At 43.1% G+C, this 576716-nt stretch overlaps 4 protein-coding genes and 2 non-coding genes across 12 annotated transcripts in view; 2 read left to right on the forward strand and 4 right to left on the reverse strand.

The window, feature by feature from the left end:
- Positions 1-17230: 17230 nt before the first annotated feature.
- On the forward strand, positions 17231-360300 carry pcca (propionyl-CoA carboxylase subunit alpha). Of its 3 annotated transcripts, XM_078546056.1 has the most exons (24): positions 17231-17300; positions 26827-26904; positions 27729-27776; positions 33858-33926; positions 98928-99041; positions 99567-99620; positions 127001-127132; positions 130336-130372; positions 131976-132054; positions 146651-146753; positions 150474-150568; positions 152267-152417; positions 158975-159118; positions 159639-159713; positions 174178-174246; positions 178098-178173; positions 200848-200958; positions 205312-205417; positions 235347-235449; positions 242945-243043; positions 257717-257770; positions 329792-329932; positions 358509-358586; positions 359857-360300. In XM_078546056.1, exons 1-24 carry the CDS (start codon positions 17247-17249, stop codon positions 359923-359925), a joined length of 2139 nt encoding a protein of 712 aa, XP_078402182.1. In that variant the 5' UTR covers positions 17231-17246; the 3' UTR covers positions 359926-360300. The 3 variants fall into 3 exon arrangements, with proteins under 3 accessions (XP_078402182.1, XP_078402183.1, XP_078402184.1); XM_078546058.1 differs by lacking the exon at positions 131976-132054 and having other exon boundaries at positions 17239-17300; XM_078546057.1 differs by lacking the exons at positions 329792-329932; positions 358509-358586; positions 359857-360300 and adding an exon at positions 299383-299531.
- A 2962-nt stretch (positions 360301-363262) lies between these two features.
- LOC144683041 (gamma-glutamylaminecyclotransferase-like) lies at positions 363263-381189 on the reverse strand. 4 transcript variants are annotated; one of them, XM_078546045.1, is made up of 3 exons: positions 381048-381170; positions 366030-366150; positions 363263-363920 (listed from the first exon to the last, which is right to left on the reverse strand). In XM_078546045.1, the coding sequence occupies exon 3, from the start codon at positions 363913-363915 to the stop codon at positions 363442-363444; it is 474 nt and encodes a 157-aa protein (XP_078402171.1). In that variant the 5' UTR covers positions 363916-363920; positions 366030-366150; positions 381048-381170; the 3' UTR covers positions 363263-363441. The 4 variants fall into 4 exon arrangements, with proteins under 4 accessions (XP_078402171.1, XP_078402168.1, XP_078402170.1 ...); XM_078546042.1 differs by lacking the exon at positions 366030-366150 and having other exon boundaries at positions 381048-381189; XM_078546044.1 differs by lacking the exons at positions 366030-366150; positions 381048-381170 and adding an exon at positions 377012-377034.
- A 10729-nt stretch (positions 381190-391918) lies between these two features.
- Positions 391919-418559, reverse strand: tmtc4 (transmembrane O-mannosyltransferase targeting cadherins 4). 2 transcript variants are annotated; one of them, XM_078546060.1, is made up of 18 exons: positions 418432-418559; positions 416710-416923; positions 414247-414362; positions 411913-412129; positions 411029-411116; positions 410020-410117; positions 409816-409908; positions 408575-408736; positions 406978-407180; positions 403867-404041; positions 403614-403745; positions 402462-402541; positions 402243-402350; positions 401353-401494; positions 400129-400243; positions 397982-398094; positions 395952-396021; positions 391919-393564 (listed from the first exon to the last, which is right to left on the reverse strand). In XM_078546060.1, the coding sequence occupies exons 2-18, from the start codon at positions 416869-416871 to the stop codon at positions 393422-393424; spliced, it is 2217 nt and encodes a 738-aa protein (XP_078402186.1). In that variant the 5' UTR covers positions 416872-416923; positions 418432-418559; the 3' UTR covers positions 391919-393421. The 2 variants fall into 2 exon arrangements, with proteins under 2 accessions (XP_078402186.1, XP_078402185.1); XM_078546059.1 differs by lacking the exon at positions 409816-409908 and having other exon boundaries at positions 418432-418555.
- Positions 418560-423134: 4575 nt separating this feature from the next.
- On the forward strand, positions 423135-423206 carry trnad-guc (transfer RNA aspartic acid (anticodon GUC)). The gene has a single exon. It is a non-coding gene; the product is annotated as a tRNA-Asp (tRNA).
- Positions 423207-424919: 1713 nt separating this feature from the next.
- trnad-guc (transfer RNA aspartic acid (anticodon GUC)) lies at positions 424920-424991 on the reverse strand. The gene has a single exon. It is a non-coding gene; the product is annotated as a tRNA-Asp (tRNA).
- Positions 424992-442858: 17867 nt separating this feature from the next.
- The window catches only part of nalcn (sodium leak channel, non-selective), a 201302-nt gene continuing 67444 nt past the window's right edge, over positions 442859-576716 (reverse strand). Inside the window, exons 13-44 of the mRNA XM_078546046.1 lie at positions 576595-576716; positions 571313-571387; positions 534049-534185; positions 532497-532635; positions 530997-531070; positions 528707-528808; positions 526713-526782; positions 519827-519918; positions 519601-519723; positions 518280-518336; positions 517072-517192; positions 509070-509201; positions 507992-508159; positions 506952-507056; positions 503773-503879; positions 489455-489575; positions 487900-487998; positions 487373-487466; positions 483853-483959; positions 481587-481661; positions 472580-472699; positions 468960-469028; positions 468115-468263; positions 467435-467528; positions 466003-466135; positions 465039-465154; positions 463735-463892; positions 461395-461545; positions 454614-454763; positions 451834-451951; positions 447537-447757; positions 442859-444361 (exon numbers count right to left, since the gene is read on the reverse strand). The exon at positions 576595-576716 is cut by the window's right edge and continues 16 nt beyond it. Of these exons, the coding sequence (XP_078402172.1) occupies positions 447564-447757; positions 451834-451951; positions 454614-454763; positions 461395-461545; positions 463735-463892; positions 465039-465154; positions 466003-466135; positions 467435-467528; positions 468115-468263; positions 468960-469028; positions 472580-472699; positions 481587-481661; positions 483853-483959; positions 487373-487466; positions 487900-487998; positions 489455-489575; positions 503773-503879; positions 506952-507056; positions 507992-508159; positions 509070-509201; positions 517072-517192; positions 518280-518336; positions 519601-519723; positions 519827-519918; positions 526713-526782; positions 528707-528808; positions 530997-531070; positions 532497-532635; positions 534049-534185; positions 571313-571387; positions 576595-576716 (3572 nt within the window). The 3' untranslated portion in view covers positions 442859-444361; positions 447537-447563. The remainder of the gene's footprint in view (positions 444362-447536; positions 447758-451833; positions 451952-454613; positions 454764-461394; positions 461546-463734; positions 463893-465038; positions 465155-466002; positions 466136-467434; positions 467529-468114; positions 468264-468959; positions 469029-472579; positions 472700-481586; positions 481662-483852; positions 483960-487372; positions 487467-487899; positions 487999-489454; positions 489576-503772; positions 503880-506951; positions 507057-507991; positions 508160-509069; positions 509202-517071; positions 517193-518279; positions 518337-519600; positions 519724-519826; positions 519919-526712; positions 526783-528706; positions 528809-530996; positions 531071-532496; positions 532636-534048; positions 534186-571312; positions 571388-576594) is intronic.

Consider the following 576716-nt stretch of genomic DNA (forward strand, 5'->3'; position numbering starts at 1 on the left):
GGATTTAAGTGGCTGGTCCCGCCACTTGTAGTGGCGATTCTATAGGTGACGGAGTTCTACCGCATTCTTGACTTAAATGCTCAGCAGCTGGTGATGTGAAACTGCTATTTCGAGCAATGTCTCCGACATTCTCGAGCTGAGGGCTTCTTGTCATTATATCATAGCCTAGATATTGGGGGGAAAAAACTCCCGTCCAAAAATGGACTGGACAGTGGGTGGGAAGGGAGGCTTTTCTCTGTTCTTCATTAAGAGAAGTGTCTTTGTGTCGATCTTAATAAGAGATCGATGTAGTTCTAACCTTCTCCCCCCACCCCCGCACCCCACTTTGCTTGTCCAAGATCAAGACACATGACGTTGCATTTGTAAATATAAGTGAGAAACTTACAAACACAAGATAGGTACAAATCAGTGCTACATCCGAATCCTCACAGGGAAACATCCTGATATAATAAGTGGTACATTTACTTGTCAGTGTTTTTGTTTTTCTCTTATATCAATTATAAACTTTAAAAAATACACATGCTGTGTTTTTTTTTACTGTAAAATATTGCCTGAATCAAAGCCACAATGCTAATTCCTCCCGACCCCTTTCCTACAAATGGTTATTTGTTTATAGTGAGACTCAATAAGATACACTCCACAATAGCGCAAAGCATTGCAGCGATTTCATCAGTATCAGAAAGCAAATGTTCTAATCCTACGCTCTCCCAACAATTCATTTTCACAACGCTTTTATGTTTTTTTTATTAACTTTAGAAAATGATCAGAGGTTAAGATTAGTTTTAGAAACCAGCCCCAAAAGTAAAGCTTTCCAAGTAATGAATCCTTCGTCAAACCTGATGTATTTGTGATTTACACCGTAAGAACGTTTTGTTAACACAGAAACAATATGATTTAATACATCAATTGCAATCCAAACAATTTTACAATATTAATTGGTGTGGGATCCAATAATTCGTAAAATGCCGATCTGCTATAAATCTACTTTTTGATCGCTTTCTAATATCATGTAAAATACCATAGACGTTCACCTAGGCTGACTCTGAATACTTAGGCTCAAACATGAAGGAAAACTATTTGGAATAGACACCGGCTGCTGTCCGGGGAACCGTAAGTTAACATGGAGAGAGAAGGCGAGCAGAATTAAAGCGGACTAAATAAAAATAAAAAATAAGTTTGGCTTGCTGGCTTGATATTTCCACTTTTTTCATGTTTAAATTATATTTTCCCTGAGGACTACAGTCCTATTTAGTGATGAGGGAATGTTACACGTGGAATGCTCTGTCTTTCAGAGCTATTTTCATCTTCTATGTGTTTACCTCGTCGTAAATCTAATGTTTGGTGCACTGTCTCTCATCAATGGCTCAAAAGCCAATATGACTGCAAAAATAAATTGGTAGCTTCTTGATGCTTGCAGCTTGTTCGGTGTTGGTTTCACTGATAATTCGGTAACATTAACATTTGAGATAACTAGTGTTGTTCAGTTCAGAATGATTTGTTCGGTGAACAATGATTTGTTTAGTTACGAATGAATGTGGAAGTGGTCACAACAGGAGTAGTTGAGAGGTCTTGCACAGGTGCAGTAAGGAGGAAACGAGATACATGAGGGAGGAAGGAATGGAAGAAGATGCTCGCCGGGGGTGAGGATGAACAGGGGTGGGAGGAGAAACAATTGGAGCATAAGCACAAGTATGCACCAGTTGGGCTGAATGGCCTTTTCTGTACTGTACTATCTATCCATGTAATTCTACGCGATCGGTTGTTCTCTTTTTGTCACAGTTGAACGGATCACGATCAGTGCATCTTGCAATCATGATATTTGATCAATGAAAGACAGTTTTTGTGTGACACTTTATTGTGTGTTATACACTTTCCTACAGTCACACTCCAAATGCAAGACCTTTGGTTGGATAAACGGACATGGAATTTTAGTAAGGACAGCAAAAGTACGCTTACTCTGGGATTTCAGGTGATATTATAAACCAGAAGTGTGGTTTCTGCATGAAGTTTACATTATATTAAGCTACTCTTCACAATTTGTAAACATCATCTATATTACAATCTCAACAACTTTCAATTCTCATTAGATACAGAAGTAAGGCTGCCAATGTTAAATTCTTATTCAATAAAAGGGATAAACCAGGAAACTACAGGCCACTCAGGTGGGGAATTTATTGGAAATCATCACCAGGGATGAAATTACCTTTCATTTGGAAAGGCATGGATTATTCAAGGAATGCCAGCATGAATCTATTAAAGGTAAATCATGCCTGACAAACCTGACTGGATTCTTTGATGAGGTAACAGAGAAAGTTGATCAAGGTACAACAGCTCAATTGATGTTTCATATGTATCATCAGCAACTCCTCATGGCGAGGATGATTCCTTCTTGTGGATGGCTGGGTGGAAGTGAGTTGAGAGTGTTGGCTGTGGGTTTGCAGGTGGCTTATGAGCCCTACATTGCCTACAAACCTTCACACAGGGTGGAGATTGGCTAGTAGATGATAAAATTGTTGGCATAAGGAGCTCTCCTCTCTTTCCATCTCTCTCACTATTCTCTCAGTGGCTGCTCTTGTTGATTTGAAGATCTTAGCACTATTTTCAATGATGGATTGTTATCTTGGTCGCAATTGATCATCAGTTTCCTATATGTTAATGTTAATAGAGCAGGCATTCATGGGCACTTTGAGATTGACTTTGAGAAGTTTGAGGGGAACCATGTATTTATGTGGACTTTTGTAAGGCTATCAACAAAGTGGAGGCTACTGGGAGCTTATTAAGAAGATGGTATTAAGGGGAAATTGGAGAAATGGATACAAAATTGATTTATTGACAGGTATCAAAGAGTGGTGGCAAATGTTTTTCATAAATGACCCAGGATCGGGTTTAAGGAACAGCATTATAAAGCTTATACATGATATAAAACTTAGAAAAATAGTAGATAGTGATGAGGGTAGTTAGATGGTTCAGGATGACTTAGACAGGATGGTGAAATGGACAGAAGCACTGCACTGCTTCAGTGTAGAGAAGTGTGAAATGATGCACATTGGGAAGACTAATTTGGAAAGACAGTATACTATAAATGGCATGATTTTGAAAAGTGCTAATGAGCAGGGAGACTTCGGAGTCGATATAAACAAATCATTAAAAGTGGTTGGGCAACTTGATGAGGGGGTTATAAGGAGGATTTCAGTTATGAGGAAAGGTTGGAAAAGTTAGTTCTCCTTGGAGCAGAGAAGGTTAAGAGATGTCTTAATAGATGTTTTTAAGATGATGAGAGATTTTGTAGGGTAGATAGTGTTAAAATCTTGGTTGAGACTTGTAACTTCTTTTTGAAAAAGGCAAGATATTTGAAATCCCAGTTATTTACTAAAAGAATGAAGCCAGAAGATCCCTTAGTTTAAAATAAAAGAATTTTTACTACACAAGGGTCAAACAAGGCTAACACTAAATACTATCTTAGGTATATATACTCTAAAACCCAGAATCAACATAAATTAAAAATGAATTAACAGATAAATAACAGCTGATTATAAGCTGTAAATTACACCATAAATGGAAAATACAACTAAGGCAGATCTTAGAAATTGGCTCCAGCAGTCCACACGGCATATATGTCATCAACCTCAGTCACAAAGTTCTTCAAAACTCTGTCTTTCTCATGAAGAAATTCAGCTTATTTTCTTCTAGGATGTAGTCTGATCCACAGTCGACAGCAGTTCACACCAACCCGAGTTCCACAGGCACGGTCTTCACCAAAAATGGCACAAGCCTGTAGAACCTCCTCAACTCTGTCTATGATGATGTAGATGGCAAATGTCGACCAAAAGTTATCTTCAAGTAACAGAAACAGCTGCAGCAACTATACATTTGCCTATTCTCAGCTTCTGGATCTAGCCTCTGTCTTCTTCAGCCTGCTTGTACTACACCACTGGCATCATCATCTGAGTTCTGATGGCCCTGTTCCCCTTTATATGGTTTCAACGACTTTCAGTCACCCCAGAAGCTTTGGTTTCCAATCTGTTTCAGTCTCAGTTTCCTTAGAAACTGGAAGGGTCAGTTTCCCTTTTCAGTTAAGGTCTGTCTCAAAAAATACAAGCTTTGAAAACATGGATTCCATCACAATCGAGAAAAATGATTCTCTCTGGCAATTGGATCTAACTAAAGGTAATGGATTCAAAATCATTGGCAAAAGATCTAGAGAGTAGGTGTTGAGGATTTTTTCACTCAGAGAGTTCTCAGGATCTGGAACTTTCTACCCGAAAAGGTGGTGGAAACTGAATTCATAAATAATTTTAAAAGAAATTTGGACAGATACTTGAGGATGAGGAACTTATGTGGTTACAGACAAGAAGCGGGATGTGAGACTAAGCATGACTGCTGTTTGAGGAGCCACACAGGCATTGTGGGCCGAAAGGCACACTTCTGTGCTTTAAGTTTTTATAATTCTATGATTTCATTTCTAATAACGGATCATATGGAAAAAAAGTTGAAATATCATACAGAGTGAAGATTGCAATTTATTTTAAAAGATGTCACATAATTTGTACAAGTACATAGAATGTTTGTGGTCTTTGTTGTTCCCAGCTTGAGTAGCAACCAACTGTGGTACCTTTGGCCCCATTGTCCCTTGTTTGATAGAACAAGTGTAGTGTCGTGTTCCTGTCTTTGATTGCTCTCTAATGCTCCTTCTGATAGCATAAGAAAAGACATCAGATGAGGACAAGGCTGGTTTGGCTGTGCTGCCTTTTGTGGTCAACTAGCCTGCTAAGATTCCCTATAAAGCTTACAATAAATACTAGCCATTTGAGAAAGGTATTTCTCAGCAGTAAGTCAACACTCTCAGAAAAGATGCTCAGACACACAAGCCTTTAAGAATGGGAGGACAAGTTGATAAAACTGCAGAAAGGTAAGATATGGAATCATTCTATGAATAAACATCTTGGATATTGTTCTTGAAGATGAACATAACCAACTGTTCTTGTTTCATCTTGATATTCACCTAGAAAGACAAGGGTTAATTAGGACAGTCAGCATGGGTTTGTAAACAGTAAAGTCATGTCTGAAAAATTTAGTAGCGTTAATTGAGGAAACAATGGAGTGCACTGATAAAGGAATAGAGTAGGCGTTGTTTACATGGATTTTGAAACAATGTCTTATAAGGTGAACATAGGGTGCTTGTTGACAAATATAAGGCACATGGTATTAAAGGCAACATGGATGGTTAAATCTCAGAAAACAGAGATTACTTGGTTATTAGGATATTTGTTTTTTGAAAGGAAGGATGTAAACATTGATGCTTTCTAAGGGTCAGTGCTAGGACTACTGCTCTTCATGATCTACTTAATTGAACCAGACATGGACATGAGTATAAGAATGGTATGATTAACTGTGACTAGGACTGTAAATCATTTAAGGAGAACTTAGCAGGTTAGTAGAATCATCAAATAGATGTCCGATGAAATTTAGCGCAGAGGAATTTGGAGTTATTTGTTTTGAGAGTAAGACTAAGAACAGGATATGTGCAATAAATGGTAAAACATTAAAGGAGTAGATGAGCAGAAACATTTAGGGGTTCATATACAAACATTTAAAAGTTGGAAGACATATTAATAAGCCATGAAAAACAGATGGGATTCCAGGTTTTATAAATAAGGACAGAGAGTACAAAATTAAAAAGATAAAGCTTAACCTATACAAATTGATAATAGATTGCAGTTTTGGGCATCTTACTTTATGAGCAATACTAAGACCATGAAGAGAGTGCACAAGCGATTCACTGAGATGAACCCAGTGATGAGCTGTGCCAGCTGAGGCTCAGCTGGTAACACTTTCACTCTGAATCACAAGGTTCCATCCAGGACTTGAGCACAAAGATCAAGTAGACATGCCAGTGCAGTACCGAGGGAAAGCTGCACTGCCAGAGGTGCTGTTTTTCAGATGAGATATTAAATTGAGACCCTGTTTGCACACCTCCCCCGCCCCCCCCGCAGGTGGGGTAAAAGATCCCCTGGCACTATTTCGAAGAAGAGCAGGAGAGACTCTCCACAAAGTGCTGACCAATATTTATTCCAAAACCAACATCACAAAGCCAGATTATCTGGTTATTATTGTTGCTTGTGAAATCAATATGGTGTGAAAATTGGCTGTTGCGTTTTCTATGTTCCAACAGTGAATACACTTCAAAAGTACTTCATTCACTGTAATGTCCCTTGGGACATCCAGTGGTTGTGAAAAGTGTTATATAATTTCAAGCATTTTTCTTTTTTTTGAAAAAGACGGTCTAAAGAAGTTTTATATTTGAAGGTTATGAGGAGATCCAATAGAGGTATTCAAAATTCTGTAAACTTTAATAAAGTAAACCATATAAAATTATTTCCACTAGTTTATGAGTTAGTAACTAATAAGTGTTTATAAAGATCATCAGCAAGAGAGCGAAGCTAGAAAAAAGGATTTCTTTTTACATAGATTGTTAAAACATTGTTATGATGTGACAGATGATGTGTGCCAGGCAGGTCAAAACCACGAGGGAAAATTGATCACGCAATCGCAACAGTTTTGCAAGTTGAATTTTATTTCAAGATGTGTGCCCTGAATTCAGAAGTAGTAAGTCCACCAAGACTTCAGAGATTTTTTTTAGAAAACTAAATTAAACATTTATTAATAAAAGAAAAGATTTCAAGCACATACATAGGTCTACAAATTACTACTACAATAACTCCTAAAACTCCTAATTAATCTGGTTTCCAGTTACACCCCTGTTAAGGCAACAGTAAAAAAAAATGATTTTAAACAGATCCAGCAAGATACCACAATGGCCAGTAGAATTCAAAATGACTTTTCCTAGTTTCGGTTTCTGTAGACAGCAGGCTTAATGCATAGCTACTGGAGGCTTCTCAAGCTTGTGTTAGATCTTACAATGCCTATCCTGACACATATCCTCTTCTCCTTTATACATGTTTCTCCCTTTTAATGTAAATCCCATTGTTCGCATATGTCTTTGGAACTTCACTTTTCTCATAATATAAATCTTCCTATGGTGCTAATTTTATCAGAAACCTTTGGGAAAAATAAACACATTGCTTGGCCTAGCTTCCCTGGCTAGGTGTAACATCCTACCATCTCTTTGAAATTCAAACTAACCTGATTTTTCTAAAAATGCAAATTTTCCTCACCTCACATTCTAAGATTTCAGCCATGTTTACATATTTAGCATTTCAAACCTAGCTTCTTTTGATGAGTCAAAGCCTCCAGGCCAGATGTCTGCAACTCAATTAAGTCACATACACACACACACAGAAACTATCCAAGCCCCACTATTAAACTACTTTTACAATAAGTCACAATAATATTATGAGACTTATTATACTTTCATGATAACATGCATTACATAGGATTACATTACATAGGATATACAGTGCAGAAACAGGCCATTTGGTCCAACCAGTCCACGCTAGCTTTTATGCTCCACTCGAGCCTCCTCCAATTTGACCTCATCTAAATCTATCATCATAACTCTCTATTCCCTTCTCCCTCATATGCTTGTCTAGCCTCTCCTTAAAATGCATCATGCTATTTATTTCAACTGCACCCTGTGGTAGCTAGTTCTACATTCTCAACACTTAGGATAAAGACATTTCTTCTGAATTCCCAATTGTGTTTCTTGGTGACTATGTTACATTTATGGCTTCTAGTTTGTTCTTACCCGCAAGAGGAAACATTCTCCCTGTATCCCCTTCAGCAAAACATTTTGTAATTTTAAAGACCTTTATTAGGTTACACCTCAGCCTTCGTTTTTCAAAGAAAGGAGATCCAGCCTGTTCACCCTTTCCTGATATGTACACCCAAGCATTTCCTGTATCATCCTTGCAAATATTCTTTGCACCCTCGCCAGTGCCTTTATATACTTTTTATAATATGGTGACCAGAACTACATGTGGTAATCTAAATGTGGTCTGTTTCGAGTTCAAAGGCAGCAGTACTTTTTAGTGTATTTCTCATTGTAAGTCTTTATTGAACTGATTTTAATATGGCAGCTTGCAGAGCTTCCCTCATGGTAGAGGTCACATGACTACAGCAAGCCAGCTAGGACATGGAGTACTATTGCATTTGAAAACCCAAACATCCCTCTTTTCATAATGAACAAAAGATCCAAATATCCCAATTTTCCTAATAAACAGAAGACACATTTGCATGCATGATCATGTGTAACTGTGAGTTACAAGTTACGCACTATACTCTCATTGTACTCATACATTAACAACCATTTGTTCTACTAGTGAGTCTCTGCCTCTGCATTGCATACATAGTCTTTAAATCATGCAGGTCTCTTAATGGTACACATGCGCAGTATCACTGGTTGTTCGTCTGGGTGATGTTCCTTGTCTGGAGAGTGTCGTTCCCATGGCACTTGTTGCTGTGGTAATTGTTGTTGTTCCATTGTCATTGTGGGGGACTTGTGGACCTCTGGGATTGATGGTAGTTCTGCACTCAGTACAGCTGGTGAGATCCCTTCTCCTTGACTAGCTGATTGCTGTGAAGGAGCAGTTTCGCTAGTTATGCATATATGCCTGCGGTTGCACTGATATATTTGGTCATTCACTTCCACTGCGTACAATCGAGGTGACAATTTCTCTAAGCATGTCCCAAGTTTCAATGTGGGCTGTATCCTGTTGAGAGCATTGAAGGTTTGTACCCTGACTGGCTCTCCGATGCTCAGCCCTGGCAATGGTTTGGCCGTCTTGTCAAAATGAAATTTGGCATTCTGCCGTTTCACCTTGATTTTTTCATTCATGCCTGTCACTATTTCTGGTTTCGGTAGCTTTTTTGCTATTAGAAGAGTTGTTGGGGTGCAGTGTGACATTTGTCTTTGGACTGGACTACTTTCCATGCCTTCAGTCGGTGTGTTTCTCCACTCGGGGATTGCCTGTGCTAGATTTTCTCAAATTCTTGATGATTCATTTGGCAACTTTCACTGTCACCTCAGCCTTTCCATTCGACTGGGGATAGTGCGGCGGTGATATTTAGTGTTGAATTTCCTGATCCTTTGTGAAACGGCTGAATTCTGCACTTGTGAACTGAGGGCCTTTTTCACAATGTCTGGAATGCCATAACGACTGAAGTGTGCTTTCAGGCATTCTCCTATTTCTCCTGTCATCGTTGAATTCAGCTGGTCTAATTCCCGGTAGTCAGAATAATAGTCTACAGTGACAAGATAATCAGTTCCTGCTATAGTGAAGAGGTCTACTCCCAGCTTCATCCATGGTCTGTCTGGGATGTCATGTGTCATCAACAGCTCTCTAGCTTGTTTAGCTTGGCACTTTTTACAAGCACTGCACTGGTCTATGTGGTCTTTAATTTCATTGCTCATGTTTGGCCAGTAGAGCAATTCTCTTGCCTTTCTCAGGCTGAATTAAATTCCTCAGTGGCTTGCATAGATGCACTTCAGCATCTCGCCCCTCATCTCCTTAGGGATGGTGACTCTATTTCCTGGGCTGTTGATTCATCTTGGTGTGCCCAATATGCTCTTGTGACCACAAGTGTGCCCTTGATGCTCTCAGGCCATCCATTCATCTCTACTTCTTGTAGCACTTGGAGAGTTGCATCATGTTGGGTAGTTCACTCGATTTGAGCAAGGTGTGCATCTATCAGATTCAATGTCTCTGCTGGGTTGATGACTTCCAGGTCATGTTGAATTGCTGCTGCATGTTGAATCTGGAAGATTTCACATTCTGTTGTGGCATTCTCAACTTTCTTCATGGAGATCACTGTGTCTGTGATGTACATCTGTTTCCCTTGCTTGTATGCCACATCCAGGTGATATCTCTGTAAAAGAATTCTTCACAGATGCTTTGGAGCAGATAGTAGCAGCTTGAGAAAAATGTCCTGAAGTGGCTTGTGGTCAAACTCCACTGTTACTTTGTCTCCCCCAAGCAGGGATTGATGAAAATGTCCACAAGCACAAACAATAGCCAGGCACTCTTTCTCGCTCTGAGGGTAGCGTTGTTCCATTTGCATTAGTGCCCTGGTTGCAATTGCATCCTTTCATCCTTGCTGCATTAGGGTTGCTCCTAGGCCAGTCTCGCTGGCGTCAAACTGCAAGGTGACTTCCTCATTGATGTTATAGTGCTTCAGCACTGGTGTTGTCGTCACTGGTTGTTTGATTTTAGTAAACGCTGCTTCTTGTTCCGATCCCCAACACTGCACATCCTAGGCAGTGAGCTTGTGTAATTGCTCACACTCTGACAACAAATTAGGCAAGAATTTTGCTAAATAGTTCGCGAATCCAACAAATCGCTGCAGTGCTTTTATATCTGCTGGTCATTGCATCGCTGCTACAGCTCTCACCTTGTCAGGATCTGGACAAAGACCTTTTTCTGTCAGTACATGACCTATGTAGTTGACATCAGATATCTTCAGTTGCAATATTTTTTTCTTTTTCAGCTTCAGGTTCATCTAGCAAGCTCTCTTTATCAGTCGTATTAAATTCTGATCATGGTCAGCTATGGCTCCTACCATTGTGTCTCCACATCCACAGACTAGTAGATCATCCACTATGGCTTCCACTCTGGGAAGATCACTGACTATCTCATGTTGTCTGCTTTGATACTCTTCTTGAGCCGTGGAAATGCCAAATGGCATATGCAACCATCTGTATCTTCCAAATGGCATCTAGTATGTAGTTAGAATGTTGCTGCTTTCATTCAGTTTCACTTGTCAGTAACCATCCTTCAGGGTGGTAAAGATCTTTACCTTAGCAAGTTGTGGCACAATTCCTTCGATGGTTAGCATGGGGCAGTGAGATCTCTTCTTTTCCTTTGTATGATGCCATCTGCAGTATTTGCATCCTGTCCTTTGTCCGCGATTGTTCTGCTCTTTTGGCCTGGAATGTCTCTCAACATAATGTACCTCCTGGACTGCTCTTCCATACATGTGCTCTAACTGATGATTTACAAGCTCCGCATTTCTATACATGTCTATTTCTTTCCTGAATGTAAGTTTCTCCTCTTTCATTAGACTTGCTCTCAACTGAGGGGTCTCAAAGCCTAAGACTATTCAATCTTTAATCAGATCATCTTTTGGTTATCCGAATTCACTTGATTCTGCAAGCTGTGTTACTGCAGTCACATACTGATCTACAGTTTCCTTTTCACCTTGAGCTGTAGTGCAGAATACATAGCGTTCATGAGTATCATTTACTCAGAGTTCAAAATATGCATTCAAGGCTTTCAAAATCTCTGTCATCTATTTCCTTTGTTCATCAGTTAGATTTAGGGTGGATAACAATTTGTAGCAGTCCCTCCCCAACAGTGTTAGAGGTGTGGCTACTCTCATCGGTTATGGCTTGTTAATTAACTCTGATGCAAGCTCATAATTTTGCCATTGCAAGTGGAAAACCTGCCAGTTCTGCCACATATCACCGTTCATTTCTACAGGATATGGGAGGCAGAAGTTTACAGCCATGTTTACTCACCCAGTATTTTACTTGCAGCCTTCAGTTTGAGTTTGCTTTACCTTGTCTTTTTTCAGCAGCTTTTTGCAGATTTTAACATTTCTGTGTGCCTTTCTGAGCTGTGGTTTTTCTGCAACATTTCCAGGGTCTCAAAACTCTATTTTATCTCCACTTACGACACCATGTTTTGAGTTCCAAGACAGCAGTGCTTCTTGGTGTCTTTTTCTTAGTAAGTCTTCATTGAACTGAGTGTAAGATGGCATATGGCCACATCAAACCATATAGGACATGTAGTATTATTGCATTTCAAAAACCAAACATGATCTAGCCAAGGTTTGCCACAGGTTTAGCATAACCTCCCTACTTATTAATTTTATCCTTCACAGAATCACAGAACCACAGAATCTTAATGGCACAGAAGGAGGCCATTCAGCCCATCATGTCTGCATCAGCTCTCCAAATGAGCATTATGACTTAGTGCCATTGCCCTGCCTTTTCCCTGTACCCTTGCACATTGTTTCTATTCAAATAATCATCTAATGCCCTCTTGAATGCCTCGATTGAATATGCCTCTGCCACACTTCCAGGCAGTGCATTCCAGACCCGAACCACTTGTTGTGTGAAAAAGCTTTTTCTTACGTCACACTTGCTTCTTTTACAAATCACTTTAAATCTGTGTTCTCTCATTCTCGATCCTTTTACGTGGGGAACAGCTTCTCCCTATTTACTCTGCCCAGCCCCCTCATGATTTTGAACACCTCTGTCAAATCTCTTCTCAGCCTTCTCTCCAAGGGGAACAGTCCCAACCTCTCCAATCTATCCTCATAGATGAAGTTTCTTATCCCTGGAACCATTCATGTAAACCTCTTCTGCATTCTCTCCAATGTGTTCACATCCTTCCTCCTTCCTATAATATGGTACCCAGAGCTGTACACAAAATTCCAGCTGAGGTCTAATGAGTGTCTTATATAAATTCAGCATTACCTCCTTGTTCTTGTACACTATGTCCCTATCAATAAAGCCCAGGATACTAGATGCTTTATTAACTGCTCTCTATAGAAATAAAGCCTAGTGCTTGGTTGCCTTTATTTTTTATGACATTGCTAACCTATGGTGCAACTTTTAGTGATTAGTGTATTTATTCTCCGAGATCCCTTTGCTCTTCTACTTCACTTAGTTTGCACCTTCCAAGTAATAACTGAACTCCCTGTTCTTCCTACCAATATGTACTTCTCACATTTATCTGCGTTGAATTTCATTTGCCAATTATTTGCCCAATCTGGAAGCTTATTAAAGTCTTCTTGTGATTTGTTGCAGTCCTCCTCAATATTGGCTATCCCCTTCAAAATTGGTGCCATGCGCAAATTTAGAAATTGTGTTTTTGATTCCAAAGTCCAAATTTTTAATATAATATTGTGAACAGCAGTGGTCCCAGCTCTGATCCTTCTGGAACAACACATCCAGTTTCCTGTCACTCTGAATAACTACCCTTTACTCCCAGTCTCTGTTTTCTATCCTGAAGCCAACCAGTAGTCCATTCTGCTACTTTTCCCCTGACTCTGCATTCTCTGGCCTTGTTTATCAGCCTATTTTGAGATACCTTATCTAAGTCCTTTTGAAAACCCAGATAAATTACATCCAATGCATTATCATTGTCTACCCTCAGTGTTACCTCCTCAACAAATTCAATAAGGTTGGTCAAGCAAGATTTTCCCATTCAAAATCCATGTTGACTACTCATTATTGTATTTTTCATTTGTGGGTGTTTTTCTATTCTCTCTCTTGGTAGGGATTCCATTATTTTACCTACCACAGATGTTAAACAGACTGATCTATAATTGCTGGGACATGATCTGTTCTCCTTATTAAAGATAGGAATGACGTGAACTATCTGCTAACCTCAATTGTTCCCTTATGTCTATTTATCCATGGAGCCGCACTAATGTTTTGTTTGTTCTTTCATTTTAGCAGCATATAGTTTTCCTGCACTCTGTTGAATAGTATTTTAAATGTTTCCCATTATTGTTCTATAATACTGTTTGGCAATATTGTTGTCCATTTTATTTTCCCAAGTTTTTTTCTCTCCCCTATAAAATTAGTTTTCCTCCAATCTATTAACCTGGTTTTCATCATATTTATCTCCTTCTCTACTATCACTTAAAGTAGAACACACTATTTGAAACAATGTTGGAAACAAAATCTATGTTAGTTTTTAAAAGGGAAACAGATGAATATTATAAAGAAACATTTCTAAGTGTATAGAGAAATGATAAGGAAATGTGACTCTCGATATATCTCAAGAGGCTTCACTTAAAAACTCTCCTTCCCTTTGCAAGCACCTTTATAAGATTGGACTTAACGGATGAGGGAATACCAGCCTCTAGATTTGGTTCCTTTATGATAATGTCTGCAGAGAAAAGAATTTCACTGCCATATCATGTACGATTGAGTTTACCCTATCACAGAAACTCAATCGCACAGATTTACCTTGAAGAAAGAATGAGGAAAACCTATCTGCTATTATCTATCATATTTCATTTTATCATCAATGGTGTGTTGTATGGTATTTTAGTGACTGATTTTTGAGAATCTGTTCCAGGCATTTCTGAAAAGATTGCAGTACTTTGAAAAAAATATCTGTTTGTCTTGCTGAATAATGGAATGATAATAAATGTTTTCTAAGTGTGGCATTATCATCAGCCTGACTTATTAGAATGTTGAATAGAAGATGCAACAAGCATCTGACCCGTTCATTTACATCAGTTCCCAGGCAGATAGGAAATTTAATGTGGAGCTGTGCTGAGAAGTGGGTGAAGAACAGTTTGGATTTCCATCAGTGACAGCAAAGTCCTAAATGCAGGTTAGCCATGGCATGAAAAAATGTGAACAGTTTGGCTTTAGGGAAATAGAACAAGAGGTAAAACCTTCTCATACCAACACCAGGTTCTGTCTTGTCTTTCACCCATCCTTGTTCCGAGGGTTGGCTCCACTATGAACAATCTTTCTCCACTGCTCTCTATCCTCTGTTCCCCTGTCCCATAAAGAGGCCTGTCCATGTTCTGATATTATCCATCCATGCCATCTTGTGTCTTCCTTGTGCACGTATTCCAGGTGTTTTGCCTTGTGTTACCTCTTTTTCCAAACACTCCCCTCCTGTTTGTATCATGTGCCTAAAATATGTGAATTCCTTGATATCAGTGCCTGGAACAAGTTCCTCCTAACATCAGCTTTCTTGAGCACCCACTCTTCTGTCCACCCATGACACACGTAATATCCGTCTGAATCCTTTCATTTCAAATGCTCTTATTTGAGCCTTGTCACTCTTCTTGATGGTCCTGCTTTCACAGCCATACATTGTCACTGGCCACACAAGGGCTTTCAAGACTAATTGTCATTGTAATCGAGATGCTGTGGCTACCCCATACTCTTTTTAAGTGAGCTCATAACGCCATGACCCTTATCAAGTCAAGCCCAAATTTATTTGATAGACCCTGCATCTTCCGTGATGAGAAACCCAAGATTGTGGAAGGGAACACAATTAACTCAATTAATTAGATTCCTACAGGTCTTTCCACATCACATTTGTCTTGTCAACATTGATCAGGGGACTATATTTCCAGGTAACTTGGTCAAGATGATCCACCAAGTCCTGTAGCTCCTCCACTGAGTTAGTGAGCAGAAAAGTGTCATCAGCATATTGAAGATTTGAAACTCACCACCCACCAGTTGATATCCGACCTTTGTATCCATCAAGTATCTCTCTCATAACCATTTCTTTTAGGATGTTGAATAAATATGGTGAGAGGACACACCCCTGTTTAACACCCTTTTTGACTCTTAACCATTCTGAGAGGCTGCTGGCAACTCTGACCCTAGCTTGTTGCTTACGATAAAGCTTGACTAGCAAGTCAATTAAAAGTGCTGGGTATCCCATGTCTAACATTGTCAACCAGAGTTTCTCATGTGAGTCCAAATCGAATGCCTCTCAAAATCAATGAAGCTCATGTATATTGGCTGCTAATGTTCTTGGATTTTGTGCCTTATGATTCTAAGATTAGCGACGTGGCCCGTGGTTCCTCTCTCTCGTCAAAATCTAGCTTGCTCGTCAGCAATCTCACTCTGTCTTTTTCTGGATCTGTTCCAGGACAAACTGAGCAAGACTTTACTAGAGTGGGAGGTCAATGCAATTGTTCTATAATTTGTGCACTGTTTCAGGTCACCTTTCTTTGGAAGAGTGGTAAAGGTAGAAGCAGTCCAGTCCTCCTACTGGGCTGGCATTACGGTTATCCATATATCTTAAATTCATGGCTCTGTTGGTAGAACTCTTACCTTTGGGTCAGAAAGTTATGAATTCAAGTTTTATTCTAGAGACTTGAGCTCAAAAATCAAGGCTGACACTACAGTGCAGAACTGAGGGAGTGCTGCACTATGAGGTGCCATCTTTCAAATGAGATGTAGAACTGAGGCACCATCTGCCCTCTCTCTCAGATGATGTAAAAGATCCCCTTGCACTATTTTGAAGTAAGTGGGGGCATGGGATGGGGGCAGAGGTGGTGTCATCCCTGGTGTCGTGGCCAATATTTATTCCTCAGTCAGTATCACATAACTGGATTATCTGGCCATGATCACATTGCTATGTGTAAATTTGCTGCCTGGTTTCCTCCATTACAACAGTGACTGCATTTCCAAAGTGCTTCATTGGCTGTAAGAGCTTTGGAAAGTTTTGCACTTGTGAAAGATACTATGGAGGTGCAAATCTTTCTTTTCAATTGTAGGAAGGAAAGGAAGAAAAGAGGAAGTGAGTAAAGAAAGGGAGGAAGAAAGGAGGGAGAAATAAAAGAGAGAAGAAATACGTTTACTTTTGAAATATAGTGACTGTTGAATTGTGAAAAAGACTTGCATTTATATAGTGTTTTTCATGATGACCAGATGTTTCAAAGCACTTTACAGCCAGTATTTCTTTGGAGTGTAGTCACTGTTGCAATGCAGGAAGCACAACAGCCAACCTGTGACAACGAGCTCCCACAATCAGCAACGTGATAATGACCAGGTAATCTGTTTTTTGTGATGTTGATTGAGGGATAAGTATTGGCCAGGACACCGGGGACAACTCCCTGGCTCGTCTTCAAAACAGTGCCACAGGATCTTTGACTTACACCAGAGCAGGCAGGAGGGGGCCTTGGTTTAACGTCTCACCTGAAAGAGGGAATCTCCGACAGTGCAGCGCTCCCTCAGTTACTGCACTGGGAATGTCAGCCCTTTTTTCTGTCTCGGGAGTGGGACTTGAGCCCGAATCGTGTGACTCAGAGGCGTGAGTGCCACTATAACAAAAACCAAAAGTGCTGGAAAAACTTGGCAGCACCTGTGGAGACAGAAAAAGAGATAAGGTTTCAAGTCCAATATGACCCTTCTTCGGAACTCTGGTTCGACGGGTTCTGAGATGGTTGATAAGCCCAATGCGCGATCTGCAGACTCTGCCACATGTGGGGCAGGTGGCACTGAGAGCTACCAGCTGATTTGGGAAAAGCTGGGAACGGACTGGAATCCATTTAATCGTGAGGGTGAAATTGATTAAAACAGGTTCCACTTTAAAAATGAACAGTCACGATGAACGTGTTGACATTCAACACACACACCCCTCCATTCTGGCTCTTGCCTTTCGATGGGAGTAGGGTTGGAGCTATTGCGTCACCAGACTTGAGATCCATGAGTGCTGATTGGCTGCTGGCTCGGCCACGCTCCCCGCGCACCCCCCCCCCCCACCCCCCGCCCCGCGGTGAGAGGTCACAGCAAGATGGCGGCTCACAGAGTCAGTTGTGCGGTGCGGCGGGCGATCCTGACGCTGAAGGTGAGCGGCTTTAAAAACTGAGCGTTCAAAAAAAAAATAATAATACAAGGGGCAGATTCGCGCCTTTATAAAGGAAAATAAAACTGACCGGGTTTATCTGTGGCTCGTTACCCGGGGATACGGCTCCTACTTTTAACGAGATGAACCCGGCCTGGACCAGGGTCGTGACCTTTTGCTTATTCGCTTAAACAGTGACTCTCTTTATAGAAAGAATGTGTTTTCTGTGTTAATTCGATCTCTTTTACGACTTGTCACGTAAGCCGGTTCAGTGGGGTGACACACACATCCCCCAGCCAGAAGGCTGTGTGTTCAAGTCCCACTCCAGAGTCTGGAGCACCCAATCCTCGCTGACACAAGAAATGGGCTCAGGAGTAGACCACACCATCAGGGGTTGAGCCTGCTCCGCCATTCTATACCATCGTGGCTGATCTTGGGCTCCCAGCGCAGCCTTCTTCTTAGGTGAGATCGAGGATGACTCCGGCTCCAAGGGTTCTGAGATGGCTGATAAGTCCAATGCTGATTTGCAGACTCTGCCATGTGTGGGGCAGGTGGTGCTCGAAGGGCCATCTGGAGGGTTTGTGCGACCCCTCCGACACATCGACTTGACCTCTGCACGCTGCTGACCAAGTCTCTCGATGTGTTCGGTGCCTTTCTGAATGAACCTTCTCCGTTTTTGTTGGTCATAAGACAAGGTCTCCTGTGAGTCGGTGGGTTTTATGCCCTTTTCAGGGATGCTTTGAGGGCATTCATATGTCATTTCTGCTGTCCTGGAAGTCTCATGCTGCGACCGAGTTCCAAGTAGAGCAGTTCCTTCAGGGGTCTGGTGACAAAGTACCTGTACTTCCCAGTGGAGCTGGTTTTGAGTAATTAGCACCTCGATGCTGGACCTATTGGCTAGGGAGAGGGTGTTGCTGTTGGACCGCCTTTCTTACCACTGGATTTGGTGGATCTAGCACTGCTGGTGGTACTTCTCCAGTGATGTAGTTGTCCAAGTCTCTGAAGCATATCGGAGCATGGGGATCACTGCTGCCTGGTAAACCGTGATCTTAGCCTCTGGGTTGAGATCCTGGTTCTCAAATACTCAATACCTCAGTTGGCTGAAGGCTGATCTGACACGTTGGAGGTGATGATGAATTTCGTTGGCTATGTCTGCCTTCGTTGAGGCGAGGCTCCCAACATGCAGAAAATGGTCTACATTTTCCAGGATCTCGCCATTGATCTTACTCAATGGGGGAGGTGTTTTGCAATGGGAGCTGATTGGAAGAGGACCTTAGCCTTCTGGGTGTTTAGTGAAAGGCCCATTTGGGAGTGCTTTACTGTCAGAGGTGCAGTTTTTCAAATGAGACGTTAAACTGAGGCTCTGTCTGCCCCCTCAATGCAATGGAATCTTTTACATCCACCTATTTCGAAGAAGAGCAGGGGAGTTCCCTGTTGTCCTGGCCAGTGTTTATCCCCCATTCAACATCACAAAAAAACAGAGGATCTGGTCATTATCACAATGCTGTTTTTGGGAGCTTGCTGTGTGTAAAATGGCTTCTGCGTTTCCTGCATTACAACAGTGACTACACTTCAAGTGCTTCATTGGCTGTAAAGTTCTTTGGGACATCCTGAGGTCATGAAAGACACTAAATAATTGCCAGTCTGTCTTCATGTGGTTCAGTGGGTAGCACTCCTGCTCCTCAGTAGGTTAATCTCCTCCTGAATAACCCAGGTCAGCACCCCCAGTGCAGTGCAGTACAGTGCTGCAATGCCGAAGCTGCCATATTTCAGAAGACACTATTTAGAAGAAAAGCATAGGAGTTTACCACCAGTGTTCATGGGACGTGGGTGTCGCAATGCTTGTTGATGAGCATTGTTGTGGGCCTGGAGCCAAATGTAGGCTAGACCCTAAAGGGGCATTTGTGAACCATATGGGTTTTTACAACAATCAACAATGGTTTCATGGTCATCATTAGCTGACCACCATCTGCAGTGATGGGATTTGAACCAGAGCATTACCCTGGGTATCTAGATTAATAGTCCAGTGATAATACCACTACTGTACCGCCTCCCTGTGTCTCTGTTGTTCAACTAACACCACTTCAAAGAAAAAACAGATTATTCCGTTGCTTCTTGTGGGCGCTTGCCGTGTGCAAATTTGGTGTTGCATTTCTTGTATTAAGTTTTTCGTAGAAAAGGTAAATGGCTCCATACTTTTAAGTGAGTTTGAGACATCTTAGTTTTTGTTTGACATGGTTTCCACTTTGTCTAGCGCTGGCAGATCTTGATGGTGTTTACTGAGCTGTACTTCATTCCCTTTGCAGCCTTCACAATTATGTACCTAATGATCAGTTGTCCCATTCATTAATATGTATACTTTCAGTAGAGAAAACTAATTTCTGATAATATAAAGAACTTGAGTTATTATATGCCAGATTTCAAATTTGTTTTTGTAGTGTAAATGAAGTTTGAGACTCAGGATCAAGGTACTCTTATGACAGTTAATCAAACATTTGTTTTCAAATATCCAGTAAATGTAGGATAATTAAGTGATGATCCTTAACTTTCCTACATGGAAAGTAGAATGGTATTGATGTTACTATTTTGTTATGTTTGTTTACTGAACAGGGAGAAAACAGTACCATTGTAATGCTTAGTGACCCGGCTGACCTGCGGAGGATGCGCGAGTGCCAGGAGGTCTACTCTGCGGCTTCTTCTGCTAGGATCAACTGGGATAAATGTTCTGGACTCCTGGTCGGCCCGTGGCAGATGGATCCCCTACCCGAGCAGCTCAGGCCTTTCACCTGGAGCAGGACCAGCATCCTCTACCTGGGGGTCCATCTCTGCCCTGCCGAGGAATCCTGGCCGGCGAACTGGCAGGAACTGGAGACGAAAGTCACCGCTCGCCTGCGGCGCTGGACAGGACTGCTCTGAGTGCTGTCTTACCGGGATCGAGTTCTGGACATAAACCAACTGATCGCCGCCATGTTGTGGTATCGGCTGGTCACTTTGACCCCTCCCCCGGACTTTGTCGCGAAAATCCAGAGAATGTTAGTCGACTTCTTCTGGGACAAAAGATTGCACTGGGTCGCTGCTGAGGTTCTGAGTCTCCAGCTTAGGGATGGTAGTCAGGCGCTAGTGTGCCTACGCACACAGGTGGCGACTTTCCGTCTTCAGACCCTGCAGCGATACCTTTACGTTGAGCCTCCTCCGAGATGGTGTGCCCTGGCGACGTATTTCTTCCGCCAGGTGCACGGCCTGAATTATGACGTGCAGCTCCTGTTTATAGAGCAGAGGGGCCTCGGTGGCTCCTTCCAGGCGTTGCCCGTCTTTTACCAGGACCTGATCAAAGTCTGGAACGTGGTCGCCTCATGACGCAGCTCTCCCCCGTCAGGAGTAGCGGCTATCGTCAGAGAGCCGCTGCTCAGGAATCCGCCCCTCCGTCCCTTTCAGTGGCTGGCGGAGAGGAGGGCTGTGGCTGCTGGGGTGACCAGGATCGGGGACGTGCTGGGTGGCGGAGGACTGGGCTGGATGCTCCCGCAGGAGTTGGCGCGTCGCGCGTCAGTGAGTGTCCAGGTCGCAGCCGATGCCATCCAAGACCTAAGGACGGTCGTGCTCGGTCCCGAAGTCATTTTAGGTCTCGAGGTGGCCCAGGTGCGCAGTGGTCTTCCGTCTGAACGTTCCCCTTTTTGGACGGAATTCCACATAGGCCCCAAGCCCCGAACCCTCCCTTGGGTGCCGGTGGCCCGCAATAATATGAGCTGCCTCGGGGACATGCCCTCCGTGCCATTTGGCACGGCGCGGAGGGGTTTTCTGTACGGACTGCTGCTGCACACCTTCCATTTTCTCGCCCTCGTCCGCCGCCCGGACACGCCCTGGCGTGCCTTGTTGCCGTCCGGCGGCGGAGGCCCCCGATAGGAGGCCCTCTATGGAGGTGTCCTCCCGCTTTCTATCGGGGACCTGGGTTGGAGGGTGTTGCATGCAGCAGTCCCCTACAACCGTAGAATGTGTAGGTTCACGGACTCCCAAGACACCTGCTCTTTTTGCGGTCTTGTGGAGTCCGTGGACCGCGTTTATATAGGGTGTTGTAGGCTGCACTCCCTTTTTAGTTATTTAAAAAACCTTCTGTTGCTGTTTTGTTTGCACTTCAGTCCCACGCTCCTGACCTACGGACACCCGGTGCGGAAGGGGGTCGGGAAGGAGGAGGACCTCCTCGTGAACCTGCTCCTGGGCCTGGCCAGGTTGGCCATTAACAGGTCAAGGCAGCGGGCGATCGAGGGGGGAGTCCCGCCCGATTGTTTGTCCCTCTTCTGCGGCTACGTTCGCGGCCGGATGTCCCTGGAGAGGAAGCACGCGGTGTCTGCCGGCACCATCGAGGCCTTCCGTGCCCGGTGGGCGCCGCGGGGACTGGGGTGTTTTGTTGACCCCTTTAATCACATTTTGGTTTAATGTTTGTAAGTTTCCTTTAAACTTTGTCCCTGGTTTTACAGCTGACCTGAATTAGGGGCTGTGCTTGATTTATCCCTTGTTATTGTTAATTTAGTTCATTGTTTTGACTCGAAAAGAGTTACAAAAATGCTTATCCTGAAATCCGCCTTTATTTTTGCTAGAACTAAGTGTTGTTGATCGTACTGTATTATGCAATAGTGTAGCTTAGAAACATAGTTTTGTATCCATGTTTATTTCCAAAATAATAAAAGTGAACAATTGAAGGCATACAATTCAGGCTAGTAGTTCATTGTACACGAGGGAACAAATAACATTTATTCTGAAACTTTAATCTCGATGATCTTGACAAAGCACCTTCAGGGAGCCTCAGTCTGATTTGTTTATCAGAGCCTGTCCCTTTTCTGCATTTCAATAAGGTTTTGAGTCCGAATGCTCTATCTCCTGTTGTCTACAAGATGTGTGCCTCTGAGTGTGCTCCAACACTTGGCATCTCTTCAGACTAGCTTTTTAAAAATTCTTGCATTAGACGTGAGCATCGCTGGCAATTTCCCTTGAGCTGAGTGGCTTGCTCAGCCATTTCAGGGGGCAGTTGAGAGTCATCCACATTGCTGTGGGTCTGGAGTCACATGTGGGACAGACTGAGTAAGGATGGCGGATTTCCTTCCCTAAAGGGCATTAGTGAACCAGATGGGTTTTTACAACAATCAACGATAGTTTCATGGTCACCATTACTGAGACTAGCTTTCAATTCCAGATTTACTAACTGAATTTAAATTCCATCAGCTGCTGTGGTGCTGACCCGTGTCCCCAGAGCATTAGCCGGGACCTCTGCATAGAGTTGAAAGATTTCTATATTATTTTCTTCTTGAGCTCTCTGCCTGAAGGCGCTTATTTGCTGAACCTCAATTAAGTGCCACAATTTTATTTACTACTGTAGGGTGGGGAGGCAGATCCTGAGGCCACCTCAGCCGGAATTCAATTCAGCCTCAGCCCGAACGGCGATTGAGCCCCTGTGCTGTTGGCTTTAATCTGATTCACGTGCAAGCTGTCTAACCAACTGAGCTAACCACCCTCCCTTGGCCAGCCTCTGGTCACCAGCATGGTTTGCTTGTAATTGAAGTAAATGACCTTGAAGAATCTTTGTGACTCTTGTGCTTGACTGATCAACAAAGAGACCAGGAAATTGCCAGCATTGCTCTCTGTGCCAAGGTAGTTCGGGCAGCAGAGATTAGCCAGCCAATATTAATGTCTCCAGGAAGGTTTCTGTCTCTTAATCATTGTTCCAACATGTAGAAGTGGACTTCTTTCAGTGACATTATGTGACACCAATATAGAGTCAGGATAAAATTGGGGTTGATGCCTTCAACTTCCCCCCCCTCCCAGAGCTCAAATTGCTGGTCAGCACTCATTGTCAAGGCTCACACTTGAATAATGGCAGCGATGTGACTCTGGATAGTTAATTCCTTTAGGAGGGGAGAGAATTGAGAGGAGAGGGGAAAACATCTGACACTGATGTTTGATCAGTGATGATAAGTATGGAAAGTGCTTTATTGCCAAACAATCTTATGCATGACCCTCTTGGATCTGCTGATGTCGAGATGGCTGAACTTGAAAGAGGTACTGGAAGATTTAAATACAGAAGGTCTTTCAGGATGCAACTGAGTTTGTACCATGGAGTAAACATATTTAACTCATGGCTCCTATGCTGTATGATTCTACGGACATTGCTCTGACCAACTTTAGTTATAAATATAGCAGAGATGGGGCAAAAGGCTCTTTGGAGCTGGAAGGTCATGTAATTAAACCCCTAGGAATAAGTCCATCCAGAATTGACAAGCTGGCCCTGTGGGGATGATTGCAGTGGGCCCAACTGATTGTGGCTGGTGACGAGATTCCTGGGGCTTATCTTTATGTTTCGGGTTTTATAGTCATATGGAAAGTATCTTGGTTGTTACTGTGACTTGTTCACATTATCTAAGATTGCAGCGATTAGTAGGTGATTATTTTTGATCAGAACAATGTGTATTTCAGTGATGTGATTTCTACATTCTGTATAGACATGTTAATTGTTTATATACTGGTCAGAATTATATCAGTTAAGATATATAATTTGTGAATTATCTCTTATTTTTAAATTGGATTAAGTATTCCTTGATTTTTTGGAGGATGTGGGGGGTTGGGGGAAAGCCCAGCATATGAAACTTGCCAGAAGTGTTGCATTTGATACCTCAGTAGACAGTACATTTCTTTTGGAAACTGTTGGCCAGAGCAGATTGTGAAGATCTCATTGAAAATTTAAGTTTGAAGTTGGAGCGGAGATGGACAGAAGTCACAGTGGAATGTGTTGATTTTTGCTTGCCACGTTAACAGATTAACTTAACTGAACTAGATTGGTAGCCATTTTTTCCAATGTGTTTTTATAAATGTATTGTAATTGTAATGGTCACTTGCCATTTCAACACACCATCCTGCTCTCATGCCCACATGTCCGTCCTTGGCCTGCTGCAATGTTCCAGTGAAGCCCAACGCAAACTGGAGGAACAGCACCTCATCTTCCGATTAGGCACTTTACAGCCTTCCGGACTTAACATTGAGTTCATGGTCCGAAGTCGTTGAACTCCTCCACCCTCACCCCCTTTTCAAATCCCCTTTCTTCTACATTCATTGTTTATTTTATATCCACTTATTATTATTATTATTTGTATTCATTTATCCATGGTTTTATTCCCCTTTTTATCCCCCCATCTATCCCATTTCCTATCCTTTTTTTCCCCAGCACCCGCCCCTCCCTCCACCCCATTCCCTACAGGGCCATCTGTTACTTGTTCCATGTTGTTCTTTCACACAATGCTACCCTTGTTCTGCTATTATCACATTCTGCTTTCTTACCTTTATGCCACTATCAGCACTTTTTTATAGCACTAACCACTACCATTAACACTCCCTTTGTCCTTTTGTTAATGACATCTTTGTCAATCCCTCCTTTGTCCCTACCTATTGCTGGCCTTCTATCCGGCTCCACCTGCCCCACCCCCTCTTAAACAGTATAAATTTCATCACATTTCCACTTCTCTTCAGCTCTGAAGAAGAGTCATATGGACTCGAAATGTTAACTCTGTTTCTCTCTCCACAGATGCTGCCAGACTTGCTGAGTTTTTCCAGCATTTTCTGTTTTTGTTTCAGATTTCCAGCATCCACATTATTTTGCTTTTATTGTAATTTTAGTGTTTGCTGCTTCTAGTGCTTTATATTACCATTTGAAAAAAATATAAAAGTGACTTTAGTCTTTAAGCTTCTGCTGTGCGTTTGTAGGTGGTAATGTGTGTAATTTCAAAAAGAATTGGATAGTTCAGAATAAAACTATTAACTCCAGTAAGTCGATGACGATAAATGGGATAACTTAGATTCTTGAGTACGCGCATCCCTGATAGCAGAACATAACTTTCAGATTGCAGGAAAGAAAGATCACAGGAGAATATGGTATTAAATGCCGCAAAACTGTAACTGTTAACTATGAGACACACTGCTGCAACTCACCAAGGCTCCTTCAACAGCACCTTCCTAACCTGAGACCTATACCACCTGGAAGGACAAGGGCAGCAGATGCATGGGAACACCACCACCTGCAAGTTCCCCTCCAAGCCACATACCATCCTAACTTGGAACTATATTGGCGTTCCTTCATTGATGTTAGGTCAAAATCCTGAAACTCCCTCCCTTACAGCATTGTAGGTGTACCTGCACCACATGGTCTGCAGCAGTTCAAGAAGGCAGCTCACCTTGAGGGCAATTAGGGATGGGCAATAAATGGTAGCCTAGCCAGCAATGCCTACATCTCATGGAATAATAAAAATGAACTGTTTCTGGCAGTGCAGTAGGCTTTATTATTCATATACGATAGACAGTTACACCAGGGAAATGATTGCTCTTTTGGAGGTGCTGCCTTTCATGACCTCAGGTTGGCCCAGAGCACTTTACAGTCTAATGAGTGGTTTTGAAGTCCAGTCACTGTTGTATAATGGAAAACGTGGCAGCCAAGTTGCACCAGCAAGCTCACACAAACAACAATGAAATAAATGACCAGATAAATTTGTTTTTGTTTGTTAGTTGAGAGAAAAATGTTGGCCATGACATTGGGGAGAACCCTCCTGCTGTTCTTGGAATTGTGCTGAGGGATCGCCTGAGAGGGCAGGGGGCCTCAGTTTAAGAACATAAGAAATAGGACTGGGGTGAGGTCATAAAGCCCCTCGAGTTTGCTCAGTTAGTCAGCAAGCTCATGGATGAAGTATTATACCAACTTCACTTTCCTGCTCTTTCCTACCTTGCTGCCACTCTAGTGCTCAAAATTCTATCAGTCTCGTTCTTGAATACACTCGCCAACTGAGCATCCCCAGCTTTCTGGGAAAGAGAATTGCAAAGATTGATAACCCTTTGATTGAAGGAATTGCTCCTCAGCTCAGTCCTGAATGACTGATCCTTTATCCTGAGATTAGGTGTACTGGTTTTACATACTTTCAGGAGAGCTGGCGGCGTAGTGGTAATGTCATTGGACTAGTAATCCAGAGGCCCAGACTAATGCTCTGGGGGCACTGGTTCAAATCCCGCCACAGTTGGTGAAATTTAAATTCAACTATTAAATTCTGGAATTGAAAACTAGTCTCAGGATAAAGGTGATCATGTCGATGATCAGTCATGATCTGTTTTGAATGGCAGAGCAGGCACAACAGTCCCCTGTTTCCTATGTTCCTATGAGACGGGTGGATGGCATTAAATACAGATTAGTTATGATTTATTTCAAAGGGTTGAATAGCCTCCTGCTGTTCTTATGTCCCTGACTCCTGAAACCTCTCTGTCTCTCCCTCCTTCTTTATGATGCTCCTTAAAACTTACATCTCTGACCAAGCTTTTGGTCACATGCCTTAATATTTCCTTCAGTGTCATGTGCTGTTTCATCTCTCATATGAAGCACCTTGGGATGTTTTGCTAAATTAAAGGCACTATATAAATGCAAGTTGTTGCTGTTGAATGTGACACTGAATGTTGCCCTGATTTCACTAAATCAGAATTCTAATCACGTCATTTTTATTTGTTTTTCCAGCATGCATCATCCCGCTCCAGGCGCAGCTTTGCTGTCTCTCGTGTGTTGTACTCTACAGTTTATGATCCAAATGAACCAGTAAGTTCTGCTTGGTAGAGGCCTTAAGGGTTTGATATGGTAGATGTAGAGAAGATGTTTTCACCTGCGGTGACACCAACGCCTGGGGCCATAAACATAAGATAGTCACTAATAAATCCACACAGGGATTTTTGTTTTCACACATTCCTGAAAATGATTTGGTCACAGGTACCGAAGGAAAGATAGTTAAATTTGCAGCTACCAAATTAAGAGGACAAGGCAAATTGAACAAAAGAGAGAACTGAAGGAGCGTATAGGTTAGTAGAGTGGGCAGATAGATGGCAGATGCAGTTCAGTGTAGATAAATGAGAAGTGATATATCTTGGAAAGCAACAATGAGAGGAAATAAACCCATAAAATAGGTTTAACATTTGAGGGGTAGAGAGAGCCGTGTGCACACCGATCTACAATGGTGGGAATGCAGGTAGAAAAGGTAATTAAAGGGCAAATAGGATTCTGAAAATAATATTGGGCCAGATTTCTTCAGTTTCAGTTAATTAGAAGAGACCTTACACTTTACCTCAGCATCTTTAGGTTAAGGAGGGGAAAATCAGCTGGTCTTAATGTGCCTGATTGTAATCAAGTGATCAGTGGAAGGCTGAGTAAAGCACATGATGAATCATGTCCCCATGGACCTGCTATTTTGGGGCAGCCAGAGCTAATAGACTTAATAGAGCCAGGAGAGGATTGGAGAATATTTGAAAGGTGTTGGGAATGACACATTCATTTTACTTTGTCAAATATTGATGTTAACTTTAGAGCAATTAATAAACCTTATCTTTAGTTATAAACTACTTTCTTTTTGGTGTTTGTCTTCCCCTCAGACATTTGACAAAATCCTTATTGCAAACAGAGGAGAGATTGCCTGCCGGGTAAGCTGTTTTCTATTACGGTGTGTTTTTCACTAGTTAAAGGGAAAGCAAAGTTCCAGGAATACATGCATGCAAAGATACTCTCTTTTGGAATCATAGAATCCTGCATAATGTCTTGTGGTGGCTCTTTGAAAGAGCTATCCAATTAGTCCCAATCTACCACTTCTTCCCCCGAGTCTGGAACTATTTCCTTTTCAAATTTATATCCTCAATTGCCCTTTTGAAAGTTTCTACTGGATCTGCTTCCATCACCCTTTCAGGCAGCACATTTCAGATCACAACCAATTCACTGCATAAAAGCCGATTTCCCCTCCTCTTCCCTCTGGTTCTTTTACCAATTATATTAAATCTGTGCCCTCTGGTTTCTTCCCCGCCTGCCAGAGGAACCAGTTTCTCCTTATTTGCTCTATCAAAATCCTTCATTATGGAAGACAATAGTAACCTTGAATCTCTTTTTTTTTGAAAAATAATTCCTGAGCAGAGAGTAGGGTCTCTCTCATTGAGCTGTTCTGTCAACATTAGGGAATGGCCTCGAGCAGCACTGATCATTGTAAACCGTGGGAAATAGGATTTCCAACTGGCTCATGTGCCACTCTGAAGTCACATGGCCAGGGCAATAGGGACATGTTACTAGTCATAGAATGCTAGCTGATTCCTCAGCAGGCTGGTTTACTGATACACCTGCTATTTGGAAATTTATGGGATGTTAGTGTTGCCGGCAAAGCCAGCATTTACTGCCCATCCATAATTGCCCTTTGGAAGGTGGTGGTGATCTGCATATTCGACAACTGAGTGGCTTGCTAGATCCTTTCAGAGGGCAGTTAAGTATCAACCACACTGCTGTAGGTCAGACCAGGTAAGGATGGCAGATATCCTTTCCTAAAGGACATTGGTGACCCAGATGGGTTTTTACGACAGTCTGGTAGTTTTATGGTTACCATTGCTGATGTTGGTTTTTTTATTCCAGATTTATTTAATTAATCAATTTAAATTCCCCCAGCTGCTGGGGTGGGATTTGAACATGTCTCCAGATCATTGGCCTAGGCCTCTGGATTGCTCGGCAGTAACATGACCACCGTATTAACACACCTGGTAACTCAGTGGAAGCCACAGAGATAATTCCTTGTAATTGAAGTGCCCTAATTGAAGAAAAAAGAAAGGACTTGCATTTATTTAACACCTGTCACAACACAGGATATCCCAAAATGCATTTCAGCCAATCAAGTGCATTGAAAGTGTAGTCACTGTTGTTAAAATCTAGGCTGGCACTTCCAGTACAATGTTGAGGAAGACTGGCACTGACGGAAGTGCTGCCTTTTTGAGAAATATGTCAGCGAATTTGCACATGGCACAGTTCCACAAGCAGCAATGAGGTAAATCATTAAGTAATCTGATTTTTCAGAAGCGCTGGTTGAAGGATAAACATTGGCCATGACACTGGGGATAACTGACCTGCTCTTCTGTGATGAGCATCTTGGGATCTTTTACACCCACCTGAGAGGGCACAGGGGCCTTACATTAAACAAATCACCTGAAAGATGGCACCTCTGACAGTGCGGCACTCCCTCAGTACTCCACTTGAGTTTCAGCCTAGATTTTGTGCGCAGGTGTCTGAAGTGTGTCTTAAACCCACAACCTTTTGACTCAGAAGGACATAGATCCTACATGAGAGAATGCCAACAGAAGATGCTGCAAACGTCGAGCAGGTGTGGCAGAATCTGTGGAAAGAGAAAAAGAGTTAAGTTTTGAGCCCACATGACTTCTTCAGCTCTGAAGAAGAGTCATAGCATCTCGAAACATTAGCTCTGTTTCTCCCTCCACAGATGATGCCAGACCTACTGCGTTCTTCCAGCCTTTTCTATTTTTATTTCAGACATTCAGCATCTGCAATATTTTGCCTTTATTTGAGAGAATACATATTGGAAATTCAATAAACAATTTTAAAAAGTCAATGGAATTTACAGTAGGGATGTCATGCTGTGCCAAAATGGGAGTTCTTTGAACAAAACATATTGAACCATACTTTCATGTTAAGTGTATACTTTTATCTTTTAAGATTGAGAGAACACTCCTTCTTCCTAAATTTAACTCTGAAAGGTAAATTTTCTCCTGATTCAGAACTTGGTCTGCTGGGAACGCACATTAGGAAATTGTACTTTTGAGGATTTTCCACCTATTAATTTTACTGCACAGAAAATCATGGGCAGTGCCATCCTATTTCCAATATGCATTCTTGGCTTGGGTGAGGCTTGCACCAGCAGCAACGAGGCAGAAATGTGCTCCTTATTTTTGTTTATCAAAGCACATCTGAGAAGGCAAATGTCTTCAATCTGTACCAAAATGATTTCCCCAATGTGCAGTGTCATAAGTAGTAAACATCAGTTCCATGTATGTATTATGTGATTGAGATCAAAGAGACCAAAGCTACATTTAGCTCTGTATAAATTGTCACGGACTTAGCCAATTTAAAAGAGTTACCAAAATCTGTAATTTTTCATAAGCACCTTGTTTTGTAATACAATTCTAACATGTTTAATTTCAAAGTGCAGATAATGTTGGCATCTTGATGCACTTAATCATGCGGGCATTAATGCAAAAGCAAAATACTGCATATTCTGGAAATCTGGAATAAAAACAGAGCATGCTGGAATGGAGAGAGAGAAACAGGCTTAATGCTTTAGGTCAGTGACCCTTCTTCAGAACCCCATGAAGGGGCCATTGACCCGAACAATAACCCTGCTTCTCTCCACACATGCTGTCCGACATGCTGAGTATTTCCACCATTTTCTGTTTTATTACTGTAATAATGTTGGTTTTAGCTGCTATCACACTGCCGTCTTCATTCTACCTTGAAATGATTTCCAATCAGTACCCTCAGTACAGAAGTAATGGTATATCTTGGGAGTTGGCTCTCAAACTGACTCCCAAGGGTGGTGAAGCCTGGAGATAGGAGACCATCTCTGCAGGTAAACACATTCATTTGATCTTCTAGCCTGGTGCAAAGCTGTGCATTTTAACATGCCCAGTACAAATGTATGATATTTTTGTTAATGAACTCAATGTGTTGATTCACATCTATCAGCTACAAATTGCACGAAACTAATCCTGGTCTGTGTTACAGTAAACTTATGAAACCAATGAGCCCAGTGGAATTAGAGTTTCTCTGGACTTGGCCAGTAGTCTTCTCAGAAGGTTAGAAAAAGAAGAATAAAGATTGTTGTATGAAGTTTGTAAATTGAACTGTTTTGGCTTGAAATTTTGAATTTTTTAGTGGGTATAAAAAAATCAGAGGTAGTTATAGAAAAAAATGAAGGTGTGATTAAAGTACTCTTCAGCCACGTGATATACTTAGAATTTTATTATAAATTCATCATTAACTCGAGTGTCTACTGCAGATGGATTTTTCAGACTTTTGGCAGAGTAATGGTTAAAATAAAAACCATTAAAATGTTCAAGGTTCTGAATGTTCTTCTGTTTTACTGTCTAGTTTATGTATCACTGCGAGTCTGAGTTAAACTGAATTGGATGACATCCTAAACTGAATAGATAATTATGAGAAGAATACCAAAGATAGTAGCGATAAGGCTGAAAGAGCAGTGGCGATAAAGAATTGGTTGGGAGAACTGCGTGAAAATGGTTCTAATATTTGAATCATGGTTAAAGTTAACACTTTGTGTACAATGGCAGCTGGCAGCCTGTTCAGTTGCTAGCTGGTTGCAGAAAAGAATATTTACAGACCTTCTTGACTTGGCATCCAGTTTTGTTTTACTGACCTGTTAACTATTTTGGAACATTCTTTACTTAAACCCATTGCTGCTATGATTGCAGGCCCCTTTTGGCTCCCAGTTCAGCAACACCTCAGTTTTAAAATTCTAACCCTTGATTCTCAATTCCTTCTCAACCTCCCTACAACCCAAGAGATCTCTGTGCTCCTCCAAACCTGGCCTCTTGAGGACCCCGATTTTCATCGCTCCATCATTGGTGGCTGTGCCTTCAGCTGCCTTGGGCCTAAGCTCTGAAATTTCCTCCCTAAACCTCTCTGCCTCTCTACTCCCTCTCCTCCTTTAAGGCTCTCTTTTCTGAACTGTATAATTTTCAAAGGTTAGTTTTAAAATTTCCTTCCTTCACCCTTATGTATCGTAACTAAGTTAAGAAGGCTCCTACTTCTTGAGCTCTTCCATGGTTTTTCCTGACCACTAGGGGCTGTGTGGAGAGGCCTTCATTAATGGAACCTCACATTCTGTCTCCTTCACTCTGTCTGCTACCTGTTTGACAGATCTCTTTCCTCATTTAAGATTCTCCTTTAAACCTACTTCTTTGACCTAGTGTCCTAGTATTTCCTTGTGTGGCTTGGTGTCAAATTTTGTTTTATTACATTCCTGTGAAGAGGCTTGTGGTACTTTTATTACCTTCAAGGTGCTATATGAATGCATATTCTTTATTTCACTATTGTTCAAAAATTTCCATTCAGATAACAAGAGACAAGTCACACCTTTGCATATATTCTCCCCCCACCTCCACCCAAGTCACTTGACTGTCTTTTCTGTTTTCCTCACACATCTCACTCAATGTCGTTTTAAAAAAAATCAACAGGGGTTGATGGGGAGGGGGAAACATACAACATTTTTTTATAAACTTTCCCTTCGCTCCCAATAATTTTCCCCTGCACAGGTGACCCCTCTTTCTGGGAGGCTTGGGCTGGTTTTCTGCTTGCTGCCTCAAACAAGGGTCCTTCAGATGTGTTTCAGTTACACTGTTTTCTATGCTCTGGGGCATGCAGAGCGTGGGGTCAGTGCCTCTTAAGTGTCCCATTTTAGCCGTTAAGTAGCCTTTGATTATCAGGTTCCGTCTTGGCTGTTTTACTTTCTCTTTGTGCTTCCTTTTGTCCTGGATATCAAGCAGCACCTTAACCTGAGCTCTGATTATCCATCCCAGCAACATGTGTTGCTCCTTGTTGCGGATGGCCTCTTGATTGTGTGGGGGCTGTGTCACTGGCCAGCTCCAGGATTTCAGCAATCAAAACACTCGAGCACAGTGGTCAGATTAACCAGCATCCTTAGCGTAGTTCCCCTTTCCTAAGAACCTGTGAATGTGGCTGATTGGGAACTAAGGTCCCGTCTAGGATGAGTGTGACTTGGCCTTGGCTCCATCATTTTGAGGTTTTTCCTCTTCTAGGCATTTCCTCAAAATCACTTGCATGCCTGGACAATAAACTCTCCAATTAAAGAGTCGATGACATGGAGAGGGAAAGAGAGATAGTTTCCTCCTTGAGAAATGCCTTGAGAGATGGTTAACATTGCTGAAATGTTAATGTTTGAATTTAAGCTGCATAGTACATTTTTAAAATTAATTTCTTGTGTTAATTACTAATGTCTTTAAACGGCAATAAAATCAATAGCTAGATGACCCTAATTTCATCAATGAGTTTTAATTAACATAAAGGAGCTAATTATTCTTCATCATTAAAAATAAAACCTTTTTTTAATGGAGCAAGTTGTTATGCTCTGGAATGCATAGGCTGAAAGGGAGATTCAATAGTAACTTTCAAAAGGAATTGGGTAAATACTTAAATAAAAAGTCATAAATTGCAGGGCTATGGGGAAAGAGTAGGGTAGTCAGATAAATTAGATAACTCTTTGTAAGAGCCAGCACAGTCATGATGGGCTGAATAACTTCCTTCTGTGCTGTATGTTTGTATGATTTTTAAAAATTTAGATGCGGGATTTTGCCTTTTCTCTCCCCTTCTGTTCTGAAGTCAGTGACTCATGGTGACATAAAGATGTATAGAAGTTGGCAGCCAACAATGTAGAGATCAACCCTGCACCCTCGCTTCTTTGACAATGGGCATTGCTGGCCTTATACATTACATCAGGAGTCTGATATTGTTCCTGTTATCTGATTAAGGAATGCCATCCACCATAATGAATATTATCATCCAATTGTTTTGGAGATGAGAGGGGCCATCAAGTAGAAATGAAAGGGATGAAGTGTTCAATAGAATCAAACAGCTTTGCAAAGTTCTGTTGAAAAGTTATGAACAAATAAGTGACTGAGTTAGTAATATTTGCGTTACTTCTGTAGATCATTAAGACTTGCAAGAAGATGGGCATAAAAACAGTTGCAATTCACAGTGATGTGGACTCCAATGCTGTAAGTAACTAATTATCTCTACAACTTAACCCTCTTTTTACTGTTAAATTTATAAATGGGTTGTGATTTATTTTAACATTCTGTTTGTAACTTGTGACTATGCTACATACTAGAAAGTCCTTTGGAGTGAAAGAGTCAGTATTATTTTCAAAAATATTACTTCTAATATTTTCCTAGCATGCTTTATAATACGAAAGATGTTAAAATGCTTTACAATGTGAAGACAAAAACTGAATGTGAAATGAGAGAGAAAGACTGACTGACTTGCACTTATATAGCACCTTTCACAACTTCATGATGCCTCAAAGCACTTTACAGCCAATGACATACTTTTGGAAGTGTGGTCACTGTTGTAATGTAGGAAATGCGGCAGCCAATTTGTGTGCAAACAGCAATGTGATAATGACCAGATAATCTGATTTAGTGGTGTTGGGTGAGGAATATGTATTGCCCAGGACATCAGGGAGAACTCCACCCCACCCCGCCTTCTTCAAAATAGTGCCACTGGATCTTTTATGTCCACCTGAAAGGACTGACAAGGCCTCAGTTTAATGCTTCACCTGAAAGACAACATCTCCAAGAGTGCAGCACTCCCTTGGCACTGCACTGGAGCGTCTGCCTGGACTTTTGTCTCTGGAGTGGGACTTGAACCCAAAGCCTTCTGACCTAAAGGTGAGAGTGCTACCCATTGAGCCACAGCCTGGGTAGGGCAAGCAGACTCAGTAGTAACTTTCAAAAGGCAAGTGGATATATATTTAAAAAATAAATTATTTACTTAAGTTGAACTTGGTGGCTTCCTCAGTCACGATTGATGGTAGATTTTTCCAACCTGTAAAATATATCAGCATGGTTAATTTGACAGCAGTTACTGAAACTAATCAAACTGATGTTTTTCATATCACATGCATGTGTAATACTATGTATTACCTACCTTTTTCTTTTTAAGGCTAAGAACATAGATCACATTAAAATACAAAACAAACTTAGGGTTTCAGAAACAACTAACTGTGAATCATTTCAATGTAACATTTTCAACATGATTGTAAAACAAATTATAATGAAGTTCACTCCATGACATTGTACTCATGTGATCAAACACACAGTCCTCCTTTTAATTGCTATTTTTTAAAGAATATTTATTTACTTAGGTTTTCTAAGTTATTATTGTAATAAGTAGTCCTATAGCCCTGAATGTTCTCTACATATTTCACCACTGTTTTGGACCAGCATCCTGCTTTTCAGTTGAAAACGTCTATATGATAGATTAGAAATTGCTACTAAATTACTGCAAAACAGTGTGTTAGCTACTTCATTATAACAAAGGATAGCAAGTATATCAGTGAAACACAACCCACCATTTTTCAGCATAATAGACTCGAAACGTTAACCCTGTTTCTCTCTCCACAGATGCTGCTAGACCTGCTGGGTTTTTCAGCATTTTCTGTTTATATTACACATTTCCTTGTGCGTTTTTTTAAAAAGAAAAGTGATGATATGAATTGCACACCAAGGCTGAAAGCTACGTCAACAGCAACAATTTAAAAACTGAAATTACAGATGTAAAAGGTTATGGATTGAGGATTAGAGGAGAAACACTACATTATTTAATGGTAATTTTGGTTGTTCGCAATTTTTAAAAACATTTGTGCATGGGCTGTAGGTGTCGCTGGCTGGGCCAGCATTTATTGCCCATCCCTAATTGCCCTCGAGAAGGTGATGGCGAGCCGCCTTCTTGAACTGCTGCAATCCATGTGTAGGAACACAGCAGTGCTGCTAGGAAGGGAGTTCTAGGATTTTGACCCAGCGACAGTGAAAGAACGATGATACAGTTCCAAGTCAGGATGGTGAGTGACTTGGAAGGGATCTTGCAGGTGGTGGTGTTTCCATGCATCTGCTCCCCTTGACCTTCTAGGTGGTAGAGTTCTTGGGTTTGGAAAGTGTTGTCGAAGGAGCCTTGATGAGTTGCTGCAGGTGACCAAGGGTAGACAACAGTAAATTGAATCCTGTTTTCCAATTTTCTGGATTGACACTATTTACTTTCTCACAAAAAGGTAGTAAGTGCCATTGTTCATGGGTGCCAGATGATCTCTGGCCAGTGGGGGTGAGGTGTCTAACATCTCTGCTGATCTTGGACACTGAACTTCTCAGCACATTATTCTTCAACTTGGTGGGGTCGGGGGAATTGTCAACAGCTGATCCTCTCTTTAGCCAATGCATACATTTTCCAACCAGAATCACCACATGGAGATCAGCAAAGGAAATCCTGGATTCATTTTTTTTTCAATCTCCTTCTGTGTTCCAGGGATAGTAAAACTAAATTCATCTGTGTCACTTCCATGACAGCTGAGATTAATATATAGAAACTTGTACACGTGCTTTGAAGGCCAGATCTTTGTGTGGCTCAGTTGGAAAATTGGCTGAATTTTACATGTGGATTGAAAAGGTCTTGTATTCCTACATTACAACAGTGGCTGCACTTCAAAAGTACTTAATTGCCTGTAAAGTGCTTTGGGACATCTGGAAGGTGCTATAGAAGTACAAGACTTCTGTTCTTTTCCTGGAAGGAGGCAAATCCCATAGCTGTAGAGTATTGGGTTAGAGATACAGCTCAGCCATGATCTAACTGAATGGCAGCGCAGGCTTGAGCTGAATGGTCTTTTTCTATGATACCAAAATATTACAAGTCACTGACTTTGAATTGTTTATTTCTGGTGCTAAATAAACTCAGAATCAAAAATGCTGGTGGTTTGGCCAAAATTTGAGAAGTAATGTTGGAGCAATATTTGAACCTCTCGCTTTTTTCATTTATTCATGGTGTGCGGGTCCTTGGCAAAGCCAGAACTTATTGCTCAGCCCTCATTTACCTTGAGAAGGTGAGCTGCCTTCTTGAACTGCTGTAGTTCACGTAGTGTAGGTATACCGCAGCGCTGTTAAGGAGGGAGTTCCAGGCTTTTGACCCAGCAGCAATGAAGGAAAGGTGATATAATTCCATATTTTGCTGTATTTTAGATTTATTTTGCTGGTCTGAAAGGAGCAAGCATTGTAGCAACCTGTAATTTTAAGTCTACTTTTCTGAGCAGACATAATTTTAAATGTTTCTTTGATGTTTTTAGTGCGAAAGTATATTTTTTGTACAGTTTACTGTAACCATTTGTAGGATCCACATTATATAATTTTACTCTGTTTCTTCAGTTAGACTTTTTCAAAAACTAGTAACACATTACAAAAACATGCACATTTACCTAGGTCAATTTTCTCCTTTCAAAAGTAAAAATAGAATGAAACACAATAAAGGGCTGTCTGTGCACTTGAATTTTGTGGAGTATTAGGCATTAAGGAAACGTACAGATACAATGTCCTTCCTGAAAACACTTCAGCCATTCCTACAATTGAAACTGGCAGGACAATGTACCCTGTGTGTTAATGAAGCAAAATCGTGCCCTTCTGCTCTTTTCTGTCAACACATCCAGATGGAACATATTCTAACTTTAACTGGTACTAAAACATAAGTTTAAAAACTCAACTTGTGGCCAGTTACTTAAAATCAAGATGTATGGATATGTACATATTTTCAAATCTGGGTGAAATCTTGATAACGATTTGAACAACATAATGAACTGGTCACTGATGACGTTATCGTACAAGAAGAACATTGAGTACCCACTTGTGAGTACAGCAATTAAGTCTTACAACTAGAGGTCATTTGTGTCAATGTCCACTCATGAATGCATTGACTTTGAACCTTTCAGGAAGTGGCTTTTGTGTTACATTCCAAAGCTTGGCAGATGAGATGGCCTCCCACACTTACCTTTGTAAACCAACTGGATTGTGGAAATTACACCACACTGTGCATGCATAAACTGGCCATGACTCTTTTTTTTATTCGTTCTTGAGATGTGACTGTGCCTGGCAAGGCTAATGTTTATTGCCCATCCCTAATTGCCTTTGAGAAGGTGATGGTGAGTCGCCGCCTAGAACCGCTGCCGTCTGTGTAATGTAGGTTTACCTGCAGTGCTGTTATAAAAGGAGTTCCAGGTTTTTGACTTACTGACAGTGAAGGAATAGTGATTATGGTTCCAAGTTAATGTGATGCGTGATTTGGAGGAAAACTTGCAGTTGGTGATGTTCCCTTGTGTCTGCTGCCCATGTCCTTCTTGGTGCTAGAGATTGGAGGCTTGGAAGGTGCTGTTGAAAGAATGATGCACTATGCATTGAATTCACAACCTTAATAAGGAAAAAGAAAGACCTGCCCTCATATTGTTCCTTTTACGATCTCAGATTGTCCCAAAGTGCTTTATAATCAATGAAGTATCTTTTTTGAAGTGCAGTCACTGTTGTAATGTAGGAAACATGGCATTTAAACTTATGCACAACAAGATCCCTCAAACAGCAATGTGATAATGACCAAATAATCTGTTTTGTAATGTAGGGTGAGGGGTAAGTATTGGCCAGGATGTCAAGGAGAACTCCCCTGCACTCCTTCAAAATGGTGCCAGAGGACCTTTTATGTCCACCTCAGAGGGCAGACAGGGCTTAGGTTTAACATCTCTTCCAGAAGATGGCACCTGCAATAGTGCAGCATTCCCTCAGTACTGCACTGGGAGTGTCAGTCTGGTTGTTTGTATGCTCATGTCTAAGGGAATAACAGTGTCATGTTTGTGATATCATTATTCCAGTTCAAGCTGTAGCATGTTTAGCTAGCCTCAGAAAGACTAGAAGAGTGAGAAAGACCAGGTTTAAAAAGAAACTTTCCAGAGATAACAGAGCTTTATAAGGCCCAATTTATTTTGTTTCAGCTGCACAAAACTGTACTATGGAAACCAGCAGCTCCAAGCCTGCAGTTTATTTCCCATAACTTCTGCATTTCATTCAGCTATCAGTGTAGTTTAAATTAACTAATTTTTTCAATTCTGTGCAGAAGGTGATGCTCGAGGGGTAACCTGCAGCTGCCAATCACTTCCCACCCATTTTTACAAACCCTGTATGCTGAAGGCCCATTCTGGTTTGACACATTGCGGGACATTCTGCATGACTTCCACCTGGCTCTCCCAGCCCCCCTTCCCAAATTCCTGCCAGTGAGCGTCCAACACATCCCCCTTGGGTGTACCACCTTCCCATGCCAATTGGAAAGCAAACGAGTTCTTCATTACCTGGTTGGATGAATCTCGAGCACCAGCGAAAGAACTTACCATTGCCATCTCCAATATCTTTATAACCAATAAAATTAACACTTTTTTATAACTAATCATCAATGATGTTCAAAGAGAATAAAGGAAAAACAAAAGGACACAATTTTTGTTTGTATCTCCATGACTTTTCTCTGAGGTTGCTCATAGCAGAGCCCTAGGGATTAATCATGCATTCATTTCTTCACTCAGGAATGGGAATTTTTGGAAGTCTCTACCTCAGCAACCTTGCATGCTCAAAAATTAAGTATATTCAAGATTGGAATCAATATATCTTTGGACTGGGATAGTGAAGTTGAGGGAGAAGGTCAGGCATGACCTTATTGAATGGCAGAGTGTAAATCAATTCTCAAAAGACTTAACAGGTTTATCAGGGAACATGAACAAAGTGTAAGCAAGAAATAATAGAAGTAAAAACTGCTGTACCTCATCCTGTAGATGCTCTTTCAGGATTTCTTTTCCGATGTCCAAAATATCTGGGCAACATTGGGCAATTTCCAACCTGCCCAAAGGGTTACTTGGTGGAACATATGCATATACAGCAGTATCAACCATCTCTCAGTGGATAGCACTCTCCCCTCTGAGTCAGAAGGATGTGAGTTTAAGACCCACTCCATAGACTGGAGTGGAAAAATCCAAACTGACACTCAGTGTTGAGGGAGTGCTGCACAATCAGAGGTGAGATGTTAAACTCAAGGCCCCTTCTGCCTTCATAGGTGGGTGTAAAAGATCACATGGTACCACTTTGAAGGAGAGCAGGGGAGTTCTCCCTGGTGCTCTAGCTGATATCCTTCAGCCAACATTGTTAAAAACAGATTATCTGGTCATTTTCAAATTGATGTTTGTGGGATTCTATCATGCACAAATTGCCACATTTCTTATATTTCCTACACTTCAAAAAGTTATGAAGTGCTTTGGGGAAACCTGAGGTTGCGAAAGGCTCTGTGTTAATGCAGGTCTTTTATTTTAATGAAATATTAGAAGTTACATTTGTCATTGGGATTGGGAGCCCACTTTTAGGTTTGAGATTTTTAAGTTATGTAATATCTAGCTTATGATTTACAATGTTATCAGTGAGCTTAGAGGTACTGTAAGTGCTGATTTTGTAATGTAATACTTATATAAATATTTGAGCTATTGCTGGCTATGTAATTTATGACTTTCACATGGCTGAAGGTTAAACCTTTCTTTTCATACTGTCTCTGTTTTATAGCTGTTAGATGATTAAGGCAGTACCATTGTTGTTTCTCCATTTTATAACAAATTCTGTTCCGTCCAGAGGTCAAACAATGGGCTGGATTTTGTAGTTAAAAATAAAAGTGAAGCTACCCCTGCTTACTGTTGTCATTGGATGGCAACTTCATGTGATCATGCAGGTGCAGTTAAGTGTGGAAATCTGGAAGTTGTTGTCTGAGTTACCCTGCTTTGCCAAAAGCTGCGCTACACTGGCAACTTGCTGAAAGACTCTGCATTGAAACCCATGGAGTGGTGTTAAGTTGTTGTACTTACTCCATAGATACAAACTAAACTTACCAGAAAATGTTAGGGCTTGTCCATTCCAGTATAAGTGCCCTTTTAACGGAGTGGAAAGTCAAAATTATTGCCAAACAACACCCCCCTGCCGTGACACAGAAAAGTAACTTCAAGAAAGTGAAGTTTCACCCCTTCAAATTTTGATTATTGTTGGAAACTTAACAATAAAAGAACATTTAAATTAATTAATAGGTAGATTTTAAAGAGCGAGCCTCAGTTATCAAACTGCAAACTTTAATAGCAAAATTTAAATTTTTACAATTTAAAGAATCATGATTTTAAAAATGTTTTCATATAAGTAATTAAAATACCATGTTGAATTTATATTGGTAAATGTGAATTCGTTTAAGCTTTTATTTAAAGGATTATTACTTTTTGTTCCTGTTTTTATTACTCCCATCTTAATTTCAGCTTTCTTCTTTCTTTTTATTTTGCTTTCTGTACTGATTTGATATTTAGTTTTCCAGTCTAACTCACATTTTCTGATTCAAACACTTTGCTGCTCATTAGCAATTCTTGAGCCGGATTAAGGAGATACACAGTTGCTTGCCCTAGTCACATAGGCCCAGACCCCCTGTTAAGCTTCCTGGTGTCTTGTGCCTTGAACATAGGCTTTTGCCTCACTCCATCACAGATTGAAGAAAGTGTTTCTGGCCTGGCTGAATTTCCTTTGGGGGTGGGGGAGCAGTGGCAGATAGCGATGATGCTATTCACAGAGGAAGGTACATTCTCTTCTTTCTTCCCTCCTTCACCTTTCCAGAGGTTATGATTAAGTGGTGCTATGGTTCTGCATGTGCCAGGAGTCCACCAGTACCTCATTCATTCTTAACATGTGAGCCCACTCGAGGAATTGTCGACAGGCTGTTGAACTGGATTTCGTACCTTGACCCAATTCTGTGTTTATCTGCCGCCTACACACTGGTATGCTCCCCAGAAAGGGTTAGCGGATGACTATCAGAGTGGAAACCCTAAGCTGTGTTTTTTTCTTTATCACAGAGACTAATAACTTTTTAAAAAGAAAGGAATTCCCTTGATGACAATGGAAAGAAAACTGCTGGGCAAGATTTCATTTTTTAAAACTTTTACTGTAATAAACCAACTAAAATTAATGTAATTCAAACACAGGTGAAGGATATTTCAAATAAAAAGGTAAATTTCACTTTAAATAGCCGATACAACAAAGATATGCCTTAATAATAAAAACAAAAAACTACTGCGGATGCTGGAAATCCAAAACAAAAACAGAATTACCTGGAAAAACTCAGCAGGTCTGGCAGCAGCGGCGGAGAAGAAAAGAGTTGATGTTTCTCGAAACGTCAACTCTTTTCTTCTCCGCTGATGCTGCCAGACCTGCTGAGTTTTTCCAGGTAAAGATATGCCTTATATAGTAACAAGCACTTGCATTATCTCCTGCACAACTGTGGGATCACGTGGAACCTTACAGTCTTTCCAACTCAGCTTCCACCATGTAGGATCTCTCATTTCCCATCCAATCTTTTCAGCCCTTGAGTTGTATTCACCAGCAGCCGTATTCCATCCAAAGTCCCGGACACGTTTATCACCGACAAGGCACACGTCTATGAGTCCTCTATCACTCAGGTCATGATAGTCCTGATGGCACGGAATTCCCTGAGATTCCCTTCTCCCCTTCTCTGACTCTTATAAATGGTCTGGTGGGCTCTGGCAACACAAACTGTGGGGTCTTCTCTAATCCCCAATCTGTTGCCCTTCTAGTTTCCAGCTCTCTGCTCTTTCCAACTATATAACACACACAGTAACCAAGGGCAGAATTTTCCGCCTACCGGGCGGGCGGGCCCGACCCAATCTCCGGTGGGCAGGGAGCCGATCCCCGCCGGAGAAGTGGGCCCCGCTGCCATCGCCCAGCGTGACGCCTGGTGGGAAGTGCTATGCGCTTCCTGTGTGGGCGGGGGGGATTCCCCAAATGCAAGAGTGTGCTCTTTCACGCATGTGCATGAAAGAGCGCACATCTCCCTGAGGCTAAGTGCTGCCTCAGGGAGATCGCTGAAAGATGTACAAACATTAAAAATAGAAAAATAAAAAAATCCTTAACATGTCCCCCTCTTGTGACAATGTCACACGAGATGGGACATGTTAATAAATTTCACTAAAACTTTATTAAAGTTTTTTAAACCCTACATGAAACCTCATCCCGCTGCTGGATGAGGTTTCATGTTTTTTCAGAAGCCTGCTGGGGCTTCTGGCCTGCCCACCAACCTTAAGCTTGGACGGGCAGGTCCTTTAATTGTTTTAATTATCCTGTCAATGGCCTCAATTGGCCATTGACAGGTCGGTGGGTGCAGAGCTGATTTTGCTGTGCCCCTGCCTTCATTAAGATTTAAATGGGGCGGGATGACGTTGAGGGTTCCCCCGACGTCATCCCGTGTCATTTTGCGAGTGGGCCCCGCCCCCTGCTCGCCAACGGCAGAATTCAGCCCCAAGTCTCTGCTTTATTAGACCATAAGACCATAAGACCTAGGAGCAGAAATTAGGCCATTCGGCCCATCGAGTCTGCTCCGCCATTTCATCATGGCTGATAAGTTTCTCAACCCCATTCTCCCGCCTTCTCCCCATAACCTTTGATCCCCTTACCAGTCAAGAACCTATCTATCTTGGTCTTAAATACACTCAATGACCTGGCCTCCACAGCCTTCTGTGGCAATGAATTCCATAGATTCACCACTCTCTGGCTAAAGAAGTTTCTCCTCATCTCTGTTCTAAAAGGTCTTCCCATTACTCTGAGGATGTGCCCTCGGGTCCAAGTCTCTCCTACTAATGGAAACATCTTCCCATATTCTCAGAGACCTGCTTCAATACCAGGATCTGTTTGAAGACTGCCAAACAGAAAACCTTTCCATTTGGAGAGAGACATGCTTTTTCTTCTTTACACCAACTCTTTTGTGTTCTGAACTGCCAAACAGAAAACACAGGCTGACCCAACCCCACTGCAATTAGCTTTTTATTTACCCTTTGCTTCCTAGCTGTTCACCCTGATGGCAACCTCAGGCCACATGGTCTTTTCTTGGAGCCTAATGATGTCATAATCAGGAAACCAATTAATCCTCTTTCAGAATACTCCCCAGCTCACTTTGGTCTTAAAGGACATTTCACAAAAAGAAAATGCTTTTCCCAGCACATGGGTTGTTATACCCAAAAATGCTGAGAGTAATTGGAGTACTCACTGCTATACCTATTGAAAGTACCTAACTCTACACTGACCAGGGCTCAAACAGTGGTTCCTTCTTGATGCGTGTGGATGGCTCAGCACGATGCCACATGGTGCACTTACCCATTGATCCATAACAGACTAAGGAAACTTTTTGATGGAAGATTTCACTGCTTTTAAATAAATCATGTGCAGTACTGCAAGAAAACTCAGTTGACCTGAAGCCTGCCATGAAGAAAGAGATAACGTTGGATCAGTGTGCAATTTGTAGTTTGATATGTCAGATCCTAACTGCAGCCAACTTTGAAATATTTGTTTCTCCATGGTGTTATGATCTCGGTAGAGATTGATAAGTTAAAAAGAGATTCGAACTTCCAGTAACTAGCTGAAAGAATGACATGACAAGATTTCACGTTTTAAAAGTTTTAACGTAACAAATGACTAAAAAAATCGCCAAAACACTATTTTCTTTTTGTAGGCAGCTTTTACTTTAAACTACATAAAGCGACTTTCCCCAATTATACTTAACACGCATTGCACACTCCATGGAATTACAGTCCTTTTAGCAAACAATCTCCAATTGCACCCAGCTTCCAATGGGTTCCGTTTCCCCGTTTCGCCAAGTAGTAACTTTGAGTGACGATCTCCAGGCACTTCCTCAGTTTTCAGGGAGTTTCTTAGATCCACTACCAGCTGTCAGAAGACAAATCTCCTGGAATCCGTAGAAGGCTGCAGGATGCGGCTCTTCAACTAGAGACTGTCTCACTCCTGCATGTGGTAATACTGTGGTAGCTCTCAAAGTCAAACAGCCTCTTCTCTCTGCTGATCATACATAACTGATGTCCATGTGTGATATTCATTGATTTGCAAGGAAGCCTGTAACCTGATCTTAAAAATGGCTTCCTCGGCCCTCTTCTCCATGGCAACATGAAACACCTTGTATCTAGGTAGAAATGTTAATTAGCTATCCCTGACCTCAGCTTTCTTTCCTCTTAGAGGTAAATGGACAGTTTACAGCACAGCTGTTTACAACCTGATACCTATAACATTTTTCTGGGACTTTGGAGAGAATTGGAGTAAACTGATTGTGAACTCGGGGACTGCTGCCATTGTCTTCAAACATAAATACCTTGCACCTTCTTCCCAGTTAAAAACACTTAAGCCTTTGCTTTGATCTCTAACAATCATAACATGGAAGCTTACTGTCAGGCTGAGTCACTGGGTCAAAATCCTGGAACTCTCTCCCTAACAGTATTGTAGGTGTACCTAAACTAAATGGCCTGCAGCGGTTTACGACGGCAGTCTGAAGACTCGTGCTTCAGAGCTTGCTGCTCCCCTAGCCAAGCTGTTCCATTACAGCTACAACACTGGCATCTACACAGCTATGTGGAACATTGCTCAGGTATGCCCTGCACTCAAAAAGCAGCACAAATCCAACGAGGCCAATTACCAGCCCATCAGTCTACTCTTGATCATCAGTAAAGTAATGGAAGGGGTCATCAACAGTGCTATCCAGCAGTACTTGCTTAGCAATAACCTCACTGACGCTCAGTTTGGGTTCTGCCAGGTTCACTCAGCAGCTGACCTCATTACAGCCTTCGTTCAAACATGGACAAAAGAGCTGAACTCCTGAGGTGAGGTGAGAGTGACTGCCCTTGACATCAAGGCCGCAATTGACAGAGTGTGGCATCAAGGAGCCCTAGCAAAACTGGAGTCCATGGGAATTGGGGAAAGCTCTCCACTGGTTGGATTCATACCTACCTCAAAGGAGGATGGTTGTGGCTGCTGAAGGTCAGTCATCTCTGTCGCAGGACATTACTGCAGGAGTTCCTCAGGGTAGTGTCCTAGGCCCAACCATCTTCAGCTGCTTCATCAATGACCTTCCTTCCATCATAAGGTCAGAAGTGGGGACGTTCACTGATGAATGTGCAATGTTCACCATTTGTGACTCCTCAGGTACTAAAGCAGTCCATGTCCAAATGCAGCAAGACCTGGACAATATCCAGGCTTGGGCTGACAAGTGGCAAGTAACGTTCGTGCCACACAAGTGTTAGGCAATGACCGTCTCCAACAAGAGAGAATCTAATCATCACCCCATGACATTCAGAGGCATTACCATCACTGAATCCCCCACTATCAACATCCTGGGGGTTACCATTGACCAGAAACTGAACTGGACTAGCTATGTAAATGCTGTGGCTACAAGAGCAGGTCAGAGGCTAGGAATCCTGCGGTGAGTAACTCATCTCCTGACTCCCCAAAGCCTGTCCACTAGCTACAGAGTACAAGTTAGGTGTGTGATGAAATACTCTCCACTTGCCTGGATGAGTGCAGCTCCAACAACACTGAAGAAGCTGGACACCATTCAGGACATAGCAGCCTGCTTGATTGGCACCCCATCCACAAACATTCACTCCCTCCACCACTGAAGCACAGTGGCAGCAGTGTGTAACATCTACAAGATGCACTGCAGGACCTCACCAAGGCTCCTTAGACAGCACCTTCCAAACCCATGACCGCTATCATCTAGAAGGACAAGGACAGCAGACACTTGGGAACACCACCTGGAATTTCCTCTCTTAGCCACACACCATCTTGACTTGGAAATATGCTGCCATTCCTTCACTGCTGGGTCATAATCCTGGAACTTCCTTCCTAACAGCACTGTGGGTGTACCTACACCACATGGACATCAGTAATTTAAGAAGGCAGCTCACCACTACCTTCTCAAGGGCAATTAGGGATGGGCGATAAATGCTGGCCTAGCCAGTGATGCCATGAATGAATAAAAAAAACTTCAGAATAGATCACATGACCCCCTTCATTTACCTTAAATTTAAAGATTCAGTCCCAAGACATCATAACCTTATAGACCTCACAATTGTAACAATGGATATGTCTCCATTTCAACATCTGTATGAAGAACTAGTGTGGCGGTGTGATTGTGTCAAATTGATATGCTCATTAACATGCCCTCTACAATCCTGCATTGTTTGAAGCCACATTCCCAATGGGATCATTACCTGGAAAAGCTAATTGGGCTTAATACTAGAACCAAATTAGTCCTTAGTGAGTATTTGCTTGGCTGAGAAATGTGCAAGAAAACTAGGTTCTGTTATAGATGGTATATGGAGGATAATAAAATCTTCATATTTTCTCTATTGTGTTCGCTGATAACATATCTGAAACTTTAAAGCGGTATAATTCTGTTCATAACCTTGCTGAATAAAATTACATCTGAAACTGCTTTTATGATTGCATAGATCTGTATTAGTGAACGGTTTGTAATTCAGGAACTTCAAGATGAATTCAAGCATTATCAAAATTGATGCTCTGTTGCAGAGATGAAAGGTGCAGAATCTTCTGAAATTGGAAGAAGTAGCTAATTTTGTGCCACTGAAAGGAAGGGGGACCATGCATGCTCATCAGTTTGAAAAATGTAAAGCAAACTATATAAAGTAAAAATAACTAAGAGTAGTTCGTGCTGTCTGAATTACCTGATCTCTGTTCATGACTGTAGTTCTTAATTTATCGTTGCATTCTAAGAGTTTATGTTTACTTAAATGTGTAATAGAAGGTTTTGTGATTTAAAACTTCAATAAATCCTCCTTTGCCTGAATGCCTCTGACCTAAATTGTAGGCCGGACTCTTAGACCTGTTTAGGCTATAAAGGCTACAAAAACAGATTGGAGCAACTGCAGTAAAAGGCTCTCCTAACAATCTTGCGAGAGTGCTCATGCTACACATATTACTGGAATAGCCATGTTATTTCAACAGTTCACCATAGACTCAGTAGATAAAGGGCTGAGTACAGCAGCCAGAGTATTCTCCTGTGTAGACATGGATGCTGGGGAATTCAGAGCCCCTAGTGCATCTCCAAATTAAGCTCCTGGAACTACTGTTTTTGGAAGAAGAAATCTCTTTGAAGAAATCAAAGCACCCTGGCGAGTTTTAGTAAAGCAATAACAAAGCTCAAAAACAGCTTCAGTTATGGGCCCTTAAATTACAGCCTGCGAGCTCTGACCTATTCTGTACCTCCCCCTTCAAGGATGCTTGGTTTTTCTTTCACAGCAAAGTACGAGGCTTTGCCCTTCAATTCCAGTGATCCAAAAAAAAAGGGGACCCCCCCCAGCACAGACCCAAGGTTTGTGCGGCCCCCGTCCAAACACTAACAAGCTCACATGCATGCCCCCATACAGAACTAGAGAAAGCTGATCAGCTTCAAAAAGAATGCTTCACTGCTCAAACAGCCCTGAATGGTTCATATTGATTAGCTTCCAATCTCAGGGAAAAAGATGATTTTACTTGTGGGACAAGAACAGTTGAATGTTGACTGCCAACTTAAAAAGACGTTTAGCACCATATGAACTACTGTAGGGTCCCAAATTTTCAAATGATTGGACACATTGTCACTGGCACTTGGTAAGAGAGGGCTGTCCTCTGTATGTGACTGAATCTTCCCAAAATGTAAGAGCTGTGATTTTTCTTGCAACAATTGGAGAATTTACAAATCAGTACAACTGATTAAGCAGGCTTTCAGCAAAACTTTGGATTCTACTCTGATTACTTCTGTCATCCCTAAATATATGGGCAAAGTTCTGATCTATATGGGACCTAAATATTATAGGAAAATAGAAACAGGAAGAGGCCATTCAGTCCCTTGGGCCTACTCCACCATTCAGTAAGTTTATGGCTGATGTGTATTTTAACTTCATCTGTCTGCCTTTGGCTCCATATCCCTAAATGCTCTTACCTAGAGTACAGGAGGGGTGATTGAGGAGACTGGGCCTGTATTCCCTAGAGTTTAGAAGAATGAGAGGTGACGTCATTGAGACATGCAAAATTCTTACAAGGCTTGATGGAATAGCTGTAGAAAGGATGTTTTCCCTAGCTGGAGGGGGTCTATGACCAGGGAACACCATCTCAGAATAAGGGGTAGGCCATTTAGGACCAAGCTGAGCAGGAATTTCTTCACTCTGGGTGATGAACCTTTGGAATTCTCTACCCCAGAGGGCTGTGAAGGCTCAGTCATTGAGTATATTCAAGCTAGAGATCGATAGATTTCTAGTTATTAAAGACATCAAGGGAAATGGTGATAATGCAGGAAGATGGCTTTGAGGTTGAAGATCAGCCATGATCTAATTGAATGGCGGAGCAGGCTTGAGGAGCTGAATGGCCTAATCCTCCTATTTCCTATGTTCCTAACAAAAATCAGGCAATCTCAGTTGTGAAAGTTTCAATTGATCCTCATCCTCAACAACTTTTTGTTGGGGAGGTGGGAAGCGGATGGGGAGTTCCCTAACCTTCCACTAACCTTTGTGTGCAAAAGTGTTTCCTGGCATCGCCCTGAACGGCTTGAATCTAATTTAAGGTTCTGTCCCCTTGTTCTGGACCCTCCACCAGAGGGAATAGTTTTTCTCTACCTATCATAGGCTTTCTTTACTTTAAAATAACATTTTTGTGTGTGCATGTGCTTTGTCTGCATTGTAATCAGCAACCTTATTATTTCTTTACCTTTTTCCTCCATTCGTTAAATCTCTGTGGTTTTGTCCTTTTATTGGTGAATAATAAAAGTAGACAGTAACTGCCTCTGAGTCAGATAGTTAATGGGTTTAAGTTCCACTTCAGCGCAACAATCTAGGTTGACACTCTAGTGCAGTACCGAGGGGGTGATGCACTGTTGAAGGTGCCCTCTTTTAGATGAGACATTAAACCAAGGCCCATCTGCCTTCTCAGGAGGATGTAAAGGATCCCACGGCACTATTTCAAAGATGAACAGGGGAATTATCCCTGACATCCTGGCCAATATTTATCCCTTAATCAACATCACAAACAAAAGGTTTATCTACTCATTATCACATTGCTGTTTGTGGGAGTTTTACTCTGCACACACCAGCTGCCACACTTCCTACATTACAACAGCGATTACAGTCCAAGGGTATTTCAATGGCTGGAAAGCACCTTGGGATGCCTGGTAGTTGTGAAAGAAGCTATATAAACGCAAGTTTTTTATTTTTATTATGGAAAATCAATCACAAATTCTACATAATCAAATTCTATGAGAAAAAGAGCAATTTCCAAAATCCAATTGGCAGCAATTGGTTACATGACAAAAATATGTTAACATTTAACAAACTGCAAGGGATTCAATTCGGCACCCCTAACCTATGGTACAGCCTTCATGCTGATGGGTGATACATCGCAACAAGAATCATTTTGTCACTTGCCTGATTATTGCTGTTGTTACAAAATCTCTCCTGAACCATTTTGACACTTGATGTTTTTGATGTAAATACACTTAGAAACTGTATAAATGATGAACTCTTGAGCATTTTATAAAGTAATTTTTATGTTTATGGACATTTAGTTTTTATTAAATTAAACTCACTAATAGTTCCCCAAATTTTCTAACTCTGCGTGTGTTGCATGCTAGGGGTACACATCGGTTAAATTGTGCAGCCTTGGCCTGTGCTGATTTTGAGGAAGAAAATTTAAGTTTAAATGCTTTAAAAATGGAACATAAAGACAGGAACTAGCTGGTGATGGACGGAGATGGTGGTGGAGATGCCTGAAGGTGCAGAAAAGGCTGACGATGGGAATGTGTGGTAGAGTTGGGGATTGATAGTTTTAAAGGGGCCAGAAGCAGTGTGGATACAATTCTCCAGATCTGAAAATCCACAACAGGCTGATGGATTCCATGTCCCTCAATGTGGTCAGATCCCAGTTAGCCCGCACCTGCCACAGCCCAATGCACTGTTAAGACCCCATGACCACAATACAGACATCCTTACACTAACTTATGGTTTCTGATGATACTTTTAGTGCAATATAATTAATAAATCTTTTACTGATTGTGAGCAATGTCATGGGAGAACTGCTAATAATATAAGCTCCTTGAGTTGGTACTGCTGTCACATCCCCTACCACATTGCAATCAGTAGGTAATTCCCCAACTTATCACAACAGACATAGCTGAAAGATGCATTGTTTCCCTTGTCTAATCATACAATCATATAACACAGTTTGAGGCCATTTAGTCCATTGTGCCTGAGCTGGCACTTTTAGAAAAGCTATCGAATTAGCCTTATAATCTTCCCTTATAGCCCTGTAAATTTTTCCTTTTCAAATATACATTCAATTCCCTTTTAAGAATTACAGTTGAATCTGCTTCCGCTACCCTTTCAGGAATTGAATGCCAAGTTACAAGATAGTGCTTAGAAATATTTCTCTTCATTCCCCCTCTGGCTCCTTTGCCAGTGTCCTTAAACCTGTGTCCTTTATTTACTGAGCCTCCTGCCACTAGAAGCAGTTTCTCCTTATTTATTCCATCAAAAACCTTCATGACCGACACCGTGGCAGATTTGTTGGTATTCTGAAAAATCTTCTTCCTAGCTAGAATGCCTCTGAGATCTGGTCATGACCCTTTTTTCTCCCCAACTTGGATTCCTTGTGTATTGGCAATAACTCAACAAACTCCAGGGCTTTTGATTTTGGTGTGTTAGGAACAAGTCATCTTCTTGAAAACTGTTCTTTGGGACTCCCAAGCTCCTCCCATTGCTATCCCAAACTCTGCATGCCGGTTTCCCGTCCTACACTCCCATTAATTACTCCAAACTCCCACTGGCTCCTAATGCACCATTCAACATTGCTTTTCTGCCTACAGATTTCTGCATGGTCATGCATTGCATTTCCTAACTGAGCCAGAAAAGCACGAACATCATTTCTAAAGAATGTGGTGGTTACTATCAAATTAAACTTTATTGCTTTGAAGTTGTACAATTTATGATCATCTGATTTAAATTTGTGCTGGGATTGCTAAAGCAATCCAAAGCAAAAATATTGTGGATGCTGGAAATCTGAAAAAGCACAGAAAATGCTGGAAATACTCAGTAACATCAGTGGAGAGAGAAACAGAATTAACTATTTCAGAACTTTGTGCACCATTGCACAACTTACACTGTTCTGATTTCTCCTCAGTGCCCTATATTTTCTGCTTTAAAGTCTTTATATTTTACCTTTTCCTTAAAATGTGCAATAACTTTAGCCCAAGCTTCTTCCTGTGATTAAGCATCCCCTGCTCCAGCGTGCTCTGTGCAAATCTTTCTTAACCAGCTCTTCCAACTCTTTTTGCTGTCTCCTTGACCAGGAGAAATTGCTGTTTGTGATATGAGATTAGAGTACTTGAATTCTGCATAGTCTCAAACTTTACGTTAAAGGCACTATACAAATATAATGAAATGTCCCAAGTTGCTTCGCAAGAGAATTATGACAGAAACTGACGCTGAACCACAAAAGAGACATGAGGTCAGATGACCAAAATATTGGTTAAAGAGATGGGTTTTAGGAAGCGTCTTGAAGGAGGAAAGTGATGGAGAGAGGCTGAGAGATGTAGGGAGGGAATTCCAGATCTTGGAAGCCTAGATAACTGAAGGCATGGCCAACAATGGTGGAATTATTTTAATTGGGAATGCACAAGAGACCAGAATTAGAGGAGCACAGATATCTTGGAGCGCTGTGGCGTTGGAGAAGACTACGGAGATAGGGAGCGGCAAGGCCACGGAGGGATTTGAAAACAAGGATGAGAATTTTAAAATCAAGATGTTCCTTGACCGGGAGCCAATGTAGGTCAGCGAGCATAGGGGTGATAAGGGTACAGCACCTGCTGTGAGTTAAGACATGGACAGCAGAGTTTTTGATGACCTCAAGTTTACGGAGGGTAGAAGGCGAGAGACCAACCAGGAGCTTGTTGGAATAGCCGAGTCTAGAGGTAACGAAAGCATTGATGAGGGTTTCAGCAGCAAATGAGCTGAGACAGAGGCAAAGTTGAGCGATGTTATGGAGGTGGAAATGTGCAGTCTTGGGAATGGGAGGTCGCAAGCTCATCTCAGGATCAGATTTGACACTAAGATTGCGATCAGTCTGGCTTAATCTTAGATACAGTTGAATGTTAGGAAATGGAGTTTGGAGTGGGGACCGAAAACGATGGCATCAGTCTTCCCAATATTTTAACGAAAGCTCAAATTGGTCTGTGTGACGTAAATGAAAACTTAAAAATTTGACAACATGAAATGTAATCTTTTCTAGAGAATGCTGGGTTTGAAGCCTTCGTAATTTCAGTTTTAAATTATATTCTATGGTATTTTCCATGAGAAGCTTCTGTAAGTCATGCATGATATATTTTTTCAGAGGTCCCAAGTACTTGTTAAAAATCAAACCAGCAAAATTGGTTATTTTAAACTGGCTCATTGAAGTTTGCAATTCCAGTTTTTCCAATGATGTATTATTTCATGTTCAGTTTAAGGGGAGGCGATGGTGTAGTGGTATTGTCACTGGACTAGTATTCCAGAGACCCAGGGTAATGCTCTGGGGACCTGGGTTCAAATCCCACCATGGCAGATGGTGGAATTTGAATTCAGTAAAAATATGGAATTAAAAGTCTGATGACGAGCCCTAAATGAACCATTGTCGCTTGTTCTAAAAGCCCATCTGCCCTTTAGGGAAGGAAATCTGTCGTCCTTACCTACAACATGTACCCCCGACCCAATCCAGTTGACTCTTAAACACCCTCTGAAATGGCCTAGCAAGCAAGCCACTCAGTGTGCTGGACCTCCCAGCATCGACCTAGGCACCAGAAATGACAACGGCAATCTCAGCCCTGTCGACCCTGCAAAGTTCTCTTTACTAACATCTGGGGGCTAGTGCCAAAATTGGGAGAGCTGTCAAGCATCAGCCTGACATAGTCATAGCCATCCTTTTGGAATCATACATTACAGATAATGTGCCAGACATCACCATCACCATCCCTTGGGTATGTCCTGTCCCACCGGCAGGACAGGCCCAGCAGAGGTAGTGGCACAGTGGTATACAGTTGGGAGGGAGTTGCCCTGGGAGTCCTCAACATCGACTCCGGACCCCATGAAGCCTTGTGGCACCAGGTCAAACACGGGCAAGGAAACATCCCTCCCTCAGCTGATGAATCAGTGCTTCTCCATGTTGAACACCACTTGGAGGAAGCACTGAATGTACGCAGAATGTACTCTGGGTGAGGGACGTCAATGCCCATCACCAAGAGTGACTTGGTAGCACCACTACTGACTGAGCTGGCCGAGTCCTAAATGACATAGCTGCTAGACTGGGTCTGCGGCAGGTGGTGAGGGAACCAACAAGTGGGAAAAACATACTTGACCTCATCCTCATCAACCTGCCTGCCGCAGATGCATCTGACAGTATCGGTAGGAGTGATCACTGCGCAGTCATTGTGGAGACGAAGTCCCGCTTTCACATTGAGGATACCCTCTATCGTGTTGTGTGGCACTACAACTGTGCTAAATGGGATAGATTGTGAACAGATCTAGCAACTTAAGACTGGGCATCCATGAGGCGCTGTGGGCCATCAGCAGCAGCAGAACTGCACTTGAACACAATCTGTAACCTCATGGCACAGTGATCAACCCTGGTTCAATGAAGAGTGCAGGAGGGCATGCCAGGAGCAGCACCAGGCATACCTAAAACTGAGCTGTCAACCTGGTGAAGCTATAACACAGGACTAGTTGCGTGCCAAACAGCATAAGCAGCAAGTGATAGACAGAGCTAAGCGATCCCACAACCAACGGATCAGATCTAAACTCTGCAGTCCTGCCACATCCAGTCGTGAATGGTGGTGGACAATTAAACAACTCACTGGAGGAGGAGGCTCCACAAATATCCCCATCCTCAATGATGGAGGAGCCCAGCGCATCAGTGCAAAAGATAAGGCCGAAGCATTCGCAGCAACCTTCAGCCAGAAGTACTGAGTGGATGATCCAACTCGGCCTCCTGCAGAGGTCCTCAGCATCACAGATGGTATTTGGCCAATTCGATTCACTTTCTGATATCGAGAAACAGCTGAAGGCACTGGATACTGGAAAGGCTATGGGCCCTGACAATATTCTGGCAATAGCACTGAAGACCTGTGCTCCAGAACTTGCTGTGCCCCTAGCCAAGCTGTTCCAGTACAGCTACAACACTGGCATCTACCCAGCTATGTGGAAAATTGCCCAGGTATGTCTTGTATACAAAAAGCAGGACAAATCCAACCCGGCCAATTACCGCCCCATCAGTCTGCTCTCCATCATCATTAAAGTAATGGAAGGTGTCATCAACAGTGCTATCAAACGGCACTTGCTTAGCAATAACTTATTCACCGATGTCCAGTTTGGGTTCCGCCAGGGCCACTCAGCTCCTGACCTCATTACAGCCTTGGTTCAAACATGGGCAAAAGAGCTGAATTCCCGAGGTGAGGTGAGAGTGATTGCCCTTGATATCAAGGCCGCATTTGACAGAGTGTGGCATCAAGGAGCCCCAGCAAAACTGGAGTCAGTGGGAATCAGGGGGAAAACTCTGTTGGTTGGAGTCATACCTAGCACAAAGGAAGATGGTTGTGGTTGTTGGAGCTCAGTCATCTCAGCTTCAAGACATCACTGCAGGAGTTCCTCAGGGTAGTGTCCTCGGCCCAACCATCTTCAGCTGCTTCATCAATGACCTTCCTGCCATCATAAGATCAGAAGTGGGGATGTTCGCTGATGATTGCACGATATTCAGCACCATTCGCGACTCCTCAGATACTTAAGCAGTCCATGTCCAAATGCAGCAAGACCTGGACAATATCCAGGCTTGGGCTGAGAAGTGGAAAGCAGCATTCGCACCACACAAGTGCCAGGCAAAGACCACCTCTAACAAGAGAGAATCTAACCATCAGCCCTTGATGTTCAATGGCATTACCATCACTGAATCCCCCACTAACAACATCCAGGGGGGGTTACCATTGACCAGAAACTGAACTGGACTAGCCATATAAATACTGTGGCTACAAGAGCAGGTCAGAGGCTAGGTGTTGTGTGACGAGTAACCCACCTCCTGACTCCCCAAAGCCTGTTCACCATCTACAAGACACAAGTCAGGAGTGTGATGGAATATTTCACACTTAGCTGGCTGAGTCCAGCTCCCACAACACTGAAGAAGCTCGACACCGTCCAGGACAAAGCAGTCCGCTTGATTGGCACCCCATCCACAAATATTCACTCCGTCCACCACCGACACACAGTAGCAATAGTGTGTACCATCTACAAGATGGACTGCAGGGATTCACCAAGGCTCCTTAGACAGCACCTTCTAAACCTACCTACCATCTAGAAGGACAAAGGTAGTAAATGCACAGGAACACCACCACCTGAAGTTCCTCTCCAAGCCACTCACCATCCTGACTTACAAATATATCGGCCGTACCTTCACTGTCGCTGGGTCAAAATCCTGGAACTCCCTTCCTAACAGCACTGTGGGTGTACCTACACCACATGGACTGCAGCGGTTCAAGAAGGCAGCTCACCATCTTCTCAGGTGCAACTAAGGATGGGCAATAAGATACTGGCCCAGCCAGCGGAGCCCACATCCCATGAATGAATAAAAAATAAAGTTTTATTTTGTGTGCACTAGATCTGCTACATTGTGATCTATAGTAAAAATATTAAATTGCAAATTATTTTGTAGATGGCATATCAACAATTGTGGAAAAGGTGATGTTAAGCTCAGCTCATCCCTAACTGCCTTTGAGAAGGTGCTGGTGAGCTACCTTCTTGAACTGCTGCAGTCCATGTGATGTAATGGCAAAATAACATGTGGGAAAAAACATTTTTATTCAGCAGGTATTTAGGATCTTGAATGTACTGCCTGAGAATGTGGTGGAGGCAGATTCAATCATGGTTCAAAAGATTATCCGAATGATGAATGATCTGGCTGATTATCTGAAGAGAAAAAATTTGTAGGGCTACGGGGAAAAGATGGGGGAGTTGGACTAGCTGAGTTGCTCTTGCAAAGAGCCAGCACAGACAACAAAAATAGCCTCCTTCTGTGCTGTAACTATTCTATGATTCTATGAAGTTTATGATAAAATATGTGCTGTAAATATTTTTGTCATTGGTTCAAGGCAAGCTATGTTTGTTAATTACATTCCACACTTTATGATTAGTTTCAAAGATAATATTTAAAAAGGAAATTGTGTTTTTCTGTTAAGGTATATGAACAATTTGTTGAAACTCTATCCTGGCTGTGGACCAGAAAGCTTAATTTCCCATCAAATGGGGATAATTAAATTGGGAAATGAATTATGTGTTGTCAGGGGGACACACACAAATACTTCCTTTTACTAACCTGTTTCTCATCCATTATGTTGTTTTCCCAAAAATGCATTTTGTACCTGCAGCTCGCTTAAGAAAGAAGTGCTTTACATGACTATCGGACATTCCAAAGCACTTTACAGTCAATTTATTACTTTTTGAAGTGCAATCACTGTGGTGGGGAAATATGGTAGCCGATTCATTCCTACCAAGATTTCATAAACATCAATGAGATAAATGACTAGGTAACCAGTTTTAATGGCGTTGGCTGAGGACACGGGGGAAGAGCTTTCTTGCTATTTTTCGATGGTGCCTTGGGATGTTTTTGCACCAACCTTAGAGGGAAGGCGGGTTTAATGTTTCACCTGAAAGACAGCAGCCCTACCGGCACTCCTCAATACCCACAAGTGCCAACTTAGATCGTATACTCAAGTCTCTGAAGTTGGGCTAATAGCATCATAGAATTGTACAGCACAGAAGGAGTCCATTCGCTCCACCGAGTCTGGGTTGGCACTTTCAGTGAGCAGCCCAGTTAGTCCCACTTCCCTGTTCTTTCTCCATAGCTCTGCATTTTTTCCTCCTTATTATGTTTTTTCAATTCCCCTTTGAACGCTACTGTTGTATCTGTATCCACCACTATATCGGACAGTGCATTCCAAACCCTTAACACTTGCGTAAAAATGTTTTCTCTCCTTTTACCTCTGGTTCCCTTGCACTCATCTTAAATCTGTGCCCCTTGATTATCAGCCCTTCAGATATTGAAAACAGTTTCTTTTTGTTTGCTCTATCTAGATAGTCATTCATGATTTTAAACTCTTTTAAATGTGGGCTTGAGCCCACATCCTTCTGAATCAGATGGGAGAATGCCGCCCACTGAGCCAGGATCATGGTTGGCTCTGTGTCTTGCACGCTTCATTGGCTTTCCAATACTTGTTGGCCAGGTTCCTGCATAAAAGATACCACTTTGAGTGAAGTGTCAAGTGACTGTCTGTACATATGGAACTCAACTCCAGGAAAGCATTCGAGAGAGGAGGAATGAAAAACGGCAGAACAGGAGATAAAAAAGAGCAGAGAGTGTTCGTATTATACATTGAAAAGACAGCAGGGAGAGATGTCATGCACATAGAAGATTCACTTTGGAATTTTAATTGAAATTTTAATACAATGTCTGTTTTTGAAGGTTGCAACACCTGCCCAGTTTTATTTAATCACCACTAGCAACACAAATTGTTAGTTTTGTTATCTCTGCACCAATCTAGTTGAGAGAAATGGTTGCCTAGGTTACAAGGTGACATTTCTGAACTAGTTGTAGGTTGCAGACATCTTGTCCGTATGTCAGGAGTGATGAAATGACAAGATTATAAGGTTTAATACATTTTTCTATCATTGTTCTGTGCTTAAAAATAAAACATTACACTGATTTTCCTTTAGAAAAACCAGGTGGACTTTTCAAAAGTATAATTTGAAGGTGTACATATGGAAAGCAGAGGGTGGTTTATGTGGAAAATACAGCTGTTTCTCTTTGAAATAGAATATCCTTTTAAAGTCTGTGTTCATGTTATTAAAAGGGCGCTTACACAAAGTATTAGTGTAATAATTAGCAAGTTATGCTCATGTAGATTCTGTCTGGGGAGATGCATCATTACATGAGATCTAATTATGAAAGTCAAATTTAGTCTGAGTTGAGTGATTCTGCTGGCTTGGTAAATTATTTGTAGTTTGGACTGAATATCATCTGTATATATGGTGGAAAATGTGGGATTGGAATGACTCAAGCAATATGACTGACCTTTGCTGTCAGAAGCCTAAAAACCACTAAAGAGTCAGTGTAAATTCAAATCAAATTGACTTGGCAAATAATTTGTTTTGAAAAGAATGCCTGGAAAATTGAACAATGGTTGAATGTTTATTGGGTGGACTATGCTTTCTTAAATGTTAACAGAAAGTAATACATCCCTTCCACCAGCCACCCTGCTCTGGCTGCAAACAACACTCCTAGATACGCCTGGAACCGTTTTACTACCGACTTTAGTTAACAGCTTTCAAGGGCTGCAGTTTTGTAAATTTCCAGTTGGGAATTTTCTGTAGAATTACACACATTTCACGCCTTTATCATGTGTTTTCTGTGTAAAGATGTTGTTATCCACTGCACGTGTTAACTTTATTATAAAGGAGAAACTTCCATACCTAGAGAGTGGCAAGGATGTGGAAGTGGTTTTTTTCTTTATTCTTTCATGGGATGTGAGTGTTGCTGGCAAGGCCAGTATTTGTTCTCCACCCCTAGTTATCCTTGAACTGAGTGGCTTGCTTGGCCATTTCAGGGGGCATTTTAAGATGCAACCACATTTCTGTGGGCCTGGGGTCACATGGAGGCCAGACTGGGTAAGGAAGGCAGATTTCCTTCCCGCAAGGACATTAGTGAACCAGATGAATTTTTACGACAAACAGCAATTGGTTTCACGGTCACTATTACTGAGAACAGCTTTTAATTCCAGATTTATTAATTGAATTTAAATTCCACCAGGAGCCATGGTTGAATTTGAACCCCTGTCCCCAGAGCATTACCCTGGGTTTCTGGATTACTGTCCGGTGACGTTACCACTACATCATTATCTCCCCAGCAGTAGTTGCTGCCATGAGGAGTTGTTGAGGTAAATAACATAGATGCATTTAAGGGGAGGCAAGATAAACAAGAGGGAGAAAGGGATAGGTGAGGTGAATTAATGTGGGATGAGACGTGTTTGGAGTATAAAGACTGGCAAAGACCCTTTGAACCAAATGGCCTGTTTCTGTGCTGTAAACTTAATGTAAAAACATAATAAACTAGTAGAGCTTCAATGGCCATGTTCACGGGCAGCCTGGGCTTAGAGATTAGAGGTTCCAGTGCTGGTCACTGAATGCAAGACTGGCACCATCAAGGCTGGCCCTAAACTGAGATGAAAGATTTATTGTCTGCCCTGTGTTGTATCTCCGCTCAAAGCCATGTGTTGATACTTGTAGCGCTTGCTTCCTGTGACACCCCTGGCTACGTATGTTTTGTAGACATTTGAAGATAGCATAGATCTTTGGAGTTACCAGCAATGCTTTGCTGACTGGTTCCAGTGAGAGCTAGGCAGTTGGTGTTTGGGCGGAACAAAAGCTGGGCTTGTTATTAGAAACACATTTGAAAAAGAAATTTGTTTCAAAATAGCCAGTGCCCACAAGCAGAAAGGGTGGCAACATGCAATTCCTGTAACAGAAACTCAGAAAAGCGGGAATAGTTGGCCACGTAAACAAAAGCGACATGAACACCTTTCTCATATGGAGACTACAATACATTTTTGCTTCACTCAAGCTACAACACTGACATCTACCTGGCAATGTGGAAAATTGCCCAGGTATGTCCTGACAACAAAAAGCAGAACAAATCTAACCCTGCCAGTTACCGCCCCATCAGTCTACTCTTGATCATCAGCAAAGTGGTGGAAGGGGTTGTTGACAATACCATCAAGCAGCACTCACTCAGAAACAACCTGCTCACCGAAGCTTAGTTTGGGTTCTGCCAGGGCCACTCAGCTCCTGACCTCATTACAGCCTTGGTTCAAACGTGAAAAAAAAAGAGCTGAACTCAAGTGGTGAGGTGAGAGTGACTGCCCTTGACATCAAGGTAGCATTTGACCGAGTGTGGCATCAAGGAGCCCTAGCAAAATTGAAATCAATGGGAATCAGGGGGAAAACTCTCCGCTGGTTGGAGTCATACCTAGCACAAAGGAAGATGGTTGTGGTTGTTGGAGGTCAGTCATCTCAGCTGCAGGGCATCACCACAGGAGTTCCTCAGGGTAGTGTCCTCGGCCCAACCATCTTCAGCTGCTTCAACAATAATCTGCCCTCCAGCATAATGTCAGAAGTGGGGATGTTCGCTGATGATTGCATATTGTTCAGCACCATCCACAACTCCTCAGTTACTGAAGCAGTCCATGCCATATGTAGCAAGACCTGGATAATATTCAGGCTTGGACTGACAAGTGGCCAGTAACATTCATGCCATACAAGTGCCAGGCAATGACCATCTCCAATGAGAAAATTTAACCATCGCCCCTTGACGTTCAATGGCATAACCATCACTGAATCCCCCGCTACCAACATCCTGGGGGTTGCCATTGCCAGGAACTGAACTGGACTAGCCATATAAATACTGTGATTACAAGAGCAGATCAGCAGGGAATTCTGTGGTGAGTAACTAACCTTCTGACTCCTCAAAGCCTTTCCACCATCTACAAGGCACAAGTCAGGAGTGTGATGGAATACTCCCCACTTGCCTGGATGAATGCAGCTCCAGCAGCACTGAAGAAGCTTGACACCATTCGGGACAAAGCAGCCTACTTGATTACCCCATCCACCACCTCCAACATCCACTCCCTCCACCGCTGACGCAGCAGTGTGTACCATCTACAAGATGCATTGCAGCAACTCACCATGGTTCCTTTGACAGCACCTTCCATACCCATGACCTCTACCACCTAGCAGGACAAGGGCAGTAGCTGCATGGGAACACCACCACCTGGAAGTTCTCCTCCAAGCCACACAGCACTCTGACTTGGAACTATATTGCCACTCCTTTACTGTTGCTGGTCAAAGTCCTGGAATTCCCTCTCTAACAGCACTGTGGGTGTACCTACACCACATAGACTGCAGTGGTTCAGGAAGGCAGCTCACCACCACCACCTTCCCAAAGGCAATTAGGGATGGACAATAAATGCTGGCCTAGCCAGTGATGCCCAGATCCTGTAAGATGATAAAAAAAAGTTGTTCAATTTGAAATATCTGTGTGTTTTTAAGCACTAAGCTCTCACATTGCTGTGTTATTTGCATTTCTTAATTCAAATCATTCCAATATTTTTTCTATCCTGAGAAATCATTTGAATTACCGGGTGCAGATTGTTTTTGCCAATGACATTACTTTAAAGTGCCAGTAATGATGATACTATTGGTCAAAGATTTCTAGAAAGTGATGTTAAGTTTGAAAGGCTATATGATTCCGAATTGGCTAATGAGATTGCATGTAAGTTCACACCATTTAAGTCTAGATTTGGAAATATAGAGCAAGGGAAGTCCACAACACTAAAAAATGCCATTTGGCCCATTGAATCTGGACTAGCTTTTTGCTAGAGAAATTGGAGACTAATTTAATCCCCCAACTCTCTTCCTGTACACTGTACTTTCTTCTACTTCAAATAATTCAGCTAATTTTCCCTTAAAATGATCTGTCACTGTTTGTGCTCCAACAGCTGTTATTCTAATAGTAATATTAAATTGATGGCCACCTATTACTATTCCTTAACCAGAGGAAATGCTATAAGATCATAAGACAATAAGAGATAGGAGCAGGAGTCAGATATTTGGCTCATCGTGCCTTCTCTGCCATTCAGTAGATCATGGCTGATTTGATTATGGCCTTAACTCCACTTTTCTGCCTGCCCCCATAACCCTTGACTCCTTTGTCGCTCAAACATCTGTCTATCTCAGTCTTGAATATATTCAGTGACCCAGCCTCCACTGATCTCTGTCGGAGAGAATTCCAAAGACTAATGACCCTCTTGAGAGAAGAAATTCCTTCTCATCATCTTAAATGGGAAACCCCTTACTTTGAAACTGTGCCTCCTAGCTCTAGATTGATCCACGAGGGGAAACATCCTCTCAACATTCACCCTGTCAAACTTCCTCAGCATCTAATATTTTTTTTAATATGGCTGCCTCTCATTTTTCTAAACTCCAATGAGTATGAGTCCAACCTGCTCAACCTTTCCTCACAAGACAACTCCTTCATCACAGGAGTCAGCCTTGTGAACCTTCTCTAAACTGCTTCTAATGCAAGCATGTCCCTTCTTAAGTAAGGAGGCCAAAACTGCAAACAGTGCTTCAGGTATGGTCTCACCAATGTTCTGTACAGTTGTAGTAAGACTTCCTTACTTTTATATTCCATTCCCCTTCCCTTTTTCATTGCTTCTCAGGCCACGCCTTATAACTATAGTTCTCATTCCTGGTGTGATCCTGGTGAGTCTGCTCTGTTTGCACTCTATAGCTTTGATCCTCTTTCTTTAATGGGGTTACTCAAAAACTGCATGCAGATCTCTAATTGTGGCGTAACCAGTGTTACCTACAAATCCACAGTTGCCCCTTTTCTAATGGCTTTGTCTATTTGTGCTCTCCCTTTTCGGCAATTATATGTTTCAACCCTTATGTCTCTCTATTCATGCATGTCATTTACCTTCTTTCCATTGAGGGCATATGTCAATTCATTGTTCTTCTTTCCAAAATGTGGCACATTGAGCTTATTTGCAGTAAGTTGCATTTGCCTCCTGCCCATTTCCACTAACCTCTGTGTCGAGCATTTTTAGGATATACACTTTTCAGGAGCAGTCATAGTGGAATGCCAAAATTGAGCAACATTGTTACAATAGCATGATCTTTGTTCTGTACAATATGTTTAATTTTGATGTTAGACATATTGTTACAATGCAATCTTTAGAGTTTAATTAGTTGTGCTATCATTGTTTCACTTTTCTTGTAAATGATTTTGAAATTATAATTTGTGTTTATGGGTTATATTTAATGCATTATTTAAGAAAGATGCACTTCAGTCACCCTGACCTGAAAGTGTGGTGAATGGGGCTCAATGTCAGGCAATTGAAAAATTATGTTTTTTGAGGTTAGATGTTTGGTGGCTAGGACTCCAAAATAAATAATTCCCTCTGGGAATGAAGTTTGGCAGCATGACTGAATTACAAGACTGCTGGAGTGGAAAGCTTTGTAATAATTTCTTTCCTTTTAACTTTGTTGATTTTGTGTCTTTCTTTTGACTGTCTTGTGGAGCTCACATTGAGACTGTGGAAAGTATACATGTTCATGGTCAGGCAGACTGACGGGCGCTTGGGTCTTGGGGAAGTGCAGAAAGGCAACTCGAGGCAACTGCTGCCCCCTCCCCACCCCTGTGGAGTAGCCCGAGTGATTAAAGCTCCATTTGCCATCATGGAACCAGTCCACTCCAGAGACTTCAGCACAAAATCTAGCATGGCACTCCAGCACAATACTGTGGGAGATCTGCATTGTCTGAGGTGCTGCCTTTCGGAAATCCTGCAGCCAATTTGTGCTCAGCAAGGCACCACAAATAGTAATTTGTTAATGACCAAATAATCTGCGTTGGTGATGTTGTTTGAGAGGTAAATTTGGCCTGGACACTGGGGGGAATGCCCCTGTTCTTTGAAAGAGTATCATGTCAATTTGTATTCCTAACTGAGAGGGCAGATTATGGGGCCTTGATTTAACATTTCATCTGAAAGATGGCACCTCTGACAGTGCAGCACACTCTCAGTACTTCACTGGACTATCAACCTAAATAGAGAAACTATTTCCTCTGAAGGGGGACTTAAGAATAAGCTGGCATAATCATAAAATTAGACTTAGGCCATTCAGGAGTGAAATCAGGAAGCATTTCTTCACACAAAGTATACTGTGTTACTTCTGCTATCCGGGGATTGTTGACCTGTTAATATCTTTCTCAAGTTTATTACAGTCCTGCTCCATGTTGGCCAAACTTAGTAATTTTGTGTCATAAGCAACTTTTTCCTCAGTGTAACCCAATATGTATACGAGATAGAAATTTGATTGATGGACAGAAAACAAAGGGTTAAAATTAATGGGTGATCTAAATAAAACATAATAATCCTAATACTTTGTTTTTTTCTGAATTTTTGTAATAAGTCCCCTGTGACATTGCTTATGAAACACATTCTGTGTAAACCTCTGAAACCAGATCTACTGCATTCCTTTTTTACTGAATCAGTCAACTCTCCCAAAACAACAGAGAGAAGAGCAAATGCACAACATGCCAGAAGGAGTCACTTAGATGAAAAATTCCAGATGATAAGGAAGGTTATACACCTGAAAAGCCAGAACCTTTCTTCTTTGATAATTTCAAAGTGGGCAAGTGTGAGGGCATCCACTTTGGATCTAAAAATGATAGAATAGTGTACTTATTAAATGGCGAAAAGCTAGGATCAGTGCAGGTCCAAAGAGATTTGGGGGTCCAGGTATATTGATCATTAAAATGTCATGAAAAGGTACAGAAACTAATCAAAAGACTAATGGAATGCTGACCTTCATGTCTAGAGGTCTAGGGGGTAGAAGTCATGCTCCAGCTATTGAAAAGCCCTGGTTAGACCACACCTAGAGTAACTGTGAGCAGTTCTCCGCACCATACCCAGGGAGGATATATTGGCCTTAGAGGGAGTGCAGCGTAGATTTACCAGCATAATACCTGCTCTCCCAGGGTTAAATTACAAGGAGCAATAATACAAACTAGGATTTTATTCCCTGAAACACATAAGGTTAAGGGGTGGTTTGATTAAAGTTTTTAAGATATTAAGGGGAGCTGACAGAGTAGATAGAAAGAAACTATTTCCACTGGCTGGGGAGTCTAGAACTAGGGGGCAAAGCCTCAAAAAATTAGAACGAGACCTTTCAGGAAACACTCTACACACAAAGGATGGTAGAAGTTTGGAACTCTCTTCCACAAACATAAATTGATTCTAGATCAATAGTTGATTTTAATTCTGAGTTTTTTTGTTAAACAAAGTTATTAAGAGATGTGGGCAAAGGTAGATAGAGTTCAGCTGCAGATCTACCCTGATCTCATTGAATGGCAGAACAGGCTTGAGGGGCTAAAAAGTCTCATGTCTGTCCTGAGGTGTATTTCTAGCAGTTTTGGTTTTAATAAAAATACTTCAGCGTTAATTTTTCAGCCAATTGCAGTGCCAAATCTATTGCATAAGGTTTTTAAGAAAGTGCACAGTTGTTTTTTGACCCCATTCTCCTGATTCTGTGCTTTCCACTTCAGTGCTTGAGAAATCCTCAGTGCACATGTGTGAGAGTTCCTGTGTGACATCTGGGGGCCACACTGAACTCCCCACTTTAGCTTTCCATTCCTCCTCTTCCTTATCAACCTGCTGCCCCAGGGTGGCTTCAACCATTGAGGGCCAGGATGCTGATTGCACCCAACCCTACCTCTCCAACACTTCTCTTATCCCACTGCTATATTGGTGTTAAGTTCCACTATTGGACAGGGTCATGAGTGACTTAAAATTTCCTTCGGCTGTATGCTGGGAAGATTGAAACAATATTTTTGGTTCAAGCTGTGAACTGTGAATTTGTCGCTGACACAATTTCCCCGTCCATTCAGGTGCTCAGATTGAACTAGGGTACACAAAACCTTAGTGCCCAGTTCAACCCGGATTTGAGCTTAAAACATTACACCTTATGTAGCACCACAATTTTCACCTTAGAATCATCACAAGAAGGTGCCATGGGAAGGAGAGGGAGTGTTGGGGATTATTGAAGAGTGTCCAAAATATCACAGAAGGAATGTTTCCTTTGGAATGCTGGAAAGGGAGGGAGGGCGGGGGAATATGTGTTTGGTGGTGGCATCATGTTGTAGATGGCGGAAATGGTGAAGGATGATTTGCTGAATGTGGAAATTGGTGGGTGAAATTGGAACAAGAAGAATGCTATCATGGCACTGGGAGTGTAGGAAAGGGGTAAGAGCAGAAGTGCTGCAAGTGGGATGGACACATGTCGGGGGCCATCAGCCATGGTGGAGAGGAATCCTCGGCTGAGGAAAAAGGAAGATATATCAGAAACGGGTTGGAAGGTGGCACTGTCAGAACAGATGCACCAGAAATGGAAACACTGGGAGATTGGAATTGAGTCCTTACATGAAGCAGGGTGAAAGGAAATGTCATCAGTGTAACTATGAGAGACACTGGTCAGTAGGTCCCAGAAATTGAGAAATTAAGGACGGGAAGAGCTGGAGATGGACCATGTGAAGGTGAAGGAAGGGTAGAAATTGGAAATAAATTTTCTAGTTCAGGGTGAGGGCAGGAAATGGCTCCATTAAAGTTATTGTATACTGGAGAGAAAGCTGAGGGAGGGGGCCTGAATAGGACTGGAACACAGTATGTTCCACATATCCCACGAAAAGACAGGAGTAGCTTGGACTCAGACAGGTCCCGTAGCAACACCTTTTTACTTGGCAGAAGTGAGTGGAGTCAAAGGAGAGTTCTTCAGCGTAAGAACAAATTTAGCCAGGAGGACGGTGATGGTGAATGGGGACTTGTTGGGTTTTCATTTGAGGAAGAAATGGAGATTCCTCAGATGCCCTAGTGGGCAATGGAGGTGTAGAGGGATTTGAGGTCCATAGTGAAAAGGAGATGGTCAGGGTGGAAAAAGTGAGAAGAGGCTGGAGGAAGGGAGACAAAATGGAGTCGCAATTTCATGGGGCAATTTTCCCCCCTTTGCAAGCCTCATATCTCCCACTTTCCATAAACTTTGATTTGTCCAATACTTAGTGTTCAATCTCAACTCGTCAATCAATCCAGTTTTTCTAACCTAGATCAGCTCTTTACCTTCCAATTCATTAAACTCAAAATCTCAATTGAAAGGAAGAGCTTGCATTTATATGGTGTTCTGAAGTGATTTATAGCCAATGAAGGACTTTTTGAAGTGTAGTCACTGTTGTAAGGTACAGTAGTGAAATGCGTTAGTCAATCAAGGTCGCACAAGCAGCAAACATGACCAGATAGTCTGATTTTAGAGATGTTGGTTGTTGGATAAATATTGGCCAGGTCACTGGGGAAAACTCCCCTCCTCTTCTTTGTACAGCACTATGGGATTTATATACCTACTTTGAGGGATCAGACAGTGTCACAGTTTAAGGTCTCACCCAAAAGACGGTTTAATTTTACAACTAGGATATCATAGGGATACTTTGTAGCTCCGAAGCAGTGAATTTTCACCAGTGTAGTTTCTCAACAGATCCTGGGAGGATTTTTGATTGTACTAATGTTAGTGTACATCTGAAGATTGTCAGAGTAAATGAATAGGCTTTCATGATCTTATAGATTGAAAGCAATCTCTAATGGAATTTGTGTGAAGTTCTTTGGGCCACCAGCAGCTGTATAAACTGTATATATCACAAGTCTGGACCTTGCAGATTAGCCCATCAAATAGGATTGTCATCATTTGTTGAAAGAAGTTGCAGTATTGTGTGTATTTCCAACGAATGGTAGAGTGTTTTATTTTGTCACCAATATTCTTCCCCTTCTCTGAAGATCTTGACTTCTTGCCAGGCTATGGATCCAAAAGTTTCAGTCACTTTCTGGTATCTTGCACATTTATCTTTTTGTGTTTTGACCAGAGCATGGATAGATTATTTGGGAGAAAAATGCAATATCACAGCCAAACCCCACTCTGTCATGTTAGAACACCTACTTCCAGGACATGTTGCAGGATGGTACTGAGGAGCAGAAACCATGCTTGTTTTATTCCCCCGCCTCTCCCTCCCAACCCAGGCTGCTTTGGTCAATTGTAGTATCCTTATTGCTGCCCTAGCTGGGGTCAGCTCAGCCTGGGAACTGAACCACATTTATATTGCTTAACTACCCACTATAAAAACTCACCGAGCCATTGCGGGAGCATCATTTTAAAGCCTTTGTAATATAGAAAGCTTATTTTTACAGCTGCTTGGACTATTGTTTCCTATTCTGGAGTCTTGCCCAGTTTGAGGATTTTTTTCTTTTCAAAATTTCTCTTTGCAAGCCCATCTTCAAAACACTTCTGCATGTGAGCTTTGTACATTAATATGCCATAGGAGTGATTGTCAAAACCACCTCGATGGCAAGTGATATCCATTAAGCAACATAACATTACATTGCAGTATTCTACTTGCCTGTAAAACACGAAAAGAAAAACTGCAAATTCTGGAAATCTGAAATAACAACATAAAATGCAGAAATACACAACAGGCCACTAAACAGTAAAGAGACAAGAGAACTTATGCATTCTGGATACCCTTCATTATAAGAGGAACAAAGGGTACACATCTTAAGCACCCAAACTTGTCTCTTCTCTCCAGGTGTGAACTGACCTGATGTGTATTTTCAGTGTTTTCTGTTTTTTTTGTAATTTTTATTGAAGATTTCCAAGTTTTTGCAGCAGATTTTAAAAAAATATTTATTCATTCACGGGATGTGGCGCGTTGCGATCTAAGCCAGCATTTGTTGCCCATCCCTAATTGCTCTTGAGAAGGTGGTGGTGAGCCACCTTGTTGAACTGCTGCAGTCCATGTGGTGTAGGTACACCCACTGTGCTGTTAGGAGTTTGGTTCTTAACAGATCAACAGACCAGATTTTGCAGTGACAGGGTGTCTGGCATTAATAAGACTTTTCCCTGCACCCTTCAGCTCAAAAATGTTTTTCCACAAAGTTTCTGGGAAGTTGAGTTGATAGTGGTATAGTGAGAGCAACAGGGCATCTGGGACCTAAGTGCAGAGGGCAACAACAACTTTTATTCATCTAGCACCTTTAGTGTAGTAAAACATTTCAAGGTACTTTGCAGGAATGTTATCAAACTAAATTTGACACCGAGCCAAATGAGATATAAGGGCAGATGACCAAAATTTTGGTTTAGATTTAAGGGTGTTTTAAATGAGGAAAGAGAGGTAGAGAATCAGAGAGGTTAAAGGAGCGTATTCTCAAACTTAGGGCCCAGGCAGCTGAATGCATGGCTGCCACTAGTGCTGCAATTGAAATTGTGTTTGCTCTACTTACAGATGGGGTGGGTGGGAGTGGGGGGGAAGGCGGAAGGTGGTGGAGACGAAGCTATGGAGAGATTTGAAAACAATGAGGATTTTAAAATTGAAGCATTGCTTAACCCAGAGCCAGGTCAGTGAGCAATGGGTGAATGGAACATGGTGCTTGTCAGAACGCAGGCAGCAGAGGTTTTGATGACCTGGGATTTATGCCTGGTCCAGGCAGCCAGAAGTACATTGGAATTCAGTGAACAATTCAATATGTTACTTCTGAACCAATGAAGATTGAAGGATTGGGAAATAAACAGCAGAAGGACTGAGAAAGGCAGGTAAATTCACTGTCAGTTCAGGTACATACGGACTTAGGAATTAGGAGCAGGAGTGGGCCTTTCAGCCCCTTGAACCTGCTCTGTCATTCAATAAGATTATAGTTGAGAAGGGAAGGTAAATTAAAGGAGATTAATTTGATGTCAATCCAGGTACAGGAGCAGAAATGAGGGGCCTGAGTTTAACTCATTCAAAAGCCATTCACTCACACAGAGTTAAAATCAGGCACTGAGATTGGGCAAAATAAGACTGTCTTAAGAAAGGGGATATAGTGAGGGAAACTACTTACAACACGTGATAACTGTCCGTTATGTTTTTTTAAAGCTGTGTCAGTGGTAATTTTGGTCTTGTGGATTGATAAGGAAAAATGAAAGACTTGCATTTGTATAGTGCCATTCACAACCTCAGGACAGGCTTTAAAGACAATGAAGTACTTTTTGATGCATATTCACTGTTTTAATATAGGAAACAAGGCAGTCAAATTGCGCACTGCAAGATCCCACAAACAGCAATATGGTGTTGACTAGATAATCTGTTTTAGTGATATTGATTGAGGAATAAATATTTGCCAAAACAGCAGTGAAAACTCCCCTGCTCCTCTTCGAAATAGTGCTATGGGGACTTGCTGAACGATTTAACAGTGAGCATTTTGACTTTTGGGCTTAGTCCTTTTCATTAATGGTGGTGCTATTCACCAGCTCAGAGGTAAGTATATTTTAGCAATTATTTAATTATTAAATGTGATGCTTGAATATTTATATGAGGACCTTGAGTTGCCGTGGCATTTAGCCGAGTCCCAACATTATGGTGTTCTCAATCTTAACTATATTAATCTTCAAGTTATGTTAAAAATGCTGAAAAATTATTTCCTTTCTGAAGGAGTCAGAGATTTGTTTTAAACTTCAGCTGACGCAGTGTAAATCTAGGCCTATAGATGACGAAACTTGGGTAATAATATCTATACCAAGTATAACCCTGTTATTGTATAATTATGCAATCTTCTTTCCCTGTGTACATACAAACAAGGTTTCAAAGTTACTGTTTGACATTTTTATGCTCTTCAAGTTGAGACAAATGCCAGTGAACTTTGCAAAATTTCTGCTGAGAGCAGAGTCCTACTCAGGAGCCCTGCTGTTCTAAATATCTAACTCCTAGGGTGTTTTGTCCTCCGAGTGCCAGGTTTCAGTAATAAGATTTACTTGTATCTTCTGCCAGTGTATTCAAATGATTGACAGTGAGGTGATACAAGCCATCATTTATCAAGATATTACCATCCTTACCCTTGATAATGCCTTCCCCGCTGTCAAGGGAGGTAAGGGACAGATATAACTTGGTGATGTCAAAGTAATTAGTGTTTGTTGGTTTCCAGCTGAACAAACTTGAAGCTAATGATCAGGTAAATGAAGATAGAATGCATTAAGCGATGCTGAGTTGCAAGGACCTCAGGGAAGAGCTTATCAAAATTTGATATTGGCGATATGGATCATGTACCCAGTCAATTATTGCTTTTCTTACTCCTTTTAAATATTGATTGGCAGATTAAGCTGTTTATTTAGAGATAATAAGAAGCTTAAAATTGCAAAATTTTGGTTTCTAAAAATGGAGCCTTTTGAAAATATTATCAGTGGCAAAATCTACAAAGGCTTGGTTTCAAGTGCTTTATTTCAATGATTATGTTTGAATTCTAGGAATGACTGCTGTTCCTAATGCTCAGATGTTAAACAATATCATCAAACCTTATTTGTATCTACATAATCCTGTTGTATATGTCCATTCTGTTACATGGATTGTTATTTTGACTTTCTCCTGCTGTGTTTTTAACAAGGAGAAGAAGTTACTGCTTTCCCAACATCTGTTATATTCAGGATGGGATGTAATTGTTTTGTACAGAAGATGTTGATTTAAATGTATTCTTTGATATCAGCCTAATGATGTGCCCGCCTAGCAAAAATGATCTGACCTGGTTTGTCTTTATTACACATGGTGATCAGGATTCTGGGAAAAAAGTTAGGAATAATGACTGAGGCATGCTGGAAGGCAATGGAGAAATTTTTACAGGTGGAAAGAGATACAGTCAGGCTGTTGGGATTTAGAAAGAGAATTCCAGAGTTTAAGGAAGCTCTGGCTGAAGGCTCTTTCAGCAGCCTTAGAGAGGAGGGAAGGGAAATGCATAGTCAGAAGAGTGGAAGATGGTTGCGTAAAGTGTAGCATTGCCATGATTTGATTTATAAAGGATTACAGTGTGCTGAGTGTGTGGAAAGCCAGTAGAGGTTGGTGAAGACGAGGTTATTAGGATGAGTGAGACTTTGTACAGGGCAGTGCTCCTCCTACTCTAACCTTGACCCTATGTGTCTCTCTCTTTCTCTATCTCTCTCTCTCCAGCTTCTCTCCTATCACTGTGCATGCCATCTGCCAGATCACCATGCTTATGAGACCCACTCCTGCTCCTTCAACCTAATTTCTTCAAAACTGACCATCAAATAGGGTCAAGGCTAGGGCAGGGGAAGCCAGGGAGGTGGTGGTGTTTCAGCTTCATGAACCTAGAGGAGGGAAGTGGAAACTGCAAGAGAATAGGAAGACAGGAATATAATGGGATATGATAGACATTGATGGGTCATAGTGCCCATGCAGGGATAAATAAAAGGTGGCATGACTGGATATGAGAATGAATCTTGGTGGGAAAAACAGAAGTTGGGAAAGATGAGTCTAGTCTGAGAGTGGCAATGATAGTGTGCCCATCAATGGATGTTGAAGAAATTCAGGTTACGTAGGTATGACCTGTCCTGGTCATAAATAGAGAACAAGAAGGAAACTATTTCTTATGATCTTACGATCTATATGAAAGAGTCCAAAGTTAAATTCTGAGGAACCTGTGATGGGATGAACTTGATTGTTCCCATTGATTGAACCCAAGTGGATTCAGCTTCTAGCGTCAGTGATCCTTTGTCCATGCTTGGACATGGCTGCAGACAGGAGAGTGGATCCAAGGGTTGCTTGATGGTTAGCATATTAGTTGACATACTGGTAGAGGATGTCTGCTGGAATCAGAGGTCTGATGAGGATTGGACAGTCTACCATGAACCACAAAGGGTTGTACATAAGAACGCTAGAATTTGGAGCAGGAGTAGGCCATTCAGCCCTTCAGGCCTTTTTGGCCATTTGATAAGATCAGGGTTGATCTGATTGTGGCCTCAACTCCACTTTCCTGTCTGCCCCCCATAACCCTTGACTCCCTTACTAATCAGAAACCTGTCTAACTCAGCCTTGAACATATTCAGTGACCCAGCTTCCACTTCTTTCTGGAGAAGAGAATTCCACAGACTAATGACCCACTGAGAGAAAGAAATTCTCCTTATCTCAGTCTTAAATGGGAGACTCTTAATTTTTAAACTGTGTCCCCTGATTCTAGACTCTCCCATAAGGGGAAACATCCTCTCAGCACCTACCCTGCCAAGTCTCCTCTGAATCTTATATGTTTCAATAAGATCACCTCTCATTCTCCCAAACTCCAATGGGTAAAGGGCCAACCTGCTCAACCTTTCCTTATAAGACAGCCCCTTCATCCCAGGAATCAGTTGAGTGAATCTTCCCTGAACTGCTTCTAATGCAATTATATCCTTTCTTAAGTAAGGAGATCAAAACTGTATACAGTACTCCAGATGTGGTCTCACCAATGCCCTGTACAACTGTAGCACAACTTCCCTAATTTTATACTTGATTTCCCTTGCAATAAATGCCAACATTCCATTTGCCTTCCCAATCATTTGCTGCACCTACATATCAACTTTTTGTGCTTCATGTACCAGGTCACTCGGGTCCCTCTGTAGCATAGAGTTCTACAGTCTCTCTCCATTTAAATATAATACTGCTTTTCTATTTTACCTACCAAAGTGGACAAGCTCACATTTATCCACATTATACTCCATCTGCCAAATTTTTTCCCACTCACTTAACCTGTCCATATCCATCTGTAGGCTATTTATGTCCTCTTGACAACTTACTTTCCAACCTCAACCATCTTCAGCTGCTTCATCAATGACCTTCCTTCCATCATAAGGTCAGAAGTGGGGATGTTCGCTGATGATTGCACAATGTTCAGCACCATTTGCAACTCCTCTGATACCATGTCCAAATGCAGCAAGACCTGGACAACATCCAGGCTTGGGCTGAGAAGTGGCAAGTAACATTCGCGCCACACAAGTGCCAGGCAATGACCATCTCCAGCAAGAGAGAATCCAACCATCACCCCTTGATGTTTAATGGCATTACCATCACTGAATCCCCCACTATTGATATCCTGGGGGTTACCATTGGCCAGAAACTGAACTGGACTAGCCATATAAATGCTGTGGCTACAAAAGCAGGTCAGAGGCTAGGAATCATGTGACGAGTAACTCACCTCCTGACTCCCCAAAGCCAGTCCACCATCTACAAGGCACAAGCCAGGAGTGTGATGGAATACTCTCCCCTTCATTGCATGAGTGCAGCTCCCACAACACTCAAGAAGCTTGACACCGTCCAGGACAAAGCAGCCCGCTTGATTAGCACCACATCCACAAAAAAATCATTCCCTCCACCACCGACACACAGTAGCAGCACTGTGCATCATCTACAGATGCATTGCAGGAATTCACCAATCTCCTTCGAAGATTGCACCTTCCAAGCCCATGACCTCTACCATCTAGAAGGACAAGGGCAGCAGATAGATGGGAACACCATCACCTGGAGGTTCCCCTCCAAGTCACTCACCATCCTGACTTGGAAATATATCACCGTTCCTTCACTGTCGCTGGGTCAAAATCCTGGAATTCCCTTCCTAACAGCACTGTGGGTGTACCTATACCACATCGACTGCAGTGGTTCAAGAAGGCAGCTCACCACCACCTTCTCAAGGGCAACTAATGATGGACAATAAATGTTGGCCCAGCCAGTGAAGCTCACATCCTGTGGATGAATTTTTAAAAAATCCTTGTGTCGTTAGCAAACTTAGGCACCATACATTCAGTCCCTTCGTCCAAGTCATTGATTGTAAAAAGTTGAGGACACAGCTCTGATCCCTGTAGCACTCCACTAAAAACAGCCTGCCAACTTGAAAATGACCCACTTATCCCTACTCTCTGCTTCCTGTTAGCTAACCAATCCTCTATCCATGCTGATATGTTATTCCCTACACCATGAGCTCTTATTTAGTGAAGTAATCTTTGATGTGGCACCTTGTTGAATGCCTTTTGGAAGTCCAGTTACACCACACCTATAGGTTTCACTTTTCCATGTTGCTTGATCCACTGGAAGTCCATAGTGTCCTCAGGTGTAAGGCTTCATTAGTATATCGGCAGAGGAACTAATGAGGATCAACAACTTCCATTTTATGGTGCTTTTAATGTTGTAAAACATCGCAAAGCACTTTATTGGAGCGTTATCAAACATAATTTGCCAGTGAGTCACAAAAGGAGATATTAGGACACATGACCTAAAGCTTGGTCAAAGAGGTAGGGTTTTAAAGAACATCTAAAAGGAGGAGAGCGAGATAGAGAGGTTTAGGGAAGGAATTCCAAAGTGCGGGGTCTAAGCAGCTGCAAACACAGCCACCAATGGTGGACTGTTGAAAATCGGAGATGCTTAAGAGGCGAGAATTGAAGATGTGCCGAGATCTTGGAGAGTTGTAAGGCTGAGGAGGCTACAGACATGGGATTGAAGTCTGAGGACAAATTCAAGTGAAGCTTAGGGAGCTTGGGATGAAAACTGAATCCACATAAGAGCGCAGATGAGGCCTAATGTGGGGCAAGTTGCACGCGGCAGGGTTTTGGAAAAGATGGGATCTATTGAGACTGGAAGATTGGAGATGAGTGTGTTTGGGGGTATCAAAGGCATTTGTAAGAGTTTTGGGTAGGGTGGAGGGTAACAACATTGGAGGTGGAAATAAATGGGCTTTGTGGTGGAGATGAACAGTGGAACCATGTTTCTCAGCCCAGGGTTGAACAGGATGTCAAGGTTTTGAATAGTTTGATTGTCTCTCCCTGCCTGGTCCCCTCTCAGGTTGAATCAGTGACGAGAACAATATTTGTGATCAAGGTTGAAAATGATAAGAGCAATTAAATCAATAATACTTCAAGAGATGCAGACATGCCTTATAATCTGCAGGTATGAGTCACGGAGGCATTAATTCTGCCTTAAGTAAAGCATATGTTCTGCTTGTTCTCCCTCCTTCAATATTTCTTTTAACGTGTCTTTCTCTCCCTCCTTAACTCTGCATACCTTTCCAGCGATCTAGATATTAGTCAGCTAGTATGGTTTTTAACCTCTTTCAGCACCATTCTTCAATTTAGTACTATGCATAGTTTGCAGTCCATATTAGAAAAAGAATATTGAGGTGCTGGAGGAGCTGAAAAAAAGATTTACAAGGATTGATACTTGAACTGAGTGGTTATAAGTATCAAGACTGAACAAATTGGGGCTGTTTTCTGTAGAAAAGAGAAGGTTGAGGGGTGACCTCATAGACATCTTTATAATTCTAGATGGGTTTGAGAGGGCAGATGTGGCAAAGATATTCCTATTTGTGGGGAAATCCAAAAATCGGGGCATAAATATAAGATAGTCACTAATAAGTCCAATAAGGAATTTGGGGAAAACATCTTTACCCAGAAAGTGGTGAGAATGTGGAACTTATTACCTCAAGGAATAGTTGAGGTGAATAGCATAGATGCTTTTAAAGGGAAGCTAAATAAACATCAGGGAGAAAGAAACAGAAGGACATGTCAAAAGGGTGAGATGAAGTAAGGTGGGAAGAGACTCATGTGGAACATAAGCACTGGTTGATTGGCTTGTTTCTGAGCTGTAAGCACTATGTACTAAAAGATTGATGAATGGCTCTGGTTGACCTACCATCCAACATAATATAAGCTGTTCTTTAACTGCAGCCTTGACCTCATCAGTGGAGAGTAATGCGCAAAATGTTCAAAGTTTGACCTTTCTCTTTGTAGAATTAGCTGATCTTAACCAGGACATCAGCAAGGGGCTTCTGAATTCTATGCTAAAGAGTGGGAAAAATTGGCGAGGGTTTCTGATCTTGATTGCTATCCCATGGTGCATCCTGCATGTTTGAGTGAACGCTGGTTGAGAACAGGGCAAGGCCGACTCAGGACACTTCCCACAGCCAAATAGTTCAGCACTACCTGCCATCTCAGGTCACTCACTAAGAATGGGCAGCAAGGCACTGAACAGGGTGTGGCCTATGTGGATGGAAAACCAACTTAAGAGTCACTCCCCAGGGGCGTAAAATAAGTAATATCAGATTGAGTACTTGTTATGTGCTCTTGATTTACCTTTTCATTGTCTTCAGTGGGTTAGGGGTATAATGGGTGGCTGATCCAATATCATCTGGTTTATGTCATCGCCAAAGTTGGAAGTTGTGCCCTGCATCGTTAAGAGCACAAATATTTTCTATTGTAGTTTCACGTATGCCACTGTTTGTCTTTTATGAATTACTTAGAGTAGCTGAAGAAGAGCATAGCGGTTTGGAAGCCTATAGTTTTCTGCGATAAAACAGTTCTCTGATTTACAAGCAGAAAAAGAATGAAAATACACAATGGGTTGACCCATTTAAGAAGGATTGTAGGGATAAGCCAGACAACTACAGGCCAGTGAGTCTCACGTCAGTGGTAGGGAAACTATTGGAGAAAGTCCTGAAGGAGAGTATCTATCTCCACTTGGAGAGGAAGGTTTGATCAGGGATAGTCAGCATGGCTTATCAGAGGGAGGTCATGCCTCACAAATTTGATTGAATTTTTTGAGGAGGTGACCAGGTGTGTAGATGAGGGTAGTGGAGTTGATGTAGTTTATATGGATTTCAGCAAAGCCTTTGACAAGGTCCCACATGGGAGACTTATAAAGAAGGCAAATGCACATGGCTTACAGGGTAATTTGATAAGGTGGATTCAAAATTGGCTTAGTTGTTGGAGGCAGAGGGTGATGACAGAAGGATGCTTTAGTGACTGGAAGCCAGTGTCCAGTGGCGTACCACAGGGATCTGTGCTGGGTCCCCTATTAATTGTCATTTATATAAACGACATAGATGACTATGTGGGAGGTAGGACTAGTAAGTTTGCGGATGACACAAAGATTGGCTGGGTGGTTAACAGTGAGGTTGAGTATCTTGGGTTACAGGAAGATATAGACGGGATGGTCAAATGGGCAGATAAGTGGCAGATGGAATTTAACCCTGAAAAGTGTGAGGTAATACACTTTGAAAGGAGTAATTTGACAAGGAAGTATTCAACGAACGGCATGACACCAGGAAGTTCTGAAGAACAAAAGGACCTTGGCGCGTGTGTCCATAGATCTCTGAAGGCAGAGGGGCATGTTAGTGGGGTGGTGGAAAAGGCATATGGGAGACTTGCCTTTATCAATCGAGGCATAGATTACAAAAGTAGGGAGGTCATGTTGGAGTTGTATAGAACCTTGGTGAGGCCACAGCTGGAGTACTGTGTGCAGTTGTGGTCGCCACATTATAGGAAGGATGTGATTGCAGTGGAGGGGGTGCAGAGGAGATTCACCAGGATGTTGCCTGGGATGAAATATTTTAAGTTATGAAGAGAGGTTGGATAGACTTGTGTTGTTTTCATTGGAGCAGAGAAGACTGAGGGGCGACCTGATCGAGATGTACAAGATTATGAGGGGCATGGACAGGGTGGATAGGGAGCAGCTGTTCCCCTTAGTTGAAGGATCAGTCACAAGGGGGCATAAGTTCAAGGTGAGGGGCAGGAGGTTTGGGGGGATGTGAGGAAAAACTTTTTAACCTAGAGGGTGGTGACAGTCTGGAATGCGCTGCCTGGGAGGGTGGTGGAGGCGGGTTGCCTCACATCCTTTAAAAAGTACCTGGATGAGCACTTGGCACGTCATAACATTCAAGGCTATGGGCCAAGTGCTGGTAAATGGGGATTAGGTAGGTAGGTCAGGTGTTTCTCATGTCTCGGTGCAGACTCGATGGGCCGAAGGGCCTCTTCTGCACTGCGATTCTGTGATTCTGTGATCAGATTGTCATAAGAAGATAGCTCATTTATCTGAAGTATTTTGCTTTTTGAACATAAGAAGTCGGGACAGGACTAGACCATATGGCTCCTTGAGCCTGCTCCGCAACTTAATGCTATCAATGCTGATGTTTTGCTTCAACTCCACTTTCCCGCCTATTCTCCATATCCCTTGATTCCCTAAGAGGCCAAAAATCTGTCTATCTTAGACTTATATATACTCAATGTTGGAGCATTCACAACATTCTGGGGTAGAGAATTCCAAAGATTCACAACCCCCTGAGTGAAGAAATGTCTCCTTATCTCAGTCCTAAATGACCAACCCCTTACCCTGAGACTGTGCCACCATGTTTTAGATTCCGCAGCCAGGGGAAACAATGTCTTAGTGCTAATCCTGTCAAGCCCCTTCAGAATCTTTTATGTTTCAATGAGCCCACATCTCTCATTTCCTGGGCAAATAAAGATGACATTTAGAACATAAGAACATAAGCAAAAGGAACAGGAGTAGACCATTTGGCCCCTCGAGCCTGCTGCGCCATTCAATAAGATCATGGCTGATCACTTTCTGTTTTGAATTCCACATCCTCATCTAACCCCGATAACCTTTGATTCCCTTGCCTAACAAGAACCTATCTGCCACCACCTCAAAAATATTCAATGACCCAGCCTCCACCACCTTCTGAGGCAGAGAGTTCCAAAGTCGCACAACCCTCTGAGAGAAAAAAATTCTCCTCATCTCTGTCCTAAAAGGGTGACCCCTAATTTTAAAACAGTGCCCCCCTAGTTCTGACTCACCCACAAGAGGAAACATCCTTTCGATGTCCATCTTGTCAAGGCCATTCAGGATCTTATTGATTTTGATCAAATCATCTCTCACTCTTTTAAACTCCAGTGCAAACAAGCCCAGTCTGTCCAACCTTTCTTCATAAGACATTCACTCATTCCAGTTATCAATCTAGTAAACCTCCTTTGAACCACCTTCAATGAATTTACATCCTTCCTTAAATAAGGAGACCAAAACTGCACACAGTATTCAAGGTGCGGTCTCATCAATGCCCTGTATAACTAAAGCGTAACATCCTTACTCTTATGTTCAATCCCTCTCGTAATAAAGGTTAGCATTCCATTAGCCTTCTTAATTACTTGCTGTACCTGCATACTAACTTTTTGTGACTTGTATCTCTGCACCTCAGAATTTTGCAGCCGTTCTCCATTTAAGTAATACTCTGCTCTTTTGTTCTTCCTGCCAAAGTGAACAACTTCACATTTTCCCTCACCACACTGCATTTGCCAGATCTTTGCCTACTCACTCAGCTTATCTATATCCATCTGCAACCTCCTCATGTCCTCTTCACAACATACTTTCCTACCTATCTTTGTGTCACCTGCAAATTTAGCTACCATATCTTCACTCCCCTCATCTAAGTCATTGATGTAAATCATAAAAAGTTGAGACCCCAGTACAGACCCCTGTGGGACGCCACTCATCACATCCTGCCAATCCAAAAAAGACCAATGCATACTTTCTGCCAGCCAGCCAATCTTCTATCCATGCTAATATGTTGCCCTCTACACCATGCGCTTGTATTTTCTGTAATAATCTTTGATGTGGCACCTTATCAAATGCCTTCTGGAAATCCAAGTACAATATGTCTACAGGTCCCCTTTATCCACTGTGCATGTTACTCCTTCAAAAAACTCCAATAAATTGGTAAAACATGATTTTCCTTTCACAAAACCATGCTGATTTTTCCCGATTGCCTTGAGCTTTTCTTTAAGTGCTAAAAGAAAATTCTAATTCTAATTTAAAAGAAAATTCTAATTTAAAAAAAATCAAGTTATTAAACATAGAAGGAAAGGCAGCACATGGGCATATTACATTATGTTAAAAATACATGAGGGAATTGGCCAAGAGTGTAAAATGTCAAGGTTAATATGGAGTGCCAAACAACACTATCAAGCCAACAAAGAAGTATTGGACATTGCTTAACAGCATTCCTTCAGTCCTTAACTGGCACACAGTGCACGAGGAATGGGGGAAAGGCTAAGGAGGAAGCAAGGAGTTCAGATGCTGTTCCTTCATGAGCATTTTCTAGGGATGTGGGCATCCCTAATTGCTTTTGAACTAAGTGACTTGCTAGATCACTCCAGAGAGCAGTTAAGAGTCAACCACATTGCTGTTGGTCAGGAGTCACATGTAGGTGAGACCGGCTAAGCTTGGCAGATTTCTTTCCCTAAAGGACATTAGTGAATGAGATGGGTTTTTACAACAATCGATGATAGTTTCATGATCATTATTTTTGAGACTAGCTTTCAATTCCAGATTTATTAATTGAATTTAAACTCCACCAGCTGCTGCTGTGGTGGGATTTGAACCCGCGTCCCCGAGCATTAGCCTGGGCCTCTGGGTTACTAGTACATTACCAGTGACATTACCACTACCCTAATGAAACCATTTGTCTCCGTTCAACCATGCTTTTTGCACCAGCCTCAGGATTACCTGCACAAGGTCTTTGGTGCTGTCCCATTTTATTCTGGTGAAATAACTGAGACCATCTTCAAGTGATGATCTTGCACCAAACACATTCTAACTGTGATCATTATATAACCAACTGGGAACTCAACTTATATAAATATATGTTATATATTTGAAAACCTGGTTAATTCCTGCTTTATGGCATTGGTTTGTAAATTCATTGTCAAGATCAAGAGAGGAGATGAGGAGACATTTTCTTTATGCAGTGAGCTAAGATGATCTGGAACGTGCTGCCTGAAAGGGCAGTAGAAGCAGATTCAATAGTAACTTTCAAAAGGGTATCAGTTAAGTACATGAAGGCGAAAAATTTGCAGGGCTACGGGGAAAGGGCAGGGGAGAGGGACTAATTGGATAGCTCTTTCAAAGAGCTGGCACAGACATGATGGGCCGAATGATGACCTCCTGTGCTAAACGATTCATTAGTGGCAGTCTGAGCTTTTATCACCAAAACATGCTTGTATGACACCGCATGATGCTGATGCACATTGCTAATGCAGCAAATTTCCAGTTGAGAGTGGCTGTTATAAATGGCAGCTGTTTTATACTTATGCAGGGTTACTACTGGGAAACAGCTCTGTACCATAACTGGTACGTGAGTCAGGACCTCCAAGCGATTTGAAATGTTTACCTAACAAAGCTTTTTAAGCATTGCGCTCGGGTGGGGTTGGGGGGTGCAGAATTAGTAATTCAGGCAGACCATTTTTGTAGCTGTCAGTTGTGTGGATTTTGGTACAGAATATTACATTAAATAATCTTGCTGAGTTTAAAAAAAAATTATTTCGGCATTATAATTATTTTTGATCTCAATATGACAATTTGCTTGGTTGCCAGGGGTGTCTTTTGTGTGCAGTTGTTGACCTGAGATTTTGGCAGGAGCTTGTCAGCTTTGCTGTAACTCATCAGAGCCTCTGTATTCAATTGCACAGTCTGTGGTATAATAGGAGGTTGGTAAGAATTATTTAGCATTAGTGTGGCTCATCTGGGATTTCAGTACTAATATGAAAACCTGTGGTGTTAAGTGAGTGAGTTATTGGGATGATGTGAATTATGACGATTATGACATGTTATTACATGACTCTGATAATTGGACAAGGAATGAATTAATTTAGACATCTCTGAAACTGCTTATGTGACATGTCATTTTTAACCTTCCAGGTGTATGCCTTCCTTCACCTTGTGCAAACTTAATGAACGCTTGTATAGGGTACTGTTCAAATACAACTTAAAACAGCATTATGCAGACAAGAGTTAATAATTTGTAAATATTAGCAATTATATTGAAAAAATGCATCAGAATTTCAAGTTAAAGCAATACATCTTATTGTTGCTGATTTCGCTGAGAAAAATATTAACTTCTTGCATCTCTCTCTCTTAATTAATGCAACCCTTCATCCCTGCTAACATGTTCATGAATCCATGACTATTCCAGTATCCTCTTGGCTGGCCTTTTTGTAAGCTTAAGCTGACCCAAAACTCTGCATGCTGTCTGCACCCTAACTTGCCCCAAGTCCCATTCACCCTTCACCCCTGTGCTCGCTGACCTACCTTGGCTTCTGGCCTGGCAGTCCCTTGATTTTAAAATTCTTAACCTTTGTTTTCAAATCCTTCCATGGCTTCACCCCATCCCCATCTTAGTGACCTCCTCCAGTCATACAACCCTCCGAGATCTCTGAGCTCTTTCATTTTAGTCTCTTGCACATCCCAAATTTAAACCGCTGTTGGCGGCCATGCCTTCAGCTGCCTGGGTGGGCCTAAGCTCTGGAATTCCTTCCCTAGAACTCTCCCTCACTCTCCCTTTCTCTATCCCACTCTTCCTCAAGACACTCCTTAAAACCTACCTTTATGACTAAGTTTTTGGTGTCAAATTGTGACTAGTATCAGTCCTCTGAACTACCTTGGGATGTTTTACTACAATAAGGATGCTATGTAAATGCAAGTTATTTTTGTGCCTTTCTGTTGTTTTTCTATTGTTTTTGTAGTGGGGTGTCCAGAGTTTACACAATATTCTAAATACATCCTTAAGATCTTGTCCATATTAAACTTTATTTTCTTGATTTTCTATCTAGGGTTATAAAATATAAGGGTCCTGTTGACTTTTCGATGGTTTGATCTTATTACTTGCACTGTCACCTGTTTATGAGCTGTATGCCAAGATCCCTGTACTCCATTTAAGTACTTGCCCATTAAGTGCACCTGGTACCCATCCTGCTAGCCTGTGTTATGTTCTTATGAAGTATTTTTACAATGCCCATCATGTTTTGTCATATTCCCAACATGGTGCCATCAACAAACATTAATATCGCCCAACCAATTCATGTTCAGATTATTTATACCGTAAAACAGCCGACATCAGAAATGAAAGCTCACAGGATCAATTCCATCCAATTTAAGTTCAACTCTTAATGACCTATCAATTAGTAGCTTTTTGCATGGCTTTGCCTTATAGAGGGGACAGAGGCTGACAGCTGTAGTAGTTGCTGCATTAAGCTTTAAGTCAGAAGGCCTTTGGTTCAGTTCATGCTGGAGACTTGAGCACACACACAGGCTCACACAAAGTGCAGTACTGAGGGGGTGCTGCACTATTGGAAGTGCTGTCTTTAGGATGAGATGTCGGCTCTCTGAAGTGAACATGAAAGACTCCATAGCACTATTTGAAGAAGAACAGTAGAGTTGTCCCAGTGCTGTCAACCAATATAGCGCAAAAAACCCCAACTTTTTACAGCACTTTTAACGTATTAAAATGTCCCAACAACTTCATTAATTTTTTGGGACTTCATAAGGTTGTGAAAGGCAAGTTCTTGATTTCTTTCTTTTCTTTTGAAGAAATTGTAGAAATTATAACCTCAGTGGTGGGGAAACTATTGGAAGCAATTCTGGGGGACAGAATTAATCTACACATGGACAGGAAGTGATTAATCAAGGATAGCATGGGTATATAGATGAGGACAATGCATTTGACGTAGTCTCTTGGACTTCAGCAAGGCTTTTGATCAGGTCCCACATGGGAGACTGATAACGAAGGTAAGAGCCCATGGGATCCAAGGCAATTTGGCAAATTGGATCCATAATTGGCTGAGAGGCAGGAAGCAGAGGGTGATGTTCGAGGGGTGTTTTTGTGACTGGCTGCCTGTGTCCAGTGGGGTTCCACAGGGATCGGTGTTGGGTCCATTGCTGTTTTGTGGTATATATAAATGATTTAGACTTGAATGTAGGAGGGTTGATCAGTAAGTTCGCGGATGGCACGAAAATTGGTGGGGTGATAAATAGTGAGGAGGATAGCCTCAGATTGTAGGAGGGTATAGAAGGTCTGGTCAGATGGGTTGATCGGTGGCAAATGGAATTTAAGCCAGACAAGTGTGAGGCGATGCACTTGGGCAGGACAAACAAGGCACTGGAATACACGATGAATGGTAGGACCCTGGGAAGTACCGAGGATCAGAGGGACCTTGGTGTACATGTCCACCGGTCTCTTAAGGTAGCAGGGCAGGTAGATAAGGTGGTAAAGAAGGCATATGGGATACTTGCCTTTATTAGCCAAGACTAGAATATAAGAGTATATAGAATTTAGAATATAAGAGCAAGGAGGTTATGCTGGAACTGTATAAAACGCTGGTTAGGCCACAGCTAGAGTATTGCGAGCAGTTCTGGAATCCGCATTATAGGAAGGATGTGATTGCAGTAGAGAGAGTGCAGAGGAGATTTATCAGGATGTTGCCTGGACTGGAGAGTTTTAGTTATGAGAGATTGGATAGAACAAAGAAAAGTACAGCACAGGAACAGGCCCTTTGGCTCTCCAAGCCTGCACCGATCATATTGCCTGTCAAACTAAAACATTTTGCACTTCCGGGGTCCGTATCCCTCTATTCCCATCCTATTCATGTATTTGTCAAGCTGCCTCTTAAACACCACTATCGTACCTGCTTCCACCACCTTCTCTGGCAGCGAATTCCAGACACTCACTACCCTCTGCGTAAAAAACTTGCCCTGCACATCTCCTCTAAAGTTTTCTCCTCTCACCTTAAATCTATGTCCCCATGTAATTGACTCTTCCACCCTGGGAAAAAGTTTCTGACTATTTACTCTGTCCATGCCACTCATAATTTTGTAAACTTCTATCAAGTCGCCCCTCAATCTCCATCGCTCTAGTGAGAACAATCCGAGTTTCTCCAACCTCTCTTCGTAGCAAATAACCTCCAGACCAGGCAGCATCCTGGTAAACCTCCTCTGCACCCTTTCCAATGCCTCCATATCCTTCTGGTAATGTGGCGACCAGAATTGCATGCAATATTCCAAGTGTGGCCTAACCAAGGTTCTATACAGCTGCAGCATGACTTCCCAGCTTTTATACTCAATACCCCTGCCAATGAAGGCAAGCATGCCATATGCCTTCCTGACTACCTTATCCACTTTCAGTGACCTGTGGACCTGTACACCCAGATCCCTCTGCCCGTTGATGCACTTAAGGGCTCTGCCATTTACTGTATAATTCTTACCTGTATTAGACCTTCCAAAATGCATTACCTCGCATTTGCCTGGGTTATTTTCCCTGGAGCAGAGGAGATTGAGAGGGGACATGATTGAGGTGTATAAAATGATGAGGGGCATAGATAGAGTAGACAGGAAGGAACTTTTCCCCTTGGAGGAGGGATCAATAACTAGGGGGCATAGATTTAAGGTAAGGGGCAGGAGGTTTAGAGGGGATGTGAGGAAGAATTTTTTCACCCAGAGGGTGGTGGGAATCTGGAGCTCTGACTGAAAGGGTGTTAGAGGAAGAAACCCTCATAACATTTAAGAAGTATTTGGATGTGCACTTGTGATACCATGGCAAACAAGGCTATGGGCCTAGTGCTGGAAAATGGGATTGGAATAGTTAGGTACTTGTTTGACTGGCGCAGACTCGATGGGCTGAAGGGCCTTTTTCTGTGCTGTAGACCTCTATGACTCTGTACCAAAGTGTAAAGGACAGTTCACATATTTCCCATGATGTAATGCCGCTTCAGCACTTTGGTTCAGCAAGAGATTGTAATTCTAAGTTTCATTCCCTGCGTAGAAGAACAGAGACTGGGAACCGATGCTGCCTGGGAAAGAGTTCCCGAGGCACTCGAAGTTTTATGCCTATTAAACTTTATGGGTTAATACAAACTGTTGTGATACATTTGCCATAGCTCTTGTCCCTCTGTTGTGAATGTAGAAGTCTAGTTTCATCAAATGTTGCTCTCATCGTAGCAGTAACCATGCCATATCAGTCTGGTGTCATCCAGGGTAAAACCTGGTATAGCTTTTATTGTTTTATTCAGTAATGCTCAGGGAGTGTATTGCCTCCAAACAAGCAAGAACATTTTGGAGATTGAACAATGGAGTATTAAGTGGGACTGAGCTTTCTTCAAGGTTTTGAATCCTTTGAGCTTATAGATCCAACAATCTATCAACCATCTCTTAAAGCCTCTCTGCTAGTCCAGAGGGACTGTCAGAATGCAAATCGCATTTCACCTACTGAACTAATGATCAGTGGAAATTATCTATTAGAATTCAGCCTTCTCATGTAAAAGAGCTGGTCTCTAAGAGAGAACATGTATCTAAATTTTAAAAGTCAAGAAAATAATAAATCTCTATGGATGAATTGAACGTACGGTGTGTTGACAATGGGTCATTTCATTCCTCCTTTGGTCACCAGGGCAGACAGCTAACTTACTCCCAAGCCTGCACCGATTTTCACTAGCATCATTGTCTACACTCAGTGAGCGAATTGCAGTGTAACTCACCCTCAGACTTTTCTTCTTGCCCACTGAGTAGTTGCCTCCCTTTCATTCAGTATCTTTCTGGGTGAATATAATGGAGATAGAGTTTACAACTTGGGGGTTAGTGAAAGCGAGCCTAAATTCTGTTGCTCGGGATAGTACATCTCTGTGTAGCTTTGTGAACCAGGTATTAAGCATTGTCAATTGTGTCTCCTCGTTGGGGATGTTCATTTATGTGTATTCCCCATCCCCATTGGTGGTCACCAGTGCGGTGGATTAAAATGCTCATGATGGGGGATAGGCTGCGATCACTGAAACCGATCTGGATATTGAGCATTTTGACTTTTCTGTACGGGATACTGATTACACATGTGAGTAGGATTTGTGGCTCCAGCAAATGTGGGCTGCGTGGGAATTCAGTGAGATAGTGGGGTTAGCATGGTGTGGACCACACAGAAACATTGCTTTCTGACCTAAGTAGTGGGATCCAGGTCACCACATCAATGTAGTAATAGTTTTTGGAGGGTGCATCATGTACAGATTATATCAACTATGTTTTATTGAGCTGGAGGGCGTCCCATACAATTTATTTTCTTGATCCTACAGACTAAGATCTGTAGACTCGTGGTGTAACATGTTTGTGGACAAATACTTTATAGGGCTGCAAGATTTTCTTTTGTATTGATTTAGGAAACTGATAGTTGAATTGTTTGTCAGTCATAAAACATATTGATTTAAAACTAAAGATATATTGGTTCTAGAAAATTTCTTCCAGTAGATTAAAATCATGAACAGCTTTGTTCTTCTGTGTGATTCACTGAAGTGCAATCCAGTACTTAGAAAGTAAATTTTCTTTCATGCCCCCTGCAATTTCCTCTTTCTCTCTCACCATAGGCAGTGACCTTTGTTGGAATCGTGTGCCATGAGGGGCAACAGTATTTCAGCCCCTTGCCCAAGTGGCCAGGGACTTTCGTCCAGTTTTTCTCCTCGCCTTTAGGCTCCATGGTCACTGCCAGTTCTTGGGTGCCTCCTACCGATGTGTGCGTGCATGTGGTGGGGGTGGAGAGATGTGGGGGAGCGTGGTGGCTGTATTGCAAATGAAACTGATCTTAGTCTCTCCTGTGCATGCACACTTTCCAACTTAGGTCACTGAATAGTGATAAGGAGTGGGAATTCTGGCTCGTCTTTCACTGCCTTGCCCAGGATGCTGGGGCCCATTGTGGCCCTTCCAGTGTGGCCCTAGCTGAGCTGGTAAGAAGGGATTTATGCACTAAGCTATCAGGTGATCTTCAAAAACTCTTTCTTTATTTGTGAGCAAGCACCGTCGTGAATGTTAGACATTTACTTGACTTAACAAAAACAAAAATACCTGGAAAAACTCAGCAGGCCTGACAGCATCTGCGGAGAGGAACACCGTTAACGTTTCGAGTCCGTATGACGCTTCAACAGAACAGGATTTACTTGACTTATTTTGGAGTTCTCTCACCTGCTTGTGGGGGTGGGGGGAAGAATCTTAAAATTCGGTCAGAGGAATAAGTGACCTTCTCAAACTTCTCTGTTGCTCCTCATCTCTCTCCTCTTTGACCAAATCTTTGGTCACCTGCCCTAATATCTCTTCATGTGGCTCGGTGTCAAGTTTTGTTTGATAACATTCTTGTGAAGCACCTTGGGATGTTTTACTATGTTAAAGATGCTAGATAAATATAAGTTATTGTTGTATTGGCTTTCTTTGTGTTTTAACCTCTTCCTTAATCACCTTCTTGATATAGTATTGGAAGAATCCTCTGTAATTATGTTTTGCATAATATATAATTCATTATATTCCCTGAATCTTTATTTGAAATTTGCCCTGGATAGCGTTTTGAAAGATGCCCATATCATCTTGCTAAGAGCCTTGCATAGTGCCCTTTCCTTTACTCTGCATGGCCTTTATGTCCCTGAAGTTTGCTTTTCTGAAGCTGTATGCTGGAATTCAATTCCTTGTGTTGTTCCCAAAATTCTATAGGCAGCTAAGGTGAATGTTGAGTGCCGTTCCTTTGCCACTGAGAGCAAAATCTGGGCCCAACTGTATAGTACATTAAAACCTGCCAGTGCTATTTTTCATCTGCTCTCATTCAACTCATTACATATTTTGTCTAACTCGTATTTTGCAATCCCTTAAAACCTTCTTCGGATTCAACTTCAATGTACATTAGGAACAGTACAAGCCCAAATGTCAGTCCTGGGGCACCATATTACAATTTCCATTCCAAACCTCCAATTTGATGTAACTCCTTAAACAGGAGCTAACTTTTCTATCTTCGAGGAACTTATGTTTCTGTCCGCTGGCCAATTTTGTATCCTAAATTTTAGGCTGAGTCGCCATCTCTTTTAAGCTTTACCAATAGCTTTTCATGTAGAATTTTGTCAAATGCTTTTGGTTTCAAGCTAAAGCACTTAGGCATTTTCACAGTTCAATTGAGATGTGGCTTTCTCCAGAATAAGTCAAGGTGGTTGGTCAGGATTTCCCCTTCTGAATCTGTACTGTTTATTGTTTACTAAGAATTATGCAGCTAAGCTAAGTTTACTCATGACAAATTCCAATTTTTATTTAACCATTATTAAAGTAAGCCAATCAGGGCTGTCGTTGTCTGCTTCTGTTTTAGCATCCTTTTTGGAGACTAGGGATGGACTTTCTAATCACTTGGGACTTCTCCATTGTTTGATTCCTTCATAATGACCATCATTGTGGCACTCATTATATCCCTTGTTTCTTATTACTCTGGAATAAATAAATTCCATCCCAGGAGATTTATTTGTTTTGAGCTTTCTAAGCTTGTCAATATCGAGTCATTTACATAAAAGTTGTTGATTCTATTTGGATTGTCATTACTTGGGAGGGACATGTTGCTCATATCTTCTCTTGTGAATTCTTGCAGAAATTAACCTTTTTAAATCCTCTCATCTTCCCTACTGAATACTTGGAAGCAGTAACTAATAAGCTTTGTATAAATGTTCCTATGTTCATCCCAAGTTTTAACCGTGAACATCTTTACATTTAGTGCTTCTCTGATTATCTTTGCACTGTGACGTAACTGAACGAACTCCTTGCTGTAATGTTTTGTGTGTGCTGAAATTTCCAGGTCAGTGCTTTTTAAAGGTGTCTGATATGTTACTACACTTTTGGTAAATCCTGTTGTCAGGCAAATTGGAAATGAACGTGTACGCTTTTTCCTTCACTACATGACTGACTCTCTCCATATGGTTTGTCTACACTGTTGGGGGAGCCACAGCAGGAGAAAGTTGTGGAGGTCAGGATCTGGGAAGGCCAGACAATGGGGACATTTTGTATTTCATGTTGTTTGGAAGTAGTTGATGGAAATAAAATACTGTCCATTCGTCATGTGGCAGCATGTTTGCAATCAGAAATCCGAGATGATTTTGTTGCCTGGTAGCTGTGAGCCTTTGCTCTTTCTTCTCTTTCCCCTTCCCCCGTTCCCTCCATGAATAGTCAATGATTTGCCTGGTTGAAGAGAAAGGGGAGAACATGGTGGCTTTCACCTCTGTTGCTCTCCAGCAGAAGCATTGCTAGTAGCTGTGGAATTGCCACGGTGGACTGCAGAGGAGGAACCATTGCAGTAAAATTGGCATTGCAAATTGATTTCTCTTATAATGATGGTCTTTGAGTGAATTAACATTGGTTGGTATTAACAACAGAGCCTAGAAGGTCCCAGATCATCCCACACCTTTGTAACTCACTGCTCTTATAGCATTATAGAATCATTTAGAGCTCAGTAGGAGACCATTCAGCCTACCAAGTCTATGTCAGCTCTCTGTGGATCAATCCAGTGGGTCCTATTCCCCCACTCTATCCCTGTAGCCCTGCAGGCTTATTTCCTTCAAGTGCCCATCCAATTTGCTTTTGAAATCATTGATCATCTCCGCTTCCAACAAAGCACTAGCTTCAGGTCATTACCACTTACTACGTAATAAAGTTCTTCCCCACGTCCCCCTGTAACTCTTGCCCAAAACCTTAAATCTGTATCCACTGGTCCACGTACCATCAGTAAATGAGCGTTTCTGTACCTGAAGTCTAGAGTTCATTTTGAAGCAATAGAAGTTCTTCTTAGAATCCACAAGGAACTCAACTATGCCAGCAGGGGAATAACTGACAGCTTTGGCCAATGCCACAGCTTGTTCTCCCAAAGCTCCCTCAGTTTCTAGGTCCAGAAAGGTGCTGCATTAAATCTGGAACCTAAGTTGAGGTGGCATGTTTGGACTCAGCATCCCTGAGGTGGTGGTGGGCGGGAGGGGGGGTGGTGGTGAGTGGGGGGAAGGGGATAGGCGGGGAGGGTGGGGAGGGGGATGGGTGGGGGGGGGGGGGGGGGGGGGGGGGGGGTGGGGGTGGGGGTGAGTGGCGAAGGCTGTTAACAGGGGGAAAAACAGCCAGAGTTTACAACCCAGATCGCTGACTAGTGCCCACTACTGAGAAATGCACGTGTTTGGCTGTCAAACATATTTTCAAATTGGGCTAAGTTGCGATTCCCTTCACAGCCAAATAGCCTGCCAAACCTTTGTTCAGAGGCTCACTTGAATGGCTACCTGGTTGTGGGTATGAGGAACTCCTGCCACCTATGCATTTGAACCCAAGCGTGAATCACCTTTAAAAAGTGGGTCTAAAGAGAAAATAGATTCACAGCAGACAGAGACTGGTTCACGGCAGGCAGTGCCCTTATAAAGAGCCTGTACGCAGTACAGCAAACCAAAACTACAGTAGAGATTCCTAATTAAAGCAGGACTATTTCACCAACAGAATGCAGTGAGTGGAGGATAGTTACACAATCCAAATTAGGTGCTGAAAATGTAATCCCAGGACTTTATAGCAGTATCATTCTATGTCTGATTGACGGTGGAATTAACCAATGATCTCCAATCTAGCCAGGGTTACTGGTGTTGCAACATGCAACCATTTTGTTTTAAAGAAGAGAGACAAAAAGTAAATTCTGCACTCCAAGGAGTGTGGTTCTCAGTTGTATTACTGAGGCAGCTGGGCTTTCTGTCTCTGCGTGCCACATTGCAATTGCCGGAGATATTCACTATGATGGGCACCTTGTTGAGGTCTGCCAAAAGATTAGTTTCCAGTGGAAAATTAGAATGAAGGTGGAGTACATGTTGCTTGGGTTGTGTGGGTTTACTGTATCTGTATAAATCGGCCCTTCAGTATCTGCCCACTTTGTGGCAGCATCTAACTGTGATACGTTGGGGTTCAGTCTGGGTTCAGCTCAAGCTGGCCCTTGTTTTTTCTTATTGCCGTTAGTGGGATCTTGCTGTTCGCAAATTGGCAGCCGCATTTCCTACATTACAACAGTGACTACACTTCAGAAGCACTTCATTGGTTGTAAATGCATGGGGAGGACCTGAGGTTGTGAACGGCACTATATAAATGCAAGTCTTTCTTTAAGGATTACTGAATATAGCAACCTAGAAATGCCTTTGCTTTTGATTAAAAGCTTTTGTCCTGTGGGTGATCTGCTTCTAGACCTTCATCGCCAACGACACCCTGAGCTGGTTGCTAAGAATGCACAGAAGCAGAGTGGGTGCAATTGTTAATTAATTTCAGTCTGACCTTTGCTTGGGGCTTTCTCACATCAATGCACCCAAGACTGGGAACCCAGTACCACGGTGAGAGGTTCTATCCCCCGCTGCTGCTCTATTACACCTTGGCTCTATCAGTTTGCTGCTCCTCCATGCCGTCTCCACGTGGTTTAGCTGCTAACTAATTTCTTGCTGTTTTTCAGAATTAGTGCTAAGTGATATTACGGGTATTTTGAAGTCGAATAATTATGTGGTTTTCACGCAGCTTTGTTAGTTTTTTTTTGTCAGCTGTGGCTCTGTGGATAGCACTCCTGTCTCTGTGTCAGAAGGTTGTGTGTTCAAGCCTCACACGTGGAGACTTGAGCACAAAACGTAGGCTCAGGGAGTGCTGCACTAACGGAGGTGCCAGCTTTCGAATGAGAGGTTAAACTGAGGCCAGGTCTGCCCCCTCAGGTGATTTAATAGTTTCCAGCCGCTATTCGAAGAACAGGAGCGCTGTCCCCTGTGTCCTGGGGCCAATACCTAGTATGCAATGAACAACACTAAAACAGATTACCTGGTCATTTATCTTATTGCTGTTTGTGGGAACCTTGCTATAGGCAAATAGGTGTTTCCCTACATTAAACATTAGCTACACTGCTGAAGTACTTCACTGGATTTGATGCACTTTGGACAGCCTAGGGTCGTGAAAGGTACCATATAAATGTACGTCCTTCTTCATGAAGCCTGCAACCCTTGTTAAACCTTGTCGGTAAATTTCATCAAGGTAATTGATTGGTGACAGCCAAACTTGGTCCTTTACTCAATTATTGCCCATATATGCCAGGTCTTGTACAGGGGCAACCACTACATATTGGCCCAGATCTTGCAGTCCCACATTTGCTGCTGTTGAGGGTCACAACGGCACTACAATTTCCAGCAATCTGATTTATGCTGAAATCTGGAGGTTATAGTGGAGTCCAATGGTGATAGCTCTGCTGGGACTGTCATCTGGGAACTTGGGCTCATTCCCCAATAGTTATACAACGTTTTATGTAAATTTTTCGGGCTGTTCCTGGTAGGTACAGACCTTATTCCTTTAAATCAACAAGTCTGTGAAAATACATCCACTGCTCTGGCTTCTTTCCTCCCCCCAACCTTACTGCGCCAATGACTCCACTCTCCCACCACACCCCTAGCTCCTCTACCCCCATCCCCCCTGCAAGCCTGCCTCCATTCTCTCACCCCTGGCACTCCCAAACCCCTGGCTCTTCAGTCCCGCCGATGTCAGATGCAGCACTTGATGGCATGTGGGGGGGCTGGCTGCTGGTGGTGGTGGTGGTTTGAGGGGGGTGGTGGGGGGGGAACTGTAATTAAAACTTATAAACAGCTACATTGCCACCATCATAAAAGAAACTCCAAAGCATCAAGAAACACGTAACTGTCTTTGAGCAGAACACAGACCTCAAGGGGCGTGTCTTCAGTTTGTGACTTCAAAAGTGGTTGTGTCTTTGTCAGCAATGCGCTGCGCCATTCAACCCCTGCGCTGGCTTCCCCCTTGGACCTATGCTGCAGTCAGGAGAGCAGATTCCTGCTGCAGCCTAGAGCCAAGATGGGGTCATCCTTCAATACACAGTCAGCGGTGAACACCTTCGCTTCGCCATTAACAATATCCGGGCCAATATTACAAGCAGAGGTCCTGAATAATTGTTTCCTGGGGGAGTTTGAAATAGGTTGTCTTATAAGGAAAGATTAAACAGACTGGGCTTGTTTCCATTGATGTTTAGAAGAGATAGGGATGACTTGATTGAAGTATATAGGATCCTGAATGGTATTCATAAGGTGGACATGGAAAGGATGTTTCCTCTGGTGGGTGAGCCCAAGACTAGGGGGTACTGTTTTAACATTAGGGGTTGCCCTTTTAGGACAGAATTGAGGAGAAATTTTTCTCTCCAAGGGTTGTCTGACTTTGGAACACTCTGCCTCCGAAGGCGGTGGAGGTGGGGTTGCTGAATATTTTTGAGGCGGAGGTAGATAGATTCTTGTTAGGCAAGGGAATCAAAGGTTATCGGGGGTAGATGGGAATGTGGAATTCAAAACACAAACAGATCATAATCTTTTTGAATAACGGAGTAGGTTCGAGGGGTCGAGTGGCCTACCTCTGCTCCTATTTTGTATGTTTGTATAGGTGTTACTGGCCCTGCTGTCAAGCTGACTGATATCAGTCAACCTTAAGCACAGAACTGGGATCAAACCCAGAATCTTCCTGAGCTGCAAAGATAAATGCTGCAAGGGGCTGTCCACCCACCTGGATTGTCCTTGAGACTCCAGAAATTAAAGATTTACCCATAGGAGCATCCTGTGGGTGACCCAGGAGAAAAAGAAAATCATAGGGTCATCAAAATTCTCTTTGAACACTTTCATTTACTAGTTATAAACAGATTGGAGATGGACATGGGAAAAGGTATTTGAGTGACAGTCAAGAATCATCCAATCAGGTAATGATGTGTCTTTGTCCAGTTGGTGTGGGAAGGTGGGGCTGGATGACCAAGTGGGGGGAGTGTGGGATTCGGGGCCTTGGAGGCAAAAAGTCATGTGATGGAACCTGCAAGAATATCTCCAGCCAGAGTTGGTAAACCTACTGCTACACCAGGCAGTGTTTTTTTTTTTTACCCCCACTGAGTGATTAAGCAAGCTCTGCACTTAACTTTATTAGTAATCCTCTTCCATAACAATCACTTATGTTTATGTAGTGCCTTTAGTGCAATTAAAAGTCCGAAGGCACTTTACAGGAGCATTATAAAGGAGAATTTGACAATGAGCCGCATAAGGAGATATTAGGGAAGATGCCCCATAGCTGGTCAAAGAGGAAGGCTTTAAGGACTGTCTTAAAGGAGAAAAGAGAGGTAGAGTCCAAGAGGTTTAGGAAGGGAACTCCAGAGCATAGGGCCTAGGCAGGTGAAGGCATGATCAGCAGGGGTCAGTGCATGGGCCTTAGCTATTCACAATGTATATCAATGATTTAGATGAGGGAACCAAAAGTAATATTTCCAAGTTTGCTGACGACACAAAACTTGGTGGGAACGTGAGTGGTGAGGAAGGTGCTAAGAGGCTTCAAGGCGATTTAGACAGGTTGAGTGAGTGGGAAAATGCATAGCAGCTATAATGTGGATAAGTGTGAAGTTATCCACTTCGGTAGGAAAAGCTGAATGACAGAGTATTATTTAAATGGTGATAGACGGGGAAATGTTGATGTACAAAGGGACCTGAGTGTCCTTGTACACCAATCACTGAAAGCAAGCATGCAGGTGCAGCAAGCAGTTAAGAAGGCAAATGGTATGTTGTCCTTTATTGCGAGAGGACTTGAGTACAAGATGTCTTACTGCAGCTGTACAGGGCCTTGGGAGACCACGCCTGGAGTATTGTGTGCAGCTTTGGTCTCCTTACCTAAGAAAGGATATACTTGCCATAGAGGGAGTGCAGCGAAGGTTCACCAGACTGATTCCTGGGATGGCAGGATTGTTGTATGAGGAGAGATTGGGTTGACTGGGCCTGTGTTCACTGGAGTTTAGAAGAATGAGAGGGGATCTCATTGAAACTTATAAAATTCTGACAGGGATGGGCAGACTGGATGCAGGGATGATGTTTCCTGTGGCTGGGGGTGGGGTCTAGAACAAGGGGGTCACAGGTTATGGGGTAGGTCATGGATGGGCAGACTGGATGCAGAGTGATGTTTCCTCTGGCTGGGGGTGGGGGTGGGGGGGGTGGTTTAGAACAAGGGGGTCACAGGTTATGGGGTAGGTCATTTAGGACTAAGATGAGGAGAAACTTCTTCACTCAGAGGGTGGTCAACCTATGAAATTCTCTACCACAGGAGGCTGTGGAGGCCATGTCACTGAATATATTTAAGAAGGAAATAGATTTCTGGACTCTGAAGGCATCAAGGGGTATGGGGAGAGAGTGGGAGTATGGCGATGAGATAGAGGGCCAGCCATGACCATATTGAATGGTGGAGCAGGCTCGAAGGGCTGAATGATCCACTCTTGCTTCTATTTTCCATGTTTTTATGACCACCAGTGGTAGAGTGATTAAAATTGGGGGATGGGTAAGAGGACAGAATTGGAGGAGTGCAGGGTACTCAGATGGTTGTATAGCGGGAAGAGGTTACAGAGGTAGGAAGGGGTGAGACTAGGGGAGGGATTTGAACACAAGGCTGAGGATTTTAAAATTGAGATGTTGCCAGACCAGGAGCTAATGTAGATCAGCGAGTATAGGAGGTGATGGGTGAATGGGATTTGGCAGTGGACTCAGTAACTCAGTGTTTGGTGGGTGTAGAAAGGCTACAGTGTGGTTTTAAGTAGGATTTGCCTAAATCCATTTGTACTATATTTTCTTGTTCTAAAACTAAAAGAAAGGGCTTTTACCTCAGGTCTCTTACACAAATATTCCAGTATATCTCCTAGATTTAATTGATATTAAGAGCTTATATGACATTTTTCAGAATTCCCACATAAGACCCCTCTAATAGATGCAGCAGGGCAGTGAAATAAAACCAGGAAATTGCCAGTGAGATATGTGTAACTCATCATGCAATGGAAATGTTCCTAAATTGCTTCCTGATGGGATAAACTCCCATTGAGTAAATCTTGCTAAATGCCAGTACCCTTCTCTGAATGTAGCTAACTCCACATTTGATAAAAAGCGCAAACTGGATATGGAAATGCACACGTCTTTTCACTTCTGTATCACTCAAAAAGAAAATAGACTGTCTGGCCATTATCTTGTTGCTGTTTGTGGGACCTTGCAAAATGTGCAAATTGGCTGCTGTGTGTTTTTTTAAATTTTCAACAGTGCACTTCAAAAGCACTTTATTGTTGTGTAATGCACTTTGGGTCATCCTGAAGTTGTGAAAGGCACTATAGAAATGCACCTTCTTTTCTGTTTGAAGATGTGATCTAGCTGCTGTAGCTGTTCCCCTAGTGAATTTTTTTGTACCCATTAAGGTGAAGGGTGTTTGTGTTACGGAATGGAAAACCCCTCCTATCATGGCACCCTTACTGGGTTTGAACTCAGGCCTTAGAGGTGCAAACAAATGTCTCAGCCATTGCGCTGAACAGTTTTCAGGTAAGATAGTTCTGAAGATCAGTCCTAGAGCAAAGGGGGGCAGAATTACACTGCTTACTGTTTATAGTAAAACCATCAATCTGGTTTTTTTTTTAGACATAGAATAGCATACTTTTAGAGTAGTAAACAGCAGAAATTTTTACCTCCTCCCCTCATCCTTTTAGTTGTTTAACAAAGATTGCACTAAGTTTGTCACCATTGTTATAAGTTTGAGAATATTACTTTCAAAATTAATTGCTACAATTCTTCTGAGTAGAATTCAGCTTGCACATGTAGCAGTAATTCTGGATGGTAAAGCACTCTAATGAACGGACTAACTATATTAAATTCAATAACGTTCTGCACTTTTAATTGAATGTTAAATTGCAGATAGCTCCCTCTGCTTCTTTAATCTTATAAAAAGAATATGGGTGTGGGTGAAACTTTTGAGTCAGTGCCTGCCTGGATAAATAATTCCCTAGATTTTCCGGTTCACGTGCAACGATATTGAACTCTTTAGACATTGGCCTTAATTTGTGCATGTTGCTGACCTGATGCTGTGCAGGGACATTTGGAGCATCCCTGCATTGAATTCACTCTAATTATCTCCAACATCCTGGGGAGCCTGCTTAGAAATGGCCATGAGTGTTTGTTATTCAGTACAATTTTATTAACTGCCTAGGCTACATGTAATCATCATTTGTATTTCCAAACATTCAAGGCTATAGAAGCATTAAATGGCCACAGTCATTCATTTATATTTAATTGCAATTAATTTTAACAATTGATGTGCTGATTGCCCAGAATCAGTCTCTTGTGTAACAGTGCACTTTAAAAAGTCACTTGCTGATTTTAAAATCATTTTATAGGTATTGCAGTGCATTTATTGTTCAACAAACCGAAACACAATGTGGGTAAAGAACATGTTTTAAATCTCGTCGAAGTCACCTCTTCCAAAGCCATGCGTGAATGTAAAATATAAGTTAATTATTTTCGCTTGAGAATATCCTGTTGAAGCAGAATTTTGCCTTTGTTCCTGCAGGTTCATGTTAAAATGGCAGATGAGGCCTCCTGTGTTGGACCAGCCCCCACCAACAAAAGCTACCTCAACCTGGATGCCATCATGGAAACTATTCAAAAGACCGGTGCCCAAGCTGTGAGTCTGAATGTGCTTAAAGCCCATTGCTGCTGCTTGTATATTCCTCGGGAAACAGCAGAACTTGTAAAAGAGTGACTATCCTCTTCCTGTTTAGTTCATGTGACGCGAGTTAAATTGCAAGCTTGATTGGTACTGGAAATCAAAGGCTCTGTAGCATCTGGCAGTGCCTGTCACTGATCCTGCAGGTGGCTGCAGAATTCAGCTTTTCACACCAGGGAGTAACTTGAGTTCATTTCATAATTTACTTTTATTTATTATTATTAAAAAAAATTCTAATTAATCTTGAGCACTGAATTAGCATTCCCCCCCTTAATATTTGTTGTAGTAATTGTTCCTTAAGCTACTCACTCTGCAGGAAATCAATGAACATTCGCATTGCCAATACACATGGTCAGGCAAACAATGCGATCAAATTTTCTTTCCTTGTTTCAAGCGCTGAATAAGATAAATGGTGATAGACTTAAGATTAATTAGGAGCTTAAAAGATTATATTATATATGCCTTCTGCTTTTTTTGTCTTAGGTCCACCCAGGATATGGGTTTCTTTCAGAAAACAAAGAATTTGCCAGACGTCTGGTAAGTTTCGTTGTTGATGTCCCCCCCTTGCTGTTGATTAATCTTGCGGAAAGGATAGACATGGCAGTTCGCCTGTGAGTAACGAACATGTGAGTTGAGAGAGAGGGGCCTGATTTAAAGCAAGGCTGAAACCTTCACAGTGGTGCTGTTGATGACTCAGCTGGCCTCATCAGTGTGTATTATGATAACTTGAGAATTCTGGCTTGATGAGATTCAACTGAAAGCATGGGGGAGAAATTACATGAGCCTCGCTGACACAAGCAGCCCTGAAAAATGTTTAAATGGCATAATGATTCTCGAAAAATCAGCGATTTCAAAGAATAGAGGCCATTTCTGAAATTACACTGCAATCCTGTTCCATAAAATTAACCCTTCAGCTCTGTTAAAAGTTAGCGTATCACCACTTTAACTTTCAATGCTCCATGGTGCGCATATAAAACCTCAGAAGGGCATATGCTATTTAAAACCCCTTTTCATTTTATCCATTTGTTTTCTGGTCCCCAGCACAGGGGATACATAAATCAGTTCAATGTTTTAGATTGTATATATTGTAGGAATTCCCCAGTTTATGACCATTATAAATTAAAAAAAATCTGTTTGAACCACTGAATGTTTGTTTCAATGTCGTTTAAAAGCCATTTAAACCAGGATAAGCCCATTGATTTAATTTAAGGTTTAGTTCAATTGTATAAATATAAGATACCCTTGACTGATTAGTAGCTTAAGTGCAACTTTTGATAAAACTAATTGCTCATAACTCAACAATGTAACAGGAGGTTACAACATCCAAATTTTCTGAGTCTATCTATCTGTATTTGCAACATTTTATTCAATGTATTTCTTCAAAGCAGAAGTTGATGAAGGATTTTATTCTTATTTTAATAAATGATAAATATAAATGGTAAAGAGCGCAGCTGTTCGTCTATTGTAATATGGACATGCTCCACTGGCAGATAGTGACCCTCTAGGTCAGGAGGCGTCATTACAGCACTTCCACTGACGAACAAGCAGAGGCACTCAGTCACTAATTAATGCAGAGGAGCCTTGTTATTGTCACTTTCAATTTGCCAGCCTAGAATGTGACAATAAGCAGGAAGTGACGCTAACTGAGCTTCATTGTAATAGTGGTACTAATCCAGCATGGTCGTGGCTTCGTTGAGGAAATGGTCTGAATGCAACGTTATTTTTGCTTTAAACAGTGCCTGTTACGTGAGTTTTGCTTTCATAGAATCGAAGGAGTCCGTTCGGCCCATCGAGTCTACACTGGCTGTTTTGAAGATTGATCCAGTTGGTCCCACTCCCTTGCTCTTTATCCATCTTCCTGCAATATTTTCTCCTTCAAGTATTTATCCAATTTCTTTCTGAAGTGCACTATTGAATGTTTCCACCACCCTATCAGGCAGTGCCTTCAAAGTCCTATTCATGCATGGTGTAAAAAAAAGTTTTCCTCATGGTTACCTCGGCTCTTTTCCAATCACCTAGAATCTGTGCCCTCTGGTTATTGACCCTTCAGCATTTTTCCTTATTTTTTTCTACCTAAACCCTTCATGATTTTAAACACCTTTCAAATCCTTTCATTCCCTTGTCCATCCTTCCCTGTCTCTTTAACAGCCTCCAGGCCTACAAATTTCCAAGATCTCTGCGCTCTTCCACTGCCCACCATTTGCAGCTTGTGCCTTCAGCTGCTAAGGCCCTAAGCTCTGGAATTCCCTCCTTAAACCTCTCCCTATCTCTCTGTCCTCCTTTAAAGCCTATCTCTTTGACCAAGCTTTTGGTCACCTGTCCTCTAATATCTCCTTGCATGGCCTGATGACAGATTTTGTTTGATAATTGCTCCTGTGAAATGCCTTGTGACGTTTTCCTGCTTTAAAGGTGTTATATAAATGCAATTTGCTGTTGTTGCTATGATTGCAATCCTGTTTTTTCAACAAAAAAACTTTCATTTGGATAAATTTTTCTGTTCGTCAAAGTGAGGGATTGCTGGAGTTTGGAAATGGAACATTAATATTTGAGCAGCCATTGTCAGCATCAGTCAGCTTTGGATCTGATACAGCATGGATGTGATGTTGATTAAAAGTTGTTCTATTCCGCCTTAAGAATGTGCCTCAGTGGCAACTTCTGAAGAGAGCGTCAGTTTGATGTTTGCCACTTCCAACATCAGATATCTTACGACTCGCCTGAGTGAAATTATATCAGCGCTAAAGGAGTTTTGTGATGTAGATTAAGGCTGCCCAAACTCATTTCGTGTGGAGGTTCATACAGATAGAGGAGATGTATTGCAAATTTAATAGTGAACACAAGAAATAGGAGCAGGAGTAGACTATGTGGCCCCTTGAACCTACCCCACCATTCAGTATGGTCGTGCCTGCTCTTGAGCTTCAACTGCACTTTCCCGTCTGCCTCCCATATCCCTTGATCCCCTGAGAGATCAAAAATCTGTCTATCCCAGCCTTAAACATATTCAGTGATGGATCCACCCACCTTCTGGAATAGAAAATTCCAAATATTCACAACCCTTTGATTGTACTATTGACAGTAGTGAATACTTCTGTACACTTGATTAGCAAACTCTAGTAGGCTGCGTACAAAGTACACATTCTGGGGACTATGCTAATGTGCATTTATGAATGGGGGTCTTGTGAGAGCTACATTTAGGTCAGATGTAACAACAACTACTTGCATTTATTTAGCACTTCTAACTCGGTAAAATATCTCAAGGTGCTTCACAGGAGGGTTATCAAACAAAATTTGTCACTGAGCCATAGAAGAACATATTAGGACAGGTGATCAAAAGAGAAAGGTTTTACAGAACGTCGTAAAGGAGCAGAGCAGCAGAGAGGTTTGTGGAGGGAATTCCAGAGCTTAGGGTCCAGGCAGCTGAAGGAGAGACTGCAAATGGTGTGGAGATGGAAATCAGGGATGTGCAAGAGGCTGGAATTGGAGGATCGCAGAGATCTCAAAGGGTTGTATCATTCTAATTCCTCATTACACTACAGAGGAGCCGCAGTACAGATTTTGTGATAGTGAAATAAGGAGCTGTCATAGATACTGACCACTGCAACTGTGCTTCCAGTTTTTCTAGTCAGTAGCTCATATCAATTTTGTGCGCTTACACATGCACGCAATTCATGAAACCAATGATTACAATTAAAAAAATGAAGAAGTAAAGAAAGCATGTGCATTTGTATGGCACCTTTCATGACCTCAGGGCACCCCAAAGAGCTTTGTGGTAGCGAAGTACTTCTGAAGCACAGTCGCTGTTGTAATGTAGGGAAAGAAATACACTTGAAGGATATATAAACACAAATAATAGTCATGCCATGGTGAGAATTAAAGAAGTTAAGGTTAGCATTAAAGGAAGAAGTTCTTAAAGTTACCACAAAAAGAGTTAAGCCTGAGGATTGAAGGTATTTTAGAATTCAGTAAAGGAGGACTAAGAAATTGATAAAGAGAAATGGGACATGAGAGTGGACTAACAAGATAAAAACAGATTGTGAAAGCTTCTGTAGATATGTAAAAAGGGAGAGATTAGCGAAAGTAAACCTAATTTCCTTGGAAAGAATTACAGGAGAAATTATAATGGGGAATAAGGAAATGGCAGAGTCATTAAAAAAATACTTGGGTCTGAATTTCACGCCCCCACCAGTGGGTTTTTGGGCGGGGGAGCAGGGGGAGAGCATGAAATAGGATGAATGGGCTTCCCTCTCAGTGATTTTATGCTAGGGCGGGTGAGGCCTCAGACGGGCAGCCTGCCCTTGCCCCCTTTGAGGCCCTTAAGTGGCCAATTATTGACCAGTTAAGGGCTGTTTCCTGCCCAGCCTCAATGTTTAGGTTGGCAGGAGGATTTCCAGGGTCTGGGGGTGAAGCCCTAAAATGATTGGGTTTAGGCCTCGGGCAGGAAGGGTGGGGTGCTCCTCCATCAGAAGCCCCCTTCTAACTTTGGGCATTCCAACCCCCAGCCCCACGGCCTCTCGCCCGACACCCCAATCCTCCACTATCCACCCCCCCAGGCCTTCTCTATCTTCCTCGCCCTGAGACCCCGAAAACTAATGTCCGCTCCTGGGACATAAGCTCCGTCGACTTCATGAAGTCCCACTTCTGTCCATTGCACCTTCTGTCGCTGCAGGGTCCAGAGAGCTGCTGGCCAGCAGCTCTCTAAGGCGGGACTTCCCTCACTCCTGATTGAGGCGCGGAAGTCCCACCCACAACCAATTGACTCTCATTCAAGTGTGAAATGGCTGCGGGGAAGACAGTGTCAGCAAGGATGTGTTCCCACTGACTCTTATCCTGGCCTTTGTATCTGTCTTCACGGTAGAAGAAACAAAAATGTTCTGGAAATAACGGTGAACCAAGTGTCCAGTGAGAATGAGGAACTTAAAAGAATTAGTAGTAGTTAAAAAAACAGTACCATAGAAATTGTTGGAACTAAAAGCTGAAAAATCCCCTAGCCACATCCTAGTGTTTTAAAAAATGTGACTACAGAAATGGTGGATGCATTGGTTTTGACCTTCCAGGATCCATCAGATCCTAGAACCATCTCTATTGATTAGAAAGTAGCAAATATAATCCCACTATTCAAGAAAGGAAAGAGAGAGAAAATGGAGAATTTATAGGCCAGTTAGCCTGACATCAGTAGCAGGCAAAATGCTGGAATCTATTACTAAGGATGTGACGACAGGGCACTTAGCAAATCATAAAATGATTAGGCAGAGTCAACACAGATTTATGAAAGGGAAATTGTGTTTGACAAATCTGTTAGAGTTTTTTGAGGATGTAACTAGTATGTTAGATAAAGGGGAACATGTCGTGTAATTGAATTTTCAAAAAGTAAGGTGTCACACAGGTATTTACACAAGATTAGAGCTCATGGTGTAATATATAAGCTTGGATTGAGCACTGGCTAATGGACAGAAAACAAAGTAGGAATAAAAGGGGATAATTTCAGAGTTGACAGGCTGTAACCTGTGGGGTATCACAGGATCGGCTTGGGCCTTTGGTCTTCAGCTATTTACAATCTATATAATTGACTTAGATGAGAGGATAGAGTGTAACGTGCCCAAATTTGCTGACGATTTAATGTTAGGTGGGGAAGTATGCTGTGAGGTGGATGTGAGGAGGTTGCAAAAGGCATTACACAGGTTTAGTGATTAAGCAGGGATGTGAAAGATGAATATAATGTAGAAAAATTAGTGAAGTTAGCCTTAGTGTTTGTAGAAAACAAAGAAAAGCAGAATATTTGTTAAAGGTTGAGAGAACAGGCTGCGGCTCTTTTCTCTAGACGGGAGAAGGCTGAGGGTTGACCCGACAGATGTTATGATAATTCTGAAGTGGTTTGATAGGGTAGATGTGGAAAATATGTCTACACTTACAGGGGAGACCAAATCTAGGTGGCATGAATATAAAATAGTCACTAATAAATCCAAGAGAAACTTCTTTATTTAGAGAGTTGTTAGAATGTGGAACTCACTACCATAAGGAGTAGTTAAGGCAAAAAGCATAAATGAAGTTAAAGGGAAGCTAGAAAACACAGGAGGGAGAAAGGGTTGGATGAAGAGGGACAGTAGGGGGCTTGTGTGGAGCATAAACGCCAGTATAGAGCTGTTCTGCCAAATGACCTGTTGCCATGCTGTTAAATTCTATCTAATACCTATAGTATGTTACAAAATTGTAATGCAGATTAAGAGGTCAGATGGAATCATAACCTGCAGAAGTGAAAGTGAAACATGTATTTTAAAGTAACCTCAGTTGTTTGGAAACTCTCCAATATACTATTCACACCTGCAATCATTGCTGTTTCTTGTGGCAGCTTCTGCACCAGCTTTTGCTGCTGAGGTTTTGTAATTTTCTCTCGAGCCATTTTCTCCCCCCTGTCCATCGGGACAGCTTCATGTGGCTGAAAGAGGAGGACAGACATTCACTTTGTTGTGTAACTCTCAATGATCACCATTAAAAGGTGTGAAAAACCCCCACAGAAATTTCATTTGCCACTGCCTAATGCAAAAGAAATGACTTTTAACTAGAATTTGTCCACAAAACATTAAAAGATATGTAAAGTCCAGTTGAAAAAGTTGGGTCTTAGAACAAAAATTGACAATGAACATAAGAAAAAAGAAATAGGAGCAGGAGTAGGCCAGTTGGCCCCTTGAGCCAGCTCCACCATTCAATGGCTGATCTGATTGTGGCCTTAACTCAGTTTCCTGCCTGCTCCCCATAACCCTTGATGACCAAAAATCTGTCCAACTCAGCTTTGAATATATTCAATGACTCAGCCTCCACTGCTTTCTGTGGAAGAGAATTCCAAAGACTAATGACCCTTTGAGAGAAGAAATTCCTCCTCATCTCAGTCTTAAATGGGAGACCCTTATTTTGAAACTGTCCTCTCGTTCTAGATTTCCTCAGAAGGGGAAACATTCTCTCATCATCTACCCTGTCAAACCTTCTCAGAATCTTATATATTTAAATAAGATCACCTCTCATTCTTCTCAACTCCAATGAGTATAGGCCCAACCTGCTTAACCTTTCCTCATAAGACACCTCCTTCCAGGAATAAACCGAGTGAACCTTCTCTGAACTGCTTCCAATGCAATCCTTACTTAAATAAGGAGACCAAAGCTTTTTTAAAATTCATTCAAGGGATGTGGGCATCGCTGGCTAGGCCAGCATTTATTGCCTATCCCTAATTGCCCTTGAGAAGGTGGTGGCTGACTTCTTGAATCGCTGCAGTCCATGTGGTGTAGGTACACCCACAGTGCTGTTAGGGAGGGAGTTCCAGGATTTTGACCCAGCGACAGTGAAGGAACGGCAATATATTTCCAAGTCAGGATGGTGAGTGGCTTGGAGGGGAACTTCCAGGTGGTGCCCATGTATCTGCTGCCTTTGTACTCTAGGTGTGGTCTCACCAATGCCCTGTACAGTTGTAGCAAGAACCTCAAATAATGGGAATCAAGAGTCCATTTTACATTTTAAAAATAATAGTTTTGGTAACTTTCAACATTCAGGAGCATCACTATTTCGTTTTTTTCCCAATCTGCTTAGAAGTATGAATCAGTGCAGTTCGCCCATTCGTTCAAATTCTAGATGTCTTTTTAACACTGATCAGTTCACCTCCTTCCTGTGTCTATGAATGCTGCAACTTACTTTAGTTTCTTGAATCCTCTAGAGTCCTCTGTATACCCCTCAAGGTTCTTTGGGTATCAGTGTTGATCCAAAACCAGCAGAAGATGCATGTCTTGATTTCCATCAACAATATACTTTATTTTACTTCTTATCTGCAGGATGTGGGTGTCACTAGCTGGGCCAGCATTTATTGCCCATCCCTACTTGCCCTTGAGAAGGTGGTGGTGAGCTGCCTTCTTGAACCACTGCAGTCCATGTGGTGTAGGTACATCCACAGTGCTGTTATGGAGGTAGTTCATTTCTTTTAGGCTTTGTAGCGGTTTGATACAACTGAGTGACTTATGAGGCCATTTCAGAGGGCAGTTAAGAGTCAACCACACGTAGGCCAAACCAGGTAAGGATGGCAGATTTCCTTCCCTAAAGGACACGTGAACCAAATGGATTTTTACGACAATCGATAATAGTTTCACGGGGCAGCATTTTCCCAACGTCACTGCACGTCGTTTAGATTTTCAGTTCAGCCGGCTGCACGCCCGTCAAACTGTGAAAGGCCTATTAAGGCCATTTAAAACCTAATTAACTCAATTTAATGAGCTGCCCGTCCAACCTTAAGGTTGGTGGGCAGGCGGAGGGCCCAGGCAGCCTTCGCATTTTTCATGAAACCTCATCCATGGGCGGGATGAGGTTTCATGAAGTGTTTTAGATCTAATAAAAATTTATACATTTATTCTTTGAACACTGAAACAAATCTCCCTGAGGCACAGAGGCGTCCGGGCGCATGTCATGATGGGCGGGCCTTAATTGGCTCGCCCACGTAAAATGGCGGCATGGACCCGATCGGGGGCGCCAATCGGGTTCTCCCCCCCAAAACCCCCCCCCCCCACCCCATCCCAATGGGGGGAAATTTCTGGCCATGGCTACTGAGAGTAGTTTTTAATCCCAGATTTTTTTTTATTAATTAAATTGAATCCCTGTCCTCAGAATGTTAGCCTGGGCTTCTGGATTACTTGTCCAATGACATTACCACTATGCCACTGCCTCCCCCTCATGAAATATGGCCTGATTTGAGATTAGTATACACGTTAAGGTGCTAAGACAATTTAGATTCACGCTACCTTTTGACATTTAGGTATGTGCTGCCAAAATATAGAACGTGGTTCTCTCAATTAAGAAAAATCATGGATAATACTGGGATGGTGGAACTTTAATTGGTAAACAATGACTTTGCTATTTTTCAAAAGGTTTCTAACATAGTTTGATAGTCTACAGTTCAATATTAAACCTTAAACTGAGTTTAGATTCTTGAACCCATTCTATAGCTATTGTAGTAAACTAGAGAATAGCAAAACTAACATTATTAAAAGACCGTGACATCTTTCATGTAAGTGCTTCACTTGTATTCTTTCAAACAGTTTAGTGACTGTTTCCAGTTTTAGTGCTTGTAATAATAATATTGGATCATTGAAAGGCTCCTGTAAATGATAACATATTAATATTGGAAGCCATGCAGAATGATGCAGAACTCCAGTCAGTACGCAACTTTCATCAGTTCTTTGTTGTAGCTATCACCAGGGTGTGGAGACATTAGAATGTGTCGGGTTAAATGGAAACATTTAAATCATCCAGTGAGTATTTTCCTCAGTGCACTCATTAAGCAATGGCAAGTCTATGTTTTAAGCACAAGTCCATGATTTACATTTCATTGCCTTTGTCCAAGAGTTGTTTCTAAGCTTGATGAATATACTTGTATTGGGAATAAACAGAGTAGAAGAATTGAAAGGCAAATACCCTGCCGGGCTTTTCAGAATGATCTGCAGTTTCCAGTTGATCACTGATTAGCAATGCGTGGAGCAGTTTGGAATGCAAAGTTAAGGAACACAAAAGTTACCACAGGTAGGCTATGTTATTAACTCCCCCCTTTTTTTGTTGCTACCTTTTTAAAATCCCGTCTTGGGCATTGTCCGGGAGTTCCGCTGGTTCCCTGTTAGTGTGAGAATTGCAATGCATTAAACACAGGGAGATGAACAATACTGGGTTGCTTAGCCCCCTCCAACTGTTAAGCAAAGTCTCTTTGTTATGCAAGGAGTCCTCGAAGAAACAAAAGGCTTGATGGGCTTTATAGCGCCACAGGGTCAGATTATTGTTATTGGGATCCCTGTGAATATTTGCTCTGGGATTCATTTCTTCCCCCTTTGCCTGATTGATACCAGCTTCTTCAGGGTTTAACGGAAGGCTGCAGCAGACAGTACTGAGAATAAATTCTGAAGCGAGAGGCAGTGTGTGAGCCATAGGATAATATATTGTTGGCCAACACTTGGATCAGGTATGGACACGCTGCTTAGGAAATTAGTTATTGCAAGGATTTTGCAGTCTTGTATTTTGTCATTTTGAAATCTCTAAGTGCTTTTGTGATAGCTTAAATTTTGATTGAAGCATTATATATTTTATATGATTCCATAATTGTACGGCACAGGAGGCCATTCGGCCCTTTGTCCTTGTGCCGCTCTTTGACAGAGCTATCCAATTAGTCCCACTGCTGTTCTTTTTCTCTAGCCCTGTAATGTTTTTTCTTTCCAACTCTCAATTTATTCAGTTTTCTTTTGAAATTACTATTGAATCTGGTCCCACAGCCCATTTGGGCAGCACATTATTTAATTACAACAATTTGCTGTATAAAAATTGTTTTCTCATCTCCCCTCTGGTTCTTTTGCCAACTGCCTTAAATCTTGCCTTCTGGTTACTGACTCACCTGCCACTGGAAACAGTTTCCCCTTATCAAAATCCTTATGGCTTTGAACACCTCTATTAAATCTCCCCTTAACCTTCTCTCCTCTAAGTGGGAATATAATTATAATTAATGCCAAGCCTGTTCATGTGATACATTCTAAAGAGAAGGAATCTTTTCTCATAGCCACCTCCACATTGGGAAAAACCTTTAAATGTAAAATTATATAGCGCCTTCGAAACATTTTATGGGTATTTTTTGTTAGGTTGAGACTTCTTAAAACAAATTAATTGTCTCCCTCTCATGTCTGTTGAGAGGAGAGCTTATAATCTACTCTTAACACCAGTTTCTTTATGAAGCCATGAAAAATAGCAGAAATGCAAGAGAGGCGTCTAGCCTTCACTTCATTCTCTACTATACCTGAAGGACACGAATGATACCTTAACCAAAAGAGTTAAATTATGAGCTCAGGTTGCATGAAAAGGCATGTATTCTGTCAAATATAGAGGATTAGGAGGTGCTCTAATTGAAGTGTTTAAGATGGTTAAAGAAATAGATAGGTTAGGTAGAGAGAAACTATTTGCTCTGGTGGTGAGTCCAGAAGAAGGGAACATAACCATAAAATTAGGGCTAGGCTGCTCTGGGGAAATGTCATGAAGCATCTTCACACAAAGGATAGCGGAAATTTGAAATTTTCAAATTTGAAATTTCCCCCACCCATTCCAAAAATAAGCCTTTTCAAGCTGGAGGGTCATTGAGGATTTTGTTTGGCAAGGGTATTCAGGGATGTGGATCCAAGATGAATAGATGGTGTTAAGATACAGACCAGCTGTAATTTAATTGAATGGTGGACTAAGCTCAAGGGACTGAATGGTGCACTCCTGTTCCTGCGTAATTCGCCTGGACATTCAGCAAACTCAAAGAAGTGTTTATACCTGCAACATCAACTGTGCAATGAGACTCAAATACTTACCTCCTTTAGTTCGTAGGTCAGGATTCCAGTTCCTGATGAACTTCCGGTCTCCCACACATGCACTGGCCAGGAAATGGCCACACATATGCAGTTCGGATGTTTTGCATTCTTTAGGCCGGGAATGACACTGTGCACCTGCGCAGAAGGGGCAAGAGTAAACAGTGCAAAGAGGCTGGTCAGATGACCTGAGATGGAGCACCATTGTAGTATGTGTCCCAGGGAGCAGAATCTGGGAGGGGGACAAGGAGAAGGTCCCAAACCAGGGAGGGGGACATAGAATGGTCTGAAAAATAAATCCTAGGTATGGGATAAAAACAGGGTTCAGAAATAGGTCCCCTTAAATGAAGTTAAAGAAAGGAGCAGAGAATTAGGCTCCAAATTCAAGAAAGCTGCAGAGAGCAGACTTTAAATGAAATGGGTATGAGAGGAGCCCTGAAAATCCAAGAAGGCAGCTGAAGTTGGTGACCCTGTGCTGCAGGCCATTGGGGAAAAAGTATCCCTTTGGACTAGTGGTGTTCTGTTGGCATGGCCGAAGACCTGAAATTGTACTTGGAAGGTGAAGCTTGAGTGTATTCAGAGATCCGGGGAATAGGAATCTTGGAAGGTGAGATTGAAACCCTACGCGGTGAGTCATTGTTGAAGTTATCTGAGTAGGAGTGGCTTTTGGAGAGAATTCCAAGGTGAGATCTTCAAATGTGGAGATTGGAAACCTTTGTGAGAAAGACAGAGTTTCAGTGAGATTGCTTGGCTCACAGTCTGACAAATGCCTGGGTGGGCTGTTGAGAAATCTATGGACTCTGTTTTGGTTGCATCTGTTAACTATTGTGTAGTGTGGTGTGTCCGACTACAGTTCGCCTGTTAATTCACATGTACCTCATACTTGCCCTGAGTATAAGATAGATATTGTCAATTGTTTTATCTTTCCGAACTTGTACAGTGAAGCTTAGCTTTGTTAGTTCAAAACCCGTGGAACCCTATTCACTGAGTAAGTGTCTTGAATCACAAACTTTATCTATTTTAAACAAAACGTTATTGGACCCTAATCGGATCTCCCCCAGACCTGGAGTCTGGTCAAGGATCATAAACAACTGACTCATGTTTCATCGACGGAAGCCACCTGAGCTACTGAGTGTCTCCAGCTGTTTCTCTGTATGTTTCAGCTCAAGAATCATCTGTATTATAAACTTATGATTTGAAAAACAAGTGGTTCTGTGGGCTGATAACCAGTTATATTCACCATTCTTTGTATTGGAAGGGGAGCAAAGACATGAATGTGAAAGCCTGAAGGAGAATTACAAATCTTGGGGGCACAAAATCTACTTCTGTGGGGAGATTTTCGGATATGTCCCCTTCTGCGCCCCAAAGTTTCTTGCCCATTTTCCAATATTTTGAAATCTGTGATGAATGTGGACTTTGCATTTTATCATCTAAAAAGAACACATTTGTTGAATTTTCTCGAGCTTGTTTTTTTTAACCATTTGGGAACAAATATGTTGTTTTCTTCCTCCCAGTTGCAGCCAATAATCTATTGCTGGGAGAAAAAAAGTTTTAATCGGTCCTTTTTTAAGATTCCTAATAACAAGTGGAGGATTTGAAATTCGTTTTTAACCATGGAATCATTATAGCAAATAATCTTTTGCTGGGAGAAAAAAGTTTTTATTGGTCTTTTTTTTAAGATTCCTAATGACAAGTAGAGGATTGGAGACTTGTTTTTGACCATGGAATCATTACAGGTCGGGCTGTAGGAAGCAAATTTAGAATTGTGCACCTTCCTTCCAAAAGTAACCTCCTCCCCTTTGCTGCAAGGATGAAGCAATCTGTGTATTTTTTGGGGGAGCTAGGACTTTGCTTCCTGAAAAAAAATAATGCATTCTGGAAAAGAATGAACTTGCATTTGTATGGTGCCTTTCCCAGCCTCAGGATGTACAAAAGTTCTTTACAGCCAATGAGGTTGGAAGTATAGTCAATGATGCAGCGCGGCAGGCGATTTGCAAGTGGCAAGGAGCCAAAAGCAGCAACATGACAATGACCAGATCATCAGTTCAGGGTTAAATATTGGCCAACTCTGGGCAATGTTAAATAGTGTGAAATGAATTGAAGGCAATGAATATAAGCATTTGGAGCGATGTAAAACTGGCTGCTGTTTCGTTATCACCCATTTACACAATTGTAAATAGCATTGCTCACATTATTCATTATTGACTGATTTTTAAATGATTTTTAAATGGGAAGAAAAACACAAATGGATTTTCAATAGGCCAACCATCACTCCCAAAAAGCTATCACAATGCACTCTCCCACATGCAACCAGCCCTTCACCCCAGTTGGCAGGAAACCTGTATCCCCCTCACCCCATCCCACCTTCCAAATTCCTACCCTCCTACCTTACTTAAGAGGAGTTTCTCTTCCAAAAACTCTCAGTCCATACTGACCTACTTCCCCCAATTTCTTTTAATCATGTCTTAAATTCTTTCACTTCAGATATGTCAAAGGAAAGTGAATTAATTCCTAATGAATCATAAAAAGTTGGCTGCGTTTCCTGCCAATGCTGTGCATGCTGAGTTTGCGCGTGTTGATTTATGATGTCATTTGGAGCGATGGTGGGCAGCGGCCAGGACCAAAGATGGCACTGCTGAAATCATCACATTTGGGTGGCAGCGCCCATTTAACATGCACTCGGAGCAGAATTGTGAAATGTGTGATTTTGAATCATCCAAAACAAACTTGGTTTTGCAATAAATCCTCATCCTTCTCGAGGGAGTGAATATTGGAAGCAAGAGTTAAGGAGGTTAATTCTAAGCATGAGACATTTAGCAGCTGAAAAAACAGATGCCAATTTAGGAGCAATGAAGAATACTAAAGAGGCCAGAATTGTAGTAAGACACAAATCACAGAGGGTTGTACAGGTTGGAGGAGGTCACAGAGTTAAGGAAGAGAGTCGGATCTGGGGTAGGTCAGTGAGGTTTGTAGGGGCTGGCGAAAGTATCAGAGATAGGGAGGGTTGTAGAGGCTGGAGAGGGTGACAGAGATAGGGAGGTACAGGAGGGCTCCCCATGGATTGTGTCAGAATGTACAGGGGGTCTCCGGGGAGCATTTCAGTATTTTAGGCCATCCCTGGGGATTGTGTCAGAATTCGCAGGGGGTGTGACCAGGGAGTGCATCAGTATTAACAGGGGATTCCCTGAGAGTGTTTGAAGGAAATCTCTTCCGGCTGGTGGGAAGGCAAGACCCCATCCTCAACCCCCTCCTCCTCCTCACCCCCATCCTCCTCCTCTTTCTCACCCTCATCCCCCTCCTCACCCTCTTTCCATCTTCCTCGCCCTTATCCCAACCCTGCTCATTCCCCCTCCTCCTCCTGGCCCCATACCTTTCCTCCTCACCCTGCTCTTCACCCCCTTAAGAGACACAGAGTAAAGTGAAAGAACAAAAAATTTAATTAATTGGATAACACACATGAATGGCGTGCAAAGCCAGCAGCCAGATGCAGACTCTAATGGACATTTTGTGCAGCGCACTCCTCCCACTTGAAGACAATCACAGAGCAGTCTGGGCAGATCTTGACTTCAGACAACTTCCACCTACTGTAGCGCTTCCTCTACAAATTGGTTTTGGGTGAATACATATCATGTAGTTCAGTTTAGGCATTTTCTCTGACTAGTGGATTTGGAACTGTTGTGCTACCTATTTACTGTTGGGACAATTCTGCTCTCAGTGCACGTTTAAAAGATGCCGCTGGTGGAGAAACAAGGAGGGGAGAGCAGACCTCTCTCTCTGCACAGCTTTAAAAACCACCAAATTTTGAAATGCGTGATATTTCTGCTGTCAGCACACCCTTGTGCAGTGATGTCATTGGTGCATGTGCCCTCGGTTCCAGAACAGGCTGTAATTATGCATGTAGAATTTGCGTGTGGTGACGTCATTGGCACATGCACAACGTGATCCTGGCAGGCTGGGTGCAGCATAGTGACATCATTGGATTTCCGCGCATGCTTAGAGTATTGCGCGTGTGTAGAAGCGCTGTTGGTGGCCATCTTGTGTTGAGAGGAGTTAAAGTGTAAAAGGTTTGCATGCAGGTAAAGCAAGTAATTAAAAAGACAAATAGAGTGTGAGCCTTTATTGCAAGAGAAGTATTAAAGTTCCACTATAATTGTACAGGGCATTGGTGAGTCCGCACCTGGAGTACTGTGGACAGTTTTGGTCTCCTTACTTAAGGAAGGATATACTTCCATTGGAAGCAATTGAGAGAAGGTTCTCTAGGCTAATTCCTGGGATGAAGGGCTTGTCTTATGAGGAAAGTTTGGGCCATATTCATTGGGGTTTAGAAGAGCGAGAAGTGATCTTATAGAAACATATAAGTTTCTGAGGGGGCTTGACAGGATAGTTACTGAGAGGATGTTTTTCCTCATGGGGGGATCTAGAACTAGGGGGCACTTATTTAAAACTGAGACGAAGAGGAATTTCTTCTCTCAGAGGGTCATAGTCTTTCGGATTCTCTTCCACAGATAGCAGTGGTGGCTGGTACATTGAATATATTTAAGACTGAGTGAGACGGATTTTTCATTGTCAACGGTTATGGAGGACAGATAGGAGAGTAGAGTTGAGGCCACAATCAGATCAGCCATGATCTTATTGAATGGTGGAGCAGGCTTGATGGGTTGAATGGCTAACTCCTGCTCCTATTACTTATGTTTTTATTAATGAATAATTTTTGTACAATGCAAAAGAAATCTATTCCTGAGAACAGTCACAGTATTGTGCAGCAGAGAAGGAGACCAGTTGGTCCATCGTGTCTGTGCTGCCCCTTTGAAAGAGCTATCCAATTAGTCCCACTTACCCCTGGCTCTTTCCCATAGCCCTGGAAGATTTTCCTTTTCTGGTATTTATCCAATCCCCTTTTGAAAGTTGCTGTTGAATCTCCTTTCAGCTCCCTTTCCAAATCATAATGCTGGCTGCGTAATAGGATTTCTTTTCATCCCCCTCATTCGGCCGAGGACAGAATAAAAGAGTGAAACTAACTTAACTTGCTGAGAAAGTTGTGAAAGGTATTGGGGAGAAAGAGAAAACATACAACATATATTTAAGAAGGTCAGGAAGGAAAACAAAATCGGGAGATCCATAAAGATAGGCTGAGGAATGCAAGGAACTGATAAGGGTTGCATAGAGGATTCATGCATGTGATATTAGTGCAGTGATATTATTACAATTGACACCACGGTCTCTGGACTCGAGAATGCAAAATTCAGGCAGATTTCCCCCTTGATTGCTGACCAAGATCTTCTTGCCAAAAGGCATATGTTGGGTGAAGAGAAGACTAAAATTGACTGTGATGCCCCAGTGGTAGAATAGGTTGCCACTGCTCAGTGCTTATTGTTGAATAAGGAAAGCAGCCATGTGGGATGACAACAGTTTGTGTTTATCGCCTTTAATATAGTAAAATGGCCTATGACACTTCACATGAGCGTTATCAAACAAAATTTGACACCGAGCCATGAAAAGAGATGTTGGGTCAGGTGACCAAATACTTAGTCAAAGAAGTGGGTTTTAAAGAGCATCTTAAAGGAGAAGAGAGAGGTAGCGAGACGGAGAAGTTTAGGGAGGGAGTTCCAGATCTTAGGGCCTAGGCAGCTGAAGGCACGGTCACCAATGGACCGAGTAATGGAAATTGGGTATCCACAGGCAGCTAAAATTGAAGGAGCATGGAGACCTGGGTTGGCTGTGGTTCTGGAGGAGATTGTTGCACTTTCCTGCCTGTACCCCATAACCTTCGACTCCCTTGTAGATCAAAAATCTGCCTAATTCAGCCTTGAATATATTCAGTGACCCAACTCCACAGCTGTCTGTGGAAGAGAATTCCAAAGACCTGCGAGGCCGTGGAGGGATTTAAAAACAAGGATGAAAATTTCAAAATCGAGGCATTGCCGGACTGGGAGCCAGTGTAAGTTAGCCAGCACAGAGGTGAGAAGGCAGCAGAAAAACCACCATTCTAATCAGTGGTTTCATGGGTTTGGGAGCATAGCTGGAGAAACAAAATGCTTCTCAGCAGCACATTACTTTAATACTGCATCTCGTTTCTGAGAGTTAAAAAAGTCATAATTTCTGGTATGAGTTTGACACCTATTTTCAGTTGTGTTTCGGAGCTGAAGGAACATGTGACTTTGTTTCTCATCTGCCACTATAAACGTTAAGAATGCCAAAAGACTAACTTAAGCTAAACACTTTTACTGATGGATTTCCACAAGGCAGTCTCCAGATGTGACTTATGACTTTATGTTCTTGGGACTATAAAATGTGGCAGCGTGAAACACAAAGTCAGCACTGTCCAAAATAGCATGGCTGCTGGCAAGCCCAATTACCCAAAGCCTCATCCACTCTTCATCCACTGTTGCTAAGCAGTTTTACAAACAATGTCTTACTGGCCCCATGACTCTCCTTGTATTCTCTTTAAATCTGTTTTGAATGGGGGTGCTACAAAAGAAAACTTCCAGTATTCATATGCTGTTTGCTAACTTTTTTATTTGGCTGATATTTCTGTACCCCCCACCGCGCCCCCTCCCTCACCCATTCCCTTAGGATGTTGAGTCCCATACTGGACAGGGAGGTGTAGTAGACTGTGGGCAGGCTCTCTGCCTGTCAGACTGATGACTAATTTCCTCAAAAATCTTTCATCTTGAATTTTATAGTTTCCAAGCTTTGTTGGGACCAGTAAGTTTCCATCTTTCTCTCTAATGAGTGCAGATCAAAGGAAAAAAACATAAGCATCACATTGTTTTAACACCTCGACTCCAAAAATGCAGTCATGCCAAGCATTATACACAAAACATTGCTAATTAGAATATATGTAATTGTGTAGTCAGGGGTAAAGGCAGTTGCACAATCACATTATGACAGGTAGGATCTATTTAGGTAAGTTTTGTAGGGAACTAAGTGTTGGCAGTATATTTACGTGGAGGGTTTTTAATCAGACTAAATAAGGAGAAATCGCTTCCACTCGCAGGAGGGTTGGTAACCAAAGGGACACAAATTTAAGATAATTGGCAAAAGAACCAGAGGGGAGATGAGAATTTTTTTTACACAGCGAGTTATGATGATCTGGAATGTGCTGCCTGAAAGGGCGGTGGAAGCAGATTCAGTAATAACTTTCAAAAGGAAGTTGGATACGTACTTGAAAAGGAAAAGTTTGTAGGGCTCTAGGGAGAGAGCAGGGGAAGTGGGACTAATTGGATAGCTTTATCAAAGAGTCGGCACTGGTATGATGGGCCGAATGGCCTCCTGTTGTGTAGTACCATTGTACTATAATTGCTGACTATTCTTTTTGCATAGATCCTTCATCACGTTAAACTACTCTGTTGCAGCTGTATTGAGGATTTCCAACAAAGGCAGTTGGCTTACTTTCTATGTGAATTTATTGGATCATGAATTTCCGTACACTCCTACTGTCTGATTAACATCTCCACACCTTCTCCTGAACCGAATACTGTCTGCATGTCTCTCAGTACCTTCGCTCTGTCTCTCCTGAGGGCCTGAAATGTGTCAGATATGATCAGCAAATACTAATAGCAGAATTTGTAAGCAACGTTCGAGGTATTTTTAAGAAAGCAAGTGGATGCGATATAACTGTTTTAAGCAATGAGCATAGAGATAAATTCATCCAAGTGCATAGCAAATATTTTCAAAAACTCCTGTTCAGAGCTTTTGTAAACCTGTTGCCTGGTTTTAGAAAATGTTCATCGCATGGTAGCCCACCCCAAAACCTGACTGTGATGGAAAGCGGAGCAGCAGATCATCCTACTTTGCCTAGCCAAAGGGTATTTGGGCCAATTATAGCACTCTAATGGCTCTGCTGGCTGGGGGCAGGAATCTGCCGCGGTTGGGGTGAAGCTGGAATCTTATAGTCAAAATAAACATAATCATAACAGTACGAGTATGAGGAAAGCTTGCACAAGTTGGCTACATCTTTTAAGTTAATTTTTTGGCCACCACATTCTCCCATTTGCTGTTGATAATGCCTCTTCCTATTGATGGAGATTGTGATAGTACCAGCTGTTTAAAAAAAATGAGAAGTGAGAAACTAAGCCTAACCTTGGGGTTAGTTTATTTTGCATTTTATTGCCATGTGCAGTTGTACCCACAGATAATGCAAGTATTGATTTTTAAGAGGAGCAGGGGAGTTCTCCCTGGTGTCCTGGGCCAATATTTATCCCTCAACCAACATCACTAAAACAAATTATCTGGTCAGTATCATATTGCAGTTTGTGGGAGCTTGCTGCGCGCAAATTAGCTGACGCGTTTCCTACACCACAACAGTATTTATACCACAAAAGTACTCTATTTTCTGGAAAGCACTTTGGGGTGTCCAGATGTTCTGGAAGATGTTATATAAACACAAGTTTTTATTTTTAAGTGCAGGTTATTTATTTATAACAGAATATCATGAAGTGAGCCATAGTGACTGAATGGGATTGAACTGAGGAGTTAGTGTACAAAGTGAAACAGAAGATCTTGGGTAGTGTTGCAAAGCTGAATTAATTTGATTTTGATTTCTTTGTGGGCTGCAATTCAAAGCTAACAGATGGAAACGCAGAGCTACTGCCACAGAGAATGAACCAGTTTCTGTATCCTTCAGACCCTTGGGACTACAGCCAGCAAGCAGAGATATGACTTGTTACTTGCCTGTTTAAGACTTGGTTTTGTTAGTGCAATTCTTAATATCTTGAAGGGCTACTTAAAATTGCAGCGATGCAGTTCATTGCTTGTTCCAATGTGTGAAGTTGGCAAAAAGTTTCGGATTGAGTCAGAGTTTCAGTATGTCTGTGTTTGGGCAATAAATGACATCTGCTTTTAATTAGCAGTTTATATCTATTCTAAATGAGTTGCATTTCAACAAGGCTGAGGATATTAAGACAAACAAGCTAAACAGAGACAGTTAATGAAGTGACGGTAACTGTTGTCCAGCACAGCTAGGCATATGGCAAGGTGTTAAAAGCTTGATTAATTATTTGGAGTCTACTGTCTGTGATGCCCTCTCTGTTGTTAGTCTTAAAATGCATTTTCAATCTTGACTTCAGAATTACATGCAAAGACCTGTTGTAATTAAATTTTGACTGTTTAAACTCCCAGTTGCATCCTTTCCTGTGGCCATTTATTTAATCTGAAACACGAGCACTTTCTGCGTGATTTTGGTGTAGTCTGGAAAAGAACCTCTGCTTGTTGTGTGATATGGAAATGGTCCTGTGATTTGCAAATAGAGTTAATTAGAATCATAGAATGACACAGGGAAGAACGAGGCCATTAGGCCCTTTGTGTCTGTGCTGGCTCTTTGAAAGAGCCCTTCCTTTAGGCCACTCCCCTCCTCTTTTCCCCATTATCTTGAAGGTCTTTCCCTTTTAAGTATTTATCCAATTCCCTTTTGAAAGTTACTGATGAATCCCAGCGCATTCCAGATCACAGTTCGCTGTGTAACAAAAAATTCTCCTTATCTCCCTTATTATTAATTGTGCATTAATATTAAGGAAACATGTCTGTAATGCTGTGGTTGGTTTTGTAAACTTTTACTCAAACACAATTTTAAAAGGTTTTCTTCCAAAATTTATGGAACATGTTAGTCTTCAGATCTATTTAGTATGTGTAACTCAGTTTCACCTTTGATTAACAATAAGATCCATTGAATTCCAATAAATTAAAGACCAAATTAGCTTCTGAGTGAAATATTAGTAATTTCCTGAAATAGAATTTGGGTAATATATTTTCAGGAATATCATTTAAAAGGCATTTAGTGCACTGTATTAAATTAAAACTAATAACCAAACTTAATCTGATGTGTGCTCATCTGTAATTTATTAACATTCCACAACTGTAAAAGAAGAACAGAATGAGCATATTTTATATTTTAAATGTATTCATATGTGGTATACAGGTTGTGCTCTGAGGAAGGGGGTCAGTGATGTGTATGCTGGTACTTACTTTGCTTTCCCAGCCACGTCAAACCATGATCCAATACTGAACAGGAGTATTATTTAATAGTTAAAAAATACATTTTATGGTGCCCTTTTGTCAGTTGTGCTCTAAGTTTGATCTGTTTTACAAATCTCCTAGAGTATGCAAAGTTTGTAGTTGTACACAACAGTTGAATAAGAGCATTATGTAAAAATTTACATAGAATTTACAGTGCAGAAGTAGGCCATTCAACCCAACATCCATGCTGGTGTTTCTGCTTGACACAAGCTTCCCCCTGCTCCATCCCTCTCCATCTCACCCTATCAGCATATCCTTCTACTCCTTTCTCATGTTTTTATCAAGATTCCTCTGAAACGTATCCATGCTATTCATCTCAACCACACCTTGAGGTAGTGAATTCCACATTCTTCCCAAAGAAGTTCCTCCTGAATTGCTGATTGGATTTATTAGTGTCTATCTTATGTTTATGGCCCCCATTTCTGGCCATCCACAAGAAGTGGAAACATCTTCTCTATGTCTACCCTATCAAACTCCTTCATCATTTTAAAGTCTTCTATCAGGTCACCCCTCAGCCTCCTCTTTTCTTGAGAAAAGAGCCCCAACCTGTTCAGTCTTTCCTGATTAGTTATAACCCCTCACTTCTGGTATCACCCTTATAAATCTTTTATTTCACCTTTTCCACTGCCTGTATATCCTTTTTATAATATGGAGGCCAGAACTGTGGAAAAATGTTGTAAGAGTCAGGATGATGTATTGGTTCGAATAATAACCCTTTCATCTCTTGAACCTAGGGTTTGAAGCCAACTCAGATTAATGACATGAAGGTCTGTCTCTCTTTGTCGACTGTAACTACATCTGTGTGAAATAAAAGTGGCCTATTGGCCATAGGTCCTGAGCATAAAGAGGCACTCTCACTCAGACATCAGAAGCATGGCTGGTGTTAAAAGTGGCACTATGACACTGGTGTAGGAGCACTAGCTCTTGTTGAAGTATTTCAGAACAAACTGAGAGGACGCTCTGCTTTATGTCAGGGCCGGCTCTACAGTTGATGTCACTGACCTTTTGAGTGGCAGAGTTGGTAACTGAAACTGCTCCAGTTTTTGTGGGATGTCCAACAGGAATCGTCTGGTAACCAGGATGGGAAATTGTGTTGTCAACCAAGTACAGATGAAATAAAATTTTAAATGTGTAAGCAGATGTTTCAACCAAAAGATTGTGCTGCAAATTTTTTGTCCCCTTGAAAGAAAGAACCTTGCATTATACAGCGTTTTCATGGTCTCAGGATGTCCCAAAGTGCTTTGCAGCCAATGAAGTACTTTTGAAGTGTGGTCACTGTAGGAAACATGGCTGCCAATTCACACACAGCAAGCTCCCACAAACATCATTGTGGTAATGATCAGATAATCTGTTTTTCAGTGATGATGATTGAGGGATAAATATTGTCCAAGGCACTTAGGTTGAACTCCTCTTTGTTAAATTAGCGGCCACAGGATCTTTCACATCGCCTGAAAGGGCAATTGGGGCCTTTGTTTAACATCTTATCCAAAAGATGCCACTTCCAACAGTGCAACACTCCCTCAGTACTGCACTGGGAGTGTCAGCCTAGATTTTTGTGCTCAAGTCTCTGGAATAGGACTTGAACCCACAGCCTTCTGACTCAAGGGTGAGAATGCTACCCACTGAGCTACAGCTAATGTGACTGCCTATTGCTGCCTGGTGACCTGCTGCCCAATGTTGAGGCAGTTTCGATCAGAGGCACCAGGTGATAGACCCATTCCAAAGATTGGAGCATTGACCCAGCTGCACTGGGGATGTTCCAATGTTTCCGAGCTGGTGGCAAGATAGCGTTTGTCCAAAGCAGAAAGTAGGCTGTATGATTATATACAAACTTGACCCCTAATACACAGGACATCCAAACACCCACATATACAAAAAAACTCAAACCACCTTCCACAATAGAAAATCCCACCAACATGCAGAAGAGACAGCCTCACGTCGATATAAATATGTACAAGATAAACTATTTTTAGTCGAAGACAATCCTTGGGGCAGAAATCTTTGCTCGGTGGGCAGGCGTGTGCCCGACCCACTCGAGTGTGAAATGACATGCGTTGATGTTGGCCGAATGTGCCCACATCAACGCGCAGTCGCGTGATAGCTCGATCGGCCAGCGAGCGCTGGAGCCGGCAGTGCACCCGCCGACAATTAAAAGGTTTGTTAAGGCCATTAAACAATCAATTAAACTAACATTTTTGCTGCCCATCCAACCTAACGGTTGGTGGGCAGGCGAAAAGGACAAAGTAGCCTTTGCATTTTTTTGAAAACCTCATCCACGGGCGGGATGAGGTTTCCAAAAGCAAATAAAAATAAAATAAAAACTTTAATTTTTCACTAATAACATGTTCCTGCTCATGTGATAGATTCACATGAGGGGACATGTTTCATTACATTTTTATTTTTAAATTTTTTTTTAATATATCTCTTCACCTCCCTGAAGCAGCTCTGTGCCTTAGGGAGATTATGACGCGCTCGCTCGTGCACATGCGTGAAGTTCGCGCTCGGCTCGCTCGCCCTCCTCCCCTTCCACGCACAGGCAGAGCTGAGCGCTGCTGCTCGCGTTTCATGTTAGTGTGAAATCGTGGTCCGGTGCCGATCGCGGGTGGCGGTCGGCTTTCCAAACCCCCTCCTGCCGAGCAGCCCCGCCAAGGGCAAAATTCTGCCCTTGCAGTATTTTGAGACTTGTAGTCCACTTACTGGCTTGTGCTGTCAACACTTTGTCATTGAGGTCATCCTTGTAATAAAAAAGTGACGTAATGGTTCCCTATTTTGAACCACAAGTGTCAATGGGCAATGGAGGGTTAGGTAATTGTTGCCAATTCTTTTGCATATGCTTGATTTTTTTTACTTTATCTTCTTGTAATCAGCACCTACATCCATTTCCCTTGTCTAATTGAATTTAATGAGAATGGAATTTGGATTAAACATCTACATTCACCTTTCTTTGTACTGTCGATGGCTTAGAACACTTGAGTTGACGTTAACATGAACTGTCTTAGTTGGTTGTTTGAAACAGCTATTCTGTTTGATTAATGCTGGCATTAAAATTTGCAGCTGAAAAGACTAATTTCTGGTTTCTCATGTTTACCAGGCAAATCCACAGTTTTGCTCTAAGCATGGCCCCAAGCTACTGCACCACCAATGGATCAGAAACAAGTTTTTTGCATTTGCTGCCCAATTCAGGACCTTTGTCACCAGCTTGAATTTCTTCTCCCTTCCTCCTTCCCACATCTCCCAGAAAAAAAGCAGTGGAAGGCACGAAGGAGCAAGAACGCTAAACGCGCTACTCGTCTGCCCATTCCCTCCATCCCCTCACTTACCCAGGAATGCTAAAAGAAATTGCAGCACCATTCTGATTGTCACATGATACAGTGGTAACAGAGTTAGTGACTAATCAGAGCAATAAACCTCTATTGATTGGCCTACAGCAGACTTAGACACGAGGTGAGGTGATCCCCAGTGGAGAAAAGCTTTGGGAACCATTAGTCCAGCATTTTCTGTTTGGAACATAGGAACAGGAGGAGGCCATTTAGGCCCTTGAGCGTGTGCTGCCATTCAGTGAGATCATGATTGATCTGTGACCTAACTCCATGTATCCTACTTTGCTCCATATCCCTCAATACATGTGGTTAAGAAAAATTTATCAATCTCACTGATCTAGCATGAATTATCATTTGCAGAGGTAAGTTCCAAACTTCTGTGTCCTTTGTGTGTAGAACTGTTTCCTAATTTCACTCGTGAAAGGTCTGGTCTTAATTTTTAGTCTTGCATCCTAGTCCTAGACTCTCCAGCTAGCAGAAATAATTTCTTTCTACCTACCCCATACCATACCTCAAGCTATTTCAAGACGTCAGATTACTTTTATAATCTATCCCCAAATATTTCTTCTGAAAGGTTTTGAAGCAGGACAGATTGCTAATTATGGTTTTAAAGTGAGAGACTACTTTTCCTAACTTCATTTAGCTCCACATACAAGCTATGTACAAGCCTACCAACTACACACATTTAGATGTGCCAACGAGCAGTGCTTATGACATTAATGTAGTCCTGAAAAAAGGAAAGACTTGTATTAATATAGCACTTTTCATGATCACTGGATGTGTCAAAGTGCTTTACAGCTAGTGAAGTGCTTTTTGAAGTGTAGTCACTGTTGTAATGTAGAAAATATGGCAGCAAATATGCTCTCAACAAACTCCCACAAACAGCAATGTGATGATAACCAATTGATCTGTTTTTTTCGTGTGATGTTGATTGAGGGATAAATATTGGCCAGGGCACTGGGGAGAACTCCCTTGCTGCTCTTCGAAACAGTGCCATGTGATCTTCAGCACCCATCAGAGCAGGCAGATGGGGCCCCAGTTTAACGTCTCATCTGAAAGACAACACCTCCGACAGTGCAGTGCTCCCTTAGTACTGCACAGGGAGTGTCAGGCTTGATTTTTGTGCTTAAGCCCTGGAGTGGGACATGAACCAGGAATCTTGTGCTTCAGAGGCGAGCATGCTACCAACGGAGCTACAGCTGACTCAGCTATGGACAGAATTTTGTGGCTCCATCGTGGTGGGGCCGAAAAATGCGGCGAGCCATTTATAACCCCATTGACTTCAGCAGGACCGTAAAACCCTGCAGGCGGGAGGGGCCATAAAATACCGCCCTATCCCCATGTGCTACACCAGTAAATATGAGTCTGTAACATATCACGTGTGCTAATTCAGTACCGGAAGAGATGTTGTTTGTGTGCGTGGTTCATAAGGAGTTTCCTCTCTTCCCACCCCCACCTTCCTTTCTAACTTGTTAGAAGTGACAAATTTCCACTTGGTGAACATTTTCCTTTTTCAGCTTGGGCAGCACTGAACTTCCATTCGTTGTTGCATCACATACTGTACACCATAATAGTTTACATTTATATATCCTTGGGACATCCCCAAGGGCTTTACAGCCGGTGAAGTACTTTTTTGTAGTCACTGTTGTTATGCAGGAGCTGGGGTAGAGAATCTGTGCACAGCAAGCTCCCACAAAGAACAATGTGGCAAAGGCCAGATAATCTCTTTTTGTTGTGATTTCAGTTGAGGGATAGCATTTGGCCCAGGACACACGAAGCCCTCCTCTTCTTTGAATGGTGCCATGGGTTATTTTATGGCCACTTGGCTTAACATCTCATCTGAAAGATGACACCTTGACCAGTGCAGCACTGCCTTGCTATATCCCCACTGGGAGCGTCAACCTTGATTGTGTGCTCAGGCCTCTGTATTGGGCAGCCCCGGCCTGTTGAATCTTTTCTAAAAGATGCAACCTTTCCGTTTTGTTCTGGTATCATCCTTGTAATTCTTTTTCACACTTTTTCCAGTGCCTGAATATTCTTTTCTATGATATAGAGATCAGAATTTTGCCAAGTCCCATTCACTTATCACCCATGTGCTCACTGATCTACATTGGCCCCTGGTCTGGCAATCCTGCGATTTCTTTTTTGAAAATTCTCAATCCTTGGTTACAAATCCCTTCATGGCCTCGACCTTCCCTATCTCTAAAACCTCCTTCAGTATTTCAACCTCTGAGATATCTGTGCTCCAACTCTGGCCTCTTGACTTCCCCCAATTTTAACCCCTTCAGCCATGCCTTCAACTGCTTAGACCTTAAACTCGGAGGTTCCCTCCCTAAACCTCTCGGGCGCTCTCCTGCTTTGACTCCTTAAAACCCACATGTTTAACCAAGCTTTTGGTCATCAATTATAGAATCTCTTCATGCGGCTTGGTGTCAAATTTTGTCTGATAGTGTTCCACTGCAGCCCCTCAGAATGTTTTTACTATGTCAGAGGTGCAATATAAATGCAAGCGGTTGGGGTACTCTAAAGTGTGGTCTAACTAAGGTGCTCTTTAAGTTTATGATAAATCAACTGTAATATACAGCTATTTACTGAAGACCTTGACTTTGTCTATTCCCGGTATATTCGGTATTGTGCACCACATTTTATATTGGGACTGACAGTGATTGCTCAGAGATCGCTGCAGTAGCATCTCAGGTCAGCTCAAGCGTTCTGTATAAGTCTCATTCCTTTAACTGCTTCTGAAACACGCAGAGATCTACCTCTCAGTAAGAATTTTATGCTCCTTTGTTGCTATTGCGTGTATGATTCCTGTCACAGCCAAGTGATTTCTCTGAGGATTTGGGTGCATGCTTACATCAAGGCTGGTTTATCAGGATTTGGTGAATTTTTCACCAGCCAATCCAGTATCATCTTTCACTGCCTAATTCCAACAGTGGGCAGCATTACAAAATTTGGAGTGCTCTTATTTCGATAATAACTGGGCACTTCTACCAGAACTCAAAGGGAAACACTGGATACTGAATATATAAAAATAAAATCAAAGAAAGTGTGGAAGTATGAAGTTGCTTCAACAGTTTGCTAAGAAAGATAGAAACACTTGAGGGCTGAAGCACAGTGCATTTTAATCGTGATAACCTTCGGGATTGTTTTTTTTCATCAATGGAGTATTCTGTATGTCATCAAGCAAAATTTGTTGCTATTGTAAATCTAAAAAGTTTGATGATCTCCGCAGGCTGCCGAAGGTATCACTTTCATTGGGCCCGACACGCACGCTATTCAGGCCATGGGAGATAAGATCGAAAGCAAACTAATAGCCAAGAAGGCAAAAGTCAACACCATCCCTGGCTATGACGGAGTGGTCAAGGTGAGATATCTGGAGTTTTGTCAGATTAATCCGGCATTCATACAGATCCATGCAATTCAGTTATCAATTTGAAGCATGCTTTTTTATAGATGGAATGACACAGAAGGAGACCATTCGACCCACTGTGCTTGTGCCAGCTCTTAGAAAGCGCTATTCAATTAGTCCACTTTCCCTGTAGCCTGTCATATTTTTCAATTATATATCCATCTTGCCTTTGGAAGTTACTATTGAATCTGCTTCCACCACCTTTTCGGGCAATGCATTCCAGATCAGAGCAGGTCGCTGTGCAAATATATTTCTCCTCATCTCCTTTCTGGTTTTATTGCATCATAATTTTGAATGCTTCTATTCAATCTCCTTTTAACCTTCTTTGCTGTAAGGAAAACAACCCAGCTTCTCTAACCTCTCCATGCGTGTACAAATTACTCAATGGAAAATTGTTGCAGAAAATATAGAGTGGATTATTAACATTCAAACATATATGCAAACAAAGATTTTCGGGCAAATTGTTCAACATTCTTATGATTGATTGTTTTGACAGAAGTTTGACTATGTATTTGATGTAAGTGCATGTGTGTTGGTACATAAAATTCTGATGAAGAGTCATATTGGACTCAAAATAATAACTCTGTTTCTCTCTGCACAGATGCTGCCAGACCTGCTGAGTTTTTCCAGCATCTTCTGTTTTTATTATGTATGTTGGTAGTGTTCTGTTTAGAGCAGAGAAGGTTGAGGGGAGGTTCAATAACGGTGCTCAAAAATATGAGGCGTTTTGATAGAGGAAATAAAGTGAAACTGTTTCCAGTGGCAGAAGGGTCTGTAACTAGAGGACACAGATTTGTGACATTTGACAAGGAAGCATGGGAAAGATAAGAATTTCTTTGCTCAGCGAGTTGTTGTGATCTGGAATGCGCTGTCTGAAAGGTCAGTAAGAAGCAGATTCAATAATAACTTTCAAATGAATATTGGACGTATATTTGAAAAGGAAAGTTTGCAGGGCTATGGGGAGGGAACAGGGGGCTAGGATTAGTTGGATAGACCTTACAAAGAGCCGGCACAAGGACGATGAGTTGAATTGTCTCTTTCTGCATTCTACAACTCTATGGTACTGCAGCAAAGTCTAACTCTCATCTGGTACAATGCTAAGATAATGGTGTATCTTGTCTAAAGAGAAGTTTTGCCCTTCACATGTGTTTAATTCTAAAATTTACTCTCATCTTGAAAGATCCTCTAAAACCTAGGGCTGCACATCAAGTTTCTTGTTCAGAGTTCAGTTACTGCAGAAAAACAGCTGAAACATTACTTAGCTAAAGCAGAATGCAAATGAAAAGGTGCAATTTGCAACTGCAAAGACAATTCAACGTGTTTCTACTTATCTATAAATGGTGGAGTGCCATCAGCCTTTACTTCATGCATTGAGTTCAAGAGGCTCTAATTGTCTGCATTTGACTGGTTTAACACTTCCTGACAGAGTGGCTATTAAGGCGAAGTATTCTCGCATAACTGTCATCGAGTTGAACAAAGGCACTTGAAACTCAATGTGTGGAAACCAATAACATGCCTAAATTACTCTCTTTTGATGCTTCTTTTTGGGTCTCTTCTGCTAAAATAATGAAAGGTGTGTTCCCGCTGTGGAACCAAGGTAGCTGGAGAGTTTTGCAAAGTTACAAACTTTTTTAAGACAAAATTTGTTTTACCGGAAAATGATTGTTCTTTGGAAGAAATGCCGTTTAACACTCAATTATTCTAAAAGAAAAGGACCTTAAACAGATACTCCTTTCAGGTTTGCTTTGAACTTAACAAGCACTGATTTGTGGAGCAGACAAGCTAATGAAAGGAAATTAAAATTTCTGCCAACTTCCCCACCCCCACTCTAACTTGCTTGCAGATACTTCATACATGTATGTATATACAATACATATTTTTTATAAAGGAGTTCCATTTTTATTTCTACTCATAACTAGCTGTACACTTTTCCTTTGCTACTCAGATAATTTCATCAAGGACTAATATTTAACATCAGTTGGTATCTAGTTGTCAGAATGTATTGTGCGCACAGCTTTAAAAACTATTGGGTTTCATTTTAATGTTCATAAGTCAACCCCTGTAGCTTTAATCACTGGTGGTTTCCAGACATCCCTTCCAACTTTTTGCTGCTCAGCTGTTTTTTCCCCCCCAATAAAAAGCAAATCCCAGAAAATATAATTTCCTTCTGAAATATATAAAACTCAGTTAATTAACGCTTAGAATTGTAGTGTTGTAAATTTTTTTACTGGATCCAACAGGGAAAATTAAATTGGACCTCTTTCCTCTCTCATGTCCCTTTTTCAGAGAATAAGTAAGATGTAATGCTCACACAAACTTTTAAGTGGATTTGTTTTAGCATTTTCTGAACAATTTGCTAAATGTATTTAGCCAACTTTTCTCGTAGTTTTTCACATTCCGCCAGATTGGAGAAATGGAAGCAGGAAACAGCTTGCTGCAAAGTGGGGGAAAATGCCAAATTTGCTAAGTCGTGAAAGTGACTGTTAACGTCTCCAAGGATAATTTTTTTGCGTTAATTTATACCCAAAATATCTGAGATTCTTAGCAGCAGCATGATCACTCAAGGTAGCCATAACTGTAGACAGTCCACTCCCCCTACTGTCAGTTAAAGGGACAGCATAGTTGATTGAAGATGATAATAAAAACATACGCCAGTGGGCAGATACTGCAAAGGCTGATTTACATTTCACAACTGACTAAAAACGATTAAAACTTGTAATTTTTTTTTGCAGCACTGACATTGCTAAAGTGTCTGTCAAATGATTTGATGTTTTCTTTTGCTTAGTTTGCTTTGTTCATTCTTTTGAAGTTTTGAGGAAACCTATACTGTGACATTTTGTGTGGGGGGAGAAAAAAAGCTAATGAAACAAATGTACTTGAGAAGTTGAGCTATCTTACAAAATGGGTACACACCAAGGTTTCAACTTAATTATTTTGATTCCCTCGAAAGGGTAGTGATTTGGAAGACCAGTAGGAAAAGCGTTACATTTTCAGCTGTGGAATTAATTCTGTGTTTGGCTGAATAAGGAAGTGTGGTTGGATTGTAAATGCAACATTAAGTCTACCCTTAGTGACAGTGGTACAATATACAGCTGCCTCGAGGGGAAAGGACAGAGGTTGACAGGAATAATGTTTGGTCTTATTTCCTGCTCTTACAGGATGCTGATGAAGCTGTCAGAATTGCCAAGGAAATTGGTAAGATAGTAAGCTTAACCATCATGCCGCTGATTTAATTATAGGTGAATGCATGTGTGTGCAACTTGCCTATTAAAACTGGTGTTAGAGATTTTTAGATTTAATCTTGGAAAATTAAGATAAATAGAAGAGGATAAATAGAGCTAAAACAGTGAAAGACTTGTTGAGCTACTTTATTTTTGCAGTAAGTAAAGTAAATTGTTATTATTCACCATACACGGGGAATGGGTGGTGCTGGTTATTCAAAAAATGCCGGTTAATGGAGAGTCCCATTTACCGTTGGAACACAGCACAACACTTGTAGCATGAATGAATATGTAAGTACTCAGGAAATAAAGAAGAGTTTTCTTTTTACTTCTAACCTTCAACAGTACATTAAAACATAAAATAAAGTATAAAATAATACAGTAAACACGTACAGAATTGGATAACTTTGTAATTGCTTTTGGTTGGTAAAATGACAATTTGCGTTGGGGAAACATCAGAAGTTTTGGCTAGTGGGGACTTTCAGTTGGTAGAATGCCATATAACACAAAGTTTACTATATTTTAATTAATGAATGTAATTATTAAATTTTTGCAGTTTATTTATATTCCCTCTGACATTTTTTGTTACTGCTTTATTCGCTTAGATTCCTCCCATTCCCTTTGTCTGTCTCCCACTGAGATGCATTATTTCCAGTCTGACAGAGTGCAAGCAATCTTGGTTCCTGATGGTCCGCTTTGCAACTGGCCATGAGGCGATCTGAAAAGAATTGCCCAGGGATGACTTGTCCGTTTCCTTGGCACCCCTCCCCTCTGTGGCGAAGTGCCTAGCCTTTGCTTGGTGACTCGACTGTGATAGGGAACTCACCATTGGAATTGGCTGGAGTGCATACCTGCACTGACTAATTTGTAGTATCGCATTTTGATGCACTAGTATAATCAAATAATATGTTTCTATTTAAATATGCTATTTCTACCTACATAATTCTTGTTCACCTGCCATAAGACTAACAACGCTGAAGTATCATCAACTGGATTATTTTTTACTGCAGTACTAATTATAGTGCAGAAGCAGGCCATTCGCCCCTAGTGCTCCTGATGCATAAGCCTCCTCCCACCCTACTTCATCTCGCCCTATCAGCATATCCTTCTGTTTCTTTCTCCCTCACATACTTTTCTGGCTTCCTCTTAAATACACTTATTTACAAAGTACAAAGATGTAAAGTATTTCTTTCCTTGTCGATAATAAACAAAATAGAAAAGATCTGACCTTTGGTTTGATCCCCGCTCTTTTTTTAATTCCTATCTTCTTTGGGTTGGGGGAGAGGATTAGGTGGAAATGGAGAACAAGTTATCCAAACTAATGATGTTATAAGCGTAGTGGACCCAGTGAATCGGGAATGGGATTGGAAATTTCACTTCAGATTCTATAACTGGGGTCAATGTATCAAGATTTCGGCAAAAGCAGGAGCACTGCTTCTGGTGCAGGAAGTTTTTGAATGTAGATTTCAGTAAACCAGTTGTTGTCTCCAGCGTTATTGGACATACGGTCAGCTGTCATGCTCACATGATCAAATGATCAAAGTCAGTACTTCTGTCTATTTGCCCCCTGCTGCTAGGCTACCCCGTCATGATCAAGGCCTCAGCGGGAGGTGGTGGGAAAGGCATGAGAATAGCCTGGGATGATGGTGAGACCAGGTGAGGCTATGCTCAGAAACTAACCTTGCAAAAAGAAACCAGTGCAATTTATGAAAAAGGTTCTATCATGCCATTGTGGCTTTGATATTGGAGATGCATTAAGAATGAAATGAGATGAAATCAAATGCCTCTTCACGTAGTGTTTGGCTGAGATTTGAGGGAAGTGTTGGAGTGTTGGCCAAGGCAGTCGTTTAACATAAACAGAGCACCACAGGCAGGTTGATTTTGTTTATTTTGTTTGAGAGGGTGCTGTTAAAGCAAACAGCTTCGTATGTTTGTGAAACTCACTGGAATGTCATTCACTCCTCTCTGCCACTGTTTACCGAGACCCACTTTGAGCCAAATGCTCCATTTGCCATACCTACCTCTCCCTTATCTCCAGAATCAGTGTGAAAAATAGGAGGAGACAACACCCAAGGTGCAGCAAGTAGGAATGTGAGCACAAGAAACAAACCAACCCCATTTGTGCCTGTTTTCTAATCTTATGTGACTATCAAATTGAAGCTAGATTTACTTAAATTCATCATGAAATAGTTTTAAACTTTGTTAAACAATACTTTTGCTTTTAAAATATTAGATAATTTAATATGATTAAATGGAAAATATGATACAAGGTACACTTGGGTTGAACTTAAATAAGACTTTGGTCTTACTGCATGCTGGTTACCGGATGTGTGCCACTGTCACGCAAAAGCTGCTCCTGGTGCTGGATCCTTATTTTTCTAGGAAAGTACTGATCTCTGATTGTCCCCTATCCTCTCTTCAAGCTATGGCTCAGTAAGTAGCACTCTTGCCTCAGTCAGAATGTTATGGGTTCAAGTCCCACTTGGAGACTTGAGCACAAAATCAATCAAAATCACTCCCAGTGCAGTACTGAGGGAGTTGTGCAGTTTCCAAGGAACCGTCTTTCAGATGTGACACCAAATTGAGGCCCCGTCTGTCCTCTCACCTTCCTAACAATGCTGTGAATGTACCTAACCACATGGACTGCAGTGGTTCAAGAAGGAGGCTGACCACCAGCTTCTGAAGGGTAATTGGGGATGGGCAATAAATGCTGTCCTAGTCAGCGATGCCCACACACTGTGAATGAATAAAACAAAAAAGATCCCAAGGCATTATTTTGAAGAAAAGCAGGGAAGTTCTACCCAGTGTCCTGGTCAATATCATTAACCATTTATCACACTGCTGTTTGTGGGATCTTGCTGTGTGCCAATTGGCTGCTGCGTTTCCTACATTGCAACAGTACTTACATTTCAGAAAGTACTTCATTGGCTGTAAAGCACTTTGGGATGTTCTGAGTTTGTGAAATGCACTATAAAATGCAAATTGTTCTTTCCCCAAATACAGTTCAACCAATTGCTGGAAGAAATTTTGCTTGTGTATTGTTAACAACTATGGCTGGAATCGTCCCAGATTTACACTAAGTGCGGTAGTGGGTGTGAAAGAAGTCATTTTACCCGCCAGCCGCAATGGCGGGTTTTTGCGTCATATTGTCCCATTCCTGGCGAGTCCCACCTCAATAATGCATTCACGGGAAACACTCCAGTTGCTGGCAGGGTTCGCCCGCCCCGCCTTCACCTCAGGCCTTCAGTAATCTGGGCACTATATTTAAAGGGTGCCTCTGCACAGAGCTAGCACTCCCTAAGGGATCAAAAGCCGCAGCAAAATCATGGCTGCCAAAGGGAGGAAACATGCCCTCAAATTTAGCGACACTTCCCTTGGGTGCCTACTGGACACGGTGGAGACTCCACTGTGAAGTCCTCTGCCCCCTCTCTGGGCGAAGGCCAGGAAGCAAGGTCACCAATGCAGCATGGGAGGCAGTGGCAGCGGTGGTCAGCGCCAATGCCCTGCAAAAGAGGCCAACCACTCAGTGCCGAAAGAGGATGAATGATCTCCTCCATTCCACCAGGTTAAGTCACTCTTCTCATCACTCTCAACTCATACACTCACAAACCCATCACACACACCCACAGGGACCTCACTCACCGCCAGTTCAAGGGACATTACCATTCACTCTTTCACACACAGCTTCATCTGCCCTGCGGATCGTGTCTTCATCCCGTCCATGGCACCACTCACCACCCACACATGCCAGGCATCCTTCTCATCTGGCCTGGCACATGTCTTGCTTACACTCTCTCCATCTCTATTCATACAGGGCAAGCTGGCACAGAACAAAAGGGAGATGTCACAGACTGGTGGAGGAATGCCTGACATCAAGGCCCTCACAGACTTTGAGAATAGAGCCATCCAGCTGACCCATGAGGATCTGGACTGTTCCTGTGCTGATGGTGAGGTCGGCGGTGCCCAACCAAGTGAGGATCCAGTAATATAACATCCATCAGACAACCATGCTGTGAGTCAATTCCCTTGTTCTGCAGTCCCCTGCCATGCACTAATTATCTCTCCTTGCTTTTGGTGGCACATCTGGGAAACGGCCAAGGGGGTCCACGAGCCAAGTCCTCGATTCAAGCCTCGAGGACACCTCGGAAGAAAAATCTGATGACACTTTAACTGAAGACCCGTCACAGCTCTGACTCACACCCTCCACCAGCACAGAGACACACACCTCGGTGGGACCTAGTTCTAGAGTAGCCTCGGGGTCACAATCTGGTAAGCATTTCGCACCGTATGATTCACAGCAGGTGGAGACAGGGACTTCCCAGGTGACCGGCACTCGGAGGACTGCTGAAGGCCAGAAATATGCTGAGCCCGAGTCAGGCCATCCACCCAGGTGACCCCAGGAGTGTCCGGCCCATCTGAATCTCCTCTTCCTGTGACCCCAGCAGGTCTAGCTCCACAGGCCGAGGAGGGTGCCACTGCAACACAGCAGGACCTCAAAAACAGACCAAGGCCCTCCATGTCTCAGTCCTCCAGAGGACGCCCATCAAGGTCATCACAGACAGGACATAGCAGTCAGCAGGCTGCCTCCGCCTCCGCTGTGGATGCCGGGGGAGCACCAAGATGTAGCGGCAGGGTTAGGAAGGTTAAGAAGATGTAACTCTTTTGAGTTAAAACAATTAACTAAATTAACAAAATAAGGGATAAATCAAGCACAGCTCCTAAGTCAGGTCAGCTGTAAAATCAAGGAAAAAGTTTAAAGGAAACTTAAAAACATCAAACCAAAATGTGATTAAAGGGGTCAATAAAACACCCCAGTCCCCGTGGTGCCCACCGAGCACGGAAGGCCTCGAGGGTGCCGGCAGATACCGCGTGCTCCCTCTCCAGGAACACCCGGCCGCGAACGTAGCCGCGGAAGAGGGACAAACAATCGGGCGGGACTCCCCCCTCGATCGCCCGCTGCCTGGACCTGTTAATGGCCAACTTGGCCAGGCCCAGGAGCAGGTTCACGAGGAGGTCCTCCTCCTTCCCGACCCCCTTCCGCACCGGGTGTCTGTAGATCAGAAGCGTGGGACTGAAGTGCAAACAAAACAGTAACAAAAGGTTTTTTAAATAACTAAAAAGGGAGTGCAGCCTACCACACCCTATATAAGCGTGGTCCACGGACTCCACAAGACCACAAAAAGAGCAGGTGTCCTGGGAGTCCGTGAACCGACACATTCTCCGGTTATAGGGGACTGCTGCGTGCAACACCCTCCAACCCAGGTCCCCGATAGAAAGCGGGAGGACACCTCGGTAGAGGGCCTCCCATCGGGGGCCTCCGCCGCCGGGCGGCAACAAGGCACGCCAGGGCGTGTCCGGGCGGCGGACGAGGGCGAGAAAATGGAAGGTGTACAGCAGCAGTCTGTACAGAAAACCCCTCCGCGCCATGCCAAATGGCACGGAGGGCGTGTCCCCGAGGCGGCTCATATTGCGGGGCATCGGCACCCGAGGGAGGGTTCGGGGCTTGGGGCCAATGTGGAATTCCGTCTGAACAAGGGAACGTTCAGCTGGAAGACCGCGCACCTGGGCCACCTCGAGACCTAAAATAACATCGGGTCCGAGCACGACCGTCCTTAGGTCTTGGATGGCATCGGCTGCAAGCTGGACACTCACAGACGTACGACGCGCCAACTCCTGCGGGAGCATCCAGCCCAGTCCTCCGCCACCCAGCACGTCCCCGATCCTGGTCACCCCAGCAGCCACAGCCCTCCTCTCCGCCAGCCACTGAAAGGGACGGAGGGACGGATTCCTGAGCAGCGGCTCTCTGACGATAGCCGCTACTCCTGACGGGGGAGAGCTGCGTCGCGAGACGACCACGTTCCAGACTTTGATCAGGTCCTGGTAAAAGACGGGCAACGCCTGGAAGGAGCCACCGAGGCCCCTCTGCTCTATAAACAGGAGCCGCACGTCATAATTCAGGCCGTGCACCTGGTGGAAGAAATATGTCGCCAGGGCACACCATCTCGGAGGAGGCTCGACGTAAAGGTATCGCTGCAGGGTCTGAAGACGGAAAGTCGCCACCTGCGTGCGTAGGCACACCAGCGCCTGACCGCCCTCCCTAAGCTGGAGACTCAGAACCTCAGCAGCGACCCAGTGCAATCTTTTGTCCCAGAAGAAGTCGACGAGCATTCTCTGGATTTTTGTGACAAAGTCCGGGGGAGGGGTCAAAGTGACCAGCCGATACCACAACATGGCGGTGATCAGCTGGTTTAGCTAAGAAGATATAGTTACACAGCCTGCGCATGAGTGTTAATCCCTTTTACATAATGTTCACTATTGTAAATAAACTCCCAACAATGTCTCCCTGCCTATGGCTCCTTGTTATGTTGGTCAGTGTTTGTGTTGTTCTGATGTGAAACGTTGGTTCCTACACAAGATAAAGGCAGGTGTCTCAGTCTGAGGTCTCTTCCCTGTGCAGTGTGTAACCTTCAGGCCAAAGTGATTGTCTGGCTTCACACTCACTGGACACATTAGTGATGCCTGCACCTCGTGGTGTTTGTTATTGCTGCCAGAATGTCGTGGGCAGGTGTCACAGAGTTCCTGTTCCATTCTCTCTGTGTGCTCTCAGCATCTTTGAGATGAGGCAGATCTCTTCAGCATCTGTGACTGGTGACAGTGTGCTCCTGAAGGGGCCGGGTGCTGAAGGCTGACAAAGGATCAGATGCATTTAAAGTTTCATGGCTGCATCTCTATGATATGACCCTGATCACAGAGCACAAGCGAGCTGCCCTCAGCCAGACAAGGGACAGACATTCACCGAGGCAATGTGCAGATCTATGGAGTGTCCTCATTCTATGTCATCATCATCCTCCTGGAATCTAGCGATTATTAGGGCCTCCGCTGTGTCTCCATGACATGAGTTTGAGCACTGAGGGTATGTGCGCTGCCATCAACCACACAGGAGTCAAATGTTCACAGATGTAAGGTGAGGATGTCCTCACTGCATCTCATTATCCTCCATGAATCTTGTGGCTGTGAGGGCCTCTCGAGCGCACCTGCCTCGTCTGGCCAGTGCAATGGCCTTATCGCAGGCATCCTCACCTTCGAGGACCTCATCACCCTCATCCCCTTCGATGTCCTCTTCATCGGAGGAGACGTGCAGCTCTTCCATCTCCTCCTCAGCCAGGTCCTCTCCCCATTGCAGCGCCAGGTTGTGTAGCGACGATGATGCGTGACACCCTCTGGGGACTGTTTTGCAGTCTCCACCAGATTTGTCGAGCCACCGGAACATCTTTTACAAAATGCCTATCGTTTGCTCCACCAAAGTCTGGGTTGTGGCAGGAGCCTCGTTATACTGTCTCTCTGCTGCAGTCTGAGGCTGCCACGTGGGTGTCATCAGCCACATCCTCTGTGGGTAGCCCTTGTCCCCGAGGAGCCAACCCTGCAGCCTCTGTGCACCCTGGAAGATGTCAGGGATTTGAGACCTGCTAATGATGTAGGAGCCGTGTACGCTCCTGGGAATCGTGCGTAGACCTGTATGCGTTTGTGGTGGTCACACACCAGCTGCACATTCAGCGAGTGGAAGCCCTTGCGGTTGACGTAGTTGACTGCTTGTTGCCATGGAGATCTAAGCACCACTCGAGCGCAGTCGATGGCACCCTGCAACCAGAATCTTCGCAACCCCCAGTGCTCTTGCTTCCTCGCTTTCATGATCCCGGGTGAAATGCACAAAGTTCTGTGCCTTTTCGAAGATGGCATCCGTGACCTCCTGGATACACTTGTGTGTGGAGGCTTGTGAGATCCGGCACAGGTCACCGGTGGAGCCCTGGGAGGAGTCACTGGCATAAAAATTGAGCATTGCGGTCACTTGCACAGCCACTGGCAGTGGATGCCCACCATGTCCCCGTGGCGCCAAATCCTGCAGCAGGTGGCATATGTGACCGACCAGTTCCCTAGACATGTGCTGTCTTCGGTGACACTGGTTCTCAGTCATCTACAGGAATGACACATAAACCCTGGGTCTAGTGAGTTGCCTCCGAGTGACGGCTCTCTGTGGATCTTCAGCAGCCTGTGCAGCCGGCCCTTCCACCCCTTCATCTTGAGGGAGATGCTCCTCCCTTTGCTGAGCCAGGCACCTCCGGCGCACTCTTCATCATCTTCTCTGCTCGCTGTAAACCATGAGGCATCCCACTAAATCACCAGGCTCCATGATCCTGATGTTCTCCTCCTGCAGGATCAAAGAGATAGACGGGTGGGTTAGCATATGTGTCCTAAGAACCTCTCTTGCTTAAGTCCAAAGGCCCCTTCACACATGCAGGAGAGTGCTGGCCACCACTAGGATGGCCAATGTGTAGTGCACTTCATGGCCATCTGAAACCCCACCCACCTTCGCCCCACTCCACTTGACCAATTGGCAGCAGCTTTGGCCACTGGACTGCACGCTGTGCTCTCAGCTCAGGCACAGGAATTCTCCTAACCTGTACTGCAAGGCTGCGCTGTTAGCTTGAACCATAAGGCATACTGGTCCACACTTTGATAAAGACATTGCAAGGGACTGTGTCCTATGGTTACTACCCTCCTGCTAATATAATATTTTTTCCTTACTTACTCTATTAAAACCCTCTATTAAATCTCCCCTTAACCCTCTCTGCTCTAAGGGGAACAATTGCAGCCTCTCCAGTATCTCACATTACTGAAGCCTCTCATTCCAGGCATCATTCTATTAAATCTCTGTACCCTCTCCAAGGCCTTGATGCCCTTCCTAAGGTGTAATGCCCAGAATTGGACAGAATACTCCTTCTGAAGCCTAGCCAGTGTTTTACAAGGCTTAACATAACTTACTTTTGTTCTCAACGCCTCTATCTATAAGGCCCAAGCCTTATCAGCTTGTCCTGGCAACATAAAAATATTGAAAGTAAATTAGTTGTTGACAATTGACATGCCCTGGACAAAATACTGGGTAAATATTTCTTGATATTTTCTCTTTATTTTGCTCAAGGTCATGAATACTGGGGTGTCAATGGTTAATTGAAACAAGAAGTGTACAATTAAAAAAAAACATTTCTCTCCTCTTCTGATATTGCTGACTTTTGCTGGGGAAAGATTTCACTGGTTGCTGGTAGACCTGTGGTCTAATAATATTTATTGCTCCTATATGACCCCTCGCAGTGAGTAGTCTACTTTAGCACTTGGTAAATTGATTTCATATAACACTGAAGCTACTTTAACGCAAATCACATTTTTCATTCTTGTCACGAGATGAAATATTAAGAATTAATTTTTTGAATTGCCTCTATATTTACTAATGCAATGGGGGTAAATTTAACCACCCACCAGGAAACTGACTAGATCATGTCAAATGCTGATTTTAAACCCCGCACGGTCTCCGTGATTTTATTTGATTTTAGTGGACAATCTCCCATTACTGACTTTTTGTGGATCTCCTGATTTTAAATCCCTCCACATCTCTACAATCTCCCTTGGGAGATCTCTGCACTCCTCCAGTTCTGATCCCTTGTGCATCCCCGGTTTTATTCGCTCCACCATTGGCAGCCACATCTTTAGCTGCCCAGGGCCCTCAATTTCCTACCGAAACTTCTTTTTTTAAATTCTGCCATGGGATATGGGTGTCGCTGGCAAGGCCAGCATTTGTTGCCCATCCCTAGTTGCCCTTGAACTGAGTGGCTTGCTGCGCCATTTCAGAGGACAGTTAAGAGTCAGCCACATGACTCTGGACTTGGAGTCACATGTGGGCCAGACCAGGTAAGGATGGCAGATTTCCTTCCTTAAAGGACATTAGTGAACCAGATAGGTTTTTACTTCAATCAACAACGGTTTCATGGTCACCATTACTGTGACTAGCTTTTAATTCCCGATTTTATTATTCTCCATCTCTCTACATCTCATCCCTCCTTTAACATTCTCTTTAAAGCCAGTCTCTTTGACCAAGCTTTTGGTCCTCATTTCTCCTTATGTGGCAAGGTGTCAAATTTTGTTTGAAAATTGCTCCCGTGAAGTGCTTGGCATGCTTTACTATGTTATAGGCACTATAGAACTGTAAGTTGTTGTGTAAGCTTGATTTTCAACCTGATCCGTTTAGTTTCCCACCCGGTAGGTCAGGTTAAAACCACCTCCAATAACGCAAGAATGTGCCTGCATGTCTTTGGAATTAGTGTATATTATTCGATCAATTTACCTAAAATCTTAGAAAAGTTGATGGTGTCACAGTTACAGTACAAGTATTAAATGGCTAAATTTTCTTGCTGTCCATCAGTGCTGAGTGCCCCCTTTCTGGAAGGTACATGCGTGTGAATAGGATTTTGTTCAGCTTTGGCTCTCTTTCTCACTATCTCGGGGTCTAATAGCTAACTGCCCTTGTGGACCAGGCTTATGTGAAGAGTAGGCCGCTTAGGGAAGGTGCGAGAAGCTGTTGGCTCTAGGGACCAGCATGCAGTGCAAAATGGTGTTGAAGATCAACAATATATAAGGATACAGAATAAGACCAGCTGGTCTTTAAACATCAATGCTTTTCGGAGCCCTGGGCATCTGTAGACACTTTCCAGGGGGTCCGTGAATTAATGTGAAAGTGGGAGGTGGGAGCAGAGTGTGGCTGTCACATCTGAAGCATGGAGCAGGCTGCTTGTATCACCTTGGAGGGAAAACACATGGAGCAGCACTTAGTGACACACAAGCAAAACCTGTTTTCTTAAAAGCCTGATTAAAACACTCTTAACAAGCAGCACTCACATAAGTATAATTATAATTTAGATGGTGGGGTCTGATTATTAATCCATTCGAAAAAGAGTTCTTCAACCAGTGAAGTTTGAGAACCACTGATTTATAGATCAGCCATGATCTCGCTGAACGGTAGAACAGCTTGAGGGGCTGAATGGCCTTTTTCTGTTCCTATGTTCCAATGGTCTATCAAGCCGACCCCACATTCATGATGGCTGTTAGATTGTGACTAAACACTTCCACTCTCTCTACTCCATTCCATTAGTCCCTCTACCCCCAACACCCCCCCACCCCCAAACAACTGTCACAACTCATCACAACCTCCCCATCAATGTGGATACCCTTGAGAGGGGCAAAAAAAACCCACAGCCAATAAGGGAGCAATTACTGTGGAAAATTTCTCTTTGACCAGACCAGGAGGTCACATGAATCAAGACATTTGGCTTGTTCTTAAAATAATACACATGTATTAAACAATTTTATAACTTAACAGACTGCAATTTAATTTGACGAGAGAAGACATGGTTGCTGAATGCCTCCCATTTTACAAAGATATAAAAGTTTTTTTGTCATATGTTATCTTTAAGTGCCCATAATATGTTTAAAAGGATTAATATACAATAAGGGGCAGATAGCTGGTGAACATAAAGGTCATGACTACTCTGCAGAATAGTGCAGTAATCTACAACCCTACTGGAGTTAATTTCAATAGGAATAGAATACATAATAGTTATATTATCTTTTTCCTTGCCTTTGCTTGCCTTTACAGTTTGTCCATTGCTTTTGTGGGCTGGATCCTTTGTATCTTTTGAGACCTTTCTGGCCATCCTTGATACAGTTCTTCACATTCCTACTTAAACTCTGATTCATTTTATCTGTTTTGATTTGACTGGAATAAATGTTGCCTGTAGCCTTAGTCACCGCCCTTCAATGTTTCCTAAGATTGATTTCCCAACCATTCTTGTGCTTGCATTTGTTTTTTTCTTAATTTCCTTCCAAATTTACGATTCTTAAAGCACAGTATTTTTGTCACTGCCCTTTTTGCAGACCCTGATGCCTCAAGCAATGACTCCAATATTCCAATCTTACTTGTTCATTGATAAACATGAGACTCAGTATTGCTGCTACCCTTGCTGCTTTCTGACTAGTGGAATATAAATGCAGCATCCCAAAAGCATGCACCCCGCTTTAAGAAGGAAGAACAATAATAGTTTATAAAGGCTGTTTTGTTTTCTTGGGATGTCCTAATGTACTTCACAGTCAATGAATTCTTTGCTAAAGCGTAATCACTTTTGCTTTGTAGGGAAATGGAGCAGCCAATTTGCAAATTAATCTTTAACAACGACCTGGACAGGCAGATGGGGGGCTTTGTTTAAATGCCTTATTGTCTCAAGGACAGCACCTCTCATCAAATGCAGAACTCCTTTAGCACTGCACTAGGTTTTATGTGGCCAATTTCTGGAGTGGGACCTGACCACAGCATGTTCCCTATTTCTATCTCTGTAACATCGCCCTACTGCGCTCCTGCCTCATCTCATCTGCTGCTGAAACCCTCAAACTGCCTTTGTTACCTCCAGACTATTCGAATGCACTTTTTGGCCAGCCTCCCATATTTTCCCCTCCCTGACCTTGAGATGATGCAAAACTCTGCTGCCCTTGTCCTTACTTGCACCAATTCCCATTCACCCATCACCCCTGTGCTCACTCATCAACATTCCGGGCCACAGCCTGGCAAAGACTTGATTTTAAAATTCTCATCTTTGTTCTCAAATTTCCCCATTGCCTTGCCTGCTCCCTATCTCTGTTACCTCCTCCAGGCTCACACGTCAGGGATATCTGCACTTCTTTAATTCTGACCTTTGAGGATCCCTGATTTTAATTGCTCCACCATTGGTGGCCGTGCCTTCAGCTGCCTGGGCCCCAGAAATTCTCTCGCTTTTCCTTTTAAGCCATCCCTTATAAATCTACCTCTTTGAAAAAGCTTTTGACTTAGTTCTGTTGAAGAGTCATACAGACTCAAAACGTTAACTGTGTTCATCTCCGCAGATGCTGCCAGACCTGCTGAGTTTTTCCAGGTATTTTTGTTTTGTTTTGGATTTCCAGCATCCGCAGTTTTTTCCTTTTATCTTGCCGAAATATCTCCTAGTGTGTCTCGGTGTCAAATTTTGCTGTTTAACACACCTGTCAAGTGCTTTAGGGCATTTTATTATGTTTACAGTGCTATATAAATACAGGCTTTTGTTGTCTGAGTCAAAGGTGTGGGTCCTACTCATGAGCCAAGCTAATCCTTGACCAGTTGAGATCCCACAGCACCATCAAAGTTTGCAGTAGAGAAGCAGGCCATGGCTGTGCTGTTTCTTGCCAGACAATCTAAAATCTTGATTTTAAAATTCTCATCCTTCTTTTCAAATCCCCCTATGGCCTTACCCCATCCTATCTCTGTAACCTCTGTAATTTGGTTCAAGTTGAATTACGGTTACAAGTAGGTTATTCTTCACTTGTTGCTTCAAGATAGTCCGGTTAGTTTCCAGCCAGGATTGAAGAACACAAAGGAATAATCTGAAGAACAATCTAAAACAATCCCACAGTCCCAATCTCTGCCACAGTAATAGGAACAGAATAAGGTCTTTCGACCCCTCAACCCTATTCCTCCATTAAATTTGCCTGATCTGTACCATAATTTCCACCTTTATTCCGTAACCCTTAAAACCTTTACCCAACAAAAATCTATATATTATCCCATCAGACTGTAAAATCCCAGATTATTAGTTAGCTATATAAAATCAATCAATCTCGGTTTTGAAAATTTCAATTGACCCTCAGCATCAACAACTTTTGGGAGTGAGAGTTCCAGATTTCCACTCCCCTTTGTGTCAAGAAGTGCTTCCTGACATCACCCCTGAACAGCCTGGCTCTAATTTTAAGGTTCTGCCCCCTGGTTCTGGACTGTTGCCCCCCCCCCCTTATCAGAGGAAACTCTTTCGAGTTATCAACAGTCACAGATTGCAACTCTTTCGAGTACAATCACAGTTCTTGGTTTCCGGGAGTGGGACATGAACCCACAACCCTCTGATTCAAAGGCGAGGGTGCTATGAACTGAGCCACAGCTGACACCTCTCCATATCAGAGGAAGTTGTTTCTCTCTATCTACCCTATTAACTTCTTTGATCATCTTAAGTACCTCAATTAGATCACCCTTAATTTTCTATACCCAAGATGGTACAAACCTTGTCCATGCAGCTTATTCAGTGAACTGGCTGATTGGCTCATTGGTTGATTTTCTGGAAGGTGCTTGGTAACTCTGCCACTGTACTTCAACATTCGTTGTCAACTTCTGGAGAGGAAGGAAGGAAGTTGCAAAGAAAAAATAAGTTCACACCTGGCAGAACACCTTTAACTGTTGAGTCAGTTAATTTGCCAACCTGTTGGTCAGCACGTTAATGATTTTGTCCTGACTAGCTCATTTATTTCAGCACAGCAATAATGACTTGTATTTCAATAGCGCCTTTAACATAGTAAAATGTCCCAGGGTGCCTCACGGGAACAATTATCGGACAAAGTGTGACACTGAGCCACATAAGGAGATATTAGGACCGGGGATGCCCAGGAGGCCAGGATTGGATCCCACAGGGTTGTGGGCCTGGAGGAAGTTACAGAGATAGGAAAGGGGCAAGGCCATAGAGGCATTTGAAAAGAAGGATGAGAATTTTAAAATCAAGGCGTTGCTGCACTGGGAGCCAAAGTAGATCAGTGGGCAGAGGTGATGGGTGAGGACAAAGTATTACTATATATTATAATGATTTTAAAAATACAGTTAGATTTTCATTATTCTTAAATTTGTATCAAAATGACAGAACTATGCATTAAATGTTTTAGAACGCCTTATGGAATGAGGGACCATCAGTTCCTTTGCACTTGACCCTGCTATAAAAATTGTATCATGTTGCACATTACAAAGGATTAGAATTCAGATTTTAAAACAAGTCTATTTAGAAATATTCTGAATTAACATAAAAATTAAACAACCTCAAATACACTAAAAACAGGATGAGGATTAGCTTTATAGTGAGGCCACGTTGTCTTCTCGTATTTTGCTTCTCGATTTAAGCAGTTATGGATTTATTTCAATTAGGAATTTCCCATTAGTGTGTTAGCTATTTAAAGAAAAATCTTCTCTGAGAGGCATTTATTTGTAAACTTGGTTCAAGTTGAATTTATGGTTACAAGTAGGTATTCTTCACTTGCTGCTTCAAGATAGTTGGGTTAGTTTCCAACCAGGATTGAAGAACACAAAGGAATAAATGGACAAGTTTTCTCCCCACTTCAATAATGCTAGTGGAAAAGTCACTGATGCCTGTGCTTGTACTATCAAACAAAAGAAAATACTTTAAAGGCCTGCCTGAAGCATGAAATTATTTATTGAGATGGGAAATCAGCAATTCAGATACAGGGCATTTAGATGTGTGGTATAATACAAAACCTGCTACTAGAATTCCAATTTTGGATGGAAAGACAGAGCAGAAGGAAATTAAATCAACAGCAAAATTTAATTTTTTTATTGAATGGGTAAATAATTTCACAAATAAAGAAAGAGTTTAACTTATATAGCGCCTTTTACGACCTCAGGACATCCCAAAGCACTTTACGGTCAATAAAGTACTTTTTAAGTGTAGTCACTTTTGTAATGTAGGAAACACGGCAGACAATTTGCACACAGCAAGCTCCCACAAACAGCAACAAGGTAGTGGTTCGGTATCTGTTTTAGTGATGTTGTTTGAGGGATAAATGTTGGCTTGGACACTGGCAGAACCCCCATCCTCATCTTTGAAATAGTGGCCTTGACATCTTTTATGTCCTCCTGAGAGGGCAGTCAAGACCTCGGTTTAATGTCCCGTCCAAAAGATGGTAACTCGACTGTGCCAGCACTCCCTTAGCGCTGCACTGCAAGCGACTTTGGGCTCAAATTTCTGAGCGGGACTTGAATCTATGACATTCTGCCTCAGAGACAAGCCCTGGCTGAGGGTGAGATTGGTGAACCTGGCAAGGCTGGGATCATACCCGGAGCTGTCTGATCTGTTTGACTAAAGTTATGTGCTGCTTTTACAAACTGAATCTTTGGGGAAGGTTGAAATGAATTTTAATTAGGCTGTTGACACAAGAGAAGCAAAAGGAAAAGAACCCAGAACTTCCAGAGAAATTTTGATGTGCTCTATTGAAAGCAGCTGAGTTAAGTATTTAACTTATTCAAACAGTCTACATTCTGAGTTTTTTGTTGCTTGAATTCTGATTTTATTGGTGTTTGAGATGTACAGATTTTTGTCAAGTAGTTTAAAATTTGAATTATTTGAACATTGAAATAGTCAATCTTGTATTCAGCTACTTGTGAACGCCTGATTATTGCACATAGTGAAAAAAAAACCTGTTGTAATTTTATTAATGAAATACCTCACCTGTCTACAATGACTTTGAAAGCAATTGAAATGTAATGCTAAAGTTAAGAAGACTGCTCTTACATGTTTGTCTCTTCCTAATCCTGAAGGGAAGGGTTCAGATTTTCTTCACAAGAAGCGGCTTCAAGTTTTGGTGATGACCGGCTTTTGATCGAGAAGTTCATTGATAATCCTCGCCACATCGAAATTCAGGTTGATGAATCTAATTGAAGACTCTTGTCAAAAAAGGCTTGTAGTTAAAACAGGTTTATGCAAAGAGCTGGATGGGGCTCAGTCATTGCCTTTTCATCTGTGGGATATGGCTTCAAATGTAGCCAATAACAGACAGGATACAAGTCCCTCGCTGGAAGTCCCCTGAGTGTAATGATTTTGCAAGTTGAATCCAGTTCCCAATGGGCATATTCGCTGCAACTCAAAACTGCTTTCTAAAATGCTGCTAAATTGACATTTTCACTTGGATTGAAGGAAGTCAATAATGGTTACATGCACGCAAGGGTGGGAGCGGGGGTGGAGCCGTGAGTTGCGGCTTCTGCTCTTAGACTGGTGCCGAGGCACATTGGGACAGAATATGGGGAGCTTTCCTCTGTAACTGACTGTGCTATGCCTCGCTTGAGAGTGTTTGGCTACTGAGATTGGTTGTTTGAAATGGAAAATCCTGTTTGCTAGCAATAGAAATTAGTTGAAAGTACCCTCAAAAATCAGGGTTTATTAGTCACAAAATTTGTGACTTCTCTAGAATAAAAAAAAATTGAATTCAGTGCATCATCAGTGCTTAGTCTTGAATCTCAGCAAACTTTCTTTCATTCGTGGGGTGTGGGCTTCGCTGGCTGGGCCAGCATTTATTGTCCATCCCAAGTTACCTTTGAGAGGGTGGTGCCTTCCTGAAACGCTGCAGTCCATGTGGTATAGGTACACCCACAGTGCTGTTAGGGGGGAGTTCCAGGATTTTGACCCAGCGACAGTGAAGGAACGGCGATATATTTCCAAGTCAGGATGGTGAGTGACTTGGAGGGGAATTTCCAGGTGGTGGTGTTCCCATCTATCCGCTCCCCTTGTCCTTCTACATGGTAGTGGTCGTGGGTTTGGAAGGTGCTGTCAAAGGAGCCTTGGTGAATTCCTGCATTGCATCTTGTAGATGGTACACACTGCTGCCACTGTGTGTTGCTGGTAGAGGGAGTGAAAGTTTGTGGATGTGGTGCCAATCAAACGGGCTGCTTTGTCCTGGACTGTGTGAAGCTTCTTGAGTGTTGTGGGAGCTGCACTCATCCAGGCAAATGGGAAGTATCCTATCACATTCCTGACTTGTGCCTTGTGTATGGTGGACAGGCTTTGGGGAGTCAGGAGGTGAGTTCCTTACCACAGGGTTCCTAGCCTCTGACCTACTCTTGTAGCCACAGTATTTATATGACTAGTCCAGTTCAGTTTCTGGTCAATGGTAACCCTCAGGATGTTGATAGTGGGGGATTCAGTGATGGTAATGCCAATGAACATCAAGGGGCGATGGTTGGATTCTCTCTTGTTGGAGATGGTCATTGACTGACACTTGTGTGGCGCGAATGTTACTTGCCACTTGTCAGCCCAAGCCTGGATATTGCCCAGGCCTTGCTGCATTTGGACATGGACTGCTTCGGTATCTGAGGAGTTGTGAATGGTGTTGAACATTGTGCAGTCATCAACGAACGTCCCCACTTCTGACCTTATGATGGAAGGAAGGTCATTGATGAAGCAGCTGAAGGTGTTTGGGATGAGGACACTACCCTGAGGAACTCCTGCAGTGAAGTCCTCGAGCTGAGATGCCTGACCTCCAACAGCCACAACCATCTTCCTTTGTGCTAGGTATCACTCCAACCAGTGGAGAGTTTTCCCCCTGATCCCCATTGACTCCAGTTTTGCTAGGGCTCCTTGATGCCACACTTGGGAAGGTGATGGTGTAGTGGTATTGTCACTGGACTAGTAATCCAGAACCCAGGGGGCCTGGGTTTGAATCCCGCCAATACAGATGGTGAAATTTGAATTCAATTAAAATCTGGAATTAAAAGCCTAATGATGACCATTGTCGAGTATTGTAAAAACCCACTAATGTCCTTTAGGGAAAGAAATCTGTCATGCTTACCTGGTCTGGCCTACACCTGACTCCAGACCCACAGCAATGTGGTTGACTCTAAAATGCCCTCTGAAATGGCCTAGCAAGCCACTCAGTTGTAACAAACCTCTACAAAGTCACAAATATTGACCAAGATTTTGCGGACCTGCCTGATGGATGCAGTGGGCCAGCCAAAAGTCCATTGAATTTCAGTGGGACCGGAAGATCCCTGTGGCGGGTGGGGCTGGAAAATCCCAGCCATTGTTTCAACATTCAGCCTTGGAAATGACAGATTAATGACTTCAATTTTTTAAACTTGGAAGTGACATTGAACCTGTTGCACAGGAAAAGACCATTTGACCCAACTAGTCCATGCCAGTGACATGAGCTTTCTCCTACTCCTCTTCGTCACACCCTTTCAATATATCCTTCCATTCCTTTCTCCCTCATGTACTTATCTAGCTTCCTCTTAAATGCATCTGTTCTATTCATCTCAATCACTCTCTCGGTGGTAGTGAGTTGCACATTCTCACCACTCTCTATATAAAGACGTTTCGCCTGAATTCCCTATTGGATTTATTAGCGACTATCTTATATTTATGGCCCCTAGTTTTGGTCTTCCTCATGATTGGAAACACCTTGTCCATGTCTACCCTATTAATCCCCATCATACCAGCATGAGCTCTCAGCTCACCTCTCAGCCTTCACTGGAAAGTGTTCAATTTCCTATTGCTAATATATCTCTCATGCTGAAGAGTACAGATAATCTGCTAATGGTTTGGTGATTTAATTCAGGGAGTACATGAGCCATGTAGAAGCTCGACACCATTCAGGACAAAGCAGCCTGGTGACTGGCACCCCATCCACCAGCTTAAATATTCTCTGCCTTCTCCACCGATGCACAGTGGCAGCAGAGTGTGCCATCTACAAGATGCACTGCAGTAACCCGCCAAGGCTCCTTCGACAGCAGCGTCCAAACCCGCGACCTCTACCACCTAGAAGGACAAGGGCAGCTGGCGCATGGGAACACCACCACCTGCAAGTTCCCCTCTGAGTCACACACCATCCTGACTTGGAAATATGTAGCCGTTCCTTCAAAATCCTGAAACTCCCTTCCTAACAACACTGTAGGTGTACCTACCCCTCATGGACTGCAGCGGTTTAAGATGGCGACTCACCACCAGCTTCTCAAGGGCAGTTAGGGATGGGCAGCAATTGCTGGCCTCACCAGCGATACCTGCATCCTGTAAAATAATAAAAAAAAAATAGACTGGGAAGATCCCAACTTTAATCCTGCCCTGGGCTGAATCAACTGATCTCAGCTGAGATATCAGTGGGACACCACAGTTGGTTTCAACACCTAAGGTTGGGATGGGGAAAATCGAAGTACATTTAATTCCTGTTCATTACTTTGTAATTTCTGCTGGACATGTGCATGTGTTTATGCTGGGGACGCTCTGCTGGAATGTCCCTGAAGTTAAACAGTCCACAGCCGCTTACTATGAGCCCCATACATGATAAAAAGGCACCCGAGGACATCTGAGGCTCTTGTGACGGTAAGCATGATAACTGTGTTTGTAGGATTTGAAACTCTGAGGAAAGATCACATTCAGAAAGAGTCAAAATTCGGGGACTGTTAATTGAAAACAAAATCTGTTTTCATAAGGTAAATATAAGTTAAAATGTCCCTGAAAAAGAGAAGGAACAGATATTTGATGGACAATGCTGTTTTGGTTTGATATGTTAAATGTGCGTCTATCCGGGTGATTACATCAGGCATCATTACAGATAAATAAATGCCTTTCAATAGCAACATTTTTTTCCTGTAGGTTTTAGGAGACAAGCATGGCAACGCCCTCTGGCTGAACGAGAGAGAGTGCTCCATTCAGAGAAGGAACCAGAAAGTAGTTGAAGAGGCACCAAGGTAAGGCATTTAACATGGTGTTTCTTTTTTTTAATTATTTATTCTTTCATGGGATGCGGTCTTCACTGACAAGGCCAGCATTCCTTGCCATCCCTAATTACCCTTTAACTGAGTGGCTTGCGAGGCCATTTCAGAGGGCAGTTAAAAGTCAACCACATCGCTGTGGGTCTGGAGTCACATGTGGGCCAGACCAAGTAAGGATGGTAGATTTCCTTCCCTAAAGGACATTAGTGAACCAATGGGTTTTTGCAACAGTCGATGATAGTTGTCATGGTCACCATTACTGAGACTAGATTTATATTCCACATTTATTAATTGAATTTAAATTCCATCAGCTGCTGGTGGGATTTGAACCCATGTCCAGAGCATTAACCGGGGCCGATGAATTATTTATCCAGTGACATTACCATTATGCCACCATCGCCTCTCATTACTGCCTTATTTATTAGTTTCTATTCTTCATTAAAATCATGAGTAAAAGAAACTCAAATTATCCAATTTTGGATCCTAGGAGGTGAAAAAAACCAGGGATGCCCAAGAGGCCAGAATTGGAGGAAAGCAGAAATTTCAGAGAGTTGTGGGGTTGGAGGAGATTACAGAGATAGGGAGGGGCAAAGGCATGGGGGGAAGGGGGAGTGGAGAGGGATTTGGAAACCAGGATGAAAATTTTACAATAGAGGTGTTGGTGGACTGGTAGCCAATGTAAGTCAGTGAGCATAGTGGTGACAGGTGAACAAGACATGATGCGAGTTAGGATATAGGCAGCAGAGACCGACCAGAAAAGCATTGGAATAGTCGAATCTAGAGGTAACAAAGGCATGGATGAGGTTTTCAGTCGCAGATGAACTGAGGCAGTGGCAGAGATGGGCATTGTTACAGAGCTTGATGTGGGTGAACTGGGTGATGGAGAGATATATAATGGGAAGCTAAGCTTAGTGTCATGTAGGTTGTAAATGATTAAGCCTCCGACAGTAACCAGGTAGAGAGATGGAATCCATGGCTAGCGAACATAGTTTTTACCAAGGACCAAGGACAATAGCTCTGGTCTTATCAAATGTTAATTCGAAGAAATTCTGCTCATTCAATACAGTTTGTCAGGCAGGCAGAGTGAAAAATCAGAGGCAGTCTTTCTTTGAAAGCTTTTTGACAACATTTCCATGACTCAGTTTCATCAAGAAATGCTGTTTATTGTTAGTGATTAATGTTGGAAAGATAGAAAGAACTTGCATTTTTTGTAACATCTTTCACAACCTCAGAACAATCCCAAAGCACATTGCAGTCAATGAAGTACTTTTGAACTGTTATAATGCTGGAAACCAATTTACGCACACCAAGCTCCCGCAAACAGCAACGTAAATTAATGACAAGGTGGTTTAGTGATGTGGATTGAGGGATAAATATTGGCCAGAACTCCCCTGCTGTTTTTCGAGATTGTGCTATCAGGTTTTTTACGCCCATATGAGAGGGGTTATTGTCTCATCTGAAAGGCAGCACCTCTGACAGTGCAGCATTCCCTCAGCACTACAAATGAGAGTGTCAATCTAGATTATGTGCTCAAGTCCCTGGAGCGGAACCTGAACCCACAGACTTCAGAGACGAGCATATTACCAACTGAGCCATGGTTGGCCCCTCAGTTGGTGCTAAAAGGTGTTGCTATGTGCTGATAAATCGTCTGTTCTTTTTTTTTTTTAAACACAGCACCTTTCTGGACCCAGAGACTCGGAGAGCTATGGGAGAACAAGCAGTGGCATTGGCCAATGCTGTCAGTTATTCCTCTGCTGGCACAGTTGAGTTCCTTGTGGATTCCAAGAAGAATTTCTATTTCTTAGAAATGAACACTCGGCTCCAGGTACAGAAAAGCTCCTTTACTGCTCAGGAAAACATGATCTGAACATTTTTTATGCAGCAAGTGGTAATGACCTGCAACTTACTGCTAACGAGGATGGTGGAAGCGGAGACAATAAATGATTTCAAAAGGAAATTGGATGGGCACTCGAAGGAAATAAACCTACAGGGCTACGGGGATAGAGTGGGGGAATAGGACTGACCGGATTGATCCACGGAGAGCTGACATAGACTCGATGGGCCGAATGGTCTCCTTCTGTGCTGCAAATGACTCTGTGACTCTTGGTGAATTTTTTTTAACCAATAATCCCAAAAGTGAATTCTAGTGGATGTTCCTTACCAGAGAGCAGTGAGATTGTGGAATTCACTGCTACAGGGAGCAGTTGATGTGAATAGCATTGCTGTATTTAAGGGTGAGATGAAGCAGGGTGGTAGAAGGCTCGTGTGGAGTGTAAACATGAGCATGGACCAGTTAGGCTGAGTGGCTAGTTTCTCCACCGCAATTTCTATGCCGTTGCTGCTACGGTTGCTGTATACACTTTACCCCTTGCTTCAAAGTGACCTTGAGGAGGGTACAGTTAAGTACCACAGAGGGTCCCCAGTATGTAGCTAGCCACAGTGCTTTGATATTTTTCCCACTTGGCAGCCAAAGTTTCCTTTCAGTTTTTGCAGCGGTGAATGCATGCTGTGTTACACTAAAATTTATGTTGGTGTCAGCAATAAAAAACAAGCCTTTTTGAAAATGGTTTTTCAAAGCAACAGTCTGCTTACCCTGACTAATGAGATGTGTTTTATGGATAACACAAAAATGTGTGTTTTGCTTTAAAAGAAAGCAAAGGAACAATATTTACATAGAAGCATGAAGGTTAACAATCATTAGTCTCTGCTCTTCACTTTGATGGCAATCTTTATGTTACAAAAACACAGGAAAGGCATTTTGTTACCCTATTGCTTGTTTGATATTAAAATGGTTTCCTTAATATTTTGTTTCTCTCTCCTTAAGTATCTCTGTGTTGTTTCATAGACGGGAACATAGTCGAGGATGCAGAGCAGATTTACCAGAGTGTTGCCAAGGATAAAAGACTTCTCTCATGTGGAGAGACTGGAGAAGCTGGGGTTGTTCTCCTTAGAGCAGAACAGGTTATGAGAAGGTTTAATAGAGGTGTTCAAAATTATGAAGGGTTCTGATAGAGTAAATAAGGAGAAACTGTTTCTATTGGCGAGAGGGTCAGTAACCAGAGGATACAGATTTAAGGTAATTGCCAAAAAAACAGAGGGGAGACGAGAATTTTTTTTATGCAGCGAGTTGCTGTGATTTGGAATGCACTGCCTGAAAGGTCGGTGGAAGCAGATTCAATAGTGGCTTTCAAAAGTGACTTGAATACATCCTTGGAAAGGAGTAGGGCTATGGGGAAAGAACAGGACAGTGGGACTAATTGGATAGATCTTTTTCGCACGCGCGTTTGTGTTTGTGTGTGTGTTTGTGTTTACTGGTGACCCCGAAGAGAGGTGCCCACACATTTCTGAGGTGTTGTTGCACATAGACTGCACTGGTCACAGTTTCAGCTTTTGTATGTTGATTGAATCAGAATGTTTTAACATGTTTATCATAATCTTGCCACTCCTTTTGGCAGCAGAATGGGAGGAAAAGATTCGATTTATGTTTTGGCCATAGCATTCTTTACTGTTATTCCTATTTTGCCAGACCTTCTTGTAAAGTTGAGATATGGTGCTGGGCAAGATTATGAACAGAACTCGTATCAACATTTAGAAATATTTCTTTGTATTGCACAGACTAGGCTTGTATTCCCTCGAGTGTAGAAGATTAAGGTGTGATATAAATGACGCATTTAAGATGACTAAATGTTTTGATAGGGTCAATAGAGAGAAACTACTTTTTCTGGTGGGAGGAATCCAGAACAAGGGAGCAGAGCCTTAAAATTAGAGCCAGGCCTTTCAGGGGTGATGTCAGGAAGCACTTCTTCACACAAAGGGGAGTGGAAATCTGGAACACTCTTCCCCAAAAAGTCTCTACACGCTAAGTCAATTAATAGGTAAAGGTATTAGGGGATATGAAATCCAGGTGGGTAAATGGAGCTGAGATGCAGATCAGCCATGATCTAATTGAACAGGCTTGAGGGGAATGACTGGCCTACTGCTGTTCCAGTGCTGCTTCTTCATTCTGCTCCGATCTATTGCATCGTGGGAGCTACAGCATCTGCTTTCATGGCTGTTCTTAAAGTGCCTGCAGTGATCAATTGTGCACTCCCATTCTTGGCCGCCTCTGTTAACCATATACGTGCTAACCCTCCAAAACATCATGCGGAAACATTGATGTACATACCGGTCTCCTTGTCTGCCTCTGCCATCAACCTCAGGGCCATTACCACTTCCAAATGATGGGTAGAAAGGAGAACACAAGTTCTCTGCTCTAGGATATATTATCTCAGCTTATCTGGATGTATTAGAAATACAGCCCCTCGCATTCCCAGGCTCTGAGAGATTAATTCTGAGCTGTCTACCTCTGTTGCTCATTTCTGTATCTAATGCTCTTCTTGACTTTCTATCAAAAACATCAGTCCCTCTGACCATATTTTTTTTTAAAAAAGGACTGAATTCAAAATTGTTGGAAGGGTTGAGAACCATGGGACACCAATATGAGATGATTGGCAAAAGTGCCAACGGTGACATGAGGAAAAGCTTGGTAACACAGTGGATGGTTAGGATCCGGAATGTATAGCCTGAGAGTGTAGTGGAGGCAGATTCAAAAGAGAATTGGTTAAGCATCGGAAGAAAAAAGATCTGCAAGGTTAAGAAGACTGACTTACTCTTGCAGAGAGCGGCATTGACCTGATGGGTTGAATGACCTCCTGTGTTGTAACCATTCTAGGAATTCCACGATTCTATAAACTTACATGGTGGCTCCCATGATTATCATGGCAGGACAATAAGCCTCTTTGCTGCCAATTATGTTGACAAATCCTCCTCTCTGTTCACTGTGAAGTTTTGAGGGTAATTGCAATAAAAGCAGTTTAAGATTGTTATCAATTGTTACTCCATTTGCCTTTGCTATTGTGTACATTCATAGTTTTCATAATGGGAAAGATTTTGGTAAGTGCTGCAGTATGTAAAGGAAAGTACTCACTTCAGAGACAACACCTATCATCTCTGGCAGATAGCCCAATTTAGCCATTCTGTGTGGAGTGGGATATAACCTGTGGAGAGTCTTGACTTTATACACTGCTAGATATTAATTATGCATTAAAAATCTTGAGCCCAAATTCTAGGCTGGCACACCAGTGCAGTACTGAGAGAGTGCTATATTGCTGGATTGGCCATCTTTCTGATGAGATGGTAAACCAAGGGCCGATCTGCCTTCTCAAGATGTAAAAGATCCCATGCACTATTCAAAGAAGAGCGAGGGAATTCTCTATCATCACTATATGGCCACTATTTGCCCCTCCAACAGCATCACAAAAATAGATAAGTTGGTCACTATCTCATTGGTGATTGTGGGAGCTTGCTGTGCACAGATTGGCTGCTATGTTTCCAATGTTTCAAATAGTGGCTGCACTTCAAAAATACTTAATTGGCTGTAAAGTGCTTTGGAACATTTTGAGGTTGATAAAGACGTTGTTGAATTGCAAGCCTTTCTATCCTTTTTATGTCATTGACTAGTTGAAGATGATGGGCTGTATCCCAAGCTCATTGTGAATTGTTACAACATCTCTCACCTTGTCAAGTGTCTGGAACGCTTTGGTTGCAAAGCAAGTCTTTGTTGATTTCTTACTAGAAGATGTTTTAAAGCTTCAAGGGATCCAAAGGCAGACAACAACCTAGGAAATGGTTCTTTACTGCCCCCTCTCCACACCATGAATTTCAAGAAGCTACATTTATGGGGCAACGGAATTGCTGCCTTCTGTTAGAATGATTTGAGAAGCCCTTCATAAACATCCCGAGCGACCTTTTCTTTAATGTGTTACCTTCTGGTCAGTGAGCTTCTGCACGTTAACCTACCACGCTGGGCATCACAGATGAGCTTGATCCACCTCTCATTCAAATGTTAAACACACACACTTTCAGCAGGGGTACTGGATTGTGATCAAGAGCTGAAACCTCAGCCGATTTCTCTCCTTTGATGTGCATGGCTCAAAAACCACAGTGAGCACCATACCTGTGAGCTGAGCTGCTGCGAATTGGTTCTGAAGACTTTGCGTAGCAGTGTCATAGCCAGTGAGAGTTTTTTTTTTGGCAAGCTCTCTCTTACAGCTCCATTTCTGGTCCTGATTGCTTTTTCTTCCAAAAGATTCTACATTTGACCAGCCTGGGCCAACTGGTGAAAGGTGATCAGTCCAGCTTGCCGTCATGTACTATAAATACAGAAATCCACTGAGAGCCTTGTGCAGTGTTTTTGCAACAAAATGAAAATATACACTGGGACAGTTCAGCTGTTTATTGCTGAAGCATAGAAGAAGGGTTTGTGATTTTCTACATTTAACATGCGCAGAATTCAGTCTGCAGAGAAGACCGTTTTGTCATGGTTGATGTTTTGATTGCTCAAAGTGAGAGCTGTTGACTTATAACTGAACTACCTTTAAAGAATAAGATGCTTATTCCACAGTCCCATTGGCCAGATTTACACTGTACAAACTGTTTGCTCTTTTAAGTAATGACTTTTATTAGAAAAATGTCAAAGTGTCAGTTAATTATGAAGAAAATTTCCTTGGAATAAAAGCCTTACTGAGTTAATTGCACCATCTGCTCTGTATATAGTGAGCCGGTCTCTGCTGAAATCGCCCAGTAAACAAGTGTCTGGTAACATTTTGCTAGACATTGGAGTTTCACCTGGGTGTCAGCACATTCACTTCTACCCGGAAAACCCACATTGAATTTTATTTATAGAGTGTTTCTGAAATGAAGCCATCTGATTTGCATGGTTTCAAATGCCAGGATTAAATGCTTTTTACCCACCCACCCCCACCCCATCCTCACTGTAGCCATCCTGACTGAGGTTAGAGACCTAGACTGGCCATGTATGTATTCAGACTGGGTATTCCCTTAACAGCATCATGCGAAGCTGTTAGCAGCAATTTGCTGATAGCACAGTGACTGCATTGGTTCAGTCCAGCTATTGTGCATGCTAAGCACTACACAGCTTCGTCTGGAGGGGAAAAAAAACCTGAAGGATCCATCTGCTCATTTCTGCTGCATTGGGTTGATGTAAGATTACATTAATCTGTTTGCTTGTCAGGACAGGTTAGGGAAAGTAGGCAAATGGGTGAGATTTAGCATAAACTGTTCATCAGGAAATCACAAAACACTTCAGAGCATATAGTGTTAAGTAACAGAGCAGACTTATAATCAGATGCGAATAACATTTTCTTAAAACAATGCAGGATTACATATCTATGATTTGTTATATGTGTGTCCATGTGTGAGGGTGTGTGTGTGTAGCGTGAGAGTGTGTGTGTCTCAGTTTTTTTGTATGTGTCTATGCATAAGCATGTGTATATGTTTGTGACGGTGTTTGTATATGTGCCCATGTGAGGATCTGATTGCGTGTATATGCCTATGTGTGAGGGTGTGTGCATGTGTCTGGATGTGGTGTGTCCATGTGTGTGTATGTGCATGTAGTGTATTCTCTGTGTATGTGTGTGTATGTATGTGTCTGTGTTTGAGGGTGTGTGTATGTATGTATGAAGATCTGTGAGTGGTGTGTGGGTGTGTGTGTGTGACATAGTTCTGTGTTTTATGTTGGATGATGTGTGTGGTGTGAGTGTGATGTGTGTGGATTGTGTGTGTGTGTGTGTGCATGTGTGAGAGAGAGTGTGGATTGTGTGTGTGTGTGAGGGAGAGAGTGTGGATTGTGTGTCAGTGGATTGTGTGTATGGATTGTGTGAGTGCGTGTGTAGATTGTTTGCGAGTACATATATGGATTGTGTGTGAGTGTGAGTCTCTGTGTGAGAGAGTGTGGTGTGTGAAGAATGCCTGTGTGTGTAAGAGTGTGTTGTGTGTTTGAGACAGTTGGTCCGTGTTTTGTGTGTGGTGGGGGACATGTGTGTCTGTGTTTTGTGTGTGTGGTGGGGGAGATGTGTGCCTGTGTTTTGTGTGTGTGGTGGGGGAGATGTGTGTCTGTGTTTTGTGTGTGTGGTGGGGGAGATGTGTGTCTGTGTTTTGTGTGTGTGGTGGGGGAGATGTGTGTCTGTGTTTTGTGTGTGTGGTGGGGGAGATGTGTGCCTGTGTTTTGTGTGTGTGGTGGGGGAGATGTGTGTCTGTGTTTTGTGTGTGTGAGGAGTATGGTCTGCTATGTGTGACGCGGTGTGGACTGTGTGTGTTTGAGTGTGTGTGAGAGGATGTGTCTGTTGTGTGTATGTGTTTGTGTGTCTGTGTTTTTAATTTTCTGTTTTTATTTAAAGCCTCCATTTACTGTTAATGAACTGAGAAGCAAAGACTGGAGTAACAGCCTTGTCCTTGGCAAGTGAGCTCTTGTATTTTCCAGCTTTGTGTAGATTTTCTTCTTCGTTGTTTTCCCTTAATGACTGGCAATTTGTGACCTTGCAGGTTGAGCATCCTGTCACCGAATGTATTACTGGCCTGGACCTGGTCCAAGAAATGATCCGCGTTGCCAAGGGTTACCCACTTTGCCACAAGCAAGCTGATATTCCCATCAATGGCTGGGCAATTGAATGCAGAGTGTATGCAGAGGTAAATTTTAGCTGGCATCACAGTTCATAACAAACACCATCTAAAGGATTTGGAGCTTGGATAGAATTGTTTGACCATTAAATTGGAATATAAAATTAATAAGCACGCTCTTGATATTGCTCATGCTAAATGATGCATGTTGGACAATAGCCACCCCTCCCCCAGCTTCCTCAAACTTTAGTTCTTTTCCTTCCATAAAGTGATCCTTGTTTAATTGCCTATGACATCCTGAAGGCTTTGTGCTGTTGCTTTCTCTATCGCCTTTAAAGGCACACTAATAATTTTGTAACTTGTTATGCTAATCAGGAAACCGATGCAAATCTTCTGAATGGGAGAGGTGTTTATTGGTCATTTACTCGGTGATAAAAATAAGGAGAGAAAAGGGTCCAAGTGTAATTTAATGTCTTAAGTAATCAAAAATAGCTCTGTCAATGGCTTCAGCTTGTATGAACAGTTAACCCTGCTTCCTGTGTTTTATCTTAAAGTTAATGCTTCCTCTAATGTGAACCTCCTTTTCTAGGATCCCTACAAATCTTTCGGACTGCCGTCGGTTGGCCGTCTCTCTCAGTACAAAGAGCCACTACATGTGTCCAATGTAAGTTATCTGAGTGTTGTGTTGTTTGCTGAGTGGCTTTCGATGAAAACTACAGCTATCTTTATATATTTAAACAAAATCAGTTATGACTTCTCAGTGAGATACAGAAACATTAGAAAGCCCAACCAAATAAAACCAGAAAGTGCGAGAAATACTCAGCAAGTCTGGTAGCATCTCTGGAGAGAGAAACAGAGTTTACGTTTCGAGTCAAATGTGATACATCAGATGAATTATTTAATTATATTCACAGCATTTCACTTTTATTCCCTTGATTTATTTTTCCATTTTAATTAGATTAAGTAAGGAGGTGTTAGTAACTGTTGCGCAAAGTGTGAAGAATAAAGATTACTAGGAGTAATTGAGTTTTTGTTATCAATTGCATTTGCCGAAGGAATGCCAGCCTGGAATCGCCATGTGGTCTTTTGCTCAAATAGCAACCTAACCTGGGTGGAACCAGGTTGAGTCAGGCAAAAGGTCATGGGATTTGAACTGAGTCGCAGCCGTAACTGCATTGTGCCCAAGTATCCACACGACCTTTGTTAGACGATTCCTCTTCCCAAACTAGGGCCCATCCACAAAACTGGCCACACATCCCCGGGCCGGAAAGGTGTCATTCATTGAGTTGTATCTAAATTTGTGAGACAGTGGTGTATTGGTAACGTCACTGGGCTAGTAATCCAGAGGTTCAGGCTAAAGCTCTGGGAGTACGGGTTCAAATTCCACCCTGGCAGCTGGTGGAATTTAAATTCTAATAATAAATCTGGAATTGAAAGCTAGTCTCAGTAACGGTGACCATGAAACTATCAACAATTGCCATAAAAACTCATCTGGCTTACTAACGTCCTTTGGGGAAGGAAATCTGCCGTCCTTACCTGGCCTGGCTCCAGACTCTCAAAAGTGTGGTTCATTCTTAAATGCCCTCTGGAATGGCCTAGCAAACCACTCAGTTATGTCAAACTACTACAGAAAAGTTGATAAGGAATTAAACTGGATGGACCAGCCGGCATTGGCCTAAGCACTGGAAACAACAACAACAACAACACGCCCAGCCCTGTTGACTCTACAAAGCCATCCTTACTATCATATGTGCTAAAATTGGGAGAGCTGTCTCACAGACTAATCAAGCAACAACCTGACATAGTCATCCTCACAGAATCATACCTTCCAGATAATATCCCAGCCACCACCATGGGTATATCTCGTTCTGCTGGCAGAGTTGGCGCATAATGGTATACAGTTGGGAGGGAGTTGCCGTGGGAGTCCTCAACATTGACTCCAGATGCCACGAAGTTTCATGGCATCAGGTCAAACATGGGCAAGGAAACCTCCTGCTGACTATTACCTACCACCCACCCCCTCACCTGATGAATCAGTGCTCTTCCATGTTGAACATCACTTGGAGGAAGCACTGAGGGTGGCAAGGGTGCAGAATGTACTCTGGATGGGGGACTTCAATGTCCATCACCAAGAGTGGCTCGGTAGCACCGTTACTGATTGAGCTGGCCAAGTCCTAAAGGACATCATAGTTGCTAGGCTGGGTCTGTGGCAGGTGGTGAGGGAACCAACAAGAGGGAAAAACCTACTTGACGTCGTCCTCACCAATCTACCTGTCGCTGACGTATCTGTCTGTGACAATACCAATAGGAGTGACAGTCCTTGTGGAGATGAACTCCCGTCTTCACATTGAGGATACCATCCATTGCGTTGTGTGGCACTACCATCGTGCTAAATGGGATAGATTTGAACAGATCTAGCAATTCAAATCTGAGCATCTGTGGGGCATTGTGGGTCATCAGCAGAAACAGAATTGTACTCAACCACGATCTGTAACCTCATGGCCCGGCATATGCCCCACTCTACCATTACCATCAAGTTAGGGGTTGAATCCTGGTTCAATAAAGAGGGCATGCCAGGAGCAGCACCATGCATGTCTAAGGATGAAGTATCAACCTGGTGAAGCTACAAAACAGGACTCCTTATGTGCCAAACAGCATAAGCAGCATGCAATAGATGGAACTAAGAGGTCCCGCAATCAATGGATCAGATCTAAGCTCTGCAATCCTATCACATCCAGTTGTGAATGGTGGTGGAAAAATTAAACAACTAACTGGAGGAGGAGACTCCAACTCGGCCAATTACCGCCACATATCAACAAAATGATGGCTATCAAGCGACTCTTACTCAGCAATAACCTGCTCACTGATGCTCAGTTTGGGTTACACCACGGTGACTAGGCTCCTGACCTCATTATATTTTGATCCAAACATGGACAAAAATGCTGAACTACAGAGGTGAGGTGAGAGTGACTGCCCTTGACATCAAGGCAGCACTTCATTGAATGTGGCATCAAAGAACCCTAGCAAAACTGGAGTCAATGGGAATCAGTGGGAAAACTCACCACTGGTTGGAGTCATACCTAGCACAAAGGAAGATGGTTGTGGTTGTTTGGAGGTCAATCATCTCAGTTTGAGGTCACTGCTTCAGGAGTTTCTCGGTAGTCTCCTAGGCCCAACTATCTTCAGATGCTTCACCAATGACCTTCCCTCTATCATAAGTTCCTGTCATGATTGCACAGCGTTCAGCACCATTCACAACTCCTCAGATACTAAAGCAGTCCTCGTCCATGCACAGCAAGACCTGGACAACATTCAGACTTGGGCTGATAAGTAACATTCGTGCCACACAAGTGCCAGGCAATGACCATCTCCAACAAGAGAGGATCTAACTATCGCCCTTTGACATTCAATGGCATTACCATTGCTGAAACCCATACTATTAATATCCTGGAGGTTACCATTGACCCCAGAAACTGAACTGGACCAGCCAGTGGCTACAAGAGCAGGTCAGAGGCTTGGAATCCTGCAGAGAGTAACTCACCTCCTGACTCCCAAAGTCTGTCCACCATCTACAAGGCACAAGTCAAGGGTGTAATGGAATACTCTCTACTTGCCTATTTGAGTGCAGCACTCCAACAGCACTCAACACCAATTGGGACAAAAGTAGCCCACTGGTTTGGCACCTTGTCCACCACCGTAAACATTAATTCCCTCCACCACCCACGCACAGACAGCAGTGTGTAGCATCTACAAGACACACTGCAGCAACTCACCAAGGCTTCATCAACAGCACCTTCTAAGCCTGCAACCTCTACCACCTAGAAGGACAAGGGCAGCAGATACATGGGAACACCACCACCTGCAAGTTCCCCTCCAAGCCACTCACCATCCTGACTTGGAAATATATCGCTGTTCCTTCACTATTGCTGGGTCAAAATCCTGAAGCTCCTTCCCTAACAGCACTGTGGGTGTACCTACACTCCATGGACTGCACCGGTTCAAGAAGGCGACTCACCACCACCTTCTGAAGGGCAATTAGGGATGCCTAAACCAGCTGGTTTAGTCAGTGACACTTACATCCCGTGAAAAAATAAAAAATAAGGTTCACAGGCACCCCTGGTTACACTAATCCAGTGTTAGCCACTCGACCAGCAGTCAGTTGAAGCCGCAAGTTCTGCCCCACTGCTGTGCTGATCATCAGTTCACAAAACTAATGAATGGCTCATTTCATGGCAATTCCATTCCTGTCTTTGAGGCAAAGTGGAATTTGAATAGTCATTCCAAGGGAAGAGTTATGTTAGGAAAATATAATAATTTTCATAACGTTATTGGAATTCCTTGTAAGGATAGGAACTGTGTGTGTGTGTGTGTGTGTGTGTGTGTGTGTGTACACGTACGTGTGTGTACGTGTGACTTCATTGAATTAAAGATAGTTGGTCTGAAGGCTTTGATGTATCAGAAGACAAGCTAGGTTTGAAAAGTTAAATTGGTAAACACAATTGAAGTTGTAGAATGTGAGGTGTAAAAGGAAAATTTGCAGTTTTAGATACACCTGAGTAATGAATTTCAAAGAGATGGTAAGGTGTTACACCTAGCCAACAGTGGCTAAGCCAAACGGTGCGTTTATTTTTCCCAAAGCTTACTAAAAAAATTAGTACTATGGAAGATTTTTATTATTAGAAAAGTAGAGTTGAAAAGACATACTGGGACAAGGGGATTTACATTGAAAAGAGGAAACTATGTATAAAGGAGAGAAGGCTGTGTGTAAGGGAAGGCATTCTAAGATCTATCAAGTGTGAAAAGTCTCTAGCATCTAAGCCTCAAGCTGCTGCCCACAAGGAACCGAAGTTGAGAAAAACTCACTTTGAATTCGACTGTCCAGGGTGTGTGCTTTGCCTGGGCCTGTGTTTTACTGTTACCTTAACGGAGGTGTAAGGAGTTAGATTAACTAGGGGAGTTAGGAGTTATCATAGTAGTAATTTGTAAATCTGTGTATGTGCTTAAAATTATTTTTTTTATTAATAAAGGTTTAAATTAGTTTTGTAAGAAACCTATGAGACTTGGTGGTCTTATTACTTATTTCATTCAAGGCATGCACCTCGAAATAAATACAAATTGTAAAATAGTTATGGCAGTTGTTTCAAGTTTCCCTCTGGGATTTGAACAGCTCAACATTTGCCATCCGCTGTGCCATAACAGTTAGTGTTAATAAAAGTCATATATTTTACTGAACTGTTTTGATAAAAATTATTAAAAGGAATTCATAGCAGATATAGTGATAGAAAAGCAATGAAAATGTTTCAAAATTCCAAAATGACCATCTTACCTCATAAAGACAGTTCCCAAGCTGACTGATTACCTATAAGACGGTCATTAGGACTTTAGTGATCCTGATTGATTACACTGCTGGGTTGCCCTGATTCGCCTTCGGGCTGATCCTAATGAGTTTGCGCAGAAAGCTGGTTGCAATTTCACCTCAGCCAAATGGGTGTAGCGCCGGGCACATTCTGGGTGCAATTTTCTGATTGCGCCAATAGCGGAAACTCCACATGCCACCTTTAAGCTTGAAGAGTATCTTTCTAATTAATGAAAAATGCATTCATAAAAAATGTACAGCAGTTGCTTTTTTCGGAGGAACGAAAATCTAGGGAAAAGTCGCCATTTGCCACTAGATAAAATGATGTCAAACCTTTTGCCCTTGCAAGTTTTGCAATTTGCAGTTTTTAAAGCATGCAACCTGTTGAAAGTACAAGTGATAATGGACATATTCTACCCCCTACCGTTCTTGTCCCACCAAATCCTCCTTCAATTAATGCTGCAGCAGGAGTTTTATGTAATAACACTTATGCTTGTAAGACATCAGCATAAAGGAAAAAAACAATTAAAATGCCTTAAATGTTATGCTTACTGCTGTTATTTGCTTGTGTGAATGTTGCATGTCAGCTAAATGGAGCAAGGAACAGATAACGTGATTGGGTGCAGGGGAGTGCACACTAAGCTTTGTCTATCATTATTGCAGGGAGCAATCAGATTGATGCCAGCGGGATCGTGGATGCTGTTGACAGCTGTAATTATGCATCTCCATGGTGATCACTTTTGGCCTGTCATGGAGGCCCGCAAGCCCCCTCCCCCTGCAAAGATTTAATCAGATTGTTCTGTCACTTGTCAGGTAGACAAGGCAGGCTGGGAGTAGTGCTTAGGGGAGAGGTGAATAGAGAATGAAGGGTGGGGAGACGCCTGATAGCTTCACGTTGCTTGTCAGGGTACCGATGAGCAGAATTTTTAATTACGCTTGAGGCTCTGGAACATTGCTGAACAGATTATATTGAGTGGGATCTGACATTTGTTCTGCTCTTGTGTTGTCTTCATTCTGTTTTATATCAATAACGTGACAGCTATTTTTCACGTGAGGGGTTTTGACAAGTAGCTGAGTGGACGATACAGTTAAGTTTTTTCACAACTTGCTGGTCATATCCAGTTTTTCCCTCCTTGTTTATTAAAGCGTAGAGTTATAGCGATGAGGTGGCCCGAATGCAGATTGTTAAGAATGCTGAAGCATTCCAACTACAGAGTATCCTGCTAGCAGAAAGATATCTTTCAGTCAGACTATATCCTTCATTTGTGATGAGTGAAAAATATTTTTCATACTTTGAGGTTTGTAGGACTCGTCGAATAGTTCTCCAGCATCCTTAACCGTGGTACATTTGTCCCTCCGTATTGTTTCCTTTCTGGAATGATGGTGCAGTTTGAATTGTCGACTTGTCTACGACTATCACATTTGTCTCCGTTGTCAGTCTTTCATTATTTTTGAACTTGTATCTATTCCCAGATGGAGCATTTTCTAGCAAGTTTCAGTACTGTGTGGTTGTTATGGTAGCTGGGCCAAAAATGAAGGTGTGGAGACCTTGCCATGGCAGTAGGTTTAAATTATTAGTTGCAGGTATTGCTAAAATCTTGGAATTTATCACAGAGTATTAACATAAGACAAGTGGTTACTCCCACACACTTGTTTTTTGATATGTTTTCTTTCTTAGAGAGGGTTTTCCATTAGCTAGAATTGGTGTTCACTAACAGCATAATGGCAAGAACACAATAATAATTAAAATAAAAATATCCATAAGTGAGGGGGAAGAAAGGAGCTTATAGCCCATATTGCTTTCCCAGGATAAAAAGAGTTTAGAATGGAGCATAAATAATGCATAAAGCTTAGTAACATGCATACATGCCTCAAACCCTTCCAGCTAATTTATGGCGACTTGTACTTTTTAAGGTGTTTTATTTGATATGATTTATTGTTGTACAGAAAGTTAGAAATCTGCATTGGAAAGGGAAATTTCAGTAGCTGTTAGCTGGGTTGATAGCAATAAGATCGGAGAGCTGTAGAATAGTCATTGTCGTTTATAGTGAACAAATGTGTTCTGTTGCCTGTATCCTAATTCACTCTATTACGATTCCTGTGGGGAAACCATAAACCAAAATAACTAAATTTACTGAATGACCCCAAAATGAAGAAATTACCAACAAGATTTCACTTTTTGTAAATTCTACTTTAACAAGCATCAGGACCAATGCTTATTAAATGTAAATTAATAGGCAATTGATGCTTCAAATAAAAGGGTAAATTTCAGTTTAATTGGTCGATATGACAAAGATACGTCTTATACAACCACAAGCATTCCCCTTCAGGTATGGCATTACGTAGCTACACAGTTCCACATTATGCTGTACACACAGGGGAGCTCAGAAGTCCTATCTGCCACAGCTTTCACACCCGAGTTTCATGGGTGAGTGCTATTATCATCAGCAAGGCACACTTCTATGAGTTTGCCTTATTTCTAGTGGTTAGAACTTCTATGAACCCCCCCCACCCACCCCTACACCCACACCCAGACACAACAGCTCTGATGGTGTAGCTTTCCATTGTTCCTTTTCAACTGACCAACCAATAACACCCCGGTTTATGGTTTGGCCTCTTGTGGGAAAATACCCAGCTCTTCGACATCCCTGAGCTATTCACACAGCTTTTGAGGTTTTAGACCTTTATAGCCAGCTCGCATAGTACCTCCAGTGGCTCCTGAGCCCTTTTCTGTTAAACAGAAAAACTGACCTGTTATGTCACAACAATTGGTAAAGGCTGCATTGTTTAAATCCCAGGGATAAACTTGAGCAACTGTCATAACCTATATTTCCAATTGGCATGTTTGAGATGCAGCTCTGAATTCAGAAATGAAATCACCAAGCCTCAAGAGGTTTTTTATATATAGACTAAATTAAACATTTATTAACTTAACAAGAAATTAAAACATGCACATGTCTACAAATTACTACCATAATAACTTTTAAACAAATCCCCAAATTAATCACTCCATGGTAAATCTTCACCAAAAGACAATAACTCATTGACTTTAAACAGACACCAGGCAAAGCACATTTGATCTTACAAATTTAAAATGAGGTACCTTGTAATTTGGTTCCTTTGCAGACACTGTTGTAGGGCTTATAGGCTGCTTAGATCTTATATGCCTCTGACCTGCACATACAAAACTCCTTTCTGTTTATACCTAGCCTTCCCTTTGAATGTAAATTCTCATTGTATCACTAGGTCTTTGAACCCCACCTCTTCTAACAATAAAACCCCTTTCATAGCATCAATTTTATTAGTAATATAAACACATTGTTTGGTGTCTCCTAGCTAGGTGCAAGATTTTACCCCCTTCTTTTGAATGGTTTATTCAACAAATGCAAATATACTCTTTACCTTCTAGCCTTGCATTTATCTAATTAACATCTCAAACTACTATACATCAAAGCACCCAGACTAGCTGGCTTTAATCTAATTAAAGCCACACACAGACATGGACCCTACTACAAGTCCAGTTTAAAAATAATTTCCAGTAACATTATACACATTAATATGTCTTCATGACAGACCATATTACAAGTCCAATTTAAAAATAATTTCCAGTAACACTATACACATTAATATGTCTTCATGACGGACCTCTTCCTGAGAGTGATTTGCTTCTTCTCCTCACAAGAATTCTGGGTTCCTCTTTCTGCCTCTGTCTGCTTTCTCTTTGTGTCTGCACCTGTGCGCTGATCACCTTCATTCTCCAGCTCCTCAGCTTCCAGCTCTCCGTTGTTTTTGAAGCTCTCCTTTGTGTCTGGCCACACGGCTTCTTTCTTAACTTCCATCCTGTTGGTACTGCTAAAGGGTCACCAGGTCACATGGCCCAGCGTTTCATATTATCCTAGAAAATTATGATTGATCCCTTTACAAAAGCCCTTTTCAAACATCCTTAAAAACAATTACAGATTCCACAGACTTTATAAAGAAATTACAAATTTTCCTTACTGTCAGGATGACCAACTCTTTTGGAATAAAATAAGGAACACTTTGACTGTGGAACAGGGTTGGGGAGTGCTGGTGACCATAACTTCCCATGGTGGCCAACGGCCACAGTGCAAATCAAAAAATAAGCAAAGAGTCAATGGCAAGAGGAGACTTCCAAGCAGCCTTCTACAGGATGTCCTAGAAATAAGGGAGAAAAGGCATCCCTCGAGGGATGTGGCACAGTGAAAGAAGGGCAGTTGGTTAGCCTGCTTCCTGTATTATTTCCGGGTCAAAGGTCATCACAGCACTAAGCTCTGATCATCCATTTGCTTGCTGACGTCCTGAAACTGCAATATCTTGATTTTAAAATTCCCATCTTTGTTTTCAAATCTCTCTGTTCTCCTTTAAGCACCTGCTTAAAACTTAACCCGTTGACCAAGTTTTTGGTTATATGTCCTAATATCTCCTTACGTGACTCGGCGTCAAATTTTGTCTGATTAAGTATCTGTGAAATGCCTGTTAAAGGCACTATATAAATGCAATTTGTTGTTGCTGCATGTGATGCCTGGCATAACATGGCAGCATCAAGTAACAAGAATGTTGTTGTTGCTGATTTATTGTGTACATATTAACCTGACAGCAAAAACGCCAAACCGGTGTTTAACCACTAGCAATTAAATTATTTTTATTATTTGAATCTGTTTCGATGCTGCTTTTTATCACCCGGAGTTGTCTATATCACCAGGTACAGTAATATCGGGATTTTATTACTGGTAATCCGGAAGACAGCCTAATAATCTGGGGAGATGAGTTCAAATCCCACCATATCAGCTGGGGAATTTAAATTCAATTAATTAAATACATCTGAAATAAAAAGCTAGCCTCAGTAATGGCGACCATGAAGCTACTAAATTATCGGAAAAACCCATCTAGTTCACTATTTTCCTTTAGGGAAGAAAATCTGCCATCCTTACCTACATAGGGCAGGATTTCCCCCTCGGCGATTTGGGGGCGGGGCCCGCTCGCCGAGGGGAAAATGACGCGGGATGATGTCAGGAGGAATCCCTGACGTCATCCCGGTCCCTTTAAATTTTTAGGAAGGCAGGTGGACAGCGAAATCAGCTGTCTGCCCGCCGACCTGTCAATGGCCAATTGAGGCCATTGACAGGCTAGTTAAGATAATTAAAGACCCGCCCGTCCAAGCTTAAGGCTGGCGGGGAAGCCAGGAGCCCCAGCGGGCTCCAGATTATTCATGAAACCTCATCCACTGGCAGGATGAAGTTTCATGTCCGTTTTTTAAACATTTAATAAATTTTAAGTGTTTATAATTAACATGTCCCATCTCGTGTGACATTGTCACATGAGGGGGACATGTTAATAATTTTAATATTTTTCTATTTTTAGACTTTACTTACCTCTCACGAATCTCCCTCAGACTGCACTTTGCCTCAGGGAGCAGAGCGCACTTTGACAGATGGGGAATCCCCCCCCCCCGCCCCCCCGCACAGAAAGCGCACAGCGCAATAGCGCTTCCTGTCAGGCAGGCTGCTGGGTGGGCCTTAATTGGCCCACCCACTCAAAATGGCGGCGGGCCCCATTTCTGTGGCGGGGGTTGGCTGCCCGCCTGCCCATCGAGGGCTAAATTCTGCCCATAGTCTGGCCTACATGTGACTCCAGACCCGCAGCAATGTGCTTGACTCTTAACTGCCCCCTGAAATGGCCGAGCAAGTCATTCTGTTGTATTCAAGAAGGTGTCTCACCATCTTTCGCAGGGGCATTTAGTGATGGGAAATAAAAGCTGTCTGTGTCAGCAATGCCCACATCCCATGAATGAATAAAAAAAAAATGGTGGCTATGACACAAAAAGAAAAAAAGCTAATTTGAACTTAACTGTGTGCAGTATCTGCCCAGCTTCGACACTAACCATTGCTGCAGCCCTAACCTTGTTGAATTTGGCCGATTCTGTGCCAGTGGCTGATGTGATTGCTTGTTGTTCGTGTTTAAGAACAGCCGTTTCTTCTGAAAAATAAACAGATGGCTTAAGACATGAAAACTAGAAGTTTAAAATTGACATTAATCCAAACGGCTATTCCTTTTTGGCTAATAAATGCGACTGGCTCTTCAGAAACATAGGAACAAGAGGAGACGTTCAGCCCCTCGAGCCTGTTTAGCCGTTGAATGAGATCATGGCTGATTTGTGACCTAACTCCATATACCCATATTTACTCTCTCATATCCTTTTATACCTTTTTAATACAATGTTTTAAATGTTGTTTTAAGTTTTGCCTCCTTGCCCGCGGAAGGACATACTTGCTTTTAGAGGGAGTGCAACAAAGGTTCACTAGACTGGTTCCTGGGATAAAAGAATTGTCTTATGAGGAGGGATTGAGTAGGCCAGGTCTGTATTCCCCAGGGTTTAGAACAATGAGAGATGATCTCATTGAAATATAAAATTCTTATGAAGCTTGAAAGGGTGAATGTTGAGAATCATAAGAACCCAAGAAATGGGAACAGGAGTAGAACATACGGCCGTTAAGTCTGCTGTGTCATTCAGTACGATCATGACTGATCTTCTGCCTTCAGTCCACTTTCCCGCCCACTTCCCATATCTTTTGATTCCCTGAGAGAGCAAAAATCTATCTGTCACAGTTGTTGGGTCCATATGACATGAAAAGAAATCCAGAACTTTATTGTTTTGCCAATTTTTTTTAAAAAAAAGGACTTTCAGCTGAACCAAAAAAGATTTTAAAAGTCTCTGATCGATGCCTGCCAAGTGGTCTAAGCACAGAAAGCCAATGGTGCTGCAGCATTATTCATTTCAAGGATTTTCATGTTGTCGTCTTCAACCAGAAACTCATCAGAACTGAACCCCACCACGAAGGAAACATCCTCTGTATTTTGACTTCACGGACTCTGGACATCATGTGAACTAATATTAATTTCTGTGGTTAAGTTAATCATAATGCGAGTTTGCTGCTAGTTATTAGAAAATTGGACTACACAAACTGAGGGTTTGGGAAACCATGCCACAGCATACTTTAAAAATGGTTCAAAACACCTTCTGTTTATGGACAGTTGATGAGAGGAAGTAAGTATAGTTTTTCTATCTCTCTTCTGTCCATAACACAGCTTTGAATATACTCAATGACTGAGGATCCACAAACCTCTGGGGTAGAGAATTCCAAAGACTCACCCCCTCTGAATGAAGATATTTCTCCTCACCTCAGTCCTGAATGGCTGACCCCTTATCCTGAGACTTGCCCCCATCTTCTAAATTCCCCAGGTGGGGGAAACAACGTCTTAGAGTCTACCCTGTCAAGCCCCTTCATTATCTGTGTTTCAGTTCTCATTCTTCTAAACTCCAGAGAGTAGAGGCCCCTGATTGGGGAATTGAGAACACAGGGTCACAGTCTCAGAATAAGGGGTCAACCAGTTAGGATTGAGATGAGATAAGTCTTCCCCCAAAAGTTTGTGAACCTTTGGAAATCTCTACCTCAGAGCCTTGGATGTTCAGTCATTGAGCATATTCAAGACTGAAGTCAATAGATTTTTTGGGTACTGAGAGAATTAAAGGAAATGGGGTTGATGCGGGAAGGTGGAGCTGGTCAGGCATGATTGTGCTGAATGGTGGAGCAGGCCTGAGGGGGCCAAATGACCTACACCTGCTCCTATTTCTTATGATATAAGCAACTACCTGTTTGATACATTGTTTTCAGCTGGTATGAACTGCAGGCAGTCCTTGGGCTTACGACACAATTGGCTCCTGAAAACCACGTTGTAAATTGAAACGCCGTAAGTCGGAACCGATTTCCCCTTGGGAATAATTTTATAAATGGGGGATTGGTGCATGAACCAAGGCCCAATACCCTTTTTACTAGTTACCCATTTCTCCTTTCCAACTTAGTCTCAGGAGTTTATGTTCGATATTTTGGTTAATGATTTTACACTTTTTTACAGGAAAATATATATTTGCATTTGTTACAAAGATCAAACTCAGCAAATTTTTAAATATAATCTGCTCTCCCCAGTGATGTTTTATCATTTGAACATTGTAGACGGAGCTTTACTCTGTATCTAACCCATGCTGTACCTGCCCAGGGAATGTTTGATGGGACAGTGTAGAGGGAGCTTAATTCTGTATCTAACCCTGTGCTGTACCTGTCTGGGAGTGTTTGATAGGGACAGTGTAGAGGAAGCTTTATTCAATATCTAACCCTGTGCTGTACCTGTCCTGGGAGTGTTTGATGGGGACAGCGTAGAGGGAGCTTTATTCTATATCTAACCCTGTGCTGTATCTATCCTGGGAGTGTTTGATGGGGACAGCGTAGAGGGAGCTTTATTCTGTATCTAACCCTATGCTGTACCTGTCCTGGGAGTGTTTGATAGGGGCTATCAATTGAACTGGAAGCCCTTAGCCATGGGCTATGAAAATGGACGATGTACTTTTGCACAGTAGCACTGACTTTGCCAATATTTTGCATTCACGTTTCGAAAAATGCATCTGCCTTTCATCCTGCAGCCTTCTTCCATCTAAGCATGGAAATTGGAGCAATGAGAACAGGCACATTCTGATTATTAATTGAAGTTGGGACTGGGAGTGTGTGGCTGTGATTTGAAAACCTTAGGTAGTGAGCATTCGGTTCTGAAACCAACCTGTCTTCAACCTTGCATTACTTTGAATGGCTATTACATGGCCTTTGAGTGGGATGGAGTGTTTGTGATACACTGGGTGACATAATTGAGCGGGGAAAGCTGGATGGACTAGAGGGCCTTTCCTGTACACCATTGTCCGTCTGCTCATAAATAACAAATGGCAAACGCTAGAAACTGAAACCGAGGTGGGAAAACGCTAGATAAGCAAGTTAAGCTGATTTGAAACCAGCCTACATGTTCTCTGAACTAGCTTCAGTCACTTGTGCTGCTCACTGCATTGAAAATAAAGATGTCTTTGTAGCAGGCTCTGACTGCAGCAGACCAGAAAATCTACATTTTAATCCCCCTGCATAATCACCTAAATTAAAATATTAAAAATTGGAGCAGGCATCTGAGTGACCATCTTGTATCTGCCTCGTTGCAAACAGATGTGCTGCTGCTGTTTATTATGAAGGTTTCTTCCCCTGGTGAAGATCTATGAGTGCTTTCTTGGGTTTATTTTGTCGCAGTGTTGTTTCTCAGAGCCCTGCTGTTCCAGCAGCTTAGACTTACTTTTTGTTCTGGAGATCCCTGGGATGATTCTATCTGTCTTGAATTTTTTGATTAGTTTTTAAATACTTTGAAGGCCGTATCTTGACGTGAGCAATTTAATAAATACTTATGCCCCAGGAACTGCTAATTTTAAAACTGTTTCATAGCTATAACGTTAATGAAGTCAAACAGTGAAGGAAACCAGAATTTCCAACGTGTTAACTTTCTTTTTGATAAACCAAACTCCTGTGCTATATACTATGGCAATACTGTTTAATGGGACTGTGGGCTAGATGTCTAGTAGATTATGGAAGAAAGCTGTGTAAACAGTCATCTCTCTGGGGGAATTACATGAATAACTGTTGTACTGTTAGAGTGAAGGTATTATGGGAATATTGCAAGATATGTAGTGTATGGTGCTGAATTAATAAAAACACTTCAAATGCTCAACAGTCTAAGAGCTTCTAGTAAAGGTCTGCCTACAAATAATTTGTATTATGTGAATTGATAATGTATTATGTACTTTTCTAATTGATATGTAAGTACTGTAAAACTTTGTGGCAAACTTTTGAGCATGTGCCTCAAGTCTGAAGTTGTTTTTCTTCACTAGGTTCGAATTGACAGTGGCATTCAAGAAGGAAGTGACATCAGTATTTATTACGATCCTATGATATCAAAAGTTAGTACATTATTACTTGTGTATTCTTCTAAAAATGTATAAATTTGGTTAAGGAATTGTGGGGTGCCTTTTACAGCACTGTGTCTCCTGTCAATGCAAGATGGTCACCAAAACACATCTATGTATGCGTGCTTTGATATCCAAATGAGAGAATTACCTGACTGCTCTTCATTATGTTTTCTGCAGAGATTGGCTAGACAAAGTCATTCAAAACTAAATTGAAAATATCAAGCCTTCTTAATTCAAGTGTCCCATGGATGTGGCAGATACGATGATTCAAATTATCTTTCAAACAAGCTTGCCAACACATTTCTAAGAAAAGCATTTTGTAGCTATATTGACCAGTGCAATTAAGTTCACTGTGTTGTTGCAATGACGTCAAGGAGTAAAATAATACAACTGCGAATGCACAGTGTTGGCAGCAGACGCAGCCCTTTTGCAAGGCATTTGTTACTGTCTGTTACCCTGACCAAAACCACACCAAGCGACTTGACTCTTATGTAGCAATCTGATGAATTGTAAAGTAATGCACACAGCAGTTAAAAGCGATTCTGCTTTTATAATCCTGTCTCCCAGGTGATATCCCTGGCCTGTGCTTGAAATTAAATGAAAGATCAGAAATCACAGTACGTGTGACAATCAGAATGATATAATAGTCCAGTCCAGCAGAGAAAGAAGCAGTTCAGCCCATCGAGCCTGCGTCGACTCTTTCAAAGATTAATTATAGAAATACCATTTGGTGGTATGATTGCAATTAATATGGTGTCTGTAACTGTTCCTCTTTCGCTCTCAGACTCTAGATATTTTTAGCTTCAGTATTTCATATGACTTTGCTCAGTGAGTCTTGGCTGTTGTGCACTCTAGAGAGTGTTTTCACTTGCTCAGACGTCAAGGTAAATTTCAGACAAATCAGCTGTTTCAAACAGTTATATCAAGGTAAGGTGGATTATGAATTTTGAATAACGTTTGTTTTAACCCCTCATGTACTGTGACAAAATTGAATAAGGCAACATTAGGCTGAATCTTAGAAAGAAATTCCCTGGGCTTCAGCCTCTCTATTTTGGATTATTCGGTTTGTGCACCACTGAGGTAACATTTGGGGAGCAAGAGCTTCTTCCTGTTATGTCACCATAATGGCATTCCTCTTTGTGGATTCATGGCCATGTTATATACTTGTAGGGCCATTGCAACAATAGGGTAGTTCTGTAACTGGCTGGCTGTAACACACTAAAGGTATGTGGTCAGAATGTACAGTAAATGTGCAAAGAAAAGACTTATTTATATTTCACCTTTCATGACCTCAGGACGCTCCAAAGCACTCTGCAGCCAAGGAAATAATTTTGATAAAAGCAAAATATTGCGGATGCTGGAAATCTGAAACAAAAACAAAAATAGCTGGAAAAACTAAGCAGGTCTGACAGCATCTGCGGAGAGGAATACAGTTAATGTTTCGAGTCCGTATGACTCTTCAACAGAACTAAGAAATATAGAAATTAGGTGAAATATAAGCTGGTTGAGGGGGGTGGGATAGGTAGAGCTGGATAGAGGGCCAGTGATAGGTGGAGGGAAAGAAGGGATTGCCAAAGATGTCATAGACAAAAGGACAAAGCGGTGTTGACGGTGGTGATATTAGCTGAGGAATGTGCTAGTGATGACATTAAAGGTAGAAAGCAGGACGAGCAAGTGACAGATAGCCCTAGTGGGGGTGGGGTGGGGGGGAAGGGATCGAAATAGGCTATAAGGTAGAGATAAAACAATGGAAAGGAAATACATTTAAAAATAATGGAAATGGGTGGGAAAAGAAAAATATATATTTTTAAAAATTATAAATTATTGGAAAAGGGGGGATCGGAAAGGGGGTGGGGATGGAGGAGAGAGTTCATGATCTGAAGTTGTTGAACTCAATATTAAGTCCAGAAGGCTGTAAAGTGCCTAGTCGGAAGATGAGGTGCTGTTCCTTCAGTTTGCGTTGAGCTTCACTGGAACATTGCAGCAGACCAAGGACGGACATGTGGGCATGAGAGCAGGGTGGAGTGTTGAAATGGCAAGTGACAGGGAGGTCTGGGTCATGCTTGTGGACAGACCGAAGCTGTTCCACAAAGCGGTCACCCAGTCTGCGTTTGGTCTCTCCAATGTAGAGGAGACTGCATTGGGAGCAGCAAATGCAGTAGACAACTACTTTTGAAGTGTAGTCATTGTTGTGATGCAGGAAGTGTAGCGGCCCAGTTTGTGCACAGCAAGCTCCCACAAACAGATTCTCTTTCCTTTGGCAGCTTCCTGTCTTGTGAGACGATGGTTGGCGCCTTGGTGGTCAACTCAGTGGTTTCCCACATGCAACAATGTGATAATGGCTCAGATAATCTGTTTTATCAATGTTGTTTGAGGGACAAATATTGTTTAGAACTAGTGCCATGGGGCACTTTATATCCATCTGCGAGGGCACACAGGGCCTGGGTTTAGAGTCCAGAGTGCTGTCACTGGGTCATATTAAGTGCAGTTCTGTGTAAATATGGTTGTAGTTGGTGCAGTGCTCAGATGACATTTAAAGATTTTTTTTCAATTTTTGATTGAGCCGTTTTGTGCGATAATGACTTGTGATTCAACTAAATCAACTGGTTGTTCCTCCCTCTGGTCATTTACTTGACTCAGCACAACATTAATGACACATTGGACGTGATCATTGTTGGATGTGGCAGTTGTTATTAATCCGGACTAGCTATTATGGGATCTACATGCACAACACTTTTCATCTTTAAAAAGGTAGACTTGGGTTTATATTATCAACCTCATGATGCCTCAAAGTGTTTTACAACCAATGAAGTATTTTTGGATTGTAGTCATTGTTGTAATGCAGGATTCACAGCAGCCAATTTATGCACAGCAAGCTCCCATAAGCAACAGTGAGACACTGACTGGATAATCTGTTTTAGTGTTGTTAGTTGAGGGACCTGTATTCCCAGGAAACTGGGAAGAACGCCCCTGCCATTCTTGAAATAATGCCGTGCGATCTTGTATGTGAATCTGAGAGGGCAGACGGCGCCTAGGTTTAAGGTCTCCTCAGTGCTGCACTAGGAGTGTTAGCCAATATTTTGTCCTTAAATTTCTGAAATGGGACTTGAACCCACAAACCTCTGAGTCAAAGGGCTGGATTTACCCTCTCCCGTCGGTGGGTTGGAAGGCGGGAGGGCACGTAAAATCCAGTGGGCAGCCTGCCTGCTGCCTACCTGCTTGTCCCTGCCTCCAGCAAGGTGCTTGCCAGCGGTTCAATTCAGCCTCTCAAGTGGGTAATTAATTCCCACTTAAGAGCCTCATCCTGCCATGCTGGGATTTAACCAGCGGTGAAAGAGGCCCACACCAAGTGCCCAGCCTGACCGTTTACCCAGTGTGGGCTGGTGGCGGGCAGGGAGAAGGGGGTGTCTCCTTAACGGGCCTCAAGGGCTCATCAGAGGAACACCCAAATGTGTAATTTCCCTCCAAGTTCCCCTTCTCCCCGGCTGTTCCACCCACCCCTCTCACCAGCACCTGCCAGCTTGGCACTCAAGGAGACTCCTGAGGACTGTGGCGCCCTGTATAATCCAGTCCAGAATTACCACTGAGCTGGGGCTGACAGTGACACTGACACAACATAAAACCATTTTAAAAGTATGTATACAATGCCATACTCAATGTCAATGCATTGCTTTGTCTCAAGGTTCTTAAGTAGAACAGGAGGTAGATAAACTGGACCTTTCCAAATATGCAAAGTATAAATAGAGTAACTTATAGTTAGATAACTTTGTTCAACTTTTGGTTCCTTACTAACAACACGTACCTTCAGCTTATTTAGACCCATTTGTACTCTTCTATTTCAGTTGGTTACGTTTGGAGCGACCCGTGCAGAAGCGTTACAGAGAATGCAAGAGGCACTAGACAATTATGTAATTCGAGGTAACTAGTGGAAACCTGGCATATCCTGAAAGGGAGGGAAACAGCATGAAAACATAGTAATTAAGCCAAATGAAATGACTATTTCTTACCAAGCCTTATTTAAAACAATATGTTATGAAAATCTCAAACCAATTAAGAAGAGGTGATTTGTGTGCTGAACTCCAATTAGCTTAGGGCCTATTCTTTCTCGTGACTTGTATAGCACTGTATTTAGATGGGCTACTGAATTAACTTTGAAGTTTTTACGTGGGATGTTTCTTTGGCTCACTAGATATCTCATTGTATGTTAGAAATTTGGCCTTTTGTTTTTTTACAAATGTAAGTACTTGCTTAAATTGTGCTAAAATTCCAGAGTTTATCTTTTAAAACATTCTAATTTATGGAAAATTAAATATAGGGCAAAAAACAGTTTGTACTTTTTAATGTTTGCAGCAAGCGCTTTAAGGAGTGGGAAGTGAGTGTTTTGACAGAGGATAGATTGCAAAGGTTGTCTTTGGAAATATTTCAGGCAATGGACAGATGTAACTGAGATCCGGTGAAGTGATTATGCTCGCCTTCAGTTTATGTTTTTCATAGCTCATTCAGTAATTCATAGTTTCACCTTTATACAAATGATCTGTGATCATGAGTTAGATTAACAAAAAGGCAATTTGATTTCCACTCAGTTGAGTATCAAATTACGGCTTTGGGTCCTGAGCCAAGGATTGGTTTTCCAAACCAAAAGTATAATACCGCAGATGCTGGAAATCTGATCTAAAAATAGAAAATGCTGGAAATAATCAGCAGCATCTGTGAGGAGAACGGTCATCGACCTGAAATGTTAACTCCGTTTCCCTCTCCACAGATGCTGCCTGACCTGTTGAGTATTTCCAGCATTTTCTGTTTTTTATTGGCGTTCCAAACCATGTTCAATATGATGATTAAGTGTGTGGATATATTCTGAAATTTCTCGCAATTGTTTATTCTGTTGTTGTGTCATCCTCAAGTCTTTGCTCGCCCTCAGAATTCAAAAAATAAACTGAATATTTTTAGCATTTGTAGTGCTTGGGTGTAGAGATGAGTTTTCTGAAAACCCCAGGGCCAGACTTTCATTGAATATTTCAAACCTGGTTATTCAAGCGATTACATTTGAACATACGAAATAGGAGCAGGAGTAGGCAGTTCGGCCCTTGAGCCTTCTCCGCCATTCAATAAGATCATGGCTGATCTGATTTTAACCTCACATTCCTACCTACCCCTGATAACCTTTCACCCCCTTGCTTTACCAAAAATCTATCTACCTCTGCGTTAAAGATCTTCCTCTGACGTTCCTCAGAGGCAACCAGAGATTGACGTGATCTTACATTAAATGTATCAGCTGCTCAAAGTCTACACTGTCTCCTGTAGGTGTTAACAGTGCCAGCAACTGATGTAGGCTTCATGTAGTTACAGTCAGCCATTCACACTTTTAAGTACTTCAGGAGGCAATTTGGAAAGTGTATTTATATAGCAGCTTTAACATGGTAAAATATAAAGTGTCATTTGCTAGTGAGAACTTGAGTATTGCTGAAAAAAGAGACATGCTGCTGAAGCTTTTTGTCATGCACTGTTCACACTCTTCAGGACAGAAATGCAAGAAAACCAATTGTAAGAGAACAACAATTTATACTGCATGAGAAGAGAATGCTTGATTGGTTGGCAAGTGGATTCTGATTGGTAGAAGCGTTGCATGGAGAATGCACCAGGGAACAGTTAACTGCCAAGTTTTTGTTGAAATTGAAACCAGGCAGGTCGACTCTGATTGGTCAAGGCATTGCCATGGAATATGAACCAGGGAATGGCTGTCCCCCAAGCTTTTGTTTAGTTGAAAAAGGCGCAATGCGTGGACATGCTCCTCTGTGTGCAAGGGACAGGGCTCTGTGTGTGAATATATGTAGCTTCTACCACATGTAAGTGAGCCATGCTGTGAGCCTAACTGATAATCTTAAATTGGTATAATTCTTAGCACAATCAGGATTGTTTAACAGATGCTGTCCAAACGGTAATCACATCTGTTGTTAGGCACTATGTTTTGAGCTTTGCAAGCACAGACTCGTTGGGTGCGGCCAGTACGTTGCTGGTTGTTCAATACGATCAGTCATTGAGACGTATGGCTCACATACCTGGCATCACACCGGCACTGAAATTCATACAGCACATTACTCATTTTTATGATACACAGAACATCTTTTTGGCTTGACGGCAGCATCCCATTAGTGTAGAATACCACTCGTGTTGCTACTGCGTAGTAGCAGTGTGAAGCGATTAGCTTCACCTGTTGCTTAAATTTTTGAGACACCTTACTTCCAGGGTAATCTGAGGTAGACTGGGCACTTTTCAGGACTGAAAGTGGCAGCCTTCGGCCCAATCATGAGTTTGCATGATATAGAGCGAGCAATGATCTGATCAGGATAGCCTGTATCCTTCAGGATGGCTTTGATACCCCTATTTCAATATCAAGCTTACATGGTGAGCAAATGGCTCGGGCCCTATTTACGAGGTTGCTGATAAGGTCAATCTTATCGTGCAAGGAGCTATAGAAATCCCAAAGCATATTTTTATTGTTCATTCATGGGATGTGGGCACCGTTGGTTATGCCAACATTTGTTGCCCATCCCTAATTGCCCTTGAGAAGGCGGTGGTGAGCTGCCTTCTTGAACTGCTGCAGTCCATGTGGTGTAGGTATATCCACAGTGCTGTTAGGGAGGGAGTTCCAGGATTTTGACCCAGCGACAGTGTAGGAACGGCCGATATATTTCCAAGTCAGGATGGTGAGTGGAAGTTATATGTTGTGCTGTTCCCATGTGCCTGCTGCCCTTGTTCTTCTAGATGGTAGCGGTCATGGGTTTGGAAGTCTAAGGAGCCTTGGTGAGTTCCTGCAGTGCATCTTGTAGATGGTACACACTGCTGCTACTGTGCATCAGTGATGGAGGGAGTGAATGTTTATGGATGGGGTGCGAGTCAAGCGGGTTGCTTTGTCCTAGATGGTGTCAAGCTTCTTGAGTGTTCCTGGAGCTGCAGTCATCCAGGAAAGTGGAAAGTATTCCATCACACTCCTGACTTGTGCCTTGTAGATGGTGGACAGGTTTTGGGAAGTCAGGAGATGAATTACTCGCCACAGGCTTCCTAGCCTTTGACTTGCACCTCTGCCGGTGGGACAGGACATACCCAGGGATGGTGATGGTGGTGTCTGGGACATTGTAAGGTATGATTCAGTGAGTATGACTGTGTCTGGCTGTTGCTTGACTAGTTTGTGAGACAGCTCTCCCAATTTTGGCACTAGCCCCCAGATGTAAGTAAGGAGGACTTTGCAGGGTTGACAGGGCTGAGCTTGCCATTGTCGTTTCCGGTGCCTAGGTTGATTTGTCTGGTTTCATTGTTTTCAGACTTTGTAGTGATTTGATACAACTGAGTGGCTTACTAGGCCATTTCAGAGGGCATTTAAGAGTCAACCAATTGCTGTGGATCTGGACTCACATGTAGACCAGACCAGGTATGAACAGCAAGTTTCCTTCCCTAAAGGACATTTGTGAACCAGATGGGTTTTTCTGAGAAAAGACAATGGTTTCATGGTCATTGTTAGATTTCTAATTCCAAATTTTTGCTGGATTCAAATTCTACCACCTGCCCTGGTGGGATTTGAACCAGGGTCCCCAGAGCATTAAAAATAAAAAAACTGTGGAAGCTGGAAATCCAAAACAAAAAGAGAAACAGAAATACCTGGAAAAACTCAGCAGGTCTGGCAGCATTGGCGGAGAAGAGCACAGTTGACGTTTCGAGTCCTCATGACCCTTCAACAGAACTGTTCTGTTGAAGGGTCATGAGGACTCGAAACGTCAACTGTGCTCTTCTCCGCCAATGCTGCCAGACCTGCTGAGTTTTCCAGGTATTTCTGTTTCTGTTTTTGTTCCCCAGAGCATTACCCTGGGTCTCTGGATTGCAAGTCTGGTGAAAATACCACTACAACACCACCTCCCCCAGTGACCAGTGAAGGTAGGTTTGCGGTATACAGTAGTAGAGAACCCATTGGCAGATTTCTCAACTCAACTAGCACGTCGAGGAATGGGATCTAATTTGACTGCTTCATTTCAAAGGTGAATTTGAGTGCAGGATGGAGCCCATTAAGGTGTGTAAGGAAATTCTTACATGCAGCTGCTGATTCAAACATATCAAACATCTACGTAATGGAAATATGCAAGAGGTAGGTCATTCTATCCAAGATGTGTTTCTCATGGAAACCGACAAAGATATTTGCGAGAGCTGGGCCTAGAGCGGATCCCATGGCAACATTATCTATTTGGGCGTACACGGTGTCGTTAAAACCGAATTCGACAGTATGAGATGCTGAGTTCATAAGTTCAATGAATTCAGATTCAGAAGTGGTGGCGCATCTAGATTGCCATGATATTGTGACATGGTGCAAATGTCTATGGCTTCCTTGAGCGGTACATTGTTGAATAGGCTAGCAATGTTGAACGAGTACATAGACACAGCATTGCAATCGATATGCAAGTCCGTATGGTCTTCACAAAGGTGAAGAAATCTTTCACTGTGTTAGTGGAAAACTTGCTCAGAACTGGTTATCGCAACTCACACAACGTTTTGGCCAATTCATGTTGTGCAGAACCAGTAATAGATAAGATGGGGCATAAAGGGGCATCACTTTTGTGTGTTTTGGGCAGCCCATGCATACGTGGACGCAGTCAGCCGTAAGGACGAATCCGATTGTATTTATCACCCTGCAGCTCGTTATTCTTACACAATCCAACAAGCATTTTTGTAATTTGTTTTCGAGCAGAGCTGTCCAGTCATGCTTAGCGGCAGGTCCAATGGATACAAATTTGGTTCCATCATTAAGGATGGCGTGCATTTTGTTGATACAGTCACACTTGTTAAGTATGACTATTCCAGTCGCTATGTCTGGTTTACAGATATGTATGTCTGGGTTGGCCTTGAGACCTTGCAACGCTAGACATTTGCGTTGCATGTGAAAGTCGTTTGGAATCCTGCAGTATGCATGCACTAGATCAGCTGGACACACTTTCAAGGATTCAGCTTCTTTAGAGGACGCTGGTTTGTGGCTGGATAGCTGGGAGTAGAGGGGTTTGAACTCAGTAAACACCTCTTCCCATTTGATGTTGGTCAAAGGCACGCTAAAATTGAAGCCTTGTTCAAGAACAAACTCCTCACTTTCAGAGTGTACATGGTCAGAGAGATTTACTATGTGTTTCACAGCATCATTAATTGCGCTGCCAAACCGCTTCCGCTAAAGTGAGTTTACAGTGCGGGTGTGTTTCAAGTGGTTATTGTTTATGGTGTGATTTTCTGTTGAGGCAATATAGCGGCACAAACACTATAGTAAATAATAAAGTATCCCAAGGTTCTCCCCAGGAGGGTTATGAGACAAAATTTGACACCGAACCACAAAAGGAGATATTTGGACTAAATGACCAAAAGCTTGGTCAAAGTGGTAAATTTTAAGGAATGCCCTAAGGGAGGAGAGAGACAGCGAGGGCTACGAAGGGAGTTCAAGAGCTTGAGGTCCAGGCAACTGAAGTCTCAGTTACCAATAAGGGGACAAAGGAAATCAGGGGTGCACAAGAGGCCAGAATTGGAGGAGCACAGATATTTCGGAGGGTTATAAGGCTGGAGGAGGTCATAGAGATAGGAAAGGGTGAGGCCGTGGTGGGATTTGAAAACAAGGATGAGAAGTTTAAATTTGAGGTGTTGTCAGATCGGCAGCCAATTCAGGTCAGAGGGCACAGGAGTGATGGATGAACGGGACATGGTACGTGTTAAGATACCAGGCAGCAGAGTTCTTGATGAGCTCAAGTTTACACAGGGTGAAAATGGGAGGCCAGCCAGGAGAGTATTCGAATAGTCAATTCCAGAGACATGGATCAGGATTGCAGCAGTAGATGTACTGAGCAGAGGATCTTTCTCCTGTCGTCTTTCGAAACACCCGTAGCTTTGTCCTTCCTATTTAATCATTGACACCAATGCCTGTAGTCCATTTTACACATTTTTACAAGCAAAAGCCTCTGTGTTTGGTGAACAGCGCTCCTTCCAAGAGCAATCTATCATTGTCCAGACTGCATATCTGTGCACAAAGAACTTTGAATGGTTCCATGGAGCCAATTTGGAGAAGTTTATGTAATACTCAGTCAAACTTTCCAAATCCTGGCTCAGTTTACTATAAAAACAAGAAGTTAACAATAAATACTATAACAACAAAAAGAAAAAAACCCCATGTGTGTCAATAAGATTGACATGTTCAGAAAACAATTAGTCAAGTAGTGAAGAGACAACAGGATTTATTGAACCAATACTCAGTTCAATCACTGAAACAACTTGAGCCTCATCCTCTGTAAAATGCACACAATATTGCAGTTAGTAACAGATTACAGTTTCTAGCTGTGTCATTGAAAAGTAATATAGCACCAATATCAAAATGTCAGAAGATGTGGTCTTATTGACTGTCTTATTACTAGCTCCTCAATACTGAGCACTGGGTATTTCCTCTTTCAGGAAGGAACAATAACATTTTTCTTTCCAAATTGATACATTTATATGATAGCTTTTGGATTAACCAGTTCAAAACCAGCTGAGTAGTTTTACTACTGCAGTAGATTTTCAATAGATAACTTGGGGCAGAATTTTCGGGTCGGTGAGCGGGCTCGCTTGCTGACGTGTAAAATGACATGCAGTGACGTTGGGTGTGCGTCATTTAGATTGTCAGTTCGACGGGCGCGCAGCCGAGTCGGCTGCACCCCTGCTGAACTGTCAAAGGCCTATTAAGGCCTGTTAGAAAGTAATTAACGTAATTAACTGAGCTGCCCGTCCGACCTTAAGGTTGTCGGGCAGGTGAACAACCCAGGCGGCCTTCACATTTTTCATGAAACCTCATCCATGGGCAGGATGAGGTTTCATGAAGTGTTTATTATTTAAATAAAAATTTTTGAAATAAGTAATGGACATGTCCCAGCTCATGTGACAGTTTCACATGAGGGGACATGTCCTTAAATTTTTTTCCCACCTTTATTCAAATTTCCATAAGTTAAACAAATCTCCCTGAGGTACCTCCGTGCCTCTCTGGAGATCTCTGTGCTCTTAGGTGCGCATGCGCCAAACAGCACGGGGAACCACTCAGGGAATCCCCGCCCCCTGCCCACACAGGGAGCGCTCAGCACTTCCGGGCTCGTGCCACGCTGGGCGGGCCTTAATTGGCCCACCAACGTAAAATTGTGGCGTGACCCCGATTGGAGGCGCCGATCGGGTTTGCACCCGCCCCCGCCTGCCCCCGCACAACCATCCCCACCGATGGGGGGAAATTTCTGCCCTTGGACTTTTTACTTTAACTGCATTCTTTTATAAACTGCTGTAAAAATTGGTGTTGACCTGGTATTTCAAGAAATGAATAGGTGTTGTTTCTTGATCAATACATTGTTTGGACCAGATTTCCTGCATTACAACAGTGACTACACTTCAACAGTACTTCATAGGTGTAAAGCGTTTTGGGATGTCCTGAGGTTGTGAAAGGCGTTTACAGAAATGCAAGCCTTTCTTTTGTTTACAAATCATCCAGATCTCTGTTTTAGGTTGCACTGGGAGAACTGTTTTCGGCAAAAGTGCTGCTTTGTGATAATTTGAGCTAGTCCTTGTTTTTCACCAACACTATAAACACTATGAAATCCTGATTCTGAGAAGGGAACAGAAGGAAAAAGAATGACTTGCATTTATATAGGGGTCTTTCAAGAACACCGGATGTCTCAAAGCGCTTTACAGCCAAAGAAGTACTTTCAAAGTGTAGTCACTGTTCTAATGCAGGAAATGTGGCTGCCAGTTAGCACATAGCAAGCGCCCACAAAAAGCAATATGGTAATGACCAGCTAATCTCGTCTTGTGATATTGATTGGGGAATAAATGTTGGATAGGAAACCAGGAAGAATTCACCCGATCTTCTTTGGGATAGTGCCGATGGATCTTTTATGCCCATCCGAGAGAGCAGATGAAGCCATGGTTTAAGGTCTGATCTGAAAGCTGGCACCTCCCACAGTGCAGCACTCCCTCAATGCTGTATTGCCGTGTTAGTCTGGATTTTGTGCTCAAGTCTCTGGATTGGGCCTTGAACCCACAACCTTCAGACTCAGAGGCGAGACTACACCCACTGAGGCACACCTGACACTTGGAAGAACGCTAGAAAAACCGACAGCAGAAAGAATATGGTTAAAGTCTACTGCCTCACTGACTATAATGTCACCAGTATATGAAATATATAGTTGATCTTTTTGAATCACCTACACATGACCCTGAACTTCATAATAAAAGTGATCCTCTTGTAATTGTTCCGTGATTTTGGCAATTGAAAATTCACTGGGTAAGCCAAGAAGCTTTCTTCCCTCCCTTTACACACTTTTCTTTTTGTCTTCTCTTTTTCCCCACTTTTGTATTTAGAAGTGATTTGATGTCAGTTTGGCTCATTTGGTAGCATCTCACTTCTAAGTGAAGGAGTTGGCAGGATAAATAGAGAGAAGTTGTTTTTTTTTGGTGGGGGAGTCAGACCGAGGTGGCATGAGCTTGAAATTAGAGCTGGAACATTCAGGGGTGATGTCAGGAATCATTTTCTCACACATGGAAATCTGGAGCTCTCTCAACTGGGGTCAGGTGAAAATGCCAAAACTGATTGATAGGCTTTTGTTGGGTATTAAGGGATTGGAAGCCAAGGCAAGTGGATGGAAATGAGATACAGGTCAATTGTGATCTAATTGAATGGCGGAACAGGCTCAAGGGCCAAATTGCCTAATCCTGTTCCAGTGAGTCTGAATGCTGTGGCTTCAACCTCTACTCCAAGGCTTGGCACAGAATGTGCAATCAGGGAGTGCTGCTAAGTTGAAGGTGCCATGTCTCAGGATATGCTAGCCAAAACTATTTGCACCTATTCCAGTGGTTGAGGTGGATATTGGCGATTCCATTGGATTATTTGAAGAATACCCTTGGTTTTTTTTTGGTGTCCTTTACAGCTTCTTCAATTAAAGTCACCAAAAAAAACGATTAACTTATTACTTATCACTTTTTCTGGGATCTGGCTATGCACAAAATGGCTGCTGCTTTTTCAAAATATGTGAATTTTGTGAATTGCCCTGAGATATTTGAGAAGCATGGCAAAATGTTATGGTGACCTGCCTGAGGGCTGCTCCGCTGCTCGTTTCTCAACATTTCGTGGTCTTGCTCTTTCAATTTTCAATTTCAAGCTGCCTAAGCATTGCGTTCCCTTTTCTCTTGGTCCACATCCCTCTAACCTTCCTTCAATCACCTCCCTTCAACAAGTTATCATGCCTTAGAATATGGCCAATCCAACCTTGTTGCCTTTTCTTGATGATATTCACTAACAAATCTTTCCTACTTCACCATCTTGAGAACGTTTTCATTTCCCTTGTGTCCTCTCCAGATGACGTACTCAACCTCTTTCCTGAACCACAATTCACAACCTTATAATCTTTGCATGTCAACTTTTCTCAAAGTCCACATTTCAGTCCTGTGCAACAATATCCCAAATCACAGTCTCGATATTTCTGTTCCAAAGACCTTATGTTTGGAGGATGCATTCTTTATCATTGCTGGTCTAGCTCTGATTTTCTTTTATGGCTCAAGATGCTTCCCAGGTACTTAAATTGTGATACCTGTTCCAGCATTTGACCATTTACCTTGACCTTTGCTTTCCCACCAATATGTATATGTGAGTATTTCACGATGTCTGTACATCTGTATTAATGTAACTTAATCACTGTGGGACTGGGATTTTAGAATTGCTTCAATCTGATAGGAATGCCAGTGAAAATCTGCTAGATCACTTACCATTCGCTGAATCAATTGACATTAAATAGCTGTTAATATTTGTCATGAAAAATCATGCAGCATTGATTTTTGTCACCAGGTGTGAAGTGGCTCCGTCTGTTTAGTTGCTGTAAAATTGAACAGTCTTATCTGAAGCCATGAGAGAGAGAGAGATACTAGAGAGAGACTCTGGATGATTCATTAAAACAAAAACACCACATAATGTTGAAGTTTACATTGTATTTAGCACAGCATATGTGGCTATTTTGGCATCTAAATGCTGTCATTCCTATTTACTATTCAAAGCTGTAAAACAGATTAGTAGGTTTATCCAATTTTTCATTTCTTTTTGTATTGAAACTTTAATGCATGTAAATTCCATCATGCACCACATTAACTTATGAACCGAATGTTGATATGCATTATGCAGTTTCAGATTACTATCCTATTTAGTTCCTAATAATGCAATGGTATAAACATTAATAGAAGTAGGAAATGCTGGAAATATTCAGCAGTATAGAAAAGTTCCTTTTTTCCATTTGAACTGCCTAGGAATTTAAAAAAAAAATGTTTGTTCATGGGATGTAGGTGTTGCTGGTTAGGCCAACATTTATTGCCCACCCCTAATTGCCCTATGGCATGAACAGAGGTTATGACAAGACTATGACAGGTTTGGATAAGGTAGACAAGGAAAAACTGTTTCATTAGCTGACAGTAGAAGGACTAGGAGACACAGATTTAAGGTTTTGGACAAGAAATACAGGAATGATCTGGAACTCGCTGCTTATGAGAGTGGTGAGTGTCATTGTCTTATCAATTACATTGTTAAGGTTTGTTAATGTCAATTACATTGTAAAGGTTAAGAGAAACAAGTGATGATTATTAATTGCCTTTGAGCACATATAAATAGGGGACTGCAGGGACACTGAGTTGTGTGGGAGGAGAGCTGTGAGACTGAACAAATCAATAAACTCTCAATAAAGGAAAGCTCTGCATCTTAGTTTCTGCTTCACCAATCAGCTTCAATCCTGTTCACAGTGGAAGTGGAAACAATCAATGATTTCAAAAGGAGATTGGATGTGCACGTGAAGGAAATATACTTGCAGGGCTACGAGGATAGGACTGACTAGATTGTTCCATGGGGAGCTGGCATAGACTCAATAGGCGGAATGGCCTCCCCGGAACTGTAAATGACACTATGGCCACAGGTCTGGCAGCAACCAAGGAGAAGGAAAAACGGAGATAATGTTTCAGGTCGATGACCTTTTGTCAAAATCCAGTTCACAAAACATCATCAACCTGAAATGTTAACTCTTCCTCTCTCCACAGATGCTGACAGACCTGCTGAGCATTTCCATCATTTTCTGCTTTTGTTTCAGACTCCCACCCTCCGCACTATTTTGCTTTAATATAAACATGGCGTTGTGCAAATGAGGTAATAGGTACATAACCAATATTTTTCAGCTATTCACTCAGTTTCCATTCTACTGATCAGTGTCCAGAACATATTTTTCTATCGATAATTAAGTTCAGTGATCAGTGTATTGCTGTTCTTTCTAGTCAAAACTATAATAAGAAGCAATAAAATGTACAATTGTAAACTGTAATTTCATGTATACATGCCTGAAAGCTAATTAAGAACTGTAAAAGAAGATCCACAAATCTAGGATAAAGGGCAGATTTAAAATGTTTGTGCATTCACACAATAATGCAGTACAGATAATGCAAAATAAATCAGATTGAGAAAGGCCATTCAATCCATTTGGATCCATCAATACAGACACTCATCATTGTGGGGTATTGTAACATATTGGTAATGTTATTAATTCAGAGGTCTGGAGTAATAATCCAGAAATCCCATCATGGTTAGCTGGAGAATTTAAATTCAGTTAACTAAATAAATCTGGAATAAAATGCTACTGTCAATAACGGTAGCCTTGAAACTACCAAATTGTCGTAAAAACTCATCTGATTCACCAGGTTCTTTAGGGCACGAAATCTGACATCCTTATCCGGCCTTGCCTGTATGTGACTCGAGACTCTCAACAATGTGGTTGATTCTTAATTGTCTCTGAAATTGCCTAAAAACGACTCAGTTGTATTCAGGAAGGCAGCTCAACCCTCTGTACCTTCTCAAGGGAAATTAGGGACAAGCAATAAATGCTGACGTTGCCAGCGATGTTTGCCGATATGACTGTGTCTCCATGTCCCTTGCTTATCATTTAGTTTTAACTCATTTTCCCCCAATTGCCTTTTCTATAACTTTCTCTATCTCATTTAGCTTTAAGAGATCATCTCTGTCATTTGCTTTCAAGGCTGAAAAGTCAAAATCTTGCTGGTCTTTGCTCATATCTTCTGACACTCAAGACTGCCCTCGTGATTTTTACTTGAATTGCTCCCATTGAATTGAATGCCTCCCTTGTACGTTAATAAACTAAACAGGACCCAGTACACAAGGTGTGGCCTGAACTGTGGACCATATAGTTTGATCATGACTTTCTTCCATTTGTACTCTATCCTTTTGGCTGCCTAATTTGGCATATTATTTGCTTATTGATTGCTGTTTCACAGTGCTTCAACATTTACATCAAGCCTATTTCGACATCATCATTAGCTATCTCTTTATACTAATCGTATAAACCAAATGAATATTTAGTGATTAGTGAGATAAAGTTTAATTGCTTTTCTGTGTCAGATTCTTCACCCAGACAGTGGCGAGAATGTGGAGCTTGCTACCACAGGGAGTGCTTGAGATGAATAGTATAGATACGTTTAAGAAGAAGCTGGGTAAATACCTGAGGGAGAAAGGAATAGAAGGATACGCTGAAAGGGCAAGATGAAATAGGTATGGAAGGAGGCTTGTGTGGAACATAAACACTGGCATAGATCAGTTGGGCTGAATGGCCTGTTTCTGTGCTATACATTCTATGAAATTCTCTGCAGTTCTTTCAAGCTTTAACATTGAAAATGTATAATTTTCCATGGACTCCATTGAGAATTTTTTTCATTTGTCCTTGGCATGTGAATATTGCTGACAAGACCAGAATTTATTACCTCACCCTAATTGCCCTTGGGAAGGTGGTGGTGAGCTGCTTTTTTGAACTCCTGCCGTCCATGTGGTGTAAGATCATCTGCTGTTAGGGAGCGATTCCAGGATTTTGACCCAGCGACAGTGAAGGACAGCGATATAGTTCCAAGCCAGGATGGCGTGTTGCTTGGAGGAGAACTGGCATGTGGTGGTGGAGCCAGGCATCCTCTGCCCTTGTCGTTCTAAGTGGCTGAGGTGGCAGGTTTGGAAGGTGCTGTTGAAGGAGCCTTAATGAGTTGCTGCAGTGCATCTTGTGTATGGTACACACTGCTGCCACTGTGCATCAGTGGTGGAGGGTGGTCAATGTTTAAGGAGGTGGATGGAGTCCCAATCAGGCGGGCTGCTGAGCCTTTTGGGTGTTGTTGGAGCTGCACTCAACCAGACAAGTGGAGACTATTCCACCGTAGTCCTGATTTGTGCTTTGTGGACAGGGAATCAGGAGGTGAGTTACTCATCGCAGAAATCCCTGCTTCTGTGCCAAGCTCATAGTCGCAGTATTTATATGGCTGGTCCAGTTAAGTTTCTGGTTGACGGTAACCCCCCAGGATGTTGATGTGTTGATTTAAGTTAAATTTTATAAAATCAACATCAGATTGTCTCAGAACTCTGTTAGAGCTTTGCAACAAGTTATGCTGGAATATTTTCTTGTTCATTTGAAGATCAAAATATTTTTTGTCACTGACCACTTGAAATGAAAAGTCAGTCTTCGGTTCTTTACCAATCCTTTGGTGATATTTGTAATAATCAGACAAGAAACTCATCAGTCCTGCACACGAAAACAGCAAAAAAAAAGCCTAAAACTCATTCCTTTCAAAAGGCTCAGTCTTTGGAAACTGAGAATGTCAAAGAGTTACGATCATCGTTGCGATACGAAAGAACAGAGGTAAATCCCCAGTGTATGTTCAGTTCAAATACAACTCTTTGTTACTTCCCGATTTCCCCTTTGATAGCTCATAGTTATTTGCATTTGTGTAGCTCTGCAGTGTCTGCCATGGATCAGACTTAACACCTGGAACTTTACAGGCTGCAGTTGGTGGTGCAGATAAAAGCAAATTAGAAATGAGGCTGGAAAAATCACAGATTAAATAGGACTTCACTGGATAGTGAATCTACTTATTTGGTTAGGTAAATAATGTAATCATGAATCTGAATGCAGTGTTGAAATGCATAACCAAGGAGCTTTAATTAGCCTGAAAGCTTCTTCTGTTGCCACCTGTTTCTTGCATCAAAGGAAATCGAGGGCTGAATCTTTGGCTTGGCGAGCGGGGGCGGGGCCCACTCGCCGAGGCGTAAAATGATGTGGGGTGACGTCAGGCCCGCGTCATTTAGATTTTCAGTTCGGCAGGCGCGAGCCAAGTCAGTTGCGCGCCCGTCGAACTGTCAAAGGCCTGTTAAGGCCATTAATTAACTAATTAAGCCTATTGAGAAAGCTGCCTGTCCAACCTGAAGGTTGTCGGGCAGGCGAAGAGCCCAGGCGGCCTTTGCATTTTTCATGGAACCTCAACCACGGGCGAGATGAGGTTTCATGAAGGGTTTATAAATTAAATAAATTTTTTCGTTAAAATTCATTGACATGTCCCAGCTCCTGTGACACTGTCACACAAGGGGACATGCCTTAAATTTTTTATTTTTCTTTATTAAAATTTTTAACACTTAAAACTTATCTCGGGTGCCTACGTGCGAAAGAATGCACCGCCGAACCAGGGAACCCCTCCCCGCCTGCACAGGGAGTGCACAGCGCTTCCAGGTGCGCATCATGCTGGGTAGGCCTTAATTGGCCCACCAACATAAAATGGCGGCACGGACCTGATCGGGGACGCCGATCAGGTCTGCGCCCATCCCCGCACAACCCTCCCAACAGGGGGGAAAATTCTACCCCAACAACCACAATCCCTGAAATAAAAGCAAAAAACTGCGGATGCTGGAAATCCAAAACAAAAACAAAAATACCTGAAAAAACTCAGCAGGTCTGGCAGCATCTGCGGAGAGGTACACAGTTAACGTTTCGAGTCCGCATGACTCTTCAACAGAACTAAGTAAAAATAGAAAAGGGGTGAAATATAAGCTGGTTTAAGGGGGGGTGGGTGGGACAAGAAGAGCTGGATAGAGGGCCATTGATAGGTGGAGATAACCAAAAGATGTCACAGACAAAGGGACAAAGAGGTGCTGAAGGTGGTGATATTATCTAAAGGAATGTGCTAATTAAGGGTAGAAAGCAGGACAAACAAGGTACAGATAGCCCTAGTGGGGGTGGGGTGGGGTGAATGAATCGAAAAAGACTAAAAGATAGAGATAAAACAATGGATGGAAATACATTTAAAAATAATGGAAATAGGTGGGAAAAGAAAAATCTATATAACTTATTGGAAAAAACAAAAAGGAGGAGGAAGAAACGGAAAGGGGGTGGGGATGGAGGAGAGAGTTCATGATCTAAAATTGTTGAACCACAATCCCTGACTTGGACAGTTGTAAATGTTTTTGAGTCTCACTTTCATTTTGTAATAGAATCAAATGGGAAAATGTTGCTGTAAATTGAGAGCGATCAAAGTCCTAAGCTACTTCACAGAATTTACAGCACAGAAACAGTCAATTTGGCCCAACTGGTCTATGTTGATGTTTATGCTGCCCACAGGCCTTCTCCCCGCCCCAACTGCATCTCGCCCTATCAGCATATCATTCTATTCCTGTCTCCCTGTGTGTCTGCCCAGGTTCCCCTTCAATGCACTTATACTATCTGTCTCAACTACTCCTCGTGGTAGTCGGTTCCACTTTCTAACCACGCTCTGAATAAAGAAGTTTCTGCTGAATTCTGTCGGATTTATTAGTGACTGTCCAACATTTCTGGCTCCTGGTTTTGGTCACCCCACAAGTAGAAACATCTTTCCTACACCTACCTTATCAAACTTCATCATAATCTTAATCTTAACCTATTGGGTGGTCCCTCAGGCTTCACTTTTCTAGAGAAAAGAGCCCCAGCTTGTTAAATCCTTCCAGATAAATATATCCTCTCAGTACTGGTATCATCCCAATGTTTAGGTGACCTAGGTTTGCAAAGCTAAAATGTAGCTCTGTTGTGTATCATTCACTTGGCTGGTAATGTTTTGAGAGTAGGAACTTACAAAGTGTCTTAAAGATGGTATTCTCAGTATTAATGTTAAGAAAAGATCTGTTACCTTTTTAAATTCCAATCAACAATTCGTACTATAGAATTCTCAGGTTCTTTACATTTATAAATGAAGGCAGCAAGCAGCGGATAGAAAATAGAGTTGTGGGGGGCGGATGATTTTCGTACTAGAGGGAGATGTAAACCAGAGTTCCCAAATGTTCAGTACTAGGTGCACTGCTGTTCTTGATACATGTTAATGACTTGGATTTGGGGGTACAGGGCACAATTTCAAAATTTGCAGAGAACATGAAACTTGGAAGTGCAGTAAACAGTGAGGAGGATAGTGATAGACTTCAAGAAGGCAAAGATAGGCTGGTGAAATGGGCAGACACATGGCAGATGAAATTCAGTGCAGAAAAATATGGGGTGGAGCATTTTAGTAGGAAGAATGGAGAGAAACATTACATGCTAAATAGTATAAGGGATGCAAGGAAGGGGGACATCCGAGGGTGCTTGTGCAGAAATCTCTGAAGGTGAAGAACAGGTTAACAAAGCAAGCCTTAAAGTATGTGGGACCCTGGGCTTTATGAATAGAGGCAAAGTATAAAAGCCAGGAAGTCAGGCTAAAACAATATAAAATGCTCGTTTGGTCCTGCCTAGAGCATTGTGTCCAGTTCTGTGCACTACACTTTAGGAAAATGTCAAGGTTTTTGAGAGTGTACAGAAGAGATTTACTAGAATAGTACCAGGGATGAGTCCCCAGCTGGAGAATTGTGTCCAATCCTGGGATTCCACACTTTAGGAAGGATGTCAAGGCCTTGGAGAAGGTGCTGAGGAAATTTACTTGAATGGTAACAAAACTTCTATATCAACCCCACCTGGCCAACCAAATATTCCACCTCCTATAGACTCTGGAATATGTTGAGTATTTCCCATTCCTTGGTAGTCACCTCTTTCAAAAGGCCACCATTGACGAGAGGATCAGCTGCGCCAGCTCAACTTTCTATAAATTACCGCAGTGAGTGCTGGAAACAAAGACCTGTGCAAGTCAACGAAAGTGCTAGTGTACTTGTCACCATTGTAGTTGTCACCACACTCCTGCACTGCAGTGAGATCAGGGCTGTGTATCAGCGACACATATGAGCGCTAGAGAAATTCATCAGCAATGCCCCTGCCACATCTTTTGGGCTCAATAGGAAGATGCTCAAACAAATGCTAGTGTCTATCTTGAAGCCAGCTCCACAAGAATTTAGCAAAACTCCTGCAAAATCAATTTCGATGGGCAGGACGCTTTGTCTGAATGGCTGAAAAGCATCTCCCCCGTCAGGTCCTGTTTTCTCAACTCTCACATAGCCAACATTCCAGGAGAGGACAAAGAAATGCTTCAAAGACACTCTGAAGCTCTACTTATAGTGTAGCAACATTGACACTAATGACTGGGAGGAGCTTGCTACCAATCGTTCAGAATGACACCGACTTGTCCATCAAGCTCTGTTACGCTTTGTGAGGTAGAACAGCGGTAGAGACAGAAAGAAAAGGAAGCAAATCCTGTGCTCTGGATCTCACTGCCTTGTGGGACATCCTGTCCCATGTGCCCGAAGATCTGCGGGTCGAGAATCAACCTGTTCAGTCACATGAAGACCCATGGCAGAAACTTGCGACCCTGAGTAGACATCATCCTCGAATCGAGGGACAGCTGACGAAGCTTGAGTGAATGTGAAGAGACTGGAGAAACTGGGATTGTTTTCTGGGAGCAGAGCAGGTTAAGGAGAAAAATGATAGAGGTGTTCCAACTTATGGAGGGTTTTTAATACCGTAAATAAGGAGAAATGCTTTCCACTGGCAGGAGGGTCAGTTAATGGAGGACACAGATTTGTGGCAAAGGAACCAGAAGGGACATGATGAGAATTTTTATTTTGCGCCAAAAGATGGTGGAATCAGATTTAATAGTATCTTCCAAAAGGGGAATCAGATACAAACTTGAAAATGAAGAATTTGCCAGGCTATAGGAAAAGAGTAGCAGTCAGTGAGACTAATTGGATAACTCCGTCAATGAGCTGGCAAATGCATGATGGGCTGAACGACCATCTTCTGTACTGTAGGATTCTTTGATTCTAGTTGTAAAAATTGTAATCAAAATGTTACTTTATTTGCAAGCCAAATGGTTTAAGAAACACTGGGCTGGATTTAATGGAGGCGACGGGGATCTCGCCCACTGGCTGCAGAGCCAGCGAGAGCGATGCACCACCTCTTTTAGGGAAGGCCCACTGAATTGAGTGCCACCTAGGCACTTAGCTGGACAGTGGTGGGCCTTCCCTGGGATCAAGGACCCTTGGGCAGACGTTCCGTCCACTCAGAGGCCGGCCGCTCTATTGAACAGCAGCACCACTGCGGAGGAGATGAGTGGCCTAGGGTCGTCTCTAGAATTCAGGCCACAGGTGAGTGAGGAGAGGGGTTGCGAGTGAGCGGGGGGGGGGCAGTCTCTGCAAGGGCAGGGAGGTTGACTCTCAGTGGCTGCCCCCCCCCCCTCCCCCCGGCACCACTCCCCCACCCTCCCCGACTGCCCAATGCTGGATCCCTCGATCAGGCACCGATCAGACCTTTGAACAAGTGACCCCCCCACAGGGACTTGCTTGTTGTGCTCCCTGTGTTATGAGCCCACTGCTGGGTTAATACCAGCAGCAGCGGGATGAGTTCTTTAGGTGGGCATTACTTGCCTAGTTAAGGGCCTCAATTAATGGTGGAGCGGGCAGGCCATTCACAGGCGTTCCCACCACGGACTTAATCGGGTTGGAAGCGGGAAGGCAGTGGAACACACACGCACACACACACCCCCCCTGCCGGGCCAACATCCTGCCTGATTAAATGCACCTCTGCCACTAAACTCAACGTGGCGGAGGGCATTAAATTCTGCCCATTTGTTGAAGAAGTATTCCTTTGGGAGGCGGTTTTTAAGTGAACATTTTTCTTCAAAGACACTCTGATTCCAGCATAAGATAATTACAATACTCTAGTGATCTCTATGTCTTTTAATATTAATGTTAATCGGTGGTGAGCATTTAGAATGATTTCATTGGCATGCTGTTCCATATCCAGGATGGAATTCAGATCTCAGTTTCAGCACAACAGGATTAAAACAACTGAAGAAAAGTATTTTGTGCATTTCAATAGTCATGGATATATTTTAAAAATAATTAATGGAAATACAACCTGACGTGAGCAGTATGATTTGGTAAACATTCAAATATGTAGCGGGTAAGGTTAGAAAAAGAAAAATACCAGAGTACTGGCTACAGGAGAGCTGTACTTTAGAGTAACTCAGTAACACCTGAAAGTGAAGGTAGAAGTAGTGATCTGCCTAAGGGCACCTCCTCTTCTTATTTTTCCATGTCTCCAGGCCTTGAGAGGGATGTGAAAGATCAGAAATTTAAAAATTACAATTTTGCCTAATCAGTTGCTTTAGCTTTCAGCTTCGTTCAAGGGATATGTTAGGCTTTAACCCAAATAAAATCCTAGGAACTTTGGAACCTAGGAACAGGAGGAGGCCATTTTGCCACTATTCAATTAGATCATGACTGATCTGTGACCTAACTCCAGATGCACCCATATCCCTGAATACCTTTGGTTAACAAATACCTATAAATCTCAAATTTAAAATTAACGATTGCTTTAGCTACAATTTCCATTCACAAAGGAGAATTCCAAACTTCTTCCACCCTCTGTGTGTAGAAATATTCCCTAATTTCACTCCTGAACAGCCTGACTCTAATTTTTAGACCCTGCCCCCCCCTTGTCCTAGACTCCCCAACCAGCAGATATAGTTTCTATCTACTCTATCTGTTCCCCATAATAACTTGAAAACCTCAATCAAATCACCTTTTTAAATCCCAGGGAATGCAACCCTAGATTGGGTACTCTCTCCTCATTCTTGGAATTCAGGTATCATTCTGATAAATCAAAGCTGCACTCCCTCCTCCTGAGGGCTGGAGGACATTACAGAGACAGGGAGGGGTGAGGCCAGGAAGAGAATTGAACACAAGGATGAGGATTTTAAATTTAATGTATTGCCAGACTAGGAGCCAATGTAGATCAGCGAGCACGCAGGTGATGGGTGAATAGGACTTGGTGTGAGTTAGAATACAAGCAATTCCTGCTGCCCCACTCAAGGTTACAACTGCCATACCTCTTCCCCACACCCCCACCCTGTAGCTCCTCAGCAAATTCCCTCACCCCCAACAATGGCTGAGACTCTCCCCCCTTTTTTACAGATCCAAAACAGTATTTTATCTTCCAGAAAGCCAGCTATTCAACCGGCATGTAAAATTGATGCAATCAGTGATAGGGGAAGAATAGTATCATAGAATGGCTACAGCACAGAAGAAGGCCATTGAGTCCCTCGGGTCTGTGCCAGCTCCCCAAATGAGCAATTCGCCTAGCACCATTCTTCTGCCTTCTCCCTGTAACCCTGCACATTCCTCCTTTTCAGATTATAATCCAATTCCCTCTCGAATGCCTCGATTGAACCTGTCTCCACTACACTGTCAGGCAGTGCATTCCCGATCCTAACCACTCACTGTGTAAAAAAGATTTTCCTCATGTTCCCATTGTTTCTTTTGCCAATTACTTAAATCAATGTGCTCTGGTTCTTGATCCTTCCACCAATGGAGCAGTTTTTCCCCATCTACCCGGTCCATACCCATTATGATTTTGAGTACCTCTATCAAATCTCCTCTCGATCTTCTTTTCTCCAAGGAGAACAGTCCCGACTTCTCCAATCTATCTACATAACTGAAATTCCTCATCCCTGGAACCAGGAAATCTTATGCCATAATATCAAAGTTGGGTTACATTACTCTGTATTTGTGCAGAGAGTAAGATTTTTAACATTGTATTGTTCTTGTATTGTTCTGTTGAATTTTTTTTGGAAAAAATTGTTGACTTATAGAAGTCTTGTCATGATAACGTTCTGCGGATGTGTCAGAATGTAATTTCCTTTGCTGGCACATGCTATAATAGTTGTGTAGGCTTCACTAACTCTACTATGTCAGATCAGCCCCCTTTAGTGTGTTGTAGCTGCAGACAAGTATAACAATGCAACCTCTACGTGATCCCGACCACATATAAAGACCAGCATAAGTTCTGGTATTGGTTTGTTGTGGAAAGACCTCCTAATCGTGCCACTTTGCCCTGACCTGGAGGAAGTATCGTCGTGAGTGCAGAGATTACTTAAGTGGTCCCATTTGAAGGTGGATGTCTCGGGAGCCTTGCATAGAATTGATATGCCAAAAAAGGCCATATCGAAAGAAATCCTACGGGATTTTAATACTAGTTAAAACTAAGAACTCTGAACTAAGTTTGGCTAAATACAAAGAAAGTCTGTTTTTTTGCTTTTAGCTGCTGCACGAGACGATTGAAAATAAGCATAACTGTTGGCCTCTGTTTGATCCTGTTAGTGTGTGGCTAATGTCTTGGCAGTGTTTTGGTAGCAGCAGGTAGTCAGGAGAAGGCAGCTTGTGGGTCATCATTCTTCAGCCTGGCAGTTTTTCACACACAGATGTAGACCTTGTGAACTTTGGAGGAGGTCAAATATGAACCTCACATTCAACACTTGTGACATGCTCTTAGATGAAATGAAGACAAGTTGGCTTGCCCATGTTTTTTTTCTCCCAAATCTAGCAGAGCTGTAACATAAAACCCTTTTTTTCCCCCTTTACCTAAAAGCCAGGTTGGAGTTGAAATTTAGATATACGTTGTCTACAACTTTTTGATTTACATATTTTGCGCTCCGAAGTATTATTTATAGTAGACAGTCTACTTTGGGACTGAACCCTTTGATCAGATTATTGAGGACTCCTTTCAAGTAATGCTATAAAATTACAGGCTTGGATCTATTTATTGATTAATGTGGTGAAGATGACTTATTCATTTCGGTTCAAAGAGCCAGCCTTTAATATTGTGTATGTAGCAGAGATTCTTGTTCCTATTAAAGCATTCATAGCTTATATTTGAATCAGTATCATTTTATTGAATGGTGGAGCAGGCTCCAGGGGCTATATGATCTACTCCCATTTCTTATGTACTTTTGTCCTGAAACCCTTTACAGCCAATGTAAAGGGCATTTTTGAAGTTCTCCCTCTGTTGTGATGTAGATAACTAGGCAACCAATTTGCACACAGCAAGCACCGACAAACGGCAATATGATAATAACCAGGTAATCTGTTTTATAGTAATTTCAGTTGAGGGATAAATATTGGCCAAGATACCAAAATTCCTTCGAAATAATGCCATTGGATGTTTTACATCCACTTGAGAGGATGTATGGTGCCTTGGTGTGATATCTGACTTGAAATTGGACTACATTTTAGGATTAATTAGTGTTTCTTTCTGTTCTGTGAAATTTATTTTAAGCAAGTTAATAACAGCAAGAGAAATATTTCCTTATCAAGATTTCCAAAACAGTTGTTGGATTTCCCCAGTTAATAACCTTTGCCTTGTATGTAAAAGGAACACGTGTTTCTAGTGATCTATGTATTGGATAAATTCTTTGACCACAAGGGATATTATGATGATTCCAGGTGATACCAATTGTACTGTCATCCTTTTTAACATGTTGCCTTCCAATTTCCAGGAGTGACTCACAACATTCCACTTCTTCGGGAAGTTATCATCCACCCACGCTTTGTGAAAGGTGACATCACCACTAATTTCCTTCCTGAGGTCTATCCAGATGGCTTCAAAGGTTTGTATTTGTGGACTTGATAAACCTAAGACAGTTGTTTCTTGGAATAGCAGAGTGTGTGCAATTGGTTGCTTGTGATGTCTTAGATCATAGATCATAGAATGGTTACAGCACAGAAGGAGGCCATTAAGCCCATCGTGTCTGTGCTAGCTCTCTCTAAGAGAACTCAGTTAGTCCCATTCCTGCGCCCTGCAAGGGAGGAGGAGCAGGCTGCCTTCCTCATCTGGTGGCTCCTTTCAGGGTGCTCCTAGCATGGACAGCGTCGCCTCAGCCCCTCTGCCAGTGTCTCTGTTTGTACATTGTTAATTAAATTAATTTTGGTTGACAATGACCCATATCCATTAACATTCACAGGTGGCAGGATAAGCATAATGCGGGGTAGATCTATTAAAACCGAGACACTCATTTCTTTCCAATATAAAAACAAAAAGTGCTGGAAAAACGCAGCGGGTCTGGCAGCATCTGTGGAGAGAGAAACAGAGTTAATGTTTCAAGTCCAATATGGCTGTTCTTTGGAACTGAAGAGAGGCAGAAATATAATGGGTTTTATGCTATGGAAAAAAGGGGGATGGAGAGATGGAGAAAAAAAGGGAAGGTCGGGGGATAGGTTAGAGGGCAGGGGAGATTAAATTACAAAAATGTCATGGAACAAAAGGCAAAGAGAATGGGAATGGTAGTAGTAAAGGAACAAAACAGTGGGTGTTAATAGCAGAATAGAGGTCAGTGCTGTCTGAAAGCAAAACATGAGAATCAAGATACAGACTGGCACTGGGGTAAAAAATACACTTATTTTCATATGTTCAAATATATTCATTGTATAGATCATTTCCCTCTCCTGATTGCTGTCGCGACTCTTGCTGAGAAATGTATGTAAGTAGAAGACTGAAATGTCTAAGAAGCTGTCAACAGCCCATCCAGTGTCTTACAGTGTATGAAGTACAGCAGCTTGGGCAAGGTGCAGGTGATTGATGAGAAGTTTGTACCTTTAGGAAAAGAGAAGAATGTTGGAAGGGTGTAACTACCTGTTGAGGATGTAGTCCTCCAGCAACATTTAAGGGGAAGCTTGATAAATACATTAGGGAAAAAGAGATAGAAGGATATGCCGATAGAAAAGAAGGGTGGGAGGAGGCTCATGTGGAATGGTGTGGACCAGTTGGGCCAAATGGCTTGTTTCTATGCTGGTAATTCTATGTGTAACTAGTCTGCCCCAACTATTTATCAAGCCATCTGCAAGTCACTTAAATATTTAGAAATTGGCAAGTGGCTACGTTTAATTGGAGACACAAAGCAACCAATGGACTTGATCAGTGTTTTCCTGACAGCATTCGGAAACTCTTGTTGACATGTTAAATTTATGTTGGAGGCTAGGAGCTCCACTCACATGGTATCTACTTGTTTCATGGTGCCTTCACTGTTGTTGCTAATATTGAAAATGATGGACACAATGGAACTCATTTCCTGCAGCTGTGTACTCACTGTCAGTCATTCAGTATCAAGATTTCCAATTTTTTGTCAGGTTTGATTACCTTATAAGTAAGAGTTATTTTGAAGTTTCAGTTGAATCAGTAAATGTCACCTGTATTCTGCATAGTTCTTCAAACAAAATGCCGCAGCTCTCTACATTTCTTCTTCTTGTCCCACCTTTGCCTTGCTTGTTGGGGAAGCAACTGGGAATTAATTCAAAGCCATATATCTTAACACCAGAAAGCTTAAAAAGAGCACCTCAATGCAGTTTGATGAAATGGTGTTTTATAACTCCTTGAATGCTCTCAATATTATTTTGTGAGTTATGCAATTTTTTTTTGCCAATAGTTGTAGGAAGAGGGAAAAAATGGGAGGCCATTCAGCCCCTCAATCCTGTTCCACTACTTAATTAGTGCATAGTTGATTTTGTATCTTAACCCCATTTACCTAGCTTGGTTCTGTAACCCTTAATACCCTTGTCCAAAACATCTATCAGTCACAGTTTTAAAATCTTCAATTTTGGAGAGTGCGATTCCAGGCATCCACTAGCCTTTATGCAAAGAAGTACTTCCTGACATCACCCCGAATGGTCCAGCTCTAATTTTAAGGTTATGGCCCCTTGTTCTGTACTCATCACCAGAGGAAATAGTTTCTCTGCCTCAACCTATCAAAGCCTATAATCATCTTAAACACCTCAATTAGATCACCGCTTAATCTTCTACAGTTGAGGGAATGGGTGTGCTGATGGCTTGGCGGCAACGCCACTGGACAAGTAATCCAGAGTCCCAGGCTAATGTCCACACGGCAGCTGGTGGAATTTAAATTAAATAAATCTGGAATATAAAGCTAGACTCATTAATGGTGACCATGAAACTGTGATCAATTGTTGTAAAAACCCAATCTGGCGTCCTTTACCTGGTCTGGCTTATATGTAACTTCAGATCCGCCAATCACTGAAAGCAAGCACACAGGTGCAAGTGCAGCAAGCAGTTAGGAAGGCAAATGGTATGTTGACCTTCACTGCGAGAGGACTTGAGTACAGGAGCAAGGATGTCTTACTGCAGCTGTGCAGGGCCTTGGTGAGACCACACCTGGTGTATTGTGTGCAGTTTTGGTCTCCTTACCTTAGAAAGGATATACTTGCCATTGAGGCATGCAGTGAAGGCTCACCAGACTGATTCCTGGGATGGCAGAATTGTTGTATGAGGAGAGATTGGGCCGACTAGGCCTGTAATCACTGGAGTTTAGAAGAATGAGAGGGGATCTCATCGAAATGTTAAAATTCTGACAGGGCTGGACAGACTGGATGCAGGGATGATGTTTCCTCTGGCTGCAGGGTTTAGAGCGAGGGGTCACAGCCTCAGGATACGGAGTAGGCTAGTTAGGACTGAGACAAGGAGAAACTTCTTCATTCGGGTGGTGAATCTGTGGACTTCTCTACCACAGTACCGAGAGCCAGAGGGACCTCGGTATGCATGTCCACTGGTCCCTTAAGATAGCGGGACAGGTAGATAAGGTGGTAAAGAAGGCATATGGGATACTTGCCTTTATTAGCCAAGGCATAGAATATAAGAGAAGGAAGGTTATGCTGGAATGATATAAAACACTGGTTAGGCCACAGCTAGAGTATTGTGTGCAGTTCTGGAATCTGCATTATAGGAAGGATGTGATTGCACTAGATAGAGTGCAGAGGAGATTTACCAGGATGTTGCCTGGGCTGGAGAGTTTTAGTTATGAGGAGAGATTGGATAGACTGGGGTTATTTTCCCTGGAGCAGAGGAGATTAAGGGGGGACATGATTGAGGTGTTTAAAATTATGAGAGGCATAGATAGGGTAGACAGGAAGGAACTTTTCCCCTTGTTGGAGGGCTGAATAACCAGGGGGCATAGATTTAAAGTAAGGGGCAGGAGGTTTGGAGGGGATGTGAGTAAGAATTTTTTCACCCAGAGGATGGTGGGAATCTGGAACTCACTGCCTGAAAGGGTGGCAGAGGCAAAAACCCTCATAACATTTAAGAAGTATTTGGATGTGCACTTGCGATGCCATGGCATACAAGGCTATGGGCCTAGTGCTGGAAAATGGGATTAGAATCGTTAGGTATTTGTTTGACCGGCGCAGACTCGATGGGCCGAAGGGTCTTTTTCTGTGCTGTAGTCCTCTATGACTCTACGACACAAAAGCTATAGAGGCCAAGTCATTGAATATATTTAAGAAGGAAATAGATTTCTGTACTCTAAAGGTGTCAAGGGGCATGGGGAGAGAACGGGAGTGTGATATTGAGATAGAGGATCAGCCGTGATCATATTGAATGGCAGAGCAGGCTCGAAGGGCAGAATGACCTACTACTCCTATTTTCTATGTAATGCGATTGACTTATCCATCCTCTGAAATGGCACTCAAAGACAATTAGGGATGGGACACAAATACTAGCCTTGCCAATGAGACTGAAATCTCATGAAAGAATAAAAAATATACAAACCTTTCAGCGTCCAGCACCATTCTGTTGATGTGATAGCCTGCATAAGATCCATGGAGATGCATTTTTATCTTAATTTACATATTTTAACGAAACCATAGCCATTACTACCCACCATAATGAATTATTTTCTATCGTGTTGTGTTGTGATGTTAGATTACAAATGGGAGGAAGTTTTAAAAGAAAAAACGTGGAGCTTGCTACCAAATGGAGGACTGTAGTTGAGGTAGATAGCATAGATGGATTTAAGGGGAGGCTAGATAAAGACATGAGAGAGAAACTTTATGCAAATAGGGTTAGATGACAGGGTGGAAGGAGACTAGTGTGGAATGCCGGTATTCATCAGTCGGATCGAATGGCCTGTTTCTGGCTGCACGTTTTTGTAATTTTATGTAAAACTCTTGCCCAACAGGACGTACGCTGTCAGATTCTGAGCACAAGGAACTGTTGGCCACTGCTGGATCCATTTATGTAGCTGCTCTGTTGAAGGCTCAGAGATTTCTTGAAAATTCTACAAGGTGAGGAATCTTTGGTGTGCACGGGCTGTCCATTATGAACATGATTCTGCATTCAAACATCCAGAGTGAATTTTAGGAGCAGTTCCCATGGAGAAAAGATTAAATTCCATTCTTCCTTCCATATTGGAGGGATAATAATTTTAGCAAATGGGCATAATGTATCCCTTCAGGACTGTAATAATCTCCAAAGTTAAGCTATTTTTCATTTATTAACTCTGGTGCCTGAAACGTGAAGGAGAAAGGAATAGAAGGGTATGGTGATAGGGCGAGATGAATTATGGTGAGAGGAGGCTAGTGCTGAGGTTAAGTACTGGCATGATTCATTGAATGGCACGTTTCTGTGCTTAAAATTCGAAGTGATTCTATGAGGGAAGATTATCCCGTTCACACTTGCTTTTAAGTGGAGTATCGCACTGATGGCTGAATATTTTTGGGTCTGTTTTACTTATGATAAATAACTAATTTATTCAAGTGTCTGCTGCCTGTGTATGATAACTAACTCACGTGGAATAAATGCAGTGATGAACAGCTGTTGTTGTAACATTCAATATACCCTTGAATTGTTGCATGTAAGATTGGTTTGTAAAGTTCCCCAATATGTCAAGTCACATTTCCTGACTTTAAAATAAATATGGTTCAAGGGTATAATGCATGCTGCGGAATGGTTATATGGCTGAGATATTAGTTAGCAGGTTGTAATCATGATTGCACAGAATTTTACAACACAGAAACAGGCCATTCGGCCCATTTGGTTCATGCTGCTGTTTATACTCCACACAGGCCTCACCCTGACCCTCTTAACCTCACCCCAACAACATATCCTTCTCTTCCTTTCCGTCTCATGTGTTTATCCAGCTTCCCTTTATTTGTATCTATACTATTCGCCTCAGCCACTCGCTGTGGTAGCGAGGTCCACATTCTTTCAACTCTCTGGGCAAAAAAGTTTCTCTTGAATTCCCAGTTGAATTTATGGGCAGAATTTAATGTTTGTTATGGTGATCTTGCCCGTTGGCTGGAGAACCAGTGGGAGCTTTATGTTGCCTCTGCTGGGCAAGGCCACCGAATTAAGTGCCCATCAGGCCCTTTAAGTGGCAAGTGTTGGGCCTTAGCTGGGATTAAGGACTCTGGGGGCAGAAATCCCGCCCGCTGAGAATTTCTAACCAATCAGAGGCTAGCAGCTCGCCATTGCTGTCAGCGCCTCCGGGAGTGGTGGCAGCTGCCGGTTAGGCATTCACCAGAGGCCAAGGAACACAAGGGCCCCTGGCCAAAGGTGAGTGAAGGATGGATGGCGGTTGTGGAAGAGGGTGGGGAGAGGGATTAGAGGCAAGGGCAGGGGAGGTGGCTTTCAATGGGTCCCCCCTTCCGTGATGCCGGCTGTCTGGGTCAGGCACTCAATGCCTTTCAACAAAGCACGCCCCCAGCCGCCTCAAAACCCCCCCCCGCCCCACCCCAGGAGCCCATGTCAGGTTTGCTTTTTAGGCTTCCGTCTTGGTGATTCCCCCACCTGTAACCGGTTGAATACCAGCAGCGGCAGGATGAAGCCCGTAAGTGGGCAGTAATTCCCCACTTAAGAGCCTTAATTGGCACCGAGGCAGGAAGACTGTCCACGAGCCTTCCCGGCATAGACTCAATTGGGTGGAGGGGGAAAATGGCAGGATTCCCCCCTCCGCCGCATGGCACTCTCTCACCTAATTAAATGCCCCCTGTCTCCAAACTTACCATTTAATTCCACCCTATTAGTGGCAACCTGATATTGATGGCCCCTAGTTTTGGATTCTGCCACAAGTGACAAGCTTACAAATAATCCTGGAACTACAAGTTAAAATTTCAGCATCCACAGCATGTCTTTTAATATCAGCATTGTTGAAGCTTTTTTAGGGAAAAGTAAGAAAAAAAAAATCAGTGCTTGAGTCTATAGGCATGATCCCACAAGCCATGGAATTGGGTTTATAATATTGTAGCCCTATCGCCCATATAGCGCCAATATTGGCATGACTTTGTTGTATCATAGCTCTCATGCCATGAGTACGCTGATAACTTGGAATTGCTAGTGTGAAGCTTTACATCGAGTGCAACACATAAGTATTTTTCTTTTTGAAGTATGGTGGCGATTGCTGTAACAATAATGATCATTTTCTGACCTCCAGCTGGTAAACTATTGACCTAAACATGTGGTAGCCAAAACTTTGAGTAAACTTTTTAAAGTCACACAGCATTGTAATCCTTGACTGCAGTAAATATCTGTATCGTATATATATATTGTTTCTCATATATGCCAGTATTTTTAGTATAGGTGTAATTGAATTCTGTTCTCTTATGTAAATTTTAAAAATCACAAATTTATAAAAACATTAATGTAGTTTATACTCTCCAGGTTTATAATTAAGTTATACTGTTACACTCCTGAAACAGCATTACTTAACAAAAACTGCAAGAAAATGAATGCGGTTAGGTATTAATTATGGTAAGCTTTTATTTTCATTAATCAGGACAAGACAATGAAATTGACTAATGGAAAGTGAAGCTTTAGGGAAGCGTTTTCTTAGGGTAGCATTGGATGTGACGCCGGAGTCACTTTCCACTCTGTACAAGAATGTGTGGGATTGTTATCAATCCTCTCTGACAGGAAGAAAAGCCCTCACTTTAACATGCTCCATGAAGAATGGTGCGTGCTCTGTCTTTAGTATACACTCAAATCCCAGGTGGGATTCAACCCACAAATCTTCTAGTTTTTGCAACACAAAAAATTTCATAAGATTGAAATCGTAAAGCAGTAAATAATTCTTGACCAGAACACAGAAGTAATAGACATATGTCTCCTTCAGGAAATGGTTCTGGATGATTGACAATTGCTTCATTGTTAGACTTAAAGCCACTTTTCTTTGTTTGATTTTTCATCCTACCACAGACTGTGAGTTTCATTGTCAAAGGCCTGTTTCACAAAAAACATTGAAATTCCCTCAGAAAAAGGAAAGGCTTGAATTTAATGGGGGGGAGGTGGGTGGAAATCTTGTATGTTATTATAACCCAATCTTAAAGTATGGCATTCATAAGAATAGAAAACGGTTTCACTCTTTGCAGAATGCTAAACAGAAAGAGAAAAAACAACCCTATAATTCTGACGTGAAGAGAGGAAATGAAGTGAAAGTTACAGAACTCTGCTAGTACGCAACATTGAAAAATATTATAAAATTTACCAGGCTGCAGTTACTAGAATAACATATTATATATGCAACTGTTCCACAGCATGCACAGCACTTAGAGGTCCATTTTCTGTCAAGCCAAGAGCATTTAAAATCTTTGTTGCATCATTCAGAATTCTGCAGCAACTATCGAATGAATATTGCTTTTGTAATTATGTGTATGGGGCACCATCAATGGTTCAGTGAATTTGTCCAGTGAATCGTTTAAATGTGTCAACCAGAAAGGACCCAGGTTTGACCCCTGGGCTTGCTCTGAGCTAGTTGATCGCTGCAGGGCAACTGTATAGGCTATCCAGCTGGTCTCAGTACCCATATTCTAACTTGCACCAAGTCCCGCTCATCCTTCGCTCCCCCACCCGCCCCCCTCGCTCGCTGACCTACATTGGCTCACACTCCATCAACACCTCATATTTAAAAAACCCATCCTTGTGTTCAAATCCCGTGGCCTTCGCCCCTCCCTATCTCTGTAATTTCCTCCAACCCTATGAGCCTTGGAGATCCCTGTACTTTTCCAACTCTGTCCTGTTGCACATTCCCAATTTTTACTGCGACCACTATTGGCAGTTCTGGACCCATCTGCCGAGGCCCTGGACTCTGGAATTCCCTTCCTAACCTCTCCATCTTTCTAACACTCTCTCCTTTAAGACGCTTCTTAAAACCTTCCTTTTTGACCAAGCATTTGCTCACCTGTCCTAATATCTCCTTATTTGGCTCGGTATAAATTTTGCCAGATAACCCACCTGTGAGGTTCCTTGGGACATTTTTACTGTGTTAAAGGCGTTATATTAATGCAAATATTTGTTGTTGGGTTGGGAAGGAGAAAATTAACCAGGGTTTCTGTGCATGATTGTTGACTACCAGAGTTTGAGGGAAGTGCATATGTGTTTGTTCTCTGGTGCAGTGCTCTCTGTGGTTGAATGATTTGCTGGCAATCACTCAAGACTCACAAGTGAACATGGGCCACTTGTGTGTAATTCCGTATTACACACAGGAGGGCGGAAGCTTTGGCAAGAGAAGCCAAACTTGGTCTACATATAGCTGCAAGATACAGAATTAGCACACAATGCATTTTTAAAGTCTTGCTTTTCTTGAAACCTGATTATTTTATTGAGGTTGCCATGAGACATTTCTGATATACTGACATTACCCTGGAGAGTTTGTGACTTTATGCAATCAATATTCATTTTTAATAACTTGACCATATGGGTGGAAGGCTGGTGATTTGTTTGCTGTATTGTTTGCGCTGGTGAATTCCGAAGGGAAAGCAGAGTAACTCTCCAGGTGTGGCTATATTAGAAATATCTCATGGGTCTACTAATGTCATGTTTATCCTTTTAAAACCAATTGCCTGCAGCACTTCCTATGCATTACTTGTTTTGGCTGAAGTGTGTATTTTTCTAGGTTCTGTGTGGGTTGTACCCTTTTCCAGTTTCCACTCGCATTATCACTGCTTACATTATGCACAGGAATTGGTTTGATTGAATGCATGCCTCATTTTATGGAGGCAGAGCCATTGTCACGTAATTTGCATTTCTTTGCACGCTTGGCTGGCACATAAAGCTTTGGTCACTTGAGCGAGTTAGTTGAGTTCTGCATATTCCCATTCAACCATTCCCCAGCACGAGTTTCCACCTTCACGAGAGGTAGGGAGAAATATTGAAGAGAAAAAGAATTATGTAGGTAATGCTAGTATTTCGGTAGCATAACAGTATGCACTTGGCCAGATTTTGTGGTGGTAATGACGTTGAAATGGTTATGGTTTGTCATCATTACTCTTCTGAAATTGGCATCAACTTTTGGGTTCACACATGTGCAGCTAAATGCGGAAATCCAGAAGGTTATTGTTGGTGATTTTACGTTCTAACATGGGGTGTGTTATTGAAGTCTCTCACTGCAATCAAATAGAAATCACTGAACTGTTAAGAAATTGCCATTTTTATGTCATTAGCCTTGCTGTAAAGACCCTTGAACAAGTTACACCTTATTGAATGAGACATAACTGGGTTTTTAACAGCATACTAACTTTATAATTACTACTGAATAGCCTCATTGGCTGTGAAAATTAATTTCGTATTTGTGGAGTGTCAAATTTCTCCATTATGATTTGAAAAAATATCACTTTTTAATTTTTTTTAAAAAGAAATTTGTTTCTTATGTTTCAGCTTCTGCCTTAGTCCCATGTGCATGTCCCAATCATTTATTTCATTCCCTATAAAATTTGAATTGGAAGTGAAGGGTAATCAGGGTATTTTACTTCCTGGTTTGTAGTCTGTGATAACACTTCAATGTGATTGGTTGCATGCCCTGCTTGATATGTGCCAGATTCAGGAAAGGGGAAATCTACACCACAGATCGCTAGATCTTTGCAGGTAGTTGTCTTCTAGGTCAGCAGTGAGCGGCATTGCTTCGTCACTGACTGCAGAATTCAGGCCAGTGTTTGCAATTATAACTTGATTTTTTATTAGTTCCTGAAAATAGAAAATTCTCTTTCCTGCTGTAGCTGTGCTTGTGTGATACTTTAATTCCCTCTGTCTGCCTGTTATTTTGCTTCCCCTCTGCCCCTCTTTGTATGGTGTTTTTAGCTGTTTGCATTTTTGTAGCATTTTCTGCCTTCATCATTGTGCAAGTTGCTTTTTTCCTCCATCTCCTTTTCTTCTATGGCTCGCACTTTCTCTCTCTGCTTCTCATATGATACTTTACTTCTTTACCCAATTGTATGTTTTCCTTCTCTTTAAAATAAAAACAAGATGACAATAAACACAAGGAGATGGGTAGATATCTCTCAATTAGGCACTTTACAGTCTTCCGGACTCCATACTAAGTTCAATAGTTTCCAATCATAACCTCTGCTCCCATTTTTTTCCGGATGGCATTTATTGGAAATGATTCTGCTTTCCCCATTTGCACCCCCTCTAAGCCAATCATTTGTTTCTTTACTTGTCTCATTACCATCTTCTTTTGCCTTGTACCATCATTCCTTTTGTTATTTAACCTCTCCTGCCTTCTAGCCTGTCACAGACTTCCCTTTTTGTTCTTTCCTCCCCGTTTCCTGCCTCTGTACCTGTTATGTCTCTAGCTTCTACCAGTTCTATTGAAAGGTCATTAACTCTGTTTCTTTCTCCACAGATGCTGCCTGACTTGCTGAGTATTTCCAGCATCTTCTGTTTTTGTTTCAGATTTCCAGCATCTGCAGCATTTTGCTTTTGTATGCGAGGCGGTTACTGCAGTTGGTTGGTTAGAAGCTGGCGGTGAGAATGGAGAACCTGTTGAGAACTTTCTTAATAACTAGGGCCAGGTCATAGGCCGGGAGGTAGTGAGGGCATTGAAACCTGAAAGATAACAATAGGGTGGGTGGGATCAGTCTGTGATGCTTGTCTGTGGCATGGTGTTCCTATTACCGCAATAGATCCTTAACCCCGGCCTCCAACTAATACTAGTTTGTCTGGGTGGGAGAGAAACTGTGAGTGAGCTTGACCTTTGGAATGAGCAGCATACCCAAATCAGGGATATGGGATTGGGAGGCAGGAGAGGTGGCTTTTGAAGAGACAGTGAAACTGGAAGGGGAAAGGGTTTTGGAATTTGAAGAGTTTGAGTAGAATCAGATACTAATGGGGCTGTGAAGAGAGGGAGGGCCTGCGAAGAGAGGGAAGGGTCCCGAAGGAGCAGGGTTAAGGTGAGAGGCAGAAGAGAACCATTTGGAGCTGGCTTGTGACCTTCGTCAGGAGGAGAGGCTATTCAGCATGAAAGCAGCAGGAATAGCTGAGTTCTGATCGTCATGAAAAAAAGGAAGACTTGGATTTTTACAGGGCCTTTCATGACCTCAGGACATCCCAAAGTGCTTTACAGCCAATGATGTACAGTGTAGTTTCTGTGTAATAGTTGCATGGGATCTTTTACATCCACTGAGTGGGCAGATTCAATTGTAGATTCCTCGCTGAGATAACATCAATCCTGGATCTTTCGGCCCGGACGGTTATACCAGTAATGACCCTCCTGTCAGTGGAAACAGTTTCTCCTTATTTACTCAGTCAAAACACTTCATTAACTTTAAACACCTCTATTTTGTCTTCCTATGGTAAACACGGATAGGAAGAAGACACAATGGGCTAAACGTCTTCTTTCTGTGGCATGAATTTTTCATGTTTCTAAGAACTACCTGAAGCACTCTGTGATTCACTCAGCAATTCTACTGCTCAGGCAGCAAAGTAGAGTTGAGGTTGAGGGTCAGTCATGATCTTAGCAAATGGTGGAGCAGGCTCGAGGGCCCGAATGGCCAACTACTGTTCTTGCTTCTTAGGTCCTTATGTTCTATTAATTGAGGATTTCAAATGATGATTGTTTGGATTGGAACTCTGTCTTTATCATGTAATTTAAGTGTACTCTGTGGAGTCTTTTCTCAAGCCTGAATGTTCCTTTAAAGTGTTGATTATACCCTCTATGTGTTTACAGACACTTTCTGTTTACTCCGCCTCTCCAGCTCTTCCCCTTCTTTAAGACACTCCATAAAGCTTACCTGTTTGGCCAAACTTTTCGTCACTTGCCCTCGTATCTCCTTACGTGGCTCGATGTCTGATTTTGTCTGATCAGGTATCTGTGAAGTGCCTTGGGACATTTTTATATGTTAAAGGTGCCATTTGAATGCAAGCTATTGTTGTCGTATGACTTAATGCTACATTGAGATAATACCTATTAGACTGTGTTGAGATACTGCTTCACTTTGATAATAAATCTCAAATTCATCTGCAATATGATAGTGTCAAGCAAAGTGATTTTTTCAGATCAAAAACAGAATTACCTGGAAAAACTCAGCAGGTCTGGCAGCATTGGTGGAGAAGAAATCAGTTAACGTTTCGAGCCTTCACGGCCCTTTAGCTTTTAGCTTTTTGATTTTTTCAGATGTAGTTCCACATTTGTCAATGAATCGTGCAGAGATTCAATGTATTGAGAGTGTGGAGAGTACACTATTACCACATTTAAGGCACCAAGTTGTTCCTGCTGTTGTTGCTGCTCTGTCACAATGTCGAAACAGCACATGCCTTTAGAACATATGTTTGAAAATTAAAATAATGGAGGTGAGGTGAGATTTATTCCTATGAATAAGATCAGAGTTTTGAACTTCCCCAGGATGTGACGTAGCAATGTCAGATTTCTCAGCATTTATAGTTTTTTGTTAGAAATTCCACAGCACACATTTTCTAACAAAAGCAAACATTGCATTGTACTCGTTTCCTTTAGTTTATAACCAAACCTTAAATGAGAATATTTGTCAAAGCGTAATATAAGCAATCAAAGGAAAAAACTAATTAGGGAAGCAAAAAGCAACAGCAAAGGAAACTCCCTATATTACATTCTTGCCTTCTACCTTGTCACAGACCTTCTCTTTTGTTCTTCCCCTGCTTCCCCTGCTCTGTACTTGCTTAAAGCCTGTTACATTTCTGACCTTTTTATCAGAACTAGAAAAAGTTATTGACCTGAAACATTAACTCTGTTTCCCTCTCCAGAGATGCTGCCTGACCTGCCGAATGTTTCCAGCATTTTCTGTTTTTCCCTGTCTCCAGATGTTTTGTTACATGATTGTTTAGCAGAGAGTCTAGTATCTTACCTACTGCTGACAAGCGAGCCACTTTACAGTTCCCTGAGATAGCTCTATTTCCCTTTTGCAAGAGAAGAGTTACAATTGCTATTTCCCAGTCCTCTGGGGTGCTGTTCCTTTTTCTGTTGCATGTTGAGGTATGGACACTAGTACCTCTGCAGTCTCCTCCCGAACTTCTTTGAGAATCCACCCACTGCTACCAGGAACCATTTGCAAGGGTTCCCAGCTCTAGCCTACTAAACCCCAAACCCTGCTCCTTCCTGACCTCCCAACAGCCCAGCCAGGAGTGAAAAACGGTTTAATTCAATCTTAGTGCCCTTCAGGTAGTTCTTACAAACATGGAAAATTCATGGCACAGAACGAAGCCATTTAGCCCATTGTGTCTTCTTCCTATCCTTGTTTACCATAGGAAGATGAAAAAGAGGTGTTTAAAGTTAATGAAGGGTTTTGATTGAGTAAATAAGGAGAAACTGTTTCCACCAACAGGAGGGTCAGCAACTAAAGGACATTAATTTAAGGTAATGGCAATAGAACCAGAGAGGCTATGTGGAGAAATTTTTTAATGCAACGAGTTGTTGTGATCTGGAATGCGCTGCCTGAAACTGTGGTGAAAGCAGATTCAGTAGTGAGCTTCAAGAGGGACTTGGGGTGCAGGAGTAATTGAATAGCTCATTCAAAGAGCTGGCACAGGCACGATGGCCGAATGGCCTCCTATGCTGTATGATTCTGTGCTTAGTTCTGTTATAAATGCCAAACTGAATCATAATTTGGAATCTTCCTGAGATTACTTTTCCTGTGATCCCTGGAATGATTTTGAAAGCTCCTCCGCACCGCATCAGTATTATTGTAATTTTTCTTGGACTCTAGGACATTTGGCAGCTGTTGCACCCCACTGGCAAAGCCTATTCATACTTTATTTCCATTCACCACTTGCATCGCCGAATTGATTTCTCCCTTATGTCCTCTAACCCTTTCCTATTCATTTTTGATTGTTCGATATGAAACATTTTAATTTCATATCATGCAGCCATTCAGTCCATAATCACTTTATATTGCCAGTCACCAGGGAAACAACAGAACAGGGTTTTCTCTCTGTAATCAAGACTTCATTTCCTGCGTTTAGCGACATGTCAGGCTTCTCATTTCATTTAATTCCTAAACTGCCTAATCTCTCTTGTGTTGTGGGTGACCTTTTATGATCTAACTTTAGGGGCCTGTTTTCGTCTTGAGACTATGTTGAAACTTTAAGCCTCCTCTTCTGTTCAACACGGGTGTCATCCACCTCTGATCTTTGCTTATTTAAATAGATAATTTTCTTTACGTGGTTATGAGAATCAAAACCAGTTTTAATGTTTAAAAAATTTTTTAGTTTCACAGTGCCACAGGGCAAGTGAGTCAAATTTACATAGAAACATCACAGATTGATAACATTTCTGAAACCAGAAAACCAGAGACTGGCAAAGTTCTGTCCATTTAATTTCAAGTTGGAAATAATTATACAAGGACAAAAACAAAAATATGCATCCTACCCAGCCATCTCTTCACAACAGTATCAAGAGCAATTTGAATATCTACAGTGCCTTTAATGGGTAAAACATCTGAAGGTGCTTCACAGGAGAGTGATCAAATAAAGAAGATTGGCAATACAGAGAAATGTTAGGAATTGTGCCAAAAGGCTTGGTCAATGAGGGTAGATTTTAAGGAGCAACTTAATTGAGGAAAGAGAGGTGGAAAAGTTTAGGGAGGGAAATCCAGAGCTTAGAGTCTTGGCACTGAAGGCAACGGCTGCCAATGGTGGAACGATCAAAATTGGGGATGTGCAGGAGGCCAAAATTGGAGGATTGTGAGGCTGGAGAAGGTTACAAAGATAGGGAGGGAGTGAGGCCACGGAGGAATTTGAACACAGGGATGGAAATTTTAAATTCAAGGTGGTACCAGACCAGAAGCCAATGTAGGTCAGCAGGCACAGGGGTTTTGAGTGAGCGGGACTTGGTGCGAGTTAGGATAATCCTGCAATGCAAAGGTAATTCCCGGCTTCTCTTCACCACATAAACTGTCTTCCTAAGCCACCCTCTCAAGCTTCCTCCACCACATCCAGCAGCAGATATGAGTTCATGGACTGTTTAGTCACAAAAATCGAGACCATTTATTCATCTGATTTTGCTGCATCCCAACCCCCCTTCCCCATTTTCCCCTGATATCCTATACTGCTCTCCCTTCCCCTGTTGTCCTTCACTGAGCTAGCCCTGAATGTGAATCTTTCTCTGGAGTCTGTCCCACCTCCGAACTCATCTTGTCCATGAGACTCACCCCCTGCTCCCTGGCCCCTATTCTGACCATTTACTTCCCTTCCCTTCTTGGGTTCCATTTTAACTGATATTGTTAATGGTTCCCTCTCCTCAGGTACCGCCCCCCCATTCCCTTTCAAATCTTTGGTCATCACCCCTCCTTAAAGAATGCACCCCTAACCACTCTGCCCTTGTGAACTACCACCCCCAGCCTCCCTTTCCTTTCCAAAATCCTAATGTTTTACTTTTTAAATCTGTGCCCATCTTCCCTGCAATTCCATGTTTAACCCCTCCAGTCAGGTTTCCGCTCTTGCCAAACACTGAAACAGCCCTTATCAAAGTCACAAATGATATCCTGTGTGAGTGTGACCATGATAACCTGTCTTTGCTCACACTTTTAGACCTGTCTGCAGCCTTTGATAGGGTTGACCACACCATCCTCTTCAAACGCCTCTGCATTGCCATCAAGCTGGGTGGGACTGCCCTTGCCTGATTCCATTTTTATCTATCGAATTGCAGCCAGAGAATCACCTGCAATGGCTTCTTTTCTCACTGCTGCACTGTTAACCTCTGGAATTCCCCAAGGATATAACTTTGGCCCTCTTCTCTCATCTACATGCTGCCCCTCGGCCATATCATCCGAAAACCCATCAGCTTTATCTATCCACCACTTCCCTTGATTTGCCCATCACCTTTGATTTCCAACATTGCTTGCCCAACATGTAGCACTGGATAAACAGAAATGTTTTCAACTAAATATCGGGAAGGCTGAAGCCATTGTCTTTGGACCCCACCACAAACAATGTTCCCTGACCACTGTTTCCGACTGATTGAGAATGCATCAGACCATTCACAACCTTAGTGTAATGACTGACCTTGAGATGACCTCCTGAACACATATCTGCTCCATCAGCAAGACTAGCAATTTTTGCCTCTGTCACACCACCCAACTCTGCCTCAGCCCATCTGCTGCTGAATTGCTCATCCATGCTGAAGAATCCTGCTTCGGGCACTATGAAGTAGGCTTCGTGGTCTTGAGAATATTAACAGGAAGTCTTTATTAACAACTCATAACTATATGCACATATACAGTAGAAGATGCAGGTATGGAGCTGACTCCGTCCTAGGTTGTTACGCACCCAAGTCTGTCCCTAGACTGACCTTGGCCCTGGGTCATGTGCCTTCTTACATCACTCTGTGGGCAGTACTGTACTCAGTCCACATTAACCCTTTTTGTACCAGACCCTAGTGCTACACCATCCTCCAAGTCTTTGTCCTATGGATATAGAGTTACTTTAATTTACTTAAACTAAACGCTATATTCTCAGGATAAAGTCTTGTGCATTTACATTCTTGTTACATGCTTAATGCTATTCTAGCATTATTGCTATTCCAGTACTAACATTGACAACATTCTTGCTACCCCATCTCCCCCCTTCAAGTCCTTGGAATAAGAGGTTCAGATGGTCTGGAGGCCTTATAACCTTTCCACATCTCTTTTGCTTCTCTGTCGGGAGAGTAGTAGGCTCTGGTGGTTCTGGTTTGTGTTGTTGGCTTGGAGGTTGAACTGGCGTTTGGTAATGGTTTCATCTGTTTTTTGCTTAATGTTAAACCATGCTTGGTTGGTTTGGCAGTGCATGGTTGTTGTCACTCTTGATTGTTTCTTGTGGAGTGGATGAAAATTGTGTATGTCTGCTTGGCCGTGCCTTTACTTCTTTTTCTGTGTTGGCCATCAGGAAGCTCTCTGAGGCTGAGGAAGGGTGTTCCTGTGGAAAGAAGAAGATTGAGTAACACTCTCAGCTCTGTATTTTTATTGTTGATGGTGCGAGACCACTATGAGGTTCCAGCAGCCGCTGTGGTTTTGGCACGCTGACTGGAAGTTACCGTGTGTGCACAGTGGTTGGTTTGTCTACCAACTGTACTGTCGTCATAGTTGGAGGTAGAGGCTCCTCAGACTGTTGATCCTTCTCTGGTACCACTTCCACTGGAGATGCTTTGGCAATCTTGTGTACAGTAGGTAGGTCTGACCACTTGGGACTTTCCAGGATCTGGAATGATGATGGACAAACCTGATCTGCAAGAAGAGGAGAGAGATCGCAGGTGAAATCAGAATCTGAATACTCTTTGTTGTATGAGGACTCAGGACTGTGATATTCAACCTGGCTAACGAGAGTGATCTTGATATCTTATCTGGAGGAAACATAGGGCTATGCAGTCATCCCTGCTCAGGAGAGAGAACGAGCTGATGTACATTGTCTGTAATCAGCCTAAGATCTGTTTGCTACTCCATGTTGTATTCTCTCTGCTGATTGTTTTTTTCCTTGGCAGAGTATAATTCCTCTGTGCTCCCTTTCAAGCTCGCATCCTGTAATTGCGCTTCTGTCACTTATTTTTGAAAGACTTCGTGCTCTTTAGTGAGAACTTTTACCTTCACCTGCCATTCCATGTTCTGGATTTTCAGCCCTTCGTATATCTCTTTGGGAATGCAATCTTTTTCCAAGGTGCAACTGTTTCCTTCAGCCCTGCAGTCTCATTCTCAGCTTCCTCCGGGAGTTGTGAACATTCCTGAGTCTTCCCTGAAAACCGAGCCATCAGTGTTATGGCACAGCCGATGGTAAATGCTGAGTTGTTCAAATCCCAGAGGGAAACTTGGGACAACCACTACAACTATTTTTGTAATTTGTACGTTTCGAGATGTGGGCTTTGAATTCAGTAGTAATAAGACCACCGAGCCTTATAGGTTTTTACAAAACCAGATTAAACATGTATTAATAAGAGAAATGATTTTAAGCACATACATATGTCAACAAATTACAACTATAATAACTTCTAAATTCCCTAATTAATCTGACTCCCAGTCACATCTCCATTAAGGCAACAGTAAAACACATAGATTTTAAAAGACCTAGGCAAAGAAACATGATACCCTGAACAATCTAATTCAAAGTGAGTTTCTTTAACTTCAGTTCTTTGTAGACAGCAGCTTGAAGTTTAGATACTGAAGGCGTTTCACACTTGTTAGATCTTAAAATGCCTGCCTTTACACACAGCCTTCTTCCTTTATATGTATTTTCCCCTTTGAATGCAAATTCCCATTGTTTCACTATGTCTTTGGACTTTACCTCTCTGATCATAAAAATTATCATGGTGCCAATTTTGCCAGTAATCTTTGCGAAAAATAAACACACTGTTTCTGAACTTCACCTGGCTAGGTGACAAATTTCGTCCCTCCTTTGAAAACAATCCAATCTGGTTTATTTAAAAATGCAAGTATCCTTTTACGCCTTACATTCTAAACATCCCCATGTTTACCTACTTAACACTTCAAATCTAGTTTATCTTTTGTTACAACAAAGCCTCCAGACCAGCTGCCTTTAATCCAGTTAAGCCTCTCTCTCTCACTCTCACACGCGCACACACACACACACACACACATATACACCACTATTTTCCAATAAATTCTAATAACATTATTATATCTTCCTGACAGTCAGTTCTTTCAGAGTGGCATTAAATTCATTTTGTCTTGCTTCATAATATTTCTGAGGGAGAAACGTGGACCTGAGGGTTGCATGTATCATGTGAAGGTCCTTCAACAGGTTTTCTTTTTTGTTGAGAAGCTTAAGTACTTTGTCTTGATTTTCCTTGTAATTTAGCAGTCTCATTGGGCTGAATTTTCCCCCATTGGGAGGGGAAGTTGATGGGCGGGCGCGTACGGGTGCACTTCCAATCGGAGGCGCGGCGCCATTTTACGTGGATGGGCCAATTAAGGCCCTCCCAGTGTGACGTCCACAGGGAAGCGCTGAGCGCTCCCTGTGCAGGTCGGGGGGGGAATTCCTAAAATTGAAAGTGCGCTCTTTCACGCATGCGCACGAAAGAGCACACTTATCTCCCTGAGGCTAAGTGCAGCCTCAGGGAGATCGGCTCTACATGTAAAAAAGATAAAAGAAAAATAAAATTTCCCTTACATGTCCTCTCATGTGACAATGTCACATGAGTTGGGACATGTCCATAATTTTTACACAATCTTTATTAAAAAATTTTAAAGCCTACATGAAACCTCATCCCGCCCGTGGATGAGGTTTCATGTTTTTTCTAGTTCCCACCGGGGCTCCTGGCCTGCCCGCCAACCTTAAGGTTGGACCGGCAGGTCCCTTGATTGTTTAATTGATCCTGTCAATGGCCTCAATTGGCCATTGACAGGTCGACAGGCATGCAGCTGATTTTGCTGCGCTCCCGCCTTCCTGAAAATTTAAATTGGGTGCGGTGACGTCGGGAGTTCCCCCCAACATCACCGCGCGTCATTTTACGTGTCGGCGAGTGGGCGCCGCCCCCGCTCGCTGACTCGTAAGATTCAGCCCATTGAGCTTGCTCTGCCATTCTACTGCTCAAGGTATTCTTTATTCTGTCATGTTGCTGAAGGGCAATGGATTGTTTTTGATTCTGATCCTGAAGGACAATTAGCTGCTCTTTCAACTGTTTATTTTCTTGATCATTCTTGTACTCTGAATCTGTGTGTCAGTGTATAGCTTTGTCATTGCTGATAGCTCCAACACAGATTTTTCTGAAGTAGCAATCATTGTCTTTTCCAACTCCTCATGTTTTTCCAGGGGCAGGTATTGGTCCGTCAAAGATTCTTTCAGTGCGATGAGCTCTGTGAGTGCCTTTGTGTCTGCTGTCGTCCCTGGCTATACTTGAAGTTGATTTCGCCCAACTCAGGTTTGATGTGAACATTTTGTGATTGAACCTCTGCTTTTTCTTGTTCTACCTGGTGCAGGGCTTTTTCCTTGTCGTTCACTACCAGCCGCTAGTACAGTTCTGGAAAAGTATCCACGCCTTCGAAAAGGAAATCACTTGGGACTTCTGCCTTGGGCTCCCCATAAAGATATATAACTGGAGCTGCTGGAAAGTTCTGTGTCTCTCTGGTGCCTGCATGTGGTTTGTTCAGGTGCTGTCTTGCTTTTCCATCATTTTGCTGGGCCTTTCCTATGCTTCTTTTTAAGCTCTGAATCCTCCTCAGCTGGAAGATTAAAACATTCATCAAAGGCTGTGAACAGTTCCTCGAAGCTGGTTTCAGATTCAACAATGCTTTGTATCAGGACAACATGATTCGCAAGAATTACTAAATCAGTGAAAAAAAAACATTAATCTGATGTTCCTCTGGTTTTTTACTGAGGCTTGATATACTCAAGTAATGTGAAAAATCGCTTCTCAAGGATGACAAATGTCCTGTTAGATTTGGCCCTTGGGTTGGTCCAAACCGACCTGATGAGTTGGATCTGTGGTTCATTTTGAAGATTTTAAAAGTGTGGGCCCAGCTTTAAGATAATAAAGGCTTCCAAATTGGCGCTGGCATTCAGTACCAAACAAGGTATCTTCCCACGGTTGCCAGTTTTTGGCAGGCTCTCAAATGGCGGCTGCACACTTCTGCCTGAAGAAGGGTCTGCAATGGCCGCTGACTCAATTTAATCAGTGGTGTAGCGTTGCGAGTCAGGACGCGTAGAAAAGAACTGCAGGCTTGCCGTTTAGGAAATTGGATGGTTGTGAGGTAACTAAAGTAGGAAAAATTAATTATCTATTGAAAAATTTTTTTCCTTGTCGAACTCCGGAGCCACGTGTTGAGACTTGGAGTCAGGGATCGGGATTAGCGATGGGTTTCTTTCAAACAGCACTTCTGACTGAATGAATGAAAAGGGGTTTCTCAGGACTGGCTGCCTAGAATTTTAAAAAAGTTATCCCACCCTTGCAAGCTGTGAGCTCTGCTTGCTGAAGCCAGACTTCCCAGGGAAATTCGGTGGAGTCTTATGCTGGAGTAAACTTCAACTTTTCCCTTCCAGGCTTTTCTCTCTTTGGAGCTTTTTCTTTCTGGTGAATTTTCTCTGCGTCTGTAGCATCACTTGGGAGTTTGTTTCCAGTGAAGATGTTCTTTTCCTTAGTTTTTCTGCATTCTTGTGAGGATCAGGGTTTTTGACCTGGATGCTGCCACAAAGGATCCTGCTTCGGACACCGTGAGGTAGGCTTTGTACTCTTGAGTATATTAAAAGCAAGTCTTTATTAGCAACTCATAACTATGTACATATATATGATAGAGGGTACAGAAATGGAGCTGACTCCGTCCTAGGCCATTACACATTTCTGTCCATCCCTGGACTGATCCTGGCTCTGGGTCATGTGCCTTCTTACATCACTATGTGGGCGGTACTGTACTCAGTCCCACATTAACCTTGTATGTACCAGACCTTACTACTGCACATGCCCCAGTTATCTCTCAATTAGATTGTTCCAGTGCTCTCCTGGCCAGCCTCCTATCTTTAGGTATCCTACCTGTGCTCATCCAGAACCCTGCTGCTCATATCTTAATGAGCACCAAGTCTCATTCACCCATCGCCCCCTGTGCTCGCTGAGCTACACTGACTCTTGGTCAGACAAGCCTCAATTTTAATACCATCATCCTTGTTTTCAAATGCTTTCAAAGCCCCACCCCGTCTCTGTAACCACTTGCAGGTCTACAAGTCTTTGAGATCTCTGTGCTTCTTTAATTCTAGCCTGTTGTAAATCCCCAATTTTCATCAATCCACCATTGTTGAGCATGCCTTCAACTGTCTGGGTCCTAAATTCTGGAAGTTCCTCCCTAAGCATCTTTGCCTCTCTCTCCTCATTTAAGGTTCACCTTGAAACCTACCTCCTTAGCCCAAGTTTTTGGTCACCTGTCCTAATGTCACCATATGTGGCTCAGTGTTAAAAATGCTTTGATTGGTAACAGTCTTGTGCCTTGAGACATTATGCAACTAAGTTGTTATTGACATGGGCTGCAGAATTTTGGATGAACTCATGTTCATGGAGGGTGGTAGGTGGGAGGCTGTGTAAAATGTTATTTAAAATGTTAACTTGTTATTTTCGTATTTACACTTCACACCTATCGGCAGCAAGCAGTTGGGAGGCGCCAATGAGCACCTCAGCCTTCTCAATGCTTTGGCTACGGGAAGATGTACAGTAGCTTGAGCATGACTTCCTCTATTCCCCTCCAACTCGCTGCTCACCAACAAATTTCTAACCCGGTTTGGGATCTGTTTGTCTGCTGCGTAATGCTTGCCGTGCAGCAGCAATAAGATGGATAAATAAGCACCTTTATAAAAATTCATCAACACCTTCAGTACCAACATCATTTCCTGATTTTATTATCAATCTTAAATATTTTGGAACATTCTTACCTAATTAATTCCAAGGTCTACATGCAGTATCCAAATGGAATTACTGTAAAAACAGAAAATGCTAGAAAGACTCAGTAGGTCAGGCAGCACCCGTAGAGAGAAACACAAGAGTTCTCCAGGGCAACGCCTCGACCAATTAGAATCAACTTCCCAGCCAATCAGCACCCTCACATGCAGGATAAATTGTGACTCCCTTTGAAATTTGGCATTCTTGCATCTGTCCTGAAGAGTGCAAGATGAAAAGCTTCGACAGCATTTCTCTTTTTTTCAGCAATACTCAGGGAACAAGAGCGAACGTTTCAGGCAATGTCCTTTGATTAGAACACAGGTGCTACCTGACCTGCCAAGTGTTTTCCAGCATTTGGTGTTTTTATAATCAGAATTCCAGCATCTGCAGTATTTTGCTTTTGGCATTATTTCATGTTGGCTCAAGTTTGAATGAGTAGTGAGAACTTCATATGAAAAGAGTGTAATCTAAGGTTCTGACTAAGGAATTTGATTGTGCGGCTGTTATTGGTCTGTATTATCCACATCAGAGGCTTCCCCTTTCATGCCATTGAGCATGATTCCAAATAACTGACTATGGTATTTTGTTTTAATATTTTTAACCATCATCCTCATCCTCCTTCTCCAAGGACCATACCCTAGAGGGTGTTGGCAACCATGGACTCCATTGGATTGGCCAGTGGTTTGCCGTTCCCTTCTGCAGAATGGCTGACTAGGAAACTCTCTCACTCTTCCCACTTGCCATCAGGCGTACTGGAAGGATTTACAGTTTATAATCAACTTGCTTGACCATGTTATGAATGCACCTGCCTTGGTCACCAAGTCCTGGAGTGGAACTTGGACCCTGAGCTTCTGGCCCAGAGGAAGGGACGTTACCCACTGCGCCACAAGATCTCGCTAACCATCATCATAGCTTTACAATACTTGAATCAACTATCATACAAATAATATTCATTACAATATACGAAAAGAATTTCAAAACTAAGGCCATAAAAATGAAAACCAAGCTCTTGGGTTCATTTCTAGAGGTGCTGGAATTCAAAAGCCGAGCAGGGTTGAACCTTAATTAGACCACGCTTTCAGTTCCATGCACAGTTCTGGTCTCCATATCATAAAAAGGATATAGAGGCAGTGGAGAAGATGCAGAAAAATTCTCAATTATGATATCAGAACTTAGCAGGAAAGATCAACCGGGTTGGGCCCCTCTCTCTAGAAAAAAGAAGGCTGAGGGATGATCTGTTAGAGGGCTTTAAATTAAGAATGTTTCCTGAATGATAGATGTAGGGGAGATGTTTCCATTTATCGGGGGGGCTCCAAAACTAGCAGCTAGAAATATAATATAGTCACTAATAAATTCAATAAGGAATTCAGGAGCATCCTCTTAACCCAGGGAATCTTCTCCCTCTTAGGCAGTCCTCGGAATTGAAGATGACTCACTTCCGCTCCAGTTCGATGGGTTCTGACATGGCTGATAATCCAATGTGCGATCTGCAGACTCTGCCACATGTGGGGCAGGTGGTACTTGAAGGGGTAGATGGGTTGTTTGGAGGTTTGTGTGCTGCCTTTGATGCCTCAACTTCACCTCTGCACATTCCTGACAAAGCCTCTCGATGTGTTCTGTGTCTTCTCGAATCAACCTTCTCCATTTTAGTCAGTCACAAGTCAGGGTCTCCATGAGTCAGCCCATATGTTTGACCGTTTCAGGGCTGCTTTGAAGACATCCCGATGTTTCCGATGTCCTCCTGGGAGTCTCTTGCGGTGCCCAAGTTCCGAGTAGAGCAGTTACTTCGGGAACCTGGCGTCAGGCATATGAACAACATGTCCTTCCCATTGGAGCTGGTTTTGAGTGATTAGCGCCTTGATGCTGAACAAGTTGACTTGGGAGAGGGCAATGCTGTTAGATCGCCTTTCTTGCCACCGAATTTGGAGGATCTTGCCAAGACATTACCGGTGGTGCTTCTCCAGTGCTTTTGGTTCTTGCTGTAGGTTGTCCAAGTCTCTGAAGCATACAGGAACACGGTGATTGCTGCTGCCTGGTAAACCATGACCTTAGTCCAAGTTTGAGATCTGGCCTTCAAATACATTTTTCCTCAGTCAGCCAAAGACTGACCTAAACTTTGGAGATGCAAATGGCAGAAGAATTGAACACATATTTTGGTTCTGTCTTCACAAAAGAGGACACAAATAATTTCCCAGAAATGTTAGGGAACCAACTGTCTATTGAGAAGGAGGAATTGAAGAAAATCAGTATTAGTAAAAAAAATGGTGCTAGAGAAATTAATGGGGTTAAAGGCTGAAAAATCCCTGGCACTAAAGGAAGTAGCCCTAGAAATATTGGATGCATTGGTGGTCATCTTCCAAAATTCTATAGACTCTGGAGCAGTTCCTACAGATTGGAGGGTGGCAGATGTAACCCCACTACTTAAACAAGAAGGGAGAGAAAAAACAGCGAACTACAGACCAGTTAGCCTAACATCAGTAGTGGGGAAAATGCTGGAGTCTATTATAAAAGACTTGGTAATAGAACACTCGGAAATCATTAACAGGATTAGACAAAGCCAGCATGGGTTTATGAAAGGGGAATCATGCTTAACTAATCTACTGGAGTTTTTTGAGGATGTATCTAGTAGAATAGATAAGGGAGAACCAGTGGATATGATGTATTTGGATTTCAAGAAGGCTTTTAATAAGGTCCCACATAACAGGCTAGTGGGCAAAATGAAAGCACATGGTATTGGGGGTAATATGCAGGCATGAATTGAGAATTGGTTGACAGACTGGAAACAGAGTGGGAATAAATGGGTCTTTTTCCAGGTGGAAGATGAGCCTAGTGGTGTACTGCAGGGATCAGTGCTTGGGCCCCAGCTATTCATGATATATATAAATGACTTGGATGAGGAAACCAAAAGCAATATTTCCAAGTTTTCTGACGACACAAAACTGGGTGGGGTTGTGAGGAAGAGGCAAGGAGGCTTCAGGGCGATTTAGATAAGTTGTGTGTGTGGGCAAACACATAGCAGATGCAGTATAACATGGATAAATGTGAAGCTATACACTTCGGTCTGAAAAGCAGAAAGGCAGAGTATTATTTAAATGGTGATATATTGGGAAATGTGGGTGTACAAAGGAATCTGGGTGTCCTTGTACACCAGTCAATGAAAGTAAATAAGCAGATGCAGCAAGCAATTCGGAAGGCAAATGCTATGTTGGCCCACATTGCAAGAGGATTTGAGTTCAGAGGTAGGGATGTCTCACTGCAATTATACAGGTCCTTGGTGAGACCACACCTGGAGTATTACGTGCAGCTTTGGTCTCCCTACCTAAGAAAGGATATACTTGCCATAGAGGGAGTGCAGCGAAGGTTCACTAGACTGATACCGGGGATGGCAGGACTGTCGTATGAGAAGAGATTGGTTCGAGTGGGCCTGTATTCACTAGAGTTTAGAAGAATGAGAGGGGATCTGATTGAAACGTATAAAATTCTAACAGGGCTAGACAGGCTGAATGCAGGGAGGATGTTTCCCTTGGTTGGGGAGTCCAGTACCAGGGGTCACAGTCTCAGGATATGGGGCAGGCCATTTAGGACTGAGATGAGGAAAAATTTCTTCACTCAGAGGGTGGTCAATCTGTGGAATGCTCTACTACAGAAGGCTGTGGAGGCCGGGTCACTGAGTATAATCAAGAAAGAAATTGATAAATTTTAGGATATCAGGGGCATCAAGGGGCATGGAGAGGAAGCGGGAATATGGTGTTGAGATAGAGGATCGGCCATGATCATATTGAATGGCGGAGCAGGCTCGAAGGGCCGAATGGCCTACTCCTGCTCCTAGTTTCTATGTTTCTATGATGACGAGTTTCGTCTTCTATGTCTGCTTTCATCGAGAGAAGACTCCCAAGATAAGGAAAATGGTCCACATGTTCCAGGATCTCACCTTTGATCTTAATCAACAGGGGGAGGTATTTTGCTGTTAGAAGAGGACCTTAGTTTTCCAGGTGAAGGCCAATTTTTTCATGTGCTTCTTAACAGGAGTCAACAATGACCTGGAGCTCATTTTCTGAGTTAGCGCGCACAGTCATCTGCATACTGAAGCCCTATGGCTGAGGTTGGAGTAGTTTTGGTTTTGGATTGAAGGTGTGTATGTTGAACAGTTTCCCGTCTGTTCTGTAGATTATCTCCACCCCTGTGGGTAATTTGCTGAGGTGAGATGCAGTATTACAGTGAGGAAAATGGAGAAGCGAATGGAGAGGAACCCAGAGAGTGCTGAGAATGTGGAACTTGCTACCACAGGGAGTGGTTAAGGTGAATAACATAGATACATTTAAGGGGAAGTTGCATAAACACATGAGGGAGACAGGAGTAGAAGAGTATGCTTATGGGGTTGGATGATGAGGGGTGGGTGGAGACTTATCAGAAGCATGGGCCAGTTGGACTGAGTTACGTTTTTGTGCTGTAGCATGCTATGTAATTCTTTATACCATTGGAAGGCAGAAGTTTCAGTTATGTATTGTGATTCTGTTGCTTGTGACTACAATGTTAAAATGTTATCTTTACAAGCAAAGTTGATGTAAATCTAAGATGCTGCTATTTTCACATCTTAAACTTAATAAAGTTACAGAGATCTGTTGTTTCTAACTATTCCTTTATCATTTAGCAATATGGGTTAATCCATAGTAACTTCATTGTTAGTGGTAATGTCCACAGAAAAATTGCCACTTTATTTATGTAATGCACCACTTATTTATGAATTTCTCAGCATATCATTCATGAGCTTTGCTTATTCCTTATAGACTTCCCCCCTGCAAAAAGTTTTTTAAAACTCCAACATTATACCATAGAAATAACGAGCTAGTGCGTTATCATTTTGCTTAAAACCCCTTCCTGTTCAATGTGTTCTGTAATGCTGCCAAGTAAAAATTAAGAATGGGACCTTCATTCAGCACTAAGTTTCTGCAAACCTTTTAAAAAGACTATTAACCAAAATATTTCTAAGACTAAAACTACGAGCTACTGTATGTATGATGTAGTATCGGAACAATTTGTTGGTGGTGAGGAATATTGCCTGCACTCAAATAAGCCTGAAAAATTAAAGCCTTGTATTTTTATATAGTGTAGAAATGTTAATTTAGTGTGAACAACTGTAATGCATGAGATTCTATTTTATAGGTTGATCCATATGGGGATTTATGACTGAGACTGTATCAACACATCAGATCACCAACCCGAGAGAGCCAGTGATGTAGTACAACTGTAGTCATAAACTCTCAAATAGCTTATTACATAGCAAACCTAAAACGATTTTTGTTTTCAAAGCAAAAGCATTTAATGACCAACTTTTTTAAAAAAACGTTCCCAAATCTTGAAGTGCCATTTTTATTCCAAATGTTTATTGCAAATCTCTGCTTAAGTAGGTGTTTAAGCGGTGATTTTATAATTATTTGCTTTTCCACACTGTTGAGCATAGAAAATCTAGTTACTTTGAGTAGGTGACAGATAAATAAGTTACCTGCTTGTAAAGTTATATGTCATTCTAATAGGTGTAGACAAAAGTACTAGACCAGAATACGAGTATTACAAGAATTTGCCTCAGTAGGAGAATGACCCCTGTCTCTGCATGACATAGTTTCCTTGATGATTTGTGTGTGAGAACAGGAATTTGAAAAGATATTTGCCCTGCTTTTAAGTAACGTTCAGTTGTTGTAAGTGTGAAGCAAGGGCATTGGAATTTGAAATAAGGGAAAACCACATTTTTAATTTATTATGGACAAAGAAGTAGACTTCAGATGTTATTTTGAACAGTCTAATAACTTAAACAATTTTTTTTAACAGTTATGCTGCGATTTAGAAAAGTCATAGTGGGTTGAGTTGATTCATACTTTATTTTGAAATACTTTTGAATGTGAATAACTTGGAGCCAATATGAAGATATTTGTGATGTTGAATCAGAGTGATCTGAAAGGGTATATTTGTTGTGAACACCCAGGATGAGTGAACATGTTGAGAATATAACATAATAGTTCTGGATTTTGGGAATGCCGGACAGCTAGACAAAACCTTTTTTTTTTGCTGAAGGATTGAATATGCAAGAACAACTGGTGGTGCAACAGGGAGGAAATGCTGCAGTGTAAGCCGAGAGTCTGTTATCCACGGAGGGAACGAGTGTTCAAAGTGCAGAATGATCACAAAATAAATCTTCAGCATTGTTTTGGTTGGAACAGATTCATGCTATTTAAAATTCCTTTAATCCTGACCTTCCTTTGCATCTGATTATACTTGAAGTTTTCGTACAGTTTTTAACATTTAAATAGTTCTCTTGGTAACACTTCAAGGATTTATTCATTTACCTGTCTGGGGACTTTGGAGAATAAAGATCAATTATTAACAAAATCTAACATTTCATTCAAATTGCTGCCACTTTATCCCATGTGTTTTAAATGGGCCATCTGTCCAAACATCTCTCCGTTTTTTTCTGATCATTTCCTCGACTTATTCATGAACCATGGGAGGGCTGCTTTGTAGTCTCCATGTAGCTGGTCTTGTCCACCTCCACTGAATACTTCTATATGCTTGCATAACATATCTTTCACGCTCTTGCAAATTCTCTGAAATCATTTCAGATGAATGACTGACTTCTCTAGTGTGCGTTCGTATGCAAAAACTGACCTCAGCTCCCACAAAACTGGCCACATTATTCTTGATCATTTTTGTGACTCCCTGCAGTGGAAGTTATGACTAAGGGTTTCTTAATGATCCTTTCACTGCATAGCTAAGCTACTTAAGATCAGAATTTACTTTCAATGTATGTCTTTTTTTAATTCAAAGCCTATATTTGATCAACAACATTGTAAGATTAGCAGATGTTAGAAAGTTGTGCTAGATTTTTCTTACCTTAAGACAACTGTTTAAATTCCCTTTTCTTTTAAGGGAATAAAACCTTGAGGGATAAGAACTATTTAAATAAAGGATCAGTAAACTAAACTTTAATTGATTTTTGGAAGGTCTTGTATGGCTCCTGATTGTATTGCTTTACCTATATCCATAAAATGGCGACTGATGGCTGGACTCAGTAGGAAACATAAAACAAATTATTTGTCTTTTCTCTCAAGCTGCCCTCATCCCAAACAACGAGGTATTGAACTATGGAAATTATATTTACTGTTTAAATTCAATTACAAGTCACATTATTACAACAGCTGCTACTATGATAGAAATGATATTATTGTTACACTGTATCTTACAACACAGAAACAGACCATTCTGCCCAGCAGGTCAATGCCAGTGTTTGCTCTACATGAACCTCCTCCCATTCCTACTTCTTCTCACTCTATCAACATAACATTCTATTCCTTTCTTTCTCCTGTCATCTTTTGGATGAAACTTTAAACTGAGGCCCTGTCAGCCCCATCAGGCGGAAGTAAAGGTTCCCATTTTGAGGAAAGGGTAGGGAGTTATCCCTGGTTCCTAACTAATATTTTTACCCCTCAACCAACGTCACTTACAACAGATTATCTGATTATTAATCACATTACTGTTGTGGGAACTTGCTGTGCGGAGATCGGGCTACCCCATTTCCTACATTGCAAATAACTACTAGTATTTCATTGGCTAGAAAAGCATTTTGGATGGCCTGCTCTCTTCAAAGGTGATTTTTAAATGCAAAATTAAAGCAAAGTATAGCAGATACTGGAGATCTGAAATAAAAACAGAAAGTACTGGAGTCAGCAGGTCTGGCAGCATCTTTGGAGAGAGAAACAGAGGTAGTATTTCAAGTTGCATATGACTTTTCGTCAGAGCCCTTTCCTCATTCCGCTGAAGAGTCATTTTGGACTCGAAACGTTAACTCTGCTTCTCTCTCCACAGATGCTGCCAGACCTGCTGACTCCGTACTTTCTGTTTTTATTTCACAGAATTTCACAGACCAGCCGCCCTCAGGAAAAAAAATTCTCCTGATCTCCATCTTAAATGGGAGATCCCATATTTTTAAACTGTGTCTCTAGTTCTGGTCTCTCCCACAAGGGGAGACATCTTCTCTGCATCCACCCTGTCAATTCCCCTCAGGGCGTAATATGTTTCAATAAGATCACCTCTCGTTCTTCTAAACTCCAACCTGTCCAACCTTTCCTTGTAACATACCCGCACCCCCCCACTCCCGCCACATTCCCATCCCAATCCCAAGAATCAGTCAAGTGAACCTCCTCTGATATGCTTGTAATGCTATTATTATCCTTTTTCAAGTAAGTGGACTAAAACTGTACACAGTAGTCCAGACTTGCATTTATAAAGCACCTTTCACAACCTCAGAGTGTCGCAATGGGCATTACAGCCAATGAAGTACACCTTGAAATATAGTCACTGTTGTATTGTAGGAAACCCGGCACCCACTTTACACACAGCAAGCTCCCACATACAGTGGTGATGGGGCAGGGGTCAGGGTCTTTAATGTGGGGTTGTGCTCTTCCTGGCTCTGCACTCAGCTAAGTTCATGGTTGGCAGAGTTTCCCTAGGATTAGTTTCCCCAAGTGTAACTTGTGATAGAGCTGGCTGCTTCAGGACAAACTAATGTTAGATTGGGGATCTGAAGCAGGTGTTTGGCCTCTTATTTTCATTTGCAAAGGAGCCAACACCTGCATCATTTGTAGGGAAAGGACGCCTCTTGTCCTTGCCCAAGATAGCTGCAGGTTCACTTCCTGTTGGAAATGTACTTGTGCTTCCTGCCCGCTGGTTTGGGGTGTAGTCGTCTATGCAGTGCCTGAAAATGGGGGTATAAACCCCAGTTTCTAGGTCCTGATGTTCTGATCTCTATCCTTGCCTCAGCTCATTGGCTGGTGAGACCCTCATCTGCACTTTTGCTGTCTCTAGACTTGAGTATTCCAATGCTCTCCTGGTTGGTCTCTCATCTTCCACCCTTATTAAACTCAAACCCGTGGAAAACTCTGTTGCCTATTTCCTAATTTGCACCAAGTCCCATTTATCCCTCACCCCTGAGCTCACTGACCTACAATGACTTGGGATCCGGCCATTTCTCAACTTTAAAATTTTCATGCTCCTGTTCAAATATCCCTCCATGGTCTCGCCCCTCCATATCTCTGCAAACGCCTCCAGCCCTACAACTCTCTGAGTTCTCTGCGCTGTTCCAATTTTGATCTTACGTACATTCCTGATATCCTCAGCTCCATCATTGCCAGCTGTACCGTCAACTACATGGACCCTGAGCTCTGCAATTCCCTCCCTAAACCCCTGTACCTCTCTCTCTTTCCAAAGATGCTCCTTAAAAATTCTTATTGACCAAGCTTTTTGGTCACTTGTCCTAATATCTTGATTCCATGTCTTATTTTTGTCTGATAATGCTCCTGTGAGGTTTTTAGCACATTAAAGGCGCTATATCAATGCAAGTTGCTGTTCTTCACTGTGTCCTCAAGTAGTTAATGTTTGCTACCAGGTAAGAAGAAAGAACCCACTTTGAAACTTGTTTTTGTGACATTGACAAAATTGTAAGAAATAATCGCTTTGAACTTGACATTGAATGAATGTTCTGCATATTACATATGAATTGTTTGGTGCCTGGAGTTTCTCTTGTTTAAAATTTCAACAAAAAATAGTCACTGCACCATGGGGTGGAACTTTTAACAAGCAGAGTTTACATTTGGGCAGTTCATGCATGGGTAGGTCATGTCATTGTCCGATAAGCATCGCTGTGTTGCAATACCAATTTAGTTTGTTTATATTAGGTGCATTTGTAATCTTGTAATTTAAAAAAAAATCAAAGAAATGAATTATTAATGCCTTCTAAGCAATTAATTTAGCAAATGGTGATTGCAGTGTTAAACCTTGTTTGCTACAATTCTAACCTTTTTTAATGCACATTTTTTGGTCGGTGTAATCCTAAAACTATTCCAGCTTTTGAAAATAACCAAGCCTTTCAAAATACATGGAGCCACTGGTCATATATCTGAATTAATTTTGTTATATTGACTGCTTGTGTGCTTTGTGAAGGTGTAAAGCTCTTATTTTATGAAATATATAGGCTTTAATCATACTGGGTACCATGTATTGTTCTTAAATTGACTTCCCAGTAGGAACATCTCTTCTGTTGATCTCAAGCTAAGACAGCAGATTGGTGTAAAAACTAATTAAGCTATTAAAATAATAGCTGGTGATAGTGAGCCAAATTGTACTCTTAAGGACAATTTGAGTCCTTATTAGCTTAATTTGTACATGAACATGGTACAAAGATGCACAGCACCAATGTTTAAAAAAATTCTGGGCCATAATTGAAAATATATTTCTATGAACAACTTTTTGTTAGACAAGGGTATTAAGCAATATGGTACCAAGGATGAAGTTAAGGTAGCGATTAACCGTGGTCCAATTCAATGGCTGAATAGGCTTGAGGGTCTGAATGGCCTCCTCCTGTTCATATGTTCCAAACTGATTGTATAGAATGGTGTCACTTTGAAGAAGAATGGTAGATCTAATGTGCATTACTGCTGGTGATCCTAGTATAATCTAAAATTATGAATGATTAATGATTCCGCAACTGCATGAGAACACTGGCTTCTGCCTGTCTTAAACAGGGTTTGCAATATATTAAGCACTTAGAGTAAGGTTTCTTTTAATGCCATCAGTTGATAATTATTATGTTACTACATTATTGATATTATGTGGATCAATGTTGCCTTGCCAGTAACAGAAATTGTATTACTATTCCAATACCTTATGTAAGTATTTTTGTGTTTTCTAAAATAAAAATATTTTACCCAGAGAGTGGTGAGACTGTGAAACTTGCTACCACATGGAATGGCTGAGGCAAATGGTATAGATACATTTAAGGGAAAGGCAGATAAATACATGAGGGAGAGAGGAATAGAAGGTTATGTTGATGGGGTAAGATGAAGGAAGAGACTTGTGTGGAACATAAACACTGGCATGGACCAGTTGTCTGAATGGCCTGTTTCTCTGCTGCACATTCTAAGTAAGATTTTGTTTACTTTTCATGTATCTTCAAGTTCTAGAAAAAGCATTTCCCATTAAATACTGCTTCCTACTATAGAGTAGAAAAATGAAGTAAATGATCAGAATAGTTCTTCAGTCACTGTGTTCTCTGAATATGACCCAGAATTGCATTTTTGTTATTTTTATGATGCAGAAATGCTTTTGGTCTTCAAAGAGTTGACTGAAAATGACGTTAACTGCTGCAATTTGTTTCTTTGATTAGCGCTTTGAATTTGATCTCAATGTCGAACGCTTCAAGAAAACTATAGTGGAGATAATTGCCAGAGTCAAAAACATGTACACATAATAAGAATTTTACAAACGAGTTTTCCAGCAATATCATTTATTAACATTTAATTTTTTTTAACAGAAGTCTTGTTCTCATGGGGAGAACATGTTTTGTTTTGTGTGCAAGCTGCTTTCAAGTTTGCAGGTCCTGTGATGAAAGAGCAATTTCTTTCAATTTGGGTAGAAAATGTTTCAAAACATTCATTGGATGATCGTTAATAAAATAAGACTCAAATTCAAGTGACACTTTAATAATTGAGTGCCTTTAATATGTCCCTGTGATCCAAGTTTATTGAGCACATCTATTTCATCTTTTAGAAATAAAATGTTCTTCGTACTTTGGTCTGCAGGATTCCTGCTGCTAAACAAGAACAGAAGAGCTGGGAGCTGTCAGTACAGCTGGATGATGGGGTGCATTCTGTTACTGTCTCACGATCAGGGTCATCATACACTGTAAGCTTGAAACAATATCTCTTCCTTTTAAACCTAGTATAAAGTTGCCAACGCAGCGTATTGTTTGCTGTCAACCTTCTTCAAGTATGCTGTAAATTAGAACTGCAGTTTATTGATCAAAATAAGCTAGATACGTTATGCTTAGTGTCTTGCAGACACAAGCTCAACAATTCTCATTTTACTTAGAGAGATCCACTTTCCCAGACACTCAGCATAAGCTAAATTCACGATTCTGTTACTGTGCTGTGGAAAAAAAAACACTTCAGGCTTTACATATTACTGATGCATAATTTCCCACTTTCAAAGCTTGTATTGGCAACATTAGTTTAACGGAATATGTTACGCTTATCATTTGAATCTGGTTAAAATGCAAAAGTGGTTAGTTTAGGGGCATGATTTACGTCACTGTGGTCTCATGTTTAAGACTATGGTTGTTTGGTTGATTGACTAGACATAAGTTGAGAAAGCTAATGTTTGGGACCTCTTTTAAGATGAGACTGGCTCACATGGATTTAATTAGTAGGTCATGTTGCCAACATGTCCATGTGCTGCTACAGATTTCTCATTTCAATCACCCATAACTAGAAATACCTCACTTCAAATAGGTCTCTTCAAAGGAGGTTTTAGGGTTCAGGATTTTACTGGTGGTTTGATGTCTGTTCCTTTTTACTGAGGAAGGTCGTGTGTTTGTTCAACTGCTTTTATGGAGAAAACATCTCCTCTGTTTGGTTGTTGAATGTCCTCCTGTAATAACATCAGCCATTGGCTTCTTTTCGAACTCTATGGACCAGACCCTAAAGCATTAGAACGTAGGAGATGTACCATGGCACCTCATTAATCAGGTTACCATGAATAACTACTTTTTTATAAAAAGTAATACAGTCTGTTGAAACCCATTTCCAGAAAAGTCATTCCCCTGCAGTTCGATTGCCAGTTTGTCTTATGAATCCCAGATTATATTGTATTATTTTTACATGGCTAAGTTCAGCCGTGTCTTCAAAGTACGATTTGCAAAATCCTTACTTGTGCCTATGAACTCCCTTCCGATGTAAATGAACATACAAATGAATAGGGTGTCATCCCTGTGTAATTGCGACATCCCACTAACCATGTATCCAGGAACCAGCTGTGACTCAGTGGATAGCACTCAGTGCCATTGAGACAGAAAGTTATAGGTTAAGTCCCACCCCAGAGACTTGAGCACAAAGATCTCGGCTGGCATTTCCAGTGCTGTACTGAGAGAGCACTGCATTGTTTGGGGTGCCGTCTTTCTGATGGGATGTTAAACCAAGGCCCTTGTCTTTCTCCTCAGGCGGATGTCAAAGACCCCATAGTACCACATTGACAATAAGTTGCATTTAAATAGCACCTTTAACATAATAAAACACCATGAAAGATTTCACAGGAAAAGTTGAAATACAACCATGTGAGGAGTTATTAGGACAGATAACTGAAAGCTTGTCAATGAGTTGGGTTTCAGGACTGTCGTAAAGGAGGGGAGAGAGTTGGTGGTTTAGGGATGGAATTCCAGAATTCTCAGAGGTTCTCCCCAGTATCCTGGACAAGTTTTACCCCTCAACCAGCATCACTAAAACCTTATCTTATTGTTGTTCGTGGGAGCTTGTTGTGTGCAAATTGGGTGTTGCATTCCCTACACTATAACAGTGTCTTCATTTCAAAAATATTTCATGAGTTGTGAAGCACTTTGGGACATCCTGAGGCCCTGAAAGCAGCTATATACAACCACTACCACCTGGAAGGTCAAAGGCAGCAGATAGATGGGAACACCACCAGCTGGAAATTTCCCTCCAAGTCACTCACCATCCTGACTTGGAAATATAGCGCTGTTCCTTCACTGTCGCTGGGTCAAAATCCTAGAACTCCTTATCGGCACTGTAGGTGTACCTACACCACATGGACTGCAGCGGTTCAAGAAGGCAGCTCACCACCACCTTCTCAAGGGCAACTAGGGATGGGCAATAAATGCTGGCCTAGCCAGCGAAGCCCACATCCTGTGAATGAATAAAAAAATATAGAAATGCAAGTCTTTCTATTTTTGCACTTAGTCTTCTTCCTCCCACATCCCCCAGTAATCTTTCACTCAAGCTCAGGTGTCCGTGGACTTTGCTTTTGCAATGGTATTCAGTCTGTTCTACAACAGGGAAACAGATAACCACACCTATTACATCCTGTAGATGCACATTGTGCTCAGCTGGACTTGCCAAAGTCTTCAAATGGTGGTCTCAACCGTGTGTTCATATCTCTCTATAATCTCACTCTTCCCTGATTGTAACCTCACCTACAATCCATCAAAATCTCTGTGCCCTTCCAATTCCAGCCTCTCGCACATCCCTGATTTTAATCATTCTACCACTGATGGCTGTGCATTCCGCAGCTGAAGCCCAAAGCTTTGGAATTCCCTCTCTAAACCTATCTACCTCTCTCTCCTCCTTTAAGGTGCTCCTTAAAATCTACCTCTTTGACCAAGCCTTTGGTCACCTGTCCTAATAGCCCCTGATGTGTCTCAGTGGCAAATTTTGTTCAGTAATGCTTCAGTAAAACACCTTTGGATATTTTATTACATTTGGATGGCTATATGAATGCAAGTTGTTGTTGGAAAACTAATTGGTACCTTTAGCCCTTTCTGTTATGGCAAGATCTTGGAGTTGAGCTGTGTTGCGATTTGCAGATGCTCCGGGTCAGCCACAAAATCAATTGAAGCATTTTCAGAAAACAGTTCTCATCAAATCGTCAGGCATTCAGCCTGGCTCTTCACCACGAGTGCTCCAGCTACCATCAGAAAAACACTGCTGCCACCCAGTGGCCCCCTAAAAGAAACTCAACCCCAATCGACAAACCAATAGCAACAGTATTAGCAATGGCTCGGTCCATCACACCACTGGGAGTAGAATGGACCTGCATACTGGGTAGAGTGAGTCAGTGTTCTCTGAAGTTGAGAAGAGGTTTATAAGATTCTGAGAGGGCTTGACAAGGTCGATGCTGAGAGGCTGTTTCCTCTTGCTGGGGAGTCTATAACTAGGGCTCAGTCTCAGGATAAAGGGGTCCGCCATTTAGGACGGAGTTGAGAAGAGATTTTAACACACAAAAGGTTATGAATCCTCTACCCCAAAGGCCATGGATGCCATAGATTTTTGGTCATTAAGGGAACCAAGAGACATGGGAATAGTGCAGGAGAGTGGAGTTGAGATAGTAGATTGGCTATGATCCTAATGAATGGCTGGTCAGGCTCGAGTGTCTGAATGGCCACTCCTCCTATTTCTCATGGAAGTGGAGCTGGTCTTAGGCTTGCGCAGCTCCTCTTTATCCCCCAGTCACTAATATGTTAACTTTAGGCTGCATCTGTCCAAATACTGACACCATTGTGTCTTTGAGTGAGAAGTAACCTTAAAAAGTATCTCCAAATTAAAATATTTGCATCAGGGATTTTGGCTTGCCTGGTGAGCTGGGCTCATTCCCTCTGTATTGATGATATCAACTGAAGAAACAAGTTGGCTTCGCTGGCGATATTTTCACATCCAAAGTCATTGGTGTCACCTGTGGTGCATCCAAGAATAGCCAGACTGCCATTATTGGCATACAAAGAAAATGGATATTGAGAAACCATCAAAGTAGAAGGAAAGTCATGTGACTGTTCTAGATTTGAATGCATTTCGTTGTATAATTGCACTGCCCCCAATGCTTCTGGATTGGATCTTTATGTTCCTGTGGACCCTGCTTGAACCAGGAGCTCTATGGGTCCTCCGGCATTGTTACCTGTTTAACTGGTGCCGAAGAGTTTAGAGAAAGTGAACTTCATCTTGACTCGATTACACATGCTGCGGTCTCAGGAAGACCTTTATTCATATATCTGTACTAAAAACTCCACATTTGAGATTCTGTCCCTCCCTCTGAGGGCAGAAGCACGTACTGACAAAGCCCTATCAGTAAAGCTACTTTACACAGTATGCGCTGGACTGACCTCCTGCCCCACAATCCTCCGAGATCTCTTCACCCCTCCAATTCTAGCCTCTTGTCTATCTCCAATTTCCTGCACCATGATTCCTTTGGCTGCCAACACTTTAAGCTCTGGAATTCCCTCCTTAAACCTTTTGGCTCCTCTTCTCCTCCCCCCTCATTTAAGATGCTCCTTGAAACCTACATCATTGAGCAAGCATTTGGTTATCTGTCCTAATATCTCCTTATGGAGTTTTTGTTTGATAACGCTCATGTGAAGCAGCAACACCAAGCAGTGTTTTGTTATCAAGTTTTATTCCTGTTTCTCGCCCCAACAGATTGAGAGGCTGGTTGGGTGCTGGATGGGAAAGCCAGCGGTAGGTGGCTGCGGTCAGAGACCGGAAAAGATCAGGCATGGTAGCGTGGAAGGAGCTAATTAGATCCGGGGGCAGGGGCCGGAAGGGGGTTCAGGAGGAGATTGCAGTAGAAGAATTGTGTGAGGGGCTAGAGAGAAGAATTCCTGCTTCTCCCCGCCCACCACCTGTGGTCTGCCGCTGCTGCCACCCTGTAACAACCGGAATTCCCGAGCCAAAGGAAACCCACTCTTAGCTGTTCAATTTAAATGGCTCCCAAAATCTGAGGAGCAAATGCTCATCTAAATATTATATTCACAGACCTGTCTGCCCAGAATGGGTTAACTCACCAGATCACAAATCTGTTGCTGTTAAAGTGGAATTGGGTTTCACATATCTGCCAATTTAATCCCTCACCGCCCACCAGACCTCTCCAACTCTTTCCCACCCTTTGTGCAGGGAGTTAAATTCTTCCCCCATCGACTCAGCAGCGCAAAAACAGGCCGTTCAGCCCAACAGGTCCATGCTGGTGCTTGTGCTCCATATGAGCCTCAGTCTCATCTATCAACATATCTTTTTATTCCTTTCTCCCTCAGGTGTCTAGTCTCCCCTTAAATGCATCTATGCTATTTGCCTCAACCACTCCCTGTGGTAGTGAGTTCCATGTTCTAACCAGTCTCTGGGTAAAGATGTTTCTCCTGAATTCATGATTGAATTTAGTAGTGATTATCCAAAACGAAGTAATCTCTAAGAGAACAGTTTACCTTTGCTTTTCCAAGCTGTCAAGCTTAACCAAGTAGCAGCTAGTTTCTTACTATGGCTCTGATTCCAGCAGTAATCTTTGTTGCATCCCCTGCCCTGTGACAAATTTCTTTTTGAAGACCATGGACACAAGTACCTCACACATGGCATAAGGGCAGACCTGAGCTGTTAGCTGTCTACTTACCTGTGTTTCAAAGAGAATATCGGCTACTAATCACTGAGAGAGTCTGCAAAAAACAAAGTGACTTGTGAGTTACATTTGAAATAGAGTGAAACTCAATCTATCCTTCTCTGTATCAATAATATTCCAGATCTTTGTTCGCAAGATCTTATGAAGATGTTACTTCAGGGGGCCACTGTAGTTCAGAATGTGAACACAGATGAACTTTACACAAGATACAAGTATTTTTTGGTATTCATGGGATCATACAGCACATTCGGCCAATCATGCCTGTACGGCTCTTTGAAAGAGCTATCTAATTAGACCCATTTACCCTGCTCTTTCCCCATAGCCCTGCAATTCTTTTTTTTTCAAGTATTTGTCTAATTTCTATTTGCAAGTTACATATGAATCTGCTTTCACCGCCATTGCAGACAGGGCATTCCACATTGCTGTGTAAAAAGATTTATCCTCATCTTCCTTCTGGTTCTTTTGTCTATTATCTAAAATCTGTGTCCTCTGACTAGTGACCCTGCTGCCAGTGGAACTTGAAGTTAGTTCGACCTGGACTCACCTATCAGGACAAGAATTCACAAACGCTAGCTATCAAGAATTGCACCAACTGGACACTGACCTTTGACTTTGTTCTTTTTTTATTTGTTCATGGGATGTGGGCTTCGCTGGCTAGGCCAGCATTTATTGCCCATCCCTAGTTGCCCTTGAGAAGGTGGCGGTGAGCTGCCTTCTTGAACCACTGCAGTCCATGTGCTATCGGTACACCCACAGTGCTGTTAGGGAGGGAGTTCCAGGATTTTGACCCAGCGACAGTGAAGGAACGGCGATATATTTTCAAGTCAGGGTGGTGAGTGACTTGGAGGGGAACTTCCAGGTGGTGGTGTTCCCATGTGCCTGCTGCCTTTGTTCTTCTAGGTGGCAGAGATAGTGGGTTTGGAAGGTGCTGTTGAAGGAGCCTTGGTGAGTTGCTGCAATGCAGCTTATGTATAGTACACACTGCTGCTATTGTGCGTTGGTGGTGGATGGGGTGCCGATCAAGCAGCGCTTTGACCTACATAAAAGCATAAAATGCTGGAAAACTCAGCAGGTCTGACAGCATCTGTTGAGAGAGAAACAGAGTTAATGTTTCGAGTCCGAGTGACACTTCTTCAGAGGTCTGAACGATAAAGGCACTATATAAACGCAATCTGTTGCTGTTGATAAAGCATGGGAAAGCTCCCTTGCTTTTACTGGCAAGATGGTGAGAAGAGAGGCTTGCCAAATTTCCTTTGCTACATAGGGAGGGGCCCATGAATGCTTGTTGGATGAGGACACTATTGGACTTGGCTGCAAGACATCCCAACAGAACTAGGAGTGAAGGATCACTAGCATGCAAATAGTGACTTTGAGGTTCCCAAAGGTAGTCAGCTCTTGTGTAATCATACTCCAGTGAGGATTGGACAGATTGTGATGGAGGGGGTCAACACTCTGGACAGGAGGGAAGAAAATTAAACCAAGGCTAGTGCTGCTGCACTAGTACCACCTTGTATTAAATCTCAGCAAATTTCATAATATAACCTACTTAACTGTCCTCTTCTTAGTCTGCAGCGGTTGCAAGATTGCCCAGGTTAAAAGCCTGAATGTTTCTTGTAAAATAAGATGTTCTTGCCTTGCAATGATTACTCTTCGCCTTCAAAATTTGAAGTGCGTTACTCCTGAAAAGTCTTCAAATTAGATTAGGAAAATTCTGACACTATTAAACATTTAGTGGTGTTTTCATTTATGTGCTACAAACACCAGTTTTTTTTGAGAAAAAAGTTGTGTGTGATTAAAATGAAAGTATTAATTATGCTGTAAACATTGATGCAGTGAAGAAATGCTTCTGTAATCCTTAGAGAGTTGAATTATTATACACAAGCCCCAATGTGCAGGTTGAAATGTGTCACAGGAATTTACATTCAGCACTTGTTAAATTGCAGTAAATGTAGCATATCAAGGTAGGTGTAAAAGTCGGATGACTATTTGTTACTTATTTTAAATTGCTTGAAACCTTCGTAACCAGAAACAGCTGTTCTGAGGTCCATTGCTGGTCCCCAGGGATAATCTCAAGACTATGTTGTTGGGCCCTGTCTTTTATGGCAGTAGTAATAAACATGACAGGCTGTTGGGTTACCATCTGTTTAAAATGGCTACTGCTTTGTTCACAGGAACGGATTTGGGGTCTGTTTTCTGTCTGTCTTCCCTGTAACAGTCTTATTTGGTGTCACAACAGGTGGAGGTTGATGGAAAGACACTAAATGTGACCAGTGAATGGAACCTTGCTTCACCCTTGTTGCCTGTCACCATTGATGATACCCAAAGGATCTTTCAGGTATACTTAACTGCAGTCCAGTTATCTGATTATTTTTTTAAAGGGGGAATATTCCGCATGAGCTACTTTTGAAATGGGTCGCTCAGAATGAGACAGTTGAAGAGCATACAGTGCAGGTCACAGTGAATTTTCAAGTCACTGTATAATAGGAGAGGACAAAAAGTCGATGAATCCTGTTCATAAACTAATCATTGTTTTTGTTGATACATTGTTGGTCTGTTCTAATATATTTTTAAAAAATTCATTTAGTACAGCGATGATAAATAAACCTTTCCTGGACCAATATTTTTCCTGAGCCGACATCACCAGAAACAGATTATCTGGCCCTCATCATGTTGCTGTTTGTGGGAGCTTGCTGTGCGCAAATTGGCTGCCACGTTTCCTACATTACAACAGTGACTACACTTCTACAGTACTTTATTGGTTGTAAAGTGACTTGGAATGCCCCCAGGCTGTGAAAGGCTATTTACATTTCTTTCCTTGTGAACGGAAAGATGAATACGTTTCAGTTTGGAAAACGCTAACCGTTTTAAGACTGCAGTCATATTCCTCTCTGCAAGAAGTTCCAATTAAAATACTAAGTTTGTTTATAAAATATACAACATAGTGAGAAACTTTCTTTGCTTTTTTACTTGTTCTCTATGGAGGGTATAGGATACACACGTTGGGAAATTGAGCAGAGTATCCACACTCTAGGAATACAAGAGGTACTTTAACTCTAGAGTTTGCTAATACTTGACTTCCTAGCACAGCTTGAAAAACTGAGCGACCCTGTTGTCCTACTGTTATGGTTTTAAAAGCAAGCCTTCCTATTAAAGACCTCTTTGACTTCACTGAGATCAAGACCTTGAAGTTAGACGTGCATTATTTGACAGTCACGCATGATGATTTAAAAACTCCATTTAATTTTCCTTTAAATGGAAACTGACTTCATAACAGTTGAGAGAAATATTTAATTGCATCAAGATTCTAAGAAAAGGAATGCTGTAAATAGCCAGAATTAGCTTGTTCATGGTCATAGCTAACTTTATGGAACGTTTAGAAGGGAATTCAAGTGTAATTATAGTCAGGCATGATGTAGTAGTCTAGGAAGGTAAGCTGTATTTGTGGCCCTGTTTATTTTGACTCCTAATAGCTGCTCTTGGGGAGGATAAAGGAGAGAAATGACCTTGGAAAACTGGCAACTGCTGATTCCCTTGGAAACCGTCTTTCTGAAATTGGTGAGCAGTATTCTGTTAGAACCGTGTATACCCTTGATGTTCCAGGGACTTGTTCTGGTTTCTATCCACAAGAGAGAAGTTCGTATTGAGTTTAAAAAGTACAGAGCAAATCTCGCTGGTTATCAGTGGCTGTTAAGGTGGTTCTTCAAGTTATCATTATGCAGCCCATCATGCCCTCAGGAGGACGCAGCGATCGGAGAGGAACAGGCAGGCTTTCTCTATGCTGAGGAATACGTCAGGTAGGGTGTAGTCTTAAGTTCTGGGCAACCACACTTAGACCACTTTCATCAATTTGTATACGGCCCAGTGCTTCACACACTCCTCATGATGAAACTGGCAGCCATGGGAGTACGCGTCAAAATCTTGGATATTATTCAAGATGTGTATTATTCAAGACCAAGTAATGGAAGCGAAAGACTCACTAAATCTCACTTTCCCACAAGGAGAGTGATGCAAGGTTATGCAAAGTCATCCATTCTGTTCAGTGTTTCTGTCAGGGTTGCAATCATATAGATGATCTTGGGGTATCAGGATATGCTGCAACACCTTTTTAAAAGGTGACACTGTGCTTCCAATAGATACATTCGCGGATACTCTTTATTGTTCATCTTGGGCAGTGGGTTAACCGGTGGGATATGGAGCTGCATGCCTCCATGTGGTGTGTTATAGCTTTACACAGCACACAAGGGAACATCAAAGGGAACACAAAAGGGGCATTTATCTAGAAATCCTGGGGGTGCCAGCTACAACATACAGTCTTCCGGAACTCCATTGAGAAGGAGTGAAGAATGCTTCATTATTTTCCATCCTCCTTCAGTTACTACAAAAACCCAATTCAAGATCTGTTAAAAACATCAGTAGGCCATTTGGCCCCTCTAGCATTCAATGATTGAGTGTGTCCAGCTTTCTGGGAACGCCCTAATATTCTATAATTTATGGCAACCCCGTGCTTGCTGACCTACACTGGTTCCCAGTTAAGCAATGCCTTGATTTTAAAATTCTCATCCTTGTTTTCAAATCCCTCCATGGCCTAGCCCCTCCCTATCTCTGTATCCTCCTCCAGCCCCACAACCCTCTGAGACCTCTGCACCCCTCCAATTCTGGCCTCATGAGCGTCCTCGATTTTAATCATTTAACCATTGGGAGCTGTGCCTTCAGCTGCCGAAGCCTTAAGCTTTAAAATTCCCTCCCTAAACCTCTCTGCCTCTTAAACACTGCTTAAAACCTATCTCTATGACCAAGATTTTAGTCATCTGCCCTAATATCACCTTACATGGGTTGGTGTCAAATTTTGCTTTATAATGCTCCTATGAAGTAACTTGAGATGTTTGATTGAATTAAAGGCACTATATAAATGCAATTGTTGTCTGTTTATGTACGTTAATCAATGAATATATTATGGAAATTTGAGCCTGCTTTTTGTTCCTGTATGTCAGTAGATTTCAATGGTTCCACAAGCCAATCAGGCTCCTGAACACTCCTGCACTTTCCCAACAATGCAATGTAGACAGTTTCCTGTGCTATGATCCCATTAACATAAGAATAACCAAAGTAGGCAAAATATATCTTAACGTTGGTCTACAAGGACAGTTACACAAGCTGCTGACAAGACCATGTTGGATCTAAAAGACCTAATCTATCTTAAACACTAAAGCCTAGAAGATATTCTACAGTGGAATTTTGATTAAGGTTGAGTGGACTTGCTGGAAATGCAGATGTACAGAGGCCCTGATGAAAGGTAGGCACAGAAGGAAGCCATTTGGCCCATCGAGCCTATATTGGCACTTGGTTAGCTTTTCACCTTGTTAAACCCTGTTATTCCAGCATTTCCCTTCGTAAAGAAGTTTTTTTACTCAGTGAGTGGTAATGACCTGGAATTTGCTGCTTATGAGGGTGGTGGAAGCAGAAACCAAATATGATTTCAAAGGGAAATTGGATGGGTACTTGAAGGAAATAAACTTGCAGGGCTATGGGGAATGATCTAGGGGAGTGGGATTTACTGGATTGCTCCATGCAGAGGGCTGGCATGGACTCAAAGGGTTGAATGGCCTCCTTCTCTGTTGCAAATGACTCTGTGACTCTACCCTTTCCTCCCAAGTAAAACATCTATTTCTCTTTAAAAGGTTCCATTTGATTCTGCATCCAAAGCCTGTTTGGACAGTGTGGTGGGGGTGGAAGAGAAAAGAGTGCTGCAATGAAATTGGAGGGGGAAAGGAAAGGTGTCATGTTGAACTGGGTAAGGGGGGGAGGATGCCACTTTGAACTGTGGGAGGAAGTGGGGAGAGAAAGGTCAAAGCATCAATTGGATTTAACTGGGGTTGGAAACCCGGCTATCCTATAAGCAGGTGTACAATAGCCATGGTGTTGGAAACAGTGATTTTTCTGTACAACATTTTTATATACATATACGTGATTCCATTGGAAAAAAAGGACCCTGCTTGTACTAAGGTATAAAATGTATAGAGAAAAAGTATTCCCCCAAAATAAAAAGTTGAATTTGTTCCAGAAAGTGAAAGAGATTTTAATCAAAATTCTTCCCCCATTTCTATTGTCTTGTTCTCCTGTTCTCTCCATCACTGTTCTCTCACCACAACCCACTCTCCCTGCCCCTCTCTTTCCCCTCTCCTGCTGTCCCTTACCCTGAACTGGCCTCCAATCTAGCTTGCTGTCTCCTTCCTTCCTTCTCTCCCGCCCTGCCCATCTCTCACCCTCCCCCTCTCTCCTCTACTTCCATCCTTCCCCTTCCCCCTCGCTCTCTTCTCCCTTCCCCCCCTACCCCTTCTCCCCTTTCTCCCCTTTCCCGTCTTTCCCCCTTGCTCCCCTCCCCTCCTTCCTCCATCTCCTGTGCCTTCGCCTCTTTCCCAATACTGGAGGATGATGGGGAGTCAGACTCCTAGCCTGTTTTCTTCTTTGGCAATCTAAGGACTTTAAGACCAACCATCACAGCCAGTGTTTCAGGGTAGATGACCAAACTCAACACACACTGGGGATTAAACTTGGAACTTTATTGGTGTGCATGATTCACTTGTTCAGTGCCAAAACAGGGCACAGTGTCACATGAAACCCCCTTCATTCAAAGAGAAGCACAGAATAACCTGGTCTGAAAAAGAAGTGGAATTAAGTTATTAAATATGCCAACCCTTTAGGAATGGATGTAGCAGACCTCTTAAGTGTAACTTTAAAAAAACTATAAAGTTTCCTCTGATGTATTCCATTGTTTGACCAAAGCAGTGTGATTCCAATTCTTTGTCCTAAAGGTGATGAATAAACAACGGGGGGGTGGTGGTTGGAGGGGGGGTGGGGGGGGGGTTGGGGGGGGGTGGGCTGGGTGGGCCGGGGAATCATGTTTTGTATCATCTTCTAGCTTCTTATGAGTTTTCCCAAAAAGTGTACAATTTAATTTTGTCCACAACAGTTGTAATTCTCTTCACCTAGAATAGCAAATGAATGTGTACAAAGCCTGGAAGTGCTATAAAACACTGCTGTATGAATGGTACCTTTGTTTTTTTTTAACGCCTTGTTACCGTTGCTCATCCTTGACTGTGATAATCGTACAGTGGAGGTGGTAAGTATCGTGCTGATTGTAGCCTTGCTGCATCTTGCGTTGAAAAGGTCATTGATACCCAACTAAGTGGAACTAATTACAGATGGCAAAAGCGAGAAAAAAACCTGGGTGCAGTGTCACATGAAACCCTCTTCATTCAAAGAGAAGCGCAGGATAACCTGCTCTGAAAAAGAAGAGGAATTAGGTTATTTAATTCACTCAAGCCGCAAGAAGCGAGGATTTTATGCCACCATTCTGTATCAGTATGTCTTTCTGTCCAGATGGTATATTTCATCGCAATTAAACTAACAACTTCATTGCACTTTTTAAACAAACCCATGAGGAACTTTCTCATGGACCCTGGCTTATATTTTATGGGGGTGCAATTCCCCTCCACTTGTTTTTCTACCCTGCCCAGGTTTTCTTGTGCCACTCTGAACCAGCTACTTGCAGCTACGTACAGGTGATCTAGAGATGACTTCCCTTCATATATTTTCCTCCTCCTCCCTTCCCATTGACTTAGCAGGAATCAACAGCTTGTTTCTGGCAAAGTGTTTGACACATCACTCCATGTACCATTGCACCAGATTGTAGTTACCTGAACCTGATGGGTTATATCTGTCTCTAACCTCAATAAGATTAAAACAAAATAAAACGACGAGATAGACTAAACACACTGCGCACGATAGAGTCTTTGTCTTTGAATCCTCCCTTCCCTTCGTCCCTTCACCTCTCTCACCCTTTTGCATTGTCTCTCTCTTTCACTCTCTTTTTCTTCTCTCTTTCACATCACATTTGCAAGCACTTGCCTGTGGTTACCCTGAGGATTGCCAGTTTAGTCCTTTAATGTGCCCACAGCATATGAATCTTGTGGCGCTCTGACCTCCCACCCTGCTCCTGCCTCGTGTGAGTAGATGAGCTGCAGACATAACAGGGGTCTTGTGTACTGCTGGCAGAATTTCATAGCCTTCCGAAAATGGCACGAATTACTCCATAATTACCATAATTGGCTTCTCGCTGCTGACAAACGAGTTGCCATCACTGATCTGAAGCAGCTTCTGGTAAAAGTAGCAGGAGGTTGAGAGCCAGCCTGACGCTTGCTGCCATTTTCCAGGACCCCCAAACCTGTCTCCAAGGTGCTTGGAAAAGTTTCCCCCATTGTGGTAGAAAACCATCTCAATCACACTCAAGAAATTTGCTACCTTTCTAACATGAGCTCGCTCGCTTATCCCAATCTGTATTGTTATGACGCAGTAGATGACGTGTGCCAGGTGGATCAAACCCACAAGGGAAACTTGATCACCCGGTCACAACGATTTTGCAATTTGTATTTTATTTCAAGAGGCGTGCCCTGAATTCAATAGCAATAAGTCCACCCAGACTCGAGTTTTTTTTTTTTACAAAACTAAGTTAACATTTATTAACAAAAGAAAATGTTTCAAGTACATACATAGGTCTACAAGTGACTATAATAACTCCTAAAACCCCTAATTAATCTGGCTTCCAGTTACACCTCTGTTAAGGCAACAGTAAAAAGCAAATAAATTTTAAACAGATCCAGGCAAGTCAAACACAATACCCTGGACAGTAGAGTTCAAAGTGGCTTTTCCCAGCTTCGGTTTCTGTAGACAGCAGTGTAATGCACAACTACTGGAGGCTTTTCACACTTCTGGTAGATCTTACAATGCCTTCCTCTCTGACACATAGCCTCATTTCCCTTTATATATGTTTCTCCCTTTTAATGCAGATTCCATTGTTCCCATATGTCTTTGGAACTTAACCTTTCTCATAATATAAATCTTTTCATGGCGTTAATACTATCAGTAACCTCTGGAAAAAATAAACACACTGTTTGGCCTAGCTTCCCCGGCTAGGTGTAACATCCTGCCATCTCTTTGAAATTCAAACTACCCTGATTTATCTAAAAATGCAAATTCTCCTCACTTCACCTTCTAAAACTTAAGCCATGTTTACATATTTAGCATTTCAAACCTAGCTTCTTTTGATGAATCAAAAGCCTCCAGACCAGCTATCTCCAACTCAATTAAATCCCACACAGACACACACACAGAAACTATCCAAACCCCGCTATTAACCTACTTTTACAATAAACCACGATAATATTATGAGAATTATTATACTTTCATGGCAGTATGGAATGTTAAAATCCCTCATTAAAACCACTCTGCTGTTGCTACGGGCTTGTCTGATCTCTGCATTAATAACTTCTGCCACTTCACAGCTGCTACCTTGGGGGTATATACAACACTCCCACAACAGTCTTAAATCCTTTTCTTTTTCTTAATTCTATTCATAAAGACTCCGCTTTCTGCTTCCCTCTCATTATAACCTCTCTTATTATTGAAGTAATTTCATCCTAAATCACTAATGTTGTTCCTCACCTTTTGCCAGCTTCCCTGACCTGTGGACCTTATAACCTGGTATATTCAGTTCCCAGCCTTGGCCTTCTTGCAGCCATGCCTTAGTAATGGCCACCATGTCACACCCTCCATTGCACCTACAATTCATTGGGCCAGAACTTCCTTGGAGCGGCAGTCAGTATTGGATTGCCACTCCACTCCCAGTTTCATTCCTGAAATCCCAACCTTGCCCAACCTTCCGACCCAGGCCAGGCGAGATCCGGGTAGTGCAGCAGGTACCAGAGACCTGACATCTAGTACAGCTCTGTTGAAGGGAAGGATGCCACGCCTCCTTTTGTACAGCACTAAGTGCCATAAAGCAGGTAAGTTTAAAGGTCCATTGAAGTTTAGAGGTCCTTGACAGGCCAGGGAGAAGGTAAGTGTATAAGGTAACAACAGGGTAGGATTTTGGGAGTCACTTGGGGGGGTTGGGGTCAGGCTTCAGGGGAGGCGTGTGATGGGTGGGGTGAGGGATTTGGGCCTCGGGTGGGGGATCAGGCCTTGGTGGGGAGTGGAAGGGGTCGTGCCTTGGAAGGAGGCGGGGTGGAGATGAGGGTGAGAGTCAGGCCTGCCGAGGGGGAAGGATTTGGGGTGAGAGTAGGGCCTGGAGGGGGTGGGATGGTGAAGAGTTCTTGTGGGGGTGGGGAATCCTGTGTCTGGTGGTGGGTGGAGGGAGACCTGTGGATGTGGTGGGATTGTCCTGTTGGGGGGGTTTGTTGACTGACCCCTGCGTGGTCGGGGTGTGGGAGAGTCCCGGAGGTGGCGAGGGGAGACCACTGGGTGTTTGGGGCAGATGAGGTGAGCCCCCTGGAGGTTTGTGGTGTGGGGGTAGTCCTGTTGGGGGGGTTGGTGCGGGTCTGTGCAATAGTTATCCAGAAGTTAGAAGAGGTTTTAATTCTTCTAGCTTTTTCTGAGTAACTATTGGTGTAACCCAGTTGGATCCATCTGAAGATTGCGATTTAAATGGCATATTCTGTGGTTCCCAGTGCAAAGCAATTGCCCAGGGGGAGTTTGCACTTCCGGGCAATTGCCATGCAAACCCTTACCTGGGAACATCCGAAGGGGATTCCCCAGCGCATCTTTGAGGTAACCCCAATACGATTCCCTGGAGCTCGGAAGTTATAGCCCATTAAATTTCTTACGCTCCATGCATTTGTGTAAAGAATACCTATTTGGGCCACATTCTCAAACCTGCCCTCCTGCTGTTGTTTTACTTGAACATTTCTTATTTTTCGCTCCTGATTTAATTTAATTTTACATTTATTTATTATTTTACATTTTTACTTTTCCCTTTACCTCTAGTGTTTAACACGCAAGCTCCAACATTTGCCCTACTTTCCTCCTTTTCCATCCGAGCCCTCCTCACCATTTATTAGTTTGTGACCATCCTGTTTATCCTTTCCGCCTTGATCCTGGTTCCAGCCCAGTTCAGGTGGAGTCTGTCCCGTTGGAACAGTTAAGTCCTGTCCCAGTATTGGTCCCATGAAATAGAACCCCTCTTTCCCACTCCATTCCTTCTGGCTGTTCACCTCCCGAATATGCTTATCTGAGCCACATTCAAATTGGCATAGAGATAATAATCCAGAGATTATAACCCATTAAATCCTGTTATTTAAATTCAGTTCCTAGATTCTGGTGCTCTCTGAACATGACCTCTTGCCCACTCTTCCTGATGTTAGTATTAATGTGGACCACAAGTTAGGAAGCGTCTGTGCACCATCAGCTCAGCTTGCCGATGGTAAATAATGTGGAATTGGAGTGGTGGAATTCCTGTTTGATTACCCCTCAATGAAGAGCCTTGGGGTGTTTTTCCAGTTGGAAGGCACAATATAAATGCAAGTTGTTGTTGGAGCTATGACACAGGAACATGATAATGGAAATAGGCCATTCAACCCCTCGGGCTTGCTCTGCCATTCAATTCGATCATGGCTGATCTGTAACTTAGCTCCAAATCCTGTTATACCTTTGTCTAGCAAAAATTTAACAAATTCATATTTAAAATGATTAATTGAGCTACCATCTACTGCTTTTTGTAAGAGAAAATTCCATACTTCCATCACCCTGTGTGTGAAGAAGTATTTTCCACCTTCTCTCCTGGGCGGTCTGGCTCTGATTCTAAAGCTTGCCCAAGACTCCCCTACCAGCAGGAAATGTTTTTCTCCATCGACCCAATCAATCCCTTTCAAAATCCGAAAAAGACCCCAATCAAGTCAACCCTTAGTGTTCTTTGCACTAAGAGCAGTTCAGAGAAGGTACACAGGGGAGGCAGTGGCGTAGTGGTATTGTCACTAGACTAGTATTCCAGAGACCCAGCGTAATGCTCTGGGACCTAGATTCGAAACCCACCATGCAGATGCTGGAATTTGAATTTAACAAAAATCTGGAATTGAAAGTCTGGCGATTGTCATAAAAACTCCACAGCAAGGGCAATTTGGGATGGGCAATAAATGCTGGCCTAGCCAGCGATGCCCACATCCCATGAACGAATAAAAAAAATTAGACTGAGGAAATCTTATGAGGAAAGGTTTGGAAGAATGAGAGATGATCTTATATGATTCTGAAGGGGTACACACAAGAGTTAGGAGCAGGAGTAGGCTATTCAGCCCATCGAGCCTGCTTTACCATTCGATAAGATCATGGCTGATCTGTGGCCTCAATCCACTTTCCTGCCTGTCCCCCATAACCTTTGACTCAGCCTCCAGTACCCTCTGGGGAAGAGAATTCCACAGACTAACAACCCTCTAAGAGAAAAAAAATTCTCCTCATCTCAGTCTTAAATGGAAACCCCTAATTTTTAAACTGTGTCCTCTAGTTCTAGACTCCCTGACAAAGGTATAGGCCCAATCTGCTCAATCTTTCCTCATAAGCTCATAAGATGCTGAGAGGATGTTTTCTCTCATGGGGGAGTCTGAACGAGGGAGCAGTTTCAGGATAAGGGGTTTTCCATTTAAGATTAAAATGAGGAGGAATTTCTTCTCTCAGAGGGTCGTTAGTCTTTGGAATTCTCTTCCCCAGAGAGCTGTGGGGGCTGGGTCATTGAATATATTCAAAGCTGAGTTAGATAGATTTTTGATCGACAAGGGAGTTGAGGGTTATGGGGGACAGGCAGGAAAGTGGAGTTAAGGACACATTGATCTTATCGAATAGTGGAGCAGGCTTGAGGGGCTGAATGGCCTACTCCTGCTCCTATTTCTTATGTTATTCTGTTCTATATTGCAGAGCATACCTGCCTAGATTGGGTGACATGGAAGGCTAGATCAGATTTAATCAGATTTTTCAGAGAAACTATTTTGAGGAGGGGTGAGATTTTTTTTAAAAGATTGATTGTAAAGTCTAATTTTTCAGTGCAGCTTAAGTAGTTCAACAGAGCAATATTTTTCCTCTAAGTAAATATGGAAGTATTAATGCTGGACTGCTTTTTTTGTTCTTATCAAATCTTATCCTATAATAAACTTTCAGGATTTTATAGTTAGTATTTAAAGGGCATTGCTGCAAGAAAGCCTAGGATAACAACTTTACTGTATCATGCTAATTACGCTCATGTTTACGAAGGAAATACTTTGAATTGAATCTTATTCTTCAGGGAGTCTTTTTAAATGGTCTATAAAATTGGCTGTAAAATAAAATGAGGATGAAAATATTTTGACCGTGTAAGTCTGTTGTTTATTCCTTGAGTGACCAAACTTTGTTAATTTATGTTGGCGCGGTGCACAATGCATTTTGAGCAAGTTCCACTTTGTTCTATTCTGCACTTTTCAAAATCTGATGTTTATGTGAGTTGTGGGAAATAGTAGCCATTCCTGCTTCCTCAGCTGAAGTAGACTGTAAGTTGTGAATGAAAACAAATCTTCCATGTTTCATGTATTTGTTTTCCAGGAGGGAATTTTAATGTGGGTGTAAAAGGATTGTGCAACACTGTTTTCATTTTCCCTGCTGTAATAAACTTGCATTGGTTCACCAGAGTGCAGTGGCAGGGATATAGCTTCTATAAAGTTTTTGTTAGTACATGGGTCACATCCTGGGAGCTAAGAAATGACAGCATACGCCTGTCACCCAGCCACCAGGGGCTCCCAGAGTCCGTCGAACCTTTCTTCCTTACCAGTTCTTCCACAGCACCTATTGACTGCTGTTGCTATCCTGGCATGAAGTCATAGTCATGGGGTGATTATGACAAAGAAGGTGGCTATTCAGCACATGGAATCTATGTCAGCTCTCTGTAGAGCAATCCAGTCAGTTCCACCCCATCACTCTATCCCTGTAACCCTGCAAGTTTATTTCCTTCTAGAGCCCATCCAATTTCCTTTTGAATTCATTGATCATCTCTGCTTCCATCACCCTCGAAGGCAGTGTGTTCCAGACCATTATTTGCTGTGTAAAAAGCTCTTCCTCACATCCCCTCTGTATCATTAGTCCAAAACCTTAAATTTATGTCCCCCAGTCCTTACATCATTAGCTAATGGAAACAGCTTTTCTTTATCTGACTTCTCTAAAGCTGTCATAATTCTGTACACCTCTATCAGATTCCACATCAACCTCCTTTGCTCCCTTGAGACCAACCCCAGCACTCCAAACTAACCTTATAGCTAAATTTTCTCATCCCTGAAACTATTCTGGTAAATCTCCTCTGCATTCCTCAAGGACGCTCGCATCCTTTCTAAAGTGTGGCGACCAGAAACAGAGATTATTGAACCCACCCCACTGTTTGTAACACCTTTGACCATATCACTACTACTGGGACACTTGCTTGACCTGTTGCAACCTTTAGGGCAAGGTGCGACTGACCCTGGGAGCCATGGCAGCACTCAGGTAACAACAGGAGGAGACCATTTAGCTCCTCGGGCCTGTTTTGCCATTTGATTAGATCATGGCTGATCTGTATTGTTACCCCATCTACCCACCTTGGTTCCATACGCTTAATAAACCTTGCTGAACAAAAACCTTATTGATCTCAGTTTAAACATTTTTAATTCAGCCACCCCGCCTCACCAATGTTTTGGGAGAGAGAGTTCCAGATTTTCACCAACTTTTGTGTGCAGAAGTGCTTCCTGACATCACCCCTGTATAGCCTGGCTCTAATTTTAAAGTTCTGCCCCCTTGTTCTGGACTCCCTCCACCAGAAGAAATAGTTTCCCTCCATCTAGCTTATCGAATCCTTTGATTATTGTAAGGGTAGGGGGTGAGAAGAGAGAACATAATGGTGAGGCATGTGTCACTTTGATTTTTCCTCACTTTCCTGGGATGAATCACTGTGGGGAGTGGTGCTGAATGGAAAATGAGGAAGTTCTCCAGGGGGAGGGTGGGAAAAATTGCCAGGAGAGCTTGTTGACAGTTAAGCATCCTTTGTTCATGCTAACTTGTCTGTACATTATCTGTTGCTATGGAAGATGAGGGGAGAGTAAAGCTAGTCATCACGTGGGTTCTGCTGCAAATTGAAAATCACATTTCACCTCAAATGAATTTTGCCTTGACGTGAAAGATACTTACATCAGTTTGTTACTCTAGGGACCTGAGCACTATAATCTAGACTGACACTTCAGTGTATTCCTGAGGGAGTGCTGTATTTTCACAGATCCCGTCTTTTGGATAAGGCTTAAACCTAGGCCTCATCTGCTCTCTCGGGTGGATGTAAAAGATCTTAGACTATTGAAAGACAAACAGGGGATTCCTCCTGGTGTCCTTGCCAATATTTATCCCTCAACCAATGTCAACAAAACACTGATTGTCTTACCGTGGATCTCATTGTTATTTGTGGGACCTTGCTGTGCACAGATTAGTAGTTGCATTTCTCTACATTACAGCATTGACTGTACTTCAAAAATATTTCATTGGCTGTGTTGCACTTTGAGACATTTTGAGGTCATGAACAGCACGATAAAAATGGACACTTTCTTTATTGTAAACCTTTTATTTCCTTAAGTCTTGGCTTTGCCAAGTGACGGACTGCAGGAAATTAGATTACTTCCAATAAAGCTGGGATTGTTCTCCTTAGAGCAGAGAAGGTTGCATATTAACACATGAATTAGGAGCAGGAGTAGGCCACTTGGCCCCTTGAGCCTGCTCCGTCATTCAGTGAAATCATGGCTGATCTGAAAGTAATCTCAACCCCACATTCCCACCTACCCCTGATAACCTTTCACCCCTTTGTTAATCAAATATCTATCTAGCTCTGCCTTAAAAATATTCAAAGACCCTGCTTCCGCTGCCTTTTTGAGGAACAGAGTTCCAAAGACTCTCAACCCTCAGAGAAAAAGGTTGAAGATAGACTTATTAGAGGAGAGATTTAATGGAGGTGTACAAAATTATGAAGGGTTTCGAGTAAATAAGAGGAGCCTGTTTTGGGTGACAGGAGGGTCTGGAATGAAAGGACACAGATTTAAGATAATTGGTAAAAGAGCCAGAGGGGTGTGAGAATTTTTTTTAACCAAGTTGAGTTGCTGTGAGGGGGTGGCCCGGTGGTGCAGTGGTTAGTGCTGCTGCCTCACAGCTCCAGGGACCCAGGTTCGATTCTAACCTCAAGTGTCTGTGTGGAGTTTGCATGTCCTCCCCGTGTCCACGTCGGTTTCTGTGGGTGCTCCCATTGCCCAAAGACGTGCTGGTTAGGTGGATTGGCTACGGTAAATTGTCCCCCAGTGTGTGTGTGTGTGCGCGCGCCCTGTGATAGACTGGCATCCCATCCTGGGTGTACCCAGCCTAGCGCCCATTCCCTGTCGGGATAGGCTCCAACTCCCCGGGTCCCTGAATTGGATAAAGCAGTTCTGGAAAAGTGAGTGAGTTGCTGTGATCTGGAATGTGTTGTCTGAAAGTGCGGTGAAAGCCGATTCAATACTAACTTTCACAAAGAAATTGGATACATAGTTGAAATGTAAAAAAATGACTGTGCTTTGGAGAAAGACCAGGGGAGTGGGGAGTAGTTGGATAGCTCTTTCAAAGAGCCGGCACAGGCACAATGGGTTGAATGGCCTCCTGTGCTGTATGATTTGATGAATTCATAATGTTGCGCAGAATGTTTACCGTTCAGAGATTTGTGTTTACTGTCACTGTGTGCAAATTGCGAGTCAAAATTCTGTTTCTTTTGTAGATACCATTGTTGCTTTTACAGGTTGTACACTGCATTTGTACCTTTATGATGTTAAGCCAATGTATCTGTGTAAACAAATAATAGTTTATCTGTGGGTTGTTTTGTTTAAAAATGATTACTTATTCAGTGGGGTAAAGTTTAACTTTCTTGACAATTTTTGTACACCCGAATGCACTGGATTTTTTATTACTCGACATACTGAATAATATTGTTTTCTTGTGTATATATATTCAACAAAATAGTCGTGTTACAACTGTTACAACGTGTTGTGACAAGAAGAGAGTTTGGTTTTCTATATGAAGGTTATTTCTGTCCAGATCAAAACATTATTGGATAATTGGCTTGCTGAACAGTAATTGATTTTAACCCTCCGAGATTTCCTATTGTGAGAAATTATTATCTTTCTTTCAGTGCCTTTCTCGAGATGCAGCTGGAAATATGAAAATTCAGTACCTTGGCACCGTGGTAAGCTTTCATTCAGCTCTTAAGGGCTTTTGTGGTGTTGTAGTATAATAAATGCAGAGTTCCTGGTAAATTATGTTGTACGCATTGTCGCCGTTCATAATATGCTGGTAAGAAATTGTCCAGTAGGTTCCGAGTGTGTTGGCAGATGCACCTTATGACATGTTACAAAGGCACATAGACCTGAAGGCCCCAGGTTTGATTTTTGGGCTATGTTGTGCAGTGGTTATGGTGAATTGGGGAGCTTAAATGGATGTTGCCCAGATGGACTTTCAGAAAGCATTTGATAAGGTTCTGTAGAAAAGATTATTAGCAAAAATTAGAGTGCGTGGAATTGGAGGCAACCTTGTGGCATGGGTTGGTTAGGAGTTGGTAAACAAAGAATAGGAGTAAAGGGTTAATTCTCTGATTGTCAAGATGGGACAAGTGGTGTTCTCCAAGGATGTACTCAGGCTTCCGCTTTTCAGCATATAACTGAGTTGGGCGACGGAATAGAGAGTTGTACATCCAAGTTTGCAGATGACACCAGATTAGAAGGCACAGCAAGTACGAAGTTGCTAAGGGATGTGGATAGATGAGGGCAGATGGAGATCATTGTGGACAAGTGTGAGGATCTGGTATAGTCTCTTAATGCTGAGAGACTAGGAGCTGTGGAAGAGCAAAAGGATTTGGGTGTCATGTACACAAATCACTAAAAGATGTTGCACAAAAGCAAAAAGTAATCAAAAGGTGAATGGAATTTTGGCCTTTATCTCATGGGAGTTGGAATTTAAGAGGGGATAAAGTTATGCTTTAGTTGCACAGAGCCTCGGTCTGATCGATCTGGAGTAACTGTTCAGTTTTGGACACCTTCCCTCAAGAAAGGTCTATGTGTCTTAGAGGGAGCACAACACAAATTCATCTGAATGATTCCAGGATTTAAATAGTTAGATTATGAGGACAGGTTGCATAAACTTGGCTTATATTTCCTTTAACTTAGAATGTTGAAGAGTGATCTGCCCAACGTATTTAAATGAATAAAGTGATTCACTATAGTAAAAATAGAGAAATAACAACAGGAGAGAAACTGTTCCGTCTGGTGGGGAGTGAAAAATGGGGGGTACAGGGAAGATTCATCCTGAGCAGCTCTGTGACGCAGGACTCTGTGCTCTACGGGCTCTTCCCAGGAAAGCGGCAAGTTCTGCAGCGCAAGTCTTCAGTACTATTGCTGGAATGTTGTCAGGGCCCGTAGCCTTTAGATACTGCAAAGGCTATGGGCCCTGACATTACAGCAATAGTACTGAAGACTTGTGCTCCAGAACTTGCCGTGCCCCTAGCCAAGCTGTTCCAATACAGCTACAACACTGGCATCTACCTGGCAATGTGGAAAATTGCCCAGGTATGTCCTGGACACAAAAAGTAGGACAAATCCAGCCCAGCCAATTGCCGCCTAGCAGTCTACTCTTGATCATCAGCAAAGTGATGGAAGGGGTCATCAACAGTGCTATCAAGTGGCACGCACTTAACAATAACCTGCTCATTGACTCTCAGTTTGGGTTCCACCAGGGCCACTCAGCTGCTGACCTCATTACAACCTTGGTCCAAACATGGACAAAAGAGCTGAACTCCCGAGGTGAGGTGAGAGTGACTGCCCTTGACAACAAGGCAGCATTTGACCTAGTGTGGCATCAAGGAGCTCTAGCAAAGTCAATGGAAATCAGGGGAAAACTCTCCACTCGTTAAGTTATACCTAGCACAAAGGAAGATGGTTGTGGTTGTTGAATGTCAATCATCTTAGTCCCAGGACATCACTGCAGGGTTCCTCAGGGTAGTATCCTAGGCCCAATCATCTTCAGTGCTACTTCAATGAACTTCCCTCGATCATAAGGTCAGAAGTGGGGATGTTTGCTGATGATTGTACAATGTTGAGCGCCACTCACGACTCCTCAGATACTGAAGCAATCTGTGCCCATACGCAGCAAGAACTGGGCAATATTCAGGCTTGGGCTAATAAGTGGCAGTAACATTCGTGCCACACAAGTACCAGGCAATGACCATCTCGAACAAGAGAGAATCTAACCATTGCCCCTTAACATTCAATGGCATTACCATCGCTGAATCCCCCATTATCAACATCCTGGGGGTTACGGTAGACCAGATACTGAGCTGGACCGGACATAGAAATACTGTGACTACAAGAGCAAGTCAGAGGCTAAGAATTCTGCAGAAAGTAACTCATCTCCTGATCCCCAAAGCCTGCCCACCACCTACAAGGCACAAGTCAGGAGTGTGATGGATTACAGCTCCAACAACACTCAAGAAGCTTGACATCATCCAGGTAAAAGCAGCCTGCTTGATTGGCACCCCATCCACAAACATTCACTCCCTCCACCATCAATGCATAGTAGCAGCAATGTGTACTATCTACAAGATGCACCGCACCAACTCACCAAGTTTACTTCGACAGCACCTTCCAAACCCGTGACCTCTACCACCTTGAAGGACAAGGGCAGCAGATGCATGGAACACCATCACCTGCAAGTTCCTCTCCAAGTCACTGACCACCCTGACTTGGAAATATATTTTCGTCCCTTCACTGTCGCTGGATCAAAACCTTGGAACCCCCTCCCTAACATCACGGTGGCTGTACCTACACCACACGGGGCAGAATTTTATGCTCTGCGGGCGGGCGCGTGCCCGACCCGAGCATGTGTAAAATCACGCGAGATGATGTCTGGAGATATTTCGCTCAGCGGGCGTGCGCGGCAGTCGGAAGCACGCCCGTTGACAACTAAGCAGACAATTAAGTCCATTAACGGTGCAATTGTCCAAGAATGCAGTTTTGTTAGTGAATGCTAATTATGGAGAAAAGCAGCCGCCAACCACATTTAGTTAAGAGATGACTTCCACACAAACATGCCCATGCACACATGCACATACACGTATATTACTAATTACATAAAGATTTATTTGCTTTACCACAATTTTAATAAATATGATTGCATGTTTTCTTCATTCATTGATATGTGTTCACATAACATAAATATTTGTTTCTGTGCTGTAAGTTCTGTGTAATTCTGTGTAACAGAGTGCCTAATGAAAACTGTTAAAATGTTTTGCTGAAAAAAAACCCAAAAAGGTTGGCAAGTTGGCAACCAATCAGCACTCTCTTGTCATGCAGTATAAATTGTTGTTCCCTTTACAACTGGTAGTCTTGTGAATTGTCCTGATACTCAAGTTCTGAACTTCCAAATGACCATTTGTTGAAATAATATTACTTGAAGAAGTATGGGGTTGAGCAGGAAGGTAATGGGACTAATTGTATAGCTCTTTCAAAGAGCTGGCAACAGGCATGATGGACCCAATGGCCTCCAGTTGTACTGTATGATTCTAATGAGTCCACTTCAAGCATTTATCCAATTGCCTTTAGAAAATTATCAATGAATTTGCTTCCACGGAAATTCCAGATCATCATAATTCGAAGTGTTAAAAAAACTGCTCATCTCACCCTCTAGCTCTTTTGCCAATTCATTAAATATTGATTCAGCTATTGAAACCAAATTCAAACTATTGAACTCTACCTCCAATTAGTTTTAATTTAGATGGTCTCATTTTCCTGTAAATTGTTAGCACAGTTTGTCTTGCATCTTTGAATATGTATTTTACATTTTTTAAGTCCAAAAATCACTTTGATGAATATATTCTCACTATTTTCTTGCTACCTGGTCTGTTTGGCTGGCCGATATACATTTGCCAAGTTCAGTCTGCTGTACTGCGTGTAAGTATTTTTCCGGCTGTCAGTACCACTTCAGCTTCCTTTGCCAGCATGATGCTACTTAGCACATACTCCACTGACCTTTGCATCGTAAGGGGACTGATTGTAAATCCAGTCATGTTGCCAGTTAGAAGGGCATCAGCTGGGATATAATGATTCACTTGATTTACTGACATTAATGGCAAGCACAATTCTACTGTTAGTTTTTTTTTGGTGAAGGCTTCAGACTCTAATTACTAATTATGTGTTATTTTATTACGCCTTGATTTTGCAGTGTTATGACTGAATTTATTTGCTGGCTATATTTTAATTTGCTTAATATTTGCTACTTTTAAGCTTGAGCTCATCCAAAACTCAGCTGCCACGTCCATATACGCGTCAAGTCCCTGTGCTCGTTGATCTACGTTGGCTCTCCATTAAGCGACACTTCAATTCTCGAATTCTCACCCTTGTTTTCAAAGCCTTCCTCCTCTCCCTATCTCTGTAATCTCCTCCAGCCCCACCAGCCTCTGTGATCTCTGCATGCTTCTAATTAGGCCTCTTGAACATCCCCAATTTTAATTGCTCCATCATTGGCTGTGCCTTCAGCTATCCAGGCACTAGACTCTAAAATTTCCCCCTCTAAACCTCTCCACTTCTCTACCTCTCTCTCCTCCCTCACAACGCTCCTTAAAATCCACCTCCTCGACCAAGCTTCTGGTCACCTACTCTAATATCTCCTTAAGAGGTTCGCTGTCAAATGTTGCTTAATGCTCTTGTGAAGCACCTTGGGATGTTTTATGGGCTATGTAAAAACAAGTTGTTGTTGTAGGGGTAGGATGAGGCTCGTGTGGATCATAAGCACCAACATAGACCAGATGGGCTGAATGGCCTGTATCGTGCTGTAGTTTCTGTGGGCAGGATTTTCAGCTCAGCATGCAGGCGCGTGCCCGACACACCCAAGAGCGAAATAGCGCGCGATGACATCAGGCGAGTGTCCTAACATCATCGTGCACTCGCACGATATTTCGATCGGCGGCAGTGCACCCGCCGACAATTAAGAGGCCTATTACGGCCCTTAAGCTGGTAATTATGTTGAATTTTCTGCTGCCAGTCCAACCTTACGGTTGGCAGGCGGGCGAATAGGCCAAGCGGCCTTTGCATCTTTTGCAAAACCTCATCCGCGGGTGGGATGAGGTTTCCAACAGTGAATTAAAAAAAAAATAAATTTTTTTAAACTGATTTTTAACATGTCCCTGTTCATGTGACAGAGTCACGTGTGGGGACACGTTTCCCTTATTTTTCAAATCTTTATTTTTAATTTTTAAATCCTTCAGCTTCCCGAGCCTTCAGGGGGCCTTTGATGAGCGCACCCCCGCACATGTGCAAACTGCAGCGCTCGCGCTCCTCCCACCTGCACCCCGGCAGGGCAGAGGCGGTCAGTGGTCAGAGCCCAATCGCAGGCGGCGGACCGTTTCCTGGCTGCCCCCGAGCCCACCCCCTGCGCCCACCCGACGAAGGAAAAATCCCCCCCTTTGTAATTCTATGTAATGGATTATCTGGCAGAATGCCGTTCTCCTGCTATTGGCATTTAATATATCTGCTGGCAGGGAACATAATGCATCCTTAAAAGACTTCCCATGAAAGCACTTAATGTTTGTTAACCTGAGCAATGGTCATGGTTAATTGTGGATTCGTGCACAATCCAGTGTCTTAAAACAGTAAATGCCTGCTGCCCATTTTACTAGTAGCTAATAAAAGTGTAACTACCAGATTGTGCTGCTTTTCTTCGTTCATTTCTTTTGTTTTGTTTGTTTTTGCTCCTATCTTGGTGCTCATGTTGATGAATATTTGTGTTAGAGAATGAAACATCTTTCCTCTCTGTAGTGACAGCATCAACTCGTCTTAGGTCAGGTAGAGTGCAAGTTAGATGCAGGTTAGAGCTTCTCCTGTGCTGGTCCTATAATGTTACTTGACCCATTCCATAAAGGGTACCCCCCCACTGCAGTCACGCACCATTTTCATTTACATGATTAACTCTCGTAGCCTATTTACATTGACAGCTTAATAATGAAACAGGGTTGGCAGTTCTCTCAACTGAGCACAATGTACGCAGCGCATCCCTTCCCAGGTTCTGATCTCCAAATTGATATAGGAATTTTTAAAAAGACATTACCCCAAGAGCTGGCTTTTGTGGTGGTGCTTGTGTGGTACCAGTACCTTGCCAACCACCTAACTTGTCTTTATTACAATGCAGTACCAAGCACTATCATCATGAGGTAACTAGAGAATGGCATTGAATAAAAACAGTCAGTGTAATAAGGATGTAATAAGAACATAATCTACAGGATTCCAAAATGCTTTTTGATTGTCAAGGTTAGTTGTTACTTGATGTTGCAGCATGAATCTTATCTAAACCAAGTGTGGACCTGTTACAGAGCTTTTTATGTTCCCTTTGGGCTGCTCATTATAGAAAGGAGCTGGACTGATTAAAAATGTTCAACAGAATAACAACCATTTGTATTTATATAGCACTATTAATGTAATAAAAATATACCAAGGGAGCAGTATAATTGGAAAAAAATTCCACACCGAGTCACTTGAAGCAATATTAAGACAGGTAACCAGGGGCTTGGCCAGAGAGGTAGGGTTTGAGGAGTGTCTTAGAGGAGGTGAGAGAGGGGGAGATATTTAGCTAGGAAATCCTTAAGCTTCTGACCTAGGCCACTGAAGGCAAGGCCACTAGTGTTGGGTTGATGTATATCGGGGATGCACAAGAGTCCAGAATTGGAGGAATACCAAGATCTTGGAGGGTTGTGGGGCTGGTGATGATTACAGAGATAGGGAGGGGGTGAGGCAATGGAGGGATTTGAAAACAAGGATGATAATTTGAAGCTGCAGTATTGCCAGATCGGGAGCTAATGTATGTCAATGAGCACAGGGAGAGATGGATGAACGGGACTTAGTGCGAGTTAGGACACGGGCAGCAGAGCTTTAGATGAGCTGAAGTTTACAGACGGTTGAAGTGGGAGAGCATTAGAATAGTTGAGTCTGGAGGTAACAGATACATAGATGAGGGTTTCAGCTGCAGATGAGTACATTCGTATAATGCTAGGGAGCAGAGGATACATTTTGTTTAGGGATTTGGAAAAACTAAAGTTTTAGCCTTTGCAGCTGCGAAGGACAAGGGGAATCTAGCAGAAGTATTCAAAATTATGAAATGGTTTGGGAGGGCAAATAAGGAAAGATGATTTCTGCTGGTCGAGAATCAGTAACGGTGGGAGGCATAAATTTAGGATTTCTCCTAGAAAGACTAAAGTAGCAGATATTTTAACAGAAAGCATTACATTACCACATAATTTCCTCAAGTTAGTTTCAATAAGTAAGATGAAAAATATCAGGGGTTTCGGAAAGATTAGCCAGAAGGCACAATTATAGCAGGGAGTTCCAGCATCACAGGTGATATGGGCCGAAATTGCTTCCAATCTTTTCTAAGTGCGGAACTTTCAACTTTGTGGTGGAATGCAAAATGGAGGTTGGAGGTTGGCTACCCGTTAAACACCCTCCACTATTTTATTTGATCGTTTCAATTTTCGATCTTCGCTCCCCTGCTGAATTGAAAGCCCTGGTATATGTCACTTGGCTGAGTTTCTCAATAAGAACCAATGTTGCGCTCTGTTGTCGCACCCACTGTGCATGTGCATTGCTTATGGTGCTTCGGAACGCAGAAGTGACACTTTGATGTTGCTGTGTGTAAACTGAGGGGTGGCGCGTGCCTGGCACTCAAATTGAATCCAGCAACAGCAGTCTGAAACTCGATTGATCATTATCCTCAGCGTAAACAAGCTTAGCGAGATTGCCCAGTTTGTGCCAAAATGATGGCCAGCTCTGCACCATGGGCTCACATCCGCTGGGAACTGTAGTGAGGCTGCCTAAAAGGATTTCTGTTGAAAACCTTAATTGTCATTTGTGACGAGACTTTCATCCATTGGTGCGAATAGGGCTCAGATCCAACTCCCTCAGGCAAAATGATAGTGTTCTATGATTCTCTGCACCACTCATCTATTATTCAAGACAGCTCTTAAATAGAATTTTCAAATGGATCTAGTTTAATCCTACTTAAGGGTATTTACATATCATGAATGAGATGCTTTGAAAGAGCTCATTGATGCAACAGGTAGACATAATCAGGAGTATTAAGTCACTTTCGGTTTGTTTGAACAGTGAAAGCTGTAGATTGACCGAATATACTTGCAGTTCATAGTATTTTGTGTCATATTTTATTGGACCTGTGCTTTGTGTTGTCACAGAACTATGTGCTTTGTGTCTTCTACAATTATAACTTTTTATAAAAAAAATGCATAAATAAGGAAAACATCATGGTTTACTTTCTTATGAGAAATTGCTGTATAGAAGCACTTTGGTCACAGATAGGGTAGATTTTGTATTCTGCTGCAATATTCAGCAGCAGGGAGCTCTGAGATGGAAGCTGAAAATTGTTTTGTATTGTCAACCGTCTCACATCGCATCATATTATTAATGTTCATTTCTAATCTCAAAGTGTGTTCATAGAGGAAAATACTGCTCTGGGCGTTGAGGTTGGGACCTGTCCCCCTCCCTACCCCTACCACCACACACACACACACACACACACCCTCCCGCCACCCTGAAATGCATTTAGTAGAGGTGTTCAAAATTTGGAGGCTTTGATGGAGCACATAAGGGGAAACTGTTTTCATGGGCAGAACAGCTGGTAACCAGAGGAACAGGTTTAAGGTGATTGGCAAAAGAGACAGAGAGGAGATGAGGCGAATTTTATTTTAAAACTGTGAGTTGTTGTGATCTGGAAGCAGATTAAATAGTAACTTTCGAAAGGGAGTTGGATAAAGTAGTTTGTAGGGCTATGGGGATACAGTGGGGGAGTAGGACTAATTAGCAAGCTGCTTCAAAGAGCTGGTGTAGGCATGATGGACTGAAAGGCCTCCTACTGAGCAATATGGTTCTAGGACATATCCTAGCTATAGAATGCAATACTTGGCTTAATTGTGTAAACTTTGGGTGGTGTTTCAATCATCATGGAATGATGAGTAATGGATTCAAGTCTGTGGTTTTCCACATGACCAAATTATTGATCCTGGCTGTGCCACCATATCCTGTGCAGTTCCAGTCAGTGAAAAAGCAAATAGATCAATGTGTGTTTTATTCATTGCTTAGAGTAGTTCATATTGATGGCAAGCATCAGCTCGTTTGGCTTATTTTTTGTAGCATGTGAAAGGATTAATGAAAGAAAAGAAAGATTTGCATTTATATATCACCTTTCATGACTTCCCAAAATGCTTTATAGTCAAATAAGTACCTTTGAAGTGTAGAATGCAGAAGATACAGCAGACAATTTGGACACAGCAAACTCCCACAAGCAGCAATGTGATAATGACCAGATGATCTGCTTTAGCGATGTTGGTTTGAGGGATAAATATTGACCAGGACACCAGGGACAACCCCCACCCACTGCTCTTCTTCAAAGTAGTGCCCCGGGAACTTTTTATCTACCTGCGCGTGAACATGGGGCCTCAGTTTAACGTCTTATCCGAAAGACGGCACCTCCAAGTCTCTCAGTGCTGCACTGGAGTGTCAGCCTTCATTTTGTGTTCAAATTTCTAGAGTGGGTCTCCACAATCTCCTTGGAGGCAAGAATGCTACCAACTCAGCTGACACCTTAAAAAAAAATCTTGAGAAAAAGGTACTCTTTGTTGCACAATAATTTTGTGCAATTTTAAACTGGACATACTGTGCTTCACTCGCACTATATATGTTTCTTAAATAAAGTAATTCTGTACTGAGTGTACACTAGGACAAGATTTGCAAGGGTGGAAGTTGGTTGCTGTTCAGTAAATTCTGCTTTATATGTAAACCTTTATCAGCACACATATCCTCTAGCTAGGCGAAAGGGCTCTGGGCATAAAGTCCGTTAAAGCAGCTCTGTGATTAGCAGTTAGTTGGATTTTAAGAGTATCAAATTTGGGAAATTAATTTTTTTTTGTTTATGTTTTTTCTCCCCCTTCCGCTTTTAGACAGATTAATCAGGTCATGCCCCATCTAGCTGTGCGCCTGAAGAATTGATCAATTCCGTGCAATGAAGCAGGCTAGTTGGAGTGATGGGCAGCTTTGGGAGTTGATTTGCAAAATTCTACTTGGGAGTCGGAGGCTCAGCCTGTTTGAGCTAACAGTTTACCCCAAGAGTATACTTCTGTTAATTGTATCATTTTGTGTGGCAAGGACACTCTATACATTAGAGTATTGTACAATAGTTGAGGCCCATTAATTGGGATGTCGTTGCGGAGATGTCTTTATCAGAACCATTCCCAGTCAGCAATGCTCATCAGAACTGATTAAATACAATAGAACACTCAATGTGATGCCTGAGAACATTGCCTCTTAAGTAATCTCCTCATTAACCAGAACCTCATCAACTGTTTATTGAAAGAATGGAATCATTGATGATAGGTTATTTATAGGTATTAATCCCTAAATCTAAAAATCTATAATCTGTATAAATAAACAGTGCATTCTTCCCCAAATCTAATTAACTGTAACATGCTGGGCGGACATCATATTATAAAAAAAAGCAGATTGTTCCACTGTGACCCAGGCTATAGCTATACAATTAGATCTCTGTATCTGCATTTAAGCTTTAGCATAAACTAATGACAAACCTCAAAAACAATTTGAAACTCAATCAGTTGAACTCAGGAGGGTAAATTTAATATGATAATTTGTCTCGTGGAATTATATTAGCCTAGCAGGGTAGCATGCAAATATATGACCCTTACTTAGTGTCTTCAGTGGTTGCTGTGCTGATGGATATTTCAGTTCTGATAAGGAACTTTGGGGGAACTTTGCAATTCTGCTGAATGTTCTCTTGGAGGTCTGAGATCTGAACTAGATCTCATACTGGGTTGATCTTCGTCTCCCCGTTTCCATAATTTGCCTCCATTCGTGATGTGACAGCAAGACACAAATAACTGTTTCTAATAATATCAGATGGAGTTGTGGAGGACAGCATTTTAATGTAGTAAACGACCTCCCTGTGGGGTTGTTATTGCCACTACAGAACATCAGTTACACAGTTGCAACAATAGTCTCTTAATTGATTCGTTTAATTAGCAGGAGATGAAGTTTGTGCTGCATCTTGTCATCCAGTATCACGGGAGGGGGGCCCAACAGCCTGTGCTGTCTGCCACCAAAGAATGTTTTCACTTGTCATGTACATATAAAGCTGTAATTATATGTAAATGAAAACTGCCAAAACCGTTTTAAGTTTTATTTGACAACGCAAAGTGGTGTCGGGCTGATTTCAAGATGAGACATGTTAAATGTTGCTTCATTTTTGGCTGCTCTGTATCATACCTACGTGAGTTGGATCAAATCTCATTGGTTGCTGATCTGCCAAATGAAAGGAATTGCTTTTGTGTGCTCTTTTATTGATCAAGAAATTCTTCTGTTCCTAACGTGCAACTTGTGTTTTTAATGTATTTTTATATGTTCTGTTCTGTAAGTTAACGAGTAAGAAAGCCAAAAATACATTACCTCAAGGATGGACGAAAGTGGGCCTTGGCTGTATTTGGGTCTCCTGTAACCATGCAAATCTTGTAGCAGCAATAAAGGGAGCACAGGCTGAATTCCACTTGATTCTTACAGGCTGAACTCGCTTTGGGTCACATTTATGTTTAATGTTGGTCAGAAATTTGATTTTTTTGTAACTGAAATCCTAAAGTTGGCATCAGCCTTTTTATCCTTGTGCATTCTTAAAGTGGCTGTAATATCACATTGAAAATCTATTGCGCCCTCCATTTTTGCTTCTAAAAAGTACAATAGCTTCTGCATACACTCTTGATTTACATATTTCAATATTTACATATTGCCATTCCGTTTTGTCTCTGTGACAACTGTGCCAAATGCTTTGCACACTTGACTCTTATTTCCTGTTGTTCTTCCTCTTCCCGATCCTGCACTTCTGTGAAATCATAGATTTTGTTTGAAAAATTTTGATTCTGTACAAATTTAATTCCTGGATGAGAATCTCACATTTACTGGCTGCACACAATAACAACCACTGTTGATAGGTGAACTATAAAGGAAACTGCAATTGGTGGAACTCCGGAAATACGCAGTAAGCTAATCAGAGTCCCATTTTATTACAGGTCCCGTTTGGACTGGGGAGCTGTTGTGATGGAAAGGTGGTTCGTCGCTTAATTTAGATGATTATCAAAAGCAATTTAAAAACAGTTTTCCAAAAGCATTCTCCATAGAGTAGAGAAGACTGAGAGGAGCTTTATGGAGGGTTTAAATAGAGAAACTCTTTGTTCCCGATGCCTAAAAGATCAATAACAAGATTTTTTTTCTTTAATTGGGATGTGGGTATTGCTGGAAAGGCCTGCATTTGTTGCCCATCCCTAATTGCCCTTGAACAGATCTTGCTAAGGGTTAAGAGTCACATGTAGGCCAGACCAGGTAAGGACAGCAGACTTCCTTCCCTAAAGGGCATCAGTGAACCAGATAGTTTCGTGGCCACCATTACTGAGATTTGTTAACTGAATTCAAATTCTACCAGCTGCAGTGGTGGGATTTGAACTCATGTCCCCAGGGCATTAGCCTGGGTCTCTGGATTACTAGTCTAGTGACATTACCGTTATACCACAGTCTCTCCCTGAGGACATAGATTTAAGTTGGCTGGCAAAGCAGTTGGGCACCTGAAGTGGAAAGAAAACAGCTTATGCAAATAACTAATAAACTAACAGTGAGTTACATGGGAGAAGAACTGGTGAGTAGGACTAACTGGCCCTGATTTCCTCATCGAAGGAGCCAGATTGGGTGGGCCAACTGAACTCCTTTTATTCTGTACGTTGTAAGCTCAGTTCAATGATTTTGTATGTGGAGCAAGTTTCAGCTGTCAAATATGAGCCTTACTTGTGACCTGCATATATAGTCTGCATAAAATTGCTAAATAATGGAGAATGATATCACCTTGGTGACGATGGACTTCAGAAACCAAAGGTAGTTTTACAATCTACTCTGAACTCAGAAAACTCTTTAAGCGCTTTAACTAGTTCCTTGTTAACAAACTTTCTGGAGGTTTGCTATCCACATCTAGTGATTGATAGATCTCCATGATTCAGCTCGCTTGAACTCTCTCTCATAAACTAACCCAGATTACACCAACAACCACGCAAATAAATCCCACTCTTAGATTGCAAGGTATGCTATTTAGTAAATAAGTTAAACCCTTCTCTGCCAAATCATCAAAGAGGAACCTAGAGACTGAAATTATGAGCTGACATTTTTTAAATCATTAATGCTAAAACAATTCAGGTATCTTCAATGGTAATATTAGAGGACAGTGAGTTCCCACAAACAGCAATGTGTGAATGGTCGAATTATTTGTTTTTAGTGGTGTTGGCTGAAGGATAAATATTGGCGTGAAGGTGAGGGAGAACTCCTTTGCTTATCTTTAGATCAGTGGTTGTGGGATTTTTGCATCCATCTAGGTGTGCAGATAGGGCCTCGATTAAACAGTCCATGGCACATTTGACAGTGCAGCACTCCTTCAGTAATGCATTGAAGCATTACCGTAGATTTTGTGCCCAAGACTTTGGAATGGGAAGTATATGAGTAGGAACAGGAGGAGCTCGGTCAGTTGCATGCTCTTGTTCTGCAATTCAAATTAAATATGCCTGACCCTACATCTTAACTCCATCTGCCCGCCTTGGTTGTGTAACCCTTAATACCCTTGCCTATCAAAAATCTATCAATCTCAGCTTTGAATTTTTCAATGGACCCTCAGTCCAACAGTTTTTTAGGGGAGAGAGCTCCAGATTTCCACTCCCCTTTGTGTGAAGAAGTGCTTCCTGCATCACCCCTGGTTCTGTCCCCTTGTTCTGGACTCCCCCACCCCCACCCCCACCAAAGAAAATAGCTTCTCTCTATAAACTCTCTCAACCTCAATTAGATCGCCTCTTATGAAATTTATAACATTACAGCCTATTTGTCTGTGTCAGCATTTGTGCTGCACTTGTTTATAGTCAAGGGAATGCTTTTCTTCCTTTCATGTCTTTTTCCCTGCACATTGGTGGTATTTTTGTTAGATATTTGCAGTGAAACTTACTTTTGAGGTGGTTTTGCCTGTCTCTAAATGCTATTTTTTTTTATATTCGTTCATGTGTGCGTCACTCGTTAGGCCACATTTATTGCCTGTCCCTAATTGCCCTTGAGAAGGTGGCAATGAGCCACCTTCCTGAATGCAACTGAGTAACTTTTCAGAGATTTTTATGGTAATTTTTTGGGTCACCATTACTGATGCTAGCTTTTTTATTCCACATTTTTTCTTTATTTACTGGATTTAAAGTCCCTAGCTGTCATAGTCATGTTTCCAGATTATTAGAGCAATAACCTACTAACAATGCGACTGGATCCTGTGTTTGTACTACTGACCAACAGAGCCAACTCTCTAACGTTAATTAGGCTTAAGGTGGTCAACATTGTGGGAGCATTTGCTTTCTTTAATCTTTCATGGGATGTGGGCATCACTGGCAAAGCCAGCATTTGTTGCCCATCCCTAATTGCCTTTGAACTGAACATTTCAGAGGGCAGTTAAGAGTCAGCCACATTGCTGTGAGCCTGGAGTCACATGTAGGCCTCTAGAAAGGACGGCAGATTTCCTTCCCTGAAGGACATTTGTGAACCAGATGGGTTTTTATAACAATCGCTGATAGTTTCATGGTCACCATCACTGAGACTAGCTTTATATTTCAGAATTATTCATTGAATTCCAATTCCACCGGCTACCATGGTGGCATTTGAACCAAAATCACAAAATCACAGTGCAGAAGAGGCCCTTTGGCCCATCGAGTCTGCACCGACACGTGAGAAACACCTGACCTACCTACCTAATCCCATTTACCAGCACTTGGCCCATAGCCTTGAATGTTATGACGTGCCAAGTGCTCATCCAGGTACTTTTTAAAGGATGTGAGGCAACCCGCCTCCACCACCCTCCTAGGCAGTGCATCCCAGACTGTCACCACCCTCTGGGTAAAAAAGGTTTTCCTCACATCCCCCCCTAAACCTCCTGCCCCTCACCTTGAACTTATGCCCCCTTGTGACTGACCCTTCAACTAAGGGGAACAGCTGCTCCCTATCCACCCTGTCCATGCCCCTCATAATCTTGTACACCTCGATCAGGTCGCCCCTCATGTGCAATCATCAGGGAACATCCCTACTTCTGACCTTATGATGGAAGGAAGGTCATTGAAGCAGCTGAAGATAGTTGGGCCTAGGACACTGCCCCACGGAACTCCTGCAATGATGCCCTGAGATGATTGACCTCCAACAACCACAGCCATCTTCATTTCTGCTAGGTATGATTCCGACCAGCAGAGAGTTTTCTCCCTGATTCCCATTGACTCCAGTTTTGTTAGGGCTCCTTGATGCCACACTCGATCACATGCTTCCTTGATGTCAAGGGCAGTCATTCTCACCTCACCTCTGGAATTCAGCTCTTTGGTCCATGTTTGGACCAAGGCTGTAATGATGTCAGGAGCTGAGTGGCCCTCACGGAACCCAAGTTGAGCATCAATGGGCAGGTTATTGCTGTGCAAATGTCGCTTGGTAACACTCTAATTAGCTCTCACCTAGCATAAAACCTGTTGTTATGTTCTGGAATACAGTGCCTGAAAGGGTGAAGGTAGTGAATTCAATGGTAACTTCCAGAAGGGAATTGGATAAATTATTGAAAGGAACTTACTAGAATCATACAGTACATAACAAATTATGCTGGGCCTTGGGAAAAGAGCTAGGGAGTGGACTAATTGGGTAGCTCCTTCAAAGAGCCGGCACAGGCACAATGGGCTGAATGGCCTCTTTCTGTGCTGCATGATTCTATAATACTATGACTATTATCTGAAACTATGTCTACTCAATAACCTTTCTTATTAACAGTCTTTAATAATTCTCTTACTCTACACCAAGCTCTGAGAATGCAGACCAGCTTTTTTGCCTACTCCCCTGAATCCCACAGTACTAGACATGCAAATATCATGTGGTGGGGATACAGACTGAATGCCTTCCTGCAATAAATTCCACTGTAACCACTGAGTCAGAGGAAAATGGTGAGCCGAGGTTGAATACAGCTCATATGGGGAGAAAAATCTTGAAGGACATGTCATCCTTCTTCACTGATATGCACTCCTAGCGCAAGCAGTGTTAGCAGAGTGAGTTCTATCCCGAAAGGTGGTGTTTGTTAATTTAGGAGTGTCTGTCATAGCACAAAAATGCATCTTAGTCTTCGATGCATATTGTGGTGCGTGTGGAGAAGTTGGCATAATAATGAAGTAGGAGAGGCGATGGCGTAGTGGTACTGTTGCTGGGCTAGTAATCCAGAGACCCAGGGTAATGGTCTGGGGACCCGGGTTCAAAAAAATCTGGAATTAATGATGACCGTGAAACCATTGCTGAATGTCGTAAACGCCCATCTGGTTCACTAATGTCCTTTAGGGAAGGAAATCTGCTGTTCTCACCTGGTCTGGCCCACATGTGACCCCAGACCTACAGCAGTGTGGTTGATTTTTAAATGCCCTCTGAATAATGTCACCTAAGGAATCACAAGCACTCAGAAAAAGAATAACTGGGCAAACAAGATAAGTTGTTCAGTTTGTAGGCTTGGTTAGATCTTCATGTTCAGGATACTCAAAGCACTTAACAGCCAAAAGAAGTTCTTTTGAACTTGTAATACAACAACAACCCATATTTATATAGTATCTTTAATATATAACCCTAACCCCACAACACACAAGGTGCTTCACAGGAACTTTACAAAATAAATCCGACACCAAGCCAAATAAGGAGGTATTAGGACCAGTGACCCTTGGTCAAAGGAGCAGGTTTTAAGAAGTGTCTTAAAGGTGAAGAGAGGTAGAGAGGCAGTGTCTCCTTGGCAACTGAAGGCACGGCCACCAGCGGTAGAGCAATGAAAATCAGGAATGCTCTAGAGGCCAGAATTAGAGGAGTGCAGATATCTTGGAAGGTTGTGGGCTGGAGGGGCTTACAGAGATAGGGAATGGTGAGGCCATGGAGGGATTTGAAAACAAGGATAAGAATTTTAAAATTGAAGCAACACAGAACTGGGAGTCAATATAGGTCGATGGGCACAGGGTGAACGGTACTAGGTGTGAGTTAGGACATGCAGCAGCCAATTTGCATACAGCAAGGCCCCACCAACTGTAATGTGATAATGACCAGATAATTTGCTTTTAGTGATGTTGTTTGAGGGATAAATATTGAATGAGAGCCTCGGGGAAATCTCCTTTGCTCTTATTTAAAGAGAGGGGGAGAAACAAAAATTGCTCTTGACTACCACAGTCAACTCCAAATTATTGCTTTTTAGCATATGTTTAAAGAGTAATGCATGCAAGCAATCCCTTCCTACTTCCACCATTCAGAAAAAAAACATTCAATTTATCAACAAATCAATGGCTTTTCTATTGCACCCGAATGTTGTCATAGAGTCTACTCTTAATGGCCTTTCTTTCACTAAACATTGAAGCATCTAACCTATAAGTCTGCCAATGTTAACTTGTTTGCCAAAATCTTTTTTTATTTCTGTTCCAATAAATCTTGAGGATATTAAGGGCACTAGGTTTTTTACTGGAATAGTATCATGTTACCCATTAGCTCCTCTTGTCTCTACGCGCTAGTTTTAATTTGAAGCCATTTTGATTGCAAATTGTTTTCTTTTTAAGAACTGCAAATGGGATTGGTTGAAATAAACTTTTCTACTAAGATGTCACTTTCTAAATGTTATTACTTCTGTTAAAAAAACAAGTGAGTTTGGTAAAACAAGAGTGTTAAAAATGAAGGGCCCAACATAAATTTCATAAACATTATGATTATATTTCACTTGTTTCAAAAATCAGTCACAATATTTTTGTTTAACAACAACTGCACATAATAAAATGTTCCAAGATGCTGGATTAAATTTTAAAGAAATCATTTTGATAAAAAACATATACCTGGCAAAGAAACCCCCAGTTTCTGAAAAGTTGCAATCGGTAACTGCATTATATTTTTGTTACCACCAACCCAAATCTCAGCAGAAATCCTATTTTGGTGATTTTTGTATATTTTTAAAGTAGTGACTCTGTAGCCATGAACGCTAAGCATCTTTGGTAAGGGCTTTGAGAATACTCCACCCAATCAGAATGCATCAGGAGAGCGGAAGGATGACAAGCTGTTTAAAAAAAACTATTTTCATAATGAAGTATTGTAACTGACTTGGTTAAAAAACCAGCATCCAACCTCATTTTTAACAGGTTGTAAATCGGCATGATTTTCATCTCTTCTGAGCAGGATAATTAAATTCATTTATTCAGTGCAACAAAATTTACATAAGTTTTACATAAATGTCCTGTGCATCATTTTGTCAGTGGTGGATACAACTGCTTGACGTTGGTATAAATTGGTATTGCTTCTCAAATCTCCACTGTGCATTCTCCTGATTAAATTATGCGCAATTTATATAAAACCCCTGGACTCTGGTATTGTATTGTTACCTCCTTTGTGTGAACACACAAATGGATCAGGTGCAATGTAAACAACAGTTTTGCTGTGTGTGTGTGTGTGTGTGTGTGTGTTGTATAGAAAAAAACACCCAATTTTTATGCACTACCAATCACTTTGCAGTGCTAAGAATTAATTCCCAGACAGTACCTACAATATAGCTCCCTATCTCTTCCCATCCTGAATTATATACCACACTGACAACCGAGAGAGTCAGCAACCTGTTCTCGGGCCTCTTGAGCAGCATGGAACCCCAAAGCGACTTGTCTTCTGTCAGCTACTTTTCCCAGAGAGTGATGGCCCTCTGCAATAGAATGCTGGCTGGTTCTGACTCCCTGCATTACCTTCAAGAGGGAACTGGACCAGCTTCTGACTGGAGCAGACATCGTATCGTATAGAATGTGTCTCTATAGATAACTGTTGGTCCATGTGTGATCTGCTGGACTGTTTACAATCACCCCAGGGGGTCGGAGAGGAACTTTCCGATATAGTCTTTCTCTGATTGGCCCTCGGTTTTTTTTCAACATTGTCAGGAGAGCTGAGGGAGTGAGGGCTTGGTCAAAGAGGTAGATTTTAAGGAGCATATTAAAGAATAAGAGAGAGGGAGAGACATTTAGGAAGGAGAAAGGAATAGAAAGATAAGCTGATAGGCTGAGATGAAGTAGGATGAGAGGAGGCTTATTTGCAGCATGAGCACCAGCATGGACCAGATGGGCCGATTGGCAAGTTTCTATGACAAGCACTCCATAAAACGGGGACTAATTGAATAGCAAAAATGACCTTTGATTTTATGATTCGGAGTTTAATTTCACTCTCTGTCGCTATGTGCAGGATACCAAGGTGGCTGTCCTCAGCTTTAATTTGCACTAATCTTTTGTCATGATGCCTGGCACAATTTAAAAGGAATTTTACTGTGAGATTAGTTTGCTTTAAAAATACTGTGACCAGGGAATGATGGCAAGATTTGAGTTAGAGTTCAAGTTTGAATTCTTGCACTTTTAAGTATTTAACTTGGCATTTGTGTTTTCCGCAGATGAAATGTTTTGAGGCTAAGTAGTTTCTCCAACATTTTTATGGCACTGCCTTGTTTTATGGGAGGTCATACTGTGCCGGAAAGTCATTGTACAGAAAGTCCATGGTCAGCACAAAAGAGAAAGTTATTGTTGCACACATTTATTTTCTACCATTGGTCCAGGATTTAATGGCATTTTGGAAGGTTCCCTGTCCAGTACGTAACCACATCAGTCTTGTTTTTGCTGGAAGCACCTTGCCCAGTATAGACTGCTTTCCTTAGTGGTTCAAGCACCCAGCCATCTGCTTTTGTTTGGAAAAGAGCTAACAGATGGTCATGTGGAAAATGGTAAAACTCTCCCAAAGTGTGTGGTTAACTTGACTGCTTCTAGAACCCTTTAGTTCCTGTGAAGAAAAATAGATAATGCTTTTATAGTGCTTTAGATTATTTTTATTCATTAGACTCTGATTTTAGCCACTGTTCACTTGATTACGTGTTCTGCTTTCGCTGATTTGAGCCAATGCATGTTTTAAAATTTGGCGTGCCAGAATAATAGAGAAGCTACCAATCAACTGTATTATGGCAAAAGTGTGATGTTGCAGGAAGTAGGGTGACCAACAGGAATGGTGTGCTGGATGCAAGACTTACCAGAATACATGGTATTTATAGCACAGAAACAGGCCATTCAGCCCAACTGGTCCATGCTGGTGTCTGGGACTAGGGGTCACTATTTAAAAATAAGGAGTCGCCCATTAAGACAGAGATGAGGAGAATTTTTTTTCTCTCAGAGGGTTGTGAGCTTTTAGAACTCTCTCCCTGAAAAGACAGTGGAAGCAGAGTCTTTAGATCTTATTAAGGCAGGGGTAGATTCTTGATAAACAAGGGGGTGAAAGGTTACAGTCAGATCAGCCGTGATCAGTGGGCTCGAGGGGCTGAGTGGTCTGCTGCTGCTGCTCCTTAATTCATATGTTCGTATTACATTCCTGACTCATGTCTTGTACATGGTGGACAGGCGTTGGGGAGTCAGGAGAGTTACTCACCACAGAATTCCCAGCCAGTTGGTAGCACATACAAGATTTTTGATGTTATAGCCTCTCGAATTTCTAAATGTTTTCTGTTTCCAAAAAATAAACTCAGAAACTGGCAGCCTATTCTAGAGATTTAACAACACTGTGTTCTATTAATAGCGCTAATAGCCCTCTGCCAATTTCTGAGTTTACTCCTGGAGAGAACATTTTAAGGTATTCTAGATGGATCTGCTGATGTGGTGAGATGAAGAGGGGTGGGAAGAGGCTCTTTCTTTTGATTCGTTGATGGGATGTGGATGTCACTGGCTAGACCAACATTTGTTGCCCATCCCCAGTTGCCCTTGAGAAAGTGGTGGCATACCGGTATTGTCACTGGACTAGTGATCCAGAGACCCAGGGTCATGCTCTGGGGATCCGAGTTTGAATCCCACCTCGGCAGATGGCGAAATTTGAATTCAATCGAAATCTGAAATTAAAAGTCTAATGATGACCATGAAACCATTGTCAATTGTTGTAAAAACTAATGCCCTTTAGGGGAGGAGATCTGCCATCCTTACTTGATCTGGCCTACATGTGACTCAATCACAGCAATGTGGTTGACTCTTAAATACCCTCTGACCTGGCCGAGCAAGCCACTCAGTTGTATAAAACCACTAAAAAGCCAATAAAAAGGAATGACACCGGACAAACCATACGGCATCGAACCAGGCACCGGAAATGACAATGGTAAACTCAGCCCTGTCGACCCAGCAGAGTCCTCCTTGTTAACATCTGGGAGCTTGTGCAACAACCTGACATAATCATACTCATGAAATCATACCTTACAAACAATATCCCAGACATCATCAACACCATCCCTGGGTATTTCCTGTCCCACCGGCAGGATTGGCGGCACAGTGGTATACAGTCAGGACAGAGTTGTCCTGGGAGTTCTCAACATCAACTCCAGATCCCACAAAGTCTCATGGCATCAATTTAAACATGGGCAAGGAAACCTCCTGCTAATTATCCCGTTACACACCCCCTCCCCTCAGCTGATGAATCAGTATTCCTCCATGTTGAACAAGACTTGGAGGAAGCACTGAGGGTGGCACGGAATCTACTCTGGGTGGGGAACTTCAATGTCCATCACCAAGAGTGGCTTGGTAGCACAACTACTGACCGAGCTGGCCGAGTCCTAGAGGACATAGCTGCTAGACTGGGTCTGCGGCAGGTGGTGAGGGAACAAGAGGGAAAAACAAACTTGACCTCATCCTCACCAACCTGCGTGCCGCAGATGCATCTGTCCATGACAGTATTGGTAGGAGTGACCACCACGCAGGGAGACAAAGTCCCGTCTTCACACCGAGGACACCCTCCATCATGTGTGGCACTACCACTGTGCTAAATGGGATAGATTTCAAACAGATCTAGCAACTCAAAACTGGGCAACCATGAGGTGCTGTGGGCCATCATCAGCAGCAGAATTATTCTCAACCATAATCTATAACCTCATGGCTCAGCATATCCCCCACTCTACCATTACCACCAAGCCAGGGGATCAACCCTGGTTCAATGAAGAGTTCAGTACTCGTGGTGTATAAGCACCAGCATACACCTGTTGGGCTGAATGGCCTGTTTCTGTGAAGATTCCATGCACGGATAGTGCAGGTAGTGCAGGAAAAGAAAGAACTTGCAATTCTATAGTTCCTTTTATAGCTTCATAATGCCCAAAGAGCTTTACACCTAATTAATTACTTTTTGAGGTGTGGTCACTATTGTCGTGTCAGAATTGTGGCAGCCAATTTGCACACAGCAAGCAGCCATATGCAGAAATGTGATAAGCGATCAGATAATCTAAGTTAGTGATGTTGGTAGAGGAAATGTACGATAGTAGTGGGGGATGCAAAAAAAAATGATTTGCAAACATTCTACTACAGAGCCATGGGGGATATTCAGTGGCATCTGATTCTTAGTGATGGGGTTGGCGTGGTGGGGAGAGGGGGTTGCGGGGATGATTTGTGTTATGAGATGGGTGTACTTCGGTAGGTCTGATGAATAAATTCTGAGTCTTGTATAATTTAACAGTAAGTGTTTATTAACTACTTGTAAATATGTACATATAAACAATATAAGGTCTATGCCGGGAGCTGTCTCCATGCTTGCCTCTGCACATGTCTCTGTCCAATATAAGACTGCCCTCTAGATTAGGGTCATGTGTTCCTTTACATCACACTGTGGGTGGTGCTGTACCCAGTTAACTATTCTATGTCAGGCCCTTATACTACAATCTGAATCGGGAGATTTGTTTTAACATGGGCTGGCAAGAACCCTAACCTCAGGAGATAGCTGGTGTACCTAACAGATGCCATAGGAGGAAAGCAGGAGATAATAGACTTGGCATGTGAGCAGGTGATGTGAGATCAGAAGCAAGTAGAGAATTCTTTGAGAACTCGTGCCACATGGTTCCCCGCACTGGCTGCTGCAAAATGTATCCTGCATTCCCTGGCATCTTTATTCCCCACCAGTCAGGAAATAGAGAGCCAGAAAAGCAACAAAGAAGGGGAAAAGAGTGAGCGAAGAGATCCAAGAGCAGAAGGTCAGTGACATAGGACAATACTCAGATGGAGAAACCCAAAATTTTCCAACGTACCACGAGCAGAACCATGCAAGATCCACTAAAATGAAGCAAAACAATTACTTACATCATTCGGAAATGTTCCTAATGCAGTCCATTAACACAAAAACACTAGCGCAATGTTAAATCAAATTATCTGATAATTCAATTTTTGGCACATTGTATTGAGGGAATTACACAGTACAGAAGGAGGCTGTTCGACCCATTGTGCTCGTGCTGGTTCTTTGAAACAGCTATCCAGTTAGTCCCACTCCCCAGCCCTTTCTCAGTAGCCCTGCAAATGTTTCCCCTTTACATTCATACAATTTCCTTTTGAAAGTTAGCATTGAATCTGTTTTTACTGCCCTTTCTGACAGTACATTCTGGAACATAATAGCTTATTGCATAAAAAAGAATCATCTCCATCTCACCTCTGGTTCTTTGCCAATTACCCTACCATTCTCACTTTTTTTCTCAATTGACATTATTGAATCATTCTGTTTTATTAGCCCATAAAATGGTGTTGCACCATTAAGAGGAAATGGAATTAATTCTGTGTTATGTATCAAACTTTCATAGTTTCTGAGGAAATAGCAGGGACAATAATCATAATTTTCCAAAGGTCTTTGGAAACAGGGTTTGTACCATTAGACTGTAGGGTGGTGAATGTTACACCCCTGTTCAAAACAAAAGGAAAAAGCTAGATAACTATAGACCAGTTAGTCTCACATCAGTGGTAGGAGCCTGCAAGAGATTATGAGAGATAAGATTAGTGCACACTTGGAAAACTGTGGGCTCATTAAGAATGGTCAACATGGATTTGTAAAGGTTAGGTCAGACTTGACAAACTTAGTTGAATTCTTTGAGGAAGCTACTAAGCAGGAGGGCAAATGGAATGCAGGGGAGTAATATGTTTGGAGTTCCAAAATGTATGTGATAAAAGTGCCACATGAAACACTTGTTGCAAAGATTAAGGCCCATAGATAATCTAGATAAAATGTTGATATGGATAGAGGAATGGCGGAAGGACAGCAAGTAAAGAATGGGGCTAAATGGACGTTTGTCAGCCTGCTAAGATGTAGCTGTTGGGGCTGTTTTGTTTTCTTACTACATAATGATTTGGATGTAGACATAAAGAGAATAATAGTAATTTACTGTCGTCATTAAATTAAGGGGCATGGCAAACTTTGAGGAAGAATGGGAGTACGTGGATTAGCTAGAGGAAGCTGGATAAGTAAATGAGTGTGAAAGGAATAGAATGATATGCTGATAGAGTAAATGCAGTAAGATGTGAGCAGGATCAGATGGAACGTAAACACCAGCATGGACTAGTTGGGCCAAATGGCCTGTTCCTGTGCCATGTAGTTCTACTCAATGGAAATATACCCGAACATTCTGAACGGGGTGATTAAAAATGGCAAATTGGATTCTGTTGTTTTATTTTGAATGTAAGAGGTGATGATTTTGTGCATAATGTTGGTTGGATAATAGTTGTACTCCTGGGAAGATAGAACAATGTAGATTCATTATGTTAAGACTGGGAATAAGTAGATAAAGTTATGAAGAGGTCTAAGAAACTAGATCTATATTCATTGGAACAGAGAAGGTTAAGAGGAGATCTAATACAAGTGTGCAAAACTATTAGAGTTTGAAAGCAACTAAACAATCGAAGATTATCTCAGCTGTTTGATGAATTGGTAATAAAGTTAACGTTAGTAGCTAGAACCATAAAGCAACCTGTTCAGTCACAAGTTATTAGGAACTTGAAAAATGTTAAATGGGATAGGGAAAGAGATAGAAAAGGGAGTTAGACTATACAGAGCTAACCTTTTGCACTTAAATTTCTATGGTACATTCTGTGCACATAAGCAGAGAAAAGCTCACTTTCTATGATTTAGAGGATGTGAACAAATTCCTCTATACAAATCTCATGGCATAATACCCGCACTGATGTACTTCAAAAGTGACTAATACGATACAGCGCAATTTGGGGGCCCTGAGTTTGTGGTAAGACATTATATAAATGTAAACTCCGGCAGTAAAGTTCTGAAACACAGCCCATTCCATGAGAACTATTGAGATGATGTTTTTCCAACTTTCTCTATTGACTGATTTATAATAAGAATGGAGTCTGCACTCCTTTGCTCTTGTAAGCAAACTAAAATGAATACTTTTGAATAAGCCTTAGGAACAGGAGTAGACCATTCAACCCCTTGAGCCTGTTCTTCCATTCAGTGAAATCAGGGTTGCCTGACTCCATCCACCTGTCTTGGCCCAAGACCCCTTCACAGCCTTGGTTCATAAAATAATATCAACAACATCCACCTTGGGACTCAATCTGACTCTTGAATTAACCTGGGAGGAATTTCAGATCAATAGGTTGACTTTCTTCCTGAATTCCAATCCCATACTTTTTTCAACTTCTGGTAATCAGTTGCTGTTCTCCATCCTTCCTTTTCTACCCTCACATTTTTTTGGTTAATACCAAAATACTGGTACAGATACAAAATGAGTACTGTATTAATAGCCGTTTGGTAGTACAGAACTTGAGTATTGCCAAAAGAAAAATGTATTTTTTGTCAAAGCTTTTCATCTCACACTCATCAGGACAATTCGCAAGAAAATACCAATGTCAGGGGAAACAACATATACTGCATGAGAGGAGAGTGTTCATTGGTTGGCAAGTAGTGGACTCTGATTGGTAGAGACATTGCCATGGAGAATGCACCAGTTGATTGTGACTGATAGTTAACTGCCGAGCATAGTTTGAAATTTAAACCAGGCAGCTTGACTGTGATTGGTCAAGACAATGCCTTGGGGAATGAACCAATGAAAGGCAGTCACTTATTTTGTTTAGATGAAACAGGTGCAATGTGTGTACATGTTCTTTCTGTCTGCAAAGAACAGGGCCCTGTATTAAAGTATGTAACTTCCAGTACACGCATTGGTATTTTCTTGTGAATTATCCTGATGAGTACATGATGAAAAGGTTTGACAAAAAACATCTCTTTTTTTCAGCAATACTCGAGTACTTTATTCTGACTGCATTTGTAGTTGTATGGAAGCACTTGAGAGTTGAACTCCTAACAGCTTTATGGAAACTGTGATGACACTCAAAGTCCAATTGTGTCGTTAAAGGATAAATTATTCAGCAGGTGATACACTCCATGAAATAATATCCATTGGGGTTTGTAACACCAGAATTCAAGCATTAAATGCAGTGAGATGAAAGCAAAATAGTACAGATGCTGGAAATCTGACGTAAAAACAGAAAATGTTGGAAAAGCTCAGCAGGTCTGGCAGCATCTGTGGAGACAGAAACAGAGTTAACGTTTTGAGTCCATATGAGGAAGAGTTATATGGACTTGAAATGTTACCTCTGTTTCTCTCTCCACAGATGCTGCCAGACCTGCTGAGTTTTTCCAGCATTTTCTGTTTTTACATTAAATACAGTGGATTGAATTCATTTAATTCAACAATTGTTTCCCGCTTACAAGAATACGAACCCTTGCTAACTGGTCCAAGAATTTTTTTTTTATATATAGTATATCAAGAACTGTGGTAATTACATATATAGAGCACAGAACAGTTAGAATCATGCCACAGTTTATTTTATCAAAATGATTATAATTATAGCATCAAGCTATTTGTAAAAACAGATTATCTGTACAGAAGTGCCAAGTTTTGTAAGAGAAATGTCACTAATTATATTATCCTTTATTTAGTCTGATAGTTTCTCATTATATTTAGTCACAGTAACACACTTACTACAATCTGCACTACAGCTATTATTTTTTTGAATCAGCTTTAAATCATTCCAAAAATATATCCTTTCTTTGAAGTAACATAAGAAATCTAAATGACTAAGGGGGAGAGGGTGGCATGGTGGTAATGTCAGTTGACTAGTAATCCAGGGGCCCAGGGTAGTGCACACGTTCAAATCTCACCATGCCAGTTGGTGGGATTTCAATTCAATTAATTAATCTGGAATTGAAATTTAGGTTCGTGGTCACCATTACTATCATCGATTATCGTAAAACCCAGTTGGTTCACTCATGTCCTTTAGGGAGGGAAATCCGTTATCCTTACCTGGCCTGGCTTACATGTGATTCCAGACCCACAACAATGTGGTTGACTCTTAACTGCCTTTTGAAATGACCTAGTCACTCAGTTCAAGGCCAATCGAGGATGGGCAGTAAATGCTGGCATTGCCAGTGATGCATCCTGCAATTTTAAAAATGCAAATCATGAAGATCAGTAAGCAATTGGAAAGGCAAGTGTTTTGCATGACGATTGGAGTGTAACCATAAGGAAGTCATACTGAGATTCTACCTGAAGGACCGTATACTGTTTTGGTCTCCTTACCTCAGGAAGGATGCCGTTGTCTAAGAGGGGTTGCAACAAAGGTGCATTGGACTGAGATGAGAGGGCTGTCCAATGAGGGGAGATTGAGTAGAGTGAACTTATATTCTCGAGTTTAGAAGAATGAGAAGCAATCGCATTGCAATTTATAAAATGCTTTGAGTGCTTGACTGGATGGATGCTGAGAGGCTGTTTCCCTGGCGAGACTAGAACTAGGATACGTAGTCTTCGGTTAAGGGGTCAGACATTTAGGACTGAGATGAGAATTTTTTTCATTCAGAGGGTTGTGAATTTTTGGGATTCTCTATCCCAGTTTATTGTAGATGCTCAGTTGATGAGTATATTCAAGTCTAAGATCAATAGATTTTTGAGCACAGATGAAATTGAGGAATATGGGGTTAGGGCGGCAAAGTGGAGTTAATGTGGAAGTTGAATTTTTTTAGTGAATGACAGAGCAGGCTTGACCTACTCCTGCTCCTATATCTTATGTTCACAACTAAAAATAAAATAAAAAGTTGCAATTATCTGTTGCCTTTCACACCCTCTGGATATCCCATAGCACTTTACAGTCAATGAGTGCTTTTTTTCTTTGACGTGCAGTCACTGTTGTAATGTAGGAAATGTAGGAATCTAATTTCCACCAAGTGCAATCCAGATATTATTCTCATCCTTGTTGACCACATTAACTCATCATCCCACAGTGTTTGAAATTGAAAACTCTTAAACACTTGCCTTTGGGTCCCTCTATAGCTTTACTGCTCATCTCCGTTCAGAATTTCCATTAAGCTATCAGCCTATGAGCCAACGGAGGCAGAACAGGGCTTGCGGCAGGATTTGAGGCAAAGTCTATTTTACAGCAGACAAAGCCTATCTGCTGAGCAGAGTATATTAAATAGTAAACTACAGCAAACAGTCTACAGTGTCCATTTAAACACCACAATACAGCAAATAGTGTACTTAATCAGGACACTGCAGCAAACAGCCTACAGAATCTATTTAAACAGAATTTCTACAAACTACAGCAAACACAACAGATGATCAAAACTACAGTAACGTTGCTGATAAAAGCAGGCTTATTACTCCAGCAAATTGCAGCGAGTGGAGGATAGTAATGTAATACAAATTCTGTGTGTAAAGTCAATCCCAGTCACTCACAGCAGCACAGTCTCTAGTGATTGACAGGGGAATTATCCTTCCTGGCTGGGAATAGTGCCATCACTCTAGGCAACCACCTCCATAATTTCCTCCAGTGCTACAACCACCCCTGAACTTTCTGCTTCTTTTCCGATGCTTTATGCAACTCCTTCTCTTTGTCTCACATCTAATGGCAGCTATCTTCAATCACTTAGACGCTACACTCTGAAATTCCCTCCTTAAAACCTTGACACCCTCCTTTAAAATCCACCTATTTTGGACCACATCATTTCTAATCCAGCCTCCTTAGGCTCGGTATCTATTTTCCTCATTCCTCTTGTGCAGCTTCCTGTGGAGTATTTCTGCGTTCAAAGTACTTTGGAAATATAAGTTGTTATTTTGTTCATCAATAAGAAGGGTTTTCACAACTCAATTGCTTGTCCCTTTTGTTCTTTTCACCACTTTGAAAGTCTGGTACTACAGTACCTCTTAACCTAAAATGATTAGTGTTTAATAGTATCCTTCAGTTGGGACTTAGCAGGAGCAGACTTGTTAATTTAGCACTTTTAGATCAAATAACATGTCATTAAAATGTAAGAAAGTGGAGCGATGATGGTTTTTGAAAATCAGTTTCTTTAAAATTAGTCATTGCTTTCCTTTATAATACAAAGAATTCCTCCTTTTTTTTGCGTCTCCTTCTCCCATGCCTGGGCACACCCAAAACAATGCTGCCCATGTCCAACTTACACCCACATTCTGAAATTCCCTCCCTAAACCTCTCTGCCATGGTACCTCTCTCTTCTCCTTTTAAGATGATGCTCAAAGCCTGTCTCTTTGACCAAGCTTTTGTTCACCTGCCCTAACACCTCTTATGTGGATTGGTGTCAGATTGTGTTTGTTAAAGCTCCTGTGAAGCGCCTTGATACATTTTACTGCATTAAAGGTGCTATGCAAAAACAAGTTGTTGTTAATGGGGTACTTTACCATGACTAACACACCATTCTGTAAAAGCCTGTCCCTCAATGCTGCAATTTAATCCCGTATCTCAGGTAGCACATAGTCCCGTGAATTTATAGAGTAAATTCACCACTGCTTCTTGGCTGGAGAAATTGCAGAAGTAATTGGACTGAAAAATCTGAGGTCTCTTGCCTGACGCATTAAATGTAACAAAAAAAAGCTTTTCTGTAAGTGTGGAGTTGTCATTAATTTTATTAAAATTTGCAGCTTATATATGACTCAGGCTCTGCCAGAATGAAGAGGCAGATCATCTGTAATCTGTGTGTAGCTTTATTTTGGGTAAAGTCAAATTATCAAAAATAGAATTGACCTGCCCGGAGCTCCAAGGTATTGTTGAACAGTTTACGATGATAATTTGGGCAAGGTATTATGTTTAAGTAAACCGTGTTTCAAAAACTGATGACTGCATGATTTCTAGTGCCAGGATAAAAATGTAGCTTTGCAGCAAAGTGTTTCTTTTCAATGGCAATAATTTCTGCTTGACCCCAACCAAAAGCACTGGGATTTCCTGTAAGGCACTGACAAACGTGCAACTTTGCACTCAGGCTTACCCTTGCAGACTTGTTTCTCGAGTGCTGAGCTGGGGACTGGCTCCGTGCTAATAATACCACCAGCAGAAGCCAAAGTTTAATTACTAGGGTGACATTTGACCCTGCCCTGTTTACATTGGTGTGAGATATAGATTTTACAGCAACAAGCCAGTGACGCCCTGATTAGTGCTGACTTTGGTGCCATAACTGAAGAATGTGTTTAATTCAGAAAATTGATTTGCTGTCTGAACAGGGATTTACTGGTGTTACTTAAGTGGGAGGATACGACTGAATATTATAATGTTGTTTTAAATATTAGAATGTAAGAAAAGGATCCATTTAACAACAATCAGAGTTCCCTTAAGAATTGCTGTAAATATCAAGTGAGGGAATTTAGCTGATTTTAGTTGTAGTAAATCTCATTGAACGGTGAAATGAGATTCTTTACATCCTGGACTCTCTGCCCCATTTATGGAACTCAAAATCCTGTTGGCTTTATCACTGCATTTTCACTTCCAGGGAATTACGTATTTGAACTGCTAGATCTCTGTCTTCTTCCTCATCCTTTGGTATCTTTCTAACACCCTAACACCTAACTGAAAAGTCATCTATGTATGGAAAAGTTAAAGTGAACCCAGCGCTGATCCCAGGTGTGCACGCCTTCCTATTCCTCTCTGATTTTAAACAAAACCAGTTTACCCTTTGATAAAAGCAAAATACTGTGGATGCTGGAAATTTGAAATAAGAGCAGAAAATGCTGGAAAGCTCAGCAGGTCTGGCAACATCTGTGGAGAGAGAAACAGAGTTAACGTTTTGAGTCCATATGACTCTTCCTCAGAGCTAAAGAGAAGTAGAAATGTGAAGGATTTTGTACTGTTTAAGAGGGGACGAACATAAGAACAGGGTGGAGCAAAATAGAAGGCCAGGGATAGGCGGGAGCTAAGGAGAAAGTTGATAAAGGTGTCATGGACACAGGACAAAGGGAGTGATTATGGTAGTGTTAAAGACTAAAGGAAGTGCTGATAGTGGCATAAAGGCCACCTTTTTGTGAGATCCGCTTCCCCACGGCCCATTATCCCATTGTCAGATGTCATCCCTTCCTCCCCTGCTTATGTCGGGCTGGTCACTGACACCCCCATTCTTATACAAAGAAGTGACGGGGTCCCCTGCCCTGATAATTTGCTATTCTGCCTCACAGTCCATCCTGAGATAGCTCAATAATTGATAATGAATACAGGATTCCCTAATATCCACACCATCTTTTAATGGGACAATTTTGAGCTGCCTTCGAAGTGTAAGGTACAGACACTTCTCCCATCTTCCTCTCCCTCTATCTGTGTGAGAGAACACATTGGATACCACAGGAAGTGACTGTGTTGCTGGAACCAGTAACACCAGTATCATAATCCCATCCAGACGCAGCTAGGGAGAGGGAATAGGGGAACAGGCGAAGGAGGAAGGAAACAAGAGGGTAAGGAGATGGAGAGAGGGAGAGGAAGATAGGAGAAGAGATGGCAGTGGAGGGCAAGGGGAGGGGTAGAGTGGGGAATGAGGAGTGGGTAAGGAAATAAGAACTTAAGAAATAGCAGGAGTAGGCCATTCAGCCCTTTGAGCCCGGTCTGCCATTCAATGAGATCAATGCTGATCTTCTATTTCAACACCACTTTCCTGCACGATGCCTTTACCCACTGATGTTTTTAATATGTAGAAATCTATCGATCTCAGTCTTGAACATACTCCATGATTGAGCCTCCACAGCCCCCTGGGGTAGAGAATTCCAAAGGTTCACCATCCTCTGAGTGAAGAAATTCCTCCTCATCTCAGTTCTAAATGGCCTGCCTCTTGTTCTGAGACTGTGTCCCCTGGTTCTAGACCCCCAACCCCCACGCAACCAGGGGAAACATCCTTCCTGCATCTACCCTGTCGAACCCTGTAAGAATTTTATATGTTTGAATGAGAACACCTCACATTCTTCTAAAGCCCAGGGAATAAAGGTCAGTCTAGTTAATCTTTCCTCATTGGACAACCCCTCCATCCCAGGAATTAATTTAGTGAACCTTTGTTGCACTCCATCTACGGCAAGTGTATCTTTCCTTAGGTGAGGAGACCAGTGTGGCGGTGGTGGTGGGGTGGGGGGGGAATGGATAGAAGTTGGGGGGGGGGGGGGGTGGGGGTGTGAAGGGGAGAGATAGATAGAGGTTGAGGGAGGAGGGGTGGGGGTGTACATGCTCCATCTTTTAGCAAAATCTTTCCTTTATGTATGAAGAAACTGATGAAAACAGGATTTTCATCTTTACATTTACACTGCTTCCCATCCTCTTAATATGCTCTACTTTACCCCATTCTCTTATCTGACCTCTAATTTGCCCCTTACCACTCTGGTCTTTAAACCTGTTCTATTTTTTCCCTAACCTATGGCCTCTAACCCTTCACCTTGCCACCAGCCGCCTTCCTTTCTTGGGATCTTGCTCTGCCTCCCTACTTGCCCTCCCCACCCTGTCCTTTCTTTCTGGCCTGCGATTTTGCAGTTGTTCCTCTGCCCTCATTCAATTACTTCCTCAACCCAAATTCTGAATCCACTCAATCTGAAGATTACACTAGACCATAACTTCCTGGTAATTGTATTTATAAGATAAAGAAAAGGACACATTTGACTTTAAAATGGAGTCTAAATTACACTTGTAAACCTTGCTTCAGTTCTTCCTGATCTGTAACGCTCCTTCATCTTGACTCCCCCTGGCCGTCCGAGATTAGCTGCTTTATGGATTATAATAGACTGGAAACCACTGTTGATAACATTAGCAATAAAATGAAAAGTTTTGAGTGATAATGCCATTTTAATGCTTCTATTTTAAATTGATTAATTACTCTGCTAAAATAACAGAGGAATGCCGTATGAATATGATTCTACTCATAATATCAATACCAGGAATGTTGAGGTTTATATTGAATAGGGTCGGGCTCTTCTCTCTTGAAAGGTGAAGATTGAGGGGTGGAAACAAAATACTGTGGATTCTGGAAATCTGAAATAAAAACAGCAACTGCTGGTAAAGCTCAGCAGGTCTGGCAGCATCTGTGGTGAGAAAAACAGAGTTAATGTTTCAAGTCCGTGATAGGGTTTGAAAATTATGGAAGCGCTTGATAGGATAGATATAGAAAAACTGTTTCCATTTGTGGAGAAGACCAAAACAAGGGTCCATAGAAATAAGATAGTCACAAATAAATCCAATAAGCAATTCAGAAGAAACTATGCAGAGAGTGGTGAGCACATGGAACTCACTACCACAGGGAGTGGTTGAAGTGAATGATATAGATGCATTTAAGGGATAGCTAAATAAGCACATGAGGGAGAAAGGAATAGAAGGATATGCTGATGGGATTAAATGAAGAGGGGTGCAAGGTGGCTCATGCAGAGCATAAACACAAGCATAGACCAATTGGGCTGAATGGCTTGTTTCTGTGCTGAAGTATGTAACATGTCTTGTTTCAGTTATAATATAACTAAATGTTTTGAAATTCATTGTACTTCTAAATCAATGATGCTACAGTATCGCCTCTCCCTTGTTTTTGTATTTGTTGATGTGATCTTGGGGATCTGACTTTATTGGCCCCAGTATGACTTTTACTAACCCGCTTTACCTAACACCAATTATACTAATGAGCATTGGGACTGGCTTGTATCATAAATCGAAGTGCAGACAATTTGTTCTGCTCTATGAATCTGCTGATGGTGGCTGGTTGTAATATTGCTGCTTTAATGGTTAGCATCTTCTGAGAGGAACTAATTACATGAAGAATTTCTGTCTCTGGTATTTTTAAGTTTTTCTAATGATGCATTAAATTTAGTATAATTTAAATCATGACTTTGTTTTACCAATGCATAATTAATATAAAAGCCATGTTTATTTTTAATGTATTATATTTGTTTACACACTTAACTATTCATCCGCATTATAGACATTCATGTCTTCTCCCATCTAATACATACACGGTGTTGGTACAGTGATATCCTCTTCTTAGGCAGTCCCTCGGGATCGAGGATGACTTGCTTCCACTCCAGTTTGATGGGTTCTGAGATGGTTGATGTCCAATGCGCAATCAGCAGACTCTGCCACATGTGGGGCAGATGATGCTTGAAGGGTCGGGTAGATAGGTTGTTTGGAGGTTTATGTGTTCTCACTGCTGCCTTGACTTCTCCTCTGCATGGTCCCAAGAAAGTTTCTTGATGTGTTTGTGCCTTCCTGAATGAACCTCTCCATTTTGGTCAGTCACAAGCCAGGGTCTCCCATGAGTCAACGGGGATGTTTGACCTCTTCGGGGATGCATTGAAGACATCCCTGGAGCATTTCCACTGTCCTCCTGGGAGCCTCCTGCCGCAACCAAGTTCCGAGTAGAGCAGTTGTAATAGGAACCTGGTGTCTGGCTTATGAAAGAAATGTCCTGTCCAACAGAGCTGCTGTTGCGTGATTAGCACCTCGATGCTGGGCGTGTTGGATGGGAGAGGACACTGCTATTGCACTGCCTTCCTTGCCACTGTATTCAGAGGATGTTGCAAAGGCTTTGGTGGTACTTCTCCAGTGTTTTAAGGTGCTTGCTGTAATTGTCCAACTCTCCAAAGCGTATAGGAGCACGGGGATCACTGCTGCCCGATAAACCATGACCTTAGTCTCGGTTTGAGATCCTGATCCTCAAATATTCTTTTCCTCGGTTGGCCGAAAGCTGAGCTGGCACATTGGAGGCAATGATTAACTTTCAGTCACCTAAGCCATACAGTGTTATATAGTTGGAGTAAATACACAACAGACAGCAGAACTGAGATGTTGAAAGCTGTCACTGTAGATATTCTCATACTTCCAATTGTAGGAACAGCTCTTTCAACCATGTAATTCAAAATAGTCGATATCACAAAGCACAAGGTTCTGGAAGAGCTGGAGATATGGACAAAGCCTTATGTTTTGAGCGAAGATAGGAAGATAGAAAGGTGGAGTGTTTGGGAAATGACAGTTCAGTGTAGGGGCAAGATGACTGGAGGCCTTTGGTGACAGGAGATGCTAAGGAAGAGGAAATAATCAGAAGGGAGCACTTTCTAGCAAGGAGGTTGTAGAGGTTTAGAGGAATGAGGCTGTGGAGCAACTTGTAGAGGAATCAAGTTGAGGACAAAAGATTTTGAATTAGATCCATTGGGGATACATGAAAATGGAGCTTGATGAGCTCTGTGTCTTCCTTTTCAAGATATTCTGCAAAGCCCACCTCTTTTGACCAAGCTTTTGGCCACTTGTTCTAGTATCTCCTTATGTGACTTGGTGCCAAATTTTGCTCCTGTGAAGTACCTTTGGATTTTTTTTACTGTGCTTAAGATGCTATGCAAATGCAAATTGTTGTGGAGGGCATTTGGCTTCTGACATCATTATGGAAAGTGGTTTTTTTGTTCCTCTACTCAGTTGTTGATTTTATTTACACAAGAATATTTAAACAGTAGAAACAGCTTACCTAACAATGACCCCTTCTCAGAATTTATTCCTTAGTCAACATTATGTGAGTCCAGTAGAATTAGATGGTAAAAACATATCCTGCAGACCAAAGCTATATTGCATTTAGACTCCTGGAACATTAAAAAAAGGATTTGCTAAATTTTGTAGTCGTCCCACTGTACAGTACACTCTTTCCAAAAATAGCTTTTCACAAGTAACACTTGTGTCCAAGTAAACCCAGATCTCCAACAAGATTCTCCTTGAGCCACAATGCATTTGTGATCCAGAATGTTGATCTAAATCACAAATGAATCTGCTGATTTTGCATCGGTGCAAAGCGGAAATGCTTGATGTAAGAGTGATAGTGCGTGCAGTGTAACCTCAACTACAGTTCAAGCTGTTGAAAGAAAGTCTTGCGTTTATATAGTATCTTTCATGACCGCAGAATGTCCCAAACAATGTCATTGCCAATGAAGTACTTTTTAAGTGTAGTCCCTGCTGTAATGTAGGAAAAACGACAGCCAATTTGCGCACAGCAAGCTCCCACAAACAATAATGAAATAAATGACCAGATAACCTATTTTAATGATGTTGGTTGAGGGATAAATATTGGCCAGGACACCCTGTTCTTCTTCAAAATAGTGCCAAGGAATCTATCATGTCCGGCACAGAATGTTCTCTGGATGGGGGACTTCAATGCCCATCACCTAGAGTGGCTCAGTAGCACCACCAAAGACCACTAAAAGACATAGCTGCCAGACTAATGGTGCGGCAGGTGGTGAGGGAACCAACAAGAGGGAAAAATATACTCGACCTCATTCTCAGTAACCTGCCTGCTGCAGACGCATCCGTTCATGACAGTATTGGTCAGGGTGACCACCGCACAGTCCTTGTGGAGACAAAGTCCCATCTTCTCATTGAGGACACCCTCCATCATGTTGTGTGGCATTACCACTGTCTAAATGAGATAGATTTCAAACATATCTAGCAACTCAAGACTGGGCATCCATGAGGCGCTGTGGGCCGTCAGCAGCAGCAGAATTGTACACAATCTGTAACCTCATGGCCTGGCATATCTCCCACTCTACCATTACCACCAAGCCATGAGATGTCAAACCTGGTTCAATAAAAAGTGCAGGAGGGCATGCCAGGAGCAGCACTAGGCATACCTAAAAATAAGGTATCAACCTGATGAAGCTGTAACACAGGACTACTTGCGTGCCAAACAGCATAAGCAGCAAGCGATAGACAGAGCTAAGCGATTCCACAACCAACAGATCAGATCTAAGCTCTGCAGTCTTGCCACATCCAGTCATGAATGGCGGTGGACAATTAAACAACTCAGTGGAGGAGGAGGCTCTAAAAATATCCCCATCCTCAATGATGGAGGAGCCCAGCACATCAGTGCATAAGATAAGGCTGAAGTATTTGCAGCAATCTTCAACCAGAAGTGCCAAGTGGATGATCCATCTCAGCCCCCTCCATAGGTCCCCAGCATCACAGATGCCAGTCTTCAGCCTTCGTCCAAACATGGACAAAAGAGCTGAACTCCAGAGGTTGGGTGAGACTGATTGTCCTTGACATCAAGCCGGCATTTGACCAAGTGTGGCGTCAAGGAGCCCTAGCAAAACTGGAGTCAGTGGGAATCAGGGGGAAAACTCTCTGCTGGTTGGAGTCATACCCAGCACAAAGGAAGATGGTTGTGGTTGTTGCAGGTCAGTCATTTCAGCACCAGGACACCACTGCAGGAGTTCCTCAGGGTAGTGTCCTAGGCCCAACCATCTTCAGCTGCTTTATCAATGACCTTCTTTCCATCATAATGCCAGAAGTGGGGATGTTCACAGATTGCACAATGTTCAGCACCATTTGCAACTTCTCAGGTACTGAAGCAGTCCATGTCCAAATGCAGCAAGACCTGGACAATATCCAGGCTTGGGCTGACAAGTGGCAAGTAACATTCGCACCACACAAGTGCCAGGCAATTACCATCTCCAACAAGAGAGAATCTAACCATCACCCCTTGACATTCAATGGCATTACCATTGCTGAATCCCCCACTATCAACATCCTGGGGGCTACCATTGACCAGGAACTGAACTGCACTAGCCATATTAACACAATGGCTACGAGAGCAGATCAGAGGCTAGGAATCCTGCAGCGAGTGACTCACCTCCTGACTCCCCAAAGCCTATCCAAGTCAGGAGTGTGATGGAATATTCTCCACTTGCCTGGATGAGTGTAGCTCCCATAACACTCAAGAAGCTTGACACCATCCAGGACAAAGCAGCCCACTTGATTGACACCCCATTCCACAAACGTTCACTCCCTCCACCACTGAAGCACAGTAGCAGCAGTGTGTACCATCTACAAGATGCACTGCAGGAATTCACCAAGGCTGCTTACGCAGCACCTTCCAAATCCGCGACTGTTACCATCTAGAAGGACAAGGGCGGCAGATACATGGGAACACCAACACCTGGAAGTTCCCCTCCAAGCCACACACCATCCTGACTTGGAAATATATCGCCGTTCCTTCACTGTCGCTGGGTCAAAATCCTGGAAATCCCTAACAGCACTGTGGGTGTACCTACACCACATGGACTGTGGTGGTTTAAGAAGACAGCTCACTATCACCTTCTCAAGGGCAACTAGGGATGGGCAATAAATACTGGTCTGGCCAGTGACGCCCACATCTCATAAATAATAAAAAATCAAGTCCCTGAGAGGGACTTGGTTTAATGTCTCTTCTGAAAGCCTGTTCTCATATTATTAAGCAATCTCAACTCAAATAGCAATTGACACAACAGGAAAAAGAACAAAAGAGAACAGGAAAAACATGGGACATAGGAAACAGAGAGATGACAGGTAGAAAATTGTGAAAGAGGAAGAAATAATGATAAAGAAAGTTATGCATAATGAGGGAACTGTGGAATTCTGAACTGTGTGTGTGAAAGCTCTTTATAGCTCTTAAGTTACAAATGAATTATAATGATCTTCCTTCTAATTAGAATACATTCTATGTTGCGCAGTTTTCCCCACTGGGTAGTTTGTTTATACCGTGCATGTTTTGTGTAATAAAGTATTAAAATTTAAAACCGATTATATTGTAAATCAGGCTTTACAAATTAGTGGCTTGAAAGGTAGAAATAACAAAGAAGGAGCTTGTATTTATACAGCAGCTTTCATAACCCAAAGCACTTTATAGTCAACCAAGTGCTGTTGTAGTTACCGTTGCTGCCAATTTGTCCACAGCAAGCTCCCAAATTTCAGGAATGCGATAATGACAGACAATCTGTTTAGGAACTTAGGAACAAAGGAAACAGGAGCAGGAGTAGGCCATTCAGCCCCTCGGGCCTGCTCCACTATTCAACTAGATCATGGCTGATCGTCTACCTCGACGCCACTTTCCTGCACGATCCCCATATCCCTTGATATCATTAGTATCAAGAAACCTATCGATCTCTGTCTTGAACATACTCAATGATTGAGCCTCCACAGCCCTCTAGGGCAGAGAATTCCAAAGATTCACCAGCCTCTGAGTGAAAAAAATTCCTCCTCATCTCGGCCCTAAATGGCCTGTCCCCTATCCTGAGACTGGGTCCCCTGGTTCTGGACCCCGCCCCCAACCAGGGTAAACATCCTTTCTGCACCTACCCTGATAAGTTCTGTAAGAATTTTGTATGTTTGAATGAGATCACCCCTCTATCTTCTAAACTCCAGAGAATAAAGGCCCAGTTTATTTAATCTTCCCACATAGGACAATCCCTCCGAGCCAGGAATTAATTTAGTGAACCTTTTTGCACTCCATCTGTGGCAAGTATATTTTTCCTGAGGTAAGGAGACCAAAACTGCACACTATACTCCAGGTATGGTCTCACCAAGGCACTATATAAGTGCTGCAAGACATCTTTATTCCTATACTCAAATCCTCTTGTAATAAAGACCAACATACCATTTGCCTTCTTAATTGCTTGCTGTACCTGCATGTTAGATTTCAGTGACTCATGAACAAGGACACCCAAGTTCCTTTGAAGTTCAACCCTTCCCAGCTTCTCACCATTTAAGAAATACTCTGCCTTTCTGTTTTTCCTACTAAAGTGGATAATCTCACATTTCTCCACCTTGTATTCCATCTGTCAAAGTTTTGCCCACTCGCTTAGCCTCTCCAAATCCCCTTGAAGCGTCTTTGCATCCTCCTCACAGCTCACACTTCCACCTAGTTTTGAGTCATCTGTAAACTTGGAAACATTACATTTAATCCCCACATCTAAATCATTGATCTAGATTGTGAACAGCTGGGGCCCAAGCACTGATCCTTGCAGTACCCCACTAGTCACAGCCTGCCAAACTGAGAGTGATCCGTTTATTCCTACTCTGTATTTTCTGCCTCTTAGCCAATTCTCAATCCATGCCAGTACATTACCTCCAATCCCATGTGCTCAACTTTTGCTCACTAAACTCTTGTGTGGGACATTAACGAATGCCTTCTGAAAATCCAAATATCCAAAAACCCAAATTACTTTCTAAATTTTCGGTCATCACATCCTTTATGATAAATTCTAGCATTTTCCCTACTAACGATGTCAGGCTAACAGGTCTAGTTCCCTGTTTTCTCTCTCCCTCTTTTAAACAGCGGGGTTACATTTACAACCTTCCAGTCTGCAGGAACTGTTCTAGAACCTATAGAATTTTGAAAGGTGACCCACCAATACATCCATTATCTCTGTGGTCACCTCTTTCAACACACTGGGATGTAGATCATCAGGTCCTGGGGATTTATCAACTTTCAGCCTCATTAAATAATGTGGAATCTTTTACATCCACCTGAGAAGGTTGACAGGACTTGAGTTTAATGCCTCAACAGAAAGAAAGCACCTTTGTTGGTGTAGCACTTCCCTCAATACTGCACTGGGAGTGTCAGCTTAAGTTTTGTGTTCAGGTCTCTGGAGTGGGACCCGGGCACACAACCTCTTGACCCAGAGGCTGGGGTGCGCACTGAGCCACATAAAGAAAAATGAAGGAAAAAGTAGAGAAAACACTGTGTGGGAATAAAAGCAAAAGTATATATTTTTAAAACCTCTTGTTCCTCTAGGTTTTTAAAAATTCGTTTAATGGGATGTGGGCATCGCTGGCTCGGCCAGCATTTTTATTGCCCATCCCCAATTGCTCTTGAGAGGGTGGTGGTGAGCTGCCTTCTTGAAGCGCTGCAGTCCATGCAGTAGTAGTTGATGAAAAGGGACAAGAACAACACAGGCAGGCACCTGACAATATTTTCAACACATTTAAAGTATTCGTGGGGTAAAAAGCTAGGGCTGGTTTGATTAACAGCAGAAAACTAGATGGGCTATGAATAAGAAACAGTTTTGATGACGTACAATCAATTCTGAAGAGATACAGCAAGAACAGACTACATAATATGGCTGCTTATAATTAAGTCGAATAATTGCTGCCATGAATATTTAATTTGCATCCTACTGGCTGTCATTTGCCAGAATATGTAATTTAACGCAGGCTACATGTGTGTGATGATTTGTGGATTTTATGTGCACACCGTTCTTTTAGTTCACTAATTAATTTTGTTGCTTTGCTAGTCAACCGTTTCAGTTCCCCAAGCTTGCAGTCAGCAATGAAAACAATTAAAGAGTCAGTGTCACAAATGTGAAAAATGCAGGAAAAGGAAATAATTCATTCACCACAACAGGACACGATGCAGCAGAGGATAACCTGCCTTCAAAGATTTCACTTGAATGGTTATAATAGCTGCTAAGTAGCTGACTTCAAAGGACTGCATTGCTTCAAATTCAGCAGCTTTCCTGCTATTCTTGTTAGCTGGCTCATGGTTGCTATAAGTAACCCATATCCTGGCCCCTGTGGTCTCAGGTGGTTGAGCTTTTGTTATTGCAGCTCGAACTGAACCAGAAACAGTTGTCAGTATTTCCAGTCAAATTGTCCAACTTGCTTGAGTTATCGGCGGTGCCACTATATACAGTTGAATAATTGCCACTGTTTCAACACTGGAGGAAAATAATAGTGATTTGTTGTTGTGGTAGCTTTGGTCTGGTATCTCCCATGTCATTTATGCTGCCTGATCTACAGTTTAATTTTTTTCTCAACTTGTGCAGGCAAAAACTGCACCTACATTCAGAGCAACACACCTGTGGACAGCATCCACAGCCTGGAAGAATCTTGTTCGGTAACGTTTGACAGAGGGCCGCAAGTTCCAAATGACAACTATTTTGAGGGCCATTCTCACGGACCCACTGTGATATGAAAGCAAACTATTACAGATGCTGGGAATCTGAAATAGAAACAGACAATGCTGGAAATACTCAGCAGGTCAGGCAGCATCTGTGGAGAGAGAAAAACAGAGTTAACGTTTCAGGTCATGATCTTTTGTCAGAACCCATTATAATGTGGTTTATTTTTACCAATATCATTGTGGACACACTTAAGAAATCAAGTCCAATCCAAATTAGCAACACGATTGTATGTAGCTGCAGGAGAAGCAGTACTTTAACAACGACTTGCATTTCTATAGTACTTTTAATATAATAAGACATTTCATAAGAAAGTAAGAAATAGAAGTAGGCATTTCACGGGAGCATTATCAAACAAAATTTGACACTGAACCACATAAAGAGATATTAGGGCTGGTGACCAAAAGTTTGGTCAAATGGGTAGGTTGTAAGTACTGTCTTGAAGGAGGAGAGAGAGGCAGAGTGGTTTAGAGAGGGAATTTCGGAGCTTAGGGCCCAGGCAGCTGAAGGCATGGCCACAAACAATGGAGCGATTGAAACCAGTGATGCTCGAGAGGTGAGAATTGGAGGAAGCCAGATATCTTGGAGGTTGTGGGGCTGCAGGAGATGACAGAGATGGGTAGGAATGGCATGAGATTCACAACTAGATATCTCCTCCCTCTCCCACCCACCCCACCCTCACAGCCACAAAAAGCTGAGGGCTAATAAGGGAAAAAGTACTCTGGAAAATTCCTCTTCAATCCCCTCAGGTGATTGAAGCTAGCCCAGGGGATCACACAGAACAAGTGCTACCCCTAGAAGAACTCACCTATATGCAATCTCTGTCCCAGTCAGGAACCAGTCCAGCTCCTTCTTAAAGGCAATGTAGAGAGTCAGCACCCTCCACACCAGCCAGTAGTATATTACAGAGGCTCACTGTTCTCTGGGAACATTAAAGTTAGCACAAAAACCTGCAATCAAAGCTAGGAGCCTTTCTGGTCTGTAGGATTCTGCCCATCACTGTGTTAACCACCACGTCAATGGAGTGGTTAAATCTGGCGCGGGCATGATGGGCTGAATGGCCCCACTCTGTGCCTTATCATTCTGTGGAATTTGTTTTTAAATCAACATTATTACTTTGTAGCAGAATAATGGATTTGGAACGCCAAACATTTGTAATTCCAGTCTCATGTATTAATAATTTTTTCAGCTGTTCAAGGAGTCCTGAGAACCCGATTGAGATCACACTTGAAGATTCCTGTAATGTGTGGGCGAGTTGAGGCCAGATTTCCAGTGTTCTGAGGTGGTTCAGGCAATATTGCATGCAGATGCCGTTTACATCTAAAGGATGTTTTTGACTTCTTCTGGCGAGCCATTTAAAATTCTGTTTTTCATTTGACTTACACGATTTTTGTCTGCTGTTAATATTTTTCCATGGAAATTCCATGACCTCACTGCCATGTACTTTCCCTTCCTGGATTAGGGACACGTTGGGTAATTACTGCTTGGGAACTAAGTGCTGGGAGCAATCAGGGAAAGATTATTTGCAGATACCTATTAGGTACGATAGGATTGACACAGCAAGTGCATGTGAGATGTAAAGGTCATCTACACAAACAGATAGGTGTATGGGCACTTTCGTTGAGATTTCTGTTGACTGCGATTATTGCCATTTGATAGGTTGCATAAGTAGCATTTATACTGGCAAATTGCTTTTGTCGTGTAATTACCTGTCTCGGCTATCTGTGAGCAGCATACATTTTAACCACACCTTAAACACCTGCAAGTATTGTTGCCTACAAAAGCGGGTGCAAACAAGTTGTCTTACTTGCGCCTTTCACTTATAATCACTGGGTAACTATAACTATAAGTAAACAAGGATTAGCCTTAAAAATGAAAAGGGTTTGAGTTGATTCCTTAAATGATGCACTTGCTTATTTTCATTTAATCTCTTGTGCGTAGTTTTAAATGTAGTGCTTTACTTTTGTTGCCTTGAATCTGAAGTGGCCTTTCACTGTCCTAGCAACTCAGATGTTGTCTGTTCAGGTACTGTCAAGGTAAATTGTGAAACTGAATTTTAATAGGTTTGATCTGGCATATGAATGATGGGCTAAATGGGCTCCTTCCGTGTTATGTCATTCTGTGGTTTGTGGTGTTATGTCGTTTTATGATTGTGGATGACACATAACTCCAGTGCCCTTGCTCAGTTGTAAACAAGACAAATAAAGAGTGGTAGCATGGTGGACTATCCAGGATCTGGACTAAGGATCCAGAGACTTGAGTTCAAATCCCACCATGTTAGCTAGGGAATTTATATTCAATTAATAAAATCTGGAATAAAAAGCTTGAATCAGTAATAGTGACCATGATACAACTGGATTGTCATAAAACTCATCTGGTTGGCTAGTCTCTTTTTGAGAAAGAAACCTGCCAACCTTATCTGGTCTGGCCTATGATGCTGACAAAATATTAGTAGAAGCCGAAATGGTGAAGGTAATGGATGGAGTGAAAATTGATGAGCAGGATCTACTGGAAAGTTTAGCTATGCTTAGGGTGGATAAGTCACCTGATCTGGATGGTTTACATCTCAGCTTGCTAAAGGAAGTGGAGGTGGTGATAGTGGAAGGCTTTGCCATAATCTTCAAACCTTCCCTAGATATGGGGATGGTTTCAGAGGATTGGGAAGTGGCAGATGTGACACCCTTATTCAAGAAAGGGACACTCCTAGTAACCACAGGCTGGTCAGTTTAAGGTCAGTAATGAGAAACAATACCCAGGGGAAAAAAAATCCACAGGCACACTTTTTTCATTCTTTTACAGGATGTGGACATCACTGGCAAGGCAGCATTTGTTGCCCATCCCTATTGAACTGAGTGGCTTGTTGGGCTATTTCAGAGGGCAGTTAAGAGTCAACCACATTGCTGTGGGCCTGGACTCACCTGTAGGCCAGTAGGCCAGACCGGGTAAAGATGGCAGATTTCCCTACCCTAAAGGACACCAGTGAACCAACTGGGGTTTTACAACAATTGATAGTTGTCGTGGTCACCATTACTGATTCAATCCCAGAATTATTAATAGAATTTAAATTCTACAGCTGCCATGGAGGGATTTGAATCCATGTCTTCAGAGCTCTGAAGAAGGGTCATACGGACTTGAAATGTTAACTCTGTTTCTTTCTCCACAGATGCTGCCAGACCCTGCTGAGTTTTTCCAGCATTTTCTGTTTTTGTTTCAGATTTCCAGCATCCGCAGCATTTTGCTTTTATCCCCAGAGCATTAGTCTGGGCCAATACACCACTGTCTCCCCTAGAGGTTTGAGTTAATTAAGGAGAACCAGCATGAATTTGTAAAAAGTGGATCAGGTTTGCCTAATCTAATTGAATTTTTTGACAAAGTAATAGAGAAGATTGATGAAGGGAAAGCAAAGAAGGTTGTCTATATGGATTTTAAGAAGTTGTTTGACAAAATACCACATAAAAGGCTGGTTAACAAAATTGAGGCTCGTGGGATAGGAAGGCCAGTATCAACTTGGATAAAAAATTGGCTTAAGTATAGGATGGATGACAATCTGAGCAGGAGATTTGAAGAACTGTCATGAAGGCTGAAAAATGAGTGTGATTTCACATAGATCAATGTTTGGATCTAATTTGTGTGCAATGCCACATAGATGGCTTGGACTGATCTGCATGGTAGACATTTGTAATAAGAGACACGATTTTTAATAATCTAGGTTGATCTTAAGATCTAGGATCATGGACTGAATAAACGTTGAATACACTTACCAATGAAACTTGTTCAGTGGCTATCTTTGAGACCGACTGAATGGGACTGTTGTTTAGTCATAATTACAGGTAGACAGTCTTCCCCTACAGAGTGGCCTCAGAGCTTAGGTTAGGCAATGAAATAAAATTTCACATTCGTTCACAAAATCAAAAAAGTTGCATAACTTGCTCATGCAACGTGAGATTGTACAGTGTAAAAAAAATCGATACCCAAATATTGAATGTGGACCAGAATTTAAAACCTTGTAAAGTACAAATACTTTCTTGGCTAACACCGCATTTATATTATGTTCTGAATTAGCTCCTTTTGGTGGTAAACTATCACACCGCTGAGCCTTTGCTTTAAGGAGTAGGGGAGGCAGTGAATTAGCAAATGATAATCATTGACTCAAACGGTACCTCAAGAAGAGACAAGGTCATTAAGAGGGGCTTCAAGTTGGCCCTGTTTCTTATGATTGGTGTTAGCAATCCTTACCTCTTCATCCAACTCAATGCTTAAAATGAAAATGTGAAAAAATGTTGGATGTGCCAAAGCACTTGAAAAGGATTTCCCATTTTCATTGCCTCTGGCAGTCGTTTCAGTCCCTACACTTGGGAGGTATGATTGTCGGAGCTTTAAAAAAATATTTACCTTGTTTCCATTTGAGTGGTCCCTCTGGTTTTATGGAAACAGAAAATGACAACTCTACTGTTGAGTTACCTTATAAAGAGATTAACCTGTAAGCTTTAGCAGCCCACTTATGAGAATGGACCATTGACGTGGGATCTCCTGTCATTTGCCAAAAGTCCAGCAAGATTAAAATGTTTCCATCAACTGAATGATCTCTTACATGTAATCATCTCCTCATCATCAGCATCTTGTTTTTTCCCCTCATTCAGCTTTATCTCCCTAAAGATTTTTTGTAATTGTACAAAATCAACACATTTTTTAAGCTTCAGTTGAGGATATTAAAGTATTTCACACCTGGACCTCGGGCTATTTTTTTCTTTATTCTTTCATGAGATGTGGGTGTCACTGGCAAGGGCAGCATTTGTTGTTCATCCCTAAATGCCCTTAAACTGAGTGGCTTGTAAGGCTATTTCAGAGGGCAGTTAAGAGTCAACCATGTTGTTGTGGGTCTGGAGTTAGGACGGTAGATTTCCTTCCCTGGAGGACATTAGTGAACCAGATGGGTTTTTACTACAATCGATGATAGTTCATGGTCACCATTACTGAGACTAGCTTTTCAATACCAGATTTAAAAAAAACAGAATTTAAATTCCACCAGCTGCCATGAGGGGATTTGAACCCATGTCCACAGAGCATTAGCCTGGGCCTTTGGATTACTAATCCAGTGATATTACCACTATGCCACCATCTTCCACAGTAACCAGAGTGACTCCTCCTGGTTCTGCTATCTGGCAACTCATTCCTTCATTCCTGAAGCTTCTGATATCAGGCACACATTGCACAGTTGAGGCAACCATCGGTTTTTCACTCGTTTGTTCAGTGCTCACAGTGTTCAACTGATTCAGTCATCAAGATCGTTGCCTCCTGAGTCTCTCTCCTTTTTTCAACTCATTAAATTCTCCACCCCTTGCCATTGTTTTATTAAGGGCCTAATTGTTTTCTTTGAATGTGGATTAATATTTACTATAGTTTACACCAGAAACATTTTATTCTTCTGAAACCTTTTAAATATTTATTTGTGTTTGTCACATTACCTGCAGTTTGGCGGGGAAGTTGGATATGCTCTTGAGGATGGGGCCAGGCACGCAATGTGGTCTTGCAAAGGTTTTTAAAAGGCTGTGTTTGCTTCCATCGCAGTGCATGTGCAGTTCTACTGTTTCTCCACCCTGTTCAATGTTTGACAGACTCATGCAGCCATGAGCACATCGTGTCAGACTGGCAGCAGAACAGGATTTCATAGACCTGACTGCTAGATTGAAATTCATTCAGTGTCAAAGAAAAAGCAACTTTTTTCACATTTTAATGCTGAAGCAAAGTGGATAATTTAAAGCAGCAAACTACCGAACAGAAAATCTTCCATTGAATGCCTCCAGAGTTTTCCGTTTCTGAGTTGCAGCATCAGCGATACTTTCTTGCCTCTTCTGTGAATTGTTAATGATGGCTCTTTGACAATTATTCGGTATAATTGGGAGCTGGTCTGGTCATGGTGAGAGTGCAGCTATTGTTTGGTGCCCGTGCTGTTTGAACATTGTTAGTGGAAATGTAATTATTTAATCATTTTTCTGCCATTCATCTGTAATTATAAAATATTAAAAATACTAAGACGTTAAGACAAGCATACATTTCCTGCCTACGAAACCCATGTTTTGAGTGCAGCAAAGTGATGTTTGCGTGTGCCAGTGCGCGTGCGCACATGGCCGCATTGCATTGGCAGGAGACGCAGTGTTTTTAAAATCACGAAAGGGTTTAACTGGGTAAACTTGGGGAAGATCTTTCCACTTGCGGGAGAGTTCAAACCTAAGGGCCATGGCTATAAGATAATAAACCCAACAGGGAATTCAGGAGAAACTTCTTTTCCCAGAGAGTGGTGAGAATGTGGAACCACAGCGAGTGGTTGACGCGATTGGTATAGATACATTTAAGGGGAAGCTGGATAACTGCAAGAGGGAGAAAAAAAATATATTGATGGGATGAAGTAAATAGAGTGGGGCATAAGCACATCTGAACATTTTCAACACTGAATAATTAATGGAGTTGGAGGACTACAAGAATAATTTGATAAATTTTTGAAATACAGCAAAAATAATTGTCAGGCTAAGAATGCAAAACCATAGCTCCAAAATTGTAATGTTCCAAAGACTTTGTAGAGCATAGCTTTACGGTACATCATATGTACACAAAATTGATAGACGCCACTACTAGTAGATTTTTAGGGACTGAAAGGTTTAAGTTATGGAGACAGGTTGCATAGACTAGATGGCCTGAATTTTTGCAAGGTCAGAAGGGCTCCAAATCTTAGCCAAAATGGAGCTGGAGCCTGGAATCCGGAAGTCCTGACCCAAAACTGGCACCCACCATTTTCGTCCAAAGAGGAGGAATGGAGGCGGGAGGTATTTCTCACATCCGCAGTTCACGGAGGCAGCAGCACGTTTAAAAGTGCAGTTGCCTTCAATCAGAACCAACTTTCGTTATCACAATTTCCAAAATTTGACTCATGGACTTGAAACATTTGAGGTAAAAGTCTAAAGGTACACCTTTGGGAGAGGTCAGGTACACTGTGGGAGAGGTCCAGGTACCCCTTTGGGATTGTTAAGAATAGACATGAATATGCGTAAAAAGTAGATAAGATCTGTGGAACTGTGAAGCTGTCAAGTCTCCTGCTCTTTAAATTTTGAAAAATAAACCAGCCTGCAGTTGAAAAAAAAATCAGTGCTTGCAATTTCAGTAGATGGTTGTTGACATCATCATCCTGAGGGTTATCATTATCGGATTAGTTTCTGCTTGACTGCTTCCACAAACTATAATTATTACAGTAGGGGTGGGGAGGGGGTTTGAAAGTTCACAGTTTGATTGACAGCTTTAAATGGTCATTGAGAGATAAGCTGTCTTTGATGTGGAGCTATGACTACAAATGTTTGTTTTTATAAGGGATTAAGCATTTGAAGGAATTGAAATGTATTGAATGGGCTTTTATCAATGAGAGTGCTTTTTAATATAGTGAAGCCTGTAATAGCTACTTAGAACTTTTTTATTTAATCTTACCATGGCCCCTGAGATCTGCTCATGGTGGATACTGGGTGAGTTGTCACGGAGGGTGTAAGGGAAAAAGGTGGTGGATTGGGGGGGCATGGGTTGGCACTAAATTGGCATAAGGGCTATAAAGGGCCATGTGGGGTGGGTAAAGAGGCATAGGTTGGCATGGAGGGTATGAAGAGCCTTTTACACAGCCCACCTCAGGACTCAGCAGCCCCCGTAGCCACCTCCGCACTGCTTCCGGGGTCGACAGACCCAACTTCACTTAGCACCCGCCCCTCAGAACGAAAATCCAGTCATTCAGGGAAGTGTCACCCAAGTCAGGTTTGTGGAATTTGGAAATTTCCCGACTTTGCACGCCTGACTTGGGACGAAAATTTGGCCCGATACATACCCTGGTGTAGAAAATGAAGGGTTGATCTAATTGGGGTGTTAAAGACGATTAAAGGATTGGCTAGGGTTGATAGGGAGAAACTATTTCCTCTAGTTGGGGTGGGGGTGGAAGGGTGGAGGTGGGGAATCCAGAACAAGGAGGCCATTCGGGGGAGATGTCAGGAAGCATTTCTTCACACAAAGGGGAGTGGAAGTCTGGAACCCTCTCTGTTGAGGCTGGAGGTCAATTGAAAATTTTGAAACTGAGATTGATTTTTGTTGGGTAAGGGGATTAAGGGTTATGGAACCAAGGAGGATAGATGGAGTCAAGATACAGATCTGACGTGATTTAATTGAATGGTGGTACAGACTCAAGGGGCTGAATAGCCTCCTCTGCGTTTCTATTAGAAAAACTTGATTTTTTTAACCTAAAACTAATTTTAATATGGGTCTAGTTAAAATTCATTAATGCAAATCTCATTTATTGTTCACACAAGCAGGAATTTGGATGATTTAAAATTGTACGCAATAAGTCACTTCTAGAATTAATTTATCATAAATTGGTTTGAACTAGTACTGATGCATTTAGGAATAAAACCTAGAGGATGATCTAAACTGGCCTGTAATCTATTATTTATTCGCCTTTGTGAAAACACTTGGAAACTTTGCAACATCTGTAAAGTTGTTCTTAATCTTGGCCAAAATCTGTCAAGACAATTAGAGGATGGTTGGTTTTAGATTTAAAATATTGCACTGTTGTAAATTGGGGTTAAATTTTAAAATTTGAATGCAATGAGCTTTTTGGTGGGACCAGTTTTTAAAAGATCTAATAGATCTGATGACCCAAATGCCACAGAGTCCTTCAAGTAGACACAAATTTGTTTTGCTAAATACAAAGGATACATGGCATGAAAATGCAAATCCTTTGTATGTTTAAGCATTTTTGTGATTAAATTTGCTTGTAATTTAGTACTTTCTGCATCTAGAAGTCAAGAATATATAGGCAATGCATTGCTTTTGTTTCTTGTTCAACATCGGACCAACCTTTTGAAGAACTCGTTGTTCCTTCCTCCATTGTGAAAAAGAAACACAATTACTTTTCTACACGCAGTTGGTGTATTAGTCTATGAAGTACCGCTTGTGGATGAGAGGAAGTGTTTTCAAAGGAGTGCCTTCTCCGTATGGCTTTGCTTGATAATTCTTTCACCGCCATCTTTCCTTCTCATTCATATGCTTCCTTGCCTATGGCCATATCTCTTTCTTTACATCAATTAGCACAGTGATTAATACAACAAAGCAAGCAGATTAGAGGTAATGGTGCACAATTAGCATCGCATTCTGCAGTAAAGGGTATGCTAAATACCCTAGCCACTGCTTTCTCTGGAATTAAAATAAGTGTTCTCCTGATTCATCTGCTGGTTAATGTGAAGTGGGTCTGCTTTATTCTGCAGTACACCATTCATCAAATTATAGATAGCTGCAACTGAGGTGCTGTATGCCCGTATTGACTGAATGAAATGCAGGCCTTTGAATTTTGCATAATGCAGTCAAGGAAGATCACAGTATGTGGAAATGCAGAAGGAGAGAAAAAAAAACACCACATCTGAATATATTCAGACCTGTAGCTTTGTCCTAATTACAACAGCAGTGCTAAACAACTGGGCATGTCTATAAATAGAGCTGTAGATGTGCTGTCATGTGGTTTATATAGAACTCCTTAGAGTGTTGCTGGATTAAATGATGCATTGTGATTGACAGCTACCTTGAGATTTCACTGATGGAGTTGTCAAAGCATTATGCTAACAGGGCTGCTCCAGTGACTGCAGCTGTACACATCCTCACAGCTTTCTAGCTGTACCCGGCCCACCACTGTTTCGTGTACAAGCATGCATTTTGTAGTTTCTTATGGAGGAGAAAACGAGATTTTCACATTTACAACAATTACGTTACTGCCCTGGGCAGATTTTAAAACTAGGTTAGCAAGGGAACATGGCTTGATGTTTGACTAGGATTAATTGTCACTTTTAGCTGTAATTTTCCTCACCCTGTCCAGCTAAGAATTCCTCCCTCTGCTGACAATAATGTCATCTGTTATCATATTTTAACACAGAACGTACTGCGTTCTATTAGAATAACAAGTCATTGGCCTGGATTTTGTGGTGGTAATGACTGCGTAACTGTCAGCATTTGCTCTCTTTACTCCTCTGAAACTCACAGCAACTGCTGGCATCCACATATGTAAAGTTAAACATGGAAATCCAGAAGTTGCTGTCAGTGACTCTTCATTTCCCTGTAGGGTGCATTGTTGAGGCAGCCCCAGATTGTAATAAGAACTTGAATCTTGCTGAAAAGAGATATCTGTTGCTGAAGCTTTTCATCTTGCAGTCATCAGGACAAATGCAAGAATGCCAAATTTCAAATGATGACAACAATTTATACTACAGGGGAAAATCTCCCCGTTGATTTCTCCAAGGCAACACCTTGGCCAATAAAAGTCAACTTGCCAACCAGTCAGCACCCTTTTATCCTGTAGAATAAATTGTTGATACCTTTGAAAGTTGAGGCCTCAGCTTTTTACAATTTATATAAATTATTTGGATGATGGAATGGTAGCTAAATTTGCTGATGACACAAAGATAGGTAGGAAAGTAAATTGTGAAGAGGGCATAAGGAGGCTACAAAGGGACATAGGTTAAGTGAGTGGGCAAAGATCTGGAAAATGGAGTATAATGTGGGCAAATGTGAAATTGCCTATTTTGGCAGGAAGAATAAAAAAGGAGTTGATTATCTAAATGGTGAAAGATTGCAGAACTCTGAGATTCAGAGGGATCTGGGTGTCCTGGTGCATGAATCGCAAAACGTTAATATGCAGGTACAGCAAGTAATTAGGAAAGCTAATAGAATGTTATCGTTTATTGTGAGGGGAATTGATTACAAAAGTAGGGAGGTTATGTTTCAGTTGTACAGGGCACTGGTCAGACCACATCTGGGGTACTATGTACAGTACTGGTTTTCTTATTTAAAGAAAGGTGTAAATACGTTAGAAGCAGTTCAGAGAAGGTTTATTAGACTAATACCAGGAATGGGCGGGTTGTCTTATGATGAAAGATTGGACAGGTTAGGCCTGTATTCACTGGAGTTTAGAAGAGTAAGAGATGACTCGATTGAAACCTTTAAGATCCTGAGAATGTAGAACTAGGGGTCACTGTTTAAAAATAAGGTGTCGCTCATGTAAGACAGGTGAGAAGAAATTTTTTCTCTCAGAGGGTTGTGAGTCTTTGGAGCTCTCTTCCTCAAAAGGCAGTGGAAGCAGAGCCTATGCAGATTTTTAAGGCAGAGCTAGGTAGATTCTTGATTAACAAGAGGTGAAAGGTTATCAGGGGTAGGCATGAATGTGAGTTTGAGGTTACAATCAGATTGGCCATGATCTTATTGAATGGCAGAGCAGGCTCGAGGGGCAGAGTGGCCTACTCCTGCTCCTAATTTGTATGTTTGTATGTAACATAGAACTTTAGGAGCAATAGTAGGCCATTCGGCCCTTTGAGCCTGCTTCGCCATTTAATAAGATCGTGGTTGATCTGGTTATGGTCTCAACTCCACTTCCTTGTTTGCCCCCCATAACCCTTGACTCCCTTGTCTAACTAAGATCTATCTAACTCAGCATTGAGTAAATTTAGAGACCTAGCCTCCACTGCCTTCCAGGGAAGAGAATTCCACATTCCAGTGACCCTCAGAGAGAAAAGAATTCTCCTCATCTCTGTCTTAAAAGGGAGACCTCTTATTCTTAAACCATGTCTTCGAGTTCTAGTTTCCCCCACAAGAGGAAACATCCTCCTGGTATGCACCCGATCCAGTCCTCACAGGATCTTATATGTTTCAGTAAGATCATCTTTCAGTCTTTTAAACTCCAATTGGTATAGGCCTAACCTGTTCAACCTTTCTTCATAAGATAAGCCCTTCATCACAGGAATGAATTGAGTGAGCCTTCCCTGAACTGCTTCTATTGCAATTATATCTTTTTTTCAAACAAGGAGACCAAAACTGTGCATGGTATTCCAGATGTGGTCTCACAAGGGTCCTGTTCAGTAAAATTTCTCTATTTTATATTCCATCCCTCTTGCAATAAATGCCAACATTCCATCTGCCTTCCTAATCACTTGCTGTACCTGCATGCTAACTTTGTAAGATCTGGTGGTACCAGGACACCCAGATTCCTCTGTACCACCAAGTTCTGCAATCTCTCTCCATCTAAATTTGAAATTCTTGTTTTGGTCCTGATGAGAGCAAGATGAAAAGCTTTGGCAACATGTCTCCCTTTTTAGCAGTATGCTGCAATCAATTAGAAATCACTGAACTGATAACTTGTCCTTTATATGCGATTAGTCTTACTGTAAAAATCCTTGAAAAAAATTAGCTTTGTTGAATGATGCGTAACTGTGGTCATAATTACTTCTGAACAACCTCTCTGGTCCTGAATAACTAATTTCATATTTATGAAGTGTCAATTTTTTTCCTTTATAATTTAAAAAGGCCACAGGTTTTAAAATTATAATATTTTCATAAATTTGTTTATGGTATTTCAGCTTCTACCTTAATCCCATGGGTTTGTTCCAATTATTTATTATTTTGCTCTATGTAGTAAAATAAAATTAAAATGTCAAGACATCTCTGCATTTCACTTCCTGGTTTACTGTCTGTGACAATACATCAATATAATTGGCTGCTTACCCTGCTTGATGACATCACTGCTGCTGGATGCCTGGAGACCCTGTTGACTTGGCACCAGATTCAAAATTCAATTAAGAATTAAGGATATACTTCTTTACCCAAAGAGTGGTGAGACTGTGAAACTTGATACCACAGGGAGTGGTTGAGGTGAATAGTATAGATACACTTAAGGGGAAGCTGGATAAATACATGAGGGAGAAAGGAATATAAGGATATGCTGATAGGGTGAGATGAAGTCAGGTGGGAGGAGACTCATGTGGAACTTGAATGACAGCACTAATCAGTTGTGCCAAATGGCCTGTTCTGTTCTGTGGACTCAATATAACTTTATATAAATATTAGATAAGTGGAAGATATAATTGTGCAGATTATCCTTGTGTTTTTTTCTCCTTCATTGGCTGTTGCTTCTGTCCAGTTCATCTTTTGAGTTGACGATGCCATATGCTGTTTCTTAAATTAAGATGAGCTTAAGTAACATTAATCTTAGTTCTTAGCAGTCATGTGTCCACAGCACAAAACTACCCATAATTGGCAAAAATTGGACAATCTCACTTAGGAAGACCAACTAACATAAACAGTGTGGCGAAACAGAAATGCCAAGTTATAATATAGATGGTATGCCCCGGCGATTTCAGGTGAGCTGCAAAAGGCAGCTAGCTCATAGTCTACTATGTTACCTCAAGGATTTTTTTATATTGTCACTGAATGTGAAAAGAAGGGGAAAATTAAATTTCCCCACAGCCTCTCCTGAAATGTTTGCGGTATTGTGACTTTGAAAGTTAAAAAAAAAGACATATATCGACTAAAATAATGACAAATGCACCATTAAATAGAGGACAATAAATAAATTTAATTAATTAAAAAGAATCTGGAATTGTAATTTAGTCTCAATAATGGCGACCCTGAAACTATCATTGATTGCTTTAAAAACCATCTGGTTCACTAATGTCCTTTAGGGAAGGAAATCTGCCGTCCTTACCTGACCTGGCATACATGTGACTCCAGGCCCACAGCAATGTGGCTGACACTTGACTGTCCTCAAGGGCAGTTAGGGGTGGACAACAAAGCTGGCCTTGCCAGCAATGCCCTCATCCCATGAAAGAATACAAAAAACCCATAGGTTTGTTAGTTGAGGTACAAAGAAAAGTACAGCACAGGAACAGGCCCTTTGGCCCTCCAAGCCTGCGCCGATCATATTGCCTGTCAAACTAAAACATTTTGCACTTCCGGGGTCCGTATCCCTCTATTCCCATCCTATTCATGTATTTGTCAAGCTGCCTCTTAAACACCACTATCGTACCTGCTTCCACCACCTCCTCTGGCAGCAAATTCCAGACACTCACTACCCTCTGTGTAAAAAAACTTGCCCCGCACATCTCCTCTATAGTTTTCTCCTCTCACCTTAAATCTATGTCCCCTAGTAATTGACTCTTCCACCCTGGGAAAAAGCTTCTGACTATCTACTCTGTCCATGCCACTCATAATTTTGTAAACTTCTATCAAGTCACCCCCTCAATCTCCGTCACTCTAGTGAGAACAATCCGAGTTTCTCCAACCTCTCCTCATAGCTAATAACCTCCAGACCAGGCAGCATCGTGGTAAACCTCCTCTGCACCCTCTCCAACGCCTCCATATCCTTCTGGTAATGTGGCGACCAGAATTGCACGCAATATTCCAAGTGTGGCCTAACCAAGGTTCTATACAGCTGCAGCATGATTTCCCAGCTTTTATACTCAATACCCCTGCCAATGAAGGCAAGCGTGCCATATGCCTTCCTGACGGTAGTGTAACGGTTGTTACTGGATTAGTAATCCACGGGCCTGGACAGATCATTCAAAGTTCAGATTTTTAAAAATTAATTCTTGGGATGTGGGTGTGGCTGGCAAGGCTGATATCCTAATTTCCATTGAGACTGAGACTTTAAAAGAAATTTTTTTTATTCATTCAACGGATGCGGGTGTCACTGGCTAGGGCAGCATTTATTGCCTATCCCTATTTGCCCTTGGGAAGGTGGTGGTGAGCTTCCTTCTTGAACCGCTGCAGTCCATGTGGTGTAGGTACACCCACAGTGCTGTTAGGGAGGGAGTTCCAGGATTTTGATCCAGCGACAGTGAAGCAACGGCGATATATTTCCAAATTAGGATGTTGTGTGACTTGGAGGGAAATTTGCAGGTGGTGGTGCTCCCATGCATTTGCTGCCCTTGCCTTTCTGGGTGGTAGAGGTCACAGGTTTGGAAGGTGCTGTTGAAGGAGCCTTGGTGAGTTGCTGCAGTGCATCTTGTAGATCACAGAATCACAGTGCAGAAAAGGCCCTTCGGCCCATCAAGTCTGCACCGACATGTGAGAAACACCTGACCTACCTACTTAATCCCATTTACCAGCACTTGGCCCATGGCCTTGAATGTTATGGCGTGCCAAATGCTCACCCAGGTACTTTTTAAAAGGATGTGAGGCAACCCGCCTCCACCACCCTCCCAGGCAGTGCATTCCAGACCGTCACCACCCTCTGTGTAAAAAAGCTTTTCCTCACATCCCCCCTAAACCTCCTGCCTCTCATCTTGAACTTATGCCCCATTTTGACTGACCGTTCAACTAAGGGGAACAGCTGCTCCCTATCCACCCTGTCCATGCCCCTCTTGTACATTTTTTTTAACTGCACACAGTACTCCAGCTGTGGCCTCATCAAGGTTCTATACAACTTCAACATGACCTCCCTAGTTTTGTAATCTATGCCTCGATTGATAAAGGCAAGTGTCCCATATGCCTTTTTCACCACCCCACTAACATGCCCCTCTGCCTTCAGAGATCTATGGACACACACGCCAAGGTCCCTTTGTTCCTCAGAACTTCCTAGCGCCATGCCGTTCATTGAATACTTCCTTGTCAAATTATTCCTTCCAAAGTGTATCACCTCACACTTTTCAGGGTTAAATTCCATCAGCCACTTATCTGCCCATTTGACCATCCCGCCTATATCTTCCTGTAGCCCAACACACTCAACTTCACTGTTAACCACCCGGCCATTCCTTGTGTCACCTGCTGGCACACACTGCTGCTACTGTGCATCAGTGGTGGAGGGAATGAATGTTTAAGGAGGTGGATGGGGTGCCAATTAAGCAGGCTGCTTTGTCCTGGATGCTGTCAAGCTTCTTGAGTGTTATTGAAGCTGTGCTCATCCAGGCAAGTGGAGAGTATTCCAACCTGATTCCTGACTTATGCCTTGTAGATGGTGGGCAGGCTTTGGGGAGTCAGGAAGTGAGTTACCTGCTGCAGAATTCCCAGCCTCTGACCTGCTCTTGTAGTCACAATATTTATATGGCGAGTCCAGTTCAGTTTCTGGTCAATGTTAACCCCCAGGATGTGGATAGTGGGGGATTCAGCAACGGTAATGCCATTGCATGTCAAGGGGAGATGGTTAGATTCTCTCTTGCTAGAGATGGTCATTGCCTGGCACTTGTGTAGCACGATTGTTACTGCCACACATCAGCCCATGCTGAATATTGTCCAGGTCTTGCTGCATATGGGCACGGACTGCTTTAGTATCTGAGGAGTCGCGAATGGTGCTGAACATTGTCCAATCATCTGCAAACATCCCCACTTCTGATCTTGTGATTGAGGGAAGGTCATTGAAGAAGCAGCTGAAGATGGTTGGACCTAGGACACTACCCTGAGGAACTCCTGCAGTGGTGTCCTGGGACTGAGATGATTGACCTCCAACAACCACAGCCATCTTCCTTTGTGCTGGGTATGACTCCAACCAGTGTAGAGTTTTCTCCTTGATTCCCATTGATTTCAGTTTTGCTAGGGTTCCTTGATGCCACACTCATCATGCTGCCTTGATGTATGTCCTGTACACAAAAAGCAAGACAAACCCAACCTGGCCAATTACCGCCCCATCAGTCTACTCTCGATCATCAGTAAAGTAATGGCAGGGGTCATCAACAGTGCTATCAAGCTTAGCAATCACCTGCTTACTGATGCCCAGTTTGGGTTCTACCAGGGCCACTCAGCTCCTGACCTCATTACAACCTTGGTCCAAACATGGACAAAAGAGCTGAACTCCCGAGGTGAGGTGAGAGTGACTGCCCTTGACATCAAGGCAGCATTTGACTGAGTATGGCAGCAAGGAGCCCTAGCAAAACTGGAGCCATTGGGAATCGGGGAAAACTCTCCCCTGGTTGGAGTCATACCTAGCACAAAGGAAGATGATTGTGGTTGTTGGAGGTCAGTCATCTCACTCCAGGACATCATTGCAGGAGATCCTCAGGGTTGTGTCCTCGGCCCAACTATCTTCAGCTGCTTCATCAATGACGTTCCTTCCATCATAAGGTCAGAAGTGGGGATGTTCGCTGATGATTAACCAATTTTCAGCACCATTCGCGACTCCTCAGATACTGAAGCAACCCATGTCCAAATGCAACAAGACCTGGACAATATCCAGGCTTGGGCTGACAAGTGGCAAGTAATATTCATGCCACATAAGTGCCAGGCAATGACAATCTCCAACAAGAGAGAATCCAACCATCACCCTTGATGTTCATTGGCATTACTATCACTGAATCCGCCACCATCAACACCCTGGGGGTTACCATTGACCAGAAACTGAACTGGACTAGCCATATAAATATTGTGACGACAAGAGCAGGTCAGAGGCTAGGAATCCTGCGATGAGTAACTCACCTCCTGACTCCCCAAAGCCTGTCCACCATCTACAAGGCACACGTCAGGAGTGTGATGGAATACTCTCCACTTGCTTGCATGAGTGCAGCCTCCACAACACTCAAGATGTTTGACACCACCCAGGACAAAGCAACCTACTTGATAGGCACCCCATCCACAAACATGCACTCCCTCCACCACTGACGCACAGTAGCAGCAGTGTGTACCATCTACAAGATGCACTGCAGGAATTCACCAAGGCTCCTTCAACAACACCTTCCAAACCCACGACCACTACCATCTAGAAGGACAAAGGCAGCAGACACATGGGAATACCACCACCTGGTAGTTCCCCTCCAAGTCATTCGCCATTCTAACTTGGAAACATATCGCCGTTCCTTCACTGTCGCTGGGTCAAAATCCTGGAACTCCCTTCCTAACAGCACTGTGGGTGTACCTACACCACATGGACTGCAGCTGTTCAAGAAGGCAGCTCACCACCACCTTCTCAAGGGCAACTAGGGATGGGCAATAAATGCTGGCCTAGCCAGCGAAGCCCACATCCCGTGAATGAATAAAAATAAGATCCCCAAATTAATCGCTCCCAGGTAAACTTTCACCAAGGCAACAATAACCCATAGACTTTAAACAGACACCAGGCAAAGCGCAGTTGACTTTACAAATTCAAAATGAGGTCCCTTGCAATTTGTTTCCTTTGCAGACACAGTTGTAGGACTTACAGATTGCATCGATCTTACATGCCTCTGACCTGCACATACAAAACTCCTTTCTGTTATACCTAGCCTTACCTTTGAATGTAAATTCTCATTGTATCACTAGGCCTTTGAACTCCACCTCTTCTAACAATAAAACCCCTTTCATTGCACCAATTTTATTAGTAATATAAACACATTGCTTGGTGTCTCCTAGCTAGGTGCAAGATTTTACTCCCTTCTTTTGAATGGTTTATTCAACAAATGCAAATATACTAAGATAAAAACAAAAAGCTAAAAGCTACTGCGGATGCTGGAAATCCAAAACAAAAACAGAATTACCTGGAAAAACTCAGCAGGTCTGACAGCATCGGCGGAGAAGAAATCAGTTAACGTTTCGAGCCTTCATGGCCCTTCGGCAGAACTGAAGCATAGTTAGAAGAAGGGAGAAATATAAATTGGTTTAAGGTGGGTGGGGGTGGGGGGGTGGTGGGGGGAGAGAGAGACATTGAGGGTGTGGTGATTGTGGAGATGAGCAGATAATCAAAAGATGTCACAGACAAAAGGGTCAAAGAGGTGTTTTGTCTGAGAAAAGTGCTAATTAAGAATGGAAGACAGGATATTCAAAGTACAGCTCTAGTGGGGGTGGGGTGGAAAGGCTAACAAGGTTTTAGTTTTAGATTTAAAAATAATGGAAATAGGTGGGGAAAGAAGAATCTATATAAATTATTGGAAAAAAAAAGCGGGGGGGGTGGGGGGAAGAAACGGGGTGGGGATGGGGGGAGGGGGAGTTCAACAACTTTAGATCTTAAACTCCCCCTCCCCCCATCCCCACCCCGTTTCTTCCCCCCGCTTTTTTTTTTCAATAATTTATATAGATTCTTCTTTCCCCACCTATTTCCATTATTTTTAAATCTAAAACTAAAACCTTGTTAGCCTTTCCACCCCACCCCCACTAGAGCTGTACTTTGAATATCCTGTCTTCCATTCTTAATTAGCACTTTTCTCAGACAAAACACCTCTTTGACCCTTTTGTCTGTGACATCTTTTGATTATCTGCTCATCTCCACAATCACCACACCCTCAATGTCTCTCTCCCCCCCCACCACCCCCCCCCACCCCCCACCCCCTGCCCCCCACCCTCCTTAAACCAATTTATATTTCTCCCTTCTTCTAACTATGCTTCAGTTCTGCCGAAGGGCCATGAAGGCTCGAAACGTTAACTGATTTCTTCTCCGCCGATGCTGCCAGACCTGCTGAGTTTTTCCAGGTAATTCTGTTTTTGTAATGCAAATATACTCTTTACCTTCTAGCCTTATATTTATCTAATTAACATCTCAAACTACTATACATCAAAGCACCCAGACTATCTGGCTTTAATCCAATTAAGCCACATACAGACACAGGCCCTACTACAAGTCCAATTTTAAAAATAATTTCTAATAACCTTATACACTTTAATAACACTTCATGACAAACACCCTTCATGTTTCTTGACACTACCCCCAATTTTCCCTCTAATTTTTCTTTGTTGTGCTTGAGGTAACATTAACTATCACCATATTAAATGGGATAGATTAGGAACTGACCTTGCAGTTCAAAACTAGACACCCATGAGTTGGTGTGAACTATTAGCACCAGTGGCAGAATTGTATTCCATTTCCCTTGCTCTACCATTACCTTCAAGCAATGAGACCACACCTGCTTCAATGAACAGTTTGAAATACATGCTAGGAGCAGCACGAGTGACACCTGTAAATAAGGTGTCAACCTGGTGAAGATACTACACAGCGCTGCACGCATGTTAAACAGTGGAAGCAGTATTTTACAGACAGAACTAAGCAACTCCACAAACCAAGATGTCAGATCAAAGCTCTGCAACCCTACCACATCCAGTTATGAATGAACAGTTAAGCAACTAATGGAAGGAGGAGGCTCCATCAACATCCCCTTCCTCAACGATGACAGAGCCCAGTCAAAGACAAGGCTGAAACGCTTGCAACAATCTTCAGAAGTGCCGAGTAGATGATCCAACTTAGCCTCCTCCTAAGATTTCCACCATCGCAGGAGCTGGTTTTCAGCCAATTCGATTCATTTTGTGTGACATCAGAAATGTCTGACAGAACTGGACACAGCAAAGGTTCTGTCTGTAGGACAGAAGACCTGTGGGATAGAACTAGCTGCGGCCTTAGCCAAACTGTTCCAGTACAGCTACAACACTGGCATCTACTCAACAAATTGGAAAATTTCCCAGTTGGTTCAATTCCATGAAAAGCAGGACAAATCCAAACCCGCCAATTACCGTCCCATCAACCTGCTGTCAGTCATCAGAAAAGTGATCACTTTCAACAATAACCTGATCAGCACACCTTACTTTGGGTTCTGCCAGGACCAATCGGCTTCAGACCTCATTACAGCCTTGATCCAAACATGAAAGAAAGGGCTAAACTGGAGAGGTGAGGTGAGAGTGTCTGCCCTTGACATCAATCAGCATTTGACCAAGTAAGGCATCAAAGAGCTCTTGTAAAATTGAAGTTCATGGGAATCGGGGGGAAATCTTGCCATTGGTTGGAGTCATACCTAGCACAAAGGAAAATTATTGTGATTCTTGGAGGCCCATCATTTCAATCCCAGGACATCACTCCCCAGGGTAGTATCCTCGGCCCAACTATCTTCAGCTTCTTCATCCATGACCTACTGGCCATCACAAGGTCAGAATGGGGATGTTTGCTGAGGATTGAACAGTGTTCAATATCATTGACAATTGCTCAGATGATTAATTACTTTGACCCAGCATCAGCAAGAGCTAGACAATAACCAGTCTTAGACTGAGGTGTTGCACTATTTTTCTTGCTAGTTAAGTAACAGACAATGACTATCTCTAATAAGAGAAAGAATAACCACCTCTCCTCAAAATCCAACACCGCCCCCCCATCCACCTGCCACAATTAACATCTTTTTTGAGTGTCACTATTGACCAGAAACTGAACTGGAACAACCACTAAGTGTTGTGGCAGACTAGAGGCTGGGAATCCTGTGGCAAGTAACTCACCTCCTGACTCCCCAAAGCCTGTCCACCACCTACAAGGCACAAGTCAGGAATGTGAAGGAATACCCTTCACTTGCCTGACTGAATTCAACTGCGACAACTCTCGAGAAGCTCGACATCATCCAGGACAAAGCAGCCCGCATGACCGCCATTCCATCCACCACCGACACACAGTGGCAGCAGTGTGTACCATCTATAAGATGCACTACAGGAACTCACCAAGGCTCCTTCAGCAACACCTTCCAAACCTGCAACCTCTACCACCTAGAAGGACAAGGGCAGCAGACACACAGGAACACCACCACCTGCAAGTTCCTTTTCAAGTCACTCACCATCCTGACTTGTAAAAATTTTGGCTGCTTCTACAACAACAACTACAGCGCCTTTAACAGTAAAATGTCTGAGGGCGCTTCAGAGGAACGTAATCAGGCAGAAATTAGCACTGAACCAAAGAAAGGCAAACAATAACTAGGGACAAAATTAATAGTCGCATGGACTAAGGCAGGTTAATTAAGGAAAGCCAGCATGGATTTCTTAAGGGAAAATCACATTTAACTAACTTGCTGGAGTTTTTTGAAGAGGTAACAGAGAGAGTTGATGAGGGCAATGCTGTTGATGTGGTGTACATGGACTTACAAAAGACTTTTCGTACTGCATTGCGTAACAGACTTGTGAGCAAAGTCATGGAATAAAAGGAACAATGGCAACATAGATATGAAATTGCCTGAGTGACAGGAAACAGGGAGTAGTGGTTAATGGAGGCATTTCAGGTTGGAGTGCCCCAGAGGTCAGTGTTGGAACCCTTGATTTTCCTGATTATATATTAATGACTGTGTGCAGGGTACAGTTTCAAAATTTGTGCATGATACGAAACTTGGAAATATTGTGAACCATGAGGAGGACCCTCAAAAGCACATAGACAAATTGGTGGAATGGGTGGACAGGTGTTCAACACGGAGAAAGATGAAGTGATTTATTTTGGTAGGAAGAACATGCAGAGGCAATATAAAATAAAGGGTACAGCTCTAAATGGGATGCAGGGGCAGAGGGACCTGGGCGTACATGTGCACAAGCCATTGAAGGTGGCAGGACAGGGTAAGAGAGTGGCTGATAAAGCATACTGTATCCTGGGCTTTATAAATAAGGGCATTGAGCACAAGAGCAAGGAGGTTGTGTCGAACTTGTATAGGACATTGGTTCAGCCTCGGCTGGAGTATTGTATCCAGTCCTGGGTGCCGCACTTTAGGAAGGATGTGAAGGCATTGGAGAGAATGCAGAATAGATTCAGGAGAATGGTTCCAGGGATGAGGAACTTCAGTTATGAAGATAGATTAGAGAAGTTAGAACTGCTTTCTTTAGAAAAGAGAAAGCTGAGAGGAGATTTGATAGAGGTATTCAAGACCATGGGGAGTCTGGACAGAGTAGATAGGAAACTGTTCCCACTTATGAAAGGATCAAGAACAAGAGAGCACAGATTTAAATATTTGGCAGAAGAAGCGAAAGAGATATGAGGAAAAATAATTCATGCAGTGAGTGGTTAGGGTGTGGAATGCACTGCCTGAGAGTGTGTTGGAGGCAGGTTTCATTGAGTCTTTCAAAAGGGAATTGGAATGTTAATTGAAGAGGAAGAATGTGTAGGGCTATGGGGAGAAGGCGAGAGAATGGCACTAAATGAATTGTTCATCCAGAGAGGCGGTGCAGACACGATGGGCTGAATGGGCTCCTCCTGCTCCATGACCAAAGGTTTGGCCCAATAGGTAGGTTTTAGGGAGGGTGGTAAAAGCAGAGAGCTAGGTGTTGTCAATTTTTCCTTCCATTATTGTGAAAGTCACTAGCATTGTTGTCATTTGCTAAATATTGCTTCAGAAACCTCGCTGCAAATAGTGATAGCACCTGATCTGAGGCTGCTGAGGTCATGAATCTAGGCTAAGAAAATCCTAGGAACTTCTTCCATCTGACGAGATGGAGAATGCATGTGGTGACAAATTGGTCATGATTGGTTCTTGAAAAATACCCAAACAATTTCTTCCATCATGTAAAGTTCAGAGATTACACTCTCACTTGGGAAATATTACAGAGAAACATTTCAGTGCTGAGAGATGTATGAGATATTGAAGGTTAGAATTCCCAACATTGAATGAGACAGACAAAAGGTGGTTTAATTTATAGTGCTGTTAAAAATGAGCTTAGTATGATTTGTAATATTGAAGAGCTGATCATCATATCAGCCAAGTTTTAGATAATATCATTTTAACACTAAGCATTTCCATTTCCATCTCAGGCATTACAGCTTTAAATGTGACAACAGCTAAATCATCTTAAAAAGGAAAGTCTTGCACTTATACAGTGTCTTTCATGATCACTGGACACCACAAAGATCTTTAAAGTGTTGTCACGGTTGTCAGGTTTGCGCACAGCAAGCCCCCACAACAGCAATGTGATAATATGTTTCTCAGTGATGTTGATTGAGGGATAAATATTGTCCAGGACACTGGGGATAACTCCCCTGCCCTCTTTCAGAATAGCGTCATGAGACCTTTATCATCCACTTGAGAGGGAAGATGGGGCCTTTTCATCTGAAACACAGCACCTCTGACAATGCAGCACTCTCTCAGTACTGCACTAGAGTGTCGGCCTAGATTTTTGTGCTCAATCCTGGAGTGGAGTTTGAACCTACAAACTTCTGCCACCAACTGAGCCACAGCTGACATGTCTTATTCCCAATTTGACTTCAAATACTGCAAACTTAAACCTAACACTATTTATTTATCCCTCAACTAATATCATTTTTAGAAGGTTCTCTGGCCATTATCTCATTGAGGTTTGTGGGAACTTTCTGTGAATAAATTGGCTGCCGTGTTTGCTATATAGTCACGGTTCTATATTAGAACCGTGATTACACTTCTTAAACTACTTTATTGGCTTTAAAGCATTTTGGGATATCCAAAAGTGCTATAGAAATGCAGGCTCTTCTATATTGATGGTACAGTATTTTTAATTGGAAGGAAATATGCAATATTCAATTGATAATATCAAAATGGGGGATTTAAAATTCTTGGGTATGAGATTGATCTTTGCAAGCCTGTTTCACTGTTGGCAATGTTACTCAGCTGTTGAGTTTTTATTTTCCATTGACTTTGGAAAATATTCACAAGAGTTTTAATTTCAAACGCAATAAAAGTGACAGGGAGAATAGGAAATGAGTCTCCCAAAAACATTTGGGCTATCGTTCTGCGAGCTTCAGTGGAAAGATCAGGTGCATTGAAAAAGATCGCTGCCAATTCGCTACAAGCCTGTTTTGCACTGCTGTTGGAGACCATTTTTACCCCCCCCCCCCCCCAAACATTTCCCTTTGGCAACTTCTCCTGCTTTCCCAAAGGGGTACAATTTCAAGGGTGCTAGCAATCCTCTGGTAATTAACATAAATAGCCAGTCATTGAATGAGAGCTGATATAATCAGTGTCAGCAGACGATTGGACTAGCTTCAACCAGGATGCATATTGGCACCACTGTGCTAGCCAGTTTATTGGAGGCAGTTGGTATTTATGCCAGGACTTGAGAAGGACTTGGTGAGCCGCCTCCTTGAATACAACTGACTGGTTTGATAGGGCATTTTAGAGAGCAGTTAACAAATAGGCCAGACCGAGTAAGAATGTCGTTAGTGAACCAGATGGTTTTTACGACAATCCAGTAGTTTCATGGTCACCATAACTGATACTAACTTCTTAAATTCCAGACTTATTTATTTCGGATTTGAACTCATGACTCCAGATCCAGGTTGTTGGATTGCTGGTCCAGTAACAACCACGATGTTGCTGCATGCCGAGGTCTAGCAAACAGAACTTGTGTCAGAAACTGCAGCAACTTCTCCTGATAAAAGCAGGATTATTTCTTCAGCAAAATACAGTCAGTGGAGGATAGTAACATAATTCAAATGATTTGCATGAAATCAATCCCAGTCACTTACAGCAGCATTGTGTAATTAAAGGGGGAATTATCTCCATTCTGGTTGGGAATAGTTACATCACTCAGTGCAGCTTTAATTGACAGAAAGTTCAATTTTGTAGCAAACATCATCATCTGACAAGAATTGATGAAAGTTTAAAGTGAGGAACTTCAAGTGTTTGCAGCTCTTTAAGCGTGAAGTTGTAGATTTTTTTTCTTCTCGGGAATGCTTTCATTTCATGCCGAATTTGAGAAGTAGGAATTTGCCAAATCAGCAGACACAGCGTGTACAATAAAACTGACACATCAGGCGTTTTGAGGGATGCCTAGATGTTCATGTGATAGTTTTGTTCGTTATGTCACTTGCCAAACTTGTGTGTGATATAGCGACAGATGGCACAGAGCTTTAACCTGTCTCTATAACAGACTTCACCATAGTTGACTTCATTTTTGCATTAAAACACTGGAATAGATATTTGTTATTTGGCAGGATTTCAAGGTTCAAACCAGAAACAGTACTTCATGCAATTCAATTTGATATTAAAAGAGTGTGCAATGTTTTAATAGCTTTATGGTTGGATAAAAATATAGTAAATATTTATACAAAATTGAGTCTGTCTGATGGATCAGATTCATTTTTGAAAGCGTAATCACAGTTGTAATGTAGGAAATGCAGCAGCCAATTTACACACAGCAAACTCGCATGAAAAGCAATATGATAATGACCAGATATTCTGTTTTTATGATAATAGTTGAGAGATAAATATTGGCCAGGACACTGAGGGATAATTCCCCGGCCCTTCTATAAAATAGTAGCCATGGGATCTTTTATATCCAAAAAGGCTGACGGGACCTCAACTCAGCTTCTCATCTGAAGGACATGACCTCTGATAGTACTCACTGGCAGTCGCAGCCTAGATTATATGCTCAGGTCTCCGGAGTTGGACTTGAACCCACGACCATTTGACCCAGGGAGTTACGATAACAAACAGACGCATGTACTACCAAAAATTAAGATATGAATGTTTAATTTTCTGCCCGAACTTCACAAATGAACTAATTTTAATTTCAGTAATGCTGGAAGCTTTTGCTTTAGCAACTGTTAACTTACAGAAGCACACCCTGTAAATTCCGATTCCACTTCGAAATAACGAAAAGCCGGGGGACACTATTTTGGTGAGAACAATGATTTGACCAAAGATGTACTAACAGCACTTGCACTAACTGCACTTTCACAGTCTTAAATTCTGCTATATCAAGATTTGGAAAAAAAAAAGATAAATGCTAATTTTGCGCATTCATTGTCAGTACCACAGATGCAATGATCTTTTGATGGCTGAAATTGTGACTTTCGTAGACTCAATACAGCTGTAGGCTGTGACTGTATGTAAAACATACCAAAAGAAGTTGCAGTTCAAAATGACAGTCAGCATAATCCAATTATAGTTAAGCGCAAAAAACTACATTTCATATCAAAAATATGCTAATCTATCTTTTCTTATACCTATTCTTATAGACTAAAGTTGACGAAAAAAGGATTTTAAAGGACACAACTTAAAGGCCTATGTGATCACTGCAAAACAATATGCCAGTAACTTTTGCTAAGATGGGCAGGTTTAGTTTTTTTTTGGGTCCTGTTGAATAATTTAAAACTCAACAACAGGAATAAACTTTTAGTATCAGAATCATACAGCACAGCAACAGGCCATTCAGCCCATTGGGCCAATGCTGGCTCACTGGACACTGTAATGCAAAGAACAACCAGTTGCATTTTCACAGAAATTCTTCATCGGTTTTGAAGTGCTTTGGTACATCCTGTGGTCATGAAAGGTGTGGCATAAGACTATAAGGCATAAGAGCAGAAGTAGGCCATTTGGCCCATCGAGTCTGCTCCGTCATTCAATGAGATCATGGCTGATCTGATAATCCTCAACTCCACTTTCCTGCCTTTTCCCCATAACCCTTGATTCCCTTAGTGATTAAAAATCTGTCAATCTCAGCCTTGAGTATATTTAACGACCCAGTCTCTACGGTAAAGAATTCCACAGATTAACTACCCTCTGGGAGGAGAAATTCCTCCTCATCTCTCTTTTAAATGGGCACCCCATTACTCTCTGATTATGCCCTCCACTCCTAGACTCCCCCACAAGGGGAAACAACCTCTCAGCATCTACCCTGTCAAGCCCCCTAAGAACCTTGTACGTTTCAATAAGGTCGCCTCTCATTCTTCTGAACCCCAGTGAGCACAGGCCCAACCTACTCAACCTCTCCTCAAAAGAAAATCCCCCCCATCCCCGGAAATACACGTCTTTCTTTTCATGGCACTATTGTGAAGAAGATTAGGGAAGGTACCCCTGGTGTCATGGCCAACATAGCCAAACGCCATCAGAAACACATTATCTGGGCATTTATCTCGGTGCCATGTTTGGGATCCTGCTATGCACAACTTGGCTGCGTTTCCCAGTATTGTAACAGTGACTGCATTTTAAAGGAAGAATTTGTAGGTTCTATCAGGAAAATGCATGGGGGATTGGTACCACTTAGGTAAGTAACTCTTTCAAAGAAGCGGCATAGGCATGATGGGCTGAATGGCCTCCTTCTCTGCTGTGTTTTTTTTTTGTTCTGTTGACTCACACACGAAGAATGGTCACTTCCAAGAGGTGCAGAATGTGATCTTTCATATTGCGATGTGTTTTCACTGCCCCACCGAGGACCATAACACACCGTGAATTATCACCAGCAGCCGATGAATAAGAGTGAAATAAAACCAAATGAATATAGCGTTTTTATTTAAATTGAAATCTCAGCCATTGTAAAGGCTCAGTCTTACAGAGGAAGGGCAGAGAAGAAAGGAGATTGTTTTTCAGCCTTGCCGGGTCATCTTGTGGGAGCAGGCGCTGGGGGGAGGGAACCGGCGGAAGAAAGGGAGTGAAACCTTTGTTAATCACACTGGGTTGCCTCTTGTTGAATCAGCAAAGATATTGTACTGCTATTCTTGGACGAGATCTCTGTTAACTCTTTTAATCCTTTGCTTGCTGAGGACATGCGCATACTTTGGTCAAAGCAAAGGAAGAAGAGACAGAAAATAACAGTGATTAGAAGAATTCTTTGATAATGCCCCTCAATTCTTACCCAGTCCCATTTTACACATGAACTGGAGTTGGGACAAACTTTGAGCAGTGACTGCTGCCATCTACAGGCATGTCATGTGAATGACAATCTCAAGAACATCTTACATAAGTCATTTATCTCTATTAAGGCGCTGAATTGGGAAAATTCAAAATAGGGAATCATCACTTTTTTTTTTGAAGATTTCAGAGTTAATTGTATTGAGGAAAACCTTCTGTTACGAAGAAAGTTATGATCTGGATTGCATGAGAGTGATCTAAGGTGGCTGATTTCTCCCACGGGCCCACTGAAATTGGCAATTACAGTACGGGACATATAGGCACAGAATCTAATCCTGTACCCTGTGGAAGGAACTGGTGGCAACAGTTGAAACAAGTCCTCAGACTTATGATTCTATAGTAAATTTGTACAATCAGCATTTTTAGAAAAAACATAAGATCTGGCCATTATCGAGTTGCTGTTTGTGGGATCTTGCTGTGCACAAACCGGCTGCTGCAGTTCAACAGTGACTACATCTCAGGAGTGCTTCATTGGCTGCAAAGCTCTTTGGGACTTCTTGAGATCATGAAAGGTGCTATGAAAATACTACATCTCCATCAATTAGAGTCCACTTGCCAAGTAATCAGCCCTCTCTTCTCATATAGTATAAATTGCTGTTCCTGTTCCTGCATTACAGTTTGGTAATTTCGTGCGAGCTATCCTGATGAGTGCAAGTTGAAAAGCTTAGATAGCATGTCTCTTTTGTCAGCAATATTCAAGTTCTGTACTACATGCGACTGTGGAGCATTTTGTTATGGTCAAGATTCTCCCCCCCATCGGGGGTGAAGTTGAATTGTGGGCGCACACAGGTGCGCCTCTGATCGGCACCCCTATTTCGGGGCGCGGCGCCATTTGACATGGGCGGGCCAGTTAAGGCCCGCCCCAGTGCAACACCCGCACGGAAGCGCTATGTGTTCCCTGTGTAGGCAGGGGCGGAACCCCTAAACCCGAGAGTGCACTAAAACCTTTTAAAACCTACATGAAATCTCATCCCGCCCGTGGATGAGGTTTCCTGCTTTTTCTAATGCCCGCTGGGGCTCCTGGCCTGTCCCGGCAACCTTAAGGTTGGACGGGCAGGTCCATTAATTGGCTAAATGACTCTCTCAATGGCCTCAATTGGCCATTGACAGGTCGGCGGGCACGCAGCTGATTTTGCTACTCCCCGACCTACCGGAAAATTTAAATGGGGCGCGGTGACTTCGGGAGGTCTGCCCAACGTCACCGTGCGTCATTTTACGTGTCGGCGAGCGGGTCCCGCCCCCTGCCCACCGATGGGAAAATCCTGCCCTAGGAGTCTTGAACTCTGCCTACCTAAGGGTTTCATAATTGGGAACTTGGCTTCCTTTCTATCTTGATTGCATCTACTTTTGCGACTATAATCCAGGATCCAAAAATGTTGACCAATAAAAATTTATGTTTCTACAGTGCCTTTCAAGGCCTCAGGAGATCCCAAAGATTTTTACAGCCAATGAAGTACTTTTAAAGGATAGTCACTGTTGTGATACAGGAAACATGACAGCTAGCTTGTGCACAGCAAGCTCCCACAAACTGCAATATGATAATGCAATAAGTTGAGGCATTAAATTTTGGCCAGCGCAAGAACTTCCCTGCTCATTGTTGAAATAGTCCCATGGGATCATTTACATCCACCTGAGAAGGCAGATGGCCTTGGTCTAAAAGTTCATCCAAAAGATGGCACCTCTGACAGTGCAGCATGTCCTTGGTGCTGCACTGGAGTGTCAGCCTGCGTCTTGTGCTCAAGTGTCTGAGTGGGACTCAAACCCGCTTACCAAGGCTGGCACTTATTTGTTGCTGGGCAGTAGTTAGTAGGGTTGACTTCACACATTTAGAGGTTTATTTTTATTCTTTCACGGGATGTGGACATCGCTGGCTGGGCCAGCATTTATTGCCCATCCCTAATTACCCTTGAGAAGGTGGTGGTGAGCTGCCTTCTTGAACCGCTGCAGTCCATGTGGTGTAGGTACATCCACAGTGCTGTTAGGGAGGGAGTTCCAGGATTTTGACCCAGCGACAGTGAAGGAACCGCGATATAGTGAACCTGTCTTGGAAATAAGGCAAACGCAAATAGGTTCAAAAGAGATTGAAGACACAACCCTAGCTTGTTCACTTTAATTGCACAACTGGTTGAAATGTTTATATATTCTTTCTTTTTCAGTACAAGGTGCAAGTACTGACCAAGCTAGCAGCAGAACTGAATAAACACATGCTTGAGAAAGTGCCAGAGGACAGTAGTAATATCCTGAGATCACCAATGCCTGGATCAGTTGTCACTATAGATGTTGCTCCTGGAAATGAGGTAAGCATCATTGCAATATTTTCCATTTGTTACACTGACTGTCTTAGATGTGTGTTCTTGCTCTGCATTTGATGTGGAATCTCGCAGAGCCAATCTAGTCATCTTTACAGTGTTTGATTTTCACTGGGACCATAGGGACCATAATATTTTACTTGGCTAAACCTAGAATTCAACATATTTACATTTCTCTGCCCCACCTCTTTAGTCTTTTTGATATTTCATATGTTTTTGTATTAGGTAAGAGTCAATGCTCGATTGTAATGATATTTCTGAATAATTTAGCTGATTTCTTATAACTTCAATTGAAACACATCGACCTGCCTCTGAAGGGCTTATCATACAAAGAAAAATTGAACAGGCTTGGCCCAAACCCATTGGAGTTTAGAAGAATGAGAGGTGATCTTATTAAAACATAGAAGATCCTGAGGGGACTTAATAGGGTGGATAGCGGGAGGATGTTGCCTCTTGTGGGGGAGACTAGAACCAGGGGACACAGTTTAAGAATAGACTGTGAAGAAGGGTCATATGGACTCAAAACATTAACCCTGCTTCTCGCTCCACAGATGCTGTCAGACCTGCTGAGTTTTTCCAGCACTTTCTGTTTTTATTTTAGATTCCTGGCATCCGCAAGCATTTTGCTTTTATCTTAAGAATAAGAGATCTCCCTTTTAAGAGGGAGATGAGGAGAAGTGTTTTTTCTCTCAGAGGGTCATTAGTCTGTAGAATTCTCTTCCACAGAAAGCAGTGGAGGCTGGCTCATTGAATATAGTCACTGCAAGGCTGAGTTAGTTAGATGTTTGATAGACATCCATTATTAAGGAAGAAATAGGGCATTTAGAAAAGCTTAACACGATCAAAGAAGAGTCATCATGGCTTTGTGACAGGGAAATTGTGTTTGACAAATTTGTGCAAGTTCTTTGAGGATATAACGAGTAGATAAAGGGGAACTGGTAGATGGCATTCGATAAGGTGCCACATAAAAGGTTATTTCACAAGATAGGAGCTCGCGGTATCGAGGGTAATGGATTGAGGCACGGATTGAGGATTGGTTAACACACACAAGACAGAGAGTCGGGATTAATGGGTCTTTTTCAGGTTGGAAAGACGTAACTAGTGGAGTGCCACAAGGATCAGTCATAGGGCCTCAATTATTTACAATCTATATTAATGACTTGGAGGAGGGGGCAGAGTGTAATGTATCCAAATTTGCTGATGATACAAAAATAGGTAGGAGGGCATGTTGTGATGAGGACATAAGGAATCTGCAAGGGGATATAGATAGGTGGAGTGAGTGGGCAAAAACTCGGCAGATGGAGTTTAATGTAGGAAAGTGTGAGATCATGTACTTTGGTTAGAAGAATCAAAAAGCAGGCTATTATTTAAATGGTGAGAGACACCAAAAAAGTGCAGCACAGGGGGATCTGGGTGTTCTTGTGCATGAAACACAAAAGATTAGCATGCAGGTGCAGCAAGTAATTAAGAAGACAAATGGAATTTTGGCCTGTATTGCTAGGGGGGCTGGAGTTTAAAAATAGGGAAGTCTTCTTACAACTTTACAGGGTGTTGGTGAGGCCGCCCCTGGAGTACTGTCTACAGTTTTGGTCCCCATATTTAAGAAAGGATATACTGGCATTGGAGGCAGTTCAACAGAGATTCACTAGGCTGATGCCAGGGATGAAGGGGTTGATATATCAAGAATGGCTAAACAGGTTAGGCCTTTATTCATTAGAGTTTAGAAGAATGAGGGGTGAACTTAATGAAACGTACAAGATTCTGAGGGGGCTTGACAGGGTAGATGTTGAGAAGATGTTTCCACTTGTGGGGGAAATCTCAAACTAGGGGACATAGTTACAGAATAAGGGGACACTCATTTAAAACTGAGATGCGAAGGAATTTCTCCTCTGAGGGTAGTGAGTGTCTGGAATTCTCTACCCCAGAGAGTTGTGGAGGCTAGATCACTGAAAGTTTTTAAAGGTAGATAGATTTTTGAAATATTGGGGAGTTGAGGGCTATGAGGAGCTGGCACGAAAGAGGAGTTGAGGCTTGGGGCAGATCAGCCATGATCTTATTGAATGGCGGGGCAGGCTTGAGGGGCCGAATGGCCTAACCCTTTTCCTATTTCTTATGTTCTTACAAGGGAGTCAAGGGTTATGGGTGGCAGAAAGGAAAGTGGGGTAGAGACCACAACCAGATCAGCCTTGATCTTATCGAAGGGCTGAATGGCCTACTCGTGCTCCTAAGTTCCACGTTCCTATTAAACTTTCAAATGTTGTTAATTGTATATTAATTGGGTGTTTAATTGTGTTCAGTTGATGGGTATCAACTGGAGATTCACTTGTGCTCCTTTATATAGGGGCAGACTGAAAGTATGGTTGCTGGGTTTGGAGATGGAGCTTTGTATTGGAGATCTCTGTAAATAAAAGCTTATAAAGTGTAATGATCAGGCTGTGGACTATTGTTCACTGCCTGGCTATGTGGTGTGCCACAAACTTATCTGCAAGCTGTTTAGATATAGGTCTGAGTAACATAACAAGCAGGTATCTTATGGAGTTTTGAGTAGTCCCTTAATTACAATGCTTAAGTCTATTAATAGCCCACTGATTACATTAGGTTTGACCTTTCTGCATGTCATAATGACCCACAAATTTTCATGTAGCCTCATTTAATAAACAATTAGCATTGAGTAATGAACTTCAGCAACTTGCATTTCTAAGTTATATTTTTGAACATTAATTTGTGCTTGCTGTGCTGTAACTTTTAACAAAGCTTCCTCTAATTCTTTCAATTGTCCTGCTGTTTTGTGGCTAAAGATAGGATCAACCCAGATTATCTATTGACAACACTGTATCGGCCTGAGAGGTGGAGGCAGGGCACCAGAACTCACAGCAAATGGTCCATTTTACAGCAAACAAAGTCTATTAACTCAGCAAACAAATTATATTTACTAAATAAACAGTTTATCTAAACAGCGCATATCAGTCTACAGAGTCTATTTAAAAAGAGCCTCTACAAATGACAGCAAACAGAACCTCGTGACCAAAAGTGCAGTGAGTGGCAAATAATAACATAATGCGAATTATACGCTTAAAATCAATCCCAGTCACATACAGCAGTGCAGTCTCCAAACATCATTGACGGAGGAAATAGCCAACCACCTCCATTCTGGCTGGGAATAGTTGTGTCATTATATGCAGTTTCGTGAGTATTGCTGAAAAAAGAGATAAGCTGTCAAAACTTTTTGTCTTGCACTCATCAGGACAGATGAAACAATGCCAAATTTCAAAGGGAACAACAAATTAAACTGTATGAGAAAAGAATGCTGATTGGTTGTCATATCAACTCTGATTCATTGAGATGTTGCCATAGAGAATGTACCATAGCATTATTGTTCTCCATGCTTTTTTCTCTCTTTCACGGAATGTGGGCATCACTGGCTAGGCCAGCATTTATTGACCATCCCTAATTGCCCTTGAGGGGGTGGTGGTGAGCAGCTTTCTTGAACCACTGCAGTCCATGTGGTGTAGGTACACCCACAGTGCTGTTAGGAAGGGAGTTCCAGGATTTTCACCCAGCGACAGTGAAGGAACGGCGATATATTTCCAAGTCAGGATGATGTGTGACTTGGAGAGGAACTTGCAGGCGGTGGTGTTCCCATGTATCTGATGCCCTTGCCCTTCTAGATGGTAGGTTTGGAAGTTGCAATCGAATGAGCCTTGGTGAGTTGCTGCAGTGCATCTCATAGATGGTACAGTGCTGCCACTGTGCATCATTGGTGGAGGGAGTGAATGTTTAAGGTGGCAGATGGAGTACCAAACAAGCAGGCTGCTTTGTCCTGGATGGTGTCAAGCTTCTTGAATGTTGTTCGGGCTGCACTCACCCAGGCAAGTGGAGAGTGTTCAATTCAAAAGAGGCACAATGCCTGGACTTGAACATTCTACCAGAAGAGGACAGGTCCCTGTGTATAAATATATGTAGCTTTTAGCAAGCGTAAGTGAACAAAAAGTGTGGGGTCGATAGTTTCCTGGTACACTCTCCTTGGCAACACTTCAACCAATCAGATTCGACTTGCCAACCAATCAACACCCTTTTCTATGCGGTATAAATTGTTGCCCCCTTTGAAATTTGGCATTCTTGTGTCTGTCCTGATGAGTGCAAGTCAAAAAGCTTTGACAGCATGTCTAATTTTTCAACAATACTCAAATTCTGTACCATCATGTGACTATATGCAGCTTCCTTCAGTCTACTGCTTGTTTCCTTGCCTTGTCCACTCCCATCATCAGAGATTGATTTTTCAATTATTAAAGTCCTGGAAGTCTTTTCAAAACCATCTTACTTTGCCACCTTCTCTTTCAAACTTCATTAGCCCTGCCTTTTTCTGACCATCCCTTCCATCTTCTACTTTCCATCCAAATTCCTTTTAACTCTTGTTCAATATCCATCTCTCTCCATGTAAAAAGACTTAGAATTAAAGCTGGAATTAGCTGTTTTTTATTTACTCATGGGATGTGGGTGTCACTGGCTAGGCCAGCATTTATTGCCCATCCCTAATTGTCCTTGAGAAGGTGGTGGTGAGCTGCCCTCTTGAACCACTGCAGTCTATGTGGTATGGGTGCACCCACAGTGCTGTTAGGGAGGGAGCTGCAGGATTTTGACCCAGCGACAGTGAAGGAACGGCGATATATTTCCAGGTCAGGACGGTGAGTGGCTTGGAGGGGAACTTGCAGGTGGGGGTGTTCCCATATGTCTGCTGCCCTTGTCCTTCTAGTTGGTAGCGGTCGTGGGTTTGGGAGGTAATGTCTAAGGGGGCTAGCTGGATGAATAGGATCGTTAAAACTAGACTTGGAGATGTTCAATGATTCTAGAGTCAGTAATGCCAATAAAAATAGGGTAAATATGGAGGAGCGAGGAGATTTCAAAAGCTTAGAGGGGTTTGAAGAAAGACTGGTTGGTAGCAATGGGAAATAATAAAGGCAAAACTTTAAAGAATGTTAAACAGCTCTTTTTGATCAATAGTAATTACCTGGACTTGGGTAGCAGGGCAGAATTTCAAAATTTGTCAATGTCACAAAACTCAGGAATGTAGTAAAAAATTAGGGAAGATAGAAACACATGTCACGAAGATGTGGACAGATTAGTAAACTGAGAAGATACATTCCAGATGAAATTTAATGCAAGAAAGTATACAACACATTTTGATAGGAAGAACTGAGGAGGGGCCGTATGAACTAAATGGTCATATGAAAGCAAAATACTGGAAATCAGAAATAAAAACACAAAATGCTGGAAATACTCAGCAGGTCTGGCAGCATCTGTGGAGAGCGAAGCAGAGTTAACGTTTCAGGTTGAGATGACCTTTCATCAGAACTGAGAAAAGTTAGAAATGTAACAGGTTTTAAGCAGGTGAAACAGGGAGGGTGGGCAAAGAACAAAAGGAATGGTCTGTGATAGGGTGGAAAACGGGAGTCGTTAAATGATAAAAGAATTGGTGGAGAAGAGCCAAAGGGAGTGGTAATGGGACAAGTAAAGAAAGAAAAGATTTATCGAGAGCGGGCGTGACTGGCAGAATAATGAATGGCTGCCATCCAAAAGCAAAAATAAGAGAAAAACAAGATTAAGATTGAAACTTGTGAAGAAGAAAAATACAAAATGAGAGAGATAAATGTCTGAAATTGTTGGCTTATGTTGTGCCCAGGAGGCTACAAAGTGTCTAATCAAAAGACGAGGTGCTGTTCCTCGCGCCTCATTGGAACATTGCAGCAGGCCAAGAACAGAGAGGTCAGTGTGAAAGAAAGTTAGAGAATCAAAATGGCAGGCTAAATGGCACAATTTTATAGGAGATTTAGGAACAGAGTGTAGAATGACTGGTACATGTACACAAGTCTTTAAAAGTGGTAGGACAAGTTGAGAAGGCTATTAAAAAGTATATTGGATCCTCGGCTTTATTATTGGAATAAAGTACCAAAAATAGGGAGCTATACTAAACTTTTTTAGAACACTGATTAGGCCTTAGCTGGAGAACTGATTTCTTCTCCGCCGATGCTGCCAGACTTGCTGAGTTTTTCCAGGTAATTCTGTTTTTGTTTTGGATTTCCAGCATCCGCAGTAGCTTTTAGCTTTTTGTTTTTATCTTTACTGTGTCAATTCCTGAACACCACGTATTAGGAAGGAGGTCAAGGTCTGGAAGAAGATGCAGAGGAGATTTACTACAATGGTACCAGAGATGAGGATCTTCATTTATGTGGAGACATTGGAGAAGCTGAGGTTGTTCTCTTTAGACCAGAAAGAGTTAAGAGGAGATTTGATAGAGGTGTTCAAAATAATGAATGGTTTTGGTAGGGTAAATAAGGAGAATCTACTTCCAGTGGCAGAGCGGTTGGTAATGAGTGGACATAAATTTAAGGTGATTGGCAAAAGTACCAGAGGTACCATGAGGAAACATAGCTTTACGCAGTGAGTTGTTGTGATCTGGGATTCTCTGCCTGGTGGAAGCAGATTCAGTAGTAACTTTCAAAGGAGAATTTGGTAAATACTTGAAGGTAAAACATTTATAGGGCTATGGAGAAAGAGCAGAGGAGTGGGACTAACTGGATAGCTTTTTCAAAGAGCCGGCACAGGCATGATGGGCCGAATGGCCTCCCTCCTGATAGCTGGTATCACAGGCATATGGAGGGAGGGGGGTGTGGGGTATTGGTGGTGACGGTGTTGGATAATAGAAGTTCTGATCTTAATCTTGCAAACATCCTTGGATATGGAAGTTGTGCCATAGGATTGTCAATGAAATAACTGCTTCAGAAGCAAGAACTAGGTAACATTAAGCCAGTCAGAGAGAATCATGGCAAAAGAAGCATAAAAGACTTGCATTACTTCACTGCCTTCCTCAAGCTCAGGATGTCCCAATGTGCTTTACATTTGAATTTGTAGTTACTATTCTAATGTGGGAAATGTGGTAACCAATTTGCACACAGCAAGCTCCCACAGGCAGCATTGAGATAATAACCAGATTTTTTTAATGACGTTGAATGAGGGATAAATGTTGGCCAGGTAACCAGGGAGGACTCCCCTGTTCTTCAAAATAGTGCCATGGGATCTTTTACATCCACCTGAGAGGGCTAATGGGTTCTTTACGTCTCACGTTTCATATAAAAGACAACACCTCTGAGAGTGCAGCAGTCTCTTGTTAACTGGATCTCAAGCCAGATGGTGAAGTATGCAACTAGACACAAATCCTTTTCCTGATGGTAGGTTTATTTACAGAATGCAGCAATACATATCTCTGCTTCCTACCTACCAACACCCAGTGTCCCAGAAGACAATCTTTATACGCATTTGAGTATACCAATAAATTGAGTTAACTAATTAACAAATTGACAGCCCCATAAAGCAGCAAGTCTTTCTTTATATGTGCTCAAGATACTTAATCAACCAATGCCCTTCACCTGTGCATACTTAACCTTGATAATACAGTTAACATACCAGTAGCATCCCTCAGTATTGCACCAGGACTGTCAGCCTAGATTTTGTGCTCAAGTTTCTAGAGTGGGGCACAACTTTCTGACTTAAAGACAAGAGAGAGTGTGCTACTGACTGGCCTGCACACCACAAGTGGTAAAAATCATTTTACTAACCTTGTTAGCCAGACACAGGACTGCTTTGGAGTTCAGGTGGGAAAAAGCATTTTCTTTCCAGTTGTGTTCGTAACGTGAGAAGTAGAGGAACCAGGACTCTTGGGATGTACTGAATGGGGATGAATGTGACCATCCCGGAGTTATCTATAGGATTAATGTCTGCATCAGGTGCAACTTTTAAGCTAAAGGATCAACTTTCCACATGCTACAGCATCGGGAGGGTAAGGAACTTCTGGATCACAAAGAACTTTACAGCACAGAAGGAGGCCATTCCACCCATCGTGCCTGTATTGTTTTGAAAGAGCGATCCAATTAATCCCATTCCCCGGTTCTTTATCCATAGCCCTACAAATGTCCCCTTTTCAAATACTTATCTAATTTCCTTTTTGAAAGTTACTGTTGGAAATGCATCCCAAAAGGCATAATCCAGAGATCACTGTGTAGAGTCGGGCAGGTAGTTGACTAAGAGAGGACCACGTGAAACAGGAAGATACGGGAGGTTACGGAAAACCTCCGGGTACCTGGGTCTGTCCAAGGCACTAATCAGTTCCGAGGGGAGCAACAATGACTTGGTGGAAGATAGACCTGATCGGTATTGCGTTGTTGTGATTAAAGAAGCTAGCCAAGAATTGGTGAAGAAGCTTCCAAAGGAGAAAAGTCGCCTGTTTTGTAGCCACGGCTGGGAGTTCTGAGGGAGGTGGAGGCTGCACAAACAGGACCAATCCAACTGTTCTATACTGGCTCCACCACTGTACTGGCAGCGGGGGTAAATAGGACAGTGGAGGATTTAGCAGCAAAGTGCATGCAGGGGAAGAAATGTGATTTGAGCAAGGTAGTTTATATTGATATTCAGCAGAATGTTACAGCCCGACTTCAACCGTACCCAGTGCTGGGGGACAACAACCATACAGACTGCACCAATAATTCCCTTTCTCTTGCTGCTTAGCTAAAGGCCTCTTAGTTTAATTTAACATTTCTAGTTTGCTGAGAAAATGCTGCCGGCACAGAACCCGAATCGTTTGGATTAGCTGGACTGTGAGTGAAAGTGCGGTGTGGGGGTGAGGGGAGTGTGGTGCTGATGAACAACTAAATTACAGTCCCAGCAAATAGCCTTGGCTGTGAATTGAGAGGAGATGAGACATCGTGCAATAACGCCACTATTCAAACCGCACCAGGTGATACTGTATCAACCTCTATTTTCACAGCGATGCCAGAGGTAGGGTGTCACGTTTTCACTGCCGGCGCATGTAGTGTAGTTGGGTTGAGTGGAGCTCCATGTGTGAATATCCGGACACATGTGAAAGCTGCCCAAAGGACTCCTGTTGCTCATCTCTTTAAAAATGAACAGGAAGAGCTAATAGGGTAATCAGCCCTACAATACTGCTACGGTGATCCACCAGCATTGTTTCTTTTTAGACTTTAAAAGCCCTACCTATTTTTCTTTAAGGGTGCTTCTATAATTAGTGCTGTATGAATCTGACTGTTCTTGGGAACTTGACTGGACCAATTTGACCTTTTCTTGGTCTATTGCCCTCTTGGACCAAAGTAACATTTAAGCAGCGCATCTGGTGTCATACAAGAGGGCAATCCTTTGAGAAGGCTTTGGCTTTAAGAAGTGGAGTTTAAAGCTGCACAGAGCCACACAGATTGTACCCTAATGCAGGCTTGAGGTGGAATATGAAATTAGATATATGCATTTCACAGCTGACATCTAACTTTATAAACATTACTGGCCAGTTGCCTTCGTGTGACGTATTCATAGCCTCGACAATGCAGTTCCACTCAGCATTCAGCTATGACCGATTGTGTATTATTTTGGAAGCACGGTTAACAGGATTTTCCTTGTAGACTATTGTTGTAAAGAATTTACACTGGCAATTAGGAACACAGCGATTATCAGAGGAAGTAATTATTTTTGTCTAGTGCTTAAGTGAAATTTAATATTTGCAGTAGGATCTTACAGGGAAAAGTTTGTTTTACTTTTTTGTTCAGGTACAGAGCACAGCAATTTCTAAAATGCAGCATTGTTTAGTTATAAAACAACCATTAGAAATGAATCTTCTTGCACAGAAAACCCACAGTAGATGAAGCAAAGAAAATAATCCCCTTTGTTTAAGGGGCAAATATGGAAGAACTGAGGCTAAAATAAAAAGTGTTAGATTGGTCACAGTGCCTGTCTCTGTTGTGTGAACATTAATGCCTGTGAGTGCTTTGACAAGGGAAATGCTATTTGCATGATTCATAGTTCCCTTCGTACACAACCCAATTTAACTTCAATTTGAAGAGAATGGTGAAATCTCTAGAATACCTTTTGTGTGCAAAGTGAGGTTAGCAGAAGAGCACAAAATGTGTGAAGCAAAATGCGGCGTTCCACAAGGACTAGGCTGGGAGTGAGGCCAAGTTGATAAAGGATGTGCTCCTCTTCTTACTGCAGCTGTTTTTTTGCTGGAAGCTCTGAGCAGTGAACATAATCTGTGCCATGGTGACCCCGCTCTTATTGCCAGTGTTAATTACGCATCTTTAATTACAAAAACACACCGGTGATGTTGAAAAGGATTTAGTTAATTCCTTCCTTTTTAGCATCGACCTCTTGAATTAAGACTGAGCCTCTAGTCAGTGCCAGCTATCAGCGTTAAAGTAAGTGGTGGAGACAACTACCTCCGATTACTCATTGTGCTTGTCCATCAGCGTAATCTATTTCACATTGTACAGCTGCGCAGCTCCAGTTGAATAGGGGGGTTGCTACTCTATAATAAATGTTCTGTCTTCCTATGTTTTATAATTTTCTTTGGGAAGTGAGTGGGCGGAGTTGGGGTGGGCATCTTCCCATTTGGTGAGGCATTTTAGTGCAGTACGGTTGGTATTTCTTGAAAAAAAACAATAGCCCAGTGGTCATGCGAATAGTCTCCTGGCAGAAGGCAGGAAACATGACACTGTTGTAAATCAACCTGCTTTCAATAATGGACTTGCTTCAGTTAAAATGAATGCGAAATAGCCGTGCGGTGTGTAGCATTCCGCTGGAACAACCGCATCGAGGAACTCGGTAACAGGAGAAAGCCATTCAATCCTCAAACATCTTTCATTTAATTATCTACCTGTCTTGAGTAGACCCTTAATACCCTTGCCTAAATGTGTTGGGTTGGGATGATTTTGTACGTTAACGTCGCTATTAGAAATGTTGCTGTTAATCGTGACCACTTTATTTAGAAAACAGCCTTATAGTTTCCAAGTGCTGCCAGAATTTGATTACTGCTTTCCTGGTCTAGCCTGTGGCTACATAGTTTTTTGTTTAAATTTTCATTATACTGATAAGCTATGAATGTATTGCAAAAAACGCATCCTTTGAACTAAAAGGTTGTGTACCTTTTACACAACACGCATTGTAATAAAACCACATTCAACTGTACCATTTTCTGTTCAAATGCTTACAAAATGTGCACTTGTCCTGCATTGTGGTGCAGGCAGTGGTTAAATTGGACCAGAACGCTATTGTTACAGCTCTTTACCTGTGTCTTCTAAATCTGGAATATAAGCAGTGTCTCTTCCAGTGGATTGGCAGTTTCATTCTAATGGAGGCAGAGCTTACCCATGCTCCTCAGCACAAGTGAAACCAATCTACATCACTAGCTGCAAACGCCAAATATCACAGATGCTGGAAGTCTGAGAAAGACACAGTTTCAGGTTGCTGACCATTTGCCTGTTTAAATACCATTAGGTGTAGTGAAAATGATGCAGTTTTGGTCTCTGTATTTAAGGAGGGATATACTTGTTTTGGTGGCAGAATAGTGAAAGGTTCACTAATTTAGTCCCTGGGATGAGGAGGGTTCTCCAATGATGAGGTTGAGTAAATTGGGTCTATATTATCTCGAGTTTATAAGCCCTGAAGGGGCTTGACAGGGTAGACACTGAGAGGTTGTTTCCCCTGTCTGGGGAATCTAGAACATGAGGGCACGGTCTCAGGGTAACGGGACGATCATTTTGGATTGAGATGAGGAGAAATGACTTCACTCAAAGGGTTGTGAATCTTTGAAATTCTCTACCCCAGAGGGTTGTGGATGCTCCATCGTTGAATACATTTAAGGCCGGGATAGACAGATTTTTGATCTCTCAGGGAATCAAGAGATATGGGGAACAGGTGGGAAAGTGGAGTTGAAGCCCAAGATCAGCTACCATATGGAGCACACTTGACTTGAGCAGTATGGCCTACTCCTGCTCCTATCTCTGGTGTTCTTGTGTAAGCCTAATTCATGTGAAGAAGTATGGGTGAACTAGCTGCCTCAACTAACATGAAATGTGATGGTTTTATACCACTCAACACTTCCATTTATAAAATAGTTTGAACTAACTGCTAAGAAAGCGTGTAGTAAGAAAAGGACATTCAAACCCACAAGTTGATGCCTTCTGAAGAAGGCCCAGATCTTGTTGGACTGGAGCATCTCACATTAGTTAAACTTTTCTCTCACCCTTCAGCTCAAATGTTTTACCCTGTATCTTGTGCTGGGAGTGTGAGCTGATAATGACACAGTGAGGGTGAGCTACTGCTTTTTCAAGAAATACCAACCATACCACACAGTGAGGGTGACCGAGCATCTGGTACCTCAGTTAATGATGGGTTTACCAGTCAGTCTCCTTAACCAATGAGATTTAGGGATTGAGAAATAAACCGAGGAATGATGAAGGAGGAAATTGGGTGAATTAGAGTCAAATCAGGGACAGAAAGGGAAATAAAGAGAGAGAAAGAAAGATTGGATTAAGAGAGAGACAGAAGGAAAAGTAAGAATAAAGTGTATAAATTAAAAGATTTAGATCTTCTAAAATCTCAAACTACAATTACTACCTCGAAGTTTAAGATGCAACATTTTAAATTGTTTCAGTTCTGGGCCAGAGAGGTTGATTGTTGCATCAACAAATGTCACATTGAAAAGGTGTTTATGCTTAATTATGAGTCCTAACTTTCTGTGGTGTGTTTAAAAGGCAATTAATGTGCAAATTCTTAAAAATAGTGGGGAGTTTAAGGGTGAGATGCTCTGTTGTTTGTTTCACACAAACAGCATCATAAATCGAGCAGCAGGATCTGGAGATTCACAACTCGCGGTGTCTGTCTTCGTCTGCTGGACTTACTGGATGAGTTGCTGTTAATAATGGTGTGCATCATTAACAGACTGTTATTGTTTCAGCAAGGTCCAGTCCTATCTTTATTCTGCAGAATGTGCTCTCCTTGTTCCTGCATTCTCATATTCATTTAAAGACTGAGAAATTATTTTTTTCCCTTCTAATGGATGTTGGAAGGCTCAGCAACAATCTGAGAAAGACAATACTACAGCATTGATATGTAGGCGGGATATCCCTACCTTTCCACCCCTATACTCCTCCTCCCACCTTCTAGAAAAAGCACAAGAGAAACAAACTGGTTGCTAATTCAGGAAAGGTTTGGCAAATATTCCTCTCAGAGGAAATTAGACATGCCACAGAGTCCCTAACTTGGCTCAAAACTGTATCTTCCTCCTGGTTTTTCAAACATATATCAAACACCTATTTGAGGGTTGCCAGCTCTCAGCACTAACTACCACCCCTGAATGCAGGTTGATTACACTCGTGAGAAAAGTAAACTTCTGTACATCCTATCTCGCTTCCTGCTTTCTTATCTACTCCCCCACCACCGGCGTAAAGTGGCAACAATGTATACCATCTACACTGATTGTGAGATGGCAGCAAGTTACCATGGCTGCTTAGACAGCACCTACCAAACCTGCGACCTCTACCACCTAGAAGGGCAAGGGCAGCAGACGCATGGGAACACCGCCACCTGCAAGTTCCCATCCAAGTCACTCACCATCCTGACTTGGAAATCTATCGCCGGTTCCTCCACTGTCGCTGGGTTAAAATCCTGGAACTCCCTCCCTAACAGCACTGTGGGTGCACCTACACCACATGGACTGCAGCGGTTCAAGACGGTGGCTCACCCCCACCTTCTCAAGGACAACTAAGGATAGGCAATAAATGCTGGCCTAGCCAGTGACGGCCATACCCTGAGAATGAATACTTTTAAAGATGTAAATATGTAGCCTAGTTCTAAATAGAAAAAAGAATTAAAATGGCTATTCTGGTAAATGGAAAATGGATGAACACTGTAAGAGCCTCTGGTCCACTCGGCCGATCCCATCGTTGTGATACCTTGAATGCCACAATATATATAACGCTGAAACGTTCCTCTCTGAATCCCTTGAAAGTATTTGCATTTCTACAACACCTTTCAATACCTCAGTATGCCCCAAAGTGCTTTACAGCCAATGAAATACTTCAGCAGGCCTTGTCACTGTTGTAATGTTCGACACGTTAGACAATTATAAACTAGTCTAGGAGACCGCAGTAACCTTGATTGATGTTAAACATCATACAAGGTGATCTCTGCTCCATTCATAAACAGGTCCCGCTCTCGCTTGAAGCAATTCTATGAATTAGTGCTTTTGTGACAAATCAGCAATGATGGACCTGTCTTTATGGTTCCAATATTTTACAATGGCTTTGTTTTTTATCATCTGTCGATCTTTTTTTTAAGTCTAAGACTTGGTTAAGGCCGGTAGAGGCTCTTGCTGACTGGCTTGCAAGTAGAATTAAAAGGCATTGGAGAGAACCCTTGTGTCACAAATATGAGGTTTTATAAGATTGTTATGTTTTGCGACTGTCTTTAATTTGAGGTAAAATGAAGGGGGCCATATGACCTGTTCTGAAGTCTGCCCGACAACAAGCCTGTGTGTCTTGGTTGTTAAAGGTTAAAAAGGGGACCCAGGTTGTTTTATTGGGAAAAAGATGCAAGATATTCACACCTGTCATCAATGACCAGAGCAGCTGTGCAGACAATGGATAAACTGTTAGTCTCCAAGTCCCAGGGAGGTGTTAGGAATGTCGGGTTTTGTAAACGATTATACTTTAAATTGTCTATTTAATTCCAAGATAGAATGGAGTTGGGGCGTCTAGAAGATATCTAATTAGCATTTTTTCCTGGGTACATGGCCTATGTGATTCATGTTGACACGGAGATGAGCTTTGATAGAGGAAGAGTCCATAGAAATCTATACTGGGACTGGGTTACAGGTTTTTCTAAAAAATATACCTGAACCTCTCAGACAGGGTCAACCTGCAAGAATCAGATAAAGAGAGCAGAGAGAGAGAGGCAGCAAGTCTTGGTTGTTTATCACGCAGTATGCGGGTAGAAGCTCAAACTCAAATTGAAGAGATCAAGGTTGTGAGGGTTTTAATGAAGCTAGAAGATTTGTCTAGCTTTGGTTAGAGGGAGGGATCTCCAGGTTAACCCACAACGTGAAAGTCAGTTGGGGAGGAGAGGTTATCTGGCTTGTAGAGGAAAGAGGAGCTAAGAATCACTTTGGACTGGCTCCTGGGAAATGAAGTGTCTTCTTAAAGGACAGGGTAAAGTAAAACCATAGAGGAAGATTTTCAGTTGTTTTAATGTTAAATGAGGAATCCTTATAGTTTAGAGTATGAGTTGCCTACTGAAATAATGTTTAGTCAACATTTCTTTTAGTTTGTTTTACAGTAAAGGTCTTAAAGCTTGAGATCTTGTATAATTCTTTCAGTCATTCATTGGAAGTTTGAATTTCTTTTTAAATGTTACTGGTGTCTATGGGGATTATAACACTTGCACTTAGAACATAAGAAATAGGAACAGGAGTAGACATTTGGCCCCTCGAGCCTGTTCCGCCATTCAATAAGATCATTGCTGATCTTTTTGCGTTTCGATTTCCACATTCCCATCCAACCCCGATAACCTTAGATTCTTGTTAGGCAAGGGAATCAATCTACCTCTGCCTTAAAAATATTCAATGAACCCGCCTCCACCACCTTCTGAGGCAGAGAATTCCAAAGTCGCACAACCCTCTGAGAGAAAAAATTTCTCCTCATCTCTGTCCTAAAAGGGCAACCCCTAATTTTAAAACAGTGTCCCTTAGTCAAGTGGAAGCGCCCAGAATTTAATGAAGTTGGGGGTTTCATGGTGAGCAGTGCGAGTGTGATTTTTATTCCACACCCTTCAGCCCCCAATTCATTTTATGCCTTCAAATTGCTAGAAGAGCAAGAGATAACGGAGCATCCGGGACCTCAGAGAAGGACGAGGACCATCTTTCTGTCACAAGTTTAATCCATCTTCACAGCACAAATCATGCAACCACTTGAAATTCATGGGGAGGCTGAGGATGCGCTTACATTTTTGCGAAGCTAACCATGGAGCAAGACAAATCGCCTTGTAGCGATTCACAACTCACGGGGAATCTCTCCATAGTCACAGGTTGCTGGGTTTTTTACACGCTAAACTCACCGTTATTTTTCAACAAAAGCCAATGTGCTGGAACCTAATGTGCAGTAATGAAGTCAGCTGTCACTCATTGGGTGGCACTCTTGTCTCTGTGTCAGAAGATTGTGGGTTTAAGTCCCACTCCAGAGGCTTGAGCACAAAAATCCAGGCTGACACTCCCGGTGCAGTACTGAGGAAGTGCTGCACTGCTGGAGTTGCTGTCTTCCAGGTGAGATGTTAAAGTGAGGACGTGTCTACCCTCTCGAGCGGACGTAAAAGATCCCTCGGCACTATTTCAAAGAAGACTAGGGGAGTTCTTCCTGGTGTCCAACTAATATCACAAGAAAACAGATTTTCTATTGTCATATTACCGTGCACAAATTGGCTGCCACGTTTCTTACATTACCATAGTGACTACACTTCAAAAAGTACTTAATTGGCTGTAAAGTGTATTGGGATGTCCTGTGGTTATGAAAGGTGCTCCATAAAGGCACATTTTTTTTTGATCTCTGTTAAGTGGCTGGATGTTATTTCCTGGCCACATTGAGAATTCATGCTGAGGCCACATTAAGAGTTCATGCTGAGGTATAAGGGTACCTGGCATAGCAAGGGTTAATGTGGGACTAGGGAACAGTACCGCCCACAGTGTGATGAAAAGAGATGCATGACCTGAGACTAGAGTCAGTTGTGGACTGGACAGAGACCTGTGTTGTAGTAAGCATAGAGTTAGCTCATAGCTTGGGCTATACCACGTATATATGTACATAGTTTTGTGTTATCAATAAACAGTTAATGTTCAACGATACAAGAATCAGAACCTCTTTGTGAAACTTACTGAACATACAACATATGCCTATTGTTTTTCAGCCGGTAAACCTTCCATTCTTCCTAATCTTTAGAATAAACTTTTATCCGTTTGGAAAATAGTTAAGAACTCATTCATAGTCCTGCACTATAACCATGTGAAGAAAATGGGACAATTCTGAGGAAATCCAGTTGAACATATTTAGTAATTGGATGCATCCATTTTAATTCAGTCCTACCTACAACCAAAGCTTGCATTTATATAGCGCATTTAACATAGCAGAATGGCCCAGGACATTTCACAGGAGCTATTGGCAAACAAGAAGCCACATAAGAAGATATTAGGGCAGATGGCCAAAAGCTTGGTCAAAAACTAGGTTTTAAGGAGCACCTTATAGGAGGAGAGAGAGGATTAGGGAGGGAATTCCAGAGCTTTGGGCCCAGGCAGCTGCCAATGGTGGAGCAATTAAAAATTGGGGATGTTCAAGATGTCTGAGTTAGAAGAGTACAGAGATCTTGGAGGGTTGGAGGGCTGCAGGAGGTTACAGAGATGGGAATGATTGAGGCCTAGGAGGGGTTTTGTCCGTGAAGGAGTGAAATCTGTCTGTGCTCGTTCGAATATAGTTGAGGTGTTGGAAATTTAAACCTTCTCCAATTCATTAAATGCGCTGCATGAAGCAGTGTATCAATCCAGCCACCTTGCAGTTGGATCATTCCTGAAATCCCCTGAAATAGGTCAAGAGTTCACATTGAGGAAGGTCCAGAACATTGTCTGGTTATGGTTGCTGGTCACCGACCTCAAAGAGACCAGTTTAGGACATGACCTTCTTTTCAGCGCAACTGTGAAATCCATACAGAGATTCTTGGTGTTGGTTATTCTGAGCAATGAGAAAACGGCGCATGATGTTCAAGCTGAGTGTCATGGTCCAGCTGCAAAAGGAGCTGGCTTGTCTGGCGATGCAGCTTCCCTCTGCATCCCCTAGTACCCATTTCCATTCTGAATCAAGTCTGCTTGATGCTGGTTGTGTGGAATGTGGAATAAACCAGATTGCGAGATGATGGAATCACATCCCAGGTCACACTGGCGTTTACGATGCATGGGGCAGTGAAATTGGACTGGTGATAGAATTGCACTTGCTGCCCATTATGTGGCACGCTTGATATTGTCTAGCACTGTCAGTTGGATCTAGAGCTACCAGTTCCCCAAGATTGCTAATGACATCAAGGAATATGGAGATATTGCCACTTAGCAGATGATCTAATTGAATGGTGGAGCAGGTTCGACGGGCCGAATGGCCTACTCCTATTTCTGTGCTCCTATGACACTGGAGTAAATTGAGGAGAAAAATATGTAGAAACAATTTAAAAAGTGTTTTTTTTAATCTTTCTTTGAACACATTTGCTTATTAGTTATGAACAAAATTATTTGACATGGCAAAAAGAGGCTGTTTGACTGATTGAATTACTCCGTGGTGTAATGAAGAATCCAGACAGTTGCTTGATGCATTCTCCTTGGCAATGCCTCGATCCAATCAGAGTTGACTTGCTAACCGGTTAGCACCCATCTCTCATGCGGTATAAATTGTTGCTCCCTTTGAAATTTGGTATTCTTGCATCTGTCCTGATGAGTGCAAGATGAAAAGCTTTGACAGCATGTCTCATTTTTCAGCAATAATGAAGAAACTGTTCACTGTCCGATTGGCTGTGGGAAGGTAGGGTGCTATGAGAATGGATGCATCAGGCAACCAGTGGTGGGGGCCTGGGCGGGGGGAGGGGGGGCAGCAGGATGTCATGCAGCAAGACTTCCAGGAATATGTCCAACCAGAATTGGCAACCTGAATGGGGCTGAATATCAGAGAGGGGCTGTAATGGGTGCACCTGCGAGTCGATCTGTTTTGCACCCACTGCTGCGCTGTGTGGTTTTACCCCATGTGACCTTCTTGGATGAAGTGCGCTCCAACTGATCCTCCAGGCAATCATTCTAATCTATCAAATGCCACATTTGTATAAAACAATAAAAGCGTGAATCCACAAGCCTGTTTTTGTAGTAAAATTCCCCGGCCTCCATTGGGAACAGTTCCAGGTTTGATCAGTGTCTTGGTACCACCAGTTATAAACCTAGTGTTGAACAGGAAATTATATGCTTTATCCAATTAGAGTCACAGGAATTTATAATTTGCACGTTTTAAAGATAAATTGTTTCTGTTTAGGATTGTTTTACAACACCTCCGTTTTAAAATTTTCATCCTTATTTTCAATCCCTCTGTGGCTTTGCCTCTCCCTATCTCTGTAATCTCCTAAAGCCTTTGAGATCTCTGTGCTTCTCCAGTTCTAGCTTCTTATGTATTGCCAATTCTCACCGTTCCTCCAGTTTTCATCATCCCACGATTGATGAACATGCCTTCAGCTGCCTAGGGCCCAAGCTCTGGAATTCTCTCCCTGAAACTCTCTGCATCTCTCTCCTCCTTGAAGACAGTCCTTAAACCCACCTCTTTGATCCAAAGAAGTACACGTAACTCACTGTTTCACCTGAAAGGAGTGTTTGGGGCTGTGGACAGTGAGAAGGGAAGTACTCTTTTCAATTTAGCATACTGTGTTCGCTGTTCACAATTCAGCCTCCTCTACACTGGGGAGACCAAAAGTGGATTGGATGACCACTTTGCAGAACACCTCTGTTCAGTTCGCAGGCAAGACTCCAAGCTTCCAGTAGCCTGTCGTTTTAGCTCCCCACCATGCTTTCACGCTGACCTCTTTGTCCTCGGCTTATGACAATGTTCCAGGGAAGCTCAGTGCAAACTCAAGGAGCAATGCCTCATCTTTTGTTTAGGCACTTTGCAGACTTCTGGTCTCAGCACTGAGTTCAACAATTTCTGACTGTAATCTCTGCCTCCATTTTGTTTCTTTTCTTTGCATATTTCGGCCTTTATCTTGTTTTTCTCTTGTTTTTGCTTTCAGATGGCAGCAATTCATTACTCTGCCATTCGCACCTGCCCTGGCCGGATCTTTTGTTTCTTTACTTGTCCCATTACCACTTCGTTTGGCTCTGCCACACCAATTCTTTCGTCATTTAATGTCTCCTGTCTCCCACCCTAACATAGATCTTCCCTTTTGTTTTTTTCCCCACGCTCCTCCATCTCAGCTGCTTCAACCCTGTTATACCCCTAACTTTCCCCAGTTCTGATGACAAGGTCCTTGACCCAAAACGTTAACCCTGTTTCTCTCTACACCGATGCTGCCAGACCTGCTGAGAATCTCTGGCATTTTCCAGATTTTATTTCAGATTTTCAGCAGCTGCAGCATTTTGCTTTCCTATAATCAAAATGAAAACTGCTTGAAAGCAGAGGGAAAAGTTTGGCAAAATTTAAAACATAAAAGCAAAGAAAACTTGTGTAAACAAATTAAGCTTAGTTACAGAATAAGCAAGGCTCAATAAGCTTCTGACATACGAGGCACAATCAATATTGCACTTTTAACTTTCTTTTCTTGATCAATGTTTTCAAGAAGTCTGAATAAAAGTTAAAATGCAAAAATTAAAATAGACAAAAAGTCCCATTCTGGTTTTAAGTATACATTCCCCCCCGGGGAAATACCACCGGCATTTTCAACCTCACTTCACATCTCTGACTTAAGAAATCTTTGGGAATGGTTAAAGGGATCTGATTCAGTAAAATAATTTTTGTGCTGATCCCCTTGTTTGTGTTGTGCTTTGCCCGAACAGAAGGTGATATGACAATTGGACCCCTATGACCCTCTTTGTGCCTTCTGTCACATTTGGCAGACAAATACAGGGCACGACAGAACAAAGGGAGATGTGACATTACTAAACCTTCTCTGAGGGACTTTGTGCTTTTTAGGAAAATCTGCAGGAAGTTACACAGCTTTCTACTTCATTAATATAATTTTCTTTTCGGAAGAAACACATGGTGTTTTTTTGTTTAAACTACCAAAGTTGTTCTGTATTGTTGTACTGCTCTATACAACAGATGCTCTGCATTAATTGGCCTATGCAGATATGACCCCGGCTGTGGATTTTAGCTGAGAGTTTCATAAGCTTATTTATTACTGTATATTACCTGGCATGCATGATATGAGCATTGCAAGCAAAAGTATTTCATGGTCTGCAGTTTCTAATGTCATGTGGGTTTAAAAACCTGTGTTTCTTTGGTAATGTTCGAGCAGCAGGTAAACTCTAAATATCATCCATCAGGCGATAATTTTTTAATCCAGATACATAAATGACTGATGAACCTGTCTCTGGTATGAATGTTTAGCACCACGGAAAGCCATATGTCACTGGCACCAGTTCCATTGCAGCCCTCACATTTCTGTAGGATCTGCGCGCAAAAAAAACATTAAACAAATTGAATCTGATCCTCTTGCTTTTCATTTTCATTTTTAACTTAGTTAAAAGAAAACAACTGTTGGAAGGAGACAATTTTTTAAAAAAAATCAATTTCATAACCGCCCTTTACGAAAATTGAATCGCATTTTAATTTGTTTTCTTGAGAAGATACACAGTGAATGCTTGTTGTGGGGGTGTGGGGGGAACTCTAATGTATTTTTCCATCTGTTCAAAAACGATCACAGCCCATGATAGTGCACTGTCCCTCATGTGGGAAAACCACAGCTGTTACTGTACGCCACATCCAGCAAATGTATTATGCTCATTTCACATCTCGGAAGGATCAGGACCAAAATCGTGGCATTCCTTGTCATGGACAGTCATGCTTTTCTCTTTAGTTCAGAACGTTTCCTGGCATCTGCGCACAGTAATATTGTCAATGTGGCCAAAGATAGCCTGGATCCACATTTGTCTTTCATTATTGTTGTTTCGAGAGATTGTCTGAAGTTCTTAGCGCCCTTTATCCTCCCACATTTCTGTTGGATGCCTGTTTGCGTTATGCATTGTAAAGCTGTAACTCTGTGTGGTAAAATGCAAAGTCTTTAAGTGGGCTGTTCAGTTTTTGCTAGTTTTCCATCCAGTGCTTTCTGCTAACAGCGTTTGCCCAAGTGTGACTTTGGCACCTTGTTCTGTATGAGGGTGCATTCATGGGAATAATTAAAGGGCATTTGGCAGCAACCCCCCGGAAAATGTAGCAGATGTCTTAAAGGATGGACTTCAGAATCTTCTTGGGCCATCCCACAGTCACAATGTTCTTAGACCAGGCACACGTCTTAATGAACTTACACGAGCTAAAGAGTTAAAATCAGGTTACTTATATATTGCGCGGCCCCCAAAGTTTTAAGATGGAAGTCTCTAGGGAGGAACCACTCTGTGAAAATAAATGGGGCTTGATAGATTTCCATATCATTTATAACTTTCCTTAATTGCGCAGGGAAGATGTGCCAGTAAACCTGGAAAATTGGCAGCTTATATCCATTATAGTAATGTTTCAGGCCATAGTAAGCAGCTGGCCTTATTTCCCATCACTCACAATTAATCATCAGTCGGAGATGTCTGAAGAACGTGGCAATGCTATGCGACATTCAAAAGCTCCTAAAACGCCAAGTTCTGTGGAATAAATGGCCTGGGCTTGTGTTTTTTTTCTTTGCAGCAAATTCATTCTGGTCCAGGGCAGACCGCAGCCTAATGAGTTGCCAGTTTGATAATCTGATGCGAATGTGAACCTTGACCTGGTGTCAGAAAGGAGGGGACGCTGTGAGCTGAATGAAAGATATGTGTTTCCAATCAACAAAACTTTGCATCAATTAGAGGCAGAAAGGAGAGTCCATCATCAGTGATTGGGTTTATCAGAAAGACTTCTAGGACTTGTGACCATTTTGAATGCGTAACATTGAAGAGCTCTTGTCATAATCATTAAGTCTTCAAGGGAATTATGAAATTGTTTGTGAATGTGGCCTAAATATGAAGCACTGTTAATGTTCTAACAATATTTACTATGGTGTCTGTTCTTTTCCCGTTAAAGGATTTGATTGGGCGGAGAAATTATTTCCTCTGGAGGGGGGTTGGTGGTGGGGGGGGGTCCAGAACAAGGGGGCAGAACCTTAAAATTCGAGCCAGGCTGTTCAGGGGTGATGTCAGGAAGCACTTGTTCACACAAAGGGGAGTGGAAATCTGGAACTCTCTCCCCCAAAAAAGCTGTTGAGGCTGTGGGTCAATTGAAAATTTCAAAATCAAGATTGATAGGTTTTTGTTGACTAAGGGGATTAGGGGTTACAGAACAAAGGCAAGTAGTTAACCTACTTATGACTACGAAGGCTTTATAAGGGCCTACCAAACAGTGTCCAACACCCTACAATATGTACATCTTTACCCAGAGAGTGGTGAGAATGTGGAACTCACTACCACAGGGAGCGGTTGAATGAATAGTGAAGATACATTTCAGGGAACACTCAATAAACACACGAGTGCGAAGTTTAAGTGGATATGGTTGAATGTGCAACAGCGATTTGTTTTCATGTAGCATTTTTAACGTCTTATAAAACTCCCCACAGCACTTCATAAGGGTATTATGAAGCAAAATATGCACATAAGGAAATACTAGGGCAGGTGACAGAGGTGGGTTTTAAAGAGTGTCTTAAAGGAGGAAAGAGAGGTAGCGAGGCGGAAAGATGTAGAGAGGGAATTCCAAAGTTTAGGGCCCAGGCATCTGAAGGTGTGGCTGCTAAATGGTGGAGAGATTAAAATCAGAGATTCTCAGGGACCAGAACTAGAGGAGTGCAGATACCTCGGAGGGTGGGGCTGGAGGAGATTATAGAGATAAGGAGAGAACAAGGCCATGGGGGGATTGGAAAACAAGGATGAGAATTTTAACACCGCAGCATTTCTGTCAGGTGGGAAGAGGCTCAGGTGGAGCATAAATAATGACAGATCAGTTGGGCTGAATGGTCTGTTTCAGTGCTGTAACTTCTATGATTGATTTAACCCCTTTTTTATGGTCAATTTCCAGTTAGAAAGAGTGGTATAAACTGAAAACTGACTGCACATTGGCAGAAGGTGGGGTAGGTTGAAGAACCCTTGGGCAGCCAGTCACATCGATCCAAGTCCCGCAGGTGACTTTTGCCAGATTTATTCCAGGCCACCAGATGGAGTATCTACTTCAACAGAAGTGGTGGATTAAAAAAAAAGACCATTTCCTGCTAGTTCTGCTTGAATTGTCTTTCCTTCCTGAAAGTCAGCGAATGACACTTGACAGCAGATGCGAAAAATCCAAACCATCTTGCCCTCCCAGTGAGAGAACAGGCTGAAAGGAGAGGGAGGAAAGCAAGGCTTTCTTTTAAGAACCAGGCAGAGGGCTGTGTTTTGCCAATTGTTGAGTAGCAGGTGAGCTTTTAATCGCTTGAGGATTTAGGCAGGCCAATCACATTGCACGCTGGTGCACTGTGAACTACTAAATGTGCAGCTCTCCATGTTTCACTGGTCACAGATCACATTCCAAAACACCTGGAGGTCAATTTACTAAAGTAAACACTCATACAATCATAGAATGGTTACAACAGAGAACGAGGCCATTCAGTCTGTCGTGTCCATGCTGACTCTCTGCAGCTCAGCTAGTCCCACTCCCCCACCCTCTTTTTGTAGCTCAACAACTTTGTTTTCCTCTTCTATTGAATCTGCCTCCACCACAGCCTCAAGCAGTGCATACCAGATCCTAACCACTAAATATTTTCCTCATGTCACTGTTGCTTCTTTTGTCAGTCACCTGAAATCTGTTTCCTCTGGTTCTCGACCCTTCTGCCAATGGGAGCAGATCCTCACCATTTATTCTTTATCTACCCTCAGGTTTTTTTGAACACCTCTATCAAATCTCCCCTCAACCTTCTCTTCTCTGAGGAGAACAACACCAACTCCTCCAATCTATCCATATAACTGAAGTCATTCATCCCTGGGACATTCTCGTAAACCTTTTCTGCACCCTCTCTAATGACTTCAATTCTGAACACTATGCTTCAGGAAGGATATGATCACAATACTCAACTGAGGCCAAATCAGTGCTTAATAAAGGATCATCATGCCTGCCTTGCTTTTATACTCGATACCTCGACTTATAAAGCCCAGGATCCCGTATACATTTTTTTAAAACCGCAATCTCAATCAGCCACCTTCAATGATTTGCACATATACCCCCAGGTCTCCCTGTTCCCCTTTAAAATTGTAATCTTCATTTTATATTACCTTTCCTCATTCTTCGTACCAAAACATATCACTTCAAGCTTCTCTGCATTAAATTTCTTCTGCCAGATGTCTGCCCGTTCCACCAACCTGTCTGTGCCCTGTGAAGCCTAACACCTATCACAGTTCACAATACTTCCGAGTTTTGTGGCATCTGCAAATTTTGAAATTGTGCCCTGTACACCCAAGTTCAAGCCATTAATATATATATATATTGAAAAGCAGTGGTGCTAGAACTGATTCCTGGGAACCTCACTGTATGCCTTCCTCCAGCCTGAAAAACAACTGTTCACCACAGCTACTCCTGCTACTATTTCTTATGATCTTAAGACCTCTGTTTCCTGTCATTCAACCAACTTTGTATCATAGTTGCTACTGTCCCTTTCATTCCATGGGCTTCAGAGCTTTGCTGATAAGCTTATTATGTGGCACTTTATCAAATAGCTTTTGAAAGTCCATGTACACTATATCAACCTTCATCAACCCTCTCTGTAACCTCATCAAAAATTCAATCAAGTTAATTAAATGCGATTTTCCTTTAACAAATCCCATGCTGCCCTTCCTTAATTAATCCACACTTGTCCAAATGACAGTTAATTTTGTACCTGATTATCGTTTTTAAAAGCTTTCCCACCACCTAGGCTAAATGGACGGGTCAGTAATTGCTGGGCTTATTCTTGCACCCTTCTTTTAAACAAGGACGTAACATTTGCAATTCTCCAGTCTGCTGGCACCTCTCCTGTATATAAGGAGGATTGGAAGATTATGGTCAGTGCCTCCACCATTTCCACCCTTACTTCCCTCAGTATCCTTGGATGCATCTCATCCAGTCCTGGTGCCTTGTCAACTTTAAGTACCGCCAGCCTTTCTAATACCTCCTCTTTATCATTTGTAAGCCCCTCCAGTATCTCTGCACCTCTTTAACCAGGACTTGTGCATGATCTTCTTTGTTAAAGACAGGTGCAAAGTACTCATTTAGTACCTCAAAGTACTCACTTAGTACACCATTTAATACCTCATTTAGTACCTCAAAGTACTCACTTAGTACCTCAGCCATAGCCCCTGCCTCCATGCATGTGTCCCCTTTCTGGTTTCTGATTGACCCAATCATTTTCTTACTATCCTTTTAAATTTTAAATGCCAATAGAAGACTTTTGGATTCTCTTTTGTTAGCTGCCAGTCTCTTCTCATATTCCACCTTTGCCTCTCTTAGTCAGGGAACTAAAATACTGTGAAACGTTGTGTTCTTTTACTTATATTCTTATAAAAAAAAAACCTCAGGCTGGAAGGCTGAGGTCCTAAAAATTTAAGTTTTCCTTTTAATCGCCAATGATGATATGGTGGATTCTGCTAAATTCCAAGACCTTTATTTATGGACATGCAACCTATTACCTCGCTTAACAATTTTCAGATTTATTCTCTCCACTTTGCTCCCTTTTTCTTTCTCATGGGCAATGATTTCTCCCTTCCACTGGAATTTGAATCTACAACGGCCTGTTGACCTTTGTTTGGCTAAGGTGTGTGTGATGAAGACTGTCTGAGAGAATGACTTTTGTTAAGGTAGCTATTTTAACTTGATACACCCATCAGGAAATTAATGCATTGGGGTTTTAATACCCTGCCTAATTTTACTCTCTATTCAAGTCGGGAGAGTAATATTGCACAAGGTGTAAAATTAGTGTTTCACCCGATCCTGTGGGATTCCTTTTTGGAGGGGTAGGTTAAAATTGCTCCCAAATAGTCCCTGCAAGTCATGTGATTATTTTAAGAGCAGATGTCAGGTTGTGAATTGTGCAAACAAATTAAGCATTAACTCTGAACAAGTACACATTAATGATGGTGTGGATACTTGTGGATTGGATCAAACATTCATTCATTGTCTGATGTTTAGCTGTGGGGAAAATAGTTATTGCATTGACTAGTTTACTTGCCTTCATAAACATCAGTCTAGTTTGCCATGTAATCTATAGTGAAACCTTAATGGTTAGGGCATTTTCCTTTTGATGTTTTTGCAATTAATTTGATAAAGAAGTCAATTTTGATCCCTTAGTTACTAAACTAGGTTAAAGAACATACTCACTGTTCACTTAATTAAACAGATGTACCTAGTTTCGGTATTGCTATAATTAGTAATCACATTTTATACAATTAACCACCTTTTTCTCAAGTCTATGCTATATGTTAAATGTATTTAATATATTCCTACATTTATACATGCAAGCACAACATGCATTTTTAACTTGCATGACAAATATTAACAAAAATTAAGCAAATTACATTTTTAAAGGTCTGTAATGCAGGGGTAATAGATTTTTTGTTAGACTTCAAAAACCTTTTTAATGTTGGAAAATGATACTGTTTTAAAACATGTTCTGTTACTAAACCTCCACAGATCCTAGGGATAGTAAGATGTTCTGTATCCTCTTACTTGGTTTAAATCTTTGCCACATTAAAGTCAATCAGCCTTTTACCAGTTTTGATGGATATTGGATCCCAAAACTAGCCCTTTACAGAATCACAGAATTGTTACAATGCAGTAGGAAGCCATTCGGCCCATTGTGTTTGCATTGGCTCTCCGAATAAGCATTATGACTCAGTGCCATTTCTCCTGGCTTCTCCCCATACCCCTGCACATTGTTTCTATTCAAATAATCATCTAATGCCCTCTTGAATACCTCGATTGAACCTGCCTCCACCACACTTCCAGGCAGTGCATTCCAGACTCAAACCACTCGCTGTGTGAAAAAGTTTTTTCCTCACGTAATAGTTGCTTCTTTCGCAAATCACTTTAAATCTGTGCCCTCTCATTCTCGATCCTTTTACAAGCGGGAACGGTTTCTCCCTGTCTACTCTGTCCAGCCCCCTCATGATTTTGAACACCTCTATTGAATCTCCTCTTAGCCTTCTCCTCTCCAAAGAGAACAGTCCCAACCTCTCCAATTTATATTCATTACTGAAGTCTCTCATCCCTGGAAACATTCATGTAAACCTCTTCTGCACTCTCTACAAAGCATTCACATCCTTCCTAAAGTATGGCACCCAGAACTGTACACAATACTCCAGCTGAGGTCTAATTAGTGTCTCATACAAGTTCAGCATAACCTTCTTGCTCTTGCACTCAATGCCTCTATAGCGACCAAAGTTGGATTTAAGGACTTAACGCAGAAGATGATTTGTTACGGCATTAATCCTATACGTTGCTTTAGCATGTCATACCATATTGATATAGTGAGGAGTTAAGATGCTCCTTAAAACCTACCTCTTGAACCAATTATTTGGTCCCTGTCCTAATATCTCCTTTGACTCGGTGTCAAATTTTGTCTGATAACACTCTTGTGAATCTGCTACCAAAGATGCGTATACACTTTCATTAGGAGGTCAGAGAAGTGGTAACACTAATCAACATTTCCACCCCACCCCTGCAGCAGCTGCCAGTTAACACAATGCAGCAAAAACATCAAACCTGGGGCTTTTCTGCTTGGTTTAACTTCCAAATTTATTTATTTTTTTTAAAATGCAGAGTATCAGGTGGTCTAGTGCCATTCAGCTCATTTTCTGTAATGATTTTTCTCATGGTGTATAATTCATTTTCTGCATCGGTTTTCTCTGGGACATTGAGAATGCTGGCCTTTGATAAAATGCGAGGTTTTTAGTATTAATTCTCAGTTTTTAATGAAACATTTTTTTTTAAAACAAACTGCGCAGGTTACAGAAGGTCAGGAGGTCTGTGTAATCGAAGCAATGAAAATGCAAAACAGTTTGGCTGCACTGAAATCTGGAAAGGTAGGCTTACGGGAACTGATTTGTAAACATTTATTTGTTAAAGGGTGAAGAATTGGAGAAAGTAAAGTCAAGTCCCGTGACTTTAGCTACTGCTATCTACGAGCATTTATCTTTTCATTAAAGGTTAACCTATAACGGGAGCTCAATCATTAAGTGAATTATTTTGAGTGATTTATTGTGGTCCAGTCTTCAGTAGAACAAAATTTTGCTTACAAGTGTTGGACAATTGACAATTCCTGTTTGCGATCTATTAAATTTTAAATAAAACATGCTGAACAATTGTAAGTAGCAGATCATTTAAATGAACAGTTTCTAAAAGTTGCTCCAGTTATGCATTGTGTCATAACCTTTGTGATCGCACTTTACCTGCAAGGTACAGTTTGATTTCACTGTACCTCAACAAAATGTATCTTGAATATATTTCTGCCTCCCATTTAACAGCTAGTTACATTGCTTTTGAATTTTCAGTAATTTAAGATAACAAAAATCTATCCATCTTAGATTTAGCATTAACAATTGAGTTAGAATCAATTGCCATTTGCAGAAGAGAGTTCCAAACTTCTACCACCCTTTGTGTGAAGGAGTGTTTCCTAATTTCACCAGGTGTAGCTCTAATTTTTAGACTCTGTCCCCAGACCTAGACTCCTAAACAACAGAAATAGCTTTAATCATCCTTCACTGTCACTGGGCCAAAATCCTGGAACTCCCTCCTTAACAGCACTGTGGGTGTACCTACACCACATGGGCTGCAGCGGTTCAAGAAGGCAGCTCACCACCACCTTCTAGGGACAGGCAAGAAATGCTGGGCTAGCCAGCGATGCCCACATCCCATAAATGAAAAAAGAACAATCTGTTCCCCTCAACACCTTGAAAACTTTGGAATTTCAGGGAATTACAACCCTAGATTGTGTAATCTCTCCCTCTAATTTAACCCTTGGAGCGCAGGTATTATTCTAGTAAATCCCTCCAGAGCCATGATATCCTTCCTAAGGTGTGACATCCAGAACTGCTCCCAGTGCTTCAGGCGTAGTGCAACCAGAGCTTTATTTGGCTTTAGTATGACCAAGCAAATTACATTAACTATTAATATCTATCGAAATTAAAATCGAGCAGAATAGGATCGAGTATTGGAAAAACAATTGTAAATCGGATCCAATGTTGCAGAAATGATTGCTCCTTATTGTTTGCAAATGCACATTATTTCGATTGCTGGTTACCGCGGAACCTCTGCAAGACTGTAAACATGTTTATTACTCTTGACTTTGTCTAGGTGACGAAGGTGCACTTCAAGCCAGGAGACACAGTCGGAGAAGGAGAGATTCTTATTGAATTTGAGTGACGTGTATTCTACAGAGGAGCATTTTAGAAGCTTTACTTTGCATGATGTCCCCAAATTTTTGATTGTAACGCCTCAACCTACAACTCCCGTAGACGTTCCTCCATGGATTTTCACATTATTGCTTCAGTAATATTTACTGTTTGCTGCAGAATAGGAACACATCTAATTATTTTATTGGTAACACTACACAATTTCGAAGGCAATCCCTGGCTCATTGAAGTGAAAATGAGCTGTTAATCAATATATTAACTGAGGAGAAACATTATCACCGGCTTCACAGAAAAGTTAATGGACGTTTTACGGTTACATCCGCCCCATCCTCAGACTCATTGATTTATACTTTTCCAAGATGAGTAAAAATGCTTTCTAAACATCGCTATTTGCTTTTTCTTGCGCCCAACTAAGAGAGTGTTGGATGTCATGTTTTGTTTCAGTAGTTGGTCAAGGACGTGCAAGTTTCCACTGACAGTGGGCTCATAACCAAGAGGGCACAGGTTTGAGGTAAGTGGTGAGTTATTACGATCTGGGATGCACCGTTTGTAAAGGGCAGGAGAAAGAGATCCAATGGTAACTTTTGAAAAGGAATTGGAAAATTACTTGAAAAGGGAAAAAAAAAAATGATTGCAGGGCTATGGGGAAAGAGCCAGGGGTGGAAGAAATTGGAGCTGGCACAGGCATGGTGGACTGAATAGGCTCCCGCTGTGCTGTAAGATACTGTTTTGAAGAATGGCCTTTGAAAGTGGTTCATATACCATACTTTCTACTGAATAAAGTTCCTCTAAATTTGCACTCTACCGTTCTATCCCAGTCACAAGAGGTGCTGTTAAAACTCTCAATGCTTTATTTAATCACAATCTAAAAGATCGATATTAACAATTTCTAGCAATGTCTTCTAATAAGTGTAACTGCTGTCATTTTAGTTTGGGTTTTAGCACCACAAACTCACTTTTTAACTAGTTTATTTTATTATTCATTCACGGGATGTAGATGTTGCTGGCAAGGCCAGCATTTACTGCCCATCCCTAATTGCCCGTGTGAAGATTGTGGTGAACTGCCCTCTTAAAATACAATTGAGTGGCTTGCTTGGCCATTTCAGGGGGCAGTTAAGAATCAGCCGCATTGCTGTGGATCTGGAGTCCCCTATAGGCCAGAATGTGAAGAAGGACAGCAGATTTCGTTCCTTGGAGGAAATATTGAACCACATGTGCTCTACAACAGCCCAGTGGTCTCATGGTCACTGGGGGAAGATGGTGGCGTAGTGGTAATGTCACTGGAATAATAATCCAGAGGCCAGGTTAATGATCTGGAAACTAGGGTTCAAATCCCACCATGGCAGCTGAATGAATTTACATTCAGCAATGGTGACCATAAATCAATTGTTGTAAAAACCCATATGGTTCACTAATGCCTTTTAGGGAACGAAATCTGTCGCCTTTACCGGGTCTGGCCTATACGTGACTCCAGACCCACAGCAATGTGGTTGGCTGTTAGCTGCCTTCTGAAATGGCCTAGCGAGCCACTTAGTTCAAGGGCAATTAGAGATGGTGGAATAAATGCTGGCCTTTGCCAGTGAAGCCCATATCCCATGAAAGAATGAAGAAAAATTGCTGATCCTAGCTTTTTATTCCATATTTAATTGAATTCCGATTCCCCAGCTGCTGTGGTGAGATTTGAACTCGTCTCCAGATCATTCATTCCAGTGATCGATATACTGGTTACTGGTTCTTCATGGATCAGTTTAGCTATTTTACTGATTGTTCATACACATCGAACTAGAACATTAATGAAAGAGCCTCTTATTGCCCCTAACGTGGGCCGAATGACACGAAGGCTGAATGTACATTGAGATGTGGTTTACCACAGCTTAACAAAAATTGGCCACTCCTATTGCAGAGGTGAACATACAGGCAACAGTGGCAGACTTAAAATTTCTTTAAGATGAGATTTCTTCCTTTGGGGTGGAGCGTGAAACTTAAGGGAATTTGCCCCCACTCCATTATTAGAGGCCTAGAGATGATTGGGAGTTTTAAAAATAATAATTTGTAGGATGTGGGTGTCGCTGGCTGGGCCAGCATTTATTGCCCATCCCTAATTGCCCTTGAGAAGGTGGTGGTGAGCTGCCTTCTTGAACCGCTGCAGTCCATGTGGTGTAGGTACACCCACAGTGCTGTTAGGGAGGGAGCTCCAGGATTTTGACCCAGCGACAGTGCAGGAACGGCCGATATATTTCCAAGCCAGGATGGTGAGTGACTTGGAGGGGAACCTCCAGGTGGTGGTGCTCCCATGTGTCTGCTGCCCTTGTCCTGCTAGATGGTAATGGTCGTGGGTTTGAAAGGTGTGGGGGGAAGAGGAGAAAGAAGCAAGAGAGGGAAATGGAATGTGGAGTTGGTAAAGTGATAAGGGCGTGTCACTTTCACAAAACAGAGCTGTAGCAGTTTGGAAGAAGTCACTCACTGTGCTTTCTCTGCTTCGTGGATTTACAGTCATTCAGTGCCAAAGGCAGGAGTCTAGTTTCAGATGATGCAAAACCATATCATTGCTGCAAACCTGACACTTTACAAGTAGTGATGGGAGTGTTGGAATGCAGCCAATTTAACAAGACACCAGAAACTTGTTTTTTTTAACTCAAATAGGTGAAACTGGTTTGGGAAAAGAAAGATATCCGTCACAGTATGATACCAAAATACCTCAAGTTCATTCACAACTAACATTAAGACAAATTCGATTGATTCTTCTGAACAGTCTTCATTTCCTAATCCTGCTTGAGATGAGTAGTTCTGACAGCTTTCATGTTCCATTTATTACCAACCTCATCAGTTAGTAAAGAAAGACTTGCATTCATATAGCACCATTCACAGCCTTAGGACATCCCAAAATGCTTTACAGCCAATGAAGTACATGACTGGATACTGAGAGATAAATATTGGCCAGGATACCGGGGAAACTCCCCTGCTCGTCAATGTCCATGGGATCTTATGTCCACCAGAACATAATCACCCCAACCAACAGTGCTGCACTCGCTCAGTACTGCAGCGGGACTGTCAGCCTCAACTGCATGCTCAAGTCTCTGGAATGGGACTTGAACCCAGATCCTTCTGACTTGGAGGTACGAATGTTACAGCTGATACTGCTAACCTCATAGTTGAAACACGGATTTAGCGACTTAAAAAGCTGAGTTAACACATGAAGGTGTTGGCCAGGAAAATCTCCAACTTCACCCCTTAAATAATCCAACACGATGACGATGGGCTCACCTTGAGTAATGTGCAGAAATACAAAAAAGCTCTAATCACATAATTTTCAATTAGCAGCAAATAAGCAGACAATGACACATAAGTATTGGAACAGAATTTAATGAATTAGAAATTAAAACAAAAGTGCATACAATCAGAACTAAATATCTTTCATAAATCGCTTTAGAATTACAATTCAAGAATTCAAGCTTAATGATTCAAGTCTCGAAAGAGAATATATTTTGAATTTAATTTCTTGCTCTTCAACTATGAAAGTTGATGGTTATCTAGCTTCACGTAGGACGTATTTTGGTTGATCATGGTCCTGAAAGGGGTCATAATTGTTATAAGAAGGAAGCTTTAACCAGTACTGTTCGTAGGTCGTTGCATTATACAGAAAGCATGTTAGCGTTACACCCACGTTGGGCTTCACTCCCAGTGTGCTGACTTTATCTTCCCACTCTAGAACATGAACCTCAACAGGTCTCCGCTGGTAAACTTCCGGACAACCTTCAAACTCATCAAGGAACTGTAGCAGCTGGTCATCAACTAAGTAAATCTCGCCGTCTATTTCGTGTCCCGTTCCTGGCAGGTTGAGCAAAAAGGGAATGTTATATTTTCCTGCAATCACCAGCGGATACTTCTGATTGGTACGTCCCGTGCCACAGTATACTCCTTTCCCCTTGGTTTCATCAATCATGTGATGATGGTTGGGTTGACCTTTCTTGAGTGTGCCATATACAAACACAGTGCTCATCTTGCCTAGAGGAGGTACAAAACCACATGGATTAAGACTTTGGTGGAGGAAGAGGTGATAACAGCACGAGCACTTGAAAATATAAGCCTAGGAATTCTTGTGCAGTTCAATAGTTTTCCTGGAGAGCTAGCAATACGATTAAAAACAGAAAAGGCTGTGGCGGCATTGCATTTATATGGCACCTTTCACGACCACGTGACATCCCAAAGTGCTTGTTCTTAGAACAAGCTTTTGGTCACCTGTCCTATTATCCTCTTGCGTGATTCCCTGTCAAATTTTGCTTTATAACGTTTGTGTAAAAAGCCTTGGAACATCTTGCATTAAAGGTGTTATATAAATACAAGTTGTTGGGGAAACCAGTGAGATAGAATCAACTGGGCATCCACCACAGAACATCATGTATCCTGACAGCCTGGGGAAGAGCAAAACTGGAGGCCCTCAATGTAAGATAGTCAGTACTAAATCAAATAGGGAATTCAGGAGGAATTCCTGCAGGGAATGTTTGAGATGAATAGTATAGATACATTGGGGGAAGCTGGGTAAACACGAGAGAGAAAGGAATAGAAGGATATGCTGGCAGTTAAATGAGGAAAGGTGGGATGAGGCTTCGTGTGAAGCATAAACACCAGCATAGGCAGGTTAGGCTGAATGGACTGTTTCTGTGCAGTAAATGCTATGCAATTGTGCATCTGCTACAGATGCATGTGGGGTGGGTAGGTCCAACCACTCAACTATTTTAGCTGCAGGGTAGAGGGAGGTGAGTGGGACTAGCTGAGTAGCTCTTACAGAGATCCAGCATAGACAAGAGGGGGTGAATGACCTCCTCTTTTGCTGTGACCGTTCTATGATTCTAACTCTGTCTATAGTCCTACACAAAATGTGCTCCAAAAATATGCTTTCAGAACCAGTGGCATATGAGGAATAATGAAAACCATGAACTCAACGATTTAAGAAATAAAGGACTGTTGGCTAGCAGCCATGAATAGTGTTCTGCTGCGGTTAACCGACAGATTTGTACCAGTTCGGTTCCAGCTGTGACCTCCATTCTACTTGAGGATTAACACTTCACAGATGTGGGTTTTAGTTACCAACACTAGGATTGGCCTGGAGAATCCAGGGATTGAAGGTTAATCTCCAGGACAATGCTGCCAACAAACCCAGGAGAAAGGCAATAAAAACTATTGTGTCTTTCATGTTGATTAGTTATATTAAAAAAAATTGCAGATAGGGGACAAAAAGCAGTCAGAAATCATCCAATCAGGAACAAAGCTTTGAAGGATGGACATGTCAGGTGACCAATGGGATGGTTGGTGTTGGGAAGTCATGTGACGAAATCGCCAACAGAACCAACTAGAGTTGGCAACACAAGTAGTTGCGTTGTAATTCACCGGTTTTAAATTCACAACGTGAACTGGTAAATCTGAAATTTGATGTTTGTAGCCAGTTTTGTGCAGCGGACATGGATCAAACTAAACCCCTGAGCACTGGTTACCGGGCACGTCAAAGGTGTTTATGATCTGGGATTGTGTCACCTCGAAACCAGCCAACTGTTGCAGAATAGACGTCAAAGTCAGTAAAGAATTACATCATTATCAAAAAGGAAAACATAAGACTTGTGCATTTATATAGTGCCTTTATCAAGCGCTTTACAGCCTTTTGAAGTGTCGTCACTGTTATAGGAAATTCAGCAGCTAATTTGCACACAGCAAGATCTCACAAACAGCAATGTCATTATAGATATTAGTTGAGGGATCAATATTGGCCAGGACACTGGGGAAAACGCCCCTGCCCTTCTCTGAAATAATGCTGTGGGATCTTTTACATCCACCCAAGCGGGCGGATGGGGCCTCGGTTTAACGTCTCATCCAATAGGCCGCCCCTCCAACAGTGCAGCACCCCCTCAGTACTGCACTTGGAGCGTCAGCCTTGATTTTTCTTTTGTGTGTTCAAGCCCCGGAGTGGAATTGAACTCAGAAACTTATGACTCTTGTGGTGAGAGTGCTGTCAACTGAGCCACAGGGTGATACAATCTCATCGAATCACAACACAGAAACAGGCCATTCGGCCCAACGAGACCATGCTGGTGTTTATGCTTCACACGAGCCTCAACTCACCCTATCAGCATATCCTTCTATTCCTTTCTCCCTCATGTCTTTATCCAGCTTCCCCCTTTAAATGTATCAATATTATTCACATCAACCACTCCCTGTGGTAACGAGTTCCACATTCTCAAAACTGGAAAGGAAGTTATTGTCAAATAAACAGCACAGCAAAATCAATTCATTAGGGTTTTTCTTTAAACAATAAATTAAATAAAGCTACTATTGTTCTTGAACTTTGCTCAAATATAAAAATACAAACAAATCTTTTGTCTGGATATGGCTGACTCATCTTACTGCCTAAAATGGGGATAACCAGGGCCCTGAAGGTCAGTTGCGAGGACTAAAAACATTAATTAATTCACCACAGGAGTTTGAAACTCAGTGGCTCTCCAAGTTCACAACAATGAATTGAGAATAAAGTTGTTCACACAAGCAAGGATTTGAATGTCAAACCCACATCCACTTTTGAAAAAAAATACACAAAATCTGACCAAAACACAAAACGAATCCTGTCCTCACTGAAAAGGCTGTTTGCAACCAAATTGTCATCTACTGAAATTTAACAGCAGCAACTTTTATTCATATAGCACCTTGAATGTAATAAAATATCATAAGGTGCTTCACAGGAACAGTATAAAGCTAAATCTGACACTTTCAAGGAGTGGTTTAAAGGAGGTAAGCGAGGTAGAGAGTCGGGGAGGTTTAGGGAGCGAATTCCAGAGCCTGGAGCCCAGGCAGCTGAAGGCATGGTCACCAATTGTGGAGCAACTGAAATCAGCGATGCGCAAGAGGCCAGAATTGGATTAGAGATCTCAGGGAGTTGCAGGGCTGGAGGAGATTACAGAGATAGGGAGGGGTGAGGCCATGGAGAGATTTGAACAGAAGGATGAGAAGTTTAAAAATCGAGGCATTGGCGGACTGGGAGCTAATGTAGGTCAGCAAGCAGGAGGCTGATGGCATGTAAAATTGTTACTGCCAATTCTTGTAGTCTCACTTCTCCTATTTTACATAGATGTGGCCTATCGATCAGTGGATAGCACTCGTGCCTCGGAATCACAAAGGTATGGATTTAAATCCCCGTCCAAAGGCTTAAGCTCCTAATCCAAGACAGCAAGGGAGGGAGAGAATGTGTTACTTTGTAACTTTCATTATTGACTGACTAAGAGAAATAGACAATGCCCCTCTGATCACAACACACTCAGTCACCAATAGCAATTACACTCACAGAACTTGACAAATCAGTCAGGTTAACTTTTGAATACATGAGCACTATGCAGTACTAATGGTAAGAGCTTTGAAAAAGTCTTTCTTGATATTACTGTTTATAACTTGAATAATGGCAAAGATTTTTATGAACTGCACCATTTTAAATATTAAACACAGACGGCTGTAAGATACTGCAGCAAATGACTGCGGTTTACACTGTAATCTATGGATGTTGCCAAAAGAATTAAATTATTTAAAGTTGCTATTTATTCTGTTGGTTAGTTTTTTTTTAAAATAAAGTGTTCAAAAATAATGCTGAGTGAAAAGTGTTATGAAAATTCAACCACAAAGAAAAAACCCCAAAATAACTCAAGACAGTTAATTTCCACAGTCTTGGAATGTGACAATCCTACACTCTCAGAAGTAAACTAGATATTTTTGACTCTCAAATTGCTGGGGTGCAGATTCTGAGAGAATTAAATTATGGTTCAAACAAGACTTGGCTGCCATGCAGGTGCCTGTGGCTTAGACTTTAAATGCACTACATTAGGATGATTGCACTGAAGTACTATACTCCCTCCACACTAGTTACAAAAGTCAATGAATATTTTGTATGATTTATGAAGTTGTACAAGATTACAATTATAACAAACAAGAAATATTCTTTGAATTCAGCATTGGTTGAAGCAGCCTCATGTATTTAAATTGGCCTCTAATCAAACTTTTCCTTATCATTATACAAAGTTTTCTGAATGGGGTGTCTGCTGGGCCATCTGATTGGTCATTTGAGGCTGTCAGGTATTTACACAGTGCATGTGAAGATAGCTATTATCTTCCTGTTTCAGCACTTAATCAGTTTGCGCCACCTCAGTTAAAGTCCCAGGGTTACATCCATCATGCGGATCAGACCTGTTATCCTTTGCGGCATGTACTCTGGATGGGGTGCCCCCTCACACACTAAGCAATAAGAACAAAGAGAGGAATTTGCATTTACATAGCACCTTTCACAAACTCTGGCTCTTCCAAAGTGATACAAGTTCAATAAAGTACCTTTTTCTTTTAGAGCACAGTCATTGTTGTAATGTAGGGAACGTGGCAGCCAATTTGCCCACAGCAAGCTCCCACAAACAACCATACAATAGACAGATTATCTGGTCATTTTTAAAGTGGTGTTTGTGAGGTGACTCAAGTCATTCCTGGGCTTGGAGTGTCAATGGAAAGGAGCTAGTTCCATTTTCACACCTAGGTTAACAGCCAGCTGCAAGGAGGCAGGAGGAGGTTTTTTTTTTAATTATTCACTCATGCGATGTACACGTTGCATTTATAGCAATTCCTAAGGTAATGACAGCAGACAGATGCTGCCATAGGAAATGATGAGTTACACAGACAGAGCCTGCAATCGTAGACACCTGTGAATTCTTTTTATTAATTCATTCACAGGATGTGGGCATCGCTGGCTGGGCCAGCATTATTGCCAATCGCTAATTGCCCTTAAGGTGGTGGTGAGCCGCCTTCTTGAACCGCTGCGGTCCACGTGGTGTAGGTACATCCACAGCGCTGTTAGGGGGGGAGTTCCAGGATTTTGACCCAGTGACATGAAGGTCTTCACTGTCTATCTTCAACAAATATAATTGACCACAAACGGTTGTGCAAGATTCAACCTAGAATGGACACTGGCTCATTGCCATCTAGATTCTAGGACACTCCACACAGTTGTGGCTATCATTATGGGACTGATAAAAGTGACACAAAGGCACTTAGTCTGAGATGTGGCATCAGAATTGCAAAGTGTGTACAGCACAGAAACAGGCCATGGGCTCAACTGATCTATGCTGGTGTTTATGCTCCACACAAGCCTCCTCCTGTTCCTACTTCATCTCTGCCTATTAGTATATCTTTCTACTCCTTCCTCCCTCATGTTTATCAAGCTTCCCTGTAACTGTTTCTATACTGATCACCTCAACCACTCCCTGTGGGGTAGGGTGTTCCACATTCTCACCACTGTCTGGTTAAAGAGGTTTCTCCCAAATTCCCGATTGGATTAATTTAGTGACTATCGTATCTTTATGGACTCTTTAGTGATGATTTTATATCGCTGGCCTTCCAGTTTTTGATCCCCTAAAAATGGAAACATAACTATGGGCCATATTTTCACTCTGGAGTTGGGAGCACAGAATCAGGACGATTCCTGACTCCACAAAACCAACTCGGGAGGAAGTGCCTAAGACAGTCGGACTTTCACTCTGGGGGTGGCTGATAGCTGGAGTGGGGTCCACCACCTCTGGAAACACTGTGGGGACAGCCACAGGGGCTTCTGGGTGCTGAGGCAGGCTCAGTGCTCTGGGACTTTGTTCCAGTTACAATAAAAATAAGAAAACAACCACCAGCCCTTCTAGCTCTCACCCCTCACACACTCCCCATGCCCCATCCATGCCATCTCATGCCCCCCACCCACTCATGGCCCACCATGGCCTCCATGCCAACCTATGGCCCTCTATCCACCCACAATGGCCCTTTATAGCCCCTATGTTGACTTAGTGCCAACTCATGCACCCTCACCACTACCCTTTGCCCTTAGAACCTCTGTACCAACTCACTCAATATCCACCATGGGCAGGCATCAGGAGTCAGTCTGAGATTAAGTAAAATAAAATTCTAACTTTGTTGTTTAAAACTAAAACATTCTCATTGAATAAAAACCCGTTCAATATATTTAAATTCCTTCAAATACTTAATCCCTTGTGAAAACACATATTTGCATTTATAGCCCCACATCAAAGACTTGGAGCTGCCAATCAAACTCTGAACTTACAAACCCTCCCCCCACTGTGATAATGATAGGTTGTGGAATTAGTCATGCAGCACAAATCTCACAATGATAGTTCTCAGTGAAATTGCAAGCAGTCACATCAGGCTGTTTTTTTTTGAATAAAGAGTTGAGAATTTAAATGCCTTGATGGCTTCCCTTCCAAATAGCACTGTGGGTGTACCTATACCACAGGGATTGCAGGAGTTCAAGAAGGCAGCTCACCACCACCTTCTCAAGGGCAATTAGGGATGGGCAATAAATGCTGGTTCAGCCAGTGACGCCCACATCCCATAAATGAATAAAAAACAGCTTGACAGTTCCAATGGGTTTATCTGCTTTTTATGCACATTCATGTCTATTTTTAACAATCCTGAAGGGCACGTGACCTCTCCAAAGGGGTCCCTGGAGCCATTCACAAGGGCCCTTTACCTCTCCAAAAGGGTAAATCTATCTCTGCAAATGACTCCAGCAACCTTAGACCTTTTGCTCAAATATCTAAATCCCATAAGTCATCTTTTGCACATCCCACAAATGAGAACTGGGTCTGTTTGAAGGCAGCTGCACTTTTACGTGTGCAGCTATGGCCGTGGACCACAGATTTGCAAACCACAGCCTGTCCCTGTTCTCCCCCTGGTGAAAATGGTAGGTTCCAGGTTCGGAGGCGGGACTTCAGGAATCGGGTCTCCGATGCCATTTTGCCTAAGTCGGAGACCCCTTCCATGCCTGTGAAAATTTAGGCCTCTGTCTACCCTATCGAAGCCCCTTCATAATTACAAAGGCCTCTATTAGGTCTTCCCTCAGCCTTCTTTTTCCTAGAGAAAAGACCCTGTTCAATCTCTCCTGATGATTATAAGAGGAGGCAATGGCTTAGTGGTTGCCGGACTAGTAGTCCAGAGCACCTAGCCCACCTCAGCACTCAGCAGGGTAAAACTCTGGGGATCGGGTTCAAATCCCGCCATGGTAGATTGAATTCAATAAATATCTGGAATTAAAAGTCTAATGATGACCATGAAACAATGTCCTTTAGAGAAGGAAATCTGGCCTCCTGTGACTTTAGACCCACAGCAATATGGTTGACTTTTAAATGCCCTCTGAAATGGAGCAAGCCACTCAATTATATCAAACCGCTGCAAAGCCTCAAAAAAGGAATGAAACCGGACGGACCACCCGGCATCGACCTACAGAAATGATAACGGCAAAATCAGCCCTGTCGACCATGCAAAGTCCTCCTTACTACCATCTGGGGGCTAGTGCCAAAACTGGGAGAGCAACAGCCTGACATAGTCATCCTCACGGAATCTTATCTTACAGATAATGTGCCAGACTCCACCATCACCATCCCTGGGTATGTCCTGTCCCACCGGCAGGGCAGGCCCAGCAGAGGTAACGGCACAGTGGGATACAGTCAGGAGGGAGTTACCCTGGGAGTCCTCAACACTGACTCCGGACCCCATGAAGTCTCATGGCATCAGGTCAAACATAGGCAAGGAAACCTCCTGCTGATTATCACGTACTGTCCTCCCTCAGCTGATGAAATAGCACTCCATGTTGGACACCACTTGGGGGACGCACTGAGGGTGGCAAGGATGTAGAATGTACTCTAGGTGGAGGACTTCAATGTCCATCACCAAGAGTGGCTCAGTAGCAGACTGACCGAGCTGGCCGAGTCCTAAAGGACATAACTGCTAGACTGGGCCTGCGGCAGGTGGTGAGGGAATCAACAAGAGGGAAAAACATACTTGATCTCAGATACTCCTCAGATACTGAAGCAGTCCATGTCCAACTGCAGCAAGACTTGGATATTATCAAGGCTTGGGTTGACAAGTGTCAAGTAACATTCATGCCACACAAGTGCCAGGCAATGACCATCTCCAACAAGAGAGAATCTAACCATTGCTCCTTGATATTCAATGGCATTACCATCCTGGGGGTTACCATTGACTAGAAACTGAACTAGACTAGCCATATAAATACTGTGGCTACAAGAGCAGGTCAGAGGCTAGGGATCCTGTGGTGAGTAACTCACCTCCTGACGCCCCAAAGCCTGTCCCCCATCTACAAGGCACAAGTCAGGAGTGTGATGGAATACTCCCCACTTGCCTAGATGAGTTCAGCTCCCACAACACTCAAGAAGCTGACACCATCTAGGATGGTGCCTTGATTGGCACCACATCCACAAACATTCACTCCCCCCATCACCGATGCACAGTAGCAGCAGTGTGTACCATCTACAAGATGCACTGCAGGAATTCTCCAAGGCTCCTTAGGCAGCACCTTCCAAACCCAGGACCACTACCACTACTGAAGGACAAGGGCAGCAGACGCATGGGAACACCACCACCTGGAAGTTCCCCTCCAAGCCACTCACCATCCTGACTTAGAAATATATCGCCGTTCCTTCACTGTCACTGGGTAAAAATCCTAGAATTCCTTCCCTAACAGCACTGTGGGTGTACCTACACCACAGGGACTGCAGCGGTTCAAGAAGGCTGCTCACCACCACCTTCTCAAGGGAAATTGGTGACGGTTAATAAATGTTGTTATTGCCAACCTCAGCAACGCCACATTCCCAAGAATAACTTTAAAAAACACACACACACGCACACCACACAAATGTAATTGATCAGTGTCAGTGTTGCCCGGGATATGTTCTCCGATAGAAAAAGAGTTGAAGATACAGAATAGAATAGCGGCACTAAGGGCAGCAGAGATTTTATGGCTCTGTGGGTAACATCCCGCCTCTCCAGAAGCTCTGGGTTCAAGTCCCACTCCAGGACTTGATGGCCACTGGAGGAGGGTTCTTAGTGCAGCCAAACAGGCTGATCATCAACCCGCTAATCCTTCCAACACACCGATGGCAGGCAGGAGGAGCTGGAGTGATTCCTGGTCAGCCATGCTTGGTGCTCCCTCAAGCTTTAAGCACCTGCCTCTCTCTCCCTCTCTCTAAACAGAGAGAGATGCCTACAGTCTCCCCCCACGGACTGACTAGCTATAGTGGGCCTCTAGACACTGAAGTCTAACATCAAATAGCAGACTTTATGTCAAGCAGAGTGATAACATATCTGTCCCTGTCCTCACTTCAATGCAAGGCAAGTTCTGGTTAATACCAAGGCTAAACTCCAGCAGTTAACACGACACATTTCTGGAGTAAGTCACTGCAGTTTGAAAAAGGGAAATATAAAAAGAGTAATGGATGGGGATTAATTCTACACAGATTGAGTCAAGTGTTCAAGCCATGTGTGAAGCCAGAATCCAATTAATGAAAATTTTATATGATATATATTTTATATATATTTTAGATATATGAAGGTTTGTGAAGATGAACCATAATAGGCCTTAACAAAAGCAATCAAACAGACTGACATCTCAAACAAAAATAAAAATACCTGGAAAAACTCAGCAGGTCTGGCAGCATCTGCGGAGAGGAACACAGTTAACGTTACGAGTCCGTATGACTCTTCAACAGAACTAAGGAAAAATAGAAAAGAGGTGAAATATAAGCTGGTTTAAGGGGGGGTGGGACAGGTGGAGCTGGATAGAGGGCCAGTGATAGGTGGAGATAACCACAGACAAAAGGACAAAGAACATCTCCATTCAGTTAATCAGTGCCACAGGTCAGATTAAACAACAGGGCTTTCTTTCCCCTACACACCCCCCCAACCCCCACCATAGCATTTGAATTTTGATACAACTCACAAAAGTCCGGGAGAGAGGGCTGCAACATCTTGAAGTAATCAGGCACCAAACACTGGAGACAATAAAAGCTTTGAGATCATATGTTCAACTGGTATCCTGATGTTTGTAAGCCACAAACTCCCATTATACTTGCTGGCATGTCACTTGGCAAGTGTACCGAAGTACACAACATTTTTTTGGTTGAAACAAGAATGCATTAACTCAACTTGACAAACAAAAACACTCAGGGGAGAATTTTCACCCCGTCCGGGGAGACACTCGACTCATTCTGTGTAGAATTAAGGCCCGCCCAGCATAACGTGTGCCCAGAAGCGCTCAGCACTACCTGTGCGGGCAGGGGGAGGAGGGAGAGTCAGGGCCTGAGCTCTTGTGCAAGCTAAAGAGCGCAGAAATCTCCGAGGCACCGAGCTGCCTCAGGAAAATTAGTTTGATTTCTGAAAATTTTAATAAAGGAAAAAAATAAAAAAATTTTAAGGCATGTCCCCTCATGTGACAGTGTCACATGGGCTGGGACACGTCAACGAATTTTATTTAAAATTTTTATTTTACTTTAAAAACCTTCATGAAACCTCATCCCGCCCGTGGATGAGGTTTCATGAAAAATGCGAAGGCCGCCTGGGCTCTTCGCCTGCCCCCCCCCGGCCGCCGGACAACCTTAAGGTTGGACGGGCAGCTCAGTTAATTACTTTAATTGCTGTTTAAATAGCTTTAATAGGCCTTTGACAGTTCGGTGGGCGCACTGCCCGACTTCGGTGCGCGCGCACCGAACTCAAGATCTGAATGACGCGCGGTGACCCTGGGACGCACACCCGAAGTCACCGCGTGTCATTTTACACATCGGCAAGCGGGCCCCAACCCCACTCGCCAACCCAAAGATTCTGGCCTCAAGATGCAGGCTCATCACTTACGTCTCATTCTGAGGATGAATCAGTGAAAAAAAAAAGCCAAGATTCACACCTCGTTTACACTTCCAAACAGCGAACAGACATTTAGATAATGGCTCCCCCCGCCCCCCCCACCCCATCACACCGCATTCGTTTTACAAAATTGCAAGTTTAATGATAATGACCAAGGTTTTTCCTAGTGCCTTCCTCGATCTACAAGCCCCATCTATTCTCAAGGTTTTTGCAGTGTATCTGTTTTAAATAGTGAATTTTCAGCACAGAAAGAGGCCATTCGGCCCAACTGGTCTGTGTTGGTGTTTATGACCCTCATGGACCTCCCCCCAACCCTCTTCATCGTGTCCCATCAGCATATCCTTTTCTTCCTTTCTCTTGTGTTTATCTAGCTTTGCCTTAAGCATCTATACATACAAAACGGTGAGTTTAGTTTCAAGTATTCCAGGTTTATTCCTTTATCAGGTGCTTCAGCTAATTCAGATACTTGTTTCCTTCAAGATTATACAACACTTGACGCAGATGTGTTTGCGTACTGCAACCAGAGAGCTGTGTTTCTTCACGATACACCTCACGTTGATGGGTTTGAGTTTGAATAATACAGCACAGGAGACTATTTAACCCATCCATACTGTGCCAGCTCTTTCATAGAGCAATCCAGTTAGCACCACTCCCCCTCTCTTTCTCCGCATCCCTACAATTTTTCTCCTTCAAATACTTATCCAATTCCCTTTTGAAGGAGACGAGTGAATCTGCATCCACCAAGTTAGCAGGTGGAGCATTCCAAATCTTAACCGCTCGTTCCATATCACAGCAAGGCTCCTTAGACAGCACCTTCCAAACCCACGACCGCTACCATCTAGAAGGACAAGGGCAGCAGATAGATGGGAACACCACCACCTGCAAGTTCCCCTCCAAGTCACTCACCATTCTGACTTGGAAATATATCGGCCGTTCTTTCACTGTCGCTGGGTCAAAATCCTGAAACTCCCTCCCTAACAGCACTGTGGGTGTACCTACACCACATGGACTGCAGCGGTTCAAGAAGGCAGCTCGCCACCACCTTCTCAAGGGAAACTAGAGATGGGCAATAAATGCTGGCCTTGCCAGAGAAGCCCGCATCCCATGAACAAATTTTTAAAATTTCATCAAATCATTTACCTTACAGTTATGGAACAGCACACTCCTTGTGTATTTTGGAAATCTGAGAGAAAGTAGATTATTGAAATGGGTTTTCCTTAGGATTGACACAGAAAAACTATAAAGGATCTTTGTTGTCTGAACAGTCGGATATAGAGCACAAAAGCAAGGAAGCTATGCCAAACACTTGTAATAAAACTGGTCAGGCCTCAGCTGGAGTATTGTGTTCAATTCTGGGCACCACACTTAGCAAGAAGGTCAAGGCCTTGTTGGAGGGTGCGGAGGAGGTTTACGAGAATGGTTCCAGGGATGAGGGACTTCAGTTAACGTGGACAGTCTGGAGAAGCTAGAACGAGCAGAGAAGGTTAAGAAGAGATTTAATAGAGGTGTTCAAGATCAGGAGGGGCTTCAATGGAGTAAATAAGGAGAAACTGTTTCCAGTGGCAGGGGTGGGGTCGGTAACCAGAGGGACACAGATTGAAGCTATTTGGCAAACAGAAAGCAGGGGTGGGAAGGGGAGAAATATTGTTATGGAGCGTGTCACAACTTTCAAAAGGGAACTGGTAAATATTTGAAAAGGAAAATTTCTCAGAGCTACGCGGTAAGAGCAGGAGGAGTGGGACTAATTGGATAGCTCTTACAAAGAGCCAGTACGGGTACGATGGGCCCAATGTCCTCCCTCTGAGCTCGTATCATTCTACGAAATGTCAAGATAAAAGCTCCTTTTGACAGAATTAATGAGGAAAGTTGCAAACTATTCATTTTTTAATGTTATTTTTTTCCCACATCCCTCAGCCTGTGCTATGCATTCTCCCCTCAAATAAGGTGGGGGACAGGCGTTTAACAAAGTTGTGCTGATGTGGTTCTGAATCAGCCACGACTGGGAGAAACTGGCTCAAGTTGTCTGTGAACCTGACCTATACTCTTGCCCTGAAAGGATGCGCCTGCCATTCATGAGGCTTTGTCCCAGGCAGCGCGGAGCGGAGACTAGGAATTACTTGCAGCTACCCCAAAAGAAAGATGGTGCATTGAGGGGCAGATGGTGGTGCAGTGGGAATGTCACAGGAGGAATCATCCAGAGGCCCAGAATCTCCTCTGGAGACGTGGGTCCAAGTTAAATTCAATTAATAAATCTGGAATTGAAACCATGAAAAAAAAAAATTGACCATGAAAACATCATCGACTGTCACAAAAACCCATCTGGTTTTCTCTCGTGTCCCTTAGGGAAGGAAGTCTGCAGTCCTTACCTGGCCTGGCCCACATGTGACTCCACAGCAATGTGCCTGACTCTTAACTGCCCTCTGAAATGGCCCAGCAAGCCACTCAGTTCAAGGGTAATTAGGGATGGGCAACAAATACTGGCCTTGCCAGCGACGCCCACATCCCATGAAAGGATAAAGAAAAAAAATTAAGTTCACACTCCCGCAAACCAATGCAGCGCTGCATGTTCAAGATTTTTTTTCAGCCAGCTTAATGCGATTCTTCATGGGCATGTGGAAAATGAGGGGTTAAAAATATTGGACAGCCTCCAATAAATGAATAGGGAATTCAGAAGAAACTTTACCCAGGGAGTGGTGAGAATGTTCAACTTCGCTGACGCAAGGAAGTAGTTGAGGTGAATAACACAGATATATTTACAGGGAAGCCTGATAAACAGGCGAGGGAGAAAGAAATAGAAGGATAGGGTGGGATGAGTCGCTGAGTCAAAATCCTGGAACCCGCTCCCTAACAGCACTGTGGGTCTACCTACACCACATAGACTGCAGAGGTTCAAGAAGGCAGCTCACCACCACCTTCTCAAAGGTAATTAGGGATGGGCAATAAATGCTGGCAAAGCCAGCGATGCCACATCCTGTTAAAGAACAATAAAAAAAGATTGAATCTTGCTGGAAAAAAGAGAGATGCTGAAGCTTTTTGTCCTGCACTCATCAGGACATGCTGCAAGAATACCAACATATTGTTACAAAGTGTCCTGATGAGTGCAAGGCTAAAAGCTTTGGCATGTCTCTTTTTTTCAGCAATACTCAAGTTCTGAACTACCAAATGGCTATTTGTAAAAAAAAAGCTTATGTGAAGCATGAGCACCAGCATAGACCAGGTGGGCTGAATGGCCTGCTCCTCTTGTAAAACGTTCGTTAAACAGGCAGGAAGCCAAAGAGTATAAGTGAAGTTGGAGCACAAAACACAGGATCAGAAACACAGCGACAAACACACTTCCATCTGCAGGACTCAAACCCATTCCCCTCACTTGGCAGACAAGTTACAACACAATTCTTCGGAAAGTTTTCAGGAAACAGGTGAGAAAACAAACCGCACTAAACATTAAACCTGAGCCCAGTGGGTTCGACTGAAGCTATTTTAAAGGTCACCGCTCTTTGAAAGCTAACCTTCATGAAAAAGCCACTGGAGTAGAACAGACTGGTGGGATGATATCCTGTCCATTCCTTTGAAGCCGCGTTTGGCTTTTTCTCCTTTCTTCCCAGCTCCGAGCTGGGCTTCCGGCTTTGGCTCTGACCTCCTGTACACCGCAACTCGACAAAAAACATTACTTCTCCACAACACCTTTCTTCTATTAGTGGCAGGACTTGGTGGGGCCTTAATGTGGCCCCTTTAAAAATCTCTCACCAATAAACATCCTCTCAGAATCCTACAGCACAGGAGGAGGCCATTTGGCCCATCGTGACTGTGCCGGCTCTTTGAAAGGGTTATCCAATTAATTCCACCCCCCTTGTCCTTTCCCCATAGCCCTGCAATTGTTTTCCTTTTCAAATCTATATCGCATTCCTTTTTGAAAGTTCTGATTGAATCTGCTTTCACTGACTTTTCCGGCAGCATAAGAAAAATCTATTAAGTTAACGCTTTTAAAATCAATAAATAAATTCACATGCTAACCACAAGTCAGCTTGCTTCTACCACCTTGCACCAATTTAAAATCATTTTTTCCTTTGGAAGAATTCATTCACTCTGTTTTGAAACAAGAAGCATATGAGCATGGAGCAGGAATAGGCCACTCAGCCCCTCAAGCCTGCTCTGCCGTTCAATAAGATCATGGTTGATCTGATTGTAACCTCCTGCCTACCCCCAATAGCCTTTCACCATGTTCATCAAGAATCTACCCATCTCTGCCTTAAAAATATTCAAAGACTCTGCTTCTACCGCCTTTTGAGGAAGAGAGTTCCAAAGACTCACGACCCTCAGAAGAAATTTCTCCTCATCTCTGTCTTAAATGAGTGACCCCTTATTTTTAAACAGTGACCCCAAGTTCTGGATTCTTCCACAAGAGGAAACATCCCCTCCACATCCACCCTGTCAAGACCCCTCAGGATCTTAAAGGTTTTGGTCAAGTTGCCTCTTACTCCTCTAAACTCCAGTGGATACAAGCCTAGCCTGTCCAACCTTTCCTCATAAGACAACCTGCCCATTCCTGGTATTAGCCTAGTAAACCTTCCCTGAACTGCTTCTAACCCATTTATATCTTTCATTAAGTATTGCTGAAAAAAGAAACAAGTCTAAGTTTTTTATCTTGCACTCATTAGGACACTCGCAAGAATACCAATATAAGGGGAAAATGACAATTTATACTGTATGTGAAGAGAGTGCTAATTGGTTGGCAAGTAGTGTTGCAATGGAGAATGCACCACTGATGGTGACTGATAGTTAACTGCTGAGCATTGTTTGAAATTTAAACCAGGCAGCTTGACTCTGATTGGTCAAGGCATTGCCCTGAGGAATGAGTCAGCGAATGGCTGTCACTTACTTGTTTAGCTGAAACAGGCGCAATGTGTGTACAGGTTCTTTCTGTCTGCAAGAACAGGGCTGTGTATTAATATATGTAGCTTCCAGTACATTCAAATGCACCACATTGTGAGCCCAACTGACAATCTTAAATTGGTTGTCAGCGTAATTCTTAGCACACTGAGGATTATTTAGCAAATGTTGTCCAATCGCGGAATCACATCTAATGTTGGACACTGTGTTTGAGTTTTCCTTAAATAAGGGAACTGATATTGTCCACAATACTCCAGATGTGGTCTCACCAGTCCCCTGTACAACTGAAGTATAACCTTCCTGCTTTTGTATTAAATTCCCCTCACAATAAACAATAATATTCTATTAGCTTTGCTAATTACTTGCGATACCTGCACACTAGCCTTTTGTGATTCATGCACTAGGACACCCAGATCCCTCTGAATCTCAGAGCTCTGCAATCTCTCACCATTTAGATAATAAGCTTCTTTTTTATTCTTCCTGCCAAAATGGACATTTTCACACTTGCCCACATTATACCCCATTTGCCACTCACTTAACCTATCTATGTCACTTTGTAGTCTCCTTACGTCCTCTTCACAACTTACTTTCCTATCTTTGTGGTGTCAGCAAATTTAGCAACTGCACCATCTGTCCCTTCATCCAAATAATTTATATAAATTGTAAAGAGTTGAGGCCCCAGCACTGATCCCTGTGACACACCACTTGTTACATCCTGCCAACCAGAAAAAGACCCATTTATGGCTACCCTCTGTTTCCTGTTAGCCAGCCAATCTTCTATCCATGCCAACATGTTACCCCCTACACCATGAGCTTTTATTTTCCGCAATAACCTTTGATGTGGCACCTTATCAAATGCCTTCTGGAAATCTAAGTACAGTACATCCACCGGTTCCCCTTTATCTACAGCGCATGGGACTCCTTCAAAGAAATCCAATAAATTAGTTAAACATGATTTCCCTTTCACAAAACCATGTTGACTCTGCCTTAAACATTTCCAAGTGCCCTGCTATAACGTCTTTAATAATAGCTTCCAACATTTCCCCTATGACAGATGTTAAGCTATCTGGCCTGTCTTTTCTTGCTTCCTGTCTCCCTCCTTTGTTGAATAAAGGAGTTACACTTGCTATTTTCCAATCTAATGGAAGCTTCCCCGAATCTCCTCTTCCAATCCCTATTTCCTTCTGTATCTACTCCCAGAAAGATCACTCTCGCCCAAATTGCTCGTTCTGAATCCCAGTTTTCCTAACTGCAGGGTTGGTGGAGGTGGGGAGTGCTGCATGGAAAGCATTTAAAAATACATTCAGCCAGATCCAACATTCATTAAAAGGTCCACCTCCGAAGCAGGAGCAAGTATCTCTCCCAATCCCAAATGTTCACCATGGCCAGGACAGGGTTGAGCAAAGTGCACCCATCGGATTTATTTCCTCACAAGGAAAATAGATTTGTTACACTGTTTCCCCATGACTATTCTATTTACAAATCTTGTCATGACACCATACGCTACAGTCTCACCAAATCTCTTGATGATAGGGTCTATCTTCTTTTGCCAGCAGTAGCTCGGAGTGCGTATAATGACACTCAATGCAGTTCGTAGAGAAAACATTTAAACACCAAAGGATTAGAGGTCGCCGTAAATCTATTGAGAAAATAATTTGAAAACCACCAGTAAATAAAGGAAACACTATACTGTAAAATCATTAAGCTGAATATTAAATTATTTAAGCTGGGGTGGGGGGAGGGAGGGAGGCAATGGCATAATGGTATTGTTGCTAGGCTAGCAATCCAAAGACCTAGGGTAATGATCTCAGGACCTGGGTTCAAATCCCAACCACAGCAGATGGAATTGGAATTTGAATTCAATAAAAACAATTTAGAATTAAAAGTCTAATAATGGCCATGAAATGATTGTTGTAAAAACCCATCTGGTTCACTAATGTTCTTTAGGGAAGGAAAATCTGCTGTCCTTACCTGGTCTGGCCTACATGTGACTGCAGACCCACAGCAACGTGGCTGACTCTTAAATTCCCTCTGAATTAGGGCAACTAGGGAGAGGTAATAAATGCTGGCCTGGCCAGCGACACCCACATCCCATGAACAAATTAAAAAATAAATAAAAATAAACACATTAAAAAGTTACTCACCGCTTAAGCACTTTTTGAAATTGCTAATTACCATTAAACAAATTTAGAAAATGAAATGACATACTCCACACCGGAGTAAATAAAGACATTGCAAAAGGCACAATTCTCCAGCAACTGGACTAGGCAAACGAATTAGGATTATTAAACTCATAGCTCAGTCAGATTTTGGAATTCATGATCTTTTGGAATTCACAGAATCGTTACAGTGCAGAGGGAGGCCATTCAGCCCATCATATCTGCACCAGCTCTCCAAATGAGCATTATGACTCAGTGCCATCCTCCTGCCTTTTCCCTGTAACTCTTGCACACTGTTTCCATTCAAAAAATCATCTAATGCCCTCTTGAATGCCTCGATTGAACCTGCCTCCACCACACTTCTAGACAGCGCATTTCAAACCCAAACCACTCGCTGTGCGAAAAGGTTTTTTTTCTGAAATCGCTTTTGCTTCTTTTGCAAATCACTTTAAATCTGTGCCCTCTGGTTCTCGATCCTTTTACGAGTGGGAACAGTTTCTCCCTATCTACTCTGTCCAGCCCCCTCATGATTTGAATTGACGTCTTTAGGCACCCAATCAATTTTCTTGCAGTCTCCTTGTGGCTCTGAGTTTGACCAGCAACTCTGAGTTGTGGAAGTACGAGGTTGGCCATCCTGGGCCTCTCTCATCACAGTCCTACTCCAGATACTTGAGTATAAGATCCAGGCTGGCACTCCCAATGCAGTACTAAGGGAGTGCTGAACTGTCAGAGGTGCTGTCTTTCAGATGGGATGTTAAACTGCTATCCGGTCTCTTCCTCACTTTTTCATGAGATGCGGGCATCGCTGACTAGGCCAGCATTTGTTTCCCATCCCTAATTGTCCTTGAGATGGTGACAGTGAGCCACCATCCTGAACCGCTGCAAGTACACCCACACTGCTGTTAGGGAGGCTATATCTGCCCTCTCAGGTCCTGTAAAAGATCCTGTTGCACTATCTTGAAGAGCTGGGCAGTCCTGGCCAATACTTATCCTTCAACCAGATTATCTGGTCATCATCACACTGCTGTTTGTGGGAGCTTGCTGTGCACAAATTGGCTGTCTCGATTCCAACATTACAACAATCGCCACACTTCAAAAATAATTCATTGGCTTTTTAAAATTCATTCAAGGAGTATGGGGCTTCTCTGGCTAGGCCAGCATTTATTGCCCATCCCCAGGGTTTGGGGCACGCTGAGACTGTGAAAAGGTGTTATAGAAAAGCAAATAAAAATAGAAAATGCTGGAAAAACTCAGCGGGTCTGGCAGCTTCTGTGGAGGGAGAAACAGAGTTAATGTTTCTAGTCCATAGTCATGGAGTCCATATTGGACTCGAAACGCTGGCCCGAAACTTCCGCGCTCCCCAGCGTTGGATTTGGGGAGTACCCTAAAGATGCGCTGGAGAACCCCTCTGGCAAGTTCCCAGGTAAGGGTTTGCACGGCAATTGCCCAGAAGTGCACACTTCCTCTGGACAATTGCCCTGTGCTGAGAACCATCCGAAAATGCGATTTAAACCACAAACTGCGGATGGTTCCGCCGGGGTTACACCAATAGTTACCCAGAAAAAGTTAGAAGAATTAGAACCTCTTCTAACTTCTGGGTAACTATCGTAGAGACCCAGAGCAAACCAACAGACTCCCTCAGACCCCCTCCTCCCCCACAGGACTCTCCCACCGCCAACCTCCAACAACCCCACCTCCTCCCCACCCCCCACCCCACCCCGAGCTCAGAACCCGAACCCCCCAGACATTGGCTCCCCCAACATTTTGGACTCGCCCCCCCCCCGATCTCAGACCCTCCCACCCCGATCTCGGATACCCCCTGATCTCAGGCGGCCCCACCCCCCCAATCTTGGACCCCGGAACCCCACCCTGCCCCAATCTCAGCCCCCAAACCCTCCCCCCTACCCCAGAGTCTCCACCCCAGACCTGGGACACCCCCAACTCCCAAATCCTATCTACTTACCTTAGACACTTACCTTCTCCTGGACTGTTAATTTCTCTGGCCCTTTAAACTTACCTGCTTTACAGCAGCTAGTGCTGTAAAAAAAGGGGGTGTGGTCTCCTTGAATGTGCTGGATCTAGACTTTGCTGGGGCCCAAGCAGCTCTGGCGAACAGAACCAGGGGAGTGTGCATTTATTTCTTCTAATTCCTGCGGGCCTGCACTTTGCCATGCGAGTTAACTCTGTTTCTCTCTCCACAGCCGCTGCCAGACCTGCTGAGTGTTTCCAGCATGTTCTGTCTTTAGATCAGATTTCCAACATCCGCAGCATTTCGCTTTGACTGGGGCGATGCCAGCCTTGAGAATCAAACAGTGCAGGAGAAGGCCATTCGGCCCAGGCTGCCTCTTTGAAGGTCCTATGCAGTTAGGCCCATTACCCTTCCCCTTTCAAGCATTTACACAATTCCTTTTCCCTGTAACTCTTGCACATTGTTTCTATTCAAAAAAATCATCTAATGCCCTCTTGAATGCCTCGATTTGGAAAGTTACACTATTGAATCTGCTTCCACACCCTCCCCACTCCCCCCCCCCACTCTCCACTCCCCCCCCCCCCCACTCCCCCTCCCAGTGTATTCCACCTTTAATTTTAAGCACTTGATTCTGCAGCGCCAACAAACCTATTTGAAGGCGGTTTTGAGGAGTATTAGGGGCTCGGGTTGGGGCAGCTTCAGTCCAGTTTTGGGGGGACATTAAACCAGTCCCGCCCTTGACTTTTGAGGCTTTACGATGCTGCGGCTTTGCAGCGGCGACAGGTGATTGACAGCTCGCCCCTCGCGGGTCCGCATTCACACTCGCTCCAGCCGCGCGCTGCCCGGCGCGAGAAGCCGAATCTCGCCCCCCTGGCCCGGCGCAGGGTCCCTTCGCACTTGGGTGGGTTGCGCGCGGCCAAGGGGGAGCGGAAATGCGGCGGAAGCAGCGGGGAGGAGGTTTAAACAGGCAGCCCTGCAATGCATGCACCCACTATTTCAATGCTTAAAGCCGCGGGTCTTCCGTCCGCGGGTCCGGCCCAATATTCCTGACTGATTTACGTCTGCGCCCGGAATTAAAGACACATTTCCGGGACTCCGCTGGGATCCCTCCTCCCCCTGCAATTGGTGCAGGAAGGTGGCGCATGGCCAGAGATGAATGTGCCAGCAAAAACCAACATCAAGGACAAGAATTAAATTAAATTTCCAGCAATATCTCTATTTGAAAATTGGCAACTCTATTTGAAACCCAAAGAGCATCAATATACCTCCTGGCAATAATAGGCACAGCCATGTTTCATTATAAAGAGCACCAACATCTCAATTCAAGTATAAATGACAAATATAAAATAACACACCAGACTCATAGCAGTTTCTCAGAGTTAAAAGCAAAAAAAAAATACTGCGGATGCTGGAAATCCAAAACAAAAATAGCTGGAAAAACTCAGCAGGTCTGGCAGCATCTGTGGAGAGGAACACAGTTGACGTTTCGAGTCCGTATGACTCTTCAACAGAACTAAGGAAAAATAGAAAAGAGGTGAAATATAAGCTGGTTTAAGGGGGGGGGGAGGGGGGGACAAGTAGAGCTGGATAGAGGGCCAGTGATAGGTGGAGATTGCCAAAAGATGTCATAGACAAAAGGTCAAAGAGGTGTTGACAGTGGTGATATTAGCTAAGAAATGTGCTAATAGGTGACATTAAGGGTAGAAAGCAGGACGAGCAAGGTACAGATAGCCCTAGTGGGGTGGGGTGGGGGGAAGGAATCGAAATAGGCTAAAAGTTAGAGATAAAACAATGGATGGAAATACATTTAAAGATAATGGAAGTAGGTGGGAAAAGAAAAATCTATATAAATTATTGGAAAAAAAGGCGGGGATCGGAAAGGGGGTGGGGATGGAGGAGAGAGTTCATGATCTAAAATTGTTGAACTCAATATTCAGCCCGGAAGGCTGTAAAGTGCCTAGTCGAAAGATGAGGTGCTGTTCCTCCAGTTTGCGTTGAGCTTCACTGGAACAATGCAGCAAGCCAAGGACGGATATGTGGGCATGAGAGCAGGGTGGAGTGTTGAAATGGCAAGCGACAGGGAGGTCTGGGACATGCTTGCGGACAGACCGAAGGTGTTCAGCAAAGCGGTCACCCAGTCTGCGTTTGGTCTCTCCAATGTAGAGGAAACCGCATTGGGAGCAACGAATACAGTAGACTAAATTGAGGGAAGTGTAAGTGAAATGCTGCTTCACTTGAAAGGAGTGTTTAGGCCCTTGGACGGTGAGGAGAGAGGAAGTAAAGGGGCAGGTGTTGCACCTTCTGCGGTTGCATGGGAAGGTGCCATGGGAGGGGGTTGAGGTGTAGGGGGTGATGGAGGAGTGGACCAGAGTGTCCCAGATGGAACGATCCCTGTGGAGTGCCGCCGGGGGGGTGAAGGGAAGATGTGTTTGGTGGTGTCATCATGCTGGAGTTGGCGGAAATGGCGGAGGATGATCCTTTGAATGCGGAGGCTGGTGGAGTGATAAGTGAGGACAAGGGGGACCCTATCATGGTTCTGGGAGGGAGAGGGTGTGAGGGCGGATGCACGGGAGATGGGCCGGACACGGTTGAGGGCCCTGTCAACGACCATGTGTGGAAAACCTCGGTTAAGGAAGAAGGAGGACATGTCAGAGGAACTGTTTTTGAAAGTGGCATCATCAGAACAGATGTAACGGAGGTGAAGGAACTGAGAGAATGGGATGGAGTCCTTACAGGAAGCGGGGTGTGAGGAGCTGTAGTCGAGGTAGCTGTGGGAGTCAGTGGGCTTGTAATGAATATTGGTGGACAGTCTATCACCAGAAATTAAGACAGAGAGGTCAAGGAAGGGAAGGGAAGTGTCAGAGATGGACCATGTGAAAATAATGGAGGGGTGGAAATTGGAAGCAAAATTAATAAATTTTTCCAGGTCCAGACGAGAGCATGAAGCAGCACCGAAGCAATCATCGATGTACCGGAGAAAGAGTTGTGGGAGGGGGCCGGAGTAGGACTGGAAAAATGAATGTTCCACATACCCCATAAAGAGACAGGCAGAGCTGGGGCCCATGCGGGTATCCATAGCCACACCTTTTATTTGGAGGAAGTGAGAGGAGTTAAAGGAGAAATTGTTCAGTGTGAGAACAAGTTCAGCCAGACGGAGGAGAGTAGTGGTGGATGGGGATTGTTCGGGCCTCTGTTCAAGGAAGAAGCAGAGAGCCATCAGACCATCTCGGTGGGGGATGGAGGTGTAGAGGGATTGGATGTCCATGGTGAAGAGGAGGCGGTTGGGGCCTGGAAATTGTTGATATGATGTAGGGTGTCAGAGGAATTGTGGATGTAGGTGGGAAGAGACTGGACAAGGAGAGGGAGAATGGTTACCAGCTTTGCTGCTTGCTGACTCACACCAGAGAGAGAGAGAGAACAAAGAAATCACCTGATGAGACACATGACAAATCCCATGACTTAGATATCACCCATTTACATCCAAGGAGTGTCTCATGTTACACAAGGTAACAGCACCAGATGATGTGGCCATTGGCTGTCAGTGGGAGAACGTGTCCAACTTGCTCGATGCCTTCTGAGTGAATGTGGGCTTCAGTGGCAGATTTACAGTTAGAAAATACACAAATTGATCAGTGCTTCTTCATTTGTAAAAACAGGCCTGTGTGAATAATTACCTTGTTGAAATCCAAGCTTACCTCTTGTCTGAATGATGGTAAATATTGCAACGCGAGGCGAGCAAACGTGGAACTTGCTGACAAGAGAAGCCAAAAACCAAGGACAGATCATACATAGAGAGAGAGAGGGAGAGAGAGTGTCTGCAGATAGGAGAGGGAAGCTGACTAGCTGCCCACTCGAACATCGATATGTCAGTTTGTTGGTATAATTTTGATTAGAGACGGGGACAGCAGACTGAAACCCTGCTCCGGTGCCAACAGTTTACTGAGGCAAAACAGCACAATGACAACACATCTGTTACCCAGGAGACCCGAAAAACATTGCACTTTACTGAGATCTCATCACTCACTGGAAAATCTCATGAGTGTCGCTCAGTGAAGAGCATGAGCTGCTGTTGTGGTTTCAGACCGGCCTGTGTTACAATCATTTAAATTAAAACTCAGCTCAAGGTCAATGATTCAACCTCTGACCAAACTGCCGAGGTTTTACTGAAACTCCTCTCTCCATCAAAGCTTGCTGATTATTAAGAGAGAATGGGAATGTGCGGAGTGAGGATCTGGAACTGCCCAGCATCTCCCCTCCACCATCTGACTATGGTCTGCTTTCCAATCCAGTTTCTGGTGCCTCTCTGTGCTGGACACAATCTGGTGTGAGAGCCAAGGAATGATTCCAAAGATGTGACTATGAAACCAGCTGATAGGATGTAGCCCAGAGCAGTGCCAGGCGAATCTGCCTCTATTTATTTCCTGTCACTGAGTCTAACTTGGCATTATTGAGGTAAGCATGTGTGGGGACTACAATTCCTCCTGTCCCAGAATGGTGGGCTGGTACTTTTAAAACCACCTCATAGCCTGTTATGGCACAGTGGATGGTAAATGCTGAGCTGCTCAAATCCCAGAGGGAAACTTGAAACAGCTGCCACAACTGTTTTTGCAATTTGTATTTTTATTTCAAGATGTATGCCTTGAATTCAGTAGTAATAAGTCCACCGGGTCTTAGAGGTTTTTTTTACAAAACTAAATTAAACATTTATTAATAAAAGAAATGATTTTAAACACATGCATAGGTCTACAAATTACTACTATGATAACTCATAAATTCCCTAATTAATCTAGCTCTGTTAAGCCAACATTAAAACAGCATAGATTTTAACAGGCCCAGGCAAAGCACACAATACCCGGGACAGTGATATTTAAAATGAATTCTCTTAGCTTCGGTTGTTGGTGACAGCAGCTTGGTACATAGAGGCTAGAGGCTTTTCACACTTGTTGGATCTTAGAATGCTTCTTCTTACACATAATCTCATCTGTTTTAATGTAAATCACATTGTCCCAATCTGTCTTTGCAACTTCATTTTTCCATAATATAAATCTTTCATAATACTCATATTATCAATAATCTTTGGGAAAAATAAACACACTGTTTGGCTTAGCCTCTGTTGGCTAGGTGTAACACCTTACGATCTCTTTGAAATTCACTGCTTAGCTTTATCTAAAAATGTAAATGTTCTTCACACCTCCCACTCTAAAACTTCAACAATGTTTATGTATTTAGCATTTCAAACCTAGTTTCCCTTCTGATATATCAAAGCACCCAGCAATTCAGTTAAAACCTCCACACACACCTATACACAGAATCTAATCCAAACCCCACTATTAACCTACCTTTACAATAAATTACAACAATATTAGGAAAATTATATTTTCATGATATAGCCATACCAAAATTTAAAGACTTGCAATTATATAGTGCTTTTCATGACCACCAGAAGTCCCAAAGCTACACAGCCAATAAAATACTTTTGAAGTGGGAATGTGGGAAATGCCACAGCCAGTTTACACCCAGTAAGGTCCCACAAACAATGTCATAATGACCAGAGTCAGTTTTGTGTGATGTTGATTGAATATAAGTGTTGGCCAGGACACCAAGGGTTAACTCACCTGCTCTTATTTAAAATAGCCTCATGGGATCTTTTACATCCAAAGGTGGCATCTCCGACAGGTCAGCACTTCGCTGGAGTGTCTGTCTGGTCAGGAGTGGGACTTGAACCCACAACCATCTGACCTAGAGGCCAGACTGCTAGCGCCAGAGCCACCTCCCACACCTTTGATCTATGGCCCTGGCTATTCATTCAAACAACCAGTGAGTGAGCTCCCTACTTGCATTGGCGATCATGGGCTGAGGGGAGCAGATGGAGTTCACTATTGTTGGGTAAAGCATATTGGCTCACCATGTGCCCCTAGTGGTCTGCTCTAAGCTTGTTAGCAAGTGGCACAATTTGTATGAGTGAGAAAGAGAGAGAGAGAGAGAGAGAGTGTGTATGTGGGAGAGGGATTTATCAAAAAAGGGGGAAATATAATTGCTGCAGCCACCTAGTTGGAAAAAGAGCAATTCCTAGCTATCTGCTGATATCACTTCCGAACATTTCAATCTCCTTTCAAACTTACTTTTCTAAGCATCATTTTCCTGGCGGAATAGCAGAATCTCACTATTTACTTTGTGAAGGTTTGACAGAGACCGAGACAAATCCGCTTTGTGAAATGATCATTTGTCAGGTACTTTCTTCGGGTATGTTTTTGTAGCTGATCAGAGGCAGAGGTGTTGCTGAGACCACCCCAGGAGTCTGTCATTCCCATCACACAGGGAACTCAGTCCCAAAAATAACTCATTTATTTGGTGCTTCCTTTTTTTACTTTGCAAATGCAACATCAGTTCCTGCATCCAGTTTGAAAGCTTTGAAACTCATTCATTTTGGGCCACCTCCCCATCGTTTGGGGGCCCTGGACCATGACATGGCGTGTTTCATTGTAAATCTGTCCCTGGTGGGCTTGCATCATAGATGTCTTCAGTGGCGGCTGCAAATGGCCTTGTGGGGGAGGGGGGTGTGACGGTGGTGGTGGGTTGGTAACCCTTCAGGATTATCTTGGTGTGTCCAGGAATTAATCTCCTCGGACACTGCGAGGAGCAAACCAGGAAGACAATTGTGGGGCCATCAAAGAATTGTCTGTTTATCATTGTCCTTGAACATTTTCATTAATTGTAACAAAACATTGGAGATAGAAGGAAAGGCTGACAGCTAAGAATCACCCAGTTTGATAATGCTTTCCGATTGGTATGAAGAGTGTGGATGGATGTGTTGAACAACCAATGGTGGGAGGGTGTGGGGCAAGGAGGCTGTGTTTCTCCACCACTTCCATGTTAGATATCCATAGCTTCCATAAAATGCAAAAGCTTTATTAAATGTTTCTACTTTGCTTCACAAAACTTACCATCTTTTGTCTCCCTTTTCCCCACCCCAAATTCATGTGGATCTTTAGCTCTTACAGAAATTGTTATTGCTTTAGCATCATCTGGACACATCTTCCCCACTGTTAGCTCTGACTGGGCTATTCCAATGCACCCCTGGCCGGCCTCCTACATTCTACTCCCTATAAACTTCAGCTCATTCCAAACTCCGCTGCCCACTTCCTAACTCACGCCGAGACCCCGTTCACTCTTCACTCCCTGACCTACCCTGGCTCCTGGTCCACCAACACCCTGATTCTAAGATTCTCGTCTGTGTTTTCAAATCCCTCCATATCCCCATCCCTTCCCCCATCTCTGTCATCTCCCCCAGCCCCACAATCCTCTGTGGCCTATGCACTCCTCCAGTTCTAGCCTCTTGAGCGGCCCTGATTTCAATCGCTCCATCATTAACAGCCGTGCCTTCAGCAGTCTGGGCCCTAAGTTCTGGAATTCCCTCCCTAAACCTCTCCCCTTCTCTTCAGATTCAATTTTCCCCGGGGTTGCCAAATATCTTAAATCTGTGTTCTCTAGCTACCGACCCTCCTGCTAATGAAAATTCCTGAAGTGGTTTTTGTCTTAATATTTGGAATGTGGTGGGGTTAACGATATCACAAACTCCTTGTCTGTGATATCTTCAGATATTATTAAGGGGTGTAATATTTTAGCCTTCTGTTCTTGCTACATTGCTCTGGTAACAGCAGAATTACAGCCCCTTGAACTTTCCCAACCACACGTGCAATAGGTGATGTACTAAAACTAAACAGCAGAAATCAACACCGGAATCAGAATCAATCTGCTGCAAACTACTCGTTCCGTACAACTGCATCAGAAACCATGTTCCCCACATCACAGAGGTCTTCACGGTAATGAAAGGGTTTCGATAGGGTGGATGCAGAGAAGGTTATTAGAATAGTCACTAATAAATCCAATCGGGAGCTCAGGAGAAACTTCTTTACCCAGAGAGTGGGCAGAATGTGGAACTCACTAACACAAGGAATGGCTGAGGTGAATAGTATATATATACATTTAAGAGGAAACTGAACAAACACAAGGGAGAAAGGAACAGAAGGAGATGGCGACTGGGTGAGATGAAGTCGGAATGGGAGAAGGCTTGTGTAGAGTGTAAACATCAGCATGGACCAGTTGGGCCGAATGGCTTGTTCCTGTGTCGCAAGTTCTATATATTTTTAACAAGGGAGGTGCTTATTTGTGTTCAGTCATAGGTGAGGTAGACACCAGTCATTACTCTTGAAATTTGTCACATTACAAACATTTAATTTAATAAAATAGAATAAAGGTTGGATGTAAAAGCATATTTTAATGACAATATAAATGCTTTACACCTTCAAATATGTACAGTTCAAAACATGCCATTAATGTATTGGACAACTGAGTTTCAATATAAACTCCATTTGCTTATATGTTCTCTCCTGATTTTGATAATTCTCAAGGTGATCCAAATGAAGGCACATTTACAAACAATGAAAAATACCTCAACGTAAATTGAAAAGGTTGCATGTTTTCGTTCAGTACCTTCTAAGGCGCAGAGGGATCATGCTGTGATTTCTCCACACCTCTCTTCAATGGACACATGAAACAGGTTACAAACTGGGCAAACTCAACAGAAGCCAGTCACTCCCTACTCTCTCCTGTCACAAAAGTCATTTGATTTGGACCCAAGAAAGATAGAGCAGTGTTTTCTAAATGGTGAGAAGTTAACTGTGGAGGAGCAGAGAGATTTAGGGGTCCAAGTATAAAAGTCACAAGAAGCTAGTTGGCAGATACACAAAAAAAAATTGGAAGAGCTAATGGAACATTGGTCATTAATTTCAAGTGGTCAAGAGTACAATGCTACAGATGTATAAAGCTTTGGCTAGACTCCATTTAGAATAACTGCATTCAGTTATCCTCAAAAAGGATACACTAACCTTGGAGGGGACACAGCATAGATTCACCAGAATGACACCAGAGCTAAAAGGATCAAACTATGAGAAGCTTGCATGTACCGGGCTTGTATTCCCTCTAGTTTAGAAGACAGTGATCTGATGGAGACGTTTATGGAATTGGTAGGGCAGAGAGAGCGAGAAACTATTTCCTCTGTGCAAGGAGACCAGAACAAGGGGGCAGAACCTTAAAGTTAGAGCCAGGTGGTTCAGCAGTGATGTCAGGAAACATTTCTTCACCCTATGGGGGAATGGTAATTTGGAACTCTCTCCCCCAAAAGGCTGTTAATGCTGGGGGTCAACTGAAAATTTCAACTGAGGTTGATAGATTTTTGTTGGGTATGGGAATTATAGGTTACGGAACAAAGATGGGTAGACGGGGTTAAGATACAGGTCAGCCTTGGATCTAGCTGTAAGACAGAACAGGTTTGAGGGGCTGAATGGCCTCACCCTCTTCCTGTGTATTCTACCTCTCATACGTCTGGGTCCAAGCTCACGCCACTCCACAACTTGTTGCAACACTGGATTGAGGGGTTTATCAGATTCTGACAATGACATCCCAGCTCCAAGACCGATGGAGTCTGTTAATGTGTGGAATTGGACTAGGCTTTCCAAACCAGTGTATCAGTGCAAATGTCTACAGCAAATGAGGCAACTGTAACATTTAAGAGGGAATTAAGTAAGTAAGGGTACAGGGAAACAGGACTAAGATGATGTGGAACTAGCACCGTCACAGTACAAACATGATGGACAGCTGGCTTGTGCTGAGATTTACGTGCAAGTCCAATTCAACAGCGCTGCAGTTCAGCATTTTCTAACAGTGAGCCCTTGCTAGTCCTTAACTTTCTCCCATCACCATCAGCCTTTCTTGGCCTGTTCAAGTTTTTTCTTCAGCAAGTTGTAGTTGTCCGCAATCCCCGGAGAGGCTGGATCAAGCTTCAGAGCGAGTTTGTATCGTTCACCGGCCAGATCGAGTCTCCCCCATCGATGGTAAAGTACGGCTGCAAGAAGGAGGACAAACTTTCTATTACCCAAACATGTATTAAAACGTATTTGGGTTGAAGACTGTTTGGTGTTCTAGGACTAGGTGGAATGCTCTTTCAGAGAGCCAGTCCAGACTCAATGGGCCAAATCACCTCCTTCTGAACTGTAAAGATTCTGTGACATAGGATTGTCAATGAGTGCAGAAGCTGACCTTGCTCTTCTGAGAGGAGATTTAATTGAATTGTTCAAAATTATGAAGAGTTTTGTAGGGTAAACGAGGAGAAACTCTTTCCCCGTGGTTCGGTAACCAGGGTCACAAATTCGACAGAGCTGGCAAAAAAAAATATCCAGGGGATGAGGAGAATTTTATTTCGGAGAGAACCGTCATGATCTCAAATGTGTTGACTGAAAGGGCGGTGGAAGCCGATTCAACAGTAACAGTCAAAAAGGAAAATAAAAACTGCAGGGCTAAGGGGAAAGAGCAAGAGGGAGCCAGACTATTGGACAGGTCTTTCAAAGAGCCAGCACAGGCACGATGGGCCAAATCGCCTCCTTCTGTGTTTATGACTCTATTATTCAGTATAAACTACACGTGAGATTATGCTTGGTGTACTACGGGGTAAATAAAAAGAGAGCTTCATTGTGTATTTAGCACATCTGTTCAATGTAAATGGGTATGCAGATGCTCTGTTACTTTGCTTGAGGTTTCTGTTAAATGTAAAAGCCATTCTACCCTCCAGTTATCAAGCTATAGTTAAAATGTACAGCATAACCTCCTGATGTCTTTGATAACGTCCCTGTTATCTCGGGATGTTTTACTACGTTATAGGCGTATATAAATGTACATTGTGTCTCCTGTCAATGCAAGGTGGCTGCCAATAGCCATCTGCGCCTGCGCACTGGCCTGTGTAGCACAGAAATCCCATCACCAAAGTCGGCTACGCCCAGCCTGCCAGTACCCCTCTGTGCATTTGTCAATAATGTCATCAAGCACATACACAGTGATGTCATTAGTGCATGCACAGAGGTTTGGACGGATTGTGCACATACACATGATGATACCAGTACGAGACCCAGTGAAGCTCCCTAAAACATTTCATGATCCCCATCTTCCTCCCCCTCACCCACCACCCCCCATCCTGTGCAAATCCCCTGCCTGACTCCCACTCAGACCAAACTCTCTGACCGAGGCCCAAATCCGACTGGGGCCCCACCCCGGAAAACCGACTCCCTCTCCATGAGTGACAGGCGCCCCTGGCCAATCTGTCTCCAACTGTGAATTAAAGGATGCTGCTTAAAACACAGCTGTGCTGATATGAGCAGCGCCATCTTTGGTCCTGGCGCTACCTATTCTGTCGCTCGCAATGGCATAATGGAGTAAAACACCAGAACAGCGCATGTGCAGCATTGGTAACAAACGTAGCCATAAATGTAAGGTGTTATTGTGCAATGAGAGGTGTTAAATAAAAACATGTCTTTCACTTAACACCTCTCTCGCATTGCACAATACCAATTTGCATTTATTTAGCACCTTTAACATAGCCCCAAGCTGTTTCACAGGTGAATTATCAAACAAAATTTGACAATGAATTACATAAGGAGGCACCAGGAGGGGGGAACCAAACACGTGTCAAAGAAGTGGGTTTTAAGGAGCATCTTAATGGAGGAGAGAGAGATAAAGAGAAACTTCCAGAGCTTGGGGCCCAGGCAGCTGAAGGCACGACGCCCGATGGTGGAGTGATTAAAATCAGCAATGTGGTGTCAGCTGTGGCTCAGTTCATAGCACCCTCGCCTTTGAATCAGAAGGTTGTGGGTTCATGTCCCACTCCCGGAAACCAAGATTAAAATCAGCAATGTCCAAGAGGCCAGAATTGGAAGAGTGCAGAGATCTCAGGGGACTGTGGGGTTGGAAGGGATTACGGAGATCAGGAGGGCTGAGAATTTTAATATCGGGTCGTTGTTGGACCAGGAGACAATGTAGGTCAGTGCACACAGGGGTTACACGGGACTTGGTGCAAGTTAGAACTGCAGCCTCAGTTTGTTTCTTAATAGGCAGGAGGGCACAACACTGTCATAATTTTGCACAATTGTTTTTTTGGATGCATAGTAAAATCTTCATTATAAAACGTATTTGCTTTCAGGGATCACTGAATTTGTATTTCTAGATGTTTATTTATAATAATTGATTAATAATGATTGATTAATAATAATATAACAATCATTGGCATTTGGCTATCATTTAAGCAATTGCAAGGAATGTTAGAAAACTTTAAACTTTAGGTGCTAACAGGAAAAACAGTATTCTCCACATAGTGATACTGGGAAGATATAAAGCTCAGTGATTAAAAGCTGCAGCGAGTCTGAAATATGTTCAAGGCTTTAGTTGCTGAAAAATGACACCTACCTAAATTTCCATGATAGCTTGCTATGGTAGGATTTATCTGAAGCGCTTTTAGAAACAGATTTTCAGACTCCTGTATGTATAAAAGCAGTTAACAGTTTATATGTTTGTAAGTAAAATCTTAACATTATTAACTTGAAAGAAAAACTACAGAATAAGGTCTTAGATCAAATGATTCATCAAGAATAAAGTGGTAACATTGTGTGAGCCAGTTCTGTTGCTTCTATTAGTTACAGGTCTGTAGTCTGTATTTTTGTGCTTTCTAATTGCTGTCAGCAGTAGTTCAGTGCGTATCACTCTTGCCTCTGAGTCAGGTTGAGAGTTCAAGCCTCACTACACATACTTCTGCACAAAATCTAGGCTGACACTCTGTGCAGTACTGAGGGAGTGCTGCATTGTTGGAGGTACCATCTTTTGGATGAGATGATAAACCCGAGGCCCTGTTTGCCCTCTCAGGTGTAAAAGAGCCCATGACACTGTCCTGAGGAAGAGTAGGAGAGTTATTCTTAAGTGTTCTGGCCAATATTTATCCCTCAAAACAAAATCACTATAATGGAGTATCTGGTCATTATCACATTGCTGTTTGTGGGAGCTTGCTGTGTGTAAATTGGCTGCTGCATTTCCTACATTAAACAGTAACTACACTTGAAAAAAATGCTACATTGTCTTGAAAGCTCTTTGCGACATCGTGAACAAACCAAGAATCAAAACACCATTGCCAGTTTTTTGCAAATGTACCTCCAGACATACCACATTGTCAGTTGTTATGGGGTATAAGACGTCACATTGCTGAGAACAAGTTGTTATGATTCATTCAGCATTGATTATGTTAAATCAAGAGAAATAAACGGGAACTATTTAAAAAAAAACTTGTATCATGACCACAGGAGTTCCCAAAGTGCTTTACAACCAATCAAGTACTTCTAAGATGTGATTGCTGAGGCAATGTCAGAAATGTGGCAACCAATTTGCACACAGGAAGATCCCACAAACAACGTGACAATGACCAGGTATTTAGTGGAGGTGACAGGGGTCGTGTTCGCTGCCTGGAAAGCCAATGAGGTTCCCACATCGTCTCTTTTTGAGATGGCCTGCAAAATTAAGCACCACTCAGGCACTTAACTGGACCATAGTGGGCTTGCCCCAGGAACAAGGGCCATTGGCGGGGGAGGCTGGAAGTCCCGCCCACTGAGAGTGCCGCCCAATCAGAGGCTGGCAGCTCTATTGAACAGAATCACCAGGGAAGCAGTGGCTGCCGATATGGCACCCACCAAAGGTCTAGTATCACCTCTGGATCCCAGGCCACAGCTAAGTGATGGCAGGAAGAGGTTCACTGCGTGGGGGTCACAAGAGAGGGGAGTCAGCAGCAAGGGCAGGGGAGTGGCTCTCATCAGGCCTCCCCCCACTCTCCGTGATGCCAGGTTCCTTGATCAGGCCTTCGAACATGGACATCCCCTTAAGCAACACCGCGCGGGTTCTTGTCGTGCTTCTTGCATGGGGAACCCCTTGCCCACCACTGGGTTAATACCACATCCACAGGCTTTCCTGCCCTGGACTTGATCGGGGGTGAAGGCAGGAAGGCGGCAGGGCCCCCACCACCGTCTTCCCGCCACCAAAATTTGCCATGGGGAAGGGCACTGAATACCACCCCCTGTTTTCGCAGTGATGTTGGTTGGTTGAAGGGTAAATATTGGCCAGGGCACTGGGGAGAACTTGCCTGCTGTTCTTTGAAATAGTGCCATGGGATCTTTTACATCCAGCTGATGGGGCCTCAGTTTCACGTCTTATCTGGAAGGTGACAGTACAGCACTCCCTCAGTGCTGCACCAGGAGTGTCAGCCTGGATTTTGTGCTCAAGTCTGTGGTGTGGGGCTTGACCCCTGAGCGTTCTGACTCAGCAATGAGTGTGACAGCCTCCGAGCATGGCTGACACCATTTAAAACATGAACCACGGTTTGAAAACAGTTAAAAGTACTTTGCCTCATGTACTCCAGAGAGGAACCCGTACAAAGTTCCCAGTTTGTGACAACTCACCTTGTACTTTTTCAATTTACCGAGCACATTTGCGAATGAGAACATGATTGTGTGATCATTGGGTAGTAATTTTAGAGCTTCTTTTCCAACTGCTTCAGCTTGTGCTAAATTGCCTAGTTGTGAAAACAACACTGGTTTAGATATCGGAATAACAGTCATTTGCAGCAGTTATAAATTGGGTAGGATTTCTGCTTGGTTGCACCGGGGGTTTTTTTGGGTGCAATTCACCCAAAATCGGCAAAACCGCTGAATAAGATTGTGGAATTCTAAAGGCGAATAATGTTCAGCAATGAATCAAATTTCCACAACGTTCAGCGTCCCAGGGTGAATTAATTGCCGAAGTGAGTTTCTACCAATTGTGGACCTTCAAGGAGGTTACAAAAATTAAACTTGGATCTTTTGGCACCCAAGCAATAGGAACATTAGGAAAGATTCTGAATTAATGTTTTATTAAATCTGCTAAGGAGCTGACTAACGTATCCCAATCTAACTAGGAAACTGTTCTGTATATTTTTTAAAAGTCAGTTTCAGGAACTTAAAATCAGGTTACTCACAGAGGGGGTGGACTCACACAGATTCAAAATGCTTATTTTTTTGTTCGTAAACCCATTTTCAGATGCATGAGTCAAACTGCATCAGGTTACCACTCTTGAATATATCGCACAACTTTTAAAGCAAAACTAAAAATGAAATTGCATCAAAACACTGCCCGGTTGTGCGGGTTCAAGGCAGATTTTGTATTTGGCGATATGCAAATGAAACTTGAGGCGAAAGAAAACACTTCTCGAAATGGGAAAAATTTGTGACTAGATTGCTGATTGCGCCCCAAAGCAGAAACTCTATCCCAAGGTATGTGCAGTTTGCAGCACCTAAAGGGTCTTGATAGGCTAAACCAGGAGAAATCGCATCCAAAGATTTAAGATAAGTATTAAAAAAAAGCCAGGGGGAGATGAGGAATGTTTTTACACAGCAAGTTGTTGTGATCTGGAATGCACCCCCTGAACAGACAGTGGAAGCAGATTTAATACTGTAGTAACTTTCCAAAGGAAATTGGATACAAACTTGAAATGGAAAACCTTACAGGCCTATGGGGAAAGAGCAGGGAGGTGGGACTAATTGGACAGCTCTTTCAAAGAGCCAGCACAGGCACAATGGGGTGAAGGTCCTCCTTCTTTGCTGTGTGATTCATTGGCAGGAGAACGTACCAAAAAGAATTTACATTTTAAAATGGAATGTTTTGCTTGAGTTATAGAAACTACATGCAGAAGAACTCCCTCAATGTTCCAGCACATTTGATGCAGAAGAGGATTAAAATGGTGGTATCAAATAGAGGAGCAATGCTCCAAATTATGCATTATCCCTCAAACAACATCACTAAAAACAGATTATCTGGTCATTATCTCACTGCTGCTTATGGGAGTTTTCTGTGTGCAAATTGGCTGACACATTTCCTACATTACAACAGTATCTACACTTCAAAAGCATCTAATTGACTATAAAGCACTTTGGGATGCCCTAAAGTTGTGAACAGTGCTATATAAATGCAAGTTTTCTTTCCGATTAGCCTTGAAGAGATGCCTGTGATGGTTCTGACATAAAAGTCTCACCCACTCAGTTATAAGTGCAGTGAAAACTTACCAGGCTCACAATGATCTGCTATAGGAAGACCCACTCGTACCAGGATTTTTCCCACTTCACAAGGCAGCAGGTTCCACACTGTGGTTGCCTTTGGGTGCACCTGCTCTTCAGGAATCGACAACACAAGCATCCCTCAGTGATCCATGTAAACAGCGGTAAACACACCTTACCATGCCAAGCCAAACTCTTCCCTTTCCCAACAAGAACTTGCATTTATATAGCGATTTAACCCTGTATAATGTCACAAGGCACGTCCACAAGGGTGTAAATAAAATTTGGCACCAAGCCACATGTGGGGAAATGGTGGCACAGTGGTAATGTCATGGACTAGTAATCCAGAGGCCCAGACTAATGGGCTCTGGGGACATAGATTCGAATCCCACCACCATGGAGTTTAAATTCAATAAAATCTGGGATTGGAAGATAGTCTCAGTAACGGTGACCATGAAACCATCATCGATTTCCCAGCCACATCCTGTGAATGAATAAATATTTTAAAAACCTGTTACCTGTGTTATCAAGTAATATGATCAAGTTATTCCAAGCCAGACTGTGGTTAGGTTTGAGAAGGGTAGCGTTCCGCCATGCATTGAGAGCATCTACAGTACGGTGCAGGTCTGCATACTGAAAGGGAAGGAAAGATTAGAAAACAGATGGCAGAAAAATATTTGCCCAAAGTTTGTGGTCTTGCAATGTTTTATCACTGAAGTGTTATCTCCAGACAGCCCAACAGCAGAGTCCTCTCCCAAGTCAACTTGCCCAGCATCAAGGCGCTAATCACACAATCCAGCTCTGTTAGATGGGACATGTCGTTCATATGCCTGACACCAGACTCCTGAACTGCACTACTCGGAACTCAGTCATGGCCGGAGACTGCCAGGAGGACAGTGGAGATGCTTTAGGGATGTCCTCAAGGCATCCCTGAAGAGGTCAAACATCCCCGTCGACTCATGGGAGAGCCTGGCTTGTGAGTGAATAAGATGGAGAAGGTTCATTCGGGAAGGTACCAAACACATTGAGACACTTCGTCAGGAACGTGCAGAGGTGAAGTAGTGCACAAACCTCCAAACAGCCCATCTACCCAACCCTTCACGCACTGCAGAGTTTGCAGATCACACATTGGACTTATCAGCAATTTCCATGTAGAATTTTACAGCACAGAAACAGGCCATTTGGTCCCTACCAGCGTTTATGCTTCACACAATCTTCCTCCCATCCTACTTCATCTCACCTTATAAACATGTCCTTCTGTGACTTTCTCCCTCATGTGTTTATCCAGCTTCCCCTTAAATGCATCTCTACTATTTGCCTCAACCACACCCTGTGGTAGTGAGTTCCACATTCTCACCACTCTCTGGGTAAAGAAGTTTCTTTTGAATTTATTGGTGACGATCTTATATTTATGCATAGAAAAATGCGAGAAATACTCAGCAGGTGAGGCAGCATTTGTGGAGAGAGAAACAAAGTTAACGTTTCAGGTACTAACTCTGTTTCTCTCTCCACAGATGCTGCCTGACCTGCTGAGTATTTCTAGCATTTGCTGTCTTTAATTCAAGTTTCCAGCATCAGCAGTATTTTGCTCGTTATATTAATGGCCCTTAGTTTTGGAGTCCTCCACAAGTAGAGAACTTGTTTCTATGTGAATAACTTCAGTTTGTACTTCCGACAAATATAAGAGTGTTTTATCATTTTTAAATTCAGACAGGCTGACAGCAGATTTCATACAGACCTACCAGACGTCCTAAATTGTAGTAGCAGTCTGGATATTTTTTTCTGCATTTTATTGCTGTCCAGTAACTCCTTTCAGCCTCTTCAAATTTGCTCAAACTGTTCTGTACGATCCCGAGATTCATCCAGGCAGCAGCGAAATCAGGTCTGTGCATCAGGAACCAAATGGGAAAATTAGATCCTCACGCTTTTAAAACAATGCACTGCTATGCACAATTGCACAGAACTTACAGCACAGAAACAGGCCATTTGACCCAAATGGTCTATGCTGGTGTTTATGCTCCACATCAGCCTCCGTCCACCCGTCAACACTTCACTCTTTCTAGAACATAAGAAATAGGAGATGGAGTGGGCCATTCAGTAAGGTCATGGCTGATCTACCCCAGCTACACCTTCCTGCACTATCCCTAAATCCCTCGATTCCACTGAGGTCCCAAAATCTGTCCATCACTGACTTGAATACACTCATAAGTTGAAGATACACAGCTCCCTGGGGTCCAGAATTCCAATAGTCCACTCAATCTCTCCCCGTGGGTCAATTTCCTCATCCCAGGAATCAGTCCAGTGAACCTTTGTTGCACGCCTTCTCTCCCCTCCTTGGGTGAGGGAACCAAAACTGCACACAATGATCCAGGTGGCACTCCAGTACTCAGACATAATCTTCTATTCCTTTGTGCTTATCTAGTTTCACTTTATATGCATCTATATTATGTGCATTAACCACTTCCCGGGGTAATAGTGAGTGAGTTCCGCATTCTCTCTGCTCTCTGGGTAAAGAAGTTTCTCGTGAATTCCTTCTCAGATTATTTAGTGACTGTCTTATATTTATGACCCCTAGTTTTGGTCTGCTCCTCACAAGTGAATTAATTAAAATTAAGCATAAATTGAGACGTACTGAATGGCTACAGCTCTGGAGAGTAGCTTCTCTGCTTCACGTAGTTCCTTCCTTTCCTTTAAGATGTTTCCCAGATTGTTCATGGCATGGACATATTTTGGATTGAGTCTGAAAAGTAAAACAAAAAGGCTTCTGAAATTTCCATCGCATCCAAGGTTCTTTCTAGTTAAAGAGTGAACTTTGCACCTTACTAACTAATGAAGCAAGGTGTGTGAATACCTAACAGCTTCTCTATAATATTGGATGGCAGATATTTCTTTTCCTCGGTCAGCTAGATTTTTGCCAACATTGTAGTGTACCTGCAGAAAAGAAAAGGCTTCATCAGTATTGAACGACAAAGGCTACATCATGCCCTCCAGTACACAGCAACTATCAGTGTCGGCAGTGATTCTGCTGGCAACGTTCTCACCTGAGTCAGATGGTTGTGGCATGAGCAAAAAAATCAAGGCTGACACTCCAATGCAGCACTGTCATTTGGTCGAGACGTTAAACCGAGGACCCATCTGCCCTCTCGTTTGGACGTAAAAGATCCCCGACACTATTTTGAAGAAGAGCGGGGGGGGGTTCACTCTGGTGTCCTGGCCAATATTTATCCCTCAACCAATTTATTTATTACTTAGCGAATGCAAATCCCCAAAGCCAAGCGACAGCCTCCTCATTTGCTGAGTTTAATGTGAACAGGCCACCACTTCGTCTGTAGACGGGACACTTCTCGGTAATGTGCAGCACTGTTTGTGTCTTTCCACAAGTGTATCAGGGGTTTGTGCTGAGGCCCCAGCGGTGTAGGTTGGCTGTACAGAGACCCTGGCCTGTCCTGAACCTGTTTAACAAGGACCACTCTCGCTGTGGTAGTTCAAAACCTGCCATTCGACAGGTGGGGGTTTGTCACAAGGAACTTGTTAGTGACTTCCTGTGTTTCCCATTCCTTGATCGAGAGGACGTTTGCTAGTCGATCTCACTCAGGAAGGGTGCTCCACATGGGGTGCCGAGATCCACCAACATCATGAAGAAACAGACCATCTGGTCACCGTCACCTTGCTGTTTGCAGGAGCTGGACACGCGCAAAATGGATATTGTGTTTCCTACATCATAATACTGACTACACTTTGAGAAGTATTTCATTGTCTGTAAAACACTTTCAGAAGTCCTGAGATTGTGAAAGGCCCTATAGAAATACAAGCCCTTTATTGCATGGTCGGCACATTGTCAAAATTATAATGCTGAGCAAATTAAATTCAATCTGCTACATAAAACATTCATGATTTAATCAGTAAATAAGAGAATTATTTTCTATTATGGTTTATCCAAATAAATATTTAAGAACATTTGCATTAAGTTCTTTTTTTCTCCCAAATAAACCTATTTTCTTACTTTGGCATTGAAGGGACAAACTGACAAAGCGCTTGTGAAAAGATCTTCCTCTGTCCTCCAATGGGAACTGCGCCTGACACATTGCAGAACATTCAGAATTACCAAGAACGTCACAGCAACAGAGATGAAGTTCTGAAGAAAATCACAGAGCAAAAATTAAAAAATTGAGGTTCAGAATCCATGTCAAGCCTGTAATTTGTGAAGATTACACGTGTTAACATAAAGACGGACAAGTGAAAAACATGTGCCCTACCTTGAATCTCCTGCCTTGTCTCGACAAATTACAAATGCCATAAGACAATAGCAGGCAGTAACCTGCACTGGAGAGATATATCACCCTCTCAGCAATCACAAATCCTACTCGGAAGAAAATGTTCGATGCCGGAAGGAACGGGATGATCAAAAGAGTGATTCCAGAGGCAAGGATTCTGTAAACGTATCAAAATACGTCTGTTCACACGGTATGTCTGCAGCTTAGAAAACTAATAGCAGATTAATATGACAGTATGGATTTTAGCCATGTTAAATGTAAACTCAGTTAATAAGCCCTTTGGAGAGAGATACAAATTGCTATAAAATTTGCCACTCATCTCTCATACATACACAAACGCGTGGACACACACAATAAAACTTTTTTACCATTTGCTTTGGATGTTGCATGGCAACAAATCAAAGGTTTCCTCCTGAAATACCCTACCTTACAAACCATTAAGTAGTTAATGACTGGAGTCACAAATTTCATAAAGGGAAATGATACCAAGGGGTAAGAAAATCAACTGTTTCTAAAACATCTATTATCTACCTTTATCTAAGGTTCAGAGAGCTTTGACTTACACAAAATAATGCCTTACTTCCAGTCAGAGAATGCCTCTTTAGGTACATATCTAACAGGTACACTCTCAACAATCTATCAGTGGGCCACTGGCCAAACTGAGCTCATAACTAGTACCTCAATGACAATATTATAAACAGGGTCATAAATACAAGTCAGTCACCAATAAATCCAATAAGGAGCTCTTTACCACAAGTAGCAGTTGATGCAACTAGCATTAATGCATTCAAAGAGAAGCTCGATTAACACATGATGGAAGATTATTGGATTGGAATTCAGGAGAAACCACTTTACTGAGTGGTGAGAATGTGGAACTTGCTAGCACAGGGAGTGATTGAGGTAAACAATACAGATGTATTTAAGGGGAAGCTGGATAGTCACATGGGGGAAGAAAGGAATAGATGGATATATTGATAGGGTGGATGAAGAGATATAGGAGGAGTCTTGTGTGGAGCACAAACACCGGCATGGACCATTTGGGCGGAATGGCCTGTCTCTGTGCTGGACATTCTATGTAATTATTGTTTCAAAAGGATATTGACTCCTATTCAAATCAATGAATGTCATCCAGGAATGGACACATTAGTTGTGCCGTCCGAGTGGATATTCTTTGGCTATGAAATCCAATATGGTGGATCTTCAACAGGGCAGCATTTGTGTCAACAGGAAGATGATTATTTTCAAATTATCATCCCACCCCCCCCCTACCCCCACCCCCACAAAAGTATTTCTCCATTCAATTACATCTCCTGGAAGACTTGCTTAAACCGCTAAGATGATCGAAAAATGAATCGATACAGGGCGCTTGCATACTACCCAGTAACTAGCTCAGGAATGTCACCAGCATTTGACTTAAGAGCAGGCATCCTGCCTTCCCTTCCTCTGCAAATCATACAATGGAGGCAATCTGGCTCATTGTGCCTGTACCAGCTCTTTGAAAGAGCTATTTAATTAGTCCCACTTCACTGCCCTCTCCTCTTGGACCTGCGAATATTCCCTTTTCAAGTAATTATCCAATTGCCCTTTTGAAAGTTACTATTGAATTTATTTTCACCCACCCTTTCAGGCAGCACATTCCAGATCACAACAACTGGTTACATCAAAAAAATTCCGCATCTCCCCTCTGGTTTTGTCAATTATCTTAAAACTATCTTTCTCTGGTTACCGACCCTCCTGCCTGTGGAAACAGTTTCTCCTTATTTACTCTATCAACACTTTTCATAAATTTGAACGCCTCTATTAAATCTCCCCTTAAAGAGATTAATCCCACCTTCTCCAGTCACATCAGCTGGGATTTTCTCTTTTTAAAAAATAAAAAGGGAAATAAATTAAGAAAAGAATTTTAAAATATTATATCTTCTTGAATCTCATCACCATGCTCAACATAATAAGGTTTCAGTGACAGTAGGGAGGTCATGTTGGAGTTGTATAGAGCCTTGGTGAGGCCACAGCTGGAGTACTGTGTGCAGTTCTGGTCGCCACATTATAGGATGGATGTGATTGCACTGGAGGGGGTGCAGAGGAGATTCACCAGGATGTTGCCTGGGATGAAACATTTAAGTTATGAAGAGAGGTTGGATAGACTTGGGTTGTTTTCGTTGGAGCAGAGAAGACTGAGGGGCGACCTGATCGAGGTGTACAAGATTATGAGGGGCATGGACAGGGTGGATAGGGAGCAGCTGTTCCCCTTAGTTGAAGGGTCAGTCACAAGGGGACATTAAGTTCAAGGTGAGAGGCAGGAGGTTTAGTGGGGGATGTGAGGAAAAGCTTTTTTACCCAGAGGGTGGTGACGGTCTGAAATGCACTGCCTGGGAGGGTGGTGGAGGCCGGTTGCCTCACATCCTTTAAAAAGGACCTGGATGAGCACTTGGCACGTCATAACATCCAAGGCTATGGGGCCAAGTGCTGGTAAATGGGATTAGGTAGGTAGGTCAGGTGTTTCTCACGTGTCGGTGCAGACCCAATGGGCCGAAGGGCCTCTTCTGCACTGTGTGATTCTGTGACATGCAAAGAGCATAATATGGGAAATAGGAGCAGGAGGAGGCCATTCAGCCCCTCCTGCCTGCTCCACCATTCAACATGATCATGGCTGATCTTCTACCTTAGCTCCATCTTCCTGCTCTATCCCCATATCTCTCTAATTCCCCTATTATCCAAACAGTTATCAACCGTAGCCTTAAATATACTCAACGATTGAGCATCCACAGCCTTCTAGGGTAGAGAATTCACACACGTCTGAGGGAAGAAGTTTCTCCTTATCCTGGTCCTAAATAGTTAACTCCTTATTCTGAGACGGTGGCTAAATGTCTCTCTCAAATCTGCAGTGATCTGGAAGGTGCCGTGCAGTGCAATAAACAGACTCCGCACAACAAATAAAAATTAGAGGGGACACTGTCAGTGACACAAATTCTAGACTCCCCAGCCAGGTGGAAACATCCTCCCAACATCAACCCTGTCAAGTCCCTTAAAAGAAGTTTTCACTTCATTGGCAACTGGTAACGGCAAAATATTTATCAAAACCAAACACTGTACCTTCTTTCATCTGTGTCTGTGGAGCATAAAGCTTGACATACGATCCCGATAAGGAAGAACCAAAGTACGAGAGGGGCAAATATTCTAACGTCACTGATTGACTTAATCAGAGGTAAACAGCCCATTGACCAATCAAAGCACAGCCACCAGGGATAGACTAATAACCATGTGTTCAGAGAGTAGTAGTAATTATAATTAATAGCCTGATAAAACAAAATAAAATAAGAAAATTAGATTTTTACAAAAATATTAATCTGTTTCAACAAAAGTGGTGCTGGACAACCTGGTCGAGGATCAGTTGTACAACAGAACTGTATTTTACATCAGAAACAAAACTACCTTGCCCAGTGTAAGTCTGAAGCCATTCCTTCTTGTTTTATATATTGGGTGGCACTGGGAAAACCTGCAGGGAGTGACATCTCATGATCCTAATACTGGTGGTGGTCGGGAGCGCAGAAAATCCAGACAATTGGTACCGATGAGCAACACAGATCATAGAATCAAACAGCACAGGCGAAGGCCATTTCACCCATCAAGGGAATCAAAGGTTATCGGGGGTAGGTGGAATGTGGAGTTGAAGCCACAATCATGATCTTACTGAATGCAGCAGCAAGCTTGAAGGGGCAAATGGCCTACTCCTGTTCCTAACTCGAATGTTTACACGTCCATTGTACCTGCTGGCTGCTTGAAGTTGATGTCTAGTTGGTTCCACTACCCCATGTCTTTCCTCATAACCCCGCAAATGTTTTCCTTTTCAAGTTTATACCCAATTCCCTTTTGAAGGTTACTATTGAATCTGCTTCTACCGCTCTTTCAGGCAGCGCATTCCAGATCGCGACAACTCGCTGTGTAAAAAAATTTCCCCCATGGGCTTTTTGCCAATTTCCTTAAATCTGTCCCCTCTGGTTACTGACCCTCCTGCCAGTGGTAACAGTTTCTCCTTATTTTCTCTATCAAACACCTCCATGGTTTTGAACGCCTCTATCAAATCTCTCCTTAACCTTCTCTGCTCCAAGGAGAACAATCCCAGCTTCTCCAGTCTCTCCACATTAACTGAATTCCCTCATCCCTGGGCGCATTCTGGTCAAACTCCTCCGCGCCCTCTCCAAGGCCTTGACATCCTTCCTAAAGTGCGATGCCCAGAATTGGACATAATTCTCCAGCTGGGGCCTAGCCAGTGTTTAATAAAGATTTAGCATAACTCCCAACATCAAAATCATTCCCAAAATGGAGAAATGTAAAAAAAATACTGACAACAGGGGTTAGGGAATGTATAATTGTTAAAATTTACTGTATATTAAAAGCGATAATTACATACAATCAGGGAGAAGCTAGATAAACACGAGGGAGAAAAGAAGAGGATATGCTGAGGGGGTGAGATGAAGAGGGGTGGGAGGAGGCTTGTGTGGAACATAAACACAGCAAGGACCAGTTGGGCCGAATGGGACTTTTCTGTGCTGTAGGTTTGATGTAATATAATTACATTTCACGACATAGACACATTTAAAATGTGACGGTATTTGTTTGTAAGCCATTTGACTTTGGATTATAAAAATGCTGAGCGCTTCCACCGACAAAAGCAGCACTACCAGCTCACCCGCACAAGAGCGCTGTCTGCAAACGATGCCGGGTTATCCACTTCAGTGAAAGCTGGGGGCCCCGTGCCCATGATCCGCCAGCGGCCATACAGCAGGGCAGTCCCGCCAGATGCCACCAGCAGGATTCGGGTAAAAAATCCTCTTTTCCACGGTAGGGGTGTCTGAGGACCAGGCAAGAAAGAAACAGAAAAATAAAAGAAACCAGTGCAGCAAATGTTTCAACAACAACAACTTACATTTACATAGCACATTTAATGCAATGAAATGCCCCCGAGGTGCTTCACAGCAGCATTATAAAACAAAGTGTGACACCGAGCCGCGCAAGGAGATGTTAGGTCAGATGATAGAAAGCGTGGTCAAAGAGGTCGGTCTTAAGCACTGCCTTTAAAGGAGGAAAGAAAGTTAGAGAGGTTTAGGGAGGGGTATTCCAGAGCAGCTGAAGGCACCATTATCAATGGTGCAGCGATTAAAATCAGCGATGCACAAGAGGCCAGGATTGGAGGAATGCAGCGATCTCAGAGCGCTGTGGCGCTGGAGGTGATTGCAGAGGTAGAGAGGGGCGAGGCTATGGCGGGGGGGAGGGATTTGAAAACAAGGATGAGAATTTTAAAATCAAGACATTGCTTGACCAGGAGCCAGTGGAGGGCAGCAAAGATAGGGGTGATAGGTGAACCGGGACTTTCTGTGAGTTGAGACATGGGTAGTGGAGTTTTGGATGACCACAAGTTTACAGAAGGTAAAATATGGGAGACCAGCCCAGAGTGTGTGTTGGAATCGTTGTGCCTGGCGGTAACAAAAGCATTAATGATGGGTTCAGCAGCTGATGAAACATTCCAAACATTCTGAATTCTCTTTCCACATAAACAAATTGAAGCCCTCAAGTAACGTGCTATTATAACATGATTCTTTTTCAGAAAAAAAGGTGTGCATTCTTTTAACATAGCTACACAGAATTTGTAGCTCAGAGAAGTGGAGAGTTTTACAGGGAGAGTTCCAGAGTTTAGGGTCCAAGCAACCAAAGGTCCAGCCACTAATGGTGGAGCAACTAAAACTGGAGGTGCTTAAGAGACCAGAATTAGAGGAGTGCAGAGATCCAGGAGGATTGTGGTACTGGAGGAGATTACAGAGATAGGGAGGGGCAAAGCCATGGAGGAATTTGAAAACAAATAGGGGCAGAAGCTCAGCTCAGGATCAAATAGGAAGTAAATCTAAGGGAGTAATATTGCAAAGCCAGTTTTACCTCGGACATTTTGTCTTTTCGTAACAGTGCAGTGCCTAGTTGCAGGATATCCATTTTACAGATTACAAGCGCATCAAAAACTGCATTCACACCCTGTGAGTGTAGACAAACAAAACTATGAATAAACAGCAACTTAAACACACTGAAGGTTAGTAAAGCATGAACATGTATTTCCCCAACTCAATAATGATAATATTTTCTCACCAGCACCGTGATACCCTGTTCCTTGCAAAGCATCGCTACTGCACAAAGCAACAAGCTGGCAAAGATCCAGTAAAAGGAGAACTCTCCTTCTGCATCATCTGAAAAAGAATCATGGCAATAATTGGTCTCAATTCCTCTATAATAGGTAACACCACTGCAAAAGTAACAACCTTACAGATACAACTGCCCGTCTACAAGGCACTTGTCAGGAGTGTGATGGCATACTCCCCACTTGCCTGGATGAGTGCAGCTCCAACAACACTCAAGAAGCTCGACACCGTCCAGGACAAAGCAGCCCCGCTTGATTGGCACCCCATCCACAAACATTCACTCCCTCCACCACCAAAGCACAGTAGCAGCAGTGTGTACCATCTACAAGATGCACTGCAGGAACTCACCAAGGCTCCTTCGATGGCACCTTCCAAAGCCACGACCTCTACCACCTAGAAGGACAAGGGCAGCAGGCACATGGGAACACCACTACCTTCAATTTCCCCTCCAAGCCACACACCGTCCTGATTTGAAACTATATCGCTGTTTTTTCCACTGTCACTGGGTCAAAATCCTGGAACTCCCTCTCTTAACAGCACTGTGGGCGTTTCTACACCACAAAGGCTGTAGCAGTTCAAGGTGGCGGCTCACCACCGCCTTCTCAAGGACAATTAAGGATGGGCAATAAATTTTGGCCTTGTCAGTAATGCCCCCATCCCATGAACAAATAAAAAAGAGCATGTCTATAATAAACACCTGGCATTTATATAATTTCTTTAACATAGTAAAAAGTTGCATGTTTGCTTCCTGGCCAATGTTATTCTCTATTAACGGATATTAATACTTGAAGAGTTGTAAAAGCCAGGATTTCCATCCAATCCCATGATTCCTGCACTATGTTAATTTAAAATCATCACCAATGTTTACTTCACTGGTACCGCTGTGCAAGCGAGTTAGCCATTGTTATGTGATGCACATATTCTAGAAACACACGAAATCTTTGAACAATTATACATACATTTTCTGAAGGCTTTACAATAGCTGATGAAGGACAATAGAAAGAATAGAGCGCAGAGGAGGTCTGCCCTGCCAACAATCCCAGCAACCTGCAAGACAAGAAGCAAAAAGTCTAGTGAGTGCAAACATCATCGTCTGAAGGTGATTTATGCAGCTCCTACTCTCCTGGCTGACCTCCCGCCTGCTATCCTCTGTAAACCAGCTCATCAAAAACTCTGCTGCCTGTTTCCTAACTCACACCAAATTACCTTGTCAACCTGCACTCGCTGACCAACAGAAGCTCCAAGTGCAGCAACGCTTTAATATTAAAATTTCCATCTTAGTGTTCATATTCCTGCCTGGCCTTGTCCCCTCCCTATCACTGTAACCTTCTCCTCCTCATCTTACAATCCCCCATGATCTCCACACTCCTCCAATTCCAGCCTCTTGTGCATCCGCGACTTCCTATCCTCTGCCACTGGCGGATGAGCCTTCAGCTGCCGAGGCCCTAAGCTCTCAAATTCCCTCTCTACATCACTCCCCTTGTCCCTCCTCCTTTAGGATGCTCTTTCAAATCTTACCTCTTAGACCAAGCTTGTCCTAATAGCTCCTAATGTGGCTCAGTGTCAAAAAATGTCTGGTGACACTCCTGCAAAGCACCTTTCAATGTTTTATCATGTTAAAGGCGCTACATAAAAGCAAGTTGTTATTGTAAATGGAAAATTATTATTCCTCTTGGTCGGGGTAGATTTAGGCTCTCGTCTTACTTAAATCACCAAACTGCTTGCCTGAAATGTGCAATACTAAAGGTGGACATAAACAAATTGTACTGAAGTGCTGATTTAAAGTGATGATATTCACTGAACTCCCACAAGCCTTAAATCCACCTTGAGATAATTTACTTACACTTTCTGTGTGTATCGGATGCACAGCAAAGAACAGTGCAGCTAGAAATGATGCTTTGGGTGCTCTACTGATCAGCCTCCCTTTCTCATCATGCTCAAGACCACCGAGAAGCACTGAGAACACATCGAGGGTCATCACTGAAATCACGCTGTGAAGTGCAATGTTGACCACGTGGAATCCAACTGGATGCAATCCTCCAGCTATCAGGTAATTCAACCTAAGTGAGGTGAAGGTACAGGCAGATCTAAAATTAAACATAAACTTAACGAGCCTATAAATTGGGTACTGCTCTGTGTTTACACTGCGCTGCTATAAGATAACTTAGGTGAAAGGTTTGTGGTAATATCTGATAATACCCCACACGATGACAATATTCTGTAATAAACCAAACACTGCCACAAAATTGGTCTTTGCACATTATTAGATAACAATGCCATCATCCACACCATCAGAATAAAAACCTTCAACTGCAACCACAACAATGTCCTTATTTATTCCACACTCGGCACTATAACTACAGAGGTCATGCACACAATTAGATGGCACTTATTCACACAGTACTAGAACGGTAGCTTTTAGCCACTTTACATTGCAAATGAGGGTTTTGCTCAATCTTACTAATGCAACCATGCAACTATACATTGTCAGGGGAATAATTTTAATGAAATCAAACAATCCTAACAATTTGCTGGCAACTGGTAGCCCACATTTGGTCATTAAGTGCTAATTTAATCTGCTTTTTGTGGAACCGTGCTGGCTGCAAATTGACTGCCACATTTACCCAAACAGTGAATGTACTTAAAAAGGGTAATGTGATGAACCCAAAGGAAAAAGAAAAACAAATCACACTTGCCTTTTAAAAGGGAGATTGGGGCCCCGAAGGCCTCTGCGCAGGCGCCGGCTGTAGAATAGCCACACATGCCCAATCAGTGCGTTTTCTGAGGTGACGGGCCGGTAAACAGCCCTGCAAACACATGCCCGGTTTGTTTCTTATATGTTTTCGGTTGGAAACTGTTCCTGCCCGCCTGCGCAGACGGGAAAACCAAGGAAGAAAGTGAAACAGCTGGAAAAGGTCAGGCGACCTAGCAGGGAACACCATTCCACAGAAAGTGCCAGAAGAGCAGAGCGGATGCTGCAGGGGGCAGATCCCAAAAGAAAGAAAAAAAGTCCCAAAGACCAGGGAGTGGGACAGAAAGAGGTCCCAAGAAGACAGGCAAGCTTAGGGACAAGGACAGGAATCGGAAACATATCTTAGTAAGTGAAGTTAAGTGTGATGAGCAGAGGAAAAGGCTGCCAATTAAAAAGACAGAGCTGCAGGGAGCAGACTTGGAACGAGGTGGGCTTGAGAGAAGCCAGAAGATCTGAGGAGGCAGCCAAATGCTGGTGACTCCTTACTTCGGATGTCTGGAGCAGTGGTGTTCTGCTTGGCACAGCTGAGTATCTGAGTGTGTGTGTGGAAGGTGCAGCTTGAATGCATGTAGAGAACATTGGAAAGAGAGAGTGAAACCCTGGAGGCGGGTCCTTGTTGAAGGCGTCTGAGGGAAAGCCTTGTTTGGGAGTGAATTCAGAGTTCTAGCGTGGAGATTGGAAACCCTCGTGAGAAAGACAGAGCTTCACTGAGACCGGTTGGTTCAGGGTGTAACAAGCATCTGGTGGGGGTTGATGAGAAACCCATAGAAACTTGGTTTTGGAGAGTGGTGTGTCCGATTGCAGTTCACCCATTGGTTTACGTGGACTGTATGCTTACTGTGAACATCAGAGTATAAGACAGATTTTGAACCTTGTGTTATCTGTATAAATTTGTATATATCTGTAAAGGTATAGTTGGCGTGAAGGAGTAGTGTAATATAGTTCATCTTTTCTTATCTAATAAATGTTTTTATTCTTTTGTTAAAAGTTCATCAGCTGACTCCTGTGACTCTGTTCAGTTACCACTCTCCACGTTTCTAACAAAAAATAAAAGTTAGGATCTATCAAGTCAGGTTTCACCCTGGGATCTGACTTGTCCAATAGTAGCATCAGCTGGGGTCATAACAGTAAACAACCACTTGTGAATATTTTGCGGATTTCTATGCTTACATTCACCCTTAGTCATGCTCCGTTAATCCAATACTAAAGACAAATAACTGTAAGTTTTGTAAATACAAGAATTCATGCAAGAAAGAATATATTTATTCCTATCAAGTTAAATCTATAGAAAGCCAAAATCACTGCCTTAAAATAAAGTTGTGCTTACCTGGTAGGAGGATACTCAATGACACATGGTGCATATAACATGCAAACATTACAGTATAAAAAAGAACAAAACCCTTTCACAATAACACCCAGTCTTACCGGAATGTAAGCACTGTGAATGGTCGATAGGATTTATGACTGGTGTTGCTGATCAGGTTAGATCCCCAGAAGTCATGTTCCCAAAGGTTGCTAAGCGATGTCTCTGGTCTAAGATCCTGACATATGAAGGAAATGCCAGAAGTTAATTGATGCAAGTTTCTCTTTTTTAGATAAATGTTTGACTTGCTTTTCTACCACACTCATTCCAAGACCCACTCATCCCTATCTCTGTGACCTTCTCCAAGCCCACCATCCTCTGAGATCTCAACACTCCTTCAATACTGGACTTCTTGCATTCCCCGAGTTTTAATCACACCACCGTAGGGGGCTGTGCCTTTAGCTGGGCTAAGACCTCAGCTCTCCTAAACCTCTCCACCACCCTTTCGTCCTTCAAGATGCTTTTTTAAACCTGCCTCTACCACTCGTGGCAGTTTAACTGAGTGGCTTGTTGGGCCTGTGTGGAACAGCAGTGAGGGAAGGTGTAGCGACATGACAAGACAACAAACGCATATACATTTCTATTACTTTCTCACACATGGTATCCAACTTTCCCTTAATTGCATCTATGATATTCACCTCAACCATTTCCTGTGGTATCGAGTTCCACATTCTTGCCCCACTCTGGGTAAAGAAGTTTCTCCTGAATTCCCTTTTGGATTTGGTGACTATCTTACATAGAAACATAGAAACTAGGGGCAGGAGTAGGCCATTCAGCCCTTCAAGCCTGCTCCGCTGTTCATTATTATCATGGCTGATCATCCAACTCAATAGCCTGCTCCCGCTTTCTCCCCATATCCTTTGATCCCTTTCGCCCCAATATCTAACTCCTTCTTGAAAACATACAATGTTTTGGCCTCAATTACTTTCTGTGGTAGCGCGTTCCACAGCTCACCATTCTCTGGGTGAAGAAATTTCTCCTCATCTCAGTCCTAAATAGTCTACCCCATATCCTCAGACTGTGACCCCTGGTTCTGGACTCCCCCACCATCGGGAACATCCTTCCTGCATCTACCCTGTCTAGTCCTGTTAGAATTTTATAGGTTTCTATGAGATCCCCTCCTCATTCTTCTGAACTCCAGCGAATATAATCCTAACTGACTCAATCTCTCCTCATATGTCAGTCCTGCCATCCCAGGAATCAGTCGGGTAAACCTTCGCTGCACTCCCTCTATAGAAAGAACATCGTTCCTCAGATGAGGAGGCCAAAACTACACACAATATTCCAAGTGTGATCTCACCAAGTCCCTGTATAATTGCAGCAAGGCATCCCTTTTCCTGTACTTGAACCTTCTTGCTATGAAGGCCAACATACCATTTGCCTTCTTTACTGCCTGCTGCACCTGCATGCTTACCTTCAGCGACTGGTGTACGAGGACATCCAGGTCTCATTGTACATTCCCCTCTCTCAATTTATAGCCATTGAGATAATAATCTGCCTTCCTGTTTTTGCTACCGAAGTGGATAACCTCACATTTATCCACATTATACTGCATCTGCCATGCATTTGCACACTCACTCAGCTTGTCCAAATCACACTGTAGCATCTCTGCATCCTCCTCACAGCTTTGTCTCATCTGAAAATTTGGAAATATTACATTTAGTTGCCTCATCTAAATCATTAATATATATTGTGAATAACTGGGGTCCCAGCACTGATCCCTGCAGTACCCCACTAGTCACTGCCTGCCATTCAGAAAAAGACCCGTTTATTCCTACTCTTTGTTTCCTGTCTGCCAACCAGTTTTCTATCCATCTCAATACACTTCCCCCAATCCCAAGTGCTTTAATTTTACACGCTAATCTCTTATGTGGGACTTTGTCAAAAGCCTTCTGAAAGTCCAAATAAACTGTTGGTGCAGACTCGATGGGCCAAAGGGCCTCTTCTGCACTGTGATTCTGTGAAATTACATCCACTGGCACCCCCTCATCAACTCTACTAGTTACATCCTTGAAAAATTCCAGTAGATTTGTCAAGTATGGTTTCCTTTTTGTAAATCCATGCTGACTCTGTCTGATTCTGCCACTGTTTCTTATATTGAGGGCCTCTAGTTTTGCTCTTCTCCACAAATGGAAACATTCTCTCTGTATCCACTCGATCAAAACTTTTCATTATCTTAAAGATCTCCATTGAGACATCCCTTCAGCTCTCTTCTTTCAAAAGAGACCCAGCCTGTTCATCATCTCGCGATAGGTCTAAGCTCACATTTCTGGTACAGTCTTTGTAAAATTGTTTTGGAACCTTTCCAGTGTCTCTTCATCCTTTTGGTAACATGGCAACTGTGTGATGTAACCAAAATGCAATACAATTTTAGTATAACTTCTCTAGAGTGAAACTGGAGTAAAATCGTGTGAACTATTAACATCAACAGCACTTTACATTCACTACTTTCACTTTTCTATAAGAATCCAGCAATAATTAATTTGCATTAAGCGCCTGGGTAATTGAAATGCAAAACTACATACCTTGTTATTGATAATGGCTTCGGAATCATCAAAGACAAAGTCTCCATCGTAACTAATGCCAAAACACAGAAGGGCCAGTGCACCAATAACAGCCCTTGCCCAATGCTGAGGGAGCTTTGGCACTGGTAAAGTGTTGTCCAAACTCCATGCAGACTGCAACATCGTGCTAAACCTTCCACCACACCCGGAACTCTGGGATTCTCCTATCCATAACCTAGGAAGGGAAGCACAATGTCTGGATAACCTTCTCTGGAAAATTTCAGGAATATCATTTTGATGGGGCAGGAAAAGAAAATCATGGGCCACATGCGGGATTTAACAGACACGCACAACTGCCAACTCTGATTATCCTGGAGGTTCTGTGACATTAAATGTTGTCAATCATCACAACACTACTCCTTCCCACCTGATTGGGTGAGTTTGACTGTCAGTCAAACTGCCCTCCCCACCCTCAATCGCCAATATTTTTATTAATGATAAAGGAAAATGCTCAAAGAAAATGTAGATAAAACAATTTTATTTTTAAATGATTTTTCTCCTGAATTTCTACTCGCAGCAGCATCCTGGAGCAACTTACATGATCAGTCTTGGCTACCAGATTCTGCCACAATGAAAGAATTCCAATCTCCAAATATCCGGACACAGACACACACACACGAAAAATGGGTAATTTGTTATGCTTGACCAGCACCCACGAGCTGCACCTCAATAGGCCCCCACACTCTGGCGAGGGGAGACAGGAGGGGGAAAGAACGTTGGAATAGGAGGCGATTCTGCCCCAATCCTATTCTGCCATTCAGTGAGATCATTGCTAATCTGTACCTTACCTCCATCTACCCGCCTTGGTTCCCTAACCCTTAATACCCTTACCCAACAAAAATCTATCACTCTCAGAACGTGCAAAGGGATCGGCGCTGACCATTTATTAATCTACAGCCTCTCTCAAGTGGGTAGCACTCTCACCTCAGTGCCAGAAAACTGCAATTTCAAGTTCCACTCCAGAGATTTGAACACAAAATCGAGGATGACACTCCCAGTGCAGTACGGAGTGAGTGCTGCACTGTCGGGAGGTGCCGTCTTCCAGGAAAGACATCAAACCAAGGTGAGGTGGGCAACGATCCCATGGCGCTACTCAGAAAGCGAAGGGGAATTCTCCCCGATGTCCCTAGGCCAATATTTATCCCTCGACAAACGTCACTAGATCATTTATCCGGTCATTCTCACTTTGCTGTTTGTCGGTCTTCGCCGTGTCCGACAAACTGGGTGCTGCATTTCCTACATCGCAACAGTGAACTGCACTTGAAAAGTAGCTGCAAAGCACTTTGAGACCCCTCCTCCTCCTGAGGAGGTGATAGGTGCTATAGAAATGCACCTTTGCTTAGCTTATTGCTGTTTAATTTCCACACCTTTTTCATTGGAATTAACCCTTTTCAATGAAGAAATAACCTGTTCAAATCGAAAAAAAACTCTTAAAATTGGGGGAAACCCCCCCTCCCCCACTTATTTGGAAAACAATATGTTTTAAATGGAAAATAGCCTCTTTTAAATTGGAAAAAAAACGCTTTCAAATTTCTAAATAAACCCACAAAACTTTTTTTCCAGGCCTGCGGGGGGGAAATCCCATCTGATCCCCCCACCCTGACAGGGCAGCAAGGCCGGGGAATCTATCTTATTCTTGTTATTTTTATTTTAAATTTTAGTTGAGTTATTTAATTATTTTACCTCCCAGGAAAGGTTGTCCGCAGGCCCCGGAACCGGCTGTCCACACGGCGGAACCGAAAGGCGAACACACAGCGCTGGCGGCCATTGGGCGGGTGGGGCACCTTTCGGTGCGGGACCCACTTCCGGCCGCGCGCGGGGGCTTGGTGGGGGGAAGAGGAGAGTGCGGTGGAAGCCGCGCATGCGCCAAACCCGCCCCGCCTCGCCACCCTCCGGATGCCTGAGCTGTCAATCAAAAGCCCCAGCAAAGTGCCAAGTGCAGCAAGTTGAAGACAATCAACACTTTGCACCCCCAAAAAAAAAACAATCAGCTGCTTCCATGAAGGGAAAGCCCAAATGTGAAAAGTGCAAAAAAAGAGTTGTTTTATTTTGAATATCTAGGAGAATTTTGAATTTTTCTTTTTTTTAAAAAAAAATGTTACATTAACATGAGGTATTCACCTCAACATCAACAAAACTTTTTTTTCCCACTTGGAACTGCTCAGGAAAATATGATACGAACAGATTTAAGACAATTTTCCATTAGGCACTTTACAGCCTTCTGGGCTTAACATTCAGTTCAACACCTTCAGACCATGAACTCTCTCCTCCATATTGACCCCTTTTTAATCCCATTTTTCCCCCCCAACCACACCTCCCCCCCACAAGGCCATCTGTCATTCGTTCTTATGTTGTGCTTTCACAGAGTGCTGACCCTTGTTCAGCTGTTAACACGTTCTGCTATCTTACCTTTATGCCGCTATTAGCACCTTCTTTAGTCTTTAATGCTACCATTAACACGTCCTTTGTCCTGTGTCCATGACTTGGAAATATATCGGCCGTTCCTTCACTGTCGCTGGGTCAAAATCCAGGAACTCCCTCCCTAACAGCACTGTGGGTGTACCTACACCACATGGACTGCAGCGGTTCAAAAAGGCAGCTCACCACCACCTTCTCAAGGGCAACTAGGGACGGGCAATCGATGGGCTGGCCCAGCCAGCGACACCCACATCCCATGAATGAATAAAAAAAATAAATTTCTGCACTGTCTCTAATACCTTTACATCCTTCGTAAAGTGCGGTGTCTAGAATTGGACACAATCCTCCAGTTGAGGCTGAACCGCTGTTTTCAGGTTCATCATGACGTCCTTGCTTTTGAACTCAATGCCACTATTCTTAAAGCCTCAGGTCCTATATGCTTTATTAACCGTGCGCTTAACCTGTTCTGCCACCTTCAATGATTTGAGCAGATACACCCCCACGTCCCTCTGCTCCTGCACCCTCTTTAGAGTTGTGCCCTTTGTTTTATCAAAAGCAATGCAGATGCTGCAATCTGGAATAAAAACAGAAAATGCTGGAAAAACTCAGCAGGTCAGGCAGCATCGGTAGAGAGAGAAACAGGATTTACGTTTCAGGTCGATGACCTTTCTTCAGAATGCCCTAACCTTAACCCTTTATTTTATATTGTTTGACCTTGTTTGAGGTGCATTGGAATTGTAACTAGAGTCCAAAGAGACTGGTCACATGTTTGCAAATGTGTTTAATGTTGAATAATTGCAAAGCAAAAAAAAACACAGGGACTTTATAGGTAGGGTGACCAGATCTTCAAAAGCCAAAACAAAGACCCCCTGATGTAATGCCCGCAACATGGACAGATTTCCCTTTGCAGCTCCTCAGGTGCAGCACCCTCTCCGTTTTTAATTACTGTACAACTGTAAACAGGTGAAGGGACCATAAATCGGTGCCTTCTCTCTTTTGCAAAGTCAATTCCCTGCCAAGTCCCGAGGAAACCAAACTCTTCGGATGTAAGAAACTCAAGCGCCTCCCTTCTGCCTGCTACACATTTCCTGGCTGCCTCAAACAGAATTGCTTTCCATGTGTATTCCAGGAATGAAATGTCACACTGTGGACCTGAGCCGACTGTGGGGAAAAGTGACACACAAACCGCACCGACTGTGGGGAAAAGTGACACACAAACCGCACCGACTGTGGGGAAAAGTGACACACAAACTGCACCGACTGTGGGGAAAAGTGACACACAAACTGCACCGACTGTGGGGAAAAGTGACAAACAAACTACACCGACTGTGGGTAAAAGTGAAACACAAACTGTACCGATTGTGGGGAAAAGTGACACACAAACTGTACTGACTGTGGGGAAAAGTGACACACAAACTGCACCGACTATTGGGAAAAGTGACACACAAACTACACCGACTGTGGGGAAAAGTGACACACAAACTGCACCGACTATTGGGAAAAGTGACACACAAACTGCACCGACTGCGGAGAAAAGTGACACACAAACCGCACCGACTGTGGGGAAAAGTGACACACAAACTGCACCGACTATTGGGAAAAGTGACACACAAACTACACCGACTATTGGGAAAAGTGACACACAAACTGCACCGACTATTGGGAAAAGTGACACACAAACTACACCGATTGTGGGGAAAAGTGACACACAAACTGCACTAACTGTGGGGAAAGTGACACACAAACTGCACCGACTGTGGGGAAAAGTGACACACAAACTGCACCGACTGTGGGGAAAAGTGACACACAAACTACACCGACTGTGAGGAAAAGTGACACACAAACTGCACCGACTGTGGGGAAAAGTGACACACAAACTGCACCGACTGTGAGGAAAAGTGACACACAAACTGCACCGACTGTGGGGAATAGTGACACACAAACTGCACCGACTGTGGGGAAAAGTGACACACAAACTGCACCGACTGTGAGGAAAAGTGACACACAAACTGCACCGACTGTGAGGAAAAGTGACACACAAACTACACCAACTGTGAGGAAAAGTGACACACAAACTGCACCGACTGTGGGGAAAAGTGACACACAAACTACACCGACTGTGAGGAAAAGTGACACACAAACTGCACCGACTGTGGGGAAAAGTGACACACAAACTGCACCGACTGTGAGGAAAAGTACACACAAACTGCACCGACTGTGAGGAAAAGTGACACACAAACTGCACCGACTGTGGGGAAAAGTGACACACAAACTACACCGACTGTGAGGAAAAGTGACACACAAACTGCACTGACTGTGGGGAAAAGTGACACACAAACTGCACCGACTGTGAGGAAAAGTACACACAAACTGCACCGACTGTGAGGAAGAGTGACACACAAACTGCACCGACTGTGGGGAAAAGTGACACACAAACTGCACCGACTGTGGGGAAAAGTGACACACAAACTGCACCGACTATTGGGAAAAGTGACACACAGACTGCACCGATTGTGGGGAAAAGTGACACACAAACTGCACCGACTATTGGGAAAAGTGACACACAAACTGCACCGACTGTGGGGAAAAGTGACACACAAACTGCACCGACTGTGGGGAAAAGTGACACACAAACTGCACCGACTATTGGGAAAAGTGACACACAAACTGCACCGACTGTGGGGAAAAGTGACACACAAACTGCACCGACTGTGGGGAAAAGTGACACACAAACTACACCGACTGTGGGGAAAAGTGACACACAAACTGCACTGACTATTGGCAAAAGTGACACACAAACTGCACCAACTGTGGGGAAAAGTGACACACAAACTGCACCGACTGTGGAGAAAAGTGACACACAAACCGCACCGACTGTGGGGAAAAGTGACACACAAACTGCACCGACTATTGGGAAAAGTGACACACAAACTGCACCGACTATTGGGAAAAGTGACACACAAACTACACCGACTGTGGGGAAAAGTGACACACAAACTGCACCGACTATTGGGAAAAGTGATACACAAACTACACCGACTGTGAGGAAAAGTGACACACAAACTGCACCGACTGTGGGGAAAAGTGACACACAAACTACACCGACTGTGGGGAAAAGTGACACACAAACTGCACCGACTATTGGGAAAAGTGACACACAAACTACACCGATTGTGGCGAAAAGTGACACACAAACTGCACCGACTGTGAGGAAAAGTGACACACAAACTGCACCGACTATTGGGAAAAGTGACACACAAACTACACCGACTGTGGGGAAAAGCGACACACAAACTGCACCGACTGTGGGGAAAAGTGACACACAAACTGCACCGACTATTGGGAAAAGTGACACACAAACTACACCGACTGTGGGGAAAGTGACACACAAACTGCACCGACTATGGGGAAAGTGACACACAAACGGCACCGACTATGGGGAAAAGTGACACACAAACTGCACCGACTGTGGGGAAAAGTGACACACAAACTGCACCGACTGTGGGGAAAAGTGACACACAAACTACACCGACTGTGGGGAAAAGTGACACACAAACTGCACCGACTATTGGGAAAAGTGACACACAAACTGCACCGATTGTGGGGAAAAGTGACACACAAACCGCATCGACTATGGGGAAAAGTGACACACAAACTGCACCGACTGTGGGGATAAGTGACACACAAACTGCACCGACTGTGGGGAAAAGTGACACACAAACTACACCGACTGGAGAAAAGTTCTTTTTAACACCCAACTAAAGAGACTAGAGCAAAGGGAAGCTAGTGTCCCAGGCCAGACTACTGGAAAGATTTCGAAGTGTTTGTGGAGTTGCAGCTTTGGATATCGGTGCTGTGCAGCTCAGTATTTTTTTTAAAGGGTTTTTTTTGGGTCGAAATTGCAAGTCAGCAGTTCCAATTTTGGCATAGCAGCTCCTCATTCCTGTACCAAACACGCCTGTATCAGTTCCTCGGTAGTATAGTGGTCAGTATCCCCGCCTGTCACGCGGGAGACCGGGGTTCAATTCCCCGCCGGGGAGGAAGCTCTGTTTTAATCATTACACCTGACACTTGTTCATACACACACCTCTTCACACCTCCTTTACTCTATCTGCAACATTTTACACTTTCTCCCTCTCTCTCTCTGCATTTCTCTATTTGGCTTACTCTTGGCCACTCTCATTTTAACGCCCCCGCTATTTTCACCACATTGCAACTCCAAACTCTCTTAACTGCTCACAGCTGCAATTTCAAAAGAAAACCCACTAAGAAAAATACTGGGCTGCACAGCCCCGATATTTAACTCCACAAACACTTCAAAATCTCTCCAGTAGTCTGGTCTGGGACACTAGCTTCCCTTTGCTCTAGTCTCTTCAGTTGATGCGCAGAGTGTTAAAAAGAATTCAGATCTGCCACTCTTGCAACACCTGGATTTTCAAATAGTCAGGGTTTTGTTTGGAAGGGACGAATTGTCATCATCCCTTTTTAATATTTAAACATGCATAAAGGATATGCATTCCTATATAACAGTGTGGTGGTGCAATATCACCCTGTGCATTTTGCCACAGTTTATTATCACGGACAGGAGAAATGTTTCCAAGATTGCAAGTGAATTTAGCCCATGTCAGTGTGTGATGTGTTAAGGCTCCTGTTCAAAGGGCATTTGCAAAGAAATCGAGCCACCGGCCAAAAAAAATTGCAGACATATTTCGCAGTCTAAACATGTGCAGTTGCTCCATTTCCAAATAACCACGAGGAGGGAGCATTGTACAAATCTATCTTGGGAGGGTGAGAGGAGGGGTGGGGGGCGGTGCGGAAAAACACCGAATATAGTAACTCCAGCCCGCAAATCCAGTGGGCTATGTGAGAGGACTAGATGCTTAAATGAAAATGAAATGCAGTCATTGTCCACTTTCTTCCCTTATTTTAATGAAAAAGTCCACAAAAGCAGAAATATTTTGCACAACACAAAAGCAAAATACCCACAGATGCTGCTGAACATTTCCAGCATTTCCTGTTTTATTGCAGGGATAGCATTTTGATTCAGAGCTTGATCTTCTCAGTTTCTTTGCAAATGCCCTTCGGACACGAGCATTAACACAGCACACATTTGACATGGGCTAAACACATACAATTCACTTGCAATCTTCATAATATTTCTCCTGTCCGTGATAATACACTGTGGCAAAATGCACAGGGTGATATTGCACCACCACACTGTTATATAGGAATGCATATCCTCTATGCATGCTTAAATATTAAAAAGGATGATGACAATTCGTCCCTTCCAAAAAAAACCCCCGACTATTTGAAAATCCAGGTGTTGCAAGAGTGGCAAATCTGAATTCTTTCTAACACTCTGTGCATCAACTGAAGAGACTAGAGCAAAGGGAAGCTAGTGTCCCAGACCAGACTACTGGAGAGATTTTGAGGTGTTTGGTGGAGTTGCAGCTTTAAATATCGGGGCTGTGCAGCCCAGTATTTTTTTTTTAAGGGGTTTTCTTTTGAAATTGCAGCTAGAGAGTTTGGAGTTGCAATGTGGTGAACACAGTGGGGGCATTAAAATGAGAGTGGGGGGAATAAGCCAAAGAGAGAAATGCAGAGAGAAAGGGAGAAAGTGTAAAATGCTGTGGATCGAGTAAAGGAGGTGTGAATATATGTGTACATGAATAAGTGTTAGGTGGAACGGTTAAAGTATAATTTTAATGATTAAAAAGGATTATTTTTTGGTGCAATGGTTAAAACAGAGCTTCCTCCCCGGCGGGGAATTGAACCCCGGTCTCCCGCGTGACAGGCGGGGATACTGACCACTATACTACCGAGGAACTGATACAACTGCCAAAGGTTACATTTCTTGAAAATGAAGCGAAACCTTTTGTATCGCGAAGGCAGTGTCTCTTCTGTCCTCAGAAACACAGGATTCTTGCAGTGCAGAAGGAGGCCATTCGGCCCATTATGTCTGCACCAGCTCTCCAAATGAGCAATTCGCTTTGTGCCATTCTTCCGCCTCCTCCCCGCAACCACCCGGCACATTCGGATAGCTGTCTAACGCCCTTTCGAACGCCTCGATTGAACCTGCCTCCACCACACTCTCAGGCAGCGCATTCCAGACCCCAAACACTCGCTGCGTGAAAAAGTTTTAAAATCTGTGCCCCTCCACCCCAACCCTCTTCGTTCTAGATCCTTGTATCAGTGGGAACAGTTTCTCCCTAATATAAATAAAAAACAGAAAATGCTGGAAAAACTCAGCAGGTCTGACAGCATCTGTGGAGAGAGAAACAGAGTTAACGTTTTGAGTCCGTGTGACCCTTCTTCAGAACAGTTTCTCCCTATCTACTCCGTCCAGACCCCCTCAGGATTTTGAATACCTCTATCAAACCTCCTCTCAGCCTTCTCTTCAAGATAAAACAGTCCCAACCTCTCCAATCCACCTTCATAACTGAAGTTCCTCATCGCTGGAACTTGTGAATCTTCTTTGCCAATCTCTCCAATGCCTTCATATCCTTTCAGGAATGGAGAATTTTAGCTATGAGGAAAGATTGAATAGGCCGAGGTTGTTTCCTTTGGAACTGAGGAGGCTGAGGCATGATTTAATTGGGCCCCTCGACAGAGTGGATAAGAAGGCCCTATTTCTTTTAACAGAAGTCAATAATCAGGGTGTGCAGATTTAAAGAAATTGGTAGAAGAATTAGAGCGGAGTTGAGGAGTAATTTTTTTCACCCAGAAGGTGGTGGGGTGTTGAAATTCACTGCCTGAAAGGGTGGTAGAGGTAAAAACGCTCATTGTATTAAAACACTTGGATGTGCACTTGAGGTTCTGTAACCTATAGGGCTACACACCAAGAGCTGGAAGGTGAGCTTAGGATAACTCCTTTCCGGGCCAGCACAAACACGATAGGCTGAATGGCCTCTTTCTGTGCCGTGAATTTTTCTATGTCTCTATCACATCTGAAAGTTCACCACACGCTCAGTACTTGAAGTAGGATTTCAACCCTTAACCCATGATTAACGCAAGCGCCAACTAGAACCTGTATTTATATACTGTGGCACTTTTAATGTAAAATGTCCAAAGGTGCTTCACAGGAGCATTAGCAAAAGAAATATAGGGGAGGTGGCGGATGGTGGTGTAGTAATCCAGAGGCCCAGACTAACACCCTGAAGGGACACCGGTTCACAATCCACCACAGCAGCTGGTAGAATTTAAATTCGATTAATTAATAAAAAGATCTGGAATTGAAAGCTAGTCTCAGTGATGGTGACCATGAAACCATCGCCGATCGTTGTAAAAACCCATCTGGTTCACTAATGCCCTTTAGGGAAGGAAATCTGCCGTCCTTACCTGGTCTGGCCCACAGACCCACAGCAATGTGGTTGACTCTGAAATGGCCTAGCAAGCTATTCAGTTCTCGAAGGCAACCAGGAATGAGCAACAAATGCTAGCCCAGCCAGCGATGCCAACATCCCATGAGCGAATTTTTAAAAAAAGTTCAAGGGCAATTAGGGATGGGCAACAAATGCTGGCCTTGCCAGTGACACAAACATCCCATGAAAAGAATAAATTAAAAATGACACGGAGCCACAGAAGGAGGTATTAGGGCAGGCGTCCCAAAGCTTGTTCAAACAGGTAGGTTTTAAGGAGCATCTGAAAGGAGGAGAGAGTAAACGCGAGGTGGAGAGGTTTAGGGAGGGTATCCCACAGTTTAGGGTCCAGGCAGCTGAAGGGATGGCTGTCAACGGCGGAGCGATTAAAATCAGGCATGTGCCAGAGGCCAAAGGCCTGTATAATTCTCCTGCCCCACACCTCTCCGAGATCTCTGCGCTCACACAATTCTGGCCTCCTGCACACCCTCCATTTCCTTCCTCCCACCACTGGTGGCTGTGCCTTCAGCTGTCTGAGTCCTAAGCTCTGGAATTTCCTCCCTAATCCTCTCCTCCTTTAAGAGACTGGGGCAAGTAGCAGCCCAGGTTATTTCTGTAGGAGCAGCTAGAAACAGAAAGAGTTGGGTTTACACAGTGGCTTCTGACAATCACAGGACATCTCAAAGATCTTTACAGCCACTGTGGTACTTTCGAAGTGTAGTCACTGTCATAATGTAGGAAATGCGGCAGTCAATTTGCACACAGTAAGCTCCCACAAACAGCAACGAGGTCACCTGTTTTAGTGATGTTAAGTTTAAGAATAAATATTGACCCCAAGATGCTGTACTTCCCTGTCCTTCTTTGAAATAGCGGCCACAGGGATGTTTTAGGTCTACCTGAGAGGACAGGCATTGTCTCAACTTAGTGCCTCACTTGGAAGGTGGCACCTCTGACAGTGCAGCACTCCCTCAGTACTGCACGGGGAGTGTCAGCTGGGGTTTCATGCTCACACCTCTGGAGTGGGACTTGAACCCACAACCTTCTAACTCAGGGGCAAGAGCATGATGAGTTTATAGGCCACGCTGTCATTGCAGTTATACAAGCAGCAAACACGTTTAGGCTCAGGCATTCCAATAGTTCAGGATGTTACCAGCGTGAGAAGGCAGACAACCTTTACTCACAGAGAAAGTGGGCACATCCTAAAAGCTAGAATGGGCAGCGGGCACTCGAGAGGTTAAATAGGCCACTCGTCTGCTGATAAAGCCTTTGAGTAGCTGTGAAGTCTGTCTCATCTCAGAGAAAGCAACAATAATGAACTTGGTTGGAGATGCCTTCCTGACAATTACTGACATCCACCAGAGGTAGGGAGTTTGATTCCCAGTCATTCACTGTCATTCAAGCCTGGCTTCCCCCCCTTCTCACACCATGGAGTAAGAAATAATTTGTATTTCAGTCCAATACTCTGATCCTACCACATAATGTTCGGTATAAAGGGAGAACCCCAGGCTTACAATAATGTATGGTTATTATACAGCCAGCGTACCTGATGAATGACACTCGCTTATCTTTATTATGACAGGTTATCAATGAAAGTCTCACAAAGTGAGGATTTGGACTTACTGAGAGAAGCCAGGAGCAGTCGGGAATGAGTAAAATGAGGTCACACTTGCTGGAGCAGGGAGAGCAGGGAGATTCAAGGGAGGGCATTGCTCATGACTTGTTACCTTTTAAAAATGTTCACGCCAAAGAAAACAGTGGGGGTGAGGCCACAGTGGGTAAATGCGTGACATGTAGAGCTACAGTTTGGAGGATAAACCATCGAGTCAACCCATGTTTACATTGTGATCTTTGGTGGTTGTGTGGTGCACTGGAAAGCATCTCTGCCTCTGAGCCAGAAGCACTAGGCTCAAGTCAATATCCCTCCCCTCCCACCCACCCCCCACCCCCCTCCCCCAGGCGCGATGGCTAAGGAGGGTGTGTTCATAACGCATTCAAACAGGTGGGGGATCAACCTGCATATCCTTCCAACACACGCCAATGGCAGGCGGTAAGAGCGGGAGAGATTCCTGGTCAGCCAGGGGATGGAAAGCAAATTGGACTCTCGACTATCATCATCCATAGCTTCAGACTACAACATGTACGTAAAAGTGGATTTTGTTACAGAACTCGGACTCCCTGGGTGAACTCCAACACACCAATCATAGGATCCTTGCTGGTGTTTTAACAATCCAGAATTCCACTCATTTTCTGTAGAAATAAGCACACAAATCAGAAGCTGTGATCAGGACGGTGTTGAGCCAAGAGGTTAAGGAGAATCCCAGCTTCGGTCTATGGGGAGTTAGTCAGTTTTAATGGGCTGCATGTTACAAGGGGGTGGGGTGGGGTTGGGCAGATGGCTCGCCATCCCCACCAACCCCTACCCTCGGAAGCAAAGTTGGTGGGAAGCTGAGCTGCTCCATGCGCGCCCTCCCCGCAGGCGTGAGGTGGTGTGGGCGGGTGAAATGGCCTGCTGGTAGGGCCTCCGCCCTTCACAGGGTGGGGCAGGGGGGGGAATAGTTCCTCCCTCAAGAAATGCCAGCCAATCAGCTTGCCCGGCAGCTCCAGCAGTCCCGGCCATGCCAAGAGCGCTTTAGTGGGCGCTGCTGAGACTGCAAACAGAAGAAGGCCCAATGAACCCTGGAGCAGGGTAAGTGCGGGGTATTGGGCGGGGCGGGTTCAGCCAGGTTAGGGAGAGGGGAGGCGCGGGCGGGGGGTGGGTTGGGGTGGTGGGTCTTGGCGATCAGGTGGGTAGGAAGAGAGGGGGGGGTACTAGCTTAGGGGAGGCTGCCCCCATGGTGAGAAAAGGGCACCCCTCGAAGATAGCCTCCTTCCTGCCCTAAGTTTTAAAAACAATGGCCTGCCCACTCCTGTCCCACTGCCCACACCAACTGTGTGATGGCGTGGGCAGGGTATTATTGAGGTCGATTGACCCTTGGTCATTTATTTAAATATGGCGGGAGGGCTGCTGATTTCGGTGCCCACCCACCTACCATGTTATGGGGGTGAGCTTGGGCTGGCGGGAGGGTGGTGTGGTTGGTACCCACCCTAATTTACGTGCCCCCCACCAAAACCACACCCAGCAGCGGCATGGAAAATCCAGCCCAAAATGTTAGATGCCTTATGGTGATTGTGTCATCAGAATGGGGTTCAACAGCTGCTGGGTAAATGTCAGCCTGATTTCCCAGTGTCAAACACAGACCATCCCGAGGTAAAAGCAAAATACCGCGGACGCTGGACAATTGGAAACACAAACAGAAAATGCTGGAAAATCTCAGCAGGCCTGGCAGCATCTGTGGAGACAAAGACTTAACTCTGTTTCTCTCTCCACCGGTGCTGTTAGACCTGCTGTGTGTTTCCCGCATTTTCTGTTTTCATCCAGAGGTGAAACCTGGGAAAAGGAAAACTCGCTATAATTACACAGAATCAGTAGGTCACCCTGAGATGGAGAAATGAATGGTCAGTATCAGAGTGTCATAAAATGAGCTGGTCTGACCAGATGAAAAGGGTCATGGATAGCTTACATGAGGGGGAGAAACTGTGGCAGATAGAGTCTAGTGTTGGGAAGTGTGAGGTCATCCACTTTAGAAAAGATTGAAGGATTGTATTCTCTATGCTGAGAAGCCAGGAACTGTGGAGAAGCAGAGAGATTTAATGATCTGTGTACAGAAGTCACTAAAACAGTCCGTGCCTGTATGCAGCAAGACCTGGGCAATATCCAGGCTTGGGCTGACAAGTGGCAAGTAACATTCACGCCACACAAGTGCCTGGTAATTACCATCTCCAACAAGAGAGAATCTAACCATCACCCCTCGACATTCAATGGCATTACCATCGCTGAATCCCCCACTACCAACATCTTGGGGTTACCATTGACCAGAAATTGAACTGGACTGGCCATATAAATACTGTGGCTACAGAAGCAGGTCAGAGGCTGGGAATCCTGCAGAGATTAACTTGCCTCCTGACTCTTAAAAGCCTGTCCACCATCATGGAGTGTGATGGAATATTCCCCACTTGCCTGGATGAGTGCAGCTCCCACAACACTCAAGAAGCTTAACACCATCCAAGACAAAGCAGCTGCTTGATTGGCATCACACCCACAAACATTCACTCCCTCCACCACTGACGCACAGTGGCAGTAGTGTGTACCATCTACAAGATGCACTGCAGAAATTCACCAAGGCTCCTCAGACAGCACCTTCCAAACCCACGACCACTACCATCTAGAGGCACAAGGGCAGCAGACACATGGGAACACCACCACCTGGAAGTTCCCCTCCAAGCCACTCACCATCCTGACTTGGAAATATATCACCGTTCCTTTATTGTCGCTGGGTCAAAATCCTGGAACTCCCTCCCTAACAGCACTGTGGGTGTACCTACACCACATGGACTGCAGGGGTTCAAGAAGGCAGCTCACCACCACCTTCTCAAGGGCAATTAGGGATGGGCAATAAATGCTGGCCCAGCCAGCGAGGCCCACATCCTGTAGATGAATGAAAAAAAAAGCTGGAAATATAATTTAAAAACTAGATGGAGTGTTGACCTTTAAACCCAGAGAGCGGGAACGTTACAGCGGTGTAGAGCTCTGGTTAGACCCCACCTGAAGAAACTGCGCTCAGTTCTGGGCACCACACGTCAGGAAGAATAGATAAAGAGGGGAAACAAAATATTGGATTGAGCGAGAGAGAGAGAGAGACAAAGAGGGACAGAGAGGAAAAATAAGAAAAAAATGAAAAATTGTAAAATTTGAAGGTGTTAAAAATCTCTAATAAGACTTCATTGGCTGGAGGACCAGGTTCAATGGTTCCCTTTCGGAGGCAGAAAGATCGACTCCTTTTACGTTAACAATTGACAAACCCCTATCTTTTTCCAGCAAGGTCTGTCCGAAAAGTTAGAAAATGTGGCCAAAGTGATTTTTTTTGAAGAAAGTAGAGGAATTCATTTCTGAATTAAAAAAGGAGAGATAGAGAGAGACAATTTCAACCTTGATTTGGGTAGACAGGGCATCATTTCAAAGCTACCGGGTGGCTTGAAACTAAGAAACGGTAGTAAATAATCAGAAGGATGGCAACAGACTCCAGCCGGACTGAGACAGACTGGCTGGTGATGCGTGACAGATGAAATTCACTGCAGAGAAATGTGAAGTGACACATTCTGGAAGGAAGAACGAGGAGAGGCAAAAATAAGATAAATGGTATATATTTTGTCAATGAAAGATGATGCCAACTGTTTATAAAACACTGGTTAAGCTGCAGCTCGGAGGATTGTGATCAATTCTGGGCCCTGCGCTTTAGGAAGGATGGGAAGGCCTTGGAGAGGGTGCGGAGGGGATTTACTAGGCTGGTTCCAGGGGTGCGTGAGTTCAATTATGAGGAGAGGCTGGAGGAGTTGGGATCGTTCTCTTTCAAGAAAAGAAGGCTAAAGGGAGATTTAATAGACTGTTCAAAATTATGAATGGCAAACAAGGAAAAGTTGTTTCCAGTGGTAGGAGAGTTGGCAACTGGAGAATACAGAAGATAAATGACAAAGGAGCCAAAGGGGGAGATGAGAAAACGTGTTTTCACTCAGCAAGTTGCTGTGATCTGGAACGCGCTGCCTGAAAGGTTGGTGGAGGCAGATTCAATCGTAACCTTCGAAAGGGAATTGGAAAAATACTTGAAAGGATAAAAATTTGCAGGGCTGTGCGGGACGAGCGGGGAGAGTGGGGCTAATTGGATAGGTCTTTCAAAGAACTGGCACCAGCACAATGGGCCGAATGGCCTCCTTCTGTTCTGTGTGATTCTATGCTTTAAGACGTTAGGAAACCATGAGGCAATGTAGGTCATGGGGATCATAGGATGGAGTGATGGGCAACTAGGGCTTGATGGGTGATGGTAGCAGGTTGTTGAAATCTGGAGGTCTCCCTCCAGAAAGTTGTTGAGGCTGGGGGTAGAATGGAAAATTTCTAAACTGCGATTGAAAGATTTTTGCTGGATAAGGGGATTAAGGTGACAGAACAAAGGTGGGGGCATGGAGTTGCAATACACATCAGCCATGGTCTTATTGAATGGCGGAACAGGCAGGCTCGAGGGGCTGAATGGCCTCCTCCTGTTGCTATGATCCTATAATAGGATACAGACCAGTACAGTTTGGATGAGCTGAAGTTAACAGAGGCTGGAGCTTCTTGTTTCTCCTGGTGGACTTGAGGAAATCAAATGCAGAGACCTTGTGAAAGCTGAAGGGGAGTCCCTGAGTATCCAGAACAGGGGTTGGGCCAAGCTGGTGACACAAGAGATGTATGAGGGACAGGAGTCCAGAAAACAGATCGGAATCAAACTGATGCTGACTGGGTAAATCACACTGCCCCTGCTTCGATTATAATGTTTCAAGTAACTTTGTTGAGTAGTGGCTTTTAAAACCAGGCAGGGTAGTTTGAGAAACTTCGCCTTTTGGATGGATGAATGAGTTTCAGCTGATCAGTTCTTCATTATCCAACGCAGAGCAGCTGAGGCTAATGATACCTAAATGGCCAGTAGGGGACAGGGGAGACTGTCTGCAGGAAGAATGTAAGTGTGTGTTTTGTTTATTAACTTTGGATATTTTTGTTTATTATAGTATATTTATTCATGTTTTATTAGAGAATGAAGGAGAAATGCTTTTATACTGCACTTCCTGATATTGCAGATTGCTAAAAAAGAGACATGCTGTTGAAAGTTTTCATCTTGGACTCATCAGGACAGACACAAGAATGCCAAATTTCAAAGGAAGCAACAATTTATATGCATGACAAAAGGGGTGTTGATTGCTTGGCAAGCCAGCTCTGATTGGTCAAGATGTTACCATGGCAAACAATCAGAGCCCACTTGCCAACCAATCAGCACCCCTTTTCTTATGCAGTATAAATTGTTGCACCTTTTGAAATTTGGCATCCTTGCATTTGTCCTGATGAGTGCAAGATGAAAAGCTTCAACAGCATGTCTCCTTTTTCAGCAATACTTAAGTTCTGTAGTACCAAGTGACTAGTCCCTGATGTCTTTATGCTGTTCCCCAGCGGATCATTCTTTGACCTCTGAGTCAGTCAGTTGTGCATTCAAGTTCCACTCCAGAGACTCGAGCACATAATCCAGGCTGACAATCCCAGTAGCCCCTGTCTGCCCTCATAGGTGGGTATAATAGATCCAATGGCAATATTTGGAAGAGGAGCAGGCAAATTGTTTCCCGTGCCCTGACTTAGTGTCTATCCCTCAATCAACATCACTAAACCAGATTACCTGGCCATCACTGTTTGTGGGAGCTTGCTGTGCACAAATTGGCTGTTGTGTTTCCCACATTCCAAAAGCGATTAAGATGTACTTAATTGGCTATAAAGCACTTTGGGGAATCCCAAAGTCTTGAAAGGTGCTGGTCTTTCTGTTTTTTAGTGTAAATATCCTTACCTTAAAATTCCATTTGTCTCCTGTGCAAAATGGTGGGGAAAGTAAAATAATCTTGATTTAATGTTTTATGGCTGCCTCTATATGCACCTAGTTACCATGTTAAACAGCAGGAGTTAACACTTCTTGCAAATGCTTTAGGCTATGCTGAAAGAAGGTTCTGGATTCGAAGCCCTAGAAGATGGAAGATGTTTCTTATACTTGGTTACCAAGGCTTTTCAGAAGCAGTTTGTGCTCATCTCTTTCACGCTGTGACTGTTGTGGTCGCAATCAGGACAGGCAATGGAAGTGTATGTGTCCAGACTCTACGCGTCTAAGGTATTATTTATTCATTTTTGAATGTGTAGTTAAACACAAGCTATTAAGGTGCTGTATTATTAGTGGTGAGAGTGTCCTTGTTGGTAACGTTTCTCTGAATGAATTAAGCAGTGTGAAGGGGCATCTTGTATCACTCACAGTTCGGCAATGATGATTCCGTGTTATTCAATGTTAATTGAAGAAATTCTCCACCAATGAATTCTTTAGTTGCAAGTTACAAAAGGGAAAGTGATTTTCAAAGGCCAGTTAAGGTGTCAAAGAACCTCTAATATGTCCAATATGGGGCTTTGAGCTGAAATGTCATTTTGGCCCCCAATTTAGTGTAAGGCACAATCTTGGTAGAGGGGTTGGCTAGAACCAGCTTCCCAGAGGATCATTAAGTGAGTGTCACTTGCATTGTCTACTGGCCCTCATTAATGAGGCTACACTGTATTTTGCTGGATAGTGTCATGAAAATAACATCATTTTCATAATATTATTGTGACTTGTTGTAAAGGTAGGTTAATAGTGGGGTTTGGATTAGTTTCTGTGTGGGGGTTTTTAATTGAGTTTAGTTAGGTGTGTGTGGGGGTTTTTTAATTGAATTGGAAGCAGCTGGTCTGGAGCTTTTGAATCATCAGAAGAGAAGCTAGGTTTGAAATGCTAAATACATAAACATGGCTGAAGTTTTAGAATGGGAGGTGTGAGGAACATTTGCATTTTTAGATAAACCAGAGTTGTGAATTTCAAATAGGTGGTAAGGTGTTACACCTAGCCAACAGAGGCTAAGCCAAACAGTGTGTTTATTTTTCCCAAAGCTTACTGATAATATGAGTACTATGAAAGATTAATATTATGGAAAAAGTAAAGTTGCAAAGACAGATTGGAACAATGGGATTTACATTAAAACGGGAGAAACCTGTATAAAGAGATGAGGTTATGTGTAAGAAAGAAGGCATTTTAAGATCTAACAAGTGTGAAAAGCCTCCAGCCTCTATGTACCAAGCTGCTGTCTCCAGGAACCGAAGCTAAGAGAATTCATTTTAAATATCTCTGTCCAGGGGATTGTGTGCTTTGCCTGGGTCTGTTAAAATCTATGTTGTTTTACTGTTGCCTTAACGGAGGTGTAACTGGGAGTTAGATTAATTAGGGGAGCTAGGAGTTATCATAGAAGTAATTTTAAACCTGCGTGTGTGCTTAAAATATTTTTTTCTATTAGTAAATGTTTAATTTAATTTTGTAAAAAACCTCTAATACTATTATGTGTTATTAGTTTTATTACTACTGAAGTCAAGGCACACATCTCAAAATAAAAATAAAAATACAAATTGCAAAACAGTTGTGGCAGCTGTTTCAAGTTTCCCTCTGGGATTTGAGCAGCTCAGCATTTACCATCCTCTGTGCCATAACGAATGTCCTAGGGCTTCTTAATGGTGACCAACTGATTGAGCTTAAATGAGCCATTGCTGAGGATTTCAAGTGTTGCTCACAGGTTTACCAACTTTTACTGTTCAAATACGGTTGGAGGTTTGAAGAGGATCTTTGATACACATCATGAGCATTTCTCAGACATCTAGTCAAGGCTTCACTAACACTTATCCTGGAAATTCTCTGAGGACGGCATCTAAAGGGAGTGAATGCTGACCTAGACTGGGATGAGGAGAAACTACTTCACTCAGAGGGTTGTGAATCTTGGAATTCACTACCCCAGAGGGTTGTGGATGCTCCATCGCTGAATGCATTTAAGGCTGGGATAGACAGATTTTTGGTCTCTCAGGGAGTTAAAGGATATGGGAAGCGGGTGGGAAAGTGAAGTCAAAGCCAAAGATCAGCCATGATCGTATTGAATGGCGGAGCAGGCTCGGTGGGCCGTGTGGTCTAATCCTGCTCCTATTTCTTGTGTAAGTCACCTTATTGGAGTCATCAAGGGTAAAGGGAATGTTTGGTCATTGACATCTTGTGAAGGATTCCCTTGGTCTGGAGATGAAATGGGAGCAGGAGCTGAGGCCAGACAGAGTAACTGCTGCTGCAGGAAACAGGGACAGGAGAGAGGCTGAGGTGAGGTCTTCCAAAGCCCCTGCAGAACAGGATACCCGTCCTCTGTACCCTCCACCAGGACATCCAGATTCAGAGGGCACAGGTTTAAGATCATTGTCAAAAGAACCAGAGGGAGAGATGAGTAGAATTTTTTTAACACAGCGAGTGTTGTGAATGTGCTGCCTGAAAGGGTGGTGGAGGCAGATATAATATTAATAGTGACTTTCCAAAGAGAATTGGATAAATATTTGGAAAGGAACAATTTGGAGGACCTTGGGGAAAGAAGAGATGAATGAGACTGTTTTATTGGTCTTTCAAAGGGACAGCACAAGCATGATGAGCTGAATGGCCTCCTGCTGTACTGTGTTATTCTATAATTCTATAAAATGCTAATGGCACAAGTTGAGTTTCAAACTGGGAATTAAAATTTGTCCTGACACTTGGATTGAAAAGATTGCAATGCGATTTATAAAGGGCAACAGTGCCATTTACTGGCATAAAAACAATATTGCAGGAACATTTTTGACCTTGAACCACAAACTCAATAATTGCCAAAAGCTGATGCAACATACGTCAGGTTCACAGTGTAAAATCTCCCCTTCCACTAACACTTCCCAAACAGAAACCTGAGTTCACTAAGATTAGAGACATTAGCACCTTTCAATATTCGGAGAAGCACTGAATGGGAAAGAAAATGATACATGCAGCTTTTAGACATGTTTTACTATTCTGTTTAGAAAATTGTAAGATAGCAGCCAGTTACAAGTGTTGGATCTATTGATTATTTCAGGCACAAAGAACTTGGGTGATGGGATTTGCCTTCTCTCATTCAAAGCTCAAGGTGGGAGAGAACCAATGGTAACGCCAGGTTGCTGAGATCAGCTAATATTCACGCCACACAAGTACCAGACAATGACCATCTTCAACAACAGTGCAGGCTGGGTTATTGAATATATTAAAGGCTGAGTTAGACAGATTTTTGCTCTCCACTGCTCTCTGGGGAAGAGGATCCCACAGACCAGCAACCCTCTGAGAGAAAAAAATTTCTCCTCATTTCTGTCTTAAAATTCTACAGGAAGTAGAGTTGAAAGCAGAGGCCAAAATCAGATCAGCCATGATCTTATCAAATGGCAGAGCAGGCTCGAGGGGCTGAATGGCCTACTTCTGCTCCTAATTCATATCCTTCATGGACTGCAGCAGTTCAAGAAGGCAGCTCACCACCACCTACTCAAGGGCAATTAGGGATGGGCAATAAATGTTAGCCTAGCCAGTGAAGCCCACATCCCATGAATGAAACCATGTCCCTTGTTCTAGTCTCTCCCACAAGGGGAAACATCCTCTTAGCATGTACCACGCCATGTCCCCTCAGGATCTTATATGTTTGAAACTCATTCATCCAAACTCCAATGGATCCAGGCCCAACCTGTCCAACCTCTCCTCATTGGACAACCCCTCATGCCAAGAATCAGTTGAGTGAACCTTCCCTGAACTGCTTCTAATGCAATTATATCCTTTCTTAAGTAAGAAAACCAAAATTGTAAACAGTACTTCCGATGTGGTCTCACCCACACCCTGTACAACTATAGCAAAACTTCCCTACTTTTGTATTCCATTCCCCTCGCAATAAACACCAACATTCCATTTGACTTTGGTTATTAAGATGTGCTTATATCAAATATTGATTTTTAATTCATCAGCAGGAAACAGGAATTGGGCTTTTGAAAAGGCAAGATATTTTTCGAAACAGACTAAAACGATTCCAACCTGTACCAAGATGGTCAACACTAATTTACCATCGCAGTTTATTTCACATCCCAGTTCTATGGTATGGAGAGGAGACGGCAATGGTGCAAAACTCACCAAGGACAGTGACCACCCCACCACCACCCTCCGCCGGGGACTGTGAAAGACCTTTCTTCGTTCCCTATTGGCATGATATTTATGGAAATCACCGACAGTATTCAACAGCTTCAAATGAACCATTCAAAGACTAATTGCTTAGACAAAAAGACCTTGGGCAGAATTTCGCCCCTGTCAGGCAGACCCGGGACCGCTGCAGAGGTAACTGCCAGCCGCCATTGGGGCCCGACCGTGATTTCATGCCAATTAAGGCCCGCCCAGCATGAAATGCACGCTGCAGTGCTCAGCGCTGCCTGTGTAGGGGGGGGAGGGCAAGGGGAAGGGTGAGCGTAGAAGTTCATGCATGTGCGCTGGTGCATGCAGCAAAAGCTCCCTGAGGCACAGAGTTACCTCAGGGAGATGAAGATTTTTGAAATTAAAAAAGATTTTAAAAATGTTAAAAAATATGTCCTGTCACGTGATGAATGAAGTTTAAACATTTTTATTCGATGTTGGAAACCGCATGAGGTTTCCTAAACAATCCAAAGGCTGCTTGGCTTGTTTGCGTGCTCGCCAACCGTAAGGTTGGACAAGGAGAGAGGAAAGAGGGGAGGCATTCGACCCCCCCTCACCTGGTCTTAACACTTTGGGGGTTTACTTTAACCCTAATGAGAACATGCTATTCAAGACTATTAGTGCAATGAGTTATCTATCATTGACAATGATATCACATGCTATGGCTCAGTGGGTAGCATTCTCACCTCAGAGTCAGGTTCACAACCCATTGCAGAGGATTGGCCACACTCGCAATGCCAGTGCTCGGAGTCCTGGGTACTTGTAACCACCCGCTGCATCTTCACATTAATGTTTTGTGATTCATGGACTAGGACACCCAGATCCCTCTGTAGCACAGAATTCTGCAATCTCTCTCCATTTAAATAATGTGCTGCTTTTCTGTTCCACCTGCCAAAGTGGACAAGTTCACATTTTCCAATATTATACTCCATCTGCCAAATTTTGGCCACTTCCTTAACCTGTCCACCTCCCTTCGCAGACTCCTTATGTCCTCTTCACAACTTACTTTCCCACCCATCTTTGTGTCATCACCAAATTTAGTAAACGCACATTCAGTTCCTTCATCCAAGTCATGAGACAAATGACCAAATAAATAGCTTTAGACACGTTAACGGACAGGTAAAATAACAACATCAGAGAGAAGTGCCCTTTTCTTGAGAGTGTAGCTGCGGGATCCCTTACATTCACCTGAGAGTGCAGACGCGGCCTCAGTCTAACATCTCACCTGGCATCTCGGACAGTGCAGGACTCTGAGTACTGGCATTGCGAGTGTGGTCAATTCTCTGCAATGGGTTGTGAACTTGACTCTGAGGTCAGAACGCTACCCACTGAGCCAAAGCATGTGACATCATTTTCAATGATAGATAAGTCATTGCACTAATAGCCTTGAATAGCATGTTCTCATTAGGGTTAAAGTAAACCCCGCCCCCCCCCTCTTATTTTCATAGAATCATGCAGCACAGGAGGCCATTCAGTCCATCCTGCCTGTGCTGGCTCTTTGAAAGAGCTATCCAATCAGCCCCATTCCCTTGCTGTTTCCCCTTTCTAATTCCCTTTTGAAAGTTCCTGTTGAATCGCCTTTTCAGGCAGCGCCTTCTGGATCACAACAACTCGCTGCGCGAATAAAATTCTGCTCATCTCCGCCCTGCCATTTTTGCCAATGACCTTAAATCTTTGGCCTCTGGTTATTGACCCTCCCACCAGCGAAAACGATTTTTCTCAACGCGTTCGGCTTTCAGCAGAACAGCCCCTCTAGTCTCTTTTGTACATATACCTGTTATTACCAAATCCTCGAAAACAGCATAATGTTGGAAATCTCCATGTTTCACTGATATGTATAATCCTGGCTGCTTTTAAGTGATTCGTTGTGATCTGAAATGGGCCCCCATGAAAACTGTCACAGAATCAGACACACGGTCAGATTTTCCTGTGTGTAGTGCCTTTCAAGGTCCCTAGTACAAACACGTGTGCACACGGGGATAACAATTAATTCACAATGCCTTTGATATCAATATCAACAGCTACATGTTTATTTTAATTCAATGCAGAATAATAAACAGAGATTGACCCAGCAGGTTTCAAAATTGCCACCATTGTGCATATATTTTCCGACCAGTTTAAAAAAAAATGTCTAAAAACAGGTTCTGCTGCGTTATTGGGAAGACATCAGGACATCTGTGCCCAGTTTTGTTCTACAATATTACACAAAGGATAGAGAGGCTGCGAAATAGATTTACAAGGATGGTATTGGAACAGAGCGGTTTTCACTATCAGTAGAGATTGAACAGGCTGGGGCTCATTCTCCAGGAAAGAGGTGATCTAAGGTGATGAGGGGTGATCTAACAGAGGTCTTTAAAAATATGAAAAGGGCTCGATAGGGTAGTCATAAAGATGATGAGACCGTAAATATAAGACAGTCACCAAAAAAATCCAAGCGGGAATTCAGGAGAAACTTATTTACCCAGAGAGTGTGGAACTCACTACAACAGGGAGTGGTTGAGGTGAATAGTATTTAAAGGGTGGGGAAGCTGGATAAACACATGAGGGAGAAAGGAATAGTGGGATATGCTGATAAGGTGAGATGAAGAGTGGTGGGAGGAGCATGGATCAGTTGGTCCAAATGTTTCTGTGCAACATCTTTGAGCAGTATTTCAATCAGAGTACTCTGTGCAGCTGAAGGGAGGTGGAGGCTGTATTCACCATCTTTGCTTCATCCTCTCTCAGATATGACGAGCATGCAGCATTTAATGCTTTTCTATGAATCACTGCCTCAGGGAGCTAATGATTCAGAGACTCCTTAAAATGATATATGATTTACAGTTTACTGTGACTTGGTCCAGACTCCAAATGTTATCTGATTTAAAACGGCTTATTTTGCCTGGAGGATTTTTTTGTAGCATTAGCAGCAGTTCACAGCCACTCAAAGTAGATTGGACAGTACTTTAAGCAGAGATTCTTAGACCACAGGCTGTGACAGTGCTATTCAATCATAGCGGATTTCAAACGAAGTACGATACAAGACAATGCACAGGGAATACATCTGACATGTATGGAGAGGGAACTGAATACTACCACAGTAAGGTACAGGGCTGTGAGGAGAGAGTGAGGCTGTGGGATTAGTTTGAATTCCTTTAGCAACGAGTTGCCACAGACACAGGCGAATCAAATGGCCTCCTCCTGTACAGTAAAGTTCCGATCCCACAGAGGAAATGTTCACTTCTGCCAATTAACAGATTGAAGGTGAAATTCCCCCCCCGCCCCCCCCAACCAATGTCCCTGCGGTACCAACTTTTCACTTCTGGAGCCCACAATGAGCTGCGTTTGCTTTACAGGAACAGGAGGAGGCCATTCAGCCTGCTCAAGCCTATTCTACCATTCAATTAGATCATGGCTGATCGGTCTCTTAGCTCCACCTACCTGTCTTGGTCCCATAACCTTTAAATCCCCCTGCCCAACAAAAATCCATCATCAATTTTGAAATTTGCAATTGACCCTCAGCCTCAACAGCTTTCATGGGGAGAGAGTTCCAGATTCCCACGTGGTGTAAAATGTGCTTCCTGATATCGTCCCTTGAACAGCTTGCTCCAATTTTAAGATGATACCACTACCAAGGGAAATACTTTCTCACCACCTGATAGGCTCCTTTTAATTACTTTAGGAAGGATGTGCAGGCAGTAGAGAGGATGCGGAAAAGATTTATGAGAATGATTCCAGGGATGAGGGACTTCAGTTACGCGAATAGATTGGAGAAATTGGGGCTGTAATCCTCGGAGAAGAGAAGGTTGAGATTTGATGGAGGTGTTCCAAATCATGAGGGGTCTGAGCAGGACAGATAGGGGAAAAACTGTTCCAATTGACGGAAGGGTTGAGAACCAGAAGAGACAGATTTCAGGTGATTGTCAAAAGAGCCAAAAGGTGACATGAGGACAAATGTTCTTTTATTCAGCGAGTGGTTAGGATCAGGAATGCACTGCCTGAGAGTGTGATGGAGACAGATTCAAACATGGCTTTCAAAAGGGAATTCAATAAACGTCTGAAGAGAGAAAATTTGCATGGCTACTGGGAAAGAGTGGGGAAGTGGGACTAGCTAAATTGCTCTTGTAGAGAGCTAGCACAGACATGACAGGCCAAATGGCCTCCTTCTGTGCTCTAACCATTCTATAATTCAACGATCACCTTGATTAGATCAATCTTTCAAAATTGACTTGAGTTATATAACCGCTTACAGCAATGCAGCAGAGCTTACAGGTTGCAAGTGGTTTCGGGATGTGCTAAGGCTGCGAAATGCCACATTTGCAATGCAAGCTCTTCCATCATTTGCAAACAAGAAGTTTCTGTTGTTTCTCGTAAGCTGATGACTAACCAACTCCATGAATATATTTCACAGTGAGAAACTCGCAAAGCCTCTTCTGTAATAACTCACGGTGGAGATGAGCTGGTGGAGGCTCATGTGCATGTAGATATCTGTTTAATAGCAATGCATCTAATCTGCTTAATGGGTGAATATAAAGATATTTTAAAAGACGTCTTTAGCGTCAACTTGACATTGATAATGCCACAATTTTGTACGCTACACAAATATAATAAAAAGTATTTGATCTGTATTGATTTAAGGTTGATAGTAAAACCAAACTTGCAGCAGATTATTAAAGGAGGGATTCTTTATTGACACTTGACATTTAAACTTAAAGTAAACTGATAGGATACCCTCACACAGTCCCCTGATTAACAATGGTGATAATGTAGAAAACACAGAGCTCAAGTATGGATTAGTCCACAATACCATTGAAAATTATTGGGAACATTCACTTGGCAAATCCTTATCAAATCAAAAAATGTTTTAGACTGGACGTGAACATTTAGTAAAGGCACATTATGTTGTAATTTCAGCTTAACTCACACCGATGAACTAGACTCCAACCGAGGTTTTCCGACCTCAAGTTCACACACATACACACGGCTTTGTGTTAAACACTGACATTTCTACAAACAGGTTTCACATACAATACAGTTACGAGAATGAAAATGTAAATTCCACAAGTTCCTCACTGAAGTAGTTATGGCTTATGATCTGTCTAGGATTTGCAAACATGTTCCTTCTTTGGTTGTGACTTCTCAAGATATTGCACTCAACAGAGTTCCACACCGGAGGGCAGCAAAGCACACAAGTTATTTTTAAAACGTGCCCTGTTAATGAAGTTGAGCTCTTTCTATCAAATCTGAATGCCAATAACCTGACATCAGTCCACCCAGACAGGCAGCACCCAGCGTGGAGTTGCCAACCCTCCAGGATTACCCTGGAGTTTCCAGGGATTGAAGATTAATCTCTAGGATACTGCGGGGAGAAAAACCCAGGAGAAAAATCAAAGAGGTTTTAGTGTTTCCTATGAACACTTTTTTGTTGATGTTATTAAAAACAACAGGGATGGGATAAAAAGTCTGTTCAACTGACAGTCAAGAATTATCCAACTGGGTAGTGAAGAGTCAATTGGCTCTCTGATTGGGGAAGGTGAGGAGGGATGTGTTGGGTGACCAATGGTGGGGGCAGGGTGCTTGGAGGTCGGTGGTCATGTGATGAAACCTCCAGGAATAGGTCCGACCAGAGTTGGTGACCCTGTGATCCAAAATGCAACTTATGGTGGTGTAACTTGATCCCCAATCTTTAAAACCCAGCAGACGTGCATCTCGTTCTGAATAGTCAAAGCGAGAAAACATCAGAGAATCGTGAAGCACAGAGGGCGGTTATTCGGCCCATTGTGCCTGTGCTGGCTCTTTGAAAGAGCTATCGAATTAGTCCCACTCCCTCCTGCTCTTTCCCACCACCACCCCCCCCTCCTCCCATTTGGACAATCTCAAATCAGGCCCAGTGCAGATGAACCTAGACTCAAACCCCACCAACTGTATCCACCCCTCCTCCTAACCCAAATGTTTCAGACATTTGGCAAGATCAGATGGACAAAAAGTATAAAAATAACGAGGAAATTGTGCTCCTCCAGTATGCAGTGCTCTCCGAGGCTTGTGCAGATGCTCCATTTGGACAAAGAGAAGGCAGCTTCCAGTTGGAAGGATATCCGACGCTGTATTCTGGCGCAACACTGAAAATCTTCGTCTCCGTCCAACGTCATGGTTCCTCACCTTGAGAAGCACAAATATACATGCTGAGAAAAGACATATTGTCCAAGCTTTCCATTGTGCACTAATCAGGACATACATCACACACACACAACACACCTTTATCTTCGAAACTCATAGGTCATTTGGTTTTTGTAAAGGTTTCAAAAAAATAAAAAGTGTAGGAGCTTCCTGGGGTTTGCTTTTGGTGTTAACCTGGCCAGATGTGCAGTGGAAATTCTGGTCAAACATTTACTCCCTCCACCACCAACACACAGTGCACTGCAGCAACTTGTCAAGGCTCCTTCGACAGCACCTTCCAAACCCATGACCTCTACCACCCAGAAGAAATGTCTGCAGACACACGGGCACACCACCACCTGCCTGTTCCCCTCCAAGCCACTCATCACCCTGACTTGGAAATATATCACCGTTCCTTCACTGTCGCTGGGTCAAAATCCCGGAACTCCCTCCCTAACAGCGCAGTGGGTGTACCTACACTATACAGGCTGCAGTGGTTCAAGAAGGCGGCTCACCACCGCCCTCAGGGAAGTGGATAAATACATGGGTAAATAGGGTTCCTGTGGTATTTCCTGCAAAGTCACGGCTGGGAAGTGGAAACTGCGCTGAAATTCCAACTCTAAATCGAAGACCTGAACAAATTATTGATTGCAAATAAATAATGAACATTGGATGGTGGTAATACAAAAAAAAAAAATTACTTCAATAAGGAAAGGCAAGGAACACAGACGTTTCGTATTCACCCAAATAGTTGCAAGTCACATCAGCCTTGACCAAAGACCATGTGACTGTGAAAAGCATCATGACTGAAAGTGAAGCTCATCCCAATGCCCGGAAGTTTCTTGGCATGAGTTCCTGGGTATGGTCACACTGTAAATAACGATGTAAAATCAGTGCAAGCAGATAAACCAATGGGAATTTTCCATGCAGCTTTTTAGAGGTGCCAGTCAGGAATGCACTAATCGTCAGGACATTAAGGAACCAGAAGCTAAGACCAGGGAAACTGCTCTGCTCCTTAGTTTCACTTTCAAGTTACTTCATTATGCAGCTTCCCAACATTATCTTATCACTCGAGCTGAATTATCAGTAATTGCCACCTTTGCCCGGTGCAGGTGGCACTAGGTGTAGAATTATAGGAATAGGAGGAGGCCCTTCTGCCCCTCGGGCCTGTTCCCTCATTCAGTGGGATTGGAGCTGATCTCTAACTTAACTCCATCCACCTGCCTTGGTTCCCTATCCTTTTCCAGTCTTGTCTAGCAAATCTATTCATCTGCGGATTTAGATTACTTATTGAGCCAGAACCTATTGCTTTCTGTGGAAGGCAGTTCCAAGATTCTACCATCCTGGGTGTGAAGAAGCATTTCCTAACCTTCCGCTCCTGAACGTCCCTGCTCTGTGTTTAAGGTTTTGTTCCATTGTCCTTGACTCACCACCAGTGGGAAAAAAAGTTTCTCTCTCTCCTTTCCTATCAATTCATTTCCAAATCCTAAAATTGTCAATGAAATCACCTCTCAGCCTGCTGCATTCGGGGAACACAAGCTAGTTAATGAAATCTCTCCTCATGATCTAACCCTTGCCCCCCTGGTAATGATCTGGTGAATCTGCACTCCTTCAAAGGCCACTATATCTTTCCTAAGGTGTGGTGCTCTGAACTGTGCACAGTTCTTCAGATGCAGTCTAACCAGGGCTTTATAGCAAAACTGCTTCCCCTTTATATTCTAGTCCTCTAGTTGTAAAGGCTAATATTCTTCAGACTGTTGATTATATTTTGTATGTAACCGCTACTCTTTAGTGGTCTGTGAAAAGTGGTTAGTAAAGCTCGTGTTAACCGAGGGACGGCAGTAGCATTGACTGCCAAGGTTAGAGATCAGTGATGCATGAAGCAGTGCAGGACCTGAATCACATTGGGAAAGCATCCGCTGTGTCCTTGGGAAGCAGTCAGACACGAGTGCAGATGTTCCACCTTCCTAAATATTCCCTAAGAATTTCACATCCTCTTCCTCTATTTTAGGAATTTCTGATTTCTGCCTTTTGTAGCACAAAGTTCATCTCTTCTAAAAATCTGCTACCTGTATCCTAAACCGTACCAAACCCTGTCCCCTTCACCCATCACCCGTGTTCACTGCCTGTATCCTAAACCGTACCAAACGCTGTCCCCTTCACCCATCACCCGTGTTCACTGCCTGTATCCTAAACCGTACCAAATCCTGTCCCCTTCACCCATCACCCGTGTTCACTGACCTCCATTGACTCCCAGTCCGCCACGCATAAATTTTAAAATCCTCATCCTTGTTTTCAAATCCCTCCATGGCATTGTCCCCTTCCTATCTCTGTAATCTTCTCTAGCCCTAGAACCTCTCAAATCTCTTCACTCCTCCAATTCTGGCCTCTTGAGCACCCCGAATTTTAACTGCTCCACCAGTGGTGTCCATGCCTTCAGCTACCTGGGCTCTAAGCGCTAGGATTCCCTCACTAAACTTCGCCACCTTTCTGTCCACCTATCAGGTGATTCTTAAAATCTACCTCTTTGACCAGGCTTTTGGTCACCTGCCCTAATCTCCCATTGTGTGCCTCAGTGCCAACTCATTTTGATAACACTTCAGTGAAACCTCCCAAGGCACTTCACAATGTTAAAGTCGCTATATAAATGCAACAGGTTGTTGCTCTGACAGTCCCTGGGCTTCACCGACACAGGCGTAACTCATCCTGAATGCACTGGTGCAGTAAAGTTTGTGAAACCTGCACCCATAGCGCCCAGGTCACAGGATCCCCAGCAGAGGGTATCACAGTGTAAAAGACACAAAGTCAGTGAGCAAGTGTAAATGCAATGAACAGTCAGTGGCGTTCCTTTGCTGCTGACTGGAAAATCTGCGCCCTTTCTCTGCATCCAAAGCTAGAAAGACTTGCATTTATTTGGCGCCTTTCACCCCAAAGCACTTCACAGCCAATGAAGTATTTCTGAAGTGTTGTCACTGTCGAACACCTTTATCATTTTAAAGACCTCTATCGGGTCACCCTTCAGCGTTTTCATTTTCTAGAGAAGATCTGATAGATTTCTGGTGGGTGTCACTTAGCAACGCATCAGTTCCCCCCTTGATACACTGCACACCTATTGTAGATTCAATGACAGGAACGTGATAGTATTATTAACCAGGAAAGCAGTCGCTCCATCACTTACCGCCTTCAGTGAGCCCTCCACCTGACATTAAATATCTAAGAGGTCGTCTGCGCTCTCATCACTTTCCACAGTGAGTTGCCGGGTCCACCATTTCTTCACATCTGATCCTGAGGAGGCAGTGTCTGACATTGGGTTAATTTTACACATGACAGACCTAATGGCTGTACGGCCTCCAAACCGTAGATTCACTGTCGACACAGAGTGGCTGATTGGTTTCGGAGCTGGAAGGCCAATAGAAAGGCTGCATAAGCAATTTTATCTTCAACTAGGACCAAGTCAAACCAACTCATTGATGAGCTAGTGCAGAGAACAGCCACATAGTGGCAAACTTACTGCAAATTATTTAGAATTTACGGCACAAAAACAGGCCATTCAGCCCATACTGGTGCTTATGCTCCACAATAGCCTCCTCCCATTCTATTTGCTTCATCTCAACCTATCACATACTTTTCATTAGGAGGGATGTCAAGGGCCTTGGAGAGGGTGCTGAGGAGATTTACTAAAATGGTACCAGGTCTGAGGGACTTCAGCTATATGGAGAGACTGGAGAAGCTGTGTTATTCTTGTTAATGTCTTGTCAATGTTAAGGTTTGTTAATGTCAATTACATTGTAAAGGTTAGGAGAAACAGGTGATGGGTATTAATTGTCTTTGAGTACATATAAACAGGGGATAGCTGGGACACTGGGTTGAGTGGGAGGAGAGCTGTCAGACTGGGCAAGTCAACAAACTCTCTCAATAAAGAAAGGCCTTGGGTCTTGGTTTTGGTTTCACTAACCCGCTTGAATCCTGTTACCAATTTTACTAGAGCAGAAAAGGTTAAGGGGAGGTTTAACAGGAGAGTTATTGAAATTATTTACTTTAGCAGAGAGGTCAATAACTAGGGGACATAGATTTAAAGTAATGCGCAGAAGGATTAGAGGAGAGCTGAGGAGTAATTGTTTTCACCCAGAGGGTGGTGAGGGCCTGGAGCTCACTGCCTGAAAGACTGTTAGAGGCAGAAACTTTCATAACATTTAAAAAATACTTAGATATGGGCTTGGAGTGCCATAACCTACAGGGCTATGGACGAAGAGCTGGAAACTGTGATTAGGCTATCTCAGCTGGTTCTGACACAATGGGCTGAATGCCTCCTTCTGTACCATAAATTTCTATGATTCTACGTAGGGTTTTGATAAAGTAAATAAGGATAAACTGCTTCAATTGTCTGGCTAACACAGAAGGGTCAGTAACCAGAGGACACAGATTTAAGATGATTGGCAGAAGAACCCTAGGGGGAGATGAAAAGAACACTTTCACACAGCGAGTTGTTGTGATCTGGAACGTGCTGCCTGAAAAGGCAGTTGAAACAGATCCAATAGCAACTTTCAGAAGGGAATTGGATAAGTATTTGAAAAGGTGAAAGGCTATGGGGAAAGAGCAGGGGAGTGGGGACTAATTAGATAGCTCTTTCAAAGATACAGCACAGGCACAATGGACCGAATGATCTCCTCTTATGTTGTAAGAGTCTACAATTAGAGAATTAGACAGCAGACAGAAGCCTTGAAGACAGTGGCTATTGTAAAGGTTTAGGAGAAACAGGTGATGGGTATTAATTGTCTTTGAGCACATATAAACAGGAGATAGCTGGGACACTGGGTTGAGTGGGAGGAGAGCTGTGAGACTGAGCAAGTCAATAAACTTTCTCAATAAAGAAAGGCCTTGTGTCTTGGTTTTGGCTTCACTCACCCACTTGAATCCTGTTACCTTGGCCTTCCAGGAATACCCTGCATTTTTACCCCCTCAATTTTGGGCAGTGCTGGAGGCCAAGGATCACAACCCGACATCAGGTGAATTCAGGTTGTGGGGTGCAGTATACTTTGAAACCGCTCTTTCTGACCTGGTGGGGGCAGTGGAGCGGGGGTGGGGGTCAGGGGGGGTGTGGGGGTGGGGGGGGCAGTGGTGTGGAATGACCAAATTCAAACCACATGTTTTTTTAGAGTTTTCTTTTGCCTCGATCCACAGCGCAACACCATTACTCTACTGAGAAGGTTGCCAGGTTACCGGTTTGCAGTACTGAGTTGATGTTACTGTGTGAAGGAATCTGAATATCCCTTTGTCTCTCCTTTCTTCTGAACTAATTTAACCTCAGCGGGAGTAGGAACAGACTGGGGACCCTCCAGCACTGAAGAAGCAGCAGACTGCCTCTTCAGGTAGGTCAGAGAGAGGGTGGCCCAAGGTGCAGGCGCCCTCCCTCCAACATTTTCAAGTTCGAAGCGTATTTTATGACGCTGAACTGCAGAGGGCACACTTCCTTATTTGGGATGTTAAGAAGTCTGTATCCCACTATTTAATGGCATATTCTACATGGTTCGTGTACTATACTTGATTAATCACTAATAAGTGATCAAATCTGGCATATGATTGCTGGTTGAGCATATTAAAATTAACTTTACAGCCAGGACTGGCTAACTAATAGAAGACAGAGAGTTGGGATAAGGGGGGCATTTTCAGGATGACAGCCTGTAACTAGTGGAGTGCCACAGGGATCAGTGCCGGGGCCACAATTATTTACATTATATATTCATGACTTGGAGGAGGGAAATGAATGCACTATCGCCAAGTTTGAGGATGACACAAAAATAGGAGGGAAGGCAAGTGGTGAGAATGGTACAAAGAGGGATATCGACAGGTTAAGTGAGTGGGCAAAATACTTGGCAAATGGAATCTAATGTGAGGTTGTGCACTTGTGCAGGAAGAATAGAGGAGCTGAATATTATTTAAATGGAGAAAGACTGCAGAAAGCTGCAGTACAGAGGGATTTGGGGGTCCTTGAGCATGAATCACAAAAAGCTAGTATACAAGTTCAGCAGGTAATAGGGAAGGCAAATGGAATGTTGGCCTTTATTTCAAAGAGAATGGAGTATAAAAATAGGGAATTCTTACTAAAACTATACAAGGCACTAGTTAGACCACACGTAGAATACTGTGACAAGAACAGAAAATGCTGGAAAAACTCAGCAGATCTAACAGCATCTGTGGAGAGAAAAACAGAGTTAACGTTTCGAGTCCCTATGACTCTTCTTCAGAGCTAAAGAGAAGTAAAAATGTGATGAAGTTTATACTGTTAAGGAGGGTGGAGCAGGTGAAGCTGGATTTAGATGAGAGCGTGAAGCAGCACCGAAGCAATCTTCGATGTACCGGAGAAAGAGTTGTGGGAGGGGGCCGGAGTAGGACTGGAACAAGGAATGTTCCACATACCCCATAAAGAGACAGGCATAACTAGGGCCCATGCAGGTACCCATAGCCACACCTTTTATTTGGAGGAAGTGAGACAAGTTTAAGGAGAAATTGTTCAGTGAGAGAACAAGTTCAGCCAGACGGAGGAGAGTAGTTGAGGATGAGGATTGTTCAGGCCTCTGTTCGAGGAAGAAGCGGAGAGTCTTCAGACCATTCTGGTGGGGGATGGAGGTGTGGAGGTGGGGAATGGAGGACCTCCCATAAACAGGATAAACTTCATCACATCCCTTTAGCTCTGAAGAAGAGTCATATGGACTCGAAATGCTAACTCTGTTTTTCTCTCCACAGATGCTGTTGGACCTGCTGAGTTTCTCCGGCATTTTCTGTTCTTGTCACAGTATTCTAAGTGTGGGGGGGCGGGGTTTGGAGAGGAATTTCCCAGAGTATCTTTTCCATTCTTGGCCATGAGTTTTTCCCAATCCCAGGAGATTAACATGGCTGTTGGGGGGGAAGGTGCAGGTTGGGAGGTTAAAAAGTATTAGTTACGATGCTCCGGCCTTCAGGGGGAGAAGGGGCAGGCGTGATGGACCAGGGGCATTTCCCTGTCAGCCAACGTTCATACAACAATCCCTTGTTCCCAACTGTCATCTTATGCTTAATGGGACAACCAGGCTTCACTATTTACCCGGCATGTGCTGTGTTGGCATTTAGGCAAACAGAGGAAATCCTGACCCAGCAACTCATCCCAAAACTCAAACTGTCTGCGCTATCCTGTCCTCTTGCAGCAGAACTTCCTGGGTACAGATTGGCCTTTGCAGTTAAACCCTACCAAACACCCGAAATGATGAACGTGGTCATCTTCACCTCAAAAGGCCAAAACAAGGAGCACTTATCTCGGTAGAAACGACAGAGAGTTGTCTCCCAACGCTCTGTTGCTTCAGCAAGGTGTAGCAGGATGCCAACTCTCAGCTGATCCCTGCGCTCGGACACCCTGCGCCCCTGTTAAATCGTCGTTTGGCTCTTTCTCTGCGATCTCGTTCCGAGCGGCAACAACGCCAACGCACGATTCTCAAAAATACCTGATGGAAGACGCCACTGCCCAAATTTCCTTTGAGGTTTTCCGAGCTCGGCGGAGTCTGATCGATATCCACCTCTATCTGAATGTGTTGGGCTCAGCAGCTGCTGTTGACTACTGGACTACACAGGAGACAAGAGTGATGAAGGCTGACGCGCTCATTATCGTCGGGTTAGCAATCACTCTATCACAATCAGCAGGCAGATGCTCCATTTGCCGTAATGACTGTGCAAACCACCATAAATCACATTTTATATTGAATTAAACAGCAGGGGAACACTAGCGGTTACAGCACTAAACTATTAACCAGGGCGTCGGGAGTTCAAATCCTACAGCGCAGATCTTAACTTAACCAGTCTGGTCATTTGTGGCTGGTGCAAGGTAAATCACCAGATTGTTCAATAAACTTCTTTGGGGAGGAGAACTCTCTGCTCTGACCCAGTCAGGGGTAAACGTGGAGCTAGAACTTCCGCTGCTTCTGCACGTCGAGACCGAGCCAGTGCAAAATCACTCCAGTTCACTTTTACACTGCTTCAAGATTCAATTGAAATGGGAGTGACGGTACAGGAGAAAAGTAGTTGGTAATGGGACAATAAAAGATCACAAATAGTCTGTCCAAAGGAGCTGAAAATGGAGAAAATAGAATCCATTATCCCTTTTGTCATTTCATCTCCTGCCTTCCACCCGAAAACAAATCTTGGGCTCATCTTACGCCCTCCTCCACCCCAGCGGACGTGTTTTTGGAAGGCGCGGGAATGTAAAATATGAAGGGTGCCCAGTCCACCCCCCGAGCTGTTCCCCCCTCCTAACACGGGAGTGGGGGTGGGGGGGCTGAAATCAGCATCCTGACACCATTTAAAAATAATAATTAATGGTTAATTGATTGTTAACGAGCCAATTGACTGGAATAATACGCTGCCCACACCATGAAACAGTTGGCGTAGGCAGATGGGCAGGAGTGGGTCGGCCATTTTATTTTAAAGGAGACTAATCAGAAGGCCGGAAGGAATGGGGGTACGTCCTTCGGGGGGGGGCGGTTCCTGCTCCCATCGGGGGAAACCTCCTCATGATGATACCCCCCCCAACCTTTGTTCCTCCCTTCCTTGCCTCCCAAACCCACCCCCCTCCCCCTCCCTGACCCATCCCTGTCCAATACCCCAGACTTACCTCTCTCCGGGATCCATTATCCTCTTCGCCCCAGGGCCTCTCTTGCAGTGCCAGCCCGTGCCCACTACCGAGATCTGGTGTTGCCGGGACCGCTGGAGCTGCCGGCCAATCTGATTGGCTGGCAGCTCTCAATGGGCGTGATGTCCTCCCGCTGATGGGCGGGATGTCCCACTCTCTGCTGGTTCAGCCCACCTGCAGCACGTTATGGCTGTGGGGTGGGCTTCTCTCAGGTGCGTCTGAAACCTGCCAACTCTTTCAAACGCTCTGCGGGGGGGGGGTGGAGGTTTAATTCAACCCCCTCCTGTTTTGGGCTCTTCTACTCCTTTCCCCACCCCCTGCACTTGTTTAAATCCTGCTCCATCTTTAACTTTTTCCCCAGCCATCGACCCGAAACGTTAACTCGGTTTCCCTCTCCGCAGACGCTGCCAGACCTGCTGAGTTTTCCCAGCATTTTCTGCTGTTATTTCAGATTTCCAGAATCTGCAGTATTTTGCTTTTGTGTTAATTAAATTGCACCGATTACTACTCTTAAATAAATCAAGCAATACTTCTTCATGGGAGAAAAATATGAAACAATTACGTCCTGATACATGGAAATTTTAAGTTTGTTATGCAAATTAATATTGGCAGAAGCCTGAAGCCTAATCTAACCAGCACAATCTCAAGCACATGTTGGGCTCAATTTCCTGAATGTGTCCAAAGCTGAAATGTTACCCCCGTGATGCTCAGTGCCCCTGGTGACTAAGGATGGGCAATAATTATTAACTCGTCAGTATCCCTCACATCTGGAAAGCACATTAAAAAAAAAAGTGCTATTGGTCCTGGTACAATGGTTCTTGCAGATGCATACACTGTAGATCACTCTATATGCCTGTTGGCATTAAGCCTTGGGTGGGATGATTTTTCATGGTTATGTTGGAAGGTGAATCAGGGACACATTTGATAGGCGGGTACAAAGTTTCTGTGGGAAGGTATTGATGGGCAGCAGGGTTTTGGGACCCCCATTTTTCTCAGTTGATCACAGGGTCCCTTCAGCTGTGTTATTTCCGGGTCTGTGGAAGGTGACTAACTGGATTTACAGATTCTCCTGCATTTGACCGTATCTGTATGTGTTTTTTTTTAATGAATAAGCAGCAGTGTAGCTATGATGCCATGGTGTGTTGACGAGGTCTGAGGAACCTAGTCCATATGACAATCCATATTCAGAAGCTGAAGACCATGAACAACATTTCAGATCCCTCCTTGCCTCACCACCCTCCCCCCACCATCTCTGTAACCTCTACCAGCCCACCAATCCTCTGGGATCTCTGAGCTCCTCCAGTTCTGGCTTCCTGTGCATCCCCGATTTCAATCGCTCCACAGCTACCTGGGTCCCAATTTCTGGAATTCCCTCCATTAACCTCTCCCACCTTTTTAAGCTGTTCCTAAAAAAAACCCTACCTCTTTGGCCAAGCTCCCCTAATATCTCCTCATCTGGCTCCGTGTCAGGTTTTGTTGGGTCATTGCTCCTGTGAGGCTCCTTGGGATGGCCTACCACTCTGAAGACATTATATAACGAGCTTTAGAAAGTGCGTGACAGGCATGGTGAATATGAAAGGCCGAAGGGAATTTACTCACCTCAGGAGGGGGTTCATTATCTTGATTACTGGCGAGCATTTCTTCACTGGCTTGAGTTGTTTCAATGCTGGGAGGGATAAGGAATCTGCTTAACTCCTGCTGCTGACTCTCTCGCAAGCTGTGGATAATGCTGCAGGACTGTTGCTGTTTCTGAAGAGACAGGATGACATGTGCTGAGGAAGATAAAATACAAGGTCTGGAAATACTTACAGGCGAGATGGACAGTGAATCCATTCAGACACTTGTCTGCGGGTGCGATATTTGATTTTTTACCAACCCTTGGCGGGGAGGGGATGGAGGTAAGGTCTCCGCTAAGGGCGCAGTTGTAAATTGCGCCTGGAATGTGCCCGGCACTGTGCCCGCTTCTCCAAGTTTTCGCACAAACTCGCTAGCAGAAGCACAAAGGTAAACTCTCCCGTGAATCACGCAATTGAGCATGCGATTGCCTGGAGTAGGTTTGTGACTGGTGCGGGGTCAATGGAGAATCGCGGAGAGGAGTGAGGGGGTCCTGGGCACGAGCTCCTCTTCCATCTTTTTGAAGTAATTGATCGATTCCACAGCTGGGCGGCGGGACTTACGGCAGAAACGGACTGCAGGTCAGGTGACTGACGCTGGAGTCACGTGACCACGGGGAGCCTGTGCACCCGTAAACGTGGGCGCAGTTCACGGACTGAGTGGAGCTGGCGAAACTTGCCTTTTCAACCTGGGCGTGCGGCCAGTTCTGTGGGTGTGGCCTAGTTCAGGGGAAGGGCACGTTGAACAGACTTAAAGATCTCCCGGGCACTTGGGTGTAATGCAGATATGGGTGCAGCACACTTAACACTTAAAAGTGCAGCAATCCTTTGCGCTATTTGGTTTGATTCTTCCCAGCTTTTAATCGACTATCCTGGTGGAAATCTTACAGGACCCTCAGGTTATCCTGTTAAAAGGGAAGGTCGCGGTAATTGGAACCTTGGTTATGCCATGTTTGGAGTACTGTGTACAATTCTGGTCAGGATATTACAGTATAGATGCACTCAGGAGGAAGTCAAATAAATGCACCAAGGAGTAAGGAATAAAGAGTTATGCTGATAGAAGGATGGGAGGAGCATAAACACTAGCATGGACCAGTTAGGTCAAATGGCCCCTTTCTGTAAATTCTATCTAACTCTTATGCATTTATATTCTTGTTACCAGAGAGACACACAAAATAAAACACTGACTTCATGAGGAAAGAATAACTGTTTTCATTGTGAACAGCCTTTGCGTCATTTTTCTATCTTATTTTCACATCTTACCAATTATTGTGCATGATTAATTGTGCTGAAGTCACAACAGTGCAGAGCAATGAAGTTACCCAGCCCTGTAGAAACGACTGGGGAGTGGAGAGTGCTCTTGTCCGTATATCAGGCAGTTATGGATTCAAGTCCAACCCCGAACGTGAGTATAAAATCCAGGCTGTCACTCCCAGTACAATACTGAGGGAGTGCTGCACTGTCAGAGGTTTTTTAAGATGTATTCTTTCATGTGATGTGGACATCGCTGGCTGGGCCAGCATTTATTGCTCAACCCTAATTGCCCTTGAGAAGGTGGTGGTGAACTGCCTTCTTGAACCGCTGCAGTCCATGTGGTGTAGGTACACCCACAGTGCTGTTAGGAAGGGAGTTCCAGCATTTTGACCCAGCGACAGTGAAGGAACGGTGATATATTTCCAAGTCAGGATGCTGAGTGGCTTGGAGGGGAACTTGCAGGTGGTGGTGTTCCCATGTGTCTGCTGCCCTTGTCCTTCTAGATGGTAGTGGTTGAGGGTTTGGAAGGTGCGGTCTAAGGAGCCTTGGTGAGTTGCTGCAGTGCATCTTGTAGATGGTACATACTGCTGCCACTGTGTGTCGGTGGTAGGGGGAGTGAATGTTTGTGAATGGGATGCTAAACAAATGGGTTGCTTTGTCCTGGACATTGTTGAGCTTCTTGAGTGTTGTTGAAGCTGCACTCATCTTGGCAAATGGAGAGTATTCCCTAAATGCTGGCCTAGCCAGCGATGCCCACATCCTGTAAATGAATTTTTTAAAAAAAATCACACTTCTGGCTTGTGCCTTGTCGATGGTGGACAGGCTTTGGGGAGTCAGGAGGTGAGTTACTCACCACAGGATTCCCAGCCTCTGACCTGCTCCCTTAGCCACAGTATTTATGTGGCTAGTCCAGCTCAGTTTCTGGTCAATGGTAACCCCCAGGATGTTGATAGTGGGGGATTCAGTGATGGTAATGACATTGAATGTCAAGGGGTGATGGTTAGATTCTCTCTTGTTGGAGATGGTCATTGCCTGACACTTGTGTAGCACGATTGTACTTGCTACCTATTAGCTCAAGCCACCTTTTGGCTGAGACGTTAAACTGAGATCTGTCTGTCTGCCCTCTCAGGTCAACGTTAAAGATCCCATGATGTTATTTTGAAGAAGAGCAGGGGAGTTCTCCCTCGTGTCCTGGCCAATATTTATCCCTCAATCAACATCATCTGAGTGACAGGAAACTGAGAGTAGTGGTTAAGGGATATTTTTTGGGCTGGAGGAAAATTTGTAGTGGCGCTCCCATGGGTCAGCATGGGGACCCTTGCTCTTCCTGACCTCGACCTTGGTGTACAGGGCACAATTTCAAAATTTGCATATGATACAAAACTTGGAAGCATTGTGAGGAGGACATTGTTGAATTTCAGAAGGACAGAATCAGGCTGGTGGATTGGGCAGACAAGTGGCAGATGAAGTCCACTGTAGAGAAATGTGAAGAGATTCATTCTGGTAAGAAGAACATGAAGAGACAGTACAAAGTAAAGGGTGCAATTCTAAAGGGGTGCAGGAGCAGAGGGACATAAGAATATATGAACAAGGAACAGGAGGAGGCCGTTCGGCCCCTCGAACCTGCTCCACCATTTAATAAGATCATGGCTGATCTGATAGTAACCTCAAATCTGCATCCCACCTACCCCCTGATAACCTATCACCCCCTTGCTTACCAAGAATCTATCCACCTCTGCCTTTAAAATATTCAGACTCTGCTTCTGCCGCCATTTCAGGAAGAGAGTTCCAAAGACTCTCAACCCTCAGAGAAGAACTTTCACCACATCTTCGTTTTAAATGGGCGACCCCCTATTTTTAAACAGTGACCCCTTGTTCTAGATTCTCCCACAAGAGGAGACATCCTCTCCACATCCACCCTGTCAGGACCCCTCAGGATTTTATATGTTTCAATCAAGTCCCCTCTTACTCTTCTAAACTCCAGCAGATACAAACCTAGCCTGTTCAATCTTTCCTCATAAGACAATCCGCCCATCTCAGATATTAGTCTGGTAAGCCTTCTCTGAACTGCTTCCAATGCATTTACATCCTTCCTTAAATAAGGTGACCAATACTGTACACAGTACTCCAGATGTGGTCTCACTGGTGCTCTATATAACTGAAGCATAACCTCCCTACTTTTGTATTCAATCCCCTTGCAATAAATGATAACATTCTATTAGTTTTCCTAATTACCTGCTGTACCTGCATACTAGCCTTTTGCAATTCATGCATTAAGACACCCAGATCCCTCTGCATCCCAGAGCTCTGCAATCTCTCACCATTTAGATAATATGCTTCTCTTTTATCCTTCCTGCCAAAATGGACAATTTCACATTTTCCTACATTATACTCCATTTGCTAGATCTTTGTCCACTCACTTAACCTATGTCTTTTTCCAGCCTTCTCATGTCCTCTTCACAAATTACTTTCCTACCTATCTTTGTGTCATCAGCAAATTTGGCAATCATCCCATCCATCCCTTCATCCAAGTCATTTATATAAATTGTAAACAGTTGAGTTCCCAGCACTGATCCCTGTTACACCATTCATTACATCTTACCAACCTGAAAAATACCCATTAATGCCTACTCTCTACTTCCTGTTAGCTAGCCAATCTTCTATCCATGCCAATATGTTACCCCAATATCTTGAGCTTTCATTTTCCGCAATAGCCTTTGGTGTGGCACTTTATCAAATGCCTTCTGGAAACCTTAAGTACAGTACATCCTCGGGTTCCCCTTTATCCACAGCACATGTTACTTCCTCAAAGAACTCCAATAAGTTGGTTAAGCATGATTTCTCTTTCACAAAACCATGTTGACTCTGCCTGATTACTTAAAACTTATCCAAGTGTCCTGCTATAACTTCCTGAATAATAGCTTCTAACATTTTCCCTACGATAGATATTAAGCTAACTGGCCTGTAGTTTCCTTTCTGTCTCCCTCCCTTTTTGAATAACGGAGTTACATTTGCTATCTTCCAATCTAATGGGACCTTCCCTGAATCTAAGGATTTTGGAAAATTAAAACCAATGCATCAACTATCTCACTAGCCAATTCTTTTAAGACCCTAGGATGAAGTCTATCAGGACCTTGTCAGCCCACAGTTCCAACAATTTACTCAGTACCACTTCTCTAGTGTAATTTCTCTGAGTTCCTCCCTCCCTTCCATTTCCTGATTTATAGCTGCTTCTGGGATGTTACTTGTATCCTGTATAGCGAAAACTGATGCAAAATACCTGTTCAATTCATCTGCCATCTCCTTATTTTCCATTATCAATTCTCCAGACTCACTTTCTATAGGACCAACACTCACTTTGTTAACTCTTTTCTTTTAAAAATATTTATAGGAACTCTTGCTATGTGTTTTTAGATTTCTGGCTCGCCTGCTTTCATGCTCTAACTTTTAGGTCCTAGTCATGCTTTGCTGTTCCTTATATTCTGTCCAATCCTCTGACCTTCTTAAACTTTCTTAAAGTTTGATACTATCTTTAACCTTTCTAGTTAACCACGGATGGTATGTCAGTCCCTTGGACGTTTTCTTACTTGTTGGAATGTATCTATTCTGTGTGTTCTGAAAAATGCCCTTAAATGTTTGCCACTGCATCGCTATTGACCTATCTATTAACCTAATTTGCCAATTCAATTTAGCCAGCTCTGCTTTCATGCCCGCATAATTGCCCTGATTTAAATTTAAGAACATGGTCTCGGACCCACTCCTCCCTCCCTCAAACTGAATGTAAAATTCAATCATATTATGGTCGCTGCTGCCTAGGGTTGCCTTCACTATGGGTGTATATGTGCGTAAGTCATTGAAGGTGGCAGGACAGGTTGAGAGAAGGGTTAAAAAAGCATACAGTATCCTAGGCTTTATTAACAGGGGTTAATAAAGAGAAAGGAGGTTATGTTAAACTTGTATAAGACATTAGTTTGGCCCCAGCTGCAGTACTGCACCCAGTTCTGGGCACCGCACTTCAGGAAGAATGTGAAAGCATGAGAGAGATAGCAGAAAAGATTCACAAGAATGGTTCCAGGGATGAGAGAATTCAGTCATTTGAATAGATTGGAGAAGGTGGACTGTTTTCCTTGGAGAAGAGAAGGTTGAGAGGAGATTTGATAGAGGTATCAAAATCATGAGGGGTCTGGACAGAGTAGACAGGGAGAAACTGTTCCCATTGGTGGAAGGATTGAGAACCAGAGAGCACAGGTTTAAAGTAATTGAAAAAAAAAGCAATGGAGACATGAGGAGAAACCTTTTCAAGCAGCGAGTGGTTAAGATCGGGAATGTACTGCCAGATAGTGTGGCTGAGGCAGATTCAATCGTGGCTTTCAAAAGGGAATTAGACTTTTATCTGAAAGGGAAGAATGTGCAGGGTTATGGGGAGCAGGGGAATGGCACTTCAGCTCATTCAGAATTGCTCATTCAGGGAGCCGCAGCAGAAATGACAGCCAAATGGCCTCCCTCTGTCCTGTAACAATTCTGTGATTCTGTGATCACAACATTGCTGTTTTTGGGAGCTTGCTGTGTGCAAATTGGCTGCCATTTTTTCCGACATTGCAAGATGGCTACATTTCAAAAAGTACTTAATTGGTTGTAAAGCACTTTGGGACATCCTGACGATACAAAAAGAGATAGATAAATGCAGGTCTTTTTTCCTTCAGCTAGCCTGTAAAACTTGCTTACGTATAATCTAGTCTTCTACTCAGAACTCACTATGTTGAATCTCCTGCAACATATAGTGGAAATGCAATATACCTTATATTCACAGTGCAGGCCATGATATTAACAGCTTTTTAATTTTATAACCTGATGTTACACAGACAGGGAAAATAATCTTTCTGTTTTATTTAAGTGGTTGTAGTGCAAGGATAAAAGGTTGCTATATTTAGCAAGCATTTAGAAATTAAAATTGATTTTTAAATATTTTTTGTGAGCCACATCCATTTCCCAAATGCCCCATTTTCGTGTAAATTCCTAATGCATCGCAAAACGCTTATGTCCAATTTGCTGTCTGCATTTCGGCTATTAAATAGATTCAGAAAAGAGAAGATGGAACACTCCCCCCAAAAGTAGTTTTTTTTGCTGATTGTTCTGCTCTGTTTCTCTCTGCTGTATTTCCACCGAGCTTCACTCGACCTTCTCTCTATCAGCCAGTTAAAAATTACAGTCCAATTTATGCGGCAGTATCACTCCGAAAGGCTATTAAGTGAAGTAGCCCATGCAGGGAAAGACCTCCCCACCTGGTTCAATGTACCCTGATAGTTATAACCTCCCTGTTCTAGTATCATTACTTGTGAACCTTTTCTTGCCCCCCCTTCACCAGTTCCTCTCTATCCTTTCTGTAACGATGGGAGATCAGGACTGTGAATAATACTCCGACATGTGGTCTAACCAAGGTTCTGTATAAAAAAACGTCGTTAGCTTATTGGTTTCTCCCGCTGACTGAAGGTGTTTTTGGGGAAGTTACTTACTGCTCTAATGCGTTTTAAACATTTCTTCAGCCACATTCGTATTGTTTGTTTTGCAACCTCTTCTTCTATAGTATATTCAAGCTGTTCTCTTGCTAACAGTTCTTCCAGCTGGAGGCTTTTTCTGATGTCCACTGATCTGTACGAAAGCATGCTGGCAATATAGTTAAGAATCTTGCTTTAGTAGACACAAATTTATAGAAATAACTCAATTAAATGTGAGTAAAGCCTAATAAAAAAAAATTAGTTGGTTGAAATATTGTTTTACGTGGAACGGAAGCAAGGATTAAATGAATTTATTCTTTCACGGGATGTGGGCGTCGCTGGCTGGGCCAAGCATTTATGGCCCATCCCTAATTGCCCCTTGAGAAGGTGGTGGTGAGCTGCCTTCTTGAACCGCTGCAGTCCATGTGGGGTAGGTACACCCACAGTGCTGTTAGGGAGGGAGTTCCAGGATTTTGACCCAGTGCCAGTGAAGGGACGGCGATATATTTCCAGGTCGGGATGGGAAGTGACTTGGAGGGGAACTTGCAGGTGGTGGTGTTCCCATCTATCTGCTGCCCCTTGTCCTTCTAGTTAGAGGTCACGGGTTTGGAAGGTGCGGTCGAAAATTGTATAGATTAGGTTTGTATTCCCCTGAGAATAGATGATTACGGGGTGACTTAATGGTGGTGGGTGTTATAGAGTGTTAAAGAGGATTTAAAAATCTGATAGGGCTGATAGAGAGAAACTATTTCCTCTGGTGGCGAAGGAGTCCAGAACAAGGTGGGGAGAACCTTAAAATTCAAGCCAGGCCGTTCAGGGGTGATGTCAGGAAGCACTTCTTCACACAAAGGGGAGCAGAAATCCAGAACTCTCTCCCTCAAAAAGCTGTTGGGGCTGGGGTGGGTGGGGGAGGGGATGGGCGTCAAATGAAAATTTAAATATTGAGATTGATAGATTTTTGATGGTCAGGGGATTAAAGCTTAAAGAACAAGGGCAGGTAAGTGGAGGTCAACAGATCAGCTATGATTGAATTAAATGGCAGAACAGGCTTGGGGAGGTTGAATGGTCTCCTACTGTTCCTAGACCTCGTATGAAAGGAAGATAGAAGCACAATGTTATTAACATATTTTAAAACTTAGGGCCTCTGATTTTGACAATCTTAAAATTAACAAAACATGCATTCACAATATGAACTTCAGCATCTTCTCTCTCAGATTCACGGCAAACAGAATCTCACAGCACAGAAGGAGGCCATTCAGCCCATCATACCTCTTCTGGCTCTTTGACAGAATTAACCAATTTGCTCCACACCCCTGCTCTTTCAAGATAGGGCTGAAAATGTTTCCTTGCTGAAATATTTTTTATATATATCCAATTCTCTTTCGAAAATTACTGCTGAATCCATTTCAATCACCTTTTCAGGCAGCGCATTCCGGATCACAACAACTGGGGGCATAGAAACATGACTCCTGATCTCTCTCTAGTTCTAATGTCGATTACCTGAAATAAAAAGGCTAAATTTCAAACGGTCACAACAGTTTATGCTACAGGGAAAAAGGATGCTGATTGGTCCATCACCTTTTCCTCTTGTAGTATAAGTTGTTGTGATTATTTGAAATTTGGCATTCTTGTGTTTGTCCTGGTGAGTGCAAGACGATAAACTTCAGCAACATGTTTCTTTTTTAGCAACATTCAAGTTCTGTACTGAGCGACTGTACAAACAGAAATCTCTGTTCTCTGCCTTGCAACACTCCCACCAGGAGAAACAGTTTCTCCTTATTTACTCCATGGAAACTCATCCCAATTTTGACTGTTAAATCTCCCCTTAACCCTCTTTGCTTCAAGGAGAACGATCCCAGCTTCTCCAGTGTCTCCACTAGTTCTCGCTGGGTCTAAAATAAAGTTGGACAACCACAATGTTGTGGTCAAGTAAAATGCAAAGCACTTTAAATGTCTGCTGTTTTTTTTCTCTCCTAGATTTAATATGAGCACCAGGATAATAAAATTGCTGGAAAAATCATTTAATAATAGTAATGATTTTACTGTGCTATTTACCTCCACCACTCTCTGGGGTAGTCAGTGCCACATTCTCACGACTCTGGGTAAAGAAGTTTCTCCTGAATTCCCTATTTGATTTATTAGCGTCTCTCTTATCGGCCTCTAGTTCTGGTTTCTCCCACAACTGGGAACCAGCGACCCTGTCGAACCCCGTCATAATTTTAAAGACCTCTAACAGGTCACTCCCTCAGCCTTCTCTTTTCCAGAACCAAAGAACAACACGTGTTCAGTCTTTCTAGTCGAAGAGGTTGAAATCGGTGCTGTCAACGTGACTACGACTGGGGGAGAAAGTTCCCATACCTCAGCACGTCATGAAATGTGACGTCTCCTCCATTGTGCAGCCTCTCCATCTCGTAACACATGTGCTTGAAAAGCAGCTTGTCCTTCTCCAAGTCAACTTCCAGTCTCCCACGCAGCAGACGCAGTAAGAACTTCACACGAGAGGTAGGGATTGCTCCCTGGAATAAGGCAGAATTGTTGATACAAGTTACCTTGGCTGCTTCCAACTTTAGAAATGTGGACCAATGGAATAAATAAAACCCTAAACTGTTCCAGCTAACAACAGCTGCATTTACATAGCATCTTTTAGATATTAAATTGACAGATCTTTGTTCCGTTAAAAGATATTAAGGCAGGCACTTAGATCATGGCTAAATTTCATGGTTGAACATACTTGAGGGGCTGAGTGGCCTCCTCCTGTTCTATTGCCACTAACTGAAAATCTCCTGCTAACAATTACAGATTTACCACCCAAAAGATTATCTTGCATAAAATGGAAGTTGTTCGGTTAATGAGTTAAAAATTGTAAAAGGATTATTAAGGGCCTCAGTTAGCCCACAGATGGGCTGTTTCTGTTTGAAATAAACACAGCCCTTAAGGTGCTTTAACTTTTGAAATTGACATTATTGCTTAGCACATCTTAAAAACGTATTCTTCATGAGACACATGGGATATGGGCAGTTAAGAGTCAACCACATTGCTGTGAATTTGGAGTCACATGTAGGCCAGACTAGGTAAGGAGGACAGATTTCCTTTCCTAAAGAACACAAGTGAACCAGATGGGTTCATGGTCACTATTACCAACACTAACTTTATATTCCAGATTTATTAACTGAATTCAAATTCTGCTTGCTGCCATGGTGGGATTTGAACTCTTGTCCCCAGGCCTGAGCCTCTGGATTACTAGTCCAGTGACATTACCACTATGCCACCAGCTCCCCATATACTACTGATGGCTGATATATGTACTTCCCAAAGTGGGGGCTGAAGTGTAGACAGAACCAACACCCCCGAGTTCAGGTACAGCATCATTATTCACTTCTTGTCAATGTGCTACTCAGGTGAATGGTCCCTCAACACCTGATTTTCAGTGTTAGCTGCTCTGCCCAGACACTGCAGTAGCACAAAAAAAAAAGCACCAGGAATAGATACTGACAAGGCCAGAACACTCTGTCCTCACGCCTGACTCAGGTCCTGAATCAGATATTTTCTCTTGAGCTGGTTAAGGAGTGAGAGGAGGAAGTCAAATAATCTTCACACTCAAAATTAAACCAAGCCCAGGATGGTTTCACATGTTGTAAATAATTTAACCTGAATTCACCTACCTCCCTTTTGTCATCAACCATGTTCCAAATGATTTGAAAATGTCGAAGATCATTGTAGCTCAGCAGCTGATCCTCTTCGGTTGAATAAAACAAGGAGAAATTTTCTACAATGATAGCTGGTGGGAAGGAAGGAAAAAAAGATTCACTATAGAATGTTCTTCAATAAAAGATCTTTTCTCAGGGCTAATCCTGGAAGATAAGGACCATATGCCATAAAGGAGCAGACTGAAGTACAACATCCACACGGTGCACTGCAGCAAGGCTCCTTCGACAGCACCTTCCAAACCCATGACAAGGGCAGCAGATAGATGGGAACAACACCACCTGGAAGTTCCCCTCCAAGCCACACACCTTCTTGACTTGGAAATATATTGCCGTTCCTTCACTGTCACTGGATCAAAAACCCTGGAACTCCCTCCCTAACAGCACTGTGGGTGTACCTACACCACATGGACTGCAGCGGTTCAAGAAGGCAGCTCACCACCACCTTCTCAAGGGCAATGAGTGATGGGCAATAAATGCTGGGCCCAGCCAGCGAAGCCCACATCCCGTGAATGAATAAAAGTTAAACTAAGGGGTTCACGGTCCCATAGAGACTCGTGTTTAATTCCCAGTTTTCAGTTCTGATCAAGGGGCTGCATCAGAAACATGAAACCCTATCCTCATTTTCCAGATACAGATGGACCCGCTGTGTATATCTGAAATTTTCAGCGTTCCTGCGTCAAAAACATTTCATTGCATCACGGAATCCTGGTGATAAAGTGTTGGTTTTATCGTTTTATCCAGGCAGCTGTCAGGTTGCACATCCAGCAAAATAACGGCACAAAAAAATTCCAACTGTAGGTTGAGCAGGAAAAAAAAACGGGAATCACTGTGACATGTCCAACTCCCGCAAAATTCTGGGCTGTTATTTTCCACCAAATTATTTCATCCTGGTTTGAAAGACAAAAGCAGCTCTACTTGCCAACAAGAAGGTTTAACATTATGTAGGCGATGATGACATAAAAGGAACAGAAGTACATCAGGGCTCCTGCGTAGTTTCCGCAATCTGTCTCCCAGTAATTCTCATCATCAGGGGTACAGAAAGGAGGCTGAACCTGTGCGAGAGATGAAAGAGATACTAATGATTCTACAGACCAGAGGTCAAATCCCCACCACAGGCACAGGGAAACTTAACTTCAATTAATCACGTAAATCGGCAATAAAAAGCTAGCACCAGGAATGGCGACCATGATTATTGTAAAAACTCATCTGGTTCATGAATGTCCTTTAGGGAAGGAAATCTGCCGTCCTTACCCGGTCTGGGCTACACGTGACTCCAGACCCTGGTTGACTCTTCACTGCCCTCAGAGATGGCCTGGCAAAGCCACTCAGTTGTGCAGTTAGGGAAGCATAATAAATGCCAGGCTTGGCAGCGATGCCCAAACTCTGGGCATGAATTAATAAAAAAAACAAAAACAAAGATCTGATAATCTGATGGGATGGAACCTCTACTGGGAGTTGCCAACCCTCCAGGGTTGCCCTGGAGTCTCCAGAAATTATAGGTTAATCTCGCAGACAATGTTGTGAGGAAAGCCAAAGGAGAAAGATCATTAGGAGCATTTAAAAAAATAAAGTGCTTTTCTTCCCCATTTTCTTTCAACACTTTTTGTTGACTGGTTATGAAAACAATTGGAGGTATCTAGGAATATGTTCTACCAGAGTTGGCAACTCCTCGGTGACGATCAGAACATGTCCTGTCTCAATTAGCGAGGTTAACTTCTTGTATTTGGTCTACCCAATGTCCAGGAGAGGTAGACCCAAGGGTGGGAGGATCCAGAACAGAGGGCAGCTAACCCAATGAGAAAATATAGGGCCTGGGAGGAGGTTTTATATCCCTTTCAGCCTGTTCTGCCATTCAATTAGATCATGGCTGATTTATTTTTTAACTTCATTTGCCCGCCTTGGTGCTGTAACCCTTAATACCCTTACCCCCCAAAAAATCTATGTCAGTTTTGAAATTTCAATTAACCTCCAGCTTTCTGGAGAAAAGTTCCAGATTTCTGCTACCATTTGTAACATAAGGACATAAGAGGTAGGAGGAGTAGGCCATTCAGCCCATCGAGCCTGCTCGACCATTCAATACAATCATGCCTGGTCACTGGCCTCAACTCCACTTTCTCGCCCTCTCCCCATATCCCTTGATTCCCTAAACCATGAAGAAGTGCTTCCTGACATTGCCCCTGAGCGGCCTGGCTCTAATTTTAATGTTCTGCCCCCTTGTTCTGGACTCCCCCACCCCCCCTTGCCAACTCCTGCCTCTCTGAGGCCACAGCTACCAGGATAGGTTCCTCAGTGTTGGCTGTGGACAATGGCAGTGCTGTTGTCCCGATGCCGGATGTGGGTCAGGTACTCACCATGCAATCGTGCATAATCTTATTCCAATCTTCCCCTGTGACAATGCGGAATAAAACGGTGATAGCTTTCCCAGCAGAGGAGAAATTTGCATGTCTGCATGGAAAACAGAAGGACGAATCTTTCTAATTATCAAAGTAGTGATCAAATGGATTAACTTGAGAAATAGTTCATCTCGAGCAACCAAACTGGTAAAACCATGAAAATAGTCAACATACAACCTGCCCAAATTTTAACAGTTAGATCTGAACTGTCAACTGACAGTGCAGACTCGATGGGCCGAAGGGCCTCTTCTGCACTGTGTGATTTATCTGTATAATGTATTATATATATATATCAAATAATGATTTTTTTTCTATGAAAGGTGGTCCTTACACAGCACATCTTCATCATTACTATTGTAAATATTGGCTTACTATTTAGTGTGTGTTGGGACACAGGCAGCAGTGTTTTGGCTGAACTGAAGTTTATGGAGAGTGCAAAGTGTCATCCAGGTTTACGGGGTTGTTGTCTGTCCCTATGGACCAGGATGCAAGCGTCATGTGTGCTTTGCGAACTCTCCCAGAACACGTCCGCTTTGTCTCCATATGAAGTGTGTGCCCGAGTAATTATCACTTCTACAGACTGGAGCGACATTCACCGAAACTTATCAGGGTCTCAATGGGGGAATAAAATTACAAACCTGTTGATATTCTCCCCGTATTTGACAGTTCCAAACAAAACAACTCCAGCAAAAGCGTAACAGATAAGCAGCAGGAACATCCCCACTATAATAAAAAAGCTCTTGTACATACTGACAACCACTGTCAGCAACAACATCTTCAGTGTCACCTGAAACCATAAATCAAAGGATTTTCACTTCACTTGATTGCATTCAAACACTGACTAAACATACATTGCGGAGAAATGATACTACTTGTATTAATAGATTTGTGAAAGTTGCTACTTGTTAAAGTGAAGGCTTCAGGACTTCAAACTCTACACTTTTGACAAGACATTCAATGACCCACAGTCTTAGCAATATAATTGCCTTGTTACCCAACTCAGTGAATGTATTAAATACAGTGTCAGTCTCAACAAACTGAAAAAAACTCCAAGCGAGAGATCGAGCTTTAAAGGTAAATCCTATGCTTTACTTTAATTTTCTTTTACATTGCGATGACCTAAACTTCTCTCAGAAATGGACCTGAAACGGGAATGGCTCAGCTCCTTGAAGTGATCAAATCTCTGCACCGTCTGGTTATCGAGAACGATGGACACATCAACCCGCACTGTGACATCTCGTTGTGGTCGAGGGAAATGAGAGCAACATCAAAGCAAACAAAAACACAAATGAATGCAATGAGCAGATGTAAAGCACATCACAGCATTATTCACTCAGCACGTGACAACAGGAACACAATGCACAGCATGAGTTGAACACAGGTAAATGAAGGCAATGCAACTGCACATTTACTTCACAACCACCACAAATGCTGCACATCCTCTGATAAAGTGCAGTGTTGCTAATTTAGTTTGTGTACTCACATGCTTTCCACAAATGGAAAAGAACCTGAATACAATTACACAGGCTCCCATCATGTATGTATATTCATTCTGTAAATGAACAATAAGCACATTGAACTAGTTGAAGCAAACGTTTACAAACCCTTCGAGTTACATCAGGTTTACAGCACAGAAACAGGCCGCTGGGTCCAACTGGTCCTCGTTTATACTCCACACCAACCTCCTCCCACTCGACTTCATCTCACCCCACTGTCATATCCTTCTCTTCCTTGCTCCCTCATGTGTTTATCCAGCTTCCTCCTTAAATGCATCCATGTTGTTCACCTTGCTCCATGTGCTAGTGAGTTCCACAATTCTCACCACTCTTTTGAATAAAGACATTTCTCCTGAATTCCCTATTGGATTTGTTAGTGACTGGACAAGCCTTTGTTTTGGTTTCCCCCACAAGTGGGAACACCTTCTCTACGTCTGCCTGATTGAAGAGAAGCCCTTTCGTCATCTTCAACTTTTAAAACTTGTTTTTTTTTAATTGCTCTCCTATTCTCAATTCCTACCACCATGAATAAAATGGCTGGATTTGTTTCAATTTCAAATCAGTAACATCTGAGTAATACTGCAGAGTTAAGTGACGAGTGTGGATTACGTAGACTAGGTTTGTATTCCTTCGAGGAGAGAGGATTAACGGGTGATCTAATTGAGACGTTTGAGATGATTAAAAGGATTTGATTGGTTTGATAAAGAGAAACTATTTCCTCTGCTGGGTGTTGGGGGTGGGTAGTGGGTTTGGTGGGGGGGGTGGTGGTGGAGGAGGAGTGGGGAGGGAGGAAAGTCCAGAACAAGGGGACAGAAGCTTAAAATTTGAGCCAGGCCGTTCAGGGGTGATGTCAGGAAGCACTTCTTCACACAAAGGGGAGTGGAAATCTGGAACTCTCTCCCCCCAAAAAACTGTTGGGTCTGGAGGTCAACTGAACATTCCAAAACTGGAGGTTGATAAGACTTTTGTTGGGTAAGGGAATTAAGGGTTATGGAACCAAGGCAGGTAGATGGAGTAAAGATACAGATCAGTCATGACTGAATGGAATGGTACAGAATAGCTTTCAAAGTTTGCTAATCTGACGATATTCCTCCAGAGCTCCGACTTTCGCTACTGTGGACAAAGGCACACACATGGGGAACATATCACACATGAAGAATGGGGGGTGCGGGGCAATGATGGAGGGAAGAGGGAGCTGAGTAATAGTCTTCTGTTTCTGATTGGAATTCAGGCCTCGTGCTCTGCCTCTGCAGCATATTTACATATTCTCTGTAAAGATAGTCTCACTTCATATGCAGAATGCATAGAAAAACAAGATATCGTCTGCTTAACTGTTTCAAGTCACAATTAACTGAGTTCCTGTGAAATAGCTAATTGGCACAGTGAGTGCCAGTGGCTGTGCTATTTCTCTCTGGGTAAGACAGACAGGGAACAATTGTTGTTATATCTCATTTCACATGGCAATTTTGTAGAGAATGTAATGAATAATTAGGCACTGGGTCCCACAAACTGGAACAAACAGGAATCTAATGTCTGGGAAGCAGAGGATGCAGGCGGGTGTGTAAGAGGCGGGCGTGTGAGAGGCGGGCGTGTGAGTGGCGGGCGTGTGAGTGGCGGGCGTGTGAGTGGCGGGCGTGTGAGTGGCGGGCGTGTGAGAGGCGGGCGTGTGAGAGGCGGGCGTGTGAGAGGCGGGCGTGTGAGAGGCGGGCGTGTGAGTGGCGGGTGTGTATAATTGCAGGTTTTTAAGGCTGGAGACAAGGCAAACAAAACACTGGGTTCATTCCTTGTAGATGAATCACAAAAAGTTAGCATGCAGGTACAGCAAGTAATTAGGGAGGTAAATGGAATATTGGCCTTTATTGTAAGTGGGATGGGGTATCTCAGTAGGGAATCTGGCTACAACTGTACAGCATATTGGGGAGATTGCATCTGGAGTTGTATGTACAGTTTTGTTCTCCTTACTTAAGGAGGGATATACTTGCATTGGAAGCAGTTCAGAGAAGGTTAAATAGGCTGATTCCTGGGATGAAGGGGTTTGTTTTATGAGGAAAGGTTGAGCAGGTTGGGTCTATATGCTCATTGGAGTTTAGAAGAATGAGAGGTGATCTTCTTGAAACATATAAGATCTTGAGGGGACTTGACAGGTTGGATGCTGAGAGGATGTTTCTTTATGTGGGGGAAACTAGAACAAGGGGTCACAGTTTTGAAAAATAAGGGTTCTCCCATTTAAGACCGAGATGAAGAAGAATTTCTTTTCTGAGGGTTGTTAGCCTTTGGAATTCTCTTCTGCAGAGAGCAGTAAAGGCTGGGTCATTGAATATATCCAAGGCTGAGTTAGACAGATTTTTGATTGACAAGGGAGTCAAGGGTTATGGGGGGCAGATGGGAAAGTGCAGCTAAGGCCACAGTGGATTAGCCATGATCTTATTGAATGGCGGCGGAGGAGGCTTAATGGGCCGATTGTCAACCTCCTGCTCCTATATCTTACGACCTTATTTCTAAGGATAGAATTGAAAACCAGAGACATTTTGTCTAAAAGAAAAGAAAGACTTGCATTCATGACCACTGGACATCTCAAAAGAGTTTACAGCCAATGGTGTACTTTTGAAGTGTGATCACTGTTGTAATGTTGGAAACACGCAGCCAATTTACACACAGCAAGATCCCACAGACATCAATGTGATAATGGCCCGATAATCTGCTTCTTGTGATGCTGATTGAGGGATAAATTTTGACTGGGACACTGGATGAAACTCCGCTACTCATCTTCGAAATAATCCACGGGATCTTTCATGTCCATTTGAGGGGGCAGGTGGGGCCTTGGTTTAATGTCTCATCCGAAAGACTGCACCTCTGACACACATAGGATCTTGGTTAGGCCACATTTGGAATAGTGTGCTCAATTCTGGTCTCCACATTATAAAAAGGGTACAGACGCAATGGGAGAAGGCACCAAAAAATTGATTTATGAGGGTGATACCATATCGGAGAGGTTATTCCTATCGGGAATGATCGAACAGGCTGGGGCTCTCTTCTCTAGAAAACAGAGGGCTGAGGGATGACCTGATCGGGATCTTTAAAATTATAATGCAGTTTGATAGGGTAGAGGTAGGGAAGATGTTTCCAATTGTGGTGGCACCAAACCTAGGGGCCCACAAATATAATATAGTCACTTAATAAATCCAACAGAGAATTCAGAAGGAAGTTCTTTACCTAGAGAGCGGTGAGCATGTGGAGCTCAATGCCACAGAGTTGTTGTGGTAAATAGAATGCTAATACTTAATCAGAATCTGGATAAACACATGAGGGAGAAAGGAACAGAAGGATATGTGGATAGGGTGAGATGCAGTAGGGTGGGAGCAGCTCAAGTAGAATATAAGGGCTGGTACAGTCCGTCTCTATGCTGTAAATTTTATGCTCAGTGAGGGGCTTGGTGACAGTCATGTCATTACATCATAGATTGTAATTACGTTTAAAATGGAAAATGGGAATCTGCAAGAGAGACTATTTCAGGAACCCACTTAACCCTAATCTCTGTTAGTAAGTGACACTGTTCCTTCTAATTTACAGCATAAAATGGGAATGAGTGAATTGGTGGGTTACTTACAAGTAAAGCAAAGTGTAACACGACCCATATTACACCAAGTGACGTCACTAGCAGGTCATAACGGTTCCGCCTACTCTGCCAGAAGCCAGATGGTGACATGGCAGTGATCTTCATAGTTACCTGAAACAAACAAAAAAGATCACCCTGCTCAAACACGTATATAAATAGAGCTCAGAAGCCTCTTTACAAAGCTCACCTAGGCTATTCAGCGCAGAAACAGGCCATTTGGCCCACCTGCTCCATGCTGGTGTTTATGCTCCACACGAGCCTCCCCACCTCACCCCTCTTCAGCTCACCCCATCAACACATCCTTTTGTTCCTTTCTTCTTCTCAGCTTCCTGTTAACTGTATTTCCCTCAACTATTCCTTGTGTTACGAAGGTCCACATTCTCATCACTCTCTGGGTAAAGTGGTTTCTCCTGAATTCCCTATTGGATTTATTAGGGGTGACCATCTTGTGCCGATGGCTCCTCACTTTGGACTCTCTCACTGGTGGTCTATAAACACCAATCAAACGCAACTAATTGGATTTTCCCACTTGACAAGTATGTGACACCAAAGTACGAATAATATATAAGCTCTATTTGTTTATTTGAAAGGCATATTTGAACCATACTTTAGTGAGAGCTCACGTCATGCATGGGACATTTGATCTGATCTCTGCTGGAGTGCAAGAGTTATGCAGAGGATAAGAAACTAAATTTAATGAGTTCACTAAGAGGCAGATCTTAACTGACTTTAATTAGGACCAATCAATATTGAAGGACAATGCCTTGAATATGAAAATGGTTTACAAGTGCTGATGCATTTGATACTGTATAGGTCCATGCAATTTTATTCCTTTACATCAGTCAGTGTAATAAATCCCAAATTGCTAGTTTTTCAAATTGTGCGATGAGAATCTGCCATCTATCATTATCTGTCCGCCTTCAAGAAAATTGTAACAGAAAATACTGCAAACATTTCTGTCTCTTGTGGTTGTGATAAGGCTTTATCTCCCGTTTTATGACATAATCTTTGTTCTTCTAATGGACTATTATCTTGATACACTCCAGGGTGTATTTGCTAAAGTTTGTTGTGAAATCTGATTATTCATCATTTTTTCTTTCTTGTTTTTTTTTTTGGCTGTGTGTTATCTTCCATATAAACTGTGCTGCGTTTTCGGTGCCGGTGACGGGAATACCGTCAGCATTCAACAGCATTACTCCGTGGAAACTGGCAGCAACCTCCAGAGTCTGCACACGTGCAGAATGATGCGGAAACCCAGGTTGCTGTCAGCGATTCCACGCTTCTCCAGAGGGTGCGCTATTGAGGCAGCCCCAGACAGCAATGAATGGAAATTCAATTGAATTCATGAGATCTTCCACAATTTTTCACTGTTGGTTGTTAACGCGCTGAACATCCATCTGGCAAAGGAAGAAGATGGAGCCAGTCTTTCTTCAACTTAGGCTTATTCATAAAACCCAGTATAACATAAGTGCTGACTACTTCCCCCTTCCTCACAGTTCCCCCAGCGCAGGTGTAAGCTGGTTCTTACATACGTGCCCTAACCTTTCCCCAATTAGTACAGGCAGTCCTCAGACTTACGATACGATTGGTCCCTGGAAACCGCGTCTTAAGATGAAATGTCGTAACTCGGGACTGATTTTCCCAGAAGAACAATGTTATAAATGGGGGATTGGTTCCTGTTGGTTCCCTATTTTCACCCAAAATAACCCAGAATTTTGTACTCAATCAATTATAGATGAGTAATATAACATTAATGTATTTATGTTGTAAATAGCAATCATATAGACATAAAAATCACATAATAAGCTAAAAAGCATATAGAAATATAGTAGTGTACAATACAGTACTGTACCGTACACTGCACATTACCCCTACATACAAGGCTATGGGCCAAGTGCTGGTAAATGGGGTTAGGTAGGCAGGTCAGGTGTTTCTCACGCGTCGGTGCAGACTCAATGGGCCGAAGGGCCTCTTCTGCACTGTGTGATTCTGTGATTCTGTGAGGTGAGAGCGACTACCCTTGACATCAAGGCAGCATTTGACAGAGTGTGGCATCAAGGAGCCTAAACTTTTTTTTTCCACATACCTTGTCTTCAGCATTCCTGAACTCATGGGTGGGTCTGACTGAATGAGGTTTTCCGGGGTTTTTGAGGTGGTTTGGAAGGACTTCTTTCAGGTGACTGCTGGACTTTTTGAAGGGCTTTTGGTTGGGGCATTTTGAAGAGTTCTTGGCTGGAGTCTTCTCAGGGTTCTTGGTTGCAGATTTTTCTGGAGTTCTGTTTGCTTTCTTAAGGAAAGTGTCCAAGGAAGTTTGGACAGATGTTCTCCTCTTTTTCCTGTGAAGTTCTCTGAGGCAGCTGTACATGTTGCACATGCCCCTATTCATTGATGCATTGCATTCAACAGGGACATAGCGGCTTCCAAATATTGAAATGTCTCAGCCAACACTTGTGATGTCAAGACTTTGTGAGGAGTCTCTTCAACAGTGGGTGCATCTCCTTCTTCCTCTGCCACTTTTTGCTGTTCCAAATCCATGAGGTCCTCATTTGTTAATTCTTCAGAAGGTGATGCCAGCCACTCATTAACATCCTCTGGTGCAATGTCTAAATTGAGTTCTTTGCCCATTTCAACAACATTTTTGGTCTCCTCTTCAACAGTGTCTGTAAAGCCTTGGAAGTCAGACACAAACTCAGGTCACAATTTTCTCCAAACACCATTCAAATTTGACTGTTTGACTTCATTACGTGCATCACCAATGTTCTTAACTGCATGGTTAAATGTTGAAGCCCTTCCAGAATTCCTTCAGAGTTGGTCCGCCTTCCTTCTCAGTTGCACTGCCGACCTGGGCAAATATGTGCCTAAGATAGTTGGCCTTCAAAGATGCAATTATCCCCTGGTCCATGGGTTGCAACAATGAGGTGGTGCTGGGGGGGCAGAAACACGACTTTGATGTCAGAATGCTTGTCACCAAGGATGGCTGGATGACCAGGAGCATTGTCGAGGGTTAACAATGCTTTAAGTGCAAAATTGTTTTTGCTGCATTAATTCTTGACACTTGGCGCAAAATGATGATTAAACCAATCCTCAAAAATCTTCCTATTGACCCATCCCTTACGATTGGATTTCCATATCACTGGGATAAATGCCTTGGAAAATCCCTTGAAAGCCCTGGGGTTTTCCGCATGGTACCCAAGCAAAGGTTTAAGTTCAAGGTCGCCTGCAGCATTGGCACTGACCAAAAGAGTGAGCCTATCTTTGGCAGCTTTGTACCCTGGCATGGGTTTCTCCTCTTTGGTAATGTAGGTTCTCGACGGCATTGTTTTCCCCCAAAACAGCCCAGTTTCGTCAATGTTAAAAACATGCCATGCACAATCCCCACCCTCTTCAATGAATTCAGCCGATGTGTCAGGAAAAGCACGAGCTTCCTCCTCAGCAGCTCTGACAGCTCCACCTGGGACCCTGATGTTATGAAAATTAGCCCTGGCTTTAAAACGCATCCACCAACCCCTGCTTGCACTAAAAGGCTCAGCATTAGAACTCTCCCCCTGTTGCTTCTTTAGATCATCATAAAGACTCCTAGCCCTTTCCTGAATTATGCCTAAACTCACAGGAGCGCACTGTTGATTTTGGCCCTCCAGCCAAACAATTAACAGTTTATCAACCTGAGCAATAAGTCCAACATGCTGCTTAGTTATCACAGCCAAGCCCTTAACATGTTCCTGAATTCTTAGCTTGTCTCTCAGGATGGTCATGATAATCACTCAGGGGGATATCCAAAGCTCTACTGATCTCAGGGTGCGTCTCACCTCTTTCGGACCTCTCAACTATTTCCATTTTTGTTTCCATAGTAATTGTTCTACGTTTCTTAGACGAAGAAACATCACTTGCACCAGATTTACACTTTTCTGCCATTATTATGGCAAGGAAACGCTAAATTTTAAGAAAAGGTTTGGAAACACAAAGATTCGCCATGTAAAAACGGCGTCGGAACAGCAACTGAGCATCTAGTGTCAGGGAGATGGCGGGGGGCGCAGGATGTCGATGCTCCTATCGACATAGGAGCGTTTGAAGTTGTTTGCTGGCGTGGCGTCGTAAAGTCAAAACCGAGGTGGGAAAGTCAAAACAGGGTGACAATTTATAAACGATGTAAGTGCCATAAGCGTCATAACTCGAATGTCAAAGTCGAGGACTGCCTGTACCAGCTGATCTTCACCACGAGTAGAGCTGTCACACCTGTCACAGCAGTAACATTAGTCCCACTGTAACACCCCTTGAATGTGTTACACCTCATCTGAGGTATAACTGGGTTTTTAAACAGTGCACTAACTCCGTAATTACTGCACCCTCACTGGCTCTAAAAAGCTAATTTTATATTTGAGAGATGCCAAATTTTTCCATAATTATAAACATTTTATTATTTTTTTTTGTGTAAGGGTCTGTTCATCTTTGGCTTCTATTTTAATCCAATCACAGCTATTTATTTCACGATCTGAAAATGTAAATTAAAAGTGAAGGATATCAAGTGCTTTTAACATTCTGGTTTGCTGTCTGTGAGGACACTTCCAATGTGATTGGCTGTTGACCCTATTTGCTGACATCACTGTTGCTGTGCGCCTGGCGATCCCCTTGACTGGGCAGCAGGTCTGAACTGATGTCAGGGAAGGGGGAATCCGCACCAGAGGTCACTGGGTCTTTGTAGGCAGCTTTCTCCAGGGCCATCTCCAAGCACTGTTGCTTTGTTGCTGACTGCAAAACCCTGACCAATAACTGCTAACCACCTGAGCTTCAACCACATACTGCAACCCAGGTAAGAGTAAATGCCCACCTTTCCAATTTTTATTTCTCTCCCCCTACTGGAAACCCAGTCAGTAACAGAATCGCCACAGCACAGAAGGAGGCCATTCGGCCCGTCGTGTCTGCGCTAGCTCTCTGGAGGAGCAATGCGCCTAGTGCATTTTCTCGCCTTCTCCCTGTAGCCCTGCACATTCTTCCTTTACAGATAATAATCCAACTTCCTCTTGAAAGCCACAACTGACCCTGTCTCCACCACACTCTCAGGCAGTGCATTCCAGGTCCTAACCACTCACTGTGTAGAAAGAATTTCTCCTCATGGTGCCATTGCTTCTTTTAGGTATTAACTTAAATCTGTGCCCCTGGTTCTCGATCCTTCCACAAGTGGGAACAGTTTCTCCCTGTCTACTCTGTCCAGACCCCTCGCGATTTTGAATGCCTCTATCAAATCTCCTCTCCACCTTCTCTTCTCCAAGGAAAACAGTCCCAACTTCTCCAATCTACCTATGTGAGAGCAGTTTCTCAGCCCTGGAAATATTTGTGTGAATCTTCTCCGCCTTCTTTCTAACACCTTCGGTGCCCACATGTAGGTGCAACAATTTGAAAAGCTGCCTCAAGCTTAACATTTTAAAATGATTTTGTACATTTAATTCACATTTTCGTAAGTTTTGGGTCATGTTCCCTTAAATAAAGATTTCGGTAACGATGTTGAACCTATTCGCCTGGTTTCAATTACTTATCTATCAAGTGTGCGTGACTGGTCAGTAAATGGTCTCCCAGTGAAGACATGTCACTGCCCACTTTATCATCCTAAAAGCAGGTGCTTTCCAGTGTGGTGCCAAATATTAATGAAAATGTTTAGTCTTATTAATTTACCAACATTTTCTTTCAAATCCTGCAAAGAATACCAAGTAACTATGAAATGCAGATCTCACTAACAACTTGACCTTTAATTCTCAAGAGTTCATTATTAAATAGCAGATTGCAGGTTCTTGTGTTTTCCAAAGCTGGAAACACATCTAATAGATAATCAAACAGCAGGTAATAAGATGGGAGTTAATTATTAACCACTCTTATGCTAAATGATAACTCACCTACAAATGAGCAGTCAGCCATTCAGATTTCTAGTAGACTGGTAAAAGGTTCCACACTCTTAGCTTTCAAATAACATCCAATTTTACAGAATGATAGTTTGACTACAAACAGTTAAATTATAAGGGCAAGCTCCATAGTCTAGGTTTATATTCCTTCGAGGATAGGAGATTAAGGGGTGTTCTAACGGAGGTGTTTTGGATAATTAGATGATTAGACAAGGTAGATGGAGAGAAACTATTTCCTCTGGTGGTGGGGCGTGTGGGGGCTGCGTCCAGAACAAGGGGGCAGGACCTTAAAGTTCGAGCCAGGCCATTCGGGGTTGATGTCAGCAAGCACTTCCTCACACAAAGGGGAGTGGAAATCTGGAACTCTGTCCTCCGAAACACCGCCAAGGCTGAGGGTCAATTGAAAATTGCACAAGTGAGTTTGATGGATTTTTGTTGGGTAAGAGGATTAAGGATTACAGAACCAAGGCGGGTAGATGGGGTTAAGATATAAATCAGCCATGATCTCATTGAATGACGAATCCACCTCGAATAGCTGAATGGCCTCCTCCTGTTCCTGTGTACAAACTTGAACTTTATTCAACATTTAAACAGAGATGTTCCCTTCTTTTGAAAAGCTTCAAAGCCACATGCAGTGCACAAATCTGACCCAACAGCAAATACACACAAGAATGTTAATTATATTGTACAATCTGATGGTACGCGAGCCTTTATTGCGAGGAGGCTGGAGTAGAAGTGTAAGAAAGTTTTGCTGCAATGGTATAGGGCTTTAGTGAGACCAAACCTGGAGAACTGTGGACAGTTTTAGTCTCCTGACCTAAGATTGGAGTACTTGCCTTAGAGGGAGCACAACGAAGGTTCACCTGACTGATTCCTGAGATGAAAAGGTTGTCTTGTGAGGAGAGATTGAGTAGAATGGGCCTACATTCTCTACAGTGTAGAAGAATGAGAGGTGATTTTATTGTAAAAGTATAAAATTAGTGGAGGGCTTGGCAGGTTAGATGCTGAGAGGCTGGAGAGTCTAGAACTAAGGGTCATATCCTTGGAGAAGGGGTCAGCCATTTAGGTCTGAGATGAGATAAGGAGAAATTTCATCATTCGAAGGTTGTGAATATTTGGAGTTTTCTATCTAGCGAGCCATGGGTGCTCACTCATTGGGCGGGATTTTCCGCACCCACCTACCGCTAGGATCTTCCGGTCCCGCCGCAAGTCAATGGATTTCTGGCTGGGGCTCCGCCTCACCGGTGGTGGGTCCTGCCCGCAACAGGGCCAGAAAATCCCGGCCATTGAGTGCGGTCAAGAGAAAGGTCAATAGATTTTTGGACACTAAGGGAGTCAAAGGATATGGACATAGTGCAGGAAGGTAGAGTTGAGGTAGATGATCAGCCATGATCTTGTTGAATGGTGGAGCAGGCTCGAGGGGCCGAATGGCCTACTTCAGCTCCTATTTCTTTTGTCCTTATGTTCAAAGTGCTTTGCCGTCAGTGAAGTAGTTTTTGAAGTGTAATCCCGTTGAAACGTGGGGAAATGCAGCAGCCAATTTGTGCACAGCAAGCTCCCACAAACAGCAATGAGGTAGATAAAATAAAAACAGTTCTGACGAAAGGTCAGTGACCTGAAAAGTTTACTCTTGTTTCTCTCTCCACAGACACTGTCTGACCTGTTGCGTGTTACTGGCATTTTTTTGATTTTATTTCAGATTTCCAGCTTTTACTTCTGATTTAATGTGATAAATGACCAGATACTTTTTTTTTTGTAGGGATGTTGGCTGAGGGATAAATGTTAACTCACAACACTGGGGAGGATTCTGCTGGTCTTCGAAATAATGGTGTGGAATATTTTACATCCGCCCGAGAGGGCAGACTGGGCCCTCGCTTTAACATCTCACTCGAATGTCATATAACATCTTCAGTGGGATACAGAGATGACAATGCTGTCAAAATTATTCTTTTACCACGGCAGTAAATGTTTACATTTACTAAGCTCAGTGCCAGGAATATGCCTTCATCATATTCAAACTCTACTTTCCTATTACTGTAATGGAACTGCAATATTGTTGCTGGAGGTTGAATGTAAGTTTTTGCATTTACCCAAAAACAAATGGATCAACACTAGTCTGTGCTCTTAAGACTGAAGGTGCACTGCCTTTACAGTCACGGTGTTAATTGTATATTAATTGTGTTTAATTATATGCAGATCATGGGCATTAACTGGAGATTCACTTGTGTTCCTATAAATAGGAACAGACTGAAACTATGGTGTTTGAGCGAGGATATGCATGCTTGTCATGTATCCCAGTAAATAAATGCCTATATAAAAAAAAAGTGCAACATCCTATCTTTCACTACCTGGCTTTCCGGAATATAACATGGGGAGAGGAATCGCGCCTTTTATGTTAAAAGTTATATCACACGTGATAGGATGGAAACAGGAGCTGGTACCATTGCAAGTGACCTCCCTCCAGCCACACCACCAACACCCCGCCAACCCCACACCCCGCACAAGTCTCTCTTTTCAGAAAGGACCTAATAAGAGGAGGAGAACGGGAAACAGATTTCACTTCCAATCCTACATCATTCCAGCGTATGTGCCCTCCAGCAAAACTGTAGACAGGGAGATAACTTTCAGAAAAAGTAATTCAAAAAGAGAAAGCAGAACTTTTGGGGTCAGATTGAGAGGAAAGTTATTATACTTACTCCTAGATACCTCCACTTCTTAAAAAGTAATTTCATATTGCAGTCACAAACTGTCCTCGTCGTGACATTGCACTATTCCCAGTGCACACAGATATGTGCAGTGTTGAAAACCATCAGTAGAAGTAATAAGTTCAATCTATTTACAAATGAATTAAGAAAATCCATCTTCACATCTGAGAGAGTTTCATCTAAAATAAATAGGGCCATACCATTTATTTTTACATGTCTTCCCCTACTGTATCTGTTGTTTCAGTTCTAAGAAAAGGTCTTGTCAGTAAAAATGACCTTGTTCATCGGTAAGAACCAGCTCCAACAGCAGCAGACAGCCAAGGAGACATAATAATGAAAACTGCTATTACCGTAACCAAACATTTAGCAGAGAGGGAGAAATAAAACTAAAAATAATGTTACCTCAAGGACAAATATAAAGGTGAAAATAACGGACATTGTTGCCAGAGGAACTGTAATTGGATTATCAACGTCCCACTGCAAGACAGAAAGCAAACAAATTCTTTATTGTCTATTTATTTACAGGGCACGGTATGAAGGCAGTGCGTTATTTTCAACATTACATATGCATTTGGCTGAACTTTACAGGTCACCATGGTACCCATAACCCCCCCGCCCTCACCCCTACCCCAGCTAAAACACTGTGTGGGTGGGGTGAGCCCACTCATGATGCCAACAGCTGCATCGCAGCAATTTGATGCTGGGAGCAGTGTTAGTTGCTCTAAGGGGAGGCTTACGCTCCTGTCTGGGGAGGAAGTCCCGCCTTAGAGAGCTGCCAGATAATCTGATTGGCTGGCAGCTCTGTAGTCCCAGCAACACCCGCAGGCAGCGGTGGCCACTGCTGGGACCATAGGCAATCTCATCAGGCCAAGGGGCCCAGGCAAGTCAGGGGTCTCAGTGAGGGATGCGGTGGTGGGTGGGGGCAAGTTCAAGAGGTTGGGGCAGGGCGGGGATGACCTTGGGCAAAGGGTGGGTGCCCTGATTTGCCCAGGGGCTCTCAATGGAAGCTCTCCCCCTCCCACTTGGCCCGACACCAGCCCGCACAGCTCAAGCTGCTCGCCTTCCCACATGGCATGGGCCTCTCCCTGGTGCGGGTAAAACAGCAGTGGGGTTGGGATGAGGCTCTTAAGTAGCCATCAGTTGGCTGCTTAAGGGCCTCAATTGGCCAAGAGAGGGCTGTCTGACTGATGCCTCCTCCAGCAGACAGGTAGGTTGTGGGAAGGCCACCTGCTGGATCTTACAAGCTCCCCCGACCTCCCAGCTTTCAAACCCACCAGTAGGGAAGCGTGACAGTGTGTGAATTGCACAAAAGACAGGTTTGCATTTCTATAGCGCCTTCAAACTCAGGGCATCTCTAAGCTCTTTACAGAGAAGGAAGTCTGTACTTTTGAAGTGTTGTCACTGTTGTAACGTGGGAAATACGGAAACCTATCTGCGTACAACAAGCTCCCACAAACAGCAACGGCCAGGTAATCTGTATTCTTATGTTTGCTTTTTAAATTCGTTCATGGGATGTGGGTGTCACCGGCTAGGCCAGTATTTATTGCCCATCTCTAATTGCCCTTGGGGAGGTGGTGGTGAGCTGCCTTCTTGAACCACTGCAGTCCATGTGGTGTAGGTACACCCACAGTGCTGTTAGGGAGGGAGTTCCAGGATTTTGACCCAGCGACAGTGAAGGAACGGCGATATATGTCCAAGTCAGGATGGTGAGTGGCTTGGAGAGGAACTTGCAAGTGGTGGCGCTCCCATGTGTCTGCTGCCCTTGTCCTTCTAGATGGTAATGGTCAAGTGTTTGAAAGGTGCTGTCTAAGGAGCCTTGGTGAGTTTCTGCAGTGCGTTTTGTAGATGGTACACACTGCTGCCACTGTGCGTTGGTGGTGGAGGGAGTGAATGTTTGTGGATGTGGTGCCAATCAAGAGGGTTTCTTTGACCTGGATGGTTTTTAAGCTTCTTGAGTGTTGTGGGAGCTGCACTCATCCAGGCAAGTGGGGAGTATTCCATCACACTCCTGGCTCGTGCCTTGTGGATGGTGGACAGGCTTTGGGGAGTCAGGAGGTGAGTTACTCGCTGCAGGATTCCTAACTTCTGACCTGCTCTTGTAGCCACAGTTTTTATATGGTTACGCCAGTTCAGTTTCTGGTCAATGGTAACCCCCAGGATGTTGATAGTGGGGGATTCTGCAATTGTAATACCACTGAATGTGAAGGGGAGATGGTTAGATTCTCTCTTGTTGGAGATGGTCATTGCCTGGCACCTGTGTGGTGCGAATGTTACTTGACACTTGCCAGCTCAAGCCTGGATATTGTCCAGGTCTTATGCATATGGGCACAGACTGCTTCAGTATCTGAGGAGTCACGAATGGTGCTGAACATTGTGCCATCATCAGCGAACATTCCCACTTCTGACCTTATGATGGAAGGAAGGTCATTGATGAAGCAGCTGAAAATGGTTGGGCCGAGGACACTACCCTGAGGAACTCCTGCAGTGATGTAACATTGTGTTTGCTCTGTGTATTTTGAGTGGACTGTACACTTCACTAGCTCAAGCACATGAAAGAAGTGACAAAGTGCACAGAATCATTTCTTTGCAATGTACATCAATTTTCAAAAAGTGTAACAAACTGACATTAACGCAAACATCATTAACTCCTGTCCAGAATGTAAAGTACCTTCAATGAAAGCAGCACAGACTGGGCAAGGACAAGGACTGCAATGCTTCTCTTGAAGAACGGGTGTTGGGTTATATCGTACATTTTAGCTCGGAAGCCACCATTGTCTGGTAAACAAAACACAATAGAAGGAAGTTACACCAATGTACAGCACAGAAACCAGGCCATTTGGCCCAACCAGTCCATGCCAGTTCAAGTTTCTTTCCGCCCATCTTCATCTCACCCTATCAGGATATCCTTCTATTCCTTTCTCCCTCATGTGTTTATCCAGCTTCCCCTTAAATGTATCTGTACTATTCACCTCAACCAATCCCTGTGGTAATGAGTTCCACACTCTCACCACTCTCTGGTGTTTCTCCTGAATTCCCTATTGGATTATTAGTGACTATCTTATATTTATGGCCTCTAATTTTTCTTTTCCCCACAAATGGAAACATTCTCACCTTGAAAACTCCATCACAATCTTCCAAGATTTCGAAGACATTGAATAGATACTCCAATTCCCCGACCTTCCATTTCCAACAGAAAAGAAACCCAGTGGGCTGAATATTCCGCCCGTCGGTGGGGGTTGTGTGGGGGCGGGTACAAACCCGATCGGTGCCCCCGATTTGGTCCACGCTGCCATTTTACATGGGTGGGCCAATTAAGGCCCACCCAGCGTTGACGTGCGCCCAGAAGCGCTGAGCGCTCCCTGTGCGGGTGGGGGGGGCGGAGTCGGGGGTGGAATCCCTGAGTTGGGGCCTGTGCTCTTGCATGTGAAAGAGCACAGAAATCTCCCTGAGGTACAGAGCTGCCTCAGGGAGAACTTTTAAACATCTGAATAACGTAATTAAAAACTTTTAAAACATGTCCCCTCATGTGAAAGCGTTGCCAATGAATTTTTAAAATAATTTTTATTGAATTTTTAAACACTTCATGAAACCTCATCCCGCCCGTGGATGAGGTTCCATGAAGAATGCGAAGGCCGCCTGGGCTCTTCGCCTGACTCCCCAACCTTAAGGTTCGACGGGCAGCTCATTTAATTATATCAATTAGTTTTTAACAGGCCTTAATAGGCCTTGGACAGTCCGGAGGGCCTGCAGCTGAGTCAGCTGTGCGCCCACTGAACTCAAAATCTAAATGACGCGCGGTGACATCGGGACACCCGCCCGACATCACCACGCGCCATCTTACTTGTCGGTGAGCGGGCCCCGCCCCCACTCGCCGACCAGAAAATTCTTTCCGGTATGTTCATGCTTTCTTGATAGGAAGAACCTCACAGTTCCGGTATCATCCCTGCAAAGATTTTTTTTGCACTCTCTCCAGTGCCTTTATGTCCATTTTATAATATGGAGCGCAAAGTTATCGAATGCAAGTTTTAAACTTAAGGAATGAGTCCAAAACCTCACTTCACACTTAAGTGGAACTTCTTCTGAATTAAAAAAATAATGATGAAGTATTTGTTGAAAAGATGTACCTGCAACCTTAACCTAGAATCTGAAGAATGTAAGATTTACTGGTTAGAAAAAGAAAAATCACAAGAGAATAGGTTGAATGAATGAATCTGCACACTTGACATACTCTAATCTCGAGTTCCAAAATGGTTTAGTTGGCAGATAAGCCTCAATTCCATTTTCACTACAGATAGAAACAAGCAAAACTTGCTTAGATTTTTCTTCAAATTTCTTCAAAGAGCGACAAAACCTAAAACCCTTTCTGTTACAAAATGTTGATCATCCTGAATTCAAATCAGCACATTCCTTAAATCTCATCCTATCTCGAGAATTCCATTTACTCAACTACCACCAAATTTCCATTTCATAATACAAGAGATTTCACCCTGTAACTATTGCTGAAATTTATCAAGGGGATTATCAAGTAAGTAACTAAGTAACTTTGGAACTCCCTCCCTAACAATACTGCGGGTGTGCCCACACCACAAGGACTGCAGCAGTTTAAGACGTCAGCTCACCACCACCACCTTCTCAAGGGCAAACGAGGATGGGCAGTAAACACTGGTCTAGCCAGTGATGCCCACATCCCATGAAGGAATTAAAATGAAATAATTAAAGCTAAGAATTGTTTTTGGTGGTGTTAATGTTTGAAGTAGCCAGTTGAAAAGTTGGTGCAATATCATTTTCGCAGCATATCTTAAGGGAATCACTCCAGTGAGTCCTTTCAAACATAGTTCTTTTTCATGGACAGATGCATAAATGTGGTGCATGAAATGAGGAGGAAATCCAAGAAGGCAAAATTAATATAAGCGGAACTTTACTTTCCCCAGTTTTGTGTATTGCGCTGAGTAATTAAGACTAACATGTTCAACTGCAGGGAGCCATTATTGAAATAAATTTGTTTACACCTCCCCAACAGACAGGGCAGCAGAGAGGGCAATATAACATGTTCAGCTATTACAGTATACTCTGCCCAGCTTCTGATGAAGTGCGAGTTTTAGTTTTATGGCTCTTAATGAAAGTTAACTCTTTATCTTCCATGCTCCACAAATCACTATTAAAACCCATGCCTGAGGCTTCTCAGTGATGTCTGGTGTATTTATTATTGGTCCCAACAACTTGATTGCTACCAAAAATATTAAAAACAAACTCAATAATTGAGTTAGAGGTTGAACTGGTCCCAGTATTTCAAGCTCAATTAATCTCATCCTTGTGTTTATATCCCTCCATGGCCTCGCCCCTCCCTCTCTATCTCTGTAACCTCCTCCAGCCCTACATCTCTCAGAGATCTCTGTAGCTTCCTCCAGCCCTACATCATTCAGAGATCTCTGTAACCTCCTCCAGCCCTACATCCCTCAGAGATCTCTGTAACCTCCTCCAGCCCTACATCTCTCAGAGATCTCTGTAACCTCCTCCAGCCCTACATCTCTCAGAGATCTCTGCGCTCCTTCAATTCTGGCCTCTTTGAGCATCCCTGAGTTTCATTGCTCCATCACTAGTGGCTGTGCCTCAGCTACCTTGACCTTAAACTTTGGAATTCCATCCCTAAACCTCTCTGCCTCTCTCTCCTCCTTTAAGACACTCTCTTTAAAACCTCTTTGGACCAAGCTTTTGGTCACCTGATCCAATATCTGCTTCTGTGGCTTGGGGTCAAACTTTGCTTTATAACACTCCAAGTGAAGTGCCTTGGGATGTTTGACATTGAAGGTGCTATATAAATGCAAGTTGCTGTTGTACACTCCCATATTCCTAACATCTTGCTGAAAGCATGGTGCTTCTTGAAATGCTTTAATAAGGCAGTGACCATGGAAAAAGGAAACAAGAGCAACAACATGCAGTCAAACGCATTCCAAGGGACATGACAAGAGGAGGAAGAAAAATAATGGAAACGAAAGAAAGTGGGTAAGTGTCTTTTGTATAGCCACCTTTGAGAAGGTTATGGAATGTGACTGACAGCTGGGTTGAAGGTAAGGGATTACTCTTTGGCTGAATTGGGGCGTTAAAAATTCCCTTGTGTAAGTTTAGAAAGGAGGTGTGAAGGTGCTGCAATCTGGAATGTTTTGTCAATCAGACCGAAGGGTATCTACCAGGCCGAGCTGCAAGGTGGAGCGGCTGGGCGATCTTCAATCGACTTTTCAAGTCCTCCCACCTCCTCTGGTCCACAGTCAGTAAGGCAGTGCCCTAGAAAAAAATCAAGGACATGAATTCACTGATCAGTTCACAATGGAATACATTTTTCACCCTGATGGAGAAGATCAATTGGAGCATTTTCACTTAATATAGATTTTCTAATCAATACATATGATAACGTTTGATGTTTGTGAAATAATCATATCTGTGAAGTTTATTATAAAGTATAAATATCTTGTGAAATGATTTAGGGGCATGATGGATTTTGTAAAGCGATACATCTTTTTTCAATACATTACACAAATCATCAGAATTACAGCAATAACTTTGATGTTTAATTACAGGGAGCTAAGAGAACTAGCTGTGCCACAAGTTTAACAAAACAGAATAGAGACAGCTCTTTATCATGCGTTTATATCTAGTTTGGAAGCAGTAAAGGATGAGCACAGCATGTGGTTTTCTTAAAAGGGGTGACTAAACGGACCTTATTTTCATTGAAATTAGCAATGACAACTCCAACGAAGAGTGTCAGTCCAATCATACAGCCAAGGAACACAAAGACATGGATGTAGATGCCGTGAATCTGTGGGCAGAGAGTTCGAAGTTAGGCACAGTGACACGGATTTTGCTTTAACAATAATGGTGCGGCTATTAGCGCTCGTTATTATTAACGAGTAGGCGAACAACAACTCCCGGCACCCACGCATACGCAGTTAAGCATGGAAATCAGGAAGTTGCTGTTCAGGTTTCCCTGCCCCTCCACCAGCCTGGTTATATTGGTACTTTGCCAATACACTCACAATTGAAATGCATGAAGGGTGTGAACTTTTCTACTAATTTACCCACTCAACATGCCAGAAAAAGTTAGGGCCAGTTCATCCAGGTGGAAGTGAATTTTTTAACAGCCTTGATTACTTTCAAACAACCTCTCTGGCCTTGAAAATGTAATGTTATAAGTATGGACTCTCATTCCTTCTGAATGTAATTATTTTTGGGAGATTTGAAAACTTTTTAAAAAACTTTTTCTGCCACTTTTAAATCTCTTGCGCTTTATCCCATCTTTCTTTCCCTCTCTTTACTTACTTTCTGTGACTGATTTTACAAAGGAATTAAATATTCTTTATATTCCCTGGTTTACAGTCTGCGTGACTCAGTGAAGATTCTTGAGTCTGATTGGCTGAAGAGCTTTGGTGTTACTTGCACATGCATCAGAGCTCCTGTAGAGAGCACCATGTTGAAAAGGATTTCCTAAATTGCCAATCAAAAGCCCACAAAGAGTTGTGGCAGTTGTTAATGTAATGAATGGTGAGCTGTTCTTTTGCTGCTGACTGCAAAATCTGGGACACAAAGAATATAAGAAATAGGAGCAGGAGTAGGTCAGACGGCTGCTTGAACCTGCTCTGCCATTCAGTTTGACCATGGCTGACCCTTCTACCTCAATTTCACTTTCTCACCCTCATCCTCATATCGTTTGATTCCCTTAGTGTTGAAAAATCCATTGACCTCAGCCTTGAACATATTCAACACCTGAGCATTAACAACTTTCTGGAGGGCATAATTCCAAAGATCCACATTCCTCTGAGCAAGGAAATTCCTCCACATCTCAGTCTTAAATGGTTGATCCCTTAACCTGAGACTATGCTCCTAGTTTCAAATCGCCAGCCAGGGAAACGGCCTCTCAGCATCTACCCTATCAAGTCCCCCCCCCACCGAATCCTATGTTTCAACAAGATACCCACTTTTCGTTTAAACTCAAGACAACACATTCTACTCAACTTCTTACTACAGGACAACTGCCTCATCCCAGGGATCAATCTAATGAACCTTCACTGCAAGTATAACCTTCCTTAGATAAGGAGACCAACCTGTACTGCCTTTTCCAGATGTGCTTTCACCAAAACCCTGTACAATTGTAGCAAGGCTTCCTTACACTTGCACTCCGACCCCCTTGCAATAAAGGGGAGGTGCCATTTGCCTTCCTTCTTACCACAATTGTTTCAAAATGTTAGATATATATATATGATGCAGAATGTTCTTACTGGGCCCACTCGATGAATGATGACATCCCTGACCTCCACCCATCCTTTCAGTGACAGCACTTCAAACAAGGCCAGCAATGCACTTCCAACATTGTCAAAATTGAAATTACGAGGATTGGCCCTGGAAAACAGAAAAGCACCGGTTTTTTTATTCCATAATCAATTCTCCTGAGTCTTCAGTACAAGAAAACCAAACAACTTGCATTGATGTGGCACCTGTAACGTAATAAAACATCTGAAGTTGCCTCACAGGAGACTGATGGGTGAACAACACTCGATGTGAATTGGGACGGGGAAACAGGAGCTCGGGTTTACGAAGAGTGGACGATGAGAAGCTGGCCAGGAGCCTGGAGGTAACAAAGGTAAGGATTGCCTGAAAAAGAGAGACATGTATAAGCTTTTCGTCTTGCGCAGTTGCTTGGCAGTTAACTGTCAGTCACCATCAGTGGTGTATTCTCCATGGCAACGCCACTTGCCGACCAATCAGCACTCTCTTCACATACAGTATAAATTGTTGTTTTCCCCCTTAAATTGGTATTCTCGCGAGTGTCCTGGTGAGTGCAAGACGAAAAGCTTAGACATGCCTCTTCTTTCATCAATACTCAAATTCTGTGCTACCAAACAACTAAAGTAAGGATGAGGGTTCCATGAGTAGATGAGCGGAGGCAGGAGCAGAGATGGCCTACGCACGGAGGTGAAGTGATGGAGAAGATATTGGGTCGGAAGCTCAGATCAGGGTCAAGTTAGACACCAATGGTCTAGTTCAGCCTCACACTACGGCCATGGAGAGTAATGGAGTTGTTGGCTAGGGGACAGAGGTTATGGCAGGACCAAAAAAAAAACAATGGCTAATAGCTGTTCTGGTGCACCAATACTTTACCAAAAGGAAATTTGAATGCTAACTATAGCTTTCAAGTTAATATTATAAGATTACAACAACAGCTTGTATGTACATAGCAGCTTCCCAGGAGTAATTAACAAACATAATTGACACCATCGCGTAAGGAGCAGGTGTCCAAAAACTCGGTCAATGAAAAAGGTTTTAATGGAAAAACTTAGAGGAGGAGAAACAGGCCGGGAGATGGAGAGGCTGAGGGAAAGAATTCCAGAGATTAGGGCCCAGGTAGCTGAAGGCACGGCTGCCAATGGTGGAGTGATTAAAATCGGGGATGCTCAAGAGGCCAGAATTGGAGGAGTGCGGAGATCTTGGAGGGTTGTGGGGCTGGAGGAGATTACAGAGATAGGGAGGGGGTGAAGATGTGGAGGGATTTGAAAACAAGGATGAGAATTTCAAAATTCTGATGTGGCCAGGCCCGAGCCAGTGTAGGTCAGTGAAGGGAGTGTTGCATCTTTGTTGGGTGTGGTATTATTCAGCGTCTTTGGCAAATGCACAGACGAGCGTGAGGTATTGCATTTTGGTAAGAAAAATAAAGAGGTCACATATCATTTGGAAAAGAGTGGGGGAGAAGAACAAACAGATCTGGGAGAGCAAGTGCACAAATCATTAAAGTTACAACACAGATTAAATAGGCCAGAAAAAAGCAAACTGAGCACTAGGATTTATTTCTGGAGGGATAGAACTGAGATGTAGAAAAGGTTAGGCTAAACTTGTATCAAAGTTGATTGGACCACACTTGGAGTAATGTGCACAGTTCTAGTTGTCGTATTATAGAAAGGGTACAGGAAGCACTGGAGAGGGTGCAAAACCGATCCACAAGGATGACAGCAGGACTGAGGTGTTATATCTTTCAGGGAAGGATGAAGAGGGTGGGGCTGTTTTCTCTTGTAAAGGGAAGATTGTGGGGTAATCAGATAGAGGTCTTTAAAATTATGAAAGGTTTTGATTGAGTAGACCGACAGAGAGAGAATGTTTCCTCTTGTGGGGAATAGAAAAACTGGAGGCCATCAAGATAGTGCCCAAGAAATCCAATAGGGAATTCAAAAGAAACCTCTTTGCCCAGAGAGTGGTAGGAATGTGGAACTTGCTACCACTGGAATGGCTGAGATGAACAGTATCAATACATTTAAGGGGAAGCTGGGCAAATGCATGAGGAAGGGGAAGCTGGGCAAATGCATGAGGGAAAAAAGAATAGAAGGACCTTGTAGTAATTATGGTTTTATTTAGTGTAATGTACCTTTAAGAATAATACTTGTTAGGCAAGATCACATGATCTGTAGTAACCAATAGGAGTAGCAGCTCGGGCTACCTCAGCTGTCAGTGTAGAGATAGAATGGAGTTGAAAGCACGTGTATAGCTGCTGCTGAGTACATTGTAAATAAACTTAAAGTTTCCACCCAAGAATTGTCTGCAGATCAACTCTATCATTAATAGCAAACTGGCGATGAGGATAAAACAGAATTCAACAGAAGAAATCAAGTTAATAAGAAATCGGCACTGTACGTTGCCCAGTGATTGTAAGTAGCAAGCTCTGTTAGAATTGAAGAAGTTATCCCCTCTCAAATGCCATAATTTGGGATAATTGATCCTTTTGAACCAGCCACAGGCAATTGGTCTCAATACATGGAACACCTCATGTTCTTTTTTCAAGTGAATGAGATTACGGGGGAGAGAGACGAGGCGAGCGATTCTTGAGTACTTGTGGGAGCAAACCTACAGTCTGATTTGAAGTCTGACGGCACCCAGTGCCCCAGATTTAGATGAATTTGTGGACCTCATGAAGGGTCACTTTCAACCCAAGCCCTCAGTCACGATGCAGAGGTTCAGGTTTAATTTGCGAAATAGATCCCCGGGTGAGACAATTGCATGCTATGTGGCAAACTTGAAGCAGCTAACGGAACATTGTGAGCTTGGTATGACTCTGGAAGACATGCTCATAGAGCGTTTAGTGTGTGGTGTGAAAGAGGACACTATTCAGAAAAGATTATTGTCTGAAGTAAATCTGGATTTCAAGAAGGCGCTAGAGATAGCGCTGGCCATGGAAAGCGCAGTAAGAGACTCAAAACCAAAACAGGGTGCGCAAAATGGCGCCGTCCTCCACATTGGGTGGGAATCCTCAGCCGAAAGAGGCGCGAGAAAGCGAGACTCCCCCGGGAAGCAGGAAACAATCCCCGCCAGCCAAGGAATAAAGAAAAATAACTCATCAGTGAAATCAAAGAGCAATTTTAATAGAGGCGGAAACAATCATCTTTTAGCAATTGGCAGTTTAAAAAAGCCGAATGCTGCTTTTGTCATAGAAATGGAAATATGATGAGGCCATGCAAGGAAAGATTCAGGCAGGCTTGTGAACAAAAGAAGATGCCCAATGAAATCTACAATGTAGAAGAGCCTGAAACAACAAATTCAGACATTTACTCGTTGTTTAATCTGAAAGTTGGAAAGACAGAACCAATATTTGTCACAGTGAAAGTAAATGGCAAACCTGTTAGAATGGAAGTGGACACAAGAGCTTCCACTACAGTAGTTGGGGAACATATCTTCAGATATTTGAATAATGGTGAACATCAATTAAGTTTAGAAGAAGCAGATGCCAAACTCAAAACATATACGGGTGAAGACATTCAAATAAAAGGCATAAGCAGAGTAACTGTCCATTATGGAAGCCAATCAGCAAACCCTTGATGGTGGTCGCAGGTAAAGGGCCAAGCCTCCTGGAGATTAAGTTAGAATGGGCTGAAATTTTCCAGTTGAGAGCAAGTGGGCTACCAGAGCTACTTAGAAAATATGTCACTGCCTTTAAGGACGAACTGGGGAAAATCCAGGGCCTGTTGGCCAAGATTCATGTGGATCCAGAAGCACTTCATGAAGGTGAGTCTGGTGCCATACGCCCTGCGAGAAAAAATCAACATTGAACCGAACAGACTAGAGAAACTGGGCGTTATACAACCTGTTCAGTTCTTGGAATAGGCAGCACCCATAGTCCCTGTCCTTAAACCCGACCAAAGCGTCTGAATTTGTGGAGACTACAAACTGACACTTAATAAAGTAGCTAAGCTTGACAGACACCCCATTCCAAAAATCCAAGACTTGTGTTCTAAGCTGACAGGAGGGACAACGTACACAAAGCTTGACATGAGTCATGCTTATCAACAATTCGAGTTGGATAATGTCTTGAGGGAATTTGTCACAATTAATACCCACAAAGGGTTGTACCAATATACACAATTGCCTTTCGGTGTCTCCTCCGCTTGTGCCATCTTTCAGAGAACAATGGAAAGCTTACTGCAGGGACTGTCCCAGGTTGTAGTCTATTTAGACGATGTATTGGTGACAGGATTCACTGAGAAAGAGCATTTAGCAAACTTAGAAAAAGTCTTAAAATGTTTCTTGCAAGCTGGAGTGCATTTAAAAAAAAATGCACATTTCAAGCGAGGGAGGTGATCTATTTGGGTCACCGGGTAGATTCACAGGGCCTCCACCCAGTTGAGGAGAAAGTGAGAGCCACAAGAGAGGCACCTGCACCAAAGAACGCCTCAGAGCTCAAATCATTCCTAGGAATGATCAACTATTATGGGCGGTTCTTACCCAATTTGTCTACAGTGCTGGCCCCCCCTGCATTCACTACTCAAAAAGAACCAACGTTAGTCTTGAGAGGCACCCCAGAAAGAAGCTTTCATAAAAGGTGAAACAATTGTTGCACTCGTCTAATCTATCAGTGCATCATGAACAGATGAAAGAATTGGTGCTGACATGTGACGCATCTCCCTACGGGTGGGAGCAGTGCCCTCTTATTCGATGGACAACAGCACGGAACGGCTAATAGGATACCTATCAAGAACACTCACCATAGTGGAAAAGGGATACTCGCAGATAGAAAAAGGCCTGTCCATCAACGTTAGTGTCAAGAAATTTCACCAGTACGTACACGGCCGCCATTTTACAACCTTTCAGACCACAAACCATTCCTAGGATTGTTTAGTGAGGACAAGGCTATACCACCCATAGCTTCAGCAAGAATACAACGATGGGCTTTAATCCTGGCAGCATATGAATACACTTTTGTACATAGGCCTGGCAATCAAATCACAAACACCAATGCCCTTAGAACATGATGAGCACTTCCCAGTCCCACAGGAACTTGTTTTACTGTTAAATTTCTGAGATTCCTCCCCGGTATGTGCTCGACAGATCAGAGACTGGACAAGTCGGGACCCAGTCCTATCTCAGGTACAAGAACAAGTGCTATGTGTTGGTCACCGGAGCCTGTATCTGACAAAGTGAAACCGTACTTCAACAGAAAACATGAAATAACCAGCCAGGATCTTATTGTGGGGAGAACGAGTGATAGTTCCTCCAATTTTAATTGAACTACACAGTGCCCATCCAGGAATTTCCTGAATGAAGACCATAACACGCAGCTGTCTATGGTGGCCTGGGATGGATGGTGAAATAGAGAGTTTAGTAAAGCACTGTGCGCAATGTCAGCAAGTGCAAAAGTTGCCAGTGACAGCTCCATTACACCCATGGGAGTGACCAGGTAGACCCTGAGTGTGGTTACACATTTTTCCCAGGAAGGGTCCAACGTAGTCAATGTTTCTGCTCATTGTTGATGCCCATTCAAAATGGTTGGACATCTATGAGGTGAAGTCACCAATATTGACCGCTACAATTGAGAAACTACATCAAAGTTTTGCCATTCATGGACTATCAGAAGTAGTCGTTTCCGATAATAGCACGGCTTTGAGTTTCAACAGTTAATTAGCCTCAACGGTATCACTTATGTGAAATCTGCATCATTCCACTCTTCCTCAAATGGACTGGCTGAAAGGACAATTCAAACATTCAAGGCAGGCATGAGAAAGCTAACTGGAGATTCCTCGGCAACCAAGCTAGCACGCGACTTTACACGACTACCCCTCACACAACAACAGGTGTCACACCTGCAGAGTTATTGTTGAAACGCTGTCTCAGGATGAGATTGAGCTTAATAATGCACAATTTAGAGGGGAAGGTGGAAAGGAAGCAGGGAAGCCAGGAAGCTAGACACAGCTGGCATAGTCGCAAGAGGAAATATACCGTGGGAGAGATGGTGTATGTGAAGAACTTCGGGGAAGGACCAAAATGGTTACCGGGTGAAATAAGTGCGGTGACTGGACCTCTATCTTACCACATGGAGGTGGAAGGCCGGATCATCCATAAACATGTGGACCATTTAAGGAAGAGAAACACAAATCATCAAGATTTGGTTCCACCAGTGACCATGACCGGGTCTGCAGTTCCTGTTGAAGATGCTCAACCCAGGATTGACATGTCTGCTGTTCCTGTAAGAGTTGAGGATACAGAACTGTGAGTGCCCACCGAAGCACCTGATGTTCAGGCAACTCTGGAAAAGGAGGTTCCTGACAAAGAGTCTGAAGTTGTGGAGCTGTGACATTCCACACGTATCAGGAAATCACCTGAAAGACTGGACTTGTAAATTCCTTACCCAATGTAAATATTATGTTGTCTTGAAAAATATGTATTTGTAAATATAATATGTATAGCTGAGTTAAAGGGGGAGGAATGTACTAATTATGATTTTATTTAGTGTGTAATGTACCTTTAGGAATAATACGTGTTAGGCAAGATCACATGATCTATAGTAACCAATGGGAGAGTATCCTGGGCTACCTCAGCAGTCAGTGTAGAGATAGAGTTGGAGTTGAAAGCACATGTGTAGTAGCTGCTGAGTACATTGTAAATAAACTTAAAGCTTCCACCCAAGAAGTGTCTGCAGATCAACTCCATTATTAATAGTACAACTCGGCCACCCTACAACAGTTCTGCTGACAGAGTGAGGTGAGGAAGGACAGGAGGAGGTTTGAGTGGAGCATAAACGCTGGTGTGGGCAGAATGGCCTGTCTCTGTGCTGTATTTTCTATGTAAAAAATTAAATAACATTTATTATGAATGTTGAGTGAAATAGGAGCATCCCTTCACAAGATAGGTAACATTAAACTGGTAGAAAGAAAGGCTTGTGTTTGTGGCTCTGTTAGCAACCTCTGCATACCCCAAAGAGATTTACGGTCAACGAAGTACCTTTTGAAGTGTAGTCCCTGTTGTAATGCACAAAATGCAGCAACAAATTGTACACAGGAAGATCCCACAAACAGAAATTTGATAAATCATTTTCAGTGATGTTAGCTGACGGATAAATATCGGTCAGGACACGGGAGAAACCCCTTGCTTTCTTTTTTCAGTTATGTCATGGAATCTTTAAAATCCACCTGAGAGAGTAGGCCAGGAGTCGGGTTAACATCTTAACCAAAAGATGGCACCCTCTGATAGCGCAGCACTCCCTCAGTACTGCACTGGAGCATGAACCGTGATTTTGTGCTCAAGTCTCTGGAGTGAGACTTCAACCCACAACCTTCTGACTCAGAGGTGACCATACACAGTTGCAATCTGTCCGAATGACCTAACACCTGGCAGTGAGCCATTATAAATAATCGGGAACTGAAGTTGTCTCGATTCCACCCACGGCAAGCTATTTCCACAATTACTGTGATGTGCTATATCATTTGCCTGGTCTGAGAATAGATGAAATAAAGGCTCGTTCTCTGTCTCGGCCAAGGGAGAGACAAAAATCTGTGCTTTTTCAGACAGACACAATAACAGAGCAATTCTCCCTTGGCAGCCAATAAGCTTCAGTATCAGTGCAAGAGTTCAGTTAAATGCACCTGGAAGAATCTCAATTGTTCCACTCTAATCCCCTCAGCTTCTCCAAGTTATTTTAAACTGTGCCTCTCAGGTCAAGTTTTAATCATGATCCACTGTCTCACTAACAGACCAGCATCGCTCCCCTCAGAGTATTCCCCTGGAGACTTCACTGATCATAAACTAATCCCAATATTTCTTCATACTTTGCAAATCTTCCCTTCATCTGTGAGGCCCTGTTCTTTGTCAGTTGCCTTGTGTGTCATAAGGCAACTCGAAAAGATGGGAGTATTTTCCTTACAGCAAGAAAAGATTAAAGTGAAGATTTAATCAAGGCATTCAACGTTATAAAAAAAGGCTTTGATAGAATAAGTTGAAGGATGGGGAACCAGAGAACACAAGTTAATGCAAAAGAACCAGAGAGAATAAACTAGTAACAACTCAAAATTACATTGTTTTTCTTTCCTTTATCCTTTCATGGGATGTGGACATCACTGGCAAGGCCAGCATTTATTGCTCATCCCTAATTGTCCTTGAACTGAGTGACAAACTAGGCCATTTCAGAGGGCAGTTAAGAGTCAACCACATTGCTGTGGTTCTAAGTCACATGTAGGCCAGACCAGGTAAGGTTGGAAGATTTCCTTCCCGAAGGGCATTAGTGAACCAGTGGGTTTCCACAGCAATTGATGATAGTTGTCATGGTCACCATGACTGAGACAGGCTTTATTTTTGAATTTGTTAATTGAATTAATAACTCCACCAGCTGCCACGATGAGATTTGAACACGTGTCCCCAGAGCATTAGTCCGGGCCTCTCGATCACTAGTCCAGTGACCTCAATTTTATAATGACTTACAGCACAGACACAGGCCACTCGGCCCAAATGGTCTAAGCCCAGTGTTTCTGCTCCACATGAGCCTCCTCCCACCTTATATTATCTCACCCTATCAACATATCCTTCTATTCCTTTCTCCCTCATGTGTTTATCCAGCTTCCCCCTTAAATCTTTCAATACTATTCACCTCACCTGTGTCATGCGACAGTGAGTTCCACATTTTCTCCACTCTCTGAGAAAATACACAGCTTTGGACTCTAATATTTTAGTCAAAAGTCAAAAATTAAACTTGAAGCCGAAGGATTTACTGAAAGATTCATTGTAATGATTATTTTTGTTTATCCAAATATTGCAAGTTGCTCAGTAATAATAATAATATTATAACTCAGTAACTCTCGTCTCCATGTTACTACAAGGATATAGAGGCACTGGAGAAGGTGCAAAAAGATTCACAAGGGTGGTACCAGAATGAGAGATTATAAAATCATGACAGAGTGAAAAGGCTGGGGCTCTTTTCTCTGGAAAGGAAAAGGCTGAGCGGTGACCTGATGGAGGTCTTTACAATTATGAAAGAGTTTGATAGGGTGGGTTGAGAAGACGTTTCCGCTTCTGGGGGTGGTCAAAACTGGTGGCCATAAATATAAGATAATCACTAATAAGTCCAATCAGGAATTCAGCAGAAACTTCTTTACCCAGGACATGCTTAGTTATCAATTAATAGTTCAATTAGTTGAACAGATAATCAATCCTAATTCAGCCCTGATGTAAATGGACATTCTAAGCGCGTTATTGTTTTATTTTAAAAACATCGACAACTGCAAACCTTTCTGTTCATTAAATCTCACTGAGTTGGTGCCAGTCCAGACTGAGCCTTATCTTTATAATTCCTGATGTTTTCTTTCTCACTCTTTCCAGCCAAAAAGCTTCAAAGAAAGGCCATTCTGCAAGAGTCATGTTCAATTCTGGCTACACTCGAGCTGATGGGCTTCACTCCAAGACTTTTCTCTTTCAGCAAGTTTCCCTCATGAGCGTGTTGATATTAACTGACCCATTGCTGCCTCAGCTTGCTTGCTGTTGAAACTCTCATCCATGTCTTCAGTTGCCGCCAGATATGACTATTCCAGAGCTCTCCTGGCCTCCCATTTTTCACCTGCAGCACACTTCAGCTCATCCAAAACTCTGCTGGCTGTTATCACTACTCAGTGAATGCTGGGGAAGCGATGCCAGATTCCATCATCTGGACATTTAGGCAAGGACACCGAGGTTACCAGATTGTGGTCAGCACTGGGAACTTTGGCTGATTTCCACTTCCCTTTCCAGCTAACTCAGGATACAGCTATGCACACTTTGGCTTCTGGTCGAAGAAAGATTACCAGAGGCACTGAAGGTGGTATAAAGAACACTCGCAATGCTGGTACCAGAACTGAGAGACTATAATGATCAAGAAAGACTGAACAAGCTGGGGATCATTTCAAAGAGATGGCTGGATAGTGACAGAATACAGGTCTTTATGATATTGAAGTGGAGTGTGATAGGGTAAATGTGGAGAAGATGTTCCCACTTGTGAACAAGCCCAAAGTTGGAGGTCATGAATATAAGATAGTCACTAATAAATTCCTTGGACAGCACCTTCCAAACCCACGACCACTACCATCTAGAAGGACAAGGGCAGCAGACACATGGGAACACCACCACCTGGAAGTTCCCCGCCAAATTAGAAAAGTTCAAGGTAATCAGGCAGATTCGACATAGTTTTATGAAAGGGAAATCTTGTTTAAATAATTTATTGGAGTTCTTTGAAGGAGTCACATGTGCTGTGGATAAAAGGGAACCAGTGGATGTACTGTACTTAGATTTCCAGAAGGCATTTGATATGGTGTCACATCAAAGGTTATTGCAGAAAAGCTCATGCTGTAGGGGTTAACGTATTGGCATGGATAGAAGATTGGTCAGTTAACAGGAAACAGGAGGTAGCCATAAATGGGTCTTTTTCTGGTTGGTGGGATGTGACGAGTGGTGTGTCACAGGGATCAGTACTGGAGCCTCAACTTTTTACTATTTATATAAATGACTTGGATGGAGGGACTGAAGGTATGGTTGTTAAATTTGCTGACAACACAAAGGTTATTAGGAAATTAAGTTGAGAAGGGGACACAAGGAGGCTACAAAGTGACATAGATAGGGTAAGTGAGTGAGCAAAGACCTGGCAAATTTGTTTTTATTCACTCATGGGATGTGGACGTTGCTGGCTGGGCCAACATTTATTGCCCATCCCTAATTACCCTTGCGAAATTGGTGGTGAGCTGTTTTCTTGAATCGCTGCAGTCCATGTAGTGTAGGTACACCCACAGTGCTGTTAGGGAGGGAGTTCCAGGATTTTGACCCAGCGACAGTGAAGGAACGGCGATATAGTTCCAAGTCAGGATGGTGTGTGGTTTAGAGGGGAACTTGCAGGTAGTGATGATCCCATGTGTCTGCTGCCCTTGTCCTTCTAGATGGTAGCGGTCATGGGTTGGAAGGTGCTGTCTAAGGAGCCTTGGTGAGTTCCTGCACTGCGTCTTGTAGATGGTACACACTAATGCCACTTTGCATCGGTGGTGGAGGGAGTGAATATTTGTGGAAGGGGTGCCAATCAAGTGGGCTGCTTTGACCTGGATTGTGTCAAGCTTCTTGAGTGTTGTTGGAGCTGCACTCATCCAGGCAAGTGGAGAATGTTCCGTCACACTCCTGACTTGTATCTTATAGATGGTGGACAGATTTTGGGGATAGGAGGTGAGTTACTTACTGCACGATTCCTAGCACTGACCTGCTCTTGTAGCCATGATATTTATATGGTGAGTCCAGTTCAGTTTCTGGTCAATGGTAACCCCCAGGATGTTGATAGTTGGGGATTCAGCGATGGTAATGCCATTGAACATCAAGGGGCGATGGTTGGATTCTCTCTTGTTGGAGATGGTCATTACCTGACACATGTGTGGTGAAAATGTTACTTGCCACTTGTCAGCCCAAGCCTGGATATTGTTCAGGTCTTGCTGCATTTGGACATGGACTGCTTCAGTATCTGAGGAGTCGCGAATGGTGCTGAACATTGTGCAATCATCAGCGAACATCCCCACTTCTGACCTTATGATGGAAGGAAGGTCATTGATGGAACAGCTGAAGATGGTTGGGTCTAGGACACTACCCTGAGGAACTCCTGCAGTGATGTCCTGGAGCTGAGATGACTGACCTCCTCAACCACAACCATCTTCCTTTGTGCTAGGTATGACTCCAACCAGCAGAGAGTTTTCCCCTGATTCCCATTGACTCCAATTTTGCTAGGGCTCCTTGATGCCACACTCGGTCAAATACTGCCTTGATGTCAAGGGCAGTTACTCTCACCTCACCTCTGGAGTTCAGCTCTTTTGTCCATGTTTGAACCAAGGCTGTAATGAGGTCAGGAGCTGAGTGACCCTGGAGGAACCCAAACTGGGTGTCAGTGAGCAGGTTATTGCTAAGCAAGTGCTGTTGATGACCCCTTTACTGATAATGGAGAGTAGACTGATGGAGTGGTAATTGGCCGGGTTGAATTTGTCCTGCTTTTTGTGTACAGGACACACCTGGGCTATTTTCCACATTGCTGGGTAGATGCCAGTGTTGTAGCTGTACTGGAACAGCTTGGCTAGGGGCACGGCAAGTTCTGGAGCACAGGTCTTCAGTACTATTGCTGGAATATTGTCAGGGCTATCATGAAACTACCATATCTTTCATAATATTACTGCAGGGTATTGCAAAATAGGCTTATGTTTGTGTGTATGTGGATGGTTCTGCCTGTATGGCTGACTTAATTGAATTAGAGTTGGAGAGACTACAAGGTTGAAATTATCAAAAGAATTATGTGTTAAAAGGGTATTTGAAATGCTAATGAGTGAGTTAGGGTAAAGTCAGTAGATAGGGTGTGAATAGAATTTGCATTTTTTTTAAAAAGGTAAGTGGAGAGGTGTTTGACTTTCAAAGAAACATGATAACATTTTACAACTGACAGGATAAACAGGGCAAGGTTATGATGTTTATTTTTCCAAAAGGGAAAAGGCCATATTGACAACTTAAAAGATTTTTATATTGTGGGAAAAGTAAATTCCAAAGACATATGGGAACAATATGATTTAGGGACTCAAGAGGAAGGAATATATTTTAAAAATGGTGGAAGGTTGTATCAGTGATGGCAGTGTAAGATTGAAAAGATACACCATGTGAAACAGACTTAGGGAAAACAGCCTCTAACCATTTTGCAGAATTCTGCTGTTCCAGTAACCAAAGTTGTGTTGGAAGCCTTTGGAACTCGACTGTGGATGTGTGTTTGTGGTAACTTTGCTGGATGCCTCTCAAAATTGAAGATCTTTTTTGGACTGTTGCCTTAAAGGGGGTGTGCAGTTGGGAATCAGATTAATTAAGAATTTTGGGATTTATTATAATATTATGTAATGGTGTAACTGTAATCTTGTGTATGTGTTTTTACTTCTTTACTTTTGTTAATAAATGTTTTAATTTAATTTTTAAAATCTCCAAATGTGTTAGTGGACTCATTACTTCTAAATTCAGTGCACAAACCTTCAGGTAATAAATACAAATTGCAAAACCGTTGTGATAGCGTGGCCAAGTTTCCCTTGTGGATTTGCTCAGCCTGGCAAATACCACCTGCCATATCATAACAGGGCCCATAGCCTTTGCAGTATCCAGTGCCTTCAGCCATTTCTTGATAACACATGGAGTGAATTGAATTGGCTGAAGACTGGGCACCTGCGATGCTGGGGACCTCCAGAGAAGGCCGAGATGGATCATCCAGTTGACACTTCTGGCTGAAGATTGTTGCAGATGCTTCAGCCTGATCTTTTGCACTGATGTGCTGGGCTTATCATTGGGGCCAACATTGAGGGTGGAGATATTTGTGGAGCCTCCTCCTTCAGTGAGTTGCTTAATTGTCCACCACCATTCACAACTGGATGTGGCTGGACTGTAGAGCTTAGATCTGATCCATTGGTTGGCTTAGCTCCATGTATTCCATGCTGCTAATGCCATTTAACATGCAAGGCGTTCTAAGTTGTAGCTCCACCAGGTTGACACCTAATTTTTTAGGTATGCCTGGTGCTGCTCCTGGCATGGCCTCCAGCACTCTTCATTGAACCAGGGTTGATCCTCTGCCTTGGTGGTAATGGTAGAGTGTGAATATGCCGGGCCACGAGGTTACAGATTGTGGTTGACTACAATTCTGATGGCCCACGGCACCTCATGGTTGAGTTGGTAGATCTGTTCGAAGTCCATCCCATTTGGCATGGTGGTAGTGCCACACAACACCATGGAGCATATCCTCAATGTGAAGACGGGACTTCGTTTCCACAAGGACTGTGCGGTGTTGTGTGGCACTACCACCATGCTAAGTGGGATAGACTTCGAACAGATCTAGCAACTCAAAACTGGGCAAGTGGACTTTGATTGGTCGAGGTGTTGCCTTGTGGAATGCATAGTTGATTGTGACTGACAGTTAACCGCCAACCATTCAGCACTTTCCTCTCATACAATATAAATATGTTTTTGCCCCTGGCAATAATATTTTCTTGCGAATTGTCCTGATGAGTGCAAGACAAAAAGCTTCAACAAAAAAATGTCTCTTTTTTTCAGCAATACTCAGGGTCTGTACTGCCAAACGACTAATTATAGCAAGTGCACGGGAGAGATTATGAAAGAAATAAAAGTCATGATTTTTTTTTAAGGAAAAGTTTCAATCAAAGCCTCCATTAGAGAATTTTCCACTCATTAGCATAATATTTACTTTAGACCCTTTTGTTCAGCATTGATGTATCAAAGCTATTTCCTGATGCATTTCATTTTTGTTCTTTTTCTTTGAACTTACCAAACTCGAGGCACCCAAAAGCCTGGTTTCTTCTCATCCCCTTTTAACTTCAGATTGAGATCCTTTGAGACACTGACATTGATCCTGAACATGCCATGACAAAGCTCCTAAAACCCACAACATGTCACAATAATCTTTGGCAAAATATTCAAAGATTTACTTTCAACATTGAAATATGTTAAAAACAGATAAAATGATGGATATATATATATATAATAACTTTAATAAAGACCACCCAGTGTATTATTTATTACAAACATATTCCTTCTCCTAAACGTTTAAATGATAAAAACAGTTCCCAATGTTTATTGTTCATGTGAACGTGAGTTGCCTGCGATACATGATGGGCAGTGAAATGGGTTAGCGCTGTGCCAGTGTCTACCACATATTGCAGTAGAGTTTGAGTCTGGAACCCAAGGATAGGACCTAAAAACTGGAGCCAGACCTTTCAAAAGTGAAATTAGAAGCACTCCCTCACATAAAGTGTGGTAGAAGTTTGGAACTCTTCCACAAATGACGACTGAGGATCAATTGTTAATTTTCAATCTGAGATTGATAAGATCTTTGTTTGTCGAAGCTTTTTATGCATGTGGGCAAAGGTGGGCATCAGTTCACAGATCAGCCATGATCCCACTGAATGGTGCACCATGGGCTGAGTTTTACGGGGTGGGGCACATGCTGCTCGCTCCCTGCTCTTCTGCAAGAGGCGTTGTTCCTGAATTGACCGACGTTAAACAAGGCTGCCTCACAGCCATAATGCACCCCCAGCAGCCTTAAGCACGTGACAGTGAGACTTCCGGTCTCTGAGTGGGAGCAAGTCCCGCCCTCGAAAGCTGCCGACCGATCTGATTGGCCGGCAGCTCTAGCAGTCTCAGCAGTGCCAGAACTCAGTAGTGGGCACTGCTGGGACTGCAAGTAAAGTAAGCCCCGGGACGAGGAGGTCATGGATCCCGGAGAGAGCTGAGTCGGGTGTATTGGACAGGATGGGGTCAGGGAGCCTAGGGAGGGGGTACGGGGTTGAGGAGGGCACGTTTTGGTGGCCAGCTGGGAAGTGACAAAGCGGGGGGGTGTGGGTAACGTCTTGGGGAGGGGATGGTGCCTCTGATGTGCATAGGCCATCCCCGGTGGAAGTTGCCCCTGCTTTCCTTTCTGCCTTTTAACCCGTTTGGTTAAAAAAAGGCCTGCCCACTCCTGCCCACTTGCCCATGCCAACCATATTAAGGCCTGGGCCACATAACATTCAGGTCAACTGGTTGTTAACAAGCTCAATTGCCCATTAAGGTTTTAAAAATGGCGGGCAGGCTGTTGATTTTGGTGCCTGGCTGCCTACCGTTTTATGGGGAACGGGTCAGGGGCGAGTAAGTAAGGTGGTGGGCAGTAAGGGGTGGCGGGCAGTAAGGGGTGGTGGGCAGTAAGAGGCGATGGGCAGTAAGAGGCGATGGGCAGTAAGGGGCGGTGGGCAGTAAGGGGTGGTGGGCAGTAAGGGGTGGCGGGCAGTAAGGGGTGGTGGGCAGTAAGAGGCGATGGGCAGTAAGAGGCGATGGGCAGTAAGGGGCGGTGGGCAGTAAGGGGTGGTGGGCAGTAAGGGGTGGCGGGCAGTAAGAGGCGATGGGCAGTAAGGGGCGGTGGGCAGTAAGGGGTGGTGGGCAGGAAAGGGTGGTGGGCAGGAAAGGGTGGTGGGCAGTAAGGGGTGGTGGGCAGTAAGGGGCGGTGGGCAGGAAAGAGTGGTGGGCAGTAAGGGTGGTGGGCAGTAAAGGGTGGTGGGCAGTAAAGGGTGGTGGGCAGTAAGGGGTGGTGGGCAGTAAGGGGTGGTGGGCAGTAAGAGGCGATGGGCAGTAAGGGGCGGTGGGCAGTAAGGGGTGGTGGGCAGGAAAGGGTGGTGGGCAGTAAGGGTGGTGGGCAGTAAAGGGTGGTGGGCAGTAAAGGGTGGTGGGCAGTAAGGGGTGGTGGGCAGTAAGGGGTGGTGGGCAGTAAGGGGTGGTGGGCAGTAAGGGGAGGTGGGCAGTAAGAGGCGGTGGGCAGTAAGGGGTGGCGGGCAGTAAGGGGTGGCGGGCAGTAAGGGGTGGCGGGCAGTAAAGGGTGGCGGGCAGTAAGGGGTGGCGGGCAGTAAGGGGTGGTGGGCAGTTAAAGGTGGTGGGCAGTTAAAGGTGGTGGGCAGTAAGGGGTAGCGGGCAGTAAGGGGCGGTGGGCAGTAAGGGGTGGTGGGCTAGCCACCCATCATATTTTGTGTGCCATGCACCCACTATGAGAGAGCTGAGAGATCGCATAGAAAATCATTTTTATTAATATCATAGCCTGGTCACAGAAAAGGATAGCATCTATTCATTGGAGCTGTTAAAAAGTAGTTTCAAAAAGAAATTGGATCATTTAACCACCATTACATAATAAATAAGAAGATTTGTGACTGAGGAATTGGACTTGGATGATTTTTTTTTAGACAAAGAAGCAGCCAGCTCTTCCCCTCTGAAAGAGATCACTGGACAAGGTAGTAGAAATTTTCCAAACAAAGGGAAGCCACCAAGTCATGAGATGAGGTGAGAATACTTGGCAGGAAGCGGGAATAGACTGCTCTGGACTGGCCCAGCGACAGAGCAATTACATTCACGGTGACTCCAAGGAGCAGATGGGGCTCGGTGGGGTTCCCCATTGCCCACACCAGTGTGGCATGTCTATTCCCGTTCTTCATTAATTAAAAGGAATGTCTTTCTGGGCTCGGCATCGAATATCAATTTCTCAGGAAGAAGTGAAGATGGTAATTAACGAGTGACATGTCACTCAGCACTCAAGACATCCCAGGGATTCACAATGGGGCACATTGCAAATTGGCTAGCCCTGAAAGTTTCAATTCACTGACTTGAAAAGTTGTACATTTCAACAAGTTTAAACAAGACAATAGGCAATTAGACCATTGAAGCATCAAAAACAACCTAGATTTGCAACTAAATATTAAATATTTTTGACTAGTGACAATCTTGGTAAGTGTCATCTTGAAGAGCAATGGCCAGCATCTGCTTGCGACCTTGATATTTTACTTTGACTGAGAAGAAAACAGCTTCAAAAGATTTTACTTGCCAGTCCGTGTCCTCGGGGAAACAGACTCCGATTGAGCTCAAACAAATTTACAGGTGACTAAGGGAGATGGAGTTTCATTATCAGTTTAATGATGATAAATCTCTTACCCGTCGGGTGACGCGTGGGTCATTGCACTTGGCAAGTTTTCCAGCAAAAAGCTGCACACCGAAGCTTGCAAAAACGAGCATCAGCGTTAGCAGGAGGATCGAAACCTGAAGGAAGGGAAGTTTATTAGTACGAGGATTAAATTGCTTTCAAAATCAGCTCAGCTTCAACCATAACTATCCAAAAACAGGGGAACTGGCTAAACACTTACGTAGGATATCAGGTACAGGCCATTCGGCCTAACCAGTATTTGCCAGTCTTTATGCTCCACTTGAGCCTCCTCATACCTTTTCTCATCTGAATCTACCATCGCAACCCTCTATTCCCTTCTCCCTCACATGCTTGTCTAGCTTCCCCTTACATGTATCCATACTATTCACGTCAACACTCCCTGTGGTAGCGAGTTCCACTTTCTCACCACTCTCTGGGCAAAGGAGTTTCTTCTGAATTCCCGATCGGATTGCTTGGTGACTATCTTATATTGACGGCCTCTAGTTCTGCTCTTCCCCACAAGAGGAAATATTCTCTTTGTATCCTCTTGATCAAAACCTTTCATAGTTTTAAAGGCCTTGATTAGGTCATCGTTACTTGTAAAGGAAACATTTGCAGGACTTGTATGCCCAACGGGGAAAGGAGGGGAGGCAGTCTTAAAACTTGAAATCTTGTTGTGTGATTCCTTTGCGTTGGATGATGGGAAATTTATCTAAAAGTTAACAGCATCTATGGGGATTGGAACATGACCTCAGGAAGCACTGCTTCACACAAAGAGTTGCAGAAATCTGGAACTCTCTACCCCACAAAGAACTGTTGCGGCTGGGGGTCAATAGAAAATTTCAAGACTGAGATTCATAGATTTTTGTAGGATAAGGGGGTTAAGGGTTACAGAACCAAGGCAAGTAGAGGGGAGTTAAGATTCAGACCAGCCATAATCTGACTGAATGGTGGAACAGACTCGATGGGCTGAATGGCCTCCTTCTGTTCCTTTGATCTAATAGTGTTGCAGTATAATATACAAAAAGGTTTTACATGCATGGCTACTTACCAGAAATATCTCTTTGAAACCGCTAAATAGTTCCCGTAAAACTTTCCTCATCTGAGGAACTAACTTGAATATGCGGAGCGGTCTTAGACACCGAAGCATCATCAGAAGCTGTGCCCCAGACTTGGCAGGAACATTATGTGGCATCCACCACAGAAAGATCAAACTTTGCTAAACAACAAAGAAGAAGAAGTGGAATTAAAGTGAGAAAATGTCCTTCACAGCAAAGCATAAACATCAAAACAAAAAGACCAAGAGCTGCAGGTGTGAATGCTAAAAACCAATCTTGGACTAATTGGGAGCACGAACTCAAAGACACGCTCAAATTCTCAACATGATCCGTCAGAAGTGAGAGGCTCCACACTAGAAGCACAGATATTACTTTTTATGGATAGAGGAGATAGAACATTAACAGGATCAGGCCATCTGGCCCAACGGGTTCTTGCTGGTGTTTCTGCTTCACATGAGCCACCTCCTGCTGGACTTCATCTCGCCCTGTCAGCATATCCTTCTCTTCCTTTCTCCCTCATGTGTTTATCCAGCTTCCCCCTTAAATGTGTCTCTGCTATTCGCCTCAATTATTCCATGTGGTAACAAGTTCCACATTCTCACCACTCTCTGAATAAAGAAATCTCTCCTGGGCTCCCCGTCGGATTTATTTTATATTTATAACCCTTAGTTCCAGTCTCAGTCACAAGTGGAAACATCTTCTCAATGTCTACTCTATCCAGCTCTTTCATAATTTTAAAGACCTCTTATCAGGTCATAACTAGAGATTCTAAAGAAAAGATCCCGAACAGATTCTTTTCTGATAGTTACAAGCACTCAGTGCTGGTATCATCTGTGTGAATCTTTTATGCAACTTCTCCAGAGCCTCTACATCCTTTTGTAATATGGAGAGCAGACCTGCTCACAGCACTCGGGCTGTGCGAAAGATCTATGATTTGCCCATTATTTCTATTCAGTTAACTTTTATCAGAGCTGATATTATTCACTGTGCGTTTCTCGTTCCTTCGAGATCTCAATAGATGGCCTTGGGAACTTTGCTTTTAGTGGACGGTTCAGAAGCTGAAAGGCTTACAAGGTAAATAAAGATGTCCATCACTCCTCCAAAATCCCTGATGACAGCTGTAGGTGTGAAGAATAGGCCATCCGCCAAAATCTTTAGATTCAGCTCAATGCTCATGAAAATTACAAAGACATACTCAGCTATCTGGAACACAAAACGCATCGATAAATGTAAAGGTAAGCAAAGTAAAATGCAAACCATACTTCATCAAATGGCACCGGTTGCTAATCAGGAGGACAAAAACGTAAGATTTTGCAATTGGCGAAACATCTGAGGCTTGGCGTGGGGGTTGGGGAGATGAGGAAAATGTTATTTTTTTTTACATGGCGAGTTGTTGTGATCTGGAAGGCGCTGCCTGAAAGGGCGGTGGAAGCAGATTCAATAGGGAGCTTTCAAAAGGGGAATTTTGATATAAACGTTTGAAAAGAAAAACATTTAAGACGACAATGGGGCGAGAGCAGGGGAATGGGACCAATTGGATATCTCCTTGAAAGAGCTGGCACAGGCACGATGGGCTGAATGGCCTCCCCCCCTGTGCTGTATGATTCGGTGATTTACAGTTTTAAACCCAAACAGGCCTACAAATTGCAAACAATTCAAGGATGCCTTTCTGCAGAAGTTAAGAGTGAAATCAAGTGTATTTTAGGGCCTGAAGCAACAATTACAGTTACGGTTTTACTGACTTGTAATAAGAAAGCGGATTATGAAATGATGACACCTGCTGATTTTAAGACGTCTTGATATGATTGGCCAGTTTCTGCATGTGCCGCAAATAATTTGGTACAAACTGATGATCTCACTCAGTTCCTGTAATGCTTCATAAAATGAATTGTTATTGATGAGGACCCTGTTTATGGGAGAGCCCCTATTCCTTCAGGAACACAGGCAGCAGTGTGTTATTGCCTCTGGGCAGCACGGTGGCACAGTGGTTAGCACTGCTGCCTCACAGCTCCAGGGACCCAGGTTCGATTCTAACCTCGGGTGTCTGGCTGTGTGGAGTTTGCACGTCCTCCCCGTGTCTGTGTGGGTTTCTGGCGGGTGCTCTGGTTTCCTCCCACCATCCAAAAAACATGCTGGTTAGGTGGATTGGCTATGGTAAGTTGTCCCCGAGTGTGTGTGCCCTGTGATAGACTGGCATCCCATCCTGGGTGTACCCCGCCTAGCACCCATTCCCTGTCGGGATAGGCTCTGACACCCAGGATGGGTTGGTGGAGTGGGCGGTAAAATGGCAGATGGATTTTAACATAGAGAAGTGTGAGGTCATACATTTAGGGAGGTCAAACAGTTACAGGGATTACACAATAAATGGGAATATACTAAGAGGGTTGGTGAAGTGTGAGATCTTGGCGTACAAGTACACAGGTCCCTGAAGGCAGCAGTTCAAGTAGACAAGGTTGTAAAGAAGGCATATGGAATGCTCTCCTTCATTGGCAGTGGTATAGAATATAAAAGTAACGATATAATGTTGGAATTGTATAAAACACTGGTGAGGCCACAACTGGAGTATTGTGTGCAGTTCTGGTCACCACATTACAGGAAGGACGTAATAGCCCTGGAGAGAGCGCAGAGGAGGTTTACAAGAATGTTGCCAGGGTTAGAGAAGTGTAGCTACGAGGATAGGTTGGGGTTATTCTCCTTGGAACAAAGAAGGCTGAGAGGTGACTTGAATGAGGTGTACAAAATTATGAGGGGAATAGATAGAGTGGACAGGATAAAATTGTTTCCCTTGATGGAGAATTCTAGAACCAGGAGACATAGATTCAAGATCAGTGGCAGAAGGTGTAGGGGGGACATGAGGAAGAACTTTTTTACGCAGAGGGTAGTGGGTGTCTGGAATTCACTGCCCAAGTTGGTGGTAGAGGCAGAAACTCTAAACTCTTTTAAAAAGTACCTGCATCTGCACCTAAAGTGCTGTAAGCTGCAGGGCTATGAGTCGGGTGCAGGAAGGTGGGATTAGAAAGGGCACCTGGGTGTCCTCGGGCTGGCATGGACAAGATGGGCCAAATGGCCTCCTTCTGTGCTGTAACTTTTCTATCGTCCTGTGGACCCTGAATTGGATGAAGAAGTTCTGGAAAAATGAATGAGTGTTATTGCTTTGAAACATTCAGCCTAAGGCTACATAAATAGGAGTGCACACAAAGGTAGCTGAGTTTTACTTTCTATCCCTCTTTAACTCCATGCTAAAAAGAATCATGGAGAGCCATATTGGACTCGAAATGTTAACTCTGTTCCTCTCTCCACAGGTGCTGCCCGATTGGCTGAGTATTTCCAACACTTCGTTTTCATTTCCGATTTCCAGCATTTGCAGTATTTTACTTTTATCATTATGGGTTGAATTTTTAGCTGAGGGGGCGAGCATGCGCCCCACCCGGTCAAGCTAAAATGACGTGCGATGACATCGGGCGAGCGTCCCGACGTCATCGCAGGCGTGTGAGATATTCCGGTAGGTGGGTGTGTGCGGGAGTTGGCAACACGCCCACCGACAATTAACAGGCCTATTAAGGCCATTAAATGAATAATTAAATGGAAATCTTCACTGCCTGCAGCCAGTCTTTGGATTTTTTATGAAACCGTTTTCTAACGGGGATTAAAAATACAATAAAAATGTTGAAATCTCATTTGTCACATGTCCCTGATCATGTGACAGAGTCACACGAGGGGACGTGTTTTTGACATTTTAAAATTCTTTATTTATGTTTTTGAAAATCTTCAGCTCCCCGAGGCAGCTCTGTGCCTTCAGGGAGCTTTCAGTGTTGTACACCCCCGCGCACACAGGCGCAAACTTCCGCGCTCGCTCTCCGCCCGCCTGCCCCCACCCACCCACCCAGGCAGCGCTCAGCGTTGCATCGCGCCATTCATACTGGCTGGCCAATTAGCGGGAAGTGAAATCGATGTCGAGGCCTGATGGCGAGGCCTGATGGCGGGCGGCTTCACGGCCGCTCCCTGGCCCACTCGCTGCGGTAAAAGACCTGCCCTGTGTCCCGCTTCTTGATCAGTTTAACTTTGTTAGGCCATCAAGTAGATTGAGGGACACATGCAACCACAGGAGGGGCCTCATCCTGCTCAACATCCGATTCCCACTTCCCAAAACTTCATTCTCCGCAAAACTTCATTCTCCCCAAAACTTCATTCTCCCCAAAACTTCATTCTCCACCGCTGGGCCCTCAGGACAAACCCCTTGTGCACTTGTGGGAAGACACAAACAATGCTGCACACCACTGAGGAGCGTCCCCTCTACTGACTAAGTGGCAGCCTGTTCACCTTAAACTCAACAAATGAGGAGCTTGGTTTTGGGGATTTGCATTCGCTAAATAATAAAAATTCTTTTCACAGTTAAAAGAAAAGAACTTGCATTTATACAGCGGCTTTCAAAATCTCAGGCTGCCAAAAAGTGCTTCACAACCTATAACAACAATAAATTGCATTTATACAGTTCTATCATAGTAAAATGTCCCAAGACATGTCACAGGAGCGTTTTAAAGCAAAATTTGACACTGAGCCACATAAGGTGATATTAGGGCAGATGGTCTAAAAGATGGGTTTTAAGGAGCATCTTAAAAGGAGCAGAGAGCGATCGAGAGGCAGAGAAGCTTCGGGACAGAATCCCAGAGCTTCTGGCCCAGCCAGCTGACCACCAGTGGTGGAGCTATGGAAATCGGGGATGTGCAAAGTGTCAGAATTACAGGAGTGCAGAGATTTTGGATGATTGTGGGGCTGGAGGAGGTTACAGTCCCCAGACTGAGGCCTGATCCCTGTTATAACTCGTTGCTCATCCTCTGAATAAAGGAAGCATCTGGAGCCAGTCTTTACTTAACATAGGTTTATTCACAAAACCCAGAGGGCACAGGCTCCTTTTCCTCCCTCCCCACCAGTTCTTATATATACTTCAGAGTAATGCCCTAACTTTTCCCCAATTAGAAACAGCTGCTTTCACTTACAACTAAAGCACGCACATCATTGTGACAGGATTGCAACATTAACAATCCCAACTAATGTTTTGTTTTTACATTGAGAGTGATGTCCTGCTTAATATCACATGAATCATCAACTCATGGCAAGGCAGCTTAACCCTAATAAAAGAAAATGTAAGCTCTGGTTGGTTTGCATTTGGTGCACTTTGCTTTCTTTAGCATCCATTAGCCTTCTTAAGAATGCTATCCTTTATTACGAGAGGGATTGAACATAAAGGTAAGGATGTTATGCTTCAGTTATACAGGGCATTGGTGAGATCGCACCTCAAATATTGTGTGCAGTTTTATTTAAGGATGGATGTAAATGCATTGCAAGCGGTTCAGAGGAGGTTTACTAGATTGATACCTGGAATGAGTGGGTTGCCTTATGAGGAAAGGTTAGACAGACTGGGATCGTTTCCACTGGAGCTTAGAAGAGTGAGGGGTGATTTGATTGAAGTATATAAGATCCCGAACAGCCTTGACAAGGTGGACGTGGAAAGGATGTTTCCTCTTGTGGGTGAGTCCAAGACTAGGGGTCACTATTTTAAAATTAGGGGTCGATCTTTTAGGACAGAGATGAGGAGAATATGTTTCGCTCAGAGGGCTGTGCGACTTTGGAACTCTCTGCCTCAGAAGGTGGTGGAGGCGGGGACATTGAATATTTTTAAGGCAGAGGTAGATAGATTCCCTTGCCTAACAAGAATCTGGAAGGTTATCGGGGTTAGATGGGAATGTGGAAATTGAAACACAAGATGATCAGCCATGGTCTTATTGAGTGGCGGAGCAGGCTCGAGGGGCCGAATGGTCTACTCCTGTTCCTATTTCTTATGTTATATTTAAAAAAAGCAATGCATTGCAGCAATAACTGCAACCTTTCAAATTTCCTGATTTACTTGCTTCAGGAAAATATAAATATAAAAAGCAAACACAAATACCATCATGTGGGACTATACTGAATTTCATTTTATATTTTGCACAGGAGATGTTTTGAAATGGACCAATAATTCATAATTAGGAGGGTCAGATCAAACTAGTAAACAAGCTGCACTGCACATGTTTAACTTCAACCTTTTAAATCACCAGATATGAGCAGCTAACTCAACAAGCTGAGAACCTTTCCATTAAACCCACCTCAATTCATTATGAACCTGCCAGAAAGGAATCCTGATATTAGAATTGACAAAATCTCACTATATTTTAGTAGAAAAGAACATAGAGACCCATGTCAAGGCAGCCATCTAAACAACAATAATGTGCATTTATATAGTGCCTTTAATGCAACAAAACAAGGAGAGATTACCTAGCACCATTTCTCACCCAGCCACAGAAGGAATTCCAGGTAAGATGACCTAAAATAAAAGCAAAATACTGCGGATGCTAGAAATCTGAAATAAAAACAAAGTGCTGGAAAAACTCAGCATCTGTCTGGCAGCAACTGTGCAGAGAGAAAGAGAGTTAACGTTTCGAGTCCGTACGGCTCTTCAAGGTGACCAAAAACTTGGTCAAAGAGCAAGGATGGTGGGGAGTGTCTTAAAGGAGGAGACAGAGGTAGAGAGGCGGAGAGGTTTAGGGAAGGAATTCCAGAGCTTAGGGACCCAGGAAGATGAGGGCACGGCTGCCAGCGGTGGAGAGATTAAAACTGTGCAAGGTGCCAGGATTGGAGGAGGGCAGGGACCTCGGGAGGGTAGGGCTGGAAGAGGTTCAACAGATTGGGTAAATGGTTTTATGTACGTTTAGTCATTGGCTTTATTCTGCCTGAGAAAACCATGTCAGAAACCTATCGCAGCAGCAGCAGCAGCAAGTTACAGGAAAGGGTTATGAACACCTCCAGGATTGGCTCTGGGTTCTCCTGCCCTGCTTGTAGCTACTCCTGCCTGGAGATCTGCCGTCGTGATGTGGCACAAGACAAGACGAGCGTGACACTCTCACACATCCACTGCAGCTCATCTGCAGCCGCTCTGTGACGCTCGTCATCCATCTATGCCCAGGTCGACCCCTCTCTCTCTGCTGCCCTCCAGGAGGGAACTCCGTAGCTTTTCACCTCTGATTAAAACGGCCGAAATGCTAATGTTTTCTTTTCTGGATCTCAGCTTTTAAGAGTTCTTTTTGCTCAAAGCACCTCTACATTTCCGCCAGTAATTGGAAATGAACCCCCCCCAACCCGGGCACTGCAGCCAGCAAACACCCAGGATAAAAAATATCATTAGGGCCATAAAAACAAGTAATTGGAGATGGTGAGGAGGAAGATGTTTTACTGGGCCGGGCAGTTGGACATGCGAGGTCATGTGACAAGATCTCCAGGAACACATTATACTAGAGTTGGCAACCCAAATACAGGTTCGAATCATGTGACAATTCCCAGTTTAGAGAACTTAACAAATCACACAATCTTTATCCACACATCTAACTTGCACATTTCCCAACATTTCCTGTACTGGTGTGGGGGATTGTGAAGAGCAAGGAACATGTTCAATGTTATGCATTACCTTTTTAAAAAAAAATTGTTAACTGCAAGGCCAGTATTTATTACCCATCCCTAATTGCCCTTGAGAAGGTGGTGGTGAGCTGACTTCTTGAACCGCTGCAGTCCATGTGGTGTCGGTACACCCACAGTGCTGTTAGGGAGGGAGTTCCAGGATTTTGACCCAGCGACAGTGAAGGAACGGTGATATATTTCCAAGTCAAGAAGGTGAGTGGCTTGGAGGGGAATTTCTAGGTGGTGGTGTTCCCATGTGTCTGCTGCCCTTGTCCTTCTAGGTGGTAGAGGTTGTGGATTTTGAAGGTGCTGCCGAAGGAGCCTTGCTGAGTTGCTGCAGTGCATCTTGTAGACACACTGGTACACACTGTTGCCACTGTGCATCGGTGCTGGAGGGAGTGAACGTTTGATGTGGTAGCTGTGGTGCAAATCAAGCGGGGCTGCTTTGTCCAGAACGGTGTCGAACCTCTTGAGTGTTGTTGGAGCTGCACTCATCCAGACAAGTGGGGAGTATTCCATCACACTCCTGACTTGTGCTTTAACTGTACAGGTAGTGCCACAATGCCTGTTCACAGGGGTAGCCACAATAGATTTGGGGCTTTGTGCTAGTAGTACGGACATTGTCTTGAAACAGAAGCCCTCATTCTTTTAAGCAGGTGGAGATAAAGGGCCTTCTGTTTGTTATACTGGCAGTTACCAGTGTTACTACAGGGTAGCAGACATATATATATTAGGAATTCAAGCATGTGCTCTGCATGATTAATTTAACCGATTGGAAAATCAAGAGTTAGTCCAGCCCAAATTTATACACCGCCAGTTGATGAGGCATCTCACCTGGTGCATGCAATTTGAAATTCAATCCCTAATATATATATCTGCTTTTGATAAAAACAAAAAGCTAAAAGCTACTGCGGATGCTGGAAATCCAAAACAAAAACAGAATTACCTGGAAAAACTCAGCAGGTCTGGCAGCATCGGCGGAGAAGAAATCAGTTAACGTTTCGAGCCTTCATGGCCCTTCGGCAGTTCTGCCGAAGGGCCATGAAGGCTCGAAACGTTAACTGATTTCTTCTCCGCCGATGCTGCCAGACCTGCTGAGTTTTTCCAGGTAATTCTGTTTTTGTATCTGCTTTTGATGTTGGCTGAAGGATAAATATTGGCCAAGACGCCAGGGAGAACTCCCATGCTCTTCTTCAAAATAGCGCCAGGGGATCTTTTACATTCACTTGACAGGGCAGAAGGGTAAACAGTTTAACGTTTCATCCAAAAGACGGCACCTCCAGCAGTGCAGCACTCCCTGGGTACTGCCTGGATTTAATCTCTGGAGTGGGACTTGAACCCCCAAATCTTCTGACTGAGAGGCGAGAGTGTCAACCACTGAGGCACAAACGACACTATTAATGTGATCAATCCATTTAAAAATGACAGGAAATTGAAGAATGCATGGGTGGAAATGGGGCACTGGATTTTAAACAGGAAACTATTAGATGCTTTCATTACACATGCCATTTTTAACGTTTGATATGATGGTGGAGGAAGGATATTGACTAATTTAGGTGCAGAGATATTACTTACATAACTTTACCTGCAAAGTAGGTGTGTGCATAACTGTAGTAAAAGGGGTTTCAAACATCATGGAGATACACGAACAGATTGTGACCACAATCATCACCCAGTCCAGGTATGTGACCAATCCAAGCAAATCACTATCAGATAGTACAGTAAAACAGTTAGTCTGTGAAAAACATGATCAAGTTATCACATCGGTAACCAAAGGACACAGATTGAAGATAATTGACAGAAGAACCAGGGTTTTTTTAATAAACTGATTGATTATGATCTGGAACGAGCTGCCTGAAAGCAGATTCCATAGTAATTTTCCAAAGGGAGTTGGATAGATACTTGAAGAGGAACGACAGGGCTATGGGTAAGAGCAGGGGATTGGGACTAATTGGGCAGTTGTTTCAAAGACACAATGGGCCGAATGGCCTCTTTCTGTGCTGCATCATTCTTGGATATATTTCCTCTTTGGTCCATTTCAGTCTGCAGGATCACACACTGAATTTCTTGGGATAGGGATCAGTTTGTGTCAATGGGAGAGCCAGTGATGCACCTTTCCAGGGGCTGGCAGCTTTCGTGAACTATGGAGATAATCCTGTTCCCAGAACATGGGGTGTGGATCTGGCTTTGGATGAGGACTGGTAGAGATTCCTCACCACCACACACGCACCAATGGAGTCATGTGAGGGCCTCTTGAAAATTCCCAATTCTCCTTCACTAATGCTAGTTGAAGGTTCTCAACCATCATAACACATACTACGTTATGGGGGGGGACGGTGACATTGCGGTAATGTCACTGGACTAATAATCCAAAGACCTAGGCTAATGCTCTGGGGATAAGGGTTGAAATTTCACCACAACTGCTGGTGACATTTAAATTAAATTAAAAATTTGAAATATAAAGCTAGTTCCAATAATGGTGACTCTGACAACTATCATCAATTGTTGTAAAAACCCATCTGGTTCACTAATGCCCTTTAGGGGATGAAATCTTAAGTCCTTACCTGGTCTATATGTGACTCCAGACCCACAGCAATGTGGTTGACTCTTAACTGCACTCTGAAGTGGCCGGGTAAGCCACTCAGTTCAAGGGCAATTAGGGATGGGTAACAAATGGTGCCTTGCTAGCAATACCCGCATCCCATCAAAGAAAATCAGGAGTTATAAAGTTACACTTTTTGACTTTAAAAAAGCTCACATTAAACAAGAAGCTGAGCAGAAAATCAAACTTACTACAGTTGATGATATTTGGTATTCTTCACTGCTCCTGTAATTGGATCAGTCTTTGATCTATAACATAAGAGCAAGGTGAGAACAATCTTTGTTTTCAAATCTCTCCGTGTCCTCTCGTCTCCCCATATGTGTAACCTCCTCCAGCCCTACAACCCCTCCAAGGTCTCTGTGTTCCTCCAATCCTGGCCTCTTGAGCATCCCCGATTTTAGTTGCTGTACCACTGGGTGGCAGAGCCTTCAGCTGTCTGGACCCTAAGGTCTGGAATTGCATTATAATCCTCTTCACTTCTTTGGCCCTCTTTCCTCCCTGAAGATGCCCTTTAAAACCCGTCTCTTTGACCAAGCTTTTAGTTACCTGTCCTAATATCTCCTTATGGGACTCAGCTTGAAATTTTGACTGGGTTCACTCCTGAGAAGCACATTAGGACATTTTGCTATGTTAAAAGCACTATATAAATCCACATAAGAAACAAAACAGCAAGCCTTCATGTCAAAGCAGAAACTAATGCTTTTTGCCCCCACTGTTTAAGTCCAAGTTGTTTGATCTGCTGATGTGCACAGTCTTTAGCAAATTGCTTGAATTTTTCTTGTCAAATTTCCCCTCACTTATGACCTTGTGTCTTATAGTCTTCACAATAAAATCACAAGAGAAAAACAAGACTAAATAAATAACATTTTGGTCCAGAATTTGCTGAGCTTGTCATGGTGAACACCCAGGAATTGACATTTTCCTGCACTCTTCAGATCAAATCTTTTTTGACCCTCTAACTTGATGAGAGTGTGAGCTGATAACGGCGCGGTGAGGGCCAACGGGAATCTGGGACCTCGGAATGACGTGGCCAACAGTCTATCTCCTTAACCAATGAGATTTGAGGAATGAGAAAGAAACAGAGGAATGGCGGAGAAGGGAAATCGGGTGAATGAGAGCCAAATCAGGGACAGAAAGAGAAATAAAGAGAGGGAAAGAATGATGGGAGTCAGAGAGAATGATAAAAATAAATACCAGTCTTAACTTTCTTCAGTGAGTTGAATGGGTAATTAATGCGTAACCCAGCAGCGATTCCCTGAACCTCACGGGGAGGTGGAGGATGAGCTGCCATTTTCATCAGGCTAATGGCGGAGTGGAGTGAATTGTCCAGTAACTTGTGGCGATTCACAGCTCACGGGGAATCTCACCCTCAGTACAAGTTGCTGCTTTTGTTTACACAATAATAATGGTGGGCGCATTGAACGCACCATTTTCTTTTGCAAATTCTGGAGTCATAAAGCCTAAGAGCAGGAAAAAAGATTTTCATTTGCAGAGAGAGAGAGAGAGACTTACACATTAAATCGGGCTCTCACTACCAGACGGCAGAAGGTTCGAAACCTGTGCTCTCGACCAACGATAAAGAGAGGTTTGTCAAAATAAGGGTGGTTTTCACGTAATTCTTCTTCTTGAACCTTGCTGAAGGGAGGAGAAAGATCGGAAATTTTAGGTTTCGCTCATATAAATGTTTCTCGGGAGATCAAACCGAATTGAAAATGTTTGCAGAGACCAGGAAAGTTACCGTTTCATTTCAGCTTGCTCCTTCTTTTCCTGAATCATTTTAATTTCACTGTCTTCCCTCTGAGCATTTCGATATCGGACTGTGCTGGAGTGCTAGATAAAAATAGAGAAAATAGTTTCCCGTTCATTGAAAGAAACACATTAACAAAAAGTCCAACACATAAGAAACCTTTTCGTCTTGCAATCATCAGGGTAGAATTCACCAGAGTACCAACAGTAAAGGGAACAACAATTTATACCGCATGAGAAGAGCGTGCTAATTAGTTGTTAAGTGGACTCGGATTGGTAGAGGCGTTGCCATGGAGAGGGGTTGCCTCTACCAATCAGAGTCCACTTGTCAACCAATCTGCACTCTCTTCTCAAGCTGTATAAATTGCTGTTCCCTCTTAGATTTGGTATTCTTGCAAATGTGTCCTGATGAGCGTAAGACAAAAATCTTCGACAGTGGGCGGGATTGTCCCAGATTTGCACTAAGTGCAGTAGCAGGTGTGAAAAAAAGTAATTTACCTGCCGGCAGCACCGGTGGGTTTTTGGACTGTATCTTCCCCTTCCCGGCGTGTCCCACCTCATAAATAATACATTCACAGGAAACACTCCGGATCGCTGGCAGGGTTCACCCGCCCCACCCTCACTTCAGGCCTTCAGTGATCTGGGCGCCGTATTTAAAGGGCGTCCCTGCACAGAGCCGGCTCTCTCTAAGGGATCGAAAGCTGCTGGGAAGTCATGGCTGCCAAAGGAAGGAAATATGCTGCCCCCAAATTTGGTGACGCCTCCCTCCAGCGTCCACTGGAGGCAGTGGAGGCCCCCCGTGAAGTCACTGGGCAAAGACCAAAAAGCAAGGTGACAAATCCAGCATGGGAGGCAGTGGCTGCGCCATTGCCCTGCAAAAAAGGACAGCCACCCAGTGCCGGAAGCGGGTGATTGATCTCCTCCGTTCTGCCAGGGTAAGTCACTCTTCTCATCACTCTCAACTCACACACTCACAAACCCATCCACAGGGATCTCACTCACTGCCAGTTCAAAGGACATCACCATTCACTCTCGCACACTCACCTTCATCTGCCCTGCAGCTAGTGTCCTCATACCCTACATGGCACCACTCACCACCCACACATGCCAAGGTATCCTTCTCATCCGGCCTGGCAGGTGTCCTGCTTACACTCTCTCCATCTCTATTCATGCAGGACAAACTGGCAAACAACAAAAGGGAGAGGTCGCAGACTGGTGGAGGAATGCCTGACATCAAGGTCTTCACAGGCTTTGAGAATAGAGCCATCCGGCTGGCCAGCGATGATCTGGACTGTTCCTGTGCTGACGGTGAGGTCAGCGGAGCTCAACCAAGTGAGGATCCAGCAGTGCAACATCCATCAGACAACCATGCTGTGAGTGAGTTCCCCTGCTCCGCAGTCCCTTGCCATGCACCAACTATCTCTCTCTGCTCTCGCAGGGACATCTGGGAAGCAGCTGAGGGGCTTCACAAGGCAGTTCCTCCACTCAAGCCCCAAAGACACCTTGGAAGAAGAATCTGAAAACACCCTAACTGAAGACCCATCACAGCGCTCACCCTCCACCAGCACAGAGACACACACCTCGGCGGGGCCTAGTTCTAGAATAGCCTTGGGGTCTCAATCCGGTGAGCACATCACATTGTCTGATCCAGAACAAGCGGAGGCAGGGTCTTCCCAGGTTCCTGGCACTTGGAGGACTGCTGGAGCCCAGAAATCTGCTGAGTCTGATGCAGATGAGGAGCCTCTGGACTCGGTCATACCTCAGTTGCTGGACCTGCAAAGGCAAGCTCAGGAAGATCAGGAAGGTATGTCCGCTGCACTCCTCAGGTTGCAAGGCACAATGGAGGAATCTGTCTGCCTTAAGTCCGAGGTGATAGCGCCAGCACGCCAATGCACCGAGGTCAACACTGGTAGGATGGTGACTGCCATGGAGACCTTGGTTCAAGACGTTGGTCCTGCACTGCTGCAGGAGCTGTACTCCATCGCTGAGGCACTTGCAGGCATTCATCAGTCTCAGCGTGAGATGGGGTGGGCATCTCGAGCTCACTCCGGCTTCCCCTTTCTCTGACAGTGTCAGCCAGGGGCCCTCGGGCACCCATAGGGAGGAGGATCAGCAGCTGCACACCCCGGGGCCATCCACCCAGGTGACTCCGGGAGTGTCCGGCCCATCCCAATCTCCTCTTCCTGTGACCCCAGCAGCTCCAGCTCCACAGGCTGAGGAGGGGGCCACTGCCACACAGCAGGAACCGGAAAGCAGGCCGGGGCCCTCCAGGTCTCGGCCCTCTAGAGGACGCCTGCCAAAGCCACAGGCAACAGAGCTTCTTCTCCACCGATGCTGCCAGACCTGCTGAGTTTTTCCAGGTAATTCTGTTTTTGTTTTAGAGTGTAGCAGTCAGCAGGCTGCCTCCACCTCCGCTGTGGATGTTGGGGGAGCACCAAGACATAGCAGCAGGGTTAGGAAGGTTAAGAAGATGTAGTTGCACAGTCTGGGCACGGATGTTAATCACTTGTACATAATGTTGACCATTGTAAATATACTCCTAAGAATGTCTCCCTGCCTATGGCTCCTTGTTATGTTGATCAGTGTTTGAGTCACTCAGATGTGAAACCTTGGTTCCTACACAAGATAAAGGCAGGTGTCTCAGTCTGAGGCCTCTTCCCTGTGCAGTGTGTAACCTTCAGGCCAAAGTGACGGTCCAGCTTCACACTCACTGGACACATTAGTGCTGCCTGCCCCTCGATGGTGTTTGTTATTGCTGCCAGAATGTCGTGGGCAGGTGTCACAGAGTTCCTGTTCCATTCTCTCTGTGTGCTCTCAGCACCTTTGAGGTGGGGCTGACCCCCATCTCTTCAGCACCTGTGACCGGTGACAGTGTGCTCCTGAAGGGGACAGGTGCTGAGGACCGACAAAGGATCAGGTGCTTTTAAAGTTTCATGGCTGCATCTCTATGATATGACCCTGATCACAGAGCACAAGCGAGCTGCCCTTAGCCAGACCAGAGTCAGACACTCACAGAGGCAATGTGAAGATCTATGGGGTGTATATGTCATCATCATCCTCCTAGAATCTAGCGATTATTAGGGCCTGCGCTGTGTCTCGATGACATAAGCCTGAGCACTGAGGGTATGTGCGCTGCCATCAGTCACACAGGGGTCAAACGTTCACAGATGTAAGGTGAGGATGTCAGGACTGTCCTCACTGCATCTCATCATCATCCTCCATGAATCTTGTGGCTGTGAGGGCCTCTCGAGCACACCTGCCTCGTCTGGTCAGTGCAATGGCCTCATCGCTGGCATCCTCACCTTCGAGGACCTCATTACCCTCATCCTCTTGGACATATTCCTCATCGGAGGATATGTGCAGCTCCTCTATCCCCTCCTCAGACAGGTCCTCCCCCCGTTGCAGTGCCAGGTCGTGTAGTGCGCAGCAAGTGATGATGGTGCGCGACACCCTGTATTGCAGTGCTCCACCAAAGCCTGGGTCACGGCATGAGCTTTGTTATAGCGTCACTCTGCCGCAGTCTGAGGCTGGTGCACGCGCGTCATCAGCCACGACCTCTGCGGATTTGACAACGGCATGAAATCGATTTTTGGCTTTCTTGCTATATTGCTCCCCCACCCCGACCCCCGCCTGACATGACGCCCACTGCCAACGGGACCAGCCAATTCCACCCAGCACATCTCTTATGCAGCACTACTCAAGTTGTGTACTACCAAGCGACCATACACGAGAAACCAGTGTTATGACAGTAACTGAGAACCATCCTTAAGTCTGTTGGGATGGTAGCATAGTGGTTAAGTTACTAGACTAATGCTCAAGAGGCTTGAATAACAATCTGGACACGTTCAAATCCCACCATGGATCTGGGCAATTTAAATTCAGTTGATTAAAAATAAATCTGGAATTAAAAAAAGCTGGTGTGAGTAATGGTGACAGTGCAACTTCTGAATTGTCATAAAAAACCCAACTGGCCCTTTAGGGAAGGAAATCTGCCATCCTTATCCGGTCTGGCCTGCATGTGACTCCAGATCCACTTCAATGTGGTTGACTCTTAACTGCCCTGTGAAATGGCCTCGCAAGCCACTCAGTTGTATTCAAGAAGGTGGCTCACTACAACCTGCTCGAGGGAAATTAGGGATGTGTAATAAATGCTCAGTGACACCCATTAACCCCATGAATGAATACAAAAGGCATTAGTGTAATAGGCCAGGTTTTGATGTTGCAGGGATCTAACAGCGCCTGTTGTTTGAAATATGAACAGAAAATGTTGGAAATCCTCAGCAGCTGAGGTATCATCGAAGTGAGAGGTTAACTCTGTTAGTCTCTCCACAAATGCTGTTTGCTGAGCATTTCTGCATTTTCGGTTTTTAGCTCAAGTTTCCAGCATCTGCAGTATTTTATTTTTTGCTGTTAGCTAAACTTTGAATCATAGAAAGTTTACGGCACAGGAAGAGACCACTCTGCCCATCGTGTCTGCACCGGCCGAGAAATGAGCCCCCCAGCCCAACCCCACTTTCCAGCATTTGGTCTGTAGCCCTGCAGGTTACAGCAATTGAGGTGCATATCCAGACACCTTTTAAATGAGTTGAGCGTTTCTGCCTCTTCTCCCCTTTCGGGCAGTGAATTCCAAACCCTCACAACCCTCGGGGTGAAAAAGAAATTCCTCGCCTCCCCTCTAATCTTTCCATCAATCACTTTAAATCTATGGCCCCCTAGTCACTGACCTCCCTGTGAAAGTAAGTAGGCCTTTCCCATCCAGTCTATCCAGGCCCCTCACAATTTTGAACATCTCAATCAAGTCTCCCCTCAGCCTCCTCTGCTCCAAGGAGGACAACCCCTGCCTCTCCAATCCTTCCTCCAGCCCTGGCAACATCTTCATAAATCTCCTCTGCACCCTCTCTTGCCCAAGCATTTTTAGGTTCTTAAACTTTATTGCACAGTAAGTTGCTGGAAGGGCGAGCTGATATTTCCGCAGTGAGGGAGAGTGAGCAAACAGGGCAAACAACTGTGTGTCTCCCCTTAACCAATCAGATTGCTGGATTGTGAAATTAACAGCGCATGGACTGAGAAGGAAGTCTAAATTCGAGTGAGTTCAATGTCAAATCAGATACAGAAAGAGACATATGTCATTATGAATGCTTGGCTGCTTTCCACAAGCTTTTTCACTACCGAGGCGGCGAGCTGGAGTCGGGAAATTTCCTGTCCCAGCGGACCCACCTCGGTAGAAAGTGCCCCGTCAGACCCACTTTTCACTCCAGGGGAGTGGGGGTGGGGTGGGGGATAGAGCCGGACCACTGCCACTGCAAGCAGATTGGAGGCGTCCACAAGGGCGCGCATGTACCAAGGTGAGTTGGTTAAACGACCTGCTTCAATTCTCTGGGACTCTGCCCTCGTCTTTCATTAAATGTTAGGCCCTCGAGCCCGCACCCCTCACAACCTAGTACCACCCACATCCTTTCCCCATGTCACCCCCAATGGCCCCTCATATCCTCCATGCCAACTCATGATCCCCACCCACCACCCTTGGCCCTTACACCCTCCATGCCAACTCACCCAGTATCCACCATGGGCAGACCTCAGGAGCCATGCTGAGATGAAATAAAATAAAGATTTAAATATCTATTATAGCTTACACTATATTAAAAAAAACTCCCTTTCATGAAAGCCCATTTAAAACTTTAAAATCTCCTCGAGTGCTTACAAACAAACAAGTTTCTATTCATAACCCCACATGAAAGACAATCGATCCTTTAATAAACTTTCTGAGCTGTTAATCTAACTGTGAACTTTGGAACTCCCTGCTGAGTAATTATAGCTTGTGGAAAGCAGCCAAGCATTCATAATGACATACTGATAGCCCTAGGGGAAATGTCAACAAACAGCTAACATATTGCTAGAACAGGGTTTTTCAACTCTCACTGACACAGGAGGGCTGGGGATTTAAATAGCTTCAGATCATGACAGTTCTACAGACCTCACCCATCCTTAAAGAGCGCTTAGATCTATGCTAAAACTTCATGACTCTAACACTGCAGGTTAAGGCCCTTACTGCAGTGAAAATGGGGTCTGTTTCAACTCAACACTGAGGTTAAATAACCATCCTGAGTTCGAGTTTCCTTCCTTCATGAATCACATCCTGCCCTCTTTCCACTACTGTTGAAAATGGGATCTTTCGGAAATGGGGGCGGGACTTCCACATCCAGATCCCGCCTGCCATTTTTAAAGGTCTGCAGAATTGCCATGTATCTGCGAAAACCTGGCCCAAGGAGAAGGAAGGAAGGACACATTGGATTAAGAGGGAGCGAGAAAAAGACACAGGAAAGAAAAGTTTAAAAAAAAAACGTTAAAATTTCTCTTTTATAAAGTCTCCAACAATGATTAAAAGCTGAATGAATGAATAATAGTCCATATTTGTAAAAGGTAATTTTCAGGTCCAGAAAGTTGCTTAGCAGTAATTAAGACACAACCATCCCATTTAAAGGGTATTTAGACTGAAATGGACAGGCCTCAACTTTCGTGGCAAATTCAGTCCGATCCTATGATACCAATACCTCATGCTGTTCGACACATTTCATGGTGAGGCAGAAAACAAGATGGTGTTTTTGTGGAGATAATGGCGGAGTAGCACATCTTGGGCGGTAACCTTTAGGGGTTATGTAACCGTGCATCTGCCTCCATCTGAAGCTGCTGTCACCATTCATGTATGGTCGGAGCTAGTAGCTTTGGTGCTACTTGACAGGAAAACCTGGCCCAATATCTTGTCCCAACGTTTATTTTCTGGTTATGGATCTAAGCTATTTCCTTGGTAGTCATGGAAACATGCTAGCAGTGGTGGAGGACAAGAAGTATCTAGACTCCGAGGTTATTTTCTCACTCACGTCTTGTGTCAGCGTTTCCAATGATTTCCCTCGGCTGATCCTCTGACTGCTTGAACCATGTCGGAGGGACCTGCAACGCCAGGAACAATAATCAAAGCACTGTATTCAAATGAACACCTTCCCTCACCCAGACGTAGAAGCCGAGCGAATAAAGCATAAGAATGAAAAAACAAGTGTTGTTTTTTAAAAAAAAAATTGTACATTTACAGATTCCTGATGTTATAAACAGCTTGTGAGTGTTAAGTTTCTGACAGTCAACTGGGAGAGGAGGAGGAGGCCGGAAGTTGATCTTTACTTAGGGCAGAATTTTCTGGGGTGGGGTGGGGTGGTAAAGATTGCTTGCTGATTACCGTAGTTCGGTAGCGGTCACTGCTGGGACTACAGGAAGGAGGATGGTCCAGAACATGGCTGCCCCAGAATGTTAAGTGAAGGGTTTTAGGGGGGAGAGATCCTAGAGCCAGTAGGGCTGGGGGGTGGTGCTGGGATCTGTTGGGCGGACGGTGTGGAAAGAAGGGGAGAGTGGTATCTTGGGGGAGGGGGTCCCTCATGCACACAGGGCAACCCCCTCCCCCACCCTGAATAAGGTGCTCTCCCCGCCCTTCCTTCCTGCCTTTGTTCATGTAGGTCATTGCAAATGGTCTTCCCAGTCCGGTCCGACTGCCCACGTATTAGGGGCTAACAAGCCTAATTGGCCTTTAGTTATTTATTTACATTTGGTGGGCGGGTTGCTGATTTTGGTGCCCGGGCACCTGATGTATCATGGGGGGTCAACTCGGGGATGGGCAGGAAGGGGGTGGGTTAGCCACCCGACCTATTTTACATGGCCCCCACCCCCCCAAAAAAACACGCTCAGTGGAGGCACGTCAAATCCAGCCCTTAGTTTCTGATTTATTCACAAAGCGAAACCTTACCAAATGTGTAGCTCCTAACTCTACAACACTGGTGCCAAAAAGGTGTCTCTCTTCACACTCTTACGAGCAAACAATAATCAAACTAATTAACGGGGCGCTGCAACGAAAACAAGCCTACAAAGGAAACTTAAATTAAGATAACGCTACCGTGCCTGATGAGGCACTCCAGCCCACTGGTTGTGGAAGTGTCTCTCTCTATGTGCACAAGTAATTATCCAATGAATCCTCCCACCCCAACACCTATAGAAACGTAACCTTAATCTGCACAATGAACCCTGTGGGGCATAATGGTGCATTCTAAAGAGTGTTTTTTTTTCCAAAAACAGCATCACTTGAAGACAAGGCAGTTTTAACATAAACACCAATCCCAAAAAAGGTTGAAACGAATGAAAATGTTACTTTATGACCAGTTTCTAAATGGGTCAATGACACCGTCGGTGTCCATTATTATTTTATAAAGTTGTTTTCTGCTGTTCTTCCCTTGCACCTTCCACAGTCCTAAACAGACAGCACCTCTGCCCAGAAAGTGGGGCGGGTGATTTTAGTCCCAAATTTCCTAAATGACATTTTGCATGCGCCTTCCACAGGATGTACCTAAAAAGTTTACAGCACAGAAACAGGCCATTCGGCCCAACTGGTCTATGCTCGACATAAACCTCCTCCCACTCCACTCTATCAGCATGCCCTGCTATTCCTTTCTCCCTCATGTGTTTATCCAGCTTGTGTTTATCCAGCTTCCCCTTAATCTATTGGCATTTGCCTCAACTGCTCCCTGGTGGTCACAAAGTTCCAAAATTCTCATCGCTCTCCGGATAATATAAAAAAAGTTTCTCCTGAACTCCCTAATGGATTTATTAGTGATTCAAGCCAGAGATCTACAAGGTATGATGATAAGCTAGTTAACCCACCTTGCTCTCTAAAGTGGCTTAAACGATTTCCATTAATGAATACACCAGGTATTTTGGATCAGCCATCTCTGACATTCATACAATGAAATGTTGACTCAAAATCCCCTCTGGAGTTTTAACAGACCCTCCCCCTCACATCTTTTAACTGCAACCTTTTGCACATCTGTGCTGTTACCTCCGTTCTTGTCGGATATGGTGCTGTACGCTTAAAATAGAACGTTCCTTTGCAGGCTGTCCTTCAAAAGATCCACTCAACATTCGCTGCCGGGTGCAGGCCCTGTGGAATCCAAAGTAAATTGACAGAAATATATTTTCATTTTCACCCCAGCGCTGAACAGCTTTCTTTTGCAACACTCAATCACAATGATTTTAAAAAAATATATATACGAAAGGGCAGAGGTTCCGCTTTGGACACAAATTGCATCCATTCTGTAAAGTTTATTTCTTCCCCCCCCCCACCCCCCCCAATGACCTTCTGCTCAAACTCATTTCTATATTACCAAAGTCAAGTTCTTCCACGATTCCAGTGCCTTTGGGCCGGGTTTTAATTTTCTTTTAAAGAGATTTTGCTTTAGAAAATATTCCTTGATGTATTCCAGAGCGGTAACTTGGCAAAGTTTGACTAATGCAGCAGAAAATACTGTACCACCAAAAACAAGCATCTAACGCTCACCAGCTGCGAGTAATCCGATTTTAAACGATCGGAAATGACTTTTAGAAAACGTACGGAACAATTTTCCATTTAGATTGGGGCTCGGTGGTCAGCTCCTTCGTAAACTTCAGCAAAAAAGTTCATTCAAGATCTTTCAGAATGTTCCCATAAATGTTGCATCCAGAATTCCGGCTTCATTGTCTGGAACCTCTCTGGAGGGCCAAAATTGACAGAAACTTGTCCTGGCGATTAATTCATCGGTGGGAGGGTGGGGGGGAGGAGAGGGGCAGCGGAATGTGGTTAGCTTTGTGGGAGGGGCACGCTTGTAGCGCAATCTTCTTTTAAAATTAGCGATTGTGGAAATCAAAGCGTGATCTGCGTTCAGCGCAACTGGAATTTCAGCAACCTTTCACACCGGTCGCACTGGTATCGGAGGAATTGCACCAGGAAAAAACAGCATATTGATTGGAAACTCCAGGCTCCTGACTGTTACAATTTTATTGGACAGGATTATCGTTAACCCCGTCACACATTTCCCAAAAAAAGATCTTATGCGCTGAGTTGAGATATTCATCTTTTGTATACAACTCATTAAATCGCGCCTGTTAGAACATGCAAGTGATGAATGTGCTATATTTTCACTGATTTGATGAAATACTTAGTGAGCAGATGTAGTAATTTTATACTTCATGTTCCTCCAACGCAACATCGCAGATTCTGCTAATAACAAAGGAAAGAATCAGTTTAGAATGATCCATGTTCTTGCAGCTCTGCTACACCACAGACAGGAACCTGGTCATCCTGTTTCTCTCTGCTTGTTGTAGACAGTGGGCTGGTCTTTGACAACCGGTTAACAGAATTGTTCATGGATCCAGGTTTGCCCTGAGAGGAGGAAATTGCGTGCAAGTAAAATTCAAGGGCTGGAGCCTACGAGAGGGGTTGACACCCCTGTGGAGCCCCTCAGAACGTTTTCCTACATTCAAGGGCAGCAGATGCATGGGAACACCATCATCTGGAAGTTCCCCTCCAAGTCACTCACCATCCTGACTTGGAAATATATCGGCCGTCCCTTCACTGTCGCTGGGTCAAAATCCTGGAACTCCCTCCCTAACAGCACTGTGGGTGTACCTACACCCCATGGACTGCAGCGATTCGAGAAGGTGGCTCACCACCACCCTTGAAAGGGCAATTAGGGATGGGTAATAAACACTGGCCTAGCCAGCGAAGCCCAAATCCCATGAATGTATTAAAAACATATGTAAATGCAAGTTGTTATTTTTGACCAGGTGTCAGTGATAGAGGAAAACAGGGTGCTTAGAATTTTAGGCCTGAATTTCACGCTCTCCCCCTCCCCCGCCGATGGGTTTTCAGGCCACTTTAGGGTGGAGTGTGAAATAGAAGGAATGGGCTTCCTACAGGATTCCCACCTGCCCCAACCTCTCGGTGATTTTACGCTGGGGTGGGCGAGGATGGGCCACCCGCCCTTGCCCCAAGTGTCCCCGTCGACTCATCAAATGGCAGGATGGGAAATCCCGCCATCCAAAGTATCCTGGCCTTGTTACTAAATAAAATGGCAACTAAAAACTCTCTGAGAAAACATTTTGAGTGATTGAAGACATCAAGATATCATGAAGGTGAAATGCTGATATGTTCCACAGGTATTTCTCTCGGCATAAATATTTTATAAATGCAATTCCAACGTTAAATTGCAACTCAAAAATGTGCTCGGGCAGTGCACGCCATTTTTAAATAATACATGGAGGAAATATGAAACATATTCAAATAAATTATTTCTTTCCAGGAAAGATCTTACCTGAGGATCTTGTTTACTGCATTTTCTTTCTCAAGAAGATTTCGGGCACAGATGCTGGAAACTGATCGGCGCAGCTGAAAATAACCATGAATGTGAGAGGGAGGTTAACCCAGGAATCTCCTGGAAATCTAGTAGATTGTTAATGTGGTTTGATCTCGCTGCTATGATTGGGAACACAGATGAGTCATGGGTTTATTACACTTAATAACCTTTTTATTGGTTGTAACTGGTTGTTTCCACCAATTCTACAGTTTGTTTTCAGGTTGCTTGCTCCTAGTCAATGTTGGTATTAACTGGGCTAGGCTGTTCTCCACCTTACTGCTCTGATATGATAGGCTTGTTCAAACTCATGAGGGGTGTGGACAGAGTACCCTGGAAGAAACTGTTCCCACTGGTGGAAGGGTTGAGGACCAGAGGGCACTGATTGAAGGTGAACTGGGGAAAAGCTTTTTTAACGCAGCGGGTGGTTGGGATCTGGAACGCGCTGCCCGAGAGTCTGCTGGAAGCAGGTTCAACTGTGGCTTTCAAAAGGGGATTGGATCATTACCTGAAGAGAAACGATTTGCAGGAGTATGGGGAAAGAGCAGGGAACTTGGACTAGCTGAGTTGCTCTTAGAGGGAGCCAGCACGGACCCGACAGGCTGAATGGCCTCCATCTGCGCTGTTGCTGTTTTAGTACTATATGATCCATAAACATAACAGCCTTTTACAAAAGTCCCAATAGAGAGAATTGAGCACAGATACAGGCCGACACTCAGAAGACAGTATTGAGGGAGTGCAACACTGTCTGCGGGCAAGACATTAAACCGTAGTCCTGTCTCCTCTCACCTGGATGTCAAAGATCCCATGGCACTATTTCGAAGAAGAGCAGGGGGGAGTTCTCCCCAGTGTCCTGACCAATATTTATCCCTCAACCAACATCATAAAAACAGGTTATTTGTTCACGATCGTGTTGTTGTTTATGGGAGCTTGCTGTGTGTAAATTGGCTGCTGTGTTTCATAAGAACATAAGAAATAGGAGCAGGAGTAGGCTATTCGGCCCTTCAAGCCTACTCTGCCATTCAATGAGATCATGGCCGATCTTCCACTTCAACACCATTTCCCTGCACTATCCCCGTATCCTCTGATATTTTTAAGGTGTGGTTAGGAATCTATCAATCTCAGTCTTGAACATACTCAACGACTGAGTCGACAGCCTTCTGGGGCTGAGAATTCCTGAGCTTCGCCACCCCCTGGAACTTTCCTACACCACAACCGTGACTACACTTCCAAAAGTGCTGCAAAGTGCTTTGGATCATCCGGAGGTTGTCAAAAATCGTTTCAAATTTCTGACATTTCCGAAGGTGTCAGGCAATTTTCTGGAAATCGTTGGTTGCAATATTGTTTTGAAGCAAATGTCCAAAGTTTGGCAATAACTACGTCTGCACCTTCTGACCAACTTTGGCAGAGATTAACCTTGTTTTTTTTGTAAGAGTGTCAGTATTATTGTTCCAGTTTTACCTTCTGATCAATATACTTATTATCCTCAATACAGGATGGTTTGGAATGGTCACAGGAAGATGAAGCTGATGGCAATCTCCGGAGCAAACAGCTCGTGTCTTGTTGCTGACGATCAATGAACTGCTTCATAAAACTTTCCCTAAAAATAAACACATTCAGGCAGACAGTAAGACAAATAAAGTCAGTTTACAAGGGCTACATGTCATTTATGATGGGGAGTCACACATATTAAAGTTGTTTGTTATGGTATCTTTACTCAAATGTTTTGAAGTCTCTAGCCCAGGGTGTGGACGATGCTCAGTTGTTGAGTACATTCAGGACAGGAGTCGATGGAATTTGGACACTAAGGGAATTAAGGGATATGGAGATGGTTTGGGAAGGTGCAGATGATGTAGAGGGTCAGTCATGATTTTGTTGAATAGTGGAGAATGCACGAGGGGCTGAATGGCCTACTCCTGCTTCTATCACTTACATTCTTATAAATCAAAATAATACAGATTCAGAAACAGAACTGTGTTTTAACAGGCACAGTGGTAATGCCCCTAGAGTAGTACTCAAAAGGCCCGGGTTAATGCTCTGGGGACACAGGCTCAAATCCAACCATGGCAGCGAGTGGAATTTAAACTCAAGTAATAAACCCGGGAGCATAAAGCTAGTCTCAGTAATGGTGCCCATGCCAACTATCATCGATTGTTGTAAAAACCCATCTGGTTCGTTAATTTCCCTTGGGGAGGGAAATCTGCTGTCCTTACTCGGTCTGGCCTAATGTGACTCCAGACCCACAGCAATGTGGTTGACCCTTAACTGCCCTGTGAAACGGCCTCGCAAGCTGCTCAGTTCAAGGGCAATTAGGGATGGGCAACAGATGCTGGCCTTGCCAGCGATGCCCACATCCCATAAAAGAGTAAAGAAAAAAAATGTAAAATTATATTGGATAAAAATTAAACCAATATATAAACACATTTTAAACAGTCTTAGAAATACATCAGAAGCCTGAACAGGCTGGGACTCTTATTCATGTTAGAAAATCTTAGGCTGAGGGGTGACCTGATAGAGGACATCATGAAGGGTTTTGTTAGGGTAGACATGGAGAAAGTGTTTCCACTTGTGGGCTGGACCAGAACTAGGGGTCATAAATATAAGATGGTTACGAATGAACTGGACAGGGAATTCAGGGGAAACTTCCTTAAACTTTTCAGTGCTGAAAACAGTTTCTCATTCCTTACTCTAGCAAAACCTTTCCTGATTTTGAACGCCTCTATTAAATCTCCCCCCAAACCTACTCTGCTCCAAGAACAATCCCAGCTTCTCTTGACTCGCCATGAAACTAAAGTCCTCGTCCCTGGTTATCAGTCCAATAAATGTCCTCTGCACCCTCTCCAGGGTCTTGTCAACCTCTCTGAAGCGCGGGGCTCAGAATCGAGTTGGGTTTAGAACAGACGCCTCTGTCATCTCCAATGTCAAGTTTATCCCAGGGAATCAAAAAGTCATAATCTACCCCCAGCCTGCTTTCCAGAGAAATGTTTCCAACACTATTGTCAACAACACCCACCTGATTCTGGGAACTGAAAAATCTGATGGTAATTTGGATATTTTCACCATCTGTGGCCTGTTTGGGAACTTTTCAAAGATTCGCAAACGAAGTGGAAGTTTCTCCTTGGTGTCGGCGTTGGCTTCACTTTGTTTAAGCTGAAATGAAAATAGTGTCTTATATTATGATCAGCATTAACTTCTTTCAAAATTCACAGGTTGTACGTATCGCTGGCAAGGCTGGCGTTTATTGCCCCTCCCTAATTGCCCTCGAGAAGGTGGTGCTGAGCCGCTGCCTTGAACGGCTGCAGTCCATGCGGTATAGGTACACCCACAGTGCCATCAGGGATTTTGACTCAGTGACACTGAAGGTCGTGCCTAGGTTGACGCAGGGTGTCCATGTCTTATTTGCTACTCTTTTTAAATAGTCATTCGTTAGTAATTAAAGTTAAGGATGCTCAAAGAGGTGAGAATTGGAGGAATGCTCTGAGGGGCGTGGGGGTAAAGAGGGGTGAGGCAATGGAGGAATTTGACAAGGTTAAAAATGTTAAAATCAAGGTGCTGTTTAACCTAGAGATTAAGAAAGATGCTGCGTTGTTAGATTTTATTTGCTCGAATTTAGGCTATTAGCTGTGAATCGTGCTGTAACGCCAGGTCCCAGCGCCACGCATTGACCCCACAGTGCCAGTCAATGGGCATTCTGGAACTTTATGGACATAACTCTAGAACGTGGGTCAGTGGAAACTGTGAACGATACAGTGCTCTGGTCAGATGACACCCTCGGTACTGCGTCTATTTTGGGGATCACAAGGGAGATTTTCATGTCCAAAGTAATGCCATGAGTTTGTCCCAATCCGATCCAGCCTAGTTTCAAGGCTGGTGTTTTACTTCTACAAAGTTTACCGATAACTAGTAATACTGATCATGTTGGCAATGTGTAGGTGCAGAGAAAAAAAACTGCCAACAGCTTCAAAATTAATTGCTGAAATTGCCAAGGCATAAGAGGCTAGGGTCAGTGAATTATTTTGAGAATTGTATGTTTTTTTGTAGCAGGTACTTTTTGAAGTGTAGTCACTGTTGTAATGTAGGAAATGTAGCAGCCAATTGGTGCACAGAAAGCTCCCACAAGCAGTAATGTGATAATGATCGATAATCTGTGTTTTTTTTAAATAAAAAGTGATGCTAATTGAGGGGTAAATATTGGTCAGTGCACGAGGGATAACTCCCTTGCTCTTCGTCAAAATAGTATCATTGATTCTTTCACATCCACCTGAGAGGGCATCCAAAAGGTGAAATCATTTCACAACACAGGATCTCACAGCACAGGAGGCGGCCATTCGGCCCATCGTGCCTGTGCCAGCTTTTTGAAAGAGCTATCAAAATAGTTTCACTGCCCGGCCTTTCTCCAGAGCCCTGTAAAATTTTCCCCTTCAAGTATTTATCCAATTCCCTTTAGAAGAATCTGCTTCCACTGCCCTTTCACGCTGCACATTCCAGATCACAACAACTTGCTGGAGTTACCAACTCTCCTGACAGTGAAGGCAGCTTCTTCCTATGTACAGTCAAGGATCATTCAACTGGAGTGGGGAAGGTGGTGTGTTTGTTGCGAGGGTAAACATGTTGGGTGGAGGAATGTGGGGGGAAAGGGATGGTTGGAAGGTATCAGTCACATGATGAAAGCTCTAGGGATACATCCAACCATAGATGGCAACCCTAGATTAAGGGCACATGACTTTGGGCAGAATTGTCTGCCCCTGCCAGTGGCGAGAATCATGGCGGGCGGGGGCAGTAAATTTGGCGTCATGAAAAAGTCAGTTTCCTACCGGCGGTAAATTAGTTTGGAATTTTGTTCTCCTGACTTTGATGGCGGGTCAAGTTTCCTGTTGATCTATGCCAGAAACCACATTTGCATCTCATTAATGTTCATTAAAAGGCCAACTCACTGGAATTAATGTTCCTCCTCCAAGTTACATGCCCCACCAGCAGATGATTGCTACAGCCTGTTTCGCGACTGTATGTGGCGTGCGCCCGGTGAGATTCAAGTTCATCCACAACCTGGAGGTAGGCAGATGCTGCTTTCGCCTTCCTTCCACACCGCCACTGAGATAGGTCAGGTGCCTGCAGCCCAAGCCGTGCCAAACTGGGGCACACGAGGCAAAACCAGCAGGGAGGGTTAAGATGGAGGCAGGGCAAGGTGGGGGTCAAGAGCCAGTGGGGCCCCAGGAAGTCCCAGGTGTTGCCATGGAGCGGCCAAGTCAACAAAGACATTTGGTGCGACCAACCATCTACAGAAGAGGGAGCTCATACATGGAGATGAGCAAAAGAGAGTGCCGCAGATGCCTTTCCTCGGTCTGAGGATGCGGTAGCTAACGTTTGCCACATTCTCCATGAGGAACTCATGCTGCATGGACTTGGAGGCCATCCAGTGCCAGTTGATTTGAAGGTTACTGCCGCACTGAACTTTTTTGCCAGCAGATCCGATCCACTGGGGGCCTTTGTGGAATCTCACAATTGGCGACACACGAAAGAATAAGGGAGGTGACAGATGCCTTTTCAGTAAAGCTCTCTATTATGTGCAGTTCCGCATGGATGAAGCAAGCCAGGCTACCAGAGCTGTGGGATTCGCTGCGAAGGCAGGATGCCATCAGCTGCACACATGGCCTCGAGAGCTCCCTGGCAGCGGCCTGAGAGATTCATTAATAGAAAAGGATTTCACTCTCTGAACAACCAGTTCACAGAAAGCACATACCCAGGGAGGTCACATGACTCGTACATGTTGAGCTACTCCCAGGTGTCAGAGATATTTGAGGGAGCTTGCTTAGAGGGTTGGCTCCTCAGTGACAATGGGTAACCCCAGAAGACATGGCCAATGATGCCCATTCATCAGCCACAGAGTGTATCGGAGAAGAGATACAATGCAGCACATTCCACCACAAGGTCCTTATTAGAGCAAACTATTGGCCTTTTAAAGATGTGTTTCTGACGTTTGGACCTGTCAGCTGGGGCTCTCCAACTCTCCTGCATCATCGTTGTTTGTTGCGCCCTGAACAACCTAGCACTGCAAAGGGGGGGCAGGAATATGTAGCTAGAGGGAGACATTGAGCAGCTAGACATGTTCTCGGGTGGAGGAGGATTTGGAGCGGAATGAATCTGAAGAGGGTGAGGAATCAGATGAGCCACATGAGGATGCCATTACATGGACATAACGTGACAGACATGTCTGTGACAACCTCATAGCTGCGAGACTTCAAGAGGAATAAACTGAAGAAAAATTTTCACAATTCAAGATCTCTTCAGGCTTCAATGCAGGGTACATAACAAAACTTTCATTCTCAATGTCAACATACCAGGAAAGGTCATCAATCTCACAATGATCACAGAGGCACCTTCATCCCTAACGATGGGGTCATCCTTGGAAGTGCAGTAACTCTGGAACATGTGGCTGCTGTGGAATGTGCTTAGCACTCCACTATCACACCTCCCTCAGCAACTACACATAGTGCAGTCCTTTCAACCGTGGTGTCAACAAGTCAGTGCACATGGCAGCCTCCGAGCCACTGAAGCGCCATTGCACACGTGGATGCACTCATGCCAGTATGACAGCAGCTTAACAAGGTGGCACTAACAGGAAAAACATTCGTCAATGGTTAGCCCTTGACCACCTCAAGAGGGAGCAACATCCAGGCAACACCATCTCTCCAAAATGCCAGCTCTCATGTACGAATAATGCAGAGGCCTCATCTTCTTACTGAGCCCCAAGACGCCATTGGGCATCAGGATGCAGTGACCTGTTACTTGACAGCAAGCACCCAAAGCTGTGAGTTATGTCCGCATTGTCCTCAGAGAGTGTGGCTCAGCAGGACCATTGCTTGATCATTCACAAACACTAATTCGTTGGAATCCTGCCAAGTCCATGTCCTGCATTGCCTTGGCATCAGGGAGAGACGTGACCCAGTCTGTATTGACACAGCATCAATGACAATTTCTTCCCTTCATTGATCTGCCGAGCACTCAGGAGATGTGCTAAAGCACCCTCTTATAGCATTACCGTTCACGACACAAAGGCCAATCCTTTCGATCTATCCTCAGTCAACGAGTGCACAGTCATGCGATGAATTCCATATCGAGTTGCATACTGTGTCTCCGCAGAAGGATTCTGTGAATTACCTTGAGGCAGCCGTTCAGGAGCAAAGTACGATCCTCACAGGTAAGTAGACAGCTTCATCAGGGTGAGCGCACACCCCTGACATCACACACTCATTCCCGTCTAGCAGGCATTGCAAATGTCACCGAGTGGAACCAACTCCAATCGTTCAGCATCATGCGTGGGTACAGTGGGAATTATGAAATGGATAATGTTCAGCCTTAAATGCGGAGATGAAAACACACTGCAGGGAGGCATGGGAGCCTATGGTGCTCAATGGTGAATACTACTTCCAAAAACTCACTGTCATAAAATAAATGCCTTTGCAAAGTACACTTGGGAGAAAAGACTCTAATGTTGGTCGTGACAAATACTTGTTACATCCACAAACTACAGGCTTCAGTGCGACAATATCAGGATATTTGCTAACCTTGATGAGTAATTCTCCTGAGGCCAAATATTGTCTGCCTAAGATCTAAGGGTCATAGGTGTACAGCCAGCTATCATTCTGACATAGGAGGTGCCTTTATTAATGTCACCCATGTGTAAATAAAAGCTAATTACTGTACCGTTGAGGTGCCCTGTCCTCTCACCCCTAGCCACTGCTGAAACACACCGATGGCTAGAGCAGCGGTATTCATGATTCAGTGTAAATCCAGCAAAAACTGTTGGGTCTGGCTTTCCAAGGCAGTCGCCACCCTTCCCTTGGAGACTTTGATGCGTTTATATGCTGGAGATAAGGTGAACTCCTCCATCCTTCGTTCCACTCTGCTGCCAGCAGACAACTCTGCCTGATGTTCCCCTGCCTGACTCGGCATCTCCAGCATTTCTTTCAGGACCATTTCCAGAGGCTCGTCATGGGACTCGGGCACAGCAGAGGCCTGGTCTCCAGCGGTCCTCCGAGTGTCAGAGACCTCGCCGGTAAAGCCTCTGCTGGCTATGGACCTGCGTCAGTGAGGTGATCACCAGATTGTGAACCCAAACCTACTGTAGAACTCGGTCCCACCAAGGTGTGTGTCTCTGCGCTGGCAGAGGATGTAGGTGAACACGGTGACAGGTCTTCATCAGATGGGTGTGCAGCTCTGGGGGCCTGGGGCTGAGGCACTTGCTGGAGATCTTCCTCTGCTTTTTCTTGCTGGTGGTTGGAATATAGAGAGGAGATAATCAGTGATTGACTAGAGAGGCTCCTACAATATAGGTCGCACAGTCATTGTCTGCATGTGGCCAATGTATAGTGGATGGACCCTCACTGGCGTGTTGGGGCAGGCCAAGCTTGCCTTCTGTGCAGGAATCATCTCCATTTTCTCAAGCGAGCTCTGCCACCTGTTCCTGGTGGGTGGAGAATGTCCTCAACTCTAGGGTCCGCCTCCAGTCTTGGCTTCTCCCCCCCCCCTCCGCCCCATTTGTTGTGGGTGATCTTGTCCTGCAGCAAGGCAGCTGGGTTGACGGTGAGCTCTATGGATGAAAGGGCAGTTCAGAAGCGTGCATGGCTGTTGAGAGTGCTGGGCCCTCCCCAGTAACGGATTAAGACACCCTTTTGTGCAAGAACTCACGTGAGATGGTGAGCTTAAAGTGGCTGGCAGACATCCAGTGCTCATGTCCCATATGCTGGTAGCGTGTGACATCCCTGTGGCCTCCAACCCTTAGACTGCCTGATGCTCTTATGAGTGCGTTTGGAGTGAGTAGAAGTTTCACTCACCCTGGTGGGGCGGAGCAGATCGTTCCTCCTTCTGTTGCGCTGGAGGGCAGTCCCTTTTCTGTTGGCCGTGGACGCTGGCCTCCCTGGCGACCTCCTCCCAGGCCAGCGTGGTCAGGCAGCTTGACCTCCAGCTCCCATCCCCGAGGGAAGAGGGCCTTCCACCATTCCTGGACGGCCTGGAGCAGAATCCCCACGGGGGCCTCGCTGAATCGTGGAGTCGAGGGTCTGGATTTTTTAGGCCCAACGGGGAGCCTCAACAACACAACACAGCTGGCCTGCAGCGGGTGGATGTCTGTCCGGGTGCTGTTTAAATATGGCGCCAGCATGGGGTGACGGCTGGGCGGATGAATCCCTTCCTGCTCTTCGCTAACAGATAATTAATGAGCTGAGAAACCAGAAGATCGCCAGGGTTCATCCAACCTGCCGGCCAACTGGAATCACACTGGCTTTCCTGCCCGCCATCTCACTTAGTCTCCAGAATGGAAAATTCCACCCCTTGTATCTGCTGATGTACCAGCAGCAATGCTGTGGGAGGTCGGCTAGTGCTGTACATAAGCAACAGAGGATGAAGATTAGTGAACAGCAAGATGCAAACTGTGAATCTCTCAGAAGATGGCAGTAGAGACCTGTACACCATAGCAGGTGAGGCCGAAAGACTAAGCACAATGTTGTGTTAATCGGTGAAGACATCTGGCTACTTCCCAAGTACACCAAATTGAGAGCTAGGTGTGATGCATTAGAAGAATGAAATAAATACTAAAAGGTGAAAACAAAGATAGAGGCAGTAGTTAGTAAACTGCTAACCTCCACAGCTATAATCAAAAGGCACAACAGGTAGTCAACTGTTGTTGGGTCATGTCTTCAGTTGCCTACACCATTTCAAGCTCTGCAAGCCTCCAATGCAAGCAACACTCTACAGGCCAAAGGTATTGGACTAGAAATGGCTGGGAAAAGGAGTCATTAGGATAACTGCATTACAGGCCCCTGCTATCATCAATTCATCAACAAAATGCTGCATTTGCAGAATAAAGTATATTGACCTTGGAGCAGGTGCAGCACAGAGTCACCAGATTGATACTTCCCCTCCAAGCCACTCACCACCCTGACTGGGAAATATATTGCCGTTCCTTCACTGTCACTGGGTCAAAATCCTGGAACTCCCTCCCAAACAGCACTGTGGGTGTACCTACACCTCATGCATTGTAGCGGTTCAAGAAGGCAGCTCACCACCACCTTCTCAAGGGCAATCAGGGATGGGCAACAAATGCTGGCCCAGCCAGCGATGTCCACATCCCATCAATGAAAGCTTGAAAAAACAGAAGCTGGCATTACCTTAAAGTTAGAAAAGCAAAATGTGACATGTTGAACTTCTGGTAGCCAGGTGATGAAGGAAGAGACAAGATGTCAATCTTTACTCAGTTTTAGGTTTATTCACAACGTGAGACTTTACAAAGGTATAGCTCCTCACTCTACCGGCCACCACTGGTGTCAATAAATATCTCTTTATATTCTTGAGTGAATCAAATCAAATAAACTAATTAACTAATGAACAACACCTTAAAGGGACACTGCCAACAAAAAAACAATTTGAAAGGCAACCTATCAAATTAAAAAGTCATTTTAGGGGCTGATGAAGTATTCCAGTCCCTGTGGCACCTACCAACCGCAGAGGGCCTCAAGTGTACCAGCAGACATTGTGTGCTCCCTTCCCAGGGGCAGCCAGGTGCAGATGTAGCCATGGAAGAGGGGCAGACAGTCAGGCCAAACGGCTCCCTTAGCCGCCCACTGCCCAGGCCTGTTTGTGACCACCTTGGCCATGTCCAGGAACAAACTAATGAGAAGGTCTTCCAATCTGCCTGCCCCTCTCCACACCGGCTAGCCGAAGATCAGGAGTGTGGGGCTGAAGGACAACCAAACGTTGAGGAGCAGCCCCCTCAAATCATCATAGAACCATAGAACACTACAGCACAGAAAACAGGCCATTCGGCCCTTCTAGTCTGTGCCGAAATATTATTCCGCTAGTCCCATTGACTTGCACCTAGTCCATAACCCTCCACACCTCTCCCATCCATGTATCTATCTAATTTATTCTTAAAACTTAAGAGTGAGCCCGCATTTACCACATCAGATGGTAGCTCGTTCCACACTCTCACCACTCTCTGAGTGAAGAAGTTCCCCCTAATGTTCCCCCTAAACCTTTCTCCTTTCACCCTAAAGCCATGTCCTCTCGTGTTTATTTCTCCTAATCTAAGTGGAAAGAGCCTACTCGCATTTACTCTGTCTATACCCCTCACAATTTTGTAAACTTCTATCAAATCTCCCCTCATTCTTCTACGTTCCAAGGAATAAAGTCCTAAACAAAAACAGAATTACCTGGAAAAACTCAGCAGGTCTGGCAGCATCGGTGGAGAAGAAATCAGTTAACGTTTCGAGCCTTCACGGCCCTTCGGCAGAACTGAAGCATAGTTAGGAGAAAGGAGAAATATAAGCTGGTTTAAGGTGGGGGGGGGGGGGGGGGGGGGGAGAGAGAAGTTGAGGGTGGGGTGATTGTGGAGATAAGCAAGCAGTGATAGGAGCAGATAATCAAAAGATGTCACAGACAAAAGGATCAAAGAGGTGTTGAAGGTGGTGGTATTTGTCTAAGAAAAGTGCTAATTAAGAATGGAAGACAGGACACTCAAAGTACAGCTCTAGTGGGGGTGGGGTGGAAAAGACTAACAAGGTTTTAGTTTTAGATTTGAAAATAATGGAAATAGGTGGGGAAAGAAGAATCTATATAAATTATTGAAAAAAAAGGCGGGGGGGGGGGGAGAAAGGGGGTGGGGATGGAGGAGAGAGTTCATGATCTAAAGTTGTTGAATTCAATATTCAGCCCGGAAGGCTGTAAAGTGCCTAGTCGGAAGATGAGGTGCTGTTCCTCCAGTTTGCGTTGGGCTTCACTGGAACAATGCAGCAAGCCAAGGACAGACATGTGGGCAAGAGAACAGGGTGGAGTGTTAAAATGGCAAGCGACAGGGAGGTTTGGGTCTTTCTTGCGGACAGACCGCAGGTGTTCTGCAAAACGGTCGCCCAGTTTGCGTTTGGTCTCTCCAAAGTCCTAACCTGTTTAATCTTTCCCTGTAACTCAACTCCTTAAGACCTGGCAACATCCTAGTAAATCTTCTCTGCACTCTCTCAATCTTACTGATATCCTTCCTGTAGTTAGGCGACCAGAACTGCACACAATACTCCAAAGTTGGCCTCACCAATATCTTATACAACCTCACCATAACATCCCAACTCCTATACTCAATACTTTGATTTATGAAGGCCAGTATGCCAAAAGCTTTCTTTACAACCTTGTCTACCTGTGACGGCACTTTCAGGGAATTATATATCTGAACTCCCAGATCCCTTTGTTCCTCTGCACTCCTCAGTGCCCTACCATTTACTGTGTATATCCTACCTTGGTTTGACCTTTCAAAATGTAACACCTCACACTTTTTTTGGTTCCCTAATAGGCGATCAAAAAGGGGTTGTAACCTCGTACATCCTATATACACATGGAACACAGGCTCCTGGAGGCCACAGGAAATACAGGCAGCCAGGGAGTCTGTGAACCACCTTGATCGTTTGTTGCTGTGTGCAACGCTCTCCATGCCAAATCCCCAATGGAAAAAGGAAGGACTCCCACAGAGAGCCTCTCACTGGTGGTCTTCGCTACTTCCAGACGGCAGAACGGAACAGCAATGGGTGTCCAGACGGCCGACAAGGGTGAAGAAGTGAAGGGTGTGCAACAGCAGCCTGTACAGAAAACCCCTCTGTGCAGAGTGGAAGGGTACGGGGGGAATTTCCACGAGGCAGCTCAAATTGTAGGGTTGGGGGCTGATGTTTCTTTATATGTGCACAAATAATCCAAAGAGTGCAGTATGAAGGGTCAATTCTAAGTGTGATGCGCTAATGAGACACTATACATCATCTCATGATCTTGCCCTCTCATGTTGAGCCACAAGGTAAAATGATCACTATACAGATGTTTCTCAATGAAATTTATGTTTTCCTTACCTCAGCAAACTCTGTAAATATTCTGTTAGCCCAATGAGACCAAGAATATTACAATGAGTGCCCCCACCTGTCTATGCCTAACCTTAATTTATACAATTAACACAGCAGATGCTGGAAATCGGAAAGAAGAACGGAAAGTGCTGGAAAAACTCAGCAGGTCTGGCAGCATCTGTGGAGAGAGAAACAGAGTTAACGTTTCAAAGGTCAATGACCTTCCATCGGAACATATTTATTACCTTAAAGTTAGAACCAGGTTGTTCAGGAAGCACTTCACACAACAGGGTGTGGAAATCTGAAACTCTCTCTCTGCAAAAAGCTGATGAGGCTGGGGGTGGGGTTCAATTGAACATTTCCAAACGGAGACTGATCGATTTTTGTTGGGTAAGGGGATTAAGGGTTACAGAACCAAGGTGGGTAGATGGAGTAAAGATACAGATCAGACATTATCTCATTGAATGGTCATGTGGACATGCATCATTAAGAACTATTCCTGCTGCAGCCTGTTTGAGCTGGTAACTCCAGTCCTAGGGAATCCTGTTAATGATCGGATTCATGGTCCTCTCATGATACTCACCATGGAGGCCCAGAACGAAACCATTTAAAAAAAAACATTATTTCATGGGATGTGAGCCTCACAGGCACGGCCCATCCCTAATTGCCCTTGAGAAGGTGGTGAGCCGCCTTCTTGAACTGCTGCAGTCCATGTGGTGTAGGTACACCCACAGTGCTGTTAGGGAGGGAGTTCCAGGGTTTTGACCCAGCGACAGTGAAGGAACAGTGATATATTTCCAAGTCAGGATGGTGAGTGGCTTGGAGGGGAACTCCATGGTGTTCCCGTGTGTCTGCTGCCCTTGTCCTTCTAGATGGTAGAGGTCATGGGATTGGTAGGTGCTGCCTAAGGAGCCTTGGTAAAATGATCACTACTACAGATGTTTCTCAATGAAATTTATGTTTTCCTTACCTCAGCAAACTCTGTAAATATTCTGTTAGCCCAAAGAGACCAAGAATATTACAATGAGTGTCCCCACCTGTCTAGACCTAACCTTAATTTATACAATTAACACAGCAGATGCTGGAAATCGGAAAGAAAAACAGAAAGTGCTGGAAAAACTGCAGTGCTTCTTGTAGATGGTACACATTGCCGCCACTGTGCGTCGGTGGTGGAGGGAGTGAATGTTTGTGGATGTGGTGCCAATCCAGCGGGGCTGCTTTGTCCTGGATGGTATTGAGCTTCTTGAGTGTTGTTGGAGCTGCACTTATCCAGGCAAGTGGGGAGTATTCCATCACACTCCTGACTTGTGCCTTGTAGATGGTGGACAGGCTTTCGGGAGTCAGGGGTTGAGTGACTCTCCGCAGAATTCCCAGCCTCTCAAATTGTGGAGCTTCTCACTCCAACAGGTAGTGAATTGTTCCTGGGGTGTTTTTAAAAAAAAAAATTCTTCTTAACTGCAATTGGCAGTAGTATTGTGTCAGCTTTGCCATCCACACTCCTACAGTTTCAGGATGCAGAGCTGTTGTGACATTGAGAAAATGTGAATTAGGTGCATTTCTTTCAGAGAAGAACACTTTGGGATCCAGTACATGAGTAATGCGAGACAGGACACATGGCAAGGGTCGCCTGCTTGCAACAGGTGACTTTAGGCCAATGGATTCCCACAGCTCTCCACTGGGGGTTTTCCTCACCTCGTGTCTGAGTCTGTTATAAACTCATTGATAGAGGTTGCTCACTGTGGTTGGTCAATAACTCCATTATCGCTGTATCATTCGACTAGCAGGAGAGTAGAAAGTAGGCTCGATTGACTACGGTCTTTCATGAGCTAGTAATTCCTATGAAAGTAGTGCACTGAAGTACCTACAATGTGTTCGGCTGTTCCTGATGGAACAGGCAGCTAGTTTCATACTCCATGGGTTCAGAATGTACAAACAGTTTACACATTGATGACACTCTCAAGGACCAAGAAAGCAATTCCTAACACGACCTGCTTCTAATGCCCTCTTTCCCTGTAGTATTGTTTTTGTTCCCTTATTTTTCTTTCTCTCAGCTGTGTGGGTAGCAATCTCACCTCTGAGTCAGAAAAACGACTTGCATTTATAACACAGCTTTCATAGGATCACAGAGTGTCCCATAGAATACATGCTTACGTACCAGACTGCAATTTGTACCCACAATCTTCTGAATCAAAAATGAGAATGCTACCCACTGAACCACAACTGGAACTCATATATACACACACACTCTCACACACTCACACTCACGCTCCCCCCCCCCGCCTCAATACAGCACTGATGGAGTGCTGCACTGTCAGAGGTACAGTCTTTCAGATGAGGTGTTAAACTGAGTTCTCCCAGGTGTTCTGGCCAATATTTATCCCTCAATCAACATCACACAAAAAAGCTATCTGATCATGATCACGTTGCTGTTTATGGGAGCTTGCTGTGCGCATTACAACGGTGACCACACTTCAAAAAATACTTCATTGCTTGCAAAGCGTTTTGGGAAGTCCAGTAGTTGTGAAAAGCGCTATATAAATGAATGCCTTTCTTCCATTTCTCTTCTCTACTCATCTGGTGAGAATTCCTTTTTCTCATTCATGAGGCCCCGTGGATAATCTCAAATTAATGTCAAGGCAAAGAACGATAAAGTAAAAGATGTGATTAATGGCCCCTGATGCCTGTACAGTGCCCACCCTCCGATTATTTACACCTAATCACTGACTGGTCAATCTCCAGTACTGTTCTATGCTGAGCCAAGGCCCTGTGCAGAATTCAGGGACAAACAGTAAATGTTGGCTTAGCCAGCGACACCCCCATCCTGTGAACGAATAATAAAAAAAAATTCAGGTCAAGGAAACTCAAGAGGGGCTGGAAAGAAATGGACCCGGATAGGGGTCAGGCAAAGGAGAAGAGGAGGATGGGAGGGGTGACGGGCTGCCCACGAGGAGGGGGGTGTGGTCGGAGGTGGGGGTGTTTGATAAAATGCAGTTGTGGGGTTGGGGGTGGGGGGGCAGTGGGGGTGGAGGGAAGGGATTCTGATGATGGAATAAAAACGCAGCGATCCATTCACTGGTTTTAATATGAAGAGAAACAAGAATGATGGCCAGCGGGAGAAGCAGCCTTTCATCAAGTTACTGTGATCCGTGTACAACCCCGAGTGGGAATGGTGCATTTTAACCATTGGCAGCATTAGGGTGGTGCTTGCTGTACTGAAGGGTTGGGCACCCATTACTGGAGGCAAGGGGGAGTTGGCAGGGCAACTTAAGATGGTGGCACCCACCATTGCAAGATGGAGAGGGGCACTCGCACGTGGCCTTACCTTTCTCATAGGGTCCGGGGTCCCAGAGGGAACAAGCTGAACCTCAGTATGGAGCAGTGTGAGAGCAGACTGCTGCACACTGATGGGAGCTGCAGTGCCCGGCGACAGCTGGTTGCACTGCCCGTGGCACTGGGCTGGGCTCTAGGGGGTCAGCCATTTCAGCCGGAGACAGAGGCCAGGATTTTCTGCACCCCACTGTGACGGGCGTGTTCGATGGCAAGATCGGAGAATTTCACGAGAAGGCCCTTGTCACCTTTCCCAATAACGTAAACCCAGGACGCGATTGTCCACTCCTCCACCGATGGCGGGTCTCGCTTCAGGCAGTCGGACATTGGGGACTTAATTTTTAATAAATTTGCATCTAATTACTGCGACCCCCCCAAGCCAGAATCACCCCCTCACGTCAAATGTAAATCCCCTGTCGGGGTGATTTCACAACGGCGCAATTTACAACTGCCTTTAAAAGGCATAAAACCTGGCAACCTCAAACCCGAGGGGAACTCGGGGGGGTGAGTGCACACTACGTTGTGCGCAGCGCTCACACTGATCCCAGAGGCTCCATGGACTCGGTGAGGGGCACAGGCAAGTTTCCACAGCGGCTTCTGCATGGCTGGCTTGTGGTGCCGGGGTAAGTGTGACAGTGCCAGGGACAAGGCAACTGCGGGGCAAGGGTGGTGGGGCGGGGCAGGGGGAGGGGAGGGGAGTTCATGGTCATGGCAGCACCGACTGAGGTTTGAGCACAAACACACGCAGGGTGTTTGCGGGGGGAGGGGGGAGGCTTGCGACAAAATGGCCGGGCTAATGGCAAAACCATGTCAAAGACGAGCACTCCACCGCAGCAGAGAGTATTCAGCTTGAGCTCAATTGACATGCTGGGAGTCAGTCTAGTTAAGTAACTGTGCCCACTCAAGCAGCACTAATTCCTGACAGTGCCAGTGAATGTTCCTCTCCTGTTAACCCCTCACGCACACACTTCAAACCGGAATGAGTGCTGTGGTGCTGCAGAGCCATTACGCAACCCGGAAAGCCCGAGGATCCTGTTGGGTAAGGTGGCCATCGAACACTGACGGAGGGGCACTCCCCGAGTCCCTTGCATGATGTTTCAGTCAACATTGAGAAGTCTCCCTCATGATCCAAGCAAACCGCGAAGGAGTTCACGTTAGGAAAATGCCTGTGCGGGAGGTCAGAGTTCAGGAGGCAGTCGATTGGCCAAAGCTGTTGCCACTCGGTCATGTGGTGTGGGGGGGCGGTGCTGGGTGGGGTCATGGTGAGCCATCGTGCGCATTAAACACTGAGCATCCATGTTGTGGCCTGGACTCTCTGGCATGCGTTAAGGGGTCTTGAGAGGCAGCCACAGGCGATGACTTGACCAAGAGCGGTCCTCAGGGGACAATTGCTGATCCTTGCATCTCTCCTTTTTGATACGCAGTGAGGAGACCATCAGGAACATGAAGCCTGCTGATCTCGCTGTCTGCCTCACTGCTTATAGACAGGAGAGAAGAAGGTGGTGACAGAGGTGCCTGGCTTGCCAAAGGGAGGAGCAGAATCCTGAAGACCAAGGGGAGGCACTCCCTCCTCCACACGCAGAGGGTGAACCTCACAGAGCCATCGTTCATGGGCGCATCGCTAGACCCAGGGTCTACAGACGCCGCATGTGCTACCTGCAGACAAGCGAGAACCAGTGTCGCCGACACCTGCACACGTCAGAGGAACTAGTCACACACAAATGTCACCTTCTGCAGGATTTGGCACCACAGGGACCGCCTCCACTGCCAGTGGTAGTTAAAGTCACTGCTGCGCCCAATTTCTACATCAGTGGCTCTTTCCAGGGCTTCCCTGGGGACCTTTGCAGGATCTCATAAGCCTCCGCCCACAAATGTATCCAGGAGGTCAAGGATGCCCTTTTTGCCAAGGCACAACTTTGTCAATTTCAACAGGGATCAGGCAAGCCAGGAAACAAGAGCGCTGGGATTCGCTGAGATTTCCAGATTCCCCACAGGTGAAGGGGGCCAAAAACTGCACCCACGTGGCTCTTAAATCTCCCTGGCAACAAGCAGTCCAGTATGTGAACCGCAAAGGCTTCCACTCTCTCAATGTTCAGCTGGTCTGCGACCATAACAAACGGATCGTGCAGGCGTGTGCAAGAAACCCCGGAAACACCCACGGCTCGGACATCCTCAGCATGCCTCAGATCCCTGACATCTTCCAGGGACCACACAGGATGCAGGGTTGGCTCCTCAGGGAGGAGGGCTACCCACAGAGGACGTGGCTGACGAGGCCTGTGCAGTGGCCTCAGACTCCTGGGTGGGAGAAAGTACAACAAGGCTCCTGCTGCAACCCGGAGTTTGGCTTGGCATCCTGAAAATTCGGTTCCGGCACCTGGGACAGATCTGGCGGAGCACTGCAGTACACTCTCCAGAGGGTGCTGTGCATCCTAGCGGCAGACTTCATCACCTGTTCCCTTCAGCGCCACACCTTCACCTGTCAGGAATGGTGTCGAGATTGGGGAGGGGGGGGGCGTGGGGGAAAGCCCTGCCTCAAAGGTGCTGAGAGCACACAGGGAACATCACGGAATCCTGGGATGCTTGGGTTCAGGATAAACTGGCTTAGCCAGCGACGCCCTGTAAACGAATAGGAAATAAAAAGTAGACCTCACTCCCAGCATGGTTGTCCGATGGAGGTTGCATTACTGGATCCTCACTTGGTTGGGCACCGCTGACCTCACCATCAGCACAAGAACAGTCCAGGTCATCATGGACCAGCTGGACGGCACTATTCTCTAAGTCTGTGAGGACCTTTATGTCAGGCATTCCTCCACCGGTCTGTGACCTCTCCCTTTTGCTGTGTGCCAGCTTGTCCTGCATGGAGACAGGTGGACAGACTTTAAGCAGGACGCCTGCCAGGCCAGGTGAGGAGGATGCCTGGCATGTGTGGTTGGGTGGGTGGGTGACCACTGCTGCCACTGCCTCCCATGCATTGCCTTTGGGACAGCATTTGTGGCTTTCTGTCTGTTTGGTCATGAGGAGTACTCCATCACCACATCCCAACTGACCAAGTCCCACTGGCATTTTAGCCCTGGTTTATCCATGGGAGGAGGTGAGTTTTGTGGTGATATGTCCTCATGCCATGCCCCTTTAAATATCAGGAACGCACAAATTCTCTTCACAAAATTGACAAAGATTTGCATAATTTTGCACTCAGATGCAACCCTGCTTTTAAAAAAAAAATACCAGAATAGAAACTCATTAAAATGTTCAGTGAATCTGCACTGCATTTGACATCAAGTACCTTTGTGATTGACGTACACCTTCCCACTTCATGTTTGAGTGCTAAGAGCCAATTTAAAACATTTTTCAAAAACCCTCAGTATCACATTAACAGACAATACAAGCTTTTTCAAAAAGTAATCCGCTGGTATTATAGACATTACATAGAATTTCACAGCACTGAAACAGGCCATTCAGCCCAACTGGTTCATGCTGGTGTTTATGAGCCTCTTCCCAAACTATTTCCTCTCACTTTTGGTAACTTGTTGCTAGTAGGTTGTCCACCTGACTGACAATGCTTTTGGATTTACAACATTTGAGGCAGAATTTGTAACACTACATACAATTTACAGAACAGAAACAGGCCATTCAGCCCAACTGGTCTATGCTGGTTTTGCTGCTCCACACGAGCCTCCTCCCACACCACTTCATCTCACCCCATCACCATATCCTTTTAGTTCCTTTCTCCCTCATGTGTTTATCCAGCTTCCCCTTAAATGTATCTGTACCGTTCACCTCAACCACTCCCTGTGATAGCGAATTCCACATTCTCACCATTCTCCAGGTAAAGAAGTTTCCCCTGTTGGATTTATCAATGAGTATCTTATATTGATGACCCCTGGTATTGTCCTCTCCCATAAGCAGAAACATCTTCATTCTGCCCAAGTGGGATATTAGGAAGGGGAAATGTGGTATTTTCCACACAATAACATTCAGTGTTTGGTAACAATTGAAAGGTGCCTTTGGTGATTTCACTGCCTCAGAGTAGTACAAGGTCACAATTGTGTATTATCGAACATAGTTAGAGGGAGAACAAGATGCAGGGGCTCATCACTCAGGTCAATCTCAGGCATTGCTTAGTGCCTGGTTACAGAAACTAGGGGATGGCCACTTATCAGGTCTTGGGGATAATGCATGATAGAGGGAAATCCTAAAAGACCAGAAAAAAGAAATTCACCCCACATCAGGATTAAATGAATAAAAGTTCAAACCTTTTACAGACGAGTGTTTCAGAAAGGAGAGAGTTATGGGGATTAACACAGCAATTTAAAAGGAAGAAAGAAATGGCTTACATTTATATAGCCTTTGCACAAGCAAAGCACATTAGAGCCAATGTCGTGTACTCACTGCGGTAACATGCGCACAGCAAGCTCCCACAAACAGCAATGTGGCCAGTCTATGTTGGATGAGGGATAAATATTGGTCAGGGCATCAGGGAGAACTCCTCTGCTCTTCTTTGAAATGATGCCATGGGGTTTTTTTACTTCCACCCAGGCAGGCCGACGGGGTCTCAGCCGGAAGGTGCCAGTTCCGACAGTGCAGCACTGAGGGAGTGCTGCACTGGGAGTGTCAGCTGTGCTATTATTTTATGCTCAAGCCCTGGGGTGGGAATTGAACTTCACGATTCAGAGGCGAGAGTGCTACCAACTGAGCCACTGCATTTTGAACAACAGGGAGTCTGGCCTGCTTTCCAATCATTCACCTTATACCAACAACACCTGGTCTACCAGTCAGGAATTCCCGATTAAAGACACTCTTTTGGCAATCCAAACCTTTACTTGCTGATGAAAAACATACAAGTCAGATCATAATCTTCCTGAAAGGGCACTGGAAGCAAATTTAATTGTAAACTTTTAAAAAATAAAAAGGAGTTGGAGAAAAACAAAGGTTTGCGTAGTCATGGAGAAAGGGCTTGTGATGGAACTTACTGGAGAGGATTACAAAGAGCTGGCACAGGTATGATGGGCTGAATGTCTTCTCCTGTGGTGTATGGTTCTACTATAAAGGAAATTGAATTGATGTGGAATGGTTAGTTCCATGGATTGCAGTAAACTTTCTCGGGCCAGCACTTGATCAAAAATGGCACAACTGACATAGCTAATTGTTTCATTCTTTCAAGGGATGCGGGTGTCACTGGCAAAGCCAGCATTTGTCGCCCATCCCTAATTGCACTTGAGGATTAGGAATCTCTAAATCCTGGGTTATCTGTGCAAGATAATTGGCTGTGTTGAGAGAGTAACAATATTTTTTTTTTTTGCAAAAATATACTTTATTCATAAAATATCTTCAATCACATTCCAAACCATTTCAAAAACACCATTACAAGGGTACAATCCGGTTAAACTTTTACAAAATGTATCACCAGGTGCATCAGTACAAACAATATTACAATCATTTACAGCCTTTCATTTTGAGCTGTACAGCCCGAGGGGCTCTAAACAGTTCCCAGTCTCTCGGTGCGCTGTGGCAGAAAGGTCTTAGACAGCGACTCTTCCCCATTGCGCCTTTGCGGCAGCTGCCCCAAGCTTTAGTGCGTCCCTCAGCACGTAGTCCTGGACTTTGGATTGTGCCAGTCCGCAACAATCGGTCGGGGACAACTCTTTGTGCTGGAAGACCAACAAGTTTCGGGCAGACCAAAGCGCGTCTTTCACCGAGTTGATGATCCTCCAGCTGCAGTCGATGTTTGTCTCGGTGTGTGTCCCTGGGAACAGCCCGTAGAGCACAGAGTCCTGTGTCACAGAACTGCTCGGGATGAACCTCGACAGCAACCACTGCATCTCTCTCCAGACTTTCTTTGCAAAGGCACAATCCACAAGGAGGTGAACAACGGTCTCTTCCCCACCACAGCCACCTCGAGGGCAACGTGCAGAGGGGGTGAGACTCCTGGCGTGTAGGAAGGATCTGACGGGGAGGGCCTTTCTCACCACCAGCCAAGCTACGTCTTGGTGCTTGTTGGAAAGTTCTGGCGATGAGGCATTCTGCCAAATGACTTTGACAGTCTGCTCGGGGAACCATCCCACAGGGTCCACCCTCTCCTTCTCCCTCAGGGCCTCTAGGACGTTACGTGCTGACCACTGCCTGATGGACTTGTGGTCAAAGGTGTTTCTCTGCATAAATTTTTCCATGAGGGACAGGTGGTACGGCACGGTCCAACTACTTGGAGCGTTCCGCGGCAGCGTGGCCAGACCCATCCTTCGCAACACCGGGGACAGGTAGAACCTCAGCACGAGAGAGTAACAATATAGGTTAAACCAAAGCCTTAACTTCCATATCAGTAGTTTTCACAGCAAGTTCTCACATAGAAGAACATCTTGGGACTCCCACATCACACCACTGTTGTGATTAATTAGCATTTTTAAATCCTTTTTTTTTAAATATAAAAAACAAACTTAAACCCGTTGGCAGCCACTCTAGAAGTTTTCATTTTTTAAAAAAAGAATTAAATAAAATGTTCTCAGCATAGATCCAAGTAACAACCAATGATTCAAAGGCTTTGCAATGACAAGCAATAAAGGTGAATAGTATAGGTACTTTTAAGGGGAAGCTGGATAAGCACATGAGGGAAAATGGAATAGAAGGTTACGCTGATAGGGTGAGATGCTCATGTGGAGCATAAACACCAGCACAGACCAGTTGGGCTGAATGGCCTGTTTCTCTGATGTAAGTTCTCCAAATTTTAGCAATAAGAATTTGGAAACAATGAAATATGATTTAGAAAAAAATGTCAATACAAGAATATTTCATTGATTATACAATTGGGCATGCTAGGAACTTTTATGTATCAGTTTTCCAGAGGTTCAATAAGTTGACAAAGTACCTAAGCTGTTTTGCAAGCACACAGTGTTTTTATGATCCCTATCAGTGAAATTTTGCTTTTGCCTGCAACAGGTAATTGGCAACCAATGATGCTTTGCAAACTCTTTCTCAAACCCCATTGTCCCACCCAATTCAGTGTGTTCCGACTGTCCATTAAAAGATTAAAAATGAACTAAAAAGGATCAAATTTTCATTCCAGTTGAGATAGAAACTGAAGGAGCGAAAGAGAAACCAATAAAAGCTACTGGACAGGTGCAAGAAAAGACCATAGGACTAATAAAATGTAGGCCTTTACCTCAAGATGGATGGGACACAAAGGGGTGAAATTTAGTTACAGCTGTAGAAAGCTCCAGTTAGACCCCAGGTGGGGTAACTGGGTTCAGTTCTGGGCACCGGCACGTCAGGAACGATATATTGGCTTTGGAGTGGGTGTAGCATAGATTCAACAGAATGGTACTAGGACTGAAAGGGTTAAATGGTTAAAAACTGGATGAACCGAGCTTGCGTTCCCTCGCGTATAGAAGATTAAGGGGTGATCTAATCGAGGTGGTAAAGATGATTAAAGGGTTCAATGGGGTAGAGAGAGGGAGAGAGAGAAATTATTTCCTCTGGTAGGTTGCAGGTGATGGCATTCAGAACAAGAGGGGCAGAACCTTAAAATTCGAGTCAGGCCATTCGGGGGTGATGTCAGGAAGCACTTCTTCACACAAAGGGGAGTGGAAATCCAGAACACTCTCTCCCATAAAAGCTTGAGGCTCGGGGCCAACAAAACTGAGGTTGATAGATTTTTGCTGGGTAAAGGTAATCAGGTTTACGACAGGTAGGTAGAGTTGACATAACCTAACTGAATTTGACAATCTGAGTTTTGAAATTTTCAATTGACCCCGATCTAGGCTTAACAGCTTTTTTTTGGGGGGGAAAAGTGAGTTCTTGCTTCAAACTCTTGAAATATCTGGTATGTCTGACAAGTGCTGGTACAGGTGAATCAGCAGGTTAATGTTTGGTCAGCCTCGCTGAAGGCAAAGAAAGTCTGTTTTTGTGGCATTTTGAATGAATGAACAGTAACAGAAAACGATGTAGAAATGTAATTCTATTGCTTCAAGCCCTCCAAAGGCCATTGTCCATATCAATGAGAAGGTTTTGTGGTGTAGTGGGTGGTGTCCCTGCCTCTGAGTCATAAGCCCTGGGTTCGAGTCCCACCCCAGGACTTGATGACCAAGGAAGGTGCACTCATAATGTGGCCAAACAGATAGAGTATCAACTTGCAAATCCTTCCAAGACACGCCAATGGCAGGTGGTAAGAACAGGAGCAGTTCCTGGTCAGCCACGTGAGAGGGAAAGAATGTTGGTGACTCAACCATCACTATCCATAGCTCCAGACTACAACACGATTGGAAAAGTGCATGTTGCCACAGCAACTCGGGCTCCTTGAGAGAATTATGTTTTAAGGTTGTATGTTGTCTCATGAAGAGATCTAGGGGCTTGTATGTTTGAACAATAACTATTTATTAATAACACAACTTACGTACGTATATACAAAATACAATCCTGACTAGGTGCTATTCTCATTCCGACTTCTACACTACTACTACTATTCACTACTACACTCAACTCCTCCCGTTGGACTCTCTCCATCCTAATGTGGGCAGTACTGATTCCCCAGTCTCACATTACCCCTTACAGTCCCAAACACCCTAATACTACAAACTGTAACCCACCATCATCAGTTAAATGTGGAGGAAAGGAATTATTAATGTTAAAACACAAACAGCTCAGAAAGTAACGCAAAGAAAATGGAAATAAACAAAAAAAAAGTGAGAATAAAGTTAAATAGCACAACTTTGTAATATATTATTCATGCATTTTAATTCTTTCTGGCTGCATAATCCAATTTTAAAATTATGGTGTGATGTCATCTTCTGCCTTGTTTATGCCTGGGATCGCTAAATAAAGTAAATCTTCATCATAAAACAATTTTTGGGAGTGTGCCAGACTGGGCTTCTGACCAAGACCATACTGCAATCAAGTAAAGTACGAACTGTCTTTCACTTAAATCAAACTGTGTTCGAGTGACTTGCAATTCACAAACCATAACAGAGAGATTGACGATTAACTTACTTCGTTTAGAATTGGAGGGAAAACGGAACTTAAACACTAACATGCCACTCCTGAAAAAATATTTAAATTTTATAGACGCAGTGAAATAGATTGTTAGTCTGAGGCTAGATTTATGATCGAGATTAGATAACATCTACCCTTGTTTTCTAGCTTTTGAAGATAATTATATTCAGTAAAAATATTACTTTCACATCCAATGCTGAAAATGTTTCTTTAAAAGAAAGACTCCATAAAAGAATTGACAATTTGCGCCGTACTGGCAGTTTTATCTTAATCTAATGCTTGTGGTCATGCCACATTCCGTGATACCAGACCCTCAGCTGCAATGATATTGGGAGCTGGGGCTGGATTTTACAGTCGCCATAGTCCCCATCAGCCCCCCAGTCAAGAAGTGCGTCAGTGGAGTGGTGTGGGGGAGGTTGGGGGGGGATAGAATCACCCTGGGGACTGGAGGGGAGACTTCCACCTCTCAGGAACAGGATTTCCTGCCTCAGAGCTGCCAGCCAAACAATGGCCAGCAGCGCCACCAGGAACCATGGCCACTGTTCGTACTGCACTTGGGGCATAAGCGAGCTGCACTGTATTGCAACTTTGTAAGTGTTTGGGGGTCTTGCCAGGTGCCAAGTTGGCAGGCCCCAACTGGGAAGGGGGCAGTAAGGGGGCCAGTGTTTGAGAGGCAATGGGGGAGGGGAGCCAGAGGGTTAACACCTTGGGCGGGGCCCTCCAATGGGCCCAAGGGGTCCGGTAAGAAGGGATGTCCCTGTCCCACCCTCAATCAGGGAAACCTGCCAGGCTGGGAGTTTGGCGTGGGCCGCTGGTGGGATAAGGTCCTTAAATGAGCATTAACTGCCATTTAATTCATTGCCACAGAAGGCTGTGGAGGTCAGGTCATTGAGTGTATTTAAGACCGAGATAGATAGGTTCTTGATTGGTAAGGGGATCAAAGGTTACGGGGAAAAGGTGAGAGATGGGGTTGAGAAACTTATCAGCCATGATTGAATGGCGGAGCAGACTCGATGGGACGAATGGCCTAATTTCTGCTCCTATGTCTTATGGTAAGGGCCTTAATTGACCAACTGGCAGGTGGGCTGCCCAACACCACCCCTGCTGCTGGTAAAAGTGGGTGGGGGCAGGGGCAGGATTTTACATGCCCCCTCACCTTCAAACTCGCAGATGGGGGAAGCGTAAAATCCAGCCACTGGGGGCAGTAGAGCAAAGAAATTGATTGAAAACTTGAAGCCAATAACAGGAATGGAAAATAAGCAAACAACTCACCCAGTAAATAGCTTCAGAATTCCTCTAAACATCAACAACTCTTTAAGAGCAACCTTGCAATGGAACCCTTCTTTCAAAATTATGAAAAGACCAATGGGACCAGTACCAGACTCTCCCCTCAAGCAATTCAGTTGGCGATGGGGATGTATCGCCAAATCAGAATCACTCAGTACAGAAGGAGGCCATTCTGCCCATCGTGTCGGCTCTTTGAAGGAGCTATCCAATTAATTCGACTGCACCCCACCCCCCCGCCCCCACCGGCCCAACCCTCCTTACACACAGCCCTGCAAATGTTCGCCTCATTAAATAATTATCCAATTCCCATTTTGAAAATCATTATTGCATCAGCTTCCACTGTCATTTCAGGCACCAGGTTCCAGATCACCACAACTCAACTGCTCAAAAAAAAAAGCATTTCTCCTCATCTGCCCTCTGGTTCTGCGTCTACTAAAATCAGTTTTAAAACCTTGTGTAGTCAACAATTTATGGTTTTCACAGCACAAGCACTGATCCAATAAATCAAGATGTTAATGCGACCATACTTGTGCAAATCGGGCCAACTTGTTACACACGGTGTTACTAATAACAATTAAAAATACACCTTCAAAAAACATTCGCAAAAATAAAACCCAGAAGTTTCAAATAAAACTTTTCAGAGGTTGGTGTGAATGTTAAATATTGAAAACAACACGGACAGACTTTATTCAAAATAAAAAAAATGAGCGCTTCCATTCAGGATTTTATTTTTGCCACAATTCCCAAGATCTGTACTTAATGCTAACGCTAATGTCATCGCTATGGAAACAGCTTACGCAATGGTTAATGGTGGGTTGAGTGATCAGAAAACGTAAGCATAGTTGTTTCCACAGCTAGAAACTTTGATCTGCAGGTCAGAAATGTTTAAACCCTTTTAGTTTTTTTTTGGAAGAGGGTCCAAGAAAATTTGATGTGAATTCTCAGGAAGAGCTGAAAGTTAAATTATTGTCGTCCCATTATCATCACCCGTTAGTCATTTAATCTTTCTTGCCCTCCATCCTCTCACCCTTTTGTTCTTCCCACCCTCACACCTGCCTCTATACTCACTTAAAAAAAGTGTTAAATCTCAATCATCTTCCAATTCTGATGAAAGGTCATCGACCTGAAATGATAGCCCCTTTTCTCCATCCGCAGATGCTGTCTGACCTGCTGAGTGTGTCCAGCATTTGTTTTGATTAAATTACTCTTATTTGATTCATGTAAGGCAAGAAAACTCAGATGCTACATTTAAAGTAACAAGTCTTTGCAGTTACACGCCTTTATAATTTTCACAATACAAGCTTTTTTTTTACACATTAATACAATTCTGTGGACTTCTGCAGTGAGTAACTCACCTCCTGACTCCCCAAAGCCTGTCCACCATCTACAAGGCACAAGTCAGGAGTGTGATGGAATACTCTCCACTCACCTGGATGAGTGCAGCTCCCACAACACTCAAGAAACTCGACACTATCCAGGACAAGGCAGCCCACTTGATTGGAGCCCCATTTGCCAATTTAACCATTCACTCCCTCCACCACAGATGCACAGTAGCAGCAGTATGTACAATCTACAAATGCACGGCAGGATCTCACCAAGGCTCCTTCAACAACACCTTCCATACCCACAACCTCTACCACCTAGAAGGGCAAGGGCAGCAGATAGATGGGAACACTACCACCTGGAAACTCCCCTCCAAGTCACTCACCATCCTGACTTGGAAATATATCACCGTTCCTTCAATGTTGTTGGTTTAAAATCCTGGAACTCCCTCCTTAACAGCACTCTGGGTGTACCTACACCACATGGACTGCAGCAGTTAAAGCTCACCACCATCTTCTCAAGGACAATTGGGATGGGCAACAAATGCTGGCCTCGCCAGTGATGCCCACGGTTCATGAATAAATAATAAAAATTCAGGAAACTATTCACTTTTAGTCAGTTATATATAATTTAATGCAAGCTCTGGCTGTAGATGTAGGTTGTGCACGGTTTTTGCCTTAACTGATAAGGCTGGATAAACGGGCCTAGGGTTAGTGAAGTAGAACCAGAAAGCTTTGTTGACTATAAAGATAAAAAGAAAACCAGGTCACTTAGTTTTGTTTGATCAACGAATGGAGACAATTTCAATGAATTAATTTTGTCTTGTATTTAAATTGTATTCCCACAGTATGTTTTAAAAATAAGGGAAAAAAAATCTGCAACTACAGGCAGCGCCTGGGTAACATGTGAAGATAAAAGGAGAGGATTCCTTGTTTCTTCTTTCTGAGATCATAAATCCTATTTTTCTAATGCAGCATTTAATACTCTGAGGGGACTAAAACCTCAGCCTGTCTATTTTTTATAAAATAGGTATAGAGATCCCCAGGGTTATAATTTATAAGTGGTGGTAATCTAAAAATTTAAAAACCGGACAAAGACCTTTTGAAATATATTTGTCTGCGGCTGTCAAACAAAAGGAGCTACCAGGTCAGTATTGAAGAAACATGCACCTCATTATCTCTGAAGAGGCACTAATGACCCACCCACCCCCGTGGGCCACAGAGACCAAATTCAAAGAGAACTACACAAAGGCCACCTGCATTTCATAGCCCAGCCAACTGGGGTCTACTTGCCTGCTCTAACGAAGGACCCCATAAGCTTCCTTTTAATTCTCAATGGGTGGAACATATAACAATCTCGGAAACCCAGGCAAGGGATACGCATCTCTTGTCAAAGGCAATGTGGAGAGGTGGGAGTCATTTGTGAAACCAGTAATATTGCCTGGCGGAACTGCAAGGTCTCAGTCTGCCATTTTACCATCTAACAAGCAGCAGCACAGAAAAGGGGCTCTGCCCAGGTTGAATACCTGGGCCCTTCTACACTATTTCTACTGGAGCTTCTGTACCATCGGCTACAAGACCGATTCATCTCTGCATGTCAATCTCATCGTGTGAAGTCAATATCGCTGTACCATCGGTTTTCAACCCGCCGCCCTCACTGAAGGAATAACTCATTGGAATTTGATCCTGGACTCTGGAACCCATGTGAAACAATAATTCTTTTCTCTGTGGCCTCAGCGCTGTAAATCTTTCTTTTCTCTATTCCTCTTTTACTTTATGAATGCAAAACAGGCAATGTCGCTACCCTCCTCCCGCAGTTTTGTGTGCGTGCAAATAAACTAACCCTTTGAGTTCATCCTATCTCGAGTTTGTTGTGGGGTTATCAACAGAAAATTGATCACACCAAAATGGACGGGATGGGAAATACACCACCACTTATAAAAAGGGGAGCAAATCAAAACACCTTTCTGTTACAGACGGGCGGTGAGAGGAGAAATTAGTGCGGTTTAAATTAACCCCTCCCCTCCTGTCCGTAACAGATACAAATTGGTAAAGATCAGGAAAAAGGACCCCAAAATGAATAGGAATACCCATTTTTGATAAAGATTCCTGACTTTTTAAACATACCAAAAATAACTCGGGATCAAAAATCACTGCTGCACGCAGTTTAAAATTAAGCCTAAAATTTGAGAGTCTACCCTGGTGATGTCAACTCTGCTTGGACATGTTCCTGGCGATGTCATGGGGCACCACCAGCCTCCAAAGGTCCTGACCCACATTCAGGCAATTGGCCGCCCAACATGTCCGTCATTACAGTGGCCGGCCTTCCTCAGCCAATCGGAAAGTAAATAAACTCCTTGTTGCTTATTTGGATGATTCTCGACTAGCAAACAGCCCTTTCCCCACCACATGAACAGAAGTGCTCAATTAATATTAAAAGTAAAATAAGCTTTTGGCATCCTGATGATTCTTCTCCTGGAGATTAATCTTCAATTCCCGGAAGCTACGGGGCAATACCGGAGGTTTGGCAACCCTAGTTTGACCACTAGCTTGGGCCCTATTTTAACTCTGTATAAACAAATGGGTTCTGAGTGAATTAAAAACAGGCCCCAGCTCACATCCCACAGAACCTTAGGAAAGTAATCTTTTCAAGTGAACATGAAAACCCCTTGTAGTAAATATTCCTGGTTATTAATCTATAATATATTAAATAACTTCCACATGTGCGTACTCTGTGTACACAAACTTATCTCCTGTTGACATGTTTTTGTCACATTTTGAGTGAGATATGTCAGTAGGTAGCTCTTTCACCACTTGAGTTAAAAGGTTGTGGGTTCAAGTCCCAGTCCAGAGACTTGAATGCAAAATCTAGACTGACACTCCCGGTGCAGTACTGAGGGAGAGCTGCACTGCTGAGGTGCCATCTTTCACGTTAAACCGAGGCCCCATCTACCCTCTCAAGTGGAGAAGAGTGGGAGAGTTCTCCCGGGTGCCCTGGCCAATATTTATCCCTCAATCAACATCGTAAAAAAAGGACCCAGGTTATCTGGTCATCATCTCTTGCTGTCTGTGGGAGCTTGCTGTGCGCAAACTGTCTGCTGTGTTTCCTACATTACAACAGTGACTACACTACAAATGTACTTAGCCGGTTGTAGAGCACCATGGGACATCCTGAGATGGAAGAAGGCGCTATGGAAATGCGATTCCAATTCTTACAGCATAGAAACGGGCAATTCGGCCCATCTGCTCTATGCTGGTGTTAACACTCCACATGAGCCTCCTCCCCCCCCCTCATCTCACCCTATCAACATATCTTTCTATTCCTTTCTCCCTCATGTGTTTATCTGGTTTCCCCTTAAACGAATTTGTACGATTCACTTCAATTACTCCCTGTGATAGTGAGTTGCACATTCTCACCACTCTCCGGGTAAAAGGGGTTTCTTTGTGACAAAAGTGACAGATAAAAGCAAAAGTCAGCTTGGAGTTTTAATTTGAGAAGGGCCATGGCGCAGAATGCAGCCAAGACATAGTCTGAAAAGGAGAGGAAACAAAGAGCATTCCAGAATGGATAAACACACACACACGTTACAGAATGTGCCAAGAGAAACTCCGCACTTTGTATCAGAGTTCAAAGAAAAACCCATGATATACGTCTTTGTTAAAAACAGATCAGTTTCGTCAGTCAAAGGTCGACTACCTGTTTATTAATTATCCTGAAATAAGCCTGGGGTCAAATCGAAACACATACATTGATTGGAAGCAGCACAGGGAACTCCAAAGGGGTTTTGCAGCTGAACAGGTTATCTGTGGACTGAAATGGGAAAAGCCTGTATTTTCCCGACTCTATTTCACGCGTGCAGTTCATAGATATGTTATCGCAGAGAGTGATAGCGAGTATGAAACTTGTACAAATAAGCCTCTTTCAATATTTATTTTTATTTTGGAGGGCGCAGAGGAGATTTACTAGAACGATGCTCGGGAGGAGGAGCTTCCGTTACACGGAGAGACTAAAAAAAAACTGAGGACTGTCCTCCTTAGGGCCGAGAAAGTTAGAGAAATACAAACGGAAAGTGCTGGAAAAACTCAACAGGTCCAGCAACACCAGAAAGAGAAATAGGGCTAACGTTTCAGGTCCAATATGTCCCTGCTTTGGAACTGGAGAGAGGGAGGTAGAAAAGAAGGGAAGGAGGGGTTGGTAAGGTGGAGCAAAAGAAGGTCAGCATTAGGTTAGAGGGCAGGGGAGATTAAATGACAAAGATGTCTTGGGACAAAAGGCAAAGGGAGTGGGAATGGCAGTAGTAAAGGAACAAAGCATTGGTCCAGAGAAGATGTTAATAACAGAATAAAGATCAGTGCTCTCTGAGAGCAAAACATGGGAACAAGATACAGACAGGCACCAGGGGAAATAATATAAAATGGAGGACAGAGCTCATGGTCTGAAGTTGTTGAACTCAATGTTGAGCCCAGAAGGCTGTAAAGTGCCTAATCGGGATGAGGGGCTGTTCCTCGAGCTTGCGTCGGGCTTCACCAGAACACTGCAGTATGACCAGGACAGAAACGTCAGGACGAGAGAGCAGGATGGGGAATTGGAATGGCAAGCGACAAGATGATCAGGATCACGCTTGCGGACTGAGCGAGGGTGTTCTGTAAAGTGGTCACCCAGCTTGTGTTTGGTTTCCCTGATGGAGAAGAGGCCACATTGGGAGCGGCGAATACAGTAGACTAAAGTGAAAGAATTGCCTGTGAGTCGCTGCTTCACCTGGAAGGAGTGTTTGGGGCCTTAGGCAGTGAGGAGGGAGGAGATAAAGGGGCAGGTGTTAAGGGTTCTGTTGAAGGGCCATGAGGACTCGAAACGTCAACTCTTTTCTTCTCCGCCGATGCTGCCAGACCTGCTGAGTTTTTCCAGGTAATTCTGTTTTTGTTTTGGAAATTTAATAAAGGTGTTCAAAATCATGAGGGGTTTTAACAGAGTAAATAAGGAGAAACTGTTTCCACTGGCAGGAGGGTTGGTAACTGGAGGGACATGGATTTAAGATCATTGGCACTAGAACCAGAGGGGCAGGAAAGTGGTGGTAGGGATCTGGAATGTGTTGCCTGACAGGGTGATGGAGGCAGATTCAATAACTTTCAAAAGCGAATTAGATAAATACTAGAAGGGGTAAAAATTGCAGGGCCATGGGGGGAAAAAGAGCAGAGGGAGTGAGACTAACTGGATACCTCTTTCAAAGAGCCAGCACAGGCACAATGGGCCAAATGGCCTCCTTCTGTGCTGTATGATTCTTTAACAGAATTTCCCCTTCTTACAGAGAGGAAACATCGGCACATCATATAGAACTCTTCAAACTATACAAATATAAATCTCAGCTTCTTTTAAACGGTTCAAACATAAATGGCAACAACTATTACAGCCTGTGGGTTTTCCAGAATGTGAAATATTTGGAGATGTTCCACACTAGTGGTTTTATATTAAAAAAGAAAAGGGGTTTTTGAAATAAAGGGAATGTTAATTTGGTCATCATAGTCCACGGAAACATTAACATTCTAGAACGCAGCAGTGAAAGCTACAAGATATTCAGTTGTAAATGTGTTGCAAAGAAAAGACCCAATAGTTTGGACCAGTTATTAAGAGTGCGGTGCTAAGTGATTTGGATTCACAGATGCCAATCTTCAGGCACCACAACAAACATTTATTTCCCTGGAAGGAAGATGAAGTAGGGGTTTTAATTAATTTGGCTCCAGTGAGACTCCATTTACCTTCACACTCCAGTAAGAGCTACTCAGGACTGAGCAACTGACCCCCAGTCAGCCACAAGACCACTTCATCCATCAAACAAATGTGCTCTGATCGTAAAATGATGTGACTTTTTAGACAGTGTTTCATTAAAATAGCAAAGCAACCATTATGTTAAAATCTGGCCTGCAAAACATAAATCAAAACCACTTCCTGAACAGGTGTACTGTTCACTTTTAAAGGCGCTAGTCATCATCCCTTGGGAGAGCCCTCACACAGCACACGAGATCAGCTTACCGGAGGCGGGCACACTCATCCCTTTAAAACTTTATCACTTCCGTCAAGTCATCGCCCCCTACCCGTCTGCACCAAGATCCACTGACAAAGCAAACTCTCTCTTTTCTGGCTAGCAAAGCACTCAGCCTCATTCAGCTCTGCTCGCTGACCTACGCCGGCTCCTGGTCTGGCGCCTCCTGGATTTCAAAATTCCCATCCTCGTTCTCAAATCCCTCAACGGCCTCCTCGCCACCCACCCCCCAGCTTTCTCTGTAACCTCCACCAGCCCCGTGCCCCTTGGAGGCTTTTGGTGCTCCTCCAATTCTGGCCTCTTGTGTCTCCCCGATTTCCATCGCTCCACCACTGGCAACTGTGGCTTCAGCTGCCCGGGGTCCTAAGTTCTGGAATTCTCTCCCTAAACCTCCCCACCCCTCTACCTGTAAGACGCTCCTAAGATCTACCTCCGACCAAGCTTTTGGTCATCAGTTCTAATATTTCCTGATGTGGCTCAGTGTTACACTTGGTTTGATACAGTTTCTGTGAAGGACTCGAGGATGTTTTACCACGTTAAAAGGTGCTTTATAAATGCAAGTTCTTTCCAAATTGCAGATGAGGGGTGACATAGGCACTGCTGAGCGAATGTGCCCCTGCATCATTATCCTTAGCTGATAATGCATGTAGTTTGCAGGACCTGTCCTCTGCAGGCAAAAGGAACATGTCTGGGCATTGCACTTTTGTTTTTGAATAAACAAAAAGTATGGGGGACAATAGCCCTTTGGCGCATTTGCTATGACAATGTCTCAGCTAATCAAAGGCGACTTGCCAACCAATCAGCACCCCTTTTCTCATACAGTATAAATTGTTCCCTTTGAAATTTGGCATTCTTGTGTCTGTCCTGATGGGTCCAAGACAAAAGCTTCAACAGCCCCTCTCTTTTTTACCCAGGCAATACTACAGACTATTTATAAAAATAAAGAACAAAATAAGAATCAACTACATTAAAGTTTATCAAGTACAAGAATTAAATCTGACATTTGCTGTCACCTTACATGTGTGTTTATCTATTGGTCAATCTTGTCTAATAAGTAATTTTAAACGTAGGTGGTTATTATCACTAGTTTCTTGGTGCTGTGGAAGCTAATAACATATCTTAAACATCCTGTTGGTTTTAGTGTATTCTTTGAATCAGAACAATCTGACAGTGTCAATTAAGATCAAACAGCGAGTCATCCCATCATAATGTGAAAATGTAACATTTCAATGCATTATTTTAATTTAATAAAACAAAATTACAGTGAAGTCCAAACAAATTGAAAAATAATATTTTGCAGTTGTGAAGTTATAACAGCAAAAATGAAAAAAAAAAATTCAAAAGTGAGATACGAGAACTGAGAGGTTATAACTACCAGGAATGACTGAACAGGTTGGGGCTCTTTTCTCTAGAAAAGGGAAGGTTGAGGGGTGATCTGATCGGAGGTCTTTAAAATTATGACAGAGTTTGACTAAAGTGCATCTATGTTATTTGCCTCAGCCCTTAAGGGGAGATGGTGGCATAGTGGTAGTGTTGCTGGACTAGTAATCCCGATGCCCAGGCTAACACTCTGGGGACTAGGGTCAAAATCCCACCATGGCAGTTGGTAGAGTTTGAATTCAGTTAATAAATCTGGAATATAAAGCTAGCCTTCATAATGGTGACAATGACAGTTATAAAAACCCATCTGGTTCACTACTGTCCTTTAGGGAAGGAAATCTGCTGTCCTTACCCGGTCTGGCCTACACATGACTCCAGGCCCACAGCAATGTGGTTGACTCTTAACTGCCCTCTGAAATGGCCTAGCAAGCCACTCAATTCAAGGGCAATTAGGGATGGGCAACAAATGCTGGCCTTGCCAGCAATGCCCACATCCCATGAAAGAACAAAGAGGAAAAACACTCCCTGTGGTGATGAGTTCTACATCCCTCCTCGGGGTAATCAAGTATCTCCAGAGTTCCTACTGGATGAATTAGCGACTACACAGAATCTACTGCCAAGTCTTGGTCGATAGCATCTTGAATCCCAGCTCCCATTGCCACTATGTCTTGCCACAACCACACAAAAGGAAACGTGTTATGGAATTAAGGAGAAAAGATCCCATTCCGCAAATAGGGTGTAGGATAAATAGACTACGAGACACCCAATCCCTTACTTCAAAAAAACTCAAATAGGATGTAAATTATCGAGAATTTAAAGAACTCAAACTGATAACATACAGGCCAGAATTTCACATTGTCTGAGCGGGCGACTGCCTGACCTGATGGTGTGTGAAATTGTGCGAGAAGGTGTCGGGTGCACGTCCTGACATCATCGCGCACTCGCGATATTTTGCTCGGTGGGCGCACGTGGCAGTCGGTAGTGTGTTCGCCGACAATTAACCGGGCAATTAATCCCGTTAAGGAGTCAATTGAAAGCGATTTTATGTGGCCCCGTCCACTTTTAGGGTGGAGGACTGGCCCACTGGTCCTAGCGATCTTTATATTTTCACCACAACCTCGATCCAGGGAAGGGTACAATGTCCGGGGTGAAATATCATCAAAGAAAGATGTCTGGGGACTGAGGTTTTTTTGAGTCCTGCTGTCAGGTGTTGAATGTGCTACATAGACACAGTATGGTTCTAAATCTGCCCCCTTGGGGGGTTGTTGGTGGGGGGGGCAAAAAGGTAATGGGCCCCCGAGTTTCACAGGGGCAACCCCTTAAATCGCTAATCTAGACATGTTTAATCGGCCAATTAACAGTTACAGCGGATGAGGGAAGCCGGGATGATGCTGTGCATGTATGGTTTAAACAGCCATTAGGTTGACATTTCATTTCATTACCTGCTGTTGGAAAGGTGCCTCAAGATAGACACAGTGCTCAGACAGGTAGGTGCCTCAAGATAGACACAGTGCTCAGACAGGTAGGTGCCTCAGGATAGACACAGTGCTCAGACAGGTAGGTGCCTCAGGATAGACACGGTGCTCAGGCGGGTAGGTGCCTCAGGATAGACACAGTGCTCAGACAGGTAGGTGCCTCAGGATAGACACAGTGCTCAGGCGGGTAGGTGCCTCAGGATAGACACAGTGCTCAGACAGGTAGGTGCCTCAGGATAGACACAGTGCTCAGACAGGAAGGTGCCTCAGGATAGACACAGGGCTCAGACAGGTAGGTGCCTCAGGATAGACACAGTGCTCAGACAGGTAGGTGTCTCAGGATAGACACAGTGCTCAGACAGGTATGTGCCTCAGGATAGACACAGTGCTCAGACAGGTATGTGCCTCAGGATAGACAGTGCTCAGACAGCCTCCCCCATTTGTGCTTTTCAACCTGGCCCCCTCCTCATGAGAACTTATGATCACTCTCCCTGCAACCTGCACTGGCCCAATGGTTAATGGCCAAGTCCCCCTCCTCTGGAGCATAGCTAATCGCCTGGGGCGACCCTGACTGAATTGCTGCTATGTACCCACCTCCAGTCAGCCAGTCTGCCCCCGACAGTGCATGCAGCCCAGGCACCTCCTTGAAAATCTCAAACCCCCACCTCTTAACGAGCCTATCAAGTTATTTAAATGGCCAGCCCTTTGAAAATTGAAAAAAAAGCTGTGTCTGTGAAGTTTGAAAAATAAACTGTTCTAGCAGTTTCAACAACTGTTCGTTGACATAACCCTAAGTGCTATCATTATAGCATTATTAATGCTAGGCTGCTTTCCACACCCTATCATTATCACAGTGGGGAGGAGGGGTGGTTGTAAATTCACAGTTTGATTGACAGCTCAAGGAGGCTATTAAAGGATTAATTGCTTTGGTGTGGGAATATGGATACAAAGATTTGTTTTTTTTTTAAAAATAAGGGAGCAAGTGCTTGAGGGGATTTAAATGCGTTGAAGGAACTTTCATAAATGGTACTGCGTTTTTATATAGTGAACTTTGTAATAGATGTTTATAAATTAATTTTATTTCATTTCAGTATAGCTCCTGAAGTCTGCCCATGGTGGATACTGGATGAGTTGGCATGGGGGGGGGGGTGTGGGGGGGGGGGGGGGGGGGGGGGGGGGGGTGGGGCGAGTATAAGGGCAAAGACTGGTGGGTGGGGTGCATGGGTTGGCATGCATTGGTATGTTTGGGCCTGGGAAGTGGATTTGGGGGGTGAGGGAGGGGAGCGCAGCAGTGAGGGGTGAGGCGCCTAGAGGGCCCAATGTCTGACAAAACAACTGCGGCAAATTTGCAAAGAACTGAGGCAGGGCTTATAAAAACAGCCTGCCTTGGTTCTCAGCACCCACTGTGGTCACCCCTGACTGGCAACTGGGGGCAGTGGGTCCAACTCCATCCCACAATGCCCCCCCTTCCCCGGAGCAAGAATCACTCCACGTGGTTAGCTTTTCCCCCCCAAGGTGGATGTGCCGAGCCAGGGAATGTTCTAACTCGAGCTACCGGCCTCAGGAGCGAAAATCCGGCTCTTTATTACAGTTTCTCGCTCTTGTGTCGTTCCCTATACAAACTGAATTTTTAAAAAAATAATTTTTGCTAAGTCTATTCCTTCATAATAGGGACTTACTACAGGGGCAAGGGACTTCAGATAATGTGCAGAGACTGGAGAGGCCGGGATTGTCCCCCTTAGAGCAGGGACGGTTAAGGGAAAATTCAGCAGGGGTGTTCGAAATCAGGAAGGGTTCAGACAGAGTTTCCCTGTGACAGGAGGAGTTAACAACCCGGGCACACGGGTTTAAAGTAAATGACAAACAAAACAGAGGAGGGATGTGGAGAATTTGTTTTTTGCCGCAATCTGGAATGCGATGCTTGAAAAGGGCAGTGGAAGCAGATTCACTTGTAACTTGCAAAAGAGAATTAGATATATACTTGAAAAGGTAAAAAAAAAATTGCAGGACTATGGGGAAAGAGCAGGGGGCATGGGACTAATTAGACAGCTCTTTCAAAGAGCCAGCACGGGCACAATAGGCAGAATGGCCTCTTTCTGTGCTGTATGATTCTAGGATTCTATAAATACATACATGGCGATCTTCAAAATATACATTTGTCAGTCAATTTCAGATCAAGCTAGGTAATAATGGATATGTGGGTGTTTAGTAGGTTGAAATTGATGATAACACAGCTTGAGTGAAGGACAGGACTACAGCTGCCAGTCCGCAATTACAACCTACCACACACCCACGCATACATTACTGCTATTCAATTACACTTCCCCCCCACCCCCCTTTTATCTATTTAATGTTTTATACCAAATTCAAAATCTTTTAAAAATGTTTCCAGCCAGTTCTGGCAATGTTTCAGGCAGTGAAGTGGAACGATAGCTTCTCTAATGGATGTCCCTACGTCTGCAGATAAGATTTTTTTTTTTTAATGTCAGGTCAGTTTAACTAAACTGGCAGCACTCTGTGCCTGAGACAGACGCCCCACTTGGACACGTACCAAGGGTGATACATTGGCTGCAAAGCGCTTTGGGACATTCTAAGGTCATAAAAGGCATCATACACAAATGCAAGTTATTTCTTAAATTGAAACTCTGTTCACCTCTATAAAGGAGGTGCATTAAAGTTCTCAAGGTATTACTTGAACTAAAGAAGGGGGTTCTTCCGTGGCCTCACCATTGAGCCATGGTGCCACAGGAGGAGTGTGTTTGGGTTTGAGCCAGCTGTTTGCAAATGCAGAATTTTAACTTTTTGCAGCAATATAACTTCAAGGCTTTGAACAACAACTTACTAGTGAAAGAAAGACTTGCATTTATATAGCGCTTTTCACAACCACCAGATGTCTCAAAGCGCTTTACAGCCAATGAAGTACTTTTGAAGTGTAGTCATTGTTACAACGCAGGAATCGTGGCAACGAATATGCGCACAAGATCATCCCACAAACTGCAAGTGATAATGGCCAAAATCATCTGCTTTGGTGATGTTAATTGAGGGATAAATATTGGCCAGGACACCAGGGATAACTCTCCTGCCCTCCTTCAAAATAGTGCCCTGGGATCATTTACACCCACCCGAGCAGGAAGATGGGGGGTGGTCGGTTTTACATCTCATCTGAAAGTTGCCTCTGACAGTGCAGCACTCCCTCTGTGCTGCACTGGAGGTGTCAGCTTTGATTTTTGGGTCAAGTCCCAGAATGATACTTGTACCTGAAGCCTTGTGACTTTGGAGGTGCGAGTACCAGCCACTGAGCCATGGCTGACACTTAAAATACGAGCGCTGGAGTTTTCACTTAGTGGTTTATTAACTGTAACCGGGAACACTGGATTGCAAATGAGTCCAAGTGGATCAGGTTATAAGGATATGGATCAGTCAACCACTCCCTCAACCCCTACAAGTCATCTTTAAAATTCTTAGAGTAGGTTAAGTACTCTTTAACCTTACTTATTAACATACAGCTGAAGAATGCTGTTGCTAGATATAACGTGCACTCGTATACAAGGTGAGAAATATTCAGTCGAGGAAGATGATTCAATGTGTAAATCATTTTACCTGTTTCAGCTTCTTTAGATCTTCGTCCAGTTCTAGATTGTCCAGGATAACAGCAACAAACAGACTCAATAGAATCTGCAGTGTGATTAAAAACACTTTTTAGACAAATGTTTTCATCATGTTAAAACAAAGTCACTTTTTTGTACCTCAAGTGTGAGGAAAAATAATTACATGCAAAACAAAAAATCAGAATTCGGAATCATCCATGATACATTTCTCATGATAAACATTAGAAGTACAGGCAGAATGTGTCTTTTTTAAAAAAAAATTATTCATTCATGTGGGCATCGCTGGCTAGACCATCCCTTAAAATGCCCTCTGAACAAGGGCAATAAGAGTCAACCACATTGCTGTGGGTCTGGAGTCACATGTAGGCCAGACCAGGCAAGGACAGCAGATTTCCTTCCCTAAAGGACCTTAGTGAACCACATGGGTTTTTACAACAATCGACAACGGTTTCATGGTCATCATCAGACTTTTTAATTCCAGATTTTTATTGAATTCAAATTTCGCCATCTGCCGTGGTGGGATTCGTACCCAGGCATTACCCGGGGTCTCTGGATTACCAGTCCGGTGACAATGCCACTATGTCACCGTCTCTACATAATTCATATTTATCATCACAGTTGCTTAATCAATAAAGGATAAGTTAAGAACTTCTGCGCTATGGATGGCTGAATTTTCCAATTTTTGTATCTGCAAAGTAATTCAAACCACGCGTATTACAATCAGCTACAGGAATAAGCTCCCTCTATTATCCCCATTAATATGTGACATTCCCACCACTGTTCACACAATTGTTAATCTTCCAGACTTTGAAGATTGTCAGCAGCCGGGACCATTCTTCGGTCCTGAATCCGTTCGCTTCTCATGTTAATTTTACAGGGGGTGTCCAATGAAGAGGCTGCACCTGATATTGGGATGGCGAGCGGGCGGTGGGAGGGCGAGTTGGCGCCGGCTGGCAGCCTTCACTGTGCCTGCTGTGAGCATGCTGCTGGCCTGCATGGTAAATGGGAGGGGTCTGGGCATAATGGAGAGAGTGAAAGAACTGGAGGCAATGGCCACCACTCCCTCACAAACAGCACTGCTCCTTGGTGCAGCCTCCAGGAGATTGGAGGCAAGTTGCAAAGCCTCTGGCCTGCCCGGGGTCTCAGGCTCGCTGGACTTGCATCTCACATGGCAGATCTCAGACATTTGTCCTGGTGTTCTGACCTCCCACTCTGCGTGCACTTCCTGTTTACCTGATGGGTTGCAGATAAATTGGGTGGGTGGGGGAGGAGTGGGGGGGGGTCCCTGTGACCTAGGTTAATCTCATTTCCATCAGAAAATTGCTGCTAATTGGGTCGATGAGCCCCAGTTGGCTTTGCGCTCTAACTGGGCAGGTTGCCATCAAGCGCACGGATAAACGTGAGAACGTATCGGGGAACCGGCACAATCTCTTTCGCTGTGATGTTCCCAGCGCCCCCGCTTCCAAAATTGCCTCCCAGTCCCTGGGAAAATCCTCCCCTTCAGCCCGGAATTTTCCCTGGGCTCAATGCAGGATGAAAGGGGCAGAAAGGGCCGTTGAGACACTGGGAAAGACATCCACTCCACCAGAGACTGGAATCTCAGGGTGATACAGTACAGGAGGATGAGGCCATTCAGCCCATCATGTCTGTGCGGGCTCTTTGGAAAGAGCTACCCAATTAGTTCCACCTTTGCTCTTTCCCCTTCTGAGAGGGTCTCTCACCGGAAAATCCCAACAAGCCAGTGGGGGCACCTTGATCTCCAGGATACTCTTGTGAGGTCAGGAGGGGAAAGGTCAGCTATGGAGCTGGGCCACCCATTATGCTCAAGGTGTAGGGACAAAGATCTGAACTGTACACAGACCTTTGGATCCTGGGATTAAATTTTGCTTGCAGTAATTTCCACACCATTTCTAGAGTATGCAAGCCATCAATTTTTCTTCCCAGTATAGTTATACTGTCCCTCATGACAGCCTAAAGTACTTCACAGCCAGTGAAATACATTGCAACAATGGCTTCACTGCCAATGTAAGAAACACTGCAGCCAATTTACACACAGCAAGCTCCCACAAACAGCAAGGTGATAATGACCAGATAATCTGTTTCTCAGTGGTGTTGGTTGCGGGATAAATGTGTTGTGGACTTCTTAAAAAGAGAATTTTACATATGGTCTCAAATTGCTGGTGGGGAAATTTTGGATTAGTCGACAACTGATAAAACATTTATACTTTTAGCCTGCTTAACTAACCATTTATTGCAAATTTACACGATTGTCAAGTACAAATGTGCCAAAATGCTTATTGGTTTAATTTATAATGTGGAATGTTTTGTATATGGAGATAGTGTGGGAAAGTAGCTCGAGGTAGGTGATCAGCCACAATTTAGTTGAACGATGGAGCAGGTTCAATGGGCCGAATGGCCTGCTACTTTTCTTATATGGAATTGGTGTCATTTCCATCAGAATTGATCTCACATAACAGAACGCTTTCGAAATCCATGTAATATATCTCTTACAAGCTTCTGGTACTCATTTAAGGATTGTGTGAACTATAATGACCAGCGGTATTTCAACAAATGTATTTTGTTCAGTAATTACAATGCTGATGGGAATCCCAGGCACAGCAGAATTCAAGGTTGTGCAGTTTGAAAAGCACTCGAGCCGTTTGCCATAAAGAGCACTTGACCAAATAATCACTGCACATTTACACTGGAAGCTGTACTCAGCATGTCTAACCCACTGGGACAGATGATGGCTGTGCTGGGTATGCAGGGACAGAGGGGTTCCTGTGCAGGTGTGGCTGGCACCTCCTGGTATCTGATGCTCATTCGCAGATGGTCCAGGAATTACATAAATGGGACCAGTGCGCAATCATTTAGGCATGCATAATACAAGCAGACACTCCCAGCACCGTACCGAGGGGGTGCTGCACTGCCATCCTTTGGGTGAGATGCCCTCTCAGGTGGGTGCAAGAGATCCACCGGCAATGTAATAGCTAGAACTTACATTTATATAGCACCCTTAATGTAGTTATAATCATTCCAAAGCACTTCATAGGAGCGTTACCAGACAAAATTTGACAGTATGCCACATAAGGAAATATGGGACAGGAGAGGCAGGCTTTAAGGAATATCTTAAAAAGGTGAGAGAGGCAGATGGATTTAGGGAGGGAATTCTAGAGCTTAGGGTCCAGGCAGCTGAAGGCAGGGCCGCCAATGGTAGAGCAATCAAAATCGAAGATGCACAAGAGGCCAGAACAGGGGACTTTCTCTCCAGTGTACTGGCCAATATTTATCCCCTCAATTATGTGACTAAAAACAGATTATCTGGTCATTATCACATCGCGAATTGTGGGATTTTACTGTGCGCAAATCTGCTGCTACATTTCCTACGCTACAACAGCACTCATACTTCAAAAGTACTTCAGTCACTTTAAGGGGATGGTAGAATAGTGATCACGAAACTAGACTAGCAATCCTAAAGTCTGGACTAAGGGTCCGGGCTCATGAGTTCAAATCCCATCATGGCAGCTGGGGGAATTAAAATGAAATAAATTGCATCAGTAACAATGATGACCACGAAGCGACTGGATCATTGTTAAAAACCCACTTCGTTCACTATTGTCCTTGAGGGAAGAAAGTCCTTTTCCAACCTGGCCTACGTGTGACTACAGACCCACAGCAACATGCTGACTCTTAACTGCCTCCTGAAAGTGGCCTCGCAAGCCACTGCAGAAAACTTAACACCACACTGACCACAGATTGAAGAAACAGCTCACCACCACCACCACCTTCTCAAGGGCAATTAGGGATGGGCAATAAATGCTGGCCCAGCCAGCGACGCCCACATCCCGTGAAAGAATTAAAAAGAATCGTCTGTAAAGGGCTTTGCGATAGACCTCGGCTGTACATGGCACTATAGGAAGCTAAGGCCTTTCTTTCCATTTTTCCCCCCCACCGCCTTAATGTCATTTCTTCCTTCCCTTCCCTGCTACGAATGAGCAGGGGGGACTCAGGAGGCAGACGCCAACACAAAAGCACAATACTGCAGGTACTGGAAATCTGAAATAATAATAATAATAATTTAAAAAAAAGAACAAAATGCAGGAAATACTCAGCAAGTCAGGCAGCATCCGTGGAGAGAAAAACAGTTCATGCAAACGTTAACTCTGTTGCTCTCCGCCTGACCTGCTGAGTGTTTCCAGCATTTTCTGTTTTTTATTAGAGGCAGGCATCAGCTTGGGGTGTCTATTGGAAGTTTAGACTCAGCCATGGTTACCGCCCAACACACCGAGATCTCCGAAATAGAATTCTACGTTCTACTTGCTCACACCACCCGGCTCGAGTTTCTAATTATGGCCACGGGTGCAGAGCTGTTCTTATTGAAAATTATTTATGGAAAGCAAATTAATATCATGGGAAAGAAACAGAAAAAGATTTAGTGATTCATAAGTTTACATTTTCTAGTCTTGGGAAAGTGTTTCCATTTTAAGGTTTTGTCAGCAACTTTTCCTAACAGGTGAGAGTGTTTTTTTCCCTCTTCTGAATAATTATGGAAATTATTAGCAAATTTCCCAGGGGAGCTCTCATAAACTAAAGGACGCAAGCTTCACACTTCCTGGTTATTTTTTTTTTAAAACCAGAATCAGGAGTTAGTTGCAGCAGCAAATGTTTCTGACACTTGGTCTTGTGAAGGAGGAGAAGCAGTTCTAGAGTTCAGCAAAGCATGTAAGTGGCAGAATTTTGGATCAACTCTAGTGTCATCTGTGGCTCAATGGGCAGCCTTATCGCTCTTGAGGCTGTAGGTATAAGTCCCATTCCAGGACTTGAGCAGATGATCTGGGCTGACCCTCCGGTGCAGTACTGAGGGAGTGCGGCACTGTCCTAGGTGCCGTCTTTCAGATGAGGCTTTAAACCACAGCCCCCATCTGCCCTCTCATATGGACGTGAAAGAGCCAATGGCACAATTTCAATGAACAGCAGGGGGAGCTCACCCCGGTGTCCTGACCCCAACGCTCACCCCTCCAACAACATCACTAAAACAGGTTATTTGGTCTTCATCGCGTTGCTGTTTGTGGGAGCTTGCTGTGCGCAAAATTGGGTGCCACATTTTCTGTATTACAACAGTGACTACTCTTCAAATAAAAAAAATCCAGCCTTGGACGTAAAGCACTTTGGGATGTTGGGAAGTTCTCTGTCCGGAAGGTAAAGAAAGGCAAGTTATTTCTGAAGAGGAAACGAGGGCAAATTTCACACACAAATAAACACTTGTGAACCTACCAACGTGGCAAATAGATGGTACAAGATGAAATAAATGGCAACCACTGGTGCCCATACGTGTCCAACTGCAATCAAAGTTTGATCCATTACATCGACCCAGCCTTCCTGTGTAATAATCTGGA

This window comes from Cetorhinus maximus, chromosome 7 (assembly GCF_964194155.1).
Source record: "Cetorhinus maximus chromosome 7, sCetMax3.hap1.1, whole genome shotgun sequence".
Classification (NCBI taxonomy): domain Eukaryota; kingdom Metazoa; phylum Chordata; class Chondrichthyes; order Lamniformes; family Cetorhinidae; genus Cetorhinus; species Cetorhinus maximus.

Coding starts and splice junctions, on each gene's coding strand:
- pcca (XM_078546056.1), top strand. CDS start 17,247: ATGGCGGCTCACAGAGTCAGTTGTGCGGTGCGGCGGGCGATCCTGACG. Junction 132,055..146,650: donor TGGGATGATGGTGAGACCAG/GTGAGGCTATGC, acceptor CTAATCCTGAAG/GGAAGGGTTCAGATTTTCTT. Junction 152,418..158,974: donor AAATGAACACTCGGCTCCAG/GTACAGAAAAGC, acceptor GTGACCTTGCAG/GTTGAGCATCCTGTCACCGA.
- LOC144683041 (XM_078546042.1), bottom strand. CDS start 381,138: ATGTTTTCTCTACGAACTGCATTGAGTGTCATTATACGCACTCCGAGC. Junction 363,921..381,047: donor CCCTATCATCAAGAGATTTG/GTGAGACTGTAG, acceptor TACCTCCTCTAG/GCAAGATGAGCACTGTGTTT.
- tmtc4 (XM_078546060.1), bottom strand. CDS start 416,871: ATGTTGCAGTCTGCATGGAGTTTGGACAACACTTTACCAGTGCCAAAG. Junction 402,351..402,461: donor TATTATAGAGAAGCTGTTAG/GTATTCACACAC, acceptor TTTACTTTTCAG/ACTCAATCCAAAATATGTCC. Junction 398,095..400,128: donor CATATTACTTGATAACACAG/GTAACAGGTTTT, acceptor TTTCACAACTAG/GCAATTTAGCACAAGCTGAA.